The 511,499-nt window shown below is 39.4% G+C and overlaps 1 protein-coding gene and 1 pseudogene across 5 annotated transcripts; both read left to right on the forward strand.

Moving 5' to 3' along the window:
• The first annotated feature begins 441 nt into the window (after nt 1–441).
• Nucleotides 442–319,403, forward strand: PRIM2 (DNA primase subunit 2). Of its 5 annotated transcripts, none has more exons than XM_057699483.1 (15): nt 442–546; nt 1,262–1,423; nt 3,413–3,516; nt 6,154–6,233; nt 7,558–7,678; nt 77,141–77,236; nt 85,135–85,272; nt 185,619–185,686; nt 208,762–208,834; nt 211,430–211,615; nt 259,642–259,768; nt 266,076–266,158; nt 297,765–297,833; nt 303,411–303,628; nt 319,227–319,403. In XM_057699483.1, exons 2-15 carry the CDS (start codon nt 1,270–1,272, stop codon nt 319,333–319,335), a joined length of 1,626 nt encoding a protein of 541 aa, XP_057555466.1. In that variant the 5' UTR covers nt 442–546; nt 1,262–1,269; the 3' UTR covers nt 319,336–319,403. The 5 variants fall into 5 exon arrangements, with proteins under 5 accessions (XP_057555466.1, XP_057555467.1, XP_057555469.1 ...); XM_057699484.1 differs by lacking the exon at nt 319,227–319,403 and adding an exon at nt 304,190–304,256; XM_057699486.1 differs by lacking the exon at nt 319,227–319,403 and adding an exon at nt 303,782–304,038.
• On the forward strand, nt 201,262–202,485 carry LOC130831512 (40S ribosomal protein S7-like; annotated as a pseudogene).
• Nucleotides 319,404–511,499: the final 192,096 nt, after the last annotated feature.

A 511,499-nucleotide genomic window follows, 5' to 3' on the forward strand; every position in this document is an offset into this window, starting at 1 on the left:
TGCTCTACTTTCTTAGACGCCGCACGATTCCTGGGTGCACGTGTGTACGATGCATGCTTTCTAGCTCACTGCATATCCTCTGTGGGCACTCGCCCTGCACCAGGTGTGTGTAGCGGCTGCACTGGACATAAATCTGTCCCCGGGGGGAGGGTCTGCCGTCCAGGAGGAAATCAGACTAGGCACGTACGTAGATGAGCTAGCGTCTGCCTCCGCCTCTGTAAAACGGAGACCGCGCTACCCTCCTCGCCGGGGCCCTGAGAGATTACCCACAGTCCCTAGCGCGAAGCCGGTGCAGGCACTGCTCTCCGCCCCCGCCCCCGACCGCGCGGCTTCCCGCACAGGAAGTGCAGCTTATAACACGGACACAAATCCCACACCCTCCAGAGCGCCCCACTGAGCATGCGCGGGGTCGTGCGGGTGGGCGGGGCCTCAGGGGGCGGGCTTCGTGGCCCAGCCACTTCTGCTTCCGGTCCCGTACGAAATCTCCCGCCAGCCGAGGAATTTGGTTGTCGGGATTGTGTGTTTTCGCGTCTGGTGTGGTTGGAGGTAAGAGAAGCCCCCGCGGGTTTGGGACGGACAGTAATCTTGGTGTTGAGGCTGGCGGGTCCAGAGAAGGGGGAGGGCGCTTTGGCGCTAAGGGCGCAGAGGGTGGGTGTCGGGCACTGGGGGCTTGTCCGGGCCGAGCCGCGGGCGCCGGGGCTGACAGAGAGCTCTGCGTGGGGGCGGGGTGTCACCAGGCACCTGTGGGCGCTTGTGAGAGGCGCTGCGACAGACGGGACCCGAAAGACAGTTGTCTGTTTCCCGGGGTCAGGAGGAAGCGAGTAACTGGACTCTGCCCATGGAGTCCCTTACCTAGCCGGAACCTCCCGCGCTTTCCTCCGACTTCAGGATTGCAGCCCGTGCGGAACCTCGTCTTGACTCTTGGGGTGGCAGAGACCTAAGGGCGGAGGCACACATACCTCTTGGGAGCAGGGAGCACTGCCTGCAGTGATGCTGCAGGAAGCTAGGACCGCTGCCTGCGTCTCCCCCAGCGCACATCTCTCCCCTCCGCTTGTTGCACAGTTGTTACAGCTGTGTTGTCGAAAGTCTGGAAGATACAGAAGGCGTCACTCAGGGACACTACTGTTAACATTTTGTGTGTGCTCTTCAACCTCAGTTTTTTCCTTTCCGTGTGGAGTTTTTTTTGTTTGTTTGTTTTGCGTTTTTTTGTTTTTAACTCCACTGTCCATCATTTTAACCATTTTATGTGCTTCCTTCCAAGGTAACAAGATGCAGTTTCCTGCAGGAAATCGCAGGAAACTGAGGTTGGCAGATGACCAGAGGAATGCTTGCTACCCACATAGCCTTCAGTTTTATTTGCAGCCGCCTTCTGGAAACGTATCTTTGATAGAGTTTGAAAACTTGGCTGTCGATAGAGTTAAATGTGAGTGATTTGAATTAGAATTTATATATTCTTGAGAACCTCACTTATACTTTGTGGAAATTAATTAGGGTAATTTATTTCCTTCGTTCAACATATATTTACTGAGGGTTTTCTGTTGAGATTTTGCTATTCATTAGTGTATTCCCTGTACCTATTTATTGAGTGCCACGTGATTCTAGGTGGTAGGGATTTTGAGCTGAATAATGTAATTCTCATCTTCGTTGAAGCTGTATTCTAGCACATGGAGACAGATGTCCACAGTAATAATTATAGCTTAGTACTTTAAGTGCTCTATCAGAGGTAGCTAATAGTGCTGTTGAAACACAGAGGTGAGAGTGACTGTCCTAGACGAATTAAGTAAAACTTCTTAAGAGAAGTTGAAATGTGATCTGGACCTTGAAGGATAAGTAGCAGTTTCTTAACAGAGAAGTGAAGGGTTTTTGCAAGCTGGGATAATGGCCTGTACAAAGGCTTGGAGGCATGAGAGAGAGTGTCATGTTGCAGGGAACAGTGACAAGTTCAGGGTAGATGGAGAAGCATGGGTCCAAGGGCATTTTGTGCCAAGCTGATGGTATAAAATGTACCAATTTTACTGAGGGCCTACTTATCTTCTGTGTGTTGGTGGAAGAAAGAAATAAGTTAGGTATAAACTGAAACAAATAATAGCACTGTGTGCACAGTTTATGTTCCAGGATATCCTGGTGGGAAGATCAGAAGTAGAGGGGGGATACTGTGAATCATTCTTAGAGGAGCGGGGTGAGAACTGCTAATACAGAGTACCTGTATTACCTGTTTGTTGAGTGAAAGAGTGAAGGCAAGGGAGAATGGGTTCTGAGAAGCTTAACAGTGTCAGATGCTTCAGAGATTAAGATGACGATTGAAAAGTGTCCCTTGGGTTTGGCACTTAGGAGGTGAGATGGTAAGGCAGTGACAGGAAGGGAGAGATTGAAGGGATACCAAGGAGGTGTAATTGACAGGGTTTGGTGACTCCTTGGGTGTGAGGAGTGGTGGAGCAGGTCGGGAGGGCTGAAGTTCCAGTGTGGCTGGTCTGGTGGATAGAAACTCTGCTGATGGAGGTCTAGGTGGCAGGAAGAAGAGGACTGAGGGGCAGAGAATGAGTTTGGCTTGGGATACCATAACATGGAGGTACTTGTGGGACATGGGTTTATGTTCAGGAATCATTCTAGAAGTTTTTCGTTCTTAAATTTAAAAATGCCTCTTTTCATACCAGTGACAGAAGAATTCGTCTGAGGAAGGGTTGACAGAGGCTTCAGGAGCCTTTGGACAGTGTGTAGCAACTAGTCAGGGTGGCTCGTTTGCTTCTTCACTGCTGTGTCTTTGTTTCATCAGGAAGGGAAGGGCTGTCTAATTGTGATGACTGTGCTGAGTCAGTGAAGCAGACTGCCTCATGGATGGCTCCACATGAGGGCTGCACATACGGACACACTTGGCATCCCTCAGCAGTGGTGCTCAGTCCATCAGTGATCTTCCCCCATCCCTCTCTCCTTTCTGGTTGAGAATCCCTGGTGTGAGATTATGCTGTGGGATGTGGGTATTTTCTGCCCAGGGTTGGAGATTATCCTCTGATAAACATGTATGACTTATATAATGGGCTTGCAGAAAATAAAACTTAAATATTGTCATCTTTTTTTTTTTTTATTTTTTTTATTTTTTTTTGGGGGTACACCAATTTCAATCAACTGTTTTTATACACATATCCCCATATTCCCTCCCTTCCTTGACGCCCCCCCTCGAGTCCCCCCCACCCTCCCTGCCCCAGTCCTCTAAGGCATCTTCCATCCTTGAGTTGGACTCCCTTTGTTATACAACAACTTCCCACTGACTATTTTACAGTTGGTTGTCATCTTTTATAAACAAATAATTATGGAGTTGGTAGCCATAGATTTTATTTGTCTTGGATTGAATTTTTAAAAATTATCTTGCGTTTATACATTTTTCCATTTCTTCTGTTTTTAAAATTTTTTCTAGTGCTAAAAGCAGTCGAGAATCTCGGTGTGAGCTATGTGAAAGGAACCGAGCAGTACCAGAGTAAGCTGGAGGCTGAACTTCGGAAGCTTAAGTTTTCCTACAGAGTAAGTGAAAGAGGGAAAAAGATGTTCTTTCAGTTTGTGTATATTCATATACTGGGTATCAGTTGTGGGAAAGGTCTTGTATTAGGCATAGGGCTTTAAAAAAGACTCTTCCTGAAGGACCCTACAGCCCATTACGGGTGATTGACATGCAGTCAGGCTACAGTGCAGCAGGATTTCTTGACCTTGGGACTGTGGACATTTGGGGGCTGATGATTCTTTGGTGCATTTAGGAGGCTCGCTAGCACCTTTGGCTTCTACCCAGTCCACGTCCCTAGACATTGCCATATGTGCTCTGTGCAGTACAGGGTGATGAATGCTGTTATTTGATGTGTGCTCCAGGAACTCCAAAAGCACAGAGAATTAGCTCAGGTTGGGAAGGTTTGGGAAGGCTTCCCAGAGGAGGTGGTGCTGGAACTGAATCTTGATGGATGTGATCCGATTTTTATTTTGAGAAGTTGACTGCCAACAGCAGATGGACAGGGTCTTGTGTAGTGGGGAACACTAGTAGGAGCTTGGAGATGATGAGAGTGAATTGAATGGAGGGAAGAGGACTGATTGGAGAGATAGGGAGAAGGTAGAATCAGAAGACCTTAGTGACTGCAAGGAGAAGGGACAGAAGCGTTCCGAATGACACCCAGGTTTCTGGTGAGACAGCTGGGCGGGTGGTGATGATATGCAGGAGGGGAGGCACGTCTTATTAGAAGGAAGACCCTGAGTTTAGTTCTCGACATGACTTTGAGGTGCTTGTGGAGTTGTCTGAGGCCAGCAGGGTGTGCACAGGGCTCTGGACTTGGGGACACCTGGGGTGGGGGTGCATATTCAGGAGGAAGGTTGGCATCATCAGGAGTAGGTGCGAGCAGCCAGGGAAACATTCGAGTGAGAAGAGAAGGGGGTGGAGGCCAGGATGTGTGGAATACAACATTCAGGTGGAGTGGAATGTGAGGAGTCTGGGAGGGTGATTGAGAAGGAGTTGCCTTGGGGTGGAGATCCGTCAGCATAATGGTGTCCCGGTGGCCAGGGCAGCTGGGGTCCCGGTACTGATGCTCATGTTACAGGTACTGATGCAACAGCACACCTTCATTCTGTTCTTAACACGTCCCAGCGTCTGTTCTGAGTGCGTCACGTGTATTAACTCATGTAACCCAGACAGCAGTCTTAGGAGGGGTGGGTACTGTCTTTGTCCCTCTTTAGAGACAAGGAAACTGTGATATTGATAGGCTAGTAACTTGCCCAAGCTCATAAGATGGAAGATGGTGCAGCCAAGGTCTGAATCTGGACCTCGTCTTCGTGGTGGAACTCCTAACCACACAACTTCAGACGCTTAGACAGGACCTGTAAGATGAGTTGTACAGGATCCTTTGGATCTATCAGCGGGTGGAACCTCGTCGGTAGAGGCAGAAGCTGGGACAGTGGCAGCGTCTGGAGGAGAGAGGGGAGAGGTGGGTGTAGAGTACATCCTCTTCTGGCATGTTTAGCTGAAGTGATAGCGGGGAAGTAGGTCTGAGTGCAGAAAAATCTGAGGGAAAAAGAGAAGATACACATACACACACAAAAGCGGATACTTGAACACGTGTATAAGCTGAGCAGAAAGATCTAGAAGAGAAAGAAGGGGAGGGAGCTTGAAGATACTTTGAGAGAGCATTTGATAGGTCAGGTTCCTTAGGAGGCAAGAGCAGGTGGGATGCAGGGTTTCGGTGTAGGGATTAGTTTTATGTAGGAGGAAGGGGAGAGGTTTGTCCAGGGAAGGCAGAGGCAGGGAAGGCAGTACAACACATGGCGGCGGGACCTTGGGGCTGAAGGAGCTGGCCTGGGAGCCTTTATCTTCTGTGAAGTAGGTGAGGTCCTGTGACGAGCGGAGAAGAAAGTGGTGTGGTGGGGAGTGCTGGCCGTCCAGTGAAAGTGGAAACAGCTTTCCTAAGATGTGGGGAAAGAGATGGTTATGAGCCAGATCCCAGCTCTGCTGCTTACGATCTTTGTGACCCTGGACAAAGTTATATAACTTCCTTCTGTCTCAGTTTCCTCATCTTTAAAATAAGGATATAGTGGTGCCTACGCCATAGGGCTTTTCAAAGGATTAGTGGGTTAAAAATGCTTATGACAGTGCCTGGTAGCTCGGAAGTGCCCAGCATGTGTTTGCTCTGACTGTGTTGAACTTGAATAAAAATTCCTTGGTGTTGGTAAAGGTCCAGTTGAGGTTAGAGCCTGTGAATTTTTAAAATTCCAAATTGCTATAACTGTATAATTTTTCTCTAGAGGTTCTCAGCGTTTTGGGAACAGGACTGCAAAGTGTAGCTGTGGATTTATTTAGAATCTAGGTATTGCCAGATGGTTGAAGTGAAAGCAGTTGAGGGTTGATGTGAGAAGCAGTGGAAGAGGTGAGTGCCTGGGTGTAGGCTAGATGAGAAGGAAAGTTAGGAGGAAGAAAATATTGGGGTCCAAACCCAGGAGGTATTGTTGTTCAGTTCTGTTTCACCTCCTTGCTAACCTAAGTAAAATGATACTCATCCTGGGGAGCATATTATGAAATCTGTGTTATTGAAACTCCTGCTTTACTATTGGCTTATGCTGACTCAGTATTTCTTTATACCTTTTGCTGTTCTGATGCATTTATTTTCTTCATGTGCCATTGTTTTTAAGGAAACCTTGGAAGATGAATATGAACCCCGAAGAAAAGATCACATTTCTCACTTTATTTTGCGCCTTGCTTACTGCCAGTCGTGAGTATACCTTTTTCCTCCACAGTCAAATCTGGCATCTTGGGTTGTAAACTGGTATAAGAGGGCTGACAGGTATTGTACTGATCATAGGAAATCCCAGGGTAATGTCAGAAAGCAGTGGCTCTGGGCTGAACACTATTGCAGAGAATTGTTTGAAACAAGTTGTTTACCAAAAATATCAAAAAAAAATTTTTTTTTTTTTTTGCAGCTTTTGCTTGTTAAAACACTTTTTACTTTATGGGGGAGGCTCCTCATGTTTAGGATTTAAAATTAGAGGGGATTTCATTAGGAAGAAGGACTTTTGATATTTTTTTTTTCCCCAGAAAAAATGTGGTACTATTTATAAGAATCTGCACAGGTTTTTAGATGTTGACATGTATGGGCTGATGATCATTAGATTAAGATCTTTTTTTGGTAGATGGTTCTTTTATAAGTCGATAGTGCCACCCAGAGGGAGAAGGAGTTAGATGCTTTTTTCTTTAAACTGTGTTTTTTTCCTGTGTAAATTTTGGCTAAATTACATACTTATTATTATGTTTGTTTTCTGTTTCTTTTCGGTAATAGGCTTATCAAGTGGGAACCTTGATTTGGTTACTATCCCAAGATAATAACTGAGAGATTATTGACCAGCTTTGGTCCTAGAGTTTTTCTTTTGTAAAAAAGCATGTGCAGTTTATGCAGTTTGTGCAGTAAATGAATTGCTGACAACATGAAAGTCATTTGGAGAAAGAAAATTAAATCATACATGCAGTAGCATTTTATAACAACAATAATGCCCATCTGTCTTATAAATTAAAATGTTGTATATTGACTTTCAAGAAAATTGAGGTATCTTAGTGCATATTAAATTTTGTGAAATTATGAACTATAAAGCTGTAAGCAAAGTTTACTTTGCAAAGTTTATCTGATCATAATCTATTCAGAGATAAAGTTATCTTTAAAAACTTTTGATGTTTATTTGCATTGACAGAAGGGATACCTCATTAACTGATGTAAATGATTGTTTTGCAGTTACATTAAATGAAGTACGGTATCATGTCATTTGATAATAATGCACCTAGACTCGAAGTATTCTGTATTTAATTCTTTTATGTTCATAACGCCTTTCTCCCCCATATTCTGCTCATCCCTAGGGAGACTGTTGTATGCGATACGTATTCACACTCTTATCATAATAGGGGACTTGATGCTTTTAACTTCGGTCTTTTGGCATCTTGCTCATGTTTGAATATTGTTTCATAAAAATTTCTTGGATTTAATAATCAGTGGTCTTTTAAAATAGTCATTGGACTTTTCACTTATAATTTTCTTATCTCCGTTTTAGTGAAGAGCTTAGGCGCTGGTTCATTCAACAAGAAATGGATCTCCTTCGATTTCGATTCAGTATCTTACCCAAGGACAAAATTCAGAGTTTCTTAAAGGATAGCCATTTGCAGTTTGAGGCTGTAAGTAGATTTTTAAAGTCATTTCTGATGGTTGTCACCATTCATCCCTCCCTGTTACCTTAAATGCTTGTATTAAATGTGTGGAGTTTGTTCTCTTTACATTTTCTTCCCAAGTCCCTGCCTGAAAGAATAGCTATTGGCTTTGCGCAACAGTGAACCTCTCCCTTCCATGACGAGAAGAAAAGAGGCTCCTTAGTACCAGAGCCTCACATTTATTTAGTTGCTGTGTTAAATATGTAATTTATGAAAGCACAAAAAGGTTTAAATTATAGAAGTTTATTTTTAACCAGGATCTTCCAGGCCCCAAATTTAAAGCTAATAATGCTCTAAAGAAAACAGAGAAGTGGTAGTATTTATTTCTAATGGTGAGGTTTAGCAGGGATAATACTTTTAGAAGTCAGTTGTTGGTAAAATCTCTGAATAGTTTTAAGGTATAATTTTGTAGACAAATCTGAATGAGTTTCATGTAGTAATTATATAAAAAAGAAGAAATGTCAGGCACATATTTAGCAAGGATAAGTATTATGGGTAGAAATAGAATTTATGTCTTTTAGGTGGGTGTGTGCTGTAGTGGAAGGGAGAAAAATTCTGTTTTGGAAAATTCAGAGCAGTCAGATGGCAGTAGGATGGTTGGGACTCTATTTGGGTGTTAGAATGGGTGACTTGAGGCCAAATAAAGTAAGAAAGTAGAAGTTAGAGTAGGCAAAGGACATTGTCGTTCTGAGAAGTGGGTGTGCTTACAGCAGCAAGAACCAGGGTGAGTTGTTGCATTGGGGGAAGGAGATTACATGAAGAGAAGTAAATAAACCTTTGGTGGACATTTAGTGTCCATCATGTGCCTGGAAGGCTCTTTCCATAGCTTCTTTCACTTCTGGGAACCCCGTGAGGTTTCTGAGTAACATCTACCTGGGCAGAGAAAAGTGTTGGTCCCAGAACCATCTCACCCAAACCCCATGGGTTTTCCACTTTGCCTAGAACTGTGATCCTTAGTGAAGTCCATTATTGCTAATATCAGTTATAGTCCATTTGTCCTCTCATATTAAAAATTATTTACTTTTCTATTGCTGTTGTTGAAATTATGGTTTTATTAGGTGATAGAGAAAAAGTATTTGTGAGAAGATTTCACTCTAGATTGTCTCAATAGGTCAGGTAAAGTTTTTAAAGCCAAAACCATAATGTTTCTTTTTAAAAAAACTTTTATTGAAGTATAACATATACGGAAAAGTGCACAAATCATAACTGTCCAACTCTATCACAAAGGTGAAGAAAGAGAACATTGCTGTCGCCCTGTGCTGCCTTGTGCCTCCTCTCATTTACTAACCCCATCTCCCTCCTGATAACCACTATCCTGACTTTTAATATCATAAGTAATTCTGCCTATCTTTGAACTTTATGTGAATAGTATTACATGGTATGTCTTTTTTCTCCAGCTTTATTGAGATATAATGGACATATTAATGTGTCAGTTTAAGCTGCACAGTGTGGTGATACATGTATTTGTTGTGAAATGTTTACCACAACAAGGTTAGTTAACACAACCTTCACCTCACATAATTACCATTTGGTGATTGCGATGAGAACCTTTAGAATCAACTCTCATAGCAGTTGTACGTGAGATCCCTGGAGCTTATTCCTCTTATAACTGGACGTTTGTGCCTGGTGACCAGCATCTCCTTGTCTTCTCTTCTCTCGCCCAGCCCCTGGCAACCACTGTTCTACTCTCTGTTTCTGAGTTTGACTTCTTTAGATTCCACATGTAAGTGAGAACACAAGTATAATTTTTTATAATCGCTTTATTGAGTTAGAGTTTACATTCCTTGAACGTCACGCTTTTAAAATGTACAATTTCTTGGTTTTTAGTATAATCATGGAGTTGTGCAACCATCACCATCTAATTTTAGGACATTTTCGTTACCCTAAAAAGAAACATGTTAAAAAAAAAAAAAGAAACCTGTCCCCAGTAGTCCTCCTTCTCGATTTCTCGCTCTGTCATCCCTTGGCAACAGCTAATCTGCTTTCTGTCTCTGTGAATTTGCCTATACTGGACATTTCATGTACGTGGACATTTCATGTAACTTGTGGTCTTTTGTCACTGGCTTCTTTAACTTAGCAAAATATTTTCAGATTTCATCTATGTTACATAGGTAGCATGTATCAGTACTTCATTTTATAGTCATTTCTGTATTCAGCAGTTGATGGACATTGGGTTATTTCCACATTTTAGCTATTATGAATAATGCTGCAGTGAATATTTGCATACACACTTTTGTATGGATATCTTTTTATTTGTTTCATTTATATAAAATACCTGGGAATGGGATTGCTAGGTCATAGGGTAATTCTGTATTTAAACTGTTGAGGAACTTGCCAGAGTGGCTGCACCATTGTACGTCTCACTAGTGTGTGAGGGGTCTAGTTGCTTCACATTCTCCAGCAGTTGTTGCTGTCTTTTTTTTTTTTTTAATATAGTCATCCTGGTGGTTGTGAAGTGATACGTCATTGTGGTTTTGATTTTCATTTCCCTAGTGACTGATGATGTTGAGCATCTTTTCATGTGCTTATTGATTATTTGTATGTTTTCTTTGGAAAAATGTCTATTTATATCCTTTGTCCATTTTTTATTTGAGTTGTCTTTTTATTGTTGAGTGTTACCTATTCATGTATTCTGGATACAACTCTCCTATAAGATATGTGATTTACACATTTTTTTCTCCCATTTTGAGTCTTGTCATTTCAGTTTCTTGATAAGATCATTTGCCACATGGAAGTTTTTAATTTAGATGAAGTCTCATTTATCTATTTTTTTTCTTTTATTACTTGTGTTTTTGTTGTTGGATCTAAGAAGGATTTGCATAATGGCAGGTCATTTACTCCTATGGTTTTCTCTAAGTTTTACAGTTTTATAGTTTTGATCCTTATATTTAGGTCTGTTTAAGTCAATTTTACATTTTGAGTTAATTTCTGTGTATTATGTGAAGTAGGGGCCCAACTTCATTCTTTTGCGTGTGATATTGAGTTGTCCCAGCATCATTTGTTGAAATGGCATTCTTTCCTCTTTGAATTGTCTTTTCACGCTTGTCAAAAGTCATTTCCCTATAAATCGGCTTATGTTTGGACTCAGTTTTGTTAGAGCTGTGAGTCTCTCCAGTGACAGTACTGTGCGCTCTTAAATATTGATTCCTGTAGTTTTATAATAAAATTTGAAATTGAGAAGTGTGAATCTTCTCACTTTGTTCTTCTTTTTCAAGATTATTTTAGCTATCCTGGGTTCCTTGCATTTTATGAAATTAGGGTCAACCTGTCAGTTTCTACCAATAAAGCTTCTGGGGTTCAGGTTGGGATTATGAGGACTATGTAGATACATTTGGGGAGTATTGCTATCTTTGTATTGTCTTTTGATCCATGAACGTGGGAATTTTTTCTGTTTCTTGAGATCTTTAGTTTTTTTCAATAAAATTGTATATTTTGTTAAATTTATACCTAAGTATTTTATTCTTTTTTTAAAAAAATTATTTATTTATTTATTTGGCTGCATTGGGTCTTTGTTGCGGTACGTGGGCTTCTCAGTGCAGTGGGTTTTCATTGCAGAGCATGGGCTCTAGGCGTTCAGGCTTCAGTAGTTGTAGCACGTGGGCTCAATAGTGGCTTGCAGGCTCTAGAGCACAGGCTCAGTAGTTGTGGCATACGGGGCTTAGTTGCTCTGCAGCATGTGGGATCCTCCCAGACCAGGGATCGAAACCGTGTTCCCTGCATTGGCAGGCGGATTCTTAACTACTGTGCCACCAGGGATGTCCCGTATTTTATTTTTGAATGTCATTGTAAGTGGAGTTGTTTTCTTTATTTCATTTTTGAAATGTTCATTGCTAGTGTATAGAAAGCCAGTTGATTTTTGTATATTGATCTGGTATCTTGCAGTGGATTCCTTAGGAGATTATGTCTCTTATAAAGAAATAATCCTTTTCAATCTGGATGCTTTTAATTTATTTTTGTCTAATTTTTTGTCTAATTTAGCAAGAATCTCCAGTACAGTGTTGAATAGAAGTGGCAGTACTGGATATGCTTGTCTTGTTCCCTGATTTTAGGGGGAAAGCATTCAGTCTTTTACCAAGACATATGATGTTAGCTGTGGGGTTTTTGTAGATGCCCTTTACCAGATTCAGGAAATTTCTTTCTAATTTTAGTTGAGCATTTTCATCATGAAAATGTTTTGGGTTTTGTGCTTTTTCTGCACCTGTTGAAATGGTCATAGGGCATTGTCCTTTATTTTATTAATATGGTGTGTTACATTAATTGATTTTTGGATGTTAAACCAACCTTCTTGGGATATTCCTGGGATAAATCCCCCTTGCCTATATTGTATGATTGTTTTAATATGTTGTTGCATTTGATGTGCTAGTCTTTTGTGGAGGATTGTTTATTGGTAAGAGATAATAGTCTGTAGTTTTCCTGTGATGGCTTTGTCTGGTTTTGGTGTCAGGGTAACATTGGTCTCATATAGTGAATTGAGAAGTGTTTATTCCTCTTCTGTTTTTGGAAAGAAGTTGCAGAAGATTGGTGTTAATTTTTTAAAAACATTTGGTAGAATTTACCATTGATCTGTCTAGGCTTCTCTTTCTGGGGTGTTTCAAAATTGCGGATTCATTCACTTTAGTTGTTGTAGATCTATTCAAATTTTCTACTTCTTGAGTCAGTTGTGGTAATTCCTGTTTTCTAGAAATTTGTCCATTTCATCTATTATCTGTTGATGCATACAGTTGTTCATAGTGTTAGTGTTCCTTTATAATCCTTTTCATTTCTTTTTTAAGATTGGTTATGGTATCCTCTCTTTCATTTCTGATTTTACTAATGTAATTTTTTTTTTGTTAAGTACAGGTTTGTCAGTTTTGTTGACCTTTTCAAATAACTTTTGGTTTTGTTGATTTTTCTTTATTGTTTTTCTATTCCTTGTTTCTTTAATTCCTAATCTTTATTATTATCAATTAATAATTTTTAATATTTCCTTCCTTCTGCTTGCTTAGAGTTTAGTTTGCTCTTCCTATCTTGTTTTTTAAGGTGGAAGTTGAAGTTATTGACTCAAAGTGTTCTTTTTTTTTTCTTTTTAATTGTAATATAGTTGATGTACAATATTAGGTTCATTTCAGGAGTCCTACCTGAAGATTTGACATTTGCATACATTATGAAATGATCACCACAATATCTAGTAACCATCTGTTCCATACAAAGTTATTACACTATTGACTATATTCCTTAATCAAATCCCTGTGACTTATTTGTTATAAACTGGAGGTTTGTACCTCTTAATCTCCTTTACCTATTTCACCCATCTCCTGCCCCTCCTACCTTTTGGCAAACACGTGTTTGTTCTCTGTATCTATGAGTCTGTTTTCATTTTATTTTCTTTGTTAGTTTTGTTGTTTTAGATTTCATATGCAAATAATATCATACCATATTTGTTTTTCTCTGTTTGACTTATTTCACTTAGCATAATACCTTCTAGATCCATCCATGTTGTCTCAAATGGCAAGATTTCATTTTTTTAATGGCTGAGTAATATTCCATTGTGTATGTATATACATACACACTGTATCTTCTTTATTCATTACTCTATCAGTGGATACTTAGTTGTTGTAGTTTGTCATACCTGGCCTTTATTATGTTGCTGTATACTCCTACTCTACCCTCTGTGTTGAGCATTTTTATCATGAATGGTTGTTGAATTTTGTCAAAAGCTTTTTCAGCATCTACTGAGGTGATCATATAATTTTTATTCTTTGTTAGTTGCATATCACATTAATTGATTTGCAGGTATTGAAGTATCCTTGCATGTCTGGGGTAAATCCCATTTGATCATAGTGTATGCTCTTTTTAGTGTATTGTTGTATTTGTTTTGCTGATATTTTGTTGAGGATATTTGTATCTGTGTTCATCAGTGATTTTTTTTTTTTTTTTTTTTTTTTTTTTTTTTTTTTTGTGGTGCCTCTGTCTTGTTTCGCTATCATGGCAATGCTGGCCTCATTGAATGAGTTTGGAAATATTCCTTCCTCTTCAGTTATTTGGAGTAGTTTGAGAAGGATAGGTTTCAGGTTTTTTTTAAATCTTTGGTAGACTTCACCTGTGTTGCCGTCAGGTCTTGGACATTTGTTTGCTGGGAGACGTTTTGACTACTGATTCAGTTTCAATACTGATAATTGGTCTGTTCACATTTTGCATTTCTTCCTGATTCAGTCTTGGGAGAGTGTACATTTCTAGGAATTTATCCATTCTTTCTATGTCATCCACTTCATTGGTGTATAATTGTTTGTATTCATCACTTGTGATTCTTTGTATTTCTGTGGCATTGTAACTTTTCCTCTTTCATTTAATATTTTATTTTTTGGGGGCCCTCTTTTTCTCTCTTGATGAGTCTGGCGAAAGGTTTGTCAATTTTGTTTATCTTTTCAAAGAACCAGTTCTTAGTTTCATTGATCTTTTCTATTTTTTTAGTTAGTCTCTATTGCATTTATTTTTTGCTCTGATTTTTATGATTTCTTTCTTTCTACTAATTGGGTTTTGTTTTTCTACTTCCTTTAGGTATAAGGTTAAATTGAGATTTTTCTTGTTTCTTGAGGTAGGCTTATATCACTGTAAACTTCCCTCTTAGAGCTGCTTTTGCTGCATCCCATAGATTTTGGATTGTTGTGTTTCCATTTCATTTGTCGCCATGTAATATGACTTCCTCTTTGATTTCTCAGGGACCCATTGATTATTTAGTAGCATGTTGTTTAGACTCTATGTATTTGGGTTTTTTGGGTTTTCTGTTTATTTTTTTTTTGTTGTAGTTGATTTCTAGTCTCATAGTGTTGTGGTTGGAAAAGATGCTTGATAGGAGTTCAGTCTTAAATTTTTTGGAACTATTCTATGGCTTAGCATGTGATCTGTCCTCGAGAATGTTTTATGTGCTCTTGAAAAGAATGTTTTCTGCTTTTGGATGGATTGCTCTCTCTATATCTATTAAATTCATCTGCTCTTATGTGTTGTTGAAGGCCAGTGTTTCCCTAATGAGTTTGTCTGGATGATCTGTCCCTTAATAAAAGGGAGGGTTAAAGTCCCCTACTATTATTTTGTTACTGTCTTTATGTTTATTAATATTTGCTTCTTGTATTTAGGTGCTCCCATGTGGGGTGTATATGTATTTACAGCTGTTATAGCTTCTTGTTGGATTGATCCCGTGATCATTATGTGATGTTCTTCTTTGTCTCTTGTTACAGTGTTTGTTTTAAAGTCTATTTTATCTGATGTAAGTGTGCTATCCTAACTTTCTTTTTGTTTCTGTTTGAACTGTGTCTCACTTTGTATAGTTTGGCCCTCCCACATCCCACCCAGGTTTGTGACATTTCATGATGATGTGTGAATTGTTTCTCATTCTTGGGTATGGGAACTTCATGGGCCCTTTTAATCTGAAGACTTGGGTTCTTCTCTTTAGAACATTTCTTTTTGTTATGGATTTGATGATTTTTTTCCCTTTTGTTTTTTATTGCTCTTTGTAATTTCTTGTTTGTTAGAATTTGGACCTCTTGGATTTATCCTCTTACTTTCTTTTTTGTTCTGACATCCAATGTTTATCTTTTTATTTTATTTTCTAGGAAAGCTCTTCAACTGTTTTATACATTTCTTTTTTTCCCTGCTCTCCTGTCTTTAATTTCTATTTATTTTTTATTTTAAATTTTTTATACCATATTTAAAGGTTACTTTTCATTTATAGTTATTTCAAAATATTGGCTCAGTTCCTTGTGTTGTACAATATATCCTTGAGCCTATCTTATACTCAGTAATTTGTGGCTCCTACTCCCCCATTCCTATCTTGTCCCTCCTCCCCACCCCTTGCTGGTAAGCACTAGTTTGTCCTCTGTATCTATGAGTCTGTTTCTTTTTTGTTTTATTTACTAGTTTGTTGTATTTCTTAGATTGCGTGTATAAGGGATATCATACAGTATTTGTCTTTCTCTGTCTGACTTATCTCACTTAGCATAATGCTCTCCAAGTCCATGCATGTTGCTGTAAATGGCAAAATTTTGTTCTTTTTTATGACTGAGTAATATTCCATTGTGTGTGTGTATCCATTCATCTGTCGATGGACACTTAGATTGCTTCCATATCTTGGCAATTGTAAATAATGCTGCTATGACCATTGGGGTGCATGTATCATTTCGAATTGGTGTTTTTTTTGTTTGTTTGTTTTTTTTTTTCCAGATATATACCCAGGGGTGGAATTGCCAGGTCATGTGGTAGTTCTTTTTTTAGTTTTTTCAGAAACCTCCATACTGTTTTCCACAGTGGCTGCACCAATTTACATTCCCATCAACAGTGTACAAGGGTTCCCTTTTCTCCACATCCTTGCCAACATTTATTATTTGTGTTTTCTTTGATGTCCTGTCTTTAATTTCTTTTTTTTTTGGAGGTGGGGGGGCTGCGTCTGGTCTTAGTTGCGGCAGGTGGGATCTTTGTTGTGGCATGCAGGATCTTTTGTTTTAGTGTGCGGGCAGGCTCTTTGTTGTGGTGTGTGAACTTCTCTCTGGTTGTGGTATGTGGGTTTTTTTTTTTCTCTCTAGTTGTGGCACGTGGGCTCCAGAGTATGTGGGCCTGTAGTTTGTGGCATGCAGACTCTCTCATTGAGGCGTGCAGTCTCTGTAGTTGTGGCATGCAGGCTTAGTTGCCCCGCGGCATGTGGGATCTTAGTTCCCTGACCAGGGATCAAACCCGCACACCCTGTATTGGAAGGCAGGTTTTTTACCACTGCACCACCAGGGAAGTCCTTTTAATTTCTGATAGTCCTTTCTGGTTCTCCTTTTTACAGCCTTCTGTTTTTACTTCATGAATATATTTTCTGCTTTCTTTTAAAGATTATTAGTTGTCTTCTACTCCAGTAGTTGTCTGTTTACCTCTTATTCCTTTATTTAGTTCATCTGTTTTAGATAGTCCTTCATGTTGAATTTTTCCTTGAATGTTTAACGATCCTTGACTATTCGTTTTTGTTTAAGACTGAGGTATGAAAAAGTAAATTGGAAGATTGGGCTTTATGTGCACATGCAGGTGTATGTGATACTTACTGTTGGGTCTTATTTTATTTCTTTAAAAAAAAAATCTGATTGTTGGATGAGCCCTGCCAAAGTTAATGTTACAGAGGAACCCTCCAGTCTTCTTCTACAGTGATTTACATCTTAGTGCTGATGTTCTTGTATCTGAGAGCCAGGAGCCCACTGTTCACTATGGTGACTTTTCTTTTTTTTTTTTGCATTCCTTTATTTACATCTTTTTTATATATGGTGTTTCTAATTTATAATTTTTTTCTGCTCTCTGTTGTCATATTGGCTTTCTTTTTTCCAGCATCATTTTCTCCAGGGATTAAGTTGTAGGTTCCTCCTTTTTTCTAAATCAGTTAGTGTACTTTCATCTCCTTTCCAAAAACATGTTGATCTTTCTCTTCCACTATTTTCTTTGTTCGTTGTGGTTTGTGTTCTTTTTACACTTTTATTTTCATTTTAATTTTGTTGTGGAGGTAGTAGAAGTAAATATTTATGTTCAGTTTGCCATTTTTAACCAGAAGCCTCAGCGATCTCAATAATTATACTTTTAAATTTAGGGAAGAAATTAAACTTTTGGAATGTGTTTTATTAGTGGTGGTTAACAGTCCAGCATGTATCAGTGTTGGGAAAAACCCTCCTCCACTGGTCTCTCTGCTCTTGTACATCTAGCTGGGTATGTCAGGAATGCAAGGTCCTGAGCAGTCTTTACCTGGGCCATTTCTCACAGCTGTGTGTTAGCAGGCAACCTTGAGGGATGAGGTAATGTCTTCCTGGTACATAGAGGAGGATTGCTTACTGTCTGCTATGAAAGTGACTCAGCTGCAGTGCAGGCTCAGTGTACTCGAGCATCCATCTGGGCTGTGTCATGTTACCCCCAAGAAACTTAGAGGGAAGGAGAACCACACAAACATGCTGATTCTTTTGCTATTTCCTGCGATGTGAGTAATAAAGTTCTGTGTCTCTAATGCAGTGCAGGAGTCTGTGTCTTCTGCCTGCCTGCATTAAACAGTAATCGGCGAACTTATTGGTTTATAAGTATCATAAAATTCAGTCTAGACTTGACAGTCAGCTATGTGATTTTGAATCTGTATTTCAGCTTCCTCATCTTCAAAATGGGAATAATTACAATCCCTGCTTCACAGGTTTGTGAGGTTTAAATGAGATAGAGTGTGTGGCATGTTTAGTACTGTGCCTGACATATATGTTTACTAGTGATGTCAAGGAGGGCACAGAGGCAGCAGATGCCTATATATTGGAGAACTTTGAGGTTATTAGATTGGTATGTTTTGCTGCAATTAAAAAAAAAATCTATTTTGGGTCTTTATTTTAGGAAACAGTAACTTATGGAAAATATATGTGTACTTTGTTTTTTTTTTTGGCTTTTAATTTTTATTCAGAAGTACTCTTAAAATAAACTCTCAGTTAAGGAGAATTGTCATAAAGGAATAAAGTTATAGAAATCTCAAACTATTAAATTCTCATTATATACAGCTTAACAAATTTATATTATTATTAAGTATGGCAAAACAGCACATGGCTTGATAAATGGCTTTGGACACTTATTTAAACATTTAAAAATATGCTCCTAATATGATATGTTAAGGTGACCACTGTTTATTCAAATCATGCCATGGAACAATATTTCCTATAATTAAATTATATAGCTGATTAGCATTAGCACAGGTGAGAGGTAATAAAGAAATTTCCATGACCTGGTCATATTTATGATTCATCTTTTATTTTTTAATACAGAATTTCTGCATTTTATTACCTTGTTGTAAAGTGTAATTTAGGCTCATCTTTCATTTTGTTGAACAGGTATTTCCATATGTCCCATGTAACAAGTTGATCAGAATTCAACAATGATGTAAAATACCATCATTAGGGTCATAAGTGAACATACTGGGATGGAATATATGTGCATACTTTTAACAAGTGTGCTAGCAATTATGATTGGTTTTTAATACTACTCTGGTTGCTTCTAGTCTGTTTGCTTTAATTATTTATTTGTTTCCTGTTTCATTCTCTGTGTCACTTGAGGTACATCTTAATAAACATATACATTAAAGTAAGGTGTATAAATATGGATAAAATTGGAAGATCGACTGAAGGTAACATTACTGTCCACATTTGTATATCATGGTGGATGGGCATCCCATACAGTTTCTAAAAAGAACAGTGACTTTGGCTTCTTGGGTGACTGTTTTGGTTTTTCTAGTTCAGTGATTCTAGGTGGGGGAATAGGGTAGAGCTGGTTGTCTGAGGGGGTTTATCAGAATCTTGAATGGAGGTGTGTAGAGTGTGCAGAACATTATTCCTTTTCTTTTGGAAATAAACACAGTAGATAAAACTTGATCAAGTGTTTGTAGCTGGTAGGGATTCATGGCAGGTAGAGTGAGAGAGTGTTGTAGGGGGCCTGGCAGAAAAGCCATTCCTGGGGCAGACTGTAATGACTTTCCTGGCAGAGAGCTGTCCCCCTCTTCTCCTGGTAGTCTCCCATGGCACCTCATCCTGGCAGGTAAGGCACTTGAATTCAGGTGCTGTTGATTAGCTTGCCCCTCGATCCCTGTAGTCCTTCCAGTTTCCAAACTTTTGTAATTAATAGGAACATGCACGTTTCCTTCACTTTTGTTAGTATGTTTGTTTTGCTTTGAAAACTATTGTGTTAAAAACAGGTGTCATTAATGCTTTTAGGCTCAGGACCCATGTTTTAAACACAGGACAAAGCAAGGGAAAAGTTATTAGCATTTGTAACATAAGCTGGTCTCAGATGTATAATAGGCCCTGCTGCCTAAGTTGAGGCAGAAGGATAAAGCAGGGGGAGGAGAGCCACAGGTCATCTTGGTTTTCATGTCGCAGCAGCTGGATCGCTGGCATACACATCTTAGAGTCTGCCTGGACTTCACGTGCTTTTGTGCTGTGCTTGTGTGCATTCTTCCATCTTTTAAGTTTCATTCAGTTTCATTCATTTTCTGTGATGAATTTTTTTTTTTTAATATTTATTTGGCTGCATTAGGTCTTAGATGTGGCACGCGGGATCTTCATGGCATGCATGCTTTTTAGTTGTGGCGTGTGGGCTCTTAGTTGCAGCATATGGGATCTTGTTCCCTGACCAGGGATTGAACCTGGGCCCGCTGCATTGGGAGCATGGAGTCTTAATCACTGGACCACCAGGGAAGTCCCTGCGGTGACATTATTACGTTAGGAGGAGATGGAGTGTTATAACTAAATTGCATTATGTTTGCTTTTATGGAGAAATATATATGGAAAAAGGGATAATTAATTTCTTTGCATAGTTTTGCTTTTAAATTTTGTTTTTATTCAGTTTGCCATGGCTGATATAATTTTATTGGATAAAAATTTGGAGGTGAAAATGGGGCCAGTTATCAGATGTGGGACTCTTGTGTTCTGTTTCTGACTCTGGTAGTCCTTTGATACTTTTGCTCTTTTTGTCTATATTTGGGTTTCTAATATCTGGTAGATTTTGAATCTTCATGACATACAACAGAAAGCCTTAATATGAAGTATTCAAAAAGAAAAAACTGATATTTTTCATTCTTGGACTTATGTGTGAATAACTTGGATTTTAAATCTGAAATTTCTAGGAAGGATAAGAAATGAGTAGATATTGCTGTCTGTGGGGACCGTTTTGGACCTCTTATTGTGAAGTTGAGTGACTTAACCTTGTGCCACGTTAATGGTGAATGGGTGAGGTTAAACAGGTTGTGTTAATGCTTCCTCAGCTGACCAGTTAGGCAAAGGTCAAGCTTTGACAGTTGACTGCCTCCCAGACAAAGGGTCTCTGTGCTGCTGCAGTTCAGAGTCTGACAACAGCTTATCATTTACCTTGATGTTTTTAAAAACCTTCTCAGGACAGTCACATTTTTTTAATTTGATTTGAAATGCCAGTGGCTAATGGCAGGATATTTTTCACGAGAGTAGTACTGAATGGCAAGGATAGTGAAGCTGAGCATCCAGGTTGGAGAGGATTTTGTGTCATGGATGAAAACTCCATTGCGTGTTAAATAGAACGAGTGTTGGTCAGTTGCCACATATGTTCAGGGAGTGAGGGTTTTGAGAGAAGGCAGGTGTGTTTGGTAGCCTTATTGCCTGGCTCACTGAAAACAAGTATGCATGAACTTTGAATTGCTTATTTTTGCTTATTTTAAAATAGCTTTCCTTATCCTGAACCTGACATTTATAATTTGTTTCTTATCCCCTGTAGTTTGAAATCTGAATTTCTTCTCTCTTTGAAATTATTTTATGTCATTTTTGGCTGATAACGTCAGTGAACATGAATTAAAGTTTAGTTTTTCGTTTGTTATTGAAAATGTCAGTTATGTGGATTTATTTGGAACTTTTGGTTGCTTCTTTCCAGTTAACATTGGAACATTGATTTTTACACTGACGTAATAGTTTTATGTGTGTAGAATTTTAAAATAGTTTTTGGTGTTCCCTTGTGTATGATTATTTCTTAGATATTTGCAAGTTGGCCTTGAGGTAGACATGATTTTCTGATCATTTTGGCCCTTATTATATTGTTTCCATTGTTAGTTGATCTCATTTGGGTTGCTGAAGCTCTTTTGGAATGTGCATCCATCATGTGGTCAACACCATTTCTGTTACTTACAATATAGAAATGTCATTTGTGTGATGTACATGACGATCTTTATACCTTACCCTCTGTGACATGTTCACAAGTTATTATAAGCCTATCAATAAGTTGCAACGTGATTTTAATGTCGTGCCTGCAAAGTGGAGAAATATGTGTTTATTTTTTGGGCACAGAATAAATTTTAGCCAGTAGGGAGTGTGATGATACAGCTGAGGGAGAATGCACAGACATAAGAACGAGACATACTAGAGAACATGTGTGTGATAAGCCTGGACGCCTTTCACAGGACTTCTGATGGGGCATTGCCCGTGATGGGAGTGGAGAGGGGCCTGGAGGAAGGCGCAGCCATGATGAGGCACACTCAGCTCTCAGTGGACATCCAGACCTAAAGAGGATTAGTAACCAGGTGAAGAGGCAAGTTTGTCTTCAGAGTGGGGAAGTTGTTGTATGTTCCAAGATCATGAAGTAGGCAAGTTGGAGTTGAATTGCCTAAGGGTTCCAAGCACAGTGTTCTGTTTGAGAGGTGTGTAAATGTTTGAGTTAATTTTGAGAGAAAATAGTAGTCAGTTCAAAAGATTTGCCTCTGTTCTGTTTCATGAATACTGGATAGTCTTTAAGATCAGTCCAGTAACATGGAGTACTGATCCTTTCTCAGGGTTGCTGTTGTTACATATCACCGTATATATAAACATATGTGTGTGTGTTTGTGTGTATAAAATATATTAAATGAACTTTTTCTCTTGAACTGAATTTGAGGGATTATGCTGGTTAGAAAATATCAATTCTAGGCCTCTGCAACAGGCAGTGGAGAGACATCCAGTGGGCCCCCTAAGGCGCTCAGGGATAACAAGTACCCTCAGGCACTCGGGAGGGGCTAGATTAAAACCCCTTGGAATGCCGGCAGCAGGGAGGCTGCCAAGAAAAAAAAAAACCTGAGAGAGGCCCAACTCTGAGACTTTCTGTTTACACCTGAGCCACCTGCGTCCCTCTGCAACAGGTACCTCCAAGCCCGACTGAAACAACAGTGCGCCACTGCTCACTCACTCCCAGGGAAAGGAGCCACTATCGTACCCTCTCTCTCCCCACACACCGACACTTACAGATGAACAATAAAGGAAGCTCTGCTGGCCACAGACTAATTAAAAAAAACCCAAGGCGAGTAGAAGGACACTTACAGCTGAGACTTTAAGGAAACAGAAATATTAGTATCAATCCTGTTGAACTGGTCCATTCTGGGATCAGTTCTGGGTTTTTGTTTTTTTGTTTTTTTGCTTTATTAATTACAATCTTAGTCCTAAGGGATCTACAAATTTTATAACATAATTTTTTTAATGCTATTTTTTATTCTATTTTTATTTTTTTGCCTTTTTACATACTTCTATTTCTAGCTAAATTTTTGGTAGTACGGACAATATATCTCTCATACTTTCCTTTCATCCCTATCTTTTATACATTTCTATTCCTTTCTTTTTATTTGTGTATTTCCAATCACACTACGCTCTTCTGTTCCCGTTTCTTCCAGCCATTTTTAGTTTATTTTATCTTAACATACTTAGAAGCAACACTATCGATTTGCTCAGACTCCTTGCTCTATTCTCCAGATGATGCACCACCTTGGTATTTAATATTAGGTTTTTGTCTTTATCTTAGTTCTTAGTACAATTGTCTAATTTCATTCTGAGAACCTCCATTCTGTCTGGTGGTACTCTAGCTCTTTTCTATATTTGATCCTAGCTTACAAAATCTCCGTGGATTAGTGTTTGTATGTGTAAGGTGTTATTTGTTTGTTTGTTTGCTTTTGCTTTTGTCTCTGATTTGTTCTGTTTCAGTTGTCAATTTCTTTTGGGTTTCTCTTTGAATATGTGATAGCACACTGGGGTTCTGTCAGGTCTTTCCAGAGCCTTATGTCCTAATGGATTCAGTAATTGTGTGTCTTATACATGTATGTGTTTCCTAGACTTAGTATCTGTTTAACCCAACACTTGGACATTAGTCTGAGGCTTGGACAGTCTCCTATAAACACGTCTATTGCCAGGACAAGCAACCCCAAAAGTTTGGACAACCATGAGGAAACAAAGAAACACCATGCAGGCAAAGGAGCAGGAAAAAAACCCACAAGACCAAATAGATGAGGAGGAAATAGGAAAAATGCCTGAAAAAGAATTCAGAGTCATGATAGTAAAAATGATACAAAATCTCGATAACAAAATAAAGTACAAGAAACAGTTCATAAGAACTCAGAAAAACAAACAGCAATGAATAACAAAGTAACTGAAATTAAAAATACTCTAGATGCTATAACCAGCAGAATGACTGAGGCAGAAGAACGAATAAGTGAGTTGGAAGATCGAATGGGGGAAATAACTGCCACAGAGCAGGAAAAAGAAAAAAGAATTAAAAGAATAGAAGACAGTCTCAGAGACCTCAGTGATAACATTAAGCATACCAACATTCGAATTATAGGCATCCCAGAAGAAGAAGAAAAAAAGAAAGGGTCTGAGAAAATATTTGAAGAGGTTATAGTGGAAAACTTCCCCAACATGGGAAAGGAAATAATTAACAAAGTCCAAGAAACACTGAGAGTCCCATACAGAATAAACCCAAGGAGAAATACACCAAGGCACATATTAATCAAACTAATGACAATTAAACACAAAGAAAAAATATTAAAAGCAGCAAGAGAAAAGCAACAAACAACATATAAGGGAAAACCCATAAGGATAACAGCTGACCTTTCTACAGAAACTCTACAGGCCAGAAGGGAATGGCAGGATATACTGAAAGTCCTGAAAGAGAGAAACCTACAGCCAAGAATACTCTACCCAGCAAGAATCTCATTCAGATTTGATGGAGAAATCAAAAGCTTTCCAGACAAGCAAAAGTGAAGAGAATTCAGCACCACCAAACCAGCCTTACAGCAAGTGCTAAAGGAACTTCTCTAAGTAGGAAACACAAGAAAAGGAAAACACCTACAAATACAAACCCAAAACAATTCAGAAAATGGTAATTGGAACACACATGTCCATAATCACCTTAAATGTAAATGGATTAAATGCTCCAACCAAAAGACACAGACTGGCTGAATGGATACAAAAACAAGACCCTTCTATATGCTGCCTACAAGAAACCCACTTCAGACCAAGGGATACATATAGACTGAAAGTAAAGGGATGGAAAAAGATATTCCATGCCAATGGAAGTCAAAAGAAAGCTGGAGTAGCAATACTCATGTCAGACAAATTAGACTTGAAAATAAAGAATATTACAAGAGACAAGGAAGGACACTACCTAATGATCAAGGCACCCATTCAAGAAGAACATATCACAGTGGTAAATATCTATGCCCCCAACACAGGAGCACCTCAGTACATAAGGCAAATGCTAACAGCTATAAAAGGGGACACCGACAGTAACACAATAATAGTGGGAGACTTGAACACCCCACTTACATCAACGGACAGATGATCCAAACAGAAAATTAAGACACACAAGCTTTAAATGACACATTAGACCATCTCAACTTCATTGATATTTATAGGACATTCCATCCAAAAATGACAGACTACACTTTCTTCTCAAGTGAACTCGGAACATTTTCCAGGATAGATCACATCTTGGGTCACAAATCAAACCTCAGCAAATTCAAGAAAATTGAAATCATATCAAGCATCTTCTCAGACCACAACGCCATGAGACTAGATATCAATTACAGGAAAAAAACTGCAAAAAATACAAACACATGGAGGCTAAACAATTCACTCTTAAACAACCAAGAAATCACTAAAGAAATCAAAGAGGAAATCAAAAAAATCTAGAAACAAACAACAATGAAAACACAACAACCCAAAACCTATGGGACTCAGCAAAAGCAGTTCTAAGAGGGAAGTGTATAGCAATACAGTCCTACCTTAAGAAACAAGAAAATGATCGAATAAACAACCTACCCTTACACCTAAAACAATTAGAAAAAGAAGAACAAAGAAACCCCAAAGTGAGCAGAAGGAAAGAAATCATAAAGATCAGAGCAGAAATAAATGAAAAAGAAAGGAAGGAAGCAAAGCAAAAATTACTAAAACTAAAAGCTGGTTCTTTGAGAAGATACACAAAATTGAGAAACCATTAGCCAGACTCATCAAAAAAAAAAAGGGAGAAGATGCAAATCAACAGAATTAGAAATGAAAAAGGAGAAGTCACAACGGACACCTCCAAAATACAAAAGATCATGAGAGACTACTAGAAGCAACTATATGCCAATAAAGTGGATAACCTAGAAGAAATGGATACATTCTTAGAAAAATACAATCTTCCAAGACTGAACCAGGAAGAAATAGAAAATATGAACAGACCAATCACAAGTATGGGAATTGAGACTGTGATTAAAAATCTCCCAGCACACAAAAGCCCAGGACCAGATGGATTCATGGGCGAATTCTATCAAACATTTTGAGAAGAGCTAACACCTATCCTTCTCAAACTCTTCCAAAATATCGCAGAAGGCAGAACACTCCCAAACTCATTCTACGAGGCCACCATCACCCTGATACCAAAACCAGGCAAAGATGTTACAAAAAAAGAAAATTACAGCCAAATATCACTGATGAATATAGATGCAAAAATCCTCAACAAAATACTAGCTAACAGAATCCAACAGCACATTAAAACAATCATACACCATGATCAAGTGGGGTTCATCCCTGAGATGCAAGGATTCTTCAGTATATGCAGATCAATCAACATGATACATCATATCAACAAATTGAAGGATAAAAACCATATGATCATCTCAATAGGTGCAGAAAAAGCTTTTGACAGAATTCAACATCCATTTATGATAAAAGCTCTCCAGAAAATGGGCATAGAGGGAAATTACCTCAACATATTAAAAGCCATAGATGAGAAACCAAAAGCTAACATCGTTCTAAATGGGGAAAAACTGAAAGAATTCCCTCTAAGAACAGGAACAAGACAAGGGTGTCCACTCTCACCATTATTATTCAACATAGTTTTGGAATTTTTAGCCGCAGCAATCAGAGAAGAAAAAGAAATAGAATCCAAATTGGAAAAGAAGAAGTAAAATTGTCACTCTTTGCAGATGATATGATATTATATATAGGAAACCCTAAAGATTCTACCAGAAAACTGCTAGCACTCATTGATGAGTTTAGTAAAGTAGCAGGATACAAAATTAGTGCACAGAAATCTCTTGCATTCCTATATACTAACAACGGAAGAGCAGAAAGAGAAATTAAGGAAACTCTCCCATTTACCATTGCAACCAAAAGAATAAAATACCTAGGAATAAACCTGTCTAAGGAGGCAAAAGATCTATATGCAGAAAACTTTAAGACATTGATGAAAGAAATCAAAGACGACACAGACAGATGGAGGGACATACCATGTTCCTGGATTGGAAGAATCAACATTGTGAAAATGTCTGTACTACCCAAAGCAATTTACAGATTCAGTGCAATCCCGATCAAATTCCCAATGGCCTTTTTCACAGAACTAGAGCAAGAAATCTTACGATTTGTATGGAAACACAAAAGACCCCGAATAGCCAAAGCAATCTTGAGAAGGAAAAATGGAGTTGGTGGAATCAGGCTTCCTGACTTCAAACTCTACTACAAGGCCATAGTGATCAAGACAGTATGGTACTGGCACAAAAATAGGAAGGAAGACCAATGGAATAGAATAGAGAACTCAGAAGTAAGCCCAAACACATAAGGGCACTTATCTTTGACAAAGGAGGCACGAATATACATTGGAAAAAAGACAGCCTCTTCAATAAGTGGTGCTGGAAAATTGGACAGCAACATGTCAAAGAATGAAATTAGAACACTTCCTAACACCATACACAAAAATCAACTCCAAATGGATTAAAGACCTACATGTAAGGCCAGACACTATCAAACTCCTAGAGGAAAAGATAGGCAGAACACTCTATGACATCCATCAAAGCAAGATCCTTTTTGACCCACCTCCTAGAATCATGGAAATAAAATCAAGAATAAACAAATGGGACCTCATGAAACTTAAAAGCTTTTGCACAGCAAAAGAAACCATAAACAAGACTAGAAGGCAACCCTCAGAATGGGAAAAAATAGTTGTCTATGAAACAACGGACAAAGGATTATCCTCCAAAATATACAAGCAGCTCATGCAGCTTAATACCAAAAAAGCAAATAACCCAATCTACAAATGGATGGAAGAGCTAAATAGACATTTCTCCAAAGAAGACATACAGATGGCCAACACACACATGAAAAGATGCTCAACATCACTCATCATCAGAGAAATGCAAGTCAAAGCCACAGTGAGGTATCACCTCACACCGATCAGAATGGCCATCATCACAAAATCTGGAAACAACAAATGTTGGAGAGGGTGTGGAGAAAAGGGAACTCTCCTGCACTGTTGGTGGGAATGCAAGTTGGTACAGCCACTATGGAAAACAATTTGGAGGTTCCTTAAAAAACTACAAATAGAACTACCATATGATCCAGCAATCCCACTACTGGGCATATATGCAAAGAAAACCATAATCCCAAAAGAAACATGTACCATAATGTTCATTGCAGCACTATTTACAATAGCCAGGATATGGAAGCAACCTAAATGCCCATCAACAAATGAATGGATAAAGAAGATGTGGCATATATATACAATGGAATATTACTCAGCTATAAAAAGGGATGAGATGGAGCTATATGTCATCAGGTGGATAGACCTAGAGACTGTCATACAGAGTGAAGTAAGTCAGAAAGAGAAAGACAAATATTGTATGCTAACTCATATATATAGAATCTAAAAATGATACTGATGAACTTAGTGACAAGACAAGAATAAGAACGCAGATGCAGAGAATGGACTGGAGAATTCGAGGTTTGGGGGGGCGGGGGGTGAAGGGGAAGCTGAGACAAAGTGAGAGAGTAGCACAGACATATATATACTACCAACTGTAAAGTAGCCAGTGGGAAGTTGTTGTATAACAAAGGGAGTTCAACTCGAGGATGGAAGATGACTTAGAGGACTGGGAAGGGGAGGGTGGGGGGGACTCGAGGGAGGGTGGGGGGGGGAATCGAGGGAGGGAGGGAATACGGGGATATGTGTATAAAAACAGATGATTGAACTTGGTGTACTCCCCCCAAAATAATAAATAAATAAAAAAAATAAAAAAAATAAAGGAAATTTGAGTTCTCTTTTTCATTTGGAGAAATTTGTGATTTAGACAGAGCTCTTTGTGTTTCTGTTACAATTGTACTTTTAATTTCTTTCCAAATGATTTAAATGAAGGCATTAACGCAGGACTTCCTTTGTATAGGCAGACTCCACAAATATGATACTTTTATTCTCAGAGTGTTTTTTTGACAACAAATAATTATGGAAGCCAACCTTTGTATCATTATATATGTATTTGTTGGGTAGCTATAGTATTATATTTGGAGAATTAGTTAAAGGTTCACTGAATTTTCTAGTTCAGGCCTAACCATTATGCACATATTTGTGTGCGTAATGTGTGCATAAAATACACAGTGGCACATGGTCTTTAGTGGTCATGTTTTAGAAGTTCACAGAATTTGAATTGTCCTTATCAAGCTACAAAATTAGAGTTTGCTCATCGTAAGATAGTTTAAACCTAAAGATTCTATGACTAAATGTGAAGCTGGATTACCCTTGAAGGTTAAAATTAACATACGCAAAAATTTTTTAAATAGCTTGGGAAAGTCATCGTTTAAAAAAATTTCCTGTGGCTTTCAAATTTAGAATTCCTTGTGTTCTCATTGTTGATGACTCCATGCCTGTGCTTTGCCCTTGAAAAAATGTATGGCTGTAAATTAGCTGAATTTTCCCACATATAGAGCTATGTCCTAGTTGTCTCCCATCCAAGTACTAACCAGGCCCGACCCTGCTTAGCTTCCGAGATCAGACGAGATCGGGCGCGTTCAGGGTGGTATGGCCATAGACTGTCCTAGTTGTCTCATAATGTTATATACGTATGTTACTATTAGATCCTATAGGAATGAAATTAATTTTTCTAAATATCATCTTTAGTGTTCTAATATTTTCTGTAGTTAAACATTTACACTGTAAAGTGTTAACTCCTGTTTTCTGGAGGTGTTCCAAAAAAGATACTTAGTTTTTTAATGTTTACATTATTTTTTCATTCCAAAATCTTTCTAACCTTTTCCTGTTAACCCCAAGCTACCTGAAAATTTAATCCTTTTCCGTTGAAGTCACGTCATGGACTAGTTCAGAGCCTTCGTCAGATTGCCTTATTTTATTTAGTCTGTGGATGAGAATAAGCACCAGGGGTGTGGAAGGCTAGTGGAGTTGCCAAAAGAATCATTGTGTTCTCAGTCATTGAGTGGCTAGGTCTGAGTTACAAAGGCAGGAGGAAGTAGTTGCAGGAATGACAGTTATCCGGTTAGCCCAGGCCTTGTCAGTGTGTCCCTCCTGCTACACCCCCACCCTGCTGCCCCCCAGGGCATACTGACAGTCTTAAACTCCTTATTCTGGGCTTCTTTCCATCCACTCTCCACCTGCCCTGGATTGCTAATCTCCCTGGCTTTCAGATTCCTGGTGCCCTACTTCAGCTATTGATACCTGCCAGCTGTATGGCTTTTTTTCCCTATTCATCTCTGGTTAGAGTGTGCCCTCTCAATTTCAGAGTCCCATGCAGCTTTTGGGCAAGAGCATCTTTCTGTCGTCTGTAGCCATATTATATTCCAGCTTCCTTTGGTTGATCTGAGGAGTAAGGCCTTTGCAGCATGCTAGAAAATCCGGAGGACTGTTTCAGAAGTCGCACAGGGTCCTTGCTCCCTAGGAGAAGGAATGCTTGTTGATGACTGGATGGACAATGAACTTACTAAGATTTTGTTCTGCCCGTTGATGTAAGGAGACAGAGGAAAAGAGTTAGTCACTAAGAGCTGACATTTGTTATGTGTCTACTGAGTGGCAGGCCCTGCGCTGTATGCTTTCCATGCTCTTTGTATTTAATCCTCACAATAGCTCCATGAGGAAACTGAAGCTGAGAGAGGTTAGGTAACCTCCCCAGAGTGGAGTGATAGAACTGGAACGCAAAAATCAGACCTCTAGGTTTTTGAAATGTGTAAATCATGAAGCTTGTTACTAAATATGTGAGCAGATTTCTTCCCAGCCAGTCCCTCACTGGCAGTGAAACGAAGTGGAGTAGATGTTGACATGCACCATCAAAGGCGTATACAAACATAGGTGTGAGGTGAGAGATTTACATCAGGGTAGGAAATTAAGGCATTAATGTTAACTTACTAAGATGTTTTATTTTAGCTGCCAGTTTTTGGTAGAAATGGAAACCAAATATTGTGTGTTAAATAGACCATCTGTGGTTTTCCCATTGTAATATGTGTGCCTTCTCTTGGGAAACACCATATTCCCGCAGCCCTGTTATCCAGCCCATGGCTTTTCTATACCCTTTGTTGCTTTTCTTCTCTGGGACGTTTTAAAAAAGCATTTCTTTGATCACATTGCATGTTTTCGTTCATGTTCCACAGTAGACTCATGTAATATTCACAGATGAGTGTAAACCAAAATCCAAGAGCGAATTTTACACTGAGGTGGGAGTAATTGAATTGAACCGGTTAGGAGAAGTTACGGAGGCCACTGTTTGTTTCAGGTCAGGCCTTAGGAGGACAGCTTCTTGATCCAGCCTCTAGGTTCTGGACTGTTGAGGCTGTGTTCCCCACCTGGATATTCTGGACACCTTTGTGGAACTGTGGGCAGTTGTGACAATGAGGGGTGGTGCGAGAGCACCTTTGATGCGCCAGGTAGTTCTACACGGTGACTTGTCCATGTCCTTTTCGATTCTTTAATATTCCTTTTTATGTTTATGTGGACCAAAGAAACTTGTTTCTGATGATCTGAATCTGGAACCAAACATGTTTTATAAATAAACACAGAATGTTGTTTCCCCCTTGGTGTTTGTATGCCCTGATTGTTCCTGGAATCCCAGACAGAGGAGGAAAAATGCTTCTCACTGGTATGGTGTTCATGGCCCCCCACATGCCCATCTGCATGTGGGGCTGCCTGCAGGCGCTTCTGGGAGTGGGTGTAGCATCCGCTCACCTGATCGTGTCCCTAGTGCGTGGGTCTCATCATTTATCTATGTCAGTGTTTTGTTGTTTTATTTGCTTTTCTTCTTTTTTTAGTTATGGTATTATCCCAGTTTAAAAAACACATTGTTTACCTCGCCAATACCAAAGTAACTGTCAGCCCAGACACATTGTTTCCAAACTAAAATTATATCTGGATGTCTTCCTACTTTTTGTAAAAACTAATCTTGAATTAAACCCTTAGTGTTGCATATTTCTAGGACCCACATCAGCTTGTGGGCATCACAGATGCAGGAACCGGCCAAAAGCAGCATCTCAGTCGTGCTCCTTTGTAGCCCCCTTCATAGCAGAGTACAGAGCTCTGCGCGCAAGGCTTCCTGGTCTCCCTGTGTGATGGGCAAGCTCACTCCTTGGAAGGGGAGGACTAGGGCTGGCTGGCTGCTCACAGGTCCTCTGGGGGGCCCAGGGCAGGACATTCAGTTCTTTCTGTTCCCTGGAGGGAGTGCTTCATGGAACATACAGTGGAGGTATCTTTTCCGTGGGATTGTGCTGTCCATATGGTGAGATTTCTGGTCTTTGGATCACTTTTGTGTAGAAATAATTCCTAGAAATTATAAATTTATTATTATGACTTAAAGTAGCCAGTCTTAAGGAATGTTACTCCTAAAAAGAATTCTAATTTTTCAAAATATATTTATATTTTAATTCATGATGATAATGGTGGTGTGTGTAAACAGCACCACAGAGGAATTCCAAGCATCATAAACCATTGAGAGAACATTGCCTTTGGACCTAGGACCTCTGAAATTTATTCAGCTTGTCAGCCTACAGGTCCTGAAGGTAGACCTGAGGGATGCTTGGGGATGGGATAGGTGTTAGGGTAGTCTCTTCTTTCTTTTGCTCCCTCGTGGAGGCTCAGTGGCTGCTGGAGCTGTGTTCTGAGGACTGGTTGGTGGTGGAGGCCTTGGTCCCTTCCCTTCTCTCTCTAGCACCAGCAGCCTGCACTTCCTTCATGCAGGGTTGGGGGGGGGTCTTCCTCCCCTTTCCAGCTGGAACACAGACACAGCTCCATCATTTCACTTTCCTAACCATAGGGTAACCCTACCCTCTGGAGATCTAGATGTCACATACTCTGTTCATTTAATGTTATTTTAATGATTTCTTCCCCCCTTTTATTTCAAGGAAATACATTCATGTATTTCCCATATTAATTTTTGTTTTGGTTGTACGTGTTTATGACAAGGAAGTTTGTCATTAAATTATGAGGAAGAGTGGAAGACTGGGCTAGCCAAATAGGGTAAGGGCAGGGCGGCATTGGTGAAGGGTTTTGAGGTGTGGGCTGACGTGTTGTAATCTAGTATGACGAGGATGACTGAGTGAATGAGGAAGTGGAGAGGTGGGACCCCAGTTGACATTGGAGATTGCCAGGTAATACTGACACCACTTCATGTATCTTATAGTGAAGCTGCCTGCTAACCGAACGTGAGAATAGTCTATTAAAGGCTTAATGAGATTAATTGGTTAGCACTAAGACCCTCAGGGTAAAAATAATTACTGTCAGTTGTGGTTGTTTCACAAATCTACAGGTGTGATGAAATGGTGCCGAGCTGTGCACGTGGGTTGTGCTGAAGTTGCGTGTACTGCTTTAGATACTGTGTTGCAGTTATGTGAGATGGGGCCATTGAGGGGCCCTGGGTGAACCGAGGGGCCTCTCTGCTGTCTTTGCAGTTTCTTGTGAGCCTGCAGTTGTTTTAAAAGTAAAAGTTAAAAAAAAGAAGGATTGCCAGGTAATAGAGTGTTGAGACTTATGGTGGAGTTTGTTAGGATATTGCTAGTTTCGTTGTTAATGATGAGGAAAGATTTTGTTGAGTAAATGACTGACCAGCTGAAGGCCTGATGAGGGTCTGAAATGTAGCCAGACTGTGGCAGTGGGCAGAGCGGGCAGGGATGGTCGTTGTTTTGGAAGGAGCCTGAGGGCTTGATGACTAATGGCCTGTGAGTTGAGGACCAGGCCAAGCCCTTTGGTGTGTAGAATACAAGGATAGCATGAGGTTGTGATGGTGGGGAGTATAGAAATAGGAGTATGTTTTTGGGCAAGATAGTACTTTTGGTTCTGAAAATATTACTTGTGAATGCTGCTGGACCAATTGCTTGTGAATGCTGGTGGACCAGTTAAGACAGTTCAAAAGTGTTCAGGAGGTCATGATTGGAAATACTTGGTCAAAATACCATATAACAGTACTATTTGAAATGGTGGAAAAGAGGATTGCTAAGGAGAGAGTGTGAGTGTAAAGGCCAGGGAAGAGTAATCTCAGTGGATTTCTTATGTCCTTGGGTACGTTACCTAACCTTTCAGTGCCTCATTTTCTTCTTCATAAAATAGAGAACATCATAGTATGAGGGTGAGTCAAAAATTATCTGCACTCTGGCTGTAGAATTTAATTAACTTTTAGAAAAGACAGATACATTATTTTTTGACATAATCTTCTTGCTTTTCAATACACTTTGTCTCTCTTTCAACAAGCTTTTGTATTCCCTCATTAAAAAATGTTTTGGGCTGAGCTGCGAGCCGCTAATGCCCTGCTGTCTTTATTATTTTCATCAGAAGTGAATCTTCATCCTCGTAGGGCTGCTTTCAGGGGACCAAACAGGTGAAAGTCCGATGGAGCAAGATCAGGACTCTAGGGAGGATGCTTTAACACCTCAGAATGAAGTTTTTGCAGAGGGTCGACAGTGTGGGTAGAAGTGTGCAGACGTGCATTGTCAGGCTAGATTACAACCCCCTTAGATAGCAGTCCTCTGCGTTTAATCCGAAGTTTAGGCTTCAGCTCTTCAATAAGCATCTCTATCCATTCATACACCTTCTTCAAGACAAAACACTTTCTCCATACTGCACACAAAGTCTTCGATAAATAACGGTACCAGGTACACCCTCAGACCACAAAAAACGAATCACTGCATGCTGCTCTTCTTTCGTGCAAATCACAAGTGGGGCATCCAGTTTTGCTTGCAGCGCAGTTACAAATGAATTGAAGTAACGTTCACACCTGCACAGCAGTGACTGGAGTGGAAAGCGCTGATAAGACATTGCGGCCAAAAGAAGTTTTAATATAACCAGAGTGCGGATAATTTTTGACTCATTCTTGTATATCTCTTATAGGATTATTGTGAAACCAAATGAAATTTTCTGTGTAAGTTACATAATGCTTGGCACATAGTAAATATTTACTAAAGGTTAGTTACCTTACTATTTATTAAGCACTTTGGTTATGCATATAAAAGCAAAACTAAATATTTCTAACTTCAGAAGTTGTATTGAATGTTTCAAATTAAGCAAGTGATCTAATTAGCTGTTATGTTTGGTTTTTGAAGGTCTTTTTGGTTGTAATCGTGGAACTAATTTCTGTGATAATTACAGTTGACCCTTGAACAACGTGGGGGTCAGGGGTGATGACATCGCCCCACTTCTCACAGTCAAAAATCCATGTGTAACTTGACAGTTGGTCGTGGTTCCCCATCCTCAGATTCAACAAACAGTAGATTGTGTAGAGTTGTAGTACATATTTGTTTGAAAAAAAATCCCCATATATGTGGAACTATACAGTTCAAACCCGTGTTGTTCAGGGGTCAGCTGTATGTAATTCACTTTAAGGTATTTTTATAAAAATCTCTCATTTTTCTTGACTGTTAATACCTCTGACGAAAACTTTGGTATAGTAGTTTCACCTTCACTTTTCTTCTCTGTTTTTTATTATTTTATTATTCCTTCACCTTTTGGGGCTTAGAGGTAAAACTCTTGGTCTTATGTATTTTCCTTTGATTAGGTTAAGAGTTGGGTAAATGAGGGATGAAGATACTAAAATTGAATCGAGTACTTGACAGGTTTCTTCTGATGCAGATGGGCTGCAGGTGAAGAGGAAAGTTAAAAACCTACACTCAGCTAAAAACAACTCCATGCTTGTTTTGCTTTTGTGAAATATGCTTGCTGTGCTGAGAAAAACAGAAAAACAGGGTGACCTAACAATTCAATGTAACTTTAAGATGTTTTGCTAAAAAATGGAATGTTCTGCATCTGCTCTTGTAAGTGTCTCTTTGGAAACTTCCATGCTCTGTAAACATGTGCACTATAAAAGTAAAGCTCACCCTGAGTTCGGGCCCCAGAACTTTGAAGCTTTAGCTCGTCTGGTGCCGCCCGCTTAATAAACCTGAGTTCTCCAACCCTCCAGGTGTGGTGCTTGGTTTCTCGATGGACGGATTTCTGCAACACAGGAACCCAGTTGAATTTGGCATCTGTTTCTTTTCTCTGTGGCAGGATCATTATATTCCAGAACTGTCACTTGGGGGAGCCAAAGCATTGTGCTTTAACTTCCAACAGTCTGTTCAGTGTGAAAGGGCAGCAAATAGTGAAATGAAGTCCATGCTTTGCAGGTGTTGATGTTTCTTCCTTCTGCCCTAATAGTAAGTGGTTAGAGGGGTTTATTAAATACTAAATGCATATGACTCAATGTTGGGCACTTATACATACCTAGAGTTTTAAATTTTTACACTTGCTTTTTAGTTGTCTTGTTGATATTTTAGGGGTTAAGAGAAATTAGTATTTTCAGTTGGATGTATGTCATATCATGTTAGAGCTCTAGTTGCTCTGAATTAGGCTGTTGATTCCTTGTCGATTTGAGACCCACCATGAAATGCCTAAAAAAAAACAGCCCTTGGAGTATAGACTTGATTTTTCTAGTCAATGAACCAACTAATATTTCCTGAGGGCTTCTAGATGCAAACCACTGTAAATTATATTAAAAATATTACCACTTGAGTAAGTCCATAAAGAAACAATTTTGGTACTATTTGGTTCATTAATGTATATCAGAGCTATTGTTTGTATTTTCTAGATAAGGGTGTTCAGAGATGCAAAGGATCTGTGTACAAATGGATTGGAATTTGGATTTGGAAAGGATAGCCTTTTGTTTGTTTTATTCTGTCTGTCTTGGTTTTTGTTTAGTTTGTTGTATACCCTTTAAAATGGATTAGAATTTATTTTAGTATCCCTTTTTAATATAACCTTGGCATATTTTTTTTCCTCCTCTTTATCACTTCCTCTGACACACAAGCATGTGAACACACACACATAAAAGAAGAGCTACAGTTTGGGTCGAATTTATAGCAGGATAAAGATATGATTTATTTGAGGTTTTTAGTAGGTTGCTATCTGTAGTCATGAGAAAAGTCTGCTTTCGAATTTCGCTGCCTCTTTTTTTTTTTTTTTTTTTTTGCAAGAGGATTAATTCTAGAACAGAGAGGCTTTCTCCAACACCATGTCTTCGTCAGAAGCTGGGGGTCAATATATGTTAAAAATGATATATGCTTCCTCCACCATCCCCCCTCAAGCACTTGCTATTTATTTATTATGTGACTTTTGTTTATCAAATCCCAGTTGCTTATTTTTGTTAGATAATTGGGTGTTTTGGGTCAGTTAAGAGAGGAAATAGTTTTCTAAAAAAGCCAGCATTACTCTTTGTGTTAGAGAATGTGGTTGCTGTACCTAGAAGTTGGTTTGTTCTGATGGCAGCTTTGCTACTTTATTGCCTGCTGGCTGCTCTTTGTCTAACAAAGAAAACTGATAGGTTGCTTACCTTTTTATGAGTGCTTTTCTTTAAAACTGATTGAGTGCCTAGTGAAATTAACTTTGGCTTCTGTAGTACTGAATGGCTAGGGAAGGAAGGAAGCCCCTTCCCTCCCTCTCCTTCCTGCCTTTTTCTTTAAAAAAAAAAATGCTATTTGAACCTAGTTTGGGTAAAGTTGACCTCTGGGGGAGTTGATAAAGAAAACTGAAATAAAATACATATTTTTTGTCTCTTCTGAGCTTTGTGTTAATTCGCCCCAAATGACAGAATGAGCCTCAATGTGAAGTGCTGGGTTTTAGCAAACTAAGCTGAACTTATGTTTCTTTATTTTTACTGTACATGTGGTAAAATTAGATAATTAATAAAGATTTAAAGGAATATCTGATAAATTCACCATTTCACCTTCTTAACCTAAGAAGCATAATTTGCCTAAATTATGCAAAATGCTAATTAAAGGGTTTAGTTTGCTAATCATCTCAGTTTGATTAAAGGCAGACGCTGATTATCTGCACAAATCTAAGTGGACCTTTCAAAGATAGTTTTCATTATTTAAAATCAGCTTAGACTAATTAAGACATAAACTTGAGGGATAACGAATACCAGTGGTTATCTGTAGACTCTCAGTGTTAAGGCAGGGCAGCATAACCCATAAGATGCTGCGGGCAGAAGGCTCAGTGTACACTGTGTAACAGTGTCAGGCTCAGTGTATACTGTGTAACAATGTCATTGTGAATTTCATTTTCCCCAAAGTTTAAGTTGAACTTTGTTTTTCTACTGAGCTCATTAGCCTCTGGTGGTAACTTTGTTGGTCCTTTGGGTCTGGGATTTTTTTACTGGCTTTTTCCCTCCTGCTGTCAGTCAGACAGCACAAGGGAGCTGATACAGTCCTTTTCGTGTGCCTCCAAACCAAGGATAGAAACAGGCAGGTGCATCACAGGCAGGTATGCCAGGCTCGGCTCACAGGTGACCAGATCTTCCCCTTAACAAGTCTGAGAGATGTGGCGGGAAGTAGTCAACAGGTGTGGGTCAGCGATAATGCCGGGAAGCAGCGGGAGCATCTTAGATCAATAGTGGAGTGAGAACTTGGATCCCAGCCTTTGGGTTCTTCCTAGCTTGTCTTTTTATCAGGAGGGGCAAAGGCAGAAGACTCTTTATAGACGGGTCCCGTGTCTGTGGCTGATTTAGGGTTAAGACTAGGGAAACCAAGATAAAGAATGTATTACCCCTGGTCTGAGTCAGTAACAGAAAATGTTCGGGGCTTTGCACTGGAGACCTAGGGTGTTAGGAAAGGGAACCTGAGAATCCTGCTTTGACCTGCCCAGGGTCAAGGGTAGCGTGTGTTTCAGTGGGGTAATCTAGAGGCCATGCGGCCTGCGGGTAAAAGCACAGGCTCTCTGCGATGCCATCTAGGGTTGCACATGGTGTTGCCACTTACTAGTTTTTCTTCTTTGATGTGCATTCCTTGTTTGCAGAATAGGTAATATAACAGTACTACCTCATCAAGTTGGGAAGCTTCAGTAAGTTACTGTATGTAAAGTTCTTAGAACCGTGCCTGACAGATAATAAGCACATAATAAGTGTTAACTTATTATTATTATTATTATTATTTTTAGTTGCCATTCTAGCTTTTGCGTGAGATTTGCAAAAGATAGTGTATGCCGAGAATATTGGATTCTTTTCCCCAGTATCCCTTTGAACCATTTAAAAATGATGGCTGCATTTGCAGCAACGTGGATGCAACTAGAAATTGTCATACTAAGTGAAGTAAGTCAGAAAGAGAAAGACAAATACCATATATTATCACCTATATGTGGACTCTAAAATACAATACAAATGAACCTATCTGTGAACTAGAAGCAGACTCACAGACATAGAGAACAGACTTGTGGTTGCCAAGGGGCAGGGGATTGGAGGAGCGATGGAGTGGGAGGTTGGAGTTACCAGATACAAACTATTGTATATAGGACGGATAAACAACAAGGTCCTACTGTATAGCACAGAGAACTATATTCAGTATCCTATGATACACCAGAATGGAAAAGTATGTTAAAAAAATGTGTAGATGTGTGTAACTGAGTTGCTTTGCTGTACAGCAGAAATTAATACAACATTGTAAATCAACTGTATTTCAGTTAAAAACATGATGGCTACAAGTACATGTACAATAACAAAAAATTGTAAGAACTTCAATTGAGAATTTGGAATATTAGAGTTTTACTAAAATGAATAAGCACAGATTTTAGTCCAAATCTTGCTTTTCTGTGTGTAATGTAGGGGTCAGGGATACATACCGGTAAGTGTTGGACAGACAACTAGACGATTCTGACCATGAGCACTTTCTACATTTTAATTCAAAGGGTAAAAGGAGAAGTTGCTTTAAAATTCAGTTATTTTCTAGCTCCCAGAAGATTAAAAACAAATTATTATGCAATTGAATAAAGGGGTTTTGTTACTACAAAGAGTTTGATCAGTAGAATATGTTGGCAGTGGTGGTCTTCCAGGGTCTGGGGCAGCCCCTAAGAACAGCTTAGGGGTGGCAGCTTCCCCCTCCTGCGTCCTGAGATGCCATGTAAGAAGTCCAGCGAGACTTGCTGAGACCAGCTTGTGGGAGAGATCTGTTCTGAGACCGGCGTAAACCAGCAGCTGTCATGCTGGAGAGGCCGTGTCTCAATGCCTTGACAGTCCTAGCTGAGTCCAGTCGTGGAGCCCCCTGCCAAGGGCCCGAATGTGGGAGTGAAGCTTCCTGGGCTCTTCAGATCTGGCTATTCGTTAGCTCTGTACCCTACTGACCTCATGTGATGCCACATGGAGCAACTGAATTGCCACCTGCATCTTTTTTTTTTTTAATATTTATATATTTATTTATTTGGCTGCACTGGGTCTTAGTTGTGGTGTGCAGGATCTTTAGTTGCAGCATGTGAACTCTTAGTTGTGGCATGTGGGATCTAGTTCCCTGACCAGGGATCGAACCCAGGCCCGCTGCATTGGAAGCCTTAACCATTGGACCACCAGGGAAGTCCTCTTTTCTTAATTTCTAACAAACAAAATTGGGACATGGAATGAAATGACTACTGTTTTAAGCTGCTAAGTTTTGGGATAATTTGTTATGTAGTAATAGGTAATTGAAGTCCAGAGCTAAACTCAAGCTTCTGGCTTCTTGAATTTGAGCTGAAAACAAAATAGTGTGCCCCAAATACCTTCAAACAACCCTATCATGATTTGGAAAGACTTTATGAAATGTAGTCAAAATACTGTAACTCAAAACTGTGGTTAATAGTATGGAAAATGAAATTCTGATAGGTGAGTAGAGAAAATTCCGAAGGAGAGCAGGTTACTCAGAAGGGACAGAAATGGGAAAGTTATTGGTAGATGCTTTTTACCTTTCAGAAGTGTGATTGGTGAAGCTGCTTGAAAAGAGTTCATTGAGAAGTTTACGGCTTTTTAATTTTGAAGAAGAGAGGCTTGCCGCATCCCTGAGATCTGCCAGGAGTGTCAGGATCCTTTGAGGTCTTCTTTACTTCCAAAGAGACCTTTTTATTACGTAGTGCTCTTACCTGTCAGAGTTTGCCAAAATTTAAAGTAGCCCGAGTTATTGTGTTTATTTCATAGCATGGGTTGTGGATAGTCCTTTCTTCTTGCTAAATTCTATTCAACTAAGAGGTAGTGAGCTAAGAGGTATATTCAGGGAACTGAGTAGGTGCTATGGGGGATTTAAAAGAACTTTCTTAAATAGAAGGGGGCATTCATAAATGAGTAAAAGCAATCCTAAGTTACTATAGACACCATACCATACAGCTCCTTGATTTTTGTGTGCCCTTTTGAAGTGGTTGCAGATATTTACTTCTTCTTTATTTTCAATACTTAATGCTTTGTATTGGCTCTTCATATTTTGGAGTTTGGATTATGGTACGTAAGGGGGAGAGTTTAATTTATGTGGAAAAGCTATTGAAATTATTTCTTTACTTTAAAAAAAAAATAATTATTTATTGGCTATGTTGGATCTTTGTGGCTGCACACGGGCTTTCTCTAGTTGCGGCCAGCAGGGGCTGCTCTTTATTGTGGTGTGCGGGCTCCTTGCTGTGGTGGCCCTCTTGTTGCCGAGCACGGGCTCTAGGTGCTCGAGCTTCAGTAGTTGTGGCTCACAGGCTCTAGAGCGCAGGCTCAGTAGCTGTGGCGCATGGGCTTAGTTGCTCTGTGGCATGTGTTATCTTCCTGGGGCAGGGATTGAACCTGTGTCCCCTGCATTGGCAGGCAGATTCTTAACCACTGCGCCACCTAGGAAGGAAGTCCCTCAAAATTATTTCTTATTGAAAAACTGAAAATAGATTAAAAAACTATATCATAAGTCCAGGGAAGCAAGACAGTTGAGATCTAATGAAACCCCTGTCTGTGTGTTGGCAGACAAATTTGCTGATATGATAACACTTTGCTTAAGGAACAGGAGAATCATAGATGAATGCAAACACATACACAGGTGTTTGAATTTGCTGCTTAGCTCTCTGGATTCCTTAAGCTGTATCACTTTTGGATTACAATGATCTTACTGGAGGCAGGAAACAAAGTGAATGAAATGCAGCATAAAATTCTGTTATGTTTCCAAGGCTGCTCTTCTTTATTTCTATAAAATGAAGTAATAATTAATAATTTTGCCTTTTTGGGGGTAACTTAAAACGAACAGTAGCAAGGAGAATATAGTTAAGGAACTGAGAACCTGATATTTTTAATAAAAGATCACTGTCCAGTTTACCACAGAGAACAATGTAATGTATGAATTCAGTGTGTTCTTTCTCTTTTTGCAATTTTGAGGACATAGAATGAAAATGGCTCCATTTAGGTGGGGTAGGAGTTCAGGCTTTGTAGGGAGACTGATTATAATACAATGTGGATGAGATACATCAGTATCATTCTTACAGTATTGTAAGAATGATGGCTGTTACAGGGAGGTTCACATTAATGTCACAGTTTCCTCAGGGCTGACAGGAGCTTTTTTCTCGTATTTATGATGTAGAGGAGTAGAAGGAGGGCTGTGAATTGATGGGGCCCAGAAGAGGGCCCCTAGGCGGTGCAGGCAGGGTACTTCCAGTTGTACTCCACTGTCGAAGCCCTGCCCTGGAGAACTGGAGGGCTGGATGTCCCTGAGTAAACCCGCTCTGTTGGTGGCGTCACAGCTTCTTCCTATATTTGAATCTGTATCTTAAGTGCAGGTGGAGCACATGAACATTTTAGGACTGTAATGAGGGATGGAACTGTGAGTTGGGAAGGGGAAGACTCAGAAGTAAGATCAGGGCGTGAGCAGCGTCTGCAGGGCATGTGTGTGAAATGGTGGGGAAAACTTGTCTGTGTCTCCCTCAGCATCAGGAGGTGGCTTGGAAGAACTTGACTCTACAGCCTCTTTCCTACCAAGGTACCCAGAGTCACACACAGTTTATAAGATGTGTGCTTGCAAGGGAAATGTGTCTGTAAGATAAGTCCCATAGCTACCAGAATTCACTCCTGAGTCCCTCCTACATAGAAATCCTTTATATTAATTTGTAACCACTATTTAATAAAGGCTTTATGTATATCCAGCAGTGTGCAGTGTCTGATGGAGGATTTGCATTAATGTGTTTATAGTTTGGGAGAGCAGGAAGAGACTTTTCAAGAAACAGAGAACAAGGTAAAAGGTTTGTTGCTATCAGTAAGAGTTGTGAAAAAGTAAAGAGGCTATTGCTGTGGGTTGGATTAATCTAGGAAGGCATCATCAAACTAATGGTATTTCATTTGAATCTTTAGAGAAGGCAGAAAGGAGGTAGCAGAGATGCTCCAACAGTGGATTTCTGTGCCAGCTGCAGTCTCAAATGTCTGGGTAATTTTCTGAGGAACAAAAATTGTTGAATTGGGTCACCAAATAGGACAGCTTTTTCAAAGCCATAAAACTGATTTCTAATATTTTCAGTTACAAATATATGTATCTGAGCATCTTTAGGAATAAACACCTCTTTTTCCTTCACCCAGGCACAAAAAATATCTAGTATTATACTGTCTGCTTGAATTTGAAATACATAACAGACATGTAAATTTAATAACACTTAACTTATTAAAAAATTGAATTTCCAAAGATTTGATTTCCCATGGTCTATGAGAGAAAATGTAATGAATCAATTTCTTTTTCTGACCTTATTTTCCTCTACTCTTTTATTTCATTCTCTATTTCCTTGAATAAACATGACTTTACCACTGGTTTGTATTGACTCTAAGCAAGTTTCATCCTTTCCTCCCCAGCTAAGTAAAGCCTTATTTTTGTAATATCCTACTGTTAGCTGCTTAAGTTGGAAAGCTTCTGTCTTATCCTGTTTTTCATGAATCAGAGTTTGGCTGCCTCTCTTCCAGTGATCTTGAAAATGTCCAAAGTGCTGCATAGTTACAGAACTTAGAACTAAGTAAAGTTGAACAGTTTTCTACTGGGCTACATTGTAAAAGTGGGAAGGAAAATTACTTTCCTTTGTTTTTTTGGAAGACATTTGCCAGTTGGAGCCTCAGCAAAGATTGAGTTTGGAAGCCTTTAATTGTGCACCAAAAGGTTATTACAGAAGATAACATAAGGGAAATGTCATAAAGTGGAAAATTTGAAGCTCAGTAATAGAAGGCTGTGTGAAGATATAGGCATTCTGCCAATTAACTGGGTGCTTGAAATAAATAGTTTGGAATTAAAGAAACAGTTGCAGATTTCATAGACTTGATTAACTTAGTTCATAGGAAAACTAGAGAAGGGGAACACACTTCAGACTATTACAGTTGTAAAGTCTCCTTAGCATTCATTAAAGTCTTGCTTTAAAATATTTACTGATTATAAAGTTTAATAATGCAAAATCAGAGCAGTTTTTAATCTAATATTTTATGTAAAACTATTAAAATAAAATTCCACGTATATTTGGGTGAAAATAAATCGTGATGGTAGGAATTTGCTCCTGAGCTGTTGACTGGGTCAGCAGTGAGTAAATATTTCCCAGGCTGGACACAGTAGCTGTGTGTGTGTATGAGGGATACCCAGTGAAGCCTGTAAATGTGCCTGACCCTTGGGTCTTCTATTCTGTTGAAGAATCATGACACAATTATATAAGTAACCAATTAGCAATAGCAGAAAACATGTGATTGTACATATAAAAGAGATGTGCAGGAAAACATTAAATATTCATCTTCCCATAAATGTCCCACTGTTCTCATGTCGCATTAGCTTGAGTTGAAGTACAGTTTTTTAGATTTTATTATTCTTCTTTTGTTAGAATGAAAATACCTCTCATCCAAACAAAAACAAGAGATTGCACTCTTTACTGAAGGGTGTTTTTGCTGGATGAAGAATTCTGGGTTGGCAGATACTTTTAGCACATTGAAAATATATGACTTTGCTGTCTTCTGGCTTCCACTTTTGTGGCTGAGAAGTCAGCTGATGGTTTAACTGTAACTCCTTTGAGGGTAAGATCACAGACCTGTTTATTGCGTTGTATTTATTGTATTGTATCCTTTTAAGATACTCGGATTCACTTCTTTTTGATTTAAACATTCACTCTGTTTGACTGAGTGAAATTTATCCTGCTAGGGTTTCACTAGGCTTCTTGGATGTGTAAATTGGTGTCTTATACTAATTCTGGACATTCTAAGCTATATTGATTTAAAATTTCCCTCCATGCATTCTTTCTCCTATCTGGGATTCCAGTCAGTGTATTTGAGACCTTAGTGCTTCACATCTCATTGTCATATCTGCATTTTCCTTTTTTATTATTTCTCTCTGCTGAATTACAGATGATTTCTCCTGGACTGTTTCCCAGTTTGTTATTTCTCTATTCTGTTTTGTCTGTTTTGCAGCCATTGTGTTTTAAGCTTTGGCTATTATAATTTCTAGAATTTCTTCTGAAGACCTGCTATGTTACTTTTTATGGATTCTTGTTCCTTGCTTTTATTTTAAAATTTGTTTTTCTCTTCTCTAAATGTTGTAGGTTGTGTTTTAACCTGCTTCTGGTAATTCTAAGACTCAAAATCTATGTGGTCCATTCCTGCTATTGTGCTTGTTTCTAAGCCGTGCTGCCTTGCTTCCCATGTGCCTGGTTATCTGTGACTGGTTATTGCCCTTACACAGTTTTGGGGGTTCCCAGGGTGAATGTGCTCTGAGAGGCAGTGTGTGGCCTCTGCTAGGCCTCTGGAGTGTTACCAGTTAGGGACTCTTTTTAAACCATCTTTAGCACTGTAACTTCTTGGCCTGTGTGCACCGTGGATGCGTGCCTGGGATGTTACGTGGGGTGGCTACAGCTTCTCAAAGACTTTGTTATTCCTGCCTTTTTCTTTTCCTCTTTGTCCAGTGCCAAGAGAGGCTGCTCTTTATTCTCGTGTGGCTGGGGGGAGAGATGGTGAGTCACTTCAAGTTCATTCTTCCCCTGGAGATGTTGTCCTTTAGGAGGGTCTCCTTTAAGAACCTATGGTCGGAGGGTGTTAATGATTGACTTTTGCCACCTTGCCCCTTGAGGCTGCGATCTGAAGCACAAGCAGATGGTACTGGCTGATGCCTTCCAGGCAAAAGTGGCTGTGATTTTCCTGGGTTTACGTTGGCTTCAAAATTTGGCCTAGCAGTTTCCCTTGTTCTGTCAATTTTTTAGTGTTCTTTAACTAATTATATTTTTAATGTTTTATCCAGCATTTTTCATTGTTTTTGGTGGAAAGTAAGTCTGAATAACTTAAGAAACTGAAAACTGCCTAACAGCCCAGAGCTGGAGCCAGGAGCCTCTGTCTCCTGCTGCGCTGTTGGGAATGTTGTTATAAACCACACCCCGTCCCCTCCAGCGTGTGCTGTGCAGCCTCTGTGCAGGCTGGGCTGCAGAGAGGATGGCTCTTAGGGGGGTGCTTTTGCTTTAATTTGCTGAACTGTCCATGTGCTCCACTGGAGAAACTGTGTCAGGTAAAACCGTCTTTATTAAAGGTGCTGCTGTTCATGTTTTCACCCGGACATGATCCTGTCATCTTTCACTTCTTGGTGTTTCTTTCTATCTTACTTATGGCTTACCTTTTTCTTCCATTTCTATCACAGTGTCCTAATTCTAGGATTACCTTACTACTGCTCGTTGGTCTACTGTAGTAACCTCTGAACTGGTCTTTGATTAGTGCCCAAATTGAATATCCTTTTGCATTTATGAATTCTTATGACCCCTTGTATGAATTATCTGCTTTTATCATTTGATGAATTTTTTTTTTATATGCTCTCAATAAAAATTTTTAGTTTTTTGGAGTTCTATTATGCAGAGTTTTTTTTTAATCTCTTTTTCTGTATTTCTACAGTTTGAGCATTGTCACCTTTTGTAGTTCATATATTCCAGTCTGTGGATGTTTTACCAGGTATTATAACAAAACCTGGTAATATAAAAATAAATGTAACACAGTTATCTCTGCTTAGGTTCATATTATGGTGAGGGAGATACACATATACATGCTTATGGTATAGTGCATAAATACTGTAAGAGAGACTAACTATTGTTGAGAAAATCTGGGGAAGCTTTGTGGAGATACTGTCTTAGCTGCATAGCCATTTTCCTGTAGAAACACAGGGTATGGAAGTAAATTTCAGATATGGAAAATATGTGCAAAATCCTAGTGATGAAAGTCATGGCTTGCTGCAGGGAGTGCATATAGGTTGGTATCATTGGAGAAGAGAGTGTTTGGGGAATGAAAATTGAGACCAGGAAGAGTTTCAAGGCCTGGGTTAAACAGGATTTTGATGGGCCCACAGAACATGCGTGTTGAGGGTTTTGGAGCAGGTGAGCGGCGGGGTGCGGCGTTTGGCTGTGGGGAGCGTGTAGGCTGTGGGTTGTGCTGTGACCATGGGAGTGGGCTGCTGAGGTGAGGTGGGGCCGGGGCTGTGAGCGTAGTGTGGACCCGTCTTCACATGGATACGGCAGTTACTTTGGACAGTGGCAAGAAGGGGAACGTTACCATGTCAGCAGCAAGGTTTGGGTTTGGACTGCGTCAGTCCCAGTTTTAGCCTTGAATGTCCCATGTCTTGAGAAACCCTAAGTCCTGTGAGAACTGGGACAGTGGGTCACCCTGGGGAGGAGCCAGAGGGGCTGATGCATTTGGGGCCGTGAATGGTGTGGGGGAGGTGCTGGCCAGAGTGGTAAGAGAGAGGGAAGCAGTCTGGGCTGACTTAGGCCAGAGCAGTGCTCAGGAGGCCTCAGGTGCAGGAGTACTGGGAAGAGGGCAGCCTGTGGGCCGGGCTGGATAGGAGGGCAAAGTGAGAAACATTTTGGAATGAGCTCAGAGGGAGTGTACACGTGGGTGAGGGAGGTAGGTGGGGCAGGGCTGAAAGGGAGGAGAGTGGTTAGGAGCACTACTGGGCTCCAGAGGGCTCCAAGTTTTGAGTACTGACTGAGGGCAAGGACGAGGGACAGACATGAAAACAACTGAGCAAAAGATTCATTGAGGTCTTTGGAGTGAAGCTGTTTCAGTTCTAACTCTAGGGTTTCCGGCTTAGACTTTTAGCCTCTTGGTTAGGATTGAATAATATAAATAGTCTGATTTTTCTCAGCCACTTATTTCTGCGAGCTTTGATATTTTTATATTTAATGCACTATCTTTTATAATATAGTTTTACGTTTAGTCTTAGGAATAGAGAAGAGTTTTTAAATAAATTTTCTTAATGTTGCTTTCTATATATTTCACATCATTTATTACATAATATGTTGTTTACTCATTGTTACATTATGTTTTGCTACATACTAGCATTTTCTCTAGGGCACACCAGCTTGGGAGTGACTCAGCCCCAAAATTGGCCACTGTTGAGTCCTGCTCCTGAGTTCAGAGCTGGGGTGGTGTATGTGTTTGTGTCGGAGAGAGAGAGATTGACTGATTGATTGAGATTGATTAATTGAAGTGACTTTCTTCCATCTTCTGTTCCCCATGTGGCTTCCTAAGTTTCCTACCTCTGGCGTGTTATCAAGCTATTCTCAGTAAATCATAATGTTTAATGCTGTAAGTGCTGCCTGGCTACCCCGTTAATGCCACTGTGTAAGCCTCAGCCAAAGCCACTGCCCTGGTGGTGCCATTGGTGACTTTCAGGTTTATCCACGGTTGATTGAGCAGATGGTCTCTGAGCGGACTCTGAAGGTAGGTTCCTGGGATGGACTCCTTGTTGCCTCTGTCCTGCTGTGCAGAGGGTGCTTCCTTCCATCTGCCCACCTCTCACTCCTGTGACCCAAGGCTGAGCGCTGGGTCACATGGCATCCTGCATGCCCTGGGTGGTTGGAGGGTGTCCCCCCACCCCCTGCAGCCCTGCGGTGTGTGCTCTTCTCCCGCTCTCCCAGGCCTGGCGGACACCCAAGTCCTCTCAGGGCGTCTGCTCTCCTCCTGCTGCTGCAGGAGGCCGCACCTTCTCCTCTCTGAGTGGCTGCTGCTTTCAGATTTCAATGTTGTGGAGTCAACTTGTCCTCTTTTACAAGCTTTTTCTGTGATTGAATAATATAGTTAGTAGCACCTTACCTTTGCAGTGGGTTCTCTTGTTGCGAATCATGCAGGCTCTAGGCATGCAGGCTTCAGTAGTTGTGGCACGTGGGCTCAGTAGTTGTGGCTTGTGGGCTCTAGAGCTCAGGCTTAGTAGTTGTGGCACATGGGCCTAGCTGCTCTGCGGCATGTGGGATCTTCCTGGACCAGGGCTCGAACCTGTGTTCCCTGTATTGGCAGGCGGATTCTTAACCACTGCGCCACCAGGGAAGTCCCATCACCTTACTTTTGTTTGTGTTATCTGCTGGCACTGTACCTGGCTCCTAGAGGGTGCTGAAGGAATGTTTGCCAAGTGGGGTGGGATGGGTGGAATGCTTTCCTGGTATGTCCTGTCAGATTGTAATATTCTCATGTGTATCTGGGCCTGTTATGTGTAGCTTAGGAATTACTGCTGTTTTGATTTATTTAGGAGACTTAGAAGAACTCTCGTATAAATTACCCAGCTTTTTAAAAAAAAAAGAGACTTGTTTTCTTGTAGGAGAGAAGAAATGTGCTTGAATATAAGTGATTAATCTTTCCTTTTTGGTGTAAACTTTAGTGTATTCCAAATGTGCCTGTGCTGTTAAAAAAAAAAAGTGATAATAAAATAACCAGACGATTGATTTTTACATTGATCTTGTTGGCAGAGTTACTGAGACATCAACATACTAATTAGAATGTCAGGATATTAAATTATTGTTCATTTTTCTAACTTTGAATGTTTTGGGTGACCATAAATGACAAAGAATTTGTAAGTGAAGTAAAGATTTCCCCTAGAGATTTACCAATTATTAACAATTTAATTTTTTTCATTTTTTTTCCCTTTATTCGGCTCTCTTCTGTATTAAATGAAGAAAGTATTTTGTAAAAATTGGATTATAAGTACAAAAAATGTTTTTAACTTTTATTTTAGTGTTCTGGTTGTTTATTACTGTGTAACATCTGTCTCCAAACCTAAAACAGTAATTCTGAAACCTAACATTAAAACTTAAAACCACAGTCTAACCTTAATGTTTTAATAAAACAATACCATTTTATTATGTCTTACAATTTTGAGGGTCAGGGATTCAGACTGGGCTCAACAGGGCAATTCTTCTGCTCCACATGGTATCACGCGGGGCTCCTTGGTTTGTAGCTAGTCTGGTCTAGGATAGCCAAGACAGCTTCACTCACATTCCTCGTGTTGTGTGAGGACTTCTAGAAGGCTGGACTCTGCGGGGATCCTCGCCATGGCATCCTGCAAACACAGAGGCTGGACTTCTTTTCTGGTGACCCAGAACTCCAAGAGAACAAGGTGGAGGCTGTCAGTCCTCTCAAAGATGAGGCCTGGAATGGCCTGGTGTCCCTTGCACCATACTCTATCGGTCAAGCAGTCACAGGCCAGCCCAGTTGCAGGGAGGGCGAATAGATATCAGCTCTCAGTGGGCAGAGTGTCAAGGAATTTGCCACCATCCTAGATCCCCACAGTAGGTTAATGGCTGCATCACAGGGCATTTGGGAAACATGTGCCCTCTGTAGATCACAGTGTTTACTACTGATATACGACAGATGTGTATTAAAAATAGTGATAACAATATTAAAAATCATGATAATTGCTTTCAGTATTTGCTTTACCTATAAATTTTTTAAACTTTTTATTTTTTTATTTTTTACAATAAACTGCATATATTTAGAGTGTACAATTTGGTATCCCAATCTCCCAGTTCATCCCCCCCCAACCCTCCCCGCTTTCCCCACTTGGTGTCCATATGTTTGTTCTCTACATCTGTGTCTCTATTTCTGCCTTGCAAACTGGTTGATTTGTACCATTTTTCTATAGTCCACATATATGTGTTAATATACAATATTTGTTTTTCTCTTTCTGACTCACTTCACTCTGTGTGACAGTCTCTAGGTCCATCCATGTCTCTACAAATGTCCCAGTTTCATTGCTTTTTACAGCTGAGTAATATTCCATTGTATGTGTGTACCACATCTTCTTTATCCATTCATCTGTTGATGGACATTTAGGTTGCTCCCATGTTTTGGCTGTTGTAAATAGTGCTGCAATGAACATTGGAGTGCATGTGTCTTTTTGAATTATGGTTTTCTCTGGCTATATGCCCAGTAGTGGGATTGCTGGGTGATATGGTAGTTCTATTTTTAGTTTTGCAAGGAACCTCCATACTGTTCTCCATAGTGGCTGTATCCATTTACATTCCCACCAGCAATGCAAGAGTGTCCCTTTTTCTCCACACCCTCTCCAGCATTTACTGTTTGTCAATTTTCTGATGATGCCCATTCTAACCTGTGTGAGGTGATACCTCATTGTAGTTTTGATTTGCATTTCTCTAATAATTAGTGATGTTGAGCAGCTTTTCATGTGCCTCTTGGCCATCCGTATGTCTTCTTTGGAGAAATGCCTGTTTAGGTCTTCTGCCCATTTTTTGATTGGGCTGTTTGTTTTTTTGATATTGAGCTGGATAAATGTTCATATATTTTGGAGATTAATCCTTTTTGATTCGTTTGCAAATACTTTCTCCCATTCTGAGGATTGTCTTTTCATCTTGCTTCTAGTTTCCTTTGCTGTGCAGAAGCTTTGAAGTTTCATTAGGTCCCACTTGTTTATTTTTGTTTTTATTTCCATTACTCTAGGGGGTGGATCAAAAAAGATCTTGCTGTTATTTATATCAAAGAGTGTTCTTCCTGTGTTTTCCTCTAGGAGTTTTATAGTGTCTGGCCTTACATTTAGGTCTTTAATCCATTTTGAGTTTATTTTTGTGTATGGTGTTAGGAAGTGTTCTAATTTCGTTCTTTTACATGTAGCTGACCAATTTTCCCAGCACCACTTATTGAGGAGGCTGCCTTTTCTCCATTGTATATCCTTGCCTCCTTTGTCATAGATAAGTTGGCCATAGTTTATCTCTGGGCTTTCTATCCTGTTGCATTGATCTATATTTCTGTTTTTATGCCAGTACCATACTGTCTTGATCACTGTAGCCTTGTAGTATAGCCTGAAGTTGGGAAGCCTCATTCCACCAACTCCATCTTTCCTTCTCAAGATTGCTTTGGCTATTCGGGGTCTTTTGCGTTTCCATACAAATCATAAAATTTCTTGTTCTAGTTCTGTGAAAAATGCCATGGGTAATTTGATGGGGATTGCATTGAATCTGTAAATTGCTTTCAGTAGTATAGTCATTTTCACAATGTTGATTCTTCCATTCCAAGAACATGGTATGTCCCTCCATCTGTTTGTGTTCTTTGATTTCTTTCATGAGTGTCTTATAGTTTTCTGAGTACAGGTCTTTTACCTCCTTGGTTAGGTTTATTCCCAGGTATTTTATTCTTTTTGTTTTAATGGTGAATGGGGTTGTTTCCTTAATTTCTCTTTCTGATCTTTCATTGTTGGTGTATAGAAATGCAAGAGATTTCTGTGTGTTAATTTTGTATCCTGCAACTTTACCAGATTCACTGATTAGCTCGAGTAATTTTCTGGTGGCATCTTTAGGATTTTCTGCGTATAGTATCATGTCATCTGGAAACAGTGACAGTTTTACTTCTTCTTTTCCAGTTTGGATTCCTTTTATTTCTTTTTCTTCTCTGATTGCTGTGGCAAGGACTTCCAAAACTATGTTGAATAGTAGTGGTGGGAGTGAACATCCTTGTCTTGTTCCTGATCTTAGAGGGAATGCTTCCAGCTTTTCACATTGAGAATGATGTTTGCTGTGGGTTTGTCATACATGGTCTTTATTATGTTGAGGTAGGTTCCCTCTATGCCCACCTTCTGGAGAGTTTTTATCATAAATGGGTGTTGAATTTTGTCAAAAGCTCTTTCTGCATCTATTGAGATGATCATGTGGTTTTTATCCTTCACTTTGTTAATATAGTGTATCACATTGATTGATTTGCGTATATTGAAGAATCCTGCATTCCAGGGATAAACCCCACTTGATCATGGTGTATGATCCTTTTAATGTGTTGTTGGATTCTGTTGGCTAGTATTTTGTTGAGGATTTTTGCATCTAAATTCATCCGTGATACTGGTCTGTAGTTTTCTTTTTTTGTAGTATCTTTGTCTGTTTTTGGTATCAGGGTGATGGTGGCTTCATAAAATGAGTTTGGGAGTGTTCCTTCCTCTGCCATTTTTTGTAATAGTTTGAGAAGGATGGGTGTTAGCTCTTCTCTAAATGTTTGATAAAATTCACCTGTGAATCCAACTGGTCCTTGACTTTTGTTTGTTGGGAGATTTTTAATCACAGTTTCAATTTCATTACTTGTGATTTGTCTGTTCATATTTTCTGTCTTCCTGATTCAGTCTTGGAAGGTTATCCCTTTCTAAGAATCTGTCCATTTCATCCAGGTTGTCCATTTTATTGGCATATAGTTGCTTGTAGTAATCTCTTATGATGCTTTTTATTTCTGTGGTGTCTGTTGTAACTTCTCCTGTTTCATTTCTAATTTTATTGATTTGAGTCCTCTCCCTCTTTTTCGTGATGAATCCTGCTAGAGGTTTATCAATTTTATTTATCTTCTCAAAGAACCAGCTTTTAGTTTTATTGATTTTGCTATTGTTTTGTTTGTTTCTATTTCATTTATTTCTGCCCTGATCTTTATGATTTCTCTCCATGTACTAACTTTGGGTTTTGTTTGCTCTTCTTTCTCTAGTTTCTTTAGGTGTAAGGTGAGATTGTTTATTTGGGATTTTTCTTGTTTCTTGAGGTAGAATTGTATCGCTATAAATTTCCCTCTTAGAACTGCCTTTGCTGCATCCCATAGGTTTTGAATTGCTGTGTTTTCATTGTCATTTGTCTCTAGGTATTTTTTTATTTCCTCTTTGATTTCTTCCATTGGTTATTTAGTAGCGTATTGTTTAGCCTCCATGTGTTTGTGTTTTTTACAGTTTTTTTCCTGTAATTGATTTCTAATCTCATAGCGTTGTGGTCAGAAAAGATGCTTGATACGATTTCAATTTTCTTGAATTTACCAAGGCTTAATTTATGACCCAAAATGTGATCTATCCTGGAGAATGTTCCATGTGCACTTGAGAAGAATGTGTAATGTGCTGTTTTTGGATGGAATGTCCTATAGATATCTATTAAATCAAGCTGATTTATTGTGTCCTTTAAAGCTTGTGTTTCCTTATTAATTTTCTGTGTGGATGATCTGTCCATTGGTGTAAGTGGGGAGGTTAAAGTCCCCCACTATGATTGTGTTACTGTCGATTTCCTCTTTCATAGTTGTTAGCATTTGCCTTATGTATTGAGGTGCTCCTATGTTGGGTGCATATATATTTTTAATTGTTATCTCTTCTTCTTGGATTGATCCCTTGATCTTTATGTAGTGTCCTATCTTGTCTCTTGTAACATTTTTTATTTTAAAGTCTATTTTATCTGATATGAGTATTGCTACTCCAGCTTTCTTTTGCTTTCCATTTGCATGGAATATCTTTTTCCATCCCCTCACTTTCAGTCTTTATGTGTCCCTAGGTCTGACGTGGGTCTCTTGTAGACAGCATATATAATGGGTCTTGTTTTTGTATCCATTCAGCCAGTCTGTGTCTTTTGGTTGGTGCATTTAATCCATTTACATTCAAGGTGATTATCGATATGTATGTTCCTATTACCATTTTCTTAATTGTTTTGTTTTTGTTTCTGTAGGTCCTTTTCTTCTCTTATGTTTCCCACTTAGAGATGTTCCTTTAGCATATGTAGTAGGGCTGGTTTGGTGGTGCTGAATTCTCTTAGCTGTTGCTTGTCTGTAAAGCTTTTGATTTCTCCGTTGAATCTGAATGAGATCCTTGCTGGGTAGGGTATTCTTGGTTGTAGGTTCTTCCCTTTCATCACTTCAGATATATCATGCCACTCCCTTCTGGCTTGTAGAGTTTCTGCTGAGGAATCAGCTGTTAACCTGATGGGAGTTTCCTTGTATGTTATTTGTCGTTTTCCCCTTTTTGCTTTTAATAACTTTTCTCTGTCTTTAATTTTTATCAATTTGACTACTGTATGTCTTGGCATGTTTCTCCTTGTGTTTATCCTGCCTGGGACTGTCTGTGCTTCCTGCACTTGGGTAGCTATTTCCTTTCCTATGTTAGGGAAATTTTCAACTATAATCTCTTCCAATATTTTCTTGGGTCCTTTCTCTCTCTCTTCTCCTTCTGGGACCCCTATAATGCAAATATTGGCGCGTTTAACATTGTCCCAGAGGTCTGTTAGGCTGTCTTCAGTTGTTTTCATTCTTTTTTCTTTATTCTTTTCTGCATCAGTGGTTATCACCATTCTGTCTTCTGGGTCACTTATTCGTCCTTCTGCCTTAGTTAATCTGCTATTGGTTCCTTCTAGTGTATTTTTCATTTCAATTATTGTGTTGCATATCTGTGTTTGTTTGCTCTTTAATTCTTCTAGGTCTTTGGTAAACTTTTCTTGCAGCTTTTCGATCTTTGTATCCAATCTTTTTTCAAAGTCCTGGATCATCTTCACCATCGTTATTCTGAATTCTTTTTCTGGAAAGGTGCCTATCTCCTCTTCTTTTAGTTGTTTTTCTTGTGTTTTATCTTGTCCCTTCATCTGGTACAGTCTTTTGCCTTTTCATTTTCTCTATCGTTTTGTGGCTGTGATTTTCAGTTCCATGAGATGAAATACTGCTGATACGGCTTGATTCTGCTGTCTGCCCTCTTGTGGAGGAAGCTGTCTAGGAGGCTCATGGGTGCTTCCTGATGGGAGGGACTGATGGTAGGTTGGGCTGGGTGGGCGGAGCTCAGTAAAACTTTAATCTGATTTGGTGGGTGGAGCTCAGTGACTCTTTAATCTGCTTGTCTGCCAATGGGTGGGACTGTGTTCCCACCCTGGTGGTCGTTTGGCCTGAGGCGACCCAGCACTGGAGCTTACAGGCACTGGAGCTTACAGGCTATTTGGTGGAGCTAATGGTGGACTCTGGAAGGGCTCGTGCCAATGAGCACTTCTCAGAACCCCTGCTGTCAGTGCCCCTGTCTCCTCGGTGAGCCACAGCTGCCTCCCACCTCTGCAGGCAACCCTCCAACACCAGCAGGTAGGTCTGGTTCCGTCTCCTATGGGGTCACTGCTCCTTCCCCCTGGGTCCTGGTGAGCACACTTTTTTGTGTGCCCTCCAAGAGTGGAGTCTCCATTTCCCCCAGTCCTGTGGAGGTCCTGCAATCAAATCCCGCTGGCTTTCAAAGTCTGATTCTCTGGGGATTCCTCCTCCCGTTGCTGGACCCCTAGGTTAGGAAGCCTGATGTGGGGCTCAGAACCCTCGGGACTTCTGCGGTATAACTGTTCTCCAGCTTGTGAGTCACCCACCCAGCATTTATGGGATTTGATTTTAACAAGATTGCGCCCCTTCTACCGTCTCATTGCGGCTTCTCCTTTGTCTCTGGATGTGGGGTGGTTTTTTTTGGTGAGTTCCAGTGTCTTTCTGTTGATGGTTGTTCAGCCGTTAGTTGTAATTCTGGTGCTCTTACAAGAGGGAGTGAGCACACGTCCTCCTACTCCGCCATCTTGATTCCTGGGCCTACCCATAAATTTTTAATTTCATTATAAAATAAATGATTCCTAATTGTTTCATTATACATTGGATATTTTAAACAGTCTTCCCATTAATTACTTGTTTTAATTAGTTTTTTACTATTAATATTTTATATTAAATTAATTTTGTAGTAAAACTAAAGTATTAATATTTTAATATATATATATTTTAATATTAATAAGATTAGAAGTTTAATATTGCTGGCATTATTACTTTTTCTTGGTATATGGGATGTGTTTAATTTTAAGAAAAACTGGTACTTGAAATCATTTATTTGTATTTATTGATGCCATGCCCCTTTCCTCAAAGGATTCGGGGTGACTCGCAATAAGACACTTATGACAAATATGCGTAGAAGGAAAATATAAACGGCAGTGGATGATGAGGGTCAAGAAAAAGATGCGTCAGTAAATGGTGTCCCCATCTGCCCAGTGGCTGAAGCCCTGAACCTGGAGTCTTTTTCTCCACCCCTTCATTTGCAGTCCATCAGCCCATGCTACCTCCTCAACATATTCCAAATCTATTCTCTTGTTTTGTTTCCTACGTGTACTTCTCTAGTTCAGGCCTCTGTCATCTTTTCCCTAAACTGCCCACTGAGAGTAGATTTCTTTCTTCCTCTCCAGTACAATTCCTTACAACACAATCCCTTCTCCATGCAGCACCAGAGCAGGCTTAAAAATCACAGTGTAAATCAGATGTGAACTTTCCTCTGCCTAAAATTTCAGCTTACTGTACTGTTCTTAGTACAAAACCCCATCTCGGCAGACCTCAGGGCCCTTTCTGCCCTCCTCCCACCCTTGCTCCATTGCCTCTTTCTGTTCCTCCAGCCCACTAGCCTTTTTTTCTCTCTAGCACCTTAGCACTAGCTGTTACCTCTGCTTGGGATGCTGTTGTCATTCAGATTTCCAATTAAGTGTCACTTCTCCAGAGAGGCTTTAATTGACTGCACAACTGAAGTATAAATCTGTCCCATCCGTAGCACATCCCTTTGTTTTATTTTCACCTTAGATCACTATCTGAGAGTTTACTGTTTATTGTGTGTCTCACCTCATTAAAATATAAGCTCCATGAGAGCAGCGGTATTTTGATTTTTTTTTTTTTTTTTTTTTTTCCTTGTTTGTAGCTGGATCCCATCTGCTGGAAATAGTGCTTGGTACATAGTAGGTTCTCAATGTTTTGGAAAGGTTGAATGAATTCTCAAAAAAAAAAAAAATCAAATGCTAGAATTGATGGTAGTGTTTCTAGGACATGATAAAGAGGATTCTTTCCCTGGGATTTACTGTATTTTAGACTAGTTGTGTGTTTCAGAGTCATTAATGGACCTTTTAAAGAAATATACACGTCTGGGCTTCAACCTGTAGGTCTAAGTGGCACCAGGGATCTGTAATTTTGAAAAGCTTCACTTTTCACTTTCACAAAATTGAAAAGCTTCACTTCTGATGTACAGCCACATTTAAGGACCAGGCCTTGAGAGAGAGAGCTGGGTGGATTCAAGGGGAAAACTGGCCAAACTATTTATAAACATGAATATTGTTGATTGGACATTTATGGAATAAATCTCTGGGAAGCATTGTTTGTATATTTATGCTTTAGAGACAGGGTAATAGACTAGTGGTTTCAAAGTGGTGTGCCCAAGGTGATCATTTAGGAATGTGGGAAGGATGTTAGTGAACAGCTTATGCATTTTTTAATCTCATTCCTTTTACATATTTTTTGGGAGGAGGCATGTTTTCAGTACCTAATGTACAGTGATACATGTATGTAATTTATAAACATGCTGGAATTATGTGCTTTATAAGTAATTTATTGATGAAAATATGTGATCCAAAGAGGATGGAGATCACTCTGTCAGTCAGGATAGGTGATGCAGTGGTAACAAAAGACCCCTAAGCCTCAGGGATTGCTAAAAGGTTTGCTACTTGTTCGTGCTCTGCGTCTCCTGTGGGCCAATGGTAGCCCTGCTCTGTGTCATTCTGGTGCCATGACTCAGGTGGATCGAGCAGCCTTTATCTGGAACTTAACCAGTTACTGTGGTGGACGGAGGAGAGAACTGGGTAAACCACATGCTGGTAAAGTGGTGGCTTGGGAGTGACACGTGTCACCTCTGCTCACAGCTCACTGGCTTAAGCAAGTCACATGGCTGCATGAGTCCAGCAGGTAGGGGATGTGCCCTCCCCCCTCAGTGAGGGACTCTGCACAGGGCCAACAGCAGGGCAGTCTACACAGACAGCCTCCACCACCTGTTCAGTGTGGGGATGTTTGCCACTCCAGAGCTTGCTCTTAATCTCCTTTCAGAATTGCTGGCAGAGGGAGCCTGCTCTGCCCATTCTTGGTTTGATGAAGAATACCAAAAAGAAAAAGATACAGCTAAGATCCTTAATTGATTATAAAATAAGGAAATAAAACTTTACCAAAACTGTTAGAGCCCTGTGTAATTTTTGCCTGAAAAAAGATTATACCATTACCCCATATGCCATTTGAAACATTCAGGTACTTACTGTTTGGTGGGTGGGTGTGGAAAATAGAGGTTGAGGTGGGGGAATTGTGAGTAGTGCTGGAAAGAGAATGTAAAGGCTCAAATGTACAGGGTCTTTGCTGATTGAAAATTAAGCAGACTGAAGGTGGAGCATCTCTGGAATAATAATGTAAGTCATTCTGGAAGTGCAGTACCATTTAGAGCAGTTTGTCATATACTTCTTTTCAGGAAGATGTTAATTTGGGAAGCATAATATGCCTTGATTGTAAGTGCTGTAGTGATAATCTAGCTAACTTCATTAGTTATTTTGTACACCCCCTAAAGATCAGTCTTATGTTAGTTTGACTAATAAAATGGCAAGTTCATAGAAACCAGTTTGGTTTCAGGAAGCATTTCACTTTATTTACTTAATTGAAATATAGTTGACTTACAATATCATATTAGTTTCAGGTGTACAACATAATGATTCAATGTTTTTATATATTGCAAAGCGATCACCATTATGTCTCCTTACCATCTGTCACCATACAAGTTATTACAGTATTATTGACTGTATTCCCTATGCTGTACATTATGCCCTCATGACTTTATTTTTTCACCTTTATTGGAGTATAATTTCTTTACAATATTGTGTTAGTTTCTGCTGTACAACAAAGTGAATCAGCTGTATGTATACATATATCCCCATATCCCCTCCCTCTTGAGCCTCCCTCCCACCTGCCCTACCTCACCCCTTTAGGTCTTCGCAAAGCATTGAGCTGATCTCTCTGTGCTCTGCAGCGGCTTCCCACTAGCTATCTGATTTACACTTGGTAGTGTATATATGTCAGTGCTACTCTCTCACTTTGTCTCAGCTTCCCCTTCCCTGACTACGTCCTCAAGTCCATTCTCTATGTCTGTGTCTCTATTCCTGCCCTGCCACTAGATTCATCAGTAGCGTTTTTTTATTAGATTCCATATATATATATATGCATTAGCATTCAGCATTTGATTTTCTCTTTCTGATTTACTTCACTCTGTATAACAGACTCTAGGACCATCCACCTCACTACAAATAACTCAATTTCATTCCTTTTTATGGCTGAGCAATATTCTATTGTATATATATGCCACATCTTCTTTATCCATTCATCTGTCGATGGATATTTAGGTTGCGTCCATGTCCTGGCTATTGTAAATCGTGTTGCAATGAACATTGTGGTGCATGTATCTTTTTGAATTATGGTTTTCTCAGGGTATATGCCCAGTAGTGGGATTGCTGGGTCATATGGTAGTGCCATTTTTAGTTTTTTAAGGAACCTCCATACTGGCTGTACTGATTTACATTCCCACTAACAGTGCAGGAGGGTTCCCTTTTCTCTACACCCTCTTCAGCATTTATTGTTTCTAGATTTTTTGATCATGGCCATTCTGACCAGTGGGAGGTGATACCTCATTGTGGTTTTGATTTGCATTTCTCTAATTATTAGTGATATTGAGCATCTTTTCATGTGTTTGTTGGCAATCTGTATGTCTTCCTTGGAGAAATGCCTATTTAGGTCTTCTGCCCATTTTTGGGTGGGATTGTTTGTTTTTTTGATATTGAACTGCATGAGCTGCTTGTGTATTTTGAAGATTAATCCTTTGTCAGTTGCTCCATTTGCAAATATTTTTTGCCATTCTGAAGGTTGTTTTTTTGTCATGTTTATGGTTTCCTTTGCTGTCCAAAACCTTTTAAGTTTCATTAGGTCCCATTTGTTTATTTTTGTTTTTATTTCCATTACTCTGGGATGTGCGTCCAAAAGAATCTTGCTATGCTCTATGTCTTAGAGTGTTCTGCCTATGTTTTCCTCTAAGAGTTTTATAGTGTCTGGTCTTACATTTAGGTCTTTAATCCATTTTGATTTTATTTCTGTGTATGGTGTTAGGGAGTATTCTAATTTCATTCTTTTACATGTAGCTGTCCAGCTTGCCCAGCACCATTTATTGAAGAGGCTGTCTTTTCTCCATTGTATATCCTTGGCTCCTTCGTCATAGATTAGTTGACCATAGTTTATCTCTGGGCTTTCTATCCTGTTGCATTGATCTATATTTCTGTTTTTGTGCCAGTACCATACTGTCTTGATTACCATAGCTTTGTAGTATAGTCTGAAGTCAGGGAGTCTGATTCCTCCAGTTCTGTTTTTTTTCCTTAAGATTGCTTTGGCTATTCAGGGTCTTTTGTGTCTCCATACAAATTTTAGGATCTTTTGTTCTAGTTCTGTAAAAGATGCTATTGGTAATTTGATCGGGATTGCATTGAATCTGTAGATTGCTTTGGGTAGTATAGTTATTTTCACAATGTTGATTCTTCCAATCCAAGAACATGGTATGTCTCTCCATCTGTGTCATCTTTGATTTCTTTCATCAGTGTTTTATAGTTTTCTGAGTACATGTCTTTTGTCTCCTTAGGTAGGTTTATTCCTAGGTATTATTTTTTTTGTTGCAAAGGTGAATGGGATTGTTTCCTTAATTTCTCTTTATGATTTTTTGTTGTTAGTGTATAGGTATGCAAGAGATTTCTGTATATAAATTTTGTATCCTGCAACGTTACCGAATTCATTGACTAGCTCTGATAGTTTTCTGGTGATATCTTTAGGATTTTCTGTGTATAGTATCGTCATCTGCAGACAGTGGCAGTTTTACTTCTTTTCCAATTTGGATTCCTTTTATTTCTTTTTCTTCTCTGATTACCATAACTAGGACTTCCAAAACTGTCTTAAATAAGAGTGGCTAAAGTGGACATCCTTGTCTTGTTCCTGATCTCAGTGGAAATGCTTTTAGTTTTTCACCATTGAGAATAATGTTTGCTGTGGGTTTGTCATATATGGTCTTTATTCTGTTGAGGTAGGTTCCTTCTATGCCCATTTTCTGGAGAGTTTTTATCATAAATGGGTGTTGAATTTTATCAAAAGCTTTTTCTGCATCTATTGAAATGATCATATGGTTTTTATTCTTCAGTTTGTTAATATGGTGTATCACATTGGTTTCTGTATATTGAAGAACACTTGCATTCCTTGGATAAATCCCACTCGATTATGATGTATGATCCTTTTAATATGTTGTTGGATTCTGTTTGCTAATATTTTGTTGAGGATTTTTACCTCTATGTTCATTAGTGATATTGGGTCTGTAATTTTCTTTTTTTGTGATATCTTTGTCAGGTTTTGGTTTCAGGGTGATCATGTCCTAGGAATACGAATTTGGGAGTGTTCCTCCTTCTGTAGTTTTTTGGAAGAGATTGAGAAAGATAGGTGTTAGCTCTTCTTTAAATGTTTGGTAGAATTTACCTGTGAAGCCATCTGGTCCTGGACTTTTGTTTGTTGAAAGATTTTTTGTTACAGCTTCAATTTCATTACTTGTGATAGTTGTATTTATATTTTCTAATTCTTCCTGATTCAGTCTTCGAAAGTTGTACCTTTCCAAGAATTTGTCCATTTCTTCAAGGTTGTCCATTTTATTGGCACTAGTTGTTTATAGTAGTCTCTTATAATCCTTTGTATTTCTGTGGTGTCAGTTGTGATTTCTCCTTTTTCATTTCTGATTTTATTGATTTGCATCCTCTCCCTTTTTTCCTTCATGAATTTGGCTAAAGGCTTATCAATTTTGTTTACCTTCTCAGAGAACCATTTTTTAGTTTTATTGATCTTTGCTGTTGTTTTCTTTGTTTCTATTTCATTTATTTCTGCTCTGATCTTTATGGTTTTTTTCCTTCTACTAACTTTGGGTTTTCTTTGTTGTTTCTATAGTTGTTTTAGGTGTATGGTTAGATTGTTTGAGTATTTTGTTTCTTGAGGTGAGAGTGAATTGCTACAAACTTTCCTCTTAGAACTGCTTTTGCTGCATCCCATAGGCTTTGGGTCGTTGTGTTTTCATTGTCATTTATTTCTATGTATTTTTAAATTTCTTCTTTGATTTCTTCAGTGATCTCTTGATTATTCAGTAGCGCAGTGTTTAGCCTCCATGTGTTTGTGATTTTTAGTTTTGTCCTGTAATTCATTTCTAATCACATAGTGTTGTGGTCAGAGAAGATGCTTGATAGGATTTCAGTATTCTCTAATTTTCCGAGGCTTGATTTGTGACCCAAGATGTGATCTGTCCAGCAGAATGTTCCATGTGCACTTGAGAAGAAAGTGTAATTTGCTGTTTTCAGATGGAATGTCCTATAAATATTAATTAAATCTATTTAATTAATTCCTTAATGATTTTCTGTTTGGATGATCTGTCCATTGGGGTAAGTGGGGTGTTAAAGTCCCCCACCATTATTGTGTTAATGTCGATTTCTGCTTTTATGGCTGTTAGCATTTGCCTTATGTATTGAGGGGCTCCTAGGTTCGGTGCATAAATATTTACAGTTATTAAATCTTCTTCTTGGATTGATCGTTTGATCATTATGTAGTGTCCTTCCTTGTCTCTTGCAACATTCTTTATTTTAAAGTCTATTTTATCTGATATGAGTAGTGGTACTCTAGCTTTCTTTTGATTTCCATTTGCATGGAATATCTTTTTCTGCCTCCTCACTTTCAGTCTGTATATGTCCCTAGGTCTGAAGTGGGTCTCTTGCAGACAACGTATTTGTGGGTCTTGTTTTTTGTATGCATTCAGCCAGTCTGTGTCTTTTGCTTGAAGCATTTAATCCATTTACATTCAAGGTTATTATTATTAATCCATTACATTCAAGAACATACATATTATATGTATGTTCCTGTTATCATTTTCTTAATTGCTTTGTTTTTGTCTGTCTTTTTCTTCTCTTGTGTTTCCCTCCTAGAGAATTTCCTTTTAGCATTTGTTGTAAAGCTGGTTTGGTGGTACTGAATTTTCTTCGCTTTTGCTTGTCTGTACAGCTTTTGATTTCTCCATCAAATCTGAATGAGATCCTTGCTGGGTAGAGTAGTCTTGGTTGTAGATTTTTCTCTTTCATCACTTTAAGTATATCCTGCCACTCCCTTCTGGCTTGCAGAGTTTCTGCTGAAAAATCAGCTGATAACCTTATGGGGAGTCCTATGTATGTTATTTTCTGCTTTTACCTTGCCACTTTAAATATTTTTTCTTTGAATCTAATTTTTGTTAGTTTGGTTAATATGTCTTAGTGTGTTTCTCCTAGAATGTATCCTGTATGGGACTCTCTGTGCTTCCTAGACTTGGGAGAGTATTTCTCTTCCCATGTTAGTGAAGTTTTCCAGTATAATCTCTTGGAGTATTTTCTCCGACCCTTTCTTTTTCTCTTCTTCTTCTGGGACCCCTATAATTCAAATGTTGTTGCATTTAGTGCTGTCCCAGCAGTCTCTGAGACTGTCCTCAATCCTTTTCATTCTTTTTTCTTTATTCTCTTCCTCAGCAGTTATTTCCACCAGTCTGTCCTCCGTCTCACTTTTTCATTCTTCTGCCTCAGTTATTCTCTTATTGATTCCTTCCAGTGTATATTTCATTTCAGTTATTGTGTTGTTTATCTGTGTTTGTTCTTTAGTTCTTCTAGATCTTTGTTAAGCATGTCATGTATTTTCTTGATCCATCCCTCCATTCTATTTCCGAGATTCTGGATCATCTTTACTATCATTACTCTGAAGCCTTTTTCAGCTAAATTGCCTATTTCCTCTTCATTTATTTGGTCTTGTATGTTTTTACTTTGTTCCTTTGTCTGTAACGTAATTTTTGTTGTCTCTCTCTCTCTCTCTTTTTTAAATGGATGGGATTGTGTTCCTGTCTTATTGGTTGTTTGGCTTAAGACTTCAACCACTGTAGTTTGTAGGCTGTTGGGCAGAGGTGAGGACCTGTGGGAGACCTCACTCTGATGAGTATTCCCTGGGGTCTGGAGTTCTCTGTCAGTCCGTTGGTTCAGACTCAGAGCTCCCACTGCAGGAACTCATGCCCACCCTCCAGCATGTGAACCAAGATCCTGCAAGCCACACTGGGCAGGGAAAAAAAAAAAAAGAACAATAACAAAGAATAAAAAATACAATAAGATTAGAAAACTGACAGATATGTTAGAAAAAGTAAAAAAAAAATAGATGAAGCAACAACTGGAAGCCAAAACAGAACCACAATAGCAAAAAAAGAGGAGAGGGGAAGAAGCCAGGAAAGGCCTTGGCTGTTGGTGGTGGTGGAGGGGTTGGTGGTTTGGCGGGGTGGGGTTTAGGAAGTGGGCAGGGCCTACGCTTAGGTCCCACAGTCCTGAAAAGGCCCTGGGGTGGGGTGGGGTGAGGTGGGGGTTTGAGGAATGGGGCTTAGGCTCAATGAGCTAGGAGGGGCCCAGGAGTGCCTCTGGTCTTGGGGGTGAAGGACCAGGTCTGGGATGCCAGCAGACTCCCTAGGATGTAGTGGGTGGAGGAAATGCTAGGCGCTTTTCCCAGTCTTCTGACCTCAGAGGGGCCCTCCCTCTTGGCCTCTCCTCTTCTTCCCTGCCCCCTCCCTCCTATGCCCCTAGGACCTCCGCCGCTGGAGGGGGCACTGAAAGGCAGGGAATCAGACCTGGAAGCCTAACAGCCTTCCCGGGTCCAGCTGGCTGAGGGAATCACGTGTGGTGCTTCTCCTGATCCCCTAGTCCTGGAGGCTCCCCTGTGCCCCTCTCTTCCTCTTCCCCCCTTCTCTCTCCCTCCCACTCACCTAGGACTCAGGGGGTCCTGGAGTGTGAAGGACCAGGCCCAGGAGCCCAGCAGGCTTCCCAGGCCAAGCAGGTCTGAGAGACGCCTTTCCCACCTTTGCTGATCCTCTGATCCCAGAGGGCCCCTCCCCAGTCTGCATCTCCTCTTCTCCCTGCCACTTTCCTCCTATGCCTTTAGGACCAGCGTGGCCTGGAGGGGCCCTTGGAGGGTTGAGGACCTGGCCTGGGAGCCCAGCTGGCTTGCTGGTGCCATATGGGCAGGGAAATCGCCCAGCGTCGCCCCTGATCTTCCAGTGCCTCTACCTGCCGCCACTGTCTGCCTCTCTTGCTCTTCCCTCCTCCTGCCTCCCTACTGTAGGACCCAGAGAGGGCCCCAGAGAACAAAGGACCAGGCTTGGGAGCCCAGCAGACCTCCCAGACCCAAGTGGGCATGGGAAAGGCTTTCACATCTTCCCTGGTCCTCGGATCTCAGAAGGTCCCCTCCCCCATCTGCCTCTCCTCCTCTCCTCTGCCTCCCTCCTACGCCCCCAGGACCATTGCATCTCAGAGGGGGCCTTGGAGGATTGGGGACCAGGCCTAGGAGCCCAGCAGGCTTCTTGGGCCCGAGGTGCAGGGGAAACGCCTTCCATGCCTCCCCTGATCCTGTGATCCCAGAGGCACCCCTGCATCTCTCCTCTTCTTCCCCTGCTCCCCTCCTATGCCCCTAGGACCAACATGGCCTGGAGGGGCTCTTGGAAGGCGGAGGACCTGGCCCAGGAGCTGCGCAGGCTTCCCAGGGCCAAGTGGGTGAAGGGATAGCTGGTGGCACCTCCCATGCTCTTTCAGTCCTGAATGGTGCTCCCCCTCCACTGTTTGCTTCTCTTCCTCTTCCCCCCGCCTCCCTCCCTTCCAGCCTCTAGGACCTACATGGCCAGAGGGGGCCCCAGAGAATGAAGGACCAGACCCAGGAGCCCAGCAGGCTTCCTAGGGCCTGAATGGGCAGCAGAGATGCCCTCCGCACCTCCCCTGGTCCTCTGATCTTGGAAGGTGCCCCCACCAGTCTACCTCCCCTCCTCTTCCCCTCTCCTGCCTCCCTCCTATGCCCCTAGAACCCCAGTGGCCCCGAGAGGGCCTTGGAGGGCAGAGGATCTGGTCTGGGAGCCCAGTAGGCTTCCCAGCCCTATTGGCTGGGGAAACTCTAGATGTGCTCCCCTCTGATCCTGAGACCATGAGGATCCTTCCAAGCAGGAACCTCCCCCCTTCCACAGCCACCCCTCAGTGGCGCTGGTCCTGTCCAGCCTCCACTTCTCTTCCCCTCTGTTTCCTCCCACTTTCTACCCTGTAGCTCAGGGGTTCCTCCTGTCTCCTTGGGCCTTGAGGTCTCCCACTAGTGTTGGGCAGCTGGCCTAGTTGTGGGGAGACGTGAACTCTGTGTCCTCCCATGCGGCCATCTTGACTCCCAACTTACTTATTTTATCACTAGAAGTTTGTACCTCTTAATAACCTTCACCTATTTTCCCTTCCCCCCTCCCCTTCTTCTGGCAAAAACTGGTTTGTTCTATCTATGAATCTGTTTCTGTTCTATGTTTGTTCTTTTGTTTCGGTGTTTAAATTCCACATGTAGGTGAAATCATATAGTATTTGTTTTTCTCAGATTTATTTCACTTAGCATAATACACTTTAGGTGAATCCCTGTTATCACAAGTAGCAAGATGTCATTCATGGCTGAGTAATATTCTATTGTGTTTACATATACCACATCTTCTTTATCCATTTGTCTATCAGTAGACACTTAGATTAATTCCATATCTTGGCAATTGTAAATAATGCTGCAATGAACATAGGGGTGCAAGTATCTTTTTGAATTAGTGTCTTTGTTTTCTTTGCATAAATACCCAGGAGTGGAATTGCTGTATTGTATGGTAGTTTTATTTTTAGTTTTTTGGGGAGTCTCCATGCTGTTTTCCATAGTGGCTGCACCAATTTACATTCCCACCAACAGTGTATCAGGGTTCCCTTTTCTGCACACCCTCACCAAAATTTATCTTTTCAATAGCCATTCTGACAGGTGTGAGGTGGTATCTTATTGTGGTTCTGATTTGCATTTCCCTCGTGAGTAGTGATGTTCAGCATCTGTTTGTGTGCCTGTTGGCCATCTGTTTGTCTTCTTTGGAAAAAATGTCTACTCAGATCCTCTGCCCAGTTTTTAACCAGATTTTTTGTTTTTTGATATTAAGTTATATGAGTTTTTCATCTATTTTGGATATTAACCCTGTATCAGTTATCATTGCAGATATCTTCTCCCATTCAGTAGGCAGCATTTTTGTTGCGCTGACAATTTTTTTTTGTTCTGAAAAAGCTTTTTAATGTGATGTAGTCCCACATGTTTATTTTTGCTTTTGCTTTTCTTGCCTGGGGTGACAGATTCCCACCCCCCCCCCCAAAAAAAATTGCTGAAACTGATGTCAGACAACATACTGCCTGTGTTCCCTTCGAGAATTTTTATGCTTTCACATCTTACATTTAAACCTTTAACCCATTTTGAGTTTATTTTTTACATGGTGTTGGGAAATGGTCATTTCATTCTTTTGCATGTAGCTGTCCAGTTTTCCTAACACCATTTATTGAAGAGACTGTCTTTTCCATTTTGTAAGTTCTTTGCTCCTTTGTAGTAAATTAACTTATCAAAAAAGTGTGGGTTTATTTCTGAACTTTTGATTCTGTTCCACTGATCTATGTGTGTGTTTTTGTGACAGTACCATACTATTTTGATTACTGTAGCTTTGTAGTATAGTTGGAAATCAGGAACACAATGCTTCCAAGTTTGTTTTTCTTTTTCAAAATTGCTTTGGCCAGTTGGGGTCTTTTGTGGTTCCATACAAATTTTAGGACTATTCTAGTTAAAACTGTTTAGGACTGTTCTAGTTCTGTGAAAAATGCCATGGGTAATTTGATAGGGATTGCATTGACTGTAGATTTTTTGGGGTAGAATGGACATTTTAACAATATTTATTCTTTCATTTCATGACCATGGTATTTCCAATTATTTGTATTGTCTTCATTTTTTCTTCCCTGTCTTATAGTTTTCAGAGTACAGGTCTTTAGCCTCCTTGGTTAAATTTAGGTATCTTATTTATTTGATGCAATTTGCTTAATTTCTCTTTCTGATAGTTACTAGTGTACTGAAATGCAACAGATTTCTATATGTTAATTTTATATTCTGTAACTTTACTGCATGAATTTATTAGTTCTAATAGTTTTTTTTTGGTGGAGTCTTGAGTTTTTCTATATGTGGTATGTTATCTGCAAAGAGTGACTTTTACTTCCTTCCAGTTTGGATGCCTTTCATTTCTTTTTCTTGTCTGTTTGTTGTGGCTAGGATTCCAATACTGTGTTGAATAAAAGTGATGAGAATGGACATCCATGTTTTTCAGCTTTTCACCATCAGGCAAAATGTTAGCTATGGGTTTGTTGTATGTGGCCTTTATTATGTTGAGTATGTCCCCTCTATACATAGATTTTTTTTTAATCATAAATGAATGTTGGATTTTGTTAAATGCTTTTCTGCATCTTTTGAGATGATTGTGTGATTTCTTTTCTTTGGTTTATTATTGTGGTTTAGCACATTGATTTGCAGATATTAACCATGCTTGCATTCCCAATACTAAACCTCAGTCATGGTGTGTAATCTTTTTAATGTATTGTTGAATTTCTTTTGCTAATATTTTGTTGATGATTTTTCATCTGTGTTCATCAGGGATAGTGGCTTCTTTTCTTTTTCTGTATTGTCTCTGTCTGGTTTTGTATCAGGGTGATATTGGACTTGTAGAATAAGTTTGGCAGTATTTGTTCCTCTTCAGTTTTTTGAAATAGTTTGAGAAGGATAGGTTTTAACTCCCCTTTAAATATTTGGTACAGTTCCTCTGTGAAGGCATCTGGTCCTGGACTTTTGTTTGTTGGATTTTTTTTTTTTTAACTACTGATTCAATAATTAGTCTGTTCAGATTTTCTATTTCTTCCTGATTCAGTTTTGGAAGATTGTGTATATCTAGGAACTTATCCATTATTCCTAGGTTGTCCAATTTGTGGGCATATAATTATTGTAGAGTCTTTAATGACTGTGTTTTTGTAGTATTGGTTGTAAATTCTCTTTCATTTGTGATTTTATTTATTTGTCCCCCCACCCCCATTTTGTTTTTTTCTTGGTGAGTCTGGCTAAAGGTTTGTCTAATTTGTTTATCTTTTCAAAGAACCAGCTTTTAGTTTCATTGATCTTTTCTATTATTTTTTTAGTCTATATTTCATTTATATCCACTCTGGTCTGTTTAATTTCCTTCCTTCTACTAATTTTAGGTTTTGTTGGTTCTTCTTTTTCTAGTTCCTTTAAGTGTAAAGTCAGATTGTTTATTTTAGTTTTGTTTCTTGAGGTAGGTGTGTATTGCTGTGAGCTTTTTTCTTAGAATTGCTTTTGCTGCATCCCATGGTTTTTGAATCATTGGGTTTCCATTTTCATATGTCTCTAGGTATTTTCTGATTTCCTTTTAGATTTCTTTGTTCACTGATTAGTTGTTTAGTAGCATGATATTCAGCCTCCACATGTTTTTGTTTTTCCAGTTTTCTTGTAATTGATTTCAAGTGTCATACTGTTGTGATCAGATGTGATTTGAGTCTTCTTTAATTTATTGAGACTTGTTTTGTGGCCTAGCATGTAATCTATCCTGGAGAATGTCACATGTGCACTTGAAAAGAATGTGAGTTCTGCTGCTTTTGGATGGAATGTTTATATATATAAACAAATGTTTATGTATGTATATGTGTATATATATATAAATGTTTATACATACACACATCTATTAAGTCCATCTGGTCTAATGTATTGTTTAAAGTCACCATTTCCTTATTGATTTTTTGTCTGTCCATTAATGTAAGTGGGATGTTAAAGTCCTCTACTATTATTGCATTACTGTCTGTTTCTCCCTTTATGTCTGTTAATGTTTGCTTTATATATTTATATGCTCCTATGTTGGGTGCATAAATATTTGCAAACATTGTATTCTCTTGTTAGATTGACCTCTTTATCATTATGTAATGTCCTTCTTGGTCTTTTGTTACAGTATTTGTTTTAAAAAATCTTATACCTGATACAAGTATTTCTATCCCAGCTTTCTTTTCATTTTCATGGAGTATTTTTTTTTTTCATTTCTTCACTTTCAGCCTATGTGTGTCTTTAGATCTGAAGTGAGTCTCTTGTAGGCAGGCTATAGATGGGTCTTATTTTTTTTTAAACCCATTCAACTACCCTATATCTTTCTATTTGCAAATTTAGTCCATTTACATTTAAAGTAATTACTAATAGTGATGTACTTATTGCCATTTTGTTATTGTTTTCTGGTTGTTTTTGTAGTTTCTCTCTGTTCCTCTTTTCTTCTCTTGTTGTCTTCCCTTGTGGTTTGATGGTTTTCTTTAGTGCTACATTTGGATTCCTTTATCTTTATTTTTTGTGTATCTCTTGTAAGGTTTTGGTCGGTGATTACCGTGAGGTTCATATATGTATATATATGTTTGTGCGTGTGTGTGTGTGTGTGTATTTGTTTTAACTTGATATTTGCTTGAGTTTGAATGAATTCTAAAAGCATTACCTTTTTGTTCCTCCCTGCTACATTTAATGTTTTTGGCATCATAAACACTTTTTTTTTACTCTGTGTTTCTTAATTGCTTATTGTAATTATAGTTGATTTTATGACTTTTTTAATGTTCATACTGGCTTTTTAAATGGATGATCCATTAAAATAATGTCTTTACTATATATTTGCCTTTAGCTACGAGATTTTTTTTCTTTTACATATTTTCTTATTTCTAGTTGTAGCCTTTTCTGCTTAAAGACCCTTTAACATTTGTAAGGCTGATTTAGCGGTGATGAACTCTTAGTTTTTGTTTGTCTGGGGAACTCTTTAACTCTCCTTCAGTTCTGAATGATAGCTTCCCAGGGTGTTCTTGGTTGTAACTTTTTTCCTTTCATTGCTTTAGGTACATCATGCCACTCACTCACTTGTGGTCTGCAAAGTCAGCTGATAGCCTTTTGGGGGTTCCTTTGTATGTGACTCACTGTTTTTCTCTTGCTGCCTTAAAAATTCTCTCCCTATCATTAACTTTCCCCATTTTAGTTATGATATGTCTTGGTGTGCATCTCTTGGGTTCATCTTGTTTGGGATTCAGTGCTTCCTGGAGCTGCATGTGTATGTGGTTTTTTTTTTTTTTTTCCCTAGTCTAGGGAAGTTGTCAGCCATTATTTATTGAATAGATTTTCTGCCTCTTTCTCCCTTCTTCTAGGGCCTGTAATATGAATGTTAGTGCATTTGATGTCATCCTAGAGTTCCCTTAAATTATTTTTAAAAATTCTGTTTTCTTTTTTCTGTTCTGATTGGTTGTTTCACTATTCTTTCTTCCTTGTTGCTTATGTGGTCTTATGTGTCATCTAAAATGCTATTTATTTCCTCTAATGTATTTTTCATTTCAGTTGTTGTATTCTTTAGTACTGATTGTTTCTTTTTTATATTTTCTCTTTGTTGAAATTCTCATTGTGTTCCTCCATTCTTCTCCTGAGTTCTGTGAGCATCTTTGTGATCATTGCTTTGAACTCTTTATCAAATAAGTTACTTATCTCCATTTCATTAGGGTTTTCCCCTGGGATTTTATTTTGTTCTTTTGTTTGGAACAAATCTCCTGTCCCCTCATTTTGTTTGACTTTCTGTGTTTGTTTCTGTGAATTAGGTGAAACATTACATCTCCTGGTTTTGGAGGTGTGTTCTTGCATAGGAGTATTCCTGGTGTAGACTGTATGTGCTGGGTCAGCTTTGGGGTGAGGGCTTTTCCAGGACATGTTGGGGCTGTTGCCTTGGGATGGTTGGTGCTAGAGTGGATTTGGGGTGTGCTGGGGTGGCCTTGGCAAGCTGTCTAGCGCATGAGGCTCTTTTTAAACTGCTGCCTCTGTGCTGGGACTCCCAGTGAATGAGTTTGTGCTTGAGACCTTTAAGAGTGGAGTTTTGATTTCCTTCAGCTCCTGTGTATAAGCACTGCTGGTTTTCAAAGCCAGTTAAGTGGGCTCACCTACCTGGTGCCTACAGTCCCCAGGTCTGGGGTGCCTGATATGGGGCTCAAACCCTTTGCTCCTGAGGGAGGGGAACCTCTGAGTTTGTGATATCTCCTCTTGCTTGTGGGTTGCTGCTCTGTGGTTGTGGGTCTTGACTAGCTAGTGTCTCTGCCCCTCCTATGCTTCTCAGAGCTATTCTGCTAGTCTTCAGGTTATTCTCAGAGAGAGTTGTTCTGTATGTAGGTGTAGTTTTGGTATGTTTGTAGGAGGAGGTGAGCTCAGGATCTGCCTACTTTGCCATCTTGATCATGTGGGTCAAAAATGTTTCACTGTGTTCTTGGAAAACAGGCTAATCAAAATGTACATTACTGATAGTAATAGTAAATATTTGCCATTTATTAAATGCATGCTGTTTGTTAGGCCTATTCTAGGCACTTTACATACTGTATTTTACTCAATTCTGACAAAAAGTACATGAAACAGGGTATTATTTTCTTCATTTTACCAGTGAAGGAACCGAGGTGTGAGGAGGTTAATTCACTTTTTTAAGATTTGAACTTAGGTTTCTGCAGTTACAAAAACTGTATACTTTCTACTCAGTTATTCTGCTTTTATAATTGTTCCACTGTAGCTATTTTTACTGTTACATGAGATCCTTTGTTAGTAGAAGCAGAAGCTGTTTTATTTTGTCTTGCTCTTTTAGAGAATGAGTTTTTTCTAGGCATCCAGTAGTTAACGTCATTAGAGGAGACTGAAAAAGTGAACTATGCTCATATTTTCCCCAGTAGTTTTTATACCAAAAGCAGAAGAGAATACTCAAGATTATTTTAGACATTTGAAGTAATGAAGTCAATAGAAGTTTATACTAATTAGTAAAGTTTCAGACAGTCATTCTGTATTTTTCAGTGAGAATTCTCTTACTTTGATCTTTTGAATTTTGTCTATTATTAAATAGATAAATGAAGGTTTAGATGTGTGTGGCAAATGGATGAACTTTTTAATTCACCAAGGAAAAGCAGAATATTTACTGGAAGGCTATAACGTAGGAAATGACGTTAATTTCAGATAGAATGTGCATTATTCAGAATGTACCTGGTTACTTTGGGTGAACAGTTTAGAAACACACTGAATCTCTTAGAATTTTATTCATTTCTAATCTAAGTAAAGTGAAGATAATTTTTTGTTGTTGTTGTTCGGGTAGAGAAGATTTCAGTGAAAGACAGTCTTACCACATTCTTTAATAATCTACTTTAGTTTTTATTCAAGGCCTTGAATTTTGTTTAAATTGAACCTTGACTGTATACCTAAGTGTGTGACAGTTGAGCTGAAGTGTGCTTCCCCTGCTTACCTGACAGTTACTTGGTGAGCAGTTAATTGCTTATAAACACCTGTGGTATGATTAATACAAATATTTGAGTTGAGTTTAGGGAAAGAGAGATACTGTATTCTCCTGTATTAGTGGTGGAGAAGTCTTAGTGGTACTTACATTTTGCTATGGGATTTGTTCAGTTAAAACCCTAGATATTATTATGGCAAACATCTGTATGTTCAAAGTTACCTAATCCTTTGTTGCTATAATAAGTGATTGTGGGTTAACACATTTGGCCTCAGCTTCCGTATTGCCAGATCCAGTCAAAACCATTTGGGCAAAAAACAATCTATGCAATCAGTTATGATTATCCCCATGAATGCTGGGGAGAACAGGCATGTATATTAAGTTTTTATTTAATTTCAAATAAGTAAATGTTCACTGCACAAATTTGAAATACTTTTTATATTTAACTTGGAAATCACTTAAAGAATAGTGAAAGATCATCATGAGGATGTGCAAATATCTTGTTCCCTTTCACCATGTCTCCCTAGTCAGTTTCTTAGGTTATCAGTTGCTTTTTGAGAATTACAGCTTGGCTCTGAAAGATACCTACCTCTTCTCAAATAGTCTCTGCATTGTGTACCTGGTTGTATATTTGGGCTTTGAAGGATTTATCCTATGGAATACAAAGTAGAAGGTAAATAAATAGTCAATTAAGTAGAGAAGTTACTCTCAACAGATACATGTAAACAAAGCCAATACTAAAGGAGAATAATCTGGTGTTAGCTCTTAGAGAAGTATTTGCTATTGCTAAACCTCGATTTAAACACTCTAGAATGAGTGTTGATTATATGTAATGTGTACTGTGACACCCTTTAAAATTTTTGCCTATGAGACGTCTCATGACATCTAGTTATGTTACATTTTTAGTTTCTGTATTTTTATCCTGTTCATTACCAAAAAGGAATTGAGGTGGTAGTTTTCAGTTGATGACTCTCTTGCATTGATTTTGATGATACATGTTTGTTCAGTGCTCTCAAATATAATAATAATGAAACTTTGAAATATTGTGAGAATTATGAAAATGTGGCACAGAGACACAGAGAGCAAATGCTGTTGGAAAAATGGTGTCAATAGACTTGCTCAACATGGGGTTGCCATAAACCTTCAATTTGTTAAAAAAAAACAAAACAATATCTGGGAAGTACAAGAAAACAAAGTGGAATAAGACAGGATATGATTGTATTTATTGGCTCTTAGAATTTTCTCAGTTGTGAAGTGTCTGTTCTATCTTTTGCTCATTTTTCTTTTGGATGACTGTCTTTTTCCGTCTTGGCTTTCCTTGGCACTTTGTGTGTCCCTATACATTCTAGAAGCAACACAGACACGTAAGCCATTGTGATTTTGCTTGAGAGTGTATTGCATCTGCAGGCTAATTTGAGGAGAGTTGATACATTTATAGTATTACATTTTCTGATGCATGTTTATGTGATGTCTCTGTTATTTAGATTATCTCCAGTTTCCTTCAGTAAGGTTTTACATGTTTTTTTCTTTTTTTTCCTGGAGGCTTTGTACATCTTTTGTTAGATATATTCCCAAATACCTGATAGTTTTAATCCTGTTGTGAATGGCAGTTTTAAAAAAAAGCCCATTATTAAATTTGGCTGCCTGCACATAGAAACATGATTGGTTTTTCCGTATTTGACATTGTATCCAGAAACCTTGCTTAATTAGGTCAGTAGGTCTAATAATTTATCTGTGGATTCTTCTGGATTTTCTAAGGATTCTAATCACATAATCTGTAAATAATGAAAATTCTGTTTCTTTTTTTCTCAATCCTTATACTTTTGGTCTTACCAGTCTGGTTCCCACTGACAGAGTCTTGTTTCCTTGCGTGTGTGTTTTCTTTGTGTGTTAGAGATTGTATTTGGAGACTATTACTCGGGGACTATATTGAGCCCTAGGAGAACTGGATCTTTCTTCAGAAAGGTTTTCATTTTCTTCTTTCATGAGTCTGTGGGTCTGGCTAGTCCAGGACACTGTTTCTTTGCTAGTGTTCTTTTGGTATGTGTCCTTAGAAATTGACAGAGTAGAAATTTGAAAGTATATTGAATTTAAATTTTCTTCCATATTTGGCTTCATTGATGATAGTAATGATTAATAATTGTATTAGGAATGATTTGAAATATCAGGGTTTTGAAAGTTTAAAGAAGTATAGAATCTTCACTAGAACAGAAAAGTATTGGGTTGGCCAAAAGGTTCATTCAGTTTTTTCTTAAGATGGCTCTAGTAGCACTTAGTTGTCTTCAAGTTCACTTGAAACACTTTTGTTAGAATTTACGTGACAGCTGTCACATCAGCATGCATTTTAAAAAAGACTTATCAAAATTAATGAATTTTTGTGTAGCCATTTTAATATTGAAGATGGAAGGAAAAAAGGAACATTTTTGGCGTGTTATGCTTTATTATTTTAAGAAAGGTAAAAATGCAACTGAAACACAAAAAAAGATTTGTGCAGTGTGTGAAGAAGGTGTTGTGACTGATTGAACGTGTCAAAAGTGGTTTGTAAGGTTTTGTGCTGGAGATTTCTTGCTGGACGATGCTCCATAGTTGGGAAGACCAGTTGAAGTTGATAGCGATCAAATCGAGACATTAATTGAGAACAGTCAATGTTATACCACATGGGAGATAGCCGACATACTCAGAATACCCAAATCAAGCATTGAGAATCATCTGCAGCAGCTTGGTTATGTGAATCCCTTTGATGTTTGGGCTCCAGATAGGGGAAAAAACCTACTTGACCATATTTCCACATGCAATTCTCTACTTAAATGTAATGAAAATGTTCTGTTTTTAAAACAAATTGTGATGGGTGATGAAAAGTGAATACTGTACAATAATGTGAAAGGGAAGATGTCATGGGGACAAGTGAAATGAACCACCACCAACTACACCAATGACCGGTCTTCATCCAAAGAAGGTGATGTTGTGTATATGGTGGGATTGGAAGGGAGTCCTCTATTATGATTTCCTTCTGGAAAACCAAACAATTAATTCCAAGTACTGCTCCCAATTAGACCAACTAACTGAAGACAGCACTCAACAAAAAGAGTCCAGAATTAGTCAACAGAAAACTCATAACCTTCCATCAGGATAACACACGACTGCATGTTTCTTTGATGACCAGGCAAAATCTGTTAAGACTTGGCTGGGAAGTTCTGATTCATCCGCCATATTCACCAGACATTGCACCTTCAGATTTCCATTTATTTCGGTCTTTACAATATTCTCTTAATGGAAAAATGTCCAATTCCCTGGAAGACTGTAAAAGGCACCTGAGATAGTTCTTTGATCAAAAAGATAAAAAGTTTTGGGAAGATGGATTTATAAAGTTGCCTGAGAAATGGCAGAAGGTAGTGGAACAAAATGTTCATATGTTGTTCAATAGAGTTCTTGGTGAAAATGAAAAATATGTCTTCTATTATTACTTAAAAACCAAAGGCACTTTTTGGCTAGCCAATACTTTACTGAAACTGAATGTGAACTTTAATTTTTTAATAATATAAAATATGTTTCCTTTTAGATAAGTGATGAAGAGAAGAGTCTCCGAGAACAGGATATTATGGCTTCATCATACAGTTTAGGTGGGGCTCAGTTGGAGCTGGAGTCAGTTTATAAGGTAGGTACACTTTTAAAATACTTCCTAGTTTTGTTAAATATATCACATTGCGTTTGTATCCATGTTTAATTGATGGGTTTGTGTAGCCTCTTATGGGAGCATCCTCTCCCTCTCCTGCTTGGATGTTGTCGTCACGCCTGGGATGCCTTCACCCCTGGGATGCCTTCACCTCTGGGATGTGTTGCTCCCCACCCAGGGCTGTGCTGCACAGACCCCCCAGCCCTGCTTGGGTGCTGACCCACCGTAGGTTCCACTCTCCTTACTGTGCTTGGCCTCGGGCTGCGCTGGGGCTGGGATGTCCTGCAAGGTCCTCTTGTGTCGTTCCCACCACCCCTTGCTCCCATGCTGCCCTGCACGGGAACCTCTTGCATGCCCTGGGGTCCCCTGCAGCCCACCTCCTTGGTCTGGGCTCCCCTTGGGCTGGCCTTCTTCCCCTTGCCCAGGTCCGGCCCCTGCCCCCACACCTTTGTCCCTGCACCCTCAGCACAGGATCCTGCCCGTGGGAGCCTGGTGTGGGGCTGTGGCGCTGAGGAAACAGGGGTGGGGCACGGCTGCATGCTGTGAATGCCCGGGGTCTGGTGCGGGTCCTGCCTCCATGGGCATCCTGTCCCCCCTGCTCTGCTCCCCTCCTTCCCCCTTCTCCACCCCCTCACCCCCATCCCAGTCTGGTCAGCGTCCACCCTCAGGGCCAGGGAGCCAGCATCCACTCCTCCTGCACCACAGGTTTCCCCTTGCTGGCCTTCATGTCAGTCACCCGTTGCTTTTCTTTGGGTGATTTGCCTTCTGCTGCGACTGCCCCAATAAGCTAGAATCATGCTCCAATAGCAGTGCTGAAGAACACCTCCCCAGCCCCCTCTCCTGCCTCATCAGGTCCCTTTCCTCCCCAGTGTTCTAGATCTGACCACCAAGGTCAAGAAGCAGTCAGGAAAAGAGCCTGGGCTGGAGCTCACCTTTTCAGACTTCCCTGCCCTGTCGTTGCCTGGATTATGGGAATAAACCCTCTTATTGCTGCCTTTTGTGTCCTGTGTGAGCCACCTGTGTGGTGCTGGGTCACCGCTGCTGCTCTGTGCATCTATCGGACTGTCCACTGGGGTCTGTCTTTGTTTCTTCAACCAAGTGGTGAACTGTTTCAGGGCAAGGATTGTGTGCTATATGTAGAAATCTGTAAATTAATCAGAAACGTTCTGTAAAAACACATGATCTGGTTATTTTGTGGTGTCATTCAACATATTGAAGAATTATGGGCATATAGATTCAACTCTTCCATAAAATTTGGGCAAATAGCCTGTTTGGGGATCACTTTTTTTTTTAACTAACTTTTTTACCTCTTTTTTTTTTAAATTTATTTTTTTAAGAACTTTTATTGAGATATAATTGACATACAATAAACTGCATATATTTAAAGTACACAATTTGATACTTTTTTTCCTTATTAGTAATGTATATATGGCAAGCCCAATCTCCCAATTCATTCCACCCCAACCCTTAACCCCCTGCTTTCCCCCCCTGGTGTCAATATGTTTGTTCTCTACATCTGTGTCTCTATTTCTGCCTTGCAAACTGGTTGATCGGTACTATTTTTCTAGATTGCACACATATGCATTAATATACGATATTTGTTTTTCTCTTTCTAACTTACTTCACTCTCTGTGACAGTCTCTAGGTCCATCCATGTCCCTACAAGTGTCCCAATTTTGTTCCTGTTTATGGCTGAGTAATATTCCATTGTGTATATGTACCACATCTTCTTTATCCATTCATCTGTTGATGGACATTTAGGGTGCTTCCACGACCTGGCTATTGTAAATAATGCTGCAGTGAACATTGGGGTGCATGTGTCTTTTTGAATTATCATTTTCATTGGGTATATGCACAGCAGTGGGATTGCTGGGTCATATGATAATTCCATTTTTAGTTTTTTAAGGAACCTCCATATTGTTCTCCATTTGAGTGGCTGTATCAATTTACATTCCCACCAACAGTGCAGGAGGATTCCCTTTTCTCCACATTCTTTCCAGCATTTATTGTTTGTAGATTTTCTGATGATGGCCATTCTAATTGGTGTAAGGTGATACCTCATTCTAGCTTTGATTTACATTTCTATCATTATTAGTGATGTTAAGCAACTTTTCATGTGCCTCTTGGCCATGTCTATATCTTCTTTGGAGAAATGCCTATTTAGGTCTTCTGCCCATTTTTTGATTGGGGTTTTTTTTTTTTTTTTGTTGTTGAGCGGCGTGAGCTGCTTGTGTATTTTGGAGATTAATCCTTTGTCCGTTGCTTCATTGGCAAGTATTTTCTCCCATTCTGAGGGTTGTCTTTTCATTTTGTTTATGGTTTCCTTTGCTGTGCAAAAGCTTTTAAGTTTCATTAGGTCCCACTTGTTTATTTTTGTTTTTATTTCCATTACTCTAGGAGGTGCGTCAAAAAAGATCTTGCTGTGATTTATGTCAAAGAGTGTTTTTCCTATATTTTCCTCTAAGAGTCTTATAATGTCCAGCCTTACATTTAGGCCTTTAATCCATTTTGAGTTTATTTTTGTGTGGTGTTAGGTAGTGTTCTAATTTCATTTTACATATAGCTATCCAGTTTTCCCAGCACCATTTATTGAAGAGGCTGTGTTTTCTCCATTGTATATCCTTGCTGCCTTTATCATAGATTAGTTGACCATAGTTTATCTCTGGGCTTTCTGTGCTGTTGCATTGATCTATATTTCTGTTTTTGTGCCAGTACCATACTGTCTTGATTACCGTAGCTTTGTAGTATAGTCTGAAGTCAGGAAGCCTGATTTCTCTAGTTCCATTTTTTCCCCTCAAGATTGCTTTAGCTATTCAGGGTCTTTTGTGTCTCCATACAAATTTTAGGATTTTTTTTTCTAGTTCTGTAGAAAATGCCATTGGTAATTTGATCGGGATTGCATTGAATCTGTAGATTGCTTTGGGTAGTATAGTTATTTTCACAATGTTGATTCTTCCAATTTAAGAACATGGTATATTTCTCCATCTGTTTGTGTCATCTTTGATTTCTTCCATCAGTGTTTATAGTTTTTTCTGAGTACAGGTCTTTTACCTCTTTAGTTAGATTTATTCCTTTTGTTGCAAAGGTGAATGGGATTGTTTCCTTAATTTCTCTTTATGATCTTTCATTGTTAGTGTATAGGAATGCAAGAGATTTCTGTGTGTTAATTTGGAATCCTGCAACTTTATCAAATTAATTCATTAGCTGCAGTTTTCTGGTGGCATCTTTAGGATTTTCTACGTATAGTATTGTCATCTGGAAACAGTGACAGTTTTACTTCTTTTCCAATTTGGATTTCTTTTATTTCTTTTTCTTCTCTGATTGCTGTGGCAAGGACTTCCAAAACTATGTTAAATAAGAGTGGCTAAAGTGGACATCCTTGTATTGTTCCTGATCTTAGAGGGATTGCTTGCAGTTTTTCACCACTGAGAATGATGTTTGCTGTGGGTGTGTCATATATGGCCTTTATTATGTTGAGGTAGGTTCCCTCTATGCTCATTTTCTGGAGAGTTTTTATCATAAATGGGTGTTGAATTTTGTCAAAAGCTCTTTCTGTGTTTATTGAGATGATCATATCATTTTTATTCCTCAATTTGTTAATATGGTATATCAAACTGATTGATTTTCATTTATTGAAGAATCCTTGTGTCCCTGGGATAAATCCCACTTGATCATGGTGTATGATCCTTTTAATGTGTTGTTGGATTCTGTTTGCTAGTATTTTGTTGAGGATTTTTGCATCGAATTCATCGGTAATATTGGTCTGTAATTTTCTTTTTTTGTAGTATCTTTGCCTGGTTTTGGTATCAGGGTGATGGTGCCCTTGTAGAATGAGTTTGGGAATGTTCCTTCCTCTGCAATTTTTTGGAAGAGTTAGAGGAGGATGGGTGTTAGCTGTTAGCTCTTCTCTAAATGTTTGATAGAATTCACCTTTGAAGCCATCTGATCCTGGACTTTTGTTTCTTGGAAGATTTTTAATTACAGTTTCAATTTCATTACTTGTGATTGGTGTTCATATTTTCTATTCCTTCGTGATTCAGTCTTGGAATGTTATACCTTTCTAAGAATTTGTCCATTTTTTCCAGGTTGTGCATTTTACTGGTGTATAGTTGTTTTTAGTATTCTCTCATGATGCTTTTTATTTCTGCTATGTCCATTGTAACTCCTCCTGTTTCATTTCTAATTTTATTGATTTGAGTCCTCTCACTCTTTTTCTTGATGAGTCTTGCTAAAGGTTTATCAATTTTGTTTATCTTCTCAAAAAACCAGCTTTTAGTTTTATTGATCTTTGCTATTGTTTTGTTTGTTTCTATTTCATTTATTTCTGCTCTGATCTTTATGGTTTCTTTCCTTCTGTTAACTTTGGGTTTTGTTTGCTCTTCTCTAGTTTCTTTAGGTGTAAGGTGAGATTGTTTATTTGGGATTTTTCTTGTTTCTTGAAGTAGGATTGTTTTGCTATAAACTTCCCTCATAGAACTGCCTTTGCTGTATCCCATTGGTTTTGGATCATTGTGTTTTCACTGTCATTTGTCTCTAGGTATTTTTTGATTTCCTCTTTGATTTCTTCAGTGATCTGTTGATTATTTAGTAGCGTATTGTTTAGCCTCCATGTATTTGTGTTTTTTACAGTTTTTTTCTTGTAATTGATTTCTAATCTCATAGTGTTGTGTTCAGAAAAGATGCTTGATATGATTTCAGTTTTCTTAAATTTACCAAGGCTTGATTTGTGACCCAATATGTGATCTATCCTGAAGAATGTTCCATGTGCACTTGAGAAGAATGTGTAATCTACTGTTTTCAGATGGAAGGTCCTATAAATATCAATTAAATCTATCTGGTCTGTTGTGTCATTTAAAGCTTGTGTTTCCTTATTAATTTTCTGTGTGGATGATCTGTCCATTGGTGTAAGTGGGGGGGTTAAAGTCCCCCACTATGATTGGGTTACTGTCAGTTTCCTCTTTTATAGTTGTTAGCATTTGCCTTATGTATTGAGATGCTCCTGTATTGGGTGCATATATGTTTTTAATTGTTATCTCTTCTTCTTGGATTGATCCCTTGATCATTATGAAGTGTCCTTTCTTGTCTCTTGTAACATTCTTTATTTTAAAGTTTATTTTATCTGATATGAGCAGTGCTACTCTAACTTTGTTTTGATTTCTATTTCCATGGAATATTTTTTTTCCATTCCCTCACTTTCAGTCTGTATGTGTCCCTAGGTCTGAAGTGGGTCTCTTTTAGATAGTGTATACGTGGGTCTTGTTTTTTGTATCCATTCAGCCAGTTTGTGTCTTCTGGTTGGAGCATTTAATCCATTTACATTCAAGGTAATTATCGATCTGTATGTTCCTATTACCATTTTCTTAAGTGTTTTTGTTTTTGTAGGTCCTTTTCTTCTCTTGTGTTTCCCACTTAGAGAAGTTCCTTTAGCATTTTTTGTAGGGCTTATTTGGTGGTGCGGAATCCTCTTAGCTGTTGCTTGTTTGTAAAGCTTTTAATTCCTCTATCGAATCTGAATGAGATCCTTTCTGGGTAGAGTATTCTTGATTGTAGGTTCTTCCCTTTTATCACTTTAAATACATTGTGCCATTCCCTTCTTGCTAGTAGAGTTTCTGCTGAGAAATCAGCTGTTAACCTTATAGGAGTTCCGTTGTATGCTATTTGTCATTTTCCCCTTTTTGCTTTTAATAATTTTGCTTTGTCTTTAATTTTTGTCAGTTTGATTACTGTGTGTCTTGGCATGTTTCTTCTTGCATTTATCCTGACTCTCTGTGCTTCCTGGACTTATGTGGCTATTTCTTTTCCCATGTTAGGGAAGTTTTTGACTATAATCTCTTCAGGTATTTTCTGGGGTCCTTTCTCTCTCTCTTCTCCTTCTGGGACCCCTATAATGTGAATGTTGGTTTGTTTCATGTTGTCCCAGAGATCTCTTAGTCTGTCTTCATTTCTTTTCATTGTTTTTTCTTTATTCTGTTCCGCAGCAGTGAATTCCACCGTTCTGTCTTCCAGGTCACTTATCCATTCTTATGCCTCAGTGATTCCTTCTAGTGTAGTTTTCATTTCTGTTATTGTATTGTTCATCTCTGTTTGTTCTTTAATTCTTCTAGGTCTTTGTTAAACATTTCTTTCACGTTCTCCATTGTTTTTCCAAGGTCCTGGATCGTTTTCACTGTCATTATTCTGAATTCTTTTTCTGGTAGGTTGCCTATCTCTACTTCATTTAGATGTTTTTCTGGGGTGTTTTATTGTTACTTTATCTGGTACAGGGTCTTCTACCTTTTTTTTTTGTCTGTCTTTATGTAGCTGTGGTTTTCGTTCCACAGGCTGCAGGATTGTAGTTCTTCTTGCTACTGCTGTCTGCCCTCTGGTGGATGAGGCTCTTTAAGAGGCTTGTGTGTGCTTCCTGATGGGCAGGACTGGTGGTGGGTAGAGCTGGGTTTTGCTCTGGTGGGCAGAGCTCAGTAAAACTTTAATCTGCTTGTCTGCTGATGGGTGGGGCTCAGTTCCCATCCTGTTGGTTGTTTTGCCTGAGGTGACCCACCATTGGAGCTTACAGGCTTTTTGACAGGATTAATGGTGGACTCTTGGAGGGTTCACGCCAGTGAGCACTGCTCAGAACCCCTGCTGTCAGTGTCCCTGTCCTTGTGGTGGGCCGCAGCCACCCCTGCCTCTGCAGGCGGCCCTCCAACACCAGCAGGTAGGTCTGGTTCAGTCTCCTGTGAGATCACTGCTCCTTCCCCCTGGCTCCTGGTGCACCCACTACTTTTTATATGTCCTCCAAGAGTGGAGTCTCTGTTTCTGCTAGTCCTGTGGAAGTCCTGCAGTCAAATCCTGCTGGCCTTTAAAGTCTGATTCTCTGGGGATTCCTGCTCCTGTTTTCAGACCCCCAGTTTGTGCGTCTCCCACCTAGCAGTTGTGGGATTTGATTTCATCATGATTGAGCTCCTCCTGCCATCTCATTGCAGCTTCTCCTTTGTCTCTGGATGTGGAATATCTTTTTTGGTGAGTTTCAGTGTCTTTCTGTTGCTGATTACTCAGCAGTTAGCTGTGATTCTGGTTCTCTTGCAGGAGAGAGTGAGCACACGTCCTTCTACTCCGCCATCTTGCTTACCTCATTTTTAAGAAGTAGAAAAATTCTGTTGAAGAGTAAGGATGATTTTTGCAACTTATTAATACCATTACCATAATCTGCTCATCTCTTAAAATTTTATTATAGTCCATAGGACTTTAAAAAATGTAAATAGAATAGTATTAAGTTTTAAAAAAATATTTACTGGCAAATACTCATTTTAAAGGCAAAACTGGGCATTTATTATTATTTCCATTTCTTAGTGTTGAGATTAGCTTTTCCAATATATTTCTCTGGAGAAAGAGTGGAAACATATATGAACAAATTTGGAATTACTTTACTTGATGGTAATTTTTAGCACTGAACATATTGTATACACTCTGGATTTTACTAGGCCCAGAATAAAATATGGACTGTGTCATATGAGGGGAATGCAGTGTACCTATAGGGCTTGAGCTGGGAGTTTGAAATCCTGGTGATTATAATTTGTAAGTTGATGAGGTAAGAATAAAAATAAAGCATCCTAACTTGGCTTATTAATTTTTGAAACATCTACTCTGGAACAAGCACATTTTTGGCCTGCCACTCCTTCCTAATGCTGTTGTTTAGTTACAAGGAGTATAAATTGATCTTCTTGCTTGTTTGGGTTTTTTTGTGGGTTTTTTGTTTGTTTGTTTTTTTAATCTGCTGCGACTAATGACTTCCTCACTCTTTCATAGGAGGGATTTTGTTTAGATTTGGTACTCATGAAGACTTAGGAGGATTTCGTAATGATGGGTACTGACTTATTTTCCCTGTTTTACTCTGAATTCAGATCCCTTTTGCTGATGCTCTGGATTTGTTCCGAGGAAGGAAAGTCTATTTGGAAAATGGCTTTGCTTATGTACCACTCAAGGATATTGTGGCTATCATCCTGAATGAATTTAGAACCAAACTGTCCAAGGCTTTGGCTGTAAGTATTTTACTTTGTTTCCATATTTCCTTGTTCACTTAATTTCCATATGTTCATGTTTTCAGTTACATACTCTTGATAGTTTTGTTCTGTGCTTAAGAAGTAATTTTTATAATGATATTCAGATTGCTTATGATTCTGTACTATTATTTGTAGAACTGTTAGGTTTTAAGTTTTTAAATTTATTTTATTGAAGTATAGTTGATTTACAATGTTGTGTTAAGTTTTGCTGTGTAGTAGCAAAGTGACTCAGTTATGCATATATGTATATTCTTTTCCATTATGGTTTTTCACAGGGTAATGAATTTAGTTCCATGTGCTAAACAGTATGACCTTGTTGTTTATCCATTCTTTGTATAATAGTTTGTGTCTGCTAATCCCAAACTGCCAATCCATCCCTCCCCCTTGGCAACTACAAGTCCGTTCTCTATATTTGTAAGTCTGTTTCTGTTTCATAGATAAGTTCATTTGTGTCATATTTTAGAGTCCACATATAAGTGATGTCATCTGCTATTTATCTCTCTCTTTTGACTTACTTCACTTAGTGTTATAATCTCTAGCATCCATCCATATTGCTGCAAATAGCATTATTTCATTCTTTTTTAAGGCTGACTAATATTCCATTGTATACATGTATCACATCTTCATCCTTTCATCTATTGATGAACATTTAGGTTGTTTCCATGTCTTGACTTGTAAACAGTCCTGCTGTGAACATAGGGGTGCTTGTATCTTTTTGAATTATGGTTTGTCTGGGTTTATGCCTGGGAGTGGGGTTGCTAGATCATAAGGCAACTCTATTTTAATTTTTTAAGGAAACTCTTTACTGTTTTCCATAGTGACCGCAGCAGGTTAAATTCCCATCAGCAGTGTAGGAGGGTTCCCTTTTCTGCATACCCTGTCCAACATTTGTTGTTTTTAGACTTTTTAATGATGGCCATTCTGACTGATGTGAGGTGATACCTAGTTGTTTGTTTTGATTTGCATTTTTGTAGTAATTAGTGATGGATGAGCATCATTTCATGTGCCTATTAGCCGTCTGTATGTCTTCTTTGGAAAAATGTCTATTTAGATCTTCTGCCCATTTTTTGATTGAGTTGTTTGTTTTTTGTTATTGAGTTGTGTGAGCTGTTTTGTACATTTTGGATGCTCTTGTCAGTTGCATCGTTTGCAAATATTTTCTCCCAGTCCATAGGTTGTCTTTTCATTTTGTTGATGGTTTCCTTTGATGTACCAAAGCTTATAAGGTTGATTAGGTCCCATTTGTTTATTTTTTGTTATTTCTGTTGCCTTGGGAGACTGACCTAAGAAAACATGGGTACAATTTATGTCTGAGAATGTTTCGCCTGTGTTCTCTTCTTGGCATTTGATGGTGTCATGTCTTATATTTAGGTCTTTAAGTAAGTTTTTATTTGTTACTACTCATGGTTAATTTTGTCATTTTTTTCTTTCTCCTAGTAATACTGTTGGTGAGATGATTAATTTTGTGAACAGCCTCTGTTTCTTCAAGGTTGTGTCTTTTTTTTCCTTGGAGATGGATGTCATATAAGACCCTTACCAATTAGTGTGGCCTGTGGTAGATATAACCCCTAGATTTCTGTTCTAAATTGGTATTTTGTGTCAGTAGAGGGCAATGTAGAAGAAAGTCTATATATTTAAATACTAAAAGAAATGCTAGGTTAGTACTACAATGAACAGCCCACTGCTGGGTGAAATTGAAGGTAGATGAGTTAAATAAATGACATAATCAGGTGCTTTTAAAGAGAGTGGTTAAAAACAGGCACTTAAGGGATAACATCTTAAAAACACACATTTTTCAGTGTTGTCTGTTAATCTGAGTCTAGTTTTCTTTATACTTTTTTGGGGCACTTTTTGGTGTACTTATGTTTAGTACATAACTTCAAAGTATGTGCTGTGGCTCTTTTTAAGCTGTACTGATTATAGTATAAGCTTAGGCCAACCTTTCCTTTTGAGTTAAAACATAATTTTTTCTGGTACAAGTAATTTTTATTACCGACTTTCTGGGGTTACCTACACATGTATTGTTGAGCTGTGGCAGCATTTGGGAAGACTAGAGTATTAACTGTGGTTTTATTAAATGGGGAATTTATGAAAACACATAGCATAATAGGCATTCTTCCTCCCTCCCTACTCCTGTGTGAGTGTGTGTGTGTTTTATCCTCAGTAAAGTTAGTGTTCTTATATAGTTTTTTGACTTTTTACTAGCAGTTTGTACTGTGACTGACCCTAGACCACAGTGTACTTAACAGCTAAAGGCAGTGTCTTTCACCACGGAGTGTCTCTGTGGCAGACATTGATGTCTGCCTGTTGATTGTCTGTCTGCCTTCTTTTATTATGATTGGTTTTGTTCACTCCTTCGCTTTCTCTCTCAACATTTTGGGCAGCACTTCTTTGTGTGAAGCTGCTGTGTACTTTTCAGGACATCGGGCATCCCTAGCTCTCATCCACTCAATGCCAGTAGTGGCCCCCTGGCCCCATGACAGGCAAAGTATCAGCATGTATTTTAGAAAGCTTGTGGTACCCTCTTGAGCTGATCTTGGCCATTTCCTTCTCCTTTCTAAATTGTTTGTCTGTGCATGTGAGACAATGCAGTTCTGACTGAAAATATAAGAAGTTGTTTGAGGTAAGCTTTTGAAAAAAGTTTTCCTTGTTGATAAAAATGGGCTAAAAAACCATGTTTATTTGCTGTTCAGTTTATCTTCCTAATAATCTAATACAGTACACAGAAGGGTATGTAACACATTTTTGCAAATTTTATAAATTTTTTTCTTTCTGGGTAGAAGATAGGGGATCTAAATGTACTGAGATTAAAGTCTGAGTTCCTAAGTTAGTAGTTAACTCATTTTTCAACAAATTGCACTTAAGCTTTGTATCTTCTTAGTAAGAAATATTGCATGTAAACTCTGAATTCCTTTCTCCTACCCTCCCTCCTGCTTATTCTTTCTTCTTCCAACATACTTTAAAAAAATTTTAGTAATTTTTTAGAAGTTTGAAACAATGAGAAAGTTACAGAAAAGCTGCAGGTGAAAAACAGTAACTTTTGCCCTAAGCCATTTGAGAATAAGTTCCCAATTTGATGTCTCATCATCTCAATACTTTAGTGTGTAATTTCTATAAATAAGGATGTCCTCCCACATAACTGCAAGTTCAGCTGTTAAAATAAAATGTTAGTGTCAATACATGACTGCCCTCTAATCCCCAGACCCCATTCAGTTTTCACTACTTGTCTCAGTTATGTCCTTTATTTCAAAAAGATCTAATCTAAATCACATGTGCTATTCACTTATGTCTTCTTAGTCTCCTTTGGTCTGGAACAGCGTGTTAATTTCTCCTTGACTTTTGTGACTTTGTTACTTTTGAAGTTATTTTGTAGAATCTCTGTTAATTTGGATTTGCTGTTTCTACATATTTATTTATTTATAAATTTATTTACTTATTTATTGGCTGTGTTGGGTCTTTGTTGCTGCTTGTGGGCTCTCTAGTTGCAGTGTGCCAGCTTCTCATTGCAGTGGTTTCTCTTGTTGTGAAGCATGGACTCTAGGCATGTGGGCTTCAGTAGTTGTGGCTCACAGGCTTTAGGGTGCAGGCTCAGTAGTTGTGGTGCGTGGGCTTAGTTGTTGCATGGCATGTGGGATCTTCCTGGACCAGGGGCTTCAACCGGTGTCCCCTGCATTGGCAGGCGGATTCTTAACCACTGTGCCACCAGGAAAGTCCCTGTTTCTGTATATTTAGAGCCTAGTTATACATCTTGAGTAAGAATATCATAGAAGTGATGCTATGTTCTTTTCACTGGATCCTAGCAGGTGGCACATGATTTTGATTCATCCCACTTCTGATTGATTTTATCACAGTTTATCCCAGTCTGGTGTTGATAGGCATTTGGGTTTTGTTTTCTTTCTTTTGGTTATTACTAATACTGCTGCTCTAAACATTCTAGGACATCTTTGACAGATGCAGTTCTGTTGGTTATATGCTTAGGAATGGAAATGTAGGGTATAGGGCATATCTGTGTTCTGCTTTAGTGGATTCAGGTATATTTTAATGACTTTGTCCTGATCACCAGTGGGTTGTGGAGAGTTCTGGCCTCAGTGTCTGGATTGATCTGAGAGGAACAGTGACTTGCTGCCTCGGGCAGTGCTTGGCTTTCTCCTGGGTAGGTCAGGGCCAAGTCTAGTTGAGAGTTTGTCCAGAGAGCCCTTTGCCTCGCTGTGCAGAAGAGTAGATGGAGGGGGTTGTCTGGGAAGCTGTCCTGACAGCTGTGGAGGCTGAAGCTCTGGGAGGAAGGGAAGGTGTTGCTTTTAGGGCTGTGGCAAAAGGGTAATTCTAGTCCATTGCGATGGTCTCTGGATTACTGTCTGTTCCAGTGAGGGAGGTTTTGACCTTGGAGTATGTAATTGAAAAAATTTGAAAATACTCTTGTAGGATGAGAAGAATTGCCCTAAAGATTTAGAAAAAGGTATTCTAATTAGTGGTAGAGGATGAAATAAATGGTGCTGGGGGAACTCTTAGTTGATAGAAGAATTTTATCCTGGGTGATATCTGCAAGCTTATTGTTAGTCTTTGATCATGTGATTTATATTATATTATAATGAATCTGGCTTTTCAATATGCTTTAGGACTAGTAAAAGATGGGCATTGTTTTCTCATTTGATAAGAACTCTTTTCTCACCCTGCTGATATGTGAGACTCGGCTGTGGTACCTCTTCCTCCAGGAAGCCCCCCAGAGCCCCAGGATTGTGCTGAGTGTGTCTCCTTTGTGCCCCCACAGCATTCTGCATGCTACCAAACTGCAGTGAAATCATTCCAGTTAGTGTTTTTCTTCTCAACTACAATGTAAGCTTTTTAGAGTAAGGGTTTGGTCTTAATTAAACTTTTTTCTTTGTAACATAGGTTCAGTGCTCAATAACATTTTGTTGGGCTGATAGATACTGAATAATGAAGATGACTCTCACTGTCCACACATAGTTTACTGCTTGTGTGTGATCTCATTTGGTCCTCACTACAAGCCTCTGAGATGAATGAGGATGACCGTCTGCATCACACAGGCCAGGAAGGTGCTGCTCAGGGAGGCCAGGTAGTTTGTCCAGTGTTATGTTGGCCGGTAACTGCTGCAGCCATAATGGGATCTTGGGTTTTCTAATTGTGATTCTTAGGATCTTTTGATGAAAACTGTGCCTTTGTGAGTAGTTGTATTATTGGGATTTAAATCTTCAAGCTCTGAGGAAATATTGAAAGGTAAGTAAGTGTATTAGGGTCCAGTTACAGAGCAGGCAAAAAGGGTGAATTTGGAGCTGAGATGCAATAAATTGATAACCAGTTAGGGAAAAGAAGGAGGGAAAGATATATTTCTTTGCTTCACATAACAATTCTAGAATGTTTAGCCAGTTCTCTCAGTTAAACTTTTTTTTTAAATAACTTTTTATTTGTTCACCCATGTTTTGTTTTCAGTACTAGGGATACAATACTTAACAGGATAGGTGAAATTTCTTCTTTTATGAAACTTATACTCTAGTGGGAGATACACAATTACCAAAGAAACAAGCTATAACAATATTATATGTCACATGAAGGAGCCAGCAGAGCAAAAGTAGAGGAAAGTACATTCCAGAGAGGAGAGGTCACTGATGCCATGACCCCAAGGAGAGAGAGGTGGCATTTTTGCAGAATGCTGGAGTGTAGTGAGCTAGCAGAGAGCTGTGCAGGATGAGACGGCAGCGATGTGGGACTTTGAATAAACCAGGGTAGAGAGTTTGATTTTTATCCTAATGTAGTGGAAAACCATTGGATGGTTTTGGAAAAGGGAGTGATGTAATCTGATTTATACTTAAAATAGGTTGCTGTGGCTGAAAACCACTTTGGAGGGCATAGAAAGAATGACAGCAGGAAGACTAGTTAGGAAGTTTATCCCTTTAATCTAGATGGTGGCTGGAAAGAGGCTGGTTGTGGTGGTGATGATTGAGAGAACTCAATGGATTTCAGTTACTTTCTTAAAGTGCCGTTGACAGACTGGGCATGAGAGAAAAAGAGGAAATCAGAATAAAAACAATAATGATGGCCTATACTTAATGAACATTTAATATTTGCCATGTGCTGTTCTGAATGCTTTATATGAGCTTCACATTTCATCTTCACAGTAATCCTGTTAGATGGGTACCATTTTCACTCTCCGAGGCGTGCAGTGTCTGCACAGGTAGTGAGGAGCAGGGCAGGGTTTGCATCCGTGCAGCCTGGCTTCAGTCTTAACTCCTTTACTTGCACTGCCCAAACTCTGATTAGAGGGTGATGCCTTTTACCACGATGTGGAAGACTGTGTGAGAAGTGCACAGACTAAGACCAGGAGTTCTGCTCTGTTCATGTTAAATTGAGAGGTGCTTGTCAGTCATCCAGACGGTGATGGCAAGTGTGAAGTTGGGTTTAAATCTGGATTTCTGGGGAGGATAAAGTGAAGTCCTGAGACCTAGCGGGTCACACAGGGAGATGTGGAGAAGGGGGAGCCCACAGCCAAGCTTGAGTTTTCACACTCTTCCACTCTGTCACTGGTAGAGCGTGCTTGCTTTGCTTTTAGAAAATGGGCAGCTTCTTCAGTTGTAGCTGAATGTCTTTAAGCCAGATTCTCTTTTTTCTCACATTCTGTGACTAATTTTACTTTCTCTGGGTGAGATTCATGATTAGAAAGTGCTGGTAAAACTTTAGAAAATAGACTTTCAGAAAATACATTTATTCTAATTTAGAGATAGAAAGAAGAACTTTTGAGAAGCTCCCTAGGAAATAACTGACAGTGAGTAAGCAGCTCTTTTTTGGAGTCCCAGAGGAAAGTAAGGATATTCTTTTTTTGAAAAGGGTTTTCTTTTTCACATTTTTAGAATAGTACTTGAATCTGTGACTTACCAATTTGTTGCTTTGGAAAAATATACTTTGTAGGCACTTGATCAAGTAATTTTTTATTTCTATAGAGCGTAGAATCCTCTTAAATCTTTTATCTTTTTAAAAACAGTGTTTGGTTTAGTTCTTTAAGCTGTGCTTAAATATAATTAATTTTCTTGAATGGCTACTTACTTTGTAATCATGTAAGAATTTTCCTTGTCTTATTTGTGTCTAATTAGTTGATTTCCTTTGGTTTGGGATTGATTAATGTCTTTTCTAATATTACTTCCTGGTTATTTAATGTTATTTTAAAGTAATTGTAGTGGACCAGTGAGTGCAGCTGCTAATCCTTCACCTCTGCCTTTACTCTCAGGCACCAGCCCATTCATTCTCCCCTGATACTGAGCTCTAGGAAACAGAGCCGTGCAGTTGAAAGCCATGAAACTAACGATAACAGAAAGAATCATTCATTTTTGGGGAAAAAATAAACATCCTCTTTTTACTTTGAGACATGCTTATTGACTTGAGGATGCTAAATTGAATGTTGCTATTTGTGAGATGATTGTTTGTTAAGCCCTTTATAATGTCTCATTTACAATTTGTTATATATTCAGCGTTTCTTTAGCGTATCAGGTTTACTGCATGGGGCCTAGGTAACCTAGTGTGGGAAATGGAAGTTTATGAAACAGGACCCTGACCCTCAAGAACCCTCTTGTCCAGTGGAGGCAGGGGGCGGAGGGCAGAATGTACATAAAGTACTCAGTGACTAGGTTGCAAATGGGGAATGTCCTGAGAGTTGTATCACCTAAGCACACGGAATTTTGAGAAAAGGTAGAGTTGACATTGGCTTTAATGATTTGGCTCTAAGGGAGATGGAGAGTTTGCAGAGAGCAATAGGGCTAAATGGTTAGGTGCTGGAAAGCCTGGCCTGTGTTTGGGAAATGGATAGTGGTTTGCTTGCTTGGATTTAATGCCGGGGAAGAATACTAGAAGATCAGATTGGAACAGTTTGAGTATGCTAGTGATTTGCCAACTTTTTGACTGTGCTTCCTTAGTTGAAATATCACATATCTCTAATATACAGATGTAGGCATTAGAAATGGGGGTCTTAAAGAAGACTTAGAAAAAAAACTGGAATAGATGTTTAGTTATTTCCTTCCCCATCTCAGTAGGTCATCTTGTGTATATTCATTTTGGAAACATTTTTTATACCTTTCTGGTGTTAGCACTGGAGATGTAGTGATAGGGATGTGAGAGAGAGCTATTTGGGAGAGAAAGTGATTTTGGTAGTGGGCATGTTAGGTTAATTGAATTAGTAGGACATTCTGGTACATTGGGGTTGGAACTTAGAAGAGTGCTTAGAGATTCAGACATAGATTTGGGAATCACTTATGTTGTGAAATTTACAACCAAGCCAGTGGATGCCATTTCTAAGGAGTAAAGAGTAAAGACTGAAGAGGACCTAGTAACCAAACAGTTTTTCAAGGTCGGTATGAGGTCAGGTAGGCCCACTGAATCCCACAGACGAACAAATAATTACAAGTGACTCTTGGCATCTTTTTTCATATGTATTATATTGGGTTGGCCAAAAAGTTCTTATGGGCTTTTCCATAAGATATTAACATCTTATGAAAAAACCCAAATGTACTTTTTGGCCAACCCAGTATTTTAGAAAATGAGGCTTTTAGCACCATCACAAAATAGGATTGAGTAAAAGTTAATTGTTTTAGTGAAATATTCTTGGTTTTTGATAGGATAGCTTAGATTCATTGAAAAAAAAAAATCACTTTGGGCTTCCCTGATGCTGCAGTGGTTAAGACTCCACCTGCCAATGCAGGGGACATGGGGTTCAATCCCTGGGCTGGTAAGATCCCACATGCCGCGGAACAGCTAAGTCCGTGTGCCACAACTACTGAGCCTGTGCTCTAGAGCCTGTGAGCCGCAACTACTAAAGCTTGTGCGCCTAGAGCCTGTGCTCTGCAGCAAGAAAAGCCACTGCAGTGAGAAACCTGCGCACCTCAACGAAGAGTAGCCCCTAGAGAAAGCCACAACTAGAGAAAGCCTGTGCACAGAGAAGACCCAACACAGCCAAAAATAAAATAAATAAATAAATAATACAATAAATCTTTAAAAAAAGAAAGGAAAAAGATCAGTTTATACACACACACACACACACACACACACACGGAAGTGCTTAAAAAATTCCAAAGTGCTATATATTTTTCAAGTTTTCATTTGAAGGGGCTGGTTCATTTAAAGAATACAATTTTATCTGGTTTTGATTTTTCCCTTTTATTTCTCCCTATGGTGCTTAGTACAGTTTTGCATTTTGTGTTTCTGTACATTATTGGTGGCAAGAATTTTAATGATTCACTTATTTCTAGTTGCTAGCAAATGTTAGCAGCACATCAACATAGGAATTTTAGAGCAAGACAGGATTTTAGAGTTGTGTGGTAATCATTTGTGTCTTATCTTGCCCTCATTCTTGGTGACTAGAATCCAAACTTGAGGTTTATAGATATCAGTGGACATTCTTGTTTGTCCTATTATATATGGTAGTGCTTTAGCTTTCTTTTTTTTTTTTAATAAGAAGCTCTCAGTAAAACTTACCAGTCAGGCCTTTTCATTTTGCCCAAGAAAGTTTAGCCCCGTAAAGGCTGAGTGGCTTACTTAGCAAAATTCTCACGGCTGATTGGTGAAGGACTTGTGTTCTTCACTGTGGGTCTCCCATGACTCCATGAAGTCAGTGCCTTTTTTTCATAGGTTGTTGCCTCTCCCCAGGCCCAGTCAAATGCCTCTGCCCCTCTGTTGCTCTCTGATTCACTGTCAATGAGTGTTCCATGACATGTTTTACATGTAGGCTTCTCCAGGGTAGGAACTGAGCCCTCTTCTGCTTCTACAAGTAGAGACTGAGCCCTGTTCACCTTCTGCAGGGTAGAGATTGAGCCCTGTTCACCTTCTCCAGGGTAGGGACAGTGAGCCCTGTTCAACTTCATTCTCTCTGTTGCTGAGCACAGTACCTTGAGAAGAGCAGGTGCTCAGGATCTGGTGAATTACCCTGTGAGAGCTCCATGTTTGTATTTTCTCCACATTTGTTGAGAAAAGTAAGTGAAATGAGGTTGCTCTTCAGTGTCCTGTTTATAAAAGGAAAGAGTGAAGCACTTCAGGATGTGGGAAGGGCTATGCATGTAGAGTATTTCTGCAGTCTCTGTTGGGAACGTCTGTGGCTGCAGTAGCCTGCTTCCTAAGAATGCGGCAGCTGGCTGCAGGGGTTACAATTGTTACTCTTTTCATAGGTTTTCTCTGGAGTATGTAATATGTGAGGTTATATTTTGTCTAGAAACTTAAGATGATGCAGCATTCGCCAGGTTTAAACTCGAGTTTGAGAACAGCAGCTTCTCAAGAAAACAGAGTTGAACTAACTCTCCAGAGGAATTCTTAGGTTACTATTTCTCTCCACCTTTGTGTCTGCTGTGTGCCCTTCCCCCCACTCACAGAAGAATGCCCCCGTACTCCTTTATAAACACTCCTGTTCCTCAGATCATTTATCATATTTAATAATTAAAATTACCTCTTTTAACGTTTCAGCCCAGGTTGCCTAGAGAATACTTAGTATTTTTACACACTGTTTATAGTATTTTTTTCCACTGAGCTGCATTGCTTTCACTGACACCTGAGTGTACCAAAATACAGAATTTTATCCCTATTACTCACTTGTGATGAGAAAATATCTGCAGATTCAGTTGCTAGGAAACAGCTGAATACTGAAACAGTTTTTTGGTGGGGGGGTGGTCCTTGTAAATTCAATTCTTTGATCTACCCTCATATAGCAAAAATTTATTCAGTCTCTACAAAGAAAGATGCATCATCTATTAGTTTTCCAATTCAGAAATTTTGCACAGGGGAAGCTAGGAATACAAATACCATTTTGTTCCAGGATTGATTAAATGTTGTCAGTGTAGTTTTTAGCAGTGACTGCACATTGAGAAGTGATGATTATGTGTACATCTTTGAGTTTCAGTTTTGCTTTTTTTTTTAAGTTTTCTGATTCCTCGTTAATGAGAAAGAATAAGGACGAGAGATACACACACATGACATAGAGGAATTTAAACCAAAGTAAAATATTATTAAACCAACTTTGTCTCATAGAAATAGGATTGACCACATCCTGTATTAAATCCAGGTCAGCTTTTTTATCTATGGCACTTAATAATGGTGTGTCAGAGAAAGAATAAATGTTAAAAAGAAGAGTTAAGTTATATATAAATATATATATATGTTTGGCTTTCTTTTATAACTGTCATTTTTGTCATAATTATATAATGTTTAGAAAAAAATTTTTATTCAGGTTCAACACAGTAACCCTTCATGAGTACTCACTGCATGCCAGGCAAATACACAGGGGCAGAGGTATGATTAAGCTTTCAGGGTGAATGGTTAGGGGGCAGCAGTGGGCAGAGATGTAAACAGTCCTGCTCCGCTGTGGTCTGTGAAAGAGCAGTGTGTCCTGGGTGCAGCAGTTGCACAGGAAAGAGGTGATGGCCTTAGTCTGGGGACTTCAGAGAAGGCTTCAAGGAAGAGGTCAGCTCTGAGCTGTTTTGCAGGGTTGTTTCTTGAATGTGAACAATCCCTTGACCTTGTCTCTTGAGGTGGGGTGGGTTGGGGATGGGGATTAAGACCTATATTCGCTGTCTTCATTTGTAAGTTGGCTCTTTGTTTCTTCCTTGTCCACAACCTTGGTTGATGTTTTTCTTCCCCGCCCTCTCCGTTTAGGCAGGCGAGTACTGTCCGGATACCAGCTTCTAATTCTGTACCTTCAAATCTCACTACTTGTCTGTTTAATTGTATATATATATCTGAGGAACTTGGCAGGGAGTGCAGAATACATCTTTTGATTTACATGCGTCGAGAATCTTATGTCTCAGAAATAAAAATCTTATTAAGGCTTTATGTCTTAATCTAAGTGACACAGAGAGAACTCTGTGAACTCAGGTAGGCAGCATATATACTAAAATTGGAGCAGCGTAGAGAATGTTGTCTGAGATGTTTGAGGAGAATATGTGTGAGTCCAAAACAAAAATATAAATAGCAAATGAAAATTGTCCCAGACTAGTTGATACTAGAAATAATCAAGGAATGATACAGTTTAGAATCACTAAATGCACAGATTTGGTTTCCCCTAAATTTTAAAAAAGGCATTACGAATAGGAGTAAATGTTTTATGAGACTCTTGCTGTTTGTATAAAATCCTTTTCATTTTTAATAATTTTATACTTTTAGCATGTGTTTTAGAACATGATATTAGGTGAGTTTGTGTTTTCAGGCATACATTTTAAATTAGAAACCTGTCATAGAGTTATGAGACTTTAGTAATATGGAAGGCACTTAAGCTCTGTTTCAAAAAAAGCTATGATTGGCCTTCAAGCAACTATGATTTCGTCCGTATACAGGATTGTATATGTTGAGTTGCAAAGCAGTTAGGGGGACAGTGTCAGTGAACAACTAAATTGAGATGTGAATGGAGTGATAATCTAGAAAATACAGACCTGAAAATGGAAAAGATGTAGAAGACAGATTCTTTCTCATAAACTTGGAAGCAGAATAATAGTGAACAAGATTGGTAACCAAGATACTGTCTTCCATATCCGTTCCATCACAGATTCCAGTTTTCACATTGCCTATTAAAGCCTAAAATAATGGATAGAAGATGAAATAACATTCAATCTTTGAGGAAAAAACAAACTAATACAGCTTTGGATTTTGGCAGGGTAGCTGTAATTCCAAAGAAAGAGAATAACAGTTTGCATTTACAGTCTTTTCTGAGTCTTTTGTAAATACATTTTTATTAATCCTTCAGACTATTTTTGAGCTTTGTTTAAAATATTGAAAAGGAAATCATCTCTGCTTCCTCAGGATGCCTGAAAAAAATTACATACTGGAAGTCATAGAAATTACTGCTTTACTTTGATGGCTTCAGTGTTTTATATATTTCTGAATCTCTTAAAAAAATTTTTTTTTTATTTAACACTTTGGCCAAGGAATTTATCATTTGGCAAATATTTATCAATTGCATACTGAGGGTTGGGCCTGAGGCAATACATTATGTGCGTGTGCACGCATACACACGTACACGCGCCCACACAAATTTCAAAGTGTATTTTCCCCTTCAGCTGGTGGTGCTGAATCATTCTTCTTAGGTCAGGAGCTTCTGAGCTTGATTTATTTTAGTGGAGACTTGGCCTCCCTCGCCACAGCTGTAGTGGCTGTGGCTGTGGTGAGAGAGGCAGATTTCTAACTTTTTATCAAGCACTTACTGGATGCCAGACACTGTTAAATTTGTTACATGCATTGCTGATTTAATCCTGTCAGTAGTTACTGAGGTGGTTATTAGCATGATTTTTGCAAATGAGACAACCGAGGCTTTGAAAGGTTTAAAGATGCAGGTACTAGTTAGTTGCTGAGCCAGAATTCTATCAGTGCACCTGAACCTGTGGTGCCCTGCTTCTGATCGCTCTCTGTGGGACGTGGCACAATGATTCCTTTCTCCTTTTCTTTTTGGATCATCGTTGATGACCATAAATGTGTCAGTCAACACCTTACTGTAGAGCGATGGTAGGACTGGGAATTTTGCTAGTTGGAAATATCTTAAGCAAGCAGTTTCTTCCATGTTAGATTGCTCTGTTGACTGAGATCCTGTAATCCATTACTGTTTTAGAACAGGGACTTTGTAGTGTCTGTTTTTGTTTTTATTTTTGTGACATATGATGTAATTTATACTAGCTCAATCTTGGATGTGAAAACGTCAATAGATACTCTTATATTAATAAGATATTCTTATATATTCTTGTATCTATAAGAATATAGATATATCTATAAGAATATCTATAAGAATATAGATATTATGTCTTATATCTATGAGATATTCTTATATATTCTTATATCTATAAGATATTCTTATATCTTAATTCTTTTTTTTAAGCTCTTTATTGGAATATATTTGCTTTACACTCTTGTACCAGTTATTGAGCTGAACCAAAGTGAATCAGCTGTATTTATACATATATCCCCATATCCCCTCCCTCCCGCGACTCCCTCCCTACCTCCCTGTCCTGGCCCTCTAAGGCATCACCCATCATCAAGTTGATCTCCCTTTGTTATACAGCAACTTCCCACTAGCTATCTGTTTTACAGTTAGTAGTGTAAACATGTCTATGCTACTCTCTCACTTCATCCCAACTTCTCCATAGCCCCCGACCCCAGCCCCGTGTCCTCAAGTCCATTCCCTATATCTCTGTCTCCACTCTTGCCCGGTCACTGGGTTCATCAGTACCATTTCTTCAGATTCCATATATATGAGTTAGCATACTGTATTTGTTTTTCTCTTTCTGGCTTACTTCACTCTGTATGACAGTCTCTAGGTCTATCCACCTCATTACATGTAGTTCAATTTCATTCCTTTTTATGGCTGAGTAATATTCCATTGTATATATATGCCACATCTTCTTTATCCATTCATCTGTTGATGGGCATTTAGGTTGCTTCCCTGTCCTGGCTATTGTAAGTAGTGCTGCAGTGAACATTATGGTACATGTTTCTTTTTGTATGATGGTTTTCTTTGGGTATATGCCCAGTAGTGGGATTACTGGATCATATGGTAGTTCCATTTTTAGTTTTTGAAGGAACCTCCAAACTGTTTTCCATAGTGGCTGTACCAGCTTACATTCCCACCCAGAGTGTAGAAGAGTTCCCTTTTCGCCACATGCTCTCCAACATTTGTTGTTTCTAGATGTTTTGATGATGGCCATTCTGAGTGGTGTGAGGTGATGCCTCATTGTGGCTTTAACTTGCATTTCTCTAATGATTAGTGATGTTGAGCATCTTTTCATGTGTTTGTTAGCCATCTGCATGTCTTCTTTGGAGAAATGTCTATTTAGGTCTTCCGCCTATTGTGGATTGGGTTATTTGCTTTTTTGGTATTAAGCTGCATGAGCTGCTTATATATTTTGGGGATTAATCCTTTGTCCGTTGCTTCGTTGGCAAGTATTTTCTCCCATTCTGAGGGTTGTCTTCTTGTCTTGTTTATGGTTTCTTTCGCTGTGCAAAAGTTTTTAAGTTTCATGAGGTCCCATTTGTTTATTCTTGATTTTATTTCCATTCTTCTAGGAGGTGGGTCAAAAAGGATCTTGCTTTGATGTCAAGAGTGTTCTGCTTATGTTTTCCTCTAGGAGTTTTATAGTGTCTGACCTTACATTTAGGTCTTTATTCCGTTTTGAGTTTATTTTTGTGTATGGTGTTAGGAAGTGTTCTAATTTCATTCTTTGACATGTTGCTGTCCAATTTTCCCAGTATCACTTATTGAAGAGGCTGTCTTTTTTTCCATTTTATATTTGTGCCTCCTTTGTCAAAGATAAGGTGCCCATATGTGTTTGGGTTTACCTCTGAGATCTCTATTCTGTTCCATTGATCTTCCTTTCTATTTTTGTGCCAGTACCATACTGTCTTGATCACTATGGCCTTGTAGTATAGTTTGAAGTCAGGAAGCCTGATTCCACCAACTCCATTTTTCCTTCTCAAGATGGCTTTGGCTATTCGGGGTCTTTTGCGTTTCCATACAAATCGTAAGATTTCTTGCTCTAGTTCTGTGAAAAATGCCATTGGGAATTTGATCGGGATTGCATTGAATCTGTAAATTGCTTTGGGTAGTACAGTCATTTTCACGATGTTGATTCTTCTAATCCAGGAACATGGTATGTCCCTCCATCTGTTTGTGTCATCTTTGATTTCTTTCATCAGTGTCTTATAGTTTTCTGCATGCAGGTCTTTTGCCTCCTTAGGCAGATTTATTCATAGGTATTTTATTCTTTTTGTTGCAATGGTAAATAGGAGAGTTTCCTTAATTTCTCTTTCTGCTTTTTCATTGTTAGCAATGCAAGCGATTTCTGTGCATTAATGTTGTATCCTGCTACTTTACTAAACTCATTGATTAGTGCTAGCAGTTTTCTGGTAGAATCTTTAGGGTTTTCTATATATAATATCATGCCATCTGCAAAGAGTGACAATTTTACTTCTTCTTTTCCAATTTGGATTCCTTTTATTTCATTTTCTTCTCTGATTGCTGTGGCTTACACTTCCAAAACGATGTTGAATAATAATGGTGAGAGTGGGCATCCTTGTCTTGTTCCTGTTCTTAGAGGGAATTCTTTCAGTTTTTCACCATTTAGAACGATGTTGACTTTTAATTTCTCATATATGGCTTTTATGTTGAGGTAATTTCCTTCTATGCCCATTTTCTGGAGAGTTTTTATCATAAATGGATGGTGAATTTTGTCAAAAGCTTTTTCTGCATCTATTGAGATGATCATATGGTTTTTATCCTTCAAATTGTTGTTATGATGTATCACATTGATTGATTTGCATATATTGAAGAATCCTTGCATTCCAGGGATAAACCCCACTTGATCATGGTGTATGATGTTTTTAATGTGCTGTTGGAATCTGTTAGCTAGTATTTTGTTGAGGATTTTTGCATCTATATTCATCAGTGATATTGGCCTGTAATTTTCTTTTTTTGTAACATCTTTGCCTGGTTTTGGTATCAGGGTGATGGTGGCCTCGTAGAATGAGTTTGGGAGTGTTCCTCCTTCTGCAATATTTTGGAGGAGTTTGAGAAGGATAGGTGTTAGCTCTTCTCGAAATGTTTGATAGAATTCGCCTGTGAAGCCATCTGGTCCTGGGCTTTTGTTTGTTGGGAGATTTTTAATCATAGTCTCAATTCCCATACTTGTGATTGGTCTGTTCATATTTTCTATTTCTTCCTGGTTCAGTCTTGGAAGATTGTATTTTTCTAAGAAATTATCCATTTCTTCCAGGTTATCCAATTGATTGGCATATAGTTGCTTGTAGTAGTCTCTCATGATCTTTTGTATTTCTGAGGTGTCCGTTGTTACTTCTCCTTTTTCATTTCTAATTCTGTTGATTTGTATCTTCTCCCTTTTTTTCCTGATACATTTGGCTAATGGTTTATCAATTTTGTGTATCTTCTCAAGGAACCAGCTTTTAGTTTTATTAATTTTTCCTATTGTTTCCTTCATTTCTTTTTCGTTTATTTCTGATCTGATCTTTATGATTGCTTTCCTTCTGCTCACTTTGGGTTTCTTTTGTTCTTCTTTCTCTAATTGTTTTAGGTGTAAGATTAGGTTGTTTATTCGATATTTTTCTTGTTTCTTGAGGTAGGACTGTATTGCTATAGAATTCCCTCTTAGAACTGCTTTTGCTGCGTCCCATAGGCTTTGGGTTGTGTTTTCATTGCCATTTGTTTCTAGGTATTTTTTGATTTCCTTTTTGATCTCTTTAGTGATTTCTTGGTTGTTTAATAGCATATTGTTTAGCCTCCATGTGGTTGTATTTTTTGCAGCTTTTTTCCCTGCATATCTAGTTTCATGGCATTGTGGTCAGAGAAAATGCTTGATACGATTTCAAGTTTTTTGAATTTACCGAGGCTTTATTTGTGACCCAAGATGTGATCTATCCTGGAGAAAGTTCCGTGTGCACTTGAGAAGAAAGTGTATTCTGTCGTTTTTGGATGGAATGTCCTATAAATATCAATTAAGTCGAGATGGTGTAATGTGTCATTTAAAACTTTTGTGTCCTTATTTATTTTCTGTTTGGATGATCTGTCCATTGATGTAAGTGGGGTGTTCAAGTCTCCTACTATTATTGTGTTAATGTCGATTTCCCCTTTTATGGCTGTTAGCATTTGCCTTATGTATTGAGGTGCTCCTTTGTTGGGTGCATAGATATTTACAATTGTTATATGTTCTTCTTGGATTGATCCCTCAATCTTTATGTAGTGTCCTTCCTTGTCTCTTGTAATAGTCTTTACTTTAAAGTCTATTTTGTCTCATGTGAGTATTGCTACTCCAGCTTTCTTTTGTCTTCCATTTGCAAAGAATATCTTTTTCCATCCCCTTACTTTCAGTCTGTATGTGTCCCTTGGGCTGAAGTGGGTTTCTTGTAGACAGCATATGTAAGGGTCTTGTTTTTGTATCCATTCAGTCTGTGTCTTTTGGATGGAGCATTTAATCCATTTACATTTAAGGTGATTATTGACATGTATGTTCCTATTACCATTTTCTTAATTGTTTTGGGTTTGTTTTTGTAGGTCTTTTCCTTCTCTTGTGTTTCCTACTTAGAGAAGTTCCTTTAGCACTTGTTGTAAGGCTGGTTGGTGGTGCTGAATTCTCTTAACTTTTGCTTGTCTGAAAAGCTTTTGATTTCTCCATCGAATCTGAATGAGATTCTTTCTGGGTAGAGTATTCTTGGCTGTAGGTTTTTCTCTTTCAGGACTTTCAGTATATCCTGCCATTCCCTTCTGGCCTGCAGAGTTTCTGCAGAAAGGTCAGCTGTTATCCTTATGGATTTTCCCTTATATGTTATTTGTTGCTTTTCTCTTGCTGCTTTAAAAATTTTTCTTTGTGTTTAATTTTTGTCAGTGTGATTAATATGTGCCTCAGTGTATTTCTCCTTGAGTTTATTCTTTATGGGACTCTCTGCGCTTCTTGGACTTGATTAATTATTTCCTTTTCCATGTTGGGGCAGTTTTCCACTATAACCTCTTCAAATATTTTCTCAGACCCTTTCTTTTTTCCTTCTTCTTCTGGGATGCCTATGATTCAAATGTTGGCGTGCTTTATGTTGTTACCAAGGTCTCTGAGACTGTCTTCCATTCTTTTTATTTTTTCTTTTTCCTGCTCTGTAGCAGTTATTTCCCCCATTCTATCTTCCAACTCACTTATTCGTTCTTCTGCGTCAGTCATTCTGCTGTTTATAGCATCTAGAGTATTTTTAATTTTGTTTATTTTGTTATCTATTACTGTTTGTTTGCTCTTTAGTTCTTCTGAGTCCTTATTAACTGTTTCTTGTATTTTCTCTATTTTGTTATCGAGATTTTTGATCACCTTTGCTATCATTACTCTGAATTCTTTTTCAGGCAGTTGTGCTATTTTTCTCTTCATTTATTTGGTCTTGTGTATTTTTACCTTATTCCTTCACCTGTGACATATGTTTTTTTGTCTCATTTTCCCCCCACTTTGGATGGGCGGAATTGTGTTCCTGTCCCACTGGGTGTTTGGCCTGAGGTTTCAAGCACTGGTATTTGTAGGCTGTTGAGTATAGCTGGGTCTTGGTGTTGAGGTGAGAACCTCTGGGAGACCTCACTCTGAAGACTATTCCCTGGGAACTGGGTTTCCCTGTTAGTCCAATGTTTTGGACTCAAAGCTCCCACCTCAGGAGCTCAGGCCTGACCCTGGGCCTGTGAATCAAGGTCCCACAAGCCGTGTGGAACAGGGAAAACGATAAAAATTAAAAAAAAAAAAAAAAGGTAGGAGAACAGCATAACAATAGCAAGATAAAAAATACGATAATAGGAAACTAACGTGTTAGGAAAATTAAAAAAAAAAGAGCAACAACTGGAAGGTAAAACAACTGCAATAGCCTAAGTGAGGAGGTGGGAAGAAAAAAAAGAAGCCAGAAAAGGCCTTGACTGTGGGGATCGGGCTTAGACAGGGGTGGGGGTGGGGGGGTAAGTTAGGCAATGGGCAGCGTCTGCGCTTAGAAAAGGCCCTGGGGGTGGTGGGGAATGTGGCTTAGGCCCAATTCTGCAGAGGGGCCCAGGAATGCCTCTGGTCCTGGGAGCAAAGGACCCAGCAGATCAAGGTACCCAGTGGGCTCCCTGGGCCCGAGTTGGTGGGAGAAATGCTAGGCACCTCCCCTAGTCCTCCAGTCTCAGAGGGTCCCTCTCCCTTGGGTTCCCTTCTTCCTCACCCCCTCTCTCCTATTCCCCTAGGACCCTCACAGCTGCAGGGGGCACTGAAAGGCAGGAGACCAGACTCTGACGCCCAACAGGCTTCCCAGGGCCAACTTGGCCAGGGTAACGCCTGCGGCACTTCCCCAGATCTCCCAGTCTCATAGGGTCCCTGTCTGCCTCTCTTCCTCTCCCTGCCCCCCACTCTCCTAGGTCCCAAGCAGCTGGAGGGGGCCTGGAGAGTGAAGGACCAGGCCCGGGAGCCCAGTCGGCCTCCCTGGCCAAGAGGGTAGGTGAAACGCCCTCTCACCTCGCCGTCCCCCAACCTCAAAGCCCCCCCCCTTCCTGTCTGCCACTCAACCTCCTCGCCCCTCCTCCCTCCTTCCCACACCCCCAGGACCCAGGCAGCCCGGAGGGGGTCCTAGAGGGTGGAGGAGCTCGCTGGGGAGCCCAGCAGGCCCGCAAGCCAGGGAGCTCAGCAGGCCTCCTGGCCTCCTGAGCAGGAGAAACCCAGTTGCGGTTTCCCCATCTCCCCAGCCCCCAATGGTCCCTCCAGGCGGGAACCTCCCTGCTCACCCAGCCACCCCCCAGGGGTGCCAGTCCCCTCAGGCTTCTGCTTCCCCGCCCCCCTGACTTCCCCCAGGTCCTACCCGGTTGCTCCAGGGTTCCTGCGGTCTGCTTGGGCTTCAGGTCCCCCGCAGGCCTCCGGCAACTGTCTATTTGTGGGGAGATATGATCTCCGTGTCTTCCCACACCGCCATCTTGACTCCACCCCCTCATCTTCTTCTTATCACTTACATATTGCATGCGCTTTCAACTCCACCTCTTGTGTCGTTGTTTCTCTCATCCATATTTCTTCCCAGTATTTTTTGTTGTGGTAAAATACATGTAACAGAAAATTCGCTGTCTGAACCACATTTACGTGAGGCAGTTTTACCTGTTTCTGCAAGTCCTGTGAGGAAAGCCCCCGTGCATGGCCCTTGCCGCTGTGGAACCCAGGTGGTTCTTTTTTTGCTTCTGGTGATGAGCCACAGCTGTAGTCCTTAGTGCTTGAGCACAACCCTTCTCTTTTGTTGTTATGGCCAGATATAATGTGTGGTTCCTCCAGTCCTTAGTTGTAATTTCTACATGTACTGTTGCTAAAAGTGCATAATACACAAATGATTTTTTAAAAAATCTGAGTGGTACTTGTTATCGGAGTAGCCAACAATCTGACATTTATTTTGCCTTCAGTAAGTTCTCAGCTTCTAAGAATACCATATATTTGAACCCATTGTTTTACTTGTAAAGAAAAAAATCTGTCTTAAATAGACTAGTGTATCATTTTAAAAAATATGGTATGGGACTTTTAAGCTTTCATATCATGGTGTTAAATGATTCATCAGCTCTCTTGGTTCATCGTTCATTATGTTACTGGAATATGTGAACACATTTCAGACTTAATTCATAATTCAGTGTGTCTTGGACATGAATCCATGATTCAGTGTACACACACACACACACACACACTTACATACACTCTCCAGTTTTATTTTTTAAACTTTTCCTTTCATGACTCTTCTAGTTTATCACTGTGTTATGGTAAGAAAGATTAACAACCTAGGTGATAATAATAGGAAGTTTAGAGTAGCTTAGGCCTAATGGACAAGCCCAGTCTTCAGTTTAGATGATGTCTGTTATGTTAATATGTGGTTCTTCACTAAAAAAAAATCCAAATGTTGATTTTATTTTACTTTTGGTAGAGAACTTTGTTTAAGAATTAGGAGAAATTTCAATGCCGCAGTTCAAATTAAGTACCCTTGTTGCTTCACTGTAAGCTTTGTTAGTAGAAAACTGTTCTGTCCTTTATATTCATTGCAGGCTATTTTCTCTTTCCAGGTCATCCTCTGGAAATTGTTACAACTCATCTTCCCGGGGGGGGGGGGGGGGGGGGTGTGTGTGTGGGGGGAGGGGCGCACTCCCCTGTCTCTAAAGGAACAATGTTAGTGGTCTTCTTTGCTGTTAACTATCTTACTAGTCTGTTTGGTTTAACTGTGCTTAGTATTTCTCTTTAAGGCCATCGTTGGCATCTGAGGCATCGAATCTGACATTTTCTTAAGAAATGCCTCACAATGGGGCCTCCTTTTCAGCACCTGGGTCCCAATTCACTTAAGAATCTCTCACTCCTGGTTTCACAATCTTTTTCTTTAAAGATCAGATATAGTTTTCCCATGACTATCAAACAGAAGCCATCAAACAAAATAGAGACTATTTGAAATGAGTGTAGATTTTTTTTCCTTTGTTAAAGATTTGCAGCATATTCTTGGAGAATAAGTATAGTGAAGATTAGAATTACAGATGCCTGCATTATACTTTAGGTTAGTAATATATGCAGGTTATTTTTTAATGTTTATAAGCTCTGTTTTTTCTTTTTTAATAATTGTTCCTCTTTTCTATGATTGGGACCATGTTTTTGTAAGTGTTAGGTTTGAATGTTTAAACTGGCTTTATTGAGGTATAAATCACATACATAAAATTCACCAATTTTAAGTGTACAGTTGGATGAGCTTTGACATCCGAATGTGTAATATTTCCATCACTCCCTAAATTCCTTGTCCCTTAAGCATTTAATCTCCTCCTCCTACATCTGGCCTTGGGCAAACACTCATCTGGTTTCTGTCATGGTAATTTTGTTGGTTTTAGAATTTTATGTAAATTGAAACATATAAATATGTATTCTTCTATGTTTGGCTTTTTTGCACTGTATTATGTTTTCAGTATTCACACACGTCAGTTCGTATTTTCGGTAGTTCATTTTTTAAAATTATTGTGTAGTGTTTCATTGTATGAATATACCATAGTTTGTTTATCCCATCCCCACTTGATGGACATTTAAATTGTTCCTAGTTTTTGGCTACTATGAATAACACTGTTGTGAACACTTGGGTAGATACCTTTGAATGGGATTGCTAGGCTCTGTGGTAAGTATGTATAAGGTATGTTGAATTTTGTGAGAAACCAGGCTAGAGTCTTTTGCATTTCCACCAGTAGTGTATGAGTTCCCGTTACTCTACAACCTTGCCAAAAGTTGATATTATCAGAATTTTAAATTTTAACAGTTCTAGTGGGTATGTGATGACATCTCATTATGCTTTTAATTTCCCTAATGACTAATGATGTTGGCCATCTTTTCAGTCCTTATTTGTGATTCATATATCTTCATCGATGAAGTGTCTGTTTATATCCTTTTCCTATTTTAAACATTGGGTTTTTTGTCTTCTTATTGGATTTTATGCATTTTTCATATATACACACAAACACAATTCCATATATTATATATATACACACAGTTCTTTCTGTAGAATTCTGTTTGTATATATATAGAATTATGTCTGTATACACACATCCATATATAAATATGTGTGTGTATATGTGTGTGTTTTGTGAATATTTTCCCCCAGTCTCTACTTGCCTTTTTTTGTTTGTTATAACAATATTTTTTGAAGAGCGAAAGTTTTAAATTTTGATGGTCCGTTTTATCAGTTTTTTTAATGATTCATTTTCTATCTAAGAAATATTTGCCTATCAACTATACCTCAGTTAAAAAAAAAAAAAGAAATACTTGCATCACCCAGGGACACAAAAGAATTTGTCCTATATTATTGTTTAGAAATTTTATGGCTTTAACTCTTATTTAACTCTGTGATTCATTTTGGGTTCAGTGTTCAGTCTTTTCCATATTGATTTCCAGTTGTATCAGCACTGTTAGTAGTCTTTTCTAGATTAGGTTACCTAATCTAGTTCGATTACCTTGGCACCTTGTTGAGACTCATTTGATCATGTAGGCATGGATCTATTTGTGTGCTTTATTCTGTTCTATTGATGCATATCTCTGTCCTTATAATACCACCCTGTCTTGATTACTGCAGCTTTATAGTAAGTTGTGAAATCAGGTAGCGCAAGTGTTTCAACTTTGGTCTTTTTCAAAATTGTTCTGGCTCATCTAGGTCTAGGTCTTTCTACTTCCATATACATTTTACAATCAGCAAATTTCTGTCAGCACTGTTTTCTAGTTTTCATTGTAGAGCTTTTTCACAGATTTAATTTTAAGTAGTTTATATTTTTGATGCTTTAGTAAGGAGCATTATAGTTTTTTCATTGTCAAATTTTTGTTGATAGTGTATAGAAATAGAATTGATTTTTTAAATATTTGTATCTTGCAGTTTTGCTAAGCTCACTTATTAAAAGTAGCCTCTTGGTAGTTCTTTAGTATTTTCTGTATAGTTGCCCATGTAGTCTGTGAATAGACAGTTTTACTTCTTTGCTTCCAATCTCTTTGCCTTTTATTTATTTTTCTTGGCTATTACAGTGGCTAGGGCTTCTAGTACAGTGTTAAATAGAAGTGGTTAGAGTGGGCATCCTTGCCTTGTTCCTGATCTTAGGAGGACACATTTAGTATTGCACTATTAAGTATAATATTAGCTGTAGGTTTTTCTTAGATGTCCTTTTATCAGGTTAAGGAAGCCTCCTTCTGTTCCCAGTTTGTTGATTTTTTTTGGAGGGGGGTGTTGCTTGTGGTTATGAATGGGTGTTGAAGTTTGTCTAATGCTTTGAGCATTAATTCATTTATTGAGATATTTACAATTAATTCCTTTATTGAGATGTTGGCTTTGAAATATTTGTTTAGTATTATTTGTTGAGTATTATTTCAAAAATACTAAATCAATCTTATATTCCTGGAATAAACCTACTGTGTCATGGTGGATTATGTTTTTTATATATTGCTGAAATTTTCTTTAATTGCTTATAAGGAATATTTGTCTAGAGTTTCCTTTTTATATATTATCTGTCTGATTTTAGTATCAGATTAATCCTTATAAAATGAGTTGGGAAATATTTCCTTCTCTTTATGTAGTTTATATAGCAGTGTAATGTAAAACATACAATTTAATTTTTTTATATGTGGAATTGTATAAATTATCCTCAACTTTTTCTGTCTTTTTCCTTAAAGAAGATTTTAACTAAGTTTGTGTTACAAGCTGGTTTAATATTTTATAATTAAAAATTAATATTTTTAATATCACGATTTTTTTTAACAGCAGAGGGGAAAAGCTCTGTGATTTAAAAAGTAGCTGTCCAGGGACTTCCCTGGTGGTCCAGTGGTTAATATTTTGTGCTTCCACTGCAGGGGGCTGGTGTGGGTTCAATCTCTGGTTGGGGAACTAAGATCTAGTATGTTGTGTGGCATGGGTCCCCCCCGCCCCCCCCCCCCCCAAAAAAAGCAAATATTTCACACACACAAGAAAAATAGGTGTCCAATAACTTTAGGAAAGTAAATCTTTTCACAAAAAATTTGGAAAATGTAGGAATGTGTGAAGACAAAATATTTATGTAGTTACATTCTTGATAATATGGTATTTAACATTTAGAATCCTTTGCCTTCTCTTAACATTATTTCACAAGTTTTTCCTCAAAATATAATTTTTATTAATAGCATGTTTAATAACTATATGATCTATCATGTGAACTTATAATTATACCATTGATATTGGAATTTTATTCTCTTTATAATTTTTTAATGTCATTTAATTTTTTATGTAAATCTATCTTTTGGTATCTTTCTTTAAAAGCTCTGGATATATTTTATTGGAACTGCTTTTCCATATACTGCTACAGTTTGTATGTCCTCATGTGGTAAGTGCTTCCTGATTTGATAGATAAAAGTATTATCTTATTGCTTTTAATTCCATTTCTATAATTACTTGGGAGATATTTTTAAAAATCTCTTGAAGCCTCTTGGACTAGTCATGCAGAAGAGTTATGCGGCAGAAGTATTAAAGGGAAATATATGGAAAATAAGTTCCTGAAGTAAACACAAACAGAAAAACAGAGACCTAAGGCAATGGAATTTACATAACGTAAGAAAAGGGAAAGGGGTTTTAGTTTGTATTAAATGGTCTTATTAATTTACTAGGAAATGGATAGAGTGATATAAGATGTAAGAGCCATGAGTCTCATATTCTGATTTCTTCAAAATACACCAACACTTCATAAACTTAGTGAAAGAATCTAAGTACATATATGTTTGCTTTTTATGGTTTATGTCATTGATGAAAAATTTTTGGGGAATTAGCTGCCTGTTATCTAAAAACAGGTGTCTGGAACACAGAGAGAGACCACATTCAGGCTTAAAGCTATGATATTGATCCACCCAAAAGTACTGATTTGAAAGAAATGAGAGAAAATAGCAGTGAAACTCAAAACTGTGTGAAGGGATGGGCAGAAAATTTGGCCTTTATAGTAACTTTGATAGACAATACAATTTAAGAATGTGGATGACTGACAGAAACGTAGAGGGGAAGGAAAAATGGAGGAGAATCAGTTTGAATTGATGAATGTGTTGGTAGACAAAAGAAAATGTGAATTTTTAAATAGAACCTTGGTGTATATCTTTTGCATAGTAGGTAAATTCATTTGTAACCTCTTTGTTCCCACAAAACATCAGAGACAGCTTACATAAAACACATTGATTAAAATAGTTAGAAAAAGGAAAAGGAAAGAAAATTAGGACAAATGTACAAATCATAACTCTGTGTGTCAGCATGGATGCTACGATTGGGCTTCATATTTGGCTATAAGTTTCCTGGAATAAAGGCAAAAAGGAAACCAGTCATTTACATAGAAAGGAGGGGGCTGCACCATTTTCTGAAATTCAAGGCATAAGAACTGTGTTCTACCAGATGAGTAAAAATTTTTACTGATGGAGGATATATGAGTTAATATAAAAAACATAAATCACCAAAATGATAAAATCTTTCAGTATATTTGAGATTCTTGTTAAATATTATAGTAGACAGTGATTTGAATTCTTTTTTTAATTTTTATTTATTTATTGAAGTATAGCTGACTTACTATGTTAGTTTTAAGTGTAGAACATAGTGATTTGATATTTTGACAGATTATACATCATTCAAAGTTGTTATAAAATATTGACTATTTTCCCTGTGCTGTATATTACATCCCAGTGTTATTTTATAACTGGTAGTTTGTACCTCTTAATCCACTTACCCTAGTTTGCTCCTCTGTTCACCCCTCTCGCCTCTGGTTTGTTCTCAGTATCTGTGAGTTTGTTTCTGTATTGTTACATTTGTTAGTTTGTTTGTTTTTCAGATTCCACATATAAGTGAACACATACGGTATTTGTCTTTCTCTGTCTGACTTATTTCACTAAGCATAATACTCTTCAGGTCCATCCATGTTGTTGCAAGTGGCAAGGTTTCATTATTTTTTATGGCTGAGTAATAATTCATTGTATATACAGTATATCTTCTTTATCCATTCATCTGTCCTTGGGCACTTCCATATCTTGGCTATTGTAAATAATGCGTCTATGAACATAGGGGTGCGTGTATCTTTTCTAACTACTGTTTTTGTTTTCTTTTGAAAAATATGCAGAAGTGGAATTGCTAGATCATTTGGTAGTTTTATTTTTAAATTTTTGAGCAACCTCTATACTGTTTTCCACCAGTTTACATTCCCCAGTTTACACCAGTTTACATTCCCACCAACAGTGCATGAGGATTCCCTTTTTTCCACCTCCTCATCAGTGCTTGTTATTTGTTGTATTTTTGGTAATAGCCATTCTGACAGGTGTGATATGATATCTCATCGTGGTTTTGATTTGCATTTCCCTGATGATTGGTGGTGTTGAACATATTTTGATGTGCCTTTTGGCCATCTGTATGTCTTCTTTGGAAAAATGCCTGTTCAACATATGTATATGTATAACTGAACCACTTTGCTCTGCACCTGAAACTAACACAACATTGTAAATCAACTATACTCCAGCATAAAATAAAAACCTAAGGAAAAAAAATGGAAAAAAAAAAAAGAAAAAGGAAAAAGAAAAATGTCTATTCAGATTCTTTGCTTATTTTTAACCAGATTTTTTTTTAAACTCTTTTTTATACATCTTGGTATTTATGTATTTATCTCATCTCTCTTGTTCATTGGGAAGCTGCTGTATACTCAGCCTGTTGCCAGGGTTTGAAAGGATACAAAGGCATTGAATGTTATCCCTGTAACATGAAAGCTTAAGTTCTAGAGGGAAAGGCAAATGAACAACAGGAAACACTTAGAAAATAATTACACACAAGCTTAGAGGTACTTGCCGTAAATATATTGATGTGGACTGTGCAGTTTACTGGATCTGGGTCTAGAAGTATTTGGCTAAGTGGGAAGTAAGTTGTGGGGTCAGTAGGAGTTCTGCTGCTGCAAAGGTGAGGTGCACCTGGGCTTTATCCTTTGAGTTCATTTCAGAGCCCAGACAACACTGGACTGGATGATCAGAGGCCACTTTCATACCCTCTGCAAAGGATGATCACAAATGATATCCATTTGAAGAACATGAATATCTTTATGACAGTTGAGAAACATAGATTGAAGAGAATAGATGGTTCTTTTTCATCTTTGAATTTTCAGTGCTTACCATATTACTTTGCATATTATAAAGATTTAATAAATGTTTACTGAATGAATGACTAAAAAGAAAAATGGGAGGGAGGTGTTCTATAACACCTTGTAATAGAAATAAAATATTAATCAATAAAAATAGAAACTTTTTAAAGAGTTTTAAAGAAAGGATTGGGTGATGAGAGCTGTTAATTTTTCTAATATAGTTACGGGGACAACTTGTCAGTATTGTCTTTGTTAGAATCTAATTTATCTTTGGGATTTAAGTTAAACAATACTAATTTATAGGAAGTTGTATGTACAACTTACAAAATAATCCCATATGTGAAATCACTTGTCTCTAACCTGGCAAAGAAAGCACAGATTTCGAATAGGTGAATGTAGTAGCAGGTGAAGCATTGCTTCTTAACTATCAAAGTTCTTTTATAACCTTCTTTATTACTAGTCAACTTGCTGGACTGTTAAATAGTTGATATTTCTGGCACCTAGTGTAGTGTCCAACAGTATATGTGCACTGTGTGAACAAATGTTTCTTAAGTGCTTTTTACATATGGAATGTGGCGTAGAAGTGGTTTAAGAGAGGATTCTTTTTTTTCTTTTAATTTATTAAAAAAATTATTTTACTGAAGTATAGTTGATATACAATGTTGTGTTAATTTCTACTGTACAGCAAAGTGATTGTTATATTTATACATATATATACATTCTTTTTCATGTTCTTTTCCATTTTGTTTTATCACACGATATTGAATATAGTTTCCCATGCTATACAGTAGGACCTTGTTGTTTATCCATTCTATGTATAATAGTTTGCATCTGCTAATCCCACACTCCCAGTCCACCCCTCCTCCTGCACCACCTTGGCAGCCACAAGTCTGTTCTCTGTGTAAAACAGGATTCTTGATATGAGTAGCTTCTGAACTCTGCTAGTTGATATGAACAGATACGCAGATAACAATTAGTGTAGCATAATAAAAACATTATTCAACAGCTGTGCCAGTCTGGAGAAGGAAAGGGATGTTAAAGACTATGAAGGCAACACTGATTAATCTTTAAAACAAAGATAGAAATTCATTAATTTATTCAGTCACTTTTTATTGGTTAAAGAAAGAAAAGGAAGTATGCATCTTTTTGCACTTCTTTTGACAAGTATGTGTGCAGCCATCTAGAGCCTTGCTAATCTGTTTGAACACAAAATTGTAAATCATTATTTTAACAGAAATTTAGCCTTTTGCAAATAGGTGAATACTGATAGCCAGAAGATTGCTACAAGGCAGCTATGAGGGAAATTGTAGCGTAAAATAAATGCTAAAAAGTGCTTCACTGAAGAATAGGAGGTATTTGTAAATAAGAAGGCTTAAAAATGTCTATCTACAAATGCTGTAATAATAAGATTGAACGGAGAAAATAACTGGGCAGAAGACCATATTTACATTACACAAAATTTAGGGGAAATTTTAGGGAGGAAACTCATGTAGGGAAGATTTGTATTAGTCAAAAGGGGATTTTAGGTAAGAAGCCTAGGTCTAAATTAAAAAGATAAGGAATGAATTTAGAGGGAGGATAAGGACTGAACCTAGGGATAGTAATGGGACAAGGTCTTGTTTCCTATACTTTTATATTTTTATTTATTCATTAATATTTCATGATTGCCTCCTCAATCCACAGTCTGTAAAGAGGAACTTAGAAAGTGTTTTTCGTACTTCAGTTTGCCTAGTTGTCAGAAAAGAGGTTGGTTATTTGCTTGCCAAGCCTGGTTTTTTTCATGTATCTACTCATACTCACATGTAAAACTGCTCACGATGATGGGGAGCCAGTTGTTGGTCTCCTTACGTCTGGGGATGTGCCTTAGGGCACTGAGATGAATTATTCTGGAGCCCATTTTCCAGTGCTTTCCGTATTTGTACACACTTTATTTACTTCTCTGAAATGTTCAGTTTTCCAGAGAATTAAATATTTGACATGGATTTTATATGCATGTGTGATGGTGGAGGCGGCTCAAGGTGGGCTTTCCTGTGGGAGAATTTGTTAGGACACGGGTGCAATATTCAGGTAAAAAGTTGTGAGAACTGAGAATGGATAGAAGGAGAGGGGGGAGTGTGAGCCATGTGCCCTTGAGCTTGACTGGTCGATGGAGAGGGGCTGGCCCAGGAGGACGGGGCAAGGAGAGTGTGGGGAGTTGCCAACAAAGTCTAATGTCCAGGGGGTGCGAAGCACTCAAACTTACTCTGGACTGATGTCGGTGTCTAAGGAGTGTTCACTGGTGTATGGGATACAGCAACAGGAGTGTCTTGCTATTGCCAGTGCTGGCAGGTCTGTGGTGACATTGATACAGTTTTGGGTGGTCTCCTTGTGTGGAGGAAGAAATAGCTGTGGCTGGGGGAGTGGGTGTTGGTCTCAGGAGCAAGAGGTGGTCTCTCTGGGCCTGGTGGCTGGCAGTACCCAGGCAGGGAGTTTGGGCTGCAGCCAAGCGATCTGGGTCCCGGAGTGGGTCTGATTCCAGCAGGCGCATTGAAGTGAGCTCACCCCAGTTTGGCAGGATCTTGTAGGCCTGGAGGCAGGGGCAGGAAGGATGGGTGGGATGTCGTGGTACTTGCAGTTATACTCAACCTCACCTTTTGAATAGTCTTTTTATATTTGGGCAAGTTTTCCCAATATAAATCTAGCCTTGCTAATGTAGAAGTCATTCTTGCCAATGTAAAAAGCTGTACTCAAATTTTCATCCTCTTTTGTAGCCAGATCATAGGCATATGATTTAGACTTAACCCATTAGACTCACCTCCCATGAGACTTTGGTTAGACCTGAGGGAGAAGATTCTGCAGAGAGCTTCTACGTGTGCTGGTGGAGATGGGGGTGGCAGCAGGGGCTCCCCAGTGGTCGCCAGGTTGATTGCAGTGATGGCCATTTTCTGATCACTCCTGTTTTGTGACATGGTTGGAACTGTGTTCCTGGAAGCATAACTTTGACCATATTTCTTCATCTCCACAACAATTTTGTGAGATGCCCAGTAACCTCGTAAACCCCTTTACTGCTAATTAGCCAGGGTCAGCTTCTTTTGTGTTCATTCAACTAAAAGCCATAGCTGGGCCTGGCTTGCCCTGGAGATAAGGCAGTAAATGAAGACAAGGCTTCATCAGAGTCTGCCTAGTAATTGGCTGCAGCTGAGCGTGTGGGGTCAGCCAGTCAGTGCCTGCTGCTGAGTAGCGGTGAGGCTGGCTAGGGATTGACTCCCAAATCCACCAGGATTCATTTTAGATTGTTTTTTTGGGGAGTGAGTTGGAAGAGAAATGGTAAACAACTGTGGTAATAATTGGTCTGTTTGGCTGTTGAGTGTATGAAACAGTGATTTTAGTTTTGGACATGTTTAGTTTGAGATTCCAATAGACTTATTCATTTTAGGAGATATCTGGCATGTGACTGGAAATATGGTTCTAACATTTGGAAAAGAGAGGACAGAGGTGATTTATTCAACTCATGGTTCTTTCAAGGCTTTGTTGAAGTTGGATGAGAACAACATGGAATGAGGAGAGGAGGGTTGAGGGGAGGCCTTGGGGAGTGTTCATACTTTTGGGGAAGACTGGGGAAGGAGGGCATGAAGAAGCCTGGAGAGAAGTGTTCTGGAAAGGTAGAAGGGAGCTCTGAGGGTGTGCTGTTGAGAAGCTGATGGGAGGTAGAGGGTTCCCAGGAGCAGGTAGGAGAACCAGATCCTACAAAGGGCATAAAGACTGAGAAGAGGCCATTGGTATTTTTGTGACTTTGGAGAAAGTCATGGAAAATAGAATAAAACCTTACATTAGCAGAGCAAAGGACTGAGGTAATATGGAACAATAGAGGTTAGTGGAAATTCTGGTCAGATTTTGTTAGACAGATTTGGAATCTAAATCATAAAACAAATTCTGAAACTAGGGAACAACCCATATTTTTGTCCTTAACAGTTTTTATTTTAATCAGGCTAGTTGTTAAGTTTGTCCAAGTCACTGCACTGATGTATCAAACTCTTTTGTTTTAATGAGGCAGCAGCTCTTTAGTGTGGAAAACTTTGGAAAATATTCTGCTTTACAATTTTAGTGTTCGTTAAACATTATTATATAAGCTGTAAACAAATGTTAGAGAACTTAAATGTTTGTGACATCTGTGGTTTTATCGTGAGTGTGAGGTGTACGCTTGTATTACAGTGATCATTGTTAGCAGTTTGACCTTGCTCTACATTTCTGCCAGACTATTCATTGATCGCTGTTTGCATTGTCTTTTCTTCCTTTCATTCCAGTTTTTATCCATCCTTATAAACAGTGACTTCATTATTACTGAATGAGAGGCTTGGCTATTGTGTTTGGTTAGAGCCTCTGTGGCTCAAGATTTTCATTTTTTCTGCATTTTGAAGTGCTGTCTTTTTATATTTTCATTTTCTCTATTTTAAAGAGCTGTCTCTTTATGTTTGATATTCTGATAGAATTATCTGCTGAAAATGAAAGTCTGTGCTCCTTGAATTCTGGCTTCAAAATAATCATTTAGAATAGATATAAGATACTAGAGCAAGATGAAAGATGCCAAGATGCCAGTCTTCATTTACAAAGGTTTATTATCAACAAGACTGGATCTTGACTTGTACCAGTCTTTAAAATGTATCTTGCATTGTAATTTGGGCTACGGTATTTCATCAAACATATAGTTTAAATTTATAGGATCCTGTTTTTTTGCCTTAATTTATGTAGTCAAATAGAAGACATTAAATTCAAAAAGTGTTTTTTAAAGATTTATTTATATGTTCTGTCATTATTTTGTGTAGAGTGTTTTAAAATGAATTGCAGTTCACTCTTAATTTGTGGAAGATGATCTGAATATTATTACATATCATAGAACTTTAAAGTAAGAATTCTTCAGTGGTCGTCTCGTTCAGAATCTAAACCCTCCTATAAATTATTCCTTTATGTAAATGAAAGCTTAAAGTATCTTTTAGATTTTGGCTTTGTCTATGACCTGATCCCAGGCAGCATACACAGTGGTGGAGTTACTTCTGCCCCATCCCCAAGATGAAGGAGGTGAGGCCCGGCGACGCTGACTTGTACCTGGGCGGTGTCTGGTGAAGAGTGGAGGTCTGCTTGGGATTTTGAATTCCTAGCCTGATATTTGTCTTGTTTTAATAAACTATGTCGACAGAGATGTTTGAAAGATAATTTGTGTAGTCTACAATTTAAATATTTAAAAAAATTTTTTTTGTCAATAGCTGTATTGAATATGCTAACTACTGAAATTTAGAATTTTATTTTAGAAACCAAGTTGCTATACCAAAAAAAGTCACACCCAACTTTAAAATCATTTTATTAGAACTCATGTGTCAGAATTCAGGGGCAATAATACCATTTACATTTTTTCTTGATGGAATTTCCCTGTAGTGTGTTGCTAGTCTACAAATGATAGCGTTTTATGCTAAACAGGTTTTTCCCTAGATGCAGCAGAGCTCTGTTTACACTGTGACCTTTCAGAAGAAATTGGCAAGCATGTCAGAGCTAAGAAGATTTAGGAAAACACTTTCTTGCCGATGGATCTTTGGGATGCTCCATTTACTTGAAATTTTAAACAATGAACTAAAGGACCATGTTGGAGCATGAATGTTTCAAAATGATGATGAGCGAGGAGCTTGTCACTCGGGATTCACTTCAGGTGCTGTTTATAGTGTTAGTCCAGAGTCACTCCTTGTAACACAAATGGATGATTTTTATAATATGCACACATAAGGTTAGTATAGTAAGGTAGTAATTTAACAGCACAGTAAAAGCCTCATGTCGTTTGCCTTTTTTCACTTTTAAGTTGACTTTTTAGCCTATCAGAAAGCTTATTTTCATTTCTTTATTAGTACTGTACCAAGGTATCGAGGTGTTCTTCTGACAATTTATATTTATTTTATATATATATGTATGTATGTATATGTATATATTCTTTTGTCTGAGAAGTTCTAGGTTTAAGAACATATCTTAATAGACTTTTATGAAATAAGCATGTGTATAAACTTCATTTTAGGCTTTAGGAACATATTTTAATAGACTTTTATGAAATAAGCATGTGTATAAACTTCATTTTAGGCCAGTGAGCTGAGAAGTGCTGCAGTTGATAGTATATAAAATTAATCAGGATCAGTATGTTGATGGTTAACATGGAAGAGATGTAAAAGGCCCCAGTGCCAAATAAGAGACAACACAAACTTTACATTTGACCCTGTCACCCTGAATGGGGTTGAGGGTAGGAACCTTGACATTTGAAACAATGTGAACGTGGTGAGTGAGGCAGTGGCGAGGGCAGCAGAATTGGGTCTGGTAAGATGTCTGCAGTCACTGGGCTGTAGGATTTAAGATAAAGGTGCAGGGCCTAAGGTGCGTCACTGTCAAGTCCTCTTGAGATAATCATGTTGAAGGAGCAATCTAAGCTTGGTATGTGTGAAGCCAGAGGACGCTTCATGTTGCTGGAATGAACAGTTCAGTGTGGAAGGACCAGGGCTGTTGTGGAGTAGTAGCTCCTGGAGCAGTGCTCACAGTGGGGAGGGGTGCAGGTTAGTTCAGTAATGATCCCATGAGCTGGTCAGTCAACCAGTTAGTGCAGGAGCTTGACGAGTCCGTGTCTGAAGGTGGACTTACACCTTTTGGCTCTGTTTGGAGGTCCTTCTTTTGTGTGCTTGCATGCGTGTGCCGTAGGCATGCCTGTGGGGGCACGTGGGGGTGTGTGTGTATCCCACAAGGTTTTAGCTTGATTGAAGCCCCACCATTATCTGTTCAAGCTATGTTCTGAGCATTTTCTTTTTAACACCTTATTTCTTAGGGGTAGCATTCTTGCGTTTTGACTTTGGGCTGACCAGAAATCTTTGTCTATGAGGCCAGCTGTAGGTGGATGGGTGCAGAGGTAGAGATGGGTGTGTTTTAGACAGCATGGATTGTGAAAAAGCGCATTTATTTCAGTAAATTATGAGAAAAACAAAACAAACAAAACATGGATTTAATTTAAACATCAGATACTCCCAGAAAGTAGGGATCCTTTCACTGTGTATTTACTCAGGTTAGCTCTCGGGGGTTTAACTAAAAGGCCAAGACAAATTAAATACTTGTCACAACCGCAAGCATCTTACAGTGCTTGAAGTAATGTACCTTATTAATGTAAGGATAGTAAACGTTTTTTTAAGTTGCATCAAAGGAGGGATTAAACAAAATTGAAAGTCTGGCCAAAGAGAAAATACCAGATTTAAAATATTTAGTTAATTATATGAGAACAGATGCAAAAGATATGAGCAATTGCCTGGTTTCAGAAGATAACCTGAGAAAGTGCTAAAATAAAGGTATTTAAACTTGTACAGTAATTGGTAAACAGCAGATCAAGGGTAGAGATCTTTGCAACAGCTTCACTGAAAGACTCTGTCAAATTTGGGAAACTCTTATATTAAGAAGGTTAAATTACCATTAAATCAAAGAAATGCTTACACAGTAATTCTGGTCTGTAATTTAAGGCAATCTTATTTATGCAGAAAAATACATTAAAAACACTGTCAAATTGGATAATTCAAGTTGAAAGAGATTGGAATGTGCATTTCTCACTTAAGTTATTGCACCTGATGCTAAAATACCCTTTTTCATCAGCAGTCTTTATGAAAAAGTTATTATTAATCTTGATTCAGACAGTATAATTTGACAACTAAAATATACTAGTAATTATGAAATGAGTTAACAAGAGTCTCTTTAGACCTTTTATATGTATGCAGATAAATGCTATTCAGATAACTGAAAAAAATGCTTGAATGTTGTTCCCTCGGGTATAAGGTAGAGGAATGATGAATGAAGGAATGAATGAGTGAACAAGTGAATGAACAGACATGCATATGGATAAAACATTTTTTCTTGGTTAAGTAGGTGACTATAGAGTTATACTTAGGAATAGCTTTGACTTTTCAAACCTTTCTCATATAAAGTATGTACTGTGTCTTTTTTTTGGTCTGTGTATTTAAATTATATCTTTACTTCCTTTTCTTTTTGAGCAAGTAATATTTCTTCATTTGATTTGGATTCTAAACACATTTTTTTCCCATGGAATTATTTTAAATTGTTTATAGTGTGGTCTAATTTATAATAACATTAGACATTTGACTGAAAGGCTGGAAATCTCCTTCAAGCATGTGAAACGTTTGGTCAACATAAGTTTAGTTGTCTCTTTAAAGACCAGATAATTCTCAGAAGCTGGAAGTCGTTAATAATCTTAGTGATGATAAGGGTCATTTAGGAATACAACTCCAGGGTGCTTTCAGGAGGCTGAGGAGCAGACGGACAGAGTGGCAGCGACAACAGTAAATCATGCTTCTCAGAAATAGTGTACCTTCTTGTTAATTCATTTTTTCTCCAGTGGTCAGTTGAAGTGTTTTAAAACAGTTGGAGATTCAGGATGACAGTGTCTTTTAATCAAAAAATAAACCTTTTTGTGCACAGAAGGGACCCTGCACCTAGGCTTCAGAGTCAGGTGTCAGTTTTCTGTAATGAAGGAGTTTTAAGATTTAGGTGTATGTGGACCACTGCCTCAGCACTTCTTTTCACACGAGAAACATTACAATTCAAGTATGATGTTCGAAGATGTGTAAAGTAGCTCATGTAGTATTTACTTGGATATAATTTACATATAATGAACTTCTTACATTTAATATATACAAGTCTCTAACATTTGGCAAAAGTAAACACTTATGTAACCACTACCCCAAACACAGTATAGGATGTTTCCGTCTTCCCAGAAAGTATCCTTGTGCTCTTTGTCGTCATTGTTTTCCACTTCTCTGCCCCAAGCAACCACTGAGTGATTTTGAATGTTACTGCTTAATTTTGCCTATTTTAGGATTTTATATATGTGGGGTCATATAGTATGTATTCTTTTGTGTCTGATTTCTTTTGCTCAGCAAGATGCCTCTGTGGTTCATCATTTGTTGTGTTTTATTCCTCTTTATTGCTGAGTAATATTCCATCATGTGAATATCCCAAAATGGGGAAAAGATTTGAACAGGCATTTTACAAAGGCATGTGTATTAATGGCCTATAAGTATGTGAAAAATATCCTCAGCATCATGTGTCATCCAAGGAAATGGAAATTAAAGCCAAGGTGAGATACAACCACACACCCTCTAGAATGGCTAAAAGTCAAAAACTGTTCACACCAAGTATTGGTGACCAGATTTTATTCTCATGCATTCCTGTTGGGGGTGTAGAATGGTGGCAGCTACTTTGCAAAGTAACTTAACAGTTTCTTACAAAGTTAAACATATACTTATCGTATGATGCTGCAATCTCACTCCTAGATATTTACTCAGAAGAAAGCAAACCATATCTGCATATAGTCTTGTTCATGAATATTAATAGCAGTTTTATATATACTATTGATAGCTGCAAACTAGAACCAACCCAAATGTCCACCGAGTGAATAGATCAGTACATTCTGATATAGATTTGACTTTGTTCTTGTACCTGAGGTTTGTCCTTAGCTAACTTAGAAATGTGTAAGATTTTCAGAAACGTAATGCTGAAAGATTCTTGAAAAAAACATAGCCAGGTCTTTGTTATACCAAAAACTACAATAGAATCCTATTTCATTTCATTGCCAACAAAGTAAAAAACAGTGGCTCTCTGCATTGTGTATGTGACCTAGAATAAGCTAGAGAACCTGATTGAAATTGTGGCCCAGCCATGTTTTGTCTGCTGGAAAGAGTTCCCTTCTCCTGGGTTAGAGCTGAATCATCTACAAAATGAGATGGACTTCTGTATCCCCTGGCACAAATTGGCTTAAACAGTGAAGTAGTTTGTCTTGATTCCTCTCAGATTCTTTAAGTCTTAATTTTGTTATAAGTTTTCTTATTTTCCACATTTCATAAGTATTCAGAATGATTTGGGGAATGGGTGTGTCAAGAACTGTTAGATTGTTTTAAACCAAAAACTTTTCTGCAATTGTATTTTAACTGTATCATTCAGTTCTCAGCCTTATTGAATTTATGTCACTGTTGTCTGTATTGCAGTCATAATCTTTTTGGGGTTTGTGGTTTATTTATAAATGAAATTAAGGGTGATGAATTAAGAGCCTTATTAGGGCTACTTACTCAGATGGTAGAAAATTGTAAGATCAGAAGTCAGAATTCCTGTATCTTTTATGCATGGTTTATGTATTGTAATGCTGCTTTTTCTTAAAATAAGAATACTATAAATTTGAACCTTATTCTTATAAATGAAGCTTTGCAGATTAACTGCAGATTTCAAGCTGTTTCAATTTAGATTTGTATGAAAACTCAGATAGTGATTGTTTCTTAAGGGGACTCTAGGAGTCTTGTGGATACATCTAGACAGCAGAGAAGCTGGATTAAAAATTAACTTTTTAAAAAAAGCCACTTATTAAGTATGTGGCTTAATTTTAGACAATTGGAATTGATATATTTTTTTTAAATCAGGGATTATTTATATCCTGGGAAGTGGTTTTCTTAAAAAATTATACACACAACAGATGTATTAAACGCGTTATTGTCATATGGCTGAAATGTAATCACTCTCTAGTAATTGACTGTGAATCAATACCAAGACTTAATGTTGTTTACTTTCCCTTCCCACCTTTCATTGTTTCTAAAATTAAATCCAGGGAGAATGAAATTAACAAACAGAAATTGGTGTGAAATTGGTCTTGAAATCCTAGACTATGTATTTCAAGGTAAATCAAATCCTCATATAATTTGAAGATATTGAAGGTATTTTGAAGAAAGAAATAATAAAACCATTGATAATTTTTGCCTAAAACATTGATTCTCAATTTTTTTCCACTAGGGCTCACTGTCTAGGTTTTCTCAGTGCCTTGACAGCACACGCATAGTACTGTGGTGGGATTCAAGCGTTTGAGGTGGGGGCAGCCTGATGTCACAGCTGTCTCTTTTGCAGTATGTGGGGAGAGGGCATGAGCTTGGCAGCATGGCCACTAAGCATGCTTCTCCAGGCCTCCCCAGAGAGTCTAGGAACTATGAATCTGTATTTTTAAACTTTTTATTTAGAAATGATTTTAGACTCATATAAAAGGTGCAAAAATAGTGCAGAGATTTTCTGCTGTACTCCTCACTTACCTTTCCCCAGAGATAACACCTGACCTAAGCACTATTATCAACTAAACTACAGACCTTTTTTCAGATTTCACTGGTTTTTACATGTACTCTCTGTATGTGTGTGTGTTTGTGTTCTGTGAAATTTTAGCACATGCATTGATACTTGTAAGTACTGCAATCAGGATACACAACTTTTCCATCGGGCCAAAGAAATTTTCTCATGCTAGTAATACTCTCCCTCCAACCCTGGCAACCACTGATCTGTTCTCTAGCACTACAGTTTTGTCATATTGGGAATGTTATATAAATGGAACCATACCATTGTAGGCTTTATTGTGTCTCCCCAGAATTCACATGTTGAAACCCTAGCACCTCAGTACCTTGTGATGTGACCATATTTGGAGACAGGGCTATTAAAGAGGTGATTGAGTTCAAATGAGACTGTTTGGATGGGCCCTAATCCAATCTGACCAGTGTCCTTATAAGAAGAGAAAATATGTGCACACAGAGACACACCGGGGTGCACTTGTACACAGAGAAAAGGCCCTGTGAAGACAGAGAGGCCAGGAGGCCAGGAGAGGCCTCAGAACCAGTCCTGCTGGCATCTTGATCTTGAACTTTTGGTCTCCAGAACTGTGAGAAAATTATTTTTGTTAAGTCACTCAGTCTGTGGTATTTTGTTACAGCATTCCTAGCAAATTAATACATACAGAGTCTATAAGCTTTTAAGATTTTTTTTAATTCAACGTAATTCTCATCAACTAGTGTATCAGCAGTTCTGTAATTGCTGAGTAAAATTCCACTGTGTGAATGTCCCACAGCTGGTTTATCGACTCACTCTTTCAAGGACATTTTTGTTGCTTCTAGTTTTTGGCCTTTCTGAATAAAGCTGCTGTGAATAGTCATGTGTCTAGGTTTTTGTGTGTTTGTACATGTTTGTTTCTCTTGGGTCATGTGGTACGTGTTATGTTTAACTTTATTAGAAACTGCCTAGCAGGTTTCCAGAGTAGCTGCACCGTTTTGCATTTCCGCTCTCACTCTCTGTGTGTGAGAGTCCAGTTGCTCTGCATTCTTATCGGCACTTGGTATTGGCAATGTTTTTCTCATTGCCATTCTGGTAGGTGTGTGCTGGTTTCTTATCGTGGCTTTAATCTGCCTTTCCATAATGGCTAATGACGTTTAGTATCTTTTCAGTTATTTGCCATCCCTCTGTCCTCTTTGGTGAATTAGTTGCTTCTGATTTTAGTTCAGATGTAGAGCATTGCAAGCCTGGAGTCAGGGCCAGGAAGTTGACCTTGAGGATGGGGATGGCATTAGGGGATGTGGGGTGCTCTAGGGACTGGTAAGTTGTTGGTTCAGCCACAGTGAAGTGAGTTCTGTACCTGGGGTCTGTCCTTGGTGCTGTGCTTTGTGGTGTGGTAGGACAAGTCAGTACTTATGGATACTGTTACAGTGCGTGAATGTTATTCATGAAGGGTAATGCGTGAACTGATTCTACCCCTTTATCCATTTGCTCGTAGTGTTATGCACGTTAGTTGGTAAGTAGCTGGGAAACCCTAGAATCCTGGAGACACTGGGTTGAAGTCTGAGTCTATAAATAAGTAGTGGAAAAATGAAAGCAACTTTATATGAACTGTTAGCTTCTAACATGAGTTTCTCACATCTTGCAAAATTCCTATTAAGAGAAGCAAGTTAGACTAAAGGAGTAATACATGAAATTAAATCCCGTAATGTAGGTTTTGAAGATTATTTGGATAATGAATAATTTAAAAATGTATCCTCTGTTGACTTCAGGCATTTTCTTTAAATATGCGTATCCTAGCTTTAATGGGACTGATTGCAAGAACCAAAACAGAAAAGCTTTTGCATGTTTTGAAGATGAACTGTTTCAAATCAGACCACTTTCTCACATAGTATTCATAATGCTGTGGATTTTGTAGATAGCAATCTCAGGGACAGGTTTCAGAGTGAATGCTGCCGCGAGCATACACATGTAACCACATGCAGGTGCACGTGTGCAGACACACACCTACACACACAAGCAGCCTTCCTCCGGCCCCTTCACTCTGCCTGTCCTCTAGATTGGATGCTTTTCCTCCTTGCCCCAGCTCCCTTCTCTAACGTGTCCACGTGGAAACTGGTCAGTTACTGTGCTTCGTCTTCTAGCCTGTGGCGCTGCGGGCCCCACGTGGAGAAGGATCCGTGCAGCCAGACCATCCTTCTCCACTTTATTTGGCAGCCGTGAGCCGCGCTCACAGGTTAAACATGCTTCCTGAGGGTCAGACATGCTCTACCTGTTCAGTCTTTAGGGACTAGACTGCCTTGACATACTGTTAAAAAAAGCTTGAGCTGTTTGTTTTGAGAGAGAAGCCTAGTTTAGATCACCTAGTTTTGCAGTTAATGATGCTTTCATATAAAAGCTGCTGTGTGTTGGTCTTGTGGCCCAGACCTGGCTGTGATAACAGCGCTGTGCTGCTCTCAACTCTCTCCTTCCACTTCCGAGCATAACATGGGCAGGTTCTTATAAACCATCACAGCCATGCTCATTTGTTATATATTGTCTGTGGCTCTGGTGGCAGAATCTGAATAGTGATAGAGATCGTGTGGGCCTCAAAGACTAAAATATTTGCTATCAGACTGCTGACCCCAGTGCTAAATGATAGCACAAGAAATGTATATAAATCTTTGTTTTATTTTAAATTGTGCTGAAAGGCTAGAACTCTTTTCTGGTTAAAAAGTTAAGCTGTCAGTTTACACAGAAAGGAGCAGGGCACATAAGTTGGCAACTTTGGGGATCCTTTCCTTACCTTCACTAGCGATTATGTGTAACCTTAAACAGCCAGACGTTTCATCATTGAATACATGAGACAGACCAGTGTCTTTTAAGAAGTTAACAGTTAAATTATATGACACTCAAAGCAGGTGGTTGTAGTCTTTTATTTTCACATTTTATTTTGTTTGCGCCCCAGTTTATAGCAAATTATCTTGTTTATATTTTATGATATGGAAATCAATTTTTAATTTTTCCCCTAAAGCCTGAGTGAACCTGTTTTGTGGCATATCTACAGACTTGGGTTTAAATCCTGCTTTTTCCACTTAATAGTTGTGTGGGCAAGTAACTTAACTTCTCTGTGCTCCGTCATAAAATGGGGATGACATTAAGACCTCCCCCATAGGGTTGTTGGCCTAATACGTGTAAAGCACGTGGTACAGTGCCTTGCATATTGTAAATGCTTAGTGTATGTTGTTATCAGTATGGTATGCTTTTATAATACTTTTTTGAAGCTTCCCCAGTCACACAGGGGCAGCCTTTGTTACTGAAAGCAGTGTGCTTGGATGGAGGTAAAAAAATTCACAAGAATTTGCCTTGAATCCTTAGCTCTTTATGTAACAACAGTAACTGTCAAGTGATGCTGTTCCTGTGAGTTATCAGAGTTGAAAACCAACCAAGTACCTGCATTTCTGAAGTAAGATGAAGGTTACCCAATACAGTACAATCAAATTTAATTATTGAGTAACAGATTAATTGAGGCAAACCCTTGATTTAATTTTTCTTTCTGTTGCCTGCTTTCTGCCATTTAAATATTTTTGCCTACAGCTTGAGCTTCTGAAAGTGTGGTGTGGCTTTTAATATGTCAGATTCCTGGGTCTCTGCTCTGACCTTACTGAATCAAGATCTCTCTGGATGGGTGATTCTTATGCATACTGAAGTCTGCGACCGGGGACAAAGTGATTTGAGATGCAAATGATTGAGTTCTCTTTTCTGATATTTTTGCTGCGAGGCTGCACTGTGGAGGAGAATGGATTTCTGTCAGCCTCCCAGGATTTGCTGAGCTTTGCACAGGGGGTGTGGAGGAAAGGCCATCCAGGAGGCCATGGGGTCTGACCTGTGGACCGTTCTTCCTCTTTCTTGCTGTCCTGGCCCAGGACTCCCTCCTGTCCCTTGGATTACTCCTTGCCTTTGACCCCCAGATAAACCGTGCTTAGGCTGAGTTGTGCCTGTTAGGACAGCCTGATAATTTCTAGGGAACTTTGGAGACTAAGAAGAAAACAGATATTTAAAGGAAGAGACAAACATTTTGAAATGTGAGCTTCTGCTTCTAAGCATTCTAAAGAAGGGTCTGAAGAACCTTCGGAGCCTTGGCTCCCTTTCTTGTAGCAGTTGGGGTAACATGCGTGGCTAGACTCTGCCTCCAGGCTTCGTCCCACTGGCACCACCTTCTTTATTGCTACATGGAGGCCATCTACCTGCTCATTTTGCTTCACTTCAAGACAGTGCCTACTGTTGGTTTACTTTTAAAATTTCCAGGCTCCATAGATCTTCCCAATTTAGCTTCAAGAGCCTCACCAAATTCAGTATTTATTTGTTAGTTAGGAGTGATTAATACTTAATCTTAATAAATACTGGATTTTCTACTCCTTTACTTTTCTGGAGCATCCCATTAGTATAACTCCCACAAAATGAGTTTTCCTTTTCCTTCCCTTCATTAAGCCCTCCATATAGGGAAACATCACAGTCTAACACTACTTTATCTCATGTTATTTGTTGTGTAATGGTCTTCAGAATTGGGCCCAGTAGAGGAAGGGCAAGGTGGTTCTTCTGACATGGAACTCCCGCCCCACAATTGTGGATGTTGAGTTACTCAGTGACCAGTGCTGTAGGATTTGCCTCTGTGGGAAGGATACGGGTGGGGCCAGTGAACCTGCATGCTGGGAAGGCCTTTTCCATGTCCCCTGACACTGGAGAGGCCCGTGTGTAAAACTATTCTATCCTATTTTTAAAGTTTCTAAGAAAGACTGTTTCATAGCCTGTCATGACAATCTGTTCCAGTATTTAATCTGCATTATAAATTTTAATATATTTCTTCTATACCACCAAGCTGTTTTTTTGAAACACACATGAAGTATCTTTTAAATAGTTTTGTAATGCTGATTGATTAAATTTGTGGTCCATTTTGACTTTGCGATCTTTCACTGCTCCCATGTTTGTGTGTCTAGACATTACCCATATCACTTTTGGGCATGTGTTCTTTTAATCCATCAGTGGGCTTTATTATATTTCATGAATATGGTGACTAATCATTTTTAATTTAGAATTCTCTGGAGCTGCTGATTGATTCTTCTTGTCAGCAATTGGCAAATTACATTCAGAGTCTAGCAAAATTATGCCATCCTCTTTTCATTAATAAAATTGGGTCTAATTTCAACTTGTAAGTTTTAAGTACTTCTCCTGTCTCCTCCTTTTGTTCTGTTCCCATCTTCTCTCTGCATGTTTATCTCTTCCTCGGATTCACCCTCTCTTCTCTTATGTGTTAGAAGGAGGAGGCTAATATTTGATTTCCGAGCTTCTGCTGAGTTTGCCAACAGTGGTATTAACTAGGTTGTAATTTTTAAGAACCGTAGGGACAGCTTTATTTCAGATGAATAGGGTTTGAATGAGTAAAGGTGTGAAAAAACCACATCATATCTTATAAATCCTTATAAGGTCCCTAAGTCTCTTGCAGGGCATAATGTGATTTGTCAGTTGTCACCCTTTGTGAGCTGCGGATGTCGTTAATCATGAGATCCCTATTTAAATGTTTGATCATTTGTCTTCCGAAAACGTGATTTTCAACTTTTTTAGAGTCATAGAACTTATAAGCAGTAATGAGTTGGATTCCCATTGGCAGGCCTGACTGCTGGGGAGTATTCACTGCGAAATATAGACGGATTTGCCTTAGATGGGATGCTGCTTCCTCAGCCCTTAGGGCCTTCGACTTGTGCCCTAGGCTTGAATGTTGACGGGCAGAGGCCCTGTGATAGAATATATTTCTTTGTAGTGCATTTCATGTGAAGGTTTTAACCCTTTTTTGTTGTTGTGATAAACAGATTTATTTTATTATGAGCAAGAATTTGTGTGAAAGAATAAAAACAGGACATTTGCTTCATAGATCCTTTTATTTAAGTAAATTGCGTGGACTCTGGGAGTCTTGCAGGTATGTGCAATACCTAATAAAAATTGTTGTGTACACTGGTTTTGAAACTGGAAGGAAGTGATACTACTTTAGGATTCTCTATTTCTTGTTTTTGCAGTTTTTATAGAAAATAGTTATGCAGACTAGGCATTTTATTTTTTTGCTTAGGGGTGAGGTTTGGGGATGCTGCTGTTACTTTATTCACTCTTTGTCTTCTTTAGTTACTCTGTTTTCATCTGGTTGACTCCCATGTGTTCTTGTTCAGACTTTCCCTAGCAGAGATAGAGTGACAGACCCTGCACAAAATTTTTTGGAGGGGAGAGTTAAGACTTAGAATTCATTTTCAGTGTAGAATTTTGAGATAAAGTGATTGAAAGAGAGATGATATGTACATTAGCAGCTAACAAAGATCCTTGGGAAGGATTTTAAAATACAATTGACCTTTGAATCATATGGATTTGAACTCTGTGGGTCCATGTATATGCGGATATTTTTCAATAAATACGTATTACACGATGTATCACACGGTCAGCGGTTGGTTGAATCCACTGATGCAGATCCCCTGATGTGACTTTTGACTGGGGAGGAGGGGTTTGGTGTCCCTATGTTGTTCACGGGTCAACTGTAGACTCTTTTCCAGCCCCACTCCCTATTTAAATGGTATTCTTCACTGAAAGAAGTTAAATGTTTTCCTAGCAGCATTTTAAAAATTGGTTTAAGAAAGTCTCTTTTCAATTTTGAAATATTTTCAGTGTAGTCTTTTGGCTAAATGAATAAATTAAAAATCCATTAGTTATTTTTTCAAATACATGATTTGTTAAGATTTTTTCCAAAACTCCAAAGAATTCTCTTGGTAGTGTATCGGTGACCAAAGTCTTTCCTGTTGAAATGTTCAGTTTTATAAGTTTTGCTGCTTTGAAACTAAAAGTCCTTCAAGGAAAGGTTATTGTTTGAGCTGGGTTCAGATACTTTTGAATCTCAGGGACTATGTGGAGAGAAATGAAGAGAAGGAAAATTGTTGCTGTGACATGGGAAGTGCTTTCCTGGCTCTTCCACCTCCCGTGGAGGTGCTGGCCTCCGAAATCACCTACCACGCCTGGTCTGCAGCTGTAGCTCTCTTTGAGCTTGATGAATATGAGCATATTTTAAAATTATTTCAGAAATCACCCTAATTCTGGCTGGATTTGGTGCATAGAAGTCATACTACCTCAAGCATGAAGGAAATAGATTTAAATGCTCCTTGAGTGGTTTAGTTTAAAATGATTGGTTTCTGAAATGGGGATTTTATGCAGTCTGTCTAACAGTGTTTGTTTATATGAGCAGAAATCTATATACCCTCTCAGGGGGCCCGGTGGGGAGGGTGGGGGTGGTCCTGCCTCTCTAGGTTGATTGCCCCAAGTTAATGAACCTTGTGCCTTGCTTTTGAGCTTTTTAAGGAAATGCTCATCTTAGGATAGAGATCACTTAGTCACTGTTGGTTTTTTAAAGGCGTTCAGTAGCCATAACTTGGATTTATTATATTGTTTAGATAGGACTCTTCATTGTTTTTTAAAAATTTTAGTTATGGCCACTTTGACTTTTGATTTGTGTTGAAGCCTTTTTTGTCTTTTCAGTTGAGTTGGCAATGTTATATGGAAAAAAATTGTGTGTTTATTTTAACTTTTTTATTTAATTGAGTCTGAACTAGGCAAATCCTTCTCAGAGAGTTCTCCCTGTCCTGGTCAGTAGCCTGAATTATTTTATTGCCTTTATCCCATGTTGAGAGTAGATTGCCATGAACTTTGAGAACAGATATTTTTTTCCTTGTGAAAATTTATGTAAATTCTGTCACTTTATATGCTTTGTTCAAGATTATGTAAAATATGTTTAAAGTGGATGCCAAAATTTTAGTTTTCATGCATCAAACAGCATAGCTGGATTTTTTTTGAAGCTTTTTTTTTTTAAAGCTAATAACTAGATTATCAATTTAAAATTCAGGCTTATTTAATGTAGAAAACTTTTGAATGATCAGTGCTTATTTTCAAATATTTAAATTACACTATATATGCATATGTATATAAATGTGTGTATATATATACATATGTGTGTGTGTGTGTGTGTGTGTGTGTACATATATATCTGTTTTCTGATGGCTAGAAATTTGGAAATTTCAGAAAATACAGAAAAATGCCAGTAAGAAAATTAAAGTTACTTACAATCCCATCACGTAGAAATAACTGCAGTTTATATTCTGATAAATAGCTTTCCATTACTTTTTCTAGTTCAAATTTTATTTTATCTTTAGGAGAAACTTCTAAGCCACACTTCCAACCAAGGCTCCTGTGAAGAGTATTGATTATTATTGGGTTGGCCAAAAAGTTTGTTCGGTTCTTTCCGTAAGAGGACTCTAGTAGCACTTAGTTGTCTTCATTTGAAACAGTTTTGTTAGATTGTATGTGACAGCTGTCATATCATCATATGTTTAAAAAAAGACTTATCAAAATTGGTGAATTTTTCTGTAGCCATTTTTATATTGAAGATGGAAGAAAAAAGCAACATTTTTGGCATATTATGCTTTATTATTTCAAGAAAGGTAAAACTGCAACTGAAATGCAGAAAAAGATTTGTGCAGTGTGTGGAGAAGGTGTTTTGTCATAAGTGGTTTGCGAATTTCGTGTTGGAGGTTTCTCCCTGGAAGGTGCTCCATGGTTGGGTAGACCAGTTGAAGTTGATAGTGATCAAATCGAAACATTAATTGAGAACAGTCAATGTTATACCACGCGGGAGATAGCCGACATACTCAAAACATCCAAATCAAGCACTGAAAATCATTTGTACCAGCTTGGTTATGTTATTCCCTTTGATGTTTGGTTTTCACATAAGTTAAGCGAAAAAAAACCTTCTTGACCATATTTCTGCATGTGATTGTCTACTTAAACGTAATGAAAATGTTCTATTTTTAAAACAAATTGTGATGGGCGATGAAAAGTGGGTACTGTACAATAATGTGAAACGGAAGAGACTGTGGGGCAAGCGAAATGAACCACCACCAACCACACCAAAGGCCAGTCTTCGTCCAGAGAAGGTGATATTGTGTATATGGTGGGATTGGAAGGGAGCCATCTATTATGAGCTCCTTCCAGAAAACCAAACGATTAATTCCAAAAAGTACTGCTTCCAGTTAGACCAACTAAAAGCAGTACTAGACAAAAAGTGTCCGGAATTAGTCAACAGAAAATGCATAATCTTCCAGCAGGATGATGCAAGACTGTGTGTTTCTTTGATGACCAGGCAAAAGCTGTTATAGCTTGGTGGGGAAGTTCTGATTCATCTGCCATGTTCACCAGACACTGCACCTTCAAATTTCCATTTATTTTGGTCTTTACAAAATTCTCGTAATCGAAAAAATTTCCATTCCCTTGAAGACTCTAAAAGGCCCCTGGAACAGTTCTTTGCTCAAAAAGATAAAAAGTTTTGGGAAGATGTAATTATGTAGTTGCCTGAAAAATGGCAGAAGGTAGTAGAACAAAAGAGTGAATACATTGTTCGGAAAGTTCTTGGTGAAAATGAAAAATGTCTTTTATTTTTACTTAAAAATCGAAGGCACTTTTTGGCCAATCCAATAGTTGACAACAAGAGAGAAATGGAAGAAAAGGAGTTGGAGACTGTTACTTGGTTTGGGGTTGTATTCCCCTTTAGTTCTCTCTTTTGAAAAATTAGTTGTTTGCAGACAGCTGATTTATTTTGTTGCACAGACATCCACTCCTCCATGCCTTGGACTCAAGAGCTTTCTCTGGGTTGCATGGTATCCAGTATTCCGGTTAATCCGTCTTCGTGAACTCTCTTGTCATTTAGGGAATACCTTTGACTTTTGACTGGCAGCACTTTGAATGATTCCATCAACTAACAAGACTGTACGATAACCGTATTTGCTGACCAAATTAAATTGCTTCCCAGTAGCTGTATTTGTTCATTCTCTGTGAAGCTCTCTCTGTCTAAACTTTTCCCTATAGAAATGCCTGCAGAAAAATCTTAAAGTAAGACCTTCCTTGCCATTTAACAGCAAAGTTCGAATAGTACTTTTGTGCAGAATAAATTTCTCAGAACAGAAATGATGCTGGTTTGGCACAGGTGGCATTTGAGCCTCTCTGACCTCAGGAAACGTCTGCATCTCTGACGTGTTGTCTTCATGAAAGTGATGGAATTACAGGGGCTGGTTATTCTTTGCTGAAGTCAAGTGTGTCTTGTTATTTAATGAGTCAGTGATGTGGTGCTAACTGTAGCTGCAAAGGTCCCATTGCTCATCAGCCCATGTATCTGTATGGGCTTTCACATCACTGTGAAGCCCCATTAAAGAGAACCCCCGTCCACTGCCAGGGCAGTAGCTGTCCTAGCTATGAGTTGTTCATTCTGCCAGACTTAATGGTTAATACCTTTTTCTTTCTCGCTTTTCTGAGCTTACCAGAACAAATGCAGTAAACCCAATGGAAGAAAATCAACCCGTATGTTAAAAAAAATGTTTTTTTTGTTTGTTTTTGCTTTTGCACACTAAAAATGATTCCTATAAAGGAAGTAATAACATATGATAGTATGTAAATCGTTTTGATTTTCATCAGTATTTTGTTTAAGCAGTCTAAGGAACAGTGGTTACGTAAACAGACCTATCATACTTCCCTACAGAATTATGATAGGGTTCTGGTTTTACAAGTATTAATGGATAATTTTCAAAAAAGGTAAAACCATCACTCTCAGGTAAATATAAAATGAATCTGTGTCAGAGATTTTCTGTAACTCATGAAATTAATGAGGAAATCAGCAATATGTTATGGCTGGTTCAAAGAGCATTTGAGGCATTAGGCATATATAGGCAGTTTAACAAAGAAATGTTTCTGGGTTAGGTAGAAAATTGGTTAATGCCCACCAGAGACGTTGACCTTTGTGGTCGTCTGTTCCACCAGACAGAGAGTTTTTGCACCTCTTTAGGATAAACATCTGCGAGTTCACAAGCTCCTTCTCTCATTATGGGAATTTAATCCAGAGTAAAGAGTGAGTTTCATTAGGTCCATTTGCTTGGTGTGCCTTTTACCTCCCCATTTGATATTAAAAACATGCGTCCCCATATATACAATGGAATATCATCCATAAAAAGGAATGAAATTGAATTATTTGTAGTGAGGTGGAAGGACCTAGAGTCTGTCATACAGAGTGAAGTAAGTCAGAAAGAGAGGAGAAAGAAACAAATACTATATGCTAATGTATATATATGGAATCTAGAGAAATGGTACTGATGAACCTAGTGGCCGGGCAAGAATAAAGACACGGACATAGAGGATGGACTTGAGGACATAGTGGGGGAAGGGGAAGCTGGGACGCAGTGAGGGAGTAGCATTGACATATACACACTACCAAATGTAAAAAAGATGGCTAGTGGGAGGCTGCTGCAGAGCACAGCAAGATCAGCTCAATGCTTTGTGATGACCTAGAGGGGTAGGATAGGGATGGTGGGAGGGAGGCTCAAGCGGGAGGGGGATATGGGGATATATGTACAGTAAAACCTTGGTTTGCAAGCATAATTCATTCTGGAAACATGTTTGTAATCCAAAGCATTTGTACATCAAAGTGAATTTCCCCGTAAGAAATAATGGAAACTAAGATGATTCGTTCCACAACCCCAAACTATTCATACAAAAATGATTACAATACAGTTATATAATATAAAATAATAAAGGAAATACAAAATATGAAGAAAAATAATCAAATTAACCTGTACTTACCTTTTAAAACCTTCGTGGCTGGTGTGAGGGAGACAAGACAGAGGAGGGTTATTGTGTAGGATGACTTTCACTATCACTGGTAAAATCACTGCTATCTATTGGCTCAATGAAATCTTTTTCTTTTTGTGCAGCTTTAACAAGGAACCTATCCATGACACTTGCTTTTGCCTCCTTTTGAGGATTTCGTGGAAATGTGACCTTGCATTGTCATTAAACAGATTCATTGCTTGCACTGCTACAGCCTTATTCGGGTGGTGCTTTTCTACAAAATTTTGCACTGTTTCCCACATTTTACACATCTCCCTAATCTCACTTGAAGTGAGGGATTCTTTTGCCTTTTTCTTTTCCTCCTCTGCAGATGAGATCTCCTCCATAACCTCTTGCTGTCGCTCGCGATGCAGATCCATCAGTTCATCAGTGGTCAGCTCCATTGGCTCAGTTGCGATCATGTGACGTTTGGTGTCACGTTCGGCATCACGTACTACTCATGTTGCAAGACATTGCTCGTTTATCAAGTTGAAATTTATTAGAAATCTTTGTTCATCTTGTGGAACACTCGCAGAACAAGTTACTCGCAATCCAAGGTTTTACTTACATATAGCAGAGTCACTTCGCTGTGGAACAGAAACTAACACAACATTATAAAGCAGTTATACTCCAATAAAGATTAAAAAAAATAAAAATATGTGCCCAGATGTTTACCAAGTTTGGATACTTTTTTTCTGATATGAAGAAAAGGAAAAAAAAATAAAAAAAGAAGGGACATGACATTTGCTTTTATTACAAGCAGGTGAAGGGGGAAAGTTTAGGAAAAAAGAAGATGGATTAGGTAAGAACTTTTTCCTTTGACAGTTTGATGTAAAAAATCAAACACATCTCATGTTATAGTGAAAACAACTTTTTTCCTTTTCTCCTGGTCTGTAATGTTGGTTCTTCTCTGAAAACCAGTGGAGAAGCTTAGCTGTTGTCAACTCATTCATGTTCTAGGACCTGAGTTTGTCCCACAGCTGAGTAGAATGAACTCTTAGTGGAACATGATCCAGTTAGCATTTGAGCAGTTGACTTACTGAGTCATTTTGTATTTTGATTCGTGAGACCCAACTCTGCTGTAAGAAATTGTCTTTAAAAAGTTTTAAAAATGTCAAAAATGGCCATGTGATGCCACTAAAATAATACTAAATAAACTTTGTATTTAACTCTGTGGTGTAAAATCTTAGACACCTACAATGGGCAGGACTTCGGAGGTCATCGTTTTATGTGGATGAGGAGACTGAAGCCCAGTGAGGCTGAGTGACTCCACTAGCTGATTCTGAAAAGAACGAGAACGAAAGTATGTGCTTTTTACTGTTAACCCAAGACTGTGGCCTTTTAAATGTGAGATATAGTGCTTAGAAAACTATAATCCTGGCTTAATACTTATTTTATGCTTATTATTTTTCTAATTCTGTGCAAGGTATTTAAACTACAAAAAAGGTAATATACAGTCTGTACTCTCAGAGGGCTTAAGATCTAGCTGAATAATAATAAAAAATTATTTTTAAAGAGTTCACAACACAAGGAATGATATACACAGTATTTAGTGAATGATTAATAGAAATAAGTGCTGCAGGAGTTTAGAAGGAAGGGGTCAGAGATGAAGAAACTAAAGGGGTAAAAAGCCATGCAGAGTAGCACGTGGAAGTGCCCAGAGGGCTCGAGAATCATGGTTAGGAAGCGTTTCTTTTCTCCAGGGACACACTGGGTGTAGCACCTCACTCACTTCTGTCATTTAATTTTTTGTTTTTTTTGGCCATACTGCTGCTCGCCAGATCTTAGTTCCCCGACCAGGGATTGAACCCAAGCCCTCAGCCGTGAAAGCATGGAGTCCTAACCATGGACCACCAGGGAATTCCTTGTTATCTCATTTAGTCCTTGGTGGTATCATTTTGGTTCTGCCGTTGGTGCAATACTTTTACTTGCTGGTGCTAGTGAAGGTTAATTTAAATTGAATTTTAGTTACAATATTCATATATTTAAACACTTTGGGTGACCCTGAGAATCCATCAGAATACGTTTGTTGATGTTAGGGGTGGTGGCCGTATGTAATCCTGTCTAATCGTGTGGTAGGCACCGACTTACAAATACGTGTTTCCTGAAAGAGTCATCGAGTAGAGTAAGAATTGTGGTATTACGGTGTCTAAAGTTAAATTGGTTTCCGTAACTTGTGGGAGAGGCAAAGTTGTAAAACAGTGCAGAAGAATTCATAGACACATGCTCTTTTTACGAGGACTTTAGTACTTTACAAGGACTTCTGTACTTTAATTTTAGCAGAAAAGTTAACATTTTGATTGATGTATTTATCAAGGTTATAGGAAGCAAAAGCTAAAATTAATATTTCACAATTCTGATTGCTTTTGGTGGCCCCTTTCTGCATGTTATGTGTTCTGGTTTTTAAATATTTAAAATTCCATCTCTAGGGCAGAGTGGAAGTGAAATAACTTAGAGTGTAGCTTTTTGTCAGTGATAGTCTTCCCTGCTCCCCTTTTAAAGCAGAATGATGTTCATGTTGTGTCTTTGTGGCATTAAGAGAAATTATTTGCTAAGGTGACAGTTTTTCTAAATGCTAACAACACCTGGAGAGTGAACATTTTATAAGGTGTGACTTCATGGTGTGTGTTATGTAGTGGATATAACTGATAATTCTGCTTTCTCCTGTCGAATATCTAATTTCGAACTCTCATGACATCTTTCTAAAGTATTATTTTTGGTAGGTTTCAGCAGATTGCAGAAAGGTGGTCATTTTTTGTTTTTGCCAACATTCTATTTCTGGAAGGGATTCAGGATAACTCTAGAGTAGCCCTTCATTTTTGTAATTGAAGAAAAGCAGACCCTCTCTGGGGACAGGAAAAAAAAATATATATATACACACATATATACACAAACAACCCCCCATACGTGCGCATATATACACATCTATAAATGTTTCCATATCTGTGTGTGTGTGTGTGTGTGTGTGTGTGTATGGTAAAAACATGGGTTTGTAATGATACCTTCAGTTCTAACTCAGCATCTTGAAGCTGTTTGTAAATACTGTTCCTGGCAGTGAGAGACATAGCACCTATTATCCTCAGTATGCTTTATTTGCTCAATCAGAAATAATTTGCTGTAAGTAGATCTTCCAACCGCACTGCTGTCTTTGTTGCTCACCACCTCTGTGCCAGCCCCTGCCACTGCCTCAGCGGCCCAGGCCTCTGCATCGACCCCCAGCCCTTCCTCACTGCTGTGCCTGTAGCCTCCCAGCTGCTGTGCTACTTCTCTGTGCTGGCAACAGAAAGGAGGGAGAGATGGGATGGGAAGGGCAAGCTGTAATTCTTTGATACTTCACAGATAGTACCCTCAGCCCTGCCACATTTTCTGAGAACTTATTTTCGAGGTTCCTCTCTGTGTAGTAGCCTCAGAATCCCCAGGTGCTTGCTCATTCCAGTGGTTGGTCCTGGCTACTGTGCCCACAGAGGGGAAGCATGAAGCTTTCATTATTCTACCAGAGGGGTCGTGTTTCCTGCAGCCCAGTGTAGTTTTTGTCCACTGGAGAGAAGAACAGGCATGGTTCTCCCCACAGCCTCAGACTCCACAGTGATGTTGCCATGGGTCTGGCTTTCATTTCTCATGGTGGAGATGGTAAGGCATGGTCCTTACTGCTCTTTAGTTCAGCTGCTTCAGCAGGCACAGACACCAGAGCCATTTCTTGGTATTCGTGCCCTCAGAGCTAGGGGCTGGCCAGGTCGGGAGGAGTTGCAGTGCTAGCCAGCCTTGTATCTGAAAATTCCTCTTGTAAAAACTCTAGCATCCTGACCCTTGAGGATAAGAGGAGTCCATTCTGTTCCTAAACCTGTGGCCTTCCTCTCTCTCTTTTTTTTCCCCAGCTATTCAGTTTAAGGCAAGTTTACTACTTGTTTTGAAATTTCAGTTTCTTTTCTTTTATATACATATCTATATATATTTTTTAAATTATTTTTTAATTGAATTATAGTTGATTTACCATGCTGTGTTAGTTTCAGGTGTATAGTACAGTGATAGCAGTTTTGTGTATATATTTATATACATATAAATATATACTTTTTCAGATTCTTTTCCCCTTACTGGTTATCACAAACAATTGAGTACAGTTCCCTGTGCTATACAGTAGGTCCTTGTTGGCTATCTATTTTGTATACTGTATAGTAGTATGTATATGTTACTCCCAAATTCCTATCTTTTCTGTGCCTCAGAATGATAAGTAACGTTTCTTTTTAGTTGCAGGTAATAGAACATGTGCCTCAGAACAGCTTGAATGAGAAAGAGAGTCTGTGTGACCATATAACTGACAAAATCCAGAGCTCGGTGGGCTTTAGGCCTGGCAGGCTCTGGCTCTGTTTCTTTGTGATTCTCTTAGCTGTGTTCTGTCTATATCAGCCTTACCTTGGGTAGCTTCCCTTATGGTAGTAAAATGGCTGCAGTGGTTCCAGGCTTGGTTTTATGTTGATTGTACCAACTCAGGTCATGCGTTTAATCCCTGAATCAAGGATTGTAACTAGGGGGATGAGATTATGCTGATTGGTTCAGGCCAGTTAAGACCTACCCTTAGAGCTGAGGGTGAAGTCAGTTTCATCCACAACCGCAGAGGTGCCACAAAATAGTCTTCGTGCCAGAGTGATTGTAACTTCAGCTTACATAGCGTTTAGGGTAATATATTTATTCATTAAAGATATCCTTAAGAAAAAGTTTTTGTTTTTTAAATACTTGGATAAAAAATGTGTGTGTATGTGTGTGTGTGTGTGTGTATATACATTTATATATATATATACCTTAAGCTAATTTCTTTACCAGTATTCTTAATTTTCAGTTCGAGTCAATCTTACTTTCATAGAGTAGTTGTGAATCATATGAAATGGATAGTAACCATTTAAGCTGGAGGCTAGATGAAATCGAGGCTGAGATCAGATGAGATTTCACTCTTTCATGTATATTACTTTCATGAAAATATGTTTAAAGGTACAGTGTCTGAAAGGTAAATAGTAGAACATGCTAAGTGGGTGATGGATTGTGTCAATTTCTAGAGAGATGAGAAATAGCATACAGTCACTTATTTGGGGTTATAAGGGGGCTGCTTTGCTGGACACGGGCAATGACGTGGGTAGGTGAGAACCATCAGAAATACCCATTCAGTTATTAATGGTGACTCGCTCCAAGGCTGTCACTTAAGCAGCCCTTAGACTTAAAATTTCTGCACAGGACTTTGCTACTTTCCTGGAGTAGGTATTGGGAATAGTATCTGCTTACTCCTCCCTCAGGATGAGTGCAGACTCAGCTGGTCGCCTCCATTTCTCGTGTGTTATCCTGGCATGCACCAGGTGACCGCGTGCTTGTTCACAGCACTGCACCTGCACTCCTTGATGGAAGGGCAGTCAGGCGTTGGCGTGGAAGGAGATGTGGGTCCAGGTGCGGTTCCTCCAGGGAGCAGCGAGGTCTTGGCCCTTGAGCCTCACCACCGAGAACTCTTGGAGGCCTGTCCTGGCCGAGGACTCACACACTGCCACCAACCATTGCTTGACATCATCTTTCCACCAAATTCTGTAATATGTGTGAGTGTATGACATGTGACAGTTGAGAGTGGCTTTAGTGAGTTTTTGTTGTGGGGCTGGGCCTCTTTACCTTTATTCAGCCATGGACTGACAACTGGGGATATTCAGGTGTGTCCGTACAGATTTACGGAGGTAATGGCTCTGGATGTGGTGTGTGGTGCTGACCCTGGTCCCAGTTGCTCTCAAGTAGCCGATCACAGAACTGACACACGTGACACAATTGAAGAACAAAGTGACACCTTATGTGGCAATAAGTTTCTAGAGATTCAAAGGAGAGTCAGGCCCTTATGGTCCAAAGCTGAGAGATGTGTTAAGCTATGTCCTGAAGATGGACGGATCTGGGTAACTGGAGAGGAGAAGGAGGAGGGGCATTCCTGAGAGAATGGCCACAGGGAAGTGAATGGGAATGTGTGATGAATGAAATAAACATGGGAGATGATGATCACATTGATTTAACTGAAGGAGCACAGGTGGAAATAAAGTTGACTAGGATGAGATAGGGTGAGACGTTCTAATAGAAGGCTAAAGAAGCAAGGCAGAGAAAAGTTGTAGGTTGAAAATATGGTATTTTAGGAGACTATTAAATTAAGCTTCTTAGCAGTAGCTTCTTTAAGTAGAGAAAGAATTTGTTTCAAATGATTTGTTCCAAATTGAGGAAATGTTAGGGAATTAAAAAAACCTTTTACCTTCTTATTAAAATGGCCCATAACTCAAAAATACGTGTATTTGTTTTGATAAGATAGTTTCATATATTAATCATTGAAGAAAAATAGTTGGAATGCATAACTTTTTGTTTTTGGTGCTATCCTAATAGGTAGCAAAACTAGTCCCAGGCTTCCAAGGTTAATTTTGGGAATAATTCATCTTAAGCATTTGTCATTTGTTTCTTTTTCTTCTGGAAGTGAAATAACCAAATCATCATTCAGTTTTCTGAAGTGAATTTGAAAGAATTAAAAAATACTGCCTTCAAATGTATAGCAAGCACTTAAAAATTTTTTATTTATTTATTGGCTGTGTTGCATCTTCGTTGCTGCACATGGGCTTTCTCTAGTTGCAGTAAGTAGGGGCTAGTCTTCATTGTGGTGCGTGGGCTCCTCATTTCAGTGGCTTCTCTTGTTGTGGAGCACGGGTTCTAGGCACATGGGCTTCAGTAGTTGTGGCATACGGGCTCAATAGTTGTGGCTCACGGGCTCTAGAGCGCAGGCTCAGTAGTTGTGGCACATGGGCTTAGTTGCTCTGCGGCATGTGGGGTCTTCCTGGAGACAGGGATTGAACCCGTGTTCCCTGCATTGGCAGGCGGATTGTTAGCCACTGCACCACCTAGGAAGTCCCAATAGCAAGCACTTTTGAAAGTGCAAACCTCTAAGACTATTTACTGAGACAGTGCATTATGAAAATTTCTATAGAAAAATCTAACACAAGGTGTATTCCTGGCAAGAGATTTTAATAAAAATAGATTGCTTTTAAATCCAATAACTTTTATAAGATATCTAAATTTTCAAATCAACAAGAGTTTCACAATATCATGTAATGAAAATAGAATGTTTAACACTTATGGTTTCTTTCAGGCATCAGCATTGTTTCTGAGAGTAAATTCTGGAACAAGGTAGGGGTTGGATGGGAAGAGGGATGCACTTTTGTCTAACAGCACTTCTAAGGATCTGTTTTAAACCTGGGATAATGTGAGAAAAAAATTTAAACCATCTTTAAATCAAATTAAGTTTTATGTTTTCATTTTGATCAACAGGGATTAATTTGGAAAGTAAACAATAATGAGCTGATATATATGTTAATTTCTATCTGAGGGTTGACAGTTTAGCCTTAGGTTCTGAATTTGTATCAAAGAATTATGATCAAATAATTTCTCATTAAATTGACAAACATTTGCTTCAAACAGTCCTCTAGAACAATTAAAATTACTTTATTGTTGTTCCTATGTTTGACTTAACTTGAGAAACTGAATCTTCTAATTGCAAGGAGAATAAAATGACAAAATGTGTCAGGATTATTCAATTATTTTATGTAAATACGAACCCATTTACTTTAAGGAGAACCATCACACCTTTTAAAATGACATCAGTCAACACCTTTCTTAGAATTGCTTTCATTGAGCTAATGACTAGATTTTTTTATTCTTGAAATATTACATTTTTATTCTCCTTATTAATGGCTTTCCCTGCAGAGGAGTAAATAAATCATCAGGCTGCTAGTAGTTCTAAGTGCTTTTCAAAGAGTGTTTAAGTGCTTGTAATCACTAAGCAAAGGAGTACTATAGATTAAATGTGTTATAAACCACACGTGGAAGCAATGTCTTTTTTTATTATCTGTAACTTTAATGGAAAGAAGATGTTAATTTAGGGTAATGAAATAGACCTCTAAGTATGATCAGTGAATAGACCATTAGGTTAATTAAAATGAGAATATGTCTCACTGCTCTGCTAGAACTATCAGTGTGGAAGAGGCAGATTGATTTAGTGCTTGAATAGTAAAATTCAGAATGTGTCACTCCCAAACCAGATTTACTACACAGTGGAGCAAGATCGATGATAAGGGTAATTCAGTTTTGTTTCATTTACTTTTACCTGTCACATTGCTTGTCATTCTAGAGAGCTTGTCACTTAAAGGTGAAAATTTATCAAAGCTTTTAAAAATCAATTAAGGGTAATTTTGTTACTTTCCTATCTGTCTATCATCTTAGCAGAGTTAAACACAGAACCAAGACTTAAGTAATAGGCAACATACAGATTCTAATATAATTTTCAAAAAGTTAACTTTAAATTTATTAAATTATAAAAAGTGTGGTTGAAACAACTGCTACAGCTTTTTGGTTATTAGTTCTTTTCAGTGTCTAATACCAAGCCTGTTGGAAACTAATTTTTTATAGTTATCCACTTGGCCAGTTTACTGTTTGAATTTACTAAAAAGACTTTTCAATGATTTTTGCTTCTTCTTTATGAGAAGTCTTAGCATTGTGCCAACCATAGGTAGCTTTTCAGTAAGTGCTTCCTATTTTGATTTAAAAGGCTTGGCATGTTTTAGACAGGAATTAAGTTCACTGTACTCTCGAGCTTTTCAGTTTCCCCCATTATATGCCTTGTGTAACAGATTAATTTCTATTCAGATTTTAGATCTAGAATCACAGCATGTGGCCTAAAAGTCAACCAAAGTAGTCACCACCAGTAGCTTTTTGTCTGGGACCTAAAGTATACATGCAGGTAACTAAGTGATTTATAGAGTAAATGCTTTCCCTAAAGATATATATGATTGATCAGTCGACCTAGTATTTATTGAATTCTAGTACTGAGTCTGGTATTATAGTGAGTACTTTCATGTGCTTAAGGCTTTCCCTGGGAAAGTTGTACATGATCAGCATTTGCTTAAAAAAGAATCATCTTTTCTCCTTACCTTTAGAGGAAAGAACTTTTTAGGAAGGTGACCCTCTCTTTCTCTTTTGTTTCACCATCTTAATTCTGGGACAGTCTTTTATTTTTTGCCCTACTTCTCCACTTTCCTGAAATTTACCTAGGTGATAGTATAGGAGATATTTAATGAGTTTATGTTAGTGTATGTATTTAATATTTTTGATTATTTGTGAACATTACCTTAAATAAGCTTGATATAAGGAAAAAATGAATGATTATATTAGGAAGTGAATCTTTATTCTGTGATCGGGTTCACCATAGAATTTTTCTGAATGATTGCCTCAGAGCATGTAACAGGCACTTTTGTCCCACTTCTTTCATTGAAGACTTACTTGGACTCTTTAAGAGAAACAGGGGCTTGTAATGGTTCATTCACCCTGAACAGTGCCCGAAAGCTGTATTGAAAGGGCAGCACTAGGGTTTGGAGACTCTCCTCAGGACACTCATGGGCCCCGTGGTCTCTCCTGGTGTGTCTGTTTTCTTTGTCGGCTAGATTTTTAGAATTCTAACTGTGTACTATCTTCATCACCTTCTACTTTGTCTCTCCTTTTTGTGTCTCGTAGCTTCTGCTTACTCATAATTCAATTTTGGCTTGTCATATAGTCTGTTAGGTTCGACCTTGGCATTTGCCATGTATCGCTCACAACCCTGTTCTTTCTCTGTCTTGATTTCTATTCCTCAGGAAAATAATCTAATTGACGTGTAGCTCAGTCAAAATAAGCAAATTCATGTTGAGGTAACAGAAATGGCCCGCATACCTTCTTCATGCCATGTGGCCATCGTGGGTTGGCTGGGGGCTCTGTCCCATATTGTCCTCATTCAGGGACCCGAGCTGTGCTCATCATTTGATGCATTATCAGAAGTAACGTGCCCATGCATGCACCAGCCTATCCAGCTCTCACCCAGAAGTCACATCACTCTGGCTCATATTTCGTTGACTGAAGCAAGTTGCCTGGCTACCCATGGCATTGATAGGATGAAGACTCAACCTCCGCATGTGCCCTGGAAGAAAACTGCAGTTATCTGGGGGACAAACACAAATGACTACTGCAATTGGCCCCTCTAGCTATCAGCCCCTCACTTGTTTTCTTGCCACATAGAATACATTCTCTTTTCCTGGGAGACAGTCCATGTCCTTGGCCAGGTGACTTCTGCTGATTCCTAGGAGGCCAAGAGTACTTTCTCCCCCATGACAAGGCTTCCACGTGACTTGCTTTGGCCCATGGAGCATGTGCAGATGTGACGTATGCCAACTCTGGGCAGAAGCTGTAGATGTGGTTTGTGTGATTTGGCTTGAATTCTTTCTAGATGGGAAATTCGAGCTCTGTGTGCTTGAATCCCAGTGTGAGAAGATGTGTACAGTAGACCTGCAGCCTGGAGCAGACCTTGACTCGGCCTTTACCTTCCACTTACTAGGAACTGTGTGATGTGGTCGGTCACTGACATTTTGGATATGTTACTACCAGCAAGAGCTGACTTAACACAGTGGAATTTGGAGTTGAGAAAACCTGGGCTTGGGACTTCCCTGGTGGCACAGTGGTTAAGAATCCACCTGCCAGTGCAGGGGACACGGGTTTGATCCTTGGTCCGGGAAAATCCCACGTGCCGCAGAGCAACTAAGCCCATGTGCCACAACTACTGAGTCTGTGCTCTGGAGCTCACGAGCCACAACTGCTGAAGCCCATGTGTCTAGAACCCGTGCTCTGCAACAAGAGAAGCCATATCAGTGAGAAACCCGCGCAGTGCAATGAAGCATAGCCTATGCTTGCACTAACTAGAGAAAGCTCACGTGCAGTAACGAAGATCCAATGCAGCCATAAATAAATAAATTAATAAATTAAAGAAAAAAGAAAACCTAGGCTTGAGTGTTAACTCTGCTGGTTGTGTGATTTGGGGTAAGTTATTTAAGTTCCTTTAGGCTGGGTTTCTTCATCTATATAATGAAGATAATAATGCCTACTTACAGTTTTGATGTGAGGATTAAATTGACTTGTAAAATACTTAGTGCGGCACCCAACATGCGAGAAAAGTCAATGAATGTCATTTCCTTTCCCTTTCCCTTCTGCCTTGCCTGCCCTGTTAGTGGAGTTGTTTCAGTACAGGATTACTTGAAAGGAATTAATTAATTAATTGAAAAGAATCAGTTGTGAGATTAGGGATTGGGTAAAATGCTCTTTTTAAGTGGACCTTTTTAGCCCCAATTTAAGAGTTTCCTTCTGAAGAGAATCCAAAATGCTCTCATACCTGATATTTTTCACAAATGATGCATTCCCATTACAGTGATGTCAGCTAGGTTTTTAACTGGGCTGAAAGGGTCCCACTACAGTCGGCCTACCAGCCTTGCCAGTGTCTGAGACACTCCTCTGCCTGTTGAATAGGCAGATACATCCAAAGCCCCACCGTCACCACCAGGTCCCTCTTCCACAGAGGGTGACCCTCTGCACTGGGACCAGGACAGTTAGCCAGTAGCTTGCCAGTGGCCTGTGGTTTGCCCAAGCTCGAGAAGGTGAGAGATCTGTGTGAGATCATGGACTGAACCAACCTGTGCCTGGAGGGGAAGAGGGAAAACAACACAGAACACTCATTGTGTGTGTGTGTGTGTGTGTGTGTGTGTGTATGTGTGTTGGCTGGTTAAAAACGAAATGAAGTATCTAGTTCACAAATAGACATAAAGAAGTATATAGAGAGTCTATACATTTTGAGCCTTGTAGGATAGAAAGAGACAAACCAATTCTCAATCCCAACAATAACGGTAAAACCAGTTAAAACTCAATTCTGGCAAGGATCAAATCAAGAGTATGGTTTCACACCTTACGGTGTTTCCGCAGCTCTTTGATACTGTTCCCTTCAGAAGGTGGTGTGTGCCCGGCTAATGGCAGAGAGGGTGGGAGTGGTAGCACGTGACCTCCAGGGACAAGCTCACCGTGGGCATTGTGCCATCTTCCTTTTTCTCCCTCCTGTGTTGTTCACATTGGGAGACGCCAGCTGCCGTGTTGTGAGCACGCTCATGCAGTCCTCTGGAAAGGTCCACGTGTGGGGGAACTGAGGCCACTCGCCAGTGTGAATGAACCGTCTTCACACAGACCTCCAGCCTAGCTAGCCACAGTCAGGTCCTCTGATGACCGTGACTCACTACTGGCCTGGCTGCAGCTTAAAGGGAGACCCTAAGCCTGAGCCACTGAGCTGAGACACATCTGGGTTCCTGGCCTTCAGGAACTGCAAGACAGTACCTTTGAGAGTCACTACATAGCAGTAGAATAACTAATGCTTAGTGAAATGTCTGAATAGATTAAAATGTCTTTTCAGTGACACCCAGTATAACCTTTTATTATACAGTATGTTCTTTCAATTGGACAAAATGAATCAGAAAAACAGTTGTTACAGTATAATTTATGTTTCATTTGTTTTTGGTTAAAAAATAATGTTTTTAATAGAACACTAAAAGGAGTACGGGGTTAAAAAGTGTAGCCTATTTTGGAAAAAAAGTATTAACTGTTCAGCTTTATTCTTAAGACTTTTTTATGCTTGATGTTTTCTTTTGTTTGATTTTCTACCTCAGTAATTTTCCAAATATTTCCTGAACCTAAAACTTGAAACAGGTTGTATCAGGCTGGGTTCCTCAGGCAAAGAAGATAAAGGGGAAGTGGGGAGGGGGAGAGAGAGATTAAGAAACTGGTTCACGTGACTGGGGAGGCTGTCAGGTCTGAAATCTGTGGGTGGATGGTCAGCTGGGTAGCTGGAAACTCAGGTAAGAATTGCAGTTGTCATCTTGAGTCTGAAATATATAGGTCAGGCCACTGTACTGGCAGGATTTCTAGGTTACAGTCTAGAGGCAGAATACTTTGTTCTCCAGGAAACTTGTTTTTGCTCTTAAAGTCTTCGACTGATGAATGAGGCCCACCCCCATTAGCAGGGGACTAATCTCTGTAAAGTCCACTGATTGTAAATGTTGATCACATCTACAGAATACCTGCACAGCCATACCTAGATTAGTGTTTGCCCAAACAGCTGGGCATCGAGCCTAGCCAGGTTGACACATAAAGTTAATCACCCTGCAGGTGAACAGGGTGGAAGAGGGGGTGCAAGGCACGGAGACCTGGAGACACCCTCCCTCACCCATTCGTATGATGGCTGTTGCTGCCATTCTCCCTGCTTCTCTAGTACATTTGATGCCATGTGGTGGGGATGGTAACATACAAGCTGGTGTGAACAGCTTTTGTGGTGGTCTTCAAACTGTCTGGGGGCTCTGTTTCTCTAATTTACATTTAAAGAAAAAGTAAATTTTGTTCTTAATTGGAGCTAAATGTAGCTTGTTAGGTATGAGGGAGGATGAGTCTAGAAAAATTTTTCTACTGCTGGTCACTTGCTACCAGTAGAAAAGTTAGGAACATGTTAAATTTGTGGGAGTGTTTAATTTAGTGATAGTTTATGGTGGGCCCTTGTAGAGCCTTCTCAGCTATTTTGGAATATATCCAAATCCTTTGAGAATCAAACAGTCTATGCAATTTCACAGATGACAATAATTGTGGAAACCACCAGAGTATTATTCTGTAATGCTTGTTAAGTTCTGTCTTCTTTAGCAGGTTAAATATTATATGTACTGGATTTTAAACCTCTGTCATTTTAAAGATTGTCTTTTAAGAGTTAACTGATTTAGGTCTTTGGATAGGCAGTTTGATTTTACTTTTTTTTTTTTTTTTTTGATGCCTTTAAATTGAACTTTAAGGTTGACTTATAGGTATAACTTCTGAAATCTCTCTATGGGTTTGATTTATTGCAAAAGTAATATTATTAATTTTATGAGACTGCTTCTAAGCTGTGTTTTGCTTGCTCTTGGATTTTCCTTATGAAAAATGTGGGAGGACGTCTTAGCCAAGTTTTGTTGGGGTAAGATCAGTTTTATGAAGCCTGACAGCTTCTTCTTCTGAGTTTTACCTGAGCGATGCTCCAGCTCAGCTGAGGGGCTCGTAATGTGGAGTGACTCTCTCATCAGCACCTTTATGGATCAATGACACAGATGAGAACAATGTAACAGGATTAGACTCAAGGAAGCCAGGCATCCCTCATCTCACCACGGTTGAACGTCAGTATTTAGGGTGATATGATATGTGAGAGATGAAAGAGTCAGGGCTAGTTAAGCAACATGAGGTGGAGGGAAGCACAGAGGAGGCTCCGGTTGGGTGTTGTCCTGAAAATAACTTGTGGGAAGGCAGAGCCAGCGAAGAGTTCCATGAAAACCCTGATGAGTAAGTGGCTCTGCTGGCCTGGTGGGAGGATGAGCACTGCTCCCAATGATCCATGGTCCATGGTCGCGTTCAGCCATCAGAGGTGCCGGTGTGCTTCCTGCTCCCGCCCGAACACTCCCTCCCTGCTGGTCTCCCCGAGATGGGTGGACCCTGTGGTTCAGGGCGGTGAGGGGCGCTGCAGGTAGTGCTAAATCATCCTCTCTCTGACAGGTTCTGGCCACAGAAGCCTCTGGCAGATGTGAAGGTTTCCAAGGACCTGACTGGTGTTGCAGAGCCCTGGGCAGATCCAGTAGCTCAATCCCATAGTGAGCTCAGGGAACATTAGCTTTCAGAAGGGGAGAAATATTAGAAATTAGGGTGTGCTGTTGTGGTTATCTTTTGCTAATCATGATCACCTTTGGTGAATTTTGAGGGTATGTGCCTTTAATAAGGTAACAGGGAATTCATGTAAAAAGAATTTATGCATACAAATGCTGGTCTATCTCAGATGCAATCAACGCCTGCTTTTCTGTCTTTGTAGAATTGGATTAGCCAGTCCTGAAATAGCATGTACATAAAAATGATAGTGCTTAAAATCAATTTATATAGACTAGTACCTGGAAAATAAGAAAAGCTACCTGAGGAATTAAAGCATTACAAGAGTAAAACAGTCTGGCATGAAAGACAAGCTACAGTGTAGTGTTTAAAAGCTTGGGCTCTAGGACCAGACTGTGTGGGTTCAGGTCCCTCTCTTACTCTTTAAGCACTCTTATCTACTGTTTCTTTTTCCACAGTGTAATGATAGTAACAGAAGAAGAGTCTTAAATGAGATATTAGTAAAAGGGTGCCTGGCACACCTGCTCAGTGCACAGTCATCTTGACGGTGGTGGTAAAGATGACACTTCCATTCTCCCTGCCAGAGTGAGTCAGCTGCAGAAGCTTGCTGCCTTGCTAAGCATAGGCTGCCATGACAAAACAGCATGCATGGGGTGCTTAGGCAACAAAGGTTAATCCTCACAGGCCTGGAGGCTAGGAGGTCCACCATCAAAGTGGGTCACTTAGCTTCCTGACGAGGGCCCCCTTTCCTGGCAGGGGTAGGGTGGGGAGATGGAAGATCTCTTCTTATATGGCCTGTCGGTCCTTTCGCATTAGGGCGCTGTCCTTAGGCCCTCCATTAACCTTAATTACCTCCTAAGACCCTGTCTCCAGATACATTACAGTGGGCATTACGGCTGCAAAACATGATTTTGGGGAGATAGTTCACTCTGTAGCGCTGGATAAACACAGATTGTTTGTGACCATTTGGCAAAAATGAGAAAAGAGTGTGGCAAAAGATGAAAATAAAACCTATAGAGGTATGAAAAGATGAATGTTGTAGAAATATTCTCTCTCTATACAAATCAAAGGAATGAAGAAAAAATAATTGCAAACTTTCAGAACTCATTTGTTAGCATTCTTAGTTCTATCCATTTGAAGATGTTATTGAGTTCACCAAACTATTGCCCTAAAATCTTTGAATTAGTTATAATTTTGCACTAATGTTTTATCATGTTTGGCAAAAAACGAAAGGCCTTCATTGGTATTAGAAACATAAAATTAATTAGCCTCTTTGTTAGCAGTTATCAAAACTATAAATGATCCTTTTGTATATCTGGCCCAGCTCTGATGTAAGGTTGTGTCAGGGGTTTCTCTGTGACCCAGTCTTGGCCTCTGCAGGCTGCTGAAGTAGAAGAACTCAGTGTTGTAGGGGTGTTTCCTTTGCTGCTTAAAAGACCCGTACTTCCCGGCGCTGCCGTCTTGACCGTGACTTCTCCCTATAACGTACAAGGGTCACCCAGCACGCTGTAAAGGTTTTTATTTCTAACAAAAAAATCTCTGACATCAATTCTTTGCTTATAATCTGATTCCTCTTGAAAGTGGAGTCTTTAGCAAAAAAGGGGACGTTTCCAGTTAATCAAAATTTAACTGTTTTGGAGGAAAGCTGACAACTGTTAAGCAGTGTCTGGTGTCCCCTGCTATGTGTCGCTCTTTAGTTTCTGGTTTGTTAACGTTGCATGAGTGTTGTTTATATCGAGGCAGCTTGTGCTCAGCAGTGAGAAGGGAGCTGGGTTTCTTAGTGGGATAAGGCAGTTTTGGTTTTTGGGCAGATTAAGGACATGGTGTTTTCTGAGGGGCACAGGAGTTGTGGGAAGAGCACTGGATTGGGAACCTAGGACCAAACTTTAGTTCTGGTTTTGTCCCAGATGACCGGTATGGTTTCCTCAGCTAGAAAACGAGGGAGATTAGGCTGAATCTTGTCTCTCGGTCCTTTCTGTGTTTAATTTAGCCTTTTTGGTTCTGTGGTTCAAAACTCTTTTTGGGTAGATGGAGGGCAGGAGAGGTGCTAGCAGATGCCGTGTAAAGCATCTTTGGAGAGTCCAGACTGTTCAGGCTTTCGCAGTGATGCACTTGAAGTATTGCATGGTTTTTTTTTTTTTTTTTTGGTATTGAGTATTAATAGTCTCTTAACCCCACGTAAGCCTTTTTCTCCATAGGGTTCCCCCTTCAGGTGGTGGTGGCGCTCAGTGCCCGGGGGCTTATTTGGCTGGTTCAAGAGGAGAGCTGTGGCCCTGGCCTTGGGGTTGGACAGGCACCCCTGACGTGGTTCGGGAGCCTCTCCACGTCTGGTGTGCCTCTTCCTCCATGGGCACACTGCCTTCTTGTGTGTCCGCCTGGCAGAGATGCTCTGTGCTGTTCCTCCTCCGCCAGGCCACTCCCCTGTCTGGCCTGCCGGGTCGCCTCTCCTTACACACAGTCACAGTGCTGTAGACTCTCCTTTGTGGTGATGTCCTTGGCTTGTGTGGCCATGTGGTAACTCAGTTCCTCCCCCTGTAGACTATAAGCCCTGTGAGAATGCAGGTCTTGCCTGCTTTTGCCATCTTTACATTTGTTTCTAGAGCCTGGCTCAGTGTGTATTTATTGTGAATGCAGGAGCCAAAGCTGCAGAGCCTCTTGACATGGGGTGAGTGACGATAACAACAGTAGCCGGGGCCACAGAGGCTGTCTGTGATACCGTGTAGTGTTCCAGGCACTGGTCTCCTGCTCATCTGCATCGTCGTTAGTATTTTCACAGCCATCTTCACCACCTTTGCTTGAGTCTTTTAACCCAAGTGTGGACCCTAGAGTCCTCAGCCTTGGCAACTGTGCTCTACAATTGGGAACATTATGGGAAAAGACCAAAAGCTTCCTGTGGCCCTTGTTACCCAAACCAAGCCCTGTCCTTTGCTCCTCAGTCTTTTATCTTCTTTACGGTCTTCACCTCTGCCATCAGAGCGTAGTGCTTCTCCTGTCATTGATTTTGGCTCCACATCTCATTTCCTGGAAAATTTCTTCCTTTGGAGACCCTCTCTTTCTCCCATGAGGACAGAGCCTACCTCTTTTTACATGAGCGGAGAATGTCAGATACCCGCCTTCCCAGCTTTTCTTGAAGCTCAGGTATAGGTGTTTGATGCATTCGCCCCAGTTGCCAAATCAGAAGGTCGTGGCATGGAGGAGGAGGTACCAGGGAGAGTCTGTCTGCGGAGGGTTAGGTGGGAGCTGCAGCTGGGCTTTCAAAAGGACCACCAGCAGCCACTCTAGAGACACGATCGAGGGCGCAGGGGCAAAATGTAGAGTCTGTGCCCGGAAACAGAAAAGTCGCTTCTCCGTTGGACCAGTGTTGGACGTGATTTTGGACCTTGTTCCTGATCTGCTGTTCTGTGAAACACAGCCTTGGGCATGGGCTCCACTATGAGGCTGGCTGCGTTCAGATCCCAGACTAAAGCCCAGCTTCCCCGTTTCCCTGCATCCCAGCTCCCCCTTGCCTGCAGCCCAGCTCCCTTCTTGCCTGCAGCCCAGCTCCTCCTTCCCTGCAGCCCAGCTCCCCCCTTCCCTGCATCCCAGCTCCCCCTTGCCTGCAGCCCAGCTCCCTTCTTGCCTGCAGCCCAGCTCCCTTTTCCCTGCAGCCCAGCTCCTCCTTCCCTGCAGCCCAGCTCCCCTTCCCTGCCCCATGGCCTTGCCTGTGGGGGTTGGTTCCTCTCTCCAGCCTTATGTCTTCAGTGTCAAAAGGGGAAACGTCAGCGTATATGTCATGAGGCTGTCGTGAGGATTAGAGGAGTGAAAATAAAACTCTAACAACAGTGTCTGGCATGTTTATTGTCGTGTATATTAGAATTTTCCATTGCTCTTCTCTGACCCTCTGGATAATTTCTAAAAGTATGTATCTTTTTCACAAATTACTTTTCCTGCTTGAATGTGTCAGTTGGAATCTGTTGCTGACAACTTACGACCCTGACTGATGCTATGACACACACTTGTTGAGTGGTAACTGAGGGTGGGTCTTGCAGAACCAAGCGTTTCTTTTTTTCCTGGGCAGTTGTAGAACCATTTCCACACGCATGTCTGGGGCCAAAGCGCACATTTTTTTTTTATCGAGTTGCTGAACTCACTCTCTCGATTCTTTTAGATTGACTCACTTTGTTCAGGACCTCAGGCTTTGACCCCAGGTTACAGCTGTATCTGGTCCAAAACTGCTGCGGAGCCACCCTGAGAGTGAAGCAGATATGGGGGAGGCGGCTCTGCAGGGACATCTGGTGTGTGGTTGGGGGCCTCTTGCATGGTCAAGGTCACTGCTGGCCCTGGTGCCCACTCCTGCTTGGGGAAGGGCTGCAGGCCTGCCTCCCCCCGCAGCCCCCTGTGCGCAGGAGACACTGCCTCCTGGACCAGTAGCCCTGGGTCTCTGAAGTGGACGCTTTCCAAAGGGAAGATGACGCGCCAGCTGAACTATTGGTATTTTCACAGCAGGCAGAGTCTCACCACCCTCCGTATAAAAACACTCCTGAATCACATTTGTGGTTTTGTCAGCATTACAGTGAGGACCGAGAGTGACATTTAAACCTGGGAAAATTCAACCTCGATATTGAGTGTTCATGTGAAAAACTTGAAAAAGCAGGTAGAACACTGTGACCTGAGTGATGTGAATTCTCTAATCAGAGCGTACAGAGCAGTCAAACATTTGACTTATTGATTTTTGGAGAATTAAGCTGTTTTGTATGCAAGGTATGAAAATAGAATGAGTTTTTGTCCTTGATTCAGAATGAGCACTTAAAGCCAGGGTGTGATGCTGGAGATTTGAATTCATGTTGAATATTTTAACAGATATTAGCAGAAGGGATACTCAGTTTTCCATATGTTTATAGCTATGTGTTTACAACATAATAATTTGTACTTTATTAATTTCTGTTTTGAAAATGGTACTAATTTATTAATAAATATATATGGTTATTAGGAACTTAGCAAAGAATCTTAAATCTTAAGAAGATTCTAGCTACATAGGGTTATAAACTTCTGCCCACATTTGAAGATACTTCTTTCTGCACTGTCATCCTTTTAAATTTTGCTCTTTTGTAAAATTACTCATCGAAAGCTTTATCTGTCAATTTCTGGTACATTAGAAGCCAAACACACAGTAGGTTGAGTTACCCTGACCTGTTAAAGAAGGCATTCCATTTCAACTGAAGTTCACCTTTAGAAACATAGTTTATCTTTTGGACAAGTAGTGTTCAATAAATTCTGCTTCCTAAAACAATAATGTGGGTAGATTTTAATTTGAGCATTGTGGCATTTTATCAGAAGTGCTTTCCAGTTTCCCTTAATCTTTTCAGCCACATCCTACAAATATTTGAAAACACTTTTATTTCCTTACTCTGGATAACCCTCTTGTCGTCGCTGCCTTGCTGCCTTCTTTTCTCTGTGGTGCTGTGTTCTGAGAGCCAGGTGGCCCTTCATTTAATTTCTATCACAAATTAGTTGGCTTGGGTTTTTAGTGGGCTAATTGCTTTAAGTAAGATGTGGGGGCAAAAATTTTTTTCTTATTGTTAAGGTAATTTATAACAAAGCTTAAGACTAGAGCATTGCTGCTTCGGTAGAATAATGTGTAGGGAGTAAATATGAATTATCATATTTCAGAATGGCTTTGGAAGTCTGAAATCCCAGTATTCTGCTTTAATCTTTAAATGCCATTGAGAATTTATACTGGAAAAGGTATTTATTAAGTAATTGCATGTAGCCTCCTTGTTAGCAAATATTAATTCTAATTTGGTGGAATTAATGTCCATTGTCTTTTAAAATCTTACCAGATTTTAGTTACAGTTAGCTTTAGTTACAGCCTGTTATCTTGTGCTTTTGTTTTTATGGTCAAATAGCGCCTGGATTCTAGGTTTTCACGAAGGCCATGCTTTCTTCTTTGTGTTTGGCATTTCATGTATTCTCCCCCCTCCCCGACTCCCCTTCCTCATACAGACTTCCCAGAACAAGTCCTGGCAGTAGCTTCCAGGGTGCAGTTACAGAGATGAATGAACCACATACTTAATTTTGTGAGATCAGAACCTAATTCTCTCTACTCAATTTTTATGAAAGTATTGGTGGAAAATTATACTGATAATAATAATCAAGTTGGTCCCATGTGACAGTTTTATAGTGCGAGATATTAGCCTTTTTTTTTTTTTTTTTTTTTTTTTTAATTCAGGGTCTAGTTTTTCTAGTCCCTTGAAATTTTTGATTTTTCTCCAGGGAGCACCTGGTTTGGTTGGTGACATGGGGTGTGAGCTCCTGGGAAGGACACCAGGACAGGGCCCTAAGGGGATAGTGGAAGGAGATGCTAAGGCTGGGGGAGATCAGGAGAGCTAAGGAGGGTAACAAGAAGGCAGAAGGGTTGGGTGGGGGTGGAAGAGGTGGTCTAGAGAAAGGGAGGAGGTGGTCAGAGAACTAGAGGAAAGTAAGTAGTGAGAGAAAGAATGGAGGTAGAATGGGTTCAAAATAAGGCAGAAACATTGGTAATAAAAACACAGTTAAAGGAGCACAGGAGGTACAGAGTTAGGGAAAGTGAGAAAACAGGTGAAAAGGGTGGGGAGGAAGGAAAGGATTGACTTTCTGTCCAGTGTTCTGCTGACTTGGGTGTGGTCCCCGCTGGGGCTGCTCCATCTGGTTCTGTGGAAGGTGGAAGCCTGCAGTGCAGGGCAGGCCAGTGGTGGTGAGTGCTTCATGGCTCCTGAAGGAGGCTGGAGAAAATGGTGTGCGTCCTTCCACGTTACAAAGTTAAACGGAACCAGGTGAATCATCTAAATACTGTACCTTCTTTTCCTTGGAACAAATTAAGTGTGACACTTAAGTAGGAGAGCTTCTTTGTGTAATGATGATGTTTATGAAGTACGTGAAAAGTTGAATTTTACGTTTCATTCAAGGTATGAGTGGAAGGAAAACTTAAGCCAAACATTTGAAAAGATGCAAGTTATTATAACGCAGCCATTGGTAGCATTTATTTCGGAGCACTTGTTCTGGGATGTACAGTTTTTCTGGAGAACTGTCACTGTCGACCAGGTAATACTTAAAGCCTGTAAACAAGGCCTACCTTTAACTGGAGTTATTCCAGAGTCAGCCACCAGTTGGGTGACTCTGATGGATAGATAAGACAGATAGATGGATATGATGGAGGGAGAGATCTTGAGGGTGTAGCTGGAGCTGTAAGTGTGAATTTTGCCCGGGAGGGCAGACAGGGACTGTCTTGAAAGAGACCAAGTTCTGCCCAGGGCTGGCCTTCCCTGCTGAGTGGAGGTCAAGTGTGGAGTAGAGATTGCCATCCTGCTGGCCTTTAGTGGGTTCCTACCAGGGTACTCTGTTACACCCTAAAAATGGTGCCTTTGATTTGAATTTTTATGTTGGGGCAGTTTTACTTGATGTATCATTCTGTTGGGGGGAATAGAGGAGTTTAATCAGTATGAAACCTTAGAATGTTCAAGTCTCAGGATAACTAATTAAATATATCATAGGCAAATGTGAAAAATTTGGCCTTACTATTCTATTAGATTAAATATAAAAAGGGATAGTCGAAGAAAAATTATTTTGCTTGAAATAAAAGCATACGTTTAAAAGTTTGCTTTGGAGAGCAGGAAGCAGTTGTTAGTGTGTGTAATTATCTGCATTCCTTTCCAACTTCTTTGGGATCAAAAAGGTTTTCTCCAAGAAAGGCAGTTATATGCGGGAGGCCACTTTTTGTTGAATTTCTGTGTGTTGCAGGCAGCGCAGCCTGCAAACCTGAAATCACAGATGCACTGCTGCGATTTATTATACCCATTAATTACAGTTTCGTATTAAAGGCTTTTGGTTTTCTGCTTCAGTAAACCTAAATTCTCCTTTTAAAGAAGAATTACTTACATTAGGTCTTATGCTAAATAGTGAGTCCTGTCTTTTAGAATCTCATCAGGGGTACTTGATGCAGTAAGGACCTCTCAGATGGCTGTAAATGTGCAGCTCTGAAGCAGGTTAGCGTGTAGGGTACTGAGGTAACTGGAGGAGATACTGGTCTGGTGATGAGGAGGTGCAGATGGGAAACTGCAGAGCCTTAATCAAATGTGTTTATCCACTGATGTCTGCCAGCCTGTGAGCGCCACACGGGGCCGTACTGTACCAGGCACAACTCGGTGGTCCTCACTGCAGCTGATCTTTAGGTTCACCTCCAACCAAAAACGAGAACCCTCCAGCCTCACCCAGAGCAATTAAATACCAGGCCTGGATGTTTTAAAAGGGCTCCTTGTTGAATCTAATGTGTAGCCAAGAATGAACACACATATCTGTTCAGGCCTATTTGGTGGCTTTTCACTTGAAAAGTTAGTTTTTCTCTTTTCTTTGTTTCAACTTCATATTCCCATATTCCTTTTGGAAATAGAAAATATGATCAAGCAAAACAAATGAACAAAATCAGGTTGTATTCTTTCCTCTTGGGCTTCTGTGATGGTCTGATTCTATTCAGGGACAGGCATTTCCCTGGTGACTCCTTTAATTTTTGTAACTTCGCCATGCTTTCTACATGTGAAGAATGTTTAATCCAAAGTTTCTTTGCTAAATTCAGCCGGTTTCTAACTGTCAGGGACCTGCTTCTCAGTGAGGCTTTGCCGATTTTTTTCTCTGTGAATATTTAAGATTACATTTTGACCTAGAAAAGTTTTGAAATAAGGATTTATAGTGTTTTTCATTGTATCTTTCTTGCAAATTACTCATTAAACTTCATTTTGTTTAGATTTCACACACCTGAGGAATTTAAAAGTATTATCCACCCTGTTTATAAGGAGGGGAGGTGTAGTAAGTACAGATTCATCTTGAACTTGAAAATGGGGTTAGTGTTAAGTACTAAATGCTCCTTTGCTATCTTTTGTTTGGTTATATTAATGTTTGGCAGTAATAATCTTGAGGCAGGTAGTCCCAAATGCTGCTGTAGCAGGTCTGAGGGGAGGATGTTTATTAGTAATAGTGACAGTGGTAGTGGCAGCCGCAGTGATAGGAAGGCATGCTCGGTGCCCATGCTCACAGGTCCCTTGAAGCAAGGAGGACAGGCTGTTCTCAGTCCCTAGGTGGGGGGAGAGTAGAGGATGGGGACATAGCAGCCTGGGGGCAGTATTCTGGCTTCTGCGTCTCACCCATGACTCCCAGCCTTGTCCTGACAGCTGCAGCCAGGCCAGGTCAGCAGTCACACCCACGAGGACAGGCCCATCTGCACGCTCACCAGAGTGAAATGAAGCCAGTCCAGTCATCTTGATCTCAGAGAGACAGCAGTGAGCGGTCCTGAAGCAGGATCTTAGTTCCCTGACCAGGAATTGAACCTGGGTAGCCTGGATGAAAACCAGGAATCCTAGCCACTAGGCCACGAGGGCTAGGATTTTCCCTGCCCTGGCAAAGTGGCCTTAGTTAGCTCTTTCCCCCCTTTGAAAGCAAGAATGTTTCAAGGAGGCAAAAACTGTAAAAACAGGTAGAAAGTTTATTATTAAAGACACAGCAGGTCTGGGAGAGCACACAGAGTAGTTTATTTAAGGCAGAAGCAATGAAGAAATATACACCCAGAGGGAAAGGGTGTGGGCATCCTCTCTAATGAGGAGGAGTGTCATGAAAAGGTGATTTAAATCACTTACATGGGACAGCCCTTCCGGGTCTTCGTTTACCTGTGGCCAGTTATCTCCTTTCATTTTTTCACCCCTGACTGATCCCAGGACCCTCCCCAACATGTGAGCGCAACTTTTTGCTAAGATGGATGCCACCCAGAGGCCTGTGGGTGCATGTCCACACTTGTTATGGGGTGGCGCCCCCTCCCTTTAAGACCCCCACGGAGCCCTCCTGTGCATGTGCAGACAGGAGTTTCCTGGACTTCAGGAGTGGGCACCTTATCTCTACTTCAGCAGAGCTCAGCTTCCACCGCTAGCTTTGTCCTTGGAGTGTCTGGGTGAGAACAAAGCTTCACTTTTACTCCACTTTGACAAACACCAAATGTCCAGCCCAGGGGCCCATCTATCTCCTACCTCAGTCTCTCCAGCATTTATTACTGAGTGCACAGGACTGGGCTAGATTTTTATCACACATACATGGAAACACATGGAAGACATGGCGTCATGTGTGGCCTGTGCTGTAAGTCAGGTTCAGTGGAAGTAAAGCATTGTTTCTGTGTGTGGCTTGTGGCTGCCAGTTCTGGACCCTCAGCCTTACCTCTCCCTGCAGTGGCTTTGGGTCCTAGATGGGAGCTCTGTTTAACAAGTTCATCCCCTCCCCACATGAATTTAAATAGTAAAATATGAGTCTGAGTTGTTTTGGAATTTTTTCAGTTTAAAACTAGTAAGTATTAAAATATTAGAATCTTGAAGTTCATGGATCGTGTTCAGAAATGGTATATTCGGCCACCAAAATTGCACAGTGATAATGTCCTATTTAATTCAGGTGGAATTCAGGTTAAAGGCAGGTTTAATGGGTGGGAGACCGCGTAACTTCTGCGTATTCTGATAAGCGTTGCATAAACACCAGTTGTAGCACTTGAGTGAACTGCAGTCCACAAGAGGAGGTCTCTTTAGGGTGCTTTGAAATGCATTCTTCTGCTTCAGTTAGATGTTCTAGCTAGCATGTCATCCTTTCCTGTTTGTTAATGTTATGTAATATTCTACCATATAAAAATTCACAATGTCACTGTCATTTTATTTGTAATGTGGTGTCCTTAGCTGTGAAAAATGAATGTTCAGCTGTGTACTTATCTTGTTCTTTGCTAAAAGTTCTGTAGGCCATCTTCATTTATTGATTTAAATATCATGTAGCTTAGGACTTCCCTGGTGGCACAGTGGTTAAGAATCCACCTGCCGATGCAGGAGACGCGGGTTCTAGCCCTGGGCTGGGAAGATCCCACATGCCGAGGAGCAGGTAAGCCCATGTGCCACAACTGCTGAGCCTGTGCTCTAGAGCCCATGACGTGCAACTACTGAAGCCTGCACATCTAGAGTCTGTGCTCTGCAACAAGAGAAGCCACCGTAATGAGAAGCACATGCACCGCAATGAAGAGTAGCCCCTGCAAAGAAAGCCTGTGTGCAGCAACAAAGACCCAACACAGCCAAAAATAAATAAATAAATAATTTATTTTAAAAATAAATAACGATCATGTAGTTTAAATAATATGATTATGTGATTTAAAACTTCATAATAATAAACTGTAAGAAACTGGAAAGAGATCTTAGTTACTAATTTTGTGAAGGAGTTGGATTTTAAGAATTTTGTGAGGGACTTCCCTTGTGGCACAGTGGTTAAGAATCCTCCTGCCAATGCGGGGGACACAGGGTTCGATCCCTGGTCTGGGAAGATCCCACATGCAGTGGAGCAACTAAGGCCGTGCGGCACAACTACTGAAGCCCGAGTGCCTAGAGCCCGTGCTCCTTAACAAGAGAAGCTACTGAAATGAGAAGCCCGTGCACTGCAATGAGGAATAGCTCCTGCTCGCTGCAGCTAGAGAAAGCCTGCGCGCAGCAATGAAGATCCAACACAGCCAGTAAATAAATTAATTAATTAATTTAAAAAATTAAAAAATATGTTTCGTGAAATTTAGTTCCTGGTTTTTGAAGTGCAAATAGTTCTGCATGATTATAATTTGAAGCCTGTGTATTCATTTAAAAGTAGTGTAAAGATATCTTCAGAATTAGCAGCATCAGATATTAAAAATGTTCTTTAAGACTTGAAATCCATGCAAAATAGCTTTTCTTCCACTCTTCAAAGGAAACCAAAACGCCTTCCATTTGTATAGCATTTGTTTAAAAATTTTTAAGTGAGTTTCTTATACTACATTCATGTCTCTAAGCTGTATTCTACTAACGGTGACAATAATAGCATAGATATTTAGTTAAACAGTAAAGGACTGTGGGTTTTTAAGGGTAAAATGATAGACAGGAAGCTATAGTAGTGCAAGTGAGTGCCGATAGGGGATTGGAAGCTCAAGTGAAACATATATCTTTATATGTTTGTTTACAGCCAGATAATAACTTCTGTGGAAAAAGTCAGCATAAAACAAGTAGTGTGTATATGTGATTATAAGCAGTATTTTTAAAGTGTCATATACCCCACTTAAGCTGTGAGCTGTTTACATTTTAGATAGCATAGTGTTCCTTGCCCACAGCCACAGTAGATGCTCAGTGCGCCAGTGATAATTCAGAACCATGCGCTGCTCTGAAATAGAAATAACAGTCAGCAGTAAGATAACAGTAATGGCTAGTGTTGGTTGTTTGCTATAAGCCAGATAATGTGCATGTGTTTAACACCCACAGTCCTGTGAAGTGTAGGGGTTCCTCGCTTTACAGATTAAGAGCTGAGACTCAGGCTAAGCAACTTGCCAGAGGTCATAAACATGACTAATCGCATTAAGTGTGTTCCCCACCACGGTCATACTGCTTTGTCTTGTGATTTTCTGTTAGATTCTTTTTCTTAAATTATGAAATACTGTACGTTTGTTGTAACAAGTTGAACAAGTAAGGGATATATCACTTGTGTTTCTTGATACACGCCTAGAGATTAAGGTGACTCTACACATATTATTTAATTTTCCTTTTGTAAGAGTATATCTCTTCTTAGTTGTAAATTTGAAAGTGAGCTTTAGTGGGGTGGAAGGGGAGGGTGGAATTTGTATCTACTCTGGGGTCACCCAGACCTGAGTGTGAAGCTTGGCAATGCCAGTCAGACTGTTCCCTTGGGGGTAGGCTTCTCAGCGTCTCTGAGCCTGCATCTCCTCAGCTGTGAAATGGTTGTCACTATTTCCATGGCTGTCTTACTGACTCTCCTGGAGAGTGAAGAGACTCGATTAAACTGTATTCTGGGTTAAACATTTATTATCATCATTCTATACAAATTTTAGTAGCTGGTCTGAAAATGGGAAGAAAGTGTTGTAGGCCAATTATACTTAAAATAAGCAAAGAAACAAACAAACTCATAGAAAAAAAGATCAGATTTGTGGTTACCAGATGTAGGGGGTAGGGAGAAGGGGGCATTAGATGAAGGTGGTCAAAAGGTACAAACTTCCAGTTATAAGATAAATAAGTACTAGGAATGTAATGTGCTGCGTGATGAATATAAATCACACTACTGTATGTTATATATGAAAGCTGTTGAGAGTAAATCCTAAGGGTTTTCATTACAAGAAAAACATGTTTTTTCTCTTATTTTGTATCTGTATGAGAGGATGGATGCTCACTAAACTTACTGTGGTCATCACTTCATGATGTATTTAAGTCAAGTCATTATGCTGCACACCCTCACTTATACAGTGCTGCATGTCAGCTGCGTTTCAATAACACTAGAAGGAATGGGAAAGAATAGATCATTTGATTTATTTGAGTGTTAGCTGATAATTCTGAGCATTAAGTGGTTGTCTTTCTAATACGTATGTGTGTGTGTATACACATATATAAATATATTTATAATAACACATTTGAAATTGCTTGATTAACCATAGTTACTTGGTTAATGTGTTTGTGAACTGCTCGAAAAAAAAAAACTGAAAATAATTCTTTTCAGAAGAACAGGAATTGGAAAAGTTACATGTCGACTGCTTTTATTTATACCCTTTTCATGATTCATCTTGTTTCTCACGTCTTGAGTAGAGAGAGAACTAATGATTTTTTCTGTCTTGAGCAGGAGATAATTTGCAGCTGTTCCTTGGAGATTTCTAAAAGATAGACTTCTAAGCATAATCTAAAATGCTCTTATTACTGTCTTGCAGGGGGAGAAAGGTTTTTTTTTTTCCCTCACAGCTCGATGTAGTGTCCTATATACATGTGGCATTTAAAGAACATTCCAGTGCACCACAGTCCTCATAATGGTGCTTAGATGGCTAAGGTAATTGTAGATAAAGACCTGACAGCATATTTAAGGGTGTGTATGTGTAAGATTTGCAAAACACTTTGCCTGCCTGTTGAAAATCCAGCCAATATGTATTATGTACCGTCTGCAAGGTCACCAGCTAGATGCCAGGTAAGATAAAAGATGAGTAATGTAGCCATGAATATAGAGACCATGCAGTGTGGTTAGAAGCTAAACCAAGTCACTACAGTATCAGGCCGAGCATGGCATTTCCATTCTAGAAGGAGTAGTTGTGGCATTCAGCAGGAGAGGTGATATCCGGTTGAAGGAGGCAGGAAAGGTGTTATGGAAGACAAGACCATCTGAAATGCGCCTGAAGGGGTGAGTAGGATTTCCTTAGCTGGGGAGGAGGTGGAAGGAGTGAGGTAGGCAAGTGATGCAGGTGGAGAGAAGCTTGTGGGCTGAGCGTTGGAGTCGTAGATGCATGACCTGTGTTTAAGAGCAGAGGGGGATGTTGGGAATGTCTGTGTGGATGTGGACAGCAAAGACCATGCAGAGAAAAAGAGTGATGAACACTTGGCTATTGGTGTTTGGTGATGAATGGTTGGGGTAATGTTGACAAAAGTAAATCCAGAATTTTCTTTTTAGTATTAGGACAATGACAAATGTGGTTTCAATATGATCATTTAAAGTAACTGGAGCGTTTAAGTGGGGGGTGTCCAGAAGGAAGTTATAATTCTGAGTCTGTGGCTCATGAAGGTTAGGGCTAGAACTATTGGAAGGTCAAGTATGGAGAGACAGTGCTTCACCTTTGCTTGGACACGGGCAATAGTAAGCAAAAGAAATACGTGAATCAGCTGTAGCAGGAAACCCAGGAGGCACCAGTTTAGTACACGGTGGTGGCCAGCAGGGTCCCTCTCGTGGAAGATGGAGGAAGACGCGGCTAAAAGAAGGGAGTGGCGGGCAGTGCGGTTCACTGGGACACATAGGGGCCTGAGCCAGAGGGACTGAAGGGTAAATGTCAGCAGTAAGTGTGGGGATTTTTTTTTTTAAACACAGGAGAAATAAGTATGCTTATATGGGGAGAAATGAGGAACCAGTAGGACCATGAATGATTTAAGATGCAGGTGAGGGCAAATCATCTCAAAGCTGCAGAGCAAGGGTGTTGGAGAGGAAGAAGCCAAGTGAGAGGGCACGCTAGGGACCGCATCAAGAGCGAGGAGGAGGCATCGTCTGTGCTGAGGAAATTAAATACATCTTTTGTGGACCCAGGAGGAAAGGAGGAGAAGGATGTGAGGAGGGAAACTGAGGACCAGTGTCAGATGGCCGCCTCGATCCTCTTAGGAACGTAGGTTGTTTTTCATAAGACCTTTTGGATGATTCCAGATTATTTATTTTGTAAACTGTGGCCTTGATTAAAGCCTCAGGATATGAGCACAATACAGTCTTTCATTAAAATGTTTCAACAGCAGCAGCAGCAAAAAGAAATGCCGGCAGCATAAGCAATATATCTTATAATCCTGTCAGGGGGCTGGTTTTAAAAGGGACATACACATGTCTACCTATATATCTTAGAAATTAAATTCAACAGAAATATTATGGTGAACATGAAAACACACTAATCACGTATGATCCATAGCTTAAAAAAACCCCACCCAAACCAAAATTTATGACTGTCAGGTAAACCAGAAGCTAGGATTTCCTAGTGATGCTGGGTAGAGGAAAGGATTGCTGGGGAAAGGCAGTATTAATATTGAATTCAGCGTAGATTATGACATTCGGTGGGCCTAGAAAGCAAAAGAAGGAACAGAATGGGAAAAGAGAATGGCAACAGCAAAGGTGATTCCATTTGCTGGGTTGCACGTAGGGCTTTTGATTGGGGAAGCGCTGGTTGTCGGTGGTGTAGCATCATCCATCACTGAGACTTGGTGTTTCATCCAGCAGAAGTACCTTTGCTGTAAAGTGAAATATTTATTTTCTTTGAAACATTATGTAACTTACAATGCAATGTGAGCCAGTATTGATTTACATTGAACACAGGCACAAGAAGACAATTTGTGATGTAGAATTAGGGGAAAAAAAATAAATGAAGTGGCCTGAGTTTGATGCTTAAGTGACTAAGATATTAAGCAGTTCTGATGTCATTAAAATAGTACTAGGCTTTGTATCATTTTATTTACTGATTTAACAGTACCTCATGCTATTTCAAACACTCCATCCCATGACTGTTGGTTGCTATTAATAGTTAAAACTTATTTCATTCTGCTGTTCGCAAACAATATTTTGGCCTTGTTTGAGTTTCAATAGATTTAAAAGCTTTAGAACATGGAAAATTAAAATCACGTTTTTCACTTGTATGATTGTACAAAATCTTTCTATAACAGATTCAAAAACCTGATGCATTATAGTATTTACACAGATGTTCAGAAAGTGAATAATAGAGGCAGGGATTGTTGTGGGGATTACGTTGTCATTGGCTGTTGTAGTTGCTCTGCTCTTCTTATTGCTCTAGAGTAAGAAGGCAGAGATACAGGTCTCAAGTGAAAGTAGTTTGAGATGAGGAGACACTCACATGGCTCCTTATCACCCTCAAGATAAAGAATCCGGACTCCTAACTGTGATCCAGAAGCACAGTGTGGTTCCTGTCTCTCAGCTCGGTGTCGTTTTGTGAAACACTGGTTCCTGACGGCTCTGTAGGTGTTCCATCCTGTCCTTGTTTCAGGGCCGTTCTTGGGGGACTTTCCCCAAGGGACCACTCCTTTCCAGCTTTCTGTGTTCACATTTGAACTTCAGGCATTTGTTTTTCCCTCATCCTGGCATGTTTTCCCCAGATGTCTAGATGGTTTGGGCCCTTACTGTATTGGGATCTCTCTCCTGGGAGTCACGTTCTAATATACATTTTCCTGCCTACAGTAGCCCGGACCTTCTGAGCCTTCCTCATCACGCCTCCCCTGGCCGTTGTCATTACTGCACTTACTGTCCTGATAGTAAGCTCTGTGTTTGTTTCCCGTCCTCACCACCAGGGCGTGGTTCTCTCCTTAGCACCTGCAGCAGTGGCCCAGTATTGAAGAGTTGTGAAGATGGCCACTGTAGAGCCGGTGTTTTGGTGATATTTGATTAGTGGTTTAGCTGTGTGGGGTGATTAGTAGAGGAAGGCCCAGGTTCTGTGACCCTGTTAATAGGCTGGGAAATCATAGATTTTCATCTTTCTGGCCGCCGAGATTACTCCAGGATGTCTTTCTCCAAACTGAGCTGATGGGCAGAGCCTGGGCTCTGTTCTCTGAGGCCTGCCCTTGCCCTGTTTGCTGTAGCTCTTCCTGAGATTCTCTGAACTGCTCCAGCCTGGACTGCTTTTAATAGTTGCTGTTTTCCTCCACAGGTAGAGTTTGCTGTCTGCTCTTTGCCTCTTAGGGTTCTGCCTAATGTAGGTAGACAGAGAGCGGTCCTGTAAATTAGTTCAGCGCTTGATGTTTGTAACCAGTAATGTCAGATCTGAGTGGATATTGGTCAATGGAAAGGGCTGGTAAGTGTAGTGTTGTATTTTCTTGTTCTTTGAGTTTTAGGTCTCCAAGGCAGAATAAAAGATAGGAAAAAATTTAATCTGTATTTATTTTGAAAACTCTTAGGTTATAGGAAATAGGCCTGTCTGTAGTGGTCCACACATTACCAATGGCTAGAGAATTATCCACTTATTTGTTTATTTGGTAGATGTTTAATGAGTGCTTACCGTGTGTAGGGCATTTTCCTTACGTGCCAAGGCTGATTCATTCGTTTGACAGTGTCATTTATTGAGTGTAAACTCTATGCAGCATTTATGGGGGCAGAGATGAGTAGCCCTCAAGGAGCTTGGAGTCCAGCAGAGGGAGAGCGACAAGCAAACATACCTGTGCAAAGCACAGGAGGGAGTCATCAGCTGTCAGGTTACGGCTGGGACAGGTAGGAGATGGAGGCGCATAAGGAATGGAGGGGGTGGGGTGTGTAGAGGGCGGACTGGAATCCACAGAACAGAGGTGTGGAGCACCTGGAGCTTCATGGACCGGTGCTGAGGGCAGGAATTCAGAGTGGCTGGAATGCAAAGCCTCAGGGAGGAGGAGTGGGTGAGGGATGCAGCTGAAGGGGAGGCAGGAAGAGGCAGGCTAATAAGGGGTGAGGCTGTATCTTGAAGGCAGGGAGGAGTCACTTTATTCAAGGGAAAAGCATAGCAGGTTGCATTTAGCCCAATCCCTGGCACGATAAAGGGGACTGTAGGCTGGAGGTGCGTGAGTCTGGGGGCAGGAAGCAGGAGAGCAGATGCCCGAAGCCTCTTGTTCTTAGACTCATTCTTAGGGAGAGATGAGAATTAAGAGATCTAGCCTGAGCAGAGGCGTGATATTCGGCTTCCAGAGGACACTGGGCGCCGTGGACACGTTCCTGATGTGTCCAGTGTATGTGACACGGCCAACTTCCCCAACAGTTGTATTGTCTTTATAACTTTCATAGAGTGACAAACCTGTGCATTAGAAACGAGATCTTGGAAAACACTAGAACACCGGCATTGTTTCCAAGTGAAACAGCTTGGTCTGGTGAAGTGCACGTCAGGGGAAAATTGATCAAAATTGGGTAGACACTCACCAGATATTTCTGTGGTTGGTTATTTATATAAAAGTTGCTGTAGCCATAATCCACCCCCCCCATATAGAGGATACATTTAATTTCTAGTTAGAAGCATAAGGATTTTATTCATATTCCCAAAATAAAGCATTTCAGAAAAACTTGTTTACTGAGTAACAGAAGCATTTAATGTTTATTTTTGTGACATTTAACCATTTAATTTTTAGCCACTGTTGCGTCAGACAGACAAGGTAAAAAGATCACTAGTGAAGTTCTAACAATTCTTCTAGAAAGTTACAACAAGAATGTCTTCTGATCAGCTTAATATTAAATTTTAATTGGAACGAGAGTGCAGCTTGGTTTTGAATCAGTGTCTTCAAGTCTGCCCTCTTCTGTGAAGTTCATATAGTAATGGTGGACAAGAAGGTTGAAACTAGTGTAAGAAACATAATCTAACGTGTTACAAGGTATTCGTGTGTATTTGTATTAATGAATGTACCTATATTCTTAAAGAATTATCTACTTTTGGGATGGTACTGTGGTAGAAATGTAGCAATGTGTATCATGTTTGGGGCTGAGTTTATTTGATCAATGAAATTTGGAACCTAAAGTAATTATTTTAATGATGCTATAAGCACTGTATTTAGAAGTAATGAGAAGCAGATGCTTTGTGGAGGTGACATTTTACTAAAAACCATATAGTAATAAAATAGGGTTGTTGTTGTTGTTTTAAGAGTAGATTGGATCCATTGGAAATTGAAATAATTTGAGAAATCAGTAAATGTACTCTTAGGGTAATTGCCCCAAGAGTAAGCATATTATTTCTGAGTGAAGCTCAGTTAATTTATTTGAAATAATAGAAGTAATAGTAATGGTGATGGTGATAATTTTAGTAGAGATTAGTACTAGCAGCAGCTAGTACTAGCTCTTAGATGGAGCCTGTTGTTTTGCACAGTGCATAGTTGCTGAATAAATAATTGAAGGCATGTATTATATATAGTATACTATATTATATATTTATAAGTTTCTTTCACTTATTATTTTTAGCTCTTACAGTACCGATGTGAAATAGGAACTAGTCCCCTCATTTTACAGATGAGGAAGTTGAGGCCCTGAGGAATTAAATACTCACTTCAAGGTTGTAAACTAGTGAGGGCTAGGATTCGAATCCAGGCATGTGTGACTTGAAGCTCAGGTGGACACTGTTCTCTGCCGTGTTCCGCCTGCCTGATTTCCCCTTTCAGCCCCACACACATTAAAGTCCTAGTGTGTAACCCGAGATTGGAAAGGAGGATCCACCAGGACAGAGGCCAGTGGTGATGTGGTGTTGCTGCTGGTGGTGTTGCTGCTGGTGTTGTTTGGAATCCTGGCGACTCAGCTTTCCTGGGATTACTGCCTGGATCAGGGGGCATTTCCTGTCTCTCTCCCCTCCCCCCTCCTCCCAGCCCCTGTCTCCGTCATCTTCTGTGTAATGTGAGCTGGGGTAGTGGTTCTGTGTGAACTCTAGGGTTTTAGGGTTTCAAGGCTGTGCCTTTTAAAGCAGAAACTGTGATTAGCTCAAAAGTAGAATGTAGGTTCAAGTCACCTGGAATTTCACTGAAAAATCTGTGATTCTGAGAGTATGTTTGTACTTGGAGCAAGTGACTCCTGTTACCACTGCAGAGGAGGAGTCCCGCCTGGTAGAGGGACGCACAGGCGTGACCCAGGGGGTCAGCCCACTGTGACCTGCATGTGTCGGGGTCACCAAAAAAGGCCCTACTCTCACAGCTGAGATGCAACAGCACTTACGCGTGTGGAGAGGAGGCAGGGCAGGGTGGGCTTCAGCAGTGGACGGCCCCCCAGGCCGGTGGCGCTGCAGAGAGGTAGTCTGTTTGTGCCCCTCTGTGCTGCAGGCAAAGGACCTGTCCCCTCCCTCCCCAAGGTGATGGCGGTGGGCTTGGCCAGGTGCCACTTGACACACAGGCTTGAGCAGAATGAAAAAGTACACGTTAGACCTAGAGCAGGGAGAGGGATTCCCAGGAGAGCGGTGAGCAGCTTGGGCCCTGAGAGCTCATCCTCTCCTAAGGAGACATTCCGGCCTGATACTTAACTCTTCCATGGCTGTGCAAGGGGTGACGGCTCCCAGCAAGGCTTCTGTGGTGCCAGAAACATCTCAGGGATGGAGATGTGTCAGAGAGTTTGGCTCTGTTTTAAGAATTATTCTTAATTGTTCGCATTAGTTTGACAGTTGAGTTAGAGGTTTGTTTGTATTTTTAAGTGAGCGTGTCCTGCTTTAAAAGTGTTAGATTTATACTCAGCGTCATCAGTTATCCTTACAGATAATCCTGTTTTCTAGTATTTTACCAGTTTCCTAAACTGTAGCGCAGGGAGCTCATTGCTTTGCTCAGTTACTTGATACTCTGTCAGGATGGAGAGGTAACGTGGGCTGTTGGCTCGGTTTCCCAAAACTAACCACGGAGACACCTCAGACATAAGAGGAACGCCTGGATCTCAGGAAATAACTAAAATAGCCATGAAAACTCCAGGAGTGGGGAGGCTGCTGTGGGTTGGTGTGCATGTGTAGATGATTTAGCCTTGGATATAGGGCGGCCTGAGGACTCAGGAGAAGACAAATTGTTTTAAGATTTTTCCTTTTAAGTTTTGTTTTTGACCTTTCTTCAGTGGCTTGAAACAACGATTGCCTGCCCATCTGCTCCAGAAATTGATGTGTGCAAGGTCCTGTCAGGGCAGCACAGGAGCCCTGCTGGGGTGAGGAGATGAGAAAACAGGTCCCCACCAAGCAGCAACCCCTGGGCACTTGCTCCTCCTGGGGCTCAAGGATTGTGCAGAGATTGCCTTCTCCCAGTGCTGCTGCTTCTAGAGTTCAAAAGCTGATCAGAAGTGGTCTGATTAACAGAAGTGGTCAAGAGTAGTTATTTGGTGCCTGTGGCTCACCCCCCCCCCCCCCCCCCCAAATTCATAGGGAGGGATAGAACTTGAGTTTGGCCATTTTTCACAGGTTTCCAGATCTATTAGCTCATATCCTTTGGTGAATATGACCTCATAGGGCCAAAATAATTAGGCACGTGAATATACAACTGCTGTTGAAAACATAAAAAGATAAATTGAATGGTATATGCCTCATGAAGCAGAATCATTAGAACAGAGGGATTAATAATGTAAAATAAACATAATACACATACTCAGTGATAAAAGAGAATACTTAGTAGTATTAAGAAGGAACAAGAAGTCATGAAAAGAACAAAGTGGAAATATTGGATATGACAGATATAGTGGTTGGAGTTACAGAACTTAATAAATTAGATAAGATAGATACAAGTGAAAAATGAATTACTGAACTTGAAGATCATGTTAAGGAATTCTGAAGGCAGAGGAAAAGCAGGGATAGAAAACAGCAAGTAACCTAAGCAGGGGGGTTGGTTATAATTCTGATTTATCTCCCATTGTGGCGTGCACTTTTTAGAAATGTGTTTTTGTGGCCACACATATAAGATGGATGATTTTCTGTTTCTAATGATTGTATGTGGCACTAGTGATTTTCAGTTAACTCTTATTCATGCTCCTAGATTTAAATTATTTAAATAGCATGTTATTACTGCTTGTGTTGGTACCAGAAAGAAGTCATGATCACTTTTGGTTCAGAAATTTTCTGTCATGTAGAAATAAAATGTGACCCACATATGTAATTTAAAAATTTCTGGAATCCAACACTAAAAAGGTTTTAAAAGAATGAAATTAATTTTACTGTAGTTTATTGAACCATTATGTACAAAATATTATCATTTCAACATGTTATCAAAATACAGAATTTTTAATGAATTTTTAAAGAATTACATTCTTTTAATTTTTAAAAATTTGATGTATGTTTTACAGTACATCTCAGTTTGGACTGGCCACATTTCAAGAACTTAATACCGCATGTGGCTGGTAGCTACTATCCTGTGAGTGCATTATGGCAGAAATGATGGTTGCATATTCTGAGAATTGTTAGGTGGCTTCAGAACTTCTTGCAAGGCTTCAGTTGTGTTAAGGGATCTTAGACCTTGGTGGTACTGCAGCAAGTGACACTTGTATCTTTTAATTGTAGCTGATAATAAAAAGGAGTACTAAGATTGTAAGGCATTGATTGCTATAGTTTTCAGGATAGAAATTATGTTAAAACATAATCTACAGAATGTTCTGAGAATGGCTGATTGGTTCTACAGATTTATTTCCTAAGTTCTGGTATTTCTCCCTGGATGTCTAACAGGCAGTTCAAACTTAACATGGGCAAAACTGAACTCGGACATTTTATTCCAGATTTGCCCCTGCTGTATTATTGACTGCATCTCAGTTCTCTCCTGGCATAGGGTCAACAGCTCTATCTTTGACTTCTAACTAGAAAGCTGGTGAAAAGTCATAGTCTACTGTTGCAAATGTCTAGTTGCCTTAAGTTCTTCATTGCCCGTACTTTTACGATGATGTATCTGTAATGGAAAAAAGTCTGCTGAGGACTTTTACATAATGTTAATGTCACTTAAAAAATTAAATTCAATGGAGATTTAAGACAGATATATGTGTTTTTCAGTCATTGACTTTTAAATTTGTCACCTGTGTGGTAATTCACATACCAACACTATTGAAGCACCTTGGACTGATTTTAGTTCACGCTGACATTCATGTACATTCTGTTAAAATGAACAAACTGAGGTGGAAATGTAAGCCAGGCACATATAGCAGGAAAGAAAAAAATCAGGCTTTGCATTTGGTGAACTGTGCTTTGTCTAGGGGATCTTGTGGCTATTCATTCAGAACATTTTATTGGAGAAAGTAAACTTTAAGAAATGTAAGATGCAAATCTCTCCCTTGCCCCAATTTTCTAACTGTTGTTGACTCTTTAATTGCAACAAAATGAGTTTTTACTTAAGCATTGACTGCTTCAAGATAATACTGATTTGGACCCTTCTGTGTGTAGTGAGATCTTTTGGAACTAACATCGCCTACAGGTTTTTGTTCCGTTTCCTCCTTCCTAAGCTATGTGATAAAGCGTGAAGATGTCAGATATAAATGATTGCTATTGCTCAGACTTGTCCTTTGCTTGTCTGGTTATCCATCAGACACTATCAACCTGATCGTGCCAGAAAGTATGAAATAATGTCATTGGAAAGCTGTTGGTCATGTGTATGTCAAGGTCTTTTAAAAGTCTCAACTAGCTGTTCTGATGTCAGAGGGTATTTTACAAATACGCTGTGCTAGAATGATTGCTCTTTGGAGATGTATCTTTAAACATGCTTGCTTTACCCCCTCTTGATTTCATCCCTTGGTGCTTTGAGCTAGATGAAGGTGCATGTCATCCCAGTATGTGTGTCATAGTGGTCTGGAATCCACACCTAGACAGCTTGCAGGGGGGTGCCTATCACTCAAACCACAGCTCGTAGATTTGAGCAGTCAGAACAATAGGCACTTGCTATGATAGCCACATTATTTTAAAAAAACCGTCTCCAGTTATGCAAGCAGGGAAGGATTCTTTCCATTTTCAGACCAGCATCTTTTCTTTACCACAGAATATAGTTATTGTCTCCAACTTTAAAAATAACAGAAAAGGTCATAGCCTGGAAGGAAATGAGTAAAAAAAAATTTAACGTTTCTTAGGAAAATGGAATTTTGCTTGCAGTTTTCGCTTACTGGTGATCTAAATTAACTATGAATGGCTTTATACTTTGTATTAATAAATTAAATTCAGGGGTTTGGGTTGGTGTTCTTCAGGGGATTGTATGTTATTTGAAATTTCTATGGGTTTAGAAATGGGAAGACATCAGGTGTCCAGGTTGCTACTCGTGATAATTCTTAATTAAAAAAAAAGAAAATGGAAAAAAGAAAAGAAGAGGATTTGGGGAACTCTGCTGTGTTGGTTGAAACATTTCAAAATACATTTACTTCATTTTCCTTCATACTTCTTCAGTTGTTTTGAGTTTTGTCTCCAAATTTATAATGAATTATTTTGAAAATCATCTTACCTGATGGTGGAGTGCTGAGGTGGAAAGTCCAGTTGGCATTGTTTAAATGTCCTTATCCACAGTAAAGACATTATACTTCTCTATTGCCTTCTAATAATGAGTGGTGGTTATTGGTTTTTCTGTTCTAGTAATGGAAAATTTTTTTTCTGCTCTGATTTGTTTTAAATATAGTAATCAGAAATTTTATAATCACAAGGCAGGGCAAAACCTGCTTGTCTGTGCATTATTGAAAGCTAAAAATATTTTAATAAGCTCCTTTCAGAAGGGCTTAAGTGTAGAAATTCTTAAGTAGAGGAACAAAATTCTATAATAGTCCTACTTATTTTTAAAGGAAAACTGTAAGACTGCTTCGTGAATAGAGAAAATAGCTTAAATTTCAACTGAATTGAATGAAGCCAACAATAGTGGGAAATTTGATTGTTTCAGGTTAGGGAAGTAAACTGTGAGTGAGATGTGGAGGCACACTGGGCTGTTTACACTGAACTGGAAACACTTACTGCATCTGCGAAAGCAAGGTCTCTGCTGAGGAAGGAATCAAGGTGCCCTGAGCTGGTCTGGAGGAGTAGGTTACAAAGGCAAGGAGAAGCAGCTCTGGTGCTCAGCAGTGGTTGCTTCTGCAGTGTCTGTTAACGCTCCCTTTGGAGGTATGCTGTGAGCCATCTGGGCTGCCATCCTAGAAGCATACATAGAAGTTCAGCTGCAGGAGGAAGTGGAGTTGTTTTTAATCACCTCAGGCCCTCTGGGTCTGCAAGTGCATGCCCAGGGACTGTGTCTTGTGTCACAACAGCCTCTGTCACTGCAGCTGTAATGACAGTCCTTGTCCACCCTTGTTGCTTCACTCCTCTGGGCCCTGTTTCCGTCTCCAACTGCTCATGAAAGACCAAATTAAGGGAAAAAGAGTTGTAGAAAAACGAAAATACTTACGCATACATGTCTTTCGTGTGTCTCTACATTTGGTCGTTAAATATAATTGTGGCTCCTTTGACATTAATTTCAGATTATTTAATAAATAAATTTAAGTATGTAAGTGTAGTGCAGAATAGGTTGTTTAATTTTAAGTTTCCAGCATTAGAAGTGGTACATTGTTTAGTAATATTTAGAAAGAGATAAGATTGCCAGCCTAAGGGGCAGCTTGTGTCTGACATTGATAACAGGAAATGGACTCAGTGGGAAGTTAAAGAATCGTGGAGTATCCACTTAAAGAAGATAAACAACATGCCCTGTGAAGGCTGCTCTTCTGTCCAGGCCGTCTTTCAAACATTTACTAGAAGCCTGTAGAAGCATTTGGCAACTCCATTGCATATTGTAGAATTTATGTGCACATTTAGGAAGCTTTATGAGAAACTTCTGCATAATAAGATTCTGCTCAACATTCATGCTTACAACGAGTAGAAAAGGAATAGTTTCATTCTGGAAAAGCCAGATACGTATACTTCTTACATTAAATAAGTTGACAAATGTAAATTTAGGTAAACATAGTAGAGGTGTTTTGGGAGACAAAAATGATGAATGAAAATATCATAATGAATAAGGAACATTAGAACTTAAGTTATTGCCTCACAAATTTATTAAATGAATGGAAAATCTTGGAATTTAAGTGATGTGTAGAATCCTTGCACGTGCGGCAGAAAGCAGTGTCCAGTGTGTCCCGCTGTAATTGTGATGGTTAACGTGAAATGACACGGGACTTGGCCAGTGAAATGCAGCAGACGCCAGGATCATCTCAGCTGATACCCCCATCCCAAGTGTACCTGCAGAGACTGCTTTCAGAGGGGCCGTAAGGAGTAAAAGCGTGGTCGTGTGGTTTCTAAAACTGTAAGGTGGCCAAATCTATGGGATTATATATCCTAGAGCATATATAAGGTACATATAGCAAAAGGGTGCTGTTTTACTCAATGGTAAAATAAACATTTTTATAATAAAACTAAGAAGGACGTTCTAGAATCAAGTACAGATGTGGGATGAATTTTTAAGGTAAATACAAGAGACTAAGATTAAGGCATAAAGGTCACTGGTTACCTGGTGCCTTTGGCTGAATAGTTCTCAAAGCCCCTGAGATGCCGCGGCGGTGATAACTCTTTTAGAGAATGTTGTAGGATTGGGGTCTGTGTAGAACTCCCAGCAGAATGCTGTGTGTGTAGCAGAAACACGAGGGATGCGGGCTGTGTTGCTGCCACTCTTGTTCCCACGCAAAAGAGCAGTCCTTTAAGAGGGCAAACAGAAGATCGAGAATTCAATCTCTTGGGTGCCAATATGAAAAATAAGACATGTTGAATTCCACTTGCCAGATCTTTGTTTTGCTTGTGAGAATTCTCGTTGCGAAACTGCTTGCTATAGTACCTTAAGAACTTGGTACTCAAATTATCAGAGTATTTTAGAAATAAAATGATTTTATGGGTGTTTCACTGTGAGGGAGAAAATTCAGCGATCCGTGCACGCTTAGCACTGCATATCTCTTCATTGCTTTTCCCCTTGCTCGAACAATTGTTTTACATTTTTAAATGATGTGGAGCATTGGTAAAGTGCTTAGCTTAGCCTTTGAATAACAAGCTTCCTTTCACACCATAGGTTTCATGATCAGAAATCAGCCCTGGGATGTCTGCTTGCCCTGTTCCCAGGTTTATTCTCTCACTTCTTCATATCATCCAGACTCCTGAACTGGAAATATCTGGTTAACTCTGCACTGTTTAATATTCTGTGGAAATTAAACTACTTGGGAATGTTTAGAGCTCAAGTGGAATCTATCCATTTTGCTTGACAAGGTTGTTGGCTGGTGTTTAGAGACCACGTATTGGATATCATGTTTGTGGGCAGCTGGTAGAGAAAGGTCCATGTGCCGAAGCACTGCATGGATGAAACCAGCTCTGTTGTGAAGATCCAGTGAGATGCTGTGTCTGAGCCCAAGGAAGACCAGAAAGTGCTGTAGGCGTCTGAACATGAAACCGAGGAGCACATTGGTTTCCAGGAGCAGGAGGAATGTAAGGTGGACTCTCACTGTTTGGGATTTGTGACTGGGATCCATTGCTATTATAATAAAATGCAGTTCAGAAAGAAGCAGGGTTTTCCGTTGTTAAAATCAATGAAGTTAAAAGGGCAGCTGCTTGTAAAAGTGAATTTTACTTGACATCTGCCTGGATCCCAGTAATAAAAGAGAGCATTCTGTGGAACATCCTGTTCTCTCTAGAACTGTATCTTTTTGTTACTGTGAGGTTTCCGTTTAAATAAATTGTTGCCTTTTGGTTTCAAAGGTTATTTTCTCGACCTATAAATAGTGTGTCTCTTAGAATATATGCATAAGCATAATCTGTGCATCTTCAATTTAGTAGAAGAGGGTTGGTAAAGGCTTGGTGTGCTCGAGGTTGAGTTGATACTCCCCGGAGTTAGGAGGTACAGGAGGAGACATCTTAGATCCTGTGTGAAGGGAGGAGAGTGTAAAGACATTTTGAGAAGCATTCCCTGTTTTTCGTTTAAAAACAAACAAAAAAAACCTATCAGAAGCTTGGCGTCCACACAAAAACCTGCACATTGATGTTTATAGCAGCTTTATTCATAACTGCCAGAACTTGGAAGCAACCAAGATGTCCTTCAGGTGGTGAATGGAAAAATAAACCAGTACATCCAGGTGAAATGAGCTATCAAGGCATCAAAAACATGGAGGAAGCTTCAGTGCTCATTACTGAGTGAAAGAAGCCAGTCTAAAAGGGCTACATCCTGTAGGATTCCAACCATGTGACGTTCTAGAGAAGGCAGAACTAGGGAGACAGTAAAAAGATCAGTGGTTACCAGAAATTAGGAGGGAGGAAAGGATGGGTGGGTGGAGCACAAGATTTTAGGGCAGTGAGACTGTTCTGTATGATACTACAGCAGTGGGTAAATGTCCTCATGTCTTTGTCCACACCCATAGAATGTACAGTAGCAAAACTGAACCCTGTGTGACCCTAGGTAAACTCTGGGTGATGATGTGATAGTGTAGGTTCATCAATTGTAATAAACGTGCCACTTCCGGGGGGGAGCTGGGGAGGCTCTGCATGTGGGGGGCAGAGGGTGTATGGGAAACCTTGTACTTCCCTCTTACTTTTGCTGTGAACCTAAAACTGTTCCGAAAAATAAAATCTATTTAAAATAAAAAGTAAAAAAACCCAAACCAGGAGAAAAACTACCTAAATTTGGTCTCTTTGTTATTGCGAATGTGTGAACTTCCTGTGCTAACATCACCGGGATAGTGTATTCTGCTTCGAGTGGAAGAAGAGTATATGAAACAAAGGGTCTGCCTCGCGCTCCTCACCTGTCTTGGGTCTCTTTTAAGGCACTGCTTTGATAGGCGTGCACATGGTCATTCTTGCTGGGTTTGTAAGGAGGCTGAAGTGAGTGGTAGAGGGTGAAAACACCAGAGAAAAAAATGTAGCAGTATTTTCCAAGTGAGCCTTGTTTTCCTGTCATTTTTATGTGTTTTAATTTAGCCAGTGTTGGGTGAACAGTTCAGAGAGAAGGGATTTATTATTTTCAAATGGAGCCACCCTCTTGTTCTTCATTTTCAACTGACTGCGTCACCCTTGTTTTCCACGTCTGCTGACTCTTAGCGGCCGTTTTCCGTGTCCACTTACATGCTTAACTCCTTGTGTATTCTGGTTTCCTCCCTCTATGCCCATCATCTGAAGAGGGAAATCATGAAAAAGTTTTCTTTCTTTCTATAGGCCCTGTTCACAAATTCAGCTTCACAGTTGCCACTGGCTGGCAGCAGACTCTTCTTTAGGATTTTAAGAGCAACCATCAGCCTCACAGCTGGAGGCAGAGTACTTTCCCCAGGGAACATAGTTTTCAATGTTGTTCCAAGTGTGAGTAAAGAGTTAAATTAGAGGAGTCGCTGGTTGTATTCTCATTCTCTCCCTTCTTCACCCTTTCTCTCCCTCCTTCCCTCCCTCCCTGCCTCCACAAACCTGTAATTGCATAAAATCAGTATTATGCAGCTTTTAGGTCAACTGACAGAATTCCTCATTCCTCTCCCTGCCAGTGGGGAAGCACACCCCCGGCAGTCTCCAGGGCAGACCTTGCAGGGGTCCTGTTCTCCCTTGGGTGGGGCTTGAACCCTGAACTCTAACCAGCACTACCAGTGACATCCCTGCCTTATGCATGCTCCCTGGGAAACCCAGCCTGTCTGCGGCATACCTGCTACTTGCTCGCTGATCACGTCTAAATCTGCATCCTCAGCTGCATACCCTCTCCTGGACTCTAGATCCATATTTGTTCTGTTGCCTCTTGGATAAAGCACCTCAGTTCAGCATGCCTAAAACTAGGAATTTGCTTTCCTCTCCAGATCCTCCTCTTCCTGTGGCCATTATCTTGCAATTAATAGAACAGCCTGCCCTCCTGATGTCCTCTGTCACTCCTGCTTCTGTGATGGGCATGAAGTTATGCGGACGATTCCTCATTTTTTCCTTTTTTTTCTCCCCTGATTTTATTGGGGTATGCTGTTTTACAATGTTGTGTTAGTTTCTGTTGTACAGTGAAGTGAAGTACAGTTCCCTGTGCTATACAGCAGGTTCTCGTTATTTATTTTATACATATTAGCGTATGTATGTTACTCCCAATCTGCCAGTTCATCTGACCCCTCCCCTTCCCCCTTTGGTATCCCATACGTTTGTTCTCTACATCTGTGTCTCTATTTCTGCCTCGCAAAGCAGTTCATCTGTACCATTTCTCTAGATTCCACAAGTGTGCGTTTATACACGATATTTGTTTTTCTCCTTGCTGCTGCCTCCTACACCTTGGATCCCTGAATCACCCTCCTCCAAGCCATTTCTCTCCCTTTGAGAAAATCCTTCTTCTCTCCCTCCCTCCCCTGAACTACTTCACACACAAATGCACGCAAAATAATGTAACAAACACCCATGTACTGACCTCCTGGATCATAATTCTAAAAGTTACTTTTTCCATACTGATCTAATTTCAGCAGAAAGTCTAAACGCTGTTTTCTGTGTTTGGCTTACTATTGAAAAGATCTCAGAACCCAGCATGCTCTACAGCCAGGGTTTTCCATCCTTGAGTAGATTAATCTTCTAATTAATATTTGGGTTTCAGTGTTTTTAAAACTTTATGTTCTTTTGGGGTAGGAGTGTTTCGAGATAAATATTTTGGACTCCTTTTCAAAATGACTTATCCACCAGAAACTGCAACCCATAAGAGCTAGTAGTGGTACCTCAAAAAGTGTTTAGCCCAGCACTTTAGTTTCAGCATTGTTATATAAACAGCACAGGATGGCTCTTTACCAGGCTCCGACTGGCTTCCCTGTGGCTTGTGCAGTGGCAGGTGCCTGTCCCATGGATTCTGGTCTCACACAGTCCTGGTCTCTGTGTGCAGCACCTTGTGCTTGGACCTGAGGACCCTGCTTCCTCAGGAGGAAATGACGAGGTAGACCAGACACCTCCAGTCTTGCTTTTACCTTTCATGCCTTTGAATCTGTGTGGTATTTAATGTCCTTAAAAGGAGAGTTGTTAGTTGATGAAATGCTTTATTATTTTTTCTTCCCAAATATATGGCAAAATGCAAGATTTACTCAATGATAGTAATCTTTGAAATGAATTTTATTTAAGAATGAGTAGTTTATCATAACACTTGCCGAAAAGTAGCACAGACCTTACACTGATTAATTCATTGTGCTAGATGTATTCTTAATAATGAAAAGACATCTTAAGAGCTCACCTCTGACCTCTCAACAATAAGAAATAGGATACGTTATGCCAACTTTTATTATGGTGCCCATGAAGGAGCCCTAACTCAGATACCCCATTTAGGCTTTGCAGATGTAAATTCTGATAGATATTCTTTCTCTTTCATTGTTGGTGATTTGTGTGTCAAGGACATTGTTGTATTTTTTATCAAAGCAACAAACAACTAAGACATGTGGAAACCAAAGTCTGTTTAAGCTAGACAAATACTCATTTCAGGTTGTAGAGGAAGGTCTTTAATGCTGAAAATCTTGTTATGATTGTGTATTGCTTTCTTGGAAGGCTGACAATTGTGATTTATTAGTTTTGATTTAGATTTACTTTTGTTCAAAGCAGGAATTTGAAAAGCTTTAACTATGAAAAGTATATAGAGATACTTTTTCTTATAGTTGTCAATTTTTTTATTAAAGTCTAGTTGATTTATAATGTGTTAATTTCTCTCATACAGCAGAGTGATTCAGTTACACATATACATACATTCTATTTTTTTTAATACATTCTTTAAAAAAATTGTTTTTCCATTATGGTTTATCATAGGATATTGAATATAGTTATATGTGGAATCTAAAATATAACACAAATGAACCTAGATATACTTTTATTTTCATCAATTAATGGGATTACACATTGCAAGTTTTTGGCCCCTCATAGCTCAGTGGATGTAGTAGTAGCTACTTGGGCTCAGAGAGAAATTCCAGAAGAAATGATAGAGCCAGCTGTCCCTAAAATGAAGTCTACATTCTGTCAGCAAACGGTCAGCAGACGGAGCTTTGGGGCAGCTTTATTCCTCATCTTCTTAGGATGAAGAGGTGTGTGCTCTTTTCGAAAATGCTAATTGTTTTACAAATTGGAAGCAGAAACTTTGGAAAACTCAAAAATCTTCCTGGAGATAATTTTACTACGAGCATTGACTCTTGTTTTAGGAATTATTATTTATTTATTTTTAAAAAGTAATATTTATTTATTTTAATTTATTGGCTGTGTTGGGTCTTCTGGTCATTGCTGTGGGTGGCTTTCTGTTGTTGCAGAGAGCGGGGGCTACTCTTCGTTGTGGTACGCGGGCTTCTTATTGCGGTGGCTTCTCTTGTTGCCAGCCATGGGCTCTAGGCATGCAGGCTTCAGTAGTTGTGTCACGTGGGCTCAATAGTTGTGGCTCGCGGGCTCTAGAGCGCAGGCTCAGTAGTTGTGGTGCTTGGGCTTAGTTGCTCCGCGGCATGTATGATTTTCCTGGACCAGGGATTCAACCCATGTCCCCTGCATTGGCAGGCAGATTCTTAACCACTGTGCCATCAGGGAAGCCCAGGAATTATTCTTGTCAGTGATTCAATCTTGAAATGTGGGGGTCAGGAAGGGATGGGGAGGAAATCAGTCGTTGAACATATGTATTCCAGAAACTGGAGCAGTGGTCCATTTTACCGCGTCTGGTGGAGACGGCTGAGCTGTGTCCTGTGCCATGAGGAGGACACAGCAGTTCGGCCCAAGAGGAGAATTTTAAGAAGCTGTCTGATGAAAGAGTTTGTGTGATGCTGTTAGTCTGAGAGCCTGAGGGAATTTTAAGTGGCTTTAATTAGGGGAGTGGGTAACTTTCATTTTGAAAATTTCACTGTGCCTTGGTGTAGAAAGACAAGAACCGAGGGAGAAACAGTAGTGAGTGAAGATGCCTGTATCCATAGTTCAACACAAAGGAAACGAAGGCTCAGATGGAGATAGGAGTACAATTGAGAAGTACTTCCTACGTGGAATGAAGAGACATTTAGAAATATTTTGCTGATGTTTCTGTTTGCTTGCTTTCGCTTAGAAAACATGGATTGATTAGAAATCATGCTATATAGATTGACAGAAGCAACTCCTAGTCTGCTCCATCTGTTTTCAGAGGATTGACTTTTGAAATATCTAGATAAATTATTTTAATCTTTTTAGAGCATAGGTGTGGTTCTGAGCCATGAAACCTCTTGAACAATGAAAATGACATTTTATAAAGGGACTTGACATTAGCAAATATAGGGTTTAGTAAAGTGTTTTGTTTATAAAACCTTGATAACATTTTATATGTCATGAACTACTAGACTTAACATTTCTTAGGATACTGAGAATCTTTTGGTTGGACTAAAATTGCAGCAGACTGTCTCACTTTATTTTAGTTTAAGTTAATAGCTGTTCACATATATTGACTCACAAAATTGGGAGTGTTTCCATTATTACTGGATGTCATTTAATAAAAATAACTTCATATTTGGCATTTTGGTCAACATTTTTTCACAAATATAGTATTTACTATATGTTTTTAAAGTGATAGTTTTATTTACATAATGTTGAAAATTAGGTTTGATGAATTAAATTAATTGATGAATTACTTTTAATTAACAAAATAGAGACAGGATACCCTATATAAAACCAAAGGATATCCTTCAGTTTCTTTTTTAGTCTTAAGAAATTTCTCTTTTGTGAATTATCAAATGATTTATTAGCAGAATATAAGAACTATGTATTTGATATACTTGAATCCAGAAGAAAGCTGTTACTTTTGTTTTGGTGTTTTATTTAGGTGACTTCAAGTTATCTAATTACTTTGCATGAATGTTTTTAATTTCTTTGTTTCAAATTACTATAGCATAAGAGGGCTTTTTCAAGAAAAGAGAGAAATAGAGAGATATTACATAAACATATGATTTTAATATTATTGCACTAAAATATATCAGAGGCTCACATTTTCATGATATACTGTCAACCTGATACACAGAATTTAGGAATAAGGCTTTGGCTCTTACCTTTTTTTTCCTAGATGAATTGGGGGTCATATTTAAATGTTAAATACTTTGAGTTGCCTTGGTATGTTTATAAGATATTCTTGGGGGACTTCCCTGGTGGCACAGTGATGAAGAATCCGCCTGCCAATGCAGGGGACACGGGTTCGATCCCTGGGCCGGGAAGATCGCACATGCCGTGGAGCAACTAAGCCCTCATGCCACAACCACTGAGCCTTCACTCTAAAGCCCGTGAGCCACAACTACTGAGCCCATGCACCACAACTACTGAGCCTGCGAGCCTAGAGCCCGTGCTCCACAACAAGAGAAGCCACTGCAGTGAGAAGCCTGTGCACTGCAATAAAGCCCCCCACTTGCCACAACTAGAGAAAGCCTGCGTGCAGCAACAAAAACCCAACTCAGCCAGAGAAAGAAAGAAAGAGATGATACTCTTGGTTTCTTATAGTAACATATTGTCAAAATGGAGTGTGTTGTGTGTGTGTTCGTGTGTACATACACTTCACATGTAACCAGTTTCACAGTGACTTAGCTATAAATGAAAGTCTCTCTCCCCAGTTTCTTCACCATCCCAGAATTCAGTGCTACAAGGTTGGTTGCTATAAATTTAGGAGTTTTTCCATTTTAATTTGTGAAGATAATGTTTTCATGACTAGAAGCTTTTTCATGAAATCAGGTACATACTCCCCTCTTATTCTTTCTTTTGCCTCCTTTTTCTTTACTTCCAAACTCAGGGACATACTCTGTAAACCTTAGGGTCATATGGTTAGCTTTAATCACAGGACGGATTATTTGATTAAAAAAAAGAACAGTGTCCTTATGTTTTAGGAAACCCCTCTCATTCACTCTCTGGGTCCCCATTTTGCATATAGTAATCAGAGGAGTTCAATCTGAGGCTTTTGCCTTGGTTACTCACCCTCTTCTCTGCTTTCAGTTAACCGCCAGATCCTTGCCTGCCGTGCAGTCGGATGAGAGACTCCAGCCTCTGCTCAACCATCTCAGGTAACACAAAGGCCCAGCCTGTCACGCTGGTAAATCCACCTGCGTCACAGTGGGTAAAGTACACCAGCGGGGTGAAAGCACCTTCGATGAGGTTTTCTGTTTTCCTTTTCTGTTCTGTTTTGGTTTTTTTTTTCTCTTTAATACTGTGATTTAAGTTGAAGTTCTTAGTGCAATGCGCTTGTTACACTTGACTTCAGGGGACTGTAGAAAGCTCTTTTAATTCTGTAGAAGTGTGTAGAACTGGTTGATAAGTTTAAGTTAAAATGAGTATTGATGACTGACTTCAGAAAAATCTCAGAGGAATGAGCTCTTACTTAATTGTGAGGCTAAGGCAAACTTTGGGAACCTGCACATATTTTATTGGGGGTAGCTGAAAAGAGTTATATTTGTTTTCTAAATACAAAAATAATTTATTCTCATTATTTAAAAAACAAACTCAGAAAATACAGGAAAGGAGGAGGAAAAACCTGTCAGAAATAATACTTCCTTCCTTTGTGTTATTTTAAAACTCAGTGTTGAAATTATACTTTTATATAATTTGCTATTTTTTCATTTTTTTGTTATTAAAACCTCTCCAAAAACATAATTTTTCATGATTATATGATATTTTCTTGTATGGCTGTCCTATAGTGTATTTATTGCTTTTTGGGGAGCATTTAGACCATTTTTCATTGTCTTCACTGGTATAAAAAATGCTATATGTAAATCTTTATCTGTATTTTTGATCCTTTCCTTAGCATAGGTTTTCAGAAGTAGAATTTGTCAAAGCATATGAACCATTTTAAAGATTTAAGTATATTTATTTCTTTTTCAAAAACCTTATTCTACTTATACTTTCATACAAGATCCCTCATGTTGCTGTACCTGAACGAGACAGGGCAGCCAAAACTGTTGCTAATTTAATACGCTTGCCTTAGAGATGCTGTTGGTATCATGTACCTTCAATGTTATTATTAAGAATGATCTTGAAACATTTTATTATCCATTTTTATTTTGAGGCGGGATTATCTGTATCTTTGCCCATTTATTGATAGCATCTCTTGATTATTTCATCTTATATACTTTAGATATAAAGGATAGTAACTCTTCGTTGTATTTGTTACAAACTTTTATTCTGCAAGTTTTTTTATTATGTTGCATTATCCAACATACCTGCATTTTCAAGTCTTATGTCTTCCTCTGTGGTTTCTTTTTATTCTTTTGAGACCTGGAATGCTGCTGCTCCTTCAGAAATTGGCACTGACGTTTATTTCCAGTGTCTTTCAGTGTTCTTCATTTCCCTCCTGCCCTGCCTCCCTGCTGCCCCTTTTCCTCCTCTCCTGTCCTTCTCCCCAGTTGGGGAGGGTGGGGTCCAGACTAATAACTTCTCGAGGGACTGAGTAGCGGGAATACTGCACAGAGTTGTTACGTTTCTGAGAGCTCTGCGTTAGTGAGGCACTCCCCTGCCCCCCTCCCCTCCCTTTCCCTCCTGAGCATGTCCCTCTGGTGGCCTCTTATCTATGCCCAATTTGCCCTCTCTAAAATATTTCACATCACCGCTGCAGTGATTATATTATTCTTGGTTTAAAAGCATTCTGCCTCCCGAGTTTCCTACGGGATGAAGTGAAAACGTCTCAACCTGGCAGGTGAGGTCCTTCCAGAAGGAGCTGGCCTGGCTCTTTGGACTTTCTCTCAGTGCTGATACCCTGACTTCTCCTGCCAGCAGGTGCCCTGAAGCTCCTCCAGTGCGACATACCCTTGCTCTTCTTGGTGCCTTTGCAGATAATTTCCTCCTGCCCAGAACGCTCTTCTCTCCTTCCTCCACTTCTGTGACTTGACTGATGTTGCTTGTTCTTGTTCGTCTCCTGTGATGAGCTCTCCCTGACCACTTGGTTCTCACCCTCCCTCCCCCAACCCATCTCCATCTCAGGTTTTTATTTGTGTTCCTATAATACTGCATGGTTCCCCATGTTACAGATCCTATGATACTGTAATTGCTTGTTTCCTTGTCTGATTTCTCCATTATAGTATGAGCTGCTCCAGAGCTGCAGAGTGCCTTTCATGATAGATCTTCATTATGTGTTTTGTTGAATGAATGAATACGTGTTATACCAGTGATATTTTGTTGTTTTTTTCTTCATAAAATTTTTATACTTTATAAGTCATATTGTTACAGTTCTTTTCCCTATAAAACCACTGATTCAGAAGACATAGGCCTGAAGGGCTGGATCTCACCTCCAGTCAATGCTTGATTCCATGTGATAATGATGGATTCTTCTTCCTCCACCCCATTGCGGTCCTTGTCGACTAGAGTTTAGATTAACTACTGACACGTCTTCTTGAGTCCTTGAAACTTGCACAGACTGTACATTCTTTTAGGGCTTTCATTCTCTGTGGAATTCACTCATGGCTGGTTGCTAGGCAACCAGGGCTAAATGCTACATGTAATATGCACCAACTGATGTTGCTTTTTATTATTATTATTATTATTATTAAACTGAATGGTTTCTCATTTTATTACCATGTCAGAGACATCTGTATGTATGGTGGCTGCTGATGTACATAGTTTGACACTTCCTGTTTTGCAGAGTAACCTTGTGAAAGCCTTTCAAGCGTATTGAATTATCTCTTGGCTGTCTAAATGTAATGTTTTTCTTTTACCTTCCTTTTGCTTAGTTCAAAATGGGAAAGAATACTGTTTGGTTTGAGAGATGCTAATGATAATCTTGTTAGGAAAAAATAATCATCATTGATTTGCATGAACTGTATAGTTTAAATATAACCTAGAAGGGATGGACATTAGGATGCTGAAACTGAAATCACTAGGTCTAATTTTGTTTAGTGCCTCTAATGATCAAAGAGGAATGATGAGTAGCATTTTAATTAAGTTTGTCAATAAAACTAATTTGGGAGATGACACCAATATCCGTAAAAACTGAAGCAGCAATACAGAGAAATTCTCAAGTCATTTTGCAGGATTTAGACATTCTAAGGGAATTAGTATAACACCTTGCCAACCCAATAATTTAGGATATTGCTTAACAATATATGCCATTCTGAGAAGGTAGCAGTGATGTGTCCAGATTTTCTTAGTTGAACCTGATTATATAGTTAAAAGTTAAATTAACCACAGAGAAGCATTTTGTTTCAGTCTCTTACAGAAATGTGAGCTGTTCCTTAGTAGCATCCGTTAGTAACTGAGTGCCTATTATGTGCTTGGGATTAAAAAAATAAGACACACATTCTGTTCTCAAGGAATTTACAGTTTTGATTTCATTTGGGAGATAGAGGCACTTAAACACGATACATTTGTAAACCTTTTGAGTGGAATTAAACATAAAGTACCTTTCCTTCAGGGATGGGGGCCGTGAAGTGGTTGTTTGGATTCCACACCCCCTAGCACAAGTGGTGGCTCACAGTGGCTGCTCAGATTGGACTGAACTTTGATCTCACTTCAGGGAGGATGTTGTCATTGACCATGAAGGAGAGCAAAGGCAGACAAGGGGGTGAATTGGCTGATGGAATTGTAGGTTCAGTGGGTTCCGACATTTTAAAGTTCGGTTGCGAGTGGAGCATATTGGGGGGGTGGTTAGTAGTAAGTAGCTGACTATAGACGCGGTTGAGAGTGAGGTATAATAGTAGAGAGAGACATTGGCTAATCTCCTCTATATAGGGGTGATTAAAACCAGGGGGATGGTTGAGATCACTCAGGGAGAGAATATAGAGTGATAAGAAAAGGGGAAATGGACCTGAATAGAACCATAGGAGTCAGTGTTTAAGTGACCTCTGATGGGCAGTGAAGGAGGGAAGAGATGAGTTAGAAGCCAGTAAAGACACCAGGGAGGAGTCTCGAGTGAAGCAGGAGCACAGCAAGGGGTGGTGGCATCAACGAAGCTAAGGAAAAGATTTCAGCAAGCAGTGTGAACACTGTTAAATGTGTGGGGAAGTCAGGTGAGAATCACCTCATGTCAGTTGGATTAGGTGCGCGGGAGCCCCTGATGGCTCAGCTGCTACCTTGCAGTGGTACAGGTGCAAGCCTGTCCCGGGGGGAGGGGGTGTTGAGGAGGAAATAAGGAACGAGGCTGTAGGGATATGGGGAGTGTAGGCTGCTCTTGGCAGAGCAAGGAGGAAAGGGGGCTGTGCCCCGAGTGTCATGGTTGTAGTAAGTGTTTCATTTTTCCCTGAAGGCTGGGAAGATGAGCAGATTTATCCATCAGGGAGAAGTGAGGTTTACGGGTATAAGAGAAAATAATTGAAGGGGCAAGTATTTGGAAGAGGGAGGACGACGTGGGACCAAGAAATCAAACTGGCTAGTTTACAAAGTACTGTCCAACTGGCTTTTTAGTTCATGCTCGAAACACCCCAGTGAGGATGGTAGACAGTGCTTTGTCAGTATCCCTATTTTAAAGTTTAGTGATGGAGCCTCAGGAAGTTCATGTTAAATTCCACAATGCCAGAGAGAATTTGTATAAGCTATAATTTCTGCTTTTCTCAAGTCATATATCATTATATACGTCATCTAATGAGTCCACATGTCAAGGTGACCTTACACATCCTCACACATCATTGCATTTCCTAGGGTGAATTGTATTGTGTACTGATTTTCTGATTTGGAGATATATAAAGGCCTTGGGATATGTTCCTGTGAATGTAGAAGTTTATTGTATATGTGTCTTTGCTACCCTAATGTTGGTACCTATGGGATAATGTTTATAAAAAGGTATTAGATTACCAATGGTGTTTACATTAAAGATTGTTGTTTTTATTTGTTGTATTACTTACAAATGCAAGGTGTAAATAGGTGAGACTGGAGAAGAGAACTTGCAGCCCACAATCTACATGTGATATATGATTTTCTTTCCTTTAAAAATAATGCCTTTCCCCACAGTGTGTCTTCCTCCTTCACCTCTCCACCTCAAGATATGAAGTGAATATTGTTCTCATTTAATGTGTTGCCAATAAATTTGTTTTGCCAATTCTTTAATTAAAAATTAAAGAATAATTTCAGAAACATGTATTTGTTACAGTATTTTTCCTGCTTTTATTAGCATATTTCAACCTAACAATAAAATAGAAATCAAATAAAGATAAGAGAAGCTAGCAAAGAGAAACATTACCTGTAGTAAATACTTGAACTGTATCAACATGGATTAACTTGTAATGCATCCTGAATTTCTAGGCAGATGTTTATGTTGACCTTTGTTTGAAAATCATTTAAAATAATGAAAGCATCTTCCTTCGGTTGGTATTTTTTTTTCCCTTCAGTTGGTATTATTACCAACAATTATTTTGTAGATTTTTTCCCCTAACACAGTATATTTGGTTGATATGTGCACTTTTCTATTTATTCCTCCAAAGAATATGCTAACACGGATTTTATATCAGAAATGCAATCTCTATAAGAAAGCTTTTCCCAATATCCGTGGTGGTATAGTTTCCAGTGTTTTCTTTTTGAATTAGTTCTCATTTTGAAATCAGAAAATTGTTGGGTGTTCATGTGGTAGGAAAGATTTAATAGATTGGGATGCCCACCAGGTGAAGGCTGAAGTGAGAGCCTCATTAACGTGGTCCTCCGCTCAATAGATGTGGTTTCCTCTCTGAGCCAGCAGTGGTGCATCAGTCCTTCTCATGTGTCAGAACTGACTTCTGCAGCTGCGTCTCTGCCTCCACTCTGAGAAAGCTTTCTGCTTTTACAGTCTCATGCGGTTAGATTGCCTGCATGGATACCCAGAATAATCGCAGCTGCTCAAGGTCCTTAATCTTAATTATATCTGCAGAGTCCTTTTTGCCACATAATCTAACATATTCACGAGTGAACATCTTTGGAGGGCCATTGATCTGCCTATTACAGTGAGGATTTTCTCTTGAGGGGTTGAAAAGAGCTTTTTGTTTGTTTGTTTTTATTTTTATTTATTTATTTTTCATTTTATTTATTTATTATTTTTTGGGGGGGTACACCAAGTTCAGTGATCTGTATTTATACACATATCCCCATATTCCCTCCCTCCCTCGACTCCCCCCCCACCCTCCCCATCCCAGTCCTCTAAGGCATCATCCATACTCGAGTTGAGCTCCCTTTGTTATACAACAACTTCCCACTGGCTATCTATTTTACAGTTGGTAGTATATATATGTCTCTGCTACTCTCTCACTTCATCTCAGCTTCCCCTTCACCCCCCACCCCGCCAGACCTCGAGTTCTCCAGTCCATTCTCTGCATCTGCGTTTTTATTCTTGTCTTGTCACTGAGTTCATCAGTACCATTTTTAGATTCTGTATATATGAGTTAGCATACAATATTTGTCTTTCTCTTTCTGACTTACTTCACTCTCTATGACAGACTCTATGTCTATCCACCTCATTACATATAGCTCCATCTCATTCCTTTTTATACCTGAGTAATATTCCATTGCATATATATATGCTACATCTTCTTTATCCATTCATTTGCTGATGGGCATTTAGGTTGCTTCCATGTCCTGGCTATTGTAAACAGTGCTGCAATAAACATTATGGTACATGTTTCTTTTGGGATTATGGTTTTTTCTGGGTATATGCCCAGTAGTGGGATTACTGGATCATATGGTAGTTCTATTTGTAGTTTTTGAAGGAACCGCCAAACTGTTTTCCATAGTGGGCTGTACCAACTTACATTCCCACCAACAGTGCAGGAGAGTTCCCTTTTCTCCACACCCTCTCCAACATTTGTGGTTTCCAGATTTTGTGATGATGGCCATTCTGACTGGTGTGAAGTGATACCTCATTGTGGCTTTGACTTGCATTTCTCTGATGATTAGTGATGTTGAGCATCTTTTCATGTGTGTGTTGGCCATCTGTATGTCTTCTTTGGAGAAATGTCTATTTAGCTCTTCCATCCATTTGTAGATTGGGTTATTTGCTTTTTTGGTATTAAGCTGCGTGAGCTGCTTGTATATTTTGGAGGTTAATCCTTTGTCCGTTGTTTCATAGGCAATTATTTTTTCCCATCCTGAGGGTGGCCTTTTAGTCTTGTTTATGGTTTCCTTCGCTGTGCAAAAAGCTTTTAAGTTTCATGAGGTCCCATTTGTTTATTCTTGATTTTATTTCCATGATTCTAGGAGGTGGGTCAAAAAGGATCTTGCTTTGATGGATGTCATAGAGGGTTCTGCCTATGTTTTCCTCTAGGAGTTTGATAGTGTCTGGCCTTGCATTTAGGTCTTTAATCCATTTGGAGTGTATTTTTGTGTAGGGTGTTAGGAAGTGTTCTAATTTCATTCTTTTACATGTTGCTGTCCAGTTTTCCAAGCACCACTTATTGAAGAGGCTGTCTTTTTTTCCATTGTATATTCTTGCCTCCTTTGTCAAAGATAAGGTGCCCATATGTGTTTGGGTTTACCTCTGAGTTCTCTATTCTATTCCATTGATCTTCCTTTCTATTTTTGTGCCAGTACCATACTGTCTTGATCACTATGGCCTTGTAGTAGAGTTTGAAGTCAGGAAGCCTGATTCCACCAACTCCATGTTTCCTTCTCAAGATTGCTTTGGCTGTTCGGGGTCTTTTGCGTTTCCATACAAATCGTAAGATTTCTTGCTCTAGTTCTGTGAAAAATGCTATTGGTAATTTGATGGGGATTGCATTGAATCTGTAAATTGCTTTGGGTAGTACAGTCATTTTCACAATGTTGATTCTTCCAATCCAGGAACATGGTGTGTCCCTCCATCTGTTTGTGTCGTCTTTGATTTCTTTCATCAATGTCTTAAAGTTTTCTGCATACAGATCTTTTGCCTCCTTAGGCAGGTTTATTCCTAGGTATTTTATTCTTTTGGTTGCCATGGTGAATGGGAGAGTTTCCTTAATTTCTCTTTCTGCTTTTCTGTTGTTAGTGTATAGGAATGCAACAGATTTCTGTGCATTCATTTTGTATCCTGCTACTTTACTAAACTCATCAATGAGTGCTAGCAGTTTTCTGGTAGAGTCTTTAGGGTTTTCTATATATAATATCATGTCATCTGCAAAGAGTGACAATTTTACTTCTTCTTTTCCAATTTGGATTCTTTTTATTTCTTTTTCTTCTCTGATTGCTGTGGCTAAAACTTCCAAAACTATGTTGAATAATAATGGTGAGAGTGGACACCCTTGTCTTGTTCCTGTTCTTAGAGGGAATTCTTCCAGTTTTTCCCCATTGAGAACGATGTTGGCTTTTGGTTTTTCATATATGGCTTTGATTATGTTGAGGTAATTTCCTTCTATGCCCATTTTCTGGAGAGCTTTTATTATAAATGGATGTTGAACTTTGTCAAAAGCTTTTTCTGCATCTCTTGAGATGATCATATGGTTTTTATCCTTCAAGTTGTTGATATGATGTATCACGTTGATTGATTTGTGTATATTGAAGAATCCTTGCATCCCAGGGATAAACCCCACTTGATCATGGTGTATGATTTTTTTAATGTGCTGTTGGAGTCTGTTAGCTAGTATTTTGTTGAGGATTTTTGCATCTATGTTCATCAGGGATATTGGGCTGTAATTTTCTCTTTTTTTGTGACATCTTTGCCTGGTTTTGGTATCAGGGTGATGGTAGCCTCGTAGAATGAGTTTGGGAGTGTTCCGCCTTCTGCAATATTTTGGAAGAGTTTGAGAAGGATAGGTGTTAGCTCCTCTCGAAATGTTTGATAGAATTCGCCTGTGTACCCATCTGGTCCTGGGCTTTTGTGTGTTGGGAGATTTTTAATCACTGCCTCAATTTCCGTACTTGTGATTGGTCTGTTCATGGTTTCTATTTCTTCCTGGTTCAGTCTTGGAAGATTGTATTTTTCTAAGAATGTATCCATTTCTTCTAGATTATCCAATTTATTGGCATATAGTTGCTTGTAGTAGTCTCTCATGATGTTTTGTATTTCTGAGGTGTCCGTTGTGACTTCTCCTTTTTCATTTCTAATTCTGTTGATTTGCATCTTCTCCCTTTTTTTCTTGATGAGGCTGGCTAATGGTTTATCAATTTTGTTAATCTTCTCAAAGAACCAGCTTTTAGTTTTATTTATTTTTGCTGTGGTTTCCTTCCTTTCTTTTTCATTTCTTTCTGCTCTGCTGTTTAAGATTTCTTTCCTTCTGCTCACTTTAGGGTTTCTTTGTTCTTCTTTCTCTAGTTGTTTTAGGTGTAAGATTAGGTTGTTTATTCGGTAATTTCCTTGTTTCTTAAGGTAGGACTGTATTGCTATAAACTTCCCTCTTAGACCTGCTTTTGCTGAGTCCCATAGGTTTTGGGTTGTTGTGTTTTCGTTGTCATTTGTTTCTAGATATTTTTTGATTTCCTCTTTGATTTCTGTAGTGATTCCTTGGTTGTTTAAGAGTGAATTGTTTAGCCTCCATGTGTTTGTATTTTTTGCAGTTTTTTTCCTGTAATTGATATCTAGTCTCATGGCGTTGTGGTCTGAGAAGATGCTTGATATGATTTCAATTTTCTTGAATTTGCCGAGGTTTGATTTGTGACCCAAGATGTGATCTATCCTGGAAAATGTTCCGTGTGCACTTGAGAAGAAAGTGTAGTCTGTCATTTTTGGATGGAATGTCCTATAAATATCAATTAAGTCAAGATGGTCTAATGTGTCATTTAAAGCTTGTGTGTCTTTATTTATTTTCTGTTTGGATGATCTGTCCATTGATGTAAGTGGGGTGTTCAAGTCTCCCACTATTATTGTGTTACTGTCGATGTCCCCTTTTATAGCTGTTATCATTTGCCTTATGTATTGAGGTGCTCCTGTGTTGGGGGCATAGATATTTACCATTGTGATATGTTCTTCTTGAATGGATCCCTTGATCATTAGGTAGTGTCCTTCCTTGTCTCTTGTAATAGTCTTTACTTTCAAGTCTAATGTGTCGGATATGAGTATTGCTACTCCAGCTTTCTTTTGACTTCCATTTGCATGGAATATCTTTTTCCATCCCTTTACTTTCAGTCTATATGTATCCCTTGGTCTGAAGTGGGTTTCTTGTAGGCAGCATATAGAAGGGTCTTGTTTTTGTATCCATTCAGCCAGTCTGTGTCTTTTGGTTGGAGCATTTAATCCATTTACATTTAAAGTGATTATTGACATGTGTGTTCCAATTACCATTTTCTGAATTGTTTTGGGTTTGTATTTGTAGGTGTTTTCCTTTTCTTGTGTTTCCTACTTGAAGAAGTCCCTTTAGCACTTGTAAGGCTGGTTTGGTGGTGCTGAATTCTCTTAACTTTTGCTTGTCTGAAAAGTTTTTGATTTCTCCATTGAATCTGAATGAGATTGTTGCTGCGTAGAGTATTCTTGGCTGTAGATTTCTCTCTTTCAGGACTTTCAGTATATCCTGCCACTCCCTTCTGGCCTGCAGAGTTTCTTCAGAAAGGTCAGCTGTTATCCTTATGGGTTTTCCCTTATATGTTGTTTGTTGCTTTTCTCTTGCTGCTTTTAATATTTTTTCTTTGTGTTTAATTGTCATTAGTTTGATTAATATGTGTCTTGGTGTATTTCTCCTTGGGTTTTTTTCTGTATGGGACTCTCTGTGCTTCTTGGACTTGCTTAATTATTTCCTTTCCCATGTTGGGGAAGTTTTCCACTATAACCTCTTCAAATATTTTCTCAGACCCTTTCTTGTTTTCTTCTTCTTCTGGGATGCCTGTAATTTGAATGTTGGTACACTTAATGTTATCACTGAGGTCTCTGAGACTGTCTTCTATTCTTTTTCTTCTTTTTTCTTTTTCCTGCTCTGTGGCAGTTATTTCCCCCATTCTATCTTCCAACTCACTTATTCGTTCTGCTGTTTATAGCATCTAGAGTATTTTTAATTTCAGTTATTTTGTTATCCATTGCTGTTTGTTTTTCTGAGCTCTTATGAGAAAACAGCTTTTAACATCACTTTTCATCAGTTTTTTCAGGTACACCACCACTCTTTAATTTATATACAATACTAAATTTCCCTGGGGTTTTGTAGTCAGGTCACTTTGTTAGCTTTACATGTTTTAAAGTTGGAAAAGGGGTTAACAGTGATTTTTACAGAGATATGAAGTACTGATTTTCTTTTCAGTGGTATGTAAAGAAAATAGGGAAGTCTTTCCTGTCTCTTCAACTGGACATCTCGCCAAGGCAAATAGATACCTATGTAAATATTAGACTTTGTAATAAGGTTGTACATAGTGACTGTGACTTATGGAGGTAAATACATGGTCACAAACCTTTTAGCATTCTGAGAGTTTGTTGTATTTATTGTTAATTTAACACTTTATGGTAACTACCTAGAACACACTTGGCGTTATGTTCTAGGGATATGTATTTCTGCTCTTACAGGACTCAGTGTTGATCAGAAAAGAGAGAATCTTAACTAAAGTAATTATAGTAAATTATGATGGCTGTTAGTGTAGTAAAGGTTCCTGATTCTGTGGGACACACAACATCATGGAAATCATAGTAGAGGGATGTGGTTCTGTGGGCACACAGCCCTGCACATCACAGTGTTCTTGCAACTTGTCCCCTCTAGAAATGTCAGATTTCTGTTAGCCCTCTGACTCCAGGGTTTCTTAGGGATTTATGAATTATGGATGCTGTCAGTCTTCCTGGAAAGCAAAGTTTATGGTTGTTTATGTTTTTCAAGTAGTTGCATTGTTTGTAGTTTTAAAATTTCCTATACTTCACTTTTTGGGTTTCTTTAAAATATTGATTGTCTTCTAGTTAATAAAGAAAATTCATTATTTTACACCGTTAGGTGTAAAGCACTAACAAAGTACAAAATGATGATGATGCTATGGGAAACAGTTTTCTTAAAAAGCCTGAGAAAGCATTGTGGTAGTTACTGTGATATATTAGCAGCTAAAAAAGTAATTTGTTTAGTGCTGTGTAGTAGAACTTTCTGTGATGACAGAAATATTCTGTATCTGCGCTGTTCAACCCAGTAGCCAGTAGCTATTTGTGACTGTTGGGTGCTTGAAGTATGGCTAGTGTGATTGAAGAATGCAGGTTGTAATTTTATTTTAATTAACTTAAATTTAAGTAGCTTGTTTTAGCTAATGGTTGTTGGATTGGTCAGCACGGTTCTCTGTCATATTTGAAATAGGTTTAGGTAATCATATATTTTTAAAAATATAATAAGTTTTTAGATTAATGGATTTGGAGTTCCGAGTCTGGGGTGGCTTTGGATGTGGTTCTAAGGGCTTGTGGCCATTGAGGGTCTGAGGCCCCTGAACCATCGCAGTCCCATGTTTCCAGGTGTGGGTATGGCCTCCTTGCCACATAGCTGGCCACCTGTGCAGGTGTTGCAGGAGGTCTGGTGCTCACACTGCCCAGCTGGCGAGCTGGGGTCCCGTCCTGGGTCTTTCTGAGCCGCCTGGTACCACATGTGGAAATCTTGTGAGTCTAAATGTTTAGGGAACCTAAGAAGACCCCCTGGTGACCAGACACAATTCACAGTACAAACACAACATTTGATAGATTGGGCTGTGGAAAGACAGACAGCCTAGACTCACCAAAAGTGTAGCAACCCCTCAGTTGTTTGTAACTACCGTTTAGAAAGTAGTTCTAAAAAGATAATATTGATACAAAGGGAATAAAAAGCGCATTTTTAATTGAGCTGCTGTGGTCCTTGGTGGGTGGCGTATATACCATCCACAGGAGGCCACTGGGGACCTTGGTCACATGATGTAACTGTGTCTTCTCAGCCTCACAAAGGGCCAGTCCTGATCACCTAGCTCACATTCACCCCCAGGGCCTCTGTGCTGTCACCTGCTCTAGTTTCCTCTCAGTAGCAGCTGAAATGGTCGTTTTTATGTGTTCTTTTGGTTTTTGGTGTGTGTTTGTCTGCGGTCTAAGCGCCATGAGAGCAAGGCATCCATCCTCCTGTTTACCTCTCTCCCCATTACTGTAACAGTGACTGGACCTCAAGAGGACTCCTGAATTAGCCAGTGCTGGGAGAAAACACTTTCAGGTTCTAAAATTTTACCTCTCATTTAGGTTTTTTAAGCTACTAAATGTTGAGACTGAATGAGATGCTATAATAGTTTGGACAAAACTGTTGGTTAATTTTCTGTCATTTCCAAGGAAAAGCTTTGATGAAGAAATACTCTTTACATTTTGTAGAAATTCAGCCCTGGTTTTGCATTTTGTTTTGGGACTTGGGACTCCTTCTCCCTGAATTAGGAGCTCATCAAGGAGAGTCCTTTCTGTTTCTCTGTGTGACCTCAGAAGGACCCCCTTTTTTTCTCCCTAGCGACCTATCCAAATGGTGAAGACTGTTTAGAAACAAAATAAAACCAAAGCTATTATGAACCTTGCTATTTTGATCTATGAAACAAAAGTCTTAACATGATGAGCCGTTGCTAATAGCTGCATAAGAGTGACAGAGTGTGTGGGAAAAGTGTGATGTGACTTGTAATAATCCTCATTAGCTCTCCCCTTCATCTCCTCTACCTCTAAAACCTCCACCAAACCCCACTCTCGTGTCCTTAGTTCTCTGCTTATTAGGCCTCAGGTGTGAGGAGGCATCGTTGGGCGCTGCACACCTGTGATAGCGGAGATCCGAAGCATCCTGCCCTCTGTGCACTGCGGGGAAACGAGGCGATGACCATCGCGTTAACGTCTTAGTTCTGCTGGGTGTTAGAACTTTGTTTCACGCCCACCCTGCCCTCGGCTCTTCAGTACCAATCTTTCAGGCAGCCTTTCTTTATTGTAATCATTTGACTATCCTGGGTCAAAGCCAAGTCAAAACAGCCTCTACTTAGGGGTCATTATACTACCAGAATGTGCTAAGAATGTAAAAGTATAAAAAAGCCCTCATGAAAACAAAGATCTTTGTTGGGGGCTTTCCGTGTGTATGATGAAAACATCTGTGTATTGCTGTAGAGTGACTATCTTATAGGGATGTGTGTGTATATTTTATGTTTTAAATCAATTTTATTGAGGTATAATTAGCATACAATGAAATGCACTCATTTTAAGGGTACAGCTCCATGACTTTTAACAATTGTGAGGTACAGATATTTTTGATAGAAAAATGAGATGCAGCTTTCAACTCTCTTGCAGTTCATTGGACTGTTGCAGCTTAGAAATTTGAATGAATAGGAAAATATGGACCACAAGCGAAAAGATGAGGCCAGGCTAAAACAAGGAAGAGTACGATTGTGCTGTTTGTAGTTCGCACCTGATGTGGAAACCCATATGAGCCTGTTTTTTATTGAGTATGTGCACCTCTTGAAATCATACAGTTTCTCTCAATCGTAAGGAAATATAGATCGTTATGCTGTATATTGTCTGATGGTAGGTTTTTGGAGAGAATTTTCTTTTACGCAAAATTGAATAAACTTCATGCTTGTGGAAAAATAATTTACATTCATTTTATAACAGAATTTTATTGATTGTGTTCTCATTTGGAGTAACTGCCGAGAAAATCACCTGGGATAACACAAGTTGGATACCATTTACTAGGGATTTAGCTGTGGAAAGAAACTCATTTCAATTTCAGTGGTGACAGCTGTTGAGTGAATTTTCCTGTGATAGCCTCACAGCAGGAAATGATATATTGTAACTGTGGTTCCCTGGGTTTCCTACACACCCAAGAAATCCAAACTGCAGGGATTGTGCTTTCTAAATGTCTGAAGAGCCTCGCTTATATGGTCAGAGTATTTTGTTTTTTTAAAGTCCAAAGTGGGTAAAATTGTGATTGCAAAAGTGGATATATGGGTGATGTACAAAACCTTTGTTTCCTCTTTTTGAAATTGTTTTTCCATTTGTGCTATGATTACACCTGACTTTATGTGAAAGGGTTGTATTTCAACTTGGTATACTTTTATAGAATGATGTAGGAAATTACAGTTCATTTTGAAAGATGTATTAGCTTACTTTTTAATTTAAACAAAGAAAGGTTTAATTTAAACAAAGCTTTCTTTGATGCAGAGATCAGTTTTGATTACTTGTGATGCTTTCTTCACTGCTTTTTTATTTGATACCAGTTTTTAAAATTTGATAAACTATAGCTGCCAGATAGAAAGGAGTAAATAGTGTTAACCTTTTTCAAGAGTCCTGGGAATAGTTGATGAAGTAAGGAAACTCAGAGTCTGTCTGTTGGTAGGGAGGGAGGGTGTAGAGATACTCCCTGAAGATGGGAGGCAGGTTCTGTCTGGCCTAGCCCAGGGTCCCGTGGTCATCCAGACTCATCTACTACCTCCCCTCCCTAGCACAGCTTCTTACAGACAGAGGAGAATGGACAGTTGTGATTAAGTGTTGAGGTGGGCCACGGAGGCCCAAAGGCTCCCCGACAGAAATGTGTCACCTCCCCACTGCCCCCCCCCCCCCCGCCCCGCCCCGATCATAACACACAGTGATTCAGGTTACCTCCAGGCTAATCAGAATTCACGATCGCTTCCCTGATAGTAGAAATGGGAAAGTGCGACTCAAGCTTGGAACCTTGATTCCCAAGCACAATGTTGTGAAAACAAGCATATTTATAGTCGACCTGAGCCATTCCTTTAGTGGCCCAGTTGCAGCTTGTATTCGCTTATGACCAGAAGAGTCTGATCTTAACTTGGCAAATAGAAGTCAGGGTAGGTCTACAGGTGTTTCTGCAGGTGGGTCTAGTCCTCAAGGGAAGCACTTGATTGCCTCATGTCCCTGTCCGCACTCTATGACAGTGCTGTCCAGGAGCAGTATGTGAGCACCACAAATATGAGCCACGTGTAATTTTAAATTACTTCAGTGACACTAATTTTAATAATATTTAACTCATATCCAGAATATCAGCATGTAATTGATAGGAAAACTTATTAATGAAATGTTTTACATTATTTTTTTATACCAAGCCTTTGAAATCCAGTGCAAACTTTACACTCATGGAACATGTTAATTCTGGCTAAGCTAAGCTGCATTTCAAGTGCAGCCTAGTCACATTTGGCTGGTGGCTACCATATCGGACATGCAGTTCTGTGAAGCTGGGTTCCATTGAAACCTGCAGTGTTTGAGGCTGAAGTTTTGCGCTGTGGAAACTTCCCAAGTGTAGATAAAACCTTTCAGATCATCAGATTGTTCAAGGACATCTAAATTCTACTTCAAGATTAAATATTTTATGTGATAGTATAAAGAAGATAGGAAAGAAATACATGTTTTTTCCCCTGATAGTCAAGGGAAGAAAGTGGTGAATGTTAAAAGCAGCGAGAAACAAGCAAAATATCCAGGTGTGACAAATTGAGGCCTGGCTGATGATGCTGATTACAGTCTGAGTGAAGTGCTGGCCGCGTCGGCAAGGTCCAGGCCCTGTTCAGTGCCAGTGCGAGCATCGTTAAGCCCGATGGTGAGAAGCTGGACTAGTTTAACTCGGACATCTCCCAGTTCTTCCTGGAGCTGAAGGTGAACTTGGACCTCAAGGACCAGCTGCGGGAGCTGAACATCACGGCCATCAAGGAAATTGAAGTTGGTGGTGGTTGGAAAGCTATCACAATCTTGTTCCCATTCCTCAGCTGAAATCTTTCCAGAAAATCGAGGTCTGGCTAGTGCATGAATTGGAAAAGTTCAGCGGGAAGCACATTGTTTTTATCGCGCAGAGGAGAATTCTGCCTAAGCCAACTCGAAAAAGCCGTACAAAAAATAAGCAGAAGCATCCCAGGAGCTGCGCTCTGACAGCTGTGCACAACGCCATCCTGGAGGACTTGGTTTTTCCCAGTGAGATTGTGGGCAAGAGAATCTACGTGAAGCTGGACGGCAGCCGGCTCACAGAGGTTCATTTGGATAAAGTGCGGCAGAGCAATGTGGAACACAAGGTTGAAACATTCTGGTGTCTGTAAGAAGCTCACTGGCAAGGATGTTAATTTTGAATTCCCAGCGTTTCAGTTTTAAATGAAAATGACTAAATAAAGTATTATTTACACTTAAAAAAATTTTTTTGAGTGAAAAATCATGTGGTAAACTCTTAACAGGCGTCTCATTTGATCCTCACAGCAACCCTTGGAGGGGTACTTCCGTGACCCCTTTTTTGATCCCTGTTTCCCAGTGAGGAAACTGGAAGCAGAGTCACACAGTGAGTGCAGCACAGACAGGACCGGCGGGTCTGACCCCCGTGCTCCTCATCACTGTGCTGGGCTCACTCCCTTGCTCTGCTGTGCTCCCTGATTGCTTTGGGCAGGTTGGACTTGGAAACATTATGCTATTGCAGAAGAATTGCAGCTAATTCCTAAAATGTGGCAACTATTCCGCTACTCCTTATTCCCTCTCTCAAGTTTCATCACTAGTCGGAAAAGGGGAAAACAATTGGAGAGGTGTCACCCGTTTTGCCAGCTGTGTCTCGCAGCATTTGTGTCTCAGTGGTGGGACTTGTGAAGGCCACTGGAGCAGAGGTGTGATAGGCCTTCATCTGCTGAGATCAGGACCACAGCAGGAAAGGTTTTTTCCCTTAACTGGCTAATCTTGTCACGAGACCGACAAATCCACTTTCATATAATTTCTTCTTTTTGTTTTCAGCTCTTATTTTCAGCACTCAAAAGCAACTCCCTGTTGAGACCTAAGTACTCGTATTGACATTAGTGGTGTATTGAACAAGGCTTACATTTCTGTTGTTTCTACAAAGACCAGGCGTGGGTCTGCCTTTCACAGATCAGATGTGTGCAGATGTGTGTGTTTCAGATTTACCTCTTTATATATCCACTGCATTTTTATTGTGTAAATTAGCTGTTTGTGTGGTAGCGTTTGGGAGAGCTGGTTCTGTATGGCTGTGACTGATTGTGCCTTCCTGTCTCTGTTATGCCTCAGCTCTCCTCCCACCCCCCAACTGGATCAATTTAATTGGATTGAAAATAGGATCATGTCAAATATGGTTATGTAAATACACGTTATGGATATTTTGAAAGTCTCTTCTTTCAGCTTTTAATTTGTTAACTGTTATTTTTACAATTTTCTGTTTACTGTGATTTTTTTAGCTCTATTGGAAAACTAACGCTGCTTACCTCTTACTGTTTAATGAGCAAAATAATGTGGAGGAAGAAATTCCTCAGATGTGACTGACTTTTAGTTAAGTTGCTTGTAGGCCTGTTGAACAAATGCGACAGGAAGATGCTTTTATATATTTTGTGTACCATTAGTTCTCTTATAGTAGATTGGATAACTTAGGACCATCACTTCAAAACAAAACAGAACAGAATAACTAAGGACAAACATTGAATTACTTCTCTGTAAGCAAAGGGTTTGTTATATACAATTGGAAAATTCAGTTTTGTTAGAAAATACTATTGTGCACAAGTTTAAGTTTTTAAAGATTTTAAACTTGACAAAACCTCAAATATTTATAAAAGTCATGATTTAGCACTGTTATTGCAAAAGGTGATAAAATTTGCTTTTTATTTTAATGGTTTTTGTTCAGAGACCTGCATTTCAGGACCCACCTGCCCAGTTTCAGCTCTTTTTCCCCCTTGCCTCTGGTTGTCTTTTTGGCCACCTAACCCAGCCTCTTCATCTATAAACTGTGAAATTTCCTGGCTTTGCTTATTTCTTTCTGCCTGTCCATCTGACATGTGCAAACCCTCTAGATGCTGAGAAAAACAGACTTTTTTATTATCCCCAAATGTCACCTCCTTATCACACACTTACTTTTAAATCCGTCCAGCAACCCTAATAAACTCACATCACATATTTTCTGAAGTGGGTCAGAATTTAAGAATGTTTTAATGCATATTAAATTGTTCAACTACAAATGGCAAAAACACTAAAACAACCAGGCCTGTGACTTTTCAGTTATTCCCTGACTGTGGCCTCCTGCTCTTCTCCTCTGCTACCCGGGCCCGCCTTCTCCCTGATGGTTACCTTACTCTCCTTTGGCTGGTCCTGCTGGCTTGGCAGGCGTCTCTGTTCGGCCTGGACGCTGTGGCCAGTCATCTCAACAGCATTCTCATGACACTCAGAACCCCGACACTGTCCCTGGGCGCTCCCTCTGCGGTGCCATTTCGGGGCTGCATGCGGTTTGTCCTCTTCCCCCTGCTTCGAGAAGGGCCTGTTCTCTGTGGCCTTGTTTGGGGCTGTCATCACCTCATCACGTCGTACTGTACTGTTCGGGTCATCTCTGAGTCTGTCACTATTCTGTGACTCTTCCCTGGTCACAGAAGTGCTTGATGAGGGGATGAGGAGCTGCACAGAGACTCTTAAAAGCTTGTTTTTAAAAAGGGTAATTAGAAAAGTACAATGACTAGGATATAGAAAAAGTCTCTTTTAGAGAGCCTGACAATCTAATGGCATTTAAAAAGTAAGTTGTGTCCTGGGTTTTATGCATTTCTCTAGTTCTGTTTGGGGAGTGAAGGTGTTTGGGTTGAGGGTACAGTGCAGTGTGATTGTTACATTTTAGCAAGCACACACTGTCGCCTTTCACTGCAGGCAGTATTCTGATATAACTCAGTATTCATGGACCCACATCTTCATTGTTTTCACCACTTTTCTGGCTTTTTGGTAACTTGAGAAAAATGATACCATTTTACCTTTAGTACCTTTCACCTGATACTCAAGCAAATAGAAGATAAATTAGCATACAGGATGAAAGTAAATCACTACAGCTCCTAATCCCTTACTGTCCATATTTATGGACGAATAATGCGTAGTTTGACTTATCCTTTTTCTTGTTTAGTTGTGGCAAATTAGTGGCTAAACTGAGAGTTAAATCAAATCTTGACTTAAGATTCTCTGATTAATCAAATATTCCTCTTTATATTTGGCAGGATAGTGATTAGTGACATAATTTGAGTTTTGTGGCCCATTACAATGTTTTTTTGGTCTGCTGTATTGAAAAAAATGACATTTGTGTTACATCTCAATTTATTCTTCTATGGAAGGTTAGAAGCAGGAAAGCTTTTATGCTGACTAAATCCCCCTCATTAAAACTACATCAGTGACAGCGAGTGTTTCTTAAAGCTGTGATTATTTAAAATGGGCTGAAAAGAGTATTTTCTGCTGGGTTTGTGTGTGTGTATAGAACCAGTTAGAAATTGTTTTTACTGTTAAAAATTACAGTAAAAATTTTAAAAAAGATTTTTTAAAGTGATTAAAGTTATTATTTTTTTTGTTACCCCAGTACAATGATTAAGAAATGTTTATTCATAAAATTGACCAAGTTTTTAAAATCATGAAACTAAGACTATATTTTGAACAGTTCATTATATGTTTTTGCTCATTAGAGAAGCAGCTGCATTCATTTGAAAGTCGTGTGCTGTGAAGCTGCCACTGGGCTCTGACAGTGATAGAAGGTGCCTCACCTGTCTCATCTTGTAATATCCCTGGGCGCTTCCAAGTACAAGCAGAGGTCCAGTCTCACAAGCTAATGTGAATTGTTATTGAGGGTTTTTATTCTTTTATGGCAGCACTGTTTGTTCCTTTTTCTTTTACCTCGATTGCCTTCCTTTCTCCATCTGTTGCCGCTACTTTACTGCAGGGTTTTACAAAAAAATTCTCTTGCCTGGAATGTTACAATATTCTTCCCAACTTATTTTCCATTGCCCAATCTCTCCCTTTCTAGTAATTTCTCTACACTGCTTTCTTTCCCTAATTATGTGAATTCTTGCCCAAAGTCTTTTTATGGTTCTTTCTGCCTTCAGACCACTGGATACACTGCTTCTCCATAATTTGCCTTTTTTGTATCTGAAAATCCTCCCCCTTGACTTCATCTAACTGTAACTAGTTTAAGTATATATTAAATAGCTGTGATGTACCAATTCCTTTAACCAAGATACGTTATCCTTTCTGATCCTGAATGAGTGGAGGAGGAATCTCATTCCCAGTTCTTACGCTTCGGTTCTTCATTTCTGTCACTTTTCTTCCAGGGGTTCCATGCTTGCCCTTGCTGGGTTGGCTGGTGGCCATCTTCCTGTCTATTCATAATATTTTTAGAAGTATGGTGTCTGGAGGTTTCCTTATATTCTTTCTGTAGTTATTTATACCCAGTAAATTCTTTACATTTATCATTGCTACCATCCTCTTTTTTACTTTTTTTCTTGGAATTTAGCCCTTTTGCGTCTTCTATCAAAGTGTTGAGGAACAAGCATATATACTGGCATTCAGGCAAACATATGTGTCCTCTTTGTACTTCATATACTGCATTAATCTGGGCCTAGAAAACTATTTACTCAATACCTCTAATCATGTTTGTACATCATTTTACTATTTATACAGGATTTTTGTATTCATCTATTTGAGCTGAACAATCCTATTATATGACTGTGATCAATTTATAGCCTAAGAAACAAAAAGCTTGCAGGAGTCCGTGGAGTGGCACCTCCCAGCTGGGGGATGACTCTTCTACGGGATCATGCTGTTTTGTTTTGTTTTCTTCTGTGCTTACTGGTCAAGACCGCAGTGGCTTTGTATACTGGAATACGTTTCACTAATTTTAATTAGTAAAAGTTTTGAAGTTATTATTTCATTTGATTTCCCTAGGATTTCTGTCAGTTAGGCAGGGCTGGCATATTAATATCATTTTACAAATGAGAGTAGTGCAGATTACCAGTCTGCCAAACCAGTGGTTTAAAGAACAAAAGCAAGGGCAGGTCTTCAGACTCACAGCCTATGCTGTTTTTCATGGCCCTGCGTTTAAGACATGTTGGAAAGTGAAATATGTTTTTATTTTGGGTGATTTCACTGAAACAATTCTGTGGCTGTGGTCTATATTAAAATGTAAAATATGAAAATTAAATGGCAGCTGTTGGTTTAACTTAGCATGTGTTTTGTGTGCCATGGCACTACTATGATAAAGGGGATGGGTAGAATTTAGTGATATGCTGTCAGAAATTTGTTACTGGAGGGAGAAATAATACCAAAGGCAAGAAGATGTGTTTTAGGTACAGGATCATTCTGTGTCCCTCTCTGGCATTTTGCTTGTCCTGCTCTCAGAGTGATTCTGAGGCCATTCTTAGCCCATGTCAGAAGGGGACATCTACACTTGTGACAGTCTCCTCGCCAATAGCTGCAACATCCCAAGAAATCCTGTGGTTTTGCTTCATAATCCTTGCCCATTGTTTAACCAAAAACCTGATTGATTGTAGGAACAACAGCCTTTCTACAGAGCATCTTGAGGGTGTATGCTGTCCAGCAGCAAGAAGCTATAGTGCTGAGCAGGTAGAAAGTAGGGCATCTGCAATCCCTTGTGATTGTAATACTTTACTCCAGAACTTCCCTTTATGTGGAGTCTGCATAAACCACGGTTTGACTGTGGGTTTCTGTGTAACCTCCCAGCTGTTCTTCTCTTTGCGGTCCCTGAATATCTGCATCTGAGTCAGTGTTGATGGCGCTATGGGTGTGTTGTTATGTCAAGGAGACGATAATGTACACAGGTGGATGGCTTTAAGTAGTATGTACCATGTTATATTTCCTAATTTCTAAATAATACAAGAGGAAAATGTGCCACAGGGAAGAGAATGGCATGGTATAGTGAAGAAACAGGAAGTTGGGAGTCAAAAAGTTTGAGTTCCTGCTGCAGTGCTGACTTGCTCTCTCATCTAGCACGTTCCTCACGTCTCAAATGCAAAATAAACCCACTCTCTTGGGGCTGTTGTGAGGATGTAATTAGAGGATATAGATAAGGACTCTTTGTACACATAAAGTGCTCTTCACATGTTACTTATTTTAATGAATAGTGATTACTGTATGTCAGGTCCTTTAACAAAAAATATTTCAATTCCGACCTCCTGTCAACACTGTGGGGCAGGCACTGTCATCTCCGCTCGACAGACAGGGCTCCTGGGGTGTGGAGAGTCTAGGTGACTCACTCAAGGGCCTACTGAGTGATGGCTCTGGACGTAAGCTCCCGTTTGTTCCTAGCTGTGCCACCATGCTGTGAAGGGGTCAGTGGTAGAGGTGTGAACTTTAACAGTGATTTGCATATTGCTTCTGAGAAGTGGAAATGGCACCCTAGATTAGGAATCAGGAGATCCGGATGAGTGCTGTACTTCTGTAGTATTTTGGGGAAAGTTACTTAAATTTATTCTATTAAATACCTTTAAAACACTTGGCTATGTTTCACGGAAGGTTTATGTGTAAAATGTTTTCTCTTTGTGACTTTATGTCAGAATTTAAAAATTTTTCTTTGAAGTGATCAAAATGTGTTTTACAAATCCCATTTTAATATTTTGTTCTTTTTATTTTTAGCCATTCCTACACTGGTCAAGACTACAGTACACAGGGAAATGTTGGTAAAGTTTCTTTAGATCAGATTGATTCGGTAAGCATCTCATCCTATTAAACAGACCTTTGTCAATGGAAGAAGCACAAATTTTCTTCAACCAAGGATTATTTTGGGGGTGGGGAGATGGGAGAGAATATTATTTCATTGCTTGCCAATCATTTTTCAAAAGAAATCCCATGTGCTATACATATGATTTTTTTTCTCATAGAAAAACCAAACAATCAGAAAATTATTTGTAGTCTGATTAAAAACAGAATTTAAACAGTTTTACAAAGGGGCAAGTCTTTTAAGTGATGACAGCTAAATAGTATTTTGTGTGTTTATGTTTAAGTACCACATACATTTAGTAAAGGAGAAATGGAAAATACTAAGTATATCCACTTGCTAGGGCTGCCATAACAAAATACCACAGTCTGGATACCTTAAACAACAAAAGCTTATTTTCTCACAGTTCTGGAGGCGAGAATTCCACGATCCAGGTATCAGCAAGTTTGGTTTCTCCTGAGGCCTCTCTCTTTGGCTTCTAGGTGGCTGCTCTTCCTGTATCTCTTCCTCTACTTGGAAGGACTCCAGTCACCTTGGACCAGGGATTATCTCCTCACAGGTCCCAGCTCTACATACTGCCACATGCTGAGGTCATGGGGTTAGGACTTGGCATGTAAATTTGAGGAGGACACAAAATTTATTCCATGACACTAAGTGTAGGCTCCCATCTTGTTGCCACTAGGTTAAGTGGGCAGCTCATTTCAGCTTCACTTTGTGGCTCCGTAGGAGAATGAAAGAGTGCACACATTGCTATACTTTTACTTTATAGAATTTCTCTTTAATACATTGTAGAATTTCTGCATTACCCAAAAAAGGAAAGCTGAATCAGCCATAATTAATCTTTGTTTAGACAATTACCAGATTACTTACAATAAATTAAAAATACATTAACGTTTTAATGTTTGGAAACAAGAGTTATAATGGTGAGTAAGGTCAGCCTTTTGTCATCTTCCTATTTGAAAAATTATAACCAAGGAATAGTTGTTACTGTGAAAGATGAAGAAGCAGCCTGGTCAGTCAAGGGAGCAAAGCAAGACCTGCCCCTGCTCATGGGCAAAGTTGAACCTGCTGAGGAGCCTGTGAGAGGTGGGAGTTAAGTCTTGGGAGGAAGATGTTTGAGGAGGTCGGGGAGAATGCAGTTGAGACCACAAATGGAAAAGGTTTTCTTTTAATTGTTAATTTCTTTAATGCATTGATTTGAATTTGCCTTTTGAGAACCATTTCTCTTACTTTTGTGTTTTACTTTGTATTTGGGTTAGTTTGTAAGTTCATCTGTGATTCACTGATTGTACTTTTGAACATTTATCCCAGGAAAATGAAATCTTAGGTTTACAGGAAAACCTGTACACTTATTTATTTGAAATAGCCCCAAACTGGATACAACCCAAATGTCCTTCAACAAATGAATGGTGAGACAGATGGTGTTACATCCACAGTGTGGACTGTTACTCAGCAATAGAAAAGAAATGAGCTATTGATACCTGCAACGACTTAGATGAATTTTATGGGAATTATACTGAGTAAAAAGCCACCCTCAAAACATTAAATTATATGATTCTATTTGTATGACACTCTTGAAATGACATAATTATAGAGATGGAAAGCAAATTAGTGGTTGCCAAGGGTTAGGGAATGGCAGGGGGCAGAGTGCAGAAGATGGGGGGTTATAAAAGGGAAACATGCGGGATCCTTGTAGTGGGGGATGCAGGAACCTATGCATGTGAAAAAATTACATAAAATTAAATACACAGGTGCACAGAAATGAGCACGTGCGTTTAACTGAGAAAATCTAACACTAGTGTGTTGTATCAGTGTCGGTATCTTGGTTGTGATAGTATATTATAGGTTTACAGGATATTGCCTTTGGGGGAAACTGGGTACATGACATCTCTTTGTATTATTTCTTACAACTGCATAGGAATCTATAGTTACCTCAAAAGAAAAAGTTTAATTAAAAATTTAAAAAAGAAGGACTTATCTGGTGGTGCAATGGTTAAGAATCTGCCTGCCAATGCAGGGGACATGGGTTCGATCCCTGGTCTGGGAAGATCCCACATGCTGCAGAGCAACTAAGCCCTCACGCCACGACTACTGAGCCTGCACTCTAGAGCCCTTGAGTGACAACTACTGAGCCCATGCGCCTAGAACCCGTGCTCTGCAGCAAGAGAAGCCACCACAATGAGAAGCCCGCACACCGCAATGAAGAGTAGCCCCCACTCTCCACAACTAAAGAAAGTCTGAGCACAGTAACAAAGACCCAGTGCAGCCAAGAAATAAATAAGTAAATAATTTGTTTAAAAAATTTAAAAAAGAAAAAGGAATAGGTGAAATAAATTTTAATAATATATTTTATTTAACCCAATATATATATCTAAAATATATTATCATTTCAACAAGTAATCAATATAAAAATATTAATAAGGAAAAGAATTAATCTGTAATCACAGTGAGACAGTAATAGCTTCCTCATGGTTTTTGTTTTTGTTCCAACTAAACTGAATTTACGATTTGCAAATTAGACTGATTTTGCAACAGATATTGTGGAGGACCTGATAAATAACAAAACACCCGTTTTTTTTCTTGTAGCTTTCTACCAAATCCTTCCCGCCTTGCATGCGTCAGTTACATAAAGCCCTGCGGGAAAACCACCATCTTCGTCATGGGGGCCGCATGCAGTACGGCCTCTTCCTGAAGGGCATTGGCCTAACCTTGGAACAGGCATTGCAGTTCTGGAAGCAAGAATTTATCAGAGGAAAGATGGATCCAGACAAGGTAATTTTGCAAAATCAGAGCAGTAACTGAAGTTCTGGTTTGGTCTGAAGACTGAAAGTTTTGCTTTTTGAATATGCCCCTGAAGTGTAGTTGAAAATTCTGTAAGTGTGTCCACAATTTCATTTAGGTAAAAAGAAACTCGCGTATTAATCTAATAGTTGCTAAACAGAAGATTGGGAAAGTTGATTCAGTTTAAAGGGTAAGATTGAAACAGCAGTGTAAGGTGTGAAATAGCACTTGAGTGAAGGGTCGTCTCCTTGGTAGGGAGACTGCCAGTAATCGTTATAATTGAAATTGCATTCTGAGTTATATTTCTTTAGGAATGTGTGTGTGTATATGTAGTATGTATAGACATATACATACATGCACATGCAATGTTATTTTCAGGACCAGGAAATGTTGAGAACAAATAGAGTGAGAACAGTTTGGAATGCACTCTATTGTGTTATCCAGAATCTTTCACAGCGAATTTTTAGATAGACGTTTATCACTGTAAACATGAGAACTGCCTTTCAATCTGTTCATAGTTCTCAAATTCCCACTCCTATTCCTTACTTCTCTTTACTAGGACTAGCTAATAACATTTTATTTTAGAAATATGGTTTCTTGTCCCTTCTATGCCTTGGCATTGTGGGATGAAGCACATTTTTAATTGTTTATTTATTTGCTTCTTCCTAGGAAAGATAAACGATAGGGCAAAGAATATTTACCAAGTAAATTTTATAATGACACTTTGTTATGTCTTGTATCAATTGAATGATACTTTGTTATGTCTTGTAGCAGTGTGCTCACTGCCATAACAAATACCACAGACGAGTGCCTTAGACATCAGAAATGTATGGCATCACAGCTTTGGAGGCTGGAAGCACAGGATCCAGGTGTGGGAGGATTTGGTTTCTTCTGAAGCCTCTCTCCTGGCTTCCAGCAGCCACCTTCTCAGCTGTGTCCTCACCTGTGGCCTTTTCTCTGTGTGTCCACTTCTTTGGTGTCCCTTCCTCCTCTTAGAAGGACCCCAGTCCTCTCGGATTAGAGTCCCACCATTATGACCTCATTTAACCTTCATTACTTCTTTAAATGCTGTCTCCAGATACAGTCACATTGGGAGTTAGGGCCTCAACATATGAATTTTAGGACACAGTTCAGTCCATAACATGTCTCTAGCTTTATACTTTTCTAAAAAGTTCAGCCTCTTTTATAATATATTATAAAAAGCTCTTGCAGTTTTTACAGATTTGCTTTAAAAAACTGTCTTCATTGATAATTGTCCACAGAAGCCGAAATTTATCATTGAAGAATTTTCTTTAAACATAATTTTGGATAATGTTTATTAGATAATAATAAATCTGATACTTTTGGATAATGTTACATTTATTTTAAAGGTAATATATTCTGATTATAGGAAATATGAAAAATACAGAAAATTTTCCTGTTATGAATTTTCCATTCATAATTACTGTCAACATTTTAGCCTTTCTCTCTGGTCTAGATACCTAGATATCATTATTTTTTCCCATTTTAAAAACTGACATTATATTATGATCATTTTCCCAGGTTGTTGAGTCATTTTCGTAAATGACTCAACTTGTATTATTTGCATGCCAACACATCCTTTGAAAGTGATGTAATTTGCTTAATCATTCCTCTGTTGTTGAACACTTGGTTGTGTCTGACTCTGTCATAAATGTTACTGCAAGCAATAGCCTGAGCACATAAATCTCTGATTATAGTTCTGATTATGTCCTCTGTATGTGTTCACCAGGGAAACAGTTTACCTGGTAGAAACTGTGGATGGTTTTGAAGTTTTGATGCATTCTGTCAAGCTATGAAATGACTGGAAAGGCTTTAAGTTAGACTCTCATCAAGCCATGTGAGAACCTTGCTCTGTCATTGACGTCAGTATATGTTATCACTTGGAAATCTTTTTTGATCTTTTTACTAGGAATTTGTTATGTTAGGTAGGTAGATGTGTTAGGATTCTCCAGAGAAACAGAACCAACAGATTGTGTGTGTGGGGGGGTGTGTGTGTGTGTGTGTGCGTGCACAAAAAGAGAGGTATTACATGGGATGGCCTGTGTGATTATAGAGGCTGAGTCCCCCGAGTCTGTGGACAGCAGGCTGGAGACCCAGGAAGAAAGAGCCAGGGTTTCAGTTTGAGTCTGAAGGCAGTAAAAATCCATTTGTGAGCCCATGGCCCTCGGGCAGGAGGAAATAACCTCTTAGTCGCAGGCGGGTCGGCCTTTTTCTTCCATCCAGGCCTGCAGAGGATCCAATGAGGCATCTGCTCTGCTCAGTCCACCAATTCAGATGTTAACCTTGTCTAGAAACACCCTCACAGACACACCCGGAATAATGTCTGACTGGAGATCTGGGCACCCTGAGGGTCAAAAAAATAAGTTTGTAGTAGATGAGTGTTTATGAACTGTGGTTTTGAAGTGAAGAGAGAGAAGTTGAGGTAGCATTTTAGCTTGGTTTGTGCTGTAACTAAGCAGGGAAAAGAGGAACGTGAGAGAAGGGAAAGCTTGATCTGGGTGCCAGGCCTTTGTCTCGTGCATCTGTTCACTGACCGCCCTCTTTTGTGTGATCCGGGATGGCTGCCTATCAATGACATCAGTATTTAATTATTTTTAAACCCATGTGTTTAAAATTTTTTTTCAAATGGGGTTTTTATTTTATAATGTAAAAGTAGTTTTCTTTAAAAATTAACGTAAAAGAAAATAAATTTTACCTTTCTAGAGAATACGTAACAGTCTGTATTTTCAATAGCTTATTGTTGATTACAGCAAATATATTATTTTTACTAAAAGATTTTAAGGTACACTTATGATTTACTGTGTCTGTCTAGTGTTCTGTTACAGAGTTTGTTTTTGTAAATAAACGTTTATATTTTTCTGTTATATCTTATGTATTTTTGCAATGAAATGTTATTTAGTATCCCTTTATGAAAATGTTCTCTTCAACTTAATAACTGTATGTTTAATTGTATGCACCATTTAACAGTGGTGCATACAATTAAACATACAGTCTGAAAGAGGTGTAGAAAATTGATTGCTTAAAGTACTGTTGATAGAGAACGGTTATGGAGGATATATTAGAGATTTTTTGTAGTGCTCTAATCAAAGAACTTGATGTTGATACCGCAGTGATTTGGAACATTCACTTCTGTTGAATAGCTTATTTCCTGACAGTGCAGGGTATTTTTGAGGTAATTTAGTAGTGTCAGCTGAACTTCTTTACTGTGGCTTCCCAGGTGACCACATGTCTGATTTCTTTCTCTTTCAGTTGATGCCTTCATTGTAACTTACTTGAGATACATTGTTTTGTGCATCTGAGCAAAAATTATGCCTACCATCATTTCTTTTGAGGCAGCAGGAAGTGATCAGTACCTCCAGCACTTCTGAGCTGTAACTCTTCTCCCCAGCTCCACTGCCTAGAGCTGAATATTTCTTTTCCCTAACGCCTTTCCAAAATTAAGCTCTGTTCCCTGTAAACTGAGTTCCTAATCAGTGACTGTCAGTTTCTCTCATCTTTCTTTGCTTGGTTTGTTGCAGACATTCTTTAGTTGTTTTTTTGTTTGTTTGCTTTTACTTAATGTTGGAGGGGAATTTGTTGTCTATATTGTAAAATAATATGATTATATGTATTAGTTCTTGGAACTGTCACCCAGAGTATAAATAGTAAAGTAGCATGTCCAGTTTATTGTATGTCAATTATATCTCAATAAAAGTTCTAAAAAAAATAATAAAGTAGCATGTCCCTAGATGCCCCTTAGTGTAGAAATTCTTATTTTCTCTTATAGTCAGGTTTTTTTTGGGGGGTGGGGGGAGGGAAGGGGGCACTGCACAGCTTGCGGGATGTGGGATCTTAGTTCCCCAACCAGGGATTGAACCTGGGCCCTCAGCAGTGAGAGTCCTAATCATTGCACCTCCAGGGAATTCCCTCTCATAGTCAGTTTTGAATAGTAATAATGTGCTTGTGGAAGCAGCTGAAGGTTCTGATGCTCACTGTTAGTTATTGTTTATTAGGAATTCGCTGTACTAAGTCCCTCTGTGTATGTAAAAAGTAGTCATCTGTCTATAAAATGCTTATTTATTCAAAGTTGTTAGTTTGGAATGATCGTTTTTCAGTTCTTTTAAAACTATTTTCAGGCTCGCATGCACTTGCCAGTTCATGGTATTAATGGCAGGTAGTGCGGGCGCCTTATGTGGCTTCTAGTCACTTGCTGCCAGGTTAAGCTTTTATAATTTGGGGCACTTCTCCCTAGCTCATGATTGTTTATTGTTTATTTGTTTATTATCTATCACCTGCAATTAGAATAAAACGATAGAGAAGCAGATGTCTTTCTTGTTCACTGCTGCATGATCAGACACCTAGAACATACCTGACTCACAGTAGGAACTCAGTAAATGTTTTTGAATGAAGTAAATAATAAGTCCACATAAAAATAAATACACAGAAAACTAGAAAATTTGACCTATTTTCCCCAAATTCCTTCACATAAATCAGAGCATAGTAGTATACAGTTAGTTGTTAATGTGCCTTTAATTCCATTTATAGTGAACTTGAACCTGAATTAAACCAATAAATTTAGTGTAACCTGAAATTTGCAATAGAAGTTGTTGACTTTATAAATTAGAAGGGACTTCTCATCACTGGCTTGCCCAGGAGTCTATAACATAAACAGATTAAGAGGCTTAAAGTTTATCATAGCAGAGGATAGCGCTTCTAGTTTATCTTATCCTCTGACACTTAGTTCATTGTTCAGTAATTGCAGTTTTCATTTTTTTCTGCTATATTAGGAATAGAATGCCTATATTGATCTACCTTCATTGAACTTTGTACATGTCATCTTTATAACTGTCATCAAATTGTAGTATTTATGTTTGCATGTGTGTCTTAAGAGTGGATTCTGAGTGACTTGTATGCAGGGACTCTGATTTTTTTTTTGGGTCATGAGGGCTTAGTACAAGACCTGGCAGCTGGACAAATGGTAAATTCTGCCGGAGTTTTAAAAAGTGGTTTTCAGTGTGAGAAAATAAATCCTTTTTGTTTCTTTTTATAGAGAGGTATATTTCTAACAAGTTATAAAATATTCATAGTCATTTTAGTAGCTAGCCAAATTTGTCTTCCATGTATTTTTCTAAATCAAAATATAGGTTGGAAGAACATACAACTATGTAAGAAGTAGTAACCAATTATCATCATTACTCAATGTCCAAAAATACAGTATATACTCAGTTACTAATATTTAAATAATACATTAGTAAAGTTGGGACTTTTATTAAAAATACAAAGGGGGGTGTGTGTGTGTGTAGACGAACATACATATTCCATCTAATTTGCATCTGTCACTCAGCAGACTTGCACTGAGTGTTGACCGTGGATGGGTGCTGTTCTAGACACACTGCAGTAAAAGACACAGCCCTTATTTATGAGGACTTTACAGTCTCCTGGGAAAAAACAGATAAATACAAATATACAAATTCAGTACGGTAATTGCTGGGATAGAGGTGGTCATGGGATTCTATAGCAGAACAGAGGAGGGAGCTGACAGAGAAGAGTTGCGGAGTGTGTCCCTGAGTGAGGAGGTTATGTTTGCCTGGTGAAGTTGAGCAGTTTGCCAGAGAAAGAAGGGAATTCTGTGTGGAGGGAGCCCCTTGGATGAGCAAGTGTAGCCCATCTTGTAGGTGGTGGGAACTGAACTGTGAAAGTGTACTTGTGACGGAGATGATTCTGCAGATGTAGGTTTTTTTTCTTTAACGCAATTACTAAGAATAGAAGGATTAGTAGCCAGTAGGAAGTTGTCTTGCTAGATAAATGACTGCCAACTAGGACCAGCTGTGTAAGGCCATCAATAACTATAATTTAAAGATACATAATTTCATAGCTTTGAATATTCGCTAAAATTGTATAATCAATCTGGGATGCTATGAAAGTTTACTGACAGAAAGAAAATAGTATGAACAAGGTTTCCACTTACATTCCCACTTGGTTCAAATGAATTTGGCTTCTTTAAATATGGATTTTAGATTATATGGGCCAACATTGATTTTTTTAAAAGCCTTTTGCTTTAAGATTTTAATCTACTTGGCAATAGGGTGAGTTGAAAGGTAGAAGTAACCAGAACACAATTACACAGCACGATGTTGAAAAGGAGAGTGTTCGTGAGGTGACGTGGAGGTGGGAAGTTATTAGAGGGGACCGTGGTGGAGGAGGTTTGGTGAAGATCAGTCTGGAATCAGGATTTGAAGGAAGTGGTGAGGTGGATCAGTTGAGAGATAGGTAAGGACAGCAGGACACGTGGAACAAAGGACCTGGGGAAGCCGGCCAGGCATTGCTTACTCTTCCGTTATTTGTCCTTTTGCTTCCATTATTTTCTAATTTTTCCATTATCTGTTGCTACTCATCCACCAAGTCTTTATTTTTGTTAGCTGGTTTGGGGGTTGTTGTGATTTTTGGTTGTTGTTATTTTTCAGTCTCTGTTTTCAGATTTCTTTGTGGATCTGACCTGTCAGTATATTCAAATACCATTTTTATTTGGATGCATATTGTATTAGAGGGTAAGGGATTCTAGTATTAAAATATCAACCATTTCCAGAGAACATTCTGTTGTTATGAATCATCTTGTAGCAAACTAACCGCTGTAGGGTATACCTTACTCCCAAAATATTGGTTTCATAATGTAGGATTTGTATCTTAGATTTAATTGTACTGAATGTGAATATTTATGATATATTAAAAATTTAACAACAAAGTTTTTTCAGTGGGGTTTGGGGACATTTGAAAATTGCACTTAGGTGTCAAATAGGATTCTTTGGATTTGTGAATGATTCTACAAGAGGTATTCAAAGCCTTGAATGTTTTATTCCTTAAATAATTTCTGAGATTTCTGAAATAAATGCACCTGTGCTTTATGCAAGTAAAATATACTTAGTGATACATAGTACAGTTTTATGCAAGTTTTTCTTAGTTGTAATTATAATTCACATGCCAGTCTACCTGAGAAAAAACCTCACCCTGTTTGCAAGAGATAAAATTAATCAAACCTCTGTTGAAAGCATGAAGAAACATAGCACTAAAATATTCTTTCACTTGGAACTTGGCTATGAAATCCCTTCAGCCACTAGCTTTGTTAAGAATTAAATTGAGCTAGATAGTTCTTGTCATAAATTCAAAGCAATGTATCCTCTTAATCAGATCGCTCACAGAGCTGTGTTTGAATTGCTTTGACCTGACTCTGTTGGACGTTAAGCGCACCTTAGATCTCGTGCATGTGATGTGGCTGAGTTTCCCGTCCCAGGTGAGGGTGTCCCCGAGGTCTGCTACGTGTTGTTATAATTGGGTCAGGCAATGTTCAGCACTGTGAAAACGCTTATCTTTTGTCCCAGAATCCAGTTCACATCGTGACTTAGAGCAGACCTATGTCATTAAAAATGGACCACCAAAGGGTTAAGTATTTGGCGGCAGGGTGTGTGTGTCTAAAGCACATTTATCTCTGGGTTTTCTTTCTAAGACCAGTGGTTCTGCCAGGACCCTGGCCAGCAGCATCAGCTCCAGCACCATCTGGGGATTTGTCAGAAGTGCTGACTCTCAGAATCAGACTCTGGAGGCGGGTCCACAGCTGGCGGTTTCCCAAGCCTCCAGGTGAAGCTGACGCACACTGAGGACTGAGAAGTGTCCTTTAGATGTTGCCCTCATAGAAATCTAAGTTGTTATTGGCTTATCAAAATAGAGCCATTGAAAATCTTCATCTCTTTGTTCTGTCCATGTCTGTTGCGATTTGAGTATAATGTCCTTTATCAATAACCTACACATATATATTTAAAGCCCCGCTGCATGTCAGGTACTTGTCAACACTAAATGAATAGGTGCAGCAGAGTTTCTCGGCTGGTGCCCTGCTGCTGACTTTCCAGTACACTCGATGGTGCCCCGTGGGCCCTTGAGGCTGGGCTGGGGTACTCAGTGCTAGTTGCCTTCAACTGTGAGTAGCTTTTTCCATTTATTCTAGGGGGCTTTACAAATATCATTTTATAGGTGCTCACATGAGAAAGATTGGAAAGAACTGATATAGAGTACAGACATGGAGTCAGACTGCGTTCACATTTGGCTCCACTGTATACACACTTGGGCTAATTACCTGGTATGTGTCCTCATCTACAGAATGTGGACAGTAACTATGTATACATCTGTGGATATATAGATATATCCCTATTTACACTTGATTGATGTGGTAAGGATTCAGTAAAGACAGCACAGATTCTGACATGTAGTAAGTGCTAGCTCTTCTTATTCTAGGACTTCATAGGAAGGAGAGGTTAGCTCCTGATGCAGAGTAATCAGTAAAGTTTCCACAGGTAGAATAGAATCTGCGCTGGTTTATTAAGGCTTCATGTAACCTAGAATGGAGAGGAAGATTGGGGGAAAGAAGGGAATTGGGGACTGAATTCCAGCAGAGACAGCAATAGTTTGTTTCAGGAAATGTTCAAGGGATTTAGACTAATGGAATGTATTTCAGGCTGCTCTTGGGAACTCGTGGGTTCCAGAGCAAAGAAGTAAGAATATGCATGAAATATTATGTAATATATAAAGTACTAAACCATTATTAGTTAATAATAATTTTTAAAAATTGATAAATGGTTTGGTTTATAATCATTCCCATGTTTTCTCCATCTATTTATAAACCCGTTTGCTTGTGGACACAAACTTTAGTTTTATTGGTTATGTTTTTGGCTTTTCTTTCAAAGAAAACTTTGTTTTGCTTGAATAGTCACATTAGCTATATCCTAGGAAAGTAATTGGAATGTAATAAAAAGTCGTTTCTAGTAAAAGTAAGTCATCTCATGTTTGTCACTGTTGCTCTTCAGTAGCAATTTAAAGGTACCCTTAGCAGTTACCAAATTTCTAGAATGTAATTTTTGAAAATTTTTATTGTATGAAATTTTTGTTGTATTCTCTCTTGTATTTTAATGTATAATAAAGATGTGCGCATGTTAAGAGTTTAAATCTTATCTCCATGCCTTCCATTGCATTTTGGAATACAAACTCTAGATAACACAGTATAAGAATTAATATTTAAACATCAACTTGAGCAGGTTGGACTTGCTTTCATGAATTGTCAAGAGGCTAGCTAGTCAAATGTTCAATTAAATTATGTATTGTGTTAAGTCTATCATTAGAATAAAACACGTAATATTATCCCTCCCTCCCAATACTATTCCGGTGAAGAGTAGCTTTAGTAATAACTGCTTTTGCTGTTCTACTCCAGATGTTTTCAATTCCTAAGTTATGAAAATGAGATAAAAGGTAGAAGACTTCAACTTTAATCATTCATTTATAACTGTTGCCTTATCAGTGATACCTTACAGATTATGTTGTGTTAAAATGATGCTTTACCCAACATTTTAGAAGGTAGGCTACATTTTTGTTGTTAATATGTGCAGTGCTCTTAGGAGAAAATGAGAATGAGAAGATACTAGTTTAAGGTTTCACAGAGTATGTTCTGGTAGTAAATTGACTACAGATAAGTTGGGTATGTGTAAACTCCAGATTTCTGATGCTAGGGGATTTTTTTTTCTGGAAGATTTATTAAAGTTAGGAACCTCAACGTGAAGCGAGATGATGGCCCACTCAGGAGGAGCGCCGGCTGAGATGCAGGGCACTGCCGCCCTGTGTGCTGGCGCTGGCGCGACCAGGTGGACTGCCAGCACCTGTGGCTGAGCATCCTGCCCTGGAAACATGCTGACCGTGGCCTATCCTATCCTCAGCACCTGCCTGTCCTCTGCCGATGACCCCGGGCCTGGCATCCTGGGCCGCTTCTGCGAGCGCAGACCCATAGGACGCAACCTCCTCAGGAAACCCAGGGGCCTAGGTGGTGTCCAAAGAAGGAAGTGTTGGACCTGGAGGAGGAGGGTTTCTGGCCGGAGCTCTTGGAAAGTGGAAAGCTTGAGATTTGTGTCTCTGCCTATTGGATGGACCAAAGAGTCACTAACTGTAGATGTGTATATGAGCTAATGGTCCTAATTCTAGATGTCAGCCAGGCTGTCCTGCATCATTTCCATTCTAATCCTTTTCCCATCTGGTGGTGGAGGACAGCCCCCTTTGAGGTCAGCTGTGTGTTCTCCAACCTCAAGAAAGGCGTCCGCTTTGTGTCTTTTGAACAGTGGGTCTCGAACCTGGAGCTCAATAAGGAGCGACATGGAATTGCTTTTACCTACTCCAATGTGACTGTGCAGGTCCATCTGTCCTAGTCGAGGGCTGTCTTTGCAAAACAATCTGACTGTGCCTTCCAGGAGCCAGGACCATTGGCTAGGCCACCTCAGTGATCAAGGGCTTGTAGCTCCCTGGCATCCTGGGATCTCCTGAGTCCAGTTGAATTGCCTGCTGGGCCCTGTCTTCAGGTTCTGGAAGCTACTAGAAGGAAGTTTCTGCCGCTTCTCTAAGGCAGCCCCTGTTCTACTGAGGTCGTGAGCACAGGGAAATACTGGATCTGGGAGAGGGCTCCACCATCCCCCGGAGGCTCTCTGGTTCAGCCCCAGTGCCCTCTGCCCTTGTGTCCTGTTTCTGCTGCAGAGATTTTATTGGTCTCTTCAAGGAAGCCTCTCTTTACCTCTGAACTAGAACCTCATGCCTGTGGCTGAGAGAATTCCAGCCCCCTTGGGTGGTGAACTTAACCTCATGGGGCTTCAAGACTGGGACCAAGATTCACAGCAGAAAGTCACACTAACCCAAAAAATGTTTGAAGTCAGGGGGTTCTGCCCACCCTGTGTACAATGAAGTCCCCTGAGCCCAGCCCTGCTCTGAATTGTATGGTATATAAAATTATTTTGTTATTTTGAAACTCATTTCAAACATGGAGAGAATAAATGAGCAATATATCTGCTGATCATAGGTAATAAATGTATTGTTTTGCCAAAAAAAAAAAAAATGTTAGGAATCTCGAGGGCTCGGAGTGTGGAGAAGGATGTATGCTTGGCATTCTTCAACAACCTGCTGTGTCTTTATCACCCATCATGTTCTTATAAATCTTTCTTGATTTATATTTTTCTTATTTTTGCTTAAAAAAAATTACTTGGCACCATGTTTCCAGTTAGTTTACTTCTTTGTAAAGTAGGATTTCATTTTATTTTAAAGATAACAAAATAGCTATTTTGCACCTGTAACAACGTGCATTTCTCTTTATCGTAAGAGATTGTGAGTTCCCAGGGCTGTGGCGACCCAGAGGATGGTTGAGCTTTAATGGTGCAGTTGTGTGTGCAGCTCAGTGAGAAGAGTAGGAATCCTAACCAGGTAAGGAATAGAGGGATGTTTCCTCACTGGGAGTCTGCACAGTCCATGTTTTGAACTGGCAAGAATGCCAGCTTTTAAGGGAAGCAAGGATTTAAGTGAGAATTTAGGTTCAGAGAAGAACGAGGCCTCAATGCTCAGGTTAAAAAGTCTGAATGAGGAGAGTGATGTTGCTCAGGCCTCTCAGAAGTAGATTCCTTTTTGACTTAGGAGCCTTCGAATAATCTTGTCATTTTCTTTTGTGCTATCCCAGATCTGCCCAAGCCAACCTGTGTTAAGACTGTGTTTTATTTTTCCATTTAACAAATATTTATCGATATCTGCTGTGTCCTGGAACCTCTCATATATTACCAGAGGTACAGCAGTGAACAAAACAGACAAGAATATCAACCCTCTGGAGTTTATATTCTGGTGGGGGGGATATAAAAAGTAAACAAAGAAGTAAATTATATGTTAGTTCGTGATAAATACTATGGAGAAAATTTTGCAGGGAGAAGACAGGGAATGTAGGGTTTCTTTTTTTGTTGTTTTTTTTTTTTTGCTGCGCTGCAGCATGTGGGATCTTAGTTCCCCAATCAGGGATTGAACCCGGGCCCCCTGCATTGGAAGAGTGCAGTCTTAACCACTGGACCACCAGGGAAGTCCCACGGGGGTGTGTAGTTTTGAATAGGGTAGTCAGGTGAGGCTTAAACAAAAAAATGACGTTTTACCCACACCTTGAGTTTTGCATGAGAGCTCTGGGTTTGGCATGGTTACTTATATCTTAGTGGGATCTGAATGAAAAAATGTCAGTTTTTACCACTTTACAGTGAACAAAACTTGAGTCAAGGAAAACTGTCCATAGTCACCCAGAAATCCAGACCCTGAATCTTAGAGCCTCGCTGCGGTGATGTGGAGCTCTGTGCGCTGAGCTGCAGTACAGCCGGAGCCAGCCAGAGAGTCAGGGCTTGAGGAAAGGCCCGCAGGAGACAGTGGGGTGCCCTTAGGGATGAAGGCCTAGGTGAGCCTGGGAGAGGATGGGCACACACCCAGCCTGTGGTAAGCTCAGTGCATCTTGGGTTTCAGTCAGGGAGGCAGTGTCGCACCCTTTGTTCTGGAGGGTGATGGTAGGAGGTACCAGGCTTTGTGATCACTCTGGGACTGATTGGGGTGAACTCTCTTGCCCTCAGGCCTTTAATCCCAGTAGCGTAGTAGGATGAGTAAACAAGACTTCATCACAGCTAGACCTGAGGATCCTGTGATTTAGTTAAGGTCCTAAAGCTTGAGAGGGAGAAAGATGATTTTCCGACTAGAATCTCAAAAGAATTGCTGCCTATTTTAATCCCCACTGGAAATGTTACAGGAAGGGGAATCCTTTCCAGGGCCCAAGAGTGGGCTCTTGTCTAACACTCGGAAATGAATTGTCCGAGGAGACAAACGCATGCTGACCAAGCAAAAGACTATATTGGGAAGGGGCGCCTGGGCAGAGAGCAGCAGGGTAAGGGAACCCAGGAGGACTGCTCTGCCACGTGGCTCACAGTCTCAGGTTTTATGGTCCTGGGGTTAGTTTCCGGGTTGTCTCTGGCCAGTCATCCTGCTTGGCCCATAGTTGGTCTGACTCAGGGTTTTTCCTGGTGGCGTGTGCATCTCTCAGCCAAGATAGAGTACATTGTGCAGGTTTTTGGGAGGTTGGTCATCTCCTTCCTCCTCTTTTGGCCCCTGCTGAATTCTCCTGGTTAGTTTTTGGTGGCAGCACCAGGTTCTTTATTGGGACCTTCTGTTGTGAGACAACTCAGGCAAGCGGTTATCATCATGCCTGGCCAAGGCAGGTGGTTTCACTCAGCAGTTCCCTAACAGAAGGAGACCCCAAAGAGAAATGATTGATGTCTACAATATGATCTATGGATTTTGGGCTAAATTAATCCAAAAGGCTGCTGTATCCTTTAATTTTTCTTCCGACCTTTGCTCCTAAAAGGGCCTTTTGTCGCAACCTTTTGTTTCTCTTTTCCCTTTGCATTGAATAAGACTGACTGTCCCTTACACTTTGTCAGCTCTGCGGATAGATTGCTAAATGCCATCCTCACCTCTGAATTTTCACACGGACCTCAAAAAAGTACATAGCGGTCCTTATGTACTGAAGTCCTAGCCCTGCCCCGGTGGATTAGCACCGTCATCACCACGCAAGGAATCTAGCATTCTCTCCTCACCGCTGTCTTTTTTGCTCCTTCCATGGGCAGTTTTTAGTGAGAAGGTCTTTGTATAAATAAAACCTATTTCCTGTAATCTTTCAAAATAAATGCCATGATGAAAGTTCATCTCAGATATTTTCCTTCTAATATTGAAAACCCTGCAAATAAGTTGTATTTTATCTTATTAGATTTACTTAGTTCAGTGGAAGACAAAGTGCTGGTCAGAAAGAGTAAACGTTTACAAAACAATACACCGTCATCTTTCGCTGGTTGTGGTGAGTAGTGTTGTTCAGTTAATGCATGTGTCAAGGTAAAGTCAGATTGATAGAACTGACATTTCACTAGAAATGTGTGGATTAAACATTTTTATTTGTATAAATATGGTGACAATACTTTTAAACCTGCTTAAAGATGAGTTATGCTTTCACGTCGATGTTCTTAGATTTTATCATAGATGTGATGTTTCTTTACTGACAGGGGGAAGAAATGTATGCTGATTAATTCTATAATTAGGCTTTTATTTCTACCTCCAGTTTTAAACCGCTTAAAAATTCCCCTTGAAAATATGTATTTAGACAAACATCAATCTAGGACATGGTCATTTGGACAGTGTATTTGAATATAATATTCGCTAACAAAAATGACTTCATTCAAGGTAATTCAAGAAGAGATCATAAAATACTTTTCCTGCTTTTCCGGGAAGTGTCCCATTCTTTCTGTCTTTACAGGTGGGCGTGGTTTCTCTTTTTTCCTAATGTTACCTGTGCTTTGCTTGCCCTTTCCTCTTGCATCCTGGTGTGCCTGGCATTAACTCACTGAGAACCCCTTGACTCTCCTTACTTTGAGGTCTGGGTGTCCTCCTTCTTTAGTGATTATGTGACTACAGAAACACTTTAGCTTGATCCCTGGAATTTCAAGCGTGTCATAACACAGCTACTTCCTGTCTCTTCTTCCTGCTTCTTTATCCCTTTCAAAGTGTTGCCTTGGCTGCACATAAATTCAGGCAGGTATTTCTGCAGTATATAAATTCTTACTGCAGAGACCTAGAGCCAAGATGATTTCCAAAAAGTGTCTTCTATAAGGCGTTCTCCATCTCTTAGTGTTGTTTTCCAATTTATAGCCCTTTTGGAGTAGCACCAAAAAAATCTGTCTTAATAATGGGCTCTTTCTGATAAGTCAACTCTTAAACATTAATTTAACACAATTTTATGGTGATTATTTTCTGCTATGGTTTTGTGTATTTTAATTATTAACTTATTGATTGCACCATGAGACCTTTTACACAAAGGATGCAGTTTGAATAAGGCTATGGTAAGCCGTTTAATCTCTGTTTACAACTGTATTATGTTTCATTTCAGCCAGCAGTGGTTTACATGTAAATATTGCTTTAAAAGCTATACTTCTGTTAAATTTAGATGTTCACATTTAAGGTCATTCATAAAATTTTATGTGATTTTTTTTAAAAAGATAATTTAAATCTGCTTGTAGGGTGGATAAGTTCACTGCCTAGAGAAAAGGGAGAGATTATACTTTTGGATAGGGAAGAGTATTCTGAATAATCAATGTCAGATAGATGGAATTAATTTCAGTACTACTAGGGATGAATTAGATTTCGTTTAAGCCACTGTTGGTTGGAGCCAAAAAATCTTTTCTATTGATCATCTAAGGTCCAGTCCCTGTGTTAACCTTTTCCTAAATATCTGAGCCAGCAGTGACTACTCCCCCAACAACCCTTTTAATGTCAACTAGATTTTAGGTGTCTGAGTAGCAGAAACCCTATTTTAAAGCTCTTATTCTCTCCCCACCATCATGTTAGGGATAGAAAACTGTGTATATAGTCTTTCCTTACTACTTATTCATTGGTTGAAAATGGTCCTGGTATATCAAGCTATTAGTTTTCATCATTACAAGTTCCCGGATGTGGTACTCCCCTCCCCCTCCCCCCTTCACATTTGAATTGAGCTGTAGTAATAAAGGCCTACTTTTCATTCAAAAGGTATGATTGATGAGGAACAAGTTATCATTGTTTCAGGGAACCCCTCCAGCCGGATGACTTGCTCTTCTGACTGTTGCTTATAAGGTGACTTCTCCTTAGATAAGTGGACCCTGAGTGCCAGAGTGAATGGCTTGTGGTGTTTTCTCTTTCTGAAGAGAAACCAGACCCTAAAAGAGAACATTTTCTATACTGTTCGTAGGGTTTATCGTAAGTGAAGAGAAAAAACAGCTATCAACAAGAGATACAGAAGCATATGAAGTAAAAAAAAAAAAAAAAATGTTATTCTTTTCTTTAGAAACATATTTAATATTTTAAATGACTCTTAGAAAAATTGACTGATTTAGAGTCAACTTGCTATCCACTGACATAGAGAAGCCATTATTGAGTCCTGCAGTGTGCCCGGCACTTTATGTAAATATTCTTATTTAGTCTTCAGGAATTCATATGAGAGTGGGCATTATGATTATCTGAATTTTGCAAAGAGACACCCTGAAGCTCAGTGAGTTTCCCAGTAAGTGGAAGGTCCAGGGTTCACAGGATCTTTCTGTCTGCTGGATAGGCTGCACCACAAACACTAGATCCGCTTTGGTGGAATGGTCCTCTTCATTTAGAAGGATGAAGAAGAAAGGCAGGATGTTGAAAAGAGACAAAAGAGTAGGCATTGGTGAGCACGTAGGTTGCTTGACTCCTCTGCTGAGCCCTAAATTTAGCAGAGGGGTAAAGAAAATCTGATGATCCTCATTTTTGGAAAGAATTCTGATTTTATTAGACTGGAAGAGCTTACATATTCATAGTGTCTAAACTCTGTACATACCAATGCTTTAAGGACTATGAGGGAAAAAATATGCATAAGACGCGACTTGTGGCCTCAAGGAATATAGTCTGTACCAGACAGATAGAACTTTTATTATAATACAACTATTGAATTAACTTCTGATGAGTTGTAAGATTTTTGAGGGGTGGAGACCGTGGTTTTTTTGTTGTTGCTGTTTGTTTTGTTTTTGTCTTTGTTTTCTCCTGGTTTAAATTCAAGTAACATTTATTGGATACTTGGAAAGCTTTCACGTACCCTAATAAATAAAACATTAGCCTCTCTAGCAGAGTGGTTCAGCTTGTTTCAAAGGCAGTGTGGTCTGATAGGGACAGTGTAGACTGCAGTCAGGCCAGAGCTCAGGCCCCATCTGCTGATTATTAGCTGTGCCTTTGGTAAGTCAGCCTCTCCCAACTTCAGTTTTCTTGTCCCTCAGGTAAGGACTGTAATGGAATTACATGATAATACTCTTAGTGAACTGTTTATTATTAGAGTCTAATGTATAGAAGATAATCAATAAATGTCCTCCCTTTGGTGCTCACTTAATGTGAGATGGAAAGTGATAAGTACCGCATGAGGGCAAGCTCAGGAGTGAGATACTGCACCCACCCATGGCACTCAGAGAGGCCTTCGTGGGGAAACTGATATTTGAATTGAACCAGCCTTGAAAGGTGATGGCATTTGGACATGTAGCATTGGGACGTGTGAGTGTTTCATGACCCATGAAGTATTTATATAAAGGCTGTTGGTAACACAATGGCGGCCCCTTTACACCGTGGTTTGGCTAAAGACACAGATCCACTCCTCCAGTGGATGAGTCTTACACGGACCCTTAGGTCTCAGTGACAGTATTCTTGCTGGATGCCAAGTTCCAGGCTGGCTTCACTGCTGTCTGGTGGTCTTAATACAGGGAGAGAGAGTAGAAAATCTAAGCGGGTGGTTGCTTGATGCATGTGTTTGGATTTTCCCCAGAATGTCAGATGTCCAAGGAAAGTTGGCGGTGAGTGCTGAGATGAGATCTGTGCAGAGTTCAGTTTTCTAGCGAGTGCCAGAAGGCTGACGTCTACGTAGTCACTTAAGGTACCTTTTAGGCCTTGACGTGACCCACAGATTATTTAGGTCAGTGCCTCTCAGATTTTTCATGTTTGTCACGCATATTTGGATACTTGAATTTGGGCAGCATGCGTTTACGTTGACCCTTTCCTTGGCCTTGTCCGTACCTCCTACTTGTAGCAAGTTGTTCCTTCCTCAAAATTGTATCTGAGGACCTGCTAGGCTCAGGCTCCCACCTGATTGATGTCACAATAACCATCTTACTTCTGTTGCAGTAAAGATGAATTTACCCTTCGATCAGAATTTAAAGAACTAGCTCAGAAGTGTTCATGGGATACTTGATGGGCTCGATCCTGGGCAACATAGATGCCATAGACATTCATCATCTCTAAGGCAGTATTACCCTTTTTCAGTAGTTTAGTGCCCTGGGATACAGCATAGTTTTTCTTGTTGTTGCTTTTTTTTAATCTGTACTGAATCCCTAGATGAACTCATCCTTTTTTAAGGCTTCTAATGTATCTCTCCAGCCTAGCCTTCTACCTGAGCTCTAGATCCTTGATAGCCAAGTGCCCACTTAGGATTTAGATTCTAGATCATACAAACACGATAATATGAGGGTGAGTCAAAAATTATCTGCACTCCAGTTATATTAAAACTTCTGTTGGCCACACTGTCTTGTCAGCGTTTTCTGGTCAAGGCTACTGTCTCCCAGTTACTGCTATGCAGGTGTGAATGTGTTGCACCAGTTCATTTGTAACTGTGGTGCAAACAAAAATGGATACCCCACTTGTGATTTGCACGAAAGAAGAGCAGCATGCAGTGATTCGTTTTTTGTGGTCTGAGCGTGTACCTGGTACCATTATTTATAGAAGACTTTGTGTGCAGTATGGAGAAAGTGTTTTGTCTTGAAGAAGTGTGTATGAATGGATAGAGATGCTTATTGAAGAGCTGAAGCCTAAACTTTGGATTAAATGCAGAGGACTGCTGTCTAAGGGTGTTGTGATCTTGCATGACAATGCACATCTGCACACTTCTGCCCACACTGTCGACCCTCTGCAAAAACTTCATTTTGAGGTGTTAAAGCATCCTCCCTAGAGTCCTGATCTTGCTCCATCAGACTTTCACTTGTTTGGTCCCCTAAAAGTAGCCCAACGAGGACAAAGATTCACTTCTGATGAAGAAGTGAAGACAGTGGTGCATTCGTGGCTCACAGCTCAGCCTAAAACATTTTTTAATGAGAGAATATGAAAGCTTGTTGACAGAGGGACAAAGTGTATTGAAAAGCAAGGAGATTATGTTAAAAAAATGATGTATTTGTCTTTGTCTTTTCTAAAAGTTAATTAAAATAAATTCTATAGCCAGAATGCGGATAATTTTTGACTCACCCTCTTATTTGAAGCATCTCAAACTTAAAGTCTCTAAAAGTGAGCCTCTGGTCTACCAGCCTGCTGCAAACCAACTCTTTTACAGCCTTTTCCATCTCAGTTAATGGTAGTTTCATTCTTTCAGTTGCTCAGATCAGAAATCTTGAAGTATGGTCTTTGACTCTTTCTCTTGTACTCACCCTCTCAGCAAATCCTTTTGACTCAACCTTAAAGTAGATCACTTGTTACCACCCCTGCCTTCAAACACTGGTCCACGCCATCACCATCTCTTACTTGGATTATCACAGCAGCTTCCTGATTGCTTTTCTAGCTCTTGTCTCAGAAGATTTGATCAGTGTCAGTAGAGCAGGGGAAGAAGGGCCATTGTTTAGGCCAGTATTCTAAAAGCAATTTAAAGTTCCTTCAAGCCCTTGGACGAAATTTCTCTGAATACCCCGTAGAGTTTCATGCCCCAGATTTTGAGAGGAGTGACTTTTTCCTCCTGTGTATTGTTGACCATAATATAAGAGCTGCTCAGTATGGCCCCTGTGAATGTCTGACTTTGAGTTGACCAGTCTCTTGATTGACTGTTGCCCTTTATACCTTAGATATATTACTGATCTTAAAGTAATGTGAATATTATGAACTGCACTCACTACCAAAAGTATACCGAACATAATCTCATCTTCTGTTTAATCATTTAGAATGAACTTCGGGATTTGGACCTGCTGCAGGATGGTCATTAGGAACATCAGTTATCACTGTGCAGTAAAGGAAGTGCTGGTTAGGAGAGATTTCCAGTTGAGTTAGTGTCAGAAAAAGCAGCTCTCTCTCTCTGTAATATTAAGAATAGTATATTAAATCTTTCTCATTATTTTTTTCCTCTGAAATTTGGAGCATAAGGTCATCTGTGGTATGATGGTAGTGTTTTTTTGTTGTGGACTTGCCAGCGTTGATGGTTGACTGGTGGATTTTTATATATCACTTAAAAAAGGAAAGTTCAGTAATTGACTTGTGCAGGTATTCGATTTGACTTGTATATGCCTTAACTTCTTTATTTTATATTTATTTCCCAGCCGTGCAGACTTGAGGCCCTTTCTGGTTTAGTGGCAGAGCAAAAGCTACTAGTGCGAATATCTTTGGGACATGATTATGTAGATTTAAAGGAGTGATGCCGTTTTAATTATGCCCGTAAGCTAGTGCACTTGCATATTAAACCCATTCGTGTCTCAGTATATTTCCCTCTGAAACGTTGCTTTTCTCAGGCCTTAAATTACCAATCAGCTCATGGGTGTACCCGAAGGTTATGTAAGCTGAGTTGAAGACTGCCAAAGACTGTATTTAAACTATTAATCCAAAATATGCAGAAGTTTATAGTTAGAAAATATGGCCCATGGGTGTTTAGTGTTCTTTGCTGGATTCATGAGCAGAAATTCCAACATTGTGTGTGTCTAGGGGTTTCCTCCTTCCTTCCCTCCCTAAATAAAAAACACCCTTTGATTGTAATGTGTGCAAACATGTAACATATTGTTTCCCTTGGGTAATTTTATTAAACCCAGTGAACTTGAAGTAGCACAATAATAATAATAATATTTCTTTAAGTTAAAAAGTGTTTTTATATCTTTGCTTTTTTGGCTTGTTTACTTTCATTATAAGCTTCTAGATTTAGCAGAAAAATACCTTGAAGATATGAAATGATTTATTCATTTATGGGACAAAAGTATGAAGCTACCTAAACCTGACGTTATGAGTAGTTTTGTTTTTATTTGTGAGAAGCTAAAATAGGGAAAATCCTTGCTAAATTTTAAGGGGAAAAGTTCTAAACATTTTTTGAGGCTAAATTTTCTCTCCAAGAGACAGTGAAATGATAGAATTTAGAACGGGAGTAAATAAACTTTGTTTATAGGGAGAGATAGTAAATATTTTTAGCTTTGTGGACCATGTTTTTGTTGCACTTACTGTGATGTATGTAGCCTGCAAACACCACAAACAGTATCTAAACAAATGGATAAGATGATGTCATTATGACAAAAACAGGCAGTTGTCTGGATCTGGCCTGTGGGCCAGACATAGTTTGCAGACTCCTAATTTAGAACATGTATTCTTTAACTTTTCTCTCTATTCAGTTTTCAAACTGTCATTCATGAAATACCTGATATGTGTTTTAGCTACTTCTATATACTTTTAATCAATGATCATCACAGTAACATGAAACTGGTGGAGAAAATACATCTTAAAATTTTTACATTATGAAAGGTTTCAAACATGTGCAAACATAAATTCATGTATGCCAGTTTGTAACCAATGACCCTGGGACCAGGAGGTAGAGAGGAGACTGTGGCCAGAGCTGGAGGGGTCTGGCCTGGTTTAAACTCTGCTCCCACCTGATAGGAAAGACCAGTGTGTTTGGGGTCTCTGCCTTTGCCTTTAAAGTCCTGATGGGATTTCCTCCCCACCCCCCACAAGGTTACTAAATAAAGAAAAAAATCTTACATAAATAATTTCTTGATGTCTTGAAAAAAAAATCACATAATTATTAATTTTTCCATATTTCATTTATTTAACCCTTTTTATTCTTTATATTTTCTCTGAAGTATTTTAAGGCAAGTTCTAGACTATATCATGTGATGCCACATAGTACTTTAGTATGTCTCTCTAGGAAATATGGACATTTTCTTACATAATGGTAATACCATTATCTTACCACCTGGCAAAATTAACAGTAATTTTTTGATAACATCTAATATCTAGGCCATGTTGAAATTTCCCCAGTTGCCTAAAATATATATATATATATATTTAACATCTGATTTCTTTGAACTGGGATCTATATATGTTATGTGTGGCTGTTGTCTCATAAATCTCTTTTGTGTGATCCATTATTTACCTCCCCCGCTTTTTTTCTCTTTTTGCTTGTTTTATCAGTCTATAACTTACTGAAGAAATGAAACAGTTCTATAGAATTTCACATTCTGGATTTGTTTGCTTCCTTTGGTATCATCTAATTTGTTACCATATTTCCTGTAAATTGAGTTAGCTGTAAAGACTTTCCTAAATTCAGATTCAACCTTTTTGGCAAGTCTCCTTCATAACTGGTACTTTGTTTTCCATATTGGGTCCCATTAGGAGGCATATCAGTAGCCTGAACCTTCCACTGTGAAGTTCCTCCTAACTTTTCATCTAATGGTTTTATCCATTGAATATCCATGGATTTCCCAAATCAATTATCTTATTTTCATTTCTACATTTATTAGCCAGAATTCTTCTGTAAAGAATGTTCCCACACTATCTTGGGTATTTGTTTCAAAAGGAAGGCAGTATTTTTGAATCTCAATTTTAAGTTTGGCATTGAATCTCAAATAGGTTAAATAAATTGCCTCGTCACTAACCTGCTAACCTAAGTAGTTCAGAGTCAAACCGAAGTTTTTGATACCAGTTCTGGTTACCTCAGATACACATGAGTGGGAACCAGTAGACCAACATCATACAAGTTCTTCTTGGTTCAGAAGTTAAAAAGTGAGAAATAGCGTGATTTGGGATAATTTCTCTTCACGCTCTCTGTCCACACCCTTCCCCCCAAATAAATTCAGAAAAGAGTAGGTAGTTTTATCTGATAAACTACGAGATGTAGTTTTCCAGAGCAGTTGAGTGCTTGGAAATCAAATTGCTTGGATTCCTATCCCTGCTCTGCCTCTTAGCAGCTGTAATCTGACTTTTGGCAGCTTACTTACCCTGTCCAGGCTCCAGTTTCCCTGTCTGTAAATGAGGATCCTAATAGTGTCTGCCTCAAAGGGTTGTTGTAAGGATTAAAGGAAGTTGCTACAAGGAAAGGGCTTAGAGCAGTGCCTTGCATATAATAAGCACTCAGTACCATTTAGCTTTTCAGAAATAAAACTGTCCCACGCTTACATTTGTAATTCTGCTGGCCAACTAAACCAAACATTTGAAAAATGTAGTACTTGTTAGGAAAGCAATATTATGTTGTGCTGTTGATGCTTAAAAGTGATGGTAGATGAGAACTGGGGTGGTCTTATTTTGCAGACCTAAGAATAGCATGAACCTGAGCAGTGGCAACTGTGGCTGCCGCATTTCTATGACAGCTGTAATTGCAGAGAAACATGGTTTTGTAGTTTTAGTTACACACATAAGATTATTTAGTGAATTTGTGGACAGTGATTGACGAGATGTATGTTATCTGCATTTTCTGCGTTTTAGATATTTTATGATTGAATTTGTTAATATGAAGAATATTTCTTTTTGGAATCTTTAAAGCTTTTTTCTAAGCACGGTAGGAAAAGCTGTCACTTGTTATATTTTCTACAGGATGTAAAATGTTTTATTGTACAGTGTGGAAAAAGCAAAATGCACTCTGCCCCTCCCCTTTCCATTACCTACATTTCTACTTGCTGGAGTTATAGATAGTATCATTATATTTAAGTTGTGTTTATAATCATGTCTTAGTTGTATTGGAGGGATTTTTAAAGACCACTTTTAAAAGATTCTTTTAGCAGAGTATTTTAAATCATTTTATAAAGCAGTGGAAATAATAATTCTCTATTTCAAGATGTACTGCAGTGAAGTCTGCTTTAACTGTATCATTTTGCATTATTTTCTTTTGGTTGACATTTTAAGACCAAACTAAATGTATGTGTATGCACTTAATTTGATCATAGACTGTTCTCATTTGTTCACAGCCATTTCTTCTCTGATGTTGTACAATATTACAAAAGGTTTTTCCCTGTTTATTTCTTGAGTTGTCAAGTACCTTTTGAGCCATATTCAAAAGGACAGTTATGCTATAGATATGTGCTCTACCTCATTTAAAATTTTTCTGAGTATTTCAAAGTGCTTTCTGTTTGGCCATGTGAAACAGAATGGGTGCAGTGGTCCAATTTTCTAGATGTATAGTAGGTAGACTTTTTTGTCCATGACCAATAATGTGATTTGTTATGATGTGACCCAAATGCAGTGAGTAGCTTGGTTTGATTACTGTAAAGGTCCAGCTGTTTTCATCAGTCTATCCTCATTATTTAGGTGAGGTTGCATCACCCAGCCTGAAGTAGGAAGAGGCAGCATGCGCAGAGCTGCAGGTTTGCAGCCCTGTGTTAACATTCCATGAAAGAAAACACTATTTATTCCCTAAGCCAGCTTTTCAGTATTATTTGTTTACTACATGCCCCAGAATTTCTGTTTTTGTGAATGGAACACCATTATAGAAAGTTCTGATTGAATAGAATACCATTAGGAACAGTAATCATAGCTTTTTAATTTTAACAGTTTTGATTTTCAAGTAAAGGAAAATGTATATAAATTTCTGTTCTTACAAAGCTATTAAGGGAATAATAAAAACAATGAGTAACTGCGCAGATCAGAGAGCTGTCCGTCTCCACGGGACTGTACCAGCCCAAGACCTCTGGATACACACACACCTCTCTCCAGCTTCTGGCAGCGTCCGAGTGTCCAAAGGAACGCTGGATCTGAGGGCTAAAGGTCACAGAACAGCCCCTGGCCTTGCACCTCTGCTTTCTCTTCTACAAAAACAAGGAAATAATACCTGCTTTTTTTGGTGAGGATCAAAGGTTAAGGAAGTTTCTTTCTTTCTTTTTTTTTTTTTAAAGCTCTTTACTGGAATATAATTGCTTTACACTGTTGTGCCAGTTTTTGAGGTACACCAAAGTGAATCAGCTGTGTTTATACACATATCCTCATATCCCCTCCCTCCCGCAACTCCCTCCCTCTCTCCCTATCCTGGCCCTCTAAGTCATCACCCATCATCGAGTTTATCTCCCTATGTTATGCAGCAGCTTCCCACTAGCCAGAAGAAAGTTTCTTGAAGTGAGAATTCTAAACTGCAGATTGCTAGAGCATCAGAGATGGGCTGTACCGGTTGTGAAGGAGGGTGGTGATGCTTGTCTGGGTCTGTTAAGGTTTGACTTGGTTCATTTTATGATCTTGGTCAAGAGAGCTGCCTTCCCCAAGGCCTGTCCTGTACCCTTATTTGTGTGTGGGGACAGTAATCCCTAGTTTGCTTTGGTTCTCGTGAGGAGCAGTGATAGCGTCCGCCAGGTGCCCAGCACGCGGCCAGGCACATGTGTGTGCTCTGTGCATGGTCACTGCTGTTGTCGTTTGCTTTAAAAGATCGTCATTTTGTGCACATTACTGTGAAAGGAACTGAACCCTTTTGGTAGGAGGAAGTTGTAAATATTAAGTAGCATGTGCCACTTGGGGAGAATGTCAGTTTCTAGTAATTTTATTTTTTAAGTTAATAATATTAATTAAAAATCAGTGTTGCAAAATTAAGTGAACAATTTTGGCTTTTCTTGAAAGCCAAACTTTGATAATGAAAATAAGTAAGGAAGTTCGAAGCTTAGATTTCATTTGTACTTAAGATCTTTCCTTTCATCTACTGTGTTCACTACGCAGGCATTTAAAAAAATTAGAATTTGAACATAAAGTTGTGCAGGTAGAAGTTATAATTAAATGAGAAGTACTTGTATGTTAAAGTTCAATTTCTGCTTGTGAATGCTAAGGTGAATTCATAGCCTTCCTCTTTCCTTTCATCCTCACACTTGGCTTTGGTTAGCTCTGTGAGCTCTCCTTGCCTGTTGTTTTCTTGTGGACGTGGACGTGAATGGCATGTGCACAAGAAATCACCTTTCTTAGTTCATTAATTCATCATGGCAGCTGCCCAGCCGTGGCAGCATCTTTAAGAAAGGTAATAGAAATACTTGTCTGGCAAAATGTGAGGAAGTGAGCTTAACTCATGTGAAGGAGCTGCATATAAGCCTTTTAAAATTCTGTCTTATGTAGGTTTATAGTACAAGCCAGATGCCTTTCTTTTAGCTTTTTGGTTTGATTCCTATCAGTATTGTGGAGTGGAAATGATTTCTTACCATTTCTTTTGTGATCACTTAACAAATGTCTTGAGTTCCTTCTAGAGTCCATGAACTTGATTGTTTTCCCACTTACTGTCAGTAATTTTGCTCATCACAGTTTTCTGTATTCTGAGGGCTGTCTCTTGGTACCTATAAACAGCATTGTTTTCTCACATTCAGATAATTTTTCTGATTGTAAGTGTTGTAAAATACTTTGGTATTTAACATTGAAAGGATTGATTACTTTCTGGGGATTTTAATGAAAAAGTGGCTTTCCAGGATGTCCTAGATAAGCTGTAAAGATTCTTGTCAGCCTTTTGCCTATAAAACTAAAGTTTAGTTAGGAGGAAAATAAACCATGCCATTCAATGGAACAATTGACTTTATTGCATGATTGGAAGTAAAGCATTGGGATTTTTGTTAAAAAAATAGAATATCTTGTCCTAGATGGTGATTAAGAGCTAGGTATGCCACTATGACCATTCCATATTCTATAATTCACAGCAGCCACTTGTTACATGCTCAGAATGACAAATCTCATGACACGTTTTGAAGAATGTTGTAAAAATGTTGTAGGTGTTTCTGTTAGTAAAATTGATCTAACTTTTTACTTATAAAGTAAACCTAAACTTATAACTAAACAGATAACTTTTGGTGTAGTTATTCATACTCTATATAATGTATGAACAGTATGATCTAAAAAAATAATTGACTATGACTACTTTTCAATCTAGGAAAATAGGAGGAATAATCATACTTTGAAAATATTGTACACGCTGGTTAAATTTTTTAATTGAAATATAGTTGATGTACAATATTACTTAAGTTACAAGTGTACCACATAGTGATTTACAATTTTTAAAAGTTATACTCCATTTATAGTTATTATAAAATATTGGCAAGAATAGGATTAAGATGGCGGAGTAGGAGGACGTGCCCTCACTCCCTCTTGTAAGAGCACCGGAATTACAACTAACTGCTGACCAGTCATCAACAGAAAGACACTGGAGCTCACCAAAAAAGACACCCCACATCCAGAGACAAAGGAGAAGCCACAATGAGACAGTACGAGGGGTGCAGTCGCGTTAAAATCAAATCCCATAAGTGCTAGGTGGGTGACTCACAAACTGGAGAACAGTTATACTGCAGAAGTCCACCCACTAAAGTGAGGGTTCTGAGCCCCACGTCAGGCTTCCCAACCTGGGAGTCCAGCAATGGGAGGAGGAATCCCCAGATAATCAGACCCTGAAAGCCAACAGGATTTGATTGCAGGACCTCCGTAGGACTGGTGGAAGCAGAGACTCCACTCTTGGAGTGCACACAAAAAAAATGTGCTCACCAGGACCCAGGGGGAAGGAGCAGTGACCCGATAGGAGACTGAACCAGACCTATCTGCTGGTGTTTGAGGGTTGCCTGCCAAGGTGGGGGGCAGCTGTGGCTCACCGAGGAGGCAGGGGCACTGGCAGCAGGGGTTTTGGGAAGTGCTTATTGGTGTGAGCCATCCCAGAGTCTGCCATTAGCCCCACGAAAGAGTCTGTGGGCTCCAGCACTAGGTGGCCTCAGGCCAAACAGCCAACAAGGTGTGAACACAGCCCTACCCATTAGCAAACAAGCAGATTAAAGTTTTACTGAGCTCCACCCACCCAGCCCTACCCACCATCAGTCCCTCCCATCAGGAAGCATACAGGAGCCTCCTAGATAGCTTCCTCCACAAGAGGGCAGACAGCAGTATCAAGCAGTATCAGCAGTATTTTGTCTTGCAGAACTGAAAACCACAGCCTCAAAAAGATAGAGAAAATGAAAAAGCAGAGGACTTTGTACCAGATGAAGGGACAGGATAAAGCCCCAGCAAAACAACTAAATGAAGAGGAGATAGGCACCCTTACAGAAAAGGAATTCAGAATAATGATAATGAAGATGATCCAGGACTTTGAAAAAAGACTGGATGCAGAGATCGAAAAGTTTACCAAAGACCTAGAAGAATTAAAGAGCAAACAAACAGAGATATGCAACACAATAACTGAAATGAAAAATACACTGGAAGGAACCAATAGCAGATTCACTGAGGCAGAAGGGCAAATAAGTGAGCTGGAAGACAGAATGGTGATAATCACTGATGCAGAAAAGAATAAAGAAAAAAGAATGAAAAGAACTGAAGACAGCCTAAGAGACCTCTGGGACAATGTTAACCGTACCAACATTCGCATTATAAGGGTCCCAGAAGGAGAAGAGAGAGAGAAAGGACCCAAGAAAATATTGGAAGAGATTATAGTTGAAAACTTCCCTAACATGGGAAAGGAAATAGCTACCCAAGTCCAGGAAGCACAGAGAGTCCCAGGCAGGATAAACCCAAGGAGAAACACACCAAGACATATAGTAGTCAAGCTGACAAAAATGAAAGACAGAGAAAAGATATTAAAAGCAACAAGGGAAAAACAACAAATAACATACAAGGGAACTCCCATCAGGTTAACAGCTGATTTCTCAGCAGAAACTCTGCAAGCCAGAAGGCAGTGGCATGATATGTTTGAAGTGATGAAAGGGAAGAACCTACAACCAAGAATACTCTACCCAGCAAGGATCTCATTCAGATTCCATGGAGAAATCAAAAGCTTTACAGACAAGCAACAGCCAAGAGAATTCAGCACCACCAAACCAGCCCTACAACAAGTGCTAAAGGAACTTCTCTCAGCGGGAAACATAAGAGAAGGACCTACAAAAACAAAAACAAAACAATTAAGAAAATGGTAATAGGAACATACATATCGACAATTACCTTGAATGTAAATGGACTAAATGCACCAACCAGAAGACACAGACTGGCTGAATGGATACAAAAACAAGACCCATATATATGCTGTCTCGAAGAGACCCACTTCAGACCTAGGCACATATACAGACTGAAAGTGAGGGGATGGAAAAAGATATCCATGCAAATGAAAATCAAAAGAAAGCTGCAATAGCAATAGTCATATCAGATCAAATAGTCTTTAAAATAAAAAATGTTACAAGAGACAAGAAAGGACATTACATAAAGATCAAGGGATCCATCCAAGAAGAGGAGATAACAATTATAAATATATATGCACCCAGTATAGGAGCACCTGAATACATAAGGCAAATGCTAACAACTATGAAAGAGGAAATGCAAGGCAGAAATAGAGACACAGATGTAGAGAACAAACACATGGACACCAAGTGGGGAAAGCAGGGAGGGTTGGGGGGAATGAACTGAGAGTTTGGGATACCTCTAAATATATGCTGTTTATTGTCTGTTAACTGTATCTCAATAAAAGTTCTTAAAAAAAATTGGCTATATTCCCTGTGATGCGCAGTGTATCCTTGTAGCTTATTTGCTTCACACATATTAGTTTGTAGCTCTTAGTCCCCTACCCCTACTTTGCCCCTCCCCCCTCCCCTCTCCCCACAGGTAACCGCTCATTTGTTCTCTGTATCTGTGAGTCTGTTTCTTTTCTCATTATATTCACTAGTTTGTTTTATTTTGTGGATTCCACATATAAGTGATATCAGATGTGCTTGTTACAGTTTGTATTTCAGATTTGAAACAGCTGTGCAGGTTTTGTGAAGCAAGTTTCTTTATTTCTCTAAACCTCAGTCCCTTATCTGTAAAATGGGACCAAAGCCTTTTTCTAAGTGTTGTTAAGACTTAAGCAAAATAAAATAAAAAACTACCTAGAATGGAGCAAGCACTCAGTAAAGGATAGTTGTTACTGTGGTTAGAAAATAACTTTTCTTTGTCAGAAAATAAAGCACAAATGTTGGAATATAAATTCAAGATTATTGTTTAATTTGAGCTTTGGAATCACTTTCACAAGTGATGAGAAGATATAGTTCACACTGGATTGTCAGTTCTTAGTGAGAGACCTCAAGGAAGTGCATGAAGTTTCTTCATCTTCAGGTTGCAAAGATGTAGAGCATTTTTTTAATTGAAACTACCATCAAGCTGGCATTATTTCTATATATTTTTTGCCCCCAAGATATTCACATTGACAAGTTATACATAGAATTTTATTGGAAAAGAAAATCTATTTGATTTACATAATGATAAAACAATAAAGAATGCCAGTGTTCCTCTAGTCTCTTGTATTGAGGTATCAAAAACCCAAATCAAAAATACATGAAAAGCACTTTCTTATTAGTGCTTTTTAAAGCACTTATTTTTTTAAAACTTTCAGTCACTCGCCTTTAGAGAACATCTGTCATTTCTGTCCAAAGATTTTGCACAAACTTAGAATTTTTATTGTGTTATTGAGTTTTAAGATCAAAATAGGAAATGACATATTCTTTAAATTGTTATAAAGCAAGAGTTCCTACATATTAATTAGGTGATGAATAAAAGTTATGGGTTTTTCTCCTCTCCATGATCTGTCTACACTGACTATAATTAGAGCAAACAGCAGTGAATACATTCTCTTCTTAAGTATGAAATACAGTGAAAGTCAGGCTCACAAAACCGAAACTTCTTTGTGAACTATCCAGCAGGTTTTGCAAATTACAGTTGTTTATTAACTGGGTTCATAGTTTCCAAAGACTTAAAATCACAACGCTACCTCCTTAGGGGTGAGTGGAAATGCGCAGCACAGGTTATCTCTTTGGGCCGCCAGAGCAGAGCTCCTGGTTTCCTGTGTTGTCTGTGTTGGTGACCTCCAGCCACCCTTGGTCCTGCTGTGAGTGTTAAATTCTTAATGTCTGTATCACTCTGTATTTGTTGAAATGTTTCTCTATGTTTGTCTTATCATTAGTGAATATTTCGCATCTCTAGGATTTTAAAACCCTAGATTTTCTTTTAAACTACGCCTTTTATTTTCTGCCTTCTTTCTCCAGTGTCCAGTATAGCACTCTCCAGTTTGTTTTTTTAAGGAAAAAAGTATAATTAATGAACAAGTTGCTGCCAATGTAGTGTAGCGAAAAGAGAAGAAAGGACAGATTAAGCTTCTTTTTATTTTGCTTTGTTCAATCCTCAGTTGAATGGCATGGTGTTGAGCAGTAGCCAAAACTGTGAGTTTGAGATTACTTGTTTCAATATTGAGTGAAGGCTCAGCTGAGAAAGATGGATTTTAGTGCATTTTCTTTCTCTTAGTGGAATTAAGGTGACTTTCCTTTGTACACAGTGTCACCTCAGTTTAGGAACTAAACGGCTTGTGCTTATTGGTCAGATGGCTTGATTCTGCAACTTTTTGGGACTTGATGTTTTCATAACAGAAGGGAAGGGTAGATAATCATCATGTAAACCTTTAAGGAATTCGGATGTCACAGTTCGTTACACATTTATGTTTAATTTTATGTGTGCACCTGTGGAATTTAATTTGTAATTTTTGAAAACCCTCACTTTCAAGGGTAGTGGGCCTAAGGTAGAGCGATTCACAGAAACAGAGGCCCCTGCCATCACAATTCACTGTCTGGACCAGATGTTATACAGCTGAGGAAAAGAAGCCCAAAGCATGTGCCGGGTACATTCATTGCCTCACACAGGGCCGTGAGTGTTGTAAAATGTGCATCATGTTTAGTATTAGAAGACAAAACACATTCTTCAGCATTTATAGAAATCGTGTAATGTTGCAGCTGCTTGGTAGAAGGGTTCTCATGATCTGCTACTATTTAAGTTTCAAAAATGATACTGTGCTTTAATTTCTTTCGAGACAAATTAAGTGCACCCACTTGATTTGGGGATTATTTGTATTCAACAAATTACTCGTTAAAGCCACATATCAAAATATTATTATTCCTGTAATTTTACATGTGTTCTGCTTCTCCTTACTGTTCGCTCATTTGTGTGCTGTGTAGAACACCAGAGGCAGCAATCAGATTTTAAAGAAAATTAATCTACGTAGTAAATGGCTAGTAGACTTGTGATCCTAAAAGCTGTCATGACAGAGCGTCAGGCTAAGATTTTCACAGCTACCCACAGCTTTATTTTTTGTTATTACCTTGTCATGTAGATCATCAAGTTTGAATTAATGTTTACTAAGAGTTCTTATTTCTGGAACTGCTTTTCTTTGTAAAACAGAAATGGAAAATGGTAATTTCTAGTAAATGCTGAATTAATGATACGAGAAACTGAAAAAGATAGCTACTCAAGAAATTTTTTGTAGCAATATGGTAACTTAAGGCATTATTCATATATATATTTTAAAAGTCATATTTGTGTGTGTGTATGTAAGAGAGGTATTTCACGTGATAATCTACGTAGGTAACTATCCAGGCAAAATTATAAGCAATGGGATTTTCTTTTCAAAAGTTTCTAAATGTGACATAGCATAGAATCAGTTAAAGGGGGAAAATCCCATAATGTCATTAACTACTTTAGGAGCGTGACTATACATATATGATATTTCTATATAGTTGGTGATAGAGGCAAGTTGTAATGAATTGAGCACAGAAGTGAATGTGGGGACTTCAGGTTTATTTCTCTACTCTTTTGCTATGGTTTGGAGAAATAATCCTCCTGTTGCTCAGTTATTTTACTATAAAATGGTGTTTGGGGCTTCCCTGGTGCCACAGTGGTTAAGAATCTGCCTGCCAGTGCAGGGGACATGGGTTCGATCCCTGGTCTGGGAAGATCCTACATGCCATGGAGCAACTAAGCCTGTGCACCACAGCTACTGAGCCTGTGCTCTAGAGCCCGTGAGCCACAACTACCAAAGCCCTCACACCCTAGAGCCCGTGAGCCATAGTTGCTGAGCCCATGTGCCACAACTACTGAAGCCCATGTGCTCTAGGGCCTGTGTGCTACAACTACTAAAGTCCGAGTGCCTAGAGCCCCTGCTCCACAACAAGAGAAGCCACTAAAATGAGGAGCCCTCACACTGCAACAAAGACTCAATGCAGCCAACAAAGATAGATAAATAAATAAATTAATTAATTAATTAATTAAAAATGGTGATTATAGTACTGAGAAAGGATTGCAAATGTATTCAAAGTCAAGTGCTTGTGTAATTTACAAGTGGCTGTCTTTAACTTTCTAGTAATTACATACAGGATATATCAGGAAAAGGTAATTACTGGCATCATCATTACTAACAATAGATGCTTCTTCAGTGCCTATAACCTATAACACACGAGGCGTGAACAGGGACCCCGAAACCCCAGAGGTCCGTGAGGAGCAGGGACCACCCTTGGCTCCTCCACTCTGCTGCTGCCATTCTTTTTCTAGCTCACACCCAGAAGAGAGATGGAAATGGCAAGTTATAGTTTATCATCTATTTGATAAGTATTAGATGGAACCATGTGAAGTTACCCTTTACATAGAACAACATACGTAATGACAGTTGCATTTGGTTGCACTTAGTATTTACAGGGCCTCTGGCATGTGCCAAGCATTGTTGTGGAAGCTATAGGCACAGAAGTTAACAAAGTGGACACCATTCCTGCCTTCATGGAGTTAACGTTCTCAGGGGTTCTCCAGCCAGATCTCCTTTACTCTAGGATATCTAACTATCTACACTACGCCTCCACTCAGATGCCAAAGAGGTGAATAAACAGTACACCTAGATATTATGCGATCTGCCCTGTAGATAGAAATCATGGCCAGAAGGATCATGGATATATGACCTAGCCCAAGATTCTCCCTCTCTCTCTCTCTCTCTCAAGATAATAGAGCCAATAAGTAAGGCAGTAATTTCTGTAGCACCAATGGTGATGTTTATCTGTTGAATTTTGAAATGCACCCAGTCATGAGAATGGAGCCCGGTAGGCTGCTACACGCACCTGTGATGTATGTGCTCTAGTTATTGGGCCAGGCTGTTGTGTGTCCTTCACTCCACGCGGTGAGTGGCTGAGACGCGTTAGGTTTCAGTGCAGGTGTTCAGCGTAGGGATCGGCGGAGCTAGGTTGTGGTCTTGGGTTGCTGTGGGGACTCAGCATCCACCAGGAAATGCAGTAAGTTAACTGTTCTTACGTACTTCCGTGATGTGGTGAAAATAAGTGAGATAATAATCACCAAGTGGTTTGAAAATTCATCCTTTAAAAGAGGTGAGAATTGTATATAAAATATGGATAATAGTCATTTTCATAGTCATAGTTTAATGTAATCTGTGTGCCTCCTGGTTTTGTTTTTATTTTTCTTGATTAAGCTACTACAGACTTCAAAATCTTGTTTTGAACAAAACCCAAAACACTGTTTTGAACTGTATCAAAGTACCTGATTTCGTCTTTGCCCAGCTGTTCTGTTGACCATGCCCATCATAATATATCATTCATAGATTCATTTTCAAATTAAATTCCTACAACTGAATAGATGAGATTTGTTGGGCTATTTAAAGCATCTTTTAACATTTAAAAATATGTGTTTTAAATTTTTTTAAGTTGATGCATTTTCCTGGTTTGTCTTGTCTTCTCCTGTTGGCCTGCCCCAGGAAGTGGCCTGCCCCAGGAGGGCAAAATAAATTCAGTCTCATAGTGAGATGTCACATCAAAGAGGCAAACAGGGGACCTGAACCATACAGCAGGTTCACACAGTCTTCCCTTGGCAGCGCCGTCTCCCCACATTGCTGGGGACCCCATCCATCGGTAATTCAGGTTAGTTACATTTGGTTATGAGAAAGCAGCCACTCTCAGAATTAAAGAGACTTTAATTCTGATTTTTTATCGCAATTCACAAGATGAAGTAACATCATTACAGTGGTGCCTGTAACATATCAATAAAAGGAAGTTTTTCCTCCACTGTGAATATTTTATTATTTCTCTGATATTTCCCTGGAGTTTGATATGCTTCTTCTTTGTAGTAAATAATACTTTTATGGTTATTTAGGTAAGTGGTATAATGTTGCCAAGGAAAAAACCCATTGAAATAAGTATGAAAATTCACTTGAGTTTTCCGTGCTAGATAGCTGTGAACTAGTTAAGAAAACACCTGTGACTGTTCGAGTTGAACGACCCTTATAACCAACTAGCCTTTCTTATACTTCATTGTCGGAAAGTGTAGCAATGTAATGTAGTTTGTGGAGTTCTGTGAGACTCTCTGGGTGTTACAGGAGATTAAAATGGCTTTACTTAAAATAGTTGTTTGCTTTTTAGTATTATGGTAGAAAACCCTTTTTGTTTCCCTAACACCACATATTTTAAGCAAATTGAAAATAAACACTAAATTCTAAAAATAGTTTCTGCTATTTTTAGCATTGTTGACATTTAAAAATTTTAATCTAGTTTCAGAAGAGGTGACCTGTGTTTCCTGGGTGAATAAGTGCATTTCCACGTATTTATCATAGCATGATGGAAAATACATAGACGCTGAGCAACTCGTAAAGTGGCTTCAGTCCCAACACAACGTTTTACTATGTGTGTTTGAACATTTCACTTAATAGTTCCAGATCTCAATTTTCCAGGCTGTAAAATATAGTCACACTAATTTTTCAGAATTATTAGGAGAATAAAATGAGATAATCTATGTTATGCCTGGTCCATTGCCTGGTATATAAACTTTTTATTTTGAAAAAATTTTAGACATACAGAAAAATTACAGAAATGGTACCAAGAGTTCCATGTGCCATCCAGCCTGCCCTGGAAATAACAGTTTACATAATTGTTATACAGTTGTCAAATCCAACAAGTTGACATTGGTACAATGCCATTAGCTGGAAATTTTGTTCAGATGTCACCGATCTTCTCACTAATGCCCGTTTACTGTTTGAGGTTCCACCCAGCATTGCATCTGGGACAGTTTCTGTCTTTCCTTGTCTTTCATGACCTTGATGTTTTTGGAGGGAACTGGACAGTGTGTTTGGTAAGATTATCTCTCATTTGGGGTTGTTTACTGTATCTCTCACTTTGGGTTTATTTATGTTTAGATTGAAATCATCTGTTTTTGGCAAGAATCCCGCGGGAGTGATGCTCCCTCCTGATTGCATCGTATCAGGGATATGTGATATCAATATAATTTATTACTGGTAGTGTTAACCTTGATCACTTGGGTCAGGTGCTATCTGCTGGGCTTCTCCACTATAGAGTTACTGTTTTCTCCTCAAAATGTCTTGGGGGAGATATTTTAGACCATGCAAATATCCCTTTTCTCCACTAATTTTAGCATCCCTTGGTGGATCTTGCCAGCAGCTATTATTAGGATGATGTTTTAAGGGTTATTTTCTCTTTCCCTGTCTTTCTACACTTATCAGTTTGAATTCTTTTGTAAGGAAAAGCTGTCCCTTCTTCCCTCGTTTGTTTATTCAGTTGTTTATATAGTATGTGTCCCTGGGTACTCTGAATTGCACATTTCACTCTGCGGCTGTAGTTTGGTGCTATCGGTGTTCACTTTATTGCTAACACTGTTTCAGCTCTGGCCTTCGGCGCTCTCCCAGGCTGGTCCCGTTGCCCCTCCACAGGCCCCGTGCTCTCTGAGCACATCTTCTCTGCCACCACAAGATGCTCCTGGCTTCTGTTGTGTTTTCCTTGCCTCGGTCCTAGAATCAACCAGTTATCCAAAATGCCTTGTAAATTCCCTTGAAAAATAAAGTAGCCGTCTGTCCTTCAAGATACCTTTTTCTAACTCTTGAGCAAATATTTCATTATTTCTCTTTTGATCTCCAGATGCAGCCTTAGGGAATTCTGTTTTGCCAAGTGGGAATTACTGGTTCCTAACCTTTAGAAGAGAAAGAAAACACTTGCCTACAGTAGGAGGCAACAGATCCATATTCATCTTCTTTTTGTCCCTGAAATTGTAGAGAAACAATCTGGCTTCCCACTGTAAATTAAAGCTTTATCTCATGCCTTTTGTCATTTCAGGGCATGATATATCCTATAATTTATTTCCTTTAAGAATCCATTGTAATCTTTTCTTCTGGTTGTCTGTTATGTCGCCAAACTTAAATGATTAGAAAATGACGTAGAATCGAATAAGTGAAATATTAACTGTATTATTGTGACTCTGGGAAGATCATTTAATCCTTAATTATCCTGGAGCTAATTTTATAATTATGATGGAAGTAAGAGTGTGCTAAAGATCTTGTCTTTTTTTAAAAGAGTCTGATTCATTTTTGACGTTGACAGAAAAATGTGTATTTTCATATGTTCTGAGTAACCACTAGAGGGTAGTCATGGGTAGCTGATTACCCATCTGCTGTTTATTCAGGGCTTCAATGCAGAAAGATTGACACAAGAAAGGTGGAGAAGGGAGTACCAGCAAGTGGAATCAAAAAGAAAACTGGAGTGAAAATATTAATATTGTACAAAAGGAAGTACAAGAGAAAAGTATTAAACAGGAAAAATAGTTATATTTCTATGTGTTGATAAAAGCTGTACTCTACCAGGAATATATGACAATTCTGAACGTTTATGCACCCGGAAAGATATCACTGAAATATATCAGTATATATGTAAGTATTTAAGTGTTTATTATAAAAATATTTAGATATTTCTTAACATTTGTAAGATTAGGGAGTTATGTTTTTGCAGTCATCGTGGTAGCTCTTCAAAACCTTAGATTTTATTGCACATAATATGTACAATAGGTTATAAACAGTATCTTGAGACATCATTTTAATGATAAAGCTAGGTATTTAAAATTCTGTCATAGTAGAAATTCAGTCCTAGAAAATACTAGCACTGTGGATTAAGGTACGCAGATAAGGTAATCTAGAAAAGCAAAGTATGAAAAAAAAATTGACAAAAACTAAATCTGGGAAAATGAATAAATAGGATAAAACTAATCTATCAGAAGTTAAATAAATGTACATTTATTTTGACTTCAAATGTTTGTAAAGCTCGATACTTTATCTGTGAAAAGGGAGTTTTTTCCCTGAGCGATGAGAAGCTCTCATCAGCTCGCTTCTGTGCAGTCTCTGATTGCAGGTTGCTTCTCTTGTTTCCAGTGAGCGAAAAGACCAGTTTATGTGGACTGAGCCAGCTTGTCTTGGACCAGAGCATCAGGCAGCCTGCTCCTTTGCTTTTCTGGTGGTGTTTGTTTGACATTGGCTCTTTAGCTACTAGTGAGATAGCAACTAACTTGGCCACATTTTAAGGACTACTAAATTTAGTCTTTTAGGCTGTAAGTATGTGATTCAGTAAATGCTTTTACTTTAACGAATGGAGGTTTGTCTGTGGTTTTTGTCTTCAAATTTTGGGAACTTATATTTGGAATATTAATAAATTTTCATTCACTGTTATGTCAGTGGCATCCATACCAGTGAATAAAGCAGATTTTCTAAAACAGGTGTTCCAGGTAGGATGCTGAAAATTCCATCACTAATCTGTTGTTTCATTGTATCAGGCAAACTGGCTACACAGTTGGAGATTTTCTTTTTCTTTTCCTTTTCTCTTCTCTTCTTTTCTTTTTTTTTATTGAAGTATAGTTGAGTTACCAATGTTGTATTAGTTTCAAGAGTACAGTAAAGTGATTCGGTTATACACACACACACGCATTCTCTTTCATATTCTTTTCCATTATGGTTTATTACAAGATACTGAATATATAGTTCCCTGTGCTGTACAGTAGGGCCTTGTTGTTTAAGGTGATTAAAGGCCAATTAGTGACCCACCTCACGACTCTCCCAGGCCATCTCCTCTAGGCTGAATTGTCCAGGCCTCTATTTAAATAATGTTAAGTTGCAGTATTTAGCGATGGGAATTTTGCAACTCTCTTTTGTCACTGAAAGCTAACGGAGTGATCAGTATAAGGTTTCTTTCAGTCCCCTGGTGGGGTGATCTGATGAACATATGTACAAGGAAGGTGCTCAGCGGTTCAGCCTTGTCAACAGCTGCAGTTTGCTAGGCCTCGCGTGGTGTTGGTTACAGCCTAGACTGAGAGGTGCGCAAAGTAGGCAGTGCAGAGACCAGGGTTCTTTCCCTCACTTGCCCTGCGGTTGAGGGCTAGACCCCCTGCTCCTTACTTTCCTGCTCCCTCAGGGCTGTATTAGATGCTGGCTGATGCCTGCTCTAGCTCTTAAATTCCTACTGATGAGGAACCTACATTTGCTGAAGCTCCAGGTCCAGGTGCCAGGGAGGTGAGCGATGCTGTGTACCCTGTCCTTCCTCTCTGCTTTCATACCCCCTTTTCCCTGATTTTATACCCCAGTTCCTTGTCACATGCCACCTAGAATGGTAGAGGGGACAAATATCAAGTATGCCTGTTAATTTGGATGCATAATGAAACACTGTTTAGTGTTTTGTTTTTTTTTTCATTTCAGATGGTTAACTTCAAATTTACCAGTTTTAATGATTCTAAAATCATGGTAAATTAGGAACTAAATAAATGCTATGTGAGTGGCTTGTTAGAGTTACCATCTCTTTGAGAGTAGATGCTTTTCCCTGGTATTCAGTAGAATCAGAAACATTTTGTTTAACTGTGGTTCAGTGTAACTTTCAGATGCCCCTGAAGCAACTGAGTGACAGCAAAGAAGCAGCCTGCAGATGCATGTTTGCCATGGATAACTGACAGTTGCCTGTATTAATTTATTAATTTTCTCCATGAATAATTTTGTAGTAGTTTCTAGAAAGTAAAAGATTAAGATTTTTAATTCCATCTCTTTTCTACTAAGTAATTGAAATAACTATTCATTTGGCCTCTTGAAATCTTAGTTTACTTATTTACATAATAGGGAAACCTAACTTCCATATCTTATATGTAGTAAAGGGTCTAACAAGACTCATTTTGTCACCACTGAAGATCTATGGAAATGTAAGCTATTGTTATTGCTACATCACTAAGCATAATTTTGGTTTTATTGCTAATAACGGTAACACCATTGTATTAAATTCCCCTTTAGGAATTTAGAAATTATGTTCTTTATTGAATATCTGAATGAATATATACAGTGAGAATGAAGGAGAGCACAGAGCCCCGGGTCACAAAAGACCCTCAAATCTTGTTTTCTGAGTCTATTTGGGCATAATCCTTGTAGTAGAAAATGAAAAAACAAACCAAAACACTAGTCCCACACCACCCGTGCTGATGAACACGAAGCTCTCCACTCCCCTCTGAGGACTGTGGCAGGTTTTTGATGCACAGCTGATCTTTCTTTTGATCTGTCGGCTCCACTGGAAGTGATCTGCTTAATCAACTACCACACACAATTACATAGGGTCATTTTATTTAACACTTTTTCTGTGGCTTTTTAGCATTTCACTATTTTTCATTTTCTAACAAAGTGGGGAATCAAAAAATTAAAATTTTAGGGCTTCCCTGGTGGTGCAGTGGTTAAGAATCTGCCTGCCAATGAGAGGGACACGGGTTCGATCCCTAGTCCAGGAAGATCCCACATGCCTTGGAGCAACTAAGCCCGTGCGCCACAATTACTGAGCCCATGTGCCTAAAGCCCGTGCTCCGCAACAAAAGAAGCCACTGCAATGAGAAGCCTGCACACCGTGATGAAGAGTAGTCCCCGCTCGCCACAACTGTAGAAAGCCTGCGCACAGCAACGCAGACCCAACATAGCCAAAAATAAAATAAATTAAATTAAATTAAAAAAAAATTTTAATTTTAGCTTGATGCTGCCTCAGGGGAAATTTGAAGGAAAGAAAATCTGCATGTTGTGGGGTCTAGAACTAAAAATGTTCTCTATGGAGAGGGATTAGGATGTGAACATGGAGAATGTGTGTCCTGCTTTTTCCCATGAAACTCTCAGGGAGAAGTAAAACCTGTCCTCTACTCATCCTAAATTTCCCAACAGGGACCCTGTAGATTAGCCTAGCAAAGGACAGATTTATAAGAGAAAAACAAACAGCTGTTTCCTAGCTTGTACGCACTCCTACATATGGGAACACGCAGTGATGAGTGATTCATAGGTGGTTTCCTTTTGGGCTCCTGTACTGTCCTAGGCTAGGTAAGAAAGAGGGGGCCTGGGGCTTTGGGACAAGGGCAGGCAAGTTGGGGAAGGTGACTAGGAAAAGTATGGTAAACAAAGGTTGTTTGCTATGCAGATTAAGGTCCTCCCTTCTCATTTGATCAGGGTTGTGAAGACTCCTCCTTTTTCTGGTAGTGAGTGGTCCTGAATGGGAGACACCTTTACGAATGGATATTTCCTTTACAAAAGGAAAACGTGTGGGCTGTTTTTAGAGCTGTTCCTACATCTGTTTCTCAGTGTCCTTTGACTCAAAATCATCTGTATACCTGGAAGGCGTGTTTGGGTGTGGCATATACTGGAACACAAAACTTTTCTAACAGGTGGTCAGCACTTTTTAAAAAAAAAATAAATTTATTTATTTATTTATTTATTTTATTTGCTGTGTTGAGTCTTTTTTGTTGTGTGCGGGCTTTCTTTTTAGTTGCGGTGAGTGGGGGCTACTCTTCGTTGTGGTGTGCGGGCTCCTCATTACCGTGGCTTCTCTTGTTGCGGAGCGCTGGCTCCAGGCATGTGGGCTTCAGTAGTTGCAGCACATGGGCTCAGTAGTTGTGGCTCACGGGCTCTAAAGCACAGGCTCAATAGTTGTGGTGCACGGGCTTAGTTGCTCCGCGGCATGTGGGATCTTCCTGGAGCAGGGATTGAACCCGTGCCCCCTGCATTGGCAGGCAGATTCTCAACCACTGCACCACCTAAGGAAGCCCTGGTGAGCACTTTTTAAGTGAACTCCCAGGAGTATTCAGAGATATACTTGAATACAAAATAGAACCTATTTTAAAAATTTCACCTTTCAAACAAGCACAAGCTGGTTTGTACACATTTTACACAAATAATTGTCGCACACAATCATAGTATATGCTTAGCATTTTACAGTTTACGAACGCTTTTGCACAGAGCGAAGGACAGGCCTCATTGTCACAGTATTAAAAACGAAGAGAGACTGAGGTAATTGCCTAACCTCCAGCTAGTGGGTGTCAGAGCCAGAACCCAGATCTGTACTCTCTCTCTCTCTGACGCCTGTCTCTCGGCCTGGTGAAAAGCTCTCACCAGGGAGAAATGAACTAACTCTTACAGAGCAGAGGAAATATTCCGCAACCACAGGAGGTGATTGCCTGAATTAAAGTAATAGCAACAGTGCCTTCCAGCTGTATTACAGACCTCAAATTACTCACCTGATGGAAGGTCCCATGAGGAGTTAGAGGGAATAACGAGATTTTTGGTTTTCTGATGAGGAAGCTGGAGGCAAAACATATAAGTAATTTAAGTGATATTAAACACCACACCAGATCTAACCCACTGGTTAGTAATGCCACCTAAAAACTGTCACTTGCCATCTGCTTCTACAAGGATGAGGTCACTGGCCACTGCCGTCACTGACCTTTGACACAGCCTGAAAGGAGTTCAGGGCTGAGATCAGGAAGGAGGCATTCTGCGCTCTGGGATAACTGAACAGGCCTTCAGATAGTTAGATACTTTCAGGTAAAGATTTTATGAGCCCAAATTCTTGCATCTTCTCGTATCTAGAAATGCACTAAAATCATTAATGGAGGCATCTCTTCATCAGGATCTGTTAGTCGCAAACTCCTCATTTATCCCTCTCCTCACCCCTTCCCCTTTGGCAACGATAAGATTGTTTCCGATGTCTGTGAGTCTCTTTCTGTTTTGTAAGTTAATTTGTACTTTTTTTTTTAAGATTCCACATATAAGTGATATCACATGTTATTTGTCTTACTCTAATTTACTTCACTTAGTATGATAATCTCCAGGTCTGTCCATGTTGCTGTAAATGGCATTATTTCATCCTTGTTTACAGCTGATTAGTATTCCATTGTATATATGTACCACATCTTCTTTATCCACTCATCTGTCGATGGACATTTAGGTTGCTTCCATGTCTTGTCTGTTGTAAATTAGTGCTGCTGTGAACATTGAGGTGCATGTATCTTTTCGAATTAGAGTTTTCATCTCTTGCAGATATGTGCCCAGGAGTGGGATTTCAGGATCACATGGTAGTTCTATTTTTGTTTTCCTAAGGAACCTCCATACTGTTCTCCATAGTGGCTGCACCAATTTACATTTCCACCAACAGTGTAGGAGGGTCCCCTTTTTTCCATACCCTCTCCAACATTTGTTATTTGTAGACTTTTTGATGATGGCTATTCAGACCAGTGTGAGGTGATGCTTCATTGTAGTTTTGATTTGCATTTCTCTGATGATTAGTGATTTTGAGCATCTTTTCATGTGCCTGTTGGCCATCTGTATGTTTTCTTTAGAGAAATGTCTGTTTAGGTCTTCTGCCCATTTTTTGATTGGGTTGTTTCTTTGATATTGGTAGCTCAAAATATATATTCAATTCAAAGCTTATTCTGTTCTAGAAGCTATGCCAAGGGCTTTATGAAGATGAGCTGTTAGCTCATCTTCACTCCAACCCTGCATGTGAAGTATAATTGCTTTATTTTTATATACTGTGTGAGGGAGTTGTTATAAAGAGAATGAGTCACCTGCCCAAGGTCACACATCTAAGCATGTGGTAGAGACAAGATTTAAACTCAGGTATTTGACTTAAAGCACTTGTCTTAACTATTAGCCTTTGGTCTCCGAGTCTCCTTCTGTGTGTTTTTTGGTTAGATTGTATGTGATGTTTCAGTGACCTCAAAGAGTTAAACTTTTGACTCTTTAAAGTGGTTGAAGTTAAGAGTTAAAAAGAAGTATTTGGAATCTGTAGGTGACTGATTGCAAAATTAGCTTTACAAGTAATTGAGTGATTTAGTTAGTAAACATTTAAGGGGGGCACTATGTGTTAAATGCCTGTGGCATGCATTCTGGTTATTAACACTGTAAGCGAAGCTTTAGGGATGTGACAGATCATCAACATGTCACAAGCTGTAGGAGGGTCAGCAGGAATGTGTGTCGGGGGAGTCCACGGGGCGGGCAGGTCTGTTCACACGCGTAGCCCCGCTGCGGAGCTGTGCCTTCCCGTTAGCGTCTGTGGTGCCTAGCCCTCCTGGGGTGCCTCGTGATGGCATGAGGGCTGTTGGATCTGGGAATCGAAGGAGGGCCCTTTGTAGTTGGCAGACCTGTCCACTGTGTGTTTCTAAGTATGTAAATTAGAGTTCCAAATTCTTGTGAGGAGGAAACCACACACCAAAAAGGAATTGAAAACGTTTTTGTTAAAATTGCCATATTCTTACTCTGTTCTCTGCCCACATAGTTCAAGAAGATTTTCCTTTTTTTAATATAAGTCTCTCTCTGAAGGGTACTTGGTTTTCAGTCATTCTCACTTTACTTTGCAAGCTGAGCTTGACTTATGAAAGGCAGGTTTTGATGTTCTGACGGTAGGATTAAGACTTTGGTCTGGGGGCTTTTCTTGGTAGCAAAGACTTTCTTCTAAGGAAGACTATGTACTGCTCTTGGCAATTAGAGGTGTGTATATACTCACGGCTTCTGAGTAGTTTTGGATGTAAATACTTTTAAAAGGTATAATAAGATGTGGTCACTGGGCCCCAAGTAGAGCTGGCATGGGAGGTAGACTTGTGAGGGAGACTCTGAAAGAGACGGGTAGGAGGGGTTGAAGGTGTGCCTGCTTTATCACGTTTCTTGAGTTCCATTAGTAACATAGTGGCTCTGAAAATAATTTGCTGCTGACTTGGGCAGAAATGCAGATTGCCATGTCATAGCTGAAATGTCAGGACTAATTTGGAAGGTTGCCAACTTCCACTCACACACCCTCAGGCTGGTGTTTTTCTGGCATTTCCCCTCACTGGCTGGGATAGGATGGAGGAGCCAAGATGGAAAAGAGTGTTTCCACCTGGTTCTCACCCTCCTTTCCCATATGAGTACTTAGAGATGTTCCTTTGAGTTCTGGATGTGGACACCTGGAAAGTATCCTCTAAATAATATCACGATGTTCCTTTGAGTTCTGGATGTGGACACCTGGAAAGTATCCTCCAAATAACATCACCCAATAAATGTACCTTCTGTACAGTATTTCAAGAGTTTGCCAGTCTGAAAACTAGAGCAGACAATTTGTATGATAAATACATGAATACCTGAAAACTTAGTAAAGTCCAAATTTTAGACATACATACACATAAGTGGTAAGTAAACTGGAAGAATAAGGGACAGGAAAGATACTACTTTTAGCTTTTCTTCCTTTAGAGAGAGTAACTTTTCATTACTTTTAACAGAATGGCTGACCGAAAAGTTCTTACAGTGTTTTCTGATGAAAGTACAGAAATCTTATGTCTAATTAAATTTAATTCATGCCTAAAAGTTTGCACAAAGAGATTGATATAGTTAATGCTTATGACTAACAAAACAAACAGAAGTTGTCCATAGAAGATGTTAGCTGAAACTTTTAACATTCTTGTTTTCACCAATGAAAATGATAATTTGTAAGTTTTCTTTCAGTTGAAATGCTGTTTGTTTTCCTGGTTGTAGGTTGCTTGTGGGCAGATAGGTAGTTTTGAAACCATAAGCTACCGGTTGCTGAAAATTCCAGAATCCTTTTTTTTTTCTTTTTTAGTAGAAACTGATAAACTGATTCTAAAATTTATATGAAAATGCAAGGACATAAAATAGCCAAAATAGTATTGAAAAGGAACAAAGCAGGAAGAACTTACATTATCTGAATTTGGGACTTATTCTAAAGATTTTGTAAGGAAGGCAGTGTGGCATTGGCAGAAGGATGGACCAGAGCAATGGAATAAAATATCTTCAGTAAATGGTGTTAGAGAAAGTGTAATCCAATTCACATCGGGGTGAAGGGTCCCAGATATGCCATCCCAAAATATTCTACTTTGGCATGTTGGCTGAAAAAAAATGCACAGTGTGAGAGTTGTGAGTTAAGTTTTATTTGACGCAAAATGAGAACTACAGCCTAGGAGACAGCCTCTCAGATAGCTCTGAGGAACTGCTCCAAAGAGGTAGGGGGAAGGTCAGTATAGATGTGATTTTGGTGACGGGGGTGGGGTTGGGGTGGAGGTGAGCTATGCAGTCAAGCACACATTTTGGCAGAAGGTTGCTGCTCGTCACGAGCAGCAAATGCCTCCATTAATGATTTTAGTGCATTTCTAGGTACGAGAAGATGCAAGAAATTGGGCTCATTAAAATCCTTACCTGAAAGTATCTAACTGTCTGAAGGCCCTATCCCAGAGCACAGAGTGCCTCCTTCCTGATCTCAGCCCTGAACTCCTTTCAGGGTGTGTTGAAGGTCAGCAACAGCAGTGGCCAGTGACCTCCTCCTTGCAGAGGCAGATGGCGCGTGACAGTTTTCAATCTGCAGGCATAAGGATTATTTTGAGCTAAAGGATGAGCAGATTCAGGAAAAGCTCTCTCCGTCCCCCTAACTGCCTAAAAAGACAGTATAAATTTTCTCTTTTATAAAGGAAATTTACACATGTAATGATATCTCTGTACCAGGAAGAAAGCTACTCCAGACAACTCTTCTCACCCAAGATTCTCATCTGCAGACCAAGACAACCTGTATTTACCATGTATTTTCTCCCCTTCCCTTCTCAGAACTTGCCTCCCCAACCCAAAATTCCCAAACTCCTTTTCCTTGATTTAGCCTAAGATGCTGTTTAAGCTTCAGTCATCAGGCTACCTCCTTGAGTCATATCTCTTTGTACGGCTGCCATGCGTGTACTTATGTACAAATGTAATTAAGTGTTTTTTTTTTCCTTAAAAATCTGTCTTTTATCAGTTTGATTCATGGGCCCCACCCATTTAACCTGGGAGGGTAGAAGGAAAAATATTTTTCTTTTCCTACAGGGGATAAAGAAAGAACATACAAAAATTACCTTGAGATGAATCAGGACCTAGACTTAAAAGCTAAAACATTATGGCTTCTAAAAGACAGCACAGAACATCTCTGCACCCTATCTTAGAGAGGGCACTGCCATGAAAAGATGGTTTAATTAGGGTTCGTAAAAAATAAAAACATCTCATCTTGTCAAACAATAACATCAAGAAAATAGACAACCCATAGACTGAGAAAGTATTTGTAACACCTATATCTGATAACAGGTTTATATCCAGAATATATGAAGAATTCTTTCAATGGAATAATTGTCAACCCAGTTTCTAAAATGGGCAAAAGACTTCAACAGACACTTCACAAAATAAGGCATATCACAGCCAAGAAAAGCACGTAGAAAACTGCTCAACAGTGTTTGTCATCAGGGAAATGCAAAATGAGATGCCACTACCTGTCTATTAGAATGGCTAAAATGAACAAAATTGACACTGCCACACTTTGGGGAGAATGTGGAACTCTCATGCATTGCTGATGGGGTAAAAAATAGTACAGCCATTCCGAAGAATTGTTAGCAGCGATTCTGCTCCTATGTATTTATCTGAGAGAAATGACAGTAATGTCCACAAAAGTCATCCACAGGAATGTGCATGGCAGCGTTATTGATAACAGCCCCAAACTGGAAAAGCCCAGGTGTCCATCTGCAGGAGCCTGGATAAACTACCTGGTATATTTATACAGTGCAGCGATTCCCTGACACGTGTGATGATGTGTGTGATGCATGGGTCAATCTCAAAAACATGAAAAGACATGAAAAATCAGGCATGAAATACTTCTTACTGTACAATTCCATTTATGTGAAGTTGTAGAATAGCTAAAGCCATGGTGACAAAAGTCAGACCAATAGTTGCTTCTGAATGTGGAGGGCAGGGAAGAACGCTGAGAAGGGGCTCAGCAGAGCTCTGTGGAGGGTGGAAACGTGCTGTTTCTTGATGGGGGTGTGTGTTACATCAGACTGTAGACTTGAGATCCGTGCATTTCACTAAATGTAAATTATAGCCTCAAATTTTAAAACCTCACCCCAAACAACAAGGACCTACTGTATAGCACAGGGAACTATATTCGATATCTTGTAATAACCTATAGTGGAAGAGAATCTGAGAAAGAATATTTGTGTAATTGAATCCCTTTGCTGTACATCAGAAACTAACACAACATTGAAATCAACTATACTTCAATGAAAAAAAAAATCTCACCCATAAAAACCCACTGTATTTTCCCATCTCTTATTCCCATTCTCTGTCTTTCTTTCCTTAAAGTATTAGTCAGCTTAGACCCACTATACTGAGCCTTTCAGTAAGTATGAGTTCCTTTTTTTCTTCTTTACCGCATCCATTTCAAAGTCCTTTCTGTGCTGTCACCTTGCTTTTTGAATACGAGTTAGGAATTCCAGGCAGGAGGCAATCACAGTAGTTCCTTCATTCTGTAAGCATTTGCTGGCTGCTTGCTCTGTATAGTGAAAATGCAGAGGAAGGCATTAATTAGTTAGGAGACATCTCAGAAGTAGAATAGGCAGGATGTGGGAATTCAGGGAAGACTAGGATAAGGCGGGGTAGAGACGATGATTTACATCTAGCGTGATCTTGGGAATCAAACCAGGAAGTAGGCAAATCGATTATTCTTCTCAGGACAGGACTATCCTCATAAACATTAGCTGTCTCTCTAAAGTGAGAAATTTGTTTCCTTTAAGTTTTGCACCTTTAAAAACCTGTAAAGAACCCAAATGTTGTGTGTGATATAAATGTACATCTGCCTGTGGATGCTAAATTTATTTTAGAAAATAATCACTTTGTACCCTTTGATTCCCACTGGCTTTGTTGACACCACCAGTACAATGCTGGCTTACTTTGTCTCCTTTCTTTTTCCTCCAATCAGTTTGAGAAAGGCTATTCTTACAATATCCGCCATAGCTATGGAAAGGAAGGCAAGAGGACAGACTATACACCTTACAGTTGCCTGAAGATCATCCTAACCAATCCACCAAGCCAAGGGGATTATCATGGTGAGTGCTTCCTCTGGATGTGTCTGTGAGTGCAGAAACCCAGGAGCTCTGTAGGAAACACTGAAACAGTGGAACAGGTTTTGCGTTGCTGAGGGGAACGGGTTTGTAGCTTGTGTCAGTCATCAGGTCAAGCTAGAGCTCCGCTAGCGTCTAGTGGTTTGTCTTATGGAGCTGGGTCAGCACGGGAAAGTGGTTCACCTGTGCTGCACTTTGTGCTGGACCAGGCTTTTTCGTCCTCCATCCCCTTCACCTGCTGTTCTCTTTCTCCTTCTCTGCACGTATCTTAGATGGCTGATCCGAGTTTTTCAAAGCTTTTTAAAATTGAGTGCCTCAAATTTTGGGATAGTAGATTTATTAATTTTCAAAGACTACTGAGGAAAAGTGTGTTTTATTCTCATTACTACCATCTGATTAACAAGCAAAGATTTAAGTGAGGGATTTAACAAGTCATGGTTTCAAACATCTTTCAATTTGCCTAAGTTGTAGGTTAAAAAAAATTAATCTGTTTTCTGTAGATTTCTGAGTTTAACACCTTTTTTCTAAAATATCCATAGTTCTCTGAGCATACCTTGAAAAGCTCCTCATTTGTCTGGTATGTGAGAGAATGATTTAATAGTCCATGTTAGTTAAATTTTCTAGATTACCAAAGCTGACTGCTGTATGTGTCAAACCTTTTTTATATTTTAGCATCTTAAATGAAATTAAAGATCAAAAAATCCCAAATGGAATTTTATTTTATTTTATTTTTCTTTAATTATTATTTTTTTGGGGGGTACACCAAGTTCAATCATATGTTTTTTTACACATATTCCCGTATTCCCTCCCTCCTTCGACTCCCCCCCCCCCGCCCCGAGTCCTCCCCACCCTCCCCGGCAAATGGAATTTTAAGAAAGATGCTACACGTATCCAGAGCATTCGTATTTAGGAGACACAAAGGTGGCCAGTCCTGGGACACGGAGGGAGCGGTTCTCACCATTCATGTCAGGCACTTATGGAACTTTTAGAAACCTGCTCAGGCTGCACCCTCAGATGCATAAAATCAGCTTTATTTGTAAGTTCCCTGAGTGACTTTTATGTCTTCTAAACTTTGAACACAGCTGACCAGATACTTGTGGTAAGAAAGTCTGTAGCTTTTCCTAGCGGCCACACCAGGGAGTAACTTGCTCTGAACTTGGCCAAGTGAAACCCCCAGGGGTTCTTCTGTTGGTTTCTAGGTGCTCACACTCAGCACTTACTTAGTTGATTTTTGTTAGCTTAAAGGCAGGATTTTATAGTTCTTCCTGTTATTGTATCTTATTTATTCCAGTCCATTCTATTTATTTTGTTTTTAACTTAAACTCTATAAGCTAGAAAATAATACACAGATAACTCCAACAGCAGGGGTTTGAACTGCATGTCCATCTTACAGACGGATTTTTTTCCAACAAATACGTACAGTACTTCACCTCCGAGGCTGGTTGAATCTGAGGATGTGGAACCTCAGGTACGGAGGGCCAGCCATGGGACTGGGGCACCCACAGGCTTTGATATTTTGGGCACGTCCTGGAACCAGTCTCCTGCCCATGGCTGTGGGACCATTGTACTCAGCAAACACTCAACAAGCTCGTATTGTTTTTTAGACACATTGATCTACCCTTTATTTAACTGAATAACCTTTATTGTTGGGGAGCAGTTCTAGGGCCACAGCAGTACTGAGCAGGAGGTGTAGAGAGTTGCTAGGTGCCCTCTGTCCCACACTTGCTCAGCTGTCCTCATGACGACATGGCCCGCGGCAGAGGGCTTGTCCCTGTGAGTTGAGGACGAGCCGTCTGCCGCTGTTGGCTGTAGCCGGTTATGGGCGTCATCTCTGTCCCTGATCGATGGTTCTCAGGAGCTCACCGTGTTGTCGCTGATTCTCCACCTGTGGGGTCTGTCCAGCTTGATGGAGGTGGAGTCCAGCAGTGTAGTCAGCACTTCTCCTTGAAGTTCTGTCAGGTTTTCCCTTGTGTGTTTTGGTGCTCTGTTGTTAAGTGCGTACACATTATGGATGGGGATGTCGTCTTGGAGTATTCACCCCTTTTTATCCTGCATAAACTCCTGTGTTCTGAAGTTGGCTCTGTCTGAAAGTAACATAGATCCTCACACTTTCTTTGATTTGTGTTAGCATGGTGTATCTTTATCTTTACTTTCAATCCATATGTGTCTTTAAAGTAGCTTTCTTGTATACAACATATAGTTGGGTCTTGATTTGGATCTACTCTGACAATCTGTTTTTAACTGGTGACCACTGATGTTTAAAGTAATGATTGAAATAGTTGGATTAATGGCTGCCGTATTTATTAGTTTTTTATTTGTTGCCCTTATTCTTTGTTTCTGTTTTTGTCTTCCACACTTTTTCTGCCTTTTGTGGTTTTAACTGAACATTTCATATGATTCTATTTTTTTCTCTTCTTAGCATATCTATTATATTTCTTTTGTTACTTTTTAAATTGGTTTTATTTTTTAGAGTTTTCACTGTATATGTATAACGAATCCAAGTCTCTTTTCAAATCACCACATCACACACTAGTAATGCAAGTACCTTATAGTAACAAATGTTTCTACTTCCCTTATATTATTCTATCATTCATTTCAGTTATACATAAGACTGTATAAACACACACAGATATGTACTTTAACATGCATAATAGAATATACTGTTTCCATTACTTTGAACAAACTGTTATCTGTCAGATTAGTTATGAATACGGAAAATAAAAGTTTTTATATTTCCTTTCCTTATGCTCTGATGTTCAAATTTTCTTTGGGTAGATCTGCATTTCTGGTTTATATCATTTTACTTCTCTTTGAAGAGCTTCTTTTAACGTTTCTTGCCCTGCAGGTCTGGCAACAGATTACCTCAGTTTTTGTTTGTCAGAGAAAGTCTTTTTTTTTCCTCTTTGGAAGGAGAATTTCTCAGGGTACAGAACTCTGGGTTTGGTGGTTTTTTTTTTTTTCTCTCAACAGTTTGTTTCACTCCACTCTCTTCTTGCATAACTTCTGAGGGTAAGTTAGATGTAATTGTTTTCTTTGCTTCTCTGTAGGTAAGGTGCTACCCTTTTGGCTTCTTTCAGGGTTTTCTTTGTTACGGATTCTCTGAAGTATGAGGAGGGTGTGCCTAGCTGTTTTTTCTTGGCATTCATCCTGCTTGGTGTTCTTTGAGGTTCCTGGATCTGCTGTTTGGTGTCTGACATTAATTTGGGGGAATTTCTGTCATTGTTGCTTCTGTTCCTTTCTCTCTCTCTCCTTCTGGTATTCCCATTCTCATATTTACACCTTTCGTAGTTGTTCACAGTTCTTGACTGTTCTGTTCTAAGTTGTTGTTGTTGTTTTTTCAGCCTTTTTTTAGTTTTGTTTTTTCGTTTTGAAGTTTCCATTGACGTATCCTCAAGCACAGAGATTTTGTTCCTCAGCTGTGTCTGCTAGTGAACCTATCAAAGGCATTCTTCATTTCTGTTACAGTGTTTTGATTACTGACATCTCTTTTTGATTCTTCCTTAGAATTTCCATCTGTCTGCTTCCATTACTTATCTGTTCTTGCATGTTGTCTACTTTTTCCAGTAGAGCCCACAACACATTAATCATAGTTAATTTAAATTCCCAGTCTGATCATTCCAACATCCCTGCCATATCTGGCTCTAGTTCTGACACATGTTCAGTCTCTTCACACTGGAAGTTTTTGTTGAAAGGTCGACATGACGTACTGGGTGTGAAGAACTCTAGTACATAGGCCTGTAGTGATGTGGTGGGGAGCAGGAGGGGGTGTCTATAGTGTTGGATTGGGTGATTGGGTGTCAGTGTTTAGTGAGCCTGTGGCTGTGGGCCGTGAACTTCAGCAGTGATTCTCAGCTTCCTCCCTTTGGGGAAACAGGACGGTCAGAGGAGGCTGGAGCTGGGTATTTCCCTTCCCCCAGGCAGGTTACGCTCTGTTAAAATAGTTTCTCTGAGGGCACCCTTGCTAAGAAGAGCAGAGTGCTCCAGAGTATTTACAAATGGTACCTTTGTTTACCCCTGTGCCAGAGCATGAGGGGGTTTCTCTGTTATTCGCTGTGAGCACCTGGTAGAGTCCCTGAAGTTCAGCTACGAAATGTAGCCCTCCGACTAGTCTGACTAGTCTCCCTGGAGTTTCTAACTCTCAGACTTGTCCGCACAGAGACTCCAGAAATTTGTCAGTTATCAGTTAGGTTTTCCTACCCCACTGCTGGTTCCTACAGAGATTTCTGCTCTGTTTTGTTGTGATCCTCTGTGTCTGCCTCTCTCTCCAGTTTTGGGGGCAGTGGTTTGCCCTGTGACCTCATTTCTCTGACGGCTCTGAGAGGAGTTGTTGATTTTTAAGTCTGTTCAGCTTTTTACTTGTTAGGATGGAGTGACAACTTCCAAGCTGTTTCTGTGCCAGACTGGAAACCAGAAGTCTCTATCCTTTTAGATTGGTATGGTCTGCAAAGCTTTGTAGTCCCCTAGGTTGACGGTATTTCATTAACCAGCACTGCCTGGAATGGGGTTGTTCAGCCAGTCATGAGTCAGTGTCAGTAGAACTATATACCAGACTGTTTGTCCATCCCTTCCACAAGTGCGTGCTGGGAAGTTTTGTTCAGCACTTCGCTGGAGCCAGCGTTAGTTGGTATCCACATTCACTTCATCTTCAGTTACCTTGTGAGTTCAGCCCTTTCCAGTTTGGAGGATTGTTCCCTTTGATGTGGAAGATAGAAACAAAATGGGAGTTGCCACGTTCTGTTTTCTTTCTGTCATTCGTCAAAATAACACCAGCTTCCCTACTCCTGAGGTGGTTTGTTTCTTTGTTTTCTTCTTATTGTGATTATAGCTTTGAAAGACTTTTTTGTCATCTTCAGTTTTTGTCAGTCTTAAGTTTTTTCTTGGCTTTGCCCTTTTCGACCCTTTTCATACAGGTATAGCCATTATTTCAAATGTAATTTGGGTAGTTCACTTCATCTGTCTCTTTTTGGTGTCCTTTAATAATTCAGGGCTTAACTAAGCTTCATTTCTTTCTCATTGGGACCCTTTGCAATTTCATCATCAAACTTTTTTTAGAGTAATAATGTTAGCTGACCCATGTTGGGTGCTTCCTATGTGCTGGGAGCGTGTAAGGGCTTTATCCTCCATTCTCACAGGAGCTCTGAGGGTGTAGTCACACACGAAACGGAGAGTGAAGCTTGAGTCAACAACAAGATAGAGGACATGCCCAGGGTCCCCCGACCCATAGCTGGTAAATTGAGATTCAGAAGCAGGAAGGGCAGCTCCAGACTCTTAACCATGTGCTGTACACTATAAACTATATACTACGGTGAATTTTGTGACTTTCATAATTTGTAGGAATGCAGTGTTATCATGGATGCTTTTATTTGCAGTTAAGGCTTTTTGTAAACACATTTGTTTAGCATCTAGGCTCTTTCCCATTATTTTTGCTGCAACCAATTTTCCATTGATTTCATTAAAAATGCACAGCTGTTTCTAATTAAATTATAGGTCCATCATTAGTGTATGACTGAAAAATATTATATGGCTTCCTGTGTTAAATTTTAAATTAAGTATGTTGACTTATCATTGCAGGTTCTTATTAAAATACCTAAAATTTCCTCGATTTTGGCCTAATACAGTTTTACATTTCAATTCTTCTGTGTTCTTATTTATGCAAATTTTTTAGTAGTCCATCTATATTTTTCTCATGAAACAGTGTAGAGGTTACATGTACCTACTGTAAGCTGTTTTTCTGCAGAGCATTTCCCCATTTGTTCACCTCATTCCCATCTGGGAGTCCTCTAAATTTATGTGGATTCTGTTCCTTGGGAAGTAGGCGTAAAATTAACATCTGAAAGTGATGTAAGATTTTTATATTTCTTAGAATTTGCTTGTTTTTCTTTTTGTTTACACCATCTATCTTCCTTTATGCCTTTTTGTAATTTTTTTTTAACTAGGACAAACTGTGAGATTATGTAAAGTTTTTGGGTAAACTGTTCTATAGCTGCTTGGTGCTTATCTCTGCTTGTTAGCAGGCAGCATAGTTAAAGCTGTTCCCTCCTCCTCGTGAATGGGCAGCCTTGGCTGAGAAAGCCGCAGTGTTTTATGTAACTCTCGAGCCTGTCGTGCCCTGATAACTGCACCGCTCAGTCGTCATTTAGATAAAGAGAGGAAAGCGGTGGCACCCATGGGCAATTAACTTTCTTATTAATAAGCTGTTCGACAATTAAGGGGCACTCAGATGGCCTCTCGAGTGTGGTGGTGTATTCAGCGTGGTGAGTAACTTTGCTGCCGTGCTGCTTGTTGTTGTCAGGGTGCCCCTTCCGACACAGCGACCCGGAGCTGCTGAGGCAGAAGCTGCAGGCATACAAGATCCCACCTGCGGGGATCAACCAGGTAGGTCGGACCCTGACCTGCAGCCCCGGTAACGAGGCGGCACACAGGCCCTTCAGTTTCATGGCGTATTCTTGCAGCCAAACTGTGTACTACCTGCTGGGCCTTGTGCCAACATCCCATCTAGGTGAATTCAGCCAAAGCTTTGTTTTTTCTGGTTTAGATTCCTTAGAAATTCTAGTTCTTCCGAGTTGAAAAACCTTTTTGTTTTTCTCTCAATTTGTTTTACTCTCTCAGTGGGGGGCATTTTAAAAAATAAGTTTTTAGAGGAATGCACTGAAGCTTATTAATGAAGATGAAAATCAATGACATCATATTTCATTTTGGAGACTGTCTATGCTGCAGGGAGGTTGAAGCAGAAGATAACACAGTGTATACTGGCTGCGTGTTCTCATTCACTATGTCAGATCCACACTTCCGAGGACAGTTCATCAGATCAACCAGTTTATCAAAATACTTTGTCTCATAAACTACTTAGATAAAAAAAGAAATGCTCAGGGGCTTCCCTGGTGGCGCAGTGGTTAAGAATCTGCCTGCTGATGCAGGGGACATGGGTTTGAGCCCTGGGCTGGGAAGATCCCACATGCTATGAAGCAACTAAGCCCTCACACCACAACTACTGAGCCTGTGCTCTAGAGCCCACAAGGCACAACTACTGAGCCGGAGTGCCACAATGACCGGGTGGGATTAGGGCTGAGGAGAGGTGACTGGATTTGGTGAAAGGTATCAGCATCACGGGGGAAACCAGAGCAAGATTACAGTCACTTAAAGATATGAATGAGACAGGGACTTGGACCTGCAGACAGTGAGCATGTTTCACAGAAGGTGCTAGTGAAAGGGGTGTCAGTGCTATAAGCATAAGCCTCCTGGGTGGTTTGTTGGCGTGTTTGGGGCTAGAGGAGACCTGAGCCTGTTTGTAGGAAGAGGAGAAAAGAACCCATCAGAGAGGGTGGGCTTGATAAAGATAGAAACAAAGATAATCCCTCCCTAACCGAGCAGAATTAGCCTCTCTCATGGTGGCATGGCACATATATGCCTTTGCTCTTTTTCTTTTCCTCCAGTTTTCTTGAGACAAGATTGACATACAGCACTACATAAAGTGTGCGGCACAGTGCTCTGACTTACATACATCCTGAAGTGATGTCCACAGTGAGATTAGCAAACATCCATCATCTCATGTAGTTTCAAAAGTAAATAGAAAAAAATATATTTTTTCCTCGTAATGAAAACTCTCAGGGTTACTCTCTTTATTTGTATATATAACTCACAGCAGTGTTAATTATGTTTATTATGTTCTACATCACATCCTTAGTAGTTATTTATCTTATGACTGGGAGTTTCTGTCTTTTGATTACCTTCATCCAGTTCCCCCTCCCACAACCCCACTTTGAAAACCACAAATCTGACCTTTTTTACTATGAGTTTGTTTGTTGGTTTTTTGGTTTTTTTAAGGTTCTTTTTTTTAAATTAATTAATTAATTAATTTATTTATTTATTGGCTGCATGGAGGCCTGCATTGCTGCACACGTGCTTTCTCTAGTTGCAGGGTGGGGCTACTCTTCATTGCGCTGTGTGGGCTTCTCATTGCAGTGGCTTCTCTTGTTGTGGAGCATGGGCCCTAGGCTCTCGAGCCTCCGTAGTTGAGGCACACAGGCTCAGTAGTTGTGGCTTGTGGGCTCTAGAGGTCAGGATCAGTAGTTGTGGCTCACGGGCTTAGTTGCTACATGACATGTGGGATCTTCCTGGGGCAGGGATCAAACTTGTGTCCTCTGCATTGGCAGGCAGATTCTTAACCACTGTGCCACCAGGGAAGCCCAGTTGGTTGGGTTTTTTGTTTGGTTTGGTTTGGTTTTTTTTTTTTTTCTTTAAGAACTTTTATTGACATACAATAAACTGCATATATCCAAAGTGTACAATTTGATATTTTTTTTCTTATTATAAATGGCAATCCCAATTTCCCAATTCATCCCATCCCAACACCCCCCCACCGCTTTCCCCACTTAGTTTCCATATGTTGTTCTCCACATCTGTGTCTCTGTTTCTGCCTTGCAAACTGGTTGATTTGTACCATTTTTCTATATTCCACATATGTGTTAACATACGATATTTGTTTTTCTCTTTCTGACTCACTTCACTCTGTATGACAGTCTCTAGGTCCATCCATGTCTCTATAAATGTCCCAATTTCGTTCTTTTTTACAGCTGAGTAACATTCCATTGTATATATGTACCACATCTTCTTTATCCATTCATCTGTTGATGGACATTTAGGTTGCTTCCCGGTTGGTTGGTTTTTGAAGTATAATTGATTTACAACACCATGTTTATTCCTGGTACACGACATAGTGGTTCAATATTTCTATATATTTCAAAATAATCATGGTGATAAGTCATTACCATCTGTCACCACACAAGGATATTACATAATTATTGGCTATATTCCCCACGCTGTGCATTTCATCCCTGTGACTCACTTATTTTGTACCTTAAAGTTTGTACCTCTTAATCTCCCTCATCTATGTCTTTCCTCCCCTCAACCTGCTCCCCTCTGGTAACCACCTGTTTGTTCTCTGTATCTATGACTGTTTCTCTTTGGTTATGTTTGTTCATTTGTTTTGTTTTCTTGGATTCCACATATAGATGAAATCATGTAGTATTTGTCTTTCTCTGTCTGACTTACTTCACTGAGTATAATATTCATTTGGTCCATCCATGTCTTCCCAAATGGCAATATTTCATTTTTTTATGGCTGAATAACATTCCATTGTGTATATAATACATATACGTGTATGTGTGTGTGTGTATACCATATCTTCTTTATTCATTCATCTGTTGATGGGCACTTCATGAAGAATCACTTTTTAAAAAATATAAGCTATTACCATGTTTATCGAGAAGAGTAATGCTTTTATTTAACAATAGTGACTATGTATGTACATTCTTACGTTTGACTCCATTGCATTCCTCCATTTATGTTCAGTCCACAAGTAGCTCTCTTACTTCGTTGAAGCATGAAAGTAATTTCCATGTCATCCTCTGGACCTGCATTGTAACCTTTTGTCTGAGATGAACACAGATGCATAGTGCATGTGGGCAAGCTTTAAATGATATTTTACTTTCATTTAATGTCTTTATTGAGTGGCTCTCAATAGAGTGAAGCAGCTCAGGGACTGTGTTCTAAGGGAGGAAAGTTGATGAATGAAAAATCCATGTAAAACATTTTGATGACTACCTAGTTGCAGGTTGGCATAAGTGCAAATTAGATCTTAAAAACTCCAAGTGCAGGGCTTCCTAGGTGGTGCAGTGGTTGAGAATTCGCCTGCCAATGCAGGGGACATGGGTTCGATCCCTGCTCCAGGAAGATCCCACGTGCCGCGGAGCAACTAAGCCTGAGCCACAACTATTGAGCCTGTGCTCTAGAGCCCGTGAGCCACAACTATTGAGCCCATGTGCTGCAACTACTGAAGCCCACGTGCCTGGAGCCCGTGCTCTGCAACGGGAGAGGCCATGGCAGTGAGGAGCCCGCACACTACGACGAAGAGTAGCCCCCGCTCACTGCAACTGAAGAAACCCCGTGCGCAGCAACAAGGACCCAACACAGCCAACAAAATAAAAACAAACAAACAAAAAAAAAGCAAAACTCCCAGTGCATGTTAAAATATTGAAAGAAAGTAAAGAAAAATATCATTTAAGTGCATTTAAGGTAGAACTCAATGGAGCTACTTTTATTTCAGAGGAAAACTATTTGAAAATGTTTCTTCAACATTAAAAAATACTAGATCTTAATAATCAGAATTTTGATAATCAGAAGAGAGGTCATTGTGACTTACCTGGCGTCACCTACTTTTTAAAAAAGCATATTTATAGGATCACATTTCATCATCCTTTTTGAATGAGCTTGGTATCCAGCTTAAGAAGACTGGAGTTGAACAGCAGAATAAAGCCAAAGATGATGGGCAGTCCTGAATTTATTCCTCAGCCCTCCCCCAAAAGAGAAGAACATGGAGGTCAGGTCACAGCAAGACATCAGAATCCTAAATGTTCTTACCCCAACAGGCATAGCTTAAAGGCACACGAAGTAAGAACAGAGAGAGCTGAGTGGAGAACCAGATGAATCCACAGCTGTGTTTGGAGGCTTGAGCACTCCTCTTCCAGTATTACAGAACAAGCAGACAGAAAGCATGCAGGGGTATAGAGGACTTGAGCCACACTGACACCTATAAACATACTGCCCCACAGCAGGTGAATACACACTCACCCACACAGGTCACATTCTGGGTCTTAAAAAATTCATTACAAATTTAAATGAATTGAAGTCAAACAAAGTATGTTCTGTGACTGTAACCAGTACAATAAGGCAAGAAAAAGAAATAAAAGGCAGATTAGAAGGGGAGAAAGCAAGCCTTCCTTTTTTCTCAGACAGTGTGATTATCTTTGAAAAAAATTTCAAAGAACCTACCAAAATGCTGCTATAACTAATTATGTTTCTTCCAAAGAACAACTGGAAATTTAAAAATTTTTAAATTATCATATGCAATAGTACCAAAAAGACATAAATGTTTTTAATATGTATTTATATACAAAATAATGTGCAAGATCTTTATGCTGAGACATTGATGAAAACAGTCAAAGAACGGAGCTAGAAGTACACACTACCTGATATCAAGACTTACTGTAGAGTAAGTCATTTGTAATCAAGACAGTGTGGTTCCAGGGAAATGATAAACATAGAGATCAACTGGACAGGATAAAAAGCCCTGAAACAGACCCACATACATATAAGCAGTGGATTTTTAAGTAAAGATGCCAGAGCAATTTGATAGGAAAAGGATATTTTTCAACAAGTAGTTCTAGAAGAACTGAAAGTCCATATGCCCCCCCCCCCCCACAAAGAACCTAGATGCACACCTCACACCTTCTAAAAATTAAGTTGAAGTAGATCATAGATCTAAATGTAAAATGTAAACCTTCCAGGAGAAAACAAGAAAATCTGAATAACCTTGTATTTGGTATGTTCAGTGAAAGAAAATGTTGATAAATTAGACTTTATCAAAATTAATGCTTTTGTTCTGCAAAAACATTGTTAAGAGAATGATAAAATAGCTGTAGACTGGAGGAAGAATACTTGCAAATCACGTATTTCATAAAGTACTTGTCTCCAGAATTATAAATATATAAAGACGTCTCAAAGCTCAGTAATCAGAAAACAGTTTTTTAAGTGAGTTAAAAGTATGAACAGACATTTCTCCAAACATTTGAATATTAAGTAAACATGTGAAAAAAAAAGTTCATCATTAGGTATTAGGAAAATGTGATTTTAAAACTATACATCAATTAGAATTGGTCTAATTTGAAAACGAAAACCAAAAAAGCCTGACAATACCAAGTGCTGGTGAGGATGCAGAGTGACTGGAAGTCTTATCCTTGCTGGGAGCCTACATGAGTAGAGCCGTTGTGAAAGCAGTTGGCTATTTCTTGTAAAAAATTAAATTTGCGCATACTGTTTGACCTACTTATACCACTACTAGATAATTATACCATTGAAGTAAAAGCCTAAGTCCACACAGAAACGTGTACCTAAGTGTTTATAGTGGCTTTATTCTAATTCCCGCAAACTGGAAACAGCTCAGTGTCCTTCATCATGTGGTGGGATAAACAAATTGTGTTATGCCTCATTTTATTGTGCTTCACTTTTTTGTGCTTCACAGATACTGTGTTTTCTTACAAAATGAAGGTTTGTTGCAACCCTGCATCAAACAAGTCTTTCAGTACCATTTTTCCAACAGCATTTGCTCAGTTCATATCTCTGTGTCAGATTTTAGTAGTTCTTGTGATATTTCAAACTTTTTCATTATTATTATATTTGTATGGTGATCTATGAGCAGTGTTCTTTGATGTTACTTACTATTGTAATTGGGGGTGGGGGGGCCATGAACTGCACCCATATGACAAACTTAATCAGTAAATGTGTGTGTTCTGACTGCTGCACTGACCAGCCGTTCCCTCATCTCTCTTTTTCTCTCTTTGGGCCTCCCTATTCCCTGAAACACAACAATATTGAAATTAGGCCAACTAATAACCCCACAATGGCCTTCATGTGTTCAAGTAAAAGGGAGAGTCACTCACTCACTTAATATCAGAAGATTAAGTATAGTGAGGAAGGCATGTCGAAAACCAAGACAGGCTGAAAGCTAGGCCTCTTGCACCAAACAGTTAGCCAAGCTGTGAACACACAGGAAAAGTTCTTGAAGGAAATTGGAAGTGCTACTGCAGTGAACACATGATTGGTAAGAAAGTAAAACAGGCTTATTGCTGATATGGTGACAGTTTTAGTCTCTGGAGAGAAGATCAAACCAGCAACAACATTCCCTAAAGCCAGAGCCTAATCCAGAGCAAGGCCCTAACTCTGTTCAGTTCTTTGAAGGCTCAGAGAAGTGAGGAAACTGCAGAAGAAAAGTTTAAAGTTAGCAGAAGTTGGTTCATGAGGTTTAAGGAAAGAAGCCGTCTCCATAATGTAAAAGTGCAGGGTGAAGCAGCGAGTACTGATGTAGAAGCCGCAGCAAGTTATCCAGAAGATCTAGCGAAGATAATGAATGAAGGTGGCTGCACTAAACAACAGATTTTAAATGTAGACAAAACAGCCTTATACTGCAAGAAGATGCCATCTAGAACTCATAGCTAGAGAGGAGAAGTCAATGCTTGGCTTCCAAGCTTCAGAGGACATGCTGACTCTCTTGTTATGGGCTGATGATGCAGCTGGTGATTTTAAACTGAAGCCAGTGCTCATTTACCATTCTGAAAATCCTAGGGCCCTTCAGCATTATGCTAAATCCACTCTTCCTGTATTCTGTAAATGGAATAACAAAGCCTAGATGACAGAACATTTGTTTACAACATGAGTTACTGAATATTTTAAGCATACTGTTGAGACCTACTGCTCAGAAAAAAAAGATACCTTTCAAATTATTATTGCTCCAGTGAAGATATATAAAAATTTACATTGTTTTCCAGCCTGCTAAGACGACATCTATTCTGCAGCTTATGGATCAAGAATAATTTCAAGTCTTATCATTTAAGAAATACATTTTGTGAGGCTATAGCTGCATAGGATCTGGGCAAAGTCAATTGAAAACTTTCTGGAAAGGATTCACTATTCTAAACACTATTCTAAATGCCATTAAGAACATTTATACTTCATGAGAAGAGGTCAGAATATTAACATTAACAGGAGTTTGGAAGATGTTGATTCCAGCCCTCATGGATGACTGAGGGATTCAAGACTTCAGAGGAGGAAGTAATTGCAGATGTGGTGGGTGTAGCAAGAGGGCTAGAATTAGAAGTGGAGCCCAGAGGTGTGATTGAATTGCTACAATCTTATGATAAAACTTGAATGGATGAGCAGTTGTTTCTTATGAATCAGCAGAGAAAGTGATTTTTTGAGATGCAATATAATCCTGGTGGAGATGCTGTGAAGATTGTTGAAATGACAACAAAGGATTTAGAATATTCCACAATCTTAGCTGATAGCACAGCAGCAAGGTTGGAGAAGACTGACTCCAGTTTAGAAAGAAGCTCTCCTGTGGGTAAAATGCTATTCCACAGTGTTATATCCTACAGAGAAATCATTTGCAAAAGGAAGAGTCAGTTAGCATGGCAGGTTTCATTGTCTTATTTTTAGAAATTGCCACAGCCACCCCAACCTTCAGTAGCCACCACCTTGATCAGTCATCAGCCATCAACATCGAAGCAAGACCCTCCCCCAGCAAAAAGATGATGACTCGCTGAAAGCTCAGATGGTGGTTAGTGGGGTTTTTTGCAATAAAATATTTTTTAATTAAGGTATGTACATTGTTTTTGTTTTATACATATTGCTGTTACACGCTTAATAGCACTGGGAAACCAAAAACCTTATGGCTCACTTTATTGTGATACTCACTCTATTGCAGTGGTCTAGAGCTGAACCACAATATCTCTGAGGCTGCCTGTAGTTGTGCAGTAGAATATTACTCAGCAATAAAAAAGGAACAAACAACTGGTATACCCAACACCAGGCATCATGCTAGGTGAAAGAAGCCATATGATATGATTCCTTTTACGTGACATTCTGGAAAAGACAAATCTATAGGTACAGAAAACAGAGTGATTGCTGGGAATGGAGGAGGTGTTAGTTACAAAGGGATGGGGGATCATTTGGGTGATGGAAGTGTTCTGATTGTGGAGGTGATATCATGACTGAGCGTCAAATTTTGCAGAACTATACACTGAAGGGGGTATGTTTTACTGCATGAAAATTGTACCTTAATTTTTTAATGGCGAAAACGAGAGAATAGGTAGGTGGTAGCATAAAGAGCCAATTATTCATCTTTCATAGCAGGAATTCAGTAGATTAAGTTAATAAATAAAGAACCCCAAATGCCAGCATGTAGTTTGGAATTAACACAGGCAACAATCTATATGGCCCAAAGTGGAAATGATGAAAAGTAATTGCATTTTGGGAACAGACCAAGGTGGGAAGAAATGTGGTGTGGAAGCTTTTGATATTAGTAATCAGCTGCACTGTATACTCTACAGGCAGTACCCACTTAGAGGCTGAACAGAACAGTCTTATGTTATGTATGAGGTATAAATGAAGTGGTCGTGCGCCTAACGGGTAGGTGTAATAGCAGTGGTAGAGCTGACGTGAGGTCTTTGGGGGTGAGGCTTTTAACCTTTATCCCTCTGTCCTCCCAGCACCTACCGTAGTGTCCGGTCCATGTTAAGAGCTATGCACATTCTGAGATTTTTTTCTTCCTTGCTACCGAAGAACTTAGCTGCCACAGTTTCATGGATGATGGCAGAAGACCTGAAAGTTGTAGCAGTAGCCTCGTATCAGCGTTTTCTTGTGTCAGTTCCCCAAGCCCCAGTTCCCACAGAGCAGCATGGGGAAGGCCAGGTACTGTGGTCTGTGTAGTGGGTTCTGTCAGAGGAGAGACTGTGAGTGTGGGGGTCTGGACTTTTCCTCCTGGCCAGTGAGCATGTCTGCAGTTCCGTTCAGTAGAAGGTTCTGTGTATCTAAGGCTGTTGGTTACAGGAACATCCTTGAAACAGTGATCTGGAGCAAAGGCCATTGTTTTCTGTGCTTTTAAAATGTTCAGAGACCCTGGAAAATTCTCTCTCCAACTCTCCAAGCAGGTGACCAAATGAATAAATAAATATGTCTACACGCTATATTGGCCAGTTTTTTATTGGCACCTTCCCTTTTTCTCCTTAAAATACTGTGTGCATTTTAAGCTCAGTTTCTTTTAAGAATTTCCACTGAGGTAATAATCCTCGCAGTGCTTTACCTGGTTTGTTCAGTTAACCATATCTATCAATAGTTCCTGCCCAACTTAGGTGTCTTTAGTTTTCATTTTGCTTTCAACATTTGTGTAAAAAATTGCAATTCTATGATGAAATATTAATATTTTAATATATATAAATTTTAAGAAGAATCTGCATTCAAAATATTGAGAATAAAATCTCTAAATGATCTTAAATACTTTAATTTCTCTGAAGAGATTTTTTTTGCATTGTGAAAAGATACACATGAAATTTTCACGTTGCAATTGTTTCACTGACACCAGGAACAGTGTGCTCTATCCTTTTTTAGTAATAAAGTTGTCTTTTTATTGTGCTAAATACATATGGCATATCTTTAAAATTTCCATACAGTTTAATAAAGAATAATAATTGCTGCCCACAGACTAACTTAAAGGTGATAGTTCTTTGTAATACGTGTCACAGTAGAGTTAACACCTTTTGTTGTAATCTGTGAATGCTTGTACTCCTCAGTAATTTTTCTCTCTCATTAGGTAGAAATGAGTGGTGTGCTTGGTCTGTAACTGGACACAGGACTTCATTTCTGGTTTTATATTCTGGCCTACTCTGTGATTGTGCCAAGCGCTGTGATGGGGGCTTTACACAGTGGACTGTGCCCCACTGGGCTCTTGCCACCCTGTCATCCCTGTGTTAGAAGAGAAAGCCAAGGCTGGGGAAGGCGAGAGGCGTGCAGACCTCTGAGCAGACACTGGGGAAGGTGGGACCCATGCGCCCCGAGGCCGTGACGCTGCAGGGCTCTGCTTCTCTGCAGGACTTTTCTTTCTTATTTTTCTTTACTTTAAATTCAGTTAAAATTCTTTTTGGGTTTCTTTCAGGGAAAGCCTTTACTGTGAGGTGAATAATGATTTTTATCTACCTAAATTTAGGAATATGTTTAATACATTGTTTAAACACTGGCAAATAATAAGAAGTAAAGATGAGAATAACTCAGCATGTAAATTATAGTTGGTAACAGGGTTTCAGAAGTCCTGGTTCCTTTTTTTACTGAGGTAAAATTGACATGATATGAAATTAACCATTTAAAAGCATACAATTCAGTACATTTTGTACATTCACAGTGTTGTACAGCCACCACCAGACAGCTCATCACCCCAGTGAAACCTGGTCCCCTGCAAGCAGCCCTCCCAGCCGTGGCAGCCAGCCGTCTCCCTAGATCTGTCCCTGCTGGGGATTGCATGTCAGTGGAGTCATACAATAGGGGACCTTTTGTGTCTGGCTTCTTTCACTGAGCAGATTTTCAAGGTTCCTCCTTGTAGCATCTGTCAGTACTTCATTCCTCTGTGGTTGAATAGTATTCCAGTACTTGTCTATACGAGTGTGTGTTTACGTCCGTTCACCCCTCGATGGACAGTAAGTTGTTTCCCCCTTCCGGCTGTATAGTCTGATGGCACCTCTGTGAACATTCACATACAAGTATTTGTCTGAGTGCCTACTTTCAGTTCTTTCGGGTATACACTGAAAAGTAGAATTGCTGAGTCATAACTTACTGAGGAATTGCCAGGCTCTTCTCCACTGAGGCGGTACAGTTTTACGTGCCTACCAGCTGTGTTGTGAGGGTTCTGCATTCTCCACTTCCTTGCCAGCATCTGTAATCCCCCCTTTTGTTTCAGTTATAGCCATCTGTGTTAGTTTTCTAGGACTGCTGTAACAAAGTGCCACAAATTGTGTGGCTTAAAAATTACTATCTACCATTCTGGAGGCTAGGAATCTGAACTCAAGGTTCTGGCAGGTTTTGCTCCTTCTGAGGCTGTGAGGGAGGATCTACTCCAGGCCTCTGCTGGTTCCTGGTGGTTTGCTGGCCTCTTTGGCTTTGTACGTACATCACCCTAATCTCTGCCTTCATTTTCACATGGTGTTTTCCCTGTGTCTTCACATTGTCTTTCCTCTGTGCGTCCTGTTTCCTCTTTGTAAAAGGACACCAGTCATATTGGATTTGCACCAACCCTGATGACCTCATTTTAGTTTGATTACCTCTTTAAATATCCTATCTTCAAATAGGGTCCTGTTCTGAGGCAGGAAGGATTGGAACTTTAACATACCCCTTTTGAGAGAACACAGTTCAGCCCATAACACATTCCTGATAGTTGTGAAGTGGTGCCTTATTGTGATTTTTACTTACATTTCTCCGATGACTAATTATGTCATTATTTTTCATGTGCTTGTTGGCTATTTATATGTCTTCTTCGGAGAAATATCTGTTCAGATCTTTTGCCCATTTTGAATTGGGTTGTCTTTTTGTTATTGTCTTGAGTTCCTTATATATTTTGGATACTAGACCCTTATCAGGTATCTGATTTCTTAATCTGTTTGGGCTGCTGTAACAAGTTACCATAGGCTGGATGGCTTCTAACAGCAGAAATTTACTCTCATGGTTCTGCAGGCTGGCAAGTCCAAGATCAAGATGCTGGCAGATTGAGTGCCTGCTGAGGCCCCACCTCCTGGTTCATGGGTGGTCGTCTTCTCACTGTATCCTCACAAGGCAGGGGTGGGCGAGAGCTCTCTGGGGTCTCTCTTACACAGCACTGATCACCTGCCAAAGGCCCTATCGCTTCATACCATCATATTGGGGGTTAGGATTTCAACATACAAATTTTGGAGGGCACACAAACATTCGGTCCATAACGGTTTGCAAATTTTTTTCTCCCATTCTGTAGGTTGTCTTATCAACACTTATTTGATAGTGTCCTTTGATGGACAAGAGTTTTTAATTTTGATGAAGTCCAGTATGTTTTGTTGTTGTTGTTACTTGCAGTTTTGTTGTCATACTTAAAAGCCCACTGTTAAATTTTCAAGGTTATGAAAACTGACACCTATATTTTATTGTAGGAGTCTTGTAGTTTTAACTCTTACATTTAGTTCATCAATCCATTTTGAGTCAATTTTTGTATATGGTGTGATATAAAAGGGTCCATCTTCATTCTTTTTCATGTGGATGGCCAGTTGTCCTAGCACCATTTACTGAAAAGACCATTTTTCCTATCGTAATGGTCTTATACCCTTGTCAAAAATTCATTGGACATACTTACATGGGTTTACTTCTGGACTCTCGATTCTAGTGCTGGTCAGTATGTCTGTCTTTTTGCCATATAACACTTTTTTGATTGCTTTAGCATTGTAGTAGGTTTTGAAATCAGGAAGTTTGAATTCTCCAACTTCATTCTTCTTTTTCAGTGTTTTTTTGGCTATTTGGAGTCGCTTGCGATTCCATATGAATTTGAGGATTTGGCTTTTCCATTTCTGCAGAAAAGGCCATTGGAACTTTCATAGGGATTACATTGAATCTGTAGATTGCTTTGAGTAGTATAGATATCCTTTCAATATTATCTTTCAGTCTTTGAACAAGGGATTTCTTTCTGTTTGTTTAGGTCTTTAATTCCTTTCAGCAATGTTTTGCAGTTTTCAGCATATGTGTTTTTCACCTCCTGGTCTAAATTTATAGGCATTTTATTCTTTTGAATGCTGTTCAAATGGAACTTTTTCTTCATGTCCTTTTTTCATTGTTCACTGCTAGTGTTAGAAGTACAGCTGATTTTTCTTTGTGTTGTTCTTGTATGCAGCAACTTTGCTGGGTTCATTTATTAGTTCTAATAGTTTTTTTTTAATGAATTCTTTAGGATTTTTTCTGTATATAAGACCGTGTCATTTGTGAATAGGTATAGTCTTGCCTTTTCGTTTCCACTTGGATGCCTTTTATTTCTTTCTTTCTTTTTTCTTTTTTTGCCTTTTATTTCTTGCCTAATTGTTCTGATTAGGAATGTGTAGGTGTACGTCTTGTATCGAGTGGGGGAGATTTTCAGCTATTTTCCTTCAACTGTTCTTTATACCCCTTTCTGTCCCCTCCTTCTGGGTATCCTGTGTACATTTGTTGGTGCACCTCCTGGAGTCCCATGTGTGTCTTTGGCTCTGTGCATGTTTCTTCATTCTTTATTCTTCCTCAGACTGTATGATCTCAAGCAACCTACTTCCAAGTTGGCTGATTCTTTTTTCTGCCCGCTGAAATTAGCTATTTTTTTCATTTTAGCTATAGTTTTTAGCTCCAGAGTTTCTCTCTGGTTCTTTTTTATAGTTTTATTGCTATTTTCTCTTTAAGACATCATTCTTTCCTTTAGCTTTTTGTCTATGGTTTCTTTCAGCTCTTTGAGGATATTTAAGACAACTGATTTAAAGTCTTTGATGAGTCTAATGTTTGTGCTTTCCTGGGGACAGTTTGTATTCATTTCTCCTGTGAATGAGCCCTACTCTCTTGTTTCTTTCCAAGCTTTGTAATAATTTCTAGAAAGCTGGACATTTCAAATATTCTAAGTTGCTAACTCTGGAAGTCTGACTTTGTGTGTGTGCCTGGTCTGGGCTGTCCCGTAGCAGCCACTAGCTACATGCAGTGACAGTTTAGCACTTGAAATGTGGATGGGCCACACTGCAGTGTACTGAAGGCAGTGGTGCATTGGTAAACCAGCTCTCTGGGGGAAGGAAACCTTGACTTGTGTCATTTGCTAATTTCTGTTGTGTAAATACTCCTACTGAACTGATGTCAAACTACCAACGTGATGTTACAAACCCTGACTTGGAAAGAGATGTGCACAGTCCACTCTCACAAGCTAGTGTGGTCAGCTCCAGCGCAGTGCCTGCCATGAGTAGAAAATAATATGCCAGGTTGCAGACAATTAGTATGAAAAAGCATTGTAAGATATCTTAGTAATGATATTTTTATATTGATTACATGTTGAAATGACAGTAAACTATTTATTTAAATAAGATATATTATTAAAATTAATTTCATGTTTCTTTTTACCTTTTTAATTGTAGATATAGAAAATTTTAAATTACCAATGTTACTCATTGTATTTCCATTGCAGAGTATTTCTCTAAATAGTTAGTTGTGACTATTGAGTGTGAGTAATTAGATTCTATTTCCATATCATATTTTAATATTTGCTTCTAGCATACAGTTGTGTTTGACCTATTTTGCCAGTATTTACTTTTACGTGTTGACCCATAAAAAATAAGGGATTTAAATAAATCTCTTTAATTGGAGTAAAAAGTTTTTGATTAAATGATTCATTATTTACAAGTATATTTCTGTATGAATATTGTTTAAACTGTCTTTTTTAATTGACTTTTGTCATTTAAATATTTATTTATTTATTTATTTATTTATGTAATTTAATTGCACTGGCTCTTAGTTGCAGTGTGCGGGATCTTCATTGCTGCATGTGGGATCTTTAGTTGTGCCATGGGGGATCTTTTTTCAGCTGTGGCCTTCAGGATCGTAGCTGCGGTATGTGGGATCTGGTTCTCTGATCAGGGATTGAACCAGGGCCTCCTGCATTGGGAGTGTGGAGTCTTAACCACTGGACCACCAGGGAAATCCCTGAACAGTCTTTTTATTTTTCATTTTAGTATTTTTTTTTTTTTTGAAGAGGAAGAAAATGTGTTTTAGGAATTTTACTCATCATAACCATTAATGATTATTTTAAAAGCAAATCTAATCGGTGCTTCCAGGAAAATTAATAGTGATATTAAAACCTTGAAATATGTAAAAACGTGTGCTCTTTATGCCTTTTGAGAAGTTGGTTAACCTCTCTTTTTCACAGCCTAAAAATTCTCAAAAAGTTAGTAACCATATTAAATCTAAAACTGGTAAATGCCTTTTAATGAAGAAATCTTTCAGAATGGACAGTTTGAAAGACTTAAAAGTAACACTACGTGTCAAGAATATTTTATGGCAAAGGTAAATCTCAATGACTCCTTACCCAGTGTTCATATAAATCTGAACTAAAACTGTGATTTTCTTAGGTGAGGAGTACTTATCAGTAGATGATGGTATCCGTCTGTCCACTACTTTATGAACAGCAAACTGCTCTCAAGAGCATTTTTTCTGTCTTTTTCATCTCCATGAGCATCTCTTCTGATTTATGAGAATGGCTACACTTAGCTTCGCTTTTCTTGGTGATGTAGTTGAAAATGTGTACATTGTTCTTGGTAAATATTAGAACAGCACCAAGATGGGAAGTTGAGCTTTAGAATTGGTGTCAAGAGGATATGGTTCCATTTTTGGCTTTATCATAAAAATCCTTTCAGACTTCAGACTTTGTTGACCATCAGTTTACAATCTAACTTGATTTCTGTGTGTATCCTTTTTCATTAGGCTGAAGATAAATGGTCATTTGAAGATTATTTAATATTGTTCAAGGTGATTCAAAGAAGAATCACTTTGAAAGTCAAAAAATATGCCATTTGATAGCCAAAGTTATTAAAGTTTACTTTCATTAAAATTGCATTAAAATGGAAAACATAGTCTTTATTAAAAGAAAATTCAGTACTCTGTTTACAGTTATGTATTTTTCTATAATTATTTTATTATTCATTACGTGAGAAATTGCTGGTATCTGTAGAGGAATTTCATTCAGTAGCATATTGTTAGTGTCACTTATGATACTCAAAAATCTACTTGTCTACCTATGGACAAAAAACTATTCTCCCTAGCTTAGTTCTGTTTCATGATCAGCTTTATAGACTATCCTCCCAGAGGACCCTCCCCCCCTCCCCTTTTTTTTTTGGAAAAGCAAACTTGAAGTATCCAGAAAATTAAGTAATTAATCTTTTTTCATAAAACAAGTGTTTCGGGTTCTTAGTCTTTTTACCATTAAGCCAATTTAGGGGACTTCCCTGGTGGTCCAGTGGTTAAGACTCTGCACTTCCAATACAGGAGGTGCGGGTTCGATCCCTGGTTGGGGAACTAAGATCCCACATGCCATGCAGTGCAGCCAAAAAAAAATAAAATCCATTTCAGACTTCAGACTTTGTTGACCATCAATTTACAATATAGTTTTTGTTAGACAAAGTTTCTGTTTCTAAATATATATATACACATATATATGTATGTGTATATATATACATATATATAAATCTATATTTATATGTAAACATGTATATTTCTTTCTTTCTTAATCCTCCAGTCCTGGGAAAAACCTCATTTAAGTGACAGATGTTAAGTTTAGTTTCTTTTAGTTTAGTTTCTGTTTTCAATAGCATATCTGATAGGATACATCTTTTTTTATAGGTAAGATCTTTGAAAATAACTATTAAGTCAAGGGTAAATCTTTTTCATCATTTCCATAAAGATCATAGGACATAGTGATTCTGAAGTGGCTTGCTTTTATATTAGGCAAAAAAATAGGATACCTGCAGCGCAGTTGTGATTAGTGAGTAAACCATGGGGTTGCAGTCTGGCTGCACGTCTTGCCCTCCCCTCCTCTCCTCTCCTCTCCTCAGCCTTCTCTTTCTCTCCCTCCCTTACTCCAAATTCACTTAGTTGTTTATGTTCCCCTAAAGCTTAAACCCTTTAACCCAAATGTTGGATGTATTTTTAATAATTCAGAACCTTTATTCAAATATAGTAAAAGACAGTGGGATATTTTCAATATTAGGGTATCTATATTGTGGATAAAAACATAGTAAGGGTGTAATGTAACATGATTATTAAGCTTGAGTGTTGCACACCTTTCAGAAAGCCTCTCTTCTATTTAGAATTTAGCTGACTTGCAGGACACTTCAGGACTTATGATGTGTGGCATTATACATTTTTCTAACGGGGGAGGGTCACAGTTTTTATCAGATTCTCCCAGGAATCTCAAAGGCCTAAAAAATCACTATAAGCATCCTTTTTTGAATGTGTTTGCATATATACGTGAAAAGCAGATGTAGAGAGCTAGTAATTAAGTAAAATAACCAGAGTAATATCTGATACAGACAAAGCAGGTGTATAAGGTGTTGTTATTGTCCTTATTATTCCTCACCTTCTTCTCATCCCTCTCCCTGCAAAAGCAAACAAATAAGCAAAACACAGCTTGCAATGTGTCCGGGTCTGGTTCCTTGTGGTGGGGTTTGCGTACAGGATGTTTGCTGGGGAGTGATCTCAGGGTCAGCACCTGTCAGGGAGGGAGCAGGCAGGATGGAGCAGAAGGAGATGTGGTCTTTAACTGGTCCCACAGGGAGCTCCGAGGTGGGATGACCCTGTGACTGGTCCCTGATGGGATCGCGCTGCATCAGCTGATTGTTGGGTCAGGCTGCTCTTGGGAAGATGGCTTTCCCCAGCCAACAGGATTGCCTCCAGCTCTCAGTCGTCAGCACTCTCTGAGCCTGGAGACATGTGTGCCCTGATCCTGAGGAGGGGCCAGCGTCCTCAAAACTCTGCCTCCAGGGAGAGCTAGTGGAGCACCAGATGCTCAAGCCAGAAATTGGGACAACATCCACAACCGCTCTTGAGTCTGTCCCTTCTGCTCTGCTCTCCCCATTGTCCACAGTCCCTATTCCCCCTGAAAGTCCTTCACACTGATGCCAGGTCATCTTTCTAATATTTTACATTCTGCCCATCCCCAAGCACCTTGCCTGGAGTTTCTATGCCTCCTTTGCATGTTGTCCCCCTGTCTGGGTTGTCCCGACATCACAGTGGTGACTCATTATTACCACTTGGTTCCGTCCAGAACCCCAGAGGCTCTGTTGAGCCTTTCCCCTTCCCCTCTTGTAGCATCCTGTGTTCTCCTGTATCAGGTCAGCACCTGTTTTGTGTTGTTTGTTCCCTTGTCTGTCCTCCCCTCCAGACTGTCTTTATGGCCTTATCCTCCTCGAAGGCATAAATGATATCTTTCATCTCTATAAACCCAATCCTGGAGTCCCTTCCAGGGAATGAGTGAGTGTGGGTTGCATGGATGGAGTGAGAAAGCGACTGACTGACTTGGTTCGTAGTCTGAGAGGTGTGGGCAGGGGCTGCTGTGCGCACAGACCAGGCTGCTTGCTGTGTGTGTGAAGTGTGCAGCGCTGGTGGATTTCTGTATTTGGGTTCCAGTTAATTTGATGGAAGTGTCCTCAGATAGACTGGAGAAACCTCTCAAGCCCTTTTAAAGGTTGTGGAGGAACTAAATTAAGTTAGTAATTTTTTCCTGTGGTGCTACACCAATAAAAAAAAAAGAGAGAGAGAAATGGAAATCAACTAATTGCAAAGGTTCTGGTAAAAGTGCTCTAAGACGAATTCAAACAGAAGGAAGTTTCTTTGGGGAGGAAAGACATTTATTTTATGGCTCAATAAACATTTACCAAGCACCGTCCATGTTGCTGAGTTTTCCGTATATTCAAGTCTAGAAACAGAAAGATGACTAAGAAACTGTGTTAGAGCTTTTAGTCAGAAACGTTACAAGGCATAATTAACTATAGTGAAGTAGGAGAAGTGCTTTAAAAAATTATTCTAAATGCTAGTTGAAGAGCCAGAGGGGGAGGATCTGCTTGGCGGGGTGGGGGGCGTGGGGGGTGACATCAGGGAGTGCTTCATGTAGGAAGTGACGTTTGCATTGGTTGTGAAGGTTGGGTAGGAGTTCCCCACTGGAGGGGGCCAAGCTGATCAAGCCAAAGGGAAGCGCCCATTCAGCATCAGCATATATGATTGGGTGTGACTGTATTCCACTTACCATTCAGGACCCTGGAAATGTAGTGATGAACTAATAACAAGGTTCCTGCCTTCTCGGAGGTGATACTCCAGTGGAGGAGACAGACCGTTAAAAAAATTCAGTGTGGTGATGGAAGGCTAGACAGGAGAAGGGCTAGAGGAAGACTTAGGCGAGGTGAGCACATTCAGATAAGGTGCCAGGACATGTTCTGAGCAGCCCCAGTCCTGCGAGAGCTATGAAAATAGGTTTTGTGGACAGACTGATTCAGAAACACCACCCTGGTAAGTCCTGCCCTGAAGAAACTTAGATAATTCTGGACAAAACCAAATCAAACAATGCATCAGACAAGAAAACCCCCTGAGTCATCACTGGAGTTTTGTGAACTAAAATTCCAAAGTAGACAGAAAAAAGATGGCGGCGAAGTAGAGGGACGTGGAATGCATCCCTCTCCACAGATGCATTGGGAATGCACCAAAAGACGCAATAATTCCCACAGAGAACCAACTGAACACCAGCAGATGACCTCGGACACCAGAAAGGACCGCAAGGAGCCCAACATAACCGGTAGGGAGGCATCTATGACGGCTTAAAGAGGGTGAAGCGGCGGAGCTGTGGCAGACAGGAGGGAGTGAGAAACATATGGAGAGTCCGCACCGCAGATCAGCGTTTCCGGACCGAGACGTCGGTTTACAGCTGAACAGAGGATCCGCGAGCGGGAGCGTGGGAACCAGAGAGCTGGTTCAGGGTGAGAAACATTGTTGCCAGTAAGGTGACTGACCGAGAGAACAGGAGGGAAGAGGTCCGGGGCGAGGAGTGCCCGTCCCTGAGAGCTGCCCCGCCATGATGATGGCTGGAGGCTGCGGGCTCATGGGCGGGGGGAGGAGCCGCGCGCATAGCCTCTCTCTCTCTTTCGGCGCCTCTGCAACAGGCAGTGGAGAGACGCCCTGTGGGCCACCTACGGCGCTCAGGGATAACAAGTACCCTCAGGCACTCGGGCAGGGCTGGGTTAAAACCCCTTGGAACACCAGCAGCAGGGAGGCTGCAGAGAAAAAAAAAAAAAAACCCGAGAGAGGCCCAGCTCTGAGACTTTCTGTTTATACCTGAGCCACCAGTGTCCCTCTGCAGCAGGCACCTCCAAGCCCAACTGAAACAACAGTGCGCCACTGCTCACTCACTCCCAGGGAAAGGAGCCACTATTGTACCCTCTCCCTCCCCACACAGCGACACTTACAGACGAAAAATAAAGGAACCTCTGCTGGTCACAGAATAATGCAAAAAATCCCAAGGCAAGTAGAAGGACACTTACAGCTGAGACTCTAAGGAAACAGAAATATTAACATTTGTCTGAGGCTTGGACAGTCTTCTATAAACACCTCTATCGCCAGGACAAGCAACCCCAAAAGTCTGGACAACCATGAGGAAACAACGGAACACCATGCAGGCAAAGGAGCAGGAAAAAAACCCACAAGACCAAATAAATGAGGAGGAAATAGGAAAAATGCATGAAAAAGAATTCAGAGTAATGATAGTAAAAATGATACAAAATCTCGATAACAAAATAGAGAAAGTACAAGAAACAGTTCATAAGAACTCAGAAAAACAAACAGCAATGGATAACAAAATAACTGAAATTAAAAAGACTCTAGATGCTATAACCAGCAGAATGACTGAGGCAGAAGAACGAATAAGTGAGTTGAAAGATCGAATGGGGGAAATAACTGCCACAGAGCAGGAAAAAGAAAAAAGAATTAAAAGAATAGAAGACAGTCTCAGAGACCTCAGTGATAACATTAAGCGCACCAACATTAGAATTATAGGCATCCCAGAAGAAGAAGAAATAAAGAAAGGGTCTGAGAAAATATTTGAAGAAGTTATAGTGGAAAACTTCCCCAACATGGGAAAGGAAATAATTAACCCAATCCAAGAAGCACAGAGAGTCCCATACAGAGTTAACCCAAGGAGAAATACACCAAGGCACATATTAATCAAACTAACGACAATTAAACACAAAGAAAAAATATTAAAAGCAGCAAGAGAAAAGCAACAAATAACATATAAGGGAAAACCCATAAGGATAACAGCTGACCTTTCTACAGAAACTCTGCAGGCCAGAAGGGAATGGTAGGATATACTGAAAGTCCTGAAAGAGAGAAACCTACAGCCAAGAATACTCTACCCAGCAAGAATCTCATTCAGATTTGAGGGAGAAATCAAAAGCTTTACAGCCAAGCAAAAGTTAAGAGAATTTAGCACCACCAAACCAGCCTTACAACAAGTGCTAAAGGAACTTCTCTAAGTAGGAAACACAAGAAAAGGAAAACACCTACAAATACAAACCCAAAACAATTAAGAAAATGGTAATTGGAACACACATGTCCATAATCACCTTAAATGTAAATGGATTAAATGCTCCAACCAAAAGACACAGACTGGCTGAATGGATACAAAAACAAGACCCTTCTATATGCTGCCTACAAGAAACCCACTTCAGACCAAGGGATACATATAGACTGAAAGGAAAGGGATGGAAGAAGATATTCCATGCCAATGGAAGTCAAAAGAAAGCTGGAGTAGCAATACTCATATCCGACACATTAGACTTGAAAGTAAAGACTATTACAAGAGACAAGGAAGGACACTACATAATGATCAAGGGATCCATTCAAGAAGAACATATCACAATGGTAAATATCTATGCCCCCAACACAGGAGCACCTCAATACATAAGGCAAATGATAACAGCTATAAAAGGGGACATCGACAGGAACACAATAATAGTGGGAGACTAGAACACCCCACTAACATCAATGGACAGATCATCCAAACAGAAAATAAATAAAGACACACAAGCTTTAAATGACACATTAGACCATCTTGACTTAATTGATATTTATAGGATATTCCATCCAAAAATGACAGACTACACGTTCTTCTCAAGTGCACACAGAACATTTTCCAGGATAGATCACATCTTGGGTCACAAATCAAATATTGGCAAATTCAAGAAAATGGAAATCATATCAAGAATCTTCTCAGACCACAACGCCATGAGACTAGATATCAATTACAGGGAAAAAAACTGCAAAAAATACAAACACATGGAGGCTAAACAATTCACTCTTAAACAACCAAGAAATCACTAAAGAAATCAAAGAGGAAATCAAAAAATATCTAGAAACAAACGACAATGAAATCACAACAACCCAAAACCTATGGGACACAGCAAAAGCAGTTCTAAGAGGGAAGTGTATAGCAATACAGTCCTACCTTAAGAAACAAGAAAATTATCGAATGAACAACCTAACCTTACACCTAAAACAACTAGAGAAAAAAGAACAAAGAAACCCCAAAGTGAGCAGAAGGAAAGAAATCATAAAGATCAGAGCAGAAATAAATGAAAAAAAAAGGAAGGAAGCAATAGCAAAAATTACTAAAAGCTGGTTCTTTGAGAAGATACACAAAATTGATACACCATTAGCCAGACTCATCAAGAAAAAAAGGGAGAAGATGCAAATCAACAGAATTAGAAATGAAAAAGAAGTAACAATGGACACCTCAGAAATACAAAAGATCATGAGAGACTACTACAAGCAACTATATGCCAATCAATTGGATAACCTGGAAGAAATGGATACATTCTTAGAAAAATACAATCTTCCAAGACTGAACCAGGAAGAAATAGAAACCATGAACAGACCAATCACAAGTACAGAAATTGAGGCGGTGATTAAAAATCTCCCAACACACAAAAGCCCAGGACCAGATGGATTCACGGGCGAATTCTATCAAACATTTCGAGAAGAGTTAACACCTATCCTTCTCAAACTCTTCCAAAATATTGCAGAAGGCGCAACGCTCCCAAACTCATTCTACGAGGCCACCATCACCCTGATACCAAAACCAGGCAAAGATGTCACAAAAAAAAGAAAATTACAGCCCAATATCCCTGATGAATATAGATGCAAAAATCCTCAACAAAATACTAGCTAACAGACTCCAACAGCACATTAAAACAATCATACACCATGATCAAGTGGGGTTTATCCCTGGGATGCAAGGATTCTTCAATATATGCAAATCAATCAACGTGATACATCATATCAACAACTTGAAGGATAAAAACCATATGATCATTTCAATAGATGCAGAAAAAGCTTTTGACAAAGTTCAACATCCATTTATGATAAAAGCTCTTCAGAAAATGGGCATAGAAGGAAATTACCTCAACATAATCAAAGCCATATATGAGACACCAAAAGCCAACATCGTTCTAAATGGTGAAAAACTGAAAGCATTCCCTCTAAGAACAGGAACAAGACAAGGGTGTCCACTCTCACCATTATTATTCAACATAGTTTTGGAATTTTTAGCCACAGCAATCAGAGAAGAAAAAGAAATAAAAGGAATACAAGTTGGAAAAGAAGCAGTAAAATCGTCACTCTGCAGATGACATGATATTATATATAGAAAACCCTAAAGACTCTACCAGAAAACTGCTAGCACTCATTGATGAGTTTAGTAAAGTAGCAGGATACAAAATTAATGCACAGAAATCTCTTGCATTCCTATACACTAACAACAGAAGAGCAGAAAGAGAAATTAAGGAAACTCTCCCATTCACCATGGCAACCAAAAGAATCAAATACCTAGGAATAAACCTGCCTAAGGAGGCAAAAGATCTGTATGCAGAAAACCGTAAGACACTGATGAAAGAAATCAAAGATGACACAAACAGATGGAGGGATATACCATGTTCCTGGATTGGAAGAATCAGCATAGTGAAAATGACTGTACTACCCAAAGCAATTTACAGATTCAATGCAATCCTGATCAAATTCCCAATGGCATTTTTCACAGAACTAGAGCAAGAAATCTTACGATTTGTATGGAAATGCAAAAGACCCCGAATAGCCAAAGCAATCTTGAGAAGGAAACATGGAGTTGGTGGAATCAGGCTTCCTGACTTCAAACTATACTCTAAGGCCACAGTGATCAAGACAGTATGGTACTGGCACAAAAATAGAAAGGAAGACCAATGGAATAGAATAGAGGACTCACAAGTAAGCCCAAACACATATGGGCACCTTATCTTTGACAAAGGAGGCACGAATATACAATGGAAAAAAGACAGCCTCTTCAATAAGTGGTGCTGGGAACATTGGACAGCAACATGTAAAAGAATGAAATTAGAACACTTCCTAACACCATACACAAAAATACACTCCAAATGGATTAAAGACTTACATGTAAGGCCAGACACTATCAAACTCCTAGAGGAAAACATAGGCAGAACCCTCTATGACATACATCAAAGCAAGATCCTCTTTGACCCACCTCCTAGAATCATGGAAATAAAATCAAGAATAAACAAATGGGACCTCATGAAACTTAAAAGCTTTTGCACAGCGAAGGAAACCATAAACAAGACTAAAAGGCCACCCTCAGGATGGGAAAAAATAATTGCCTATGAAACAACGGACAAAGGATTAACCTCCAAAACATACAAGCAGCTCATGAAGCTTAATACCATAAAAGCAAATAACGCAATCCACAAATGGGCAGAAGACCTAAATAGACATTTCTCCAAAGAAGACATACAGATGGCCAATAAACTCATGAAAAGATGCTCAACATCACTAATCATCAGAGAAATGCAAGTCAAAGCCACAATGAGGTATCACCTCACACCAATCAGAATGGCCATCATCACAAAGTCTGGAAACCACAAATGTTGGAGAGGGTGTGGAGAAAAGGGAACTCTCCTGCACTGTTGGTGGGAATGTAAGTTGGTACAGCCACTATGGAAAACAATTTGGAGGTTCCTTAAAAAACTACAAATAGAACTACCATATGATCCAGTAATCCCACTCCTGGGCATATACCCAAAGAAAACCATAATCCCAAAAGAAACATGTACCATAATGTTTATTGCAGCACTATTTACAATAGCCAGGACATGGAGGCAACCTAAATGCCCATCAACAAATGAATGGATACAGAAGCTGTGGCATATATATACAATGGAATATTTATTACTCAGCTATAAAAAGGAATGAGATGGAGCTATATGTCATGAGGTGAATAGACCTAGAGTCTGTCATACGGAGTGAAGTAAGTCAGAAAGAGAAAGACAAATACTGTATGCTAACTCACATATTCGGAATCTAAAAATGGTACTGATGAACTCAGTGACAAGACAAGGACAAGGACGCAGATGCAGAGAATGGACTGGAGAACTTGAGGTTTGGGGGGGGGGCGGGGGGTGAAAGGGAAGCTGGTACGAAGCAAGAGAGTAGCACAGACATATATATACTACCAACTGTAAAATAGATAGCCAGTGGGAAGTTGTTATATAACAAAGGGAGTTCAACTCGAGGATGGAAGATGCCTTAGAGGACTGGGAAGGGGAGGGTGGGGGGGACTCGAGGGAGAGTGGGTGGGGGGGAGTCGAAGGAGGGAGGGAATATGGAAATATGTGTATAAAAACAGATGATTGAACTTGGTGTACCCCGAAAAAAATAATAAAAAAAAATGTCTATTGACTTAAAAAAAAAAAAATTCCAAAGTAGACACCGTAGGAGAAGCTGGACAGGAGTGTAAGGACCCAGGGGCTAGCTGGCAGGAGGGGCCCCGAGGCGGGGATTGTGGCCTGATGGTCACAGCCTTTTGAACCATGATGAGGAGTCTGGGAGCCGGCAATGCCAGGAGTAGATATGGGTTTTAGGAAAGTTACAATACTATGGTGGCAGTTCAGAAGCTGTCTTGAGTGAGGAAGGGATTAAATCAAGAAGTGTTGCAATAAAAAGGGAATGATGGGGGCCTGACCAATGGAGAGGAAAAGATTAATTTCAAAGACTTTTGAAGGTAGAATCAACTTAGTTGAGTAACTATGTTTGTAGACAATGAAGAGTAACTCAGAAAAAAATTCTTGGCACATAATGTTTTCAACAAATGAAAGCACACCTTCAAGAGCAGGAAACTTGCCCCTGACCCCTAGGTGAAAGTCACAGTAGAGTCGTAAGGTGTGGGGGAGAAACAGGAGCCAAATAACAAGATCAAATGTGTTCCAGACTCTATATCGCGACTGTGTTTTCTTTTACCTTCGAAATAAAGGAAGATTAGAATTGGAACGGGAAAATATCAGCACATAACTCCTCTTGAAAGGTTGACTTTTTAAGGAAGAAACAAGCTTGTTATAACTTTTAAGTAAACCAGAACATGACCCTGAGTGAGAGACAGCTGAGCCTCGTGTCTGGTTGGTGAGGGCAGTGTCTCCTCCCCACAGCCCAGGACAGGCAGATGGCTGTGTTCTGTGCCAGAGAAGCATCTGGACCTCATGGCAGGTGCTGAAGCAGAGGCAGAGAGGAAGTTGTGGGTGGCCGAGAGTTGGAACACCCGGAAGGGAGAAGGAAAGGCGGCTCGAAGTTAAAAGATATTACCTGTATTTCTATTTCATATATATATATATGTATGTGTGTAAGTATAAATATAGCATTTCTCACCAGTACTTTGTATCGCATATGTTTGTCAACGGCTGTGATCTATCATCAATCAAATGGGAAAACTGTTGACTTATTAGCTCTTTGCCCCTCCACTGCAAGGATATCTTGGTTATTAGCCACTTTATTGGAATTCAGAACCAAACAGTAATTTGGCTTGTGGATGAAATAGTTGATGAAGTATAATTAATGCTTTTACTAAACTTAGCAGATATAAATATGGTGAACATTTTCTTGTGAAAAGGACAAACTGCATTGTTTAAAAAAAAATCTAATATTCTTAATGGACAGTAGTCAGCTGATAAGTGGTGTAAGATACAGAGAGAAAAAAGTTAAAGAATATGAGTTACCAAAATATAGTAGCTTGATATCACTATTCCTTTTAATTCTTCTTAGCCTTTTGACTACTGATTTACTATTAGAATGATTGTTACGCTTCACATTTTGTACTTTTACCTGGAAATATTGGCATTAAAAACCAAATTCAGATTGCCATTTGAGCAATATTCTTAGACCTTCATTGGAATTTTTCCTTAAATAATAAGCTTTTGTTTTCAAATAAGCCTTTATTTGATAAGATTATTCAGATTGTTTAATTATATTTTTCTAAAGCAGAATTAGGAAACTTCTAGCCTAGGCATCAGAATTGGTACTTGATTTGGTTTCCTCCTTAAAGAACTGTTCATTTGGTATTAATGCTAGTTCACAAGGAAACCGTGGTGTGCTGTGGCTTTTCCAGAAGGACCATGGGGGCTGGAGGGGGTTCGTGTCCTTGCTGGGTGAGCACAGCTATGGGCTGCGAGCTGCACAGTGATGTCTGTGGGCTGTGCAGAGAGCGGCTCCATCGCACTGACCACGTTTCTCCAGCTTTCTACATTTTCCTCCCCTTGCTTCTTCCACCTTCCTGTTTATCTTCTCTTGTCTCCATACGTTCTTTCCTCTTGAAGAGTTTCCCATTCTGTGTGTTTCCCTCTCCAGTTCTCTTTTTTGTTTGTTTGTTTTGTTTTTTTGGCACACGGGCTTAGTTGCTCCGTGGCATGTGGGATCTTCCTGGAGCAGGGATCGAACCTGTGTCCCCTGCATTGGCAGGCGGATTCTTAACCACTGCGCCACCTAGGAAGCCCCAGTTCTCTTTTAAACCCTCACTCTGGCCAGTCCTGCCTTGGAGCCCCAGCCTTGGGGAGCTGGCCCCTCAGAAGCTCTGCTGGCAAGACAGACACTGTCCAGGATGCAGTGTATTGCCTGACCACATCCTCATTCTGGCTTTTCTACAAAATGTTTTTTTCTTAAAAAAATTTTAATGTCATATTCTGCACGTGACTAACAAAAAATATATGTAAACAAGCACACTATGAGCTAACTTGCTACGCACCCCCCACCAAAGCATATTAAAAAAAAAAAAAAAACATGGTTAGGTAGGTAAGTTCATAATTGACATATTGAAAATATTACCACATCCAATATGTCTTCATTCTTGAAAAAACACAAAAGAAAAATTTCAGCGTCAAAGAAAAGCACAGCACCTCTGGTTGAACCTAACATCTCTTCAAGCTCACAGTTGTCTGGCTTTAAGTCAGGCATATCTGTCCACAGTCCAGGGACACAGATTCTTCTGTTAAAACTTACCACTTTAAAAATGGTCACTTGAATTATGACTACACAAAGAATTTAAATTCTGAATGAGACCAACTCTTCTTAAGACCCTGACTTTCAGGAAGGAAGGATGGCTTAGTGATCACAGCCGTGACGCATTGCAGCCATTCCTGTAGACCCCTCCCTGGTCAGCCCGGCCAGGTTGGCAGTCAGCCTTCTCAGTGTCGGAGTCCTTCCAGGGCAGCATAGACATGTCGCGGAGAACTGAAGCTTTGACTCAAAGTTCAGTTTCACAACCCCTAGGGCATCTGTCCTTGGATTGTGGTGTTTCTTTGCCACGTTTCTGTTTTTTTCTTCTGTTTGACAAACTACACTGTAGTGTCTTGCTCACACCCCACTTGCCCATTCCCTTCCTGTGATTGTTAGCTTTGTCTTCGTGCCCTGGAGTCACCCAGCCACAGCACATGGCACCAGCACCATGCTCAAAATAGGCGTACCTGTAGGGTATTGTAACACAGTGTTTGCTAGGGGTGTTTGTATCAGAAAATTTAAGAAGAGAAGATGGCAAGGGTGATCTGCAGTTGTGCTGTGTGCACACAGCAGAGCAGCAGGCTCACCTGCCCGAAGTCCGATGTCAGCAGGAGGTGGGTGCTGAGGCCGTGCACTCATTTTACTGCATCACGTGGCCTAGCGACCAGTGAGTGGTATTTGTGGTGTTTTACATCTACTTTATACGCTAGTTCTTAATGATATATGGGCATCTTACTGCGTTTTAAAGCTAGTTGGTTTTATTTAGGAAGTCATTCGGGGCAGGAAGGGGGTTCTTCAGAACATCGGGGGACAGGCCCTTGTGGAGTGTTTTCATGTAGAACAGCTGTTTTTCAAAAACAGCTGACGACCATGCAGTGGGAAATGCTTGTGTCTCTAATTGGACCCCTTCCCCTCACCACGACTGTCAGCACCTGGTCCAGGCCCCCTCATCTGTCCCCTGGACTCTTGCAATGAGCTCACTGTCCACCCTGCCCCCAGCACAGCAGGCAGAACATCCTGTAAAAATGTGAGTTGTCCATGTCACTCCCTTGCTCAGAGCGCTACAGCAGCTCCCCATTCCACTCGGGAAAACCAAACGTCATTCAGTGTCCAAGACCCTTCCTTTTCGTTTGCTCTATCTCTTTAATGTAGATCATAATGGGAAACTAAAGTATGTATTTTTATTTGTTGTTGGATTTCTTTTTAGTAATGTTTCACATTTTCTATCTTAATTTAAAACTTGTTAGTTTTTTAAGGAAAAACTGTTTCTTAAGGAAAACAAGATCATTCAGTTGCATATAATTTTTCAATTTTTAATTCTCTCCGCAGTTAAATGGCTCTCACTAGGCAGACAGACTCCCCTGTTTTAAGAGGTTATGTTTTTTCATCTCTGAAATGAAGACAGTCCCTACCAGTAATACTCAGTCACCTCAGAGCAGTCTTTCTCTTTGGTTTCTCCTATTGGCTCACTGTCTCCCTGACCCATTAGTTGCTTTCTGCTTCCCTCGCTTTTCTCCTTGGAACTCAATTTATCTTCCTCTGAATAGCTTTCCTAGCTACTGAAAAACACTCTATTGCCTATTTTCCCCATTACAGCTTTACATCTGTTCAGAAACTTTCATCCACTCAAATGTGCTGTGACATGATCGGTGAAGTTGCTTAAGGATAGATGGGCAGATGATTTATTTAGGAATTTGCAAGAAAACTGCAAATAAAAATTCTTCCTAGAAAGATGAAGAAAAAAGTCAAAAGAAAAGTAAATGATTTTCCTTAAGGAAGAGCCTAGTCTCTGGAGTGGAGTAGGGAATGGGGTAGAGAGGGGATTGTTGTGTTATTAATCTAAATTTAATGTTTTGATGGAACCTAAAATTTCAAGATACGTCAGTTTTTCTTACATCCTGTGGCTTCTATGTCAGGTTTCCATAGTAACTTTTTTATATGTGTATGTCACCCAACTGGGTATTTTTATTAGTATGTTTCTTATAAGTGTTTCTTTATAGCATGTTTTCCAAACATGTATTAGATTGTTGTATATGATGTTACATATTTATTTTGCAAGGAAGATATTTAAATATACCATATATATGTATATATATAAACAAGAAATGTAAATACATAGAATAAGATGTTAGATTCATTGTTTTGTTTTTACATGAAGGGAATTTATTACATACCACACAGTTGAGATTTTTGTCTATTTCTGTGAATTCATTTTCTCCTCAGGTAATTTACGGCACCATTTAAACTTAAGTTTATGTTTGAAGTCCTTGCTTCTCCAAAATTGTAATTCATAGGCATTCATACCTTGTTATCACTGATGTTTGCCAGTACTCAATTGCAGTTTCATCTCAGCACAGTTTGAATTATCTGTGTGTGAAAACGTTGGTGAATGTGAGCTCAGGATGTTAGAATTACTTTAAAAACTTTGTGACTTTATTCATTTTAAAAATTTATAGTCATTCACTTAAAATTGATTTATTTTTCACTTTTGCTCTAATAATTCAAGAAAAGTAGGCAGGTCAAATAGGCGGACAGGCAGGATCCTGGGTGCTGTGATTGGTTGGCATTTACACAGGTCTTTCATGTAGGATTTAATAAAAGGTGACCTGAAAATTAGAAATGTAATCTATAAGACAGAGAAAAACAGTTCTTTTAAGCATACTCTTGTCAGTATTATCAGCTCATTCTGCACTGTAATTTTTTGTGTATATCTGTCAAAAGATATAAGCTGTGTTCAATAATGAGGATAGCAAGAATTTGCAACTTCATGTACAATTCTTTTTGTCATAGGAAGGTCAGCCTTTTGCAAAGTGATAGAAATTAACATTTCTCCAGAATTATTTTTTCCTTCACTTGAGGCTGTCTCTTAATTTCAGCATTTTACTGTGTTTTATGAACAGGCCAAACATATACTTTATTTATTTGTCAGGGGAGGTGATGAAACTTTACAAATTTCAGCTGGCATTGCACTCTGCTGATAAGGATGGGAGTTTGCGCCACTCTGAAGAGATTACATGAAGTAGAATTGGAAGGCAAATTGTATTTACAAAAGATAGGATGATGTTCCTAATAGGTGTTCAGAATAGACTATTTACTCTCATATTCTGCTGAGCTTTACTAGAAATAACTTCATTTCAAAAAGGGACAAATCTGATTGAAGGCAAAAGCATCCCCTCTCCACAGATACTCATCCAAAAGGTTTACATTAAATTTCCCTGATGGGCACATAGCTGTATTTTATGCTGTATCTGTACAGACTGGTAATGTGGAAAATAAAAATCTAAATAGTATACTTGATTGCTTCATGAACCAACCATTTAGATTACTAGATTTATATCTACAATTTTGGAAGAGGTGTTGCAATATGATATTCTGACAATAACTGTCAAAGTCATAATACTAGGATCTGTTTTCATCTTGTTGTCAAGGTAAAGTTATTGAAATTCACAGTTGGTAGGTCAGAAAGATCACTTACTATCTCTTGTCATCAGTGGTTTAATGCCGACATAAACAGCTACTGTATAATGTCAAAATTGTCACGGTGTCCAGGCTGCAGGGGTACAATGTGCTACATGATTTAATGCACTTCCTGTCTGGAATGAAGATTATGAAAAGGCTGCAACCAGGAGCTACAGTGGTTAGAGGAAACTTAATTTCTAATTTTTCTTTCTCTTTTTCCCCTTCATTTTAGATTTTGGATTTAGTAAAAGGCACACATTACCAGGTAGCCTGTCAGAAGTTCTTCGAGATGACACATAATGTAAGTAAATTTTTAAGCTTTATAACCTGATTCTTTGTCTTTTGTTACTCTGTGTTTCATTCAGGATTTTTTGCTGCAGCAACAGAAACCACTCCAGCTGTTTTCAGTGGAAAGGGATTTATTACACGGTATGAGGTTGCTTATAAAATTTATAGAATGGCCAGGGAATTAAGCTTGGATAGTACAGAACCAGGAATATTGTAACTAAGAGAAGCTACATCCTGAGAAAATCTTACTTTGCTACAGCTGCCACCCACCACTCCACTTCTAGGGTTAAGACCAAGAGTTGGCAAACTTTCTGTAAAGGGCCAGGTCTTGAAAGCTTGAGGCTTTGTGGTTCACCTGTTCTCTGTCACAGCTTCTTCCATCTGCTGTTGTTGTGCAAAAGTAGCCCAGATGGTGTGTAAAGGAGCCAGGCATGCTTCTGTCCCAGTAGAACTTTATTTACAAGAGCAAATGCTGGGCCGGCCTGGACCCCCAGGCCTTAGGTAACCAATCCTTGGAGTGTGTCTGGAACACTGGCTACAGCTGTCCAGAAGAACCAAAGGCTTTTGCCATCTTTCTTGCTTTTACTTGTGGCTGCCACCTCACATTACCCTAATCTAGTTCCCAAGTCTCGTGTTTATCTGCATGGCAGACCTGGGTTATACAGTGGACCTCTAGCTGCAAGGGAGTCAGGGAAACGTGTTTCGTTGTTTGGTTGCCAGCCTCCTGTACAAAAGGCCTGCTGGTAGGTCCTGAGAGGTGTAAAGCATAGGTCACAAACTCAGAGGCCCACAGGGGTCAGGCAAATAACCCAAAAAGTGAAGCTGCCTGAGGTAAACACCACTGAAGAAGTCATGCTGTTAGAGGCATTCACATTGACAGGTTCTAAGGCCGTGTGCAGGCTGACAGCACATCTTAGCCCACAGACCCCGAGTCTGCAACCACTGATCCTAATCATGGCTTCCTAACCTTTTGGACAGACAGCCAAGAATGGACCCGGAGGTCCACACACCTCTTGACACATTGTTTTCTCTAAGCACATATGTGAAGTTCTGGAGCCTCATATTTATCAGGTTTCAAAGGGGTCCATGACCCTCCCCAAAAAGATGCTGCATGTGTTGAATTCATCATCAGCTACCATGACATGCTAAGTTTTTTTGGTTTTTGTTTTTGGGTTTTTTTGGCCTCGCCATGCGGCATGCTGGGTCTTAGTTTCTGGACCAGGGATTGAACTTGTGCCTCCTGCATTGGAAGCACAGAGTCTTAACCACTGGACCACCAGGGAAGTCCCCACGATATGCTAAGTTTTTTAAACACTTTTATGTTTCCTAGTTTTCATGAAATAACTTTTCTTTTGTGGTTATATAATTGCAGAATTTCTTACATGGTAAGATATTTCCTAGGAAAAATATATCTTATAATATCACTCATAATAATGAAAATAATAATAGCAATATCAGCCAGTATCTACAGAACCCTTCATGTGTGCCAGGCATAGCAGTTAGTGCTCTGGACACACTGACTCCTTTGGTCCACACTGCGGACCACAGCTGGGCATCCCCATTGTGACAAAGCTTAGCAGCTAAGAGCCTAAGGCCCTAAGGGGTGGAGCTTGGATTTGGACCAGGCTGTCAAGGACCTCATCTAGAGCTCACAAATCTAAGACTGACTGCTGTTCTGTAGAACCTGAGACTGTGTTTGTAATAACAGCTGTGGAGGCCATTAGTATTTTCCTGTCTGTTTTCCTAGATTCATGATCCAGCAGCCTTCACAGTTTACAGTAAAAAATAAACAGGCCTAGTGATTCTACGACTTGCCCTAGGGACCACAGCTGGTTAGTGGAAGGTCTGAAGCCAGAACCCTGATCTGCTCTGGGCCGTGGGTCCTGTTCTCTTAATATTACACCTAACTGTTGAAAATAGTGTTTTTATTTAAAAACATAAAAATTTTATTTTTACCCAATTGAAAGGACTAAATGTCAATAAGGTAGTAAATAATAACAAACTCTCATCAGTTTTATCAGAATAGGAATCTCATCAGATGAGCCACGTCTGGTTCTTTCAGCATCAGCTTTGCACAGCTCTTTCCCTTGTAGACTGTATTCTTTAATTTGCTTGCTCAGCTTGAGAGTTTTAATTTAATATATGTTCTTAATTATTTGTGGTCCCTTTTAATTAAGAGGTCTCAGAACTTTCACAAATTGAGGTCTATTATTCAACCTCTTTCCTTTTTTTTTAAAGAAGATATGAAAATTAGATTTAAACACAGTTTGTGACATAATTGCTAAAAAGAGGTGCTTTTGTAACATTTCTCCTATTGATTATTCCTACAAGAGTATTACTACTATTGCAAGTTTTTAAAACTTGCCTTAGATTAATGAAGATATTAGAAAGACATATGTCTAAATTCTCCCACATATAGAAATAGTCTACTTTAAACCACATATAAATCAATGGAATAAAAAGGCTGTTTGCATTCACTAGATGTCTCACTATAGATTTTTTGTTGTGAACATCTCTCTTCGCTTATTTTTTCTAACTTAATTTAAAACCAGAATCTATTTTTATGTCATGTTGCTGCCATTCTGCCTGTTCCCCCCTACTCACCCCCAAAAACCTCATATGTTTATTTTCTTGAGGCCTGTGTGATCAAACTTACTTTAATGAAAGTTTTGAAAATGAACCAGTTAACTGATAACATTTACAGCAGTGCTGAATTGGTTCCATATGGCTTTTTTGGTAAGACCAGCTGCCTCATTATAAGCTGTCATTGAAAAACCTCTTGATTAAAACCCAAACATCCCATAGGTAAAACATTGCTTCCATTCCTTCAAAATCCGCATTTACTGCGGCAGAAATATGAGACCTATGTTTGTGTGAAGGTCATTGTGTGCAAAACATGCTGATTCTGAGCACATGTTTGAGAGAGATTCACTTAGTAGATATAAAAAGCTGGCCTGCTTGAAAACTGTTTTCCTTAATATTTTTAGGGAGCAATTTTTTATTTTTTAGTGAATTTTTTTTCTTTTGGCATACTCCATTTATAAATGAAAACACTAGGCCTTGTGTAGATTAAACTCTGGGTTTTAATTGAAAATGGTTTCTTTAGAAATAGATCTTTTTAGGCCCTGAGACATTCTGGATACTTATTTTCCAAATAGCTGAGCATAATTCTTTTTTCACCATAGAAATCTCTACAAAAATCTTGTTAAAATCTATCCTACATTTTCCTGTAATCTTAAACAGGACATAACAAGTACATGTAAGCTTTTTAATCATCACTCATGATCATTGTGGAGGGTTAGAACCCTGGGCCAGGAGCCACCGCCACCTCTCACCTGGATCACTCACTGCAGTACCTTTCTGACTTCTTTCCCAGCAGCTACACACATGCACCCGTCCACTTCTTTCTCCACACAGCTGCTAGGGTGATCTTTAAAATAGAGAAATCTGATCATTTCAGTAACCTGCTTTTTAAAAAAAACTTTAAAAGCCTTCCCCATCACTCTTCAGGTGAAATCCAAAATGTATAATGTAGCCTGTAAAGGGCTCCTTCCCACCTCTTTCTTCTACTGATCTTATTTTAGACCTTTACAGTACTTTGGGATAAGACAGAATGAAGATGCATCACAGAATTTCCCTCTCCCAATACTTAAGAAAATATACAAAACAGAATAAAAAAATCATCAACCGCAAAGAAAAACCTCACCAATAGCAACCAAACAAGGGGAAAAAAGGCAAGGAAATAAACAGAAGATTCACAGCAGACAACATTGTGAAAATCCTCATTTGGTGTTTCTAAATCTAGAATGAAGCACTGAATATTCCTTTTTTTTTTTTTTTTTAATGAGGAGTAAAGGAAAGAGCTGCTGACTTTGAAGCAGTAATAAGTGAAATGGGGGATTTAGATGTGGATAAATCTCTTGCTCTATTCTTTTTACTAATTTGATTTTAAAGTAAAATCTGTTTTCATTCTATTGGGTTTATGCTTCTCCCCTTCCTCCCTAAAAATCCATAGTTTTATTTTCCTGGGCAAGATGAAAGACAGCTTCCTTCAGCCAAGAATAAAAGTGAAAGAAAGAAAACACTAGAAAGAGCCCTTTCTAGAGGAAATACAATCCAGTAAACAGAAGGAAATGCTTCATAAGTTCATCATGCTTCCAGGCATTTTAATAGATGTTCCATAAAATGAGCTTATTTAACAAAATGAGTTAAGAAAGGGTGATTGCAGACCTAAGAGAGAAAGTTGGGAAACATGACATGACATAGAACCATGGTTATAGGCCCTCATTTCAAGACCCTTGGCATTGTTTTAGGATAAAAAATATTAATTAAAATGGGGAGTCATAAAAATATGTATTTTTTAAAACACACTCTTAAAGCAGTGTGTACAGTATCAATCTGCTGTACACTGAATTATTATAAAAATATTGTTCCAGCGTGTATCAACTAGTGACTAAAGAGAATCGGAGAATCCTGGGCTTCTATAGTAAGCCTTACCAGAAAAGACCTGGTTTCTATTTATTGGTCCACCTGTTAAGAAGGTTCATGCTGAACTGCGATGGTAACTTTTAACCCCCTGCTAATCCATTTTAATCTACCATAAAATTTCATATATCTTTAATCACATCACTTCCCTTCTTAAGGAATTTTAGTGACTCTATGATGCCTACAAAATTAGCTCTAGGCTACTCACCCTGGTTTTCAAGGTTCTCAGTGGTCTGGCCCCAGCCTGTCTTTCCAACCTCATTTCTTGTTACCCCCTTTCTGTGCCTTTCACAGCAGCCCACCTGCACTGCCTGCTTTCCTGGACACTTCTCTTCACCTGCTTCTTGGGTCCTGCTGCTCGCTTCACCCTTAACTTTTATTATCCCGGCTTTTCACTCTCTCATCTTTCTAGACTCAACTCATCTGGAAAGATCCTCCCTCTTTTTCTCCCTTTCTTTTTTTCTTTTTCTTTTTCTTTTTCTTTTTCTTTTTCTTTTTCTTTTTCTTTTTCTTTTTCTTTCTCTTTTTCTTTCTTTCTTTCTTTCTTTCTTTCTTTCTTTCTTTCTTTCTTTCTTTCTTTCTCTCTCTCTCTCTCTCTCTTTCTTTCTTTCTTTCTCTCTTTCTCTCTCTCTCTCTCCCTCCCTCCCTCCCATCCTTCCTTCCTTCCTTCCTTCCTTCCTTCCTTCCTTCCTTCCTTCCTTCCTTCCTTCCTTTCTTTCTTTCTTTCTTTCTTTCTTTTCTTTCTTTCTTTCTTTCTTTTTCTCTCTCTCTCTTTCTTACAGATATTTATTGGCTGACAAGATGCCAGGCATTTTGCTTGGACGTGCCTTTGAGCCGTCTGAGGTGGCAGGTAGGAGCTGGGTGGGGAAGCAGAGCCAAGGGCAGGGGTCTGGGCTGAACGTACAGCGCAGAATTCATTGCTGTCAGGTGGGGGCTGACGCTCCCTGTGAGTAAAGTCATGTCAGCAGTGGTTTGAGTGTTTTGAACGAGAACCCGTGTTTCGGGTATGGAGTAGGTTTTGAATGAGGTCTCGGTGGTCCTTGACGCCCCTTCATGTGTGCTTTTGTTATGTGTTATCATGATACACGTTTGCTTCCCTGTATAGGAGGATGATTGTGGCTTTTCTTTGAGTCATCCAAACCAGTTCTTTTTTGAGAGCCAGCGGATCCTCAGTGGAGGTAAAGACATCAAGAAGGAATCCGTCCAACCAGAAACGCCCCAAGCCAAACCAAGTGTCCAGAGAAGCAAGGACACGTCATCTGCTCTGGCCTCGCTCAACTCCTCTTTGGAAGTGGATCTGGAGGAACTGGAGGAGTTGCTTCAGTGAATGATTCCTGGGCAGTTGGTAGCTTGTCTTCCTCGCTAGCTTTTACTTCCTACTTTTACGAATTTGTCTTTTTCTTTTCCATCTGCCTTCTCTCTCCATCTGACCCCCCTTCATCCATCCACATGTGCACATACTTCTTGGGAAGGCAGCGTTGCCAGTGAAAATAAAGACCTCCAGAATATTTTGCTTTGACAAAAGAGAAGAGGAAGAATTTCTTTTGAAATCTAACACTTGAATGGTGTGATTTAAGTCGTGTTTTAGGAGATAAAACAGCTTTCTGGACTGTTTACAGTCCCCTAGAAACAGTACAACTGAGGACAGCTTTTATTTTAATGCATATTACTGTAATGTCGACCCAGGCCTTTTCTGGCCCATGTTTGCTAATAAATATTAAAATGTATAATGAGTGTGTCTGCATGTAATTGTGAGAGTCATATTATGCTGTAACAAAGGAGACATTACCTCAGTTTTTAAAGTGGTATTTTGGAATATCCAACATATTGCCAAATCACCAGTGAAGATTTTAAACTGTTTTTCTTTTTCCTTTTTCTCTTGAGTTGGCCATTTGAGGTTATTCCACATCAGCAAGGAGAACTTTTGCCCCTTTGAGTGGTAGCAAACTCTACTGAAGTGAGTTGTGACTCGGGAAGTGAGAGAAACAGAATGTGTACAGTCAGTCATACTGTTAATGAATAGAAGGGTTTTATTATATAAAACGATGGTCCTCCTTATCTGCCGTCATCTCCATTCACTCGAGGGAACAGCCCATCACTAAAGCGAGAAGGTTCTAAGGAGCATCTGCCGTGTTTCTTTGTTCCATCCCCCAGCTTCCATACCTCCTGCTTCTGCAGTTGCTGTGGACCGCCAAGTAGGTTTGGTAAATTCGTGAACTTCAGTGGTGATGATTCTCATATTTATAGTAACACCTGTTTTGGTGGCAGCGAGCGGTGGAGTTGGTAGTTGTGTGGGTGGTCACAGACGCAACGGATCAGTGCCCTGCTCTCTGCCGCCCTTGGTGAGCACGTAACGCAGCATGTGCCTGAGGAGGCCCTGATCTGACATATTTCCTCCCCGTGGGCTCTGCGCACTCACCCAGAGGATTTGGGCTCGTAGAGGGGAGACCCAGGTTGCAGTGTAACCCTTCCTCACCTCCTCCCTTGGATTATATAAAAATATCATTCTATGCAGTCCTCTTTTCCTGGGGAAGGGGGCACTTGCCCTTTATCCTTTTTTTTAAAATTGGCGTATAGTTGATTTATAATGTTGTGTTAGTTTCAGGTGCACAGCAAAGTGAATCAGTTATACATATACTTGTATCCACTCTTTTTGCTCTTTATCCTCTTAAATCACATGAGACACTGTAGGGTATTCCGAGAACTGGACTATTAGAAGTACCACGTTCTAAGTCTTGTGGGAAACTGCAGCAGTGAGAAGAGGATTTAAACTGGATCATAGCATCAGAACCTAAAACTGTGAGCTGATCAGATTTTTATCTTAGAATGCTGAGCAAAGATTTCCTGGAATATTTAGTAACATATAATTAAATGAGATACTATCTGAACCTTTGCCTGTCTTTGTGAATTATTATTACCTAGTTCAGAAAATAGAGTTATGCCACTGCAAATTACCTCTATAAATCTCTCCCTTCTGAAACCATCTGCTATTCCTTGTATCATGTATAATTCTCAGCAAGAATCCAGTGACTGCTGACCACTTCATCCATGAACTGCAGAACCAAGTTTGTTTTTTTTTTAATGTTAATTTAAGTGCTTTGTGTAGCTGTTTTCACCACAAAACTAAGTTAGTGATGGAAAGCCAAGCATAGAAAGGTAGGTCTCTGTTGTATTAGAAGGGAAAAACAAGTAGCAATCTCACTGCTATAGCTCAGTGAGAAATCTTAGGACAGGGTATTTCATATCTGGCATGACTTACAAGGCTCTCTTTTTCTCCTGCCACACTTTCTCCTCTCCTGAAGCCTGTGCACTCACCGGATAACAGCACAGAGCCCTCAACAGCAAAGCAGATGTGTCTGAGTTGACTATCTAATCCTAGCAGCCTCAAGAATTTCAATGTTTTATGTGTGTCTAGTCAAACTCCAAAGTAACACTAGCTTAAATATTAGTTGTATTACCAGTTCCATTTCTTTGTAATAAGGCTTGATCGCCTGTCATGTATTATACAGAAGAATATATAAATATTTTGTGAAGTGTGTAAATTAGAGGATAGGGGTTAGAGGTTTATATAAGAAGATAGACATTAATGCCTTTCTGGTGCTTTTTGGAGTTGGAAAAAGCAATTTATTTTTCATGCTTCACAGATCTTGACAATTTTGATTTGTTTTCTTTGAAAGACCTGTTTGAATTGGATTGATGTAGGAAGAACTCAAAAGAAAAAATCAAAAGCCAGAAGGCTCTTTTCAAAACAGTAGCCAATGAAAAGGAATATGGGCCTTCCAGATCTTTTAACTTCTGATCTTTTATTACTTCTTCAAGGAGGAAAGCAGTACGATTATCAGAGACAAAAGAAGAGACAACAGAAGCCAGAGACCAGGTTGGGAATTTGCAGCTGGTAGAAGCACTGGCATTTTTGGTGGAGATTCTTTCCCATTTCTTTTGTTTTGTTTTTCACTCTGCCCAGACAATATAAGACTCTTTAATTGCAATGTATATAAAAGAACACCAGGAAGATTTTAAGTAAACTTTTTAGGACACTTGTAAGATTATAGTCGTGAAAGTGAATAGTTATGCTGAGGGATTTCTTCTGTCTGTAAAAGCACAGGGAGCATTTTGTTTGTTACACTTTGCTGCCTTACTGATACTCAGGGTCTTTGCAAGTAAACTCCTGTAATTCTTTGCAAAAAAGAAAAGAAAACTTCTGGGATTTAAGCTTGAAAGGTGAAATGAGATGATTCTAAAATTCTGGTTTGGTTAGAGTCTACTGTTTGCAAATTTAATCAAGGCCTTCCACAGGCATCAGCTTGACATTAAATTTAAGTGCCCATAAAAGTAAGAGTTGACAGCCGTGCTGAATGTGAAGCTCGGTCTGAGGACATCTTTACAGCTGGAAGGAAGGAAAGTTGAGACGCCTCAAACCACTGTGGTAATTAGATCCATTTGTTAACTTCTCTTCTAATGTTGGTGAAGGGAGGCAGAGAGAAGGCTGACAGCGAGGCGGAGGGGCGGGAGCCAGGAAGGCAGGCTGCCGCTCCCAGTGGAAACCGGGCAGGCAGGGCCCTGCTGCGGAGAGGGCGGCAGCCCCCACCTCTGATGGGGGGCCTGATGTGCCTCATCTTCCTTTCAATGCACAGGCAGGACCACTGTGTGTGAGAGGTGTGTTTTGAGCAGGTGTGCTGTTTGCTTGTCAGGCCCTCTGGAAGGCGCACGGCATTGCCTGGGAGTGGGCTTCCTGAAGACGGTGTTGGCCCAGAGGTAGTGTTTCTCACAAGGGTATCTAACGTACATACAGGTAATCACTTATTTACCCAGAGCATCTGGCCTCCTTTTCCATTTTGAGCTCCTTTTTGACAGGTAGCTATTGCCCTGGCCTAAGGTTTTTCACTGTAATTGGCATTGTAGGCAATTAGCTCTATGACTCTATGGAAATCTTGTCCCCTGTAGGAAATTATCTCCCCACTTCATCTCACCTTCCTGCCGAAAGTGATACGATTTCCTGTTACTGGATTTGCTTTTTATCCCATAAGCTCTTTTGGTCCATTGTTTCATGACATTTTATTTTCTCCAAGAATTATCACTGTAGAACCTTATCAAAAGCTAAAGAATGTCTGTACATAGAGCTTCTTTATTTCCCCTGAGCCTTCAGGTGCAGGACTGTTTTTGAACATTGATGACAAGGTAGTGAAACAGCACTGCTAATAAATGCATGATGGATTTTTCAATTCAGCCCTGTGTTTCCAGGTATTCATTCATGTTAATGGAACTATGAGGCTCTTTTGAGGCATTTTGGTTTTTTGAATTTTTTTTTAATTGAAGTATAGTTAATTTACAATGTTGCATTAGTTTCAAGTGTACAGCACAGTGATTCAGTTATATATATATATATATATTATATATATATATATTTTTTCAGATTCTTTTCCATTATAGGTTATTACAAGATATTGAGTACAGTAGTAGGTGCCTGTCATTTACCTGTTTTACGTATACTAGTGTGTTTGAATTTTTGCACTGAAAGCATGGAGAGAAAATAAATTCAGTAAATAATGCATGTAATTTAGAATCTGTGGAGGCACCAATCAAGATGGTGGAGTATAAGGACATGGAACTCTCCTCCTTCCACAAATACATCAAAAATACATCTACAAATGGAGCAATTCTCACAGAACACCTACTAAACACCAGCAGAAGACCTCAAACACGTGTAAGGACAAGGAAGATCTCCATGTAACCAGGTAGGACGAAAGGAGGGAAAAAAACAACAAAAAAAGAATAAGCAGGATGGGACCTCTGTCCCTGAGAGGGAGCTGAAAAAGAGAAAAGATTGTCGCATCTGGGGAAACACCCTCACCAGCAGGGAGATCAGCCAGGACAGAAAGGGAGCTTCAGGGGCTCAGAGGAAAGTGCAACAACTGGTTTGTGGTAGCAGAACAGAGAGACCTGCACAAACCATCCCTCTGCCACCTCCCTGTGTGCCCCAGCCTGAGACGCACATCCACTGGTACAGGTGGGGGCTGGGTGGCAGAATCAGGGTTAAGAGGAAACTCCCAGTGAGAGGATTGGGGTTGGCTGTGCAGAGACAGCCTGAAGGAGCTAGGGTGTGGTATGGCTACATCCGAGGTTGTACGTGAAAGAAGCCCAGGCCCTCCATGGAAGCAAAATGCCATTGTAAAGTGATGCTTGAAGGGAGAGGCGGGGCCTGCCATCACAGCCTTTCTCCACACACCAGCTCCCACCTCCACGGGCTCCGGGAGTGCACACCTCGTCCGCCACCTCGGCAGGCTGCTGCCCGGACAGGCATCCACGCCCTAGCCACTGCCTTGGTGGGCTCCCATGACAGCCGCCACCTCAGTGGGCTCTGGGAACAGGTGCCAGCAGGTTGCCCACACACAGAGGCAGGGCTGAAATCATAGTGAAGCCCTAAGGTCTGTGTGACTTAGGAAATCAGGGCTGAAATCTCTCCCCATGGCTGCACAAACCTCAGATTTACACCTCCGCCTCCAGCTTTGTAAACTCAGCACCTGCGGGACATCCAAGCAGACAATGGGTGCTCCCACAGCTGGGATGGGTCTGGCCTCAGCAGCTGTGGGCATTATGGGCATGTGCACAGGGGGCTGGGCCAGGGTCTGAGCTGCCTTCATAGCTCCCATGGCAAGTCAGGCGTGTGACTAGTGCAGTCCTGGGACCTGACTTCTGTGGATCTGCTCTGGTGGCCTTGTGAAAACAACACCTAAGGGACAACAGGCAGATTGCTGACATTCCCACAGTTGAGGTGAGGCCAAGGGCAGAGCCAACAGTGTACTTTGTGAGCCCGCACGATAGGTGACAGGTGACACTACAGAGCATGCTCCCTGGTTGACAACTTCAGGGAAGGAATTCTCAGTGGCTCCTTTCCCAGCAGGAGCGCTCCAGTCCTGCCTACCTCACACCTCAGCTCAGAAACAGCTTCTACTCCAACAACTGGGGAGCAGACCCTGCCCCTGACAGGCTGTGACAACCACAGAGCAAAGGAGAGGCCCTGCTCAATATCCAGTGCAGGCTCTGGTCGCCACAACACTGACCACACCCACTATCAAGGGGATAAGGGCCAGCACACACTGAGGAAAGAGGTGGCAGGTATCCATACTAAAAACAGCCCTTGCACCAAAAATATTAAAACCACGCAAGCTGCACAGGGATGCTCCCACATAAAAATAGCCCTCCAAGACCACAGTAGATAATTGTTTCTCCTAAGCTCATAGAATAAGAGAAATATAAGTAAAATGAATAAGCAGAGGAACCACTACCAATTAAAAAAAGATCAAGAGAATTCCCCTGAAAGAATAAACAGTGAAACAGATCACTTCAGTCTAATAGACACCAAGTTCAAGGGAGATAATGAAAATACTGAAGGAATTAAGGACTATTGATAGAAATGTAGATTTCAGTAAAAAGGAACTAGAAACTATAAAAAGGAATCAAGAAAAATTAGAAAACTCATTCACCAAAACAAAAGCTGAGCGAAAGGCAATGAATAGCAGAATGAATAATCCAAAAGAATGAATAAGTGATCTGGAAGATCGAATAACAGACATCACCCAATCAGGAGAGCAGATAGAAAGCCAAATGAAAAGAAAAAAAGCAATATGAAGAGACCTATAGGATAATTTAAAGCATGCCAATCTACACAATAAGGATTGCAGAAGAAGGAGAAAAGGGCATTGAAAATGTATTTGAAGAAATTATGACTAAAAACTTCCCAAACTGAAGGAAAGAAAAACATATCCAGATAGGGAAGCACAGAACATGGCAAACAAGATGAACCCAAATAGACCTACACCAAGATACATTATAACTAAAATGACCAAAGTTAAAGAGAGGATTCTAAAGGCAGCAAAAGAAAAAGAGTTAATTACAAGGGAACCTCCATAAAACTATCTGCTGATTTTGCTACAGAAATGTTGCAAGCCTGAAGGGAGTGGCAGGATATTTTCAAAGTCCTGAAAGGGAAAAATCTGCAACCTAGGATACTTTGTTCAGCAAGATTATCATTTAGAATAGGAGAGAGAATTTCTCAGACAAGCAAAATCTATCCTAAAGGAAATATTGAAAGCTCTTCTCTAAATAGAAAAGAAGTAAGAAGCTATAGGAAAGAGAACATCACAATTGGAAAGTAAATCACCTAAATAAACCAGTACACAGATTTAAAAAAATAAAAAAGTTTCTTTAAAGGCAATGATAACCACAATGAACATCAAAAGGATGAATATGAAGTTGCAAAAAGGACAACAAAATCATAAAATGTGGGGGAAGAGAGTAAGAAAATGTAGACTTTTTTTTTCTCGAATGTGTTTGAGCCTATATGACTACCAGTCTAAAGCAAGTAGATATAGGAAGGGATTAACATACTTTTTTTTTTTTTTTTTTTGGTGCATTGGGTCTTTGTTGCTGCATGTGGGCTTTCTCTAGTTGTGAGTGGAGGCTACGCTTTGTTGCAGTGCACAGTCTTCTCAGTGTGGTGGCTTCTCTCGTTATAGAGCACAGGCTCTAGGCATGTGCGCTTCAGTAGTTGCAGCACGTGGGCTCAGTAGTTGTGGCACACAGGCCCTAGCACACATGGGCTTCAGTAGTTGTGGTGCATGGGTTCAGTAGTTGTGGCACACTGGTTCTAGGGTGCATGGGCTTCAATAGTTGTGGCACGTGGGCTCAGTAGTTGTGGCTCATGGGCTGTAGAACACAGGCTCAGCAGCTGTGGTGTACGGGCTTAGTTGCTCCATGGCATGTGGGATCTTCCTGGGCCAAGGATCAAACCCATGTCCCTTGCATTGGCAGGCAGCTTCTTAACCACTGCACCACCAGGGAAGTGAGGGATTAACATACTTGAAAAACAGGTTAACCACAATCAAAAACATACAGTACATTCACAAAAACCATAAAGAAGAGAACACAAGCATAATACAAAAGGAAATTATCAAACCACAAAAGGAAAAACAAAAAGAAAAAGAAATTAACAAAGAAATATAAAATCAATGGGAAAACAAGGTTTAAAATGGCAATAAATACATTATACATATCTATCAATAATTACCTTGTGTCAATAGACTAAAGTCTCCAATCAAAAGACACAGAGTGGCAGATTGAATTTAAAAAAAACAAGAACAGTTAGATGTAATTGATATTTTCTGGACATTACATCCAAAAAAAGCAGAGTACACATTCTTTTCAGGTGCACATGGAACATTCTCTAGGATTAACCACATACTAGGGCACAAAACAAGCCTCAACAAGAGTATAGAAGGATTCAAGTACCTTTTCTGTTCACAACAGCATGAAACTACAAATCAGCTTCAGAAAAATGAAAAAAAAAATTACATGCAGACTAAACAACATGCTACTAAAAAACCAATGGATCAATGATGAAATCAAAGAAGAAATTAAAAAATACCTTGAGGCAAATGACAATGAAAACACAACCATACAAAATCTATGAGATGCAACAGAAGCTATTCTTAGAGGGAAGTTCATAGTGATACAGGCCTTTTTCAAGAAGCAAGAAGAATCTCAATCTAACATACCACCTAAAATAATTAGAAAAAGAACAAACAAAACCCAAAGTCAGCAGAATGAAGGAAATAATAAAGATCAGAGAGGAAAAAAAGTAGAGATTTTTTTTTTTTAATTTCAAAAGTCAATAAAACTAAGAGCTGGTTCTTTGAAAGGATAAACAAAATTGACAAACCTCTGGCCAGGCTCACTGAGAAGAAAAGAGAGAAGATCCAAATAAAGAAATGAAAGAGGAGAAATCACAACTGATACCACAGAAATACAAAAAAAAAACCCATAAGAGAATACTATGAACAATTATATGCCAACAAATTTGACTACTTAGAAGAAATGCAAAACTTTCTAGAAATATACAGCCCACCAAAACTGCATCAAGAAGAAATAGATAACTTGAACAGACCAATTACTAGAAGTAAAATAGAATCTGCAATTTAAAAAACTCCCTACACACAAAAGTCCAGGACCAGAGGCTTCAGAGGCAAATTCTACCAAACGTAAAAAAAAGAACTTATACTGATCCTTCTCAAACTCTCCCAAATGATCGAAGAGGAGGGAACACTCCCAAAAACATTCTATGAAGCCAGCATCACCCTGATACCAAAACCAGACAAAGACACTACCAAAAAAGAAAATCACAGACCAATGTTTTTGATGAATATAGATGCAAAAATTCTCAACAAAATATTAGCAAAGTGAATCCAACAACACATTAAAAAAAGTCATATACCATGACCAAATTGGGTTTATCCCAGAGTCACAAGGATGGTTCAACACATGAAAATCAATTAACGTGATATACCACATCAACAAAAGACAAAAATCACATTATCATCTCAATAGATGCAGAAAAGACATGATAAAATTCAACATCCATTCGTGATAAAAACCCTTATGAAAGTGGGTACAGAGGAAACATACCTCAACATAATGACAGCTATTTATGACAAACCCACAGCCAATATAATACTCAATGGTGAAATGCTGAAAGCCTTCTCACTAAACTCTGGAACACGGCAAGCATGTCCACTTTCGCCACTTCTCTTCAACAGGGTATTGGAAGTCCTAGCCACAGCAATCAAAGAAAAATAACTAAAATGTATTCAAATTGATAGGGAAGATATAAAATTGTCATACACAGATGACATGATACTATATAAATAGAAAATCCTAAAGACTCCCCTCAAAAACTGCTAAAACTGATAAATTCAGCAAGGTAGCAGGATACAAGATTAACATACAGAAATCAGCTGCATTTCTTTACACTAACAATGAAATAGAAGGGAATGTAAACAAAGAATCCCTTTTAAAATCACATCAAAAAATAAAATAAAATACTTGGGAATAAACCTCACCAAGCAGGTGAAAGACATATGCTGAGAACTACAAAACATTAATAAAGGAAACTGAAGATGTTTCAAAGAAATGGAAAGCTATCCCATGCTCTTGGATTGGAAGAATTAATATTGTTAAAATGGCCATACTACTCAAGACAAGCTACAGATTTAATGCAGTCCCTATCAGATTACCCATGGCATTAAAAATATATATTTATTTATTTATTTGGCTGCATTGGGTCTTAGTTGCAGCATGCAGGATCTTCATTGCCATGTGCAGGATCTTCATTGCAACATGTGGGGTCTTTAGTTGCAACATGTGAACTCAGTTGTGGCATGTGTTATCTAGTTCCCTGAACAAGGATTGAACCCAGGCCCCCTGCATTGGAAGCACAGAGTCTTAGCCACTGGACCACCAGGGAAGTCCCTACCCATGACATTTTTCAAAGAACTAGAACAAATAATCCTAAAATTTATATGGAACCATAAAAGACCCAGAATTGCCAAAGCAATCCTGAGGAAAAAGAACAAAGCAGGTGGTGTAACCCAGACTTCAGACAATAAAACAAAGGCATGGTAACTGAATCAGCGTTTTGTGGTATTGGCACAAAAACAGATCAATGGAACAGAATAGAGAGCCCAGAAATAAACCCACACACCTATGGACAATTAATCTTCAACAAAGGAAGCAAAAATATAAAATGGGGAAAAGACAGTCTCTTCAGTAAGTGGTAATGGAAAAGTTGGACAGCCAGATGTAAATCCATGAAGTTAGAACACACCCTTACACCATACAAAAAAAATAAAATGGCTTAAAGACATAAACATAAGACATGACACCATAAAACTCCTAGAAGAGAATATAGGCAGAACATCCTCAGGCAAAACATTGCTTCCTAAGCAAATTTTATTTAAAAAATTTTTTGTTTTAAAAATAAAAGCAAAAATAAACAAATGGGACCTAATCAAACTTACAAACTTTTTGCAGCAAAGGAAACCATAAACAAAATGAAAAGACAGCCTATGGACTGGGAGAAAATAATTGCAAATGATGCTACCGACAAGGGCTTAATTTCCAAAATATACAAACAGCTCATACAACTCAATAACAAAAAAAACAAACAACCCAATAAAGAACGGGTAGAAGATCTAAATAGACATTTCTCCAAAGAAGACATACAGATGGCCAACAGGCACATGAAAAGATACTCATCATTGCCAATTAGAAAAATGCAAATCAAAACTGCAATGGGGTACCACCTCACATCAGTCAAAGGCCATCATTAAAAAGTCTACAAATAACAAATGCTGGAGAGGATGTGGAGAAAAGGGAATCCTCCTACACTGTTGGTGGGAATGTAAGCTGGTACAGTCACTATGGAAAACAGTGTGGAGGTTCCTCAGAAGACTAAAAAATAGAATTGCCACATGATCCAGGAATCCCACACCTGGGAATATACCTGGCAAGGCTACAATTCGAAAAGATACATAAACCCCATATGTTTATAGCAGCACTATTTACAATGGCCAAGACATGGAAACAACATAAATGTCCACTGACAGATGAATGGATAAAGAAGATGTGGTACATACACACAATGGAATACTACTCAGCCATTAAAAAGAATGAAATACTGCCATTTGCAGCTTGAGGATTGTCATACTAAGTGAAGTAAGTCAGAAAGAGAAAGACAAATATCATACAGTATCACTTATATGTGGCATCTAAAATACGTCACAAATGAACACATCTATGAAACAGAAACAGACTCACAGACATAGGGTAATGCAGAGGACAGGCAGCCCCCACAACCAAGAGGTATCTGGCTGAGGATGATGTTGGTGCCGAGCTCAGGAGTCCTACACAGGTCCTCCTCCCGTGCCCACTTGTCCTGCACTGATGTCTCTCTCGTCCCTTCCCACTGCGTCTTTACCACACTGATCTTATCTTACTCTTCTAGTCTCCATGTCCCTACCCCGCACCTCATGCCACATCCTTCTTCAAAGTGTAGCCCCAGTCCTTTACCCCTGAAGTGTTTGTCTTCTCAGACACAGCCCTCTGTTGCCCACATGGGGAAGCCCAGACACACTGATTCCCAGGAGGCCCTCCATGGCTGGACCCGTCCTCCTTGTCCAGACACAATGGTTGCCTTTGCCCTGCCCCGGGTCCAGCCCTGAGAAGTGGCTGCCCTGGACACACACTCTGCTCTCTCGTCCCCCATCCTATGCTCATCCTGCCTGGACGCCCCTCCACTCCTCACTCTGCTAACTTGTCTCTCCACACAGGCTCTGCTCAGGCACACAGCCATTCAGCCTTCTCTGATGACCCCAGTATAGGGCCATTGTCTCCAGGAGGCCAGCTGACATATTCCTACCACAGGACTTACTGTGTATTTATAACCATCTATTTACTTAGGTTCCCTGTCATTGACTATAAAGTCCTTGCAGACAGGGGCTGTGTCACATCCATATTTGAATCCCTAATAATGAGCACCGTCTCCAGTTCTTAGCATGATGCATGGCAGCCTTGGATCTCAGTAAATGTGTGTAGAGTGAATGAATGGTTCTTATTTTCCCACAGGAATCTCAAATTCATTGTTTCCAAATCCTACAAATAAGGTTAGAATGGACTTGGGGCCCCAGACCAAGGCCACCTCCTACTGTGTAACCTTGGGCAAGTTCCTTAATTTCCCTGTGCTCCATCTGCTTCACCTGTGAAATGAGGATAGTAATTGCATCCACTTCAAGGGTTATTCTATTAGAACAGAAGCTTCTATTAGAAGAGTGCTACTAAATCTCCAGTACTTAGAACACCGCTGGCTCATGGTAACACTCAGTAAATAGTAGATGTTGCTATTTGATAATCCAACAAATGTTCCATGGGGGTCCTCCCTGTTTGGGGGTCATCCATTCTGAAGCATCTTACCTGGAGGGATCCTGTTATGTGCACTAGTCTGTGATATGGAGGATGGGGGGTGGGGGGAGGGCATCAGTCAAACTAGGTTTTAGTAAAAGGAACTAATGTCAGTGGATCCTCGCAGGTAGATGGAGAATTGCAAACTGTGATGCCGGAGAATTCCTACATGTGGCACACACTGTGGTGGGAGAAGTCGCTGAGTGGTGCCTCGGAGGATGCTGGTCCCTGTGAAGGGGCAACGGGAGCCACCTGAGTGACAGCATGTCCCCGAGTGGGGCTGGGACAGCTCAATGGGCTTGCCTCTGACTCCTGATGACAGCACCACCTGTGTATGGCCAAGCATGCACTTTCAAGTACTTTCCTGTAGATCAAATCAGGTGCCACCACAGCAACTCTGGAAGTGTGTAAGAGGAAGAATCACCTGCATTGTCCCTAAAAAAGAAAATGACACCTGGAGACGTTAAACCCCCTGGCCCGTGTCACAAGCCCCCTGATGACATCAGCACTGTGACTGTGGCCTGTGTACTTCCTTCTCCATCACTGGTTTTCAACAGCCAAGACCCAGGATCAGGCTTCATGGCTAAGCAGCCCAAAGTGTGGCCGCAAGTAGATCAGCTCTTATCTGCTGTCTGGTGAGTTAACTAAGCCTTTTGCTTCAATTTCCTCATCTGTAAGATCAGGATAATAATACTACCTACATTTTAGGGTTGGTGTGAGATTAAATGAGATAACTTCTTGTCACATGCTTTGTACATGGTCTGACACATGGTAAGCATTAAGTAATTGTTAGCTATTATTATACAGGGGTTCTATTAAATTTTTTTGAGAAAAAGGATTTACCCAAAATAAAATTTGGAACATATTAAATTAAAAATTAAATTTTTAAAAGTAAATTATAATTTCTTATATTAAAGGGCAAGAATTCTATTTTAACATTGCTCTACAGAATAAAAATTCCCGAACCCTTAGCTCTTCAGGTAAAAGCAAACTACAAACTCTCAAAATTATAAGAAACTTATACTACCAGGATTTCTCCGAGCTATAGCTTCCTTGGTATCATGGAATAATCTAGAAAACATACAGCCTAAACTGGCACACAAAATCACGGGAAACTTTGTATGCTTTGTGTTGGCATCAGCTTCTCAAGAACAGTTAGCAAGTCACCTTATGCCTTGGTGAGAGGACCACACTTCTATTCCCTCATCTATACCGTGGCATCTCCCCATCATCTCGATCCCATTGCTCTGCCGCGACTGCAATAACCTTTCTCCTGCAAGAAGTGTTCTAGGTTGTCAGTCATAGAAATCAGACAGGAGCTTTGGATTTTTCTCATTTGGTGTCTCATCTAGGCCCTTGTGTTATCATGACAGATGTCAGTAGTTCTGTGAAGAAGCTAGAAGCTTTGGAGCACAGCTAACTTCTTGGTACTAAGCATACTATTGAAATCCATACACAAGTTAATAACTGAATCCGTACAACAAAATAAGACAAGCACCACAGTTACGTACAGCTTTTATCTGTACTCAAATTGCAGGCTGTAAGAAGCACCAAGGCAAAAGAGAATATATATAGCCTCTGGGTGACCCTACCCTTACATCAGGAAAAACAGCCTGTCTGTGAAGTTGTTATTCATTGTTTAGGACAAAGCTAATCAGAAAGGCTGTCTGCTGATTCCTGACACTTAGACTGGGAGAATACAGCCACCCCAAATATGTGTGTTTCTTTCTTTTAACCCCATCCAATAGCAGACACTTTAGAGGTGTCCAAATTCAATCTCTAACTCAATACTATAAATATTATCATCTTGTGGGCCCTATAGTCTCTGTTGCAATTACTCAACTCTGTTATTTTAATGCAAAAGCAACCACAGACAACATATGAACAAATGGGTGTTGCTAGCTTTGGCCTGAAATGGACCAAATGTGACCTGAGAGCCAAAGCTTACCAACCCCAGAAGCGTGCCAAACCCAAAGCCTGCTTCAGGCTGTAGCTGCAGGGGGAACAAACAGGCCAAAGTCACAGAAGGCTGGGCTGTTTTTCTGTCTGCTGTCTGTATTGTGCCTGGGGGTGGTAGCTGGCCAAGAACAGGTCGTTCTGATTGTTATAGTCCCATGGGACCCAGGACACCCAAGGGGCATCCCTGGATGGCAGCCAAAAAAACTGGGCACCAAAACTAACAACCAGGTCACCAGACACATGTGCAGCTCCTTCCTGGAGACACTGGTGCTCTGGAGCATGGCAGAGGGGGAGCATGAAGTTAGCTTGTCCTCTGAGGTCTCTGGAGACCATGACAGTTGGCCCGTAGACTTGTGTTTAAATAGAAGTCTGCCCTGAGGCTGCAGCTGTGAAGATGAGCCAATGGGCTTCTTTCATTGAAAGACTGGCTGCCTCCATCTGTTGCCTCCTGCTGGACCATCAGTGTGGTAGCCAGTTAAGGACTCTTTCTCCATTTGTTACAGTTCTATGGGACCCACAAGCCCCACTGCCCACCAGAGCCAAGCAACCTAGAGGTGTCCCCTGGGCAGCAGACACAAAAATCAGGGTGCTAGACGAGGGTACCAACTTCTTTCTGGGAGATCCTGGGACATGGAGTGAGGCAGAAGGAATATGGAAAGATGGCACCTGCCGGCCTCGATCCCTGGACGGTATTTCAGTTGGCCCCTAGGTGTGTGTTGAATTAGATGCCTACCCCTCAGGCTGATGCTCTAAGACAAGCAAATAATCCTCATTCTCAGAAAGTCTTGGTGCTTTTTTGGCAGCTGCCTCTGCCCCTGGAGTGTGTGAATTTGTGTGCTGAGCCCTTTAAGAATTGTTTCTCAGTTCAATATAGTGTTGTGGGTTTGTGGACATAAGCCCCATTGGCTTTCAAAGCTTCATGTTTTGGGATCTTTTCTCTCAGGTGCAAGTCTTAAGAGCTGGGGTGCCCATGTGGGGTTCACTTCCCAGACAGAAGCTTGGGGTTTTGAGTTCCCTTCCGATTGTGGGTAGCCACACCAGGGTAGGGTTTATGGTAAGATCATGTCTCAGCCTCTTCTATCTGCTTCCATGTGGGTTTTATCTTGTTTGCCCAATGTGTAGGAAGTACTCAGCTAGTTTTGCTTTTTTTTTTTTTTTTTTTTTTTAACAGAAATTGTTCTATATGTAGATGTAAATCTAGTGCATCAATGGGAGAAGGTGCATTCAGGATCTTCCTACATCACCTGCTTGAACTGGAACCCCTAAATTTTAATTTCTAATTATTTGTTGCTAGTATGTAGAACTATAAATAATTTTGTATATTGATTTTGTATCCCCTTGCTAAATTCATTTATTTATTACAACATATTTCTAGAGATTCCAAAAATTTTTCTATATATACAATCATGTCATCAGTGAAAAAAAGACAGTTTCTTATAGTATGGAGGTTCCTCAAAAAACTAAAAATAGGGCTGCCATACAATCCAGCAATCCCACTCATTGGTATGTATCCAGATAAAACTATAATTAAAAAGGATATATGCACACCCTATGTTCACAGCAGCACTATTCACAATACCCGAGACAGGGAAACAACCTAAATGTCTATCAACAGATGAATGAATAAAGGAGATGTGGTATATATATAATGAAATACTACTCAGCCATAAAAAAGAATGAAATAATGCCATTTGCAGCAACATAGATGGACCTAAAGATTATCATATTAAGTGAAGTAAGTCAGAAAGAGAAAGACAAATACCATATGTCCACTTATATGTGATATCTAAAATATGACACAAATGAACATATCTATGTAAAAAAAAAACAAAAAACTCAGACATAGAGAATAGACCTGTGATTGCCAAGGGGGGCAGGAGGTGGGGGAGGGAGTGGGAGGTTGGGGTTAGCAGATGTAAACTATTATATATAGGATAAATAAACAACAAAGTCCTACTATATAGCACAAGGAACTATATTCAATATCCTGGGATAAACCATAATGGAAAAGAATATTAAAAAGAACATATATATATATATACACACACATACACACACACATATATATATCTGAATCACTTTGCTGTACAGCAGAAATTAACACAACATTGTCAACATAAATAAATAAATAAATAAATAAATAAATAAATAAATAAATAAATAAAATATCTAACAAACTTTATCCCAGATTCTTAAAAAAAAAAAAAAAGTTTCTTTCTTCTTTGTCTTTTATTTCTTTTTCTTGTCATATTGCACTAGCTAGCACCCCCAGCTTAAGGATGAAAAAGAATGATGAGAATGGATGTTTTGGTCTTGTTTCACATGTTAAAAAGAAAGCATTCAATCTTTCACAATTATAGATGCCCTTTATCCGGTTAAGGAAATTCCTTTCTCTTGCTTGTTTACTGAGCATTTTTATCATGAACAGATGTTGAATTTTGTCAAATGCTTTTTTCTGCATCTACTGAAGTGGTCATATGGATTTTTTTTTCCGATGTAAGGACAACCACAGACTGAAAGTGGATGGAAATAGGGATGAAAAAGCTATTCCATGCAAATAAAACCAAAAGAAAGCTGGGGTAGCTATATTTATATTGGACAAAATGGACTTTAAGACAAGACTATGATAAGAAACAAAGAACATAATTACATAGTGATAAAGTAGTCAATCCCAAAAGAGGATATAACATTTGCAAAATATTTATGCACCCAACACAGGAGCACCTGCATATAAAAAACAAATATTAAAGATGTAAAAGGGAGAAAAAGACAGCAATACAACAATAGTAGGGGAATTTAATAACCCACTATCAACAAGAGATAGATCATTCAGACAGAAAATCAATAAGGAAATCTTGGACTTAACATGTTAGACCAGAAGGACCTAACAGACATTTACAAAATTTCTGACTACAGTGATATAAGACTAGAAATCAATTACAAAAAAAAAAAAGAAAGAAAGAAAGAAAGAAAGAAAGAAAGAAAGAAAGAAAATTCACGAATGGGGGAGATTAAACAACATGCTACTGAGTAACCAATGGATCAAAGAAGGAATCAAAAAAGAAAATTTAAAATACCTTGAGACAAATGAAAATGGAAACACAACATACCAAAAACTTATGGGATGCAGCAGAAGCAGTTCTAACAGGGAAGTTCATAGCAATAAATGCCTACATCAAGAAAAAAGAAAAATCTCAAACAAACAATCGAACTTTATACCTCAAGTAACTAGAAAAGAAGAATGAATGAAGCCCAAAGTTAAAAGAAGGAAGAAAATAACAGATCAGAGCAGAAATAAGTAAAATAGTCAAAAGACAATAGAAATGAGCCTAAGCAGGTTCTTTGAGAAGGTAAACAAAAATAAACAAATCTTCAGCCAGACTCATAAGAAAAAAAGAGTGAGGACTTAAATCAGAAATGAGAGAGGAGACATTACAACTGATGCCACAGAAATACAAAGGATCATAAGAGACTACTATGAAAAATTACATACCAAACAAATTGGACAATCTAAAAGAAATCTTGAAAACATAAACCTACCAAGACTGAATCATGAAGAAATATAAAATTTGAACAGATCAGTAAGGAAGTTGAGTCAGTAATCCAAAACATCTGAACAAACAAAAGTCCAGGACCAGACAGCTTCATTGGTGAATTTGAACATTTAAAGAAGAATTTAATACTAATTCTTAAACTCTTCCAAAAAATAAAAGAGAAAGGAACACTTCCAAACTCATTTTACAAAGCCAGCATTAGTCTGATACCAAAATGAGACAAGAACACCCCCAGAAAATTACAACCAGTATCCCTGATGAACACAATGTGAAAAATCTCAATAAAATATGAACAAAAGATATTCAACAATATATTAAAAAATCATTTACCATGATCAGTGAGATTTATTCCAGTGAGCAAGGATGGCTCAACATCTGCTTGTCAATCAATGTGATACACCACATTAGAAAAATTATATGATCATCTTAATAGATGCAGAAAAAGCAAGAGACAATATTCAACAACGATTCATGATAAAAACTCTCAACAAACTGGGCATAAAGGGAAAGTACCTTAATGTAATAAACACTATATATAACAGACCCACGTCTAACATCATAATTAACAGTGAAAAACTAAAAACATTTACTCTAAGATCAGGAAAAAGACAAAGATGTCTACTCTCACCACTTTTATACAACATAGTATTAGAAGTCCTAGCCACAACAATCAGGCAAGAAAAAGAAATAAAATACATCCAAATAGAAAGAAGTAAGACTGTCAGTATTTGCAAATGACATGATATTATATATATAAAACCCAAAAGATTTCACAAAAAAAGCTGTTAGAACTAATAAATGAATTCTGTAAAGTTGCAGGATACAAAATGTATAAAAATCTGTATTTTTGTGCACTAATAATGAACTATCAGAAAGAGAAATTAAGAAGACAATCCCATTACAGTTGCATCCAAAAGAATAAAATTTAACCTAGGAAGAAATTTAACAAAGGAGTTGAAACTCCTGTACACTGAAAATTATAAGGCATTATTAATGAAAGAAATTGAGAAAGATACAAATAAATTAAAAGATATTGCAAGCTTATGAACTGGAAGAATTCATATTGTTAAAAATTACCATACTACCCAAAGCAATCTACAGATTCAATGTAATCACTACCAAAACCCCAGTGGCATTTTTCACAGAAATATAACAAAGATTCCTAAAATTTATATGGAAGCACAAAAGACCCCAAATAGCCAAAGCAATCTTGAGATGGAATAAAGCATCATGTTTCTTGATTTCAACCTATTACAAAGCTGTAGTAATCAAAAGAGTACAGTATTGGAAAGAAAACAGACACATCAATCAATGGAACAGAATAGGGAGTCCAGAAATAAACTCACACAACTAATTTATGACAAAGAAGCCAAGAACAACAGGGGAAAGACAGTCTCTTTAATAAATGGTACTCAGAAAGCTGGACAGTCACCTGCAAAAAATGAAACTGGATCACTATCTAACATGATACACACAAATTATCTCAAAATGGATTAAAGATTTAAATGTAAGACCCCCAAATCATAATACTCCTAAAAGAAAACAAGTGGTAAGACCCTTGATGTTGGTCTTGGCAATGATCTTTTAGATTTGACAGCAAAAGCAAAGATAACAAAAGCAAAAATGAACAAATGAACAAAAGCAAAAATGAACAAAAATCAAACCAAGAGGCAAAGACTGGAGACAAGATGGCAGGGTAGAAGGACTTGAGCTCACCACCTCTCCTGAAAACACCAAAATCACAACTAAGTGCTGAACAACCATCAACCAAAAAAGACTGAAACCTACCAAAAAAGATAGGGTGAGGGGAAGGGATAGATTGGGAATGTACACACTGCTATATTTAAAATAGATAACCAACAAGGACCTACTGTAAAAAAAATTTAATGGAAAAAAAAGTTAAGAATTGAAGATGGTAGAGTAGAAGGACCTCGAACTCATCTCCTCTCCTGAGCACCCCAAAACTACAACTAACTGCAGAACAATCATCAACAAAAAGAGTGGAACCTACAAAAAGATATTCAGTATCCAAAGACATAAAGGAGAAACACAACAAGACGGTAGGAGGGGTGCACTCACAATATAACTAACTCCTATACTCCCCCGGCTGGGTGACCCACAAATTGGAGAACAATTATATCACAGAATTTCTCCCACAGGAGTGAGAGTTCTGAGCCCGACATCAGGCTCCCAGCCTGGGGGCCTGGCATTGGAGAGGGAGCCTCCAGAGCATTTGATTTTGAAAACTAGTAGGGCTTGATTGCAGGAACTCCACAAAACTGGGGGAAACAGAGACTCCACTCTTGGAGGACACACACAAGGTCTTGTACACAGCAGGACACAGGGCAAAACTAGTGCCTTCATAGGAGCCTAGGCCAGTCCTACCTGCTGCTCCAAGAGGGCCTCCTGGAAAAGTGTGTGTGTGGATGTGGCTCACTGTGGGGACAAGGCCAAGAAGAAGATATAAAAATTGTATTTATGCACCCAACATAGGAGCGCCTCCATATATACAGCAAATATTAACAGACCTAAAAGGAGAAATTGAGAGTAACACAACAATAGTGGGGGACTTTAACACCCCGTTTACATCAATGGACAATCATCCAGACAGAAAATCAATAGGGGCACACAGTCCTTAAATGACACATTAGTCCAGAGGGACTTAATTGATATTTATAGAGCATTCCATCTGAAAGCAGCAGAATATACATTCTTTTCAAGTGCACATGGAACATTCTCCAGGATAGTTCAAATGCTGGGCCACGAATCAGGCCTTGGTAAATTTAAGAAAATTGAAATCATATCAAGCATCTTTACTAACCACAATACAATGAGATTAGAAATCAACTACAAGGGGGAAAAAAACCCTCAAAAACCACAAACATGGGGAGGATAAATGGTGTGCTACTAAACAACCAATGGATCACTGAAGAAATTAAAGAGTAAGTTAAAAAATAGAGAAAAATGAAAATGAAAACACAGTGATCCAAAACCTATGGGACACAGGAAAAGCAGTTCTTAGAGGCAAGTCTATAGTGATAACAAACTTACCTCAGGAAAGAAGAAATTATTACCCAAAATTAGTAGCAGGAAAGAAGTCATAAAGATCAGAGCAGAAATAAATGAGAGACTAAAAAAAAATTGAAAAGATCAATGAAATAAAAATCTGGTTCTTTGAAAAGATAACAAAATTGGCAAACCTATAGCCAGACTCATCAAGAAAAAAGGGATAGAGTCCAAATCAATAAAATTAGACATGAAAAAGAAGTTACAACTGACACCACAGAAATACAAAAGATCATAAGAGACTTCTACAAGCAACTACATGGTCAATAAAATGGACAACCTAGCAGAAATGGACAAATTCTTACAAAGGTAAAATCTCCCAAGACTGAACTAGGAAGAAGTAGAAAATATGAACACACCAATTACAAGTACTGAAATTGAATCTGTGATTTAAAAACTCCCAACAAACAAAAGTCCAGGACTTCACAGGTGAATTCTATGAAACATTTAGAAAAGAGTTAACACCTATCCTTCTGAAATAATTCCAAAAAATCACAGAGGATGGAACACTTCCAAATTCATTCTATGATGCCACCATCATCTTTTGTGGTACAAAGGTACCACAGGAAAAAAAAGAAAAAAGAAAATTACAGAGCAATATCACTGATGAACATAGATGCAAAAATCCTTAACAAAACACAAGTAAACCAAATCCAATGATACATTAAAAGGATCATAGACCCTGAAATGGGATTTATCCCAGGGATACAAGGATTTTTCAGTATCTGCAAATCAATCAGTGTGATACACCACATTAACAAATTGAAGAATAAAAACCACATGATTATCTCAATAGATGCAGAAAAAGCTTTTGATAAAATTCAACATAAATTTATGATAAAAACTCTCCAGTAAGTGGGCACAGAAGGAACAGAATAAAGGCCATTTATGACAAACACACAGCTAACGTCATATTCAATGGTGAAAAGCTGAAAGCATTTCCTCTAAGCTCAGGAACAAGACAAGGATACCCACTCTCACCACTTTTATTCAACCTGGTTTTGGAAGTCCTAGCCACAGCAATCAGAGAAGGAAAAGAAATAAAACGAATCCAAATTGGAAAAGAAGTATTAAGATGGTCACTGTTTGCAGATGACTATACTATACATAGAAAACCCTAACGATGCTACCAGAAAACTTCTCAAACTCATCAGTGAATTCAGTGGCACAAAATTAATACCCAGAAATCAGTTGCATTTCTATACACTAACAATGAAAAGTCAGAAAGAGAAATTAAGGAAACAATCCCATTTACCATTGTATAAAAGAGAATAAAATACCTAGGAATAAACCTCCTTAAGGAGGCAAAGACCTATACTCTGAAAACTATAAGATGCTGATGAAAGAAACTGAAGAGGACACAAACAGAAAATTATACCATGTTTTTGGATTGGAAGAATCAATATTGTCAAAATGACTATACTATCCAAATCAATCTACAGATTCAATGCCATCCCTATCAAATTACCAATGGCATTTTTTCACAGAACTAGAACAAATAATCCTAAAATTTATATGGAACCATTAAGGACCCCAAATAGCCCAAAGAATCTTGAGAAAGAAAAACGGAGCTGGAGGAATCAGTCTTTCTGACCAGACTATACTACAAAGCTACAGCAAGCAAAACAGTATAGTACTGGTACAAAAACAGAAATACAGATAAACAGAAGAGCTCAGAAATAAACCCACACATCTATGGTCAATAATCTATGACAAAGGATGCAAGACTATACAGTGGAGGAAAGATAGTCTCTTCATTAAGTGGTGCAGGAAAACTGGACAGCTACATGTAAAAGAACGAAATTAGAACATTCTCTAACACTACACACAAAAATAAACTCAAAATGAACTAAGAACAGATGTTCTAAAACTCTTAGAGGAAAACATAGGCAGAATACTCTTTGACATAAATTGCAGCAATATCTTTTTGGATCCATCTTCTAGAGCAATGGAAATGAAACCAAAAATAAACAAATGAGACCTAATTAAACTTAAATGGTTTTGCACAGCAAAGGAAACCATAAACAAAATAAAAGACAACACACAGAATGAGAGAAAATATATTTTTTTTTTTTTTGGCACACGGGCTTAGTTGCTCCGTGGCATGTGGGATCTTCCTGGAGCAGGGATCGAACCTGTGTCCCCTGCATTGGCAGGCAGATTCTTAACCACTGCGCCACCTAGGAAGCCCCGAGAAAATATTTTTAAATGATACAACTGACAAGGGACTAATCTCCAAAATATACAAACGGCTCATACAGCTCAATATCAAAAAAACAAACAACCCAATCAAAATATGGGCTGAAGACCTAAATAGAAATTTCTCCAAAGACATATATATGGCCAACAGGCACATGAAAAGATGCTCAACATTGCTAATTATTAGAGAAAATGCAATTCAAAACTACAATGAGGTGTTATCTCAAAATGGCCATCATCGAAAGTTCAAAATGTTGGGGAGGGTGTGAGGAAAAGGGAACAATTTTACACTGCTGGTGAGAATGTAAGTTGGTGCAGCCACTATGGGGAACAGTTGGAGAGTCCTTTAGAAGCTAAAAATAGAGCTACCATATGATCTAGCAATCCCACTCCTGGGCATATATTCATAGAAAACCATACTTTGATAAGATACATACATCCCAATTTTCATTGCAGCACAATTTGTAATAGCCAAGACCTGGAAGCAGCCTAAATGTCCATCATCAGATGAATGGATAAAGATGTGGTATATTTAAAGAATGGAATCTTAGTCGTGTAAAAGAATGAAATAAAGCTATTTGTAGCAACATGGATGGACCTAGAGATTATCATACTAAGTGAAGTAAGTCTGAAAGAGAAAGACACATATCATATGATATCACTTGTATGTGGAATCTAAAAAAAGTGATACAGATGAACTTATATACAAAACAGACTCACAGAAATAGAAAACAAACATGATTGCCAAGGAGGAAAGTAGGGGAGGGATAAATTAGAAGTTTGGGATTAATGTAAATACCCTACTGTATATTGGGTGGGCCAAAAAGTGCCTTCAGTTTTTTAAGTAAAAATAAGACACATTTTTCATTTCCACCAAGAACTTTATTGAACAGCATATTCACCCCTTTGTTCCACTACCTTCTGCCATTTTTTCAGGCAATTTCATAATTCCTTCTTCCCAAAACTTTTTTATCTTTTTGAGCAAGGAACTGTTCCAAGTACCTTTTATAGTCTTCCAGGGAATTGAAAATTTCTCCATTAGGAGAATTTTGTAAAGACCAAAATAAATGGAAACACGAAGGTGCAATGTCTGGTGAATACAGTGGATGAATCAGAACTTCCCAGCCAAGCTGTAAGAGTTTTTTGCCTGGTCATCAAAGAAACGTGCAGTCTTGCGTTATCCTGATGGAAAATTATGCGTTTTCTATTGACTAATTCCAGATGCTTTTTGTTGAGTGCCACTTTCAGTTGGTCTAATTGGGAGCAGTACTTGTTGGAATTAATCGTTTGGTTTTCTGGAAGGAGCTCATAATAGAGGGCTCCCTTCCAATCCCACCTTGTACATAACATCACCTTCTTTGGATGAAGGCCAGCTTTTGGTGTGGTTGGTGGTGGTTCATTTTGCTTGCCCCATAATCTCTTCCATTCCACATTGTTGTACAGTCCACTTTTCATCGCCCATCACAATTTGTTTTAAAAAGGGAATATTTTCATTACATTTTAGTAGAGAACCACATTGCAGAAATACGGTCAAGAAGATTTTTTTTCAGTTAAATTATGTGGAACCCAAGCATCAAAGTGATTCACATAACCAAGCTGGAGCAAATGATTCTCAATGCTTGATTTGGATATTTTGAATATGTTGGCTATCTCCCGTGTGATATATCATTGATTGTTCTCAATTATTGTTTCAATTTGATTGTTATCAACTTCAACTGGTCTTCCCAAAGGTGGAGCATTGTCCAGTGAGAAATCTCCAGCACGAAACTTTGCAAACCATTTTTGACACATTCGATCAGTCACAGCACCATCTCCATATACTGCACAAATCTTTTTGTGCATTTCAGTTGTGTTTTTACCTTGCTTGAAATAATAAAGCATAATATGCCAAAAATGTTGCTTTTTCCTTCCATCTTCAATATTAAAATGGCTACACAAAAATTCACCAATTTTGATGTCTTTTTTTTTATTGCATGCTGATATGACAGCTGTCACATACAATCTAACAAAATCGTTTTGAATGACGTTAAAGACAACTAAGTGCTACTAGATCCATCTTATGGAAAAAACTGAACAACCCTTTTAGCCTTCCCAATATAAAATAGATAACCAACTGGGACCTACTCTATAGCACACGGAACTATACTCAATATTTTTTAATAACCAATAAGGGAAAATAATTTGAAAACAAATGTATAACTGAATCACTTTGCTGTATACCTGAAACTTATACAACATTGTAAATCAACTATACTTCAAAAGAAAATTAAAAAAGAAAAGTTGAGCATTATGTTTTATTTGGCAGATGTACTGAGGACTTCAAGACTGGGAGGCAGCCTCTCAGCTCTGAGGGACTGTTCCAAAGAGGTAAAGGAGGAGCCAGGATATGTAGGAGTTTTTTGGGGGAAAAAAATTGTTGGAATATCAAGATTACAGTTAATTAAAGAAAATGAGACATCTCAAGTTAATTAATTTAGCACTTTTCTATGTATAGGAAGATACAAGAGTCTGGGCTTGTTGAAATCATTCCTTTGATATGCACCTTAGCAATCTAGGGCCAGTATGCTATTTTTTTCTATCCTGAATCTCCTCAGGGTGCACCCTGGCTGGCTGCAGTGGCTGATGGCTTGATGGCTGCAACATCCTTTGTTTACTGATGTGGCAGGTGACATTCTTCATCCACACCCTGGAAGGAGCTTGTGCACAGGTCTGGGGCCCTGGGTTTTATAGCTGCCACCAGGGGACACAATCTTTGATCACCTAGCTCTTGTAGTCAAAAGGCTTGCATTTCCGGGTCCTACAGGACTTCAATAAACAAAGAAACAGTTCTTAACCAGCTGTATCCCCAGGGCTCAGCACAGAGAGTGTAGAAAGAAATCACTATTTCCTGATTTTTCCCTGAAAATGGTTTATATGCATACGTTAAAGCTTCTGCCAGAGGATATGGTTTCCCATCAGCCTAAATCTAGGTGCTGACTGAGATCCTCCTCTTTGGGACACTGACAGGTCTTGGCACAGCCTCTAAACTGGGAACCACTAAAATAAAATAAGCTGCTTGGACAATCACAGATGTTTGAGAGAGAACTGAAAGCTGGGGCTGAGCTGAATGATAAGGTGATTCTCCTGCAGGAGACCACTCTGTCAAGAGTGGAACAGGTGGGTGTTTAATCTGATGCATTGAAATCAGCACACAGAGTCAAAGAAAGTGAAGAAACAGAGGAAAATATTCCAAATAAAAGGCCAAGATAACACTCCAGAAACAGACCTTCATGAAATGGAGATAAGAGATTTACCTGATAAAGACTTCAAAGTCATGGTCATAAAGATGCTCACCAAGGTCTGGAACAATGTGTGAACAAAATGAGATTTTCCACAAACAGTTAGAAAATATAAGAAAGTACCAAATAGAAATCAGAGAGTCGAAGAAAACAATTAAACTGCAATAGAGCCATTCAACAGCAGACTAGGTCAACTGTGTAGAAAGGATCAGCGAACTTGTAGTCTGGGCAGTGGAATCATCCAACCCGAGGAGCAGGAAGAAATTATGAAAAGAAGTGGCTAGAGGAGTTTGCTTCAAGACGGTGACATAGGAGGGTCCTGAACTCACCTTTTCTCTTGGATACACCAAATCTACAGCTACCTATGGAAAAATTTCCTCTGAAAAGAACCCCAAAATCTAGCTGGGTGACTCTGGGTAAGTGAGAAAAGTCCCACATCAAAGTGGGTAGAAGCTGAGGCACAATTTTGCCATAAATTACAATCTGGTGCCACGACCCACAATTGGGAGGGAGCTTCCAAACCTGAGCTTCTCCCTGAGGAGAGAAGGGCTCGAATCCCACTGGGGACTCCAACTTTTAATGCCTACACCTGAGTGACAAGTCCCTCAAATGTCTAGCTTTGATAGCCAAAGGGGCTTGTGTCCACGAGACCTACAAGGCTATAGGGAACTGAGAAACAGTGAGTCCCATCTCAAGGCCCATGCAGAGGCAGCCAAGTGAAAATTTCCCAGACATTCTGTGAAAGAGGCTTACTGGCATATCTTAAAGCATCCGCCAGAGGGGCAGGCATCTAATTTAACATACACATCTAGGAACCTATTGAAATAGGAACCTATTGAAAATCTGCCTTCTCCAGCTGGCAGGTGTCTCCTGGAAAGGAGCTTGGACATTCATCTCACGCCCTGCTCTTTGTGGCTGCTGCCCAAGGGACCCTCCAGATCACCTGGGTCTTGTGGTCAGCAAGGATTACGCTCACGGGCCCCCAGGTCTGTAACGGAGAAAGATTCTTAACTGGCTACCACCCCCAGGGCACAGAAGAGAGGAAATAGAGATGCTCTGTGTCTCTGTGAAGGAGGCCTGTTAGCTCGCCTTCACAGCTGCGGCCCGAGGGGCAGGCCTCTAATTAACACACCTCTATGGACTGCCTGCCATCCTCTGTAATCCTCTCCAAGTTCACAGAGGGCACTGGGTGCTCTCTTTGCCCCCTTCCTTTGTCGAGCTCCAGAGCACTGGCATCTCCCAGGGGAGCTGGTACCTGTGTCTGGGGCCCTGGACTTTGTGACTGTTGCCCATTGGACACCTCCTCTGGTGGTCCGTAGAGCTCTAATCTGTGGGTCCCCTGGGACTGTCACAAACAGAGAGGCTGTCCTCGGCCGACTACCACACACAGGGCACAGCGCAGGCATGCCATACCGGCCACAGGCCTCGGGTGCTACTGAACTCTCCCAAAATCCTTGCTCCTTATGTTATAGGGCAGTAAGTGGACTCCTAACTGGACTTCCCTGCTGCCAGAGGCACTTACCACTTTAAACTCTAGGCTGTATGGCCACTGCTCTCCTCACACCGCCTGGGCTTGTCAGCCATGCTGCCTGATTGTTACTGTGGAAACTATGATGCCTTCATCTTAGGGGACAATATTACTTACATTTTCTTCAACAATTTTGAGACCTCTTACAAATTTAAGACATCAGTAGCCTCACCTTCCAATAATCATTGGCAACCTGACTGGGGATGTGTCATTTGTGAAGAACGCAAACCCACCATGCTGCTGCTGGACCACAATTACCTGCTGGATATGCAAATTCCAGCTGAAATTCCAATGCACAGTGGCATTAGCTCACTTATCCTAACTGTACCTTCCAAAAGGAAGGGGCAATAATTGCACCTGGACCCATCCAGGGAGTGACATGGATCTCCAAAGGGGGAAAGAGGCAGTCAGGTTTGTCGGTACCAGCAACACTAGAAAATGACATCATGGTGATAGGACCACAACACGTGGCCCGACCCCACTTGGAGGAGGCTACTAGTGAACTGTGACCCATCTTCAATGAGTGTAGTGACACAGATGCTTGAAGGCCGCCAGTCCTGCCCAGTCACATCCTGACCTCTGGGCACTGGCCAATACCCACCCCTAATTTCAACCCGAATTGACTGATAGGCTTAAACAGTTCAGACCCATCTCTGGTAATACAGGACCAAGCATTAGCTTATTAGGACTATATAACTACATTTTCTTTAAACCAAATTTCTCCTATGCCTCTAACATTTACTATTTATGTATGGAGACCTCATGCCTTGGAGAACACCAACCAATCATTTGTGAGGTGTGCCCCCGAGGACCCCCCAAATTCACTGAAACGCTATGTTACCAGCAGATGCTACTGATGGTATAAGCAAACTTGAATCAGGGCAGCCCAAATCTCGACAATCCTCTGAGATCCCCGGGGCCCACAGCTCCCCTCCTGGATGCAGCACCCTCTCCACCTAGGACAACGCTGGCGATGGCTGTGTCCCAGCCCACGATGCTGCAGGACATAGCTGCGCCCTGAAAGCAGCCTCTGCCACCCTCACTGCAGCAGAGATGACACCCAGGAAGATGTGGTGGGTGAGGACGGTGGGCAGACCTGGGACTTGGGTGCCTACCTGCACACTTGTTTATCTAAGTTCCCTGACGACAAAGTTCACTCTGTGTTTACCCCGAGGCCCCCTTGCTCACCACGACGTGTGCCTCTTGAGCGTGACATGGTACTGTGACTGCCAGGCTGCTCTTTCCTGTGCCTTTGAGCTGCAGAAAGCCAAGGTCGACGTCTCGTCTCACACCCTCATGGCTCCCTTAGAACACTTCACCTAGTTATTGCCCACACCACACCCATGAGACTGGTCTGCCTTATATACGCTACAGGGGGTTAGTAAGTAAATTTCTGTTGGGAGGACCCCTCCCCAGCTGCAGAGGCTGCAACCACCACAGCCCCCACACCCTCCAGGGCCACAGCCCCAGGGCTACCTCCCTACCCCGCCCTGGGGGGCCCTTTCCCACCATAACCACTCAGGGCTCCACAGTCCTCCCACTCAAACCCTCTACTAGTCTTCATAGTTTATACAGTGGGCAGAAACCACAGCTCATTTTGGGGGCCACTGTAATTGCTGTATTTTCCCCCAAGGTAATGGGCCACCTGGCTGATTTACTGACCCTGCTCCTATTTACTGATGAGAAGGTGCCCCATGAGCTCCCATGACTTGGCCACTCTCTGTGGCACCCCACTGCTCCCATGCAGGACACTTTGCAAGACAGCGTGTGACACCTGGCGGGACCCCTTATATTCCCTCTCTAATCCTCTGTATCCACTTGGCACCAACACCTCCTGGGGGAGTGTCACCCACACTTCATCCCAAGTCCCCACTGTCCTAGCCTTGAAGCCCAGTTGCCCCAGGGGAAGACCAACTTGGGGTTCAAGCATTTAGTGTCCCCTGTGGGTCCAGGGCCCTGGGGCCACCACACACATGTGGTTCTCCATGTGCACTTCTCCCCTCGACCTCCAATGCTTCTGCCTCTGTGCTGGCCCTCGGGGAGGCCTCTCTGTTCACACCAGTGCACTTCAGTCTCCCTTGGGATGACCCTCACAAATCACTGAATGGGACCCCCAACCCATCTCTCTTTCTGGCCCCTTGTGTCAAGTGTGTGGAGTTCATCCCCTTTATGTTGGGAGTAGGTCTGCTGCAGGCCCTCACAGGACGGGGTTAGTTGCTGCTGCATGGGCCAACCCCGCCTGTGAACTGCCCTGGCCAAGCGCAGTGGGCTGGGACACCAGAGCCCAGCCTTAATGAACAGCATGATTCTTTAGCACAGATAGTTTTGGATAATGGCTTAGCTCTAGTTTACTTGCTGATCCAGGAAGGAGGTGTGTGCACTGTAAAGGGTACTGCCTGCTGCTCCTATATTAATAATTCTGGACAAATGCAGATGAACCTACTAAAGATGGACCAATAGGTAAAAGTATTCCATAATCTCACCTGTTTTTAGTCAAATACCTGCCTTAGCTTACACAAGGGCTTTGACTTATTTTTTGGCTGGACCCCGACAAATGTGAGGGATGGTTATGGACAGAACTTTAGACTATCTTTTGTCTATTGATATTGCTGATTGGCATTTTGCTTTTGCTTGAATGTTTCATGCACTGGGTACCAAAACCTGTCTGGTGGCTTTTAATGTCTCCACCATCTAGACAGTACCCATGATTTTTCCTAAAGACTAATGCCCAGGCATCATGGGGTCAATTGTGATGAGAACACAGCTATTGTGAGCTGCTGCCTAGGCATTTTTCAATGTGAAAGCCCTGCTCACACCCAGAGTCTGGACATTTAGATAAGGACCAGCACTTAGGATTCCTGCCACAAGTTCCTGCGTTGCTTTTCCTGAGGCACATTTAAAAACAAGCACTTAGAATTGAGCCCACAAAAAGTTATTGTCTGCTGTTCCAGCCATGTCGTAAGGTGTTGCTCCACTGCTCTCCAGCTCTTCCTTGCTCATGACCTGGAAAGGACTGTCCTTCCCCCAGATCATTGTACCCTCTCCCCCATCTCTGGGATCTGTAAGTAATGAATTTTGTGAATTTTTTCATTTGTATGAGTGTATTGGAACTGCACCTTCAATCAAAATGGCACTGGGGTTTTCACATCCGCAAGGTGGGAGCCTGGATGCTGAGGGAGCTCCCTTATGGCCTCCTGTCACTGGCTTGTGCCTCCTTATTTAGAAGGTCAAACCCTCATGATTTTAATTTGACACACTAGCCACAGGCCCCCAACACAATCCAAACACTAAAAGAATTCTATGCGTGTCCTTGTTCATTGATTGCAGCATTATTCACCATAGCCAAGACATGGAAGCAAACTAAGTGTGCATCAGTGGATGAATGGATAGGGAAAACATGGACTATATTTACAATGGAATATTATTCAGCCATAAAAAAGGAAATCCTGCCATTTCTGACAACATGAACAGACTTCAAGGGCATTATACTAGGCAAAATAATTCAGACAGAGAAAGACAAATACCTTATAATCTCACTTATATGAGGACTCTCAAAAACAAAACAAAACAAAACAAAACAAAACAAAACAAAACAAAACAAAAGCCAACACTGAACCTCATAGATAGAATAGATTGGTATTTGCCAGAGGCAAGGGGTGGGTGGTGGGTGAAATGGGTGAAAGTGGTTAAAAGGTGTAAACTTAGAGTTAGGAAATAAATGTCATTGGGATGTAATGTATAGTATGCTGACTATAGTTAACAATACTCTTGTATGTTTGAAAGTTGCTAAGAGAGTAGATCTTAAATGGTCTTATTACAAGAAAAAAATGGTAACTTGAGTGGTAATGGATATAAACTAGATTCATTGTGGTGAGCATTTTGCAATATACAAATACCAAATCATTATATTGTACACCTGAAACTAATACAATGTTATATGTCAATTATATCTTAATAAAAATATGGATAATAGATATTGTCTTCTTAACATAATAAGTGTGAAATTTCAAGTTGTATTATTAATAATATTGTTGTTGTTAAGCATCTTAAAGTTAAGGTGTTGCACAATATTGTGAAATACCAAAAGTATTAAACAAAGCAATTATTGCCCAAGGATAAAAGTGTTAAATTTCTAAAAAAACAAAATTTATTAATGCTTCAGTTTCCATTTCCTTGTAAATAAAGTATGGATTTGATGCACTTAAAGAAAATTCAGGTAGCTTAAAAGTTCTATCACCTTTAAGGGACACCATCAAAAGAGACTGGGTTCCCAGAAGGAAAAGAGAGAGAGAAAGGAAGAGAAAATCATCAAATACAAAGGAAGAGAGCAAGAGAAGAAGAAAGGAACAGAACTACAAAACAGTCAGAAAACATTTTTTAAATGGTGATAAATCCATATCTATTAATAATTCTTTTAAATGTAAATGGACTACATTCTCCAATCAAAGGATAGAGTGGCTAAATGGATTTTTTTTTACAAAAGAAGACTAGACTATATCCTGCCTACAAGAGACTGACTTCAGATGTAAGGGCACACACAGACTGAAAGTTAAGGGATGCAAAAAGACATTCCATGCAAATGGAAACCAAGGAAAGCTGCAGCAGCAATACTTATATCAAACAAAGTAGACTTTAAGACAAAGACTGTAATAAGAGACAAAGAAGGTCATTACACAGTGGTAAAGGGGTCAATCCAACAAGAGGATATAATATTTGTAAATACTTATGCACCAAATATAGGGTCACCTCAATATATAAAGCAAGTATTAACAGACTTGAATATCCCACTTTTATTATACTGAAATAACATATTAGACCAAATAGACTTAACAGACATGTATAGAACATTTTATCCACAGCTGCAGAATACATGCTCATCTAAAGCAATCACATGAAACATTTTCCAGAAAAGATCATATGTGAGGCCATAAAATATCTTAATTTAAGAAGATTGAAACCATATTGGGCATCTTTTCTGATAACAATGGCATGAAACTAAAAGCCAATTACAAGAAGTAAACTGGAAAACTCACAAGTATGTGGAGATTGAGCAACATGCTCAAGGACAATACGTGGAAAATCAAAAAGAAATTAAAAATATCTTGAGACAAATGAAAATGGAAATATAACATACCAAAGTTTATGGGATGCAGCAAAAGCAATTAGAGAGTTCATAATTATAAATGCACACATTTAGAAACAAAAGGGGCATGAGTAAAGAGGCTAACTTTACACCTCAAGGACCTCAAAAAAGGACACACTAAGCTCAAAGTTAAGAAGGAAGGCAATGACAAAGGTTACAGCAGAAATAAATGGAGTAGAGACTAAAATGAAAACAGAAAAAAAAAATGAAACTAATAGCAGGTTTTTGAAAAGATAAATGAAACTGACAAACTTCAACCTAGACTTACCAAGATAAAAAAGAGAGAACTCAGATAGATAAAATTAGAAATGAAAGAGAAGACATTACAACTGATACCACAGAAAGACAAAGGATTATGATAGACCACTATAAGCAATTATACGTCCACAAATGACCCATTTAAAAGAAATAAAGTCCTAGAAACATACAACCTACCAAGACTGAATCACAAAGAAATAGAAAGTCTGAACAGATTAATCACCAGTAAGGAGATTGAATCAGTTATCAAAAATGTCACAACAAACAAAAGTCTGGGACCACATGGTTTCACTGGTGAATTCCACTAAACATTTAAAGAATACCAACTCCTGTCAAATTCTTCCAAAATGTAGACGAGGAGAGAACTATTCCAAAATCATTCTATGAAGCCTGTGTACCCTGATACCAAAACCAGACAAGGACACTACAGGAAAATAAAATTATAGGCCAATATCCCTGATGAACATAGATGCAAAAACCCTCAACAAAGTAGCAAACCATGTTCAACAATACGTTAAAAAGGATTATACACCATGATCAAGTAGGATTTATCCCTGGGGTGCAAGCATGGTTAAACATACAGAAATCAATCAATGGGATAACAAAGTTAATAATAGAAATCAAATAGATGCTTAAAAAGCATTTGGCAAAATTCAATATTCATTCATGATAATAAAAGCTCTCAACAAACTGGGTATACAGGGAACATACCTCAACATAATAAAGGTCATATACTACAAGTCCACATCTAACATCATATTCAATGATGAAAGGCTGAAAGCATTTCTTCTAATATGAGAAACAAGACAAGGATGCCCACTCTCACCATACGTACTTAATATAAAACTAGAAGTCCTAGCCAGATCAATCAGGCAAGAAAAAGAAATAAAATACATCCAAATTAGAAAGGAAGTAATAAAACTGTCTCTTTTCACATATGACTTCATATTATACATATAAAATCCTAAAGACTCACCAAAAACTGTTAGAACTAATAAATTCAGTAAACTTGCAGGATACAAAATCAATATACAAAAATTGTTGCATTTCTATACACTAATAATAAGAAACTATCAGAAATTTAAAAAAAGATCCCATTTACAATGGCATTAAAAGAACTAAAATACCTAGGAATAAACTTAACCAAGGACATTAAAGACCTATACACTGAAAACTGTAAGACATTAATGAAAGAAATTGAAGAAGATTCAAATAAATGGAAAGGTATTCTGTGCTCATGGATTGGAAGACTTCATGTTGTTAAAATGTCCATACTACCCAATGTGATCTACAAATTCAATGCTATCCCTATCAAAATCCCAATGGCATTTTTCACAGAAGTAATGCAATTCTAAAATTCATATGGAACAACTAAAGTCTTCAATAATCAAAACAATCTTGAGAAAAAAAGAACAAATCTGGAGGCATCACACTTTTTGTTTTCAAAATATATTACAAAGCTATAATAATCAAAATAGCAAGGTATTGGCATTAAAAACAGAGACAGAAATCAATGGAACAGTATAGAGAGCATGAATAAGCCTACTTATATATGATCATTTAACTTATGACAAAGTAGTGAAGAATATACAGAATGGAAAGCCCAGAAATAAACCAATGTATATGTGGTCAATTAATTTGTGAGAAAGGAGCCAAGGATACACAATGGTAAAAGGATAATCTCTGCAATAAATGGTGAGCCAAACTGGGTAGCCACAAGCAAAAAAATAGACTAGAACCTATCTTACACCATACACCAAAATCAACACAAAATGTTTTTAAGACCTGTTAAAAGACCAGAAACCATAAAACTCCTATAAGAAAAATAGGCATAAGCTCCTTGACATGCTCCTTGGTATGGGGTACAGAACCAGGAGAAGTTGGTGAGCTGGCCCCAGCCCCTCCTGGCTATGGTTGAAGAAAACCTATAGAGTCTTGACCTAGGCAGATAGCCATGAACAAGTGAGGCTTTGTAAAAGTCCAGCATTCCTGAGGTGATATTCTAGCATTCTGTTGGAGCAAGCAAAAAAATATGAGCATGGCTGTATTGGAGAGGGTAAGAGGAAATTTGCCAGTGCTGCCTCTCTCCCAAGGTGACACAAAGCAGGGCTAAACCAGCTAGTGGTTGTGAGCTCTTTTTTGGGAAAAGGGAGAACAGAATGTGTGTGCCCAGCTATCCCAGCTGTGTGTGAAACTACTGAAGAAACCTGTTTCTTTCCAGCAGCACCCATAATATTATTGTGGGACCTCCATGACTAGGGTAGGGAGGGGGTAGGGAAAGAGGCAGACAAGAATATCAAAGAGCATTAAAAGGGGATGGTCCCTACTGTCTGTGTTCAGCACTCCTGTAGGAAGCCCTCCCATGAACCACTGGACGATCTCCACCAAAAGATCTCCCTGCATGGCCTGTGGGCACTCCTGACACCCTGAGTGCTGAACCCACACCTCTCCCCACTCTGTGGTCAGCTGCTTGTGCATGCTTCTGAGTGCAGCAATGAGAGTGAGCTCCAGTCAATAGGGAATATGATCAGAATGTCAGGCCAGGTTCTGTGGGCAAGGCAGAAATCACAAACCAGAGCTGTAGTATCAGCTTCTGGAAAACAAAGAGAGGTTTCAAGTAGCCAGCCTGGTGAACTTTAAACATTAAGAAGATGTAAAAACTTAAGAATTCTGTCACAAGAGGGAATAAGCAGTGTGTAGCAGCTGTATCCATACTAGGTTAGAGAAAAATCCCAGATATAAGCAAGACCAAAGAAAAATATCTCCCCCTGAATACAATTAGCAAAGACTTGAAGAAATGTCTGCTAATTCAAACTGTGAAAACAGCAATGAAAAACTCCAAGGAACATGAAGGATCAAGGAAACATGTCATAGCCAAAAGGTGATAATAATCCTTTAGAAACCAAACTCAAGAACATGGAATTTTGTTATCTAGCTGATGAAGAATTAAAAATGAGCTACAAGAAAACACAGAAAGGCAATTAAATAAAGTCATGAAAACAATACATGTTTAACAAAGAGATAGAAATCATAAAAAAGAACTAAGCAGAAATTCTAGAGCTAAAGAATTCAATAAATGAAGGGACTTCCCTGGTGGCACAGTGGTTAAGAATCCACCTGCCAATGCAGGGGACACAGGTTCAATCCCTGCTCTGGGAAGATTCCACATGCCACAGAGCAACTAAGCCCATGTGCCACAACTACTGAGCCTATGTGCCACAACTACTGAAGCCAGCATGCCTAGAGCCCATGCTCTGCAACAAGAGAAGCCACTGCAATAAGAAGCCTGCACATCGCAATGAAGAGTAGCCCCTGCTCACTGCAACTAGAGAAAGACTGTGCACAGCAATGAAGGCCCAATGCAACCAAAAAATTAAAAAATAAATTAATTAATTAAAAAAGAAAAGAATTCAATGAATGAAATGAAAAATGCAATAGAGAACATCTACAGCAAAGCAGACCAAACAGAAGATAGAATCACTGAGTATCAGTACTTTGAAATAACTCAGTCAAAGGAGAACAACAACAACAGAAAAGAATGAAAAAAGAGCAAAGAAAGCCTACAAGATCTATGGGAAACCATTAAACACACAATATTAGAATAATTGCAGTACCAGAGAAGAGAGGGAAAGGGGGGGCAGAAAGTTTACTCAAAGAAATGTCAATAAATTGTAGCTGAAAATTTCCAAAACCTGGGGGTTGACTTGGATAGCCAAGTTTATATAGCTAATAGATCACCCAGTTATCTCCATGTAAAACAAACTTCTTCAAGATACATTATAATGAAACTTCAAAAATCAAAGACACAGAGAGAATCCTAAAAGCAGCAAGAGAAAAAAATGATGGTACCCCCCACTAGGCTATCAGTGGATTTCTCAGCAGAAATGGTACAGTTTGGGAGAATGTAAATGATATATTCAAAGTGTTGAAAGAAAGTCCCAGCCAAAATTATTCAGTAAGGCTATTTTTCAGATATAAAGAAGAAACAGAGGCTTTCCCAGACAAAGAAAAGTTGAGGGAGTTCACATCACTATACTTGCCTTGAAAGAAGTGCTGAAAGTCTTCACAGTGGAGCTGCTTGTGAGGCTCCTCAGTGGGATGAGATACCTGACAGACTACACAGTAGTTACTGCCCTATCCACCCTCAGGGCTGTGCACCAGGAGAGAAGACAAGATGGCAGAGTAGAAGACCTTGAGCTCACCTTCTCCCACAAGAACTCCAAAATCACAACTAACTGCTGAAAAACCATCAATAGAAAAAGACTGGACCCTACCAAAAAGATATTCTACATCCAAAGACAAAGAAGAAATCACAATGAGATGGTAGCAGGGATGTACTCGTGATCTAATCAAATCCCATTCCCCTGGGTGGACAACCCACAAACTGGAGAATAATTATATCACAGAAGTTCTCCCATAGAAGTCATAGTTCTGAGCCCAACATCAGGCTCCCCAGCCTGGGGGTCTGGAATTGGGAGGAGGAACCCCCAGGGCATTGGGCTTTGAAGGTAAGCAGATCTTGATTGCAGAAGTTCCACAGGACTGGGAGAAACAGAGACCCCACTCTTGGAGAACATACATAAAGTCTTGTGCACAGTGGGACCCAGGGCAAAAGCAGTGACATAATAGGAGCCTGGGCCAGACCTCCCTACTGGTCTTGGAGGGTCACCTCCAAGGAAGGGGGTGTGGCTGTGGCTCTCACTTGGGACATAAAAGCTGGTGTCAAACATATCCAGGAGTACTAATCTGAAGGCTAACATCTTGCTTGGGACATTAGCACCAAGACCTGGCCCCACCCTACAGCCTGTAGTTTCCAGTGCTGGGATGCCTCAGGCCAAACAATGAACAAAGCAGGAACACAGTCCACTCATCAACAGGCAGGCTGCCTAAAGACTTCCTGAGCCCATAGGTACCTCTAGACACACCCCTTGACATGGCCTTGCCCACCAGAGGATCAAGGCCAATCTCCACCTAGCAGTGGGCAGGCACTCCACACAAGCCTCTAGACCAGCCTCACCCACCAGGGGGGCAGACACCAGAGTCAAGAAATATACAGCACCACAGCCAGTGGAACTGAGTGTGCAAGCACAGGTCAGAAGCTATCTTGGGACCAGCTGGCCCTTTGGTGATGAGGGGAGTGTACTGCTGGAACACATAAGACATCCCCTACAGAGGACCACTTCTACAAGACTGAGAAACAGAACTAACCCTCTGCATACATAAAAATACAAATAGAAATCTAGACAAAATGAGATGGTGGTGGAATATATTCCAGATGGTAGAGAAATATGTGCCCCAGAAGAACAAATAAGTGACATGGAGACAGGCAATCTACCCAAGAAAGAGTACAGAGTAACTATCATAAATATGATCCAAGAACTTGGGAAAAGAATGGATGCACAGAGTGAGAAGTTACAAGAAGTTTTGAACAAAGAATTAGCAAAAATAAAGATCAACCAAACAGAGCTGAAGAATACAATAACTGAAATGAAAAGTACACTAGAAGGAATCAATACCAGAATAAATGAGGCAGAAGAATGGATAAGTGAGCTGGGAGACAGAGTAGTGGAAACCACAGCCATGGAATAGAATAAAGAAAAAAGAGTGAAAAGAAATTACAACAGTTTAAAAGACCTCTGGGACAATATCAAATGCACCAACATTCATATTACAGGGGTCCCAGAAGGAGAAGAGAGAAAAAGAGCCTGAGAAGATATTTGAAGACATAAAAGCTGAAAGTATCTCTAACATGGGAAAGGAAGCAGTCACTCAAGCCCAGGAAGCACAGAAAGTACCATATAGGATCAACCTAGGAGGAACACACAGAGATAAACAGAAATTGAATTGATGAAAATTAAAGATAAAGAGAAAATATTAAAAACAATAAGGGAAAAGCAACAAATAACAGAAGGGAACCCCCATAAGGTTATCAGCTGATTTTCAGCAGAAATTCTGCAGGCCAGAAGGGAGTGGCACAATATATTTAAAGTGATGAAAAGGAAAAACTTACAACCAAGAATATTCTATCCAGCAAGGCTCTCATTCATATTCAACAGACAAATCAAAAGCTTTATAGACAAGCAAAAGTTCAAAGAATTCAGCACCACCAAATCAGCTTTAAAACAAATACCAAAGGAACTACTCTAGACAGAAAAAAAAAAAAAAAAAAAAAGGCCTCGGCTAGAAACAAGAAAATCATGAATGGGAAAACTCACTGGTAAAGGCAACATATACTAAAGGTAGGAAATCATACACATGCAAATATAATATAGAAATCAGTAATCATGAAAAGAAGAGAGTACAAATGCAGTATATTGAAAATGCATTTGAAATTAAGAGACCAGCAACTTAAAACAATCTTGTAAATATATACACTGCTATACCAAAACCTCATGGTACCCACAAGTCAAAAATCTATAATAGATACACACACACACACACACACACACACACAACACACACACACACGGAATCCAAACACAACACTAAAGATAGTCATCAAATCAGAAGAGTACAAAAGAGTAAAGGAAGAAAAAAGATCTAGAAAAACAAATCCAAAACAATTAACAAGATGGCAATAAGAACATATATGTCTATAATTACCTTAAATGTAAATGGATTAAATGCTCCAACCAAAAGACACAGACTGGCTGAATGGATACAAAAAACAAGACCTGTATAAATGCTGTCTACAAGAGATACACTTCAGACCTAGAGATACATACAGACTAACAGTGAGGGAATGGAAAAAGGTATTCCATGCAAATGGAAATCAAAAGAAAGCTGGAGTAGCAATACCTATGTCAGACAAAATAGACTCTAAAATAAAGACTGTTACAAGGGACAAAGAAGAACACTAAGTAATGATCAAGAGATCAATCCAAGAAGAAGATATAGCAATTGTAAATATATATGCACCCAACATAGGAGCACCTCAACATATAAGGCAAATGTTAAAACACATAAAAAGAGAAATTAAGAGTAACACAATAATAGTGGTGGACTTTAACACCCCACTTACATCAATGGACAAGTCATCCAGACAGAAAATCAATAAGGAAACACAGGTCGTAAATGACACATTAGTCCAGGTGGACTTAATTGATATTTATAGAGCATTCCATCTGAAAGCAGCAGAATACACATTCTTTTCAAGTGCACATGGGACATTCTCAAGGATAGACCACATGCTGGGCCACAAAACAAGGCTCAGTAAATTTATGAAAATTGAAATTGTATCAAGCATCATTTCTGACCATGCTATCAGATTAGATATCAACTACAGGAAAAAACCTGCAAAAAACATAAACATGAGGAGGCTAAACAATATGCTACTAAACAACAAATGGATAACTGAAGTAATCAAAAGGAAATTAAGAAAAATGAAAAAAATGAAAACATGATGATCCCAAACCTAAGGGATACAGCAAAACCAGTTCTATGAGGGAAGTTTACAGCAATACAAGCTTACCTCAGGAAAGAAGAAAAATCTCAAATAAACAACTTAACATTAAATATAAAGCAACTAGAGGAAGAAGAACAAACAAAACCCAAAGTTAGTAGAAGGAAAGAAATCATAAAGATCAAAGCAGAAATAAACAAAATAGAGACTAAAAAAAAAAGATCAACAAAACTAAAACCTAGGTCTTTGAAAGATAAACAAAATTGATAAGGCTTTAGCCAGATTCATCAGGAAAAAAAAGGGAGAGGACCCAAATCAATAAAATTAGAAACAAAGAGGGGAAGTTACAATTTATCACAGAAATACAAAGGATCATAAGAGACTACCACAAGCAACTATGCGCCAACAAAATGGAAAACCTGGAAGAAAAAGATAAATTCTTAGAAAGGTACAACCTTTGAAGACTGAACCAGGAAGAAACAGAGTATATGTTTTTTAATTTTATTTTTCACATATTTTATTTTTCACTTTTTTTTTGTAGCTAAGAACAGACTAGAAAATTAGGACTAACACTGAAATTTTCCTTTCCTTTCCTTTGAAGTACATGTGTATTTGGGGTATAATTTTTTCCCCTCAGATCTTTATTGGAGTATAATTGCTTTACAATTTTGTATCAGTTTTTGCTGCACAATAAAGTGAATCAGCTGTATTTATATGTATATCCCCAGATCCCCTCCTCCTTGAGCATCCCTCCCACCATCCCTATCCCACCCTTCTATGTCATCACCAAACATTGAGTTGATCTCCCTGTGCTATGTAGCAGCTTCCCACTAGCTATCTATTTTACATTTGGTAGTGTCTATATGTCAGTGCTACTCTCTCACTTCATCGTAGCTTCCCCTACCCCACCCTGTGTCCTCAAGTCCATTCTCTACATCTGTATCTTTATTCTTTCCCTGCCACTAGGTTCATCAATATCTTTTTTTAGATTCCATATATATTTATTAGCTTATGGTGAAATAGAAAATTTTAACAGACCAATTACAATTACTGAAATTGAATCCGTGATTTAAAAACTCCCAACAAACAAAAGTCCAGGACCAGATGACTTTATAGGTGAATTCTATCAAACATTTAGAGAAGAGTTAACACATATCTTTCTGAAACTATTCCAAAAACTTTCAGAGGAAGGAACACTTACAAACTCATTCTATGAGGTCAACATCATCCTAACACCAAAACCAAAGTTACCACAAAAAAGAAAATTACAAACCAATATCACTGATGAACAGAAATGCAAAAATTCTCAACAAAATACTAGCAAACTGAATCCAACAATACATTAAAAGGATCGTACACCATGTTCAAGTAGGATTGATCCCAGGGATGCAATGAGTTTTCAATATCTACAATTACAAATACACCATATTAACAAATTGAAGAATAAAAACCGTATGATCATCTCAGTAGATGCAGAAAAAGCTTTTGATTAAATTTAACATCCATTTGTGATACACACGCTCCAGAAAGTTGGTAGAGAGGAAATCTACCTCAACATAGTAAAGAGCATATATGACAGTCCCACAGCTAACATCATACTCAATGGTGAAAAGCTGAAAATTTTTCCTCTAAGATCAGGAAGAAGACAAGGATGTCTACTCTTGCCACTTTTATTAAACACACTTTTGGAAGTCCTAGCCACAATAACTAGAGAAGAAAGAGAAATAAAAGGAATTCAAATTGGAAAAGAAATAAGATTGTCACTGTTTGCAAATGACATGATACTATACATAGAAAATCCTAAAGATGCTACCAGAAAACTACTAGAGCTCATCAACGAATTTGGAAAGTTGCAAGATACAAAATTAACACACAGAAATCAGTTGCATTTCTATACATTAAAACTAAAGATCAGAAAGAAAAATTAAAGAAACAATACCATTTGCCATTGCATCAAAGAGAATCATGTACCTAGGAATAAAACTAAGGAGCCAAAAGAGCTGTACTCTGAAAACTATAAAACACTGAAAAGAAATGGAAGATGACACAAACAAATAGAAAGACACACTGTATTCTTGGATTGGAAGCATCAATATTGTCAAAATGACTGTACTACTCAAGGCAACTTACAGATTCAATGCAATCCCTATCAAATTAACAATGGCATTTTTCACAGAACGAGGACAAAAAGTTTAAAAATTGTTTTGGAAACACAAAAGACCCTGAATAGCCACAGCAATCTTGAGAAAGAAAAACTAAGCTGGAGGAATCAGTCTCCCTGACCTCAGACTATACCACAAAGCTACAGTCATCAAAACAGTATGGTACTAGCACCAAAACAGAAATATACATCAACAGAACAGGATAGAAAGCCCAGAAATAAACCCATGAACATATGGTCAATTAATCTACAACAAAGGAGGCAAGAATATCCAATGGAGAAAAGACAGTCTCTTCACTAAGTGGTGTTGGAAAAACTAGACAGCTACATACAAAGAATGAAATTACAACATTCTCTAATTTCATAGAGAAAAATAAACTCAAAATGGATTAGAGACCTAAATATAAGGCCAGATACTATAAACCCCCTAGAGGAAAACATAGGCAGAACACTCTTTAACATAAATTGCAGTGATATCTCTTTGGATCTATCTCCTGGCATAATGGAAATAAAAACAGAAGTAAACAAATGGGACCTAATTAAACTTAAAAGCTTTTGCACAGCAAAGAAAGCTGTAAGCAAAACAAAAAGGCAACATACAGAATGGGGGAAAGTATTGGCAAACGATGCAACTGACAAGAGAATAATCTCCAAAATACGTAGCTCAATATTAAAAAACAAAGAACCCAATCAAAAGTGGGATATCTAAACATACATTTTCCAAAGAAGACATATGGATGGCCAAAAGGCATATGAAAAGATGTTCAGCATCACTAATTATTAGAGAAATGCAAATCAAAACTACAGTGAGGTATCACCTCACACCAGTCAGAATGGCCAACATCAAAAAAGTCTACAAATAATAAATGCTGAGAGGGTGTGGAAAAAAGGGAACCCTCCTAGACTGTTGGTGGGAATGTAAACTTGTATACTCACTATGGAGAACAGTATGGAAGTTCATTAAAAAGCTAAAAACAGAGCTAGCCTATAATCCTGAAATTCCTCTCCTGGGCATATATCAGGAGAAAAACATAATTTGAAAAGATATATGCACCCCAATGTTCACAGTGGCACTAGTTACAATAGCCAAGCCATGGAAGCAACCTAAGTGTCCATCAACAGATGAATGGATAAAGAAGATACTATATATAGTATGTTAGCCTTGAGCTGTGCATTAGACCAAAAGGACCTAACAGATATTTATAAAACATTCTATCCATCAGCAACAGAATACACACTCTTCTCAAGTACACACAGACTGTTTTCTAGACTAGATCATATAACAGGCCATAAAACTGATGAACCTAGTAGCAGGGCAGGAATAGAGATGCAGACATAGAGAACGGACTTGAGGACACAGGCTGGAGGAGGGGAAGCTAGGACGAATTGAGAGAGTAGCATTGACATAGAGACAGTACCAAATATAAAATAGAAGGCTGGTGGGAAGCTGCTACATAGCATAGGGAGATCAACTCGATGCTTGGTGATGACCTAGAGAGGTGGGATAGGGAGGATGGGAGGGAGGCTCAAGAGGGAGGGATGTGGGGATATATGTATAAATACAGCTGATTCACTTTGTTCTACAGCGGAAGCTAGCACAACATTGTAAAGCAATTATACTCCAATAAATATCTGAAGGGAAAAAAAAAGAAAATTTAAGAAGATTGAATTTATACTAAGTATCTTTTCAGACCACAATGGTATGCAACTAGAAATCAACAACATGAGGAAAGCTGGAAAATTTATAAGCACATGGAAACTAAAAAACATACTCCTGAAATCCAATGGATCAAAGAATAAAACAAAAGGGAAATAGATATCTTGAAACAAATGAAGATGGAAATACAACACAAAAACATGTGGGAAGCTGCAAAAGTATTCTTAGAGTGAAGTTTACGGCAATAAATATGCATTAAGAAAACAGAAAAATTGCAAATAAAAAAGTCTAACTTTATCCATCAAGGAATTAGAAAAAGTACAAACTAAGCCCAAAAGTTAGGAAAATGAAAATAAAAAATTTCAGAGCCTAGAAATAAAGACTATAAGAGAATAGAAAAGATCAATAAAACTAAGAGCTGGTTTAGAAAAAATCAATAAAACTAAGAACTGGTTTTTCGACCAGATGAATAAAATTGACAAATCTTTAGCTAGACTAACAAAAAAAAAAAAAAAAAAGGAAGAATACTCAAATAAATGAAATAAGAAATTAGAGAAGACATTACAAATGATAATTATGAGTGACATTACAAATGATATACACTATAGATATACAAAGGCTCATAAGAGATTACTAAGAACAATTATATGCCAACAAATGGCCCACCTAAAAGAAAAAGATACATTCCTAGAAATATACAACCTTCCAAGACTCAATTATGAAGAAATAGAAAATAAGAACAGACCAATAACCAGAGAAGAGATTTTTGAATAAGTAATCAAAAACCTCCCAACACAGAAAAGCCCAGGACCAGATGGCTTTACTGGTGGATTTTACCAAACATTTAAGAAGAACTAATGCTAATCCTTCTCAAACTTTTCCAAAAAATAGATGAGGGAACACTCAAACCCATCTTATGAGGCTAGCATTATCCTGATACCAAAGTCAGATAAGGACACTACAAAAGAAGGAAACTAGAGACCACTATCCCTGATGAATATATATGCAAAGTTTCTCAACAACATATTAGGAACCTGAATTCAACAACATATTAAAGGATCAAACACGGTGACCAAGTGGGATTTATCATTGGAATGTAAGGATGTTTCAACATACAATGGGATATGCCACATTAATAGAATAAAACACAAAAATCATATGAGCACCTCAATAGATACAGAAAAAGCATTTGACAAAATACAATGTCCTTTTGTTATAAAAATCCCTCAACAAATTGGGTATAGAAGAAACATACCTTGACCAATATATGACCAGCACACAGCCAACATCTTATTCAATGGTGAAAGGTCAAAAACTTCCAGGTACGAGACAAGGCTGTCCTCTCTTACTGCTCTTTTTCAACACAGTATTGAAAGTCCTAGCTAGAGAAATCAGACAAGATAAAGCAATAAAAGGCATCCAGATTGGAAAGGAAGAAGTAGAATTGTCATTACTGGCAGATGATATGACCTTATATACAGAAAATTCTATTGACTCAACCAAAAAACTGTTAGAACTAAAAAAAAAAAAAAAAATAATAATTCTGTAAAGGTACAGGATATACAATCAACATACACAGATCAGTGACAAAAGAAGTTTAAAAAATGATCCCATTCACAATGGCATCAAAAATAATAAAGAACTTAGAAATAAATTTAACCAAGTAGTGAAAGATCTGTACAATAAAAACTGTAACACTGATGACATATTGAAGAAGACACAAACAAATAGAAAGATATTCCACATTTGTGGATAAGAAGAATTAACATTGTAAAGAGTCCATACTACCCAAAAGCATTTATAGATTCAAAGCAATCCCTATCAAAATTCCATTAGCTTTTTTCATGGAAATAGAAAATGATCCTAAAATTTGTATGAAACCACATAAGACCCTAAGTAGCCAATGCAATCTTGAGAAAGAACAAAACTGGAGGAAGCACACTTCTGGTTTCAAACTATCATAGCCCAGTGGAATGGTATAAAGAGCCTGGAAATAAACTCCTACATATATGGTCAAATATTATTTGTCAAGGGAGCCAAGAACATTCAATGGGGAAAGGTTAGTCTCTTCAGCAAATGGTGATGGGAAAACTAGATAACCACAGGCAGAAAAATGAAATTGAACCCACCTCTTATACCACTCACAAAATTAACTCAAAATGGATTAAAGACTTAAACATAAGACCTGATACTGTCAGAGTCCTAGAAGAAAACACAGGTAGCAGTCTTCTTCACTTTGGTTCTGGCAATGATTATTTTGGATAGGACACCAAAAAACACAAGCAACACAAGCAAAAATAAAAAAGTGAGACTACATCAAACTAAAAAACTTCTGCATAGCAAAAGAAACACTCAACAAATCAAAAGGCAATCTAAAGCATGGGAGTAAATATTTGCAAACCATGTATCTGATAAGGAGTTAATATCTGAAATATATAAATACATATACACTCAATAGGAAATAAACAACCCAACTAAAAAATGAGCAGAGGAGTGGAGGAGACCTTTCCAAAGAAGGCCTCCAGATGGTCAATAGGTACATGAAAAGGAGATCAGCATCACTTATCATCAGGGAAATGCAACTCAAAACCATAATAACACCTCACACTTATTAGAATGGCTGTTATCAAAAAGGCAAGAGAGAGGGGGGAATGAATTGGGAGATTGGGATTGCCATATATACATTACTAATAAGAAAAAAAATATCAAATTGTGCACTTAAAATATATGCAGTTTATTGTATGTCAATTGTATCTCAATAAAAGTTCTTAAAGAAAAAAAAAAGGCAAGAGAGAGCAAGTATATAGAGAAAAGAGGAGCCTTGTGCAAAGTTGGTGGAGATGTAAACTGGTGCAGCCACCAGGGAAAACAATCTCCATACTGCTTACTTAAGAGTAAAACCACCAGTCCTGGAAGCCCTTATTGCTGGTGGAAGGAGGCCCTGGCACAAATCCTTTTGTGCCCAGATTACACCAAAGGGGAGGTGAGTGCTGGGCTCGGTGCCCAGAGACTTACCCAGCCTGGAGCTGTCAGGGGGCCTGAGAGCCCACACAGAGAGCTGTTTGGAGTGGTCTTTACTAGCCAGAAGTTCCTCCTCTTTCCCAGCTCCCAGAGGCAGAGACGTAGCTACACATAGGAGGAACAGAGGTTACGTTTTACTTCTTACAATGGCTACCTGTGCCAGCCAGGAAGGGAAAGGAGCGTATATGGGGTGGGGTCTGGAAACTTGAGGTTTCTGGAGTGGGAGGTAGTTGCCTGATGTCTGTTCTTCCACCTCCAGGCACGTGTGTACCTGCGAGCATATGTACATCCATATATTCCTGTGGGGATGGTGGGGGCTGTTAAGACATTCCCACTTTTGAAAAATAAAAATGTGAAACACTGACAAGAAATAAAATATGAAACTGCCATATGATCCAGTAATCCCACTTTTGTATATAAATAAAAGGAAATAAAAACAGGATATCAAAGAGATCTCTGCACTCCCAGGATCATTGTGTTACCGACCAGGTTTCTTGGACTCCTTAATCAATAGAAATTTACAAGAGGCAAAATAAGAAATTCAGGCAATGCTTTATTGGGACTAGTGCTGCAGCCCGAGGGAGCAAAAACAAGTACCAGGTGCCCTTGCTCACACCCATGTTTGTCCAGGTGCAAGCACTGCAGCAAAGGGTCCCAGGTTTCAGGTCCTCCTGAGGAATTCTAAACCCCTTATTCTTAAGGGTCAAGGGGCTGAAAGGTCTCTTCTCCTGAAATTTCTTCCTGCTGGACAGGGGCTGCAGACCCTAGCCCACCCTAGAGGTGTACAAGTCCCTCAATGACTGTTCTAAGAACCTGTAGGGTCCTGGGCCAACCTCCGCTGGAATGGGTTGAATTCCGTTAGCCATCATGTGCTTTACTTGAAACTGTTGGAGCCTAGAAGACCCTAACTTAACCAAAAGCTTACACAGGGCCAAAAAGGAGAACAACAATAGTCACTAAAGGGCCTAGGAAGGGAAGGAACCAGGTTAACTTCGGGAGGGCTTCCCTAACTGTTGACCAGACAGGGGAGGCGATATTGTCCCTCCCCAAACTGGGAAGCCACTCTGCTTGGGTGTATATTTCTTTAATATTAACGGTCTATCTGTCCATTTCAATGATCCAGATGCAGCAGGAAGTATTAGTCACTGCACAAACTCTGCCTTATTCTGACAGAAGGTAGTCAAGAGCTATACGATTGTCAAGAACTACATTAGCCAGAGAAACAAGAGCGACCTTAAGTCCCATTGAAGCCTGCCCTCTCTGTTCCGTCATACGAGCAGGCTGCCTGGTGAGGTTTCTCAGTGTTGCTTCATGGTAGGGAAAGCCTCCCCATGGAGCTGCCAGTCCGATGGGCAGCCGTGCCCCTGCTAAGATCATTCCTAGTGCTCTCCGAGTTTGATGGTGAGCCAGGTGGTCCTGTTATACACAAAAATCCTTCTTATCCCTATAGTCCCTAGAGTGCGCCCTCCTATGAAGTGGATATTATCAATGCATTTACAGGCCATAGCTTGGATGAAAAAAGACAGGGCTTGGCCATAATTCTGTAACATGATGGTTTGGGTGTCTGCAGAGGAAAATGAGCCCTTCAGGGGTGCAGAACTGCATGTCTGTCTCATGGTTAAGAGCAGTCCTTGAAGGACATAACTGTTGTTAGTACTTAAATAATTAAGGGACAGCAGACCATTATGTTGATAATTGTGTAAAGCTCTACAATATTTTGAACAAGATCCTCATGTATGACCCTGCTGGCAGCATCAGAGGGTCGCACTTGGTAGGCCAGATCACTATTTGCTTGGTACCCCAGAGGTGGGTTGAATTGGATTGACCAGGTGATGGGATGTTTCCTTCCCACCACTCACATTCCCCTTCCGTGTTGTTTAGGGGGACGGGGCCATGGTTTGAAATAGGGCACCAGGGGGTGATGTTGTAGGATATCTGGTGTAATTATACCTCAGGGGGTTTTCAGGGCATGTGAAACAATTGCTGTTTGCGCAGTTTCACCCCATGTCTTGGGTCCAGTTGTATGGGGGAGTCAGATTAAAGCATTGGAATAGCCCCTGGAAGGTGCAAGTGTGACCAGCAGAGGTCGGGGGTGGGGGGGTGGAAATTGTCCCCGATTTAGATTGTTAATTACCGCTGGAACCAATGCAACCAGGGGAAATGCAGGAGGAGGGCCAGTAGCCAGCTGGGGACGTTGATGGCATATCCAGTATTCTTTTCAATGTTCCCCTTCAGACAGGATTTGCAAATGAATGTTGATAAGTCAGTTTTCTTGCCATTATCACCTAGTTACAGGGACTAGTAAGGTGGACAGAATCAACAGGAGGAGCATGTCTGTGTGGCGTGTTTCCCTTAAACCCAGCATGGACAAAGGAGCTCCTTTCCTGGTAGGGGTGGCTGAGCAAATCAGCAGAACGCAAGCAAGAGGACAACAGCAAGAATGGCAAAGCGGAGCCCACACACTACATCATCTTACTTACCTGGTGATGGTGCCCGTCTTCTGAATAGGTATATCACATTTCCACTGGCTCACAGGTGTACTGTTCTTCTGTTGTGACCTGCAGGGTTTCTGGAGGTAAAAGCTTTAGTCTGGACAAATGTACCAATTGATATCCCTTGCAGTTTGACAGCAGTGGGAGTGGCTAAAATTACTTTATTGGGGCCCTTCCATTTTGGCAATAGTTGGTCTTCAGGGGACCCCTCTTTCCAGGTTTAAGAACTTAGTTCCCAGGGTTTATTTGTGAAGGGACAGCTCCTTCCTCTCTATTTTTAGTTGGAACTGTCAGTAGCTTGTGGCATAGTCCTGGATTGCCTTTTGAACTTGTTCTAGGTTAATAGTATATCTCAGGGCCTGGTTCACTTCCTCATCCAGTAGAATGTCAATAGTAACAAAAGGTCTCCCATATGTCATTTCAAATGGGCTAAGCCTGAGACCACTCCTGGGGGTTCCATGGACCCTGAGGAGTGCAATAGGAAAAGGAATAGGAATAGGAATAGGAAAAAGAATAGGGATAGGAATAGGAAAAGGAATAGGAATAGGAATAGGAATAGGAATAGGAATAGGAATAGGAATAGGAATAGGAATAGGAATAGGAATAAGAAGGAATAGGAATAGGAATAAGAAGGAATAGGAATAGGAATAAGAAGGAATAGGAATAGGAATAGGAATAGGAATAAGAGGGAATAGGAATAGGAATAAGAAGGAATAGGAATAGGAATAGGAAAAGGAATAGGAATAGGAATAGGAAAAGGAATAGGAATAGGAATAAGAAGGAATAGGAATAGGAAAAGGAATAGGAATAGGAAAAGGAAAAGGAATAGGAATAGGAATAGGAATAGGAATAGGAATAGGAATAGGAATAAGAATAAGAAGGAATAGGAATAGGAAAAAGAATAGGAAAAGGAATAGGAATAGGAATAGGAAAAGGAATAGGAATAGGAATAGGAAAAGGAATAGGAATAGGAAAAGGAATAGGAATAGGAATAGGAATAAGAGGGAATAGGAATAGGAATAAGAAGGAATAGGAATAGGAATAGGAAAAGGAATAGGAATAGGAAAAGGAATAGGAATAGGAATAGGAATAAGAAGGAATAGGAATAGGAATAGGAATAGGAATAGGAATAGGAATAGGAAAAGGAATAGGAATAGGAATAGGAAAAGGAATAGGAATAGGAATAGGAAAAGGAATAGGTATAGGAATAGGAAGTTGGTCCAGGGTTTGTGAGTTTCTTGGCAGAGCTCTGCTAAGGTTTTCTTTAAAGTATGGTTAATTTTCTCTACCTTCCCTAAAGACTGGGGGTGCCAGGAGTTGTGTAGCTTGTAGTCTATCCCTAGGGCCGTTGTGAGCCCCTGTGTGATTTTGGCTATGAAAGAGGGCCCATTATCACTCTGGAGGGATTTTGGAAGTCCAAACCGAGGAATTATTTCTTTTAGAAGGGACTTATAGACCTCCATGGACTTTTCAGATAGGGTGGGGAAGGCTTCAACCCAGCCTGTGAAAGTATCAGTGAACTCAAGAAGATATTTACATCCTGATTTTGGGGGCACTTGGGTGAATTCTAACTGCCAGTCTTCCCCTGGATATGTCCCTTGGTGTTGAATTGGCCTGAGTAACAAGGGGGGGTTGGATGGATGGGCCTGTGGGTTATTATGGGCACACAAATCACAGGCAAGCATTACTTGTTTTCCTGTTCTTTTAAGTCCCTTCCCTGAAAAAGCCGTTTGCCTCAAGTCCCATAGTGCATCCCTCCCATAGTGGGTGGCATCATGTGAACCCCTAGTGAGTTGCCGTTGTTGGGCTCAGGGATTAGAAACTTATCCTCCTTTTTACACCAACCTGTGTGTCCCTTCTCATAGCCCCATTTCTCAGCATTTTCTTGTTCCTGTGGAAAATACTGGGGAAGGCTAGGGAGTTCAGGAGGGCCAATCACTAGAGCCATACCTTGTTCAGATTCCTGCAAGCGAGCTGCCTGTTTTGCAATTTGATCAGCTTTGCTGCTGCCTTGGCACACAAAAGAGCCATCCCTCTAATGGCCACTACAGTGGATTACTGCTACCTAGGTCAGAAGATGCACTGCTTCTAAAAGAGCCAGAATGAAATCTTTAAGTTTTCTGGGGTAATTTCTAGTGGTTAACATTCCTCTTTCTTTCCAAACGGCAGCATGAGCATGTTGCACATGGAACCCATATCTGGAGTCAGTAAAAATATTTAATTTCTTATCCTTCCCTAATTGCAAAGCTCTCATGCATGCAATTAGCTTGGCCTTCTGGGCCTGTGTCTGGGGTGGCAGGGCCTTGGCTTCTATGACTTCAGCTAGACTAACTACAGCATACCCTGCCTTCTGAGTTCCCATCTCTATAAAACTGCTCCCATCAGTAAACCATTCGACCTCAGGGCTGTCAAGAGGGTAATCTAGAAGATCAGACCTTATTGGAGTAAGTTTGTTCTATGGTCTCTATACACTGATGCAATAAGTCTCCACTATCGACCACTGGAAGCAGAGTTGCTGGGTTCGGGTTTGGCATACCTTTAAGGGAATGTCAGTGGTGTCCGTTAGGAGGGCCTGATATCTTGTTAACCTTCCTCCAGTCAACCAATGATGCCCTTTAACTTTCAGTACAGATTGTACCTGATGAGGGATTAATAAATCTAAGTGTTGTCCCTGGGTGAGCTTGGAAACCTCATTAACCAACAGGGCTGTGGCTGCTACTGCCTGCACGCAGCTTGGTTATCCTGGGGCCACTGAGTCCAGTTGTTTGTTTGTTTATTTATTGGCTGCATTGAGTCTTTGTTGCTGTGCGTGGGCTTTCTCTAGTTGTGGCAAGCAGGGGCTACTCTCCATTGCAGTGTGCAGGCTTCTCATTGCAGTGGCTTCTCTTGTTGTGGAGCATGGGGTTCAATAGTTGCAGCATTTGGGATCAATAGTTGTGTCTTGCGAGCTCTAGAGCGCAGACTTAGTAGTTGTGGTGTATGGGCTTAGTTGTTCCGTGGCATGTGGGATCTTCCTGGACTAGGGCTCGAACCCATGTCCCTTGCATTGGCAGGCAGATTCTTAACCACTGCACCACCAGGGAAGTTCCAAGTCCAATTATTTTGAAAAGTAAGCCACTGGTCTCTGATCTGGTCCCAGCTTTTGGGTCAGGACTCCTAGTGCTATCCCTGACCTCTTGTGAATATATAGGATGAAGGGCTTGTCCAAATTTGGAAGCCCCAGTGCTGGTGCTCTGCTCAACTCAGTCTTTAGAGCCTCAAAGGCCTGTGGGTGGTCCCTATTCCATTGAAGGGGTTTCCTTTTTTTCTCCCTTTAGAATCTCATATAAGGGTTTTGCCAAATATGCCATAATTTGAAATCCAGATATGACAGAACCCAGCCATCCCAAAAAAGCTTTGGATTTGCCTGTTTGTGGTTGGAGATGGTAATGCACTAATTGCTGTTTTTGATCTATGGCCAGGGCTCATGCCCCTGGGGTCAAAACAAATCCTAAATATTGAATCCATTGCTCTGAGATCGGAGCCTTGGTTGGGGACATTTTATATCCCCTTCCTGATAGAAAATTTAGGGCCTTAATAGTATTTTTATCCGAATCTTGCTTTGTCTCACTACTTATCAATAAATCATCAACATGTTGTAGTAGAGGTCACTTCTCAAGGCTCAGTTCCTTCAGCTCCCTTGCTCACACATTTCCAAAAAGATGGGGGCTGTCCCAAAAAGCCTGTGGGAGCACTGCCTATGTATATTAGCCCCCAGGATGCCAGGGTCCCTCCATTTAAAGGCAAAGAAGTTCATACAATTTTTCATCAAAAGCAGCATTCCAAGAAAACTGTGTTTTCTTAAGAGGGAGAGAAACCAAATCCAGTCTTGCACCAGTCTAATTTTAAAATCCATTTGCCTAATTAAATTTAATCCAATCTTAGAAAATCCTGACCAGGTACAAAACTCTTTTCTCAATGTTCCCTTTCCACAAACCTCCTAAAATTTTCTGTATCCATATTGTCCTGTCCCTCACTTTCTTTTTTATTCAGAAACAACCAGATCTAGGGCAAAACCACCCCCTATTTTTTTCCCCTCATACCTTCCCATTCTCATTCCTCATACCTTCTTTTACCAAAAACATCCTTTCCATTTTCTTTGTATACTGAAAATTTCCCCTTATAATTCTTAACATTTAAAGCCTTAATCTCCAGCAAAAACTAAGAAGCAAGCAGTTGTAAACTGTTTTGCATTTTTCCTGATTGGAGTATCCCATAACCTCTGGAAACGTGCAAACATGCATCTTCTCAAAGCACAATTTCTTTCCTCGATGTGACATAAGACACATGTCTAATAAACCCAAACATCTTTAGTTTCCCCTTTGTAAGGAGACAAAAGTAAATAAATTTAGACCTGTTTAGCAATTAATGTTCCAATATTTTACCTTACTTAAAGTGGCCTGGGTATTCAAAATTCCCTATCATTTAACTTAATTTAATATCAAGTTACCAAAATCTGGAGAGACTATTTTATATGGACATTTCCAAAACCAAATTGTTCCTATAGAATTTACCCAAAAGCTCTTATCTCAGTTACATTTACTTAGAAGTTTAATCATATCAGGTGATTTTTCTTGTTGACAAATTTTATAGCAGAAACATTATGCACTTATTGACTTCCAGTAACCCTTGGTACAATAAAAGTATTATACTTAATGTTGATGGCTGTAAATACAGGTCTGTATTAATTAAACCCACAAGCTTAAGCAGGCTCTAATACCAGCTATTAATTTAATACTGTTTCCCAGATTACATGAACCTGAAATGTATTCTCATGAATTTCTTTTATATTTTTGAGAATGTATATAAGCACTTAATTTTCTTTAAGCCATTAAATACAGCTCATTTATAAGTTAATTTTTACATAAAGATAGACAGAACCAGAGATCTCATAGTTTTCCTGACTGAGTTTAAAAAGACTCTTTTTTTTTTTTTTCTTTCCTGTTCTTTAAAGTCCTACCAAGAAACCCATGGTTGAAGTCTCAGGCAATGTGGGTTGTGTTTGCATTTCAAGGCTTGTGCTCCATTGTGCCCACAATGTGGCAGAGACTTGAGGAGTGGTTGGACAGACAAGACTACATAAAACAAAGATCCTTTTAAAAATTCACTGACTGAGACTCAATGTATACCAATGACAGAAACTTAACAAGAAACAAAGAGATGGTCTTACTGTGAGGTGGCCTTTGGAGGACTTTGTCTAGCCCAACTCCTCTCTCAACTGGCCCTTCTGCCACCTGGAGTTGGGAACAGAAAAGAGAAAAGTATCAGTGTGTGTGGGGGGGGAGGGGGGATGGGGTCATGAAAAAGATGAGTCTCCAGGATGAAAGGGGATGGGAGTGTAGGTGTGAGTACCAAGGGAGAGGAAGAGGGAGGAGGGACAGAAAAGGCTGAAAAGGAGAAAGACAGAAAGAGATCGCTGTTTCAACCTGCCCTCTGCAGGTATCTATTCATCAGCCCATGAGCTTCCAGAAAGGGCCAGAGGAGGAGGGAACACATTGTCCACTGCCCACCAGTGTCATCAAGCCCAGAAACCAGCCAGTTTTACATTGTCTGTGGGACTCTAACCCACAGGTGGTACTCTCACCCATGCGTACACCAGTATTTAGAAATCTGCTGCTTTCAGCCCTTTAAACAACAGGACTCTTCTTGGTAGCAGGAAAATAAAGGTGAGAATATTGGGATGATCACACTTCCAGCCACTAGACAATATGAGGTTTGAACCTCTGTCACTCTCACTAATCTTCGGTCAGGGAGAGCCCACTGGACCAAGGTCTGCACAGTGTGAGATGAGCCTCTCCTACCCCTGCTAATCACCTGTCAAGGTTAGCCATTGCTGGCCAGAGGGAGCAGGTCTCACAAGCTGAGAGGAGTGATGCTGTAGCTCTCTGACATCCACTCTCTCGGAAGGACAGGACAGAAGTAAGCGAGGAGAGAGAGAGGAGAGGGCAGAGAGAGAAGTAGAGAGATTTCAGGAGAGGGGAAAGGACAAAGGGGAGGGGGAAAGCATTGCCTGAATGAGAATATTGAGGCCCCCAGGGGCCAGGAAGGCAGGGTTACCAAATGCGGTTACACTGAAACAAGAGGTTCAGGTGGCCACTTGTCACCCAAGGGGAAGCTGTATTTAGTGGTCCCAGAGGTGCCCAGATCCTCTCCTGGGAGGGGAACAATATCTCTTCAGGGTCACCACAAAGTATGTTACCAACCAGAGTTCTTGGACTCCTTAATCAATAGAAATTGATGAGGCCAGATGAGAAATTCAAGCAAGGCTTTAATGAGACTCATGCTGTAGTGTGAGGGAGTGAAAACAAGTAACAGGTACCCTTGCTTGCTACCCAAGGGTAGGAGTGAGGGTATATGGAGTGAGGGCAGGAGTGGATCCAGGGGTTGGGCCAGAGGGGTGGCTTGGGCGGTCTGCCCACCCTCCTTGGTGGTGCTGTGTGCAGGGGGCATGCACAGTACCCTGTTTTTGCTCCCAGCACCTCAGAAGTGGCAATTGGGTTTTTTGGTCCTTTTGTATCTTGTTTATAATTTGCCCCAACTGTTCATGCATGCAGTTATTTTTAATCCCTTATAATTTCTTTGTATTATGTTTCTCAAGGAGACATTTGTCCAGGTACAAGCACTGCAGCAAAGGGTCCCAGATCCCAACCTGTCTCAATTACAGCATTGTTCACAATAGCCAAGACATAGAAACAACCTAAGTGTTCATCAACTGTTGAATGGATATATATCACATCTCCTTTATCTATATCTATATCTGTATCTACATCTATATCTATATCTATATCTATCTATATCTATATCTATATCTATATCATCTATATCTATATCATCTGTATCTATATCCACACACACATGCACACAGTGGAATAACATTCAGCCATGAAAAAGAAGGAAATCCTGCATTTGTGACAACATGGATGGACATGAGGACATTACGCTAAATGAAATAAGCCAGACAGAGAAAGGCAAGTACTGCATGGTCTCACTTCTATGTGGCATTAAAAAAAAATGCCAAACTCACAGAAAGAGACAGTAGAAAAGTGGCTGCCTGGGGCTTGAGTTGGGGGAAATAGGGAGGGGTAGGTAAAGGGTACAGACTTTTAGTTATAAGATGAAGAAAGTCTGAGGATGTAATGTGAAACATGGTGACTACAGTTAATAATACTGTGTTATATAAATGAATTTTCTAAGAGAGTAGAACTTAAATGTTTTCACTGAAAACATATATATGTATGTATAGTGATGGATGTGATAATTAACTAGATGGGGAATCTTTTCAAAATATAAATGTATATCAAATCACCACAATGTACACTTTAAATATCTTACAATTTTGTTTATCAATTGTACCATAATAAAGTTGAAAAAAATAATAAGATGTAAGAGAAACTGGGGCAGGTCTTTGTGAGGACTGGCCTTTTTCTGGTTTATTTTATTCAAAGATATAGCTTTCAAGGAGTCTAAAATGAGAGTACTGGGGGGTTAAGGGGACCCTTTATCTCACTGGGCCCTGAAAAGTTGACTAACTTTCTCAAGTTTGTGTGGGACTTTCCTGGTTTTCACACCAAATATTCTGCATCCTTCAAACCCCTCAGTCCCAGGAAAACTTGGACAGTGTGCCCTCTAGCCTTAAACTCCAACTTCTACTCGTGAGATGGCTGGAAGCTCTGCTCAGCCTCTCTGTCTTGACTGGTCATGATGAGGCAGCAAATGCCAAAAGGGCTAAAGGTATTCCTGGTGTTCCCATAGTCACCCAGATCATTTCCGTGGTCGGGTTTTTAAATTTGCTTTTACTTTGCTGGCCGTAGTCTTTTAGTAAAATTTTCAGCAACTATTATCATTCAGGGCTCAGCTCAAATATCATCTGCAAAAGCAACTTACATAAAATGGCCCTATTCGCAGGGCTCTTTCTCCCAGTGCTCTATGACATGCTCTTCATAGCGCTTATCAGTATCTCAAATTATTTTTTTGTTTGATTACATGTTTATTGCCGGTTTAGCATCATCGAAACATATATTCAGGGGATATGAGTTTCTTAAGAGCACAGACTTAGTCCATCTTGTTTGCTTCCATATATACAGTATCTAGAACATTTCCTGCATTTCCTAGGTCCTAAAGAAACACCTGTTGAATGAATAAGTACACAGATAGTTGTCTCCCACTGAGGTGCATTTCCAGTTTCTCAAGACCTTAAGACTGCTTCACTGGAAGTTATGCCTCAGTACATAACTCCCTACCTGACAATATGGGCTCCCTTTTCCAATAGACTGAAATTGAGTCATTTAATGGGGCTCTCTTGTCCAACTAGTTTTTCACAGTTAAGCCAAGGAGCACAAGACAAGACCCAGAAGTTTAACTTAGAATAATTTAAATTCTCTATGAAGTTCACAGCTCAACTGCCCATGAACATCTTCATATGTCCTTCAGAAAGTCACGCAGGAGTGGCTTTATGCTAATGATCAGTCTGTCAAAGCAAAATGCAAATGATTATGAGTCACTGTGGTGAGTGCATGGACTAGTGCTGTGGACTGCTGATGAGCTCAGAGGAAGAGGGCAGGCACCAGGGAATCACAGTGTGGTGAAGGCTCTCATCAGTGGTGATCTCTGAGCGCTCTTAACAACCAAGGAGGTGCTAAAGGAAAATAAAGAAAACCAGAAGTGGAGGCTGGTTTAAGGAGAATGGTTATGCTGCTATTGTGATGTTTCTTATGAAGTACATCCTTGACAATAAATAACAGATATAATTCCTAAAATATAATTTGGAGATACTTTTTTCAGTAAAATGGAGAGTATTTTATCCAAGGATCTGTAGTACAGGGATCTAATGGTGGGCAAAATGTATTTTTTTTTGAGTGCTTATAGAAGCCAGGTTAAGAAAGTAAGATATATAACATAATTATATGAGCATAACAATAATGGATGCCATTTTTGGTGAACCAAAATGCTTAGATTCATCTTCAACACTCTTCTTCCTCTCACACCCTACACTCAATCATTCTGCAAATCTTGTTGCCTCTATCATCAAAATACATCCATAACCTGATTATTTCCACCATTCCTGCTGTTCCCACCCTGTCTTATCAATTCTTGTGTGAATTATTGCAATGACCTTTAACTGGTATAACCTATTCCTAAATTTGTTGAACATTTAATGATAGAGCGAGCAAAGACAATGTATTTTTATTTTTTTATGAACAAGTTGAATAAAATTAAATGGCTTTTTTCTAAGCTTTTGCATGATGATGGGGAAAGCAACTGGGGGTGGGGGTGGGAAGAGGCAGACTATGGCCAGCCAGTCAAATCCTTGCTGCATGTTTTTGTAAATAAAGTTTTATTGGAACACAACCACACCCATTCATTTGCATATTGTATATGGCTGCCCACGCTACAATGGCACGGCTGAGTAGTCCAAACAGAGACCAAGTAATCGGCAAAGCTTAAAATATTTACCCTTGGGAAAAAGAATACCCATCAAACTCATAGAAAAAGAGATGGGATATGTGGTTGCCAAATGTGGCAGATGCAGGGAAGGGGGGTTGAAGGAAGGTAGTTAAAAGATACAAACTCTCAGTTGTAAGATAAACAAGTACTAAGGATGTAACATACAACATACTGACTGTGGTTAACACTGATATTAGCTATGTGACATATAGGAAAATTGTTAAGAGAATGGAACCTAAATACTCTCATCACAAGGAGAATTTTTTTCTTTTCTTTGCATGGTATGCATATAAAATCATGATTGTTAACTAATCCTATTGTGGGCATCATTTCATAATATATGTAAATCAAACCATCATGCTTGATGCCTTAAACTTATATGGTGATGTGAGTCAATTATTTCTCAATAAAACTAGAAAAAACTTACTATTTGGCCTTTAATGAAAAAATTGCCAATCCCTGAGCTATATGACATACCTAGTGTTCTATTAAAAGCATTGTAAGAGGGCTTGCTATGTTTACTTTCTTTAAATCTAGCCAGTAAATTTCTAGATGTACCATTCTTAAATTTCATATGTAAAGAAATGTTGTCAAAAGTCAAATCCAGATAATGTTGCCTTCCCTAACACAACCCTAGTTGTGTTTTCAAGAAGTAAAAAGCTCAGTTCCAGTGATCTGGAAACCAATATCCTGTCAATTGAAGTAATTAAACTCCTCAGGCCACCACAATTTTAAATTACTGCTCTGGCCAAATTGCAAAAAATGTTCTACGTGGCTCCATTTTCCATTGCATTTACAAGTTGGATTAGAGTCTTTTTTTTTTTCACTAAAGTGGGAAAATTTTTGGAAAAAAAATCATTCCATTCTGGAAGCTTCCTGTAAGGCACATGTTCACTTATTGCTTGATATGAGATGCTCTTATTAATGAACTATCTCATTAATCCCATGTTGGATCATCTGGTCCCAAAGCTCTAGATTTCATATATAAACTCTATATTCTTGTACAGCTCAACTTACCCATCCCTTCAGCTTCCCTGACATTTCCCTGCATCTTATTTTTGTCCAGAACTACACTCTTAATCTTCCCCACCCCCACCCTCATCTGCTTCGCTTCAGTCCCCAGCTAGCTGTAGAGACCCCGTCCTTCTAGTGTCTCAGGCTAAACAACTTGGACTCATCCTCAGACTCCTCTCTCTCATATTCTATATCTGAACTGATAGACAATCTCATCAGCTTCAAAATATACCCAGAATCTTGTCCCTTCTCATCATCTCCCTGGCCCCATCTCCTCATCTTCTGATGACTCACAGCCTCCCAGCTGGTCTCCCAACACAGGAGCTAGAGTGATCCTGCCAGAACTTAAGTCTGATCAGGTCTCTCTCTGCTCAAAGCCCTCTGATTTTTACTGAGTCCAAGCTTGTACTGCTCGCTGTACGACAGGACAGTAAGGCAAGAGACAAGTTGTTAGGGCAAGGAATAGAGACTTTATTTGGAAAGCCAGCAGACCGAGACTTGTGTCCCAAAGAACCATCTTACCTGAATTAGAATTCAGGCTTCTTTGAAACTAAAAGGGGAGGGAATAAAGCCAAGCATTTCCTGGTTTGGGAGAGGATGTATTAATTTCTTCCTTCCTGCAGTTATTCACAGGTGGACCTGGCCAAGATGTTTCCTGTGAGCTAAACAAAAGTATTTTAGTTTAATGCTTATTACCTGGGAGGCAGGGTTCCCAGGGATGGGCCATTATGTACAATTTAAGCTTATAGGCAACATCCCTTTAGTGATTAACTTATAATAAAATGCAAACTGTTCTTCCCTATTACATGATGAGAGTCCCTGCAGTGGCCTGTGTGGTCCAGCCCTGTAGCCTCTCCAGCCCCATCTCCTTACTCCCCTCCTGTCACTCTGCTGGGGATGCACAGGCGCCTTCACACTCCTGGGACATGGTAAGCACGTCATCCCTCTTTGCATTTGCTCTTCTCTGCACCTGGGTAATCCATATAGGTCACTTCCTCACTTCACATCTCTACTCCAATGCCACTTTATCAAAAAGGCAGTACTGACTACCTTCTGCTGCACCATCACTCTCTTTCTAGAACATCCATGTCCTTTATTCTATCATCTACCACCACCTGGTATGTGCCTTTTCACTTTTAAGATCTCAGAATACGGACTTTATTCACTGCTGTGAACCCAGTACCTAGTGGAGTCCCTGAAACATGGGAGATTTTTAATACATATTTTTGAATGAATGAATAGGCATTTAACCATGTTCCAGTTTCTGTGTTAAATCCTTTATGTACATTATCTTACTGAATTCTCATGGCAGAAAATATGTCCATGTTGTTATAACCTCTTAATGATGGTGAGTGATTTTCCCACAGTTCTACAGAGAGAAAGTACACCAAAGATGTGCTGGCTTCAAATCACTAAGCTTTATCACCTCTTCTACTGCTTCTTAAGAGAAGCTTATGAGAAACTTATAAAAAGATCACTAACGCTTTTAAGACGTTAAAATTGAACCATGGGTATTTCTCGGACTCAGAACAGATTTGTGTTAGCAACAAGAGGAGTTATATTTCCACCTCAGTTGTGCCTGAGGACCTAAGACAATAGATACAAACTACATCTACATTCCAAACCTGCAGCAACTGCAAATTTGTTGTACAAAAACTAGTCTCCTGACTGTTAGCCATCCTTTCACAGTGAGGGAGTAAAAGAGTTGAGGTACAATTGGCCAAGGAATTGGAGCTAGAGAAGGGTTTTCTTTAGACTTAGCACCTGCCATAGTAGAGATGGAGAGATTTTCCCTCTAACTAGTATGAAGGTTTAATAAAGGACTCTTAACCAAGCTGTGGGAAGATGTACAGAAACCACCAGGTGTACTGCATATCATGGCACTGACATCAGCTGGGCGCTGGAATCCCTTCCAAGGACCAGAAGGGCAGAGGCAGAGGATGGAGCTAGGAGGTGAATGGGAGAATCCAGCCCAGCAGAGAAGGACAAACCCTGGGTTTTCCAAACATTCAGAAACATATAAATTGCCATGCTGTTTAAGATTTAGTGGCAGACACTCTGGACTCTCTCTGGACTCAGGAAGAAGCTTTGGCACTTATAGAACAGGCTGAAAGTGCCCGCAGAACCAACCTGCGCCCCCCCCACCACCCCAAGCTGCCCTGAACAATGGTCAGCTGTGAGCTGGTGGAGCCATCCCAGCTCACTTCGTCCTGATAGAACGGCCCTCTCCGTCCCCAGCAGATGGAGCCTGGTAGCCTCCAGCAGTAAAACTTGCTCATCAACTCATCCTCTAGTGACAGCTCTCCCTCTCATGCCACCCCCCCCACCACTCTCCCAATGTGTTTCTTAGGATCACCTCCCCCAAAAAATGCCAGCCCTCAAATCCTAGTCTCAAGATTTACTCCTTGGAACCTAACCTAAAGGCGATCTTGACGAACATCTATGATCCGAGAGGCTGGAGTTCAGGAGTAGTTGACATTGGTGTCCAAACAGAATCACACAACTGGGGCACTGGCATCATTCTGAGTGAGACCTATGAAGAAAGGGTACATTTTCCTGCTGAACAGCTCCCCCATCTCTGCACCCTGACAAAGAACGGGCAGGAGCATAGTGGAGGAGAGCCTTTCAAGGATGCAGGCTCTGTGTCCCTGGAGCCTTGGAGTGGTGCCGGGGGCGGGGGTATGGGGAAGGGGGGATTCCTAACCCTGGGCTCACCAGATGCCGCAGCAGGTGGGCAGCTTCCTCGCAGATGGTCCTGCTCCACTGCTGTCTGGGAGGTGATGGGACAGCCTCCCCAGCCCTCTGTGCTCTCACTCAGGTGGCGGAGGGCAGGACTTGAGGTGAGAGGAGCTCTCCCTGTGTCGAGGCAGAGTTCCTCCCGTTGTTCAGTGAATGCTGATTGGCCATGAGGAAATGCCAGGTAGATGCTGATGCTGATGCAAGCTGTACTCACCAACAGCCTTAGATGCCAACTCAGAAGAACTAAGTTCAAATATGATAAGCCTAAACAATGACCCCAACTCAACCACTGATTTTCTAGGACCTCTCTGCAGGGCACAATTCAGAAGAACTTTAGACTCTAAGTCCATTCTGCACATTGTAGATGAAAACAATTTTATTATTACTTAGATGTGGTATAGATATATACTATATTTAAGAAGTTAAATTTTCTCTTAATTCATATTCTGTAAGTCTGTTAAACTATTTTATAAAGACCAGAAAGAAATGTATGACCTGACACAGACTTTTTTCAGACGCCTATTGTTCTCTGTTAGTCATGTGTTCATCTTCCTACTTTAGCTTGTGGTTAAAACCAAACAAAAAAACTTCATCTCGGTTCTTAAAATTCAAAACCATTTGTCTTTTCCAACCATAGCATATATGTGTCAATAATATTGTATTGTACCTACTCAGGTACATAAGTTTTATGTACAGACTATTTCTTCCTAAACACGTTACCATATCTTCCTAGATGTTCACTTGTAAGGAGAAATTGGCCTCATTTGAAGAGATTAGCTTTCTTCTCCAAAACACATTTCTCTATTACCTGAACAACTGAACTACCATTTTCCAACATGAAAGTTCTCTTATTTTAGAAACACATTTTAAAGTACAGATTTCATAATTATAGAATTAAAATAATCTTTAAAAAATATTCACATACTTCTTTCCTCATAGAAAGTCAATCCACTACTGTGGCATTAAATCTTTTGTATATTAAATATCATGAGGTACATTATTAAATGATTCAATTTCATGCTAGATTTTCAATGGGTTTACTGATACATAGCCATCTTAAATTTCCTTGTTTTATATATATATATAACACCTATGATATATATTGATATAAACATGTATTATATTTATATAAATATATACAACACTCATAACATATGTTATATATTTATGTGTAAGTATATAATACATAAAATATGCAAATGACATGTATGCTATTTATAAACATGAATACGCTAGATAAAATGTATATAATATTATATATATTTTATAAACACATATTTATTTCACACAACATATATGAGATATACTTGTCATATATATCACGTATGTATTTTATACACATATTTATTATCCATAACATATATGTCATACATATTTGTATGTCTTGTATATCATATATATGGTTTATACACACACACACATCTATGACTTCATTTTTCAGCTGTTTAACTTTCTCTCTCGTGTCCACTCTTTAAAAGTCCTCTTCATCCTCACCTCACCTCTGTTTCAGGGGCAGGTGCACTTTATTTATGGGTTGGACTCTTTCAGTAACATTTGCAGGGCTGATGTGGTCTGGAATATGTTATATTAGTCTGTTTAGATACTAATCACATCGCATCCTTCCGGGAAGGTCTACTGGTGCTCGGTGGGGAAGAGGCAGGTTACCTGTGAGAAGCAGCAGCCCATGTTCTCATTTCCATTCTGAAATGCAATGTACTCTGGTTTTAGGTGAGTTACTTCAGCTTTACTGGAAAGTACAAAGCTGTTTGATAGTAGTTGAGGACACATCCCTGAGCTGTGTTTCTGGTTTTGCCACTGGAATTGGCCTTGGGCAAGCAACGGCAAACATCTCTCTGCTTTGTCAGTGTGAGGAATGAGAGTAATAAAGCTGCCTACTTTACAAGGGGAGCCTTAATGAGTTTCGCTTTTGTGGGCATTATGAGGTCCGGAGGCAAGGGGTGCTGGAGGGGCGGGCTTGCTGTAGAAATTTAAAAGTGCCATTTCATTTGGTATTTCAGAGATATCCACCAGGCTTACAGCAGTCTCACACCAGGTTTTTGAGTTACTGTTAAGAATGAGAAGTGGAATCTGAGTTAAATTTTCCTGTTTGCTCCAGACCTGAGTTTTCTGTATACTATGTGATTCTATGAAATTAATTAGCTTGGATCGTCCCTGTAGAAACAAAAAAAAAATGAAGCCTGGGAATGATATGTCACATTTCTAACACAGCACGCCCCCGTGCGCAGATGTCCAGTGTTCAGGCAAGGCCAGCAGCAGAGGGAAGAGGACGGGGACGGCAAAATGACATCCATTCTGGGAGCCTTCCCTGTGGACGTGGTTACAATGGGCGCAGCAGCGCACTATCAATGTCTGCAATGCACTGTGCAGTAAGAATGGTGATCGTCTTATTTCTAATCTTCTTATTAAGACTGTCACTACTGGTCTAGAGATTTGGCTGATTCTCATGACGACTCCAGGAAAGTCTCTCTGCACCTCTGTATCTACCGCTGACCAGACCAGATGGGTGTGTAAATATAATTCAGACACCGTCCTGCAAATGGCAAGTGGTGTGAGCCAGGGTGAGCAGATTATCTGCTTGCTGGAGCCCCTTGTCTGGTTCCAGCCTTTCCCCAGCCCCTTCCATCCTCCGAGCTGCTGCCATTCCCTCCTGGAAACAAATCCAAGTCTCTCTGACTCCTGCTTGAAAACCTCTCCATCCCGGCTGTTGTAATCCTACACTCTACATTCTAGCTTTAGTACATTTTCCAGCACTTCTTTAAACAGCAATGTCCTTCACTCTCCCTTTATCCAAACAGTTCCTTTTGCCTGCAAATGCACTTTGCCCATTACATGCCTCTGTGCAGCCTTCCCGGGAAGCGCACCCACCCCGCCCCCACCACTTTGTAGGGAGATCCCGGCTCTGTCCACCTCCCCAGACCTCCCTCACATTTCCTCTCTGCCATTCACACAGCACACATTGTCTCTGCCCTCTTGCCTTTCATCTTCTCACCCTCAGCTCCCACCCGAGCCTGGCACTTGTATTTACTGAGTGAGTGAATTGTATTTCAGGTTTGCAATTTACAGGCATGTTCTCAAGCCTTGTGGAAGATGCAGCTTCCAAAACTGAGCTTGGGTGGACCTTGTTTTAGGCAACAGCTTTAGAGGAGACACTGGGCTCCTCTGAGGTCCTTCTACTTCACTCAGGCGGGGCCACCGGACTCAGGTTTCACTTATCCCATTGTGGCAGCCTATGTCAGGCAAGTCTCCGGTCAGGAGATGTTCACAGGGGTAATCACACAGTGTTCAAGCTGGAAGGGATCTTTATTGAGTCCACTAGTCTAATCTCAGGCAACCAAGTGAGGAAACCAAGGCCAGGAAGTTTGGGCTCTTCTCCAGGTAACACAATGAGCTTGAATCAGAACTGAAATTGGAGCCTGAAGTTCCTCCACCGTCCTGCCAGGCTCTTGACATCCATCCCTGCTCTGCTGTGGCACTTTCTCTGCTGCTCAGCAAGGACAGGGGTGGTGGTCAAAGGGCACGATGTTGAAATTCTCTTGCTTCAAATGATAGCAATTAGACCTGAAAAGAATGTCGACCACGATATTTTTTAAAAACTGAGGGTCTGTTGTAGTAGCCCAACTCCTTTCCTGCTTCTCCACATGGCAAGCCTGTCGCTCATCTCCTTAGACCCACTGAGGGCCTGGGGGAATAGGAGTCTGTCCTCTGCTCCTGCACCTCCTTCAATCCCTGGCTTCTCACATGTGCCTGCTATGGTTTTGCCTTTTCTCCGTCCCACAGCACTCCATGCTCCCTTAGCATTTAGGTCTCTCAGAATCAAATATTTAATGTGTTTTTTCTAATGTTTACTCAAGAAAGGTCATTGCCTTAGAGCTTTAAGGAGGAAAGACGCAAAGCAAGTCACAATCTATAAGGAGCACATCCTGTGTAACTTTCAAATTGGATATAAAGGCACGAACTTTTATATGTAAAGAAAGTTTTAAATGTTTGTGCCAGTAAATGGATAAATGAAGTATGAAATAAAACTAGGAAGGGGGCAGTGTTGAGCTGGATGATCTCTAAAGATATTTCCAGGGAAAAATTCTGTGGTTCTTTCACGTGATAGAATCCAGTGAGAAAAAGACTAAAAATTTCCTCTAGAGATGTTTGTTTCTCATGGGTAAATAGGAAATAAAAACGAAGCCAGCCCATTTAACTTGTCTTTGATGCCCAGCAGGCTCTCTCACATCTCTCATAAATATACCCTATGGTTATTTGTCAGCATGTTATAAATGCCTTTAGTGAGAAGCTTGGCCTTTGGTCTCTGCCACAGAGAAATCCCTACAGCATTCCTCATATGGGGGACCAATTGTAATACCCTCTGTGATCCTAGCTTCTCGGCTTTGGGTCATCAGGACCCACATTATGGGCAAATGAACACATTTCCAGAGTGTAGATTCCAGTGTTCAAAAGCAGTGTCATACTGAATTTACTTTAATGATAAGATCAAATGGTACAGTGTGTATAATAACTGATTATAACTGAACATAGCTAATATGTCCAAACACACTGGGTAATAAGTATTTAAAGAGTTCAAAAGGAAACTAGAAAAAAGTCAGTTGTAAGGATATCAAATAGTCCCATAATTTACATAAGATTACAAGTTTGATAAACATGGAAATTGGAAATGTACTTTGAATATTGAAATGTTCTTTAAATGTTTAATATTGGTTCTAGAAAAGAACTTACCTGGGAGTGGTTAAAAATTTTCTTAAAATTCCGGAGATTGGGAGAGTTCAGTCCAAGAAGGTGACACAGGAGCCTCCTGAACTCACTCCTCCCAGAGACACACTGAATCTACAGCAGCATAAGAAATAGCTCCCCCCAGGAGAAATTCAGAAATGAGCTGAGTGACTCCTACACAGCAGGCAAACGAGAAAAACCCCGTTGAAATGGTAGGAGGGGCTGAGACACAATGTCACTGTAAATCCACCCCCACTATGGCAGCCCACAGCTGGGAGGGAACTCATTCTGCCAGCTCTGCCTGAGGGGTCAAGGGTTTGGATCCTGTATCTGCTGCCCCAACTTTCAGGACCTTCACCTGAGAGATGGGCTCCCAAAACACCCAGGTCTGAAAGTCAACGGGGTTTGAGTCCCAATACCCACAAGCCTGTTGTGAACTGAGTCACAGTTTGTAACAGCTTCATGAGGACTCACTGTGGCTCTCACCCCAGGGCTCAGTGAAGAGGCTGCAGATGGAAATGTCCAGTCTTTTCATAAGAGGTCTGTTTTCAGATCTTAAAACCTGTGGCCTGAAGGGCAGGCTTCTAGTTTAACACACATCTAGGGCATGACTGCAGTCCTCTCCAGAGACTGGGAGGACTGGTAGACACCATCTTCGTGCTTTTCCTCTGCTTCACTCTAGGTCACTGGCATTTGCTTGGAAGGGGGCTTGTATACATGTCTGGCACCCTGGCTATTGTGACTGCCACTCAGGGGATGCACCCCTTGGTTGCCTGGCTCTGGTGGCCAGAGGACTTCCCATAGGACTGTAAGAAACAGTTCTTAAACAGCTATCCCACCAGGGCATAGCACAGAGGCAGCAAGCTGAAATGCCCAGTATTTCCATGAAAGAGGACTATTTGCAGATCTTAAAACCTGTGGCCTCAGGGGTCAGGCTTGTAATTTAACACACATCTAGGGCATGAACACAATCTTCCCCAGAGACTGGGGGAGGCAGCAGGCACATCTCTGTGCTCCCCTTGTGCCCCAACCCAGGTCCCTGGTGTCTCTGTGAAAGGAGCTTGTGTGCATATCTGGTGTCCCCACATTTATGGCTGTTGCCAGGAGAAACATCCCTTGATAGCCTGGCTCTGGTGGCCAGTGGGTCTGGGGTCCACAGGTTCAGTGGGATGGTAGCAAACAAAGAAACAGTTCTTAACTCTTTATAATCCCAGGGCTAAATGCAGAGGAAGTAGACAAAAACAGCCATCTCCCAGTCACCTACTGAAAGAGGCATGTTGTATACATTAAAAGCTGCTGCCTGAGGTCTCGGTTCCAATCAGCCTGGATCTAAGTATCGAATGAGAACCTCCCCTTTGAGATACTGAAAGATCTTTGCATACCCTCAACTACTGGGAGCCACTAAGAACAAAGAAGGCAGCTTGGATAATCACAAAGGTTTGAGAGACAACCAGGAGCTAGGGCAGGGTTGAACAATAAGGTTCATTGCCTACACAAGGTCACTCTGTCAAGACTGGGAGAGGTGGCTGTTTTATTTAATGCAAAGAAACCACCACAGAGAGTCAAGAAAATGAGGAAAAGGACAAAAGTATTTCAAATGAAAAAACAAGGTAAAAATCTCAGAAAATGACCTTAATTAAATGGAGGTAACTGATTTATCCAATAAAGAATTCAAAATAATGATCATAAAGATGCTCCACTGAGATCTGAAGAACAATGCATGAACAAAGTGAGAATTTCAGAGAAGAGATAGAAAATATAAGAAAATACCAAACAGAAATGATAGAGCTGAAGGATACAATAACTGACTGAAAAATTCAATAGAAGGTTTCAGCAGTAGACTAGATCAAGCAGAATAAAGGATCAGCCAACATGAAGACAGGGCAATGGAATTAATTCAATCAGAGGATAAAAAGAAAAAGAATGAAAATAATGAAAATAGCTTTAGGGTCTTATGGGGAAAAATCAAGTGGACCAATGTTCACATTATAGGGGTCCCAGAAGAAGAGAGAAAGGGGAGAAAAGTTGAAGAAATAATGTCTGGAAACTTCCCTAATTTGGGGAAGAAAACCCACATCCAGATATAGGAAGCCCAGAGAGGGTTCCAAATAAGATGAATTCAAAGAGACTCACACGGAGACACATTACAATTAAATTGTCAAATGTTAAAGACACAGAGAGAAGCTTAAAAGCAATAAGAGGAACAACCTGTTATGTACAAGGGAATCCTCATAAGACTATCAAAAGTTTAGCAGATTTTTCACAAATATTTTGCAGGCCAGAAGGGAGTGGTACAATACATTCAAAGTGATAAAAGACAAAAACTGCCAACCACAAATATTCTACTCAGCAAAGATGTTCTTTAGATTAAGGGGATATAGAGTTTTCCAGACAAGTGAAAAATGAAGGAGTTCATTACCACTAAAACAGCCTTATAAGTAATGTTAAAGGAATTTCTTTAAGCTGACACAAGTGTGCCAATTAGTAACAGAAAAACATATGAAAGTATAAACCTTTGTGCTCAAGGTAAAAATATAGTTAAATTCAGAATATTCTAATACAGTAAGGTGGTGGGTTAATCACTTATAAATCTAGTATGAATGTTGAAAGACAAAAGTAGCAATAATAACTATAACTACAATAATTTATTAGGGTATACACAAGATAAAAAGATATAAATTGTGACACCAAATACATAAAACTTGAGGGGGGAGGCTAGAGCTCTAGAATGTGTTCAAATGTAAGTTATCATCAGCTAAAAATAGAGTGTTATAACTCTAAGATGTTTTATTATGGAAGCCTCATGGTAACCACAAAGCAAAAACCTATAGTAGATATACAAAAGACAAAGAGAAAGAAATCTAAGCATATCACTACAGAAAATCATCAAATCACAAAGAAAGAGAGCAAAAGAAGAAAAGAACAAAACAATTACAAAACAGCCAGAACACAGTAACAAAATACAATATTAAATCCATGCTTATCAATAATTATTTTTATTTTTTGAACATTTGTGGTATTTCTGCAATTGTGCTATTACAAATAATGCATCAATAAATATTCTTATGTAGACTTCTTTTGTGTAAGTGTGTAGATATATTGGAATTCTGCTAATGATTTTTTTTAAAAGTCAGTATTCACAAAGGCATGAATCCAAAGAATTTTGACCCTGAAATATATCCTTTATTATTGAGATGATTTGAAATTCATAGGAAATATAGTATAAAGGGAAAAAACATCAAATTTAGAGAAACAGAGAGTAGGACAGTGGTTGTATGGCTGGAGGCATGGAGGAAATGAGGAGATAGTGGTCAAAGGGTACAAGTTCAGTTATAAGGAGAAAAAGTTCTGAGGATCTAATGTACAGCATAGCGACTATAGTTAGTAATACTGTAATGTACACTTGAAATTTGCTAAGATCTTAGCTGTTCTCACCACACACACCAAAAAAAATGGTAACCATGTGACATGATGGATGCATTGATTAACTTGAGAATGGTAATCATTTCAGAAAAGTATATCTATCATCACACCGTACACTTTTTGCTGTTGCTGTTTGAGACTTTATTTGTATATGTATGTATGTATGTATTTAACTGAAGTATAGTTGATTTATAATATTATATGAGTTTCAGGTGTACAACATAGAGATTCAATATTTTTATAGATTATACTCCATTTAAACTTATTACAAAACAATGGCTATATTTCTCTGTGCTATACAATATATTCTTGTTGCTTACCTATTTTATACATAGTAGTTTGTATCTCTTAATCCCCAAACCCTGTTGCCCCTCCCCCTTCCTTCTCCCCACTGGTAACTATTAGTTTGTTTTCTATATCTGTGAGTCTGTTGCTATTTTGTTACATACATTTGTTTGTTTTATTTTTTAGATTCCACATATCGGTGATAACATAGAGTATTTTTCTTTCTCTGTTTGACTTATTTCACTAAGCATAATACTCTCTAGGTCCATCCATGCTGTTGGAAATGGCATTCATTGAATGAAATTCATTCTTTTTTATGGCTGAGTTTTACCCCATTTCATATACATATATATATTTTTTTCCACCACATTTTCTTTATCCATTCATCTTTTGATGGGCACTAAGGTTGCTTCCATATCTTGGCTATTGTAAATGACACTTCTACAGTGTTAGGGTTCATGTATCTTTTTGAATTAGTGTTTTCATTTTCTTTACATATATAACCAGGAGTGGAGTTGCTGGATCATATGGTAGCTCTATTTTCCATTTTTTGAGGAAACTCTATACTGTTTTCCATAGTGGCTACACCAATTTACATTCCCACAAACAATGTACAAGGGTTCTCTTTTCTCTGCATCCTTGCTAAAATTTGTTATTTGTGGTCTTTTTGATAATAGCCATCCTGACAGGTGTGAGGTGATATCTCCTTGTGATTTTGATTGCATTTCCCTGATGGTTAGTGATGTTGAGCATCATTTCATGTGTCTGGGTAGGGATATAGACAGATGAAAAGTGAAGGGATAGAAAAAGATATTCCATGCATATGGAAACTAAATGAAAGCTGGAGTAGCTATACTTCTATTAGACAAATTATATTTTAAGCCAAGGACTGTAATAAGAGACAAATAAGGGCATTATATAATGATAAAACTATCACCAACAAGATGATATATTTGTAAATATTTATGCACCCAACATAGAAGCACCTAAATATAGAAAACAAATATTAACAAACATGAAGGGAGAAATAGATAGCATACAATAATGGTAGGGGACTTCAATACCCTACTATCAAAAATGAATAGATAATCCAGATAGAAAATCAATAAAGAATCATTAGCCTTAAGTGACACATTAGTCAGGTTGGAGTTAATGGTCATATATAGAACATTTCACCCAACAGCAGCAGAATACACATTCTTCTCAATGGCACATAGAATATTCTCCAGAATAAGTCATATGTTAGGTTACATGTCTTAATAAATTTAAGAAAATGAACTTGATCTTATCAAGCACCTTTTCTGACCACAGTGAAATAAAACTAGAAGTCAGTTACAAGAAGGAAGTTAGAAAATTCACAAATAAGTGGAGATTAAACAACATGCTACTATATGATCAGTGGGTAAAAGAACTCAAAAGAGAAATAAAAAAATACCTTTTGACAAATGAAAATGGAAATACATCATACCAATCATACCAAAAGTTACAGGATGCAATAAAAGCAGTTCTAACCAGTTATAGCAATAAGTGCCTACATCAAAAAACAGGATAAATCTCAAATTAAAAAAGCCCCTAAGGTTATACCTCAAGTAACTAGAAAAAAGGAACAAGCCAAAGTTAGTAGAAGGAAGAAAATAACAAAGATAAGAATGGAAATGAATGAAATAGAGACTAAAGAGACAACAGAAAAGATGAAATGATTTTAAGAGCTGGTTCTTTGAAAAGGTAAACAAAACTGACAAACCTTTAGCTGGATTCTCAAAAAAAAAGAGAGAGGACTCGAAATTAGAAATGCAAGAAATGTTACAACTGATAACAGAAATACAAAGGACCAAAAAAAGAATATTACAAATAATTATATTCCAAAAAGTGGACAACCTAGAAGAAATGGATGGATTTTTAGAAACATATAACCCACCAAGACTGAATCATGAAGAAATAGAAAATCTGAACAGACCAATCACCAATAAGGAGATTGACACAATAATGAAAAACCTTCTAAGAAACGTAAGTCCAGGACAGAATGGCTTCACTGATGAATTCTACAAAACACTCAATGAAGAATTAATACCAATCCTTCTCAAAGTGTTCCAAAAGTTAGAAGAGGAAAGAACATTTCCAAACTCATTTTATGAGGCCAACGTTACCCTGATACCAAAGCCAAGGATGCCACAAGAAAATTATAGGCCAATATCCCTGATAAACCCATATGCAAAAATCCTCAACAAAATATTAGCAAACTAAATTCAACAACACATTAAAAGTATCATATGCCACTGTGTGATTCCATTTATATGAAATGTCCAGAATAGGCAAATCCATAGAGACAAGAAGCAGCTTAGTGATTACCAGGGGCTAGAGTTACCTTCCTTCCCTGTGGGATTTCACCTGTGTGAGCTCCCATCCTCCCACAGCACTGGAGAAGCCGAGGCCAGGAGCTTCCAGGATTACCTGCAGGAACTGAACATGGGAATAACAGGGAGATGGGGAGGATTGGAAGAGGCCACAAGGGCGGGTGCAGAACCCAGGATTCTAGAGCCACGTGGAACCCTTCACGGAAATCTGTAGGCTTGGAGAACACACAAGGCCCAGTTGATTCAGGAAGGCTTTGCTTAGACTAAAAGCTTGACTTGTTTCTTTGGCCCTTTAGAGGTTTGTATATCCTATGGGAATGTATCCAAGTACAATGAGGAATATGTGAGGAGAATGCCCTTAGAAAGTGATTGTTGAAGGGGTGGTGGCGGGGGGAAGAATTTGTCTGACGCCTGGACCTATAGTGTAATCTGGGAAGGTCAATTTTAGGAGGAGTCATATGGAATTTGAGGACCTGGAAATTGATTCCCTTAAGACTTTTCTTGATGACATACCAACGTTCTCCATGGGCTACATGTCCACTTTTAAGTCACCCAAAGCCCAGGTGGAGAAATTCACCTTCTAAGGGAGGAGCCGGTTGTCAATCATTCCAGTTCAGGGGAGCGCAGAGGGCTTATGCTGACTGATTCCAGCTGTCAGGCTCCTTGGCATGAAGTTGCCTTCCACGATCTCTGGATTTTTCCTCCACATTTCCACCCATTTCTGCTCAGTCTTCCTCATGGGATCCTCTTTGGCGTCTCCCATTCAATTGTGTGGTCTCAGAATTCGTTCCTTGGTTCTCTTCTTTCCTTAATCTCTGTCTCCATACTCTTCAGACAGATTTCATTCACTTCCATGAATGTGGAATATCTATTTACAAAATATGTATCTTTAGCTCTGAGTTCTTTCCCAGAGCTTCAGACCTGTTGATATACCTGCTTCCTGTGTATCCTTCCCAGTGATGTCTGAGGACGGCTGGAATTCAACACACATTCACTGTCTCCCCGGCCACTCCCGAATCTGTGCTTTCCCCTAATTCACTATCCTAGTGCATCACCATCCCCTTGTTCCAAGAAGCTGGAAACTTGAAAGGCACCATGGACATCCTACTGCACTTTGCCCATCAGAGTCCTGTTGACTTTATTTCCCCAATATTTTTCATTTGTCTGCTTTTCTCCATCCCCATGCCACTAGCTGAGTCCAGGACTCCATTGCCTTCTGCCAGGATCATTGTAAAAGCCTCCAAACTGGTCTGACTACCCCCACTCACTTCAGTCCTCCATTCTATTCCCCAAATTGCTCCCCAAGAGTGATCTCACTAAAATGTAAATCAAATCATGTTACTCCCTTGCTTAAAATTCAGTGACATTCTATTGCCAGCAGAATAAAATTCCAACTGCTTAGCATGACTTATAAAGTCCTTCATGATTTAACTCTGACTACTAGTGTTACCAAAATAAGCAATTATGGAAATACAATTTTCTCCACCTGGAATGCCCTTGTAAATATAATCGAGCTTCATTAGTATTGCACTGTGTAAAAGGGGTTCTTTATCTGGCTTTCCCTACTTTGGGGAACAGAATTCTTTCTATTATGAGATATTTCAAGCACATAGGAAAGCAGAGAGAAGTAATGAGAAATGCCACCCAGCTTTGGGAAATCTTAAAATCTTGACACTTTTCCTTCAGGAGTATTTTCTTTCTTAAGAAAGTAACTCAGAAAGGGTATTATTATTTTTTTCTTTAGATCTTTATTGGAGTATAATTGCTTTACAATGTTTTGCCAGTTTCTGCTGCACAACAAAATGAATCAGCTGTATTTATACGTATATGCACATATCCCCTCCTTCTTCAGCCTCCCTCCCATCTTCCTTATCCCATCTCTCTAGGTCATCACCAAGCATTGGGTTGTGAAATGCATCTATAATTTAGAGTAATATTGGCGTGGCAGACTGAAAATAGTGAAATATAATTTAGGAAGAAAATAAAAATAAAAATTGGTTTAAAAAAAGTAAGTCAGAGAGAGAGACAAATACCATAGGATGTCACTTATATGTGAAATCTAAAATATGACACAAATCAACATATCTATGAAACAGAAACAGACTCAGAGACATAGAGAACAGACTTGTGGTTGCCAAGGGGGAGGGGAGTGGGGTAGGGAAGGACTGGGAGTTTGGGATTAGCAGATGCAAACTATTTTATACGAGATGGATAAACAACAAGGTCCTGTGATAAACCATAGCGGGAAAGAATGTGCATATATACATATTCTTATGAAGAAAATATATGTATATATTTTATACATACATATGTATAAAGAGAATGTACATATATGTATAACTGAGAAACTTTGCTGTACAGAAGAAATTAACACAACATTGTAAATCAACTTACTTCAATAAAATTTTTTAAAAAGTCACTGCAGATACAGTTAAGACCTCCATTCCCCTCCTTGCATCCCACCCAATCCAGAGGCAGCCACCTTACTGAATTTGGTATTTATCATTTACACTTTTACTCTGTTGCTTTTGTCTCCATAAATCTTATATAGTGAAGTGTCACACACTTTCAAGCTTTACATAAATGGTGTTACATGGTATGCATCCTGCAAGTGGCTCGTTTGCTCAACAATGCTTTTCAGATTTATCCAAGTTGATAAATGAGGCTCTAATTCTGAAGGCTACTTAGTATTCTACTGTATGAACAGACCACAGTTTATACATCCATTCTCCTTTGGTGGATATTTAGGTTGTTTCCAATTTCCCTCTATTACAAATAATGCTGCAAAAAACATTTCTCATTCCTCTCTCCCTGTGTACACATGGAACACTATGCTATAAACCTACTGTAGGAAAAGTAGGTTATATACCTAGAATGGAATTCCTAGTAGAAGAACATGGCTCTTAAACTTTAGTACATAGTTTTCTCCCAAAATTCTGCAAGAAATCTTAGTATAAACTTTTCTCCAAAGGCAGGAGAACCTTGACCTTACTACTCACACAGGGTCCAAGTATGAATCTAGTCCAAGTACAAAATATAACACTTAAGATGAGGCACTGAAGCTAGCAGCTTTATAAAGTTTATCAGAGGAACTTATGAGTGATTGTAGCTGTATTCAGTTATGATAATTTCAATACCTACTCTGTGTGTGCGTGTGTGTGTGTATGTGTGTGTATGTTTTGTTTGGAATTTTGTGGTTCTGTTACTTCTCTAGCTTCTTTGGAGGAGCTGGAACTGATGGCATTCTAAAGAATTAGCTTTCTTCTGAGTGCTCAGGTGCTAGGAATTGTTTCTGTTCATTCATGCAGTCAGTCAATAAATTTTTATTGGGTACCCACTATGCCGCTGGCATCAGTCTGAGAATTGGGGGTACACCAGTGAACCCAAGAGACAAAGCCTTGGTCCTCGCAGTAGTTACACTCTGGTGGACGTGGGCAGACAAATAAATATGTGCAATTTAGAAAAAGCAGGGAGGGGGGAAGAGGGAATGCTGGAGTAAGGGGGTGGAGTTGTGCTTTCAGAAAAAGTGGTCATGGAAGGTCTTGTGGCAAAGGTGATACTTTAAATAGGTCCTAAAGAAAGTGAGAAAGTGAGCCATGAGATTCCAGGAAGGAAGAGCTTTGGAAGCAGAGGGGAGAGTACCTGTAAAGGCTCTGAAGTGGGAGGATGCCCTGCATGTTCTAGGACCAGCAAGGAGGCCCAAGTGGCAGAGACTGAGCGAGTGAGGAGTCGGCGGAAGTGATGGGGGTGAAGCTAGGGTAGCAGAGTTGGGAGGAAACTGTTGACTTTTTGCTAACTTGGGTGGGAAGCCATTGGAGGGACTGGAGCACAGGAACACCATGATCTGATCTGAGTTTTTGAACAATCACTCTGATCACAAGAACAGAAGCAGGGAGACCCGTTGTGGAGGCTGTTACAATATTCTCAGTGAGGGATGATTCTGGCTTCGACCAAGATTTGGGCAGTGGAGGTGCTGAGAGGAGGTCATGTTCTGGGTATATTTTGAAAGAAATTTTATGTTGGGTTCGAAGTGGGTTATAAGAGAAAGAAAAGAGTCTTGGGTAATATCAAGATTTCTGCCATGAACAAAGGAAAAATGGAGAAACTAGTAACCAAGATGGGTAAGATCAGAGCTGTAACAGGTTGCGGAGGAGTAAGAAGTTTCTTCTGGGTTGTGGTAAGGCTGAGATTCCTATGAGACTTCAAGTACAAATGCTTAGGAGGCAGTGAAATATGGGAACTTGGAGTTCACAGTTGAGGTCTAGGCTAGAGGCATAAATGTGGTCATCATCAGCATTTTGATACTTTTTGAAAATGTGAGACTGAGTGAGCTATGCTACAAAGTTAGTTTGAACAGAGCCAAGAGGTCTGAGGGCTGAGTCCCGGGGCTCTCTGACACAGAGTGACAGGAAATGAGGAGGAACCACAAAGGAGGTGGAAGGCAGGTCTTTGAGGTGGGAGGGAAGACTGATGTCTCAGAAGCCACAGGAAGAAAGTCTTTCAAGAAAGAGGATGTGGTAATTCTGTTAAATGTTGCTGGAAGATCACATTTTTGAGGATTGAAAATTTACTATGGATTCCACAACATAAAGATTACAGCTTGGCAAAAGCTGTTTTAGTGGAGTGGTGGAGTCAGATGCCTGTTTGGAGCTGGTTCAAGGGAAAATGTGAAGAAAGAAATTAGAGAAAAAGAAAATAGACAACTCTTTCAAGGGAAGATTTTATTGGGAAGTCTCTGTTAATGCTTAAGTCTAAACTTAAAAGGGCCCCCACAGCTGGATGGCAACCTGACCTTTGCTGTGTAACGCCCCCTGTGACCTTGGCAATAGTAGTCTGGCTATTCATTCCAATTACTTCCTTTTCTGTGTTGGGAGGATATACTCTTCTCTGCCATATCTGTAGGGTGAACTTAGCCATCTCCATATGTGTGAATTCTTCAGATGGAACAAATTATTCTGGACTTTGTGCATGCTTTTAGCATAATCACATTGGGTTAATATAATTTATCCCCTACTAGGTAGTGACTTTATGAAAATAAATGTTGTGACTTGCAGGGTTCCCAGTTCTACGCACAGAGTGTGCCTGGTACTTAGTAATGTTCAGATAATATTGGTTGAACTAAACAGAATAATTTTAAAGAATTGTAGGGTTCAGGCCTTCCCTTCCATTTACAACGGGATAGCTGAGTGCCCTATTACTTCTGTATGTGAGAAACACTCTTCATCCTCTGAGGAGCCTGCAACAGGATGCTTGTGGAGAGTTTGGCAAAGCCCTGCTATTTATTTACTTAAAAATTTTTAAATTTTATATGGGAGTATAGTTGATTTACAATGTTGTGTTAGTTTCACATGTATAGCAAAGTGATTTAGTTAGGCATGTTCATATATCTATTCTTTTTCATATTCTTTTCCCATATAGGTTTATTACAGAGGGATAAATTAGGAGTTTGGAATTAACATACACACACTACTATTTTTTATTCTTATCCCAAGCTGAAGTCCGAGGGGGCCTTGCTGACGTGCACCCCGAGAGGCCTGCCTAGTCTAGTGTCCTCCATGTGCTCCATCACGGTGATTTGTGGCGGGGCTGCAGTGGGTGACCCTGGAAGGTGCCTTCCTCATACACCATTAGGCCAAACTGAGGGCTCCGTTAGCTTTTCACTCAAGCAACTGTCTTATCCTAATGTGCCTTCACCAAGCGTTGATGTCATTTCATTCCCAGAATCATTTCAGTTAGAGTCCAAGTAGCCTTTTATTGCACTTTGGAAGTCTTTTGAAATGACAAATTATTTCTACATTCAATCTGCTCTTCTTTTCTTTTCTCTGGTTCTTCATGGCTAAAAGCCCCTGAGTGCTTTGCTTTGTGTGTTATTTGGCCAACTGGGAGTCCTCTGAAACATAGTTGGACACCATTCCTAAAGAATATTCTCCTTTTGCATTTACTCTCTCTGTTTATTCTTTGGTTTCTACTATTAATTAGCAAATTCATTTCCTGATAGCTGCAATGAGGTTAGAATAAATGTACTGAGCTATGTATCCAGCAAAGCCCAATGTATTCCAAGTGGTAACAAGAGACCAATTCTAGTCTGATAAACACCATTAAAAGGAAAAGATAAATCAAATCTTATTGCCTTAGTCAGCAAGTTTTATTCTACAAAAGGAATCCAAGCTGAACTACAGCTGTAATTTGGAGCCTCTGCTCAAACTGACTGCTTTATATTTTTCTCAAGAATCAGAAAATCAAATCTGTATTCTGCTGGTTGGACACAACATAAAGGGTGCCACCTTCACCTGGCTTGTTCCAAAGGCCCATAAGTCTTGGTAACTTGGTGGATTTCAATGCACAGCCATGAGTTCCACAGGGCATTAATTCTGCTCCATTGCTTGTCCATTTGAAATAAAAAGTGTCGGTGAATACATTATACTTCAGGACCTCTAAATCCCACTTTAGCTTGCTGTCATTCTCGAGGTCACCCATCTCCTATGCTATCATTATTTCAGTATCCAGAGCACCTTTGAAGCTTGCTGCAATTGTGTCCTTTTTTCTTTTATCTTTGACAACTGCATCAGCTCCTACTCTTGAGGAAATTAACATTGCCTTTTGTTCACAAAGCAAGATTATTTGGAAAGGTCAATGGATATAGCACATCACTCTGGTATATTTCTAGAGAGACATGCCTGCTATATTTCAGTGATGCCCTGGGTTAAAAGCCCAGCTTATTTATGGTGAGTAGCCATGTAGAAATGATCATTGTAAATTCATTTGTTGCTTGAAAGAAACTAATTTCATTTAGAAGATTTTATGAGTGGCTCTGTTAGAGGAAAGAGAACTAAACCATTGCTACAGAGCTGGCACCATGGGGACTGTGGAAGCTATGCCTATATTCATCTAGCCACTCTCACGAATTTTCTCTTGACTCAGAAAGTCACTGTTACTTATTTTCAGCACACATAGGGAGTTAGCTAAATATTATTTTCACTTTTATTAGGTATTTCCATTTCCGTGACTTGATTTAAACCATGGTGAATCTACTGTATCTCCTCTTTTTGTAACAGTGGATATTGTCTACCAATATCCACTATTGTTTAAGCCAGAATACAAATTGTAAAAATAAGGAATTTTTAACTAGGAAAAGTGAAAAACATGTCAGTAATTCCTGAGGGTAAATACTGTAAGGTAGATAGAAATGAAATTGGAGATTGTAAGAAATCATATTTTCAGCAAGAAGCATCTGAATTATATCAGTAGGAGACCACTTGATCAGAAATTCATATGTGTAAGAAGTACATGTATGTTTTACTGAGAGCAATGGTGGGTCAAGAAAGGTCCAGGCTTGGCATATGAATAACAGATACAAATCAAATGTGTAGGCATTATTAACACTCTTATTTTCACTTTGTCAGCAAACCTCCATAATACCCCAGTTATATGACATGATTTTATTTACAGAATTAATTGCATTTAACCTTAGTTCTAATTACTGGAGCTGTAATAGTTTGGCCTTTTCACAGGTTGTGGTACCATGTACAGGGAGGATGTTTAGCCATATGAATCAGCTAGTTCATGAGTGCTGGCTATGTGGGAAAATTCCTTCTGTGACACTGATGAAAATGGCCTTCGTTTGGTCTACAAACAAGGTAAACATATAACTTATCCAAAGTAGGAGAATTTTGAAAGTAAGCAGGGGGGCTATTAATAATTAAATTAGGACACAGAGAACTCCATATTGTCAAGAGATTTTATTAGAAATGAAATGGCTTTAAAATATTTCTGTTCTTCTGAAACACTTTCTTCTTGTATAGATTTTAACAAAGAACTGAATTTACCTAACATAGACTTGACCCCCCCCAAAAAGTACTTTTATTATGGAAAATACTGGGAAAGATTTATCTAGGAACAATAAATGTTGGGCTATAAAAAGAAAACTTTACTTTGGTTTTATCTTAATAGGTTTAAGTCTAAGACTATTAAGCCAGGTTGGAAGACACAGACCTGTTTTTCCCTGCTAACAGGTCAGTGACTAAGAATGTGTCACCTAGTAGATGGGAAAGAGAATCTCTTGAAGGACTGATGACAGAGATTCAGAAATCTGTCAGCTCAGCAAAGGAAGAACCTATAGGAGGAAAGCAAACTTGAACGCAGGAAAAGCAGTCAAGATGGCAGCACAGAGATAAAAGGAGCTGTCATTTATCCCCTTCATTTTCCCTCCAAGATGCTGAACACACAAGACTGACTTGCTTGTGGGGTCTGGAGGATCTGAAATGATGCCCTCGGGAAAGGCCAAGGAGTTTCTTGAGCCCAGTAGGTGAAGCAAACAACCTCTATTTGGATTTTGATGGCAGATGAAGTGTGAAATTGTTCACTTGATATTCCTTTCCCTGTTCATTATATTTCTTTTTATTTAACTGATGGAAAACATGCCTGACCTGTATGTCAGCTATTTTCAGCAGGACAGGTTGGAGATTGGAAATGGGCTGGGATTTAAGGGGTGAAGTTAGGCAGCTGGTTTGAGCCCTACCTATATGTTAGAATCACTTGAAGAGCCTGGGCCCCTCGCACTGTCTTACTTAATTGCTCTGGCTGGGACATGGATAACTCTAATTTAAAAAATGTTCTCAGATAGTCCTGTGTAGCCAAGCTTGAGAACCACTAAGTCAGAGTATCTGGCACAGCAACAGTCGAATGAAATTAAGTCACTGAGCGAATTGAGTTTTAAGCCCTCATAGCTTTACCTGTAGGTCTATAGTTCATTACCTTGGGTGCTCAGGTACAGGGGTGCTTGTGAGATTCTCTCCGCTTTTGTTGATCTGAACAAGGCTTCACTTTGCTTTTACTTTTAGAGGATAGTTTCACTGAGTATAGCATTGTATGTTGACAAGTTTTTCTTTCATTACTTTAAAGATATTATTCCATTGTCTTCTGGCCAGCAGGGTTTCTGTCTAGAAATCAGCTGTCATAATTTTCTTTTTAAAAATAAATAATGTGCTAATTTCCCCCCTCTAGCCTTAAGAATTTCTCTTTATCATTTATTTTAAGCAGTTTGATTATGATGTACCTTTTAAATATTTCTTCTTGGAGTTTGTTATCTTAGGTCTGCTGCTTTATAGTTTTCATCAAATTTTGACCACTATTTCCTCAAATATTTTTTCCTGCCTTTCCTCCTTTTATGGGACTCTAACTACATGTATATTAGACTAATTTTTACTTACTAATTTATTAATTTATTTTTTAGTAGACTTTATTTTTTAAAGTAGTTTTAGATGCACATAAAACTGAGGGGAAAGTACATAGAATTCCTGTACACCCTCATGCCCACATGTACACAACCTCCCCCACTATCAACATCTCAACCACTGTGGATGCTTGTTTCAATGGATAGTCATTAACATATCATTTGCTTCCAAAATCTGTAGTTTACACTAGGATTCCCTCTTCATGCTGCTCATTCTATGGGTTTTGACAGATGTATACTCTGTAACATGACATGTATCCAACATTGTACTATTGTGTCCTAAAAGCCCTTGTGCTTGTCTCTGCATCCCTCCCTCCCCACAACCTCTGGAAACCACTGATCTTTCAACTGTTTCCATAGTTTTACCTTTTCTAGAATGCCATACAGTTGGAATCATACAGTAGGTAGCCTTTTCAAATGGGCTTCTTTTACTTAGTAATGCACTGAAGTTTCCTTCAGGTCTTTTCATGGCTTGATAGCTCATTCCTTTTTAGAGCGAAATAATACTCCATTGTCTGGCTGTACGCAGATTATTTATCCATTCACCTACTTAGGGACATCTTGGGTACTTCCAGTTTTTGACAATTATGAGTAAAATTGCTATGCACATCCACGTGCAGGTTTTTGTGTGGACATAAGTTTTCAACTCATTTGGGTAAATACCAAGGAGCGAAGTTGTTGGGTCATATGCTAAGACTGTGTTTAGTTTTATAAGAAACTGCCAAACTGTCACCCAAAATGGGTGTACCATTTTGCATTCCTATCAGCAATGAATGAGAATTCCTCTTTCTCCATATTGTCACCAGCATTTGGTGTCGTCAGTGTTTTGGATTTTGGCCATTCCACTAGGAATGTGGTATACTATTTTTCAATTACTTTATTTTTCTTCTGGCTTTTCTTAGAAATTCTTTATACATTAGGGTTGTCAGCTCTGCTGTGATATAAATTGCAAATATTTTCTCCTGGTTTATCATTGTCATTTGTTCTTTGATTTTGCTTATAGCATTATTATCTTTTTTTTTGCTTTAAAAAGCTTCTTTGTTTTTAATTTTTCAGTTATCTATTTTTATTTTATTTCTTCTGGACACTGAATCATGGTTAGGAACTTCTTCCCCCTCCCAGGTAAGAGAGGAATTTACTCATAACATTATAGTACTTCTGGCATTTTCTTCCTTTCTTCCTTCTTTCCTCCCTCCCTCCCTTCTTTCTTTCCTTTCCATCCATCTATATTTAGATATGTAATTCATTTGGAGTTTATCTTGGTGTATGTTGTGACATATAGATCAAATGACACATTCTTCCAAATGACTATTCAGTTTTCTCAATATTGTTTATTAACATTTTCATATTTTCTCCCACTGGTTTGAGATACCATCTTTATTACATAATAAATTTACATATGCACTTGGGTCTATTTCTTGATAGTCTCTTTGACCCATTGTTTTTCTGATACTATCCATTGATTTTCTGGATAGCATACAAATTTATATATATAGGTTTTATAATAGTATTTTAGAATCTATTTGAGTTAGACTCTCTCATTTTTTCTTTCTTTCTTTTTTTTTCAGGTTTTCTTGTTCACTTTCTTTTGAAATGCATATAGATTTATCAATAACAACACATTTACAGGGAAAGTAGGAGGTTACCTATAATTTATATTTATTGACACTCACTCTGTGCCAAGCACTGAATTAAGCACAACTGTATCACTTGAGAGGAAATGTATTAAAAGTTCAATGTCATCAGTATTTCTGGTTCACTAGATAAATACTCCTTAAGAAGAGGCCTTATCTGTAATGTCAGATGAGAAAGCTTGAGCGGTGATCACTATGAAGGAGTTTTTATTCTTTTAAAAAAATTGTGTTAAAAAACATATAAAGCTTACTATCTAACGATTTTTTAAGTGCACAATACAGTAATGTTAAGTATATTCACATTGTGGTGCAATAGATTCTCAGAACATTCCTATCTTGCTTGTTTATTTTTAAATATTAACTTTAAAATCAACTTATCTGTACCTGGGGAAAAACTTATTGGCATTTTTGGGGGATTGAAGTAAATTTACGAATTAACTTAAGGAGAATTGATATCTTTATGTTTAGTCTTCCTATTCAAAAACATTGTTTGTTCATTTATTCAAGTCTACTATTTTATATTTCAGAAATAATATAAAATTTTCCACATGTAAGTGTGCATATCTCTTGTTATAACCAAGTATTTTTCTTTACTGTTGCTTCTGTAAATTGAGTCTTTCCTTTCATTATATCTTCTAACTAATTATTGTCTGTACATTAGAAAGATATTGATTACTATATATGAAAATTAGAGTTTCATTGCTAAACTCCCTTATGCTTTGTACTGGTTTTTCCATTGATTCTCTTGTGTTTTCTAGACATGTCTGTCATTTGCAAATATAAGTAGTTTTATTTCTGTCTTTGAAAGTTTTCTTCCTTTACTTGCTTCCTTTTGCTTATTGTATCTTGTATCTAATTATTGTTGAATATTTTAGGTCAATCTTATCTCTACAAATTAGATATTATTTTATACCATCTCTTCAAAACAAAGTTAAGTGTGATTATTTTATTTTTAAAGAACTATTTAGGATAAATTCTTGTTTCAGTGTGTTTTAAACATTCTTTTGAAAATATAAGCATTTAAGTTTAGAAATTCTTCTCTAAGAACTATTTGAACAACATTTTCCAAGTTTGGATATGTAATATTTTCCTTATTATTTAGTTCTACTATTTTCTAACTTCCATAATTATATCTTATTTGATTAACAAATTGTATAAAATTTATAAAAATTATATAATGTTTTACAATGACCAAATACATTGTTTTAAAAATATGTTTTGTTTTTTATTTCCAACTTAATTTTATTTTAATAAGAGGATATCATCTATATGGCAGCACAGCTTTGTTATATGTTTTGTTGAGACTTGGTTTAAAGTCGAGTAGATAATAAATATTCCATGTGTTTTCTTTTGTAGTTGCTAATTACTGAGTATTGTGTTCTAGGTATATCAGTAGTTCAGATTTGCTAAGTATGTTACTTATCCCTCTATTTTTTCTCTACCTGAGCTCTCTTTTATTAAGAATAGTGTTTAACAAGGAGATCAGCTCGATGATTGGTGATGATTTAGAGGGATGGGATAGGGAGGGTGGGAAGGAGTCGTAGGAGAGAGGGGATAGGGGGATATATGTATAAATACAGCTGATTCACTTTGTTGTACAGCAGAAACTGGCACAACAGTGTAAAGCAATTATACTCCAATAAAGAGCTAAAAGAAAATAAAAATATACATAGAAATAAAGTATTTAAATTTAAAAAAAGAATAGTGTTTAAAATCTTATACTATGAATATTCTTCTGAATCTGTCAATTATTGCTTCACCCATCTATTGAAGTTGTGTCATTATTTACATACAGACTTAGGATTTTAATTTCTTCCTGGTTAAAGATTTGTATGAATATATGTTTATTAACATATGGTGAATCTCTTCATCTTTAAAAATGCTTTTTGCCTTAAAGTAGAAGTTTACGATCCTTATTTGGCATCGTAATCACCTAGGGAACTTTTAGAAACATACACGCTCAGGTGCAAACTCTAGAAATTCTGAATTAATTGGTGTGAGGTATTGCTAATTTAAAAAATTTCTCCAAATTATTAGAATGTGCAACTAGGTTTTAGAGCTATTAGTCTTTTTTTTTTTCCTCTTTGATGTTAATAGGGAGTTACACTGGTTTTAGTTTGGTTAATTTTTAACTTTCTAACTTCCTCTGTCCTTTGCATTTTAACATTTGTCTTTCTTAAGCTGCATAGAGCAGAATTTTTTTTTTAATTACCAACTTTAAAATGTCTATCTTTTCACTGGCAAGTTTTGTCCATTTACTTTTATTGTCATTCCTAATATTTTGGACCTTATTTAGTACTTTCACGGTGCACTGCTTTTTCTATGTCCTCTTTTCCTTCCACTCTAATTTTATGTCTTCTGAATTTATTGCAGTAAAATTTTAATTAATTTAAATTTTTGCCTTTATTAAATACAATTGGTAAATAAAAATTGTATATTTTTACCATGTACAACATGATGTTTTGATACATATATCAAATGTAATCACAATGTAATTATTGTAAAATGATATAACAAGCTAATTAATATATCCATCACCTCAGATACACATACCTGAATATATATATATACACATATATAGTATAGTGAGGACCTTTCAGATCTACTCTCTTTTTGTTTTTTTTAATTACTTAATTAATTTATTTTTATTTATTGGCTCTGTTGGGTCTTCGTTGATGCACGTGGGCTTTCTCTAGTTGCGGTGAGCGGGGTCTACTCTTTGTTGTGGTGCGCAGGCTTCTTGTTGCCGTGGCTTCTCTTGCTGCAGAGCACTGGCTCTAGGCACGTGGGCTTTAGTAGTTGTGGCACATGGGCTCTAAAACGCAGTCTCAATTGTTGTGGCACACGGGCTTAGTTGCTCTGCAGCATGTGGGATCTTCCTGGAGCAGGGATTGAACCAGTGTCCCCTGCATTGGCAGGCAGATTCTCAACCACTGCGCCACCTAGATAGCCCCAGATCTACTTTCTTAACGAATTTCAAGAATATAATACTGTATTACTAACTATAGTCACCATGTTGTACTCTAGACCTCCAGCTCTTATTCATCCTGTGTAACTGAAACTTTATACCCTTTGACCAACATCTCTCCATTTCCCCCTCCTGCCAGCCCCTGGCAACAGCCCCTGGCAACCACCATTCTCTGCTTCTATGAGTTAGACTTTTTTAGATTCCACATATAAGTGAGGTCATACGGGATTTGTCTTTCTCTGTCTGACTTATTTCACTTAGCATAATGTCTTCCAGGTTTATCTGTGTTGTTGTAAATGAAAAAATGTCTTTCTTTTTAAAAACTTAGCAATATTCCATTCTATGTATAACACATTTTCTTTATCCATTCATCTATTGATGGACATTTAGGTTATTTCCATGCCTTGGCTATTAGGGGAGTCTCTGTACTTCCTGGACCTGGATGTCTATTTCCTTTTCCAGGTTAGAGAAGTTTTCAGCTATTATGTCTTCAGTTATGTTCTCTGCCCCCTTGTCTTTATCTTCTCCTTCTAGAACCCCTATAGTGTGAATGTTAGTACACTTCATGTTGTCCCAGAGGTCTCTTAAATTGTCTTCATTCCTTTTTATTTTTTATTCCTTTTTTCTGTTCAGCTTCAGTGATTTCTACTGCTTTGTCTTCCAGCTCACTGTGAGTCATATCTGTAATTTAAACTTTTCTCATAGACATTAAAAAAGTAAAAATAAATATGTAAAACTAATTGTAATAATATATTTTTACTGAACCTAATATATTCAAAATATCATTTCAACATGTAGTCAATATAAAAAATTTCAATGTTTTACATTCTTTTTCTCATACTGGGTCTTCAGAATCTGGTATATATTTTACATTTACAGCACATACCAACTTGGAGGCTAACTTTCACCAGAAATACTTGATCTATATTTAGATTTCATAAAATTTATAGTTGAAAAATAACTCAATTATTTCTCTTTAAAATTAAAGACTTAGTTTCTAAGTTGCATTAGTTAAATTCCAATTGCCCAGTGGTCACATGTGCTACTGGGCAGTGTAGTCCTAGAGTCTGATTTTCATCACCTGCCTACATCTACTACTTGCTAGTTATTTGGGCTTGTTACTTAACCTAAATCTTGGTTTCCTTATTTGTAAAATAGACTAATAGCATAACCTAGTTTGTAAGAATATTTTGAATGTTAAATCAGATAACCTGTGTAACATACTTAATGCAGTGCCTCCCACATGATGTGTGCTCATTGATAGTTATTATTTTGACAATTAGAACTCTAGGAATGGGAACCATTGGAAAGAACAGTAAAATCTGTTTTGAACACTCTGACTCTGAGGTGAAGATGGGAGATCCATGGATTAGAAGAAACAGATTAGGATTCAGGTGAAAGACTTGGGTCCAGGGAAACCACAGGGAAACAAAGGTTTGTGGACACTTTCACGACCACTATGGCACTATCACCCACCTTTCTCTCTTTCCTAGAAGACTGTGAACTATTTCATGTCTCTTAGATGCAATTGAGTAACTGAATTTTTTAATTTAGTTTTAAGTACTGGAAATTGTGTGCCTACACATAGTAGGCATTTAAGAAATGTCTGTTGAATTGAACAAATTGAACTCAATAAGGGATTAAATATAATGAGAATAGAGAATTGAATACCTAATCATATGTTTTAAGGTAATAACATAGTCCAAATTAATATTTTGCACACTCTCAGATATGCCTTTGAAATGGATAAAAAGCATCAATTTTGTGCTAAAAGTTTGGTGTATAGGAGGTACTCCAAGATGTTAGAAAATAATATCATTCTCAAAAGGGCACTATGTTTTAATTCAAAATAACATGGTCTTTTAAAAACATCTCTTCTCATTGTTTGAATTTTTAAGGCAATCTCTATGCTTTTGAGAGTTTAAGACTGTAAAAGTTGTATGAAAGGTACAAAAGAAATTACCTAGCACTCCACCCTCCTAGCAAATCTTTCTCTCATGAGGTACACGACAGAGAATTCTATTAGTGGATGACAAGGCAGCAGTCTGGTTCGTGTGAAGTCGCTTTCCCATTTGGTGACATTTTTCTGCAGCATTCTTCAGGCCATCTTGTTTGACACTTTGGAATGGCTGCCAAGTCCTTCCCTGCTCTCTGTAAACAAGGCTGTCACTCACAGGGCATGCCCCACCTCAGGTAGGAAACAGAGGTTAATGACTTTGGAATGGAAAACATCAAAAGGACTTTTAATACCAGGAGAATTATAGGAGAATAATTGAATCAAATAAAATAAGAATATAAATAGACCGTATTACAAGCTGCATTTGTAAAAAGGGTTCATATCAGTTGAAGTTTTTTGTTACCTGGGAAGAGTAATAAAAAGAAATAAAATAGATTGAAAATGGTTACCCTTGAGAAGCTATTTTCGACTTTTTGGCAGGAATCCCCTGTGGCTGCTGATGCCCATATAATGTGTCTCATTCCGCCTTTTTTTCAACTTCAATTCTGCTTTACAAGTAAGACTTCTGATAGTCCTCCCCCCAACCTTAGAGTAGCTCTCATTTATCATTTAGTTTAGTGGTTAAAGAAATGAGACAAGCAAGCCTCTGTATCTGGGGAAATGCTGACATTTTTAGGTTTCTGATAGGTGGTCTTTCAAGGTCAAATAGCCTAAGAGGAATCAAAAGGATTTGAAGGGACAGATCCTGTTTAATCTAAATCAGAAGGTGCTGGAAACAAGAATTAGAATTGTAGAAAAGGACTTTTAAGAAAGAAACATAGCCTTGTGGCCACACATTCACAAATATATGGCTGGTGGCAATGGGAATGTAGTTAGTAATTTTGCATTATTGTATTTCATAAACGTCTCAAATGCAAAGCATCCTGATAACATATGTACCTTTTGCAAAAGAATGACTAGTTTGCTTATAAAGGTCTTTTGATTTTGTAGTTCTTAAACTGAATATTTTTGATTCTATGAGTCTCATCGCCTTATCATTATTGTTAATTCAACAAATATTATTGAGGGCTTGATATATTCAGAGCACTGTTCTAGGCACTGGGTTTAGAATGAATAAAGGTGATATGGTGGTTTGCTATGCGGTTTACAGTCTAGTAAGGGTAGAGATGCAATAAAGTAAATAAACTATAAAGAACTTATGAAAAGAAAGAATAAGAGACCTGAGATGTGGTCAGGAGATTAGAAATATTTAATCTAAAATATATAAGATAATAAGAAACTAATCAGATAAAGAGCCTGGTGGATGGGACAGGGGTGAGGGCTCACTTTAGGCAGAAAGACACTGGGGACACGTCACACAGCAGTAGATAACTAATACACCATTATGCTGTTTCCATTCGACAAGTGGCTTCCTCTCTGGGATTTGTTCAATGTTCAGTATTTATAATGGTAGTTGTGGAGCTCCCAGACAGGAGAGACAGTGATTTACTCCAGAAATAGAGTTCATGTGATGATAGTTCACAAGTGAGGAGAGTGGCATAGGTGAGGTTGGAGGGGTTTTTTATTGAAATTGTTAAGTGTCATCTTCCTAGATGATTTTTCTGGCAACTGTACGGGGAATGGATTGGAGAGGAAAAAAGGTGAAAAGGGGAGCTATTGCAATATTACAGGTGAAAGACAGTGGCAGCTTGTACTAGGTGGGTGGCATTTGAAATAAAGTAGATGGATTCCAGACACATTTTGGAGGTAGGCTCTAGAGGACTTGCTGTTGAATTGCAGATGGATGGAGGTTAAGGGAGAGGGAGAAATTATGGAGAACATTCCAGTTAGTTTCAGGCTTGAGTATCTAGGTAGACGGGGATGCCTAGGAGAGTAATTTGTTTGGAAATTGAGTTCTGCCTTAGACATGTGAAGTTTAATATGCATGCATGGCAAGTAAAGATCTCAAGTTGACAGTTGGATATTTGAATCTGGAGGTGTAAATATGGGATTCTTTGGCATTTACATGTATTTTCACATGTTGGGAGTAGATGAGTGATTTTCAGGAGAGAGAAGAGATGTCCTTGGGCTCTGAGAAATGGCAATATTTGAAAAGCAGGCAGAAGAGAAGGATTCAGGAAAGGAGACTGAGAGGAAGTGGCCAGAATGGTAAGAGGAAGAGTATGACAGTGTGGTGTCCTAGGAACCAAGGGAGGAGAGGATTTTAATAAGGAGAGAGTGATTACCAGATTGAATGTGAGATGGAGTAAGATGAGCTTAGGAAAATGTCCACTGGAAATGGCAAAATGTGGTATTTAGTACCAACTGCTAAAAGTAATATCAGTGGAATAATGGGGTCAAACCCAACTACAGATCTTCCTCAAGAAGATGGGTTTATTTATACCCCAATAAACCCATCATAAGTTGAAAATATTGTAAGTCAAAAACGCATCTCATCTACCTACTGAACATCACAGCTTAGCCCAACTCACCTAGAATGTGCTCAGAACACTGATATTAGTCTGCAGTTGAGCAAAATCATCTAACACAAAGCTTCGTTTATAATGAAGTGTTGAAACTCTCATGCAATTTATTGAATAATGTACCAAAGGTGAAAAACAGAATGGTTGTGAGGGTACAGAGTGGTTGTAAGTGTACCAGCTGTTCACCCTCACAGTGCTGTGGCTGACAGGAAGCTGCTGTGTTGTGCTGCATATCACTAGCCTTGGGAAAGATCAAATCAAAGGACAATTTCTACTGAATGTGTATCACTTTTGCACCATTGTAAAGTGGAGAAATGGTAAGTTGAACCATTGTAAGTTAGGGACCGAGTGTAGATAGGTTAAGGCAAAAATGAAAGATGGCAAAACAGAGACACCAAGAAACAACATCTGCTTTGAGGGATTTTGCCCAGGAAGGAGGTCAGAGAAATGGGCTAGCAGCCAGAGGGGGATATGGGGTTCAGAGAGAGTATTTTCAGAGAGGTGGTATCAAGGTATATTGATATACTTCTGGGATTAATACAAAGAGAAGGAGAAATTGAAGACCCAGTGAAATCCTTTAGAATTTAAGAGGAGATGAGGTGTGAAGTGCGTGGAGATCTTGACCATAGACAGGAGGATGGGTGGAAGTCCCCTCGTGGATACAGAAGCGGGTGGGTTGGAGGTTTGGTGGAAGGAGAGGGAGAAAATCCTTGCCTGGTTGCTTCTATGCTATTAATGAAGGCACTGAGAAGGATGGTATGGACGGAGGGGAGAAGGAGACTGAGCCGGGGCTGGAGTCTCTAGTAACAGAGGGGAGAGGCCAGGAGGTAATAATGTCAGTAGTAGTGAACTTTCCTGGGAATATATTTCTCCCCTTGTAGGTTTCCCTTCTACAATGTGGAGGATAAAATGTGCTTTTTTTTTTTTTCCATATTTTTCCTTCTGTCTGGCTCTTGGTTTATTAGTAGTATTGCGTACCTCTTGGGGAATTCCATCAGAATGGATTTAGAAACATGGGTGGAATTGCTTACAGACGGCAGGAGAGAGCAGGAAGCAGCATCCACGGCACGAGGCTGTTTCAATGAAGATTTGGAGGCTCTCCCAGAAGGGACATATATAATTTGACGTAATTACCTTGGCAACAAAAGCAGAAACAATTTACCAGAGACGTTGCCCTACTTTAAGATGCTGTGCCTTGCTCTCATTGAATAGCAAAAATCTCCTAGACAGATTGAAAAAAATTGCACATATACTGTGATATTTAATTTCCCCCTCCTTAAATGGAGAAATGTAAATCACAGTTCTACCCAAACACAGTGATTTGGGTTTGGATTTTAAGCCATGCAGCCTGGAAAATCATTGTAAATATTTAACAGTTCCCAGATAAGATGTAGCCTTCAGAGTGGAAAGAGCATAAATAGTGTATAGTTATCTATTACTGTGTAATAAACTTCCCCCAAACCTGGTAGGTTACACCCATTTATTATCTCACTGCTTCTATGGGGCAGGAATTCAGAGTGGTTTGCTGGATGGTTCTGGCTCATGGCTCTCATGAGGCTGTAATGCAGCTTTCAGCTGGGGCTGTAGTCTCATCTGAAAGCTCAACTAGGATGGGTATGTGTCCAAGCCCACTCATGTGGTCATCAGCAGGGCTCAGTTCCTTGACATGTGGACCTCCCCGTAGGTAGCTTGAGTGCCATCATGACATCCAGGGAGCTTCTCCCAGAATGAGTGATGGGAAAGAGAGGAGGGGCTTCATAGGGTGTAAGTACCAGGAGGCGAGGATTACTGGGAGCTGGCTATCACAGATGCTGTGTTAGGTCCCCACAATACACAGCACCTTCATCAATTGGCTGTATGACCTTGGAAAATTTCACTAACATTTTTGAGGTGCAATTTTCTCATTTGGGTGGGCTCTATTAACCTTCTTTCTGTAAAAGAAATTTTCAGTCTATTCCCTAGATCTTGTTTACCAAGATGGTTAAAAAATGAAATTGCAGGGGCTTCCCTGGTGGTGCAGTGGTTAAGAATCCACCTGCCAATGCAGGGGGTATGAGTTCGATCCCTGGGCCAGGAAGATCTCACATGCCCTGGAGCAAGTAAGCCTGTGCACCACAACTACTGAGCCTGCACACCACAACTACTGAAGCCCATGTGCCTAGAGCCCGTGCTCTTCAACAAGAGAAGCGGACCACAATGAGAAACCTGCGCACCACAACAAAGAGTAGCCCCCACTAGCCACAGCTAGAGAAAGCCTGCATGTAGTAACGAAGACCCGAAGCAGCCAAAAATTTAAAAAACAATTATAATAAAATAAATCTTAAAAAAAAATGAAATTGCAGTTCTCACCTACCTTCTTAACTACTGCTTTTCACTGTTGCCATCAGCAACAACTTTGGCAAGATTATAGGAGACTTATAAGGGAATATATACTAATCAGTCAGCCAAAGAGAGGAATTTCTAAATTTTGTTAAGCTATTTCAAAGTAAAAAATTCAAATTAAGCCACTTGAATCAATCATATTCAGGCTACTCATTAACTTTTTTTAAAAATAAGGACTTTGTATCTCAATAAATCACATGCCATATAATTCACCCATTTAAAGTGTACAACTTAATGGTTTTTAATACATCCATGGAGCTGGGCAACCATCCTTATAATCAATTTTAAAGCATTTTCATCCTCCAAAAAGAAACTTCATAACCAATAGCAGTCCCTCCTCATCTACTGCGGCCTCCTTCCCCCAGCCATAGGCAATCAGTAATCTATACTTCTGATTTGCCTGTTCTGGATGTTTCTTATAAATCTAATTATACAGGAGGTGCTCTGTGACTAGCCTCTTTCAGTTACCATGTTTTCAAAGGTCGTCCATGTTGGCGTATTGATACTTCGTTCCTTTTATTGACTAATAATATTCCATTGCATGAATACACCACACTTTATCCATTCAACAGTTGATGGACACGTGTGTTGCTTCTAGTCTTTGGCTGCTGTGAGTAATGCTGCTATGAACATTCACGTACAAATTTTTGTGTGGACATATGTTTTCATTTCTGCTGGGTATATACTTAGGAGAGAAACTGCTGTTTCATATGGTCACCCTACGTTTAATATTTTGAGGACCTGCCAAACTATTTTCCAAAGCAGCTGCATCAATTTGCATTTCTCTCAGCAATGTATAAGGGCTCCAGTTTCTCTATTTCCTTGCCAACTCTGTGTGTGTGTGTGTGTGTGTGTGTGTGTATGTATGTTTTATTGTAGTCAACCTAGTGGGTGTAAAATGGCATCTCATTGCATTTTTCTAGTGGCTAATAATGTTGAGCATCTTTTCATGTGCTTATTGGCCACTTGTATATCTTCTTTGGAGAAATGTCTATAGAAATCCTTTACCCATTTTTAAACTGGGTTGTTTGTATTTCTATTGTTCGATTGTAAGAGTTCTTTATATATCCTGGATACAAGCCCCTTATAAGACTTGGTGTCTTCTGGTGGTGTAAGACATAAAGTTGAGGTTCAATATCATGTGCTGTCTCAAACCCCAGAAAAATTAGAAGGGCCTTGAATGCCCTATCTCCCTACTCTGCTCCATGTATAAGATTCCCTATCCAAAAAAAAAAAAAGATCCCCGTACCAAACAATCCTCCTTGTCAAATGGACCAAATGTGGTGCCTGCTTATTCCTGAGTAGCAGGTTTCAATTTCCTGCCAACCCATGGAATTATTCAAATAAGCCAATCACATCCTTTTCTGGAAACCACCCTCTTGATGGCACAGAGTTAGGCTCCACAGCTCCTGAGGGTTCCCTCTGCTCCTCCGTGCAACCCAGTGTGGCCCTACAGGGCACGATGTCCTCATGCCTGGGCTGTGAGTGTTTGTGGCTCATCAGCTGATGTCGATCTCATCTACTCTGTGTCAGGTGTTGCACGTCGGGCCATCCTCATAACTCTAGGGCAGGAATTCTTCCCTCACCAAACAGGAGAAGAGCAAGCAATCAACACATACATATGATTTGTAATTTTTTTTCCTTTTCTGTTTGTCATCTTTCACTTTCTTTTTTTAAAACATTTATTTTATTCAAGTACTGATTCAAGTATATATATATATATATACACCCTTTCTCATATTCTTTTCCATTATGGTTTATCACAGGATATTGAATAGAGTTCCCTTTGCTCTACAGAAGGTCCTTGTTGTTTATCCATCCTGTATATAATAGTTTGCAACTGCTAATCCCATACTCCCAATCCATCCCTCCCCAACCCCCTCTCCCCCTTGGCAACCACAAGTGTGTTCTCTATGTCTGTGAGTCTATTTCTGTTTCATAGATAAGTTCATTTGTGTTATATTTTAGATTTCACATGTAAGTGATCTCATATATTTGTCTTTCTCTTTCTGACTTACTTCACTTAGTGTGGTAATCTCTAGGTCCCTTCATGTTGCTTTAAATGGCATTATTTCACTTCTCATGGCTGAGTAGTATTCCACTGAGTATGCATACCACATCTCCTTTATCAATTCAACTGTTGATGGACATTTACGTTGTTTCCATATTCTGGCTATTGTAAATAGTGCTGCAACAAACATTGGGGTGCATGTATCTTTTTGAATTATGGTTTTCTCAAGGTGTATGCCCAGGTTTGGGATTGCTGGATCATATGGTAGTTCTACTTTTAGTTTTTTTAGGAACATCCATACTGTTTTCCAAAGTAGCTGCACCAATTTACATTCCCACCAACAGTGTAAGAGGATTCCGTTTTCTCCACATCCTCACCAGTATTTGTTATTTGTAGATTTTTTAATGATGACCATTCTGAGTGTGAGGTGATACCTCATTGTAGTTCTGATGCATTTCTCTAATAATTAGCAATTCTGAGCATCTTTTAATTTTCACTTTCCTGGTGGTATGATTTGAAGGACAAAAAATTTTAATTCGATGAAATCTTATTTATCGTTTCTTTTCTTTTGGTACTTATGCTTTTGGTTCCATATGCAAGTAGGCTTTGCTTAACCCAAAGTCACAAAGCTTTGCTCCTTTGTTTTCTTCTAAGGGTTTCATGGTTTTAGCTCTTATATTTAGAACCATGCTCCACTTGGGGTAAATGTTTGTGTGTGGAGTTAGGAACAGTTCCAACTTCCTTCTTTTGCATGTGGATGTCTGGTTGTTCAGCCCCATTTGCTGAAAAGAGTATTTTCCCCCATTGAATTATGCTGGTATCCCTGTCAAAATTGCCCATTAACTTTTGAGTTGTTTTTTCTGTATTTGGAAAAGTTTCTATTTTTGGGTCTCACATCCTTCATGTAGAGTGAAGTTCACGTTTACAACCTCTTTTGCAGGTAAAGTGTAGCATGTGTCCTAGGATTCAGCCATCAGAAATAGCTGTGAGAGACGCTGATCCAGAGGGAGTGATGTGAGCACACAAGCCGGCTGCAGCCTCTCGCTGGCTGGTGCAGAGGTGGCAGTGGCCAGAGCAGGTTCCTCTAGTCTTTGGTGGGATCATAGCAGTAGGCCATCTGCACCATGGTTTTTGACATTGTGCCCAAGCTCCTCCTTGGGCTTTGGACTCCAGGCCTCCCAACCAACACTTCTGTGGATTATCACATTTTTTGCTTTGGCAGCCAGTGTCAACTTCTGTTGTTTATAACCAAGAGTCTGACTGATACACAGTCTAAGGAGAGATAAAGTAGAATTCCAGGAAATGAATTGTACTTTAATTTTGCACAGACCATGCATCTGACTATTCCGATTGGCTTTTGAGATGAAGATGTAGAGGACATTCTTACAAACAGTAGTATTTGTTTTAAGCCCATCAGGTGCAACCCTGTGTATTCTGTCCACTGCTAAAGTATAGACAAGCAGTGGACTCCCCGATCCAAAGTTGCACAGATGCTTTATATGCTCATCTCTGACCAGCTCTGCTCCATTCTTCTCCTGGCCCTGATTCTTAGCTCCATCTCATAGTCAGGCCTGTAGGATGTTCTTGGACCTGGTTGCATGTTGGTCTTGCAGGTCCTCCTTGAGGAACGGGACCTGCTGAATGTCTCTGACTCATCAATCTGAATTAGCCTGTTGATTTGCCCCTTTAGGACCTAATCTCTATTTCCAGGTAGCCTGGCAGGTGGAAGTTTGAACCAGCTCAATCCATCTTACTCCAGTTCTCTGGATTCAGGGGCAGGCCAGTTGCCACATGAAGTAGAGATAAATTCTATCTCATGGGAACCATGACTTAGAGGAGGGGGACACCCACATTTAAGGGGTGATGGCAGCTCTAATGGAGGGGGTGACAGAGCAGCCACAAGTCATTTACAGATCCCTTTCCTACATTCTCCTTGAGGGGGACCCCAGTTCTACTCCAGCTCCTCTCTCCTGGAAAAATTATTATGTAAACTAAACAAATGGCTTTACTTTTCCTTAAGAAGCAAAGCCTACCACTTGTTAATGGGTTTAAAGTTTTGTCTTTTTTAATGTTCTGTCTGTGAGGCGATTAGACTAAATATATGTCACCAGAATCCTCTATCCTCTAGAAATTCCATATTTCCTATTTCTCTTCACTACAAAATTGACCCTTCAGGGCTCTGGAACCACCTCTATTGACAACCTTAAGAGCTACAAAAAATGGTCCAGGGATAAGTTGGGGTGGGGTGGGGGTGGAGGAGGAGACAGGTTACTCCAAGGATCTCGAGGGTCTGCCAGCATTGTCCCCTTTAGCTGCTGTAGTGGTTGCTGGGTAATGTGTCCTGATGGTTCCTGGTGTGGAGAGGTATTGCATATTCTCTGTCTATCCTGGAGAATTGAATTCTACTGTCATTTTCTTTTCGCCTCATAGATGATCAGCTTAAATCTTTGCCTATGTTGTTAAAAACTAGAATCAGTGTGAACAGTGTCATTGGGGAAAGTTAGACATTTTTGAGAGCGTGAACCAAGAAGAATAGATTGATAAAAGTAATGTGAAATGGTCTCTATCAAAGTCATTACGTTTGATCGGTTTTTCTAAGGCATTAACCTCAGAGGTGTCTTCGAGAGATGCTTTCAAGATACAGCGCTCTTATAAAAGAAGACAGCAAAGTCAGTGGGCTAAAAAATAGACTTGGACCTGGAGGACCTCATCTGAAATTCCATTTTCCTACTGAATCTCTGAGGTACAACGGCAAAGTCACTTCCATCAGCTGCTTCAGTTTTGCTACCTGTAAATGGGAACAATAGCTTCTTATATAGTTTAAGAGCTGATGATTTCTGTATATTACAGAAGCATTATACGTTTATTCAGGGAAAATCACAGCTGGGCAAGAAGAATGCAAAATACATCCTTCAGCCTCCTTTCCCAGCCTAGAGGAAATCATTACTTCTCTTTGGTGCCTATCCTTTGCAATCTCCAGGTTATCTTCTTTGCACCCCAAGTTTTGGGAGCCATTCTTTAGCAATGACTGATGAACGTCGAAAATTCAATCAAATCTCACTCCATTCCAACCTGTCACCCTTCTCTTTCTCGCTGAAGTAAGGTAAGGTTAATCATACCAAACGATCAATAAAATTGGTGTAAGAAATAGACTTCATGTGACATCACAAAATTGTGAATTTGTGCCACAGAAGTAGCTAAAATTTAAAACGTGGATATGTATGCCCAGGGCAACCATATTGGCAAACACTGATCTTGTGGAGCCTTGTGGGATGTGTGCAACTGGTTCTCGGTCAACAGTGGAGGGGAGAGTGCTTGTTAATGGGACAACACAGGGATGAATACAGCAAGCTCCTTACTGACAGAAAAACCCTCCTAAGGTGGGTTCAAGGATTGAGGAAGACCCTGACCTCTGTGTGATACCGTATAATCCGGCCCGTGATGACCACACGGACCCAGTGACCACACTGGGCTGGTCAGTTCATTTAAGCCTTTGTTGCCCTCATGAAATGGTGCATCTCCCCACATGCCCAGGGACCTCGAGGGCCTCTCTGGGTTTGTTGTTTGTTTGTGAGGGTCTTTCTGGAGAGGCAAGTGGGGGCCTCCAATATTATTATCTCAGAGTGAGGAGGGGGAGACTGAGGACTGGATTTCTGAGATGGCCTCTCTGTTATACGGACGGCTCATGGATTGGGAACCAGTTGTCTAGGAAGAGGCCTGGGAGGGAATTTTACACAGACTACCTTGTGCATTTGAGCTTTATACCATGTACAAGTATTATCTATTCCAAAATCAAATAAAATTCAATATTTAAAAAAATTTAAAAAGACAAATGGCAGTAAAAAAGAAAATCCAGCATTTCAGGTAGTGGTTACATTGCTATACAGCATTTTAAAATCATGAATGCAATTTAGTTCTCTTGGAAGGGTCAAAGGAATATGACAAAATATTCATTTGTGAAAAATTCTACTTCCTACACTATCCTGGATTAATGAAACATATCTACAGATGCTGCTTTTAAAGCAGACTGTATTCCAATTCAGTGCTATGGCCACAGGACTCAAACCACCATAACTAAGGCCACTGAGGAATACAGAAGGATATCCCCCAACTCAGCTGTGAACTAAGCCTTCCTCCACTGAGTGAAATGTGCTCTATATTATCTTCTCCACAGCAGAGAAGCTTTAATAATCCTCACCATGTTTTGTTATTTTTAAACTTTATAATGAGTTTTTAGGCCAATGACAACTAATGAACCAAGAGACTCTCCAAGAGATGCTGTTTGTCTCTTGGTTCATTAGACTACACACAATAGCAGTTGGAACGCCACTTACTACGCCAGTAGGTTATTCATGTAATCTGTCCTTATGATTTGATTACATGTAACTGGTGGTACTAGGTTAGAGCCTGTAGTTCTTCTGCACAGTAGATTACACCATGACTTAAGAAATTAATGTGACTGCACTGAAATAGTCTGTGTTCATCCCATGATCTATATTTATTTTTCCAATATGTTGCATTTCATGTTTAATTTGGGCAAGGAATGAGCTTGCTGTAGAAAATACACTAAAACACACACAAATAAACACACACACACACACACACACACACACACACACACACACACACACACACTTAACATAGATTGTATTCTGATAATTTTTCTTTGTTTAGAAATTTCTTTTATACTTCTGGGCAAGTATATGTTTTGAATTTTCTACCTACTTATCGATTATTGAGATATTGTGAGGATTATCCAGAAGTTAGTAGCAAAGAAAATACCAAGTGAAATCGTTTCCATGTTAACAACTCAAGACCAGATGTAAGCATACATTTGTTGTGTACCCTTTTGCATCCACATGCCTTTGCAGTACTAAACTTGGTTTTGTGTATTTCTGAAATCTTTTTTTAGGCTCCTTTTTCATGGTCACTGTGCCCTCTTTCTCAAACATCTTGTCTCTTTCTCTGTGTTCTTGCCTTTCGTTTTCTGTTCTCCTCTGGGCTGAGAACAACTGCAGGCTTGTAGAAATTGATATTCCTGGTTCAATCTCACTATAATTAGAGGAAACAGGTTTCAACATCTGGATTTCTGCTTTTCTCTCCAAACTGTATGAGGTTGATTAAATTATACACTTGACATCTACGTTCTTAAAATAGAAGCTCATCTCATGGGACACAGCAATCAAATAAAATGTCCCCCTTATTTTATTTTTCTCTGAGCTGTTTTTATCATGAACAATGGCAAGCACACTGTAAAAATACCTAAAGCATAAATGTGTAGCTTAATAAATTATTATAAGGCAAAGAATACCTAACCATCACCCAGGTAAATAGGACATTGCCAACACCCCAGAATGCTCTCCCTTCCCATAAATTAACCACTCTCCTGACTTTCATGCCAATTTCTTCCCTCCTTTTCTCTATAATTTCACCACCTATGTATGTATTCCCTCAAGCTGTAATTTAGTTTTGTCTTTTTTTTAAATTTAAGTTTTGTGTCTTTTAATATCAGTGTCGTTTGTAAGCATTTGGATCTGGCTTTGTATGGGTCAGTTTTCCGGCAGGAAACAAATAGCATGTTCAAGAGGAGGATTTAAAAGAGTCTGATAAAGAGACTATATACAAGTTGTGTGCAAGATTAAAGGAAATCGTCAAGGGGCTTGCGGCACCAATGCCAATAGCGGGGGAGCGGGGAGACTTCCCGACCCACAGGTCTGCGGTGCAGGCCGTCACAGGGACCCTGTGCCCTGTGGCCGTGTGGAGCTGCTCTGCAGCAAACGTGGGACCAGCCACCACCCGTCCGCACCACCCATGCCCTCCACCATGCTTGGGCAGAGGGAGCCCAAGGAATGGACATCCTCCCCTCTGGCCTCCTGTCTTCTCTCCTGGTTCTTATCGGTGGGATCCGACCCAAAGCCAGAGCGCCAGCAGCCCTTCTGGAGAAATCCATGCTGGCCAGGCTCCCAGCACAGAGATAGGCAGAAGGAGGTGGAGGTTGGATCTGGGGGGCAAGTGAAGCGTGTCCAGAACACGCGTCTTTTGCTTGACCTTCTTTTGAGAGATTTATTCACATTGTGTTATGCAGCTGTGTTTTGCTTATGTTCACTGCTGTGTACTGCTCTGTTGTGTGAGTTTATGGTTATTTATGCTTTCACTGTTGGTGGACTTTTGGGCTGGAACTTGTCTTTGGCCATCGTAACTGATGTCTGTCTATTGAGCCAGACATGTATGCTTTTTTTATTGTTAGAAGTCACAGAATATATCCAGGAGCAGAATTGCTGGGAAACGTGCCATGGATATATTCAGCTTCAGGAAATAATGACGAAGTATTTTTTAGAGTTGTTGCACTGATTTACACTCCTATCAGCAGTTCATGAGCTAGAGTTGCAAATCTTAGTTACTGTCAATCTTTTAAATTTTAGCCATACTGTGTGTGATGCAGTGTTATTCAATTTGGATTTCTTTCATTAGTAATGAGGCACCCACTGTATACATTCATTGGCTATTTGGATAGCTTTTATGTTCTAGTTTCTTGTCTATTTTTCTTTTCTTTTCTTTCTTTTAAAACAATACTTCTATAATTCTCTTTCTCTTTGATGATTAATACAGAAACATTTCTGCCTGAAAGTTTTCTAATCTGCATATTTTTATAATGAAAAGCTTCTCTGGATCCCACCTGAAAGTCTGTGTTGTAAGGTGGAGCAGGATGGAGGTCCTAACAAGGAGATGGCCCACGGCCTGGCCAGTCAGATGGGAGGCCAGCACAGACTCAGTGAACCTCTCGTCTGTCTGCCTTTCTCTTTATCATGGATAAGACCGTGGCAATAACAGGACCCTTGAGCAATAAAAACAGGAAAAAACGTAAAGAATGAGCCTCTTCTCCTCTTGTCCAAAGTCCTCTCCCCCACATGCAGTACCAGGACGACGTTAGGATGCTTACTGAAAATACTAGACAATTTAAATTTGTTAATTTCAACTTGGAAGTATTGTGAATGTTTGCTTGAAAGTTAAGATTTGCAAAGGACCTTGAATTATTATTTACTGTCCTTGTTGCCATTATTCACAGCTCCCTAGACATAGAAAACATTCAATTAAATTTTCAAGCAGTGCTGTTTGGTAATGGATATGGGAAGAGTTCCTATTGAAAAAGGAATGCCCTCACATCTACTTTTCTCAACATCGAGGCCTCAGCTTTCTTCTATTTGAAAAGGTATAATTATTAAAGAACGTGTTAAATTATTTTACATTTTTTTCTTTCTCATGTCCTTAATCTCTCATATCCTCACTGTTTCTAATAAAACACAGGAGCCTGATTCTGGGCTTCAAGTTTGTCCTTGTCCTGTGTTGTTTCCTACTGCATTGTTTGGGGGTTTAAGTGCCAATTATCATAAAAGAGTATTTACTTAACTAGATATCCCCACAAGGGAGGGCCTTACAGTAAGAGCTGTAAAGAACTTAATTTGGTTTCTATTAACCTAACTTATTCTTTTTTTTACTACTTTGTAGGAGAATTCTCTTTGTTAAAGTTCACTTCAAGTCCTTCCTACTTTGGTATATTTGCAAAGCTATGACTTCCGCTGGAAAATTTTAGAACCCAAATGTTGGGTTTAATTTTTTTTAAATTTCTTTATAGAGTTAAGGGAATTGTTGTTTCCTTTCTCTACAGGAGCACTTTCTTTCTGCTTTGATCTTGTATTCCTCTGCCTTTCCCCCTGGACAGACCATGGAGAGGTGTCTTAGTAACATGGAGGCAGGTACAGACTGGGTACTGTATCATTTCACAGGATTCCTGTCACCTGATGGCTTCATCATCCTCTCAACCATTTTCCTCAGTTACATCTCTTGAGGAAGATGTGAGTGGTTTGCCTTGTTATTGTTTTCTAAGCTCTGAAGTGAGCAGTTCTATCCATACATTGTGTACAATTTTTCATGATGCCAGTGGTTCCAGAAGGCTGGATGCTTTGCCTCAAAAGTGGAGAGAGGGGTAACAGGTAATATTAAGTTGAGCATGAAATCTAGTGTCCTCTTTTCCCCCCTTTGACATGGGTCCCAAGAGCCAACAACTTAAATATTTGAGTCCCTGTTGACTGTGTAATGCAAAAGTCACAGGTTTTGCCCACCTATTACTAAAATGAGGCCAGTTACAGTAATATCCAAATTTCTCTTAATTTTCCCATTCCTTCACCAAAGACAGCTTAGTTGGATTATCCCCCCATAGCTCCTGCTTGTTGACGTCTGAGAATCCTCAGTGGCTTGTGTGTCTTAGTTCTGGCTGTTGTCCACAGCTGTGTCAGCAGAGGAAGCGTTCTGCAGAACTCACAGATGCAGAACATCTCCCCTGCAGAACTCACAGGCATCCTTAGCCCCACAGCCCCATCTCACTCAGGGGGTCCTTTTCTTCCCAGCATGAGTTCTGCTGGTCAATCAATCACTGGTGAAGCCAGCTTCAAAGAGCCCAATGCCATTTGCCACTCGCCTGCAGGACTGGGGGAACTGCAGTGGTCCACGTGGGCCATGTGAAGGGAAAAGGACAGGTTCCTTTGATGCTGTGCACCTGCACCTGTGGTGGCCCCCAACATTACAGTTCTCCCAACCTGCCTGATCTAGCAATTCAATGTGAGGCGAGCAGTTCTAATTAAGGTCTTGCTGGCTTCATGGAAGTTTTCAGCCAGTTTGTCCACAGGGTCATGATATTATGAGTTGAGATAACGTTCCTTCTCTCTGAATGATGTTTGGTCAGAGCCTATAAGGGTCAGAGTTCTCAAGAGTATAGCTCTTCCCATCCATAAGCTGCCACCCCTCCACGCTGCCACTACCAGTGCCCCTCCCCACCCGGGGGGTCTACATGTATCCAGAGCGGCTGGACAGAAGCAAGTACAAAAATTAGTTAGGTCAGGCCTGTACCCGGGTGAAATCTGGGCATGGAGCGGGCCAGGAGGGAGGGCCAGGACTTCTGACTCAGAGGGAAGCAAATACTTTGAAAGATGTTACCTTTGTTTTTTTAAATTTTATTGAAGTATACTTGATTTACAATGTTGTGTTAATTTCTTCTGTACAGAAAAGAGACTCAGTTATACATATATATATATTCTTTTCCATTATAGTTTGTCACAGGATACTGAATATAGTTCCCTGTGTTATACAGTAGTACCTTGTTATTTGTCCATCTTATATATAATAGTTTGCCTCTGCTAATCCCAAACTCGACAGATGAATGGATAAAGATGTGAGATATATATACACACACACACACACACACACACACACACATACAATGGAATATTATTCAGCCATCAAAAGGAATGAAATAATGCTATTTGCAGCAACATGAATGGACCTAGACAGTATCATACTAAGTTAGAAAGAGAAAGACAAATATCATATGATGTCACTTATATGTGGAATCTAAAATACGATACAAATCAACATATCTGCAAAACAAAAACAGACTCACAGATATAGAAAACAGACTTGGGATTGCCAAGGTGGGGGGGGGGGGGGCGGGAGAGGAGAGGAAAGGAATGGGAGTTTAAGATGCTACTCTGATTACCTTCTCTCAGTATCTCAAGATCCTGTATTTCTATTGAATCCTTCATCACTGTCTTAGAAAGGATTGCATCACATGTTACCTTAACAAATAGCGTTGCTCTTGGAGAATGGGTTTAGAGGGCAACTGTTGCCCTGTCTCACTGCCTCCATCCCTGTTACCTTCTGAACTACTTCACTGTATTCAGAACAATATTCCCTCTATTCATTAGATTTGATGCTGAGTCTGACTTTTGGACCAATTCCTTATTCCTTTATGGCCAGCAGTTCTGAATTTTTGGTGCCATGGACCTCTTTGGCAGTTGGAAGCCTGTGGATCTTTCTTAGGGTAATGTATTTAAATGCATAACATTAAATACATAAGATTATAAAAGGGCCTAATTGTAATGAAATACAGTTAAACAAATATTTAAAAAAATCTCCCACTTTCTTTTACACATTTAATAACAAGATCCAGTGATTAGTCTAATAACCAATTTTGAAATGGTGATAAAATGGTATTTTGAATTAACAGCAATAACTGTAATATGAAAATATCTGTGTTTTCTGTTGGTGACAAACTCATGGGTACTGCTAACATTGCTCTGGTTTGTAATAGAAGGAAATGCTATGTGCAGTTAATGATTAGTGAAAATAAAGACGCATTTCTTTCCTACCCAAGTTCACAGGTTTGGAGCTCCTGGATCCATGGTTAATGTGTGAGTTCTGGGCAGGGTTCCCCTGGCCCTTTCTGTGCTTTGGCCTTGGTCAAGTTCCCTGCAATCCACTTAACATGTTGTGGTATCTTTGGCTCTTGAAGGGAATCAGAATTTCTGGCTTCCTGGTTCAAGTAGAATTTTTAGCCCCTTAGGAAATTAGAAGATACTAATCGATACCTAGAAAGGGGTGTTGCTTAGCTACCCAGCTGAAAAGAACCCAACCCTCAAGGATACATGGGCCTGGAGCAAGTGGGGAGGAGGTCTGTCCAATACTTCACTCCCCAGCAGCATCTTAACCCAGCTGTGGCCCCTGGGAGGATTTCAGGCTTCCTGGAGCTCATCTCAGGTCTATGGGTGGCCAGAGGCCATTCCATCCTCCCTTTCGCGATCCCTGCAACCCAGCAAATCCGGCTCTGTTGTTGTTTTCTCATGTCTCCTGTGCCTTCCCACTTCTGTGCCTTGTTGTGTGTGTCCCTCCCCTCCCCTCTCCACCCTTCTGTGAAGGGACCTCCCTCCCATCGCAATCTGTCAGAGGAGCTATGATCTGGTGAGACTATGAGACATTTGCTTTATTCTTTCACTTGATTAAAATATCCCCCCTAGAAATGGCAACTGTTTATGCTGTGAGTGTACACTAATCTTATGGGGAAAATAGGTAATATTTATTTTAGACTATTTACCAATCTTTTCAGGCCCCGTTCAAATCCAACTACCCCTTGATGACTCCCCTGGTGTTTTCAGCCGCAGAGGACTTCTGACCTGGGTTGTCAGGCCTCCGCTGTGCTCTTCACACTGTGTTAGATTGATGGCTTCTCTTGTCTCTTCTGCCAGACCAGGAGGCGTTTGAAGAGAGTGCTTACGTGTTTATTTATTAATGTATTCTCCGCGGTACCCAGCCCAGTATCTTGCACATAACATCCTATTTTATCATATTCTCATTAGTTAATATTTAATATACCACATGGTAAGCACTTAAGAAAAAACGCTTGTGGTAACATTTTGACTATAAATGATGATTGATAACACTCCCATCGAGTTAATATAAAATTTTCCTGAAAAAAGCCACTCTTCACTGTAATAAGAGCTATTTATTGGGAAGGGGCATTTCTACCCAACATTCTGCATCAGACTGGCCTCAACCTAGACCTCTCTTGACTGTATATAACCAAAGGAGAGCTTTTTTGTTAATCAAATTGGCCAGGCCATTCATTGTGTTAGGAAGGAAGGCCCCTCCTCCCTGCATACAGGTAGGGCTGTCATCCATCCCTGCTCTGGGGACTCCAAACATCCTAGACCATGGTGAGGACACGAGAGGGGTGGGGCAGAAAGTAGGAGCCCTCTTGGGTCTTTGAGCCTAGACTGTGTTTTCCCATCTAACTTTTACCAAAAAGTGATTGTACTAGGGCTATTGGATGCCTTCCCAGCTATTACTTAGGTTTTACTTTAATTTCCTGTCTTCTGTTTTGCACATTCCCTTAGTCCAGATTTTCTCAAGGAGTTTGGGTGAACAAGGCAGGAACTGGTTATTTCTGGGTCTCTGTCCATGATGCCATCAGAATATTGCCCAAACCTCACCTCTAGCTTAAGCATCACAGAGGAGAACCACAACAGGAAGTTGACTACATTCTGTTTATTACACAGGTGGCTGTGTTTTTTTCTGTTTATTTTGGATTTTAGAACATCATGAAAAATCACCCAATTTCATAATACAGATGATAAGAAGTTCTGTTGGCAGGCTCTCGACCCTTGTGGCAGGTTTGGGCCAGATCTGGAGATTCATGCAGTGGAAGGAGATCCAGACGGCACAGGCTTTCCCTGGTGGCATTTCTCCCTGTGTCAGTAAAGAGGAACAAAGATGGGCTCACCGGGGGGGGGGGGCTTGCTTTCCCCACCGAGGTGATGGGAAGAATCCTGGAGCTGACCTGCAGGTTCTGCGTCCAGCTCTGCAGCTGGCAGCCGTGAATTCGCTGTGGCAGTTCTAGGTGACTCGCTCTTGGTGTACCTCCCTTGTGTGTTGTTTATCAGCTTATATTTCCCTTTGCTAGAGCCGTGACCTAGTTCTACAACTTATCCCACTGGGATATAATGGTAGGGACATACTCAATGATGGGTGATGACTTAGAGGGCTGGGATGGGGGGGGGTGGGAAGGAGTCACGGGAGGGAGGGGGATATGAGGATATATGTATAAATACAGCTGATTTACTTTGTTGTACAGCAGAAACTGGCACAACAGTATAAAGCAATTATATTCCAATAAAGAGCTTAAAAAATAAATGATATGGATGAAAATCCATCGACATCACAGAAAAAATGCATGTACAGGGTATCAAATGCATGGTTCTCTAATTTTTCAAATATTTAGAACTTAAACTTTTTTACACAATAACCATATTTTGGGTTCCTCCCACCTCTTTGGAACACTGTCCCTTCAGCAATAGGAGTTAGTCATGGAGTCTGGGGCTAGGTTAACCAGCATGCAATATCTAGGGATTAACTCAGCAGTTTTTCGAGTGAAAGTCTCTTAGAATCTCTTAAATATTTTATAAGCCAATTTTTTTTTGGTAGGAATCAGGTGAAACAGAAAGGAAATTGTGGTCAGTAGAAAATGAGACATTGATCTCCAAGGACATAATTTTCTTTACCATTAATAACTTGTTTTAAAGTGAGAGAGCTTTTAAATCAGTTCATGGGCCTTAACTACTCCTTGGGAAAAATATTTTGTTGAATTTCTGTTCTTGTTCTTTTCTTCTTCAACATGAAATTGTAAGTGTTTTTCAGAATATTGGTGAAACGAGAAGACCAAGTAGACTTCTGGAAATAAACAGGCTTGGTCCTGTAGCTCTTTGTCCGTATGGAAATGGCTAAGAGGGAGAATAAGGCACTTCTGCACTGGACTCTACAGGCAGTATGCCAGAGAGCTCCAGACTTGTAATTGCCTTTTTTGTGTCTCCTGCTGGATATCTCAAAAGCAGCCAGAATCCAGACTTGGGGTCTCCTGTCTCAAACTGAGTCATCTTTTTATGTTCTTTACCCCAGTGAATGGTAAGACCCATCATCCAGTGAAATACGGCAGAATAATGTATTGAAATGTTGAATGTGCCTTTTCTCCTCATGCTTTTCCTTTTCTGTCATTTAAAAAAGGTGTGACTTGTCACACAGTGAGAGTCTCTCAGTGTGACTCCACGCCTCAGGGATCCTGGCTAGGCCTGAAACAGAGTGGCTGGTGTCTAAGGCTTGTCTTTGGAAATGGCTTCAGCCAATTGCAGAGGGAGGAGCTGAGGAGGAGAAAGGTTTTGAGGACCAGGAGAGAAGAAGGGAAGCAAGAAACCTGTGAGGATCTCTGCAGGAGACCTGGGTGGCACTTCCAGGCTGTGTCCCTAGGAGGTGGTGTTCCTCAGGAGAAAGACTTCCTGTCCCTAGGGAGGCTGGGTTTAGTCCCATCAGTGGTGCCTGTGACATGGAAGTAGTAACACTGCAGGAGCCAAAGGGATGAAGAGGACCAGGACCATGGACAGTGCCGTGGTAACCCTGTGGATGGACCACCACTGAACCAGGAGGAGGATTGCTGGCACAGCCCTGGAGAAGAGCCCCCGTGCCTGAGAGGAGAGACCATGGAAGGTGAGGCAAAGTACATGGAGGGGAACCTCTTGGTACCCAGGCCTGCACTGATGATCTACTCAGCACACAGCCTTCTTAAAACAAGAATGCTAGGTTGGTCTCCTCCATCACCTCTCAGGGAAACGGTCCTCTTTCTGAGAGTGAATGCGTGGGGTCTCATCTGCTCTTCTTCCCCACCTCCCCTTTCTTCCCCATCCTTTCTTCCTTCCCCTTTAATGAAGTAAGCCCATAACAGGTATGTATTGAGGTCTGTCTGGGAAACAGGAGAATCAGACTCTACCACTCAATAATCTTGTGACTTTGGGTAAGACACCCAATCAAGCTAAGCCTCACTTTCCTCATTAATACAGGGAATAATAGCAGCTTCCCAAGAGGACTGTTGAGAGGAACAGTTATCACAGACTCTGCTCAGTGCACGATGGTCCTCAATGTAGTTTATTGTATTCCTAACACTGGGACTTAGTGGTGAACAAGTCAGGGTTCCTCATCTCATGATGCCCTTTTCTTCCAGCTTGGCTCCTACTCCCCAGTGCCATATGCCTGCCAGCTGGGCTCTCATCCACTCATTTCTGAGTGAGCGTGTTCTTATATTCCTACAATAAATTCTCCCAAGAATGACAAGTAATTTTTAAAGGCTTAAATAAAAATGAGTCTATCATAAGGAAGTTTATTAAAACAGGAAGAAAATTTCAATTGTAAAAATTATTTGAAAAAATATTAGCTGTTTTCTTTTTGTTGTTCATGAAGTTAACAATAAGATATTGATGGGAACTTTAAACAGTTTATGGCTCGAATATATATAAATTTTTTAGGCTCTAAGTTAAAATATAATCACTGGCAACACACAACCCTTTAACAGATGACACTTTATTATTTATTGGTTATACTATTCTGTCTTCTCCATTTGGGAATTCTTGCATTATTGCATGCAAAATCTCTGGGATAGTTAATTATGATCCACATACAAGTAAGTTTGCCATGAAGCTAATAAAATTTAAGCTCTAGGACCCCCACCTGCATGGCTCTTTCTTCTAAGATCCTGTTCCTAATTTTGTTATTGTAATTTGTATTATTTTTCTTAAAAAAGAATTATTTCAGTTTAGACTCCACAAAAGCGGGAGCTTTTCTTGATTCCTCAGGAAGGGCTTTTTCCCCTTGGTGGAAGGGTGGTGGACACCGTTTTTACTGTGTTTCCTTCTGAGGTGAGCTTGGGGCTCTTCTCACTTTTTGTCCCCCACCTCCTGCAGTTGCTGGCTTTCCCTTTCACTGCTCCTTCCTCTAGGGCTCTCCTTGTGAGGGCAAAACTAGTCGTAACATATGGAAGCAATTTTTGAAAATATCTTTGTTTTTTAAATTATGTAGTAATAAGCCTGACAGGCCTCCCCTCATCCTATTCGATTCTTCAAAGGGAGCCACTGCTCACCATTTGTGTCCATCTTTCCAGGTCTCTCTCTGCATTTGCATACATACATTTTAAACTAAAATAGTATATTCTGTTAATAAACAATTATGCTATGCATATTTCTCTGCAAAAATTTTAATTTAACAATTTGTATAGGATATCTTTCCAGTACATACAGATATAACTCATTCTTTTTAACTCCGTGATTCTTGGACAGGGATGTCTGTTTCCTTTCCCAGGTTAGTGAATTTTCTGCTATTATTTCTTCAAATAAGTTCTGTGTCCCTTTCTCTCTCTCTTTTCCTTCTGGGATCCTTGTAACACTTGATGCTGTTTCAGAGGTCCCTTAAATGATCCTCATTTTTTAAAAATTCTTTTTTCTTTTTTCTGTTCATCTTGGGTAATTTCCACTACTCTGTCTTCCAGATCATTGATCCATTCCTCTATCATCTAATCTACTGTTGATTCCTTTTAGTGTGTTTTTATTTAAGATTTTGTATTCTCCAGCTCTGTTTGGCTCTTTATATTTTCTAACTCTTTGTTACACTTCTCACTGTGTTCATCTATTTTTCTCTGGAGTTCATTAAGCATATTTATGATCCTTACCTTGAACTCTTTATCGGGTGGATTACTTATCTCTACTTTGTTTAGGTTTTCTTCTGGGATTTTGTCTAGTTTCGTCATTTGTAATGTATTTCTCTGTGTCCTCATTCTCTTAGTTGTCTGTGTTTACTTCTATGTATTAGGTATGTTGCTTATTTTTCCTGACCTTGGAGAAGCAGCCTATGTAGGAGGCATCCAGTGGGGCCCTGTAGCACACTCTGCCTTGGTCAGCAGAGCTGCATGCATTCGGGGTGCCCCTGACATTGTGCTGCATGTGCCCTTCTGTTGTTGCCAGGTCAACTACAGCAGGGTGCTGGAGGCAGGACTAGCCCCCGCCCAACAGCTGCCAGGTCCTACCTCCTGTGGTGGCTGCCAGCCTGCTGGTGGGCAGGGCTGTGTCAGGGGGTGGCTGCTGTGGAATCTGGGGGTCTTCAGGCTGGTGTTGGCCTGCTGGTGGGCAGGGCTGTATGCCCACATACATGGGTGCACACCCTGGGGATGCCAGCCTGCTGGTGGCTGGGTAAGCTTCTGACACTACTAGGCTAGAGGGAGGACTCCAAAGTGGAGTTTGGCAGCACCAGTGGTTCTCATCGTAGATCGAGCTCTCAGAAAAGCCTTCTGCCAGCATCTGTGTCTCCTGGGAGAGTCTGAGTTATCTCCCGACCCTCGGGAGGCTCTCCAAGAGCAGAAAATGTGTTTCCCCACGCTCCTTTTAAATTACTGCCGCTGTGCTGGGACTTAGAGCCTGTGAGATGTTGTGTGTGCCTTTAAGAGCAGAGCCTCTGTTTCTCACAGCCCTCTGGCTCTCTCATACACAAACCTCGCTGGCCTTTGAGGCCAGACATTCTGTGGTCTCGTCTTCCTGGGCAGGACCCCCAGCCTGGGAGAGTCCAGTGTGGGACTTGGCCCCCTTGCTCCCTGGGGAGAGCCTCTGCAATTGAGATTATCCTTGTGTTTCACCTACCCTGGGGTGTAGGTCTTGACTGTACAGTCTCCGCTCCGCCTACCCATCTTGTTGTGGCTCCTTCTTCATATCTTTAGTTTTAGAAAATCTTTTCTGCTAGTCTTTAGCTTGTTCTCATAGATAGTTGCTCTGTAAACAGCTGTAATTTTGCTGTGCCTGTGGGAGGAGGTGAGCTCAGGGTCTTCCTGCTCTGCCATCTTGGCCAGCTAGGTCCTCCAATTTTGCTCTTCAAAATTGATATATACTTGGCACTTTGCATATTTCATATAAATTTTGGAAATAGCCTTTAATTTTCCACAAAAGCTGTTGGAATTTTGTAACAATGTTATTGAAGTATAATCAATGCATAATAGACTACACATATTTAATTAAAGTGTAATTATACAAGTTTTAACATATGAAACACCCACGCAACCGTTACCACAATCAAGAGAGTAAACATATCTAGCACACCCAAAACTTTCCTTGTACCCCTTTGTTGTCCCTCCATTCCATCCCTTCCAGACCCCCCAATTCACAGACAACCACTGATAACATAGATTATATAGATATGCTTGCATTTTCTAGAGTATTATATAAATAGAATCATACAGTATGTACTTTTTCCTTGGCTTTTTTTTCACTCAGAATGCTTATTTTAAGATTCATTCATTGTGTTGTTGTTTATCAAAAGTACATCTCTTTTTATTGTTGTAGAGCTTTCATTGTATGGATTTATTTATTTATTCACCATTTGATGGACATTGGGTTGTCTCCAATTTGAAGCTATTACAAATAAAGCTAGCAAGAATGTTCATGTACAAATCTTTGTATGAGCCCATGTGTTTATTTCTCCTGAATAAATGACCTGGGATTGGAATGGTTAGATCACTAGTAATTTTATGTTGAACTGTTTAGGAAACTGTCAAACTGTTTTTCAAAGTGTTTAACCATTTTCCATCTCCACCAAAAATGCAGAAGAATCCCAACTGCTCCATATCCTCAACTGGAACTTGGTATGGTCAGTATTTTTAATTTTATGCATTCTAATAGATGTGAAGTGAATTTAACTTGTATTTTCCTAATAGCCAATGATGTTGAGCATCTTTTTATGTGTTTATATGCCATTTGAATATCTTTTGCTTAAGTGTCTATTCAGAGGTTTTGTTTAGTTTTAGTTGGTTTGTTTATTTTCTTATTGTTGAGTTTTGAGAATTCATTGTATGTATTGTGGGTAAAAGGCCTTATCAGATATGTGCTTTTCAATTATTTTCTCCCTGTTTATGGCTTATTTGCTTAAGAATGTCTTTTTAAGAGCAGAACTTTCTTAATTTTGGTGAAATCCAATCTATCATTTTTTTCTATTGTCAATCATACTTTCTTGTATCTAAGAAATCTTTGCCCAAACCAAAGCCACAAAGATTTTCTTCTATAACTTCTATAGTTTTCAGTTTTACATTTAGGCCTTACCCTTTTGAGATATTATTTGTATAAGGTATGGGATTAAACCAAATTTGATTTTCTGCAAAGATGCTTATCCAATTTGTCTATCTTGACACCAATATCAGACTCTCTCGATTACTGTAGATTTAAAAAAATTCTGAAGTCATGTTAGTCCTCCAAATTTGTTCTTTCTCAAATTCATTTTGGCTATTCTATGCCCTTCACATTCTCACATGGATTTCAGAATAGACTCGCAAATTTTCAGCAAAAAAAAAAAAGCTTGCTGGAATTAAAAAGAATTTTTTTTATTTTTATGTATTTATTTATTTATTGGCTGCACTGGGTTTTTGTTGCTGTGCATGAGCTTTCTCTAGTTGCAGCAAATGGGCTACTCTTTGTTGTGGTGTGTAGGCTTCTCATTGCAGTGACTTCTCTTGTTGCAGAGCATGGGCTCTAGGCGAGCAGGCTTCAGTAGTTGTGGTACACAGGCTCAGTAGTTGTGGCTTGCGGGCTCTAGAGCACAGGCTCAGTAGTTGTTGTGCCCTGGCTTAGCTGCTCCACGGTATGTGGGATCTCCCTGTACCAGGGATTGAACCGTGTCCCCTGCACTGGCAGGAGGATTCTTAACCACTGAGTCACCAGAGAAGTCCCTGCTGGAATTTTAATTATGATTGCATTGAACCTATAGGCCAATTTAGGGAGAAGTGACATCTGAAAAAATTGAATCTTCTGATCCTGTATAAACATGGTATATTTCTGCATTTGTTTATCTTTTAATGTATTTTAGGAATATTTTATCATTTTCAGTGTACAAGTCTTATTTACCTTTTGACAGATTTATCCCTAATTATTTCACATTTTCATGTTACTGTAAATGGTATTTTTGTTAATTACAACTTCAATTTGTTCATTGCTATTATATTAGAAATATAATTGACTTTTGTATTTGCTCTTTTTTTCCTGTAACAGTGCTAAACATTTATTAGTTTTGATTACTTTTCTATAGATTCCTTGGAATTTCCTACATAGACAATCATGTAGTCTGCAAATACAAAGAGTTTTACTTCTTTTACAATCTAGATGGCTTTCTTCTGCCTCATTGCACTGGCTGGATTCTCCACTACAGCTTTGAATAGAAGTGGTGAGAAGGAACATCCTTTCTTGTTCATCGTGTTAGAAGAAAAGTATTTGATCTTTCACCATTAAGTATGATGTTGGTGGTAAGTATTTATAGATGCTTTTATTGGGCTGAGGAAATTCTCTTCTCTTCCTAATTTTCTGAGAGTTTTTAAAAAAATCAAGAATGGATGTTGGATTTTGTCAAATGTTTTTGCTGTGTCTATTGAAATAATCATATGGTTTTCTTTTTTAAGTGTGTTGATATAGTCAGTTACACTGATTGATTTTTGCCTGCTGGGATTTTGATTGGTATTCTATTAAATATTGAAAAATGAAGGGTTAATATCTTTCCAATAATGAATTCTCCAATTTATGAATCTTGATAATGTTTTGTAGTTTTCTCTTTAGAGGTCTGGCATGTCTTTCTTCCTCTCCCTCCCTCCCTCCTCTCTCTCTTTTTTCTTTTGAACTCCTTAAGGTAGATTGCCTATGTACTCATTGTAAAATGTGTCCACATGTTTTTGACACTCCTTCTGTGAAAGCTGGTTTCAAGCCCCCTTCCACTGAATCTGGGCTGGTCTTAGTGACTTGGTTGTAACAATGGAATGCAGAAGTACTGATGCTGTGTGATTTTTCAGGCTAGGTCAGAAAAAGCCAGATCTCATCGTGGACATTCTCTTAAATTTTGACATCATATTATCTTTAGTGATTCAACTTTTACCCTGGTGCCTGGCACTAGACTCTAAAAATATATTTAAAATAATTTTTTAAATGGTGACTCATTCTACCTCAAGGGAGTTGACAAAGCTGGAAGTGGTGGGATGGGGATGGGAGTGGGTGGGAGAGAGGGAGTGGAAGCAAAACTTGTGAAGGAAAGATTTTTATTATAATTCTACATATGAGAAAACTAAGACCTAGAGAGGTTAGGTTGCATGCGCATGTAAAGGTAGATCCAAAATTGAAGCCCCCAGGCCATATCTGGCTCCAGTGTTTTTGGTCCTTCCTCACTATGCCTCACAAGGAGTGTAGGATTAATATGTCATATCTTCCTGGAGGACATTTTATTTAAGACGATTTTAAATATTAAAATATGCATGATATATTGTGGAGTATAACAAACAACTTGCCATCTTTTAGAAAGATAAAACAGGAGAATTCAAAGAAAAATCATTCTTGCAAGATGCCTATTTTGGACTATAACTCCAAAATCATCAAGTTACCTCTTCTCTTTTGGTAGGAATTTTAAAGATACTTCTGATCTAGGGAAACAATGAGGTGTTTTGTGCCATGATTTGCAGGGCACTGATTACACAATTCTAAGAATCACTAATACTCTTTTGTTTGCTGGTACATGCCGAACACCGTGCTTGTCACTCTTCCTCATTTGTACTTACTGCATTCCTGCAAAGTAGACAATGTTACATCTTATTTTAGGTGTAGCACCTGGGTCTTAGGCTAAGCAATTTGCCTACATTTTTACAGACAGAGCAGGGACTCAACATCCGGTCTGTTTGTCTCCAAGGACTGTGCTCTTAACACCTGATATAGTGAAGCCAAAGGATTTTTTTGAACTGGAGATCCCTATATGATGCACAAGTGTGGGAATATTAGTTGTAGATGTGGGTAACACTTGATTAGCTCAAGAAGAGCCTAATTCTGCATTCAACATGGTTGACAGTGGGACCATTCTGTGCAAGTTGGATCTCTGATCTCCCTGGATAGAACTCATCATGGCTTCAGAATGCAGTTCTCGGCTCCTCTCTGATTGGCCAGCCATTTTGCAGTGAGGTCTCATACCTGGGTGCACATCTGCTCAGCCATCTGTGGTGTAAGATGTCAATCATTCTTACCTCAGGGACACCATGTGATTTTAGTTTTGGAAAATTATGGTCCTGCAGAAGGATAAAGCAGGATGCCAGTGATAAATATATTTTATTTATTTATTTATTTATTGGTAAATATATTTTAACAACATGTCTTACTTTAGATGGATTCCTGGATATATGGCTTGTAAACTTAAAATTTTAAACTATGTGAATAATCTCCCAGCCTCTGAAAGCACTTTATTTCATGCTTACTGGATCACTGGCTCATATGTTCTACTTTGTACTATCTGTATTATCAAGTCTGACAGTCAAGGTTCTCATGCCACATGAAACCAAAGTGTCATTGGGATAGAATACATTGTTCAAATCAGCAGTTTGGTCACTCTGTGCGTTGTCTGCTTTTGGTAGCTGTGGTTGTGGCGGAGAATAAGGGCTCGTGAAAAGGAGTGTGATGAGCCCAAACCTGGCTGGTAATTCAGTGGTTTCTCAGAAAGGAGAGTGCTAAGTGAGGTGAGGTGCTAAGTCTTCTAGCTGGTGATTTATTTTTTCAAAAGACCAGAAATTATTACATGTAACAATCCCTCAATGCCTCTTGTGGCCAAGCCAACACGCTTTCAACATTATCTCCCGTATAAGTCCAACGAACAGACTGACTTCAGATTTATTTGTGTTCTACATCACAAATGTTGCAGGACAGTGTCCACAATGAGGTTTTATTTTCAAAGTTCCCTCTCAAAGCTGAGGGAACTCGACAGGGTCAGGAGACCCAGGGCCACTTCTTGTTCCAGATTTACGGTTTGGGCTTATTTGGAAGTATTTTCATTATTTCCTGCTACCTTTGTAGACTGAATTCACAGCCTGTGGTTATATAAATGGAAACTACATCTGGTGACATGATGTGACCTTCCTCCTGACAGCTGGCCCTTTCCCAGTCTCGGTGAATGGGGCTGTCATCTGCCCGGCGGCTCACGCCAGAACCTAGGAGCTATCATGGTACTTTCTGCTCCCATTGGCTGTATTCAATCCATCACCACGTCCTTCTCTTTAGTTCTGAAATAGCCCCTTCTGTGGCCTCCCGGGCACCTTCTTGGTGCCCCTTCCCATTAGTATTATCCACACTGTAGCCAGAGTGATATTCTCAAAACTTATCTGTGAATGTATTGGTTCATCTCATAACTATGTTTTTAGTGCCTACTGTGTAAGGAATACAGTGGGGAGTAAGACAGAGCTCTTCCCTCATGAAAATGCACAACGAATTGTGTCAGACTTCCAGCTCTTCCTTCCCCACTCCCCACCACCTCATGTTAAAACACATCCATAGATTTCTAGTTGTTCTTAGGTGAAAACCCAACATCTTTCCAATGGACTTCATAACCATCCCTCTGGCCTCACCTTTTGTCAACATTCACTTAACTCTAACCACCCAGCCTTGTCTCTGTTCCTTAATATTCCACCTGCCTGCCACTTCCAGGCCTCTGCATGTGTTGAGCTTCTTGCCCAGAATACTTTCAGCCTCTACTACATGTTGTCAGCCCTTAGGTCTCAGTTCAGATGTCTCTTCCAAAGGGAAGTCTTCCCAGATCCAACAGACTAGGCCACATCCTCGAATACTATGCTTTCATGGGAACATAAAAAGTTTTGTGGCAGTCATTGCAGTCATCCTTGGGATTAGTGGTGAGTGATTTGACCCCCCCATGTCTTTAAGCTCCGTGAATTCTTTTTAAATGAATTATTGTTGATTTACAATGTTGTATTAGTTTCAGGTGTACAGCAAAGTGATTCAGTGATGTGCGTGTGTGTGTGTGTGTGTGTATTTTTTCAGATTCTTTTCCCTAATAGGTTATTACAAAATATTAAGTACAGTTCCTTGTGCTATACAAATAGATAACCAACTATCTATTTTGTATATAGTAGTGTGTATATGTTAATCCCAAACTCCTAATTTATCACTTCCCTCCTTTCCCCTTTGGTAGCCATAGGTTTGTTTTCTATTTATTTATTTATTTATTTAATTGGCTGTGTTGGGTCTTTTTTGCTGTGTGCAGGCTTTCTTTAGTTGTGGTGAGTGGGGGCTACTCTTCGTTGTGGTGCACAGGCTCCTCATTGCCATGGCTTCTCTTGTTGCGGAGCATGAGCTCTAGGCACGTGCGCTTCAGTAGTTGCAGCACATGGGCTCAATAGTTGTGGCTCACGGGCTTAGTTGCTCCACGGCATGTGGGATCTTCCTGGAGTGGGGATCGAACCCATGTCTCCTGCATTGGCAGGCGGATTCTTAACCACTGCGCCACCTAGGAAGCCCCATAAGTTTGTTTTCTATATCTGGGAGTCTGTTTCTGTTTTGTACATAAGTTTTTTGCCCACTTATTTTAGCCCCAGAGGTCAGTATACATCATGGGTATTAAGTGCTCAAAATGATATTTTTAAAATAAATCATCATTTGAACAAATGGGCAGACTGCATCTTGTAGAGTGCCTCCACTTGCTAATCCAGTCTTGGGTTGGCCACATAGACTGATGGTGTATGAGAGCACAGGTTCTTGCAATGCAATTACCTAAGAAGCCAATCCATCTGCTCTATTAGCAAGTTATTCACCCTCTGGGGGCCTCGGTTTTGGCACCAATATCATAGGGTTGTTATAAGGATCAAATGGAACAATGACAAAACCACTCAGCATAGTGACTGGAATGTCGTAAGCACTCGGTAAGTGATAGTTGAAATGATAACAAAAATCATTGTCACTTAACATGACTTCTGCCTCCACGCTTAAGTAGCAGCCATGGCCTTTACTGTAGTCAGCGAGTTACATGTGAACGAAGTGTCCCCTGGGGGAGAAAGCCTTCAGAAACCTTGTGTCATTCTCCACTTCCATGCAGGGGGATTTTCTCCCTAGCCCTCACCCTAACCCTAACTACTGTTATCCTCCAATGTCCATTCCCTCCTTCTGCTGTAATAAAAAAACTTTTAAGGACCCACACTGCCCAGAAGAAAGTCTGCATTTACTAGTCTTCCTTGCACCTGAGTGTGTCCATTTGACTAAGTTCTGGCCAATGGGATAATGTTTGTGGCAGTTCTGGGAATATTCTCCAAGAGACAGCAGGTGTATAGCCCTACCCTATTTATTCTTTTCCCTCTCTGGTTGGAATGAGGGGATGATGGCTGGACCCAGAGCTGCCATCTGTGACGAGGATGGGCATGGAGACCATGCGAAGCAGAGCTGCAGTGCAGAGCCTGGATTCCCAAGGGCTTCGAGGTTAAAGACTTGCTCTGTGGAGCAGATCTACCGCACGACTCTGAACTCTCTCCCTCCCAATGTTTAAATCACAGAGAAACAAACTTCTGTTTTGCTCAAACCACTGTCATAGGAGGTTTTATTTGCAGCCCAGACTGAATCTTAGTCAACACAGTTCTGTACATGGAAGGAACAGGAGTGTCCTTGCCTCCTTCCCAAGCCCTGTTAAGTACTGATCTGATTTCTATTTTCCTCTGAGATTCATGAGCTCAATGCAGTGACAGGTTTCAGCTCTGTAGAGGCCAGAAGAGTCCTTCCACACCCAGGCCCAGGTCAGAGTCCCCATACATCATCTGGCTTGTTCACTCATTCATTCGGAACTCAAATATTTTTCCAATATGCACCGAGCTACTTGGGATTCATCAGTAAGTTAAGCAGCTGAACTGGGCTGTAATTGAATTGATTTCTCTTATTTCTGAGTTTCTATCTGCTCTCTGCAGGGGAGACAGTCATGTTTCTAGTCATTATTTCAACCTCAATATTTTTTGGTTTTAGGGGGAATTCTGTATTTGGTGGGGAGCCTTATAGTTAACATAGACGTTTTCTTTAGCTTCTAATGTTTGTGAAGACAAATAAAAAATGGCTCTCATGACTTTTTAATATTAATTTTTATTGGAGCATAGTTACTTTACAATGTTGAGTTAGTTTCTACAGTACAAAAAAATGAGTCAGCTATACATACACATATATCCCCTCTTTTTTGGATTTCCTTCCTATTAAGTTCACCACAGTACATTAAGTAGAGTTCCCTGTATAGCAATACAGTATGTTCTCATTAGTTGTCTATTTTATACATAGTATCAATAGTGTGTAGATGTCAATCCCAATCTCCCAATTCCTCCCCCCCCTTTCCCCTTTGGTATCTATACATTTTTTCTCTATATTTGTGTCTCTATTTCCGCTTTGCATATAAGATCACCTTTACCATTTTTTTAGATTCCATATATATGCATTAGCATATGGTATTTGTTTTTCTCTTTGTGACTTACTTCACTCTATATGACAGTCTCTAATTCCATCCACATCTCTACAAATGACCCAATTTTGTTCCTTTATACGGCTGAGTAATATTCCATTGTAGATATGTACCACATCTTTTTTATCCATTCCTCTGTTGATGGACATTTAGGTTGCTTCCATATCCTGGCTATTGTAAATAGTGCTGCAATGAACATTGGGGTGCATGTATCTTTTTGAATTATGGTTTTCTCTGGGTATATGCCCAGGAGTGGGATTGCTGGATCATATGGTAGTTCTATTTTTAGTTTTTTTAAGGAACCTCCATACATTTCTCCATAGTGGCTGTATCAATTTACATTCTTACCAACAGTGCATGAGGGTTCCCTTTTCTCCACACCCTCTCTAGCATTTATTATTGGTAGACTTTTGATAATGGCCATTCTGACTAGTGTGAGGTGATACCTTATTGTAGTTTTGGTTTCCATTTCTCTAATAATGGGTGATGCTGAGCAGCTTTTCACATGTCTCTAGGCCATCTGTATGTCTTCTTGGAGAAATGTCTATTTAGGTCTTCCACACTTTTTTTTCATTGGGTTGTTTGTTTTTTTGATATTGAGCTGCTTGTATATTTTGGAGATTAATCCTTGGTTCATTGCTTCATTTGCAAATATTTTCTCCCATTCTGAGGGTTGTCTTTTTGTCTGGTTTATGGTTTCCTTTGCTGTGTAAAAGCTTTTAAGTTTAATTAGGTCCCATTTAAAAATTTTTGTTTTTATTTTCATTACTCTAGGAGTTGGGTCAAAAAAGATCTTGCTGCAATTTATATCAAAGAGTGTTTTTCCCATGTTTTCCTCTATGAGTTTTATAGTGTCTGGTCTTACATTTGGGTCTTTAATCCATTTTGAGTTTATTTTTATGTATGGTGTTAGGAAGTGTTCTAATTTCATTCTTTTACGTGCTGTCTTTTCTCCATTGCATATTTTTGCCTCCTTTGTCATAGATTAGGTGACCATATGTGTGTGGGTTTATTTCTGGACTTTCTATCTTGTTCTATTGATCTATATTCCTGTTTTTGTGCCAGGACCATGCTGTCTTGATTACTGTAGCTTTGTAATATAGTCTGAAGTCAGGGAGTCTAATTCCTACAGCTCTTTTTTTCTTTCTCAAGAATGCATTGGAAATTTGAGGTCTTTTGTGTTTCCATACAAATTGTAAATTTTTTTTGTTGTAATTCTATAAAAAATGCCATTGATAATTTGATAGGGATTGCATTAAATCTGTAGATTGCTTTGGGTAGTGTAGTCATTTTTACAACATTGATTCTTACAATTCAAGAACATGGTTTATCTCCCCATCTGTTTGATTTCTTTCATCAATGTCTTAGTTTTCTGTGTATAGGTCTTTTACCTTCTTACGTAGGTTTATTCCCAGGTATTTTATTCTTTTTGTTACAATGGTAAATGGGATTTTTTTCTTAATTTCTCTTTCTGATCTTTCATTGTTAATGTATAAGAATACAAGAGATTTCTGTGTATTAATTTTGTATCCTATGACTTTCCTAAATTCATTGATTAGCTCTAGTAGTTTTCTGGTGGCATCTTTAGGATTTTCTATGTATAGTATCATGTCACCTGCAAATAGTGACAGTTTTACTTCTTTTCCAATTTGGATTCCTTTTGTTTCTTTTTTCTTCTCTGATTGCCATTAGTACTTCCAAAACTATGTTAAATGATAGTGGTGAGAGTGGACATCCTTGTCTTGTTCCTGATTTAAGATGAAATGCTTTCAGTTTTTTCACCATTGAGAATAATCTTTGCCATGGGTTTCTCATATATGGCCTTTATTATGTTGAGGTAGGTTCCCTCTATGCCCACTTTCTGGAGAGTTTTTTTTTTTTTTTTTTATCATAAATGGGTGTTGAATTTTGCCAAAAGCTTTTTCTGCATCTATTGAGATTATCATATGGTTTTTATCCTTCAATTTGTTAATATGTTGTATCACATTGATTGATTTGCATATATTGAAGAATCCTTGCATTCCTGGGATAAACCCCACTTGATCATGGTGTACGATCCTTTTAATGTTTTGTTGGATTCTGTTTGCTAGTATTTTGTCAAAGATTTTTGTGTTTGTGTTCATCAGTGATATTGGCCTGTAACTTTCTTTTTTTGTGATATCTTTGTCTGGTTTTGGTATCAGGCTGATGGTGGCCTTATAGAATGAGTTTAGGAGTGTTCCTCCCTCTGCAATTTTTTGGAAGAGTTTTCAGAGGATAGGTGTTAGCTCTCCTCTAAATATTTGATAGAATTCGCCTGTGAAGTCATCTGGCCCTGGGCTTTTGTTTGCTGGAAGATTTTTAACCACAGTTTCAATTTCAATGCTTATGATTGATCTGTTCATATTTTCTATTTCTTCTGGGATCAGTCATGGAAGGTTTTATCTTTGTAAGAATTTGCCCATTTCTTCCAGGTTGTCCATTTTATTGGCATATAGTTTCTTGTAGTTGTCTCTTGTGATCCTTTGTATTTCTGCGATGTCAGTTGTAACTTCTTTTTCATTTCTAATTTTATTGGTTTGAGTCCTCTCCCTTTTTTTTTCTTGATGTGCCTGGCTAAAGGTTTATCAATTTTATTTATCTTCTCAAAGAGGAAGCTTTGAGTTTCATTGATCCTTTCTATTGTTTTCTTCATCTCTATTTCATTTATTTCTGCTCTGATCTGTATGATTTCTTTCCTTATGCTAACTCTAGTTTTTGTTTGTTCTTATTTCTTTAGTTGCTTTAGGTGTAAGGTGAGGTTGTTTATTTGAGATTTTTCTTATTTCTTGAGATGAGATTGTATTGCTATAAACTTCCCTCTTAGAACTGCTTTTGCTGCATCCCATAGGTGTTGGATAATCATATTTTTGTTGTCATTTGTTTCTAGGTATTTTTTGATTTCCTCTTTGATTTCTTCAGTGATCCATTGGTTATTTAGTGTTTGTGTTTGTGTTTTTTACAGTTTTTTTTTCCTGTAATTGATCTCTAATTTCTTAGCATTGTGGTTGGAAAAGATGCTTGATATGATTTCAATTTTCTTAAATTTACCAAGGCTTGATTTGTGATGCAAAATGTAATCTATCCTGAAGAATGTTCCATGTGCACTTGAGAAGACAGTGTATTCTGTTGCTTCAGGATGGAATGTCCTATAAATATCAATTAAATCTATCTGGTCTAATGTGTCATTTAAAGCTTGTGTTTCCTTATTTACTTTCTGTCTGGATGATCTGTCCATTTGTGTAAGTGGGGTGTTAAAATTCCCCACTATTATTGTGTTACTGTCAGTTTCCTCTTTCATAGTTGTTAGCATTTGCCTTATGTATTGAGGTGCTTCTATGTTGGGTGCATGAATATTTACAATTGTTATATCTTCTTATTGGATTGATCCTTTGATCAGTATGTAGTGCCCTTCCTTGTCACTTTTAATAGTCTTTATTTTAAAGTCTATCTTGTCTGATATGAGTAGTGCTACTCCAGCTTTCTTTTGATTGCCATTTCCCTGGAATATCTTTTTCCATCCCTTCACTTTCAGTCTGGATGTGTCTCTAGGTTATGGTGTTTTATGGTCAGAAATTTGGTCATCATAGGTTGAAAGGAATCTTAAGTGATAAGCCGTTGGTCCTTTCATCATCTCGTCTGGACAGGCTCTTCCTCTATCCTTGCCAAGATGCAGACCAACCATTCTGGACCATAGGGATGGAAGCCGTGTGGTTACAGCCAAGGAGGCAAGAACCACTCCAGGGTGGCTCACCAAGGACACATGGGCAGCATGGTTTTCTCTCCTTCAGGTTTAAGTATTGGTCTGCTCCTGTTGACCTTAGGCAGAATGTGCACAGAAGAGGACTTCACTTCCTCTTGGTTAGCTCTGGCCACTCCATGTCAGCATGAAGAGGCCATGCTTATCTCAGCACCCCAGGGTTGGTCTAGGTAACCTGGTGTTCTTTTTCATTCTAATGGAATCAAACTTTCTCCCTTTTTGATGCCCTGAATTTTTTTTATGTAGTGACTCGGATTCAAGTGGGGCTATGCAAGAATCTCAAATATTTCCTTATTTTTTTTTTCTAATTCAAGCAGATAGTACACTTTGTTTTTCCTTGCCTCAGAAAAGTTAGTTTCAGAAAATTCCAGTCCTGTTTTTCAAAAGCACAAACTATTACATAGGATAGGATTGCCAGAGAGGGAAATGCTGTAAGAATACTCTCTGCTTTGATCATACTCAAGATTCAGTGGGACTCAGGGAGACTGCCTTGTGGGACATGCCGGAGGCTGTGTCCAAGCCCTCCTTGTGGCCTGGAAGCAGCAGATCAGGGAACCTGGTCAGACCACACAGATAGGTGCAGGGTAATTTAGAAGTGACCTTTGGGAGGGACATCCAGTGGCAGACGACCTCCCCGGTGCTGGGTGTCCCTGTGATCTTTGGACTCATGGTGCTAGACGGTGTGCCCAGGGGAAGCCCCAAGAAGGAGCCTGTGGGGATGGGAGCTTGTGGTTGAAATGAAGGTGGACTGTAGAAAATCAAAGCAGGTGTTATTTACGGCATGCCTGTTTGTGCCCCCAAGTGGAGGGGAGTGGAGAAGAGCTCAGAACTGGCTCTGCTGCTCACAGGCTCTGTGACTTGTTGCAAATTAGTTAATAGTGCTAACTGGGCCTCAGTGGGCTCATCTGTACAATGGACAGTCATAGCATTTACTTCATATCTTTGTTGTGAGAATCAGGTTAATTAATCTATATAGTTCTTGGCACATAGTAAGATTCTATGTGTTAGTAGTTATTATGATCACCTGTTTATGGAGGATATGTTATTGTCTGTTGGTTATATTCTTTTTATAGATTCTTTAATATAGAGTTATCTCAGGGGAGGATACTTTAGAAAAAAATGTAAAGCTACAGTATTAGGAAAACATTGATCACTGAAAAGCAGTAAGAACTGAAAGTAATGTTATGAAGTACTTAAAAAAAACTAAAGATATGGTATTGCGTTCACAGAAATTTGACATTTTCTGAGAAATACTTTATTTGGTACAGTCAGGAATACCTGTAGTAAATAATTCTGTGTGTTGTAACATCCACTTTTATCTACTCTATGGCCATATATTGTAGAAACTGCTCCTTCCTCTCCTTGCAAACAAATTCAGGAAAGATGCCCTCATGAGCTGTCTTCTGTGGGCACCCCTGCCCTCTGGCCCTGGGGACTTTTAGTCAGAATCTGGGGCCTGTGCTTGAGTAGCACAGAACAAAGACGAACAAATCTTTGTGGCTCGACTGATTATTCCTGAAATCTCTAATGGAATCAGGAGAACAGTTATGTTCTGCATATTGGTCCTGTGCTTACAAAGTTTAGTTCATGGTTTGTAAACCCATGTTTCCTATTTAGATCCTCAGCCTGATGCACTAGGGCAGAGGGTCTCAAACTGTAATGTGCACTTGAACCACCTGGGGCCTTGTTAAAATGCCATTCTGGTGCAGTGGGACTGGCCCAGATTCTTCATTTCAGACAAGCCCCCAGGTGATTCTCATGGTCAAGGACCACACTTTGAATAGCCAGGGCCTAGGTTCTGACCGCAGAAATACACCAGGAGCATGTTGTGAGAGATGGAACCCGTTACCAAGGGAACTTGTTTCTCCTTTCCTGGAGAACTTAGCATTGAATATGTAACAGTGTGCTGGGAATTTCTCTGGAGGCTGCACTCTGATAGTTACCACCCTCTCTGCAGCTTTATGATTAGATTATAGAGTCCTGCTGTGTGATATTCAATTCAATAAACATTCATGTGCCCATCTGTTACCTAGCATCCTACCTACCAGGTGAATGAATTTCAAATCAATAGATTTCCAATATTCTAACATTTTAAATTTTGCCATGAGTTCACTTATAATATTAACTGGTTGAGTGGATGGTAAAAGTCCTGTTGTATGTTTCCTTTTCATTTTATTTGACATTATTCTATAGTATTGAGTAAAATATATTTTTAGGTGTAAATATGCATGACATGTAAGAATATTGATGCATATTTATTTGTTAGCATTGGAACTGACAGAGAAGCAAAATATCCAAACAGGAGACTTTAAAAATATCAAATGGAAAACAGCATAAATGTATACAAATAGACTACAGAATTAATAATCTGGGGGTATATAGCAGCTCCCCACAAGCTACTTCTTTTACCGCCGCAAATTAGGTACATTTGTCCTTCCCTACCTTAATTTATCAAGAATCATGGTATTGCAAAGCGCTGATACAAGAGAATTCCAGTTTTCATAGTTCATGGGTGATGCTGAGGATGGAAGGTTGTGGTGGGATAGGAACAAAGAGTCCTTTTCCTCCTTAGGACTTTCAGATCATGTTGGAGAGAATATGTACCCCTATGGAACCACGAATGAACTATTCGAGATACCACAATACAGCAGCTCTCAGATGTTGGTCCGTGTCATGACCCCCTGGGGAACTGGTAGAACTACAAACACAGGCCCTACTGTCCTTCACCAGCCTGCCGTCTTGGCCAGCCCTCCAGGTGAGGTTCTGATGCCACTAGACTGCGAACCGTGATACAATAAGAGCTCGGCTGCTCCTTCACATGGCGGTTGAGATTCCAGAGGAGAGATGGGCTGGGGTGGGGACTCTGAGGGCGTGTGGTGAGTGTGAGGAGGGGCCGGGAGTCCGGACAGGAGGTACGTGAGCTTGGACTGATGGGACTGTTGGGACTGTCCGGATTATCCGCATGAAGAGGAGGGATGAGGTGAGACGGACTGCTCAGGGCTCAGCTTGGGTGAGGCAGGGAGATGAGAGAAGCCCAGCATGGTGGGCAAGTAAGAACAGAGTGAAATGTCTGTGGTAGGCGGTGTGAGCTCAGAAGCTCGGGTGACTTGGAGTCATTGTATCTTTTACGCAGAGGAATGTCACAATCCCACTTGCAAGTTAGAAGGATTGCTGCGTCATTTTGTGGCTAGAAAGAAGGGGCCAGGTGAAAATGCTGTGGATACTGCGTGGCCAAGAAAGGGTGAAATCCTGAATCAAGGCTGTGAGCTTGGAGTGGAGGGATCAGGATATGAAAAGGCAACCACTCAGGATGACCAGAAAGTCAAACAGCCCTGGATCAGAACCTTTTCTTGCTAACAATTAGCTGTGTGGCCTTGGGCAAGTTGCTGAACCCCTCTGAAGCTTTTTCCTCACGTCGAGAATGGCACGTCAATCACTAATACATTCCTAGGTGTAGGAAATCACTGGACAAGGTGCGTAAAAGACTAACGCATTATCCAGTGTGCAGGGTGGTCTCTATTATTATTAGAAAAAACACAATTGGGGCTCCTTGATGGGAAAGGGGCACAAATGAGACAGAAGTGGTTCAATTTCCTGCTTTTCTTCTTTGATGTGGTCTCCACTGGGGTGGCTCCTGGCCCTCTTATGTCAATCTCTATAGCCTCTGTTGAACACTTAGGAGATTTTCAGGTTTTTAGATTTAAGTCCTAAACTGGTTTTCTAGACCTGATCTCTGATTTGAGCTCCATTTTAAAGCTATTTATTGACCATTTATTGTATACCAAAAGCTGTGATTTACATGCAAAATTTTGCTTAATCCTAATCATATAAAATATATCTCATCATTTGATTCCCATCATAAACTACCTACTTTTTCTAGCTGTTTTGTTGTGTGTATCTGTCCAACAATTGTAGAGAAATCTTTTAGAGCTCTGAGAAAATTTTCCTTACCTGGAGCCTAATTTCCTGGCCAAATGTTTGCTGATATTCTTATAACATAACCTGATTTTTAAATCAGAGAGAGTAAGAGAGAGATGAAGGAATAGAGGTAGAAAGTATATTAAGCGTCTATAAATGAGTCTCAGCTAAGTGCCTTATTTTATTCTTTAAAAATACAGGTATTCGAGTAACTGCACAAACAATTCCTTTCCTTCTCCTCCCTCTTTCCAATTTCTCTTAGTACCAAAAATAAGGGACATTCTTTAAGTATTTCTATCAAGGTTAAAGTGCTATTACATTTAAAAAATCTGTCCTCTGCTTCCCATTTACAGAAATCACAGCAGTACCATTTTAGACAATAAAAGGAACTGCAGGGGTTTCAGTGGATTGCAAAGCTGGAAAAAATTCATTAACATCTCCTATATCCAGTAAAAAGCATGTTTGTAGTCACTGGAGAATTTAAGGATAAAGAAAAAAACTTTGAGGGACAGCCTATTGATTTCTGCTTAATGATACAAGAAAAATGAGGGTAGAATACCAAGTTCAAATTTCTCCTGTAATTTTGAAGGGATTAAAAAAAAATCATACCAGCACAATGTTGAAACATACCCAGCAGCTGCTATTGGTGCTAAGTGCAAACATAAATCAAAACTATTAGAAAAGAGGATTATTCTCTGACAATTTTTTCACATGTATTAAACAACAAACAAACACTATTTCACTTAGCCTGGAAAGCTTTGTTTTAAAGTGGCTGTTGCTTTTTTCCCGATGTTCTAGCTGGATTATTGCTTTTATAAAACTGAAAAATATATGATTTGTGCATTAGTCAAGTTTAGGCAGAAACATGTACAACCAGCTTTTAGGGCCAAGTTTTTATTCTGACAAAGTCTAAGAGATGATGACTGAAGGCTTTGTATTGTTTTCCTATGAAATTGAGTTTTTATGAAGGATGTTGTTATTTTATGGGACATGCAGGCTTTTGGGGAGTTGTGTAGTACAAAAAGAGAGATCGTGATATGAGATACCCAAAAATACACACACCAAACTGATTTAGGAAGTCAGTGGAGAACGTAAGAAAACATAAGTCATACATTCTGTATCAGTTTAGTATAAAGACAGATTAATGTTTTGTCCACTTACAATGCTGTCAATTTGGTCTATTCAGTGTTCAGAGTTTAAAAGAAGAAAGAAAAAGAAAACCTAAGCAATTGAATGCAAACAGTAAGTTAATCCAAGTCTTTGACCAGCTTTTAAAAATAAACTGCCTGATTAAAATAATCAGCTTGGTTGTAATATGTGGACAAAATTGAAATAAATTCTTCAGTTTCTGTATTGAGAAAACTAGGTTAAATATGCCAGTTTTTTCTTTACCCACATTTCTCCCATTGATTGTGTTAACCGCTAAGCTGACTTTTCTGTTACCTGTAAAAATATGATGAAACTTTACATATTTGCTTCTCTTGAGTAAGTCGATTATTGTTGATCAAATTTGGACTACTATTTGGTGTTTTCCTAATCCAAACACTCTTGTTTGGAATTTATTTTATTTTATTTTTTAATTAATTAATTAATTTTATTGGCTATGTTGGGTCTTTTTTGCTGTGTGTGGGCTTTCTTTTTAGTTGCGGTGAGCGGGGGCTACTCTTCATTGTGGTGCGCAGGCTCCTTATTGCCGTGGCTTCTTTTGTTGCGGAGCAGGGGCTCTAGGCACGTGGGCTTCAGTAGTTGCAGCACATGGGCTCCATAGTTGTGGTGCACGGGCTTAGTTGCTCTGCGGCATGTGGGATCTTCCTGGAGTGGGGATGGAACCTGTGTCCCCTGCATAGGCAGGTGGATTCTCAACCACTGCACCACCTAGGAAGCCCTTGTTTGGAATTTAGACTTTTTATTACCTAATTAGACAAATAATGGAGTTTTCCTTTTTTTCTTGTATTTCAATTTCATAACTATTTTTGTAATGGGATTTCCATGTAGTCACAAAAGCACAGAGAAAAGTTGAACAAATTCCATGTGCTTTTCACTTAGCTTCAATAATTATTGAATCACTCTTATTCTGTTTCATCTTTCTCTTTATTTCTCCATCACTTCCACTTGTCATTGGACATTTTAAAGCATTTTATGGTCAGAAATTGTGCATGTTCTCTCTTTTTTTTTTTAATTTTATTGGCTGTGTTGGGTCTTTTTTGCTGTGCCTGGGCTTTCTTTAGTTGCCATGAGTGGGGGCTACTCTTGGCTGTGGTGTGTGGGCTCCTCATTGCCGTGGCTTCTTTTGTTGTGGAGCACAGGCTCTAGGCGCGTGGGCTTCAGTAGTTGAAGCACATGGGCTCAATAGTTGTGGCTCATGGGCTCTAAAGTGCAGGCTCAATAGTTGTGGCACATGGGCTTATTTGCTCTGCGGCATGTGGGATCTTCCTGGAGCAGGAATCGAACCTGTGTCCCCTGCATTGGCAGGTGGATTCTTAACCACTGCACCACCCAGGAAGCCCTGGGCATGTTCTCTTAAAGAGAAATGGTCCCCTATTTTATTTCCATCTTATTTGCATTCCCTCATGTTAGTTATTGTTAATTGTTTGCACAGAAATACATCCACTGATTTTATTGCTCTTCTCTGCATTTTGCACCCTGTTCAATTATTTTGGCTTTCTTTCCTTTCTTCTTAAACTACATTTTTTAATAGTTCTTTTAGCAAAAGTGAATGGTTGTGACTCTTTTTGAATTCTCTAAGTATTAGTCTCAATTTTTTGTGTGTACTCCCTGTTGAATAATATTTATCTGGAAATAAAATACTTTGTCTGACAGTTATTTTTCATAACATTTTTAAGTTATTTCCCCATTGCCTTCCAAATTCTATAATTGCTTTTGTGAAATCAGCTATCAATCTAGTTGCAGTTGTATCTTTCACGTTCTGTCAATTCCCTGCCATGTGTACAGCTGTAGATTTTTAGCTTGTTTATCTTGAGCTTCTTGAATCTGAGAATTCATAGATATAATCAATTTGGAAAAATTCTCAGCTCTTACCTCTTTAAATATTGCCTCTCTCTCATTCTTTCAATTCTCTTCTTCTGGAAGCTCCTATTTAAAAAATATTAGGCTTTCTTAGTTGGTTTTCCATGATTTTTAACTTATCTTATATGATTTCCATCTCTGGGTTGCAGTAATTTTTTTCAGATCTATCTTTCAGGTCTCTAATTTTCTTTTCAGCTATAGATTTTATTTCCTGAAGTGCCATTTGATTTTTACCAGGAAGTTACTGATTACCTATTTATTTTCACAGTTTTACCCTCTGAGGCAGGATGGTTAATTTCTTGTCTTATCACTTTAAATGTGCTGTTTTCACATTCTCTGTCAGATTGTCTTTTAGTGACTACGTGGTCTTCCAGCTCTAACCTCTTGTTTGTGTCTTTTGACTCTTTCCCGCAATGGGTTTTTTCCCCAAGTGATTGTGACTCAGCTTAAGGGATATTTGTTTGTTGCTTTTCTTTTGTGGTGGAACTCTGCCTGGGAAGCCTGGGATGTGGGAGAGTTTCTCCAGAGCAGTCTTACATTTCCATTTACTGTATGATCCAGGGGCAGCACTGATCCAAGACTGACTTTTGTGGTAATTTATCAGTTAAAGGTCCTTTTTAGCCCTTTTTAGACTTATGCATACTTATACGTATATAGTATACTTGCATACTTATACTACAAAAGTAGAAGCAATTAAGATCACAAAACTGTGTGACTTACAAATCTGGAGTTTGCGTTTCCCAGGGAATACTTTTGTTTCCTTTTTTTTTCATCTTGAGTTCAGAATTAGACAAGTTTCCCTATTGTCTTACAATGTAGATTTAAAATAAGTGAATGCCTAGAATTCCTAGGCTGTCAAACATTCTACAGAAGAAATTTGTTTATTGGAGTGAATGTGGAAAATCTAGAAAATACACAATGAAGAAAATAAAAATTACCTACTACCCTGCCACCAATTGACCACTTTAACATTTCGATGTTCTTAAAGCTCTATATTTTGTATATATTTATATATTTATTTCAAAAAATAAAACTAGATCATATATTGCACTTCTTTTATTATTTTCACTTAAAAATAATATACTATAAAACTCCTGCATTTCTCTAAGTATTTTCTACAGCAGGTTTTCGACTAGAGTGATTTTACTCTCCCAGGGGACGTTTGACAATGTCTGGGGACAGTTTTGATTGTCATGAACAGGAAGTGCTGCTGGCATTGAATGGGCAGAGGCCAGGGATGCTGCTAAACATTTTACAGTGTGCAGGACAGACACTCCCCAGGCCCCCAGCAAGGAATTATGCTACCCAAAATGTCGATGGCGTCAAGGTTAAGAAAATTCTACAGCATCATTTTAATGGGTGCTGATAAAATTGTTCCTTTTTAATTTAATTTTTTAATTGAAGTATAGTTTATTTACACTGTGTTAGTTTCTTGTGTACCTTAAAGTGATTCAGTTATACATAAATGTATATATTCTTTTTCAGATTCTTTCCCATTATAGGTTATTACAAGGTGTTGAATATAGTTCCCTGTGCTATACAGTAGGATAAAATTGTCTTTTTAATTTCTTTTATTTTGATCTTCAAAGTTCTTATTGATTAAAAACGTTTGGAGCCCTTATTTTTGTCTTGTTCCTTAAACAGTAATATATGTTGTCTTGAACTATCAATCATCTCTTTATGATACCTAACTAGTCTGTGTTCTCCCTAAAAGCTACTGCCCTGTGCTGTGTTTGTTGATGACCAATAAGCCCTCAATTTTTGTCTGACGATAATGGTGAAGATGATTAGCAGTGTAAAGAATGCGATGCAAGACCTCCTTTGTAGATCAGCAAAGTAATGTGTTGGAACACACTTGGACCTATTATCAAATTCAAACTCTGTTCCTTAGCAATTTTGTGATCTGGACTTACATTTTTCTACCTTTGATTTCAATTGCAAACTGGATATAATAATACTTAGCTTGCAAGTTTTTATTAGAATTTAATAGCATGTGGGTAAAATGTTTTGTTATAGTAGGAAATTAATAGTTGTTATAAAAGTGTTATAAAAGTGTCTTTTTTGGTACCCAATATCTAGACTAAGATTGAGCTTCCAGTGGACCTGTGAAAAACAGACATTACAGAGTCAGATGCTTGGAGTGAGCCATGCTCTTCACTTAGTCAGTAGAGCGAATTGTGGTCCCTCCTTCAGTCAACTGGGACACCATTCAGGGCACTGAAGCAGTAATTGACTAGCAGCCTGAAAGCAGTACGAGTGAGTATTACAGAGTAGCAGGTCACAGGATTTGACATTGTCAGGCAAGATATCTTTATAATAAGATCAATTAACAGAGCTGGCCTTGGGCAATATTGTGAAATAGGCAAGGCTGGTCTTTATTTCTCTCTCCACATCACTCAGCGCCAGGCTTTACAGTCACTCCAGGGCAGAAGTCCTGCACTTGTTCCTGGAGAGTGTTATTCTTTGCCAGCTGTCACAGCAGAAACGCTGACATACATTCTCTCTACACATCAGCCAATAGAGGCCCCAGTGGAACATGCATTTTAATAGGAGTCTTCTGAAGTCCAAAAAGGCTTTAGAACTCAAAGGAATGAGTCTTTAGGGGGAATTAAAGGTAATGAAAGAAATAGTAAAAGGTGGGGAACCTCTCCAACACCTCCAAGATCATATTTAACTAAACTGCTGCTTTCTCATAAGGCTGATTAGGTTTTTGAGATATATGTAGAAATTCTGAGAATCACTTGGAAGAAATGTAATGTACTTGCAGATCTTGTATCTTTAATTTATCGAGCATCCCTCCTGCCTGAGATACAGTCACTTTTGCATACATTAGCACCTCAGTGAAGGCTCATATTCATTTTCTGACATAAATAATCCCACTTAGAGATGAGGTGGAGAAGGTTAAATAAATACATCACAGGAATTGCAAAGGAACACATTTTCATACCATTCATATGAGAAGAGTCACCAGGGGTTCCCTACTCGTCTTGAAAAATGCCAATGTCATTTCTGGGGTAGATCTTTGTGATGAACTAGGAACTTAGGATTTCTGAACCAAGGGATTCTGCCAAGATAAACAGCCTCAGCCTGGCGGTGGGAGAGAAGGTGGATCATTTCATGTATTTCTTTCCATCTCTCTTGCTGGCTGTGGCTAGTCTAGTTCTGAAAAGGATGGATTGTAAATACACACATGTATACAGGCACATGTATGGGTGTATGTGTGTATGGGCATGTGTGGATAGATATACGAATTTTTCAATTGGTTTTTGGAGCGTTCTGGCCAATAGACCATATTGATTTTCACAGTACCCTAAGTAGTTTTAGAAATGGTTGGCATTGCCTAAGCGTACACAGCATCTGGTCAATCTTTTTTTTATCAACAGTATCTCTGCAATTGGTGTTCTTCTACTGCTGCCTTCCACTTGGTGGGGTTCAGGACACACTACCCCAAAATATGGCACTTTGACATATCAAATATTTAAAGCTATAGGAGTTTGATAAAATAGCAGATGCAGGACGGTTACTCTGCCCTTCTCTCCTGAAACAGGTCATAAGCCCTCATGTGAGAGGAGCTCTCCCTACACCTGGAGGAAAGGAGCATCCTTATCTCAGAAGAATCCTAACAACCAGGCCTTGCTGTTTCCCCGGTGTACCACACTTACCTCAGACTCTTTAACCTGCTTCATTCTTCCATGACTGCCCCCTCTTCATCAAACCCTGCATAAAAATATCAGGTCTGTTTCTTCAAGTCTTCATTTTCTTAGGAAGCCTCTTGTATCATGTAAAACTTATATTACATTAATCTGCATGTTTTTCTCCTGTGAATCTGCCTTTGTTAGTTTAATTTTCAGAACCAGTGACCCTAAGAGAGTCAAAGAGAATTTTTCTTCCCCTGCATGCTTGGTAAATTTTGTTAGGTTTGCAGGGCTTCCTCTGATGGACTTGGAAAAGACTTCTAAATGGGTATCTGGGTGCCAATTTCTGAGGGCCACACCTTGCCTCGTGCTACTTATCTACAGAGAAACAGCAAGAGCTTTGGGTCATAGAATGGAGTTTTAACCTTGCAACATATTGACCACAGGACCTTTCAGAATCCTGTCTGTAAACTGGGGACCATATGCTCAGTAATGCTAGGGAATTAGAAATCACATGGTTAAAGCACATAAAAGAGTACCTGGCGCGTAGTAAGAGTTTGGAAAAAAGCCTATATCTATTTGCGTGTTGATCTTCAGAATAAACTACTACATGTTGAAGGCATAGAACATAGTGTCCTGCATATAGTGCCCCAAAATTATTTTTGTGGACAGGTATGAAAATTGTATGTTGCTCATTTTCTGCATGTGGCATACATCCTTCCGTGGCATACAACAGACAGCTGTGGATAGTTGGCCTTAAAGAAGAGATGTTCACAATGTCCACCAAGGAAGGCTGCTGCTTCTAGAATTTGTTCATGGAGCAAGGTCACAAAAAGTCTCTCACAAGTTCCTTTCTGTGTGTGCAGTATTAGAGGAAAATATTTGTCTCGGTATTCACAAGTTGATATGCTTTCATATCTTGAAAACTGGAACCAGACTTTAGAGAAGAGATTCTCAAATTTCACAAAAATTGCATGCAGTAATTTCCCCAATGTCCCTTAAGAATATTTTGGAACTTTTGGGTACTATTTCTAAAGTTGGATAAAAGATAACCTATAGAGGTCAAGTGTATTTTTCTTTTCTGCAGACTTAGGACAGGCTGTTTCCACACATTAAGTAAAACAAGATCTTGACTTTGGATGCAGTCGGTTTCAAAAAACAGGTCAAGGTTTTCTGACATTGCTCTGAGAAAGAGGAATCAGACTGTCTCAAAAAAAAATTGAGATGTCCGTCTTCTCTCTTCTATGTGGGGAAAATACAGGAAGTTCCTTTTATTATCTCAAGATCTGAAGACTTACAGACAGTGTAGGGAAGAAGTCTGCTTTAGATGCTTCTATGCCCAGCTCTTTCAGGAGGAACACAGACGCTGAACTGTTTGTGAACGGGGGGACACGCATTGTTGATTTCACAGGGTCACTTTCATAGCTCAGCGCCTATAGGCAGAATATGAAATAGGACCAGCATACCCTAGAATAGCTGTCCTTAAAATATCATTCTAAATGTTCCAAGAAAAAACTCTGTTTATGATAGAAATGAGACCTCTGGCAAGGCTTGCGAATAAAAGTAACTCAAATGGCACCAAAGAGAATTGATCTCACCATGGTCTCTGGTAAGCAGTGAGAACCAAGTGGATACACATGTGGTTATTAGGTGCTTTGGAAACACAAAACAGCAGCCACATCTCTTGCCATGTTGTCAGTTCCTTCAGGGCAGGAGGTGTGTATTGTTCCCCTTTGCATCACCTGCAGGAGCTCTAGGACAGCACTCATCATGTGGTCGGCACTCAATAACCGTCTGTTGATTGGATGAGTGAAAGACACCTTTTACCACGCTGACAAGGGACTGGCTTGATGCCACTTTAGTTACGGCAGTGAGATATGCCATGTGGAGCTCTGGACAGACCTGACGTCTCTGCATCTTGTCTCCTTGGGAGGGGATGGGGTCGGGGGGGAGAGGCCAGCAGCTGCACCATTACCCATGTAGCTCTGTACTGTATGAGTTCCTAAAAGGAATGTGACTACATGTGATTTTTCTTTTTTGGCAGAAAACGGAGTGTATTACATAATACATAAATTGATAGAATATCTACATTGTTTCTATCCTGATGCTTCTTGACTATAACTCCCTTGAGAATCACATTTGTGTCTTGCTCTGTTACACTGAGACACAGTGTTGTATAAGGGATTAGAAAATAGACTCTGGACCTGACTGCCTAGATTAGAGTTCCAGATCTGCCCATCACATGTGACCCGGACAAGTTACATAACCTCTCAGAGACCTAATGTTCTTATTGGACAAATAGGATTAGAGTGTTATTATGAGGGTGAATAAAGTGAACGCACATAAAATATCTAAAACAGTAGTTGGAATTTGGTAAATTCTCAGTAAGAGGTAGCCATTTGACAGGACCTTGTTCTTACACTTTTCCACAGAATTTAAGAACAAAGACTTACAATTAACAAGCCCCTGCTCTCTGCCTGTTGCTTTACATAACTTACTATGAAGCAAAATTTCCTGTAAAGCAGGTCTGTCCTGCCTCCTATACAGGAGATGTAATAACTACAGGTCTAAAGCACCTGTATTAGTTTCTGAAGCCTGCTGAAACAAATCACAACAAATGTAGTGGCTTAAGACAAGAGAAATGTATTCTCTCATCCATCTGGAATCAGTTTCACTGGCCAAAATCAAGGTGTGAGCAGAGCTGCACCCTCTCTGAGAGTCTGAAGGAGGGCTTATTCCTTCCTTGCCTCTCCAAGCTCCTGGTAGCTGCCAGCACTCCTTGGCTTGGAGCTGCATCTGTTTCAGCTGCCAGTCCCACTGCCTTCTCTTCTGAGTGTGATTCCCTCTAATAAGGATGCTTGTGACTGCATTCAGTGCCCACCCAGACAATCCAGGATAATCTCCCCATCCCAAGATCTTCAGCTTACTCAGATTGCAAAGACCAGTTTGGGGCCCTATAATGTAACATTCACAGGTTGCAAAGATTAGAACATGGATATCTTTTTTGGGGGAGGGGGGAGGCCATTTCTCAGCTTATCACAGTCCCTACAAGGATTTCTCAAGCTATGAATTCTAAGATTCTAGGACAAGACAGTATACTTATTAAAGCATCCTCAAAATATGTATTAAATAGCCTAAATAGTGGTATATCTCAGCATTGAGAACTGTTAAATTTATTTTCTCATTCTTTTTTTATCTTTATTTTTAAACTGAGTTTTAAAAACTTCTGATACCATTTAAACATAAATAGATTAATCCTGGCATTCTGTCGTTTCATACTCCCTACAATTTTATTTTGTTGATGTAACAGTATTATCTTGAAATTATAAAAGAGAAAACTGACATTAAGAAAAGGTAGTCCCTTACTCAAAATCAAAACTTTGAGCTGACCAAGGATAGCAGCCAAAGTCTTTTGACATGTAAGCAAATATTCTTTACATTTCATCCTGATGATAAATTGCCTTCTTAGAAAGAGTGTCAATTAAAAACATATTGTAAAGAATCTTTAGAGAAACGTTGAAAAAATTTTAAAAAGTGTTTAGAAAATGCTTTAATGATGAAGAGGTCATTGTACTTTAGTAGGATAAATGTTGCCCTGCATGAGGTCAAAGTAAAGATTAAGTAGGGATTGTTTTGAGGGTTTCTTTACCTTATAGTTTACACCCATAATTTTAAGAAAATATAAATTTGCTATATCATAAATGCTATGCAGTTATCTGTGTAACTGCTATGGCATTATCTCTGTAAAAATCAGATTAATGTTGGTTTTTTGATTTGCCCATGTACAATGGAAGCATTAAAACACTGACAAGTGTTGTGTGGCCAGCTTGAAAGCCTGGAGTGAAATATTGGCAATTACAGAAAGATGGATGGCAAGAAATAGCTGACAAAGGAGACAGGGGTGCTGTTTGCTGGGTAGAGGCTGGCAGTCTGGCTGAGAGGAGGGTCAGATCCTCCTCATCTTAGTCAAGGTTTTGTTTCCTTTGTTTCACCTGTTGCCCCATTGTCTGTGATATTTGCATGTCTGAGAACAAACACGGCTGTAATTGGAATCGACTCTTCCTAAGTTCTTCATAGCCACGAGGATGCGCGCTAACCATGAAAATTCCCTGTGACTCCACCTTGGCAAGTCCTCCATCCAAGAGAGAGTGGGGGCGGGGGGATGAAGTAATGACAGTCCTTATTCATGGATTGTAAAATTTGTAATATGGATTGAAGGTGTAGAGAAACCTAGTGGAGTTTCAGTAAAAGTAACAATAAACACACTGTGAGGTTCAGCCTGTTTACCGTTATGTGAGGGAAGTGGATTTTTCTCTGGCTCCTTTGGAGAAATAACATCAGACTGGCAAAGAGCAATAAAAAGAGGCAAAACAAAAAAATAATTGTCCCACATGTTCCCTGGATTTCCCCACATCACGCATTGACCGGTAAGTGACTTTCTATTTTAAAATCCATTTAAAGGACCAAGAGGGAACTAAAATACCATCCAAACTCTCTATGGGAAGGGGTTCTATAAGTGCGACAAAATAAACATTCATTAGGTACAATATTATGATTTTTAATGTGTTTTTTAAGATAAGGAAATCTCTGTCAATTAAACATTTCTTCACAGAAATACCATAAAAATATTAGGTGTCAGAAAGTGTGGTTCCTAAAATGGTCAAGCAAAGTGCATCATTTGTATAGGTGTTGCAGATTTTGTTAAAACCAGGTACACATACATATACAAAAAAACCTACTACCACTTCACTTCTAACTTTATTACTGTGTCTGTCTATCTATCTATCTATCTATCTATCTATCTATCTATCTATCTATCATCTATCTATCTACCTATCTACCTATCATCTATTTACCTATCTACCTATCATCTAGCTATCATCTATCATCTTTGTATGTATCTATCTTCTATCTATTGATATCTCTATCATCTATCTATCTATCATCTATCAATCATCTAATCTACCTATCTATCTAATATTATTTTAAATAACCTCTGTAGCAAGATTAGTATCTGAGAATAGTGGCCTAGAGCCTTAGACTATCAACTTACAATGGAAAATCTGGTTTCATCAAATGGTTTGGAGTCAAAGGGAAGTTTTTTGGGGTAAATTTCAGTGAGATTGTTGGTCTAGAATAGTGAATCAATCAGCTTTGTCTGCATAAAAACCACCCCAGATCTCAGTAGCTCAAAATAACATGCTTTAGTCTTGATCTTGGCTACACATTAGGAGGTCCGTGTATCTCTCATCTCCTAGCTGTTTCCATGTTCTTCTCCGGGTGATGATGGAAGCCAGAAAGAACAAGCCCAAACATGTGAACACCCTTGAGCTCTCTAATTGTGTTAAACCCACTAACATAAACTCTGCTGACAGTGAAAATTGACCAAGGTGAATCACATGACCAAGCTGAACACTAATTAAGCTGAACATCTCCCTACACCTCCCTGGAAGTAGGGGAAGAGACTAAATATTTCTGAACAATAATCCAAATTATGGAAAATACAAAATCTCACTTTTGCCTTGGGCATCAATAGCCTGGAGATGGGCAGTGCTGCCCTAGGACCACCCGGTGCCTGACGTTGCTCCCCACACGGCATCGGCTCCTGGGTAAGCCAAAGATGCAACACAGAGCAGCTGCCACCTCCAGCCTCTGTGTAGCCTTCATCTCATCCATCTGCTCTGATCAGGGAAGAGAACTTCCAGCTGGGTTCTGTGTGGTGTAAAGGGAGGCAGCGTCCTGTGGTGGGAAGAGCTTGGGCAGATATCAGAGAAACAAAGGCTGAATTTCATACTTATTAGCTCGATGACAGTGGAAAAGATGATTACTTGTGAGTCTCTTTCCTAAATGCAAACTGAGAATAATATTCTTGTGAGAACAAAATTATCTTATAAGTGATGTGTCTGGCCTGGTGCCAGGCCCAGAGGAGGTGCTCAGTGGACCTGAGCTCTCCTCCCCGTGAGGGAGGAGGCTTCAGAAGGAATGCGTAGACTAAGTGATGTCAACTTCTGCTGAGACAATCATTCATTTCAATATTATTGCCTCGCCTGGTGCCTGACTCTGGTACTATTGCTTTACTTTTCATGTGCCTTTGTCTCTGCAATTACGTTAAAAGATTTTTAGAGGAAAGGGCCTTACTGAAGGCTCTGGGTCTTACACAGTACCTAGCAGTGTCACCCTTGTGAGGAAGAGTCAGGAGAGGAGAAATGAAGAGATCTCTGTGTCAGTCCTGGCCCTGCCACCTTGAGCTGGTACTTTCTTTCTCTAGCTGCCTTTTCCTCGTCTCTAAAATGGAGATGGGACTCCAGCCCCTGGAACTGTGCCTGTCCCATAGTAGAAGCTCAGTGAGATGCCTGGGGTGGATGAATAATCCCCATTTCCTCCAAAGGTTCTAAAATTCTATAATAAAGTTGGCTTAAGGCAGAGAAATAAGTGGTTGAATTTTTAAAAATGAAATGAATTAAACATTATTTCCAACAATACATTATCAGATTTCATATCCCTCCTTCCCAGAAAAATAGTAATTTGAAACAAATGAAATCCTACTTGCCATGTGAAAAGATTCCTCTTGAAGTCACTTGTGATTTCTATTTAGGCATGTAAACCAAACCTATTCTGGCAGACATCTTTCTAAATTTATCATGTTGACAAATCCTCCAGTGATAATATGCCACTTGATACATCTAGTTTGCCTGATGACTTACAGCTTTTATATGATAACTCAACAAACCCGCTGGATACTGAGTAACTTTCATGGGTTCCCCATTGACCCTCAATGACGAAAAATTCTGCATCAACCAAAAATATACTTACCACTGAAACACAGGAATATTCTTCGTTGGTCCCCCTCCACCCCCCACACCAAATTGTCTGTAAATCTAATTTTGCAGTAAAAACGTGAATGTACTGACACATCTCAGTCTATTGAAGTAGTAGGAAGGATGGTTGAAGCCAGACCATTGTTGTGCTTTCTTATGGAATTCCTGGAGGTTGATTTAGGGAGCTTTGGTCAGTGTTGCTATTTTTATCATTCCTGGCACCAGCTTACCCTGGGAAATATTTTTTTCTCTCCTATAAGAAACGATAAGAGTTTTGAAGAGATGAGGAAAGATACAGTCTCTACTCTCTCCCTCTAGCCTTGTTGTCTAGAGAAAACAGTTCAGCAATTTCCTTTAGACCCACAGGACTTCTCTAGTTGTCTTAAGCTGGATCTGGAGTCAGAGCTATCTGTGTTTAAATCCTGACTCTGCTGAAACAGTGCAACTGAGGTGGGACTTGAACATGTGTGCTGGGACTTGAACCCAGTCTAAACCTGGATTGGGACTTGGACCCATGGGCTGGGACTCAAACCCAGCCTAAATGCACTGTCTTTTAATTGCGAATACACACCTGGTTTCAGGACTTAATGAAGCTCAGGTTCTTTATGTCTCTCAGTGAGAGACAAAGTGAAAAGTAAGAAGTGGATTTATTTACAGAGAAACACTCTCCACAAACAGAGTGTGGGCCATCTCAGAAGGTGAGAGGCCCCAAAATATGGGGTTGTTAGTTTTTATGGGCTGGGTAATTTCATAGGCTAACAAGTGGGAGGACTAGTCCAACTATTTTGGGGAAGGGGCGGGGATTTCCAGGAATTAGGCGCCTGCCCACTTTTTGACCTTTGATGGTTGGCCTCAGAACTGTCCTGGCACTGGTGGGTGTGTCATGTAGATGCTAATGTATTACAGTGGGCACATAATGAGACTCAAGGTCCGCTGAGAGTTGAATCTTCTGCCATCTTGTACCTAGTTGTTTCTGACCAGTTTTTGTCATGTCCTATGGCTGTGTCATTCTTTTAAAGGCTGTGCCCTGCCTCCTTCCCTTCTGTTTCACTGCCACTTGGGAAACTTAACTTTTTTGTGGCTCAATTTCTTCACCTGTAAGATGGAAATTAGAATTACTCTTGTGAAAATTAAATGAGTTGCTATACATAAAGGGTTTACCATAGTTCCTGGTACCAGCAAGCACTATGTAATTACTTGCTATCATTATTATGTCAGTGGCATCTTTCCTGGTTTCTTGTTTCCACTCTGTTGTTTGAGTTTGGATACCACTGTGGTTACAAGTTGATCAACTTCTTTCCTTTTGCCTTCTCATCTTTCATCTGTTTTTAGAAACATCTATTCAAAACTGGAAAAAAAACAACAACAAAAAACCTGTCTGTAATAAAAGCAATTCGTCAGGCAGGGAAGAATTTCTAAGCTGTTTAGAGCGGTTACTCTCTTTCTCCAGCTTTGTTGAGTTTTATGTTTTCCTTTGGGCAGGAGACTCATTTTGAAATTGTAAAGAGTTGTGAAGCTCTGGTCTTGCATCAGAATGACTTCTGATGCATCCAATTTGCATGTTGAAAGTCATCTTTCCAGAGACACAAAGCTGTCATTTGGGGAAAATAATCACTCCTCCAATTCAATGTCAGTAAGGCATTTCCTGCAGCAAGAATGAAAGACAAGCTTAGAGGATGCATCTGATAAGAAACTAAAAATGATCAGATTTTATTTATAATGGAATTCACAATGTATTAGGCACCTTTGGGGCATCATCATGTTCTTTTCATTAGTTTCTCTTATGTGTTCTGTTGTCTTTCATTAAGATAGCTCATCTCTCTCTTTCTGGAGAATCAAAGCAGGAATTTAGACTTCCAGGGCATATCAATAAGCCATCTGTTGTACAGATTCATCATGTTATTGGGTGTGAGAGCAGATTGGGAGAAAAGAGAGATGCAATATTTTAAAAATTGAGGTGCTAGAACTTGGGTCAAATATTTGCCTTTAAAAGTTATGTCTCAGAATGTAAGTGACTTATTTGACAAGTGTCCTAGATGGCTTATTAGAATCAGATTGCCTGGACATTTTGCTAAAGAGAGTGGTTTTAACTCCCTTGCCAAAATAAGTCACCTTGGAGGCAATTAATATGTCCTTAAAATGTCCATTACAAGGCAGCCTGTGACCTTTGATATGTGGCAGAAATAATTAACGTCCGTAAAAAACATTCCAGTTTGGCATGTGTGTTTGAAAACAAAGGCTAAGTGGGGATGGCCGTGGGGGCTGTCGTAAATCACGAGCACCTACTTTTTAGGGCACTCCAGTGTTTAAAGACTCTGAAAGGAGCCAAGTTTGAAAAAAACCCAAAACACAAATATTGTCCCTTTTGACTTAAAAAAATGCAGAGCGTGAGTTACGAGTTAAGTTTTATTTGGGGCAAAATGAGGACTGCAGCCTGAGAGACAGCATCCCAGATAGCCCTGAGAAACTGTTTCAAAGAGTCAGGGGGGAAGCTCAGTATATATGTGGTTTTGGTGAAAGGGAAAAACATGCAATAAACATATATTGTTTACAGAAGGTTACTGCTAGTCTGGTGTAGGAGCAGTCGTCACCATGAAGGATTTTAGTGTTTTTCTTGATATAAGGAGATGCAAGGATTGGGCTCATAAATCTTGCTCCTGAAGATATCTATCTAAAGACCTGTTCTGCCAGCTTTTCACAGAGCACAGAGGGCCTCATTTCAGTCCCACATCCTGAACACCTTTCAGGGGGGCATTGACAGTCAGCAGCTAGAGCAGCACGTGATTTAACCTTTGTAGAGGTAGATGGCAATGCCAATGGCGAGTTCCAATTGTAGCTAACAGGGCCCCCTCATGGTCATAAATTCGACCCCGCTTTGGGAGGCATTTCATGACCATTTTATCCCATGGTGCTAGGAAGGCTCATTCCTAGGTCTGGTGAAGATTTTGCTGATAGGCTACTCATTGTGCTATTACTGGGCTAAATCTTTTTAACAAAGATCAAAGGTCTCTGGACTACCTGTATTCCTCATCTGTTATGGTCCAGGAAAAATTCCCTCTTGTTGTACCTTCGCATATGTAGAGTTACACTATTATAATCATTGATCACATACAGAACTATATATTTGATCAACTGTTTCCAGTTGCCTAGTCATCATTATTTTTGTTGGTGGCTCAGTCACACATTTGGTAATACAAGAAACAATAATCTTGTATAATAGGCAAAATATACATAATATAGTTACTAACATTAATAGAGTTATAAGAAAATATTTAAGCCAAGAACTTCCATGAGGTATAGCCCAGTATATCCTCAGGTTGTCTGACTGAGTCTATTTTGTACCAATCATTATCTTTCAGGGAAATTATATTTTGACATTGTCCATAATGCCCCCAGCCCAATTTCCTAGTGTTACTAGGCTGGTTTTCCTTAGTATAATTTAATTGTTCCCAAGATAAAGGAGGGCGTTAAAACTTAAATGACCACAGTCTGTTGTTAACCACGTAAAACCATCCCATAGTTGTGGGATGTTTTATTCCTTGACTGAAGTGTTGTTTGTTCTTCTGATTGAGCTTGAGTAACTTTAGGGGAAAATTCAACTTTTTTTTATGGCCAGGGTCAGGGCACTTATTGTTAGTTGGCTATGTGAGGGGATCCCCTGAAAAGGACTATAATTTTTTTCTCTAGAATAAATTTTCTAAGGGCCATCCAATTAGAGACTTTGGAGGGGAGAAACCCACCAAAGTAACCCAAAGGACTAGTCATAGGTAAGTGGCCGCAAACCCAACAATTGGACTGATTTTTAAAATTAGCATAGGATTGTGCCCATGATAGGAAAACATTTGATTCATGTACAAAGCTCCAAGAAGTCAAAAAAACATTATAAATTCTCATACGAGTCAGGTCCAGGATCTTGGGCTAGCTGTCTACTTCTGATGTCAGCTTCTTCTCGTCCTAGTGTGAGTGTAGTTTCTCCTCTGATAAGTGTCCTTCCATCTAGGTTGGCGATAGTCCTTTAAATTATGTCCTTTCTAGTATGCACAGTCCTGTGGTTGCAGGTTGTGGGGCATCTGATTTTCATCCAGAGATAGATCACTGAGATAAACTTCAGAAACAAACCTAGAGTGTCCTTTTAAAAATTCAATCAGACTTTACATTAATATAGCGTAACAGCAAGGAACTATCCAGGGAGTGAAGCTTAGTAAATACAGACCTCCATTAGCAAAACTGGCACTTAATATTCATTGAAACATAATCTTCTTCTCTAAAATTACCCCCATTTTTACCAAACATAACCAAATTAAGAATAATTTGTTTGCAAAATAAGTCTGGTCTCAAAAAAACTTGGCCTGATAATTTACGTAACTACAATTGATCATATAGGCTTTTTGTTTTGCTGAAACTTTTAAAGGGAGTCTTGGACTGAACTTTTAAAAGACCTCTCAGTGCTAGGAAAGTCATGCCAAGGGCTTATCACAGATTTTGCCTAACAGATCTAGGTGAATTCCTCCCTTTTTAAGGTCCCCAAAATACCTAGAGTTTTCTATACCTGTTAGTGAGGTAGCTTTTCTAATTTATCTGATAAAGCTGCTGGGAACCTGAGTTTTCAACATCTGGAGGGAACAGATAGAAAAGATAAGTGTTTCAATCCTGCTTACAAAAGTGTAATTTGTCAAGTTACTGTAAATCATTAGTTTGAGGGGAAAGTTTTCCTTATACCTGGAAAACATAGATTTAAACCAGTAATTTTTTTTAGATAGAAACCATAGAATTTATAACCATATTCACCACTTCCTTCAGTCCTATGTAAATAATCCTTTTTGTTAACAGCTTATGAAGCCATCAGTTTTCTCACTAGGATTCTTCAATTTCTTACCCAGGTCAGCATTATGGTCTGAAAGTCAGAAACCTGTATTTATCCAAAAGTCCTTTTTAGAAATATTCTTGAATAGGAATCATTTTTGCAAAGGCATCAGAATAAAGCCATAACTGTCCATAATGACATAAGGCTTAAGAAGGCATGTTTAAAACCTGATTGCAACATCAAAGAAACTTGGTTACTGATGTGACATACAACACTTTAAGATAATAACTAGAATTATGACTGATAACATTTTTCCAGGACATATCAGAATTTTAGGAACTCCATATAATTTCTAGATTATCTATATTAATAACATTTACCATACACTAAAACCTAAGAAGATTTATTACTCATTTGACAAAACTTCCCATGTAACTTAATGTACCAAGTGAACCTAATTTATAGTTCTCTTTGGGATGTTTCAGGAGCCCTTTGAAGCATCCCAAAGTTAGCTAGAGGTCAAAGGACTTCATTAGACTTTGATATACGAAGTTTTGTCAAAAACATCATAAAGGGTTTAGAACACTCAGTCAGATAGGATCACAGGTCACTGTGAAACAGTAGTTATTCACTTAGCCAAAGTAACAAGAACAGATCACTTAAAAGGTAAGGAAACTAAAAATTTGCTATCAAAAGGCAGTTTCAACATTTTAAGAAAACTTGTCCTCTTAACAGAGAGGAAAGCCAAATTCAAGTTTTGCACCGGCTTACTTTTAAAATTAATTTACTCAAGTAAATTTATTCTAAACTTAGTCAATCCTAATCACTCACAAAACTCTTTTCTCAGGGTCCACTTTCCACAAACCTTCTTATCACTTTCTATATCTATTACTTTATTTTCCCATTCCAAAACAGCCACCTGTCAGTCAGACCTACTTCCTTTCCCAAAAAATGTAATTCCATTCCTCATGCCTTCTTGAGAACACACGTCCTACTTTCCTTAAGCAACCACAAACTGTTCTTTATGATAGCATTCCACAGATTGGTGAACATAAATACCAGTGATAATTTCTAAAACTTTTGCTTACTTTAGAGAACATGGCACCAAACATATTTATTAATAGTCCAAATCATCTTTAGTTTCCTTGTAAGAGGAAGCCAGCCTTCAGTAATTAATGTTTCAGTATCTTATTTTATTTGGGAATGACCTAGCTATCTAATAAGATTCCATCACTTAATTTAGCACAATTTTAGAATGTCAAGTTACTAGAATCTGGAAAGACAATTTTAGATAAACATTCCTGAAGCAGAATTATTTTTAATAGAGTTTATCTAAAAGCTCTTATCTCATTTACATTTTCTTTCCTTAAAAGTTTTTTACATAAAGTTACTTTCCTTGCTGACAGATTTGTAACAGATATAACAGGATTTATTTAGCTTATATTAATTACACCTAGGCATAATAAAAATGTTATACTTAGGGGTTGAAAAAGATGGCAGCGTAGTAGAAGGATGTGGAATGCATCCCTCTCCACAGATGCATTGGGAATACACTGAAGGACGCAATAATTCCCACAGAGAACCAGCTGAACACCAGCAGACGGCCTCGGACACCAGAAAGGACCGCAAGGAGCCCGACATAACCGGTAGGGAGGCATCTACAACGGTTCAAAGAGGGTGAAGCGGCAGAGCGGTGGCAGACAGGAGTGAGTGAGAAACACACAGAGGGTCCTCACTGAAGCTCAGCGTTCCCGGACTGAGACGTCGATCCACAGCTGAACAGAGGGTCTGGGAACGGAAGCGTGGGAACTGGAGAGCTGGTTCAGGGTGAGAAACATTGTTGCCAGTAAGGTGACTGACCGAGAGGAGAGGAGGGAAGAGGTCCGCGGCGAGGAGTACCTGCCCCTGAGAGCTGCCCAGCCATGATGGCGGCTGGAGGCTGCAGGCTCACGGGCCGGGGGGAGGAGCCGCGCGCATAGCCTCTCTCTCTCTTTCGCGGCTCATAGCCTCTCTCTCTCTTTCGGCGCCTCTGCAACAGGCAGTGGAGAGACGCCCTGTGGGCCATCTAAGGCGCTCAGGGATAACAAGCACCCTCAGGCACTCGGGCGGGGCTGGGTTAAAACCCCTTGGAACGCAGCAGGGAGGCTGCAGAGAAAAAAACAAACAAACAAACAAACAAAAAACCCAAGAGAGGCCCAACTCTAAGACTTTCTGTTTACACCTGAGTCACCTGTGTCCCTCTGCAACAGGCACCTCCAAGCCCGACTGAAACAACAGTGTGCCACTGCTCACTCACTCCCAGGGGAAGGAGCCACTATTGTACCCTCTCCCTCCCCACACACCGAAGCTTACAGACGAACAATAAAGGAACTTCTGCTGGTCACAGAATAATGCAAAAAAACCCAAGGTGAGTAGAAGGACACTTACTGCTGAGACTCTAAGGAAACAGAAATATTAGTATTGATCCTATTGAACTGGTCTAATCTGGGATCCGTTCTAGAATTTTTTTTTCTCTTTTTTTTTTTTCTTTATTAATTACGATCTTAGTCCTAAGGGATCTACAAGTTTTATAACATAATATTTTTAATGATATTTTTTATTCTATTTTCAGTTTTTTGCCTTTTTATATACTTCTATATCTAGCTAAGTTTTTGGTAGTACAGACAATATATCTCTCATACTTTCCTTTCATCCCTATCTTTTATACATTTCTATTCCTTTTTATTTCCATATTTCCAACCACACTATGCTCTTCTGTTCCCCTTTCTTCCAGCCATTTTTAGTTTATTTTATCTTAACATACTTATAAGCAACACTATTGGTCTGCTCAGACTCCTTGCTCTATTCTCCAGATGACGAACCACCTTGGTATTTAATATTAGGTTTTTGTCTTTATCTTAGTTCTTAGTACAATTGTCTAATTTCATTCTGAGAATCTCCATTCTCTCTGGTGGTACTCTAGCTCTTTTCTATATTTGATCCTAGCTTACAAAATCTCCGTGGATTAGTGTTTGTATGGGTAAGGTGTTATTTGTTTGTTTGTTTGCTTTTGCTTTTGTCTCTGATTTGTTCTGTTTCAGTTGTCAATTTCTGCTGGGTTTCTTTTTGAATACCTGATAGCATACTGGGGTTCTGTCAGGTCTTTCCAGAGCCTTATTTCCTAATGGATTCAGTAATTGTGTGTCTTATACATGTATGTGTTTCCTAGACTTAGTATTTGTTTAATCCAATACTTGGACATTAGTCTGAGGCTTGGACAGTCTCCTATAAACATCTCTATTGCCAGGACAAGCAACCCCAAAAGTTTGGACAACCATGAGGAAACAAAGAAACACCATGCAGGCAAAGGAGCAGGAAAAAAACCCACAAGACCAAATAAATGGGGAGGAAATAGGAAAAATGCATGAAAAAGAATTCAGAGTAATAATAGTAAAAATGATACAAAATCTCGATAACAAAATAGAGAAAGTACAAGAAACAGTTCATAAGAACTCAGAAAAACAAACAGCAATGGATAACAAAATAACTGAAATTAAAAATACTCTAGATGCTATAACCAGCAGAATGACTGAGGCAGAAGAACGAATAAGTGAGTTGGAAGATAGAATGGGGGAAATATCTGCCACAGAGTAGGAAAAAGAAAAAAGAATAAAAAGAATAGAAGACAGTCTCAGAGACCTCAGTGATAACATTAAGCATACCAACATTCGAATTATAGGCATCCCAGAAGAAGAAGAAAACAAGAAAGGGTCTGAGAAAATATTTGAAGAGGTTCTAGTGGAAAACTTGCCCAACATGGGAAAGGAAATAATTAACACAATCCAAAGAGCACAGAGAGTCCCATACAGAATAAACCCAAGGAGAAATACACCAAGGCACATATTAATCAAACTAACGACAATTAAACACAAAGAAAAAATATTAAAAGCAGCAAGAGAAAAGCAACAAACAACATATAAGGGAAAATCCATAAGGATAACAGCTGATCTTTCTGCAGAAACTCTGCAGGCCAGAAGGGAATGGCAGGATATACTGAAAGTCCTGAAAGAGAGAAACCTACAGCCAAGAATACTCTACCCAGCAAGAATCTCATTCAGATTCGATGGAGAAATCAAAAGCTTTCCAGACAAGCAAAAGTTAAGAGAATTCAGCACCACCAAACCAGCCTTACAACAAGTGCTAAAGGAACTTCTCTAAGTAGAAAACACAAGAAAAGGAGAACACCTACAAATACAAACCTAAAACAATTAAGAAAATGGTAATTGGAACACACATGTCAATAATCACCTTAAATGTAAAGGGATTCAATGCTCCAACCAAAAGACACAGACTAGCTGAATGGATAAAAAACAAGACCCTTCTATATGCTGCCTACAAGAAACCTACTTCAGGCCAAGGGATACATATAGACTGAAAGTAAAGGGATGGAAAAAGATATTCCATGCAAATGGAAGTCAAAAGAAAGCTGGAGTAGCAATACTCATATCAGACAAATTAGACTTTAAAGACTATTAAAAGAGACAAGGAAGGACACTACATAATGATCACTGGATCCATTCAAGAAGAACATATCACAATGGTAAATATCTATGCCCCCAACACAGGAGCACCTCAATACATAAGGCAAATGCTAACAGCTATAAAAGGGGACATCGACAGGAACACAATAATAGTGGGAGACTTGAACACCCCACTTACATCAATGGACAGATCATCCAAACAGAAAATAAATAAAGACACACAAGCTTTAAATGACACATTAGACCATCTCGACTTAATTGATATTTATAGGACATTCCATCCAAAAAACGACAGACTACGCTTTCTTCTCAAGTGCCCATGGAACATTTTCCAGGATAGATCACATCTTGGGTCACAAATCAAACCTCAGCAAATTCAAGAAAATGGAAATCATATCAAGCATCTTCTCAGACCACAACGCCATGAGACTAGATATCAATTACAGGGAAAAAAACTGCAAAAAATACAAACACATGGAGGCTAAACAATTCACTCTTTAACAACCAAGGAATCACTAAAGAAATCAAAGAGGAAATCAAAAACTATCTAGAAACAAATGACAATGAAATCACAACAACCCAAAACCTATGGGACGCAGCAAAAGCAGTTCTAAGAGGGAAGTTTATAGCAATACAGTCCTACCTTAAGAAACAAGAAAATGATCGAATAAACAACCTAACCTTACACATAAAACAATTAGAAAAAGAAGAACAAAGAAACCCCAAAGTGAGCAGAAGGAAAGAAATCAAAAGATCAGAGCAGAAATAAATGAAAAAGAAAGGAAGGAAGCTATAGCAAAATTAATAAAACTAAAAGCTGGTTCTTTGAGAAGATACACAAAATTGATAAACCATTAGCCAGACTCATCAAGAAAAAAAGGGAGAAGATGCAAATCAACAGAATTAGAAATGAAAAAGGAGAAGTAACAATGGACACCTCAGAAATACAAAAGATCATGAGAGACTACTACAAGCAACCAAATGCCAATCAATTGGATCACCTGGAAGAAATGGATACATTCTTAGAAAAATACAATCTTCCAAGACTGAACCAGGAAGAAATAGAAACTATGAACAGACCAATCACAAGTACGGAAATTGAGGCAGTGATTAAAACTCTCCCAACACAGAAAAGCCCAGGACCAGATGGGTTCACGGGCGAATTCTATCAAACATTTAGAGAAGAGCTAACACCTATCCTTCTCAAACACTTCCAAAATATTGAAGAAGGCAGAACACTCCCAAACTCATTCTACAAGGCCACGATCACCCTGCTACCAAAAGCAGGCAAAGATGTCACAAAAAAAGAAAATTATAGACCAATATCACTGATGAATATAGATGCAAAAATCCTCAACAAAATACCAGCTAACAAAATCCAACAGCACATTAAAACAATCGTACACCATGATCAAGTGGGGTTTATCCCTGGGATGCAAGGATTCTTCAATATATGCAAATCAATCAATGTGATATATCATATCAACAAATTGAAGGATAAAAACCATATGATCATCTCAATAGATGCAGAAAAAGCTTTTGACAAAGTTCAACATCCATTTATGATAAAAGCTCTTCAGAAAATGGGCATAGAAGGAAATTACCTCAACATAATAAAAGCCATATGAGAAAACAAAAGCCAACATCATTCTAAATGGAGAAAAACTGAAAGAATTCCCTCTAAGAACAGGAACAAGACAAGGGTGTCCACTCTCACCATTATTATTCAACATAGTTTTGGAAGTTTTAGCCACAGCAATCAGAGAAGAAAAAGAAAAAAAAGGAATCCAAATTGGAAAAGAAGAAGTAAAATTGTCACTCTTTGCAGATGACATAATATTATATATAGAAAACCCTAAAGACTCTACCAGAAAACTGCTAGCACTAATTGATGAGTTTAGTAAAGTAGCAGGATACAAAATTAATGCACAGAAATCTCTTGCATTCCTATACACTAACAACGGAAGAGCAGAAAGAGAAATTAAGGAAACTCTCCCATTCACCATTGCAACAAAAAGAATAAAATACTTAGGAATAAACCTGCCTAAGGAGGCAAAAGATCTGTATGCAGAAAACTTTAAGACATTGATGAAAGAAATCAAAGATGACACAAACAGATGGAGGGACATACCATGTTCCTGGATTGGAAGAATCAACATCGTGAAAATGACTGTACTACCCAAAGCAATTTACAGATTCAATGCAATCCCGATCAAATTACCAATGGCATTTTTCACAGAACTAGAGCAAGAAATCTTACGATTTGTATGGAAATGCAAAAGACCCCAAATAGCCAAAGCAATCTTGAGAAGGAAAAATGGAGTTGGTGGAATCAGGCTTCCTGACTTCAAACTCTACTACAAGGCCATAGTGATCAAGACAGTATGGTACTGGCACAAAAATAGAAAGGAAGATCAATGGAACAGAATAGAGAACTCAGAAGTAAGCCCAAACACATATGGGCACCTTATCTTTGACAAAGGAGGCACGAGTATACAATGGAAAAAAGACAGCCTCTTCAATAAGTGGTGCTGGGAACATTGGACAGCAACATGTAAAAGAATGAAATTAGAACACTTCCTAACACCATACACAAAAATAAACTCCAAATGGATTAAAGACCTACATGTAAGGCCAGACACTATCAAACTCCTAGAGGAAAACATAGGCAGAACACTCTTTGACATCCATCAAAGCAACATCCTTTTTGACCCACCTCCTAGAATCATGGAAATAAAATCAAGAATAAACGAATGGGACCTCATGAAACTTAAAAGCTTTTGCACAGCAAAAGAAACCATAAACAAGACTAAAAGGCAACCCTCAGAATGGGAAAAAATAATTGCCTATGAAACAACGGACAAAGGATTACTCTCCAAAATATACAAGCAGCTCATGCAGCTTCATACCAAGAAAGCAAATAACCCAATCCACAAATGGGCAGAAGACCTAAATAGACATTTCTCCAAAGAAGACATACAGATGGCCAACACACACATGAAAAGATGCTCAACATCACTCATCATCAGAGAAATGCAAGTCAAAGCCACAATGAGGTATCACCTCACACCGATCACAATGGCCATCATCACAAAGTCTGGAAACCACAAATGTTGGAGAGGGTGTGGAGAAAAGGGAACTCTCCTGCACTGTTGGTGGGACTGTAAGTTGGTACAGCCACTATGGAAAACAATTTGGAGGTTCCTTCAAAAACTACAAATAGAACTACCATATGATCCAGTAATCCCACTCCTGGGCATATACCCAAAGAATACCATAATCCGAAAAGAAACTTGTACCATAATATTTATTGCAGCACTCTTTACAATAGCCAGGACATGGAAGCAACCTAAATGCCCATCAACAAATGAATGGATACAGAAGATGTGGCATATATATACAATGGAATATTACTCAGCTATAAAAAGGGATGAGATGGAGCTATATGTAATGAGGTGGATAGAACTACAATCTGTCATACATAGTGAAGTAAGTCAGAAAGAGAAGGACAAATATTGTATGCTAACTCACATATACGGAATCTAAAAATGGTACTGATGAACTCAGTGACAAGAACAAGGAAGCAGATACAGAGAATGAACTGGAGAACTCGAGGTATGGGAGGGGGCAGGGGGTGAAGATGAAGCTGAGACGAAGCAAGAGAGTAGCACAGACATACAGATACTACCAAGTGTAAAATAGATAGCCAGTGGGAAGTTGTTGTATAACAAAGGGTGTTCAACTCGAGGATGGAAGATGCCTTAGAGGACTGGGACGGGGAGGGTGGGGGGGACTCGAGGGAGGGTGGGGGGGAGTCAAGGGAGGGAGGGAATACGGGGATATGTCTATAAAAACAAATGATTGAACTTCGTGTACCCACCCAAAAATAATAAATAAATAAATTAAAAAAAATGTTATACTTAATGTGGATGACTCTAAAACATGTCAACAAACATTAATACCAGATATTAATTTAATACTGAATATTTCCATTCACGTGAACCTGAAATTTATTTAGCTTAATTTCTCTTGTATTTAGAATTGTTTTAATTCATAAGTGCATACTTTTCTTTAAGCCAATTAAATAGAGCTCATCTACAAATTAATGACAGCAATATTATCCAAAGACAAAGACACATACTGAGATGTACATATATCCAGACAGACACAAGATATGTACCTGCATTTTCTAAACTTAGTCACTAATCAGATATCATAATATATATCTCACTAGTTTATAAATAACAGTTGAAATAAGAACAATTTTAAAAGGCTTCTTCCAGTTTTTTTTTTTACTTTTCAATCTCAGGAATTAGAGATGGTTTAGATAAGATAATTGTTCCTGAGAACTCTGGTCTCAAGTCACAGGGAAAGAAAATCAAGTTCTGCCTAGTAGGACTTATTCCCTTAGGGTATGAATTCTGAAGAGAATTTTTTTTTCCTTCAAGCTAGCTTTCTGTACTGGTTGGAAATTAAATGGGGGTCGGCTAAACCTTCGACTGGCATTGTATACTTAATAACGCAATTGAAGGTTTATAATTTTCATAGGTACCCCCTTTTCTTTTCTTTTCTTTTTTTTTAATGGTTTTGAAAATTTAGTCAGCCAATATAACAAGGATGTTTGTAAGTAACGTGGACCAACCTAGACTGTGTCATTTGACTAGAGTAGGCAAATCCTCACCTAAGCCTTCTAAAAAGGTGGAGTTAAGGAAAGGATCATTTTGGTGGTCAGAGAATGATTCAAGTGTCAAGCCAGAATGTTGCATAAATTGTTTTTTTTTTTTTTTTAGTCCAGACCTTTCCTAATAGTCTAGAATTTATTCATTTGATCTTTGCTTGTGCTGTTGAATCACTGTCCAGTCTACGGGTTTTTTGTTTTTTTTTTTTTTCGAAAAAGCTCTGGGATAAGTTCGAGTAATTTCTGAGCTAATTCCTTGCATTCAGTGCGAGCCTTGTTTTTTTCCATTCTCTTGCTTTTCTTTCAGAAACTAACAGCTGTATTAATTGATATAGATCTGAAAAAATCTGGGCTCGTAGGTCCAGATGGTCAACTGAAATTCCTTAGCAAGGCTCTAAGTTCTGCTTGGGTCCAGGGTGTGAACTAAGTACCAAGGATGGTTCACCTCCCCTGTGATAGGTTTTTCCTTAAAGGGAGCTATAATCACTTCTGATATTCTATCCTCCTTTGCTGGGGAGAGGGAAGCAGCAGGAGGTGGAAGAGTTGGGAGAGAAAAAGAGATAGAGAGTCAGATAGAAGAGGATATGTGGGAGAGACAGAGTCTGAAACAGTGCTAGCAGCCTTTCTAGTTTACAAGCTTCTAGATACCAATCAAAGTAAGCATTTCATTCAGTATGTTTGATATTAAGGCCAGCTCTTTTTCTAACTGTGCACACAAAATAGCAATTTTGGAATATCAAAATAACCCCAATTTGGTCATTGTAGATTGAGATCTCCTTTAGTATAAGTTCCCCCAATTAAGTAGGTACTTGCAAATATAATTTTTTTGTATGTACATAAACCTGGCTGGGGTGTTAGAAAGAGGCTGGCCTTCTGATGCCCCTTGTTTCTGTGAAAGGCTCTATTTCCCATTTTAAAGTTGAATTTGTCTGTGATAAAAAACACTAGTGAAATTGTGTGGTGGCCCATTGTTCTGCTTGTGAGCTTAACTACTCTAGGCATCACCCCAGAGTCGTTTCAGCTCTCTTAGGTGTCTCGGTCCTCCCTTTGGTAGTCTAAGACCATGGCGGGTGCTTAGATTGCTGAATGGCCAATTCTTACTGCAACCCCCAGCGAGCAAGTGTTTTAGTTAATGAGTAGGTTTCCCTATGGGACCACTGCATGGTATGAGGACTGTGCCTCCACAACTCCCGTAAATTTCTCAGTCGCCTGAGAGAGCCATACTGGCCGGGAGAAATCCTTGTCCCTTGTAATATCTTCACTTTTATCCTGAAAAATTCTATTAAGGCAGCCAAATCGAGGAAAAGTGTCAGATCAGCCTCTTACCTAACCACTAAGTGAGGACCACTCAATCTTCTACAACTGAGCAAACCCTGGTATCTTTCAACCAGGCCCCCCCCCCAAGATCTTTCACCTGGGTGGGTATTCCCCAGTATCTTTCAACCAGCCCCTCCCCCCCCCAGTATCATTCAACTAGGTGGGTATTCCTTGGTATCTTTCAACTGAGCCCCACCCAGTATCTTTCCCCTGGGTGAGCATTCCCCTGGTGTCTTTCAACCAGACCCCCACAGGATCTTTCACCTGGTGGGTATTCCTCAGTATCTTTTAACTGAGCCCCATCCAGTATTTTTCCACTGGTTGGGTATTTCCTTGGTATCTTTCAACCAGCCTCTCTCCCCGCCCCCCCCCCCCCCCCGCCCCCAGTATCTTTCAACTGGGAGGAGGCAGGTACCTGTTACACTGCCAAATAAAACTCAGGATCATCAACCAATATGGGAGATCTGAGAACCAGGAGAGCCTTACCCAAATTCATCTGGACTCTCTGAGGAGGCAGATGGGTGCAAGGGGCCTCTGCTGGTACCAAGGCTCCAGTTCCTCGTAGAGTTCAGGTGAAGGAGAGAAGTCCACTCTGGGTTCCTTCGTTGTTGCCAAAACTGTCGACCAAAAATGCACAATGTGAGAGTTATGAGTTAAGTTTTATTTGGGGCAAAATGAGGACTGCAACTGAGGAGACAGCATCCCAGATAGCTCTGAGAAACTGTTCCAAAGAGTCAGGGGGGAAGCTCAGTCTATATGTAAATTTTGATGAAAGGGAAAAACATGCAATAAACACATATTGTTTACAGAAGGTTACTGCTAGTCACAAGGAGCAGTTATCACCATGAAGGATTTTAATGTTTTTCTAGATACGAGGAGATATAAGAATTGGGCCCATAAAGTTGGCTCCTGAAAATAGCTAACTATGTAAAGACCTGTTCTGCCAGGTTCCCACAGAGCACAGAGGGCCTCATTTCAGCCCCCCACCCTGAACTCCTCTCAGGGGGATGTTGGCAGTCAGCAGCTGCAGCAGCACGTGATTTAATCTTTGTGGAGGGAGATGACAAGTGCCAATGGCGAGTGCCAGTTGTAGCTGACGTCTCCATGAGTCTGATGGAGTGCAGAAATAGTCCTGTTCTTATATTCACTGACGCCTTTCCTTAAACTGAGAATGGAAGCCGAAAAATGGAGATACAGTCTTGCTGCTATTGGGTACAATTCTTGTGACCTTCCCGCATATCTGTGAATGTAAATGCAGAAGGTGAGAAGAGCAAGTGTCTATTCTTCGGTAACATTTAAAACTACAGGCCTCTTTCCCTCCATTTTCACAGCCAGATCTGAATCACCTTTCCTCTGGGCCCTGAGAGAGCTCCTGGTCAGCCTTCCAACATGTCCTTCCTTATGGAGCAGCAGAGTAGCTGTTCTCTCCTAAGGATCATTTTGGCCACATCATTCTTCTTTATTTGAATCCAGATTTAGTTGCTTTTTTTCTGTCAGGGAAAAAATTACCAGACATATTTTTAAAAACTTTAAAAATGTAATAAATCATGAAACATAAAGCAAGAATAAAGTACAAACCTAAATTCTCCATAATCCCTAAACTGTTTCTAATACTGCCATGTGTGTATGTGTGTATGTGTGTGTGTGTATGTGTGTATGTGTGTGTGTTCTGCCTATTGCTGTGTAGCAACAACAAAACACTAAAACTTAGACTCTTAAAACCAAGTGCTTTATCATTTCTCACAACTTTTTGGGTGGGGAATTTGGGCAGATTTTGGCTGGGCGATTCTTCTGCTCCATATAGTGTTGGTGAGGTCACTTTGTAGTGTTGAACCAGCCTCATTTGGAGAGTCCAAACCAGTTTCACTCACATGCCTGGAGTTTGGACCCTTTTTCCTCACCAGAGAGCCCAGGGTCCCCACAGTCTCTCCAGTGGGTAACCAGAATCCTTATATCGTGGCTCAGGGCTCCAAGAGCAAATTCCCAGAGACAGGAGTGGAAGCTGCCATCGTGGGGAAACAGCACGATGTCACTTCTGCTGTCAAAGCAGAGTCTGCCCAGATTCTTAGGGGGGTGTGGCAAAGAACTTTTGGCCATCTTTAATCTGCTCTAGCCCACCCTTGGGTCACAAATTATTTATGTTCCTCTTACATGCAAAATATTCCCATCTAAGATCACAAAATCTCACCCCATTACATTAGGGGTTGGCAAATTTTGGCTCGCTGCTATTTTCACTAAAGTGTTTCTCCAGCTTTCACAAATGTAGGCAAAATTTGGTAGCTGCATCTCATTTCAGAAAACCTGCCAACTCTTCGAGGGAGTGAAACCACCTGTTGATCCCGAGGACAGAACCTTCTCCTATGCTGTGGACCACATTTCAATTCCCAGAGATCATCTGATTATCCTCAGCTAACACCTGTGAACAGAGGACCGGACGGTCTTCCCATTTGGCATAACATTCCAGAGTCAGTGTCAAGGTAACAGTCTAATGTATTCATCAGAAATTGATAACAAATTGTGTAAGAAATACCTTTCAGAGCCTAAGATCTCTTGTTTTCTCCTCTCTATTGCTATTTCTAGACACAATACTGCAAAATATGCATATTTGGTAGCTGAACTCAGCTGATTACTTGTTACAAAAAGAAGTCAAAGGGTAGAAAAACAGATGCAGAATTATTTTTCTTGTTTTGGTTTATCCTGAGCTTTCTGGAAATGGTCTTGGGATTTTTCCTTTAATTACATGCCAGCTTTCCTTAAATGAAGGAGAAATTGTGTAAATGTCAAAAATCAATATGGACCCCACACTTTAAAAAATTTAAAATAAATAAATAAATAAATAATCAGATTTTTTTCACTTGTGGAAAAAAAAATGAACATGTTGCCCACACTTTCCTCTATAGCCTTCTTAGCTCTGGGGTTGCAGTTTATAATGTTTTATAATGTTGCCTTTTTTTTTTTTTTAAAGGGAACCAAGGGCAAGTTATCATTCCTGAATTTTGAAAAAATTCTGTTTCATTAATATCATCATTAAAATGAACATAAGTCTGACTTATTCTCTGACTTTGTAATCTTTAAATGCAAACTCCACCCCAGTAGAGGCATTTTAGGGCATCTGCCCAGTCCACAACCTTCTCCCTTGAAAGCTGCACTGTGGCCATCCACCCATGGTGTTTGCACATAACTCTTCCCCTTTGACCATAGCAGACTGCACTAGGGGTAAATCTCCAACGGGACTGGATCAGTTTAGTCTTTCTTTGGGAATTTGGAATCAGGCTGCAGAAATGCTAGTTAATTTCTTCAGTTGTCTTGCCTGAGGGAACATGGATTCCTGAATAGAAGCTGCTATTGTAGGGTGGCCATTCTGAATCATACTGATTTTCAAAGAAAGGGAAAAGTTGAGCCAACAAGCCAGGAGACAAAGAGCTGAGAACACATGGATGGAGAGTATGAGAGCGAGCCCAGGAGAGCACTTGTCTTGGTCTCTGATGGTTTCCTCCTCCTGGTCTCAGTCCTTTGTGATGCCAACAGCAGGCCTTAGATCCATGACACATCACAAGGTCCTCATAACACTCTTCTCTTTTTTGTTCACTGGATTAAGTTGGTTTCTATTATTGGCAACCAAAAAGTAAAATTTATCAAGATATCCAATTACAAAAAAAAATTCGACAGTTCAACAAATTCTTTGGCTTCTATTGCCCGCGGCCCATCACTTAAAAATTTGCTCTGTGGCCAACTTGATAATCTTAAAGGACGTACTGCTCTCTCCAAATCTCCATTGTTGTCAATAACTTTGTCTTGAAACCCTTGTAGGGAACACTCACTTATTATAATTGTAGGAGAACTGACCTTCTCAAGGCTCTGCCATCAGCCACCTTTGATGCCTGGCAGGGCACCAGGGCTCCTCTGCCATGTCTTCTCCCACCATCACCACATGGGGCGGGAGGATGAAAATTCAAATGCCACATCTCCTACTTACTGTGTGGTAAGTTTCTTAATATCTCTAAGAGTCAATTCCTGTATATGCAAAATCACTTCAAGATTTGCCAAATTTGAAAAGAAAATTCCTAATCACAGTAAAAGCATTGTGGGTATCTGGCACCATGTTACCTGGTTTGTAGGTTGAGGCCGAGGCTGCTGCCGGAGCATCCCTGTGCACCTTCCCCCCAAGGTCCTCCAGCTGAAGACCACTTTTCCCAGCATCCCTTCTAATAACCACATTACTTACATGTACATAACATACTTATGTATAAAATTGAAAAAAAAATATAATGTTTCTAACTGGGATACAAAAGAGAAACAAAGGGAATACGTATATATTGTAAATTAATAAGAATTTTATGGTGTTAACTCTTAAGTATCCTAGAAGGTCAAATAAAGTGGTCAGATGTTTGCACCCAAACATCCAACCTCTGTGAATGTGCCAGTTACACGTGCAGACTGATTCAGGAGTGCTGGATGGTAACTCACATTCTGGGAGTTGTGTTGCCATTGACAACATGATATTTGCACACGGTAAACAACTTTTGGTAAAATTCTGAGCAAAACAAAATACCACTTCCTTTTATTGATAGAAGTTGTTTATATCAAAATCCTTCAAAAATAATTTATTTTCATAGATAAAATATAATTAAACTCAGTTAATAATAAATTTGAAAAAGATGGATTTATTTACATGATACCTGGTGGAATACTCTAAAGTTGTGTGGAATGCAGGAAATTTTTTTCTGTGTTGGCTTCACTCACTGGATGTCCAGGGTAGCCTCCCATCACTGTGAGAAACAAGGGTCCACTTCCCAGGGAAGGTGCCCTACCCCTGAGAGGTGCTGTGTAGATCATTGTGACTAACTGAGGGAGATGCCCCAGGGAGATGCTGGATCTGGGGTGTCCGGGGAGCCCACTGCCCAGTGGGATGAAGGGCTGCAGCTTCTTCCCCCAGGATCTGGTCTTTGCATTAACTTTTTTTTAATTAATTAATTTTTATTTATTTATTTATTTATTGGCTACATTGGGTCTTCGTTGCTGCACACAGGCTTTCTGTAGTTGCAGCGATTGGGGGCTCTCTTCATTGTGGTGCGTGGGCTTCTCATCGCAGTGGCTTCTCTTGTTGTGGAGCACGGGCTCTAGGCACTCAGGCTTCAGCACTTGTGGCACACAGGCTCAATAGTTGTGGCTGACAGGCTCTAAAGCGCAGGCTCAGTAGTTGTGGCGCATGGGACTTAGCTGCTCTGAGGCATGTGGGATCTTCCCGGAGCAGGAATTGAACCTGTGTCCCCTGCATTGGCAGGTGGATTCTTAACCACTGCGCCACCTAGGAAGTCCCCTGCATTACCTTTTTAAGTCTTTTGTTTTATAACTATTTCTTAAAAATAGCATGTTTTTTCCTAAATCATTTTTAGACCCAATTTGAGAGACATTACCTGCCACTTGTTCTCTTGATTGCAAAGCCCTACTGTAAACCCACAAACCAGAGTAGTGCCAGCAAAGAGTGGTTGCTCAAAATATATCTAAGTTAATAAACTATTTCTTTAATCTTCTTCAGTGTTTTGGAAGTTATATATATTGCTTTTCATCTTACATGTGGTTATTTTAAGTTTTTTTCCCCCTAAAGTATCATAACATGTTCCTTAATGTCAAAATGACATTTTAATGGTAAAAACTTCTAAAAAGATTTCCATTTTCCCCTCATTACCTCTCAGCTTTTGTGAATAAAATCTTGAAGTTTAGCTCTATATTATTATTAAGATTTTTTTCACTAAGAAACCTTCTTGTTTTGACTTTTGCCTCTAGTTGTATAACCAGATTTACAATTACTTAGATACCATATTTTAATTGGTCTCCGTGTTCACTGCCTATTCTTTTATGCTGGCTTTCCTGTTCTTGAGCTGTTAATTAAGCTTCTTCTCTCTGTTTGTCTTCAAATAACTTTTTTCAAGAAGGATAGAATGGTGGCATGTTTCTAGAGACCTTGTATTTGATCACCTTCAGTGAAAGACCACTTGGATAAACATTGAATTCTTGGGTTAAAATACTTGTATAATGAGTTTCAGAATAACTGAAAGTTGATTTGAGTGATGCAGTATTTTAAAGAATACCATTGTCAAGAACATGGTTCTAAAATATAAAATTGGGAAAAGAAAAGATGAATTTTTCAGCTTTTTAATGTGGAGCAACTTCTTTATTGCTAGTCATGAGATGCCCTCCCCACTTCCCCCCGACCCCACCTTAGAAGACCGGATACAATAGTTATGTCAGAGGGCTTGGCAGTCATTTTTTTCTTTCTTTTATTCAAGTAAGAATACAAAGGCATATGATTCATCAGCTTTTATTGAGCAGTTACAGTTTTAGCTCATAAACATGATTCAAAAGAAGTCATGATCCTTGACATTTGAAGAACTTACTAACTTGTGCGAGAGACAAAGTCCTTAAAAATAATTGGGAAGTCAATTACAAGGCAGTGTATAATCTAATACTACATACAAGGCATGTTTGTAAAGCATAAGACAGATGCTACATACCCCAGGTAAAAAACTGTTTTAATTATATATATGTATATATGTGTGTATAGTTATCACATACACACTTTATATACATAAGAGTTGTGAAACTATGTAATTTTCCACTTAGGATATGCCAATCTCTGTTTAGGATACTGGAAATTTAAAGGTGATTAAAATTGAGTAAGGTACTCAAGGAGTCTCTGGAAGGGTGAGGAAGAGAATCAGCCATCAGAGAAGGCAAAGTAAAGACCCGTTTGCAGTAAAACTGGACAGCACAGCCTCCTTGGGAGAGGTGCATCCTGATGCTATTTCAGTGTTATTTGAGTAGACATATAGTTGAACAGAGATGGTATAAAACCTCAGCTTAAAGGGAAAATGCCACTGTATTTTTTATTGTTGTATAATTTTATCAGCACAGGGGAAGTGTTGGCTTCTGACCCTGCACATTGCGTATTTGGCATTCAGAATTATTGCTTGACCTGATTTTCATTCAACCCAAAACTTTTTTTTTTTTTTTGTAGTATTAACATTTGGGGACTTTCTGCTGTGCTCATCTTCAGAGAATAGAACACAGAGATAGCAGAATTGGTAAACTCTAAGCTAACTTGGATTAACCTAAAAATTTTATGATAGTTCATTTTATGTGTCAGCTAGGCCCTGGGGTACCCAGATACCTGGTTAAACATTATTCTGAGTGTGTTTGTAAGGGTGTTTCTGCATAAGATTAATATTTGTGTTGGTAAACTGAGTAACGTAATAGGTGACGTTCCCCAACGTGGATGGACCTCATCCAATCCCTTGAAGACCTAAATAGAACAAAGGTGGAGAAGGAGAGAGTTTGTTCACTACGTCTGACTGTTTTGGAGCTGAGACACTTGTCCTCTCCTGCCTTCAGACTTGGACTTGGACTGGGAGCATTGTTTCCCCTGGTTCTCAGGCCTTTGGACTTGGACTGGAACTAAACCATTGGCCCTCCCAGGGCTCCAGCTCCCTGACTGCAGATCTTGGGACTTGCCTGTTTCCACAATCACATGATCCAATTCCTTATTGTCTATCTACCTATCTATCATCTATCATCTGTCTATTATCTATCATCTATCTATCCATCTATGTATTGTCTCCTATTGGTTCTGTTTCTCTAGAGAATATTCACTAAGACAAATTTTGGTACTGAGAGTGCTTCTAGAGAAACAGAACTTTTAGGATGAATTTTCTGAATTGGTTCTGAAAATTGGCTCTCTGCTCTGATTAGTTTTAAAGACGTAATGACTCTTTCTGGTAGTAAAGAGATCACTGATGGTCCATGCCTTGACTCGGCAGTAGAGATATGAAAACTACCACCATTAGAAACTTCCTCAACAACAGCTGTTTCTAAGAAGGAAGGCTCTATGTGACTGTGTATATGACACTTTTCAATGTTTTTGGGAACCTAATGAGTAGAGTGAGATGGGCTGGTTGTTCCCGTTGTCACTGGATGAAGTGAGGAAAGAAAAGGCTGAGCTCAGGGACTAAAATCTGACAAAGATCAGTGTCCCTGAGGCTGAGGAGTGGATTATAAGGATCCCATAATCTAGTACTGGAAGTGGTGTTTGTACCAGGTGTCAACAGGTTCTGTAAGCAATTAGCAAGGAATTGCTCCAATGATGGAAAAACAAAAACATGTGCCAATACTGGAGTAGCAATAGGACTGTCTAAGAGTGGATGAATGAGTGCTAGGTGCAGTGTTCTGTGAACTAACAAGGTATGTTTATCCATATTAATTTGCCTTACCCCAGGATAAACACTTCCTTGGGTGGCAGTGTTTTATATCTTATAACTGGCTTGACTACTAGTGAGAGAGTCAGAGCATGTAAATTCTAATAATATTAACTTTAGGGATGTACATGGCATCTTTTGCCTCTGTTTTTCCCCCACTTCAATTAAGTAGAATAATGATATTAACCAAATCATCAGGCTGTTATGAAAAATATCTTAATAAAATATCCCCACACCCGTGCATCCCTTTGGTGATGAATGAAAACTTGGCATAATCTTGCGCTCAGTAGGAGGGAGAAAATTGCCACAGGAAGTTCAGAGATTCCTCAACTCACCTGGGAACACTTTACAGTAATGGCCATAATAACCATAATAACAGCAAAAATCCCCAATAGTACTTACCATTTATATGATACCAGAGCCAGAATTTCTTTGTAGGAGGAGGGTGGTGGTCTAGTTGGAAGGAAGTGGGGATGCTGTGAGACTTGCCTTGGGTCACATTTGTACAGGGCTTTGCCTAAGGTTGGGAAAATGGCAGCTGTTAAAAATCACAGAATGGGTTGGACATGTGGGGGGAGGAGGTTCTGCAGGGGGAGGGGAGTGTCAGGCTGCCTCACTCCCTCTCTTCATTCTCTACAAGCTGCTTCTTTTTTGTAGATTGAAGTATAGTTGATTTACAATACTGTGTTAATTTCTGCTGTACAGCAAAGTGATTCAGTTATACATATATATACATTTTAAAAAATATTCTTTTCCATTATGGTATATCATAGGATATTGAATATAGTTCCCTGTGACAAGCTACTTCTTGATGCTGGCTGATGCATGCGGCTTTACCTTTTCAGAACTCAAAATAATTTATTCATCTCTATGGCAGACATGATTCCTGTGCAGTCTTTGTCCAAAGGAAGTGTTATTGGTCCTATAATTTCTGTTCCATGTCATTGTCTCACAAGATGATGCTAATCTGTATGAGACCGAGACGCTAAAGGCAGATCTCCATGGCAGTTAATGAAACTCTTTTGTGAGGTGCCCTTCACATCATACATGATGTTGTCTGGTATCAACTATCAAATGTTTGAGTGACAAAGGGTTAATACTCCTTCATCTCCACACACGTCCATAGTTTGAGTATTACACCTTGGTAATCAGGGCAGGATAAATGTCTTCTCCCTGCCCCCGTTATTATAACCATTGTGTCAGTAATGGCCTGATTCTAGAGCTTCCTAAACTGGTCTTGAACATTCCCAGTCATCATTCCTGAAAGTGAAATATTATCTGCTGCGTACAGGAGCGCTTGAGAGCTTTCACAGCTGTAATTAAATATACATAAAAGGCAAGTAACACTTTCAGCTCAGGCCGCATGCTGGTTTGTTTTATCAAGCATTTGCAAAGGTTCTCTTGATTGGTGATTAAAAGTGGATTAACAATTTGGGTTTCTTCCTTCTACGGTATCAGCCACATTTCTTTAGCAGGCTCTGAGCCGTGCCTTGGGGCACACGCTCCAAGGTGCTACTTTCAATTTAAAACTCCAGATTGAACTTTATATATTAAGTGTGCATGTTTGGTTTTGGATTCTTGAGTTTTGCCTGGGGCATCTCCTCTAATTAATCATCCTGTGGGTTTAGAAATCTTCAGCCAGTCCTTTTTGATTTGTCAAAGGAAATAAATCTCAGTTAAAAAAATCCTTATCTGATGTGTCACGTCATACAGATTTTAAGATTTAAATACATTTTCTTTTTAAATGCTGTGGCTTTACCAAGCTAGAAGGATGGAATGATTGCACATATCCCCCATTCACCGACTTTGGCAGACAGAAAGCTTGATACAGTAAAGGGATGGCTATTTAATAGTTCTTTTATTTTCCATTCAGATCACACACACTTTTCCTGAAAGAAGCCGCGCAGCATGGAGTCTGATATTACAGCAGTGGCTTCAGCAGGCAATAATTGAATACTCCTCATTAAACTGGTTCATAAAAGAATCCTATTAAAACCAATACAAATAATAATCCTTGAAAATGCTGCTTTAAATTCCAAGAGGGTGGTGAAGAAATGCTACAGTAACAGTCTTCCCACTCATAGGGTAATTTTGAGAATCTTGTGTGCTGAATTTTTCTAAGCCAAGCAGTCACCTCAGGACCAAGTTAAAAAACCCAGGGAATATTTTAAACGTATTCGATCCAAGCCGGTGACTTTTACAGTCAATCTTCCCCAAGAACTGATCCCTCATCCTGTCAGGATACCCAGCTGAAAGGCTGATTATCTTTACTCACTTAATTAACAGGTAATTCTTATAGAGAGGCTGGCACCTGAACCCAGCGAGTCCTCTTTGCGTGGGCAAATCCAACTGGTTCCATACGCTCATTTCACTAAAGAGACTTCGGCCAAACTGTGTGTTGCTGCAAATGATGGCAAATAGACCTAATGCAAAAATAATCATGAAAAAGTTATTTTTTATTCCCTTTTAAATCACAGAGTCAGCTGTGGAAGGCTGCGAAAGCACAGGGCATAAGGCTCCCCTCCCCACCCAGATGGTGCTGCTGCTGGTGCTCCCCGAGGGCACTCAGGCGGCCTTCCCCCTTCCCCCTTTGCCCCTATCCTCCTTCCCCCTCATCTGCATCCCCCTCTTCCGCTCTCCTTCACCCCTCCTCCGGGCCTTCCTGCTGCACCGTTGCCTTATGCTGGCCTTTCTGGACAGTCTCCCCTTACTTTCTGTTATCTCTCCATGTTCTCCCAACCTTCTTCCCCACTCAGGTTTCACACCTCTTTATGATCTGGTCTCTGGAGGAGAAAAAATTCACATGGACGGGCATATGTGTCTCAGACAAGGCGGGCTAATGCATTCCTCGATTATGAATCTCAGAGAAATGGGGTGATGTGTCTTAGATGTTCCTATGTTCCAGTTCTATGGTTTCTCAGTTTTTTCTGACCTGAAAACCATAAGGGACCCCTTTACTAAGCACTTTTTGTTTTACGTTTTATCTTCTGAGCCATGTAGTGATTGTTATCACCAACACAACTCATGTAATAAATGACCGGAATGTTTGTAGGATTTCTTGCTCATTTCAATGAATGTTGTTCTTTCTATTCAAACACCCCCTGCCCCGCCCCCCACACAATATATCTTGTACCCTCTTAATGACTCCTCAGCCTTTAGAGTCGAGATCAGTGGTTCTCAAACTTTACCTGCATCAGATCACCTGGAGGACTTTGATAACTTGATTGCTGGATTTTCATCCACAGAGTTTCCACTTTGGTAGACCTGGAGTGGGGCCAGGGAATTTGCATTTTCAATAAATTCCCAGGTGATTCTGATGCTGTTGGTCCAGCACCCTGGGACCCATTGCTCTAGAAAGAAGGGAAACTAAAGGGGGTAATGATCAATGTGAGAGTCAGTTATAATCCCTGCTTTACCCACTTTCCAGCTGGGTATACTCTCGGCTGAGAAAGCTTCCTAAACTTCAGTTTCTTCACTGTTAAAATGAATTTAACAAAACATCCCTAGCAGGGTTGTTAAAAGGAAGAAATGAGATCATGTTTATTAAGCATCTGAAAGAAAAGTGATTGTAATGGGTGTTTTTGTTGTTATTACATTTTATTTCTTCCCTAGAACTCAATTTTCAGGACTTCTAATTGAATCATACAGGATCCTTTAAGCACCCAGTTTGATTAAGGAAAGTGTTTGCATGTTTAGAAAATAAGAAAATAAAATCCCTTTTGGAGGATGTTGACAAAATAATGAATTCAAAGTTCATCTGGACATAGCCAGAGAGTTTTGAAAGCAGCCTCATCTTTTGATTGGTGTTTTACCCCATCAGATAGCAAAACATAAAGTCATGCTAATCAAAACAGCATGGTATTGGCTTAGAAAAAGGCAAATAGGTTAAAGGAGTAGAGGAAAAATTTTTGTATCACGCACAGACACTTATATATATATATGATTTCAAGTGAATGAGGAAACCATGGACAATTAAATAATGTTGATGAAATTAGCGTTGATTTAAAAAAAAGCTTTGACGTTGCTTCTATCACACAAGAATAATTCCTGAATGGGTTTCTAAAACCTAAGAAGTACTGAAGTTTCTTTCAATGTATGTGATACAGTGTGATGTTTATAATCATGAAGAATAAAAAGAAACAAAGGAAAAAATGTCACATTTGAACTGATGTAAATTTAAAATGCCTGTTTGCAAAAGGTGTTTATTATGAATAAAGCTGAAGGAAAAACAACCTGGAAAAGTTATTTGAATCATATTGAAGAGAATTAATATCTGGATGATAAAACCATCTTTTCAAAGTAATAGGAAAATAAAACATGTATAATGCAACAAAAAAACAGACAAAACATATCAGTAGCCAATTCAGAAGAGAAAGAAGAAATATAAATGCCTAACAAAGATAGGTAAGACTTAGTATTGCTAAGGCTAAACCCAGTCAGTGGAAACCTGGTCACTGCCACCTAATATTCTTGGGAATGTAAGTTTATGCAAATTTTTGGTGAATGAACTAAAAATCACACACTCTTGGAAATAGCAAGTCTACTTCTAGAAACTTATGCAGTAGAACTACTTTCATGTAGGCACAATAGTAAGTTCACAGCAATGTTTATTGAGACTTTTCTGTTAATACTGAAACATTAAAAACAATCTAAACATGCTTCAGCAGGGAAATGGTTAACTATTATTATAGTACATTTACAATATGGGATATACCATATACAAGGTAGCCCTTGAACATCCTGGAAAATGAAAATAGATACCATGAGAAAACCATCTGCAGGGTAAAATACAACAAACGTCCATTTGAAGGCATAGTTTTTTTTTTTTTTTTTTAATTTATTTATTTATTTATTTATTTATTTTTTTCGGGGGTACACCAGGTTCAATCATCTGTTTTTATACACATATCCCCGTATTCCCTCCCTTCCTTGACTCCCCCCCCTCGAGTCCCCCCCATCCTCCCTGCCCCAGTCCTCTAAGACATCTTCCATCCTCGAGTTAGACTCCCTTTGTTATACAACAACTTCCCACTGACTATTTTACATTTGGTAGTATATATATGTCTGTGCTACTCTCTCGCTTCGTCTCAGTTTCCCCTTCACCCCCCGCCCCCTCCCATACCTCGAGTCCTCCAGTCCATTCTCTGTATCTGCGTCCTTGTTCTTGTCACTGAGTTCATCAGTACCATTTTTAGATTCCATATATGTGAGTTAGCATACAATATTTGTCCTTCTCTTTCTGACTTACTTCACTCTGTATGACAGATTGTAGTTCTATCCACCTCATTACATATAGCTCCATCTCATCCCTTTTTATAGCTGAGTAATATTCCATTGTATATATATGCCACATCTTCTGTATCCATTCATTTGTTGATGGTCATTTCGGTTGCTTCCATGTCCTGGCTATTGTAAATAGTGCTGCAATAAACATTATGATACAAGTTTCTTTTGGGATTATGGTTTTCTTTGGGTATATGCCCAGGAGTGGGATTACTGGATCATATGGTAGTTCTATTTGTAGTTTTTGAAGGAACCTCCAAATTGTTTTCCATAGTGGCTGTACCAACTTACAGTCCCACCAACAGTGCAGGAGAGTTCCCTTTTCTCCACACCCTCTCCAACATTTGTGGTTTCCAGACTTTGTGATGATGGCCATTCTGATTGGTGTGAGGTGATACCTCATTGTGGCTTTGACTTGCATTTCTCTGATGATGAGTGATGTTGAGCATCTTTTCATGTGTTTGCTGGCCATCTGTATGTCTTCTTTGGAGAAATGTCTATTTAGGTCTTCTGCCCATTTGTGGATCAGAGACAAAAGCAAAAGCAAACAAACAACAAATAACACCCTACACATACAAACATCAATCCAGGGAGATTTTATAAGCTAGGATCAAATATAGAAATGAGCTGGAGTACCACCAGAGAGAATGGAGATTCTCAGAATGTAATTAGACTACTGTACTAAGAACTAAGATAAAGACAAAAGCCAAATATTAAATACCAAGGCAGTGCGTCATCTGGAGAATAGAGCAAGGAGTCTGAGCAGACCGATAGTGTTGCTTATATGTATGTTAAGATAAAATAAACTTAAAAAGGCTGGAATAAAGGGGAACAGAAGAGTGTACTGTGGTTGGAAATATGCAAATGAAAAGAAAGGAATAGAAGTGTATAAAAGATAAGGATGAAAGGAAAGTATGAGAGATATTTTGTCCGTACTACCAAAAACTTAGCTAGATATAGAAGTATATAAAAAGGCAAAAAAAAAAAAAAAAAAAGAATAAAAAATATCATTAAAAAATTATGTTATAAAACTTGTAGATCCCTTAGGGCTAAGATCGTATTTAATAAATAAATTAAAAAAAAGAGCGAGAGAAAGAAAAAAAAAGAAAAAAAAAAAAAAGTCCAGAACTGATCCCAGAATGGACCAGTTCAATAGGTATTGATACTACTATTTCTGTTTCCTTAGCGTCTCAGCTGTAAGTGTCCTTCTCCTTGCCTTGGGTTTTTTTTTTGCATTATTCTGTGACCAGCAGAGGTTCCTTTATTGTTCGTCTGTAAGCCTCGGTGTGTGGGGAGGGAGAGGGTACAATAGTGGCTCCTTCTCCTGGGAGTGAGTGAGCAGTGGCGCACAGTTGTTTCAGTCAGGCTTGGAGATGCCTGTTGCAGAGGGCACTGGTGGCTCAGGCGTACACAGAAAGTCTTAGAGTTCTGCCTCTCTCGGGGTTTTTTTCTTTTTGATGCTGGTTTTTTTTTCTCTCGGCAGCCTCCCTGCTGCTGGCTTTGCAAGGATTTTTAATCTAGCCCCGCCCGAGCGCCTGAGGGTGCTTGTTATCCCTGAGCGCCTTAGGTGGCCCACAGGGCGTCTCTCCACTGCCTGTTGCAGAGGCACTGAAAGAGAGAGAGAGGTTACGCGCGCGGCTCCTCCCCCCCGCCCGTGAGCCTGCAGCCTCCAGCCGCCATCATGGCCGGGCAGCTCTCAGGGACGGGCACTCCTCTCTGCGGACCTCCTCCCTCCTGTCCTCTCGGTCCATCACCCTACCGGCAACAATGTTTCTCACCCTGAACCAGCTCTCCGGTTCCCACGCTCCCGCTCCTGGACCCTCCGTTCAGCCGCGGATCGATGTCTCGGTCCGGGAACGCTGAGCTGCGCTGCGGACCCTCCGTATGTTTTTCACTCCCTCCCGTCTTGAAGGCATAGTTTAACTCTCAAGAAAGTAAGAAATATTCACAGGGGTGGAAAAGAAAGAAGAATTGGAAAGCTTGAATGTTAGGCAAGTCCAGGAATGCTCTGAGGGCACTGTTAATAGCGATTGGAAGTAGGGGAGAGGAGGCAAGCTTGAGGCCTGAGCATGATGAGAAGCTGAGGCTAACACTTCTGAGTAAAGCCATTCCTGGGGCTAGATCTTCAGTGAGAAAGTGAGAGAAGACTGTGCTGCAAATCGCTATCTGATAGCAGAGGGAGAAGAAAAAGACACTTGTCTTTCTCAGACTGGACTCTAGGGAGAAAAATGTAAAAGAATTTCTTAAACAAAAAAGGCTAAAACAATCCAATAGAAAAATGGGAAAAAAAATACAATTTGCAGAAGAGGAATCATAAATAGCCAAAACCATGTGAAAAAAATGCTTAGATTTGCTAGTGATCAGGAACTTGCAATGTAAAACCAAAATGAAGTATCTCTCAGATGGGCAAATATTACAAGTCAGAACATACCTATTATCTTAGTCTGTTTGGGCTGTTAAAACAATGTTATAACAAAGGTCACAGATTGAGTGGTTTATAAACAGCAGAAGTTTACTGCTCATAAGTCTTTGAGGCTGCAAGTCCAAGGTCAGGTTGCAGCATGGTCAGGTGAGGGTCTTCTTCTGGGTCTCAGCCTTCTTGCTGTGTCCTCACATGGTGGAAGGGGCGAGGGAGCTCTCTGGAGCCTAATAATCTCACTAATTCCATCCATGAGGGCTCCACTCTCATGATTTAAGCACCTCCCAAAGACCCTGCCTACAAATACCATTACCTTTCGGAGTTTAGGGTTTCAACATGTGAATCTGGCAGGGGACACAAACGCTCAGAAAACAGTACCTATTATCAGAATACTGGAACCTATAATGGGAGAATAAAATGGAACAAGTACTTTGGACAATGAAATAGCAATAACTGGACAGCTTTAAGACAGCATATCCTGTGGCTCAGCAATCCATGTCTACCTCATGCCTTCAAGGAGCTCTCACCCAGGCACATGATGCATTTACAAGAATAATAATAGTATTTGTCAAAGCAAAAGTTAGAAATAACCTAAACGTTCAATAAGAGAAGAATGTATAGACAAATTATGATGTAATCAAATAGTGGAACAGTATTTTGCAGTGAATATTAAAGAACTAGAGCAACATATATACACCCAAGTGATTCTTACAACATAACTTTGAATGAGAAGTAGAAACTGTAGAGGAATACATGCAATATGATGCCATTCCTACAAAGTTCATAGACATGCAAAGAATATTGAATACTGCTCAGCAACACATACATTTCTACACTTGTAGCAAAAATAATAATAAAGAAATGTATGAGGATGATAGACACAAATTTAGAATAATAGCAACCTTTACTGGAGGTGTGAGGTGTGGCCTTGTCATGGGGTCCACAACATGGAACAAACTTTAGTGTCCAGTGGTAGGTATTAATATAATAAATGTTGACAAAACTCAGAATATTTTCAGTCTTCCAAAATAGCAATTATATAGTTATACATAAATCTGAAGAAAGATTTTGATATTATAATGAGAAGACAATACAAATTAGAGGTATTTCTGCTACAGTAAAAAATACAAGCGGAAGATCTAAATAGACATTTCTCCAAAGAAGACATACAGATGGCCAACAAACTCATGAAAAGATGCTCAGCATCATTAATCATTAGAGAAATGCAAATCAAAATCACAGTGAGGTATCACTTCACACTGGTTGGAATGGCCATCATCAAAAAATCTAGAAATAATAAATGCTGGAGATGGTGTGGAGAAAAGGGAACCCTCCTGCACCGTTGGTGGGAATGTAAATTGATACAGCCACTATGGAAAACAGTGTGGAGGTTCCTTAAAAAACTAAAACTAGAACTACCATATGACCCAGCAATCCCACTACTGGGCATATACCCAGAGAAAACCATAATCCAAAAAGAAACATGTACCCCAATGTTCATTGTAGCATTATTTACAATAGCCAGGACATGGAAGCAACCTAAATGCCCATCAACAGATGAATGGATAAAGAAGATGTGGCACATATATACAATGGAATATTACTCAGTCATAAAAAGGAATGAAATTGAGTTATTTGTAGTGAGGTGGATGAACTAGAGTCTGTCACACAGAGTGAAGTAAGTCAGAAAGAAAAACAAATACTGTATGCTGACGCATGTATATGGAACCTAAAAAACGGTACTGATGAACCTAGTGGCAGGGCAGGAATAAAGACACAGAGGTAGAGAATGAACTTGAGGACACGGGAGGAAGGGGAAGCTGGGACAAAGTGAGAGTGTTGTATATACACTACCAAATGTGGAATAGAAGGCTAGTGGGAAGCTGATGCATAGCACAGGGAGATCAACTCAATGCTTGGTGGCAACCTAGAGGGGTGGGATGGGGAGGGTGGGAGGTAGGCTCAAGAGGGAGGGGATATGGGGATATACGTATACATACAGCTGATTCACCTTGTGCAGCAGAAACTAACACAACAGTGTAAAGCAATTATACTCCAATAAAGATCTGAAAAAAAAAATACAGGAAGGAGCATGTGGATAAAGATTGAAAGGTAATGTGCAAAAAATGGAAATAGTTTTCCTGTTAAGGTGGTCTATGAATAATTAAAAATTAATCATTTTTAATATTAATATATCATATTCTCAATATTTAATCATTTAAAAATTTACCTAAGAATCAAATAAAAGACCCCAAGGACTATGAATAGTGATCTGGTAACTCAATTGAAAGCAAATAAGTTGTCATTCAGAACCCCTTACAGTTCAGAGCAACTAAAGCATGTTAAAGGTTTGAAACAGCTCACTTGAGGCACACATAATTTTTGTTATGGATGAAATGTATGTAGGACGTTGTATTATTTCAGCAACTTTTATATAAATGTGAAATTACTTAAAAATAAAATATAAAATATTCATGAAGAAAACATAAACATGGACCAAAGATCCTAAAAAAATAAGAGCAGTGAGGAGAGAATTATTGAATTGTATTTTAAAGCATTTTCTAAAGGTCCTGTCATTAAACGAATATGATACTGTCACTTCACACCTGTCAAGATGGCTATTATCAAAGAACCAAAGCAGAGATGTTGGCAAGGCTGTGGAGAGACTGGAATACTTGTACATTGTTGGTGGGAGCACAAAATGATGCAGCCAGTATGAAACACAGTATGGAGTTTCCTCAAAAAATTAAAAATAGAACTGCCATATGATCTGGCAATTCTACTTTTGGGTATTTATCCAGAAGAATTGAAATCAAGATCTCAAAGAGATATTAGCACCCATGTTCATTGTAGCACTATTCATAATATCCGAGATGTGGAAACAACCTATATGTCTTCAGTAAATGAATGGATAAAGAAAATGTAGCATATACATATAGTGGAATACTATTAGGCCTTAAAAAAGAAGGAATGCAGGATGCAACAGTATGGACGAACATTGAGGACCTTATGCTAACTGAAATAAACAGTCACAGAAAGACAAATACTGCATAATTCTCCATATATGAGGTATCCAAAATAGGCAAAGCCATACAATCAAAGAGTGGCATGGTGGTTCCCAGGGGCCTGGGAGGGCGAATGGGAGAGTTATTAATCAACACGTATAAAGTTCTAGTTAAGCAAGATAAATCCTAGAGATCTGCTTTACAACATTGTACCTAGAGCCAAAAATAATGTATTGTACACTTAAAATTTGTTAAGAGATCTACCAATCTCATGTTTTTTATCACAAGAAAATAAATTTTTAGAAAAGAACATGATACTGGCACATGAATAGCTACACAATTGGAGCATAATAGAAAGTTCAGAAACAGACCCAATGATGTACAGAAATTGGCCCCAAGTAACCATAGAAACTAGATATATGATAAATTATATTAAATTATCATGGAAAAGATTGATTTAAATAAACAGTGTCAGAACAATTGGATAATCTTTGAAAAGGAGAACGTAGAGTCCATATTCAAACCATGCTTCATAATAAATTCCAGAAGTGTCATCTGTGTTAGTGAATTTGATTTTAATAGATCCCCTTTCCTAGCTCTGTCTAAGAAAGGGCCAACATGCAGTGGCGCATGGCAGGCACTGAGAGGTTAGTTTCTTAGTATCACTTCCACTAAAGAGAACCAGGGCTCTCTGGACTATGGGGTGATTCCACATCTTGCACTGAGACAGCATGAGATTCGCCTGGAACATCTTGTGCCAGAAAGCAAGGAGGAGCTGAAAGAGTGATAGGGACACATCAAAAGAACACAGAACAACTGCTTGACGGGCTAAATTTGAGATAATACAAACACTGAGAAAAAAGGAATAATAGATTATGGCACACCGAATATCAAAAAATAATGACAAGGAAACAATCAGAAATTTCAGATTCTGGGACATTTCCTAAGACTATTGTCACCGACCCAGACTTGGGCCTGCTCACCCCATTCATGGTAAAGCCAACATGTTGACACCAGGGGTTGTGGTGAAGGAAAGTGCAGCGTTCACTGCAGGACCAAGTACGGGGAATGGGCAGCTCATACTCAAAAGACTCAGATTCTCTAGCGGCTTTTAGGGAAGGGTTTTTAAAGACAGTGCGAGGGAGAGGGTTGCTTGCTGTGTGATCATCTTGTGCAAAATTCTCTGATTGGTCCATGATGAGGTAACACGTGATGTTTCAGGAATTTCAATCATCAACCTGGTTCCAACCAGAAGGTTTACGTGCTGGTGGTCAGCAGGCAGTTAACTTCCTCAGCCTGGTGGAGGCTTCAGTATCTGCAAAACAGCTCAAGAATATGGCTCAGGATATTATCTATAGCCCTTGCGGAGGAACTTAAAGGTCCTTGATTTTGTTTTTTGGTAAACTATTATTATTTTGTCTTGTTTGACTTTTTCTTTGTTTCTGCCTTTTTTCACTTCTCTGATTAAATCTGTTCTTTGGAACTTGGGGGAAGGCCTTGGAGGCTAAAGCTATTTTTTTTTTAATGCTACAAGGTATTTTAATATCATTAACCATATATACTATGAAGTGCATTTCTATTACAAATTAACATGTGATATAGTGATATACCAACGAACAAAACCACACAAAACAAACCATAAATGAGCAACAGTTAAAACATAAAATTTATAAATAGCAAAACCACCAAGTAAAGTATACACATTTTATAGATTTACCTATGAACAAATATAGAGTGCTTACAGGAAAGATAAAAGAATGTGTTATATATCACATAACATTTGAATATTAGAAATGAGATACTGATAATACTCTAAAAGCCTTCTTCCAATTAATATTCCTTTGAATATATACCCTTTAAAACAATAGGCAAAGCTAGAGGTAGGGTAATGTATCCTGGGGAAGGCCCCTCAGGGTCCTACTCCCTTTTAGTATTGACCTGAACTCTTCAAAAATTGTCAGCCATGAAAAGCAAACAAAAAGGCAGGATAATGTGTAAACTGAAGGGGACTAAAGAGACATGCCTGCTAAATGAAATGTATAATCTTTGATTGGATCTTGGATTTAAAAAGCACAGCTAGAAAGGACACCTTTGAACATAATCAGGGAAATTTGAATGCAGATTTTATATTAAACAATACTGTACCACTGTTAAATTTCTGGGGTATGGTAATGGTGTGTTTATCTAAGAGAATGTTCTGGTTCTGAAGAGATGTTTGCAATGTGACTAGTGGTGAGGTGACGTGACGTGAGGTGTCTACGCAAGTGTAAGAGAGATGGGGAGGTGGCTGGAGAGAGCACACGTGGAAAGATGTTAATAACAGGTGGGTCTAGGCTGAGTATATACGGTGTTCGCTGAAGTATTCTTTCTGTTTCTTATAGCTTTGCAATTTTTCAAAGTAAAACATAGAGGAATAAAAGACAACAAAAGTTCACCATCAAGCCATTAAATCATCATTTAGATATACAGGAATATTTATAGATGATGCAATTATTTCAAATTCTTTATAAATTAAGGCAAATGTAAGGAATAAATATCTAAGTACCTTAAGGAATAAATGACATTAGTAGAAACCATCTGTCTCTTTACTTGGCAGATGAAAACATAGATCCACAAATAAATGAACTCCCCTCAGGTCACACGCTAATGTGTATAAGATTCCACTTCTGTAAGCTTTACACAGCAACTGAACATCAAATATCGTTCTCTGAAAACTTGAAATTTTCTTTCCAGGCTGTTGGCTTGAGGAAGCTCATTGTATTAGCCTTTATCAGAGAGAACAGTGCTTTCAAGGATTTTGTTTTTCTTCTTTTTTATACCTGCTATTTTTCTCTCAGATTTCAGCAGGGATTAAAATATCAGTAGGGGTGCTTTCTACTTCTTAACCCAGTTCTTCATAAACTGGTGAGGTTGTTGGACATCCGTTAGATCTATTGAATAGGGGGATAATGATGCCCAAACGAAGAATAAGGCGAGTGATAAAACGCATCCTGGCCAAGAGTTAGTCGTTTGAAAACGTCTGGGATCTTGTCTGTTCCTCTGGAGTTAAGCCAGGAGGATCACAGGGCATCGTAACCCCACCCACCAGGACAAGAAGACTGGTCCAGGGCTTGTGCCCAGAGTGCTGCCACCCTGCTGGGTCCCGATCCTGCTCTGCCCCCTACTAGGTGGGCGACTTTGGGCAAGTTTCTCAGCCTCTGGCTGCAGTTTCCTCAGGGGTAATGCAGGAATAAACAGTATCTAATTCATAGACTTATTGAGAATGCACATGGCACAGGGCCTTGTACATAGTAAACACATAGTTATATTTTACTAAGCTCTAGCTTGTCAACCAGATAATTCTCAAATGACTGCAGTTTAAAATACTTTCTACTTTACAAATATTGATTTTTCTATTTTCATATTTGCATATCATGATGACTTGACTAGAAATTGTCACTCATAAACACTACCTTGATTTTTTTAAGCTCTTTATTGGAATATAATTGCTTTACACTGTTGTGCCAGTTTTTGCTGTACAACAAAGTGAATCAGCTGTATTTATACATATATCCCCATATTCCCTCTCTCCTGTGACTCCTTCCCACCTTCCCTATCCCAGCCCTCTAAGTCATCACCAATCATTGAGTTGATCTCCCTGTGTTATGCAGCAGCTCTAGCCTTGATTTTTGACATGAAAATGAATTTAACAAAAAGATGTCTGTATCTGCTGTCCTTTCAGGGTTTTTATTTTGGTCGCATGCAATTTTAACATATATTTCCCTCCTATACATAATATTAGGAAATATCACCCCTGTATGTAAATAAGCCAAGGTTAGTTTTTTTCCAAACATGTTAAATTGAAACTGGTGCCTCAGCAACACTTTTAGCCTCACATTTTCTTTGTTTTTTTCCTGAGAAGTAATGTTACATTTGACTGGCTTTTACAATGTATTTAAGAATTTGGAGTTCACATGGGCATTTAGCAATGGCAATCTAGGGTTCAACAGGAAGCACGTGGATCTGCTCAGCTTGGGCTCCTGTTCTGACTACTTTCCAGCTCTTCACTTCTTATAAAATCGCACTGCACGTTGGTGTGTTTGTTCATCCTTCTGTAAGTATTTATCATGTACCTGCTCTGCTCGGTGTTCAGGGGAAAAGGTACAGAGGAAGCCCTGTTGTCTAGGAAGAGCCCATATAATTAGAAATAGAACTCACACACCTAAGCATGTATCTTAAAATGGATGATAGTGTATAAATGGCCAAAATGAGTGGCATAGGTAGGTGAAGATGAACAAAGCCAGGAATAGGCAGAAAGACTCCCATGTTTACGATGAATGAGTTGTTTATTAAAAGATACACAGGGATTGTGACAGCACAGACAGTGAATTTAATGCAGTTCTGGCAGAATTCTGATAGGACCTCTGGGAATTGCCTGAGGAGAGATTCTTAGTAACTACTTGGCTCTTCATAGGGTTCTTGGTTCTTATACTCCCTGAGGAGGAGCTGTGCATTTGAGCAGATCAGCTTCTCCCAGGCTTCACATCACTGCCTTCTTACCTGCGAGCATTCTTACCTACCTGAGGCCTCCTCTGCTTCTCTTGGGCAGCAGTGCCAGGCTGCCTTTGGGAGAGGGCTGGGAGGGCCTCTCTTGCACAAGTTCTGCCTGGGCTTTGGCCCGCACTGTCTGCTAGGCTTCGCTTACATTTGGCACTGTGCTCAGTTCTTTATATGCTTTTCAAAACTGCAAGGAAATTACTATGTGAAATGCCTGGTAATTCCAATTAGGGTCTTGATAGCCGCTAGGGAGCTGGCTGACAGTTGGGGACGCACATTTACAGTGGGTCTAGGGAAAGAATAACATGAGGAGTCTAGTGATGGCTGCGTATTCCTCTTGGCCTTAAGCTACTTAACATCTGATGGTGTCAGTGGGGCCCATTTCTGAATTCTCACCTCCAGAACTCTAAGATAATAAATGCCATTTTGTTTAAAAAAAAAAATCTGATGGCTTTTGTATCAAGTTCCCTTGAAGGTGCCCAACAGACGAAAATAACCTCCAAGACATGATTTTCTTATGAATATGAAATCTTGTCATAAGCATCCTATCTCAATGGAAATACTGGCCTCGTGGAGAGAGAAACTAAGGAGAACTTATATGATGGAGTGAAAATCAGGATGATTTTTCCTCTAGTAGTTTGTTTCCTGACTTGAGAATATATTTGTGTATAACGAGAATTAAAATTTATTTTCTATGAGCATGTGTTAACTATACTACTAAAATGCAAAGGCCTGATTGTCTGAAAACATTAAAAAAGTAGTCCTAAAAACCTCCATCTCAGAATTGGTCAATACTTATTAAATATATCTTTATTAAAGAAGAAGAGAAACAAATATCCGTGGAGTGGCCTAATTTGGTTCCAAGTGTGTGCATGTGTGTTCCATGGGGATGTTCTTTCCTCTTAAGAAGAAATATTGTACTTATTCCTCAGAGGTTTATTCTAAGGGCATGATGAAAGCAAATGGGAACAGTTATTGTGGTTGAAATTTTGTTAGATATTTACATCTCTGTCTATGGTTCCATAAGAAAACAAAATAGGCCTTTTAAAAGAAAGGAATAACTTCGAATCAATGAATTTAGATGACTTAATTCTAATAAAAAGTCAGAAAATATAGGATAAACGGGAAGCACAACATGGGTAATTTAATTTTTGTTTTCTCCAATGAGAGGATATTTCATTCCCCACTCTTGCTGTCTGAGAAGGGTATTAACTGCCACGTGGAGCTTTGGAAAACAGCTGTGAACCTGGAGATCCCACTTACTTGCCAGTATTTTATGACCGTAGACAGATGTGTACGCAAATCACACCTGTTCTAATTCCAGAAGCCCAACTTCAGTCAATCACTCTAAAATAATTTCTGTCTCTAAGACATAAAATGTACTAAGGAATCTTGAGGGCTGGACATGAAGGTGTCCGCAGTTCCCTGACCAACGGCACGGCTGGAACATATGGTCACATTTTCTGCACTTTCATGGGACCTCAGGGAGCTCTCAATGACAGATCAATGAAAACTTCTCAGGGACAGGAAAGTAAGAAGCCCAGTGAGTGTGCTGGGGGGACAATAGGGCTCATCTTGCTCTACAGATGGTTCTTTTTTCTCCTCTGTTCAAAAAAATCTCGAAGTGGAAATGGACTTGAGTGAAATAGTAAGGGTAGGTAAATCTCATTTGGAAAGTCAGACTCATTCTTTGGGAAGGTGAAAGGTAAAATAATTGACATTTACTGTTTTGATTACTTTTAAAATATTTTGGTGTCGAATCTGGCACAAACCAGTTTTCGTAACCCAGAAAAGCAGATGCCACATTTCATATAATGATATTCTCATAAGGTAAGAAAACCCAGCTTTATTAACCCACATCCCCAGAGACCACGGTTTAAGTTGAATCCAGAGTGTTAAATATTTCTGAAGAGTTTTTAATCACAGAAAAACAAGTTGATTTTGAATTGAGGATGGGCCCTGTATTCTCCGCCCTTGGCCTTATGTTATTTTTGCTTGGCGAAAGCAGGCCATTGGATAGATGGTTAGAATTTACGGGGCTACGTTTGGACCCAGCACAATTAGTTTTCACTGCATTCTTTGCAAACACTTAATTGTTGGTGAAAGCAACTGTGTCTGTTTTTAATTCACAGAAGCCACATTCATGGTAGGACATTCTGTAAACGGGCTATCTCACCAGTAGCCACAGTTCTTTGTTATTAAGACTCTCACATCCTTTTTTCTCTTCCTTTCCTGTATCACCATTTTAAATTCCTTGATATAAACAGAGAGCATGCTCAGATCTTACAACGATAGTCCAATTTTATCCAACAAACTTATTCTGGCCAAAAGGAAATGTGGCATCTGCTTTTCTGGGTTACGAAAACTGGTTTGTGCTAGATTCGACACCAAAATATTTTAAAAGTAATCAAAACAGTAAATGTCAATTATTTTACCTTTCACCTTCCCAAAGAATGAATCTGACTTCCCAAATGAGATTTACCTACCCTTACTATTTCACGCAAGGCCATTTCCACTTCGAGATTTTTTTGAACAGAGGAGAAAAAAGAACCATCTGTTGATAAATATCCCACATCACTTTTGAGGACCTCGAAGTTGGCACCCAAGATGAAATCTCAATCAATAAGATTCTACTACAATGTTCTTTTTTTGTTTGTTTGTTGGATAAGGTGTAAAATTCCAATTGCCTTGGAAACAAATTTGTGCAGAGTGCAAAGCTCTCAAGAAAGCTACTTTCTTGAGTTTTACAGCATGGGGTTATTGTGATTCAGCACATGTACCTACAACTGTGCAGGAAACTAAAAGGCCAGGTACAGCACAGCTTCCAAATCCTGGAACCGTCTGTGGGATCCGCGGAAGCAATGCTGCTCTCGCGATGCAACTAGATCTCTTCTTCATGCTGTTGTTTCCTGGAGGGGTGAGCAAAACCCAGGTCCTCCGTCTTTGGTCCCTGGTGTTCGGATCAGCTGGCTGTGCAGTATGGGCCAGGGAGAAGATGTAAGGGTGAAAATGTTTAACAGAATGTTGATTTCATCATTGAAACTCTCAGAATCGTAGAGGGATGCTTTTAGAAGAGACTTTTTAATCTTTAGCTGTTTGGTTCTTGGCAAACTCCTCCTGTTACTGTCAATTTTCTGTTTCCTTCCCTCTCTTCTCTTCACATAGAAATCCTGTATTGCTATTACAGCAGATTCACCTAAAGCTGCTAAGAATTAATGTTTATCATATGTCCAGGCTGAGAGCCAGGCATGGCGTTCAGGATTCATTCATTGACTTCTCTGGCCTCTGAAGGGATTTGCGATTAGACCTGTGAATGCACCACTCTTGTGGCCCGGCTCTATGGTACCAGGCTATGGAAAATAGCATCATGTAACTATACTTTGAGCTCTGAAAAATAAATGGAAAGGATGCTACTTTGATACATCTCAGACTGATGTTGGTGGGGCTGGAGGTAACTGGAGGAAGATGACAATGTTCTAAGAGGTTGAGCAGGAAGTGCCACATGGGAGGGGCTATGGTGTAGGTCTCACTGTCTTTATTTGATGATTCAGTGGGGATGCTTTGTTTCTGAAACACCAGGAAAGATGAGCATACACATAAAAAGAGCATAAGAGTAGAGGCCAAAAATTCTGAGCTTGCCTGCAAACACTTGCTTCCTGAGTCCAAACTTAAAAGCACCCTTGAGCACAAACAAGGAACTGCTCAGGGGATGGTGTTACCTCAACTGTGGTGATGCACTTTGGGGAAGAGATCCCTGCCCCCTATAACCACCACCTCGTCTGTACATTTTACAATTTTTTTTTTTTTTTTTTACCCAGACTTGAAAATAAGTAAGTAAGATGAATAGAATCTCAGGAAATCTGCTTAGCATGACTGTTCGATGTAGACTTTTCAAGCTGGAGCTACTGGCAGTGAGGTGAAGGGGACTGGGGTGCGTCGCCCCCTCCCCTGAGTGCTGATGGTACCTGCTGGGGACTGGGTTCCACTCTGGGGATGTGCAGACCGCGTCAGTGGGTGAGTCAGCATGGGCTAGCTTCACCAGCTACGTATTGGAAACTTGTCCTACGACTAAAGGTATCTTCTGTCCTGTGACTTATCTGTTTCAGCAAATCTGTGACTCCTCCACAAATTCATATTGCTCCAAGAAATCAAGGAAAAGATAAGGAAATTGAATACATTGAGTTTATTTAATGTTGGTTTGCAGGAGGGCCCTGAGTTCAGTGTTTGTGTGTTTCTTCTGATTTGTTGTGCTAGTTTTTTGACTTGAGTTTTTTTTCAGGTATAGGCCTTGGCTTTATGACCATTTTTCATTAAAACATAGAAATGGAAAATGTGACTTTTTTTTTTTCATGTAAGAGAGTTGTAATATGAATTCTTAAAGACTTGACAAGAGACTGGGTCTCTGAGATTCCTTCCTGTTTAGTGACATAGATGATGTGTTGTCTGAAATGCTCATTCCAAAGATACTTTTTTTTTTTTTTTCTTGCTGTGGGCCTGTCTTTATCAGGAAGTCCAGGAACATTCTTTGTGTAACACACATGATATCTATTTGTATATAAATTTCTCCAGATATTTTAAGTTGTAGACTACTATCATTTGGGATTTTAGGAGCTCCTGGAATATTTTAAGCAGGATAGATATTTTTATGGTCAAATGGAGACATTTATATGACATAAACCACGTCCTATGGTGTTTTGTATATGAAAGTGCATGCATGTGGTACAAAACCTGAAAGGTACAAAGAGAAAGTCAGTGAAAAATAAGTCTGTATCCCCAGCTGCCCAGTACTCCCCCAAAGCAATGCCATCATTTTCTTCTTTATGTTTATACACATGTTGAATCATACACACATTATATTATATACTATAGCTAGCTGTCCATCCATCTACCTATCTATAATTTATTTAATCAGGCCCCTATCGATGATATCTAGGTTGTTTTTCATTTTTTATGAACAATGCTGCGAGGATGTATATTTAGAACACACTTCCTGTAGGTACCTGCATGGCTCTTTCCTCATCTCACTCAGGGCTCTGTTCAAATGTCACCTCCTTACCTGCCTTATGGAGACAGACTTCTTCCCTCATTACTTCCTACCTCTCTTACCCCACTTGAGTTTCCTTCATGCCATGGCTTGATTTATTATGCATTGATTTATTGACAGCGTATCTCCCCAGCCAATATAAGCCTCACAAGACTCCAGTGTTTGCTGCTCCTTCCCCAGTGCCTAGAATGGTAGCTGGTATGCAGTTGGTGCTCACTAAGTTTACTTATAAAATGAATAGGTCATTTTGCACAAGTGTGAGTACTTCTATAGGAAAAATTACTGTAGGTGGAATTGCTGTGTTAAAGCCTATGAGTACTGCTGATTTTGCCAAATTGCTTTCCTTTGAAAATTGTAGAAATTTATCCCTCCATCAGCAATGTACTAACAACAGCAAACTTAAAAAGATTTTTTCTGAGATTATCATACTAAGTGAAGTAAGTCAGAAAGAGAAAGACAAATACCATATGAGATCACTTACATGTGGAATCTAAAATATGACACAGACAAACTTGTCTATAAAACAGACTCATGGACATAGAGAACAGACTGGTGGTTGCCAAGTGGGGAAGGGGTTGGGGGAGGAATGGACTGCAAGATTGCAGGTTAGTAGATGCAAATTATTATATATAGGATGGATAAACAACAGGGTCCTACTGTATTGCACAGGGAACTATATTCAATATCCTGAGGTAAACCAAAATGGAAAAGAATCTTAAGAAAAGAATGTGTATATATGGATAACTGAATCACTTTGCTATACGGCAGAAATTAACACAACATTGTAAACCATCTATGCTTCAATAAAAAAATAAAATAAATTTTATTTTGCTTTCACCAGTGGGAAAAATTTTTTCCAAGTTGGTATAACCTACAGTATCTCATTTTAGTTATAATTCCTGTTCGTTATGAGTGATGCTGTCCAAAGTCTTTAACTGTTATGATGACGGAACGCATATGAAGTGTGTGCTTTCATCTGTGCTTTCGAAGACCCAGAGGTCTTCCTGACATGCTCTCAGATCAGACATTGCTTGTTGTCTGCCCCTTGGCCTCTAGGTACATGGTGGATCCCGGCTGCCTTGGTTTTGTCTTTGCTCATTTATTCTGAAGTCCGTATTGAACACTGGTTGATAAGATCAGAGACTAAACTTATTTTCTTAATTGAAGTCCCCAAGTTTTCTTCTTCTCATGAAGATGTCCATTTCCCAAAGGTTTCCTGCTCCAGTCTTTAAGTGCCAGGGAGCAGAGAAGTTTCCAACAAACCGAGAAAGGCTGTTCTCTCCTGAGCATCCTGAGTATCTTTGTCCTACAGAGTGTACCACACCCTACGTAGCCTAATAACCATGTTCACAGGTAAATTTTGGCAGTTGCTTTTGACTCCTAGATTTGTTATGCAACAAAATGTATCTAATTTTGACCTTGTGCCATTTAATGTTCTCCTACTTTCAGGCCATATTTGTGGCCTTTGCTTATACCACCAGGAATACCAAAGTCAAGCAGGACATCTTGCCATACCAGTTAAAATACCAAGAATTTGATGTGCAGTTGGGCCTGAATAAAAGAGTGGTATCATTCTATTGTGCTGTTTCTTAGTTAATTGTAGCCCAGGGGTTCTTTAAACTTCCCCTTTAAAAGTGTTTACATAAGCTTGATCCATGTACTTGGACCATCACGGTGTTACTGGAAGGTGAAATAGGAGTTTCCTGTTGAAATTCATTCTTTGGCTTATTGGATGAAATCTCAATGTATAAATTATCGGATCCTCATAGCAAGAATAAAATAATGTCACTAAGACGATCTTCAACACCGGATCGTCTTACTACTATAACTATAATTATGCCAACATTTGTATACCGTCCCCCTCCCAGCCCCCCAAAAAGAATAAAAGGCATGAATTATTCACCTGTTGTGACCTATACTAAAATGTTGAAAAATGGTGCCATTCCAAGAATGCTGAGACAGGGACATCAACATAATTTTTAGGTCTCCTGAAAATTTGTGTTGTCTTGTTTCTAACAACAAAATCAAATAGATTTTAAATGTGATTTTCTGTCTTTGAGTGTTAGCCTAGAATTGTCCAAATATTAATGTGGTTTGTGCTTATAAATTTGTTGTATCATATTTGTTAGATAAGCCCTTCATTCCTTTCTTTTTCTTTGGATGGTGGATTATGAAGAATCATTGTTTAACACCAATGAATGGCATGACAAAATCCAATATTCAAAACAGTTTGGTTATATATTGATCAAACACAATTAAAAATCAGAAGAATATTTTTTCTAAATTTTTTTCTGAAATTCTCAAATCAGTAAATATCTATTTGAAGAATTCCATGAACTGTAAAATGCATCGTGTGTATATATCCAACTAGTCAGGAAAAAATAAGATGATGAAGGATTTTTACTGTACAATGGCACAGGAAAATTTTGCACTAATATTTGTGTGGGACATAACCTTGATTAAGAAAAATCTTTAAAAACACTGTCCTTATAAGCAGCAGCCATGCTTTTAGGGCCCGATGAGTTTGAAAATCTCCAGTGGCTATGAGGAGATAACCTTAGCACTGCAACATAACATCCCTGAAGTGTTATGGGTGACTACGGTGTATAAATGTAGCTTAGAAACATCTTCATGCTGAGATTTAATACTTGGGGGTCAGTGTGCTGGTAAAGTTTGAAAAAAAAATAAACATATCAAGTAAACAACCTTCATTATTTGTTCACCAGGGAGTCTCAGTATGAAATGTTTTCACATCAAGAATCATTTCAACACTGAGTCGAAAAGTCTAAAGCATGCAGAAGATCAACCAAGCAATGACAAGATTCTGAAAAGAAACATGAACTCCTGAACTCTTGTGTATAAAGTTTTACATATAATGTACTTATACTCTGGTTTCTCTTCAGATCGTATAAATCTTTCGCCTTTTACATATAATGTACTTAAACATATATCACTTAAAGATGACTTCTCCAAGTATACTAAGATATATATTCTTTGACCATTAACTCATTTTCTAAAAGGCAGTTTACCAAAAAGATAAAAATATTATTTTATAATCAATATCACATAAGATACACATAAAAGTAAAGTGTTAAAAGAAGTTAAATAAAAATTCATTTTCTAGATGGAGAACAGAACATCTTTAGGGTAGCAAAGTTATTCTGTATAATACTGTAATGATGGATACTTGTCATTACAGATTTGTCCAAGTTTGTAGAATGAACACCAACCAAGAGTGAACTGTAATGTCAGCTATGGAGTTTGGGTGATTATGACATGTTAATGAGGGTTCTTCAGTTGCAGCAAATGTACCATCTGGTGGGGGATGAAGGTAATGAGGGAGGATGTGCATGTGTGGGGGCAGGGGGTATATGCACCTCTGCTCAGTATTGCTGTGACCCTAAAACTACTCTAAAAAAGCAACCTATTTTTTTTCCCTAAAAGCAATCTATTTTTAAAACTTCATTTTCTTTTATTTATTTTTGTTTTTATATTAAAAAAATTAACAGCTCTTTGGAAGTATGATGGACATATGATACACTGCACCCATTTATAGTGTGTATTTTGGTACGTGTTGACATGTTTGCACTGGTGGAAGCATCAACACAATCTGCAAGGGGAGCAGTTCTACGACCTGCAAAGGTCTCCTTACGCCCCCGGAAATCCCCACTCCCCTCCCACCCAGTACCGGTCCCTAGACCACCACCATTCTTTCTGTCACTGTAGAGATAAATTGGCATTTTCTAAAGTTTATATAAGTGAAATTACACAGTATGTGATCTTTTTGTCTCCTTTCACTCAGAACAATTATTTTGAAAGTTATCCATGTCATCGCATTTATCAACGTTTCACTTTTTTATTGCTGAGTAGTTCCGTGGTGTGGATGTACCGTAGTTTGCTTACCCATTCACCTGTTGATGGAAATTTGAGTTGTTTCCAGTTTTTGGCAATTACAAATAAAGCTGTTATGAACATTTGTGTACAAGTCTTTGTGTGCACATATGCTTTCTTTTCTCTTGGAAAAATAGCTGGGAGTAAAATGGCCAAGCTTTGTGATGTGTGTATACTTAACTTCCTAATAAAGTGCCAAACTCTTTCTCGAGTGGCGGTCCCATTTTACATTACCGCTAGTAGTGTGGTAATAAAGTGGTAACAGTGAGTTCCAGCTCCTTCACATGCCAACAGTTGCCATGGTCAGCCTTTAATTTTAGATGTTCTAGTAGATGGGTGGTGTCATCCAATTGCTTTTTTTAAAAAAAAATTTTAATTTTTTTAAGCTCTTTATTGGAATATAATTGCTTTACACTTTTGTACCAGCTTTTGAGGTACACCAAAGTGAATCAGCTATATTTATACATATATCCCCATATCCCCTCCCTCCCGTGACTCCCTCCCACCTTCCCTCTAAGGCATCATCCATCATCCAGTTGATCTCCCTCTGTTATACAGAAACTTCCCACTAGCTATCTATTTTACAGTTGGTAGTGTATTTATGTCTATGCTACTCTCTCACTTTGTCCCAGGTTCCCCTTCGCCCCCCACCCCCCCCAACCCTGTGTCCTCCTGCATCTACATTCTTACTCTTGCTCTGTCACTGGGTTTATCAGTACCATTTTATTTATTTATTTATTTTTTAGATTCCATATATATGAGTTAGCATACAGTGTTTGTTTTTCTCTTTCTGGCTTACTTCACTCTGTATGACAGACTCTAGGTCTATCCACCTCATTATATACAGCTCCATTTAATTCCTTTTTATGGCTGAGTAATATTCCATTGTATATATATGCCACATCTTCTTTATCCATTCATCTGTTGATGGGCATTTAGGTTGCTTCCATGTCCTGGATGTTGTGAATAGTGCTGCAATGAACATTGGGGTACATGTTTCTTTTTGGATTATGGTTTTCTCTGGGTATATGCCCAGTAGTGGGATTACTGGATCATTGGTAGTTCTATTTTTAGTTTTTTAAGGAACCTCCAAACTGTTTTCCGTAGTGGATGTACCAACTTACATTCCAACAGTGTGGGAGAGTTCCCTTTTCTCCACACCTTCTCCAACATTTATTGTTTCTAGATGTTTTGATGATGGCCATTCTGACCGGTGTGAGGTGATGCCTCATTGTGGCTTTGACTTGCATTTCTCTGATGATTAGTGATGTTGACCATCTTTTCATGTGTTTGTTGGCCATCTGTATGTCTTCTTTGGAGAAATGTCTATTTAGGTCTTCTGCCCATTTGTGGATTGGGTTATTTGCTCTTTTGGTATTAAACTGCATGAGCTGCTTGTATATTTTGGAGAGTAATCCTTTGTCCGTTGCTTCATTGGCAAGTATTTTCTCCCATTCTGAGGGTTGTCTTCTTGTCCTGTGTATGGTTTCTTTTGCTGCGCAAAAGCTTTGAAGTTTCATTAGGTCCCATTTGTTTATTCTTGATTTTATTTCCATGATTCTAGGAGGTGGGTCAAAAAGGATCTTGCTTTGATGGATGTCATAGAGGGTTCTGCCTATGTTTTCCTCTAGGAGTTTTATAGTGTCTGGCCTTATATTTAGGTCTTTAATCCATTTTGAGTGTATTTTTGTGTATGGTGTTAGGAAGTGTTCTAATTTCATTCTTTGACATGTTGCTGTCCAATGTTCCCAGCACCACTTATTGAAGAGGCTGTCTTTTCTCCATTGTATATTCTTGCCTCCTTTGTCAAAGCTGCCCATATGTGTTTGGGTTTACCTCTGAGTTCTCTATTCTGTTCCATTGATCTACCTTTCTATTTTTGTGCCAGTACCATACTGTCTTGATCACTGTGACCTTGTAGTATAGTTTGAAGTCAGGAAGCCTAATTCCATCAACTCCATCTTTCCTTCTCAAGATTGCTTTGGCTATTCGGGGTCTTTTGCATTTCCATACAAATCGTAAGATTTCTTGTTCTAGTTCTGTGAAAAATGCCATTGGTAATTTGATCAGGATTGCATTGAATCTGTAAATTGCTTTGGGAAGGAGAGTCATTTTCACAATGTTGATTCTTCCAATCCAAGAATATGGTATGTCTCTCCATCTGTTTGTATCATCTTTGATTTCTTTCATCAGTGTCTTATAGTTTTCTGCCTACAGGTATTTTGCCTCCTTAGGCAGGTTTATTCCTGGGTATTTTATTCTTTTTGTTGCCATGGTAAATGGGAGAGTTTCCTTAATTCCTCTTTCTGCTCTTCTGTTGTTAGTGTATAGGAATGCAAGAGATTTCTGTGCATTAATTTTGTATCCTGCTACTTTACTAAACTCATCAATTAGTACTAGCAGTTTCCTGGTAGAATCTGTAGGTTTTCTATGTATAATATCATGTTATCTGCAAAGAATGACAATTTTACTTCTTCTTTTCCAATTTGAATTCCTTTGATTTCTTTTTCTTCTCTGATTGCTGTGGCTAAACCTTCCAAAACTATGTTGAAGAATAATGGTGAGAGTGGGCATCCTTGTCTTGTTCCTGTTCTTAGAGGGAATGCTTTCAGCTTTTCACCATTTAGAACAATGTTGGCTTTTGGTTTTTCATATATGGCTTTTATTATGTTGACATAATTTCCTTCTATGCCCATTTTCTGGAGAGTTTTTATCATAAATCGATGTTGAATTTTGTCAAAAGATTTTTCTGCATGTATTGAGATGATCATATGGTTTTTATCCTTCAGTTTGTTGATATGATGTATCACATTGATTGATTTGTGTATATTGAAGAATCCTTGCATCCCAGGGATAAACCCCTCTTGATCATGGTGTAGGATGTTTTTAATGTGCTGTTGGAGTCTGTTAGCTAGTATTTTGTTGAGGATTTTTGCATCTATATTCATCAGTGATATTGGTCTATAATTTTCTTTTTTTGTGACATCTTTGCCTGGTTTTGGTATCAGGGTGATGGTGGCCTTGTAGAATGAGTTTGGGAGTGTCCATCCTTCTGTTGTATTTTGGAAGAGTTTGAGAAGGAATAGATGTTAGCTCTTCTCTACATGTTTCATAGAATTCGCCTGTGAAGCCATCTGGCCCTGGTCTTTTGTTTGTTGGGAGATTTTTAATCACCGCCTCAATTTCCGTACTTGTGATTGGTCTGTTCATATTTTCTATTTCTTCCTGGTTCAGTCTTCAAAGCCTGTATTTTTCTAAGAAATTATCCATTTCTTCCAGTTTGTCCAATTTATTAGCATATAGTTTCTTGTAGTAGTCTCTCATGATCTTTTGCATTTCTGCGGTATCCATTGTTACTTCTCCTTTTTCCTTTCTAATTCTGTTGATTTGCACCTTCTCTGTTTATTTCCTGATGAGTGTGGCTAATGGTTTATCAATTTTGTTTATCTTCTCAAAGAACCAGCTTTTAGTTTTATTGATCTTTGCTATTCTTTCCTTCATTTCTTTTTCATTTATTTCTGCTCTGGTCTTTGTGATTTCTTTCCTTCTGCTCACTTTGGGGTTTCTTTGTTCTTTCTCTAATTGTTTTAAGGTGTAAGATTAGGTTGTTTATTCGATATTTTTCTTGTTTCTTGAGGTAGGACTGTATTGCTATAAATTTCCCTCTTAGAACGGCTTTGCTGCATCCCATAGGTTTTTGGTTGTTGTGTTTTCATTGTCATTTGTTTCTAGATATTTTTTGATTTCCTCTTTGATTGCTTTAGCGATTTCCTGGTTTTTTAATAGCATATTGTTTAGCCTCCATGTGTTTGTATTTTTTACAGTTGTTTTCTTGTAATTGATGTCTAGTCTCATGGCATTGTGGTCAGAGAAGATGCTTGACATGATTTCAATTTTCTTGAATTTACCGAGGCTTGATTGGTGACCGAAGATGTGATCTATCCTGGAAAATGTTCTGTGTGCAGTTGAGAAGAAAGTGTAATCTGTCGTTTTTGGATGGAATGTCCTATAAATATGAATTAAATTGAGATGGTCTAATGCGTCATTTAAAACTTGTGTGTTCTTATTTATTTTCTGTTTGCATGATCTGTCCATTGTTGTAAGTGGGGTGTTAAAGTCTCCTACTATTATTGTGTTACTGTCGATTTCCCCTTTTATGGCTGTTAGCATTTGCCTTATGTATTGAGGTGCTCCTATGTTGGGTGCATATATATTTATAATTGTTATCTCTGCTTCTTGGATTGATCCCTTGATCTTTATGTAGTGTCCTATCTTGTCTCTTGTAACATTTTTTATTTTAAATTCTATTTTGTCTGATATGAGTATCGTTACTCCAGCTTTCTTTTGTCTTCCATTTGCATGGAATATCTTTTTCCATCCCCTCACTTTCAGTCTGTATATGTCCCTAGGTCTGAAGTGAGTCTCTTGTAGGCAGCATATACAAGGGTGTTGTCTTTGTATCCATTCAGCCAGTATGTGTCTTTGGTTGGAGCATTTAATCCATTTACATTTAAGGTGAGTATTGACATGTGTTCTGATTACCATTTTCTTAATTGTTTTGGGTTTTTTTTTTGTAGGTCTTTTCCTTCTCTTGTGTTTCCTACTTAGAAAAGTTCCTTAAGCAATTGCTGTAAGGCTGGTTTGGTGCTGCTGAATTCTCTTAACTTTTGCTTGTCTGGAAAGCTTTTGATTTCTCTATCGAATCTGCATGAGATTCTTGCTGGGTAGAGTATTCTTGACTCTAGGTTTTTCTCTTTTGGGACTTTCAGTATACCCTGCCATTCCCTTCTGGCCTGCAGAGTTTCTGCAGAAAGATCAGCTGTTATCCTTATGGATTTTCCCTTATATGTTATTTGTTGCTTTTCTCTTGCTGCTTTTAATATTTTTTCTTTGTGTTTAATTTTCATTAGCTTGATTAATATGTGCCTTGGTGTGTTTCTCCTTGGGTTGATTCTGTATGGGACTCTCTGCACTTCTTGGACTTGATTAATTATTTCCTTTCCCATGTTGGGGAAGTTTTCCACTATAACTTCTTCAAATATTTTCTCAGACCCTTTCTTTTTTTCTTCTTCTTCTGGGATTCCTATGATTCGAATGTGGGTGTGCTTAATGTTGTCACCAAGGTCTCTGAGACTGTCTTCCATTCTTTTCATTCTTTTTTCTCTTTCCTGCTCTGTGGCAGTTATTTCCCCCATTCTATCTTCCAACTCACTTATTCATTCTTCTGCCTCAGTTATTCTGCTGTTTATACCATCTAGAGTATTTTAAATTTCAGTTATTTTGTTGCCCATTACTGTGTGTTTGCTCTTTAGTTCTTCTGAGTCCTTATTAACTGTTTCTTGTATTTTCTGTATTTTGTTAACAGGATTTTGGATCATCTTTACTATTATTAGTCTGAATTCTTTTTCAGGGAATTTTCCTATTTCCTTTTCATTTATTTGGTCTTGTGGGTTTTTTCCCTGCTCCTTTGCCTGCAAGGTGTTTCTTTGTTTTCTCATTTTGTCTAATTTATAGGACTTGCTGTCTCCTTTCCCTATGCTGCCTGGTAGTAATTCCTCTTGTTTCTGCCCTCTGCCCCCTGTGGTGGGGTTTGTCCAGTGTTTTGAGTAGGCTTCCTGGTGGTGGGGGTCTGATGTCTGCTTTCTGGTGTGTGGCTCTGTGTCTTTTCTCTCTGATGAGCAGGGCCATGTCAGGTGGTGTGTTTTAGGGTATCTGTGAGGTTAATATGGCTTTAGGTAGTCTGTGTGCTGATGGGTGGGTTTGTGTTTCTGTCTTGTTTGTAGTTTGGTGTGAGGTGTCCACCACTGGCAGTTGCAGACAGTCAGATGAAGCCAGGTCTTAGACTCTGTACAGGGCTCTGTGAGAGTTCTCTGCAGTTAATCTTCCCTATGTCTGAGGACTCCCTAATAGTCTAGGATCCTGGAATCAGTGCTCCCTCCCCAGAGCCTCCTACTTGACTTCTGATGGAGTAATCCAGACTTCAGAGGTTGCTTTTCCTGGCAATAAAGTGGTTTAAAGAAGACTATCCAAGACCCAGACTAATGGCAGAGTGCTGAGTAAAACAAATACTAAGTCAAGGACACACATACATGTATAAGACACACAAATACTGAATCCAATAGAACATAAGGCACTAGAAAGACCTGATAGAAGAACCCCTGTATGCAATGAGACAATCAAAGAGAAAACCAACAGAAATTCAAAACCAACAAAACAAAACAAAGCAAAACAAACAAACAAACAAAAGCACCACACACACACAAACACAAATCCAGGGAGATTTTGAAAGCTAGGATCAAATATAATAAAGAGCAAGAGTACCACCAGACAGACTGAAGATTCTCAGAATGAAATTAGACAATTATGCTTAGAACTAAGATAAAGACAAAACCTAATCATAAAAACCAAAACTGTGTGTCATCTGGAGACTAAAACAAGGAAACACAGCAGAGCGATAATATTGCTTACAAGTATATGAAGTTAAAATAAACTAAAAAAGGATAGAAGATAGGGCAACAGAAGTGCATAGTGTGACTGGAAATATGAAAAGAAAAAGAAAAGAAAAAATAGAAATTCATAAACGATAAAGTAGAAAAGAAGGTAGGAGGTTTAAATTAGCACTACAAAAAACTTAGCTAGAAATATACATATGTAAAAAGTCTAAATATAAAAATAGAAAAAAAATAGAATAAAAGAATAAAAAATATGTTATAATATGTGTAGATCCCTTAGGACTAAGATTGTAATTAATTTAAAAAAAAAACCACACACACACAAACACATATCCAGGGAAATTTTGAAAGCTAGCATCAAATATAATAAAGAGCAAGAGTATAATCAGACAGACTGAAGATTTGCAAAACAAAATTAGACAATTATAGTCAGAACTAAGATGAAAACCAATCCTAATAATAAAAACCAAAGCAGTGTGTCATCTGGACAGTAAAGCTAGGAAACAGAGCTGAGCGATAATATTAAGTATATTAAGATGAAAGAAACTAAAAAAGGATAGAAGACAGGGAAACAGAAGAGCATAGTGTGACTGGAAATATGAAAAGAAAAAGAAAAAATAGAAATGTATAAAGGAGATGAAAAGAAGGTAGGAGAGATACAGTCAGCACTACAAAAAACTTAGCTAGAAATAGAAATATATAAAAAGGCTGAAAATAAAAATAGAATAAAAAATAGATTTAAAAATGTTATAATACGTGTAGATCCCTTAGGACTAAGATCAGAATTAATTAAAAAAAAAAAAAAAAAAAAGCTAGAACTGACCCCAGAATGGACCAGATCAGTAGAATATATAATAATATTTCTATTTCCTTGAGGTCTCAGCTGTAAGTGTCCTTCTACCCGCCTTGGCCTTTTTGTGTTACTCTGTGACCAGCAGGGCTTCCTTTAATGTTTGTCTGTAAGTATTGGTGTGTGGGGAAAGAGAGGGTACAGTAGTGGCTCCTTCCCCTGGGAGTGAGTGAGCAGGGGTGCCCTGTCTGGGTCGCAGAGGCTCAGGTGGCTCAGGTGGCTCGGGCGGTGCCTGTTTCAGAGGGACACTGGCAGCTGAGGCTGAGAGAGAAACAACTGTGGGTCCTCCCCCCTGCTATGACTCCGCAGGGGCGCCCTGCCTGGGTCATGGTGGCTCAGTTGGCCATGGCAGTGCCTGTTGCAGAGGGATGCTTGTGGCTTAGGTGTAAACAGAATGTCTTCAGAGCTGGGCCACTCTGTGAACTTTTGGCTCTCGGCTGCAGGCACTCTAGGCCAGCCCCACCTGGGGGCCTTTGTTATCCCTGACTGCTTTAGCCAGGCCCACCTTCCTGTCCTCTCAGTCCACCTCCCCACTGCCAACAATTTTTCTCACCCTGAACCAATTCTCCGGTTCCCACGTTCCAGCTCCCAGAGCCCCTGTTCAGCTGTGAACCAATGTCTCAGTCTGGATACACTGAGCCATGGTGTGGACCCTCTGTGTATTTCTCACTCTTTTCCATCTGCCACAGATCAGCTGCTTCACCCTCTTTGAACAGTCCCAAATACCTCCATTCTGACCCAGGGAAATTTCCCGTTGGAGAAGGGGTTTCCCCATCAGATAAGGGACGTTTCCCTGAATTCGGCAGTCTACCCTCTGTTTCAGATCCCCCTGCCCCAAGGTGTGGGACCGATCCCTTTCCTTTCTTCTCCTCCTCTTTCTCCTTTTTTATCCCCCTCTGTCCTACCCTGTTATGTTGGGATATTTACAATCCTTCCTGGTCATCTGCTGGTGTTCAGCTGGTTCTCTATGGGAGTTATTGCATCTTTTGATGTATTCCTGATGCATCTGTGGAGAGGGATGCATTCCATATCCTTTTCTTCACTGTCATCTTTCTTCTTGATGTCCTATTGTAGTTTTAATTTGCATTTCCTTATGACTAATGGCACTGAGCATCTTTGCATGTACTTATTTGCCATCCATTTTTTCTCTTAGGTGAAGTGTCTATTAAAATATTTTGCCTTTTAAATTCGGATTGTACCCCAAGTCCCTGAATTGTCCTTTTTTCATACAACTCTGAGACTGAACTTAAGCCAATAGTGCACATGATTATTGCCCAACTGTAGTGTCCATGGACTTATCACATGGAAAAAATATGTTCAGGTTACAATTTGACCTAGAGGTGGTAGATACCTCTGGGAGGTGGTATTTATACTTGTGGCCTGGATAACAATTTTGTATTTTGACACTGCTGAACTGTACTGTATCTTATCCATCTTTGAGTTTCTGTAACTTAGCCTGGCACTATACATGCAGTACATGTCAGTAAATAATTGTGGAATAAATGAACAAATGGATACTCTGAATTTTAGAAGAACTGGCACTAAAGTATACTAACTTTAAACTTAAATCAGCCCTATATCTCTTCCTTTAAATTTTTCTCAATATTTCTTTAAGTAAAGTAGAGGCAATTATTTGTGGAGAAGTGCAGGATTCAGAGTCTCCTAATCTCATATCTTCAATGTTTGAAAGAATAATAAAGGATCTATTGTTTTACACACTTTGCTTGTTTCATATCTAGCTATTGCTCCTTCTCTTCCCAGCCACAGACAAATCACAAATCCATCACTCCCCTGATTAAAAAAAAATTTAATGTCTTTCCATCAAACTGAAAATAAGTTCCAAACTCTACTTCATGTCTATCAGGCCCCATAGTGCATCCTGCTGCTGCCCCCACTGCCTGCCTCTCCTGCCCTGTCCCCTCCTCACTCTGCTCACTTCAGGCTTGGTGTCCTGCAGACACTGCATCCCACATGCTCTCCCCTTCACTTGGAACGACTTGCCCTATTTTCCCTACAGTGGTTTGAATAATGTCTCTAATAGAACAAATGTGTAAAGCCCCCAGTGGGCTCCTCTGAAAGATGACTCACATTTGGATGTGCCTGTCATAGATTAAAGAGCCAGCCACAGTGACTTCTAGCTACAAAGCTTCTGGAAATAAAGGTGGTTACCTTCCTTGCCCAGTAGGGATGATTTGTTGCCAAGGGGAAGCTGTTCCATGGCTCATGACTGTCTTGGGAGGTGGGTGGTACTATCTGAACGTGACTTACCTGGCATCCAGACTGGTGGCACAAACAGCTGTCATTCCATCTGTTTCTCTCTGTGCGTTGTCACTTCCACAGTTGGCTTTTTTCGGCTTGAATGAGTGTCCTCAGGGATATAACACCTAACCTTCCCTCCAAGGTCAAGTGCAGTTGAGTTGACAGGGACAGAGCTATTACAGCCATGTTACAAAATTTGTTTTTTATTTGGATCCATTTTATACCATTAATATGGGCATTGCTGTTTGCTAGAAAAAGGAGACTCTATTCAGGGAGAAGAACATGAAAAATGACCTGGGGAGAAACAGGCTTTTTCTAACAAAGAGATATAGCAGTGTAAGTTTTATTAAAAACATACCATTTATAATGCACAAATTGCAGTCATCGCAATGGCCGTCATCGTTATTCTGAGCTGCTTCTCCAGACTTTCAAAGGAGACCAGAGTCCTCAGACAGTTTATTTTGTCAATGATGGATTTTTCTCTTCATGTCACAGTACTATAGGATTTGTTCCTCTGCTTAATTCAAAGGCCTGCACTTCTGTTCATCCCTGTTTGCACCAATTTCCTGTCCATCTTGTCTCTTCTAAGCTGGTTACAGGAGTTAAGATTGTTTTTTTCTCCCTTTCTGAAAATAAACCAAACAGAAATTTCCTTTCTGTTTCAGGGAATTTAAAACTTCCATAAAAATATATTCCCTGTAGAATTACTGTAACAATCAATTTTGTATCACATAAGAATGTTTTGACGTCTTGTGTTTTAATGGCTAAGAGTACCACACATTTGTGTCATACTCAGGAAGAGGATGCATCCTACCTCAGGTGGACTTTTTCTACATCTGCATGAAGAGTTTTTGCAAATATATGGCTTCTCTTTTTCAGGGTGGAAATAGCCAGTGAGGCATCATTGGAACCAACACACTGGTCATTGTGAACAAACGGCAGTAGATGGACTGTGTGGTATCTAGACACCGGAAGTGATATTGTTTGATTTGAAGGAAACATCTGCGTGTGTCAGTGTGACAAGTTTAACAAGCATTGGTAAATGGAAGGGAGACAACATGTGGTATAAAAAGAACTACAGATGATGTGTCATCTTTTATTATATAACCACAAACTGAGGATATCATCCCACTGGTGGCAGTACTTTCCCGTGAAGACATGATTCACAGAGCTTAAGCCATGCAAGGCATTGGATGCTATTTATCTTGTGGGTTGGGGGCTGTTATGGGCGGAATGTTTGTGTTCAAAATTCATATGTGAGAGCCCTGGCCCTCAATGTGATGGTATTTGGGGAGAGTGCCTTTAGGAGGTAATTCGGGGGTTAGAGGAGGTCAAGAGGGTGGAGCCTTCATGATGGGACTGTTGCCCTGGTACTAGGAGACACTAGAGCGCCCTGCCCCCCCAGCACACAAAGAAGCCAAGTGAGTATATAGAGAGATGGTAGCTCCCTATGAGCCAACAGAAGAGGTCTCAAGATGACTCCTACCTGCCAAAACCCTCATCTTGTGCTTCCAGCCTCCAAAACTGTGAGAAATAAATTTCTGTTGTTTAAGCCACCAAGTCTATGGTATTCTGTTTGTCAGCCTGAGCTGACTAAGACAGGGGCTATGAGAGAAGTGTGTATGTGTCTCAGTTTGGCATGGTGAGGGGAGACTGCACCATTGCAGAACCTGCCCCCATCTCCCACAACCGGGTACGTTAACTGCTCACAAAGGAGCAAATTATGAATCCTGCTCTCCCATTCATCATGTCTATTATTCATCTTGGACTGCCTTCTTGCTATTGAGGCTGGTTTTTAATTTTTATTTTTAAAATATTGGGGGCTCAGAAGATGGAGAACAACTCACCATTTTCATATATGGGCAACTCACAAAGTTTTGGATTAACTGAAGTCAAGTTCGGTAGGAATGAAGGGAAGTTTTAGCTCCCTGGGGAAGTTCAGAAAGGAGACAGTGGCTGATTACCATTGGAGAGGGTGGGGGATGGGAGCAGAGGAGTAATTTGGCCCCAGGAACTGATATTGCTGAGTGTGGGGGACCCAGGTCCCCCAGGCATGCTTTGTATCCAGCTTCTCTGGGTTCCGAGACTCATTCCTCTCCTCTGACTCCTTGTGAGCCACTGTTTCAGTGTTGAGCCCCACTGAGGAGGAGAGTGCCTGATGAAAGCAGGGATAATCCACCTCCAGATATTTCACAGCAGATGGCTGTTTTGTTTCAATGGTAACGTTGAGTTATTTATCCTTTCCCCACTCCTGTTACACATAAATAAGAGTTAACAGTATTCAACAGCAGATGTTTATTGAATCATCTCCATGTATTAGGCATTGTGTTGGGTCTCCAAGTACAAAGATGAGTAAGACCTGGCCTCTGAACTTGAAATGCTTCCATTTCAATGTGTTATAGGAGAGTGGGTGGAGTAAGCAATAAGTAAAGAAACAATCATAATAATGTGTTATGTTTTCCAGTTGAGGAAGGAGAGCTTCATTCAGGTAGGGTCAGATGGTGGATTTAATGTGGTTTCACAGAGAAAGTAAGAGTTAAACTTGGAGCTTGAATGATAAAAGTCTGAGAAATGGGATTATGTATAAGAGCCTTATGTATAATAAGGCAGGCAGATGTAAAGAGACTTGCAGAATTCAGACAGCTGAGAATCTGGCTACAAGTCAGTTAAGTGGATTGATGGCAAGGAGGGGGCAGGGGAAGACCTTGGAAAGTTGGGTCGTATCCAGATTTAAAAGGCCTTGTAAAACAGGGCTATAGGGTTCCCCTATCGCAATCTTGCCAAAGGAGAATCACCAAGAGTTTTAAGCAGGAAAGTATTATGAGAGTTTGGTGGAATGACAGGGGTTAGAGAGATTAGACTGGAGCTTGTGGTAACGCTTGGAGTGATGGGGATGCCACAGTTAAGGCAATGGGAATGAAAGAAGGGGCCAGTGAGAACTGACAAGCCTTGGCAGATCTTGAAAGGAAGGACAGTTGGTTGGGCTTGCCTACCTGTAAAATTGTAGAACTGGGTATTTTGGAACTGTTAAAAAAATTAGGTAATCCATGTCCTCAGTGGGGTATGATGAGAACAGACTCATATCATTTCTTTCTTTTAAAAAGTTAACTAATTAATTAATTAATTAATTTTATTTATTTATTGGCTGTGTTGGGTCTTTGTTGCTGCACACAGGTGGTTTCTCTAGTTGCTGCGAGCAGGGGCTACTCTTCATTGTGATGCGCAGGCTCCTCATTGTAGTGGCTTCTCTTGTTGTGGAGCACAGGCCCTAGGCGCATGGGCGTCAATAATTGTGGCACATGGGCTCAACAGCCGTGGCTCATGGGCTCTAGAACACAGGCTCAATGGTTGTGGTGCACAGGCTCAGTTGCTCCGTGGCATGTGGAATCTTCCCAGAGCAGGGCTCGAACCTGTGTCCCCTGCATTGGCAGGAGGATTCTTCACCACTGCGCCACCTAGGTAGTCCTTGACTCATATCATTCTACCTGAAAACACTTAGGTTTATATCATGTAACTGCTGAGTTCTTAGTGCAGTGGTAGAGATGGATGCCTAATTTCCTTCTGTATCTAAATATTATCAATCAGTTTACCCTACTTCCAAGAACTACATGGTGGAGCAACCAGTGTCATACTGAATCTCATGAAGCAAGTGAATGCCAAAGTTAGATCTCATTTAACCTTGGCTTTTTAATGGAATTGTTTATTTAAAAATACATTTGAATTAACCAAAGGTATCCTTTCAATAAATAGTAATCAAAGACCATACACAGTTATAATTTGACCTTCATATCTTTTAAAAAAAGAAATGTAAGTTGCTAAAAATACTTCTCAAGGAATCCTGATGATGAACATGCTTTCCAAGTTCCAGTGAAAACAAAACAAAACAAAACAAAAGGAAACATCTCTCTTTTAATTCTGAGAACCCATTACTCATGAATTTCTGAGCCTGCAAATTCTCTTTGAGACACAAAAGTAAAAGCTTTATGACATCTTTTTCCTTAGTCTTAATTAAAACCATGTAAAGTTTTATTTTACTATCATTTTAAGGCTCAGACACTCCCTTCTAGGACAGCATTTAATTCCTCGCCAAGTGTTTTCTCTCATAGGGCTGTGTAAAAGCAAAGCATGAAAGACAAAATAGTTCAGCATTTTTCTGGCAATATTATAAAAAGTCATGCATTTTATTGGTTAGTAAAATTCTCACCCAGGTACCATCTTTTTCCTGTTTCTTTTTTTCACTCATTTATTCAGCATTTACTATGGGCCAAGACAATGCTCAATGTTTTCTCCTGCTCTTTTGCTGATAGCCTCTCCTTCCTGCATCTTCCCCTCTTCTAATCTCATCTTCCTCTCTTCTAGTTTTGTCAGGTAGGCTACTAGGGCTGGGAGTAAATAATGATCTTTGTTTTTCAAGAATTCATGGACAATGCACTGACATACATGTATATATAGGTTATTCACACTTGTGATTTCTTTGTAGTTATATGAAGTACATTAATTTTTAAGACTAAACTAATTATTATATGCAATTGCAAAAAAGAGATATTGGATATAAGATAATGTGAAATTGTGCCTCATTTCAATTGAAAAAAATCACATTCTTTGCTTAGTACTTCTCAAAGACAATTAATTCTCACAATAATAAATGAATTTCAAAATTACAAAATTTAAGATAATAGTTTTCTTTAAATGTGTGTTTTTGTACTGGAAATAATGCTAGAAATTTAGAGTCAAATTTAGCCTTTTAAAATACTTGAGAGAAGGGATTATTTTATCAAGGGTTGTTGCATTTAGTAGGCACAGTGAAATAATGAATGAATGCTACTTGCCCTCGTGATCTCCACACATTTTCTGAGTCATTCATTTAACTTTGATCCTATGTGCAATGCTCTAGACACCTTTCTAGGTATTAGGACATATTTCTTAGCACAAAGATGCTTATTGTTTAGAAAACATGACCTCAAAAAAATAAGATGTTATATAGAGACATGTAGAATGTAATACAATGTGAAACTTGTATTACTTGTGTTTAAATATGAAAATACTGGATGGATGGAAAAGATATATTTTTCATTTTAAAGTACAAACCAGTGTGCTTATCCTTCTTCAAAATATTTAAAAATATTCTTGTTTGTATTATGAAAAGAGTAATTCTGAAAAAGTATTATTTTTTTAAAGTATTATATTATAAAAAGTATTATATTATTTTTAAGTATATTACTTTTGTTTGTTTTCAATGATTAAATTCTTACTCATGATATCTTTATTGTAGAGTGGTTATAGTAATGCTAGCATAGTAACTTGGTGTGATCAAATTCTAATTCTTCTGTTTCTGGTGATCACAGCACCAAAAGGCTATTTTATGTTTAGTTAAACTGATAAATATTAAACCATATTAGGTAGACAAAATGTTGGTTTTTCTCTTGGAGTTAGTTAAACACCATTATGTACAATGCTATGCCAAGGAATATGAAAATCTACATGAAATGGAATATTTTCTGAGAAAATATGCTACCCAACTGAATTTAGAAGAGCTGATAATTATTTTTAGAAATATTTCTTGATGGAGATATTGATAAGATAGTCAGAAATTTATCCATATACAAAGTACCTGGCCCAGAAGAATTTAAAAGCAATTCCTACTAAAAGTAAGAAAACAGTTCATTTATATTACAGTTGACCCTTGAACAACACAGATGTGAACCTCATGGGTCCACTTATACATGAATTTTTTTTTTCAATAAATATGCTGCAAGTTTTTTTTTGGAGATTTGTGATAATTTGAAAAAATTCGCAGATGAACCATGTAGCATAGAAATATTGAAAAGAATTAAGAAAAAGTTAGGAATGTTGTGAATGCATAAAATATATGTAGAGTCTAGTCTATTTTATGTACCATCAATACACACAAGTCTATTATAGAAAGTTAAAATTTATCAAAACTTACAAGCACAGAATGTACAAGACACCACTTGCAGTCGAGAGAGATGTAAACATGTAAACACACGTAAAGATGCGATATGAAATCACACCTGGATAAATTCACATAACACACACTGTTCTACTGTAGTACCTTCCTAGCCGCCCCTGTTGCTAGTGCACTGAGCTCAAGTGTCACGAGGATCAGCCTAAACGCGAGTGATGCTCATCACCTCCATGTCAGCAGTTCGTGCTTGCAGTATATTGCGTATCATGGTAAAAAGTGATCTCTCTTCGTCCTTGCATGCTTCTCATCGTGTTTATTGTAATACCATAAACTTTGAATAACACCATGGGAGTCATGAAGTGCCACTAGTGATGCTGGTGGAGCTCCCAGGAAGCAGAAAAAAGTCCTAACATTACAAGAAAAATTGAATTGCTTGATATGTACAGTAGGTTGGGGTCTGCAGCTGCCACCATTTCAAGATAAATGAATCTAGTGCAAGGACTACGGTAAAAAAAAAAAAAGGGCAATTTGTGAAGCTGTCACTGTAGCATGAGAACATGGCACTTTTGGTGAAATAGCTTTTTATCTCCTGTTGAAAATGCAGCTTTTAAGTGAGTACAGGATTGCTTTAAAAAAGGTATACCTAAAGACTAACCTGATTCAAGAAAAATCAAAGTCTTTATATGACACCTTAAGGCAAAAGGAATGTGAAGGATCTAAAGCTGGAGCATTTGATGCCAGCAAAGAATGGTTTGATAATTTTATAAAGAGGTTTGGTCTAAAAAAATGTCAAGGTAACAGGAGAAGCAGCTTATGCTGACAAAAGGCAGCAGACAAGTTTCCAGATGCCATTAAGAAAATCATTGAGGAGAAAGAATATCTGCCTGAGCAGGTTCTTAATGCAGATAAAAGGGCCCTATTCTGGGGAAAAAAAAATGCTACCAAAGACATTTATTAGTAAAGAAGAGGAGTGAGTACCAGGACTTAAGGCAGAAACGGGTAGGCTAACTCTACTGCTTGTGCAGTAGACTTTATGATCGGACTACCCTTATCCATAAAGTTGCTAGTCCCCGAGCCTTGAAGGGAAAAGAGCAACACCAGCTGCCACACTTTTGGTTGTACACC

This window comes from Hippopotamus amphibius, chromosome 11, assembly GCF_030028045.1.
Source record: "Hippopotamus amphibius kiboko isolate mHipAmp2 chromosome 11, mHipAmp2.hap2, whole genome shotgun sequence".
In the NCBI taxonomy this organism is placed as follows: Eukaryota; Metazoa; Chordata; class Mammalia; order Artiodactyla; family Hippopotamidae; genus Hippopotamus; species Hippopotamus amphibius.

Bases quoted from the DNA above. Each gene is read 5' to 3' on its own strand.
- PRIM2 (XM_057699483.1), top strand. From the start codon at position 1,270: ATGCAGTTTCCTGCAGGAAATCGCAGGAAACTGAGGTTGGCAGATGAC. The intron at 77,237-85,134 runs GTAGGTACACTT...CTCTGAATTCAG, and splicing joins AGCTGGAGTCAGTTTATAAG to ATCCCTTTTGCTGATGCTCT. The intron at 185,687-208,761 runs GTAACACAAAGG...TTTTATTTTTAG, and splicing joins CCTCTGCTCAACCATCTCAG to CCATTCCTACACTGGTCAAG.